Source organism: Ambystoma mexicanum, chromosome 4p (assembly GCF_040938575.1).
Source record: "Ambystoma mexicanum isolate Mex_15411 chromosome 4p, UKY_AmexF1_1, whole genome shotgun sequence".
Taxonomy (NCBI): domain Eukaryota; kingdom Metazoa; phylum Chordata; class Amphibia; order Caudata; family Ambystomatidae; genus Ambystoma; species Ambystoma mexicanum.
Window position 1 is genome coordinate 295781680 of NC_090927.1, and position 576716 is coordinate 296358395.

Genomic DNA, 576716 nt, shown 5'->3' on the forward strand with positions numbered 1-576716 from the left:
TTCTGTTAATGATGGAGGGTCTCACCTGAGATTCGACATCACTGTCGCTGGAGGACGCGGTGGATTCCAAGAGGTCTGCATTGGTTTTTTCGGGAGCACTCTTCTTTTTGAAGCGATAGGGTCTGGACTTGGAAATGTCCATCTTGTTTGGACTAAGAAACAGTACCAATAAGAATGGTGTCCTCCCTGCACAGCCCTGCAAGGGAAAAAAGGCACACAAAAAAACCTGATCGGTATTCCGGCGTGATGGGCGACTCCAAGAAGTGAATAGATGGAAATGTCCGGGTCAATGATGGGAGGATGAGATGCAAAAGAAGTCCAAGGCAAGAGTGTCCAATAAATCAAAAGCAATGAAGAGTTGTCCAGGTGTCTTCAGGAGGGAAAACAATGAAGGAGAGAGATTTGCCGTCAAGCAGGAGGAATCGACAAATACAGCAGCTGATGTGAGCAAGTGGGAGAGTCCTGGGAGAAGTAGACAGAGAGAGGCCAAGGAGAAATACAAGAAGGAAGGTAAGAGGCTAAGCAAAGCAGAGTATACAAGGAAAGGGTTAAGAGATAGCTGAGAGAAAGGCAACCAGCACAGTGCTCCACACTATACCTACACATAGCAAAGCCGGCAGTAAACTCTCGCCAACGCTGAAGAGGGAGCAGATGAAAAGAGTAAACTAAGACAATGCTCCACCACCCAAAAGAATACAGAGAGAGTAAGAGTGCCGGTACCATGCAAGGATGAATAACAGCACGAACCATGGCCCGTCACAAAAGTAAACTAGAAATTAATAAATCACACCAAACAGAAAGCAGGAAAGAAGAGAGAGAGTGCCAGCAGGAGTTGCGTGCTAGACGAGACTCACGACTGGCAATCGAGCAAAGAAAAACAACAGCAGAACAAAAAGGCAAGGAAGGCAATACAAGGAAGGGCTAGGTCGGGACCAAGAAGGGAAGAAAGGCACTAGGCAATATGACTTCAAGCAAGAGAACAGAAAGTATCGCGTGCTTAGACTGCTAGAGTTGCAATGCACTGGGGGGCCTGGCTAAGAGGTACTTATGGAAAGAGGAGCGGAATGACTAGAACGCTGCTGGAAAACGTGATGGCATGTTAATGGCGGTGCTGCCACCTTTACAAAAGCTTCCAGGAATTGTTCCCCATGACAGTGTGCCTCCTTTTCAGGGGCTTCGCCCCAGCTTTACCCGGATGCAGGGTGTGAAACCTCCAGATACATTAGGGTGCTGAGGCTTTAGATACAGGTTCCCAGGAATCTTCCACCAGGGAATAACCCTTACACCTGACAAGGTACTGCAGTCTTCCTCTGTGAAGACGGGAGTCGACAATCTTTTCCACTTCATAGTTGTCTAGAGATGGATCCCTGAAAGTTGTCCGGAGGGTTGTCCTTCATAAATGTATGTCAGGCACATACGGCTTTAAGAAGGAGGTGTGAAACACTGGGTGAATACGCTTGGCTTGGGTAGTTTTAGTCTAAATGTCACAAGATTAATGCGAGACAAAATGGGAAAGGGTCCCAGAAACCTGCTAGTTAGAAAGGTCATGTCCATCTGGGTAGGTATTTAGTAGAAAGCCAAACTAGATCACCTTCCTTTCATTCTGGCACTTGGCTGTAATGTTTGTCAGCTTGATGTTTGTATCTGTGGCGGCTCTCTTCCAGGTTTGCAATGGCTGTCTTCTGAGAGGTGGAAATAGACTCCAAAAAAGAATATACTGTAGGCAAGTTGGAAGATGAGCTTAGATTAGCTGGAAATTATCTGGGATGACGTCCGTACCTACAAAAGAAGGGGGACATCTTTATGGCTGAATGGGTGGCGTTATTGTACGCAAATGTGGCCCTGGACAGGAGAGAGAACCAATTGTTCTGCTCCTCATTGGCAAAGCATCGGAGGTACTACTCCATGATGGCATTCAAATGTTCAGTCTGCCCATTAGACTGAGGATGATATCCTGATGTTAATGCCCTCTTTGTGCCTATGAGATCACACAATGTCGTCCAGAATATCCAGGTATACTGGGTACCTCTACCGGACAAAATGGTCTCTGCGATTCCATGCAATCTAACCTTGTCTTGAGAATATCATGAGCTAGTTCTGGTGCGGAAGGTATGCCTTTCAGAGGGGAGAAGTGAGCCATTTTGCTCAAACTGTCGATGGTTACCATGATTGTCGTGTGACCCTGCGATGGAAGGAGATCAACCACGAAATCGGTGGATATATGTAACGAGGGCTCCTTTGGGAGTGTGGGTTGTTCCAGCTATTCGATAGGTTTAGAAGTGGGACTTTTACTTCTGGCACAAAGTGGGCATGATGGCACATATTGCTTGATGTCTGCTTGCATTGAAGGCCACCAAAACATTTGGTTAATAAGATTGGTGGTTGCTGCCACTCCTTTGTGTCCTACTAATCTTGACTCATGGCCCCAGGACAAAATCAGCAACTGTTGTTTGGGCTCTGGTATGAACAGACGGTTACAAAAGAACCAAAGTCTGTCGATTTCAGACAAGCGGTTCTGCAGAACCATGTGGAGCGGTTTGGTTGCTGGAGGAGAGGCAGATCTTATGTCTTGGATGAATCTGGAGATGGTTCCCACAATTCTAACATCCTGAAGCAGGCGGTCTCCTCGAAAAGGAGGGTTGCAGTAGACTGATGGACTTCTGGACAGACATTAGACTGATGGACCTCTGGACAGACAGTCAGCAACAATGTTCTTGCTGCCCGGTAGATAGGTGATACAAAAATCGTATTGGGCAAAGAAATATGCCCATCTGGCTTGGGGTGTATTCTTGAATTCCATCTGCTGCAGTATTTTGAGATTGCTATGATCCGTACGGATCTCGAAGGGATACATGGAACTTTGTAAAAGGTGTCGCCATTCTGTAGAAGCTTGTTTTATCGCAAGCAACTCCTTCTCAATGACCAAGTAGTGGGTCTCGCTTGTTGTAAGAGTTCAGGAGAGATAAACAACAGGGTGTTCTAATCCCTCGTGTCCCTGTTTCAGGACCACTTCTATTGCTCCAGCTGAGGCGTCTGTCTCCACGATAAAGGGCAGTTGTTAGTCGGGTTGTTTGAGTATGGTAGTCAAACAAAAGGCAATTTTTAAGCCCTGGAAAGCCACTTTGGCTCAGTTATCCCAGACTAAAGGACTATCCTTCTGAAGTAATGCCGTGATTGGGAGGACCTGATCTGAAAAGTTGACGATGAACTTCCTATAAAAGTTTGCTAGTCCAAGAAAAGATTGAACCTCCTTAACAGATGTAGGAGCAGGCCACTCCATGTTGGAAGACACCTTATTGGGGTCCATATCTATGCCCTGGGTGGATAGGATAAAACCTAACTGTGGTACTGAGGAGGCTGCTATAAGGCATGTTTCTGGTTTGGTGTAAAGGTTGTGGTGTCTTAGTCATTCCAAGACTTCTGTGAGGTTTTGAAGGTTGAAGGTGGAGGTTGTGGTAATTGGAGAACACCAATATGTCGTTCATGCACACAATGACGTTCACAAACAGCAAATCAGAAAAATGACGGTCCAAAACCACTGAAACACAGCAGGTGCTTTAACCAAACCAAATGACATGACACAATATTCATATAGGTTGAAAGGGGTGCGGACGACCATTTTCCACTCATCCCCTTCTTCAATTCTCAGTAAGTGTTAAGTGTCCCTCCGATCGAGCTCACTGAAAATCACAGCCCCTTCCACTCCATCAAGAATATCCTTAATCAAAGGCATGGGGTACCAGTCCCTTACTGTGACCTTGCCTGAGTTCCTGCCAGTCCTTCTTTCTAATAAAGAACAATGATGCTCCTACAGGGGATTTGGATGGACGGATGAGAACATTTTGCAGATTTTGGTCCAGATATTCCCGTAGGGCTCTTCGTTCAGGGATTGTCAAGGAGAACATCCATCCTCAGGATGATGTAGTGTCAGTTCCTTCGGAATGCGGTCTTCAAAAACATCTGCAAATGTCTGAAAAACAGAGGCCAGGCTGTTAACCCCTGTGGACGTTTGTGATTAATAGGACACAGTGGCACAGTCCGCCAAGGATACATGGGTACAGTGTGTCTTGCAGTATTCTGAGCAGAATTGGAGAGTGTTAAGCGTCCAGTTAATGAGAGGATCATTCTTATACAGCCAGGATATCCCCAGTATGATAGGGAAGTGTGCTGCTTGGATAACATCGAAAACGATGGTCTCTTGATGATTTTGGATAGAAACCGGTATAGAAGTGGTGGTCAGGATGTTGGGAGCAGAGCAGAGAGGGTGGCTATCCACCGCTTCCATCTTCTGTTCTTCCTCTTTGTGTACAAGACTGATACCCTCTTGTTTGGCCCAGTTGGCATCAACAAAGTTTGACAGCTGCACCGCTGTCGACCAAGGCGAGAACCTTTCTCTCTGGCAGTTTTTTTTCCATTGTAGGGAAATGTCTAACACCATCAAACGGGAGTCCTCCTCTCTCCTTCTGGAGCTTTGAGAGCCTTCAGTAGAACCCTGGTTAGCGCCTCCTCCTAAAACGGGGGTCTGTCGTTTCCCCGTTTCCACTGGGGTACTTCAGGACAAACCCTTAATAAATGGGTGTCAGAGGCACAGTACATATATAGACCCTTGTTGTGACGTTGGTTTCTTTCTGTTGGTGTCAAAGGGCCTCTGGCTGCCCCTATTTGCATTGGCTCATCCCCAGGACGAGCCTGTGGGGGAGTGGTTGACGTCTGTGATTCAGGTGTGGAAGGGAAGGCACCCGACTTCTTTTCCTTTCAGATCTCCTCTCAGATATTCGGAAATCGATTTTAAGGTCCACAAAACATAATTATTGAAGCGTTGAAGGGTGGGAAATCCAAGCCAATTCATCTTTAAGCTCCTTATCGAGTCCCCTTTGTAATACTGTAACTTGCACTGAATCTGGCCAACCTACCTCACTGGCTAGCCAATTGAAGGGTGATATGTACGACAACAGGTCTATTGAGCCCTGTTTGATATCCAATAGTGCTTCACCTGCTGAGAAGCCTATCTCTTGCCTTTCAAAGGTTTGTTGGAGTAAGTTTACAAAGGCATTATAATCCTGAAGAATGGGATTAGGCGATGTTACTAATGGAGTAGCCCAGGCTAGCGCGTTTCCAACCATGTTGGATATGTGATCCCCACCTTGGTGTGGTCTAAAGCATATGTGGCCAGCCTGAAGGTGAAGTAAACAAGGCAGGCATCAATACATTCCTTAACCCTCTTTGGGTATCTGCTAAACTTTCCTGCTGCTAATATTAACGGGGGGAGATCAGACTGATGGGCTTCTAGAACCAATCCCATCTGACACAGGACAGTATTTTCTGCTTTGAGTCCTTTTAAATCCATTGAAAGCCCTTGGATGGCATTGACCAGCTATTTTACCTGTTCTGCGGTTGCCATATCTGGGCAGTGCAATCTGTCACTGATGGAGGGTCTCACCTGAGATTCGACATCGCTGTCGCTGGAGGACGCAGTAGATTCCAAGAGGTCTGCAGTAGTTTCTTCAGGACCACCCTTCTTTTTGAAGAGATAGGGCCTGTTCCGGGAACTCCCCACCTTGTTTGGACTGAGAAACAGTACCAACAAGAATGGCGTCCTCCATGCACAACCCAGGAAGGGGAAAAAGCCTAAAGGCACACAAAAAACATGATCAGTATTCCGGCGTGATGGGCAACTCCAAGAAGTGAAGCTATGGAAATTTCCGGGTCAATGACGGGAGGATGAGATGAAAAAGAAGTCCAAGGCAAGAGTGTCCAATAACTCAAAAGCAATGAAGAGTTGTCGAGATGTCTTCAGGAGGGAAAACAATGAAAGAGAGAGATTTGCCGTCAAGCAGGAGGAAATGACAAATGTAGCAGCTGATGTGAACAAGGGGGAGAGTCCTGGGAGAAGTAGACAGAGAGAGGCCAAGGAGAAATGATATTGAAATTTATATCACGCTCGTACACAAGTGAGAAATACAAGAAGAAAGGTAAGAGGCTAAGCAAAGTATACAAGGAAAGGGTTAAGAGATGGCTGAGAGAGGGGCAACCGGCACAGTGCTCCACGCTATACACACACGCAGTGAGTCTGGCACTAAACACTCACCAAGGCTGAAGAGCAAGCAGATGAAAAGAGTAAACTAAGACAATGCTCCACCACCCAAAAGTATGCAGAGAGAGTGAGAGCACCGGTACCGTGCAAGGATGGATAACAGCACAAACCACGGCTCATCACAAAAGTAAACTGGAAATTAATAATTCACACCAAACAGAAAGCAGGAAAGGTGAGAGAGGGTGCCGGCGGGAAGTGAGCGCGAGTCGAGACTTGCAACCATCAAACAATTAAAGGAAAGCAACAGAGGAACAAAAAGGCAAGGAAGGCAGTACAAGGAAGGGTTCAGCCGAGACCAAGAAGGGAATAAAAGGCACTAGGCAATATGACTTGAAGCAAGAGAACGGAAAGTATCATGCGCTTAGACTGCTAGAGTTGCAACGCACTGGGGGCGGGGCTAACAGGTGCTTATGGGAAGAGGAGGAGAATTGCAACGCACTGGGGGCGGGGCTAACAGGTGCTTATGGGAAGAGGAGGAGAATGACTAGAAAGCTGCTGGAAAATGTGATGGCTCGTTAATGGTGGATCTGCCACCTTGACCAAAGCTTCCAGGAATTGTTCCCCAGGACAGGTATCTTCATGTTGTTCTGAGAGGCCCATGATTATGTCACTAGTGACTCTAAATACTAGCTTATCTTCTAGCATGTCACAAGCAACATCCTGCGCTTCATAAAGGCACAGGGAGTACATCATAAAATCCCCCCCTTGTCGGGTGTATATATAGTTTCTGGCCTGCTACAATCAGTATTGTTATAACAATCCTCCAGTATCGGACCCATGATAGGATTAGCCAAGTCCATGTAAAAGTATCTGAAATCAACAACAACTCACATGGAGGTATCTGGGGATAAAATGACATATTTGGGATCATTTTTATAAACCAACATTTGAATAGTGTCTTCTTTCAGATCTACTAACAGAGTTGGAAGTAGAGATAGGCCCTGTTGCTGAAGATCATTATTAAAAATTAAGAAAAGCTTCTTCATTTAGCAAGGTCTGCCCCTTTCTTATTTTTATTGGCAGCATGCATTGTTGAGTATTTCCTGGAATAGCAATTTCTGTTAACTTTGAATTTCAGCAGCAATTGAGCTCAGCTAAGTACTTTTTCATGATACATTGGGTTTCCATCGATTCTCGACCAGACTTTGTTATTAATAAGATTCAAATTAATTGTGAATTGATGAAACATATAAATATCCATAAAAAACAGAAAGAACATTTCTTATGACCAAACGATTATGATTTATTTTTTGTTTCCAACTTTGATCTCCAGCATGCATCTGCTGGTAATCATGTTTTGTCGCTCATCATCGCTCATCAAGTTCAGATTCTCATGTATCTCTCAGATTAAATGTGGGAATTCGCTGATCCTTCTGTAATTGCCTAAGCAATATTTCACTAATCAAGCTATTTGCCTTCATTGAGTTAAATATGGAAGAAGATGAGTTTGCCTTTCTTTTTTATTGTAGCTAAACGGCTGCTTTTTCTCTGCTGGATTATCCATCGTTTGACCTTGATCCTTACAGGAGGCCAGCTGCAGACAGAATTTCAATATATTTCCCCCTAAAGTGGAGGAAGATTTATTCTCAAAGGTTCTTTTGGGTGCCTTCATTGTGATCTTATTCTTTCACAGATATGATAGTAATTCCTAGGACTTGAATATTCTGGAAATGAATCTCCAAGTTTTTTAATCAAACTGTAAGTGCCATTCAAACTGAGATAGTTTTGTTAATTGATCAAAGGTAGATTTGGATCCAGGGGACCTCGTTCATGCAATTTAAACCTCTGAAGGAAATTGTTTCCCAGTAAAAAACAGGTGTGTTATGGGGAGCCACGAATATCACTGTACGTTGCACTAGTTTTATTTCTTATTCCAAAACTTCATTTTATCGGATCTCTTTTCCATCAAAATTATGTATATCCCCAAGGTGGGGTCATTTATTTACTCTGCACCTTTGTTCAGTGGTCCAAATACTTCTCGAGATATCAAAGTTGCCTGAGAACCTGTATCTATGAGAGCCAATAGGTCACACTGTCCCTGAACTTGGATAGCCGCTAAAGACCTTTCATCTTTCATCTGCAACCTACAGAGAAAAAGTGAGTTAGTAGATAATTCTGATTACATTTTGTTAATGTTTGTAATTTTAAGAATTTGACCTTGGCAGGCTCCTCATGGGTATTACCCTAAGGATCAAGTGCATGTATGTTTGTCAAGGACTGTGTAGGAATACAAATGCACTTGGAGGTCATCATTGGCACAAGGACTGGGGTTCCAAGTAACTGCTGTTGATTGGATTGTGACACCTAGAAAAACCTGTAGAGGAAGGAAAATTGTTCTGTTCTCATAGATCTGTTCAAATGATCGATTGGATTCTTCTCAAGGCTTGCCACTAGAGGTTTCTTTGCTATTCTCTTGCCTATTATTTATGTTCCTTGTCATACACGTAATTACATTTGCAAAAGAAGACACGCTGGGTTCTATCTCCAATAGTCCTTCTCTTTTTCAAATGGAATTGTTTATTTTCTCTGATTTTATTTCAAGGAATGAAGAGGATTCACTGTTGGCCTTTGTGAGTTATCTAGCAATCTCAGGGGTAAACAAAGCATCCCTTAAGGCTTGGCTTGGCATATCTTTTCTGTTCTATCCATTGTCCTCTTATCCTTGTGCAGTTTTAACTGGAACAATTTTCTCCTTTTATCGTCTATCCTAACCTGTTGATTCATTCTGGACAAGGTTTCTGTGGGCATTAGAATCATCAGGAATTACCTGCTGGGATCCCATGATACATTTTGGTAGCTCTGATAAATAGTTTTTATATGTATTGCTTGGTCTCCACTTGCCCCAGTACTGGAATCTGTTATCCCGGAATGCAGGGGGAGGAGGACAATAATGTTCTTAGTAATACATTCTAGGGGGTGATTATTGTATTCTTTCTCTGGGAATATCCAGTTTGGATTTCCCTGGGAACCTACTATTCTCATCTGACTATGTCTCCCTGAGGGAGGAACATATTTGGAGCCCAAGATAGGACTAGATCCTAAATACTGAGGAGTAATTTAAATCTCTGGTTATGTGCGATCTGTATTCTGCGTGCACTGTGGACAAGTTGGCTGGCTATGAACAGAGAGTCTTCTCAGTCTGTTAATATCCTCAACAGCTGAGGAACATGTTTTTTAACCCCCTTTCTCTAAGTCAAACATAGGAGTACTCTTCACCTCAGCCACCCTAATGGTGACTCTGAGCAGGCATGTGTTTGGGATTCTTTCCTTTGTTCTCAGGACTTGTCGGGTGTTGTACTTCATAGATCTTTATAGCTTGCATGATGATTCTCTTAAGAATTATTGAGTCATCTACTTATTTTGAAGGACATGGAGGAATGTCGTTTTGATATCTTTACTCTAGTTATCAACACCTTGAGACATCTGGGCAAATGCATGCTTTAGTTCTTGAGCAAACTTCCTAGGAGATTGATCCTTAGCACACATTAAATTATTAGCTGCCTTAAGGGCCTCTTGGGGATATCTGTGAGTTGAAAATATGAGATAATGGCCACCATCTAAGGGGACATTTTGTAATGGCTTTGATCTTCCAGCCCAGCAAAGAAACTACAAAACACAGGCAAGAAAATCTATGTTGTTTGGGCCATTTTTCAATCCAAATGATGCCATCATCCATTTGTCCAGTTCAAGATGTTCTGTGATGAATCCCAGGACATTTTCACTGCTTTCATGGGGGAAGCCCCTTCCCATGTGGCAAGGTGGTGATGGCCCTACGCATTGATCCCCCTGGGGGTGGTACTCAGTGGGTGGATCTCATGGGAACGGAGCCCATCCATGGGACCAGTGAAAATCAATTTAGGAGAATGCGGTACTCCCCTCCTTTCTGTCCACCCTCTCCTTCCATAGTCACAACTCAGTACCCTTTAGTTCCTCACACTTACATTCACCTTTGTAGAGTGGAGGAAGTTAAGTCTCAAGAAAATACTGAGACAGAGAAGAGTGATACTGGACTCTATAGAGATCAGCCGTTCAGTACTGCAATGAAGAGCAACGGCGGAGCAATGAGGACTATTGATGTGAATCAGAATAGGTAGTCTAGTTGTTGGAGGCTAGTTTAGCTGTCTAGTCTATTGGCCATACAGAATATAGATTAGACGATGGACTAACCCAGGTTCATGCCTGCCCCGGAGGAACCCGAGAGCGAAGTTTGAATGCTGCAAAGGTAAAACCACGGGAAGAAGCTATAGACCAGAAGCATGGTTGGACAGATGAACTGTCCCTGAAGTGGCTGCCATGAACGGCCAAACCCAAGGAAGTGAGAGAAAAACTTGGGACGCCTCCTGGAGCCAAGCTGCGTAGCCCGACACACTGAAGAACAGTGGCACACAGCCAGACACAATGAAGGCAAACCAGGGTTGCAGAAGACAGCACGAGCAGAACCAACAGAAACAGAAGATCGCCCAGAGTGTCGAAGTAGCTGAATGAGAGAACCTGTAGAGGAGAACAAAAGACAGCCCAGAGGGATCTGGGATCAGTTTGAAAGAATCCGGAAGAACCAGAGACAGCCCAGAGGAATCTGGGACCCATGCGAAAGAGTCAGGTACAACCCGATATAGCCCAGAGGGATCTGGATCCAGGGACGTCATTTCACCAAAATACCAGGGGTAGCATAAGTGGCATCACATGATCCTTGAACTCGGAAGACATCACAGGAAGTGGTGGCATTTAACCCCGCCTTAAAGTGACATCACGGGAAGTGATGGCACACAACCTGTCACCATTTGACAAAACAGGAAGTGGCATTGCATAGCATTGTACCTCAGTACACTAAGAAACATATGGTTACTATATCACTGTAATATTATAAACATTTCATACAAAAATGGATCACCATATGTAGGGTTAATATCAGTGTGTAAAGGCACATATTACCAAATGACTGTGAATGTAAGCAGACGCCCAGAACAACAACATGGACTATTGTACATCACTCAGGCTAAACTGTAAACAGACAGAGCATTTCGAAGAGGCCTAAACCCCAAAACACCGACATATAGTGCCTGCCAAGTGTCTGGCCACAGACTGGAAACAGCAATTGACCATCACAAGTTCAATGAGAAAAACGATGGTCTGGAGGGTTTCTCGGAGCTTTGCCAGTGGTTATGAATGATTTGAAACCTTCTCGCCATCATCTTTCTGTTTTTCCTATTTGGTAAGTAATCCGCAGTTTTGTTAGACAGGAACAATGTTTTGCAGGTCACAGTAATTGATGGGCTTTTTATTTTAAAATGTAAACAGCAGCAGCAGCTCCATGACATCACCTATAAAAAAGAAAGGCTCATTTTATCTCTGGTCCTTTATATCTTCCCTAATGCCAGGCCCAGCCTCCTCCAGCTTCTAAGAACTGGAACAGGAACTGAACTCAAGTTGCACTGCATCTTGTTCCCTAAGCAAGCACATTACACCTGAGCTATCCTTCCATATATTTATTTGCTTTTGCTTGAGGGAGCAACAGATGGTTTACTTTAGAGGCAGAGGGCAACTTCATGTAAATTAATTATCTCACCTTGCATATATCATGGGTGATGCAGGTCTGGAAGATCATGGTCAGGTCACACAGTGCTGAGGCAGGATTGGTGGCAGAAGCCACTGGGGCACACCTCTCTCATCACAGGCCCAGTGTCTCACTGGATGTGCAAAGCAAACAACGAGACACACAGATGAGATTTACATTCATGCTCTCCAGTCACTGAGTACTGCAGGCTGCTCTAACCCATCACCAGCTAGCTAGACATAGCCCCCACACCCTTTCTTTTGATAGAGCACTGTGTAGGAGCTGCACTGAAATCCCTGCCTCTGAACCCAACCATTCAGTCATTCTTCACAAATGAACTGCCAATCTGTTAGTGATGGCAGCTTCATGGTTTTTCCTGCATCCCTCCTATTTCTCCAGCTAACGAGATTGAGATTCCAGGTGAAAAAACACTGGCACATTTAGTTGCATTTACAACCGACTTTTTCAGGTGCAACACAGATATCTTCTTTTTGTAATATTTATATTGCATGGAGTCATAAAAGATGGTATGGTCTCATTCTGCTTGATTGTTTCTTTCACAAACTGTGATTGTGGTTTTCATTATTATGTTTCCTCACTTGAATCCAACTACCCTCATCGGAGTCAGAGCCCTCCCTGCTTGCATATGTGTACAATATAGGGGATCCTCTCTGCTCATCTTCTCATTGGTCTTCTGGGTTTTGGGTCTCAAATCTTTTCTGAGGGGATGGATAGCAGGGTATGTCATCATATTGTCACCCAGAGTTAATGTTTCTCCATCTATATATTATAATAATTCTAATTCTAATTATAATTGTTCTTTTATAAAATGCTTAATATCAGCGACGGTATCGGGATTGAAAATTGTGTTGCACCCCATTGTCTTGCTTCCAAGACAAAGGGCCTCATTACACGGATGGCGTTAGGGGTTTACCGGTACCGCCTTACTACGAGGTCCCTTTGCGGGTTGGGGGATTTAACGCCTGCTTTTTGCAGGCATTAAAATCCAATCCGCTAAGGGACCTCAGAGCTAATTATGGCACCTCAAAATTGCGGTGCCGTAATTAGCGCCTTCCCCATTCCCATAGAACCCTATGGGGCAGAAATGGGAATGGGGAAGGGCAATGGTGGAAGGGGGATTTACCGCCCCTCCAACCTTGGAATGGGGCGGTAAATCCCCTTTCCGCCAAGGCGGTGCCGGTATTTTACCGCTAATAGCGCCATGGCTCACCGCCTACCGTGTAATGAGGCCCAAACTCTTTGTCCCTGAGCTATCCTTCTACGTATGAGTTATGGGTTATCCCTGTAATCCTTGGCACAGATAGGACATAATTAAAATGCCCTTTATGGTTTGCATTTTCTGCCTCTCAATGTCAGCCAAATGGGGCATATGGTCTCTCTGTTAGATGATATCTGGTAATGTGTGTTCCCTTAGCTCAATTTCATGTCTTGATTCACTAATTGTCTGTATATGATTGCTCTCATTTCCTCTCATTAACGCTTCTGATATAATCATCATATACCTCTTTCCTCTCACCTGAATTTATCTATATTTATCTCTCTATGACAGGGAAATCAAGTCTTCTTGTGCATCTGAATGAGTATGAGAAGAGGAAACGTTATACATGGTACTTCATAGTTCCTGATTATGGCTAGGTGTGCCAAAAACACAAGTATGACTATGGGAAGTTCTGGGCAGTGGAGAGAAAGTCTCAGGAATTGGGTATAATCTCCCTTCTTCAATGAAACAGATCTGTCTTCGAACTTTAGATTGCCATTCTGAACTCTACTGAATGTGTTTCATTTGTCTCGAACTTGCATTATGGTATATTTCAATTATCATTTGCTGTTTATTATTTACCAATTGTTTCCTCGATCCATTCAGACTTGCCTGGCAAGTATCAAATGATGTAGTTTTGGAAGTCTAGACCCTCAACTTGAAGCAATGGCTCCTCCCTAACACCTGGGCCCATACACCCTTCACTTCCCACCCTACCTGTGACTGGGTGATCTGATTTCCTCCATTGTTTGCTTATAGATCCTGTGCTGATAAATTGTGCATCCACAAACTCCCCTGTTGTTAGAGCCTCACGCCCTTATTTCTCTGATTCCCTCACCATGTTCTTCCCCCTATAAATGTAAAGTGGTCTTTTGCTACCTGAACCTAGGTCCACGCTCAATCAATTCCCTAATAATAATAATAATAATAATGCTAAAAATAATAATGATTCAAATGATAATAATAATAAAAATAATAATGATTATAAAAGCTTTGCAAGTCCTCCTGCAAGTAATATTTTTCTTTCTGATTAATATGTGTTTCTTCCACTGGCTCTTGGCTGATAGTCGGTCAGCTAGTTGATTTTCTTCGGGTGCTCATTCTCTGACAATATTTCATCAATATCTTTCCTTAATGGTTCTGACTTCTCTCTCAGTGTTACATGCTCTTCTATTATTTGGATTAACTTTTGTGCTGTCACCTTTCTTTGATCACCCTGTGCTTGTGCCTGCCTCATATGTAAGGTGAGCTCATGTTTTTCCTGGATTGCATTGTCTTTTCCTGTACTGAGTGCTTTGCTTCATAAGGATTTTTATATCATTATATAGCTGATCCAATTCAACCTGTGAATCAACCTCCTTCAACACAAATGTTGCATTTGTTTCTTTACTCTCTTTCAATTGTATTTTCATATAGATCATGTAATCTAATTTTGCATTGGTATAAGTAGCCTGATCACTTTTCTTGGCCTTTCATTAATCATGCACCTGTAGATAGTGGCTATGGATATGATTAGTGTTTACAAGGTATATCTATAGCTATTGTTTGGCTTCACTGCACAAGCCCAGTTCGAGGGGAAGTAAAAGCGGCATGCTCCCTTCATCTTGCTCAGTGGGTGCGCCTGACTTGAAAGAGTCAATCAACCTTGTTTCCTGGGAGGACTTGCTGCTCATGCCGACATGAACGTGGCACAAAAATAAATGACCTGAGTCTCGTTAACACATTTCACCTGCTGCCTATCATTACAGAAACAAAATCAAATTGGGAACGTTAACAGTTCCATTGGGATTTCACAAAATTCAATTTGACTGCCAGCATACACCTGCACCAAAGCCAGATTAGAAGCATACTGTACTATACACTAGCTATGAGAGTGTGAATGGTCTCAGGTTCTGTTCTGTACCTTATGCCTTGCAAGACTCATTATGTTTTTTGCCTACTGAACATCCGTGTCACCACTGGAAAGGGAAAGGAAGAGACAGAGATGGGCGTTTGTACATTGTGAGAAGAGGCCTTTTATTATAAATGTACATGTGTGTTAAACTCTATCTGAAACACACCAGTGCCACACTAAAAGCTGTTCTTAACTGCTCAACAATGATACAACTATGTTAGCCAGGGAAAACATGCAGAAACCCATGCTCCTTAGCTCTGGGTCAGTGCAAATCTCCACCTGACAACAGGTTAAGAGATAATGCATCCTGTCATACAAGTAATGCTAACTTGTTTATTAGGATGATAGTGTCAGCCATTGCCCTGCATGTTGTTTAGCTGCTACAGAAGTATTCAACTCCCCCTTCTCCTAAGGTCTTCTCAACGTCCATTCATTCCCAGGTACATTTCATATGTTTAGATCTGTTTTTCAATATTACCCTGCATGCTGTATTCCATAGCGCAACTAGATCTTATTGAAATTGTCCATAAACCTCCTCACGGTCGATGCAGTCATGGAGCACAGCATGTAAGCTCTCTCACCTGCACAGCATTGCTCCCTGACTTTACTCGAAAAAATGTAGAGGGGTCGGAGACCCAGAAATGTCAGGAGGGAGCGCAGTGACTAAAGATGCCATGCTTTCTTCCACTGCTGATGACGCCTTAACAGAGTCTTTACATCACGCTACATGTGGGAGACCAGCCCCTGAGTGCTGGACCAGGAATCAGACCTAAAAAGCTCAACAGAGACAGCAGAAAAAGTGTCAGAGAAATGCAGAAAAGAAAATGGGAACAATATGATAACAGAATAATACAAACCGGGATACAAAGAGAGAGAGGGTTCTACATGGTAAATGTCCTATAATGGTTCTATGTGAAAATGTCCCCTGGGAAAAAGTCACCAGGCAGGTGATTCTATTCTCTACAACCCTAAAAGCCTTCCCCCGCACATTCTCAGAAGGCTATTATTTTCTATTCTAACTGCAGTCCTAGAATATTTAGGAAACTGCTTGATTTTCTTGGGCGTGCACATTCGCAGAAACCTTTTCGTAGGAACATTTTTCACTGAATACCCCTTTAATGTGCGGCAGAATAGTCACTTTTTTTTAGTTTTGCATTTAGTTCAATGTCGATGTTCTGTGCATGTGAATGCACACCATTCTATGGCAAGACTGGAGGCGAGCATTATGCTTCAACTTCTTTTATTTACTACTCCTCAGCAGTTTCAACAACTAATAACCAAACACTGAAAATGTCTCAAGTGACTTTTCTTCCTTTAGAAATACAATCCCTAAAGTCCCTGTAGTCCATCTCACTCCATGCTCAGCTATGACCACTTCCTGTCCCTGAGCTCCTCCTCTTCTTTTACTGCTCTTAATGCAGATAAGTACCTTTTCTACTCATCTCCCTTTATAGCATGTCTGGGGGTTGTAGATAATAGGAATATAGAAATTATGTTGACATTTATAGCATTATTAGGATAATATACACGAAGCGCGTAGTAACGTGAAAAGTAATACCTTGTATAATATTGTAGACTACGTGTGAGAATTTGTCCGCGCGACCTCACGGATTACTGAGCAGTATTTATTGAATTAAGAGTAGCGCCTCGCCATGCTCTTGCCTCGTGCCGCACCACCGGCACATCAGGTGTAAGCTTGCAGCGTCTGCAGGGCCCATGGAGCCTCATTGGGAGCAGGAGTATGCTGAGCCGCTCTGGCCCCCTCCTCTGGGGAGGCGGGGCTGGAGCTCCTTAGCGCTCGCATCGCATTTGAATTGCGACACGAAGCGAGAACATAGCAGACCTGGGCACGGCGGTGAACGGTGCCACAACACGTTCTGACCTTAGTCGGATAAAGTAAAATATGGATCACGCTCTCGACAACGGCCACAGCAGCGGAGCACGAGCGGGGAGTGGAGAAGCTCCACAAGGCACACGCTCCACACACTCTCGGAGCAGATAAGCTCCAGAGAAGCTTACGAGCACAGAAGCTCGAAGAATCTGGGCCACAAAGGTCCTATTGAAGTAAAATCACCATTTCAGGTGTTTAGAACATAATACATCCGGTGCAGTCACAAAGAAGTGACAAAAAAAAACACAAGAATAATAATTATTACGATAGTAACACAGATATAGTTACTGGAAGAAATATATACAGGCCAGCAAGTGAGGTGAGCGTGCTCAGACACCTGTCTCAGGTACTTCAGGCACACAGAAGCCTGCAAGAATGTCAGAATTCGAATGGAGTGAAGAGCAGCAGTGTTTGGATTTAGCTGCCAGCTTCAAGGAGGTGCTGGGTAACTCACTAGTGGAGGCTGTGGCTCAAGGGGTAAAACCCCTACAGGAAAGGATGGAAACCTTGGAAGCAATCCTACACCAGCCAAAGGATAGCACCGGCATATCAGATCGCACGCCCACAGAGCCCTCTACAGCAGGGACTATGGGGTGTACCTAGTCTCGTAAGAGGAAAGCCTCTTGTGACCCCCAGGGCCCTTCGGATGGGGCGAAACCAAAGGCCCCAGAGGTAGTCAACGCCTTTGCAAAGCTCAGGGAAGCATATTTGCGGCGTAAGACGGTGCCAGACCTCATGACACCGACTTCCGGGGAAGAAGTTGATAGGGAGTATGACCCAGGCTCAAAAGAGGAGCCAGCGGAAGGCGACCTACCATCCCAGAACGAGGAGGAGATAGTGGAGGAGGAAGAGGTCAAGCCCAGCGGAGGCAAAAGAGCCTGCAAAGAGAAACACTTCGAGGAGGTGGAAGAGGATATGTTCGACCCAGACAGTATCCAGAACCCAAGGTCATCAGATTGGCAACCATCACCAAGAGTTGCACAATACATGACCATGAGACTAAGGAAAGTGCTTGACACAGAGGTTTGCCAGCGCCTGCCTGCAGAATGCCCAAGGCCAGACCTCCCGAGTAAAGTAGCCAAAACTCGAGAGCTGGATCCCAAGATGCTTACTTTCATATCTAAGACCAGCAAGGACCCTCGCAAGGGCATCGACAGATCTTGGAAGAGTTGCCAAGGAAAGGTACTGGACCTTGCAGGCCCACTGGCAAAGATCATGGACCTTGCCGAGAGAGCCAGAGACACAGGGGAAGAAGTAGACCCCGACACCCTGGCAGGCTGGGCACAGAGAGCAGTCTGCTTAGTAGGCAATGCCAACTGCGCTATAGCCTCGGAACAGAGGAGAGGCTTATTGCTAAAGATCGATCCCAAGCTCAGTGACCTTGCATCATACGAAGCGGGAGAAGCAGCACAAGGGCTCCTTTTAGGAGAAACATTTGGGAAAGAGATGGGCCGCTTCGTCGGCACCTATACCTCTCTAGAGAAGACTCAGGCTTCGATTCGGAAAATTTTCCCTAACCAAGTTTTTACCGGGACCAGCCGCTACAGGGGTCGCGCAGCTGATCGAAACCAAGGAGGAAGACGACCCCCGAATCCCAGAGCCCAATACTGGGAGAACAGGCAGCAGGATTCCTTCTTCCCGGCTAGAGGACGCTTCCTGAGGGGACGCAGAGGGAGAGGACCCGGCCGTGGACAAGGATTCCCACAAGGTGAGAGTAGCACATTACCCTCCAGTTGGGGGGAGAACTGGTATGTTCTGGAGAAACTGGCGCGCGCTTTCCAGCGATGCTTGGGTATTGCAAACCGTATTGGGTCTGCATCTAGAATTTATAGAGCCGCCCATTCAAGAGCGCAAGCCACACCACCAGCAACTAGCGTGCGCAGAGCAGAGCCTTCTAGGTCATGAGCTATTGCAGCTCGCCCAGAAAAACGCCATAGAGAGATGCTCGAGGATGCCCAGTTTTGTGAGCAACATGTTCTTAGTACACAGGAAAGAGAAAGTAAGGCCAGTAATAAACCTGAAGGAACTGAACGGCTGGGTAGTTTACCGGCATTTCAAGATGGAGGGCATCCACCAGCTCCGAGACTCGGGGAGGGAGATTGGCTGACAAAACTGGACCTGAAGGATGGGTACCTGACGGTCCCAGTATTAGAGGAATTCAAGACCTTCCTAGCTTTTCGCTGGAGAGGACGGTTCTGGCAATTCAAGACCATGCCCTTCGGCTTGCATCAGCTCCATGGGCTTTTACCAAGCTGATGAAGCCAGTGGCTGCAGCGATACGAGAGAAGGGCATCAGGTTGATTATATACCTAGACGATCTCCTACTGCTTGCCGAGGACCGAGAGGCACTGGTATACCAGACGAAATGGGTACAGAGCCTGCTACTATCTTTAGGATTTCTAGTCAATGTGGTGAAGTCAGATACCACACCGGCACAGAGACTAGACTTTCTGGGATTTATCCTAGACACCAAGAGAGCCACTCTAGAGTTTCCAGCTCGGAAGATGCGAGACATCAAAAAAGAGATAAGGGGATGTCTCCAGAAGCAAGTGGTGTCGCTCAGGACATTAGCAAGAATAATTGGGTTGCTGGCAGCCTATTTCCCAGGCCCTTACACTATTGAGCGCTGCAGAGACTAAAGATAAGACACTTGCCGCAGGGCTTGAGGTATCATCAATTAGTACCTTTGGATCAAGAGTCGATGACCGAACTGGAATGGTGGTTGAAGAATATGGACGCCTGGAATGGGCGAGCCATTTTTTGGAGACCGACCACACCTGATCATAGAATCCGACGCAAGCCGATTGGGCTGGGGAGCCCCATGTGGGGACCTGCAGACAGGAAGGAAATGGAGCGAAGCAGAGCTTCAACTTCACATAAACTGACTAGAGCTGTTAGCAGGATCCTTCGCGATCAAGGCCTTCACAAAGAGGAAGATACAATCCTGAGTACTGCTGAAGATGGACAACATCTCAGCAGTCCGATACATAAACCACCAGGACGGCACCAAGTCCAGGATGTTAGCAGAGTTAGCGAAGGATTTTTGGCACTTTTGCCTTCAGTCAGAGATGTCAGTGACAGCGGAATACCTGCCCGGAATGCTGAACATAGTGATGGACTGGAATTCACGCTATCTCACGGACTCCAGCGATTGGAAACTGGATCCGACAGTATTTCAGAGGATCCACTGGAAGTGGGGTCCGCTTCACATAGACCTCTTCGCCTCCCGGCTGAACTCACAGACAGCCGATTACTTCAGATGGAGACTGGACCCAGGTGCTCAAGGAACAAATGCATTCCTACAAGAATGAAGCAGAGGCCCGCACTACGCTTTTCCCCCATTCATGATGCTGAGCAGAGCTCTAGCGAAATGTCGGAGGGAGAGAGCAGAACTGCTGTTAGTAGCACCACTGTGGAAATCACAAGTATGGTTTCCGACGCTAATGGAACTAGCGGTAGACCTGCCGAGAGTACTGCCGGAAGGAGAGCAACTGCTCACGGACCCAGTTGGGTCATTTCATCCTCTGAGAGTGAGAGGGACACTTCCGCTCATCGCGTGCAGGATATCAGGAGACGTTGGGTGTTGCCAGGCATTTCGGAGCAGGCTGCAGAGCTTATTGCTGAATCCTGGGCTCCATCCACCAAAAGGAGCTACGACACGACTTGGGCCAAGTGGGTTAGCTGGTGCAAAAGGAGAAGTGTTCATCCCGTTTCAGCGCCTGTAGTGATGATCCTGAACTTTCTAGCAGAGTTACTGCAAGACGGACAAGATTTCCGCACAATAGAAGTATACAGATCAGCGATATCAGCAGGACACCTGCCAATCGAAGGTGTACCAGCGGGTGAACACCCAGCGGTAGTGAGATTGATACGAGGGGCCAAATTTAAGATTCCCCCAGATCCTCGTTATCATACGATGTGGGACGTATCAGCGGTCCTTCAGCTCCTAGAGAGTTGGCAAGCAAACAGGTATCTGTCCCTTAAGCAACTGTTGGGGAAGTTGGCAATGCTCCTATGTCTAGTCTCATGTAAACGCGTATCAGATGTACGTGCGCTAGAGATAAATAGAAGGTCCTTTGGACCGGAAGGAGTCACCTTCTCGGTAGTAAAGAGAACTAAAACAGGGACATCCTCGGTCCATTATCCATATTTTCGAATAGATCGAAGCTGTGTGTAGCGAACTGTATCAAAGAATATGAAAACAGGACAGCAGAGCAGAGAGCAGCAGGTACCACGCAGTTGCTCATAGTGCGTAGGAAGCCTTTTCGAGGGGTAGCTACAGCAACCATTGCTAAATGGGTGAAGGAAATTATACAAGCAGCTAACATAGATTTGAGGAAGTATGGAGCTCACTCAGTGCGGGGAGCTACAACATCTAAAGCATTCACAACTGGAGTGTCCTTGAGAGACATTATGCTAGCGGCAGACTGGGCTAATGATTGCACTTTTAAGGAGTTTTACTTTAAGCGAACAGAAAGCCTAGCAGCAACTGTAGTGGGAAGCTTTGAACAAGCATAATGCTCGCCTCCAGTCTTGCCATAGAATAAAGATTACCCCTGCTTTCTGCGCAGGGAGTATTAATTCAATTAAAGACTAGGAGGAGAGCATTAAATTCCCGCCTAAGGGTGAATTGTGCATACCATCGTATTTATGCAACAAAGGTAGCAGGTGCCCATCTCTCGGAAGAACAAGGCATGATAACCTGTTCAGTGGTTGTTAACCCCATTGAGAGTTCGCAGCCATCTGCTTTTTGTTCACTGTACCTTTCACAGATGGGAAATATCCATTTGCATATCAGTCTTAGTCTCGCCCACATGGGCAGTCCAGCACCGAAATGCTATGGCAATTCCTCTCTGAACAAGAGTACCAACAGCAACCCCATGCACGTGTTTCAGCCTTGTTGGGCATCATCAGTGAGGTGAAGCTAAGCCTCTCTAAGTAAGGGAGTCCACGTCTGGTTGCCCCCAGGTAACCTAGGGTGACCAACCCCAAGTTCCTTCAAAGAATTCAACAAAGGTAGCAGGAGCCCCTCAGAGAGGCAAAGCTTTACCTCACTGATGAGGCCCAACAAGGCTGAAACACGTGTATGGGATTGCTGTTGGTACTCTTGTTCAGAGAGGAATTGCCATAGCATTTCGGTGCTAGACTGCCCATGTGGGCGGGACAAAGACTGATGTGCAAATGGATATTTCCCATCTGTGAAAGGTACAGTGAGCAAAAAGCGTGTGCTGCAAACTCTCATCTCAGAACAGGTTACATTGCCATGTTCTTTCTGGAGAGGAGCGCCTGCTACCTTTTTAGAAATATTTGCAAGGAACTTGGGGTTGGTCACCCTGAGTTACCTGGGGGCAACCAGACGTGGACTCCCTGTGTTCAAAGAGGCAAAGCTTCATCTCACTGACGAGACCCAACAAGGCTGAAACATGTGTATGGGGTTGCTGTTGGTGCTCTTGTTCAGAGAGGAATTGCTATAGCATTTCGGTGCTGGACTGCCCATGTGGGCGGGACAAAGACTGATATGCAAATGGTTTTTCCCATCTGTGAAAAGTACATTGAGGAAAAAGCGTGTGCTGCGAACTCTCATCTCAGAACAGGTTACATTGCCATGTTCTTTCTGGAGAGGAGCGCCTGCTACCTTTTTTTAAATATTTGCATTGAACCTGGGGTTGGTCACCCTGAATTACCTGGGGGCAACCAGACGTGGACTCCCTGCTCACTGTGCTCAGAGAGGCAAAGCTTCACCTCACTGATGAGGCCCAACAAGGCTGAAACTCGTGTATTCGGTTGCTGTTGGTACTCTTGTAAAGAGAGGAATTGCCATAGCATTTCAGTGCTGGACTGCCCATGTGGGCAGGACAAAGAATGATATGCAAATTGATATTTCCCATCTGTGAAAGGTACAGTGAGCAAAAAGCGTGTGCTGCAAACTCTCATCTCAGAACAGGTTACATTGCCATGTTCTTTCTGGAGAGGAGCGCCTGCTACCCTTTTTGAAATATTTGCAAGGAACTTGGGGTTGGTCACCCTGAGTTACCTGGGGGCACCCAGACCGTGGACTCCCTGCTCACTGTGCTCAGAAAGGCAAAGCTTCACCTCACTGATGAGGCCCAACAAGGCTGAAACACGTGTATGGGGTTGCTGTTGGTACTCTTGTTCAGAGAGGAATTGCCATAGCATTTCGGTGCTGGACTGCCCATGTGGGCGGGACTAAGACTGATATGCAAATGGATATTTCCCATCTGTGAAAGGTACAGTGATCAAAAAGAGTGTGCTGCGAACTCTCATCTCAGAACAGGTTACATTGCCATGTTCTTTCTGGAGAGGAGCGCCTGCTACCTTTTTTTGAAATATTTGTATTGAACTTGGGGTTGGTCACCCTGAATTACCTGGGGGCAACCAGACATGGACTCCCTGCTCACTGTGCTCAGAGAGGCAAAGCTTCACCTCACTGATGAGGCCCAACAAGGCTGAAACACGTGTATGGGGTTGCTGTTGGTACTCTTGTTCAGAGAGGAATTGCCATAGCATTTCGTTGCTGGACTGTCCATGTGGGTGGGACAAAGACTGATATGCAAATTGATATTTCCCATCTGTGAAAGGTACAGTGAGCAAAAAGCGTGTGCTGCAAACTCTCATCTCAGAACAGGTTACATTGCCATGTTCTTTTTGGAAAGGAGCGCCTGCTACCTTTTTTTGAAATATTTGCAAGGAACTTGGGGTTGGTCACCCTGAGTTACCTGGGGGCAACCAGACGTGGACTCCCTGTGCTCAGAGAGGCAAGGCTTCATCTCACTGACGAGGCCCAACAAGGCTGAAACATGTGTATGGGGTTGCTGTTGGTGCTCTTGTTCAGAGAGGAATTGCTATAGCATTTCGGTGCTGGACTGCCCATGTGGGCGGGACAAAGACTGATATGCAAATGGATTTTTCCCTTCTGTGAAAGGTACAGTGAGCAAAAAGCGTGTGCTGCAAACTCTCATCTCAGAACAGGTTACATTGCCATGTTCTTTCTGTAGAGGAGCGCCTGCTACCTTTTTTGAAATACCATCGCATTTATGTATTGTAGAAGATAATACTGCGTTGGATAGTATCAATACACGGATGCCACCCTGATGTTTCTCTTTTCTATTATCCCGAGGGCAAGAGCAGAAGAACAACTGAGATGTGTAACTAACAACTGGAGTCGTTGGGAGTCGAGGAAGATCGACATCCGGTTTGGAAGGATGTTAAGTCTTCGCTCTATTGGCAAGACCTGTTTGGAATGATGTTAAGTCTTCGCTCTGTTGGCAGGACTTTGTGTGGAGTTAAAGTGACAGTTCAGAGCGAGTAAAAGAGAGGAGGAGCTCAGGGACAGGAAGTGGAAATAGCTGAGCATGGAGTGAGATGGACTACAGAGACTTTGGGGATTGTAGTTCTAAAGGAAGAAAAGTCACTTGATACATTTCCAGTGTTTGGTTATTAGTTGTTGAAACTGCTGAGGAGTAGTAAATAAAAGAATTTGAAGCATAATGCTCGCCTCCTACTCTTTAATAAAATTAATACTCCCTGCGTAGAAAGCAGGCGTAATCTTTATTGTTACACATATATGACTTCTATTGTGGTGGTCAGTGTCTCTTCCACTAAGATATCTGCTTTCAGAAGTATGCGTAATGCATAGCATGTTCCTCATCATTTTGGATTATCTGTATTTCTTGCCGCAAGTACCTACTCCTCTTTCCTTCTATTTGTTGGACCAGAGAATGGAATAGTGCTGGAGTTGTGCTTCGAAGCACTGTTCTTCTTTCTGCTTATATTTAGGGCTCAACACTTGAAATAATTACATTTTTGATGGTTCAGTAGCAATTGAAGGTTTTTTTCTTGTGCTTTCTTATATTTGTTCCTGATCAGAGCTGTTTCTCCTATGCTTCATCATCATCGTCATCATTTGTATAGCGCCTTTCATCATAAGTTTGGGCCCAACGCGTTGTAGGTTGATTGCCCTCTGTGGGACTGAAGTACAAATAATATGGGAAAATTGGAGATTCTATTATGCGTGTGTGCATTATGGCTAGTAAAGTAACGAAAGGGTGGGCATGTCCCTAGTATACATCCATGTCTAAATGGTCTGAATGTGTGGAAAGGGGTAAGCTAGAGAACTAAACAGGAAAGATGTGTACGTGGATAGGAACTGTCTACATACGGTCCGAATGTTTGTCCTGAAAGGTAGCAGCTTTCTTATGACAGGGCTGATGTGCAAAATGTTTGAATTGTGACTGGATGCAGATGTGTGTATGAGTGGAGCTATGCCTTAGGCTAAACTCCCGAGGCTTAGGGTGCGGGAAGGAATACATCTGTTAGCTATATATTAAACATTTTCAAATGAGCATATTCACATCCTTAGTTCATGGATTTCTAATTTGTTTCTAGTGGTTCCAGTCGGAAGTGACTAAGGTTGCATCTCTCCCTCAATCTGTGCTAGAGGCCTGTCAGGAGGCCTATGCAGGATGTGCAGAAGATTGTTCACATGTTTTTATTGGTTTTTAGCTCAACCAGAATGGGGTAAAAGATACCAAAACAAAAAGCCAAGTCTCTCACACTGGGTGTGATACCATTTCACATTTTAGTGGAATTGCAGGTTTCCGAAGGGTTCCAGAATCCATTCTTCAGACCTTGCTTCCCAAGTGTAAATGGTTTCTGAGTAAGTTATGCTACCACTAGAACCAGTTGTTGATTCAGCTGCAGTATTACTGTCGGGGTGAGAAGATTCCAAAGGCCATCATTCCTACGTGTTGGTACTTTGGCCTCCTTAAAGGCATGATCCGGTAAAAAATGTTATTGTCCCTACGGGTCGGCCATGTTTTTTTAAGCCTAAGTGGTTCGATTTTAGAATAATTTCCTATGGACCTTACCCGAGTTTTCGTCCATTAAACGCACGCGAAAACAGGCACCTGGGCGCTGCCATTTTGTGATAATCCTATCATTTCTCCCATCCCCCTGGCTGACCTGCTTTTGCGACACTAAATCAAATCCCCCGCCCCTGAGCCTGACATTATCAAAACATTCATATTCCCCGCCTCTCTCCGTGACGTTACTGTGCTGCGTAGGCAAACGCGCCCAGTCGTCTTCTGCGCAACTCCACACAGAACCCGGAAACCAACACAGATCAACTCACAATACAGCGTGCCACAATCCGGAATATGAAACTGTACTTTAAAATGAAACAGCAACATGGTACATTTGGTAAAGTACATTTATTTGACATTAAATGTTTAGAGAATATTCAGCAATTGCCATATGAACTCCGAAAGCCATTTATTTTCTTTTATCTGTATCCGCAATAACTGTTCCGTTTCATCTTGAGTCACGCGCTGTTCCTTTATGGTACACAGGGTGGTCATTTTCATAAAAAGAATCACTTTGGAAGCACGGTGAACCGCAAGGCTGTTCCATCAACTAGGCACTAGTCCAGCGTAAAGGTTGATATGTTGTTTCTAGCCACTAGTACAGCGTAAGGGCATGTGGGCCCTTGGCGATCGTCCCATAATATGGTGATCGTGCTCCAGTTGTTGACACGAAGCTGCAGGCGTCTGCTGAAGAATCCATCCGCCGGTGTCTCAAACAGATGGCAGTGGCAGAATGGGATCAAATACCTGTTATGAAAACAAAAAAATTATAATTAGTCTCGCTAGCCGAACTTCATTAATATTACTCATTTTATTTATTACGGCCGATCAGAAACGATTTGCTTGCAAGGATAGTTCAATGGAGTATGTTTGTCTCTAAAATCAATGCGAAAAGTAACGAGATAAATCGAGGCCAACACACAATGAGAAACGACTGTTTGTCTACATGTCTGTGTAATGATATGATATATGATATGGCATGTGTAACGCGCCTATACACAAGTGTTTCAAGGCACGACGAGGCAGGGGGGGAACAAGGGGAGACAGACAACGATACTACTAGGCCAGGTGTCATTCAGATCGCACAAGGGGAAGAGGAGAGGGGGGCAAAAGTGCTGTACATGGTTAGAAGAATACAAGATAAATAATAGGGCCAGCTGGTGGCAAGTGCAAGGTAAGTGCCGGGAGAAGGGGCTGAAGGATACAGAGACAGTCCAGTAGTGCAGGTAGGCAGTGCGGGGAAGAGTGGCTGGGCCAAGGAACGAGATAGTTGAGACCTATGGACCTGCATGCCCATGTGCCTACTACGAACACGTTTCCCTTTCTTTTCCTTGCTCTTCATTCATTAATTTATTCATGCATCCATTCATTAATTCTTCATTCTGGTATAAAAGCGTCTAAAGATTTACTCACATTATATTTGAAATTTCCATTGTGTCTCTGCGTAATGCAGTCTGTAAATCCGACTGTGCTCTTGACAACGATTTTTCGTATACTGAACTAACATGAAACTCGGTCTAGTTTCAGAATTTTCTGTCTTATCGTCTCTTACGTTATTGTACACCCCCTTCAAATGAAGTTCTTTCGGCATGGTCCCTGTCTTAAGGTCAAAAAACAATACAACCTTATACTTCCAGTGTGACTTGTGGGCCCTTCGGATTCATAATTTATTTGCAACATCCCGTAGTAAAGGCATCTGTGAGAACTTGAAGTTTCGAATCCATCTATGTAGTGCGCCTCAATGTGAAAATGCGAACTGGCTTCTCTCCCAAATGCCACGGCCCGCTTGGCGCGTTCTAAGGCCCCCAATTTTGTCCCCTTTGTCTGCGAGCTTTGCAGACCCAAAGAATCATAACTATGGAGACGTTTAATTTTTGGATGAAGGTCAGGGAAAGTATAAAGTACCAGAGGAGTTCAGTTAAAAGTGAGATTTATTGTTTGTTTGTTTTATTGTTTGCAATACGCAAGCCTCCCCTCCAATAACAGTGCGCAACAGTGCGCAGCATTTACATTTACATGAGATGAGACATGAGAAAAATATATAAATATATATATATATATGAGGTGAATAGAGAGAGAATTCAAAGATGACACCAAGCAATTTCGCCACCCATGATGGTGAAGGTAGGGGTTAGGGTTCCAGGTACACTGTACAATAACATTTATTTACAAAAAGACAATCGTATTGCAATTATAGACATATAGATATGGTCAGCAATATTCAGACAATGGTCAGCTTGTTCGCCACCCATGATGGTGAAGGTAGGGGTTAGGGTTCCAGGTACACTGTACAATAACATTTATTTACAAAAAGACACTCATTTTGCAATTATAGACATATAGGGCCTCATTACACGGTAGGCGGTGAGCCATGGCGCTATTAGCGCCATGGCTCATGCCGGTAAAATACCGGCATCGCCTTGGCGGAAAGGGAATTTACCGCCCCATTCCGAGGTTGGAGGGGCGGTAAATCCCCCTTCCGCCATTGCCCTTCCCCATTCCCATTTCTGCCCCATAGGGCTCTATGGGAATGGGGAAGGCGCTAATTACGGCACTGCAATTTTGCGGTGCCGTAATTAGCTCTGAGGTCCCTTAGCGGGTTGGTTTTTAACGCCTGCAAAAAGCAGGCGTTAAAGCACCAACCCACTAAGGGACCTCGTAGTAAGGCGGTAGGGATTTACCGGTACCGGTATTTTACCGGTACCGGTAAATCCCTACTGCCGTCCGTGTGATGAGGCCCATAGACATGGTCAGCAATATTCAGACAATGGTCAGCTTGTTCGCCACCCATGATGGTGAAGGTAGGGGTTAGGGTTCCAGGTACACTGTACAGTAACATGTATTTACAAAAAGACAATTGTGTTGTAATTATTTAAACCGGGATTTGTACCTCACAACCAGCTCCCCTTTGGGTGGACATGGCACAGTTGCAATGTTCGGTGGCAACGCATCACTGCTCTGCACAGAAACGTTCAAAATTCCATATCTGTGCTTCTCTAACACAGCAACAATAAGGCCTTTCACAAAGTCGAACTGCATTTCATCATAGACTGGTTGGATCACCCATTGCTTCATTCGTTTTGAAAAGCGCTTATTGTAGCGAGGCATCCTTACTTTACCCCTAGTCCTAGATTGTTCACGTCCGACATTGCTGTTATGAGCCAAGACCGCTACTAGAGTGCGATGTTTCATGCCCCGATAGCTAAAATGCAAGCGCTTTGGTCTGTACTTGAGGCACATATTGTGGAACACCTCCAAACCTCCTGTGTGACAGAATTCTGTCAGTCCTCTCAAATCTTTTGATAGAGTTTTGTCGAAAACAATCTTCTCAATGGCTTTGTGTGTCGGTGAAGATGGAATCAACCACTTCTTCTTCCTTGCCTCCTCTGGGGACAATGGCCCATGTTCACATTGGTTGAAATGTCGGTTTTCTGACCAGCGGTGAACGTTGGTACAGTGGTGCATCAGTGACTGCCATTTTTCAAGTAGTATTTCCACTGACCCTTCACAAGTTTTTGAGCTCCACCAAAGATGGTTTGTGATAGACTGGGACCACTGCAAAATACTTTCAAAACCTTTCTTTTTTCCTGCAGCCGAGATTTTCTTACTGATTGATTTAGCAAGATGCCATACGTCAAATTGATGATTAATATTTGGGAACTGCTCTCTCATTGTCTTGGCAATTGAAACGTGTCTGTCCGTGGCTATGAGTTAGACATCCATTCCCCTTGATTGTAGATCTTGCACTGATTTTATAAATCCTAGTTTCTCCATGGCCACTGAGGATGTACATTGTGACACCTGCACAACCAACAAACTCACAATTTTCTTACTATCCATGTCCTGAAAGTGGTAGGTGCAGTACTTGGCAGAAAATCCAGGGCTGTCGCACTGTCAATCGCCAGCTAGCCTGAATCGTTTCCCTTCGAATGTACTTGCTAGAGACAATTGTTCAATTTTCCAAGCATCACTAATGGCCGGAAACAGATAATCATGTTGGTATTTGTAGTACTGCGTTTTAGAAATGAAATGGAGTCCCACAAATTGAAAGAAAGCCTCTAACTTTCTAAAACTGGAGCCACTAAAAAGTGATGCAGCTGCACACAGTAGATTGCCTGCTGGCATTTTCCACAGCATCGGTTGTGCAGACCATGATAACATATGATTTAATCTACAGGCAGCCTTTATTTTGACGTTACTGCCTATTATTTGACGAGTCACATTATTCAATGGCTTCCCACATACTTTCCCTCTAATGGAATGCCCACATTTCAGCATACTTATAATATCCATCAAACAACTGTCGAATACAATGTATTTGCTCTCTTTCATTAGATTGTCATCCGGCGGCAACGTTGTTTTTTTCGGCCTGTGACGTTGTGGAGATTTCAATTGGAAAGTAATATCGCTGATATCAAGTTCTGATGCGTCTATGGATGCTGCGGCTGGTTCATTCTCTGTCATTTCGACATCTATTACTTCAATATTGATGGGAGAACACAACAATGTCGACAGGTTTTTGGGTGGCAATTGTTTGGCGGGTGTAGATTGTGTGAATTGATCTTCAATATGCGGTGGTGCGGTCTCACTGTAGCAATGGTCCAATGCAACTTTGCTGTATTCTCCAAACTCAGCAAATTCAGTTTCTGGCCATTGGACAGGAGCATCTCGAGCCTGAACACGCTGCGCCTCAATGAATAGTTCCTCCATGGTCTAGCAAGCAACATCTCTCATTCGCTTCACTGTCTGTGTATGTATAGTTCTGACACCCACGGGTAACTAGAGGAGAGATTGGAAAAGGGATGTTCAGTTTAAACACAAGATAAAGTGTAGTCCAATTGACTGGAAAAAAACATATAATAGTCCCCAGCACAAACATTTTTCAAAAGTTATGAACTGTTTGTGACTAACCTTTTTTTGGTTTCTTTTCTTTGCAACTTTTTTGACTCGACCTTCAACATCTGCACGCTGTAGCTCCGATTCGTTTCCGCATGTCCTCCCTTCCTCTTGCGCTGCAACGACTATATTTCCTGTATCCGCATAGACAGCACGGAATGAGGCTCCATCGACTCCCTGAAACATAGTACTTTCATTATTATGTATCAAAATATTGTTAGCATAAAACATACGTGAGGACAAACACACAGGTACCTCTCAATAGCCAAACACGATTTAAACATTGTTTGGAACAATCAAACAACAAGTATTCGACCAGTGATGATGTAGTTCGATGGAACTGTTAGTATCCATACCTCTGGCTCCGCATGGACTGCCATGAATGGTTGTATTGGAGCGGAGGCATCAGCATCTCCCTGAAACACAGTACTTGCATTAGTATGGTTTTCAATATTTGCAACATAACACACACTTGGCGTCGACGGCACAGGTACATATAAAGAGATAAACACAAATGATGCATTGTCTAAAACAATAAAGGAAACTCAAAATATGCAGATTTCAACGACTGATTTCACCGATTCCTTTACATCTGCATCTAAATGGGATGTTGTGATTGTAGTGGAAGCTCCGTCGTCTCCCTGAAACACAGCACTTGCGTTAATAGGGAAGAAAGTCTAGCAAATGTATTCACGTTATATGATCACGCATGATGGAGCTGTCAGCATCCATACCTCGTGCTGCTGAAGAATATCTATGGATGTTGCAAATGTAGTGCGCACTTCCGAAAGCTGTTGCGCCGATTCGTATACGCAAGGTCCCGCTTCCACTTCCCCTGGAATCACTTGAATGTCAGGCTCTGCATCAAGTGCAGGGGTTGACGCTCCATCAACTGCCTGAAACATAGTACTCGCATTAGTAAGGATTACAATATTGAAAACATAACACACACTTGGTGTCGACAGCACTGGTACATATCAATGGCTAACCACGAATGAAACATTGCGTAGAACAATCAAACAACAAGTATTACAGCTCTGATGATGACGCTCGATGGAGCTGTCAGTATCCATAACTCCTGCTGGTGAGGAACATCTAGAAATGTTGTAGATGCGGCGGACGCTTCAGCATCTCCCTGAAAGACAGTACTTGCATTAGCATGGATAACACTAATTATAACTGAAAACAAACACCAATGGACGGTAACTAAGGTGTATATCAATTGGAAAGCACTAACCAAACATTCGAAAAAATAGTTACACGATAGAATAAAATTATTACTTGACACGCATAAAACAAGTCTGTAGCGGAGTAGCGAAGCAAGATTACCTGATACGCGCTAGAAGTGGTTGATAACTGCGAGCACGTCAAGGATGTAGAATGTTCTTGCTTCAGATTGAAGGGAGAGTCAAGAAGTTGTAAAGGTAAATTATTGATTGGTAATGAAATGCCAATATTAAAAATAGCCATGTAAGACGACAGAATACTTGAAAAATGCGCAATATAGCGCAGTTCCCTGTTCCAATATATATACATTTCGTTTGTGGGTTATGAAATCGAAAAAGAATTTATTGAAAAATGCCATTATTCAAAAAGCTATACACTCATATCAATATCGAAAGTATTACAAGGGATACAACACCTAAAATATCAATTAATCCATTAGGCTACCTACACACTGCCGCAAGGCCTAAAGCTAAATCCGGACACTTGACTCACCAGAGGCGGAATGTGGATGAATAGAGTGGGAATTGCGTTTGCGAGCAATTTCCGTGTCGTTCGCTGTTTATTCTTCTTTGTTACCCAAGATGTGGCGTACATGTCCGGGGAAACGTGCAGGCTACAGAAGCGGTATCGATCACCCCTCTTGTCCTGTAAGACTTGTTGAACTCTACTTTCAAGCTCATCCAGTGGATATCCGCAATGTCTGACCCATTCTCTGATTCGATCAACAGTTTTCTGGAAGACATGCATTGTAGTGCCTTCAGATTTCGCATGGGTCTTCGAAGGGCAACCGCTAATCGAACAGGCAGGCATTGTTGACAAATCTGAAAAGTAAATATCGACATTATTATACAATATTCATGAATAAAGATTTGATGCAAAACTCTATACTAAACTCTGAACATGTGACTCGTCCCTTGGATGTTCTGTCTTGCACGAGAAGGAAACATGCTTACATTATAGACTGGACCCCCGAAGGATGCAATTTGATGACAATTGACACAGATGAAAATAAATAGATCTACTGATAGCATAGCAATGGAAATTCAAGTCAATAGCAATGAGACCAATGAACATAGCACTATTGGGTACTCTACTCGCAAATAGTTAGAAATTTAAAAATCTGCGAAATATGACCAGGATACATGCCTTACCTTGACCAACAAACAGTTGGATTCAGCAAGCAGAGCAGTATGTTGCGGGAGAATAGGTGGATGGCCACAGGTAGAGCACTGATGGGTATGCTCGAAGCGGTCACAGAAGTTCACGGATAGCACGACGACGAGCAGATTAGCATAGATCTCAGTGGTTCCCAGGTAGCACGTTCAGGAGTTGACTTGCAAAGCACAAAGATGTTCTCATGAGACATATAGAGTGGTTTTTTAAGTATTAGAAACTGGGGTGTGTTTGTGAATGAATGACGTATGTATGTCATGGTATTAGGGGGCGGCCTGCTTGAAGGGGAGGCCTGCATGGAGACACAGTGTCTGAGGAGGCCATGTGACCGATGGCCCCTTGGCGTGGGATACCTTTTCAAGTGTACATGTAGTTTAGCACCTTTGCCTTTCGCGCCCCTGACAGCGCGCATCCACTGGCGCGCACCTCCTTTGATAGAGGGTGGGTGGGATCGAGGGGCCTGAGGCATGCAGATAAGGCACAGGAAGACTGCCGAATGGTGACACACTTATGTGGATTGCAGGGGGGCGGCCTGCATCAAGGGGAGGCCTGCATGGAGACACGGTGTCTGAGGAGGCCATGTGACTGATGGCCCCTTGGCATGGGATACCTTTTCAAGTGTACATGTAGTTTAGCACCTTTGCCTTTTGAGCCCCTGACAGCGCGCATCCACTGGCGCGCACCTCCTTTGATAGAGGGTGGGTGGGATCGAGGGGCCTGGGGCGTGCAGATAAGGCACAGGAAGACTGCCGAATGGTGACACACTTATGTGGATTGCAGGGGGGCGGCCTGCATCAAGGGGAGGCCTGCATGGAGACACAGTGTCTGAGGAGGCCATGTGACCGATGGCCCCTTGGCGTGGGATACCTTTTCAAGTGTACATGTAGTTTAGCACCTTTGCCTTTCGCGCCCCTGACAGCGCGCATCCACTGGCGCGCACCTCCTTTGATAGAGGCTGGGTGGGATGGAGGGGCCTGGGGCGTGCAGATAAGGCACAGGAAGACTGCTGAATGGAGACCCCTTGCCCTCTACTGCAGTATATCGTTGCCTATCAATAACAAATGCCACATACCGGAGATTCTTGTGAGCACAGACCCACACTTCAACCAGTGTATTATAGTGGTCACGACCCTTGACCTAAGGCCTGTATAATCCAATGTTAATTTATATTATAGATATATGTGTGGCTTTTATAGAGACATAACCTACTGAAAGACTTCGAACAAGTGTTATTTAGTGCATGCATTATCGAGAATATTTTATTTTAGCTTAGATAGATAGTGACCACCATGCTTCACAGCGACCATAACCTTCACCAATTCGGCGCACAGATGTCTGACGTCCATCCTTGAGACACACTTGATTCATTTAAAAAATCGAAACAACCGTTGTTAAAATATATGTGGTGTTTTATTTTGTAACTTATTTTCATGACACAAAAATACAAGACTTTAAAGATTATACAGGTCAGGTTGCAGCACAGCGAGAGAAAATCCCCTGTACTGACCGCTGTCACTCGGGAACGTTTCTCTTATGGCACGAACGGCACAGGCGGGTATCACTCTTCGAACGCGGTGTCCAAGCCTCCCGTGGAGCCAACATTTAAAGGAACGATAGGCCACCAGCCTGTACCACCTGTGAAAAGGAATGAAACAAACTGTTTTTAAATGACCAAGATAAGTTTTCCCCCCCAGTGCCAAGCCCTTTTTGGTGATTTCGGTATTGCAACACTCAATACTTTATAACATTTTCTCCTCAATTAACCCCTTCAGTGCCAAGGACGAGCTATCTCGTCCTTGGCACTGTGGAGGTAATCCCAAGGACGAGATATCTCGTCCTTGGCACTTAAAAGGTTAATAAGCGTTTGTTGTCAATGACAATTCTTGTAACTAATGGCATTCAGCACGGACAAATGCTATCTAGACAATGCACACTATTGAACAACTTTCATGCGTTACTATGAGATGAATATATAATTTTGGATGTAGTAGAAGACCATGAAATAGGAGTGGCATGACAAGCAGAGTATACTTACTCGTTACTCGGATTACGAGGACGAACAGTTGCGCGAAGTTCGTGCATAAGCACCATCATTATTCTCAAAACAGCCCGTGTGAGGCAGGCTGCCCTGAAGTCCGGCAGCTCGGTGATGCATTGCGGTCGTGGCTCGCCTTCCGAAATGTAGGCCAGGCATCCCGAGTTTTCTCGGCAGCAGCAGTTCTCGTCCTCGGTTGGCATTAGCTCGCACCGATTGCATGTGCACCAGGTGGAGACGCCGTCCATGCGACTAGGCCGAGGCGCTTCATCTGTTGAATCAGTCCTCCCAACTGTTGTCCGAATTCCCATCGTTTTCGCGTGCTTCCCTTTCCAGTAGTTCCTCCTCGGTATACTCGGGCTCGTACATGTAGGGCATTATTGTAGCCATTGTGTGGTAAACAAAGTACAATAATTTATAGAGATGGTACAGGTGTTCACACGGGCTACAAGCGGCGAAGGTATCTGACCAGAGCACAGAAACAGGTTACAGAATACTCAAAGTAACACAGAGAGAGGAATGGAATCAAAAATCTGCTGCTGTGTGTTGTGAAATGGTCTGTTTATACTTATTGAGGAAAGAGGCATCCTGCCATTTCCATGGCGACACGTCATTAGCTGAGGCACAGCAATTGTTGACATGAGACGTGCTTTGGCGTTGGGAAATGGGCGGTACGCGTCTGCTGATGACAGGCTCAGGGGCGGGGGATTTGATTTAGTGCCGCAAAAGCAGGTCAGCCAGGGCGATGGGCGAAATGATAGGACTATCACAAAATGGCAGCGCCCAGGTGCCTGTTTTCGCGTGCGTTTAATGGACGAAAACTCGGGTAAGGTCATAGGAAATTTTTCTAAAATCTAGCCACTTAGTCTTAAAAAAACATGGCCGACCCGTAGGGACAATAACAGTTTTTACCGGATCATGCCTTTAACTCAGGGGTATCTTCTCACTCTAATCTCATAGACCCCTCACCACCAAGCTGACAACTACTCCTCTGTCCTCCTTGCCTACGTCTGAGTTCCATCTACAGACGTCCTTGGGCCAACCCGGCCTTGTCATGCCTTCCTCTTCTTACTGGCCAGAAGTAAGACCTTTTTCTTTCCCTTAGCTCTTGTTATTTCCGTTATCCTCACGCCCCTTTTGTTACCTCCTCTACTGTTAATACCACCTCCTCTGCTGAGAGAATTAACTCCTCCTTTGTCATTCCCACCTATTTCCCTGATACTGCCACTTCCTCCTCTGTTGTCATTGCCTCGTCCTCTATTGTTAACACCCCCTCCCCTGACACCATCACACCTGCTGCTGTCTTCAACCCCTCTGGCTTTCAGCACCTTCTAATCGCTCCTCCTATTACACTCCAAACTGGTCCACTGCTCACCAGAACCTTCTCAAACAACACACACTGAGTAAAGGAGGCTTGATGCTGTATTATTGTCCTCACCTCCACCTGGGTAAGCTGTTCAGGGAGGGCCCGTGTCTAGTATTTGGGTGATGACTAGGATTGGTGGTTGTTAGATAGTCCACGTGGTCTGCTTTGGGTTCAAGGGTATGGACCCAGCCTATTCTGTCACTTTGCTCCCCAAGTCGAATCTTCAGTGTTTGGGAAGTCACAGACCTTCACATTGCACCCACAAACTGTGTAGGGTGATTTATTTGATGTTTTGGCATATACGTCAAGAGACACTACTGTTATGTTATGAGAAGAGAAGTTAATTATCATAAAGGCAAAGTTATCAATAATCCTATCGAAGTTCGGGGTCTCTTCAGAGGGAGCTTTAAGCTTTCTCATTTGTAGAGAGGGTGCCAGTTCCTTGTTCTGCAAGGTCTCAGAAGGGGGTTGGTCAGGGCTAGGAATGTTAGAGCCTTTCCTAACTGAGATAAAGTGGGATGACGTGTAATGTGGCACTGTGAATGTCCCCTGTCCTATGATGGGTTAAAAGGTAGGATGAACCGGAAATCTTCCCCATACAGCCCCCAGTAGCAACGCCGACTTGCTTGGGGTGACAACCAGCCCAGTGAGTCACCACCTAGGAGTTGCCCAGAACCAGACAGGGGACTTCATTCATAGGTCACGGAATGTGTGTTTAAGTTTGCTTCAATAATACCCTCTCCTGTATTTTCATCTTCCATAACACAGTGTATTTTTGTCTGGGTTGTACCCATTTTCAACCAGGGTTAAAGCAATTATTTCTTGGTTGTTTCACCTGTGACTGTTCTGTATGATTAATCAAATCAGAGCTTTTGTCTCTTTGTTTTTGCCTACAGAAAACTCATGTAGTTTTCTGAATTTCTCTAGTAGCATCCACTTAAGATGTCCTCACACTATGCAAGGGTGATGGGATGTATCTGCCTGAAGCTGTGCCATAACAGGGGTGTAAAAAGGTATCTAATAAACCAAAGTTATGAAGTGTGTTTTGTTAGTGTTAACACTGCAAATAAATCCAAACTGAATGCAAGATGGCAGCAGATATAAGGGACCAATGTTTTTCTACACGGCTGTAAAGAAACAGCCCGGGAAACCAACAGTGTATCCTTATCGCGAGAATTAAACTGAACCTAGATTTGTCTGATTTTTACTACCAAGCAATACACTTCCAATCAAAACATCCCATTTATTTTGGTACTTTAATCAATGTAACCATATATCTTGCTTGTCCAATTCAATTTTCCCTACCATGTGAAATAGTCATGGAAGATCCTTCCACCAAATGTAATCAGCTTCTGTTAACCAACATCCCACGTGAAATTCCCTCTGGTTCCAGGTGAAACCAAACCTCACCTTCATAAATGACATGTTAATTATTTGTGTCACTGGGAGTGGCTATGTTCTGAACAGGGGCTTTTGACCCAGACTACTGGCCCTACGGAGTTCGTGCCAACCAATAGTGGCTTCTCACGGCTCAGCTGTGGCCTTTCATTAATTATGGCTGTGGTGCTGCTCTATTCCTGGTGAGTGGGTACACTGTGTGCATAGTAAAACATAAAATATTCACTCAGTAATCAAAGTTGGATGGAAATGGGGATACATTGGTCTAACTTTGCAGCAGCAAAAACCTATGACACGAATTACATTTGATCATTTCAAACAATGTAATGGTCTTTCAAAGGGAACATATTAATACAACACTGGGATAAGAGAGTGGATCTGTCCAGAAATTCTGTATCTATAAAAAAAGGTGCTGAAACTCAGATGACAAGACTGGACTTACTATCTAATGCTACTGCGGTAAAGGTGCAATGGGGGACGCACCTACCAGTTATGTGACTGATGGGGGAGGGGGCACTCCTAGAGGTGGGGACAATATTGACAGCTGCACAGTGTAACGTATGCCCAGTGTGCTCAGGTGTAGCAAGAGAGGTTTATGTGGAAGAGGGAGGTTGGGGGCATCAATGGTGATTTGGGGCGAATGGGGCACACCAGGGATAGAAATGAGGGTTAGGGGTAGGGGATAGAAGTGGTTGTATAGCATGAAATAAAAAACATAGCAACCACATTGAAGCATAGGTAAGTAAAGCAGTAGTCTTTCGAAACTCCAGGCCCAGGTCACGGAGCCAACATGAATTTCTTGAAATGCTCAGCTGCTGCAGTGTGCTGGAGAAATGTTGCAAGTTGGCCGTTCCCAGCAGATCTTGGCCCCAGGGGAATGGGACCGACTGATGCATTTGAAGACAGCGAGCCAGGCACCTGGGTGCTTGCTGGGAAATGTAGAGAATTAACAGATAAATGCAGGCAAATAAAAATAATATCAAAATGGGGTAAGTAGTTTCAAATCACCTCTTGGCAGATGTCCGTGGGTAGAGGGCTGTGGGGTGAGGGGGTGAGTCGGAAGGGGACCAGTCACTTGGAGATTTTCAGTGTCCCTAGAGTGCAACAGTGTTTTGAGTGTTTGCTGATTTCCACAGGGCACCTCATTGGTCGGTTGCCGTGTGAATGTCGCCCATTTGCCAAGCTCGGGTTGTATTGTGTGTTTCATGAGAAGCTGACCAACGGCAGATTAATAAAGTTCCAGTGGTCAGCACAATCACATAATTCTATTGAACGTCATTGTGGAGTGGTATGGGAAGGTTTGTGATGCCACAAGGGAAGGTGTTGCACAACGCGGGTCAGGATGTCCGGCACCAATCATGAGTAGTATAGGTATACTTAAGTATAGGGGACTGACCTAGTCCCACCAATCAGTTCCGTAGAGAATTTCTTGAAAAGTTCCAACTGTGCCCATGCAAATTAGGTTGATTCTGTATAAAATGTTTGCCCACAGTGGGTGGCGTTGACAGCTCTCTGCACTCAGTTTTGCTCCACCGTGCTGTGTGAATCGTGCTCTCCCAGCTGCGTCTGGGCCTATAATAAACTGCGTTACCTCCTGCTTGGTGTACACTCCTTTTTGGATAACTTTTGTGTTCTAGTTGTTACTTGCCTTTGAAGGATCCCTGATACATTTGGAGGCCCCAGCGAGATCCTCCGTTCCCTAGGCCAGCTGAAGGTATTCAGGCCACCCTCCTAGGGAGCACAGACAAGTTGAGCGCAGTCCAGTCTCATGTGCACAACTGAGGAGGCTCCTGCAAACGCAGAGTTCATGAAGGTCTGTTTTGTCCCGATCGCTGCCCGTGCTCAGGTGGACAGGTGGGCCATAGGGATGATTCGTGGCAGGAGGACTCGAGGATCTCTAGGACATGTGAGTACACCCTCGCATGAACACCTGACACTGTGGTTGCATTCCAATGGAGGGGGGAGAGATATTTTATGGTGTTTAGGCCACATCCTACATGGGAGAGTTTAGTTCAACTCCTCCGATAGGGAGCAGGCTTGTGGCGTGCATGTCTGCGTTAGAGCAGAAGAGTGCGTAGAAGGTGGCGGACTCCATTAAATGGGAGTTTTGCATTGTGCAGGCATTTTTATAGTTCTGACATTTTTGGGGACAGGATGTTTATGATTTGTCGATTTCCTGAAGAAGGGCACAAAATAGGATAGTATACGTTGGGTATGCGTGTTGTTTTGGTTGTTGGTGTTTCGTTGATTTAGTAGCGTTTGGAGTATTTTCTGGTTTATGTGTAGTTGGCCAAGGTGGAAGGGTCGGTCTTGGCAGATGCTGGGCCAGAGAAGGGGCATGGCCATGCATTTGCATGCTAGCATAGAGTGTTTAGGAAGCAAGTGGACCTTTGGAAACAGGCATTATTGTACTAACACAGAGTCAGTGGGCAGGTCTGTTGAGAAGGCCGGTGAGTGTGACATGTGTGTGGGTGGACCTGTGGAGAGGGCCAGTGAATGTGGATAGGGTGCCAGCAGAAGGAATTGTAAATATGACTGTGTGTGGAGAAAGTGGGGATGCAAGAAAGGTGAGAATGGGATGCAGGGATTTGGGGGGAGGTGTGAAGGGCATAAGGGTAATGTGAACCGTGGGGAAGGTTTAAAGTAAATAGGGGGGGTGGGAGCACCAGACGATAGTACAGGTGGTGTGCCCACAAGTTGAGAATGGCTTTTAGGATGGACACGCCCCTGGACCACTTATGTAATAATGTGCCCCAATATCATGATAAAATATTAAAATACCACTTCCAGTGTGTTCAGAACACTGTGGGACAGTGTTTTGTGAATGGCCAGGAGAGGGAATGTTTTACAGTGAAATAATAGAACATAAGTTCTGGCATTTGTTAGCAACAAATAAAGGATCGAAGCTCAGGAGTAGGCAAACTATTTAAAGGCTTTGGAAACTCTACGAGGAGAAAAAGGAGGAGCCTATCAAGGGGGGGACGGCAGGACAATGATGCGACAGTGCAACCCAGTGCTCCATAACTGCTGATACCTGCTGCGGGATACACAACCCCACAGCGTGTGTCCCTAAGCAGAGGGGGACTGAATACGAAAAAGGGAAGCCTGAGGAGAACAATGATAGGGGACAATAGAAAAAGAGCGACCGAAAGTCCCTTGGCTGACATAGAATAGAGCATGCTACGACAATTGGACACTATGTTCAAGGGGACCGAGAGGGTGATAGTAAAGGAGGTGCATAGACAGGACAAAGAACAAGGTGCAGCAGGTGATAGAGATGGGTTGATGTCAGGGAAGATAAAGTTTAAATTGCACAGCAAGGCCTCTGATGAGGGGGACAAACCATATACATCTGAAGAGGATTTATCATCTTGGATGAGGAGGAGGAAGGAGGAAGACTACCGGTACGATGACCCCAGAGATGCAGATAGGGAGAAGGAGAGCGGATGGAAAGAAATGAAAAAGGGGATGGGGGAACGAGCAAGGAATGGTCTAAGAGCCTCACCAGTAGAAAGGCAAAGATAGTGGTGGCAAAGGTCCCAAAGGGCATGCCCCAGATCCCGGGCCACCAAAATGCCCCTGCTACAGAAAGGAAGGGGAGACGTGCACTATGTGCCATGACAGATGATGGAAAGAGACAACTTGATTTACAGCTTGCCCTCTCTTATTGCAGGGGCGAGCAGATGCATATACGCTCTAGAGAAGGCAATAGCAGAGGTCAGCCTAATGATCGGGGACATGAAGTGTTTGTTCACGGCAATAATGGGGGAGTGAGAAGTCAAAATATAGGAACAAGCAGGATACAATGGGGTAAAATTGAGTTGCAATATACACAATGGGGCGCCCTTTAATAACTGCCACTCCCACATGTGGAAGGTCTTAAGAAGTATGTATCCTGATACTTCAGACCTGGGGGTAGTATTGGCCCATAAAATGAAACCAGATGAGACTCTGCAGAATATATACAACAAGTCCAGGAGCTTTGTAACTTATAGACATGGGATGATTACATACCCATCTTTTGCCATATACTGGTCTGAGGGCTCCCCCCGGGTGTACAGACTCCTCTAAATAAAATAGCAGGGAAAAGGGCAAAGGGGTGGCCAGCGATGCAATCGACTATCAGACACTATTATAAAAGGAATTCAGGGAGTCAGCAGATAGTTCCACAAAGGCAGAAAATAAGTTAGCACAGAAGAAGCTAGCAAAACTATCCATGGAAGGGGCAGTGCTCACACCAGGCCCCAAATAAGTGAGGGTCCAGGGGTTTGGGTACTGAGGGGCAGGGCCTAGGTTTTTAGGGCTATGTTTTCTCTGTGGTCAACAGGGCCATTTCACATGAATATGCCCCTTTGGGCAACAGCTCTATTACAATCCCGAGGGACACCAGCAAGGGGGCCAACTGACACAGCCGCAGGCCCCAGCACAGCAGCAGGTGCTACCCACAGCCCTAGCAACCCCTGTCCAAGCAAATACAGAGGTATGCCAAAGCAGGGCTGATAGGGATAACAGGGCTTCCCACAAATGCATTGCAAGCACCCACAGACACACCCACAGGGGGACCGTACACTGCTAAACCAGAACGTAGTACCCCATAAAACAGGAGTAACAGTTCTGGGAGGAAATTCCTTCCCATTCCCACAGACTATGATGCCCCATAAAGGAGTGCCAACAGAAAGTGTGCGTGTGTATAAAGTCCTTGCTGTAATTGAAGACCCCAAAGAGGAATTCAAGGAAGGAGTGAAGATAGGACAAAAATATTTATCCTTCTTGATAGATACTCAGGCCACCAAATGGTGCATAAAGGAGGGTGGATTCCCACTGTCAAATAAAGTAATGGACACACATGGCTTCTCTGGGGCTATTGTCATGGTTCCAGTTACACAGGATTTACCACTATAGGCACACAACATCTTGTATTTGAAATATACTTCCATTAACAAACTGGGGAGAGACTTGTTAAGTAAGCTAAATGCAACTTTTCCCTTCTTGGAAAAGGTATGGTGTGCTGTATGGCTGGAAACCATTATACAGGCCTATTGTGAACACAGCACATTACAAGGGCAACCCATGCATCCCGAGGTGTTCCTCTACAGGGTCCAAATACTATTGGGATGGGTGTCAGGGATGAAAGGAAAGACATTCTGACTATCTGCAGAATTTCTGTTCAGGCCCTTGTGGCACAAGAATATTGCCCCAGGTGTGTGAATACCATATTACTTAGAGGAGGTGATAACACGAAAAGACATGCTTATTCTATGTGGCACAAATGAGGATAACACTGAATGGCATAACATTCTCTGTACTGACCCCATGTTGACATAGATGAATGTGTCTAATGAGCAGCTTTTTGCAGATGTGGAGGAGGACGAGGAGCAAGAAGTAGTGCTTCAACTGAAAATCTCTTGTCCAGTAGATAGAAAGGTTAATGCCGCAACTGACACAAATAGTGAAGAAGCAGGCCATCTACTCTCAGGAAGGCTTGAATAAGATCCCAGATATTTTATGAACCAAAGAGCCCCACAATGTGGGAGTGTTCAAGAGAGCAGCTGAAGTCAGTATAAAATTAAAAGAGGGGGCTTTGCTTCCCCAGGTAAAAACATAAAAACAATACACTTTCCTGCAAGACAGATGAGGGCATTTACGACACTCTCCTCGTGTTATGGCAGCAGGGCATAATACAGATCACAACATCCCCATTCAACACGGCCATATATCTGATTTAAAAAGCAAAGGGAGGGGATTTATACAGGATATATGCCCCCTGAACAATGTGGTATAGACTGAGTTCCCATTTGTGCCGAACCCTGTAACACTATTGTGTAACATTCCAGCAAACTCAAAATACTTCACAGTGATTGATCTCAAAAACACATACTTTTCCATCCCATTACATCTCGACTGCAGATATATCACAACGTTAATAATAAAAAATAATAATAATTTGGCATTTATATAGCGCTACGAACCCTCAGGTATCTGAGCGCTGCTTATTATTACCCACGGTGTGTGGTGCTCATTTATTGACCTCGGAAGGATGAAAGGCTGATTTTGGCCCCGCCGGGATTCGAACCTGCGTTAGCAATCTCTGCACGATGTCAAAGCAAGCACTCTACTCGCTGTGCCACTTGACCGGCTTACACATATCGGGGGTCCGATTTGAACACACAAGGTTACCACAGGGTTACTGCGAGTTCCCCAGTGTGCTCAACAGGGCGATCCAGAGTTGGTATTTTTCACTTACATTTATGGTTGTATAATTCAATCTCATGGACAGAAATGAGTGCTTGGGATGTCTTGAGGCCTCTCTTCAGTTGGCAGTGTCCCCTGCTTGAAATTGGGAAGGCACTAGCTAGGCATTCAGATAATTCGATTCCCCTTGGATCTAAGACAGTGTTCTTATCCTCTGGTCTGCCTCAGAACTGGTTATTCAATTCTTTCTAGACGCAGTACTCTTCCCATTCTGCTCATTTCGGTGTAGATTTCTTTAGCTAAATTGGGTGTATGTCAGCAGGCAGTGAGAACATGAAATTAGTCAGTTCCTTATTTGCCTTCTATGGAAACATCACCCTTTATACTAGAGCACACCAACCCTTACAGCGTCATTTGACACAACAATTTAGATTCGATGGACCCTGTGATAGGTTCCCTCCATTTTCACACTAACCAGGGCTCTTTTCCTTTCTTCTATTGTCCCAGCGAATTTGATGTGTCATAAAGGAGATATATCAGTTGCAAACTAGCTAAACAACCCAAAAATGAAAAGTAATACTGAACCAAAATATTGCAGCTTATTTGTTATATAGGTGTGCTATATTGGTGAAAAGAACATGTTGAGTTGTGTAAGAGTATTCAGAATCTGGAAGCATCATTTTTGTTACTTCCACTTCATTCATGATAGAGATATTAAAACATGCAAATTATTCACAAAACTACATTTTAATATGCACATTTTGTTCCCTTTTCATCTGAATTCAGACCTGCATTGTTCTTTTCAATGAGGCAAATCGTTCAAAGGTTGTAGTTGAAATTATGTTCTCCATTTGTCCTTTTGAATGCATTTATTTTTAATTGACTTCTGTCGTTCCTTAGCTGAGCTTCATATGTGTGTGGCTTCATCATTTTCAAAAGAAACCATATGTTATTTGAAAAGGCTATTCAACGTGACAAAAACAGAACCTCATAATCTAGTTTCCATTATCTAAGGCCTAATGAAACAGCTACATATTCTTTCTACGGTGTAACGCGTGTGAATATCATGGGTTAAAGACCACTTCTATCAATGGTTGTATTTCGCATTAGCTTGGTAATAGAAGGCAGCGCTTTGGGCTGGATTCCAAATATAAGGTTTGCATCTAATATTATTTTGGGAGTTTGGGACCAGGGCTTGTTGTCTGGAGTACAGCTGTTCTGCTTAGCTTATATACATAGATTAAGTTGTATGCTAGTGGAGATCTGGAGCTAACTATTGGTAGTTTTGTACAGACGGTTTCAAGTTAATTGAAGATCACAGAATGTTAATACTGCATGAGATATATTCTGTCACATGTAAAATAGAAAATGTCTAATTAAAACCTTTGTACTTGTAGTAGTAATCAAACAATAGGTTGTCCTATCCATATATAAATGGCTTTCCGATGTGATTTATAATAAATATTCTGAGTATCATTTCCTTATTAAACAGTAATATTCAAGCTGTACAGTCTAGTAGGTGGACATGCATAATGACATTTATTATTTCAATACAGACTACAATAACAACAATCCTCCACCTTCATCCTGCTTGGCCACTCTGCAGCCTTAGACAGTGTGGACCATCATTCCATCGTTTGGACTCTCTTTTCTCTTGGCTTCAAGGACAATGGACTTGATTGGGTGGCCTCTTCTCTGTCTGACTGCACCTTCTCTATCTCATGGACCCCTAACACCCTCCCACCTCCTTCAGATCTCCCCACCCCCCATCTGGGAGGCCCCCACAGATCAGTTATTGCCTCGCTCCTATTTAATGTTGCATCTCCCTGGAAAAACTAATCTCATCTTTGGCTTCCACTACCCCATCTTGGCTGATGATATTAAGACCTTTTTTTCTCATTTCCCTATTTAACCCTAGGACTGTGTGAAGTTGCTGGACTTTGCCTTCACACATCTAGTGATGTTTACTCCGCATATTTGCAAACGTCATGAAGTTGCAACGTTTATTTCAGGAATCATTAAAAGCTTGGAAATTGGAATGGTGTGTATTTAATTATGCATATGTGAATATTAGCAAAATAAATGCCTCTCTGGCATTTTTGTGTTTTCCACGTAAGATAACAACTGTAACCAAAAAGCATTGATGACGAAGACCAGCAGGCCATACACTACATCTAGCTGGCTGCACAGTATGCAATTTCCGTTTTCAGTTTTTCTCTAGTCACTTCCATGTGAATGATTTTTAACTACACCCTTGTGACTGCAATCATCTAGATGCACCATTTGTTCTGATGTGTGATACTCATATTTCATTGATACAAAAACACAGGTAACTACTTATTACATTTATTAGAAAGAATGTGTTTCTTTTTTGGCAACCTTTTTAAATATGTTTTGGTGAGCGATGCAACTGGCCAAATGGGATGCAAATGTGGTTATGTGTGTTTCAATGTCTGCTAAAAGTTCTTTATCTAGTCATAACGTTTGTAAATGGGGTTATGCTTATTTGTCTTTAATAGCTGTATGTTGATAAACTTCACATACTTATATGTGTGCAATGATTTTAGCCACAATGATAATGGACAGGAAATGTAATCTGCTAAATGAATGGTGTGGACAGAAAATGTACTCTTACTGTGGTTTTAAAGAATGGAAGACATTGGAGGTCATTCCGAGAATGGAGGTAGCCATGCTGCTTTTAGAGGCATGGCTACCCCCATACCGGATACCGGGTCCGGGTTCCCTGAATGGGGAAATACCAGCCCATTCCGCCTTGGAGGGCCCGTTATTTCCCTATTCAGGAAACCCAGTCACTGTGCATCCCCATTCCCATTCGTGCCCCAATAGGGCTCAATGGGAATGGGGAGCATGCTAGCAACAGGCCCGTTAATGACGGGCCCGTTGTTAGCATGCTGGACCGCTCACGGGACCCGCTAAGGAAGCCTGGTTATACCAGGCGTCCTTAGCGGGTCCTGCGAGCGGACCTCGTAATGAGGCGGTAGGGGGTTAATGGGGCCGGCAGCTCTACCGGCCCCGTTAACCTCCTACCGCCAGGGTCGGAATGACCCCCATTGTAACTTCAATGAGTTGTGACATTGGGAAGATTGCACAATTATACTGGAAGAAAAATAAAAGGTTGCACACATCTTCTTGACCGTGATATTTAAAAATGAATCACCAGTGGCTTCAACGAGATCTGTCACTCAATTGTTCCACACTGCCCGATGCTAATCTTCTCTAAAGCGAAAGTCATCTTTCTTCCTGCCCCAATGCAAACCTCCTATCTTCTCCTCTCCTGGCCTCCCCACTCCTACAATGAAATAGAACTCCAGCAGGTTATCATGGCAGTTGCCACTGTTTTCAAGATTAACCTTCACAATACAAGGAAGGTCTGCTCCAACATCTCCCACTACTCAGCCAAAATTCTAATCACTACCCTTGTACTCATCACATTTGATTACAGTTTGGGCTGACTCCTCGATGTTGCCCTCTACTCCTTCTCTCCCTGAAGCAAGTTGACATACTTGATGTTCCTACCTTCTACAAACTACACATTCCTCCCGCTCCTCCTTGCTATGCTGGAAACCTCTTCTTAATACAAAATCACTCTCTTTAAATTCTTACTCTATGTCTGTAAATCTATCCATGCCCCCAACCACCTTGCTGACTGCATCTCTCCTTTCTCTTCTTCTTGGATTCTGTGATCCTAGTTCCTTCTCTTCTGTCCCCTGCCTACCATGTGCTTCCTCCCACTCTTTCTCTCTACATAAACTCCTCCACTGGAATACCCACCCCTTGACCATAAAGACAGCCCATCAGTGCAACTGCTTTAGCCCAGACTTAAGCTCCACTTGTTAGCCAAGGAGGAGGTGCTTTCCATCCCCACCACTGCACCTCATCAAGTGACCCCAGCCTTAGTCCCCTGACAGTGCCACATACATGTATTCCCAAAGTAACTGTGTATATTTATCAAACCTTACGGCACTAGGCACTTTTTGTTTCCCTATTGTGTGTCTGTCCTTAGGCTCTGCCCCTGGACTATGTCACAGTACAGTTCCCAGAGATCAACTGGTCTACTGACTTTTAGAACACCTGCTATTGTAAATGCACCATACCCAGGGATTGCTTTTGCCATCTCTACTGCTTCCTTTGAACCTCATTTCTAGTCAAAATGATATCCATATTGCTAATTAAAATAAAAAAATCAATTTATATTGTGGAGGCATAGCTTCCAATGCCATGAATTTAGTTATGTGGGAAGATTTACCTAGAGAAAGACTATTTGTACTTGTTTCGTTTATAGGTAAATTAGAAAGTGTCACTGCAAAGGTTCATAGTAAATCATTTTGTTTCTCACCACAATATGGAGGAAATAAATTGCAATACCTGGATTAGAACAACAGTATTGATTGTTTCTGTGTAAACGTGGAATGGGTTACACCTTGGGAGTAAAGCACCCTTTAGTTCGTTGATTGACAATAATTTTGGTTTATGCTTGCAGAGCAAGACGTTTTTGCTCTGGCAGGTTAAACACTTGCATTGTTAGATGAATCTTGCATTATAAAAATGTGCATGTTATTAGTCAAGCAAGGAATTCAGGGAATATTGGAATATTGGAAAAATGCTATTGCATTGCTTCAATGATTTTCCTGGTAGTATCATCTACATAACATACTGTCAAAGAATAAACATCTATGATTACTACAACCAAATATTCTGTAGTAGTAGCAAGGACATTTATTCAACAAAATCTTCCATAAATGTAGCACAACAGGTAAACAAATAAAAGATTCAGCATAATAATACACTGATACCACACAAAGTGCTAAAACATTGAAAGTAAACATTTCAACACACAATAAAACCAAGGCAAATCCTAGAAATTGAATAGATTCCTTACAGAGTTAGTGCCTTCACATATTTATGGCTGAAGAACCAAGCTGAAAATTAACAATCAGTATCTGATAATTTTTTGAATTTCAGGGCCTGAAAAGTAGTTCTCATACCCGGAATTCTTATGGGCGTAAGGATCTAGTTCGACCTGGCTGGGGCATAAGCATGACAGAGTAATATAAAATGTGCTTCAGATTCAACTGCGTTCAAACATAACGGGCAATTAGAGCTACAGCTGGAATTCCATGTTCGTAAAAACAGTGAGCACTTATGTGGGTGACTGTTCCAGTTTAGATAATGTTTGAAAGTACTGTGATGCTTCATCAAAAGATAATCTGCCATGCGTAAAGGGTGCTTTTGACATAAAATGATCCACTGACCAAATTTTAGGTGTGTTTTCAATGTTAGAAATATTGCTGCAGGATGGCTGTGCATCACTATGCCAAAGGTGTTAGTGTCCAAGGATACATTTTATATGTGCAGCCAGTCCCACATGCGACCTTCATTGTTCAATGCCATATTCCAAATGATGTTCCTGCATACTCTCAATTCCTTCACACTGTGAATGCGCAGCCAGAACATCATTTGTCTCACATGTGCCTCATAATGTAACAGACAGAGTTGTAGTGTCAGTGTAATGTAGGGTTAGAATAACAATCACTTGAGAAACCTTATTTCCAGAAGATCCAGAGGCTCACATCTGCGATGACCCTAGAGCTCAAATGCCATTATTTTATATGCTGTAAACTGAATAATCCCTCATATTTGCTCCTCTGTTTTTCCTTTGTATTTTCTTAATGTAATTTTCTTTTTCATATCTACATGCACTATGCTTTTGTTCCCTTTGATATTTTGAAAGTACTTATTTAAGCAATAAACCAGAGGTGTGGTGCTATACGGTCTCGTAATATCATGTGGCCCACATTACAGGACTGAGAGAAGTGTGGTCCTTAAAGGGGTAGTTCACTCAAAAATGTTGTTGTTTAAAAAGAATGCCCATGCAAAATATATATATATAAAAAATATTTTTACAAAAAGTTCCTATGAAAAATATTTGGTAAATGAGCCTCAAAGTTGATATTTTTAATCACTGGGAGACCTCTATTTTGTGAAATGAACAAATCTCCTGTTAGCCTACTGGGAGCTTTTGCTTATTGCTGCCGGAGAGTAGAGAATGCTGTCAGGCTCCTGCTGGAGTCTACACCGCACCGTACCTGTGCTCATGGTGAGTGCTGCCCCCACCCCTTCATTTAAATGTTTACTTCCTCCAGCTTTGTACACATAATTGTCGTGAATTTTGTTTTAAGTCTTCCGGACTCCCCTAGCCCGGGGGAGCCCGGGAGAATTAAAATGAAAATACCGGCAATTATAAATATTAAGCCACATGCCATGATCGACATGCAGTGTAGTATTCATGATTGCTGTGACTTTCGTTTTAAGTCTCGGGTGTTCCCCCTGAGGCTTAAAATTAAGTACTGGCAATTCAAAATACTAAGCAGCATGACGCATTCTGGGTTCATCGTAGTAATCATAATTCTCGTGAATTTCATTTTCCCCGGCTCCTCCGGCAAGGGCGAGTCCAGGAGACTAAGTCACAGCAATTATACATTCTACACCATCCACTGCGATTTTTAGGAGGTTTAGTATTTAGAATTGCTGTGACTTTTGCTTTAAGTGTCCTGGGATCCTCCTGGCCTGGGGAGCCCAGGAAACATAATAAATCAATGGCAATTATAAATACTACACCTTCTGCTGCAATGGGCAGGAGGCAAAAAGGAAAGTACAGGCCGATAATTGCTGTGACTTTCACTTGAAGTTTCCTGGGCTCCCAGAAAACCTGAAGCGAAAGTAACTGCAGTTATGAAGACAATTCTCTGCTCTCTGGCAGCAATAAGCAAAAGCTCCAAGTAGAGGCTTTTGCTCGATTACTGCCACGAGGGCAGAGTCATTGTACAAAATGTACGCCTCCTAGTGCTCGATTTTGAGGCTCATTTCCTGAATATTTGACATAGGAACTTTTTGTAAAAATATGTTTTATATATATTTTTTGTCATGGCCAATCTTTTTAAGCAATAACAGTTTTGAATGAACTACCCCTTTAGCCTATGCCCTGGTGCCAATGCCACCCAGTAAAGACCCCAACCCAATGTTTTATAGACCTGGACATGTTTTCATGGTGGCAATAAACATTTTGATTTGTGAAACAACACAGTGGTCCTTAAAAAACTACAAATCGTAATGGAGAAGTAACTACTCCTAGTATTTTGTTCATTTCAATGGTTGGCTCTGGAGATGGAGGGAAGAATAGTGAGGCCAATTAAGCATGGTGGTCATGAGAAAATGAATAGTACGGGACGTGGTGGGAAGAGGGAAGATCGGAGTGTGTAGAGAGTGAGGGGAAAGTGTGGCGAGGGGCTATGGCAAATAGAGGCCAGGACCCAGGAGGAAAGATGGCAGTGTCCCATTGATCAGGGATCAGAAGCTGGGGGCTAATGTTATTTAAAGTTCAAAGGGATGCCAACATTATGGTTAGCACTATTGGCTGCCTGTATCCTGCGGTTATGTGAAAATACAAAGGTCGAAGTAGTAAAACATTTAGTTCAAGACTACAGTATATTCGCAGAAGCACAAAAGCAGTTTTCACAGATGGAATTACGACAAGAGCAAATGCATTCCTAAATCATTATCACTGGAATTAATGCAATTATCCCAGTTCAAGAGTTGTTTGCACATGTACAAAAATGCCTTTCCTGTCGGAGAGAACCACAAGTGAGCTTGAGTTAAAAAGTTCCCCTAAAGGTATACTGAAGAAACACAGTAACCCATGGGATGCTATTAAATGCACTGAGCTGAGCTAACCGGAGGATATTTACTTGCAAATGTAACAATATACTGTTTTACTTACAAATTAGAACATTTCCAACGTCCTATTAAATAAATTTAAGCAGAGCAGATAATTCAGCTTAAACCCCCAGGAAATGTGCCTTGTGAATGTAACAAATGCATTTACTTTGACCAATTAATTATTGTAATTGAACTTTTCTTCAATGAAAACAGAGGAAAACAGAACGAAGGATACCAATACGTGTGACACTGGGGAAAATGCAATAATTGCTCGGTCAGAGAATTAGCGGTTAACATTTTATAAATTAATGTGTCAAAATAGCATAGTTAAGCACTGTAATAAAGATTATTTCAGCACTATCAGAATTTCTGTCACTAAAGCTCGCACTGAAAGCGAGTCTTTTGGAGAAGGTATTTGTTAAGAGGCTAAAAATGGAATGTCAACGTATATTATACGGAAGGCAACAATTCCATGAATCAGGCAGATTTTGTTTACAGAAAGCCATATCAGAGGTCTAAATGAGAGTATTGAATAGGCACAGATGATGTGAACACAACATAGCCAATACTCCATTTATTGGGTAATCTTCTCTATAAAATAAGCTCCCCCGGTACATGTGTTTTAATTGTTGGTAGATATCTGTTTTGTCCAAATGTTTAATAATTTACTAGTATCACGGTTCGTATTTCCTCAGCAGCTAAAAATAAGTTCTGGCATGTACCCAAATGCTTCTTGTCTTTATTTTGCATCCAGTGTGAAGCCTTAACAAGTTGGCATCACACTTTTTTTAAAATTAGTTTTGTTTACAAGGTCATTGGGATTTGTATTATTATTAAATGGAAATGACATTGTTGATGGCCATATAGGATGCCAACGTTTCCACCTCCCTAAAATGGTGTAAAATGTAATGGTGTGGTCCTTAAAATGGTGTAAAAACAGGAACTTTTATTATCTTTTCATGTCATAATAGTGTCTACTTTTGGGGGCCGATTCATGGAACAAACGTGCGTCAAAAATCCATGCGCAATCAGGCGCAAGGGAGCGCAAGCGTGAGAAACGCAGCGCACGCGCACGCGTGCGATTCAATGAAGACGCTGCGCGTGTTTCCCGCTGTCCGTGCGCCCAATCCAGCCATGGCGCACGCAGGCATACACGGCGTGCGCTATGTGCACAGCAAAAGCGCACATAGTGGGCGGAACAGTGGGCGTAACACGCGGAATGGGGAACAACGCGTGAAAAAGAAGGCGTAACTGAGGAAGTACTGCAGGGAACTACACGGAACGCCCACACGCACGCGAACAACCCGTATTCATGGATCTGAATACGGGAAACCCACGCACACAGGCGTCAACGCGTCCGCCACACGAAGGCAGGCGGAAGCGTCCCCGCGCACAGTACAAAAGTGCGCGCAAACAACAAACATGTATATACAGCTACGATGAATGCCCCATTTGTCGCAGCACTGATCGTGGGACACCGCAGGAGGAGGAGAATAGCCACGGCACGCATTTTCGCACCACGGACAAGCCTTTTTGGGATGCCTGACGACCAGGTCTATGGCAGGTATAGGTTTCCACCCCACATCATCCTAGACCTGGTCAGGGAGTGGGAAGATGACCTTACATCCCCCACCCTTTGCTCCCAAGCATTGAGCCCCTTGGAGAAGGTGCTCAATGTCCTGCATTTTTTGGCCACTGGGTCATTTCAGCAGACTACTTCCATAGTGGGGGGGGGGGTCTCACAGGCCACGCAGTCACGCTGCCTACACCAGGTACTGGCAATCATGACAGCGTGCCCCCCAGTCCGCAGGCACATATACATGCCCAGAACACCCGCAGAAAGGCAGGCCGTTGTCCTGGATTTTTTCAGGGTGGCACACTTCCCCAAAGTGCTCGGTGCCATAGATTGCACCCATGTGGCCCTACGTCCACCTAGGGCCACTGAGCACATCTACCGAAACCGCAAGCACTGGCATTCCATCAATGTACAGGTGGTATGCAATGCAAAGGGAATCATCACCTCTGTCTATGCAAACTACCCTGGCTCCACCCATGAGAGTTTCATATACAGAATGTCCGCCCTGAGCCGGGCCCTGGAAGCTGGGCAGCATGGCGACACATGGCTCCTAGGTGAGTACAAATGCCCTTGCACATGCATGCAAGTCACACACAGAAAAATACCCAAACCCTAATAATCTCAACTATTATCACCTCCCCAGAGGACAGTGCCTAGCCTCTGAGCAACCACATGATGACGCCAATCCGGAACCCCACCACACCACCCCAGGTAAGATACAACGCCGCCCATATTGCAACCAGGGCCATAGTGGAGCGCACATTCGGAGTGCTCAAGTCACGTTTCCGTTCCCTTGAACGCTCTGGCGGGCAACTACTCTATGCACCACCAGTAGTGTGCAGGATCATTGTGGCAGCATGTGTCCTGCACAATGTTGCAACACGGCAGGGCGTCCCGGTGGACATGGTGGTGCCCCCACATCCCCAACCACAGGCACAGGTGCTGCCCATGGGAGGGGACAGGGCACGTGGCGAGGAAGCCCAGACCCAGCTTGTGGCCACATTTTTCACCTAAACTCCCACCCCTGCGGAGTGCACACAGGCCTGGCACATACCAGGTGACAATCGATGATGACAAAGAGACAGTCAACTGTCACAACCCTACCACCCTGAGATAGTTGCCATGGAAGTGCCACATCGTCTGCATCCCTAGCTACTTAAACACAAGCTATCCTGTGTGACCAAAAGGCACACATATGACATATGACATGATAGGGCCTATACACAAGTATTTCAAGGTGCGATGAGGCAGGGAGGGGGGAACAAGGGAAGACAGACAACAGTACTACTAGGCCAGGTGTCATTTAGATTGTGGAAGTGCAGGGGTAGGGGGAAGGGAAATGTGCAAGGGGAAGGGGACGGGGGGAGTGCAGTACAGGGGAAGTAGACCAAAAAACAAATACATAGGTCAGCTGGTGGCAACTGCAAAGGTAAGTGCAGACAAGTGCTGGGAAGGGGGGGCTGTAGGGATAGAGAGACAGTACTGCAGTGCAGGGGTTGCCAGGGAGGCAGTGCAAGTGGAGAGTGGCTGGGCCAGGGACCGAGGTCGGTGAGAGTGGCCCAGTTGCAGATCCAGTGCAGTTCCAGTGAAGAATTCGGCAAGGGAGAGGCAGAGAGAAAGCAGAAGCAAAGAGGAAGGTCTTGAGGTGCTTCCCGAACCGGAGATGGTTCCCCTCAAGTTCAAGTGAGGCAGGAAGGCTGTTCCAGAGGGAGGGCCCTGCCGCGGAGAGAGATCTACCCCCAGCTAGTTGCTCTGAGAAGCGGATGACCCTGACATGCAAGGTGTGCATCACACACACCTGCAAAACAGGCCATGGCCATCACTGTTATGTCACTCAAACCCTCCCAAACCACAACATGACATGGCAAGCAATACCCATACACCAACACAGTAACAATAAGGTACACATTGCCATGTCCAAAATGTACAGTGGCATCAGACAATGATGCCTGACCTGGAATCAGATGAAATGACAGACCAACAACCTCCCACCCAAAATAAGTCATTTCCAAATGCATTACAAGAGTTGTAGACGTAACATAACAATGAATACCTGTCTACATGCACATTGTGCAATGCAAAATCAACACTGCAGCTTCTGTGTTCTGTGTCCTACTCCTGCAACACACTGCTCAGCGCACAGCACAGTGAACAGCCATTGTGTGTGATGCACACCCTGAGCATCACATCTAAGCGACAGACCACATCAAAAAGCAAATTAGGCATGTACAGGATCCATAATTGGTCACAGAACATGCGCTGCAGGGACACAATGGCCACCAGAAGGCAAACAGTGTACACGTGGATATGCAAGGGTGGGAGTACATGTAGTGCATCAGAGTGCAAGTGTGTGGGTCTGCAAGGACATGCACTCAACATATGCATGTGCACTCAAGTGACCATCAGTGTTCTCTACACATCACATGTGAACATGCACCATGTGTACACCCCAGCATGTCAAACCACAACTATCCCCTCGCACCTGAAAGGTAAACACAACACATGAACAGGCATTGATCAGCAGAACACAACATGTACAAAGGATACCACCATTACAATGTCAGAGTTCCCATCACACTTCAGGGCAAGGCAACTATCAAAAACAACCCCCCTCCTCCCTCACAAATGACCATGACCCACTGAACAACTGCACCTGCGTCGTGGAGCCTTCAACCCTCAATTCCACCTGGCCACAGGATCACCTTTACCCTTTGTCACCATCTCCCACCTTGTGTGTAAAAAGGTGCCTGCACCCTCAGAATCCACACTCATATCCAAAATCACAAAATCCAAGGCATAAAAACGAACCAGAACACCCTCCAGTAGATGACTTGACGTAGCAGTACCTCACAAAGGCCAAGTACTACCACAATGATGCAACAACCAAGGTAGCACAGTAAAACAATGTCACAACAGGATGTGAACCATGTGTGGTACATAACATAGGATGATGCACCATGAACAGATGTGTACTGTCACAGGTCCCGTGTACAGGCGCGGGAGTGTCACGAAACAACCACCCCCACCGTGTACCGGGTGCCTGCAAGGTCAAACTCACACAGGCCCCTGAGACCCTGGTGGGGAAGGAGGTTCGGGGATATGCAGTCGGGACAGGTGTTGGCACACTGGATAACTGTAATGAGTGGCAGGAGAGGGGAGGAGGAATGACACATGAAAGTAGGGAATGCACAAAAAGGTACTACCTGCATGAACACATACACAATCCAAACAAACTTGGACATCATTGCCATGGCCTTCTGTAGTCCAGGCTTAGGAGTGGTACGAACCAACCACCCCCTCTAGGGTTTTGGCGCCTGCAAGTTTGGGGCTTACACAGGCATCCGCAACCCCAGCGGGGAAAGAGGGTTAGGGAACGTTGCTTGGATAGGTACGGGAAGCAGGAACACCGGGTAGAGGGTACAGGGTTCAAAATTGCATAGGATTCCGGGTGATTAGGGGGAAAAAAACATACCAAATTGAATCACACAAATTGAATCCATGAATTAGTGCACCCCCCAGAAAGCCTATGCAGAGCAGTTTGAAAGAAAAACAACAAGACACTTAGCTCTGGTTTTGAGTGCTGGCATCCTGCCTGCGCACTTTCAGGTCTGGTTCCAGGAGCACTGCAATGCTGCAAAGAGAGCCACAGTCAACAACCTGTATGTGCCAATTACACAAAAACACACCACCAAACATGCCCCATAGCAACAAACTACTCTACAAACAGGCAGTCTGGTGTAGATGCTTCGTACCCATATATAACATTACCCCTGTGACGGGTCATACACAGTCAATGCAGTAAGTCAGCCGCGGGTGGGTGCGTGGCAAATGGAACACCAATGTGTCACATTTCACACAACATGCAATGTTCCCTGGGTAAGCAGACAGACCCATATAGAAAGCCATGACTTCAGAGCAAGTTGCGTACCACCATGACCGAAACAAAGTTGGCAGTGCATTTATCATAAAGTACATGGAAATGAAATGCACTGCACCCGAGTATGTCCCTTGCCGTATGTCCCTGTGAGCTGCCCCTTTCCATGTCTCGGAAGGCTACATGTTTGATACAAGTGCCTCAATGGACCTTGATGTACCGGAGGGTATGTGCCACTGCCCCTGCAGGTGTCCCAGACAACCTTACAATCAACAGCCATCAGTCCACCAACACATCTGAGCTGCATTGTGTGCTTCAACACCAATATTCGTCCAAGCTCACCCTCAGTGCTGTGACTAAGCCTGCATGTGCAACTCGCCTGGTGCAAGCTTTGCTGTGTTGTGGCCTCCCTGTGCTGCTCACCTTGCCTGGAGTTCCTTGGAACACGTCAGCAGTTCTAGGCTGTAGGTCTGCAATCCCTGTGCCTCTGCTTGTGCACACATGTGCATGTGGGCACCAACAAACGTGTCCAGAATTCTGTCATCCAATGGGCCATGTCTGCTGGCAAAGGTGCTCTGGAGGCTCATCCCCCTGCAGAAAGGGCATGAAACACATGATTAATGCGTCAAAGTCATCTGTGTGTGTCTCTTCAGGCATCTCATTACTTGACCATGACAGAGAGTCACATCATAAACCACACCATCAGTCCATCTTTCACATCCAAAGTGTGGAACACACTATCTATGGCATGAATTGCAACAAGCACGTGTACAGTAAAGATAAGAAACATACTACACAATGCATAGCAATTAATGTAAACATTAATCATGAAACACCCCATCTAGCAAAAGCTGAACAGTGGACAATAACACCAAAATAATCCCCACTAGGGGTGTAAACACAAGTCACACAGCACCAGACATGCCACAGATATGAACGTCCAAAGCCCTTGTGTAAAAGTTTGTGACACCGAACCATCCTTGCGGCCCATGGATAAGGGAGGCAGGAGTGGCATATGTGAGTCAAGGACCCCAAGCAGCAAATACATACACAAGACAAGCCTGATGGGCCCAGCTGGAACAGACAGTGGATGCCTTCAAAAGCCACAAAGCACTGCACCGTCACATGAAAGCACAATAGACAAGCAATTTTAAACTATATTAACTATTAACTAATTAAACTAACTATCAAACAGAAACTTAACTAACTAAACTAAAAGAAAAATCAAAAATGGCCACATACGACCCGGGGGGAGGGGAGGCAGCCGGGAGGGGGGAGGTACAGGGTGCTGCTCAACATCCACATGCGATGCTGCTGAGCCAAAAAAAAAACCTCCATGGGCTCAACGCCTGCACAGCCCGACCTATGTGGGAGATAGATAGTCGTCCGAGTCTGGCTCATCCTGTAAAGGAGGACGTGGCACAGTAGCCTGGCCACACCTAGCCGCAACTTGCCCCTCGTCGGCAGCAAGTCTGCCGGATGGGTGAGCCTGGTTCTGTGTGGCGATGTGACGTAGGTCTGCATGCAGAACCTCACGTGATACACGTGCTTCCTGTTGCAAGGTAGCACGTGTAACACGGAGTTCCTCCTGCAAGGCCTGGCTGGACAACCGCTGCACCTCCCGGCAAGCCTGTAGCTCAGCCGAGATGGTAAGCTCAAGCTGTGCAAACCTCTCCTCTGCCTGCTGCCTCTGGGACATCATAAGGACACCCAGAATGGATCTGAGGGAAGCATACTCCTCCCTCAGGGCATCCATGTGCGCCTCTGTGTGAGCAGCAATTGCTTGATGCAGAGACTACATTTCAGCCTGGCGTGCCCTGTCTGAGGCCGCCATGCCCAGCCTGAGCGTGCGGGCCGTGGACCGTGCCGCCTGCTGCTGGAGAAGCACCTGCCTAGCAGGGGGGAGCACAGATCGGGCCACACGCTCCATGCTCTCAGCGATGTTCTCCATTGCTGCCCCCTGCCGTTCTGAATTGGCAGTCATGTCTTGCTCCCACTCAGTATACTGCGGTTGCGCGCGGCGACCGCGTTGCCGGGCTTGACCCCTGCGGGACCCAAGGACCGGGGGTCCTCACTGTGTTGGCACCGCCCGCGGCTGCATGACTACATGCCCCCGTCAACGTGATGTCCCAGGCACATCAGTGACTGGTGTGGAGGGTGACCCTGCGTCCCGATCCACCACGGGCGGAGGAACCAAGACTGTCTGATCCCTCAGTGCAGGTGTCGCAGACAGAGGAGTGTCCACATCAGAATCACTCACCCCTGACACATGGACTTGATGCTCATCCAACTCAACATGGAAGTCAGGGTCGTCATCAAGGCTGGACTCATAGGCAGCCAGAGACAAGATGGACTGTAGCACTTGGGGGTTTTCGTGGCCTACCACCCCACAACCCCCACTAGTGCCGGGTTGATGTACTGGTAACAACCCTGTGTCTGGCATGACAACACCATCCTCCGCCTCCATTGCATCATCACCTGAAAAATAGAGAGAAAAAAGGTCACTACACATGTCAGAAGCACACAACACACACACACCGACAGCAAACGCATCAGGCAGACATGTGACACACAACATATAACCTGGCATGCATGCTGGGTCAACTTTGTTTTGCTTCTGTGATCAGACCTGTTGAAAGGTGGCAGTTTCCATGGAAGTGGGTCTATGCAGTGCAGAAAATGTGTGTGCCACTCACTACCTACATGTACAAGGACTCCATGGTGTGTGCCAGGAAATGTGAAGGCAGTGCAATGTCAAATTCAGACATCACGTGCATTGTGCATTCAATGTGTACCATATCTAGAAGCCAAGCACCCCTCCACCCCAGTACCAAAGCAGGGATGCCTAGCATGGTATCAAAAGGCTGACCATACACCTGTGTATTGACAGGCAGTGTTGACTGGCATCAACAGCTTAATGTGATTCAAGTGACAACACTGCAAATGATGCTGGGACAGTAAGCAGGACACATGATGAAAACTCTGGATTCCGCCCATGTGTGAAGAAGACACAACAAGAGTTGGACAGAGTCATTGGCCATTGAACAGGCTGAGGCCTGTGAGCCACACAGATTGTCAGAGCCTAAACATGTGTGCAACGCAGGACTGAGCCACAGTTGACATGGGAAGGCTGATGAGATGGCAGGCAATGTATGTAACCAAGGACTTGTATTACACTGATCATCCAGTCAAGGACACATAGGGGCATGCGTGCAATGCACATGGAGCATGAATGGGCACTCATGTCCCTGCGGGACATCTGACCTATGCACAATACAAGTGAGATACCCTGCATCAAGTACTAAGGCTGTACCATACGGCATATGTTTGGCAGATTCTACGCTGGAAGTTAGCATCTACACAGGACGCATGAACAAGAAAGTACACATTGGCAAGATTGAAGAACACCAGTGCAAAGGTGGAACTGGGGTGCAGAGTGGCGGAGGAGGGGCAAGGGAGCATGCCTACATGGAGTCCCCGCATGCAGGCAGAGGAGACATGCATGACGGAAGCATTGCATTACTTACACATCAGAACCATGTACATGTCACATGTAGCGGCAATCATGCACAACACATCCCACAAGTGAAACACACACGTCCTCAACAAACACGCATCAACACTCACTGGACTGGGCATCAAGTCCAGCATCTCTCCCACTCCTTCGACCAATTCAGGTGGTATGAACTCCGCAACGAGTGCCTCATGCGGAGTGAGCTCTTCCTCCTCTGGTGCAGGCCCACCGCCAGTCACCAGAGTCAAGTTGTAATTAGAGGCATGCTTAGCCTTAGTGCTGCGTTTGATGTCATTCCAACGCTTTTTGCACTCTTGCGCCGTGCGCACCTCATGGCCGAATGAACTGACATGTTCCGCAACATGCGTCCAGTGGGTGTCACGTTGGTCAGCCGTAGTCTGACTATTGGCACCCACTAGCATGTCACGGCTGTGGCCCCGCACGTAGTCCACGAGGAAGTCCAGTTCCTGCTTACAGAAAGGCTTCTTCCTCGACATGCAGGAGGTCGTGGCTGTGTGTGGGGTCCCAGCCTGTGCTGCAGGTGCAACCTTCCTCCTCTTGGACTGTGGTGCAGACCCTGGCTGGCTAATGCCACCCTGACCAGTATGGCCAGTGGGTTCGGTGGATTGAGCCAAGGGAGTGGCAGGTGGAGGGATGACCAAAGGCCTGACTTGTGTCAGTGGCAGCTGGCAGCCCACTAATGGACCCTGCGCAGCAACATCAGCTGTGGCAGGGTCATTGACCGCAACGGTCCTGGTTGGCAGACTCACAACCGGGGAGCTGTTGAGTGCATCTGCCCCTGCACTTGCCAACACCCGGCTGTTCGGGGCAGCAGATGACATGACTGCCCCAGGGACATGTGTCTTGGTCTGAGCAGCCAGGCCTGCCACTATGGTTTCCCCCCTGGCCTGTTGGAGATCTACCAAGGGCTCTTCAAGTGCCAACGCAGCCTGCGCTGGCAGACCCCGAGCCTGGGTGGCGGTGTTCACAGCTGCACCTGCAGCTACCACTACCCTTCGGCCCGTGGCAGTCGATGGAACGGACTGCAAGGTCACACGGGCGCCAGTGCCAGATGCAGAAGCTGCATCCCCCGGAAACACAGGGGGTGGTGGCATGACTGCACCGACACATGGCACAACATTGTGCTCAAGTGGCGCACCCCTGCCTCTTCCCCCTCTGTGGCCGCCCTGGACACCCTGGAGTCCCCCTACTCCCTGGTCACCACGGCCACGTCCCCGACCACGCCCGCCACGAGGAGGACGCCCAGCTGAGGCGCCCCTCACCTTTGGTGGCCTCCCAACCAGGGCACAGATGTAGTAGTGCCGGCACAGATGGAGTGGTGCCAATGGGAGGTGTACACCACAATTGACCTGGGCAATTGGAGTGAAGGGGGTGGGAAGCAAGATGTTAACAGCCCCCCTGCACCTGCTGTATGTGACCCCGGTGATGTAGTGACGGGTCACGCAACGCTCAGGCACCCCAAAACTGCAGTAAAACCATTCACGCAACCCTGCAGCCTACGTACGTGGATTCAACCTCCCGCAGTACGTGGTGGCACCCAGTAACACGAATAACGCGTACGTGTGGGACACGCAGGCTACTATGACATCGAAAATGGGTGCGATACACAGGGGCACCTGCAGTTGGAAAAAGAGCGTGTGCGACTCACCGTCTGACTAGCGCGATGCAGAAAAACACGCGTAGCCAATACCCACGCCAAAAGAAGAGATACGTCCTTGATAGCTGTGAAGTTGTGATGGCGTGTGAAACAACAGGAAGCAGCAACACGCGTCGGTCTCCACGAAAAGGCACGTACAGCGAACTGCTGGGCCCGCTCAACTTTAACCCATGCTGAGGGAAACGCACGCGCGCGTCACGTCACTTACGCGCATAGGCCCTTTCCTCGTATTACACGCGGACGTGCAGTTTTTCACGCGCGTTGTAATGCCCATTCACGCCTGTGCGCGTCACGTCACAGGGGCGCTTGCGCTTGAGGGGCCTTCTGTCCAATGAAATTGCGAATGCGTGCAGACGCGCTTACGCGCTAAGGGCCTTTCCTCGAATTACACGCTGACGTGCCGAATTTTCACGTGCCAAATCACTCCGTATCAAGCTGGCCATGCGTAAGCACACGGAAGACCACGCTCCTGCCCAGAAGGCCGAACTACTGCCCCCCAGAGCCCCGAGCACGCTCCCACCTGCCATCTGCTGCTGCCTGACTGCCTGCTGCCCTCGTGCCCTGCCATTTGCTGCCTGCACATCAGCCAGGGGTGCTGTTGCTGTGACCACCCCTGCTGGAACTGAAGACTCCCGACTGGGATTCCATCGCTCCACAGCCCAGCCCCAGGACCCAGTTGCCCACCCACTCCTGCCTCTGGGGTTGTCATGTCGGGCACTGCAACATCTGGCACCACTGACAACCCCCGGCCGGAGAGGTAGAGGGGCACCAGCTTCAGTGGTAGGGAAGTTGGTGTCCTGTTGGAGCAAGTCCTGGGGCAATATGATGCCCTCTTCGGAAGTTCCCCCGCCGACAAGGAAGGACGGACTCGGATCTGGACTGACATCGTGACTGCCATCAACACGGAGGGGGTGGCAGTCCGCGACTTCCAACATGTCAAGAAGCGTTGGGAGGACTTCAGGTCCAGGACCCTGAACAAGGCCCGGCGCCTCTTGAAGGCAGCGGATGCCAAGTGGCGCCGGGGCCACTTGTCGGAAGATCAGATGAGGGTCCTGGAACGCATATCCCCAGTGCTCCACGTCCAGGTCCTTGAGAGGCAGACCCATCTGGAGTCGAGCGGTAAGTGTACATGCATCCTGATTGTGAGCTGTGCGTGTGGTGATGTTTCAGTAGTGTGCAGGTTGCACATATGTTTGTATGGGGTCGAGTATGGGTGGGGGTGTACAGGGCCGTGGGGCTAACGCATGCGAGGGCTGTAATGTGTGAGACATGGATGGTGCTTGTGTGTGTAGGCTTGCATGCCAAATGCAGTTGTGTGGGCACACATGTTTGGATGAATGTGTATGTAAGTAGACATGTCCGTGATGTCACGCATGTATGTTGTTTTCAGCTGCATGTATCAGCACTGTGTACATGTGCATTTGTGTGTATTTGGCAAGGGTGCAACAGTGATGCAACATGGATGCATGTGACAGTGGGATGTGGAAGCCTGATTGGCAGATGTGACATGGATGCCCATCTGAACACTGCGACACTTGGCAGATGTGTACACATGCATGCAAGTGTGGTGGTGTGTGTACATGTGTGGTGCACTTCCTGTGTTGCATGTGATGTCTGGCTCAGCTTTGCCTGCTCATGCTGTTGTATGTGTATGGATGGTGCTGGCATTTGCGATATGGCTGTGGTATGGCTCATGTGTGCGAGTTGAAATGACATATGTGTTGGGGATTGTGATGGCATGTCTGAGGTTTGCCAATGCCACTCATGTACAACTGTCATGTGTGTTTGTGTCCATTGTACAGTGCCCTGATGCCTGTGTTTTATTTCTTCCTGTCTGCAGCGTCAACTGATGAAGAGGGCGGAGAAGGTGCTGTGGAGCACAGCGGCGGGGATCCCACCGCCAGCCGGAGACGCAAGGCCCGGCTCCCCTCCCATGTTGTCATCTCGTCGGGGAGTGAGGAGTCCGGTGCCGCGTCCCAGGCCGCAGCTGCCGGGGAGAGGTCCAAGAGGCAGAGGTTGGAGTTGGAATCCTCGGCAGCAGAAGGGGCAGCTGGGACACCACAGGGCCCAACGGGGGAAGATGGCACGGAGTCATCCAGGTTGGTGGGGGGTTTGGTGGAGGAGGAGGCCGTGCAAGCAACAGAGACAGGGTCTGGAGGTGGGGATCCCACTGGTGCTAGTGGTGCAGTGCAGGACCAGGGACAGGAGGCAGCACAGGCCACCGCGGAGGTGCCTGTGTGCAATCATGTCCCTGATCCTGTCCCTGCATCATCTTACACCAGCAGGGATGCCTACGTCCAGACCCGTTTTCAGGCAGCGGATGAGCAAACGACAACTGGCCTTCCTCTGCCTGCGGACGTGGCTATCCGGGTCCAGGTTGAGCCTGTCCTGACTGGTGTGGCGTTGCATCAACGGGCCATGCGAGGTGACCTGCAGTCTTTTCATGAGGAGACTGCACATCATCTCGAATGGCTCGTTGACCACGTCAGCCTACTGGGACAGGTCACCCAGGCCGGATTCCTCCGTTTGATGGGGCTTGCTATGACCCCCTCCTCAACTGAAACCCCTACGCACCAGTCATCCTCCGTGCCATCTTCCCACGCATCAGTCACCTGGGTGCCCTGTGGAGCTGCCTCTGACGGTGCAGCCACGCTGGTGGAGGAGGCATCCCTGCCACAGTCGGGAGTCGGATGTCCAGCAGGGGTGGCCACATCAACGACTGCACCCCAGCCGGCGGAGGATGTGCAGGCAGCAGGAGGCAGTGCACGGGCAGAGGCACACCAGCAGCAGCAATGTGGTGGGAGCCATGAAGGCTCAGGGCCTTCAACATTGGAGGGGCAGGCATCGGCCGGAGGGCAGGAGGACCCAGGACAGAGAGTGTCTTCCGTGTGGCAGCGGTTGGGCCACGCCATAGATGCGGAGCGGCGGCGGGTGGAAGAGGCACGGCTCACAATGGCCAGGGCGGAGAACTCCATGCGGAGGGCCCTGAGGCGGGCCAAGTGCCTCGAGGCAATCCGCAGGGGGTTGGAGGTGGACACATCGACGGCACTGCGGACCCTCGGGGCCATGGAGGAGGACCGCCTCCGGGACATTGAGCAGGAGTTCGATGATGCCCTGGCCCGGGACATCCAAAAGTGAGCCGTCAGACTAGCCCGCTGCCCTTGTACATAGCTATGTAGTTAGTGTTAGGTTTCCTTTGTTTTTGGATTTATTTTGGACCTTTTGGACATTGGCCACATTTTTGTATATAGTTTATTTTATTAGTTAGTGTTGTTAGATAGGTTTCATTTCTTTTGTTGGGATAATGGACCCTGGCTTGTTCGTCTGTCCATAGTTCACTCTTGGATTTTATTTTTCTTTCACAATTTACCCATGGAGCAATGTTTTTCAATTATTATTTCCCATTGGATTTTCTTTTGTGGACAGTGACTTTGGACACCATTCCTTTGGATTATGATTTTTGGTTTTGCTTTTTTTCACGGACATGCTTCTTTTCATGTTTGTACATTCCCATTTCTGTTTCTTTATTTTTGAATCTATTTAAGTTTCCTTTAATACATATTTTTTTATCGAACTTCAATGTGTAGTATCATCTCATTGGTTTCATGCATATCATGATATGGGTTTTGAGATTCACTGACACCCATTGGGTGCATGTGAGGGACATGTGTTTGTTTCGAAACTTGCAATTGGTGTTCTGTCATGTAATTGCCATTTCTGAATGGGTGGATGCAATACTCGGGTGGCTGTTTTGCATTTGGAGGCTGACCATAGGGACCAGGGATCTAGATTGTGATGACATGTTGGCTGGGGAACATGAGTTGGGGCCTGCTGGCAGGTGCCCCACAGTGCTGGGGGGTGGGGGTGGTGGGGAACATGAGTTGGACATGGGTGGGGGCCTGCCGGCAGGTGCCCCACAGTGCTGGGGGTGGGGGTGGTGGGAGACATGAGTTGGACATGGGTGGGGGTCTGGTGGAGGGTGCCCCGGCACTGCTGGGGGGTGGGGGTGGTGGGAGACATGGGTGGGGGCCTGGTGGATGGTGCCCCTGCACTGGTGGGGGTGGTGGGGACATGAGTTGGACATGGGTGGGGGCCTGGTGGAGGGTGCACCTGCACTGATGGGGGGTGGGGGCGGTGATAGACATGGGTGGGGGCCTGGTGGAGGGTGCCCCTGCACTGCTGGGGGGTGGTGGTGGTGGGGACATGAGTTGGACATGGGTGGGGGCCTGGTGGAGGGTGCCCCTGCACTGCTGGGGGGTGGGGGTGGTGGGGAACATGAGTTCGACATGGGTGGGGGCCTGCTGGCAGGTGCCCCACAGTGCTGGGGGGTGCGGGTGGTGGGGGTGGTGGGAGACATGAGTTGGACATGGGGGGACCTGGTGGAGGGTGCCCCTGCACTGCTGGGGGGTGGGGATGGTGGGAGACATGGTTGGGGGCCTGGTGGAGGGTGCCCCTGCACTGCTGGGGGGTGGGGGTGGTGGGGAACATGAGTTGGACATGGGTGGGGGCCTGCTGGCAGGTGCCCCACAGTGCTGGCGGGTGGGGGTGGTCGGAGACATGAGTTGGACATGGGTGGGGGCCTGGTGGAGGGTGCCCCTGCACTGCTGGGAGGTGGGGTGGTGGGAGACATGGGTGGGGGCCTGGTGGAGGGTGCCCCTGCACTGCTGGGGGGTGGGGGCGGTGGGAGACATGGGTGGGGGCCTGGTGGAGGGTGCCCCTGCACTGCTGGGGGTTGGGGGTGGTGGGGACATGAGTTGGACATGGGTGGGGGCCTGGTGGAGGGTGCCCCTGCACTGCTGGGGGGTGGGGGTGGTGGGAGACATGGGTGGGGGCCTGGTGGAGGCTGCCCCTGCACTGCTGGGGGGTGGGGGTGGGGGGAGACATGGGTGGGGGCCTGGTGGAGGGTGCCCCTGCACTGCTGGGGGGTGTGGGTGGTGGGAGACATGGGTGTGGGCCTGGTGGAGGGTGCCCCTGCACTGCTGGGGGGTGGGGGTGGTGGGGAACATGAGTTGGACATGGGTGGGGGCCTGGTGGAGGGTGCCCCACAGTGCTGGGGGGTGGGGGTTGTGGGAGACATGAGTTGGACATGGGTGGGGGCCTGGTGGAGGCTGCCCCTGCACTGCTGGGGGGTGGGGGTGGTGGGAGACATGGGTGGGGGCCTGGTGGAGGGTGCCCCTGCACTGCTGGGGGGTGGGGTGGTGGGGACATGAGTTGGACATGGGTGGGGGCCTGGTGGAGGCTGCCTCTGGTGGCTGGGGGGTGGGGGTCGTGTGAGACATGGTTGGGGTCTGGTGGAGGCTGCCCCTGCAGTGCTGGGGGGTGGGGGTGGTAGGAGACATGGGTGGGGGCCTGGTGGAGGGTGCCCCTGCACTGCTGGGGGGTGGGGGTGGTGGGGACATGAGTTGGACATGGGTGGGGGCCTGGTGGAGGCTGCCCCTGCACTGCTGGGGGGTGGGGGTGGTGGGAGACATGGGTGGGGGCCTGGTGGAGGGTGCCCCTGCACTGCTGCGGGGTGGGGGTGGTGGGGAACATGAGTTGGACATGGGTGGGGGCCTGCTGGCAGGTGCCCCACAGTGCTGGGGGGTGGGGGTGGTGGGAGACATGAGTTGGACATGGGTGGGGGCCTGGTGGAGGCTGCCCCTGCACTGCTGGGGGGTGGGGGTGGTGGGAGACATGGGTGGGGGCCTGGTGGAGGGTGCCCCTGCACTGCTGGGGGGTGGGGGTGGTGGGGAACATGAGTTGGACATGGGTGGAGGCCTGCTGGCAGGTGCCCCACAGTGCTGGGGGGTGGGGGTCATGGGGAACATGATTTGGACATGGGTGGGGGCCTGCTGGCAGGTGCCCCACAGTGCTGGGGGTGGGGGTGGTGGGGAACATGAGTTGGACCTGGGTGGGGGCCTGCTGGCAGGTGCCCCATAGTGCTGGAGGGTGGGGGTGGTGGGAAACATGAGTTGGACATGGGTGGGGGCCTGCTGGCAGGTGCCCCACAGTGCTGGGGGTGGGGGTGGTGGGAGACATGAGTTGGACATGGGTGGGGCATGGTGGAGGGTGCCCCTGCACTGCTGGGGGTGGGGGTGGTGGGAGACATGGGTGGGGGCCTGGTGGAGGGTGCCCCTGCACTGCTGGGGGTTGGGGGTGGTGGGAGACATGGGTGGGGGCCTGGTGGAGGGTGCCCCTGCACTGCTGGGGGTGGGGGAGTGGGAGACATGGGTGGGGGCCTGGTGGAGGGTCCCCCTGCACTGCTGGGGGGTGGGGGTGGTGGGGAACATGAGTTGGATATGGGTGGGGGCCTGCTGGCAGGTGCCCCACAGTGCTGGGGGGGTGGTGGTGGTGGGAGACATGAGTTGGACATGGGTGGGGGCCTGGTGGAGGGTGCCCCTGCACTACTGGGGGGTGGGGGTGGTGGGAGACATGGGTGGGGGCCTGGTGGAGGGTGCCCCTGGTGGCTGGGAGTGCAGGGGGACATGCGTTGGTGGGCAGTAGTGCAAGTTGACATGTGAGTTGGCTGGGGGGCATTGCCATGGTGGATGGGGTGCCTGCAGGACATGTGCAGGGTAGGCCCCTGTGGTGTGAGCTACCTGCAGGGTCCATGGAGGGTGTAGAGGGAACACCTGGGAGGACCCACATGTGCAATTCACGTGTGGTGCTCCCCGCGCACCCCTGTAATACACGTACCCTGATGGAATCGCGTGTGATACTTTCCGTGCCCCCCTGATATGCACGTACCCTGCTGATATCGCGTGTGAAACGTCCCGCGCACCCCGAAATACACGTAGCCAGGAGATTCGCGTGTGTAACTTCCCGCGCACCCCTGATATACATGTACCCTGCTGACTTCGCGTGTGAAACTTCCCACGCACCCCAAGATACACGTAGCCAGGAGATTTGTGTGTGTAACTTCCCGCGCACCCCGAAATACACGTAGCCAAGAGATTTGCGTGTGGAACTTCCCGCGCACCCTGAAATACACATAGCCAGGACACTTGCGTGTGGAACTTCCGGCGCACCCCTGGAATACATGTACCCTGCTGATATTGCGTGTGAAACTTCCTGTGCACCCCGAAATACACGTAGCCTGGACATTCGCGTGTGGAACTTCCCGCGCACCCCTGGAATACATGTACCCTGCTGATATTGCATGTGAAACTTCCCGCGCACCCCGAAATACACGTAGCCTGGACATTCGCGTGTGGAACTTCCCGCGCACCCCTGATATACACGTACCAAGCTGAATTCACGTGTGAAAATTCCCACACACCCCTGATGTACACGTACCCTGATGGAATCGCGTGTGGAACTTCAAGCGCACACCTGTAATACACGTACCCTGCTGAAATCGCGTGTGGAACTTCCCGCGCACCCCTGAAATACACGTACCCTGCTGAAATCGCGTGTGGAACTTCCCGCGCACCCCTGAAATACACGTACCCTGATGGAATCGCGTGTGAAACTTCCCGCGCACCCCTGAAATGCAAGTACCCAGCTGAAATGACGTGAGGTACTTCCCGCACACCCCAGTGATACACGTAGCCCGCTTGCCGTGCTGGTACAGGGTTAGCGCAGCCCTTTGCGCTGGATTGGGGATTTTGGTGGCTTTTCCCTGCGCGAGAGGCGTTCTTGGGGGCGTAACTGGCGCTGCTGCAGGGTCGCTGCGCCACTGTGTGCCACGGCTGGTTTTGGTAGCTGGAATCCATGAATACCCTGTGCGTGGAAATGGGTTTTGGCACACGCGGCTGGCGCAGGGATTCGTACGCGCACACTGTGCGCCAGCCGCGTGCGCCACTTGTGCGTTGAATTCTATGAATTACACCCAGTGTGTTTCTGGAGCACCGCTTCCATTCTCTACATCAAAATATGTTGTTTGGTCAACATAACTTCACAACGTATTGTGGTGATGCCTAGATGTTTTTAAGCTGACAATTCCATGGTGTCCACAAATGTAGCTTAATTTTTTGGAAAGCCTATTGGGGATTTAAGGACTATTATAGATAAACAATATTTTAGCCAGCCAATTCAGCTATTTAGAAGGGCCTGGACATTATAACAATTCTTGGCAGTAAGTAGTGACTCAAATTCGTACCTCTTGTGTTTACTAATTATTGATCCATACCAGATAAACATGGACTCTGATAAAATAATGGTTCATGCTAAAAAAAACTAATTAAAATGTTTTTTAATATAGATCAACTCACACATTGTTGGTTGATTTAGACTGTACATGGAATCATGTACCTCTAGTGGATTGGGCAACATATCACTATCAAAGGTATTTTCCAATGTGTTGTAGTATTACCACTGAGAAGTCAGGTCTGAGCAACATGCCATTAAGTATGTCTTTTTTGGAAGTAACTAATTGGATGTTGTTATCCCATCCAACTGCTTTAATCATAGTACTACGCTTTTGAAGACATACATTCACAAAGAAATGAATGTGAGTTAGGTAAGCTTAATAATATTCTAGACATTTTTTATATGTTTCTGCACCTTTGAAGGTAGTCTTCAGTTTGAAACCTGGTGTGTTCTTTTCGGCATAGTAATACATCTGAGTTAATCATGAACTCATCCACAATAATTCTTATGGTATTGCCCATAAATGAGGACTAATGATAAGGTAGACGTTAAATTATATTTTGATTAAAAAGATAGAAAGAAATACTACCTGTTTATTTACCGCCCTTTCAGGGAGATTAAAATTCAGATCAAGAATATTTAAGAAGGCCTTGCCTTCTCCTGTCTGCCACTGATGAAGATCCCAAATTGTGATAAGGGACCGAAAAATGTAGCAATATGGTGCATATGTGTGACCCAACATTTTTTGGTTTATTTGAAAACCTTTACAATTCTTTTACATAGAATCATACAAATTTACATATAAGCACTATGTTTATAAAGAATTAAAATGCACATTAAAGACACAAAATTTTTTAAATCAATTCACCCTAGGACAGCATTACCTTACGTAGTGCATTGCAGGTCAAACACCAAAATCAATACGTCACAATAACATACCCCAGGTCAGATTCAACACATAACAAGTGATACGCTTAAATACAAGTGCTAAGCATACAGAAGATATGGACACATTGGATTCAAACACCGAGTATATACAGTGAGCACAAAGGACATTTTGAAGCCAGAGCATTGCATGATATTAGGAAGTTACACTGTTTACACTAGCGGCAGTACTTCCGTCAGCTTGGTCTCAATTATTCCCAACAGATTAATTAGGTTAAGACTAAGTTTTTGACTGTGGCCTTCCATACATCGTTTCCATAAAAAATCCTTAGCAGTCTCTGAATTCGAATAATAATGCTCAAAAATTTGAAAACGGGATTTCTCAAAGTATGGTGTGTGACCCAACATTGATATAATAGGCAGACATAATTAGGGAATTTCTATTTTATCTGTGAACATTTTTGAGATATGTGTAATGTTTTTACAATGATGCCTAAAAATGTTTGATTATGTATTTGACATAGCTTATATTAAAATGGTTTCTGTTCACAAGAAGTTGCAATCAATTGTAATTTTCATTGTAGTTATAATATAATGTTGATATAAAGAAATAAACAGAAAACATATAATAAGAATTTTGAAGAAAAATGTAAAATGTCTGGATTCTTGCAAGCATGTTACTCTATGAGGTAATGTTGACAGAATTCCAAAATGTAAAACTCTGAAGAGGATGTGAGGTGATATTACAGAAGTGACTAGTTAGGGGGGCACATTGTTGAACATCCTGGCTGATTTGCTCTATATATGTTCTATCTTATAGACATTGATGATCAGGGGTTGATGGTGGTGAGTTTACTGAAGCAACAGTCTAGATGTTTTACATTTTTGAAAAGTGCAAGAAATTACTGATACGCATAAAACATGGACATTCACCCTAGTAGTGTATGCATTTCTGGTTGCTGCACTCACATGAATAGTATACCAAACATTTTCATTTTTGTGGCTTTCCTTTCAGAATGGGAACTGAAAAGGAAAGTAAAGTCTGTGGGAGACCTGGTCAACGGTCAGGGTGAGGAGAGGGATGCGGTAAAGGCTTATAGATTGAGTCTAGTCCTGTGCATAGTGTTGATTCAGAGGCGGTGCCCAGCTTGATCCCAGAATGTCCCTGACACACAGTATGATTGCACAGAGTGCAGGTGGTGTAGTGTTGTCATAATGTTGTGCTGTACTATGAACAACATCCACAATTTGACCTTACTTGCTGGAGCAAAATGATGTGTCCTTCCCTCTGTGAAGGTGTTGCTGAATCAGAAACAGTCAGGGCTGTGGCTGCCATGTTCTGATGTTGTGCACATTCAGATCTGACAGACTATCGTTGAAAGACCTTGTACAAATATAGCTTTGTATTTCCCTCCTATCTCTGTAACTGTGGTCTTAACATTATCCTCCCTTGTATCCGCTGTATCTCTGCATTCCAAAACATGATTTTAAGGGGCATTAACCTAGATGGGCCATCACCTTTATCTAGATTGTCAACATTTTCAACATCAAAAACAGTCCATATCCTGCACCCCTTCCTTTGTTTCTCTGTGCTCATCATCTGATGCAGCCTGTAACTCAGCTTCCCTGTCTGCCACATAAACAGTGAAGTGAAATGTCTCCATATACCTCCCTCTAAACATGGCACTTATAGGTGTTCCGGGCACCTTTGCACTCAAAATGGCCACTACTACATAGTGAAAGAAAGACTGGACATGGAAGACTCAATCATAACAACACTGTATAATCTCCTTCTGCCTTCCAGAATGCTAAGACGTTTTCTTTGCCATGTGTAATGACTAATATTTGGTGTGGTAAAATAAGAAGGGGAGAGGCGCGCACTCCAGTTCCTGGCCAATATATTACCTGAAAAAAAGTTACGGGGTTGAATCCCAAAGTATCCAGTTCATTCACAGGGTTGAATCCCTTCTGGCACTGCTGTTCTCCTCCAGTAAAATGTGTGTTTTTGGAGGGGAGTCTTTACAAGTTTGCCAGTATTCTGTCTGTAAATCTACCAGCATACCAGCAAACTGTCTTACCGTTACCGGCACTTGGTCTGGCAGTAACACCACCAGAGTGTCAGTAGATGATGTTACTCCCCGTTAGAGTCTTTAGACTCCTTTTGGACTCCATGCGGGATTTTGCCTGTATTACCGGCACCGATATTACCAGCAATTTTTGCCTGTGAGGTGGCGAAATGACTTCCAGCTTGCAGCTTGCAGCTGGAGGTCATTCGGTCACTTCACCGGCAAACTCATAGTTGGCAGGTGTGGTAGCGTGCCAGTATATGTCAATACTGGCACAATATTACTGCACCAACCAACCTGTAATCAGGCACAATATTGAATATACTTTAGTCACTGTAATCTGAGACGACTTGTAGAGCTAAGCACAGACCCAAAGGTGAATGTACCAACTCCTTTTCAGTGAACAAGGGGGTGGGTCAAGGATGCACACTGGCACTATTTATATTTCTAATATATATAAATAAATTGGCAAATTTGATTTTTTTTAAACTCCAAATTCTGCTTTATGCAGATGATGTGGCTTTATTTTCTAATAACAACTTCTGGCGTTAAAAAGCAGTTACATCCTTCGAACAGTTTCGCAAAGGATTTCAAGTTGCAAATAAATAATACTGAGGCAGTGGCAATGGTCTGTCAACACACCCGTGCAAGGAAGCTAACACAACATTTGAGCTGAATAGCGAAAAGATTCACTTAGTCTATTCATTATTTAGGTGTTGGGATTTCTTGCAATGGTGAGTTGAATCACCAATTAAAATGTTGCAATTGCACACTGACACAATGGGTGGTGGGACCCTCTCATTAGTGCATTAAATTGGGGGTAGGTGGTAATGTCATTATTTCTATCCCGAAAGTGTACAAAGCAGCGGTGCACTCAGCCACGCTGTACGGATCATAATTTTGGGATAATTCGATGGTAGATAAATTCGGTTTGGCTGAGCGGAAATTCTTACAACAGATGCTGGTGCTTCCAGCCTCTGCTCCCACCATGCCAATGTATTTTCAAGTGGCTATCCGTCTCTTTTGTGTGAGATCAACTTGAAACCTTTATTTTTCTGAGTCTGTACATATCCAAGTACTGATGTATTACTTGATAAAAGGATTCAAAGGTCCATTAACAATGATCTCCAGGGCAGTAACTAGATATGGCTCAAGATTGTAAAAAATATGCTGACAAAACTTGGCCTAGGCTCTCTGTGGAGAACGCCAGTCAGCAATGAAAATTTGACCAAAACGATAGTTAAAGTAGCATTTCAGGATATCACCCTTTCTCATTTTATTAATTTAAGGACTATTGATTCTAAACTTCCTTATATTTGAAGATAGATTATTTATTGTTGCGGGTTTCAAATAGTATTTTTTTAATTGAGAACAAAAAACACAGAATGTTGCTTACTTGATTACTTCTAGATATTTTGCCACTCGCAGCTTTCATCTCAAAATTGGCCCCAGGTAGCTCTATGTGTTGACTCTTCTGTGGTACTGTAACAGAAACAGGCATCCATTTTGTATTGGGTTTTTCTATGTATATTATCCAAAGGAACGTATTGATTCATCCCCAGCTTAAAACACATAGGATTAGACATATTGATGAAGCCTTGCACTTCATCTCAGCATGAGGTGAAAAAAAGAAACATCTGTTGCCTTAGCACATTTCCTTCACATAGATTTTATAACAAGGAAGGCAGTGAGACATAGCAGATGTGATTCCTCCTTCACTCAGTCATGCTTGTATCTAGCCACGCCTTTTGGCGTGACCTTTAACCCTACCAACGTTTTACACTCTGCCTCTCTTTTTAGTGTCAACAATTGTTCGTGGTTTTAGATATATATATATATATATATATATATATATATATATATATATATATATATATATATATATATATATATATATACACGTTTTTTAACATGTTTACACAATTGTGACATGAAATGGATAACTGACTATGAACTTCTATGAATTTGTATTATTTTTTTATCATTCGTATTGTTGATGAGATGGATTGAGTTTTCTTCTTGTCTGTATTGTTTGCTGTTTTGCACTTTCATGGCTAATCGCAGAATAAAATATTGCTAACAGTAATAATATCTTCCCCCTGCTTTCCAGGACCTGCATGCATTTCTTTCTGCAACTACTGATTCAGTCTGACCACTAAAACATGTGTAATCACAATCACAGCTTGGAGGTGGTCTCTTGTTTCAGATGATGCCAGAGCTGACGCTGGTTTTGTGCAAAACTATTCAACCTGCCATCCTGTCTATGATGCGGCGGATACATTGTGTTGCGTTGTAGGACAGCGAAAGAGTGATTGGTGCAATCATCATGAGACTTCCATAGGTGCTAGGTTGCCAGATTTTGATTAATTCGGTTCCCTCTGGTTGGGAGGACAATAGTAGGCATTGCCAACAGCATGGAAGGAGGGCAGACACTTCTAGACACTGGTTTTGGTCTGTGATAGACCTGCCCTTTATTTTCTATTTTTCTATTCTTAATTTTATTTATTTAATTTTAAATTATTTTTATTGGCCTGGGAGGTGTTTCCTTATTTTGATATTCTTGAAGCTGTTGATCGTCTGGCTGTTGGCCAAGATGCCAAGATCAACCAAAGCTATGAAATGTGCCTTGAAAGGTTTTAGGCCTGCCAAGCAAAACTTGTAAGGAGTGGTTAAGGCAAATGTGCAGCTTCCAATGAGATGGATAACAGATATGCAGGTACCAAAGCAGTTGTTGCTTCAAACTCTGAGCTTCTACTATGTTAGGTCTGTTACATTGTACATTTCTGATTCTGCACTCTCTTTTGGTTTCTTTGAGATGCATCGGATACGAATGGACTGGCCTTGCCAAAGGACTGGCCTAACAACTAACAGCCATGAAAGTGATGAAAGCGATGGCGCAGAGAACAACAGCTCATCTGTGGAATGCTGCAGACCTCAGAGGTCAGCATGAGAACAGCCCTCCCTCCTTGAGAAGTACACAGTTCTGAAGCTGCTGGCTCAAGTCCCAAGGCTGCTTCAGGCTGCCATACAAAGACATTATGTTGTTACAAAATACATTTTCTCTCCCCCTCTCCTGCGAAATGACCAGTTGTTATGATACGTACGGCTAATGGGAGAAGAATAATATGTAGCTTTTGCATTGTACATAAGTATGAGCCAGGCCTGGGAGGGGCAGAGACGAATGCAGCCCTCCAGAGCCTGGTGTGTATGTTAACATTACTGTGCTTTTCACCCAACTTCTGGCCTTGTGTACTATTTGTGTCCGAGTGCCGAGTGCCTGGAATGCCTGAGATGGGGTGAGGGAGCTAGATGAGCACTGGTATCGTGGGGAGCAGGACAAACCTGTGGTATGTGGTGCCGATCCCTGGAGCTCCCCTTCATAAAGTGCATTACTGGAGATTACAGCAATACAACGGGTAAGTGAAAACATTTTTTTGCACGTTTGACTAGTGGAATTTGTGGAATTTGGAGTCTTCAGGGACTCTAGGAATAATACTGAAATAAGGTCAGAGCATTCTTAGGCAACTGTGATACAGTCAGAGTACCTGTCGTGGAGAGGCTGTGTAGGGTCGATGCTGTAAAGGGCACAGAGTGGGAGGTTTTAAGCTTGAGTTAAAGTGGAATAAGACAGATTACAGAATACAAATTACAGAATACAGTTTCAAAGACAATATGGCAGATGCCAGTCCACTGACCAGACAAGAGGAGGGGGCAGATCTGTCATATAAGGCGAGGTGCGGGCTTTGCTGGAGAGGCTGAAGAGCATGGTGGACAATTGGGATGTGGTCCCCCAGTTGGTACAAAGGAAGAAGGAGGTAGGAGTTGCCCAGGAACATCAATTACAAAGGGTACTGCAGGGAAGGGACAAGGGAGATAGTGCTGAATCACAAGCAAAGCACAAAGATATCACAAAGGGGATGAAGGTAGAGAGTGATCAGAGACACTCAGATTTTGAAGTAATGCTTACACAAATTTTCAGTATCAGGTAATATTATCCCCATATATATGTTCGCCGTAAATAATATTGCTGCGAAAAGGACGCAGCAATATTAAATGGGTGACTATATATATGGGGACAGGGGCAAAAATAAAACATTTAAAAAAAGAAAAAAAACATTTGCGGGTTGCGGGGGTGTCCCCCGCATGTTCCATGCAATAATGTCGCCACAAAAAACGGCCATTTTTCAGCGATATTTTTTCATGGAGAGATTTTTGTGGCGACATTATTACATGGAAAACATTTTTCATGAGGGGCACAATATGGCAGCTGTTGCCAGACGAGATAAGGAGGGTAGTGGAAGGGAATGTGGATGTAGAGGAAAAATCAAAATCCGCCCAGGGGTGGGCAGACATTCTGAATGCAGCTGATGACGCATGGCTGAGAATGAAAAAAGCAGTGTCAGTGAAGGAGTGGGAGGAGGGAGAACACACAGAGGGGCAGGAATGTGAGGTGCCCGTGGGGGTTGGGATGGATGACACAGCACACTTTGGGGGTGACTCTATGTATTTCCAAGAGAGGGGAGGAAGAGGAAGAGGGGGAGACAGGGGCTCGCTGGGTACCAGAGGAGGCAACTGTGTGCAACAGAGGGGAGGGAGGACATTTTGTAAAAAAGAGATTCAATGACGGATTTGACAAACAGGGTCCTGACAGCATGGAGGGAGACATGCCCAGACAAAGGGGCAAGAAATAAACTGGATTTCAGAAGGATGGGTGACTGTTTAGCGTGCACCATAGAAGAGGCAATGAACAAAATCTCAGTAGAAGGTGGACAGTGTCAGTGTGACTTAGGAGTGTTTGGGGGAAAGAGCACAGTATGTTGAATTACAATAAGTGGTTTTGGAAAGAGGAAGAAAGAAGATAATTCCATCTGAGCAAGAGTGTCCCGTGACACCTGACAATGACCCACAGCTACAGCCAATGGCATCCATAGAAGATGAGGAGTGTCATGTAATGGAGGGCCCACAGTTTGAAATGGTGGAGATTATCCTACAGAAGAGCAAGAAGGAGGATCAAATGAAATGTGAGCGGCTCCTGGCCATTAGGAAAGGGGAAGATGAACAAATGATGCAACATATCAATGCAGAGAAAGGGCAAGGCAATGCATGTCAGTGCCTGACAGAGATGGCCTTGTGGCCTATGGCAAAAGAAGGCTGGCAGGAGCATGTGGACATTTGTGTGGCTCATTGGAAAGAAAAACAGAAAGAGGAGCCAGAAAAGGAGCAGTACTAGCAGATGGATGTGAAAGGCACACAGTAGGAAGAATCGCTGTCGATGTTCTCCATGGACTACTGAAAGTGCGGTCAGCGACCAGGTATTCACCATGCAAGATGCTACTTGGGAGAAATATGACAAGCACTGACAAGTTGCTGCTGACACTGACTGTGGGTGTACCTAGCGACTGGGAGGTACTAGAGGCTTACTATATGCTGGAAAGTAAGGGCGACATTGACTTTGACTTGGACAGTGCACACAAACATAACAGATACATGGAAGGGGTGTTGCTGTATGTGAGAGTGACAGGGATGCTCAGATCTAGAAAAGGCAGGACATGTAGTGATGCATGATTTTGTTGTTTTAGATGCACCCTAGATTATGGCTGATGCTGATAGGTAGAGGTGGTTATGCAACAGAATACAGGGAATTAATGGCTTTAGATGAGTAAAGACGTAAATAAGTTGTCTTAGTTTGATAATGTTTTTAATTTGTCTTGTTTCCTTATTGAGTGAGAATAGTTTAATTGCAGTATGCTTTATGTACAAGTAGTGCAAGGATTTGGTCAGCGATTCATAGATAAAATGAGAAGAGAGGGAAAAAAGTGGGCACATGTTACATGGTACATTTCTGATTCAGCACTCTCTTTTGGTTTCTTTGAGATGCATCGGATACGAAAGGACTGGCCTTGCCAAAGGACTGGCCTAACAACTAACAGCCATGAAAGTGATGAAATTGATGGCGCAGAGAACAGCAGCTCATCTGTGGAATGCTGCAGACCTCAGAGGTCGGCATGAGAACAGCCCTCCTTCGTCGAGAAGTACACAGTTCTGAAGCTGCTGGCTCAATCCCAAGGCTGCTTCAGGCTGCCATACAAAGACATTATGCTGTTACAAAATATGTTTTCTCTCCCCCTCTTTGGTGAAATGTTGTTATGATACGTATGGCTAATGGGGAAGAATAATATGTAGCTTTTGCATTGCACATATGTATGAGACAGGCCTCGGAGGGGCAGAGACAAATGCAGCCCTCCAGAGCCCGGTGTGTGTGTTAACATTACAGCGCTTTTCACCCAACTTCTGGCCTTGTGTATTATTTGTGTCCGAATGCCGAGTTCCTGGAAGGCCCGAGACAGTGTGAGGGAGCTAGATGAGCAAAGGTTTCATGTGGAGCAGGACGAACCTGTGACAAGGTCTTACGTAATCGCATCTCAAATAGTTCGTCCACAGTGACTTGGATTCCATAAATTGTACAAATAATTATAGTTTGTTAACACAGCCCTTTATGCCCTCAGGAACATGTCTGCTGCTAATACTGAGCAAACGCAGCTCACTGATTTAATCAGCAAATCCTTACGCCCCTTTCCCTAAGTCCTGCTCTTAATGACCCTAATGATGTTTGTAATAGTGCCTGGGAATATAGCTCAGAGGCAACGCAGTTACCTTGGAAGCAAGACAATGCAGTGCAACACAGGATTGTATCCTGGTTCTGCGCTTAGAGACTGATCTCCAGTTTGTAGCGTGTTATAAAAGATTCAATTAATTAACCTTTAAATGGGCTCCACTAGATCTATGGGGTGTATTGAGGATCCAGTAGCTACAATTGATAGGGATTTGGCCATTGAGAGGAAGAACAACTTGGATTTGGCCTGAGCTGGTAATTTCATGGACCACTGTATGGCCTTAAGGACAGTAGTGTGGTCCATGAAAAAGGCAGTAATATATTAATTTATGAGACTAGGAAGGTGGGCAAAGAGTAGAATCCATTCATCCCTCTACTCTGGCCCTATCCCACAATTGGGAATGTCATTATTGGATAAACTCTGTTGTCTGGGGCCATATTAGAGAACTTTTCACCGGTGCAAGTGCAAAGTTTGCACAGTATTAGCACTAGGGCAAAGTTTACCCTATTGTTAAAAACAATGGGACACATTACAATACTATTGCACCATGAGAAGTGCAGTTTGGCAGGGTATAAGCACCAGGGTAAAATTTGCACTTGGGCAAAAAAGATACATTTCACTGCATTATTGCAACAAGTCAAAGTTTGCCCTACTGCTAATACAGAATGGTATTAGCACTAGGGAAAACTTTACCATGGTGAGAAAACGCATTGGAGGCATTTCTGCTGCTTTAGCCATACCAAACTGCACTTGTCATGGTGGAATAGTTTTCAAATATTTACCAGTGTTTTTAAAAACAGGGCAACCTTTGCCCTAGTATTAATACCATGAAACCTTGCACTTGTACCGGTGCAAAGTTTGTGTAATCTGGCCCCAGGTGTCTAGCACCACTAATAGTCATTTGAGTGGGAGTAATTTAAATAGGGTGTGTAAGCCCAGCACTACACACTCATTGAGAAAACATTTGGGGTAGATCCTGCAACCTTAAGGAAGAAATATTAGCACACTTGCTTGACTACATAAGTGACTCTGAACGAACTGCAATCAAATGACGCGACTATGTCCTCTGTATGTTTGGAAACAAAACAGACCTTCCTAAGCAGTAACATTGAATCTACTCATGTTCTGACTGTTTCACTGCTTCAGTATGTAGGGATATATGGCATTGATTCATGCAAATAAAGATGACAGTGTTTTCAATGGAAACAGCTAATAAAATGTATGCAGATAACAGTCATTTTAAAAAGCAAATGGGTGCAAATGGGGGTAGCAGATTAAGGACCCAGGTCAACATTTTAATGGAATTAGTCTGAATGCCGAAAAGAGATGGGAAATTATATGAAGCGGGTGAAATGCCACATGGAGTCATTATAACAGTGAGTTAGGCCTGCAATGACAAAGCAGAGTGTTTGCAAAAAAGACAGTTGGTTCAGTGTGCATTATCCACATACAAATTATGAGAATTCCCATCTGTGTAAATTGCATTGAAAATAACCCAGACTAACTGATTAACTTCCCTATTAATAATACCCAATAATTAAGTAGATCTACTGATTAACATTACAATGCAATTTCAATAAACACGGATGGAAATCCTGTGATTTTGCTCTCTCTTTCGCTTCATGGAAGGAGATGCATAAAAAAACAAAACCACAAATGAATGAATTGTCTTTTGTACACATTCTGAAGCTTCTTTTGTTTGCACAGGAAATAGGTAGATACATGAAGGCCCTCATGAAGTGATTGGACAGTGGAGTCAGAAGTATAGGAAGTGTGAGATACGTCAAGAGGAAGGCAGTGCTACTCTTGATTGACAGGGAGATTGATAAAATAGGGAGTTGAACCGAGAGGCTGGGGTTTTTTGCTGTTCTTTCCTGCACCACTGCTGGGTGCTGGACGTGCTCCTGCTGGCTGCAGAGGGGCTGCCGTCCTATCTGCCTGGGAGGTCAAGGCCATTTCGGAAGTGCCAGAGATCATGTGGCTGGGGAAGACTTCAGTGCAGGCAGGAGCAAGGAGGGGTCGCAATGATAAATTACAGCTACTTCAAGTCCTTATGTAAGCAATTGTGGAATTGAGGAAAGTGTGGATGACTGCCAATTTTCTGTGTGACTGTTTAGACAAGAATAGAGCTTTCTTTTTAAATAGGTAATTGTGGGTTATTTTGCACACAGTGAACTAACAAAAACAAAAGAAAACATTCTTGAAATGCATTTGTTTTTTGTTTCTCAGAGAATCGCAGCTGTGCCAGCCTGTTGGTAAGAGATTATAACTGTCTTATCATGAAAAGTCATATTTTGTTTCTTGTTATATATTGCTGCCTTTAAAAAATAAATAACTGCCATAGCAGAAACAATGCTGGTTTTTAGTGTTTTCTCTTTCACTTCGTACTTCTGATGGTCACTATTTCAGTGGGGGAAAGTAACTAAAAGGCTCTGGTGTTTGCACCACACTAATAAAGAATGTACCGCTTTATTTACTGCAGGAGGCAAAATCAGAGAAAAAAGGGAAATATATATGCAAGCTAGAAGGTTTGTGTGTTGGTATGAATGTGTTCCACCCTGCATGCTAAAAGGGGGATCAGTGACTTCCAAGGGCATAGGCCTCTCATGTAAATAAACCATTGGCACAATCTATATGCAATAATTGACATGATTTATGTTCTTACTGGGTTCCCTACTAATGTGCTAAGCCTGGGTGGATGTTTACAGTCAGCCCAAAGTGTATCATATTTATAAAGGCTGAGGGTTTGTCTTATCATAGGGCAGTGTTATAAAAGGTACTCTCACCACTAAATTACCACCAAAATGAGGTAATGCCAATTTACCACCGAAATACCACAATACCAAAATACTGCCAAGTTAGGTAATAGTCCCAGAGACAAATCCGCTTACAAGTAGCAACAAAATGACTGTCTACATACTGCTGGCAGATCCAGTCCTTTGAGTGATGGAAAAGAGTCTTCACTTGACTTGAGTAGTACTGACTTTCGTGGCAACCATAGCTCCCGAAATGACAAGTGTCACTTAAGGGTGTAACTCATATGGTGACATATTTACTGGAAGAAAGCATCCAGAACCAAATTCTATTGGTGAAAAGTCTTGACTTAATAAAAGATTGAACTCTTCTGGGGAAGCCTGGACAACATGCCTAACGAATCACATTATTGAGGAACCAACACTTGGTCAGAACAATGCTTTTGTGAATTCTATAAATTGCTCAGCAATATTACTATTATTTCTCAGCTCCCGAAATGACAAGTGTCACTTAAGGGTGTAACTCATATGGTGACATATTTACTGGAAGAAAGCATACAGAACCAAATTCTATTGGTGAAAAGTCTTGACTTAATAAAAGATTGAACTCTTCAGGGGGAGCCTGGACAACATGCCTAACGAATCACATTATTGAGGAACCAACACTTGGTCAGAACAATGCTTTTGTGAATTCTACAAATTGCTGAACAATATTACTATGATTTCTCAGTTCAAGTCAAATAATCATCTGTATCTCATGGCCCAAATAGGACCCGGCTCGATACAGCGACATGCTTGTCCCCTAAGGGAATCTAGAAATAAAGGAACAGATACAAAGGGGTATAAATAAAATACTGTATTAAGTGTAATGTTTGTGCTTAGTGTATGTTGTGCTTCGCCATGCAAGGACACATCCATCCAGCTCACCCTAGTGGGCTAGATTGAATGTTGGATGAATAAAGGAAGACAGAACCACAAAGAAAGAGCTCCCCTACCCTAGAAGTGGGCAGGGCAGCAGATAGGATTCTAGAGAATAAGAAAAGTTGAGAAAGAAAAAAGAAAAACCATTGAAGGGAGAAGAGGTAAGGGAAGACAGAAGCAGGGAGGAAAGGAAACCATTGCCTCTTTAGGGGTCATGGACATAAGCAGCGCCAGGGCTGATCCTTACCATATCACTGGACTGCATGCCCATAGCAGCTCATGTCCCCTACAGGGGGGAAAGGATCAAGAGCTGCCCAGTCCGGCCCATGTGGATGGGGAGGACTACACTTGGAAACCTGACTGTGCTCCTTGTTGGCCCGCCTCATGGCCGAAAAATTGGGCTCTGATGTGAAGTCTTCTCATGCTGTGTATGCCAGGTGTGTTAGGAGGGGAAAGTCTGCCATGTTGGAGCAGCCTGGCTAAAGCAGGGAACTCGAGCACAGTGGCTGGAGCTCCAGAAGATCTGCGGCCTGCCCCACACATTTCTCTAATGCAATGCAGAGAGGGCAGCGCCACAAGGCTGAAGATAACTCTGGAGACATAGTGGCTAATTACAGCAGAAGTCCCCAGGGCAAGGAGGATGCAGCTTGAAGAATACATGGTCCTGGAGTTGTGTCAGTGATTGTGCGTGGCTTCCCACAGTATGGTGCCATTCAGGAGGTTTAAAAGTTTGAGGGCTGCAGCAGTGGCATTGGGGGCATTCCCTCAGGAAAAGAGGGTTGCCGAAGAGCACATGGTGTACCGCTGAGCTATGGCAGTGATTGTGTGTGGCCCCCCAAGAGCACAAGGCAGTGGGTGCAGCAGTCATTAGGCCAGGCCCCCTCCTGGGCATGGAAGCCACCTATAAAATGGTTTGTGTGCATGGGGCAGGCGCGCTGTGAGCCCTGGGACCAGATTACAGAAATGTTAAACCAGTGCAATTGCAAATGTGCACAGTATTAGCACTAGGGCAAGGTTTGCCCTATTTTTCAAATTGATGGGACATATTGGAAAACCATTGAGTCGTGGGAAGTGCATTTGGGAATGTTATAAGCACCAGTGCAAAAATGTCCCTATCGCAAAAAACATAAACTTTCAATGCATTTTTGCTCCATAGCAAACTTTGTCCTAGTACTAATACCAATCCGTATTAGCACTAGGGCAAACTTTGCCCTCGTTAAAAAATGTGTTCAAAATGTATCTTTTTTTGCACAAGGGCAATGTTTGCTCTGGTGCTCATAACATGCCAAGCTGCACTTGTCACTGCGAAAAGGTTTTCTAATGTGTTGCAGTGTTTTTAAAAATAGGGCAAACTTTGCTCCAGTGCTAATACCGTGCAAACTTGCACTTGCACCAGTGCAAAGTTTCTGTGATCTGGCCCAGGTGGCCAAATGTGATGGACGGGGCTACCCAGAAGATCAGACTGAGGGAGCAGCCCTCATTTCATCTGAGGCAGACACCAACCACTAGGACACCACCACAAAGGTTCCTTAAAAGGGTGGCAGACTGCGGCAGCCACACCTGTATAAAATAATATGTATCATATTGTATTGTTGTTTTGTTGTATTGTTGATGTATATGTATATTTACAGTTATGGGTGGTTATAGTTATGTTTATATATGAATCTCGCTAGTTAAGTGTTGGAATGTTAATAGTTAAGTAGGAGGTTAGAGTATGTATATAGCATTGGGTGGGAGTTTAGAAAAGACGCAAAAGGAAATGGGAATTTGTACCCTGGCATGAGTCGTGTGAGTGAAATGGTGGCCTGCCCAATGTCCCTCATGTGTGGGGCCACCCATCAAGGCCATCCTCTGGCCTTTGTCTCCAGTGGGTGATGCCAGGCTAAGGAAAGGGGACTGCTCCACCGTATGGGTCTTCCTGTGATCCATCTAAAGAACGTGGGCTGATAGGATGGATCCTTTTAGATAGGACTCATGCGAGGGGGAATTTAAAAGGGAATTTGTAATTAGAAGGGTATGAATGGTTAATAATAACGGTTTAAGTGGGGTACCCATTGGGATCCCTAATAAATTCACCTTATTGTATGTGGCTCATGAAGTAGTAAGGTAAGGACTCAGGGCGAAGCCCATCTCCTGTTAACAGTGATATTGTTTTGCAGTTGTAAATCCCTTCCCTTTCTGGTTTACGTAAGGGGGTGAAGGTGGAGGTGGTTGGTTCCCATGGGGGCTGCCCCTAGTTTGAGGTAAGGGAGGTGGATACCCTTTCCCCGGACCAGGCCCGGAAAAGCGGGGCTAGACATCCACTGAGGCATCCTCAGAATGTTTGAACACAGACCGATTTCATCATGGATGGCAGGTGGTCAAATATTTTGGTTTTGAGTAAATCGAAAGAGTGGCTGGATGATCTTGCCAGTCCTCCATTGAACTATAATGTGTCCAATATAAATCTGCCACTAGGTGTTACGCCTTGTTTGCCATTAACCAACAGCATAATACATCGCAGAGGCATTGGCATGGCAACCATAATAAGAATGCCTACCATAGGTAACAGTCATTGGTTCTCTCTGACATTATAGGTATTGTTGGAAATGTTCTACCCTTAATACAGATTTTATATGACTTGCTGTTTGTTGGGGATGTAGCTTAAGAGTTACCTTTGGAGATTCAAGAATTTGAAATTTGTTTTGTAATAAGTAGAAGAACTTTTCAGGTGGGGGCAGTGAAATGTATTTGGACAGCAGGGCTAAACAGTGTAATCTTCAAGAACATTGGAATATCCATAAAGCAGCTCAGAGTTTACAGCATGGGATCCTTGAAACTGGCAGAAAGACTTTATCTAATGTACCTGTTGCCAATTGTATGGATTTGAAACCAAAGGCAATTGAGTGAGCATTGGGTAGACCCTCAAAGCTAGAACTGTGCACTCAGGCTAGAGACCCTGGAAACATAACCACCAGATAGCCAATTTAATTTAAGATCCATATTTTTCCGACCTCCATGGATGGCATTTTTTAATAGTTTCATGGTTTTTTTAATAGTTTCCTGGAGAATTGCTGCACCAGGTAGACAGATAAACGACCCAGAGTTTGATATTATTTAGTTTAAGGCGAAGTGGTCACTTGTCTCAATTTCTGTGGATGGTTTTGGTAGTTTAAATCCCCCAGCAAAGAAACGTCAGAGTGGAAGAAATAAGGGGTGTTTAGCGATCTTTGTGAAAAACTGGCTTTTTGAGAACTGTACTTTGTCATGTGCCACTGATACACTTACGGCTGTTTCATTAAAGTTAGCCAGAGGTGTCTTCCTGTTCATTTTTAAATATTATATAGCCTTATAGATCGTGGGAGGGGTCATTCTGGCGGTCACCAGCATGTTTTGGCCTGAGGCGAAGCCAAGCGATAATGACCCCTCTTGAGGACCATAAGCACATACTGGTAATAGTAATGCATGTTTTGGAGTTATTGTCGTGAAATAAAAACGTTAGTCTTTTAGTGAGTAAAGTAAAGAGATAAGCTTAGTAAATTAAACATGTTTTTATTTTGTTGTATTTAAATAAGGTTTTCTACATATATTAAGTATTTGAACTGCAAACTTGATTTTAATGGAGCAGGTCTAACATGAGCATGCGTAAGAAGTCATGTAAAAGTAAACATTTTTCTATAAGAAAGTGAAAGTACTTTCCAATATTTTAACTTTTTCTATGTTTTGTTAAATAGAACGTTGCAGCAGAAAATATCTCCCTATGAAAGCAAATGTCTGGATAAAAAAAAAGTCTTGCATTGTTGTTTTCCTGTTTGCATCTGAAGACAGAATGTTCAGAATCGAGTCAATACCATTTGTTATTGACTGAGCCCTAAGCGTGCTGATTGGCTGAGAGGAGGCCAATAACGATCTCCATGTGCTATAATGCTTATGAAGGTTATGACTCGTTCAATGACGGTATGGGTTTTCTAGACTTGTTTGCCAGACCTTTGGATCTGTGGGAAGATGAAGATGTATACACTCTACCTTTTTTAGCAGGGGAGAGGATTTTAATTTGTGATTGGGTGATTGCTCAGTAATGGAGGATGAAGATAGCGCTTTTAATATTCGTCATTCAGTGTTTAAAGATTCAACTTCCAGCAATAGTGTTCAGTTACTTTTAGCATATCTAGTTGAGTTAGGCTTTTGTTTTGTTCATTGGAGGTTTGCTTCAGACAAACCTGGCCATTTTACCTTTCAAAACAGTAGATATACCTCCATACTTCCATAAGTGATTATTTTTAACCTGTGTTTGTGACTGGAATTGTGTGCTCGAAGAATAGTGGCAAATGCATTTATGTTTCTGCTATTACTGCCCAGGTGTTGAAATTGGATGACATAGATGAAGGTTTTGCATCAAATAAGTTTATGTGTGCCACATTGCCAATTACTGAAGTTTGCCTTTCTGATCCTGTTCAAGGATCTCATGATGTTAAGTTTCATGCTAGTATTTCATTGACTGCAAGAAATCTCCTGACATCAAGGCATCTTGGTACGAACGGGGCAGTCACCTGTTTAGGCTAGTATGCTAAGGAATGCAGGCATTCTAAGAACTGTCTTTTAAAACCCTTAAAAGTCCCATTTAGGCCTTGGAATGTACTATTAGTGCTAAGAAGCCTTTTTGTACTCTTTCTGAGAGGAATATTACCTATACAGTAAATAGTTTTGCTGCAAATATGTGGGAATATATGGCAAAGGATATTGCAGTCACACACAGTCACTGAAGATAATCTCCTCCTGCCTTTCATGAAATGCAACTCCTCAATGAGTATTTTGCTTGACAACTAAAAGGTAGCACACCCAGTTGCAAACACTGTATTTAATCTCCACCTGCCTTCCAAGATTTATATGACTTTTATCTACAACTGTTAATAACTTCTATTTGGTCTGGCCACTGAAGAATGGTGCACTTACATCCACACAAGTTAATCTCACCCTCCCTACCAAGAATAATAAAAGGTTTTCTCTCCAACCGATATGTCTTATTTGGTTTAGATACTAAAAGATGGCACAGTCACTTACAGCCACTCAAAGTAATTCAATATCCTGTTTTCCTCCAAACAACGGTGTGGTGTTCTCCTCCACCTGATAATAATTATGTTTAATTAATGCAAGATCGTCTAGGCAATGTCATGCAGCAGAGTCTGTAGCAGTGAAGGAAAAAAACAGCCCATCCTTTTTCATTGTCCTGCCTGTCCCTAAACGAAATCCCATTTCAATGTTCTGTATTATGCTCAATTGAATCCTACTGATATTTTCTGTATATCCCTTAAGTACGTCCTATACTAATGTGTAGCTCTCCATCGACTCTAAAGCATATTTCTTCAATTGCACTAGCAAACACTTGTCTCATCGTCTGCCTAACAAAACCTATCCCAAAATGGAACCAAGCTGGCCCTGTTGCAGCATAAACCACCAAAGCCACCTTATCTGAAACACTGATAATGTTCAGAACAATGCTGGCCTCGTCTAGCATTTGACACCTCAGTATTGCCATAAAATGCATAAATATACCTATGGTTTGAACAGCTCTCAATTCAAGCAAAACCATATATAAATAGGACTTTCCTATGGACTTTGACTGGGTTGGTAAAAACATAGAGGTGAATATTCATATATGTGCATTTACAGCTATTGGCCTTGGCAGATATTTCTTTTTGAGCAATAATGTACATTTTCAGACCATTGTGGAACCTTTTTTGATTGTGTGATAAGGTAAAAACATGTTCATTGCAAATGACATGAGTAAGTGCTGACTTAAACCTAGATGAGGAATTGCTTTTCAAATACACTTTTTTCTAAGCAATTAGTACAGAAATTGGGAAACTACAGAAAGGGTTCATATCTGATTTGTAATGTTTCCAAATTATGTTGTCAAAGCCATGTTTCATGCTCTGCCAAATGAGCACGTGTAGCAACATTTCTTTTCCTCTATTATAGAAACGGCAAAGAACACAACATTTTAAAAGCACATCTGGTTGCTAAACATGAGATGCTATTTTGAAAACAGTTCTTTTTACACTGTAATAGAAACACGTTTACATTCTAACATGTCACAGCTTTGCAAATTGTAAAATAGTCAATTTAAATGACTCTGCAAGATCCATATAACACAAAAACGGAGAAATCTGCTATATTGAAATGTATACATTAATCAAACATAAAATGCTCGGTCATGAGCCGTCAGTTATACGAAGCAGATGCTAATATGCTGCAATTATAACTAGTGGTAGTACATGTCCTAATCTGAAGTTGCTTGTGTAAACAAATGGTGGTCTTCCATGTTAGTTAATGAGAAGTAAAACTGAACAGGTGGGAATGGTTTATTAAATAAGCTGATGAGGCCATAAAGGATTTTTACTATGATTGAAGCTGCCATTCTATTCATTTTGTGAAGGACAATAGCTAAGGGGCTACATTTTGTCATTAGGCCATGACTGTACTTTACTTCTAACCTAACGGACAGAAAATTGGCACTTCGCCAATTTTCCAAACTCTGATTCGTAATGCTTGCTTCAAAAGTTTGGAGGCAAAACTAAATTACAGAGCTGAACCTCTTTGGAAACAAGAAGCGAACAGCATTCATATTATTTCACCATGAAAGAATAAACTGCTCCTGACATGCAAAGTCTGAATAGGCAGCACTTTTTGACTATTTCAATATTTTGGAGGCTGAGACAAGCCATTTTTACTCATGTTTGGTGCATATACCTTTCTTTTCCATGGTTACACCATTATGAAATAACATGTATTTTTGTTGGGTAAGCCTTTTGATTTTTAATGTGCTGGTGAAACATGAGTATTCTATTGTACTGAGTTTTGTCACAGCACCTAAAGATGGCCTGTGCTGCCCTGGGATACATGGATCCATCAAAGCACAAAGGAAGGGCTAGAGAACTCTGTGCTGGGGGGAGGAGTGGGTTAAAATACTTTACCTGTATTTTTACTATTCAATACCCAGAGCCATTACACCGCTCACCCAGATCAGTGTAACCGATGTGTAGTTCATGGAACCGCCCAGTAGGGCGGGACAAGGTACCCCATAACGTTCATAGTGTCATTCCTGTATTGAAACTCTGACATGTGCAATGTACCACTATTTCTGTAATGCTCTCCTGGATGTCTGGTATAAACAAGTCCTCCTGCATATCTGCTGCTATGTGCTGCTTCGAACTTAGGGATAGGTAATGTAACTGTTCAAAAGCTACTGCTAGCAGCTCCTGGCGCATTACTGTCTTCCCATAGCTCTCTTTCCTCCATAACAGGTCTGTTAGGGCTTGCTTGCAACCTCTCTGTAATCACAACTCTTTCTCCCTCTCAGGCACCCTTCCTTGTAGCTGGATATTCTGGGAGATTGGCAATGCTGTATAAGGTTCTGGATGGTCTCTTGTGGGCAGGGCCGTCATAACGTATTCACTGAGTGTTTCATTTGGCAGATACGCTGCCATTTTGGCTGCCCCATCAGTGGCTGTGTTCCCCATTGATATTTCGTCTGTCCAGTTAGTGTGGGCAGCACAATTGATGCCCACCACAGCAGATGGCTGTGATAATGCTTCTATCAGTATTTCCAATAGTGCTGCATGCTGCACTGAGGATTCATCTGCCCTCTGAATCCCCCTCCTCTTCCAACGGGATAGACCAGCATGCACTGTTGTTGTGACACACCCTGAGTCTGAATATATTGTTATAGAACACCCTTTAGGCACTCTCATTGCTTCAATGAGCGCTATGAGTTCTGCTGCCTGTGCAGAGTAATGGATGGGCAGCCTTTTCATGACCACTGTCTTGTACGCTCTTTCCTCAAGTCATTCCAATGCTGCCTCTGTACGACTTTGCCCATCCTCCTGATCAATTGTGTACAAACCATCAACGAAGAGTACCTCACCGTTCATCAATGCGCAATCCTTTGCTTTGGGGAAATCATCCTCCTCCCCCTCGTATATGGAACAGTCATGCATTGTCAGATCTTTTGCATTGGGCATAACTGTTAAAAAGGTAGCTGGATTCACTGTTTTACACCTAACCACATAAATGTGGGGCTTTGAAAGAATAATCTCATATGCCCAAGAAGTTTGTGTAGTCAGTAGATTTTGATCTTTCTAGAATGGCAAACAAAGAATGTTCGACATGCAATGTAACTGAGCACCCATTACAATTGTAGAACTTTTCTCTATTGTGAAAATAGCAGCTGCTAGAGCTTGTTCGCACACAAACTACCCTTGCATCACTGCATCCAGAGTGCCGCTATAATAGGCCAATGGCTTATGGTCCATAGTACTCTTCTGAGTCAGTACTGCTGTCATAAAATGGCCATCTGAATGTGAAAACAAGTAAAATTCCTGTGTGTAATCTGGCGGTTCCATGTCATTTCATCGTGGGATGTTTTTTCATGGGGTTTTATTACCGTGATTTTTTTAATGAAAAAAACAACATTTTTTAAATCATTTTTGGGGGGTTCCCCCCCCCCAACCGCCCGATTTTCTAAAAAATGTGGTGGTTTTTTTTGAGAAAAAAAATCACTGTAAAAAACTCCACGAAAAAACATCCTGCATTGAAACATCGTCGTACCAATCTGGGGTGGCCAGTATCGGTGCCGAACTAATGACTTCTTTTAAATCATCAAACTGTTTGATCATGTCTGCCATCCACTGTAACTTATGGTCCTTTGTTGTTTGTGCTTCCCTAAGGGCTTGCGAAAGTTGTCTTGTGTATGCCACGTAATCTAGAATCCATGCACCGCATAGAGGTCACATCTTTCAATAATCCTACATCATGTGGATTTGTAGTCCACAACTGTGAAGGCATGTGTGCAAATCTTCATCAAGAAATAGGGGTGGGGTTAATACTGCCATCAGGGGGCACTGTCAAACAACTCATCATCTGTCCTTTTTCTGTGCTGTTGGATCTATAGAGAACAGTGTACAACCCTCACACCCGTCCCTGACGATTCCTATCATGATAACCTTCTTGTCGGAATCGAACAATCCCTGCAAATCCAGCGATAATATCATTCCCGCCACCACCTCAGGTGACACTGCTGGACGAAAGATGAAATCTGTGGGCTCTCACCAACAGTGTTTAGCAATCTGAGGCACTGCCTCCATGTGCACAGTAATACAGTAAATGAACGTGTCAGGGTCCACGGGAATCCGGCAGACAAACACTTCCCTTGTTATTGTGTGTATTATCAACATTGCTCTTATAGCGCACATACCACAATCTGGAAATGATATTGTCATGTTTAATTTGCTGAGCAGGTACCTGACCAGCAAATTAACAGGAGAACATTTGAAATATTGTAAGGGCACCCGCACTACCTTCCTTCCCACCTTTACGTCCAGCTCTGCCTTGTATGGAACCTTGGAAATAGCCCTAGGGAATCCATGTGCGTCAAGATATTTTCCTGATAAGGGAAAATGTCCCTCCATGATACATGATTTAGTTGCACCTGAGTCCAGCATAAATATGAACTGTTTCCTATCTCTGCCCCCACTAAAGGTTCCTCTTCAGCTTGGTAGTCATTGACAAGACCGGACACACGAGTGCTCTCTGTGGGCTGTCCTAATCAGGATATGTGTTTGTTCCAGGGAACGAGAAAGGGTCACTGCTGCTCCTTTTGTCGGGGTGATTATCCCGGGGTCGGCTGAGCCATCCGCGGACCTCCGGGCTGGGAGGCCCCAACTCCTCCCGTGCTTCCGTGAATGAGTATGAGACACACACAAGAAGCAAGGTGGTTCTGCTGTTTATTATAACAACGGCAGGGATGGGTCTTGGATCGCACGCGTCCGTCCAGACTCTCAATCTTAGTGGGGCTCCCAGGCCCTTTTTACAGCAGTATGACGCGCTACTAGCGTCCCCTGGGAAAGTTAGCAAAAAACCTATTGCCACTTCGGATTGGTTCCCCGAGTGGTAGGGTTAGTATAGGATACATATAGAGAAGAATATTAGTGGTTAAGGATGGGTCAGGTGGTATACTTGGGCTGTCCCTACTATTAGATACTTGAAAATCATTACAAGAAGACCCCTGATGATTGGCTCATGTTAGTGGCATCAGTGATGAGTCCCCCCGTGTTCTGATTGGTCCTCTCGCGAGCCCCCATGCCTGGGACCATCGCCGTTCCCAGCTCACGGTGTACCTGTCACTAGCAACAATGTGTAACTATGTGTTTGTGCAGACAACGTACGGGTCTGCTCATAGGCTTGTGAGCAGGTCGTTCCCATCGCCGTAGGTGTCCATCTTGCCGCTTCGCTGTTGTAACCTGTGTCCAAGACGTGGGACCCAGGAGACTTCTGTCTCGTGGGTCTGTCACCTTGTCAGACCAGCTTGGTTACGTGTGGAGAGACTGTAGCTGGAGCGGAATTCTGCACATTTAGAGTTGTATTTCATTTCTGCATGCTTGGCTTTTCTTACAGGTGTAACCTTGGTGCTGGCTGGTGGCATACAAGTTGCAACATTGTGGCCTTGGCTATGAGCTCCTGCTGGGGCTCGTTCTGTGTGATCAGCACTTGTATTCTTGCTCTGAGAGAGTTTTCATGATGAGGCTCTTGCTTGCGGCCTACTCGGGCCTAGTTCATGGGTGGTGATGCATAATCCATGGTACAGAGGTCGCGGTTTGACATGGCGTCACAAGCAATGTTAGGTCTACATGATGGGGTCATCACAGGGCGAGTGGTGGGAGAAGCGTCAGCAAGCGTATAAGCGAGTTCTTCAAGTGTCTTGCATTTCGGAATTACTATAAAAGGGCCTATGTGAAAAATAACAATGATGCACGTCAGTGGGTGTGTCAGTCACCTACGTCATAGCACTGCGTATGTTCTTCGTGTAGGCTGGTGCGTGAGTGACCAGTGTGCATGGTGGCACGTGTGTTCTTGGCAGTTGGCTAGGTCGTTGTGGCATCTCTAACGATGTGGGTGCTTGTGGCTGTTGTCTTAGTCAAGTTCATCCATGCCGCAGGTGTCAGCTTGTGTCGGACAGGCTGGTGGGCATATCCTTATGTTCCTGAACCAGGGTATTTTGTCATCTGGTAGATAGACAAACTCGTCCCGTTGGGGGTGCCTGGGCAATGATCCTCTAGGCCATGATCGTGGGGGGAGCTTGTTCTCCCATTCTCCCACTTCAGTCCCCCCTCTGGTCGACTTGTCGACCACAAACATATCCTTTTCTTTATCTCCTCTTACTCTCCATAATTTAGTTATTCCAGCCAAGTGTCCATAGTGGTTGACATGGCCTTCGAATGACCAGTACATATAAACACAGCTCCCTCATGGTTTGCAGTATACCCATCTTCCAACATAGCTCTCGGGTTTCTTGGGTTCTCCAATTTTACAGATGGCGGATCCAAGTGGTTGGTAATGATCTGTTTATGCAGTCTCTCTCTTTCCTTTATTATCACGTCGGTGTGCTGGTCATCATCAGTTGGCATCAAGGTGTGCATGCCAACCATTTCAATCATTTTGTCTGTAGTGCGTGCTTTACTGGCTTTCCAGAACCTTATTACAATCAATACTGCTGCAGCTAATATTATGCATCCAACTATTACCTTCAGTCCATCTGACAGCCATGATGGCATCCATGACCATAACAATGAAAAACAACTAGTATCCTTCTTCACTCCTTTGCTTTCTTCCATCATTTTGGAGTGCATCTGGGCCAGTTGTGATACTGCTTCAGTAAGTGTCCCATTATCTGCATCGTTAGCAGGGATAAATGTGCAACATGATTGTCCAATTTTTGCACAAACTCCTCCTTCCATAGCCATGAGAAGATCCAGTACATATCTGTTTTGTAGTGCTAGCATTCTTACCGCTCGCAGCTGTCCTTTTATGGCGTTGAATCTGTTTACTGTTGAATTAATCGTCATCATCAGTTCCCATCGGGTGATCTGAAGCCATTTTTGCGTGTACATATGCTTGTAGTCCTGGGTGTATTATTGACGAGAAGAACATTGCAGCCCTGCTGAATAATCTGTGTTCTGGTGGGATGGAGGTGAGTGCAGTTTCCGATCTTCCCCACAGGTAGTTTCCTGTCAGGGGTTCTCCTTGTCTTTTCATTCTCAGTAGAATGTTATTGTTGTTGTTGTTCTCTCCTTCTTGTGATTGTACAGACCTTCTCCTCCTCTTGTTCCCTTCGTCCATCTTGGGGAAATTGGCCATGTTAACATGTTTTTGGGGCACTACTAGTGATGGTACATTGATGTGTACCATGGTGCATATTCCATTCCACAACGGAGGCAAGGTGTGGTATGCCTTATCTCCGCAGGCCCAATAGTGGTCCATTATTACTGCTGTTCCAGCACCCCCTCTGGTAGTTCTAATACGCTTCCACAGTTGGTGTTGTATCTCACCTCCACATATCCTTTGTGTTGGTAGCATAGCTTGGGTGCGGTCAGCAGTAGTATGCTTATTGGGTCTTCATCCTTCTCCATCCATGTCAGCATGGGTACATATTTACCCCATGTCGTTTACTTTGTGATCTCGTGACCATGGGGTGGGCTATGGGCAAGCGTCCAACGTCTATGGCAGTGGTTGTGTCAGGGGAATCTGGGGGGAGGTCAAGTGTAGTGACTCAATTGTCCTCAGCGGTGGTTGATGTATCCTTCCCTGTAGCCGACGTTGTTGATGTTGTTGATCTTGCAATAGCCCTGTCGTCAACGCTAGGGCGGGTCTGAAGTTTGTAGGGCTTTACGTCGTGTAGGTGATTCCAGGCGCGCTTATCGTGCAGTTTCACTGCTCTGAGAGCCACTTCCTCTACCAAGTGGGGTCCGGTAAAGCGTGGGCTGTTCCACTTTCTATTGAAGTTGCGGAGAAGCACATGGTCGCCCTCCGCAATAGTGCATAGTCCTTCCTTTTCCTGTTCCTTGTTGGTGTCTTCTTGTTGAGAATTCTTCGACCCGCCTCGCATGTGGTCCAGCTGTTGAGATACAAAGGCAACACTAGTAATCAAGGAAGACACATATTGATACATTTCGTCACCAAGAACAGTTGCAGTGTTTTCATGGTCAGTAAATGCTCTTGATGTTGGAGTTAAAGGAAGGCGCATTTGACGTCCTGTCACCACCTCGTGGGGAGTGAGGTGGTGATCAGACATTGGCCTGTTCCTCAGCTCAAATAGAGCCAGTGGAAGGCAGTACAACCAGCTCTTTTTAGTTGTCTGCTGAATTTTTGCGATCGCCTCTTTCAATAGGCCATCCAGGCATTCACAGAAACCGTTGGCCTGCGGGTAGTATGCACATGCAAATTTATGTTTAATACCCAGCAAAGATGTGATGTGTTGAAACATTTCATTAGCAAAGTGTGGGCCGTTGTCCGATCGCAGCACTTCGCAAACACCCCACCTGGGGAAGACCTCTCTCACTAGAAATTTAGCTGCTCTAAACACATCCGCGTGTGAGCAGAGTCCGGCCTGGATCCACCTGCAGAATGGATATACCACTGCAATCATGTACCTATGTAATTGACATACATTGATCAAGTCAACGTAGTCCATATGAAGGTCTAGGAAGGGTCCTTCGGGCCGGGGTATAGTACCTTTTATCACTTGCAGCGTGTGACCGGCCGTAAACTGTTGGCATGTGAGGCAGTTGCTGATGAAATTAGTGACATGAGAATTTAACTCGGGGCAGAACCAAGCCACCCTAATTCATGCTGCAATCACTTCCTTTCCTGTATGTGCTGGATGATGGAGCTGGGCCAGGGTGGTGTTCAACAGTGCCAATGGCATGACCACTTTTCCGGTATTATTTTGACGCCACAGTGCGTCTGTTGGGGACATCGCATCCTCTTTTTACCCATAGTTCCTTTTCTGTCATTGGTGCGGCTGCCTGTAATTCCATTATCTGTGTTGCAGGGAGATGAGTGTACTGTTCCTTCAGCATCATCTGTCTTGCCATTGCCCTCCCCCTCCCTCTCTCTGATTCTGGGGGGGTCCATAATTCACCAAAATATGCCGCATGCTTGGCATGTGCGTCTGCTGTTTAATTTCCTTTCGAGATATAGTCATCTCCATTAGTGTGTGCTGGGCATTTAACCAAAGCTATCTCTTGGGGGTCATTAATTACTTCAATCAATTCTGCTAGCAAGAGGGCATGTTGTACTGGGGTGCCATCAGCTCTTCTAAAGCCCCTTCTCTGCCATTTTATCAACCCGGAGTGCACTGTTGATGTGACATATGCGCTGTCAGAATATATAGTAACTCTATTGTCAACACTTTCCTTTAGTGCCAAAATCAGTGCAACCAATTCTGCTGCCTGAGCCGAATAATGCTGCGGTAATTTCACGCATTTTACCGGGACATACATCAAATCTTCTGTCATTTTTACTACTGCTGCCCCAGTTCTCCTTATCCCATCGCTTTTTTCAATTGTTGACGAACCATCAATGTACCGAATCTCGCCCCCTTTAAGTGCATCCTCCTCAACTTTCCTTGTGCTGGAGTACATTTCAATAGTCTGTGTGCAATCGTGAGCATAATCACCTTCCTCAACAACTTCCGCTATGAATCTGGCTGGGTTTACGGTACTGCATCTGACAATTGTCAATTCGGGTCTAGATAAGATGATCTCATAACCTGACGCCCTCTGTGTGGTCAGTGTGGACTTAGGCTTGTTCAAAATTGCAAACAGCGCATGCTCCACAAATAATGTGGTGGGGCACCCCATTGTTCTCGATGATGATTTCTCCACCGCAAATGCAGCTGAGGCTAGACCCTGTTCTGAAGGGAAATGTCCTAGCATAACAGGGTCCAAGTGACCGCTGTAGAATGCTATTGGCTTGTGTCCCATGCTAGTTTTCTGAGTCAATACTGCTTTCATTACTGCTGAGTCGCAATGTGAAAAGATGAAAAATTGATGTTCGTAATTTGTGGTGGCTAGTACGGGAGTTGTGAATATGGCGTGTTTCAACTCATCAAACGTCTCCTTCATTTCTCTTGTCAACCCCAATGTCATGTCCCCTTTTTGTGCTTCTCTCAATGCCTCGAGCAGGGATCCTATGTATGAGCTGTAGTCAAAAACCCATGCTCTACAGTAGTTGCATAAGCCCAGGAACTGCTGCAGTTCCCTCACAGTTTGTGGTTGTGACGTGTTGGATATGGCTTGTGCTCTTTGTGGTGCAATCTTTCTTCCGTGCTGGGATATTAGTTGACCAATGTATAGTACCTGTTGCTGACAGTACTGTAACTTTTCCTTGTCTACCTTGTACCCCTTTTCAGCCAACACTGTCAGCATTTTCACTGAGTCTTCACTGCACCTCTCCTCAGTTGTGCTGCAAATTATTATATCATCAACATATTGCAGCACTGTACTTTCCAATTCAATTTTTCCCAAATCCATCTGTATTACTCTGTTGAAAATTGAGGGTGACTCGCAGTACCTTTGTGGTAACCTTGTGTGTTTCCATTTTGTGTTCCTGTATGTGGAGCTTGTCAAATCCTGTGAATCTGGGTGAAGTGGTATTGAGAAAAAGGCATTTTTTAGGTCAATTACAGTGAACCGTGATGCGTCTGCTGGTATTCCGCATAGTATCGTGGCTGGGTTTGCTGCTATGGGGTATTCTGCCTCTAAAAAGTAATTCAGGGCCTAAGGTCATGGATAAAATGCCAAGACCCCCCTTTAGCCTTGTGCACTGGGTACACAGCCGTGTTACATGCTGACTCTGATGGTACCAATATGCCATTATTTATCAGGGCTGTTATGGTTTCGTATATGCATTCATCTGCCTCTTTTGATAGTGGGTATTGCTTCACTCTAGGTAGCATTGCGCCCTTTTTCAACTTTATTTTTACTCCTCCAATACTCTTTATGCAACCCACGTCATAGGGACTGGTGGTCCACAGTGATGCTGGAACCTTAGCCATATCTTACTCATAATATGTTACTGGGGTAAATGCAGGTGCCTCGAGTGCCATAGCCATTTTCAGTGCTACTTGCTTATACATCACTCTTAGCCATATATCTACACTCATCATAAATACCATCTCTCCTTCTCCCCTGTTTTCTGAAAAGAGCTCTTCATCAGAGACTTGGGTGAGCCTGCATCCCTCAGCCAGGGCTATCACTGCTCTCCATGCTCTCCCTTCCCTGTCTTGGGCATGTACTGCGATGTAATCTGCAGTTGCTATAATGCTCTCGATGCTCACCAAAATCACCTTCCCCTCTGGTTCACTAGCTGGTGTCTCAGGCCTGAACAAATATGCTGCTGGCCTCCTCCAAATCTTTCCTTCTATTCCTGGCATCCATGCAAATGCCATGTCTGTTCCATATTGGAACAGCTCGCCATCCACTTGCTCAGCTCGAGCTACTGTCTGGCCACAGTACGCTTGCAGTATTTGTCGTGCAGTAAGCATGTTTATTCCTGGTGTGGAGTAAATTATGCCATTCTCCGTGAAGGAGATTGTCATATTTAATCTGCTCATTATGTCCCTTCCAAGTATGTTCACTGACGACTCCCTTGAATACAGGAGTGGGACGGACATGTCATAATCTCCTATAGATAAGGAGATGTTATCAGTAAAGGGAACCAACCCTCTAGCCCCAGAAAATCCTTGGGTGTGCATGGCCTCGCCTGACATTTTAAATCTACCATCCCTTATGCAAGACCTGGTTGCCCCAGTGTCAACAAGGAAGGAGAATTTTTTGTCACCTATCGCTACCACAATGCGCGGTTCCTCTGCACTATTAGGTGTTATCGACAGGATGGGACACACCAAAGACGTCTGTGGGCTGTCCTATTGTGGGTACAGTGACTGACCGCTTCCTGTGTAAGGGTTGTGTCCCAAGATAGTCACCCTCCCCAACTGTGTTTGTTGCAGCAGTGTATCGATGGGGGTCAATGTATGGTCCTGTATTTGAGTGAGCTGTTGTACTGGTTGTACTTGGTGTTTTTGCGTTATTGCCACCTACTGCTGCGGTGGTGAGTATGTCTGCAACTGTTGTTGTGGTGATACTTGCTGCTGCGTGTTGCTCTGTTTTGTTCCCTGCAGTTGCTGGTAAACCTGCTGCTCCCTCATAGGCCCTTGTGGTCCCTGTTCCCCCAGGCTGGGGGGGGGGTGGGTCTCATTCTACATGTGCGTGACATGTGTCCTAACATTCCACAAACCCAACATACAGGTGGTTCCCTGGCCTGCCATGGGAAACTCCCTACATTGTCTTGGTACCCTTGTTGCCCATTGGGGTAGTAACTCTGAAATCCTCCCCCTTGCTGTTGTGCAGGTGGCCCATATCCCCTCCCTCTCATCATTCCGCCCCTTCCCCTGGTGTTGTTAAAATATCAATTTCCCGGTAGCATGTATCCTCCTCCTGTGGGAGCCGTGTATGGTGGGGGTGGCGGCATCTGTTGTGTTATAAGTTGTGGTGGTTGTGGTAATGGTGCTATTTGTAAATGTGTGGGATCTTGTGCAGCCCCTACTTGCGTGGGGTTTGGTGTCATTGTTGTCGGTGTAGTTATTAGTGCTCCTTCCATGGTGTACTTAGTTAGTTTTTTCTGCACTAATTTTGCCTCCTCTGCTTTCATATCTTCTTCCTTTTGTTTCATCTTTTCTTGCCATATCCTACAGTGGTGTACTATTGTTAGTTGTATTTCCGGCCAGGCCTTAGCTTCCATTTCCACTATCCTCTTCAGTTGTCTTTGTACTGCCTCCGGAAGCCCTTGTACTAGTATGTGATAAAAAATTGCCGGTGTCTTGTCCCATTGCTCTCTAGTTTCCATGCGCCGCTTCTCCTGAATGTCCTGGATATAATCAACAGGATCTTCATTCTCACGCATCTTACGTGACGTAATTGCTCCTATATCTGATGTGTCTGGATACTGCACCCTCAGTGCTTGCCATACTGCATGCCTGCAGTTCGCAAATGGCGCCCCGTCATGTGATGTGTTTGTTATTGTATCGTTTCTGTCCTGCAGTGTGTTTTTCCATCTCGTATATCCATTTCCCCGCTCCTCCGCTTAGTGATGGGAGCCTGAACTTTATATTCTCCTTATCGGCATGCTTCCAATGGACGTATTGTGGTCTAACCCCTCCCCTTTCCAATAGTGGCATTAAATTGTACCCCATCTGTCCCCCTAGTTGTCGCGGGGTGGAATCCATGTACTCCTCCTCTTCCTCTGTGTCAAGTAAATCTGCTGCCATATCTATATTACCACTGCTTGTCGTATCTTCTCCTTCATTTCTCCCCTTTCTCCTATTGCTCTCTTTGTTTACTGTAGGTATGTGTGTCTGTTCTTCCTGCCTGCATCCTGGGAGGTCTCTGAGCCTGCCGACGTGTGGGGTGTGTTCAGGAGCGGGCGTGGGCGGGCATATTGGGCGCAACGATGTGGTGTAACTGCACGTGTTTGTCCTCCTGCCACTTCTCTTCCCTGCTCCTCACTTCCCTGCACTTCTTCCTTCTTTTTACATGCCCATGGTGATTCCCTGTTTGTGCGTGTGATGTACAATTTATCTAAGCTCTCCCTACCACCGCTTCTTCCTTCTCCCCCCGCTCCCTCGTCTTCTTCGCTGCAAAATTCATCCAGGAGCGACAACCCCCAATCTGTTCTTTTCCCCCTGATTGTCACCATTTTTAAGTCTATTAAATCCGTTCCTTCCTGTTCTCCTTTACCAGTTACTCCCCTTTGTGCTGATGTTGTAGCTACTTCTGCATCCCGACGCACATATGTTCTTACCCCACTCCCCCATTTCGTCTCTCTTTTTTCCTCTTCCTTCTTTTCCACTATTTCACCACCTATTTCCTCTCTTTTCTTTTTCATTTCCTCCATCACCTGACTACTTACCTTCTCTAATATCCTTTCTTCCTCTCTCCTCCTTTTCCATTTCTCTTTATCCCTTTCTAATATGCTTTCTATTACTTTACCTTCTTTGTATTTCCTGGTGCTCTCAGAGAGTATTTTCTTCTTCCATAGTTCCATTTCCTTTTCTTTCTCTTCTTCCTCTCTTTTCCTGTCACACTGTGCTGCTCGGGATACCCTTTCTGCTATTGCCTTCATCCTCTCCGCTTCCCTCTTCCTTTCTTCAGTTCGCTCCTTCATTCTCTCTAACTCATCCCTAATTTCCTCCCTTTCCCTCCTTCGTCCTTGTTCCTCTTTCTCGAGCTGCTTAATCAGTGCACTCCGCTCATCCCTTAATTCAGCCAATTGTTCCTCCAACATCTCCTCCTCTTCTTGTGATAGCTCTCCGTCTCTCGTGTTATTCTCCCCGCCTCTTATTCCAGTGCTACCCGCGTCGTCCTTATTCATTCTCCTCACCACCTCCCCCCGCAGCTTTAAGAGCACCTGCGCTGCTATCCACTCGTCTTGTCCTATGTTTGAAATGGGCTCTTCGCTGTTCCTCCCTCCCTTTGTGCTTGTCACCTCCTCCCCCCCGGTAGCTACCTGTAGCTTTATATGGTGGAGGGCTGTACATGGGGTTTGAGTACCCCTCAGCTGCCATCAGTTGTTGCCTCGCTGCCTCTCGTAGCTCTGTCACAGTATATAATCCACCTTCCTCCTTCTTCACTACCTTCGCTAGGGGCATGTCTTCTGTCCCTTTCTTTTTTACTTCTACTTCATGTACAGTATCAGGCTTTTCACGCCCCCTTCCTGTCTTTCCCCGCACACTGTGCGCTACTGGTCGCCCTTTCCCCGTTTCCTTCTTCCTCCTTGATCTCCTTCCCCTCCTTTGTTTCCTCGCTCCCCTTCCCTTCTGTCGTCCCTTCCACGGTGAACATTCCGGTTGACCCTGGTTGGGATCCCTGGAATATCCTCCACAACTTAAACACCTCCACGTGATGTGCCAACTTCTTCCCTTTGTACGTGTTGTATATGTGTGTCAGTAGTGAGTGTTGGACGTATGGGTCAAAACTGCCGTTAGGCGGCCATGGTGTCGTCATTTTGTTGTCTGTTCCTTGTGTCCATTCTATGCTATATTTGATGAGTTTTTCCCTATGGGGTGACAGTGTTTTACAAATATGCTGGAGGGGGTTAGTCAGGGTGTTCCCCCACCCTCCCGATCCCAACCCGTATGACATGGTTACACTGTGTTTTAGCTCCCCTCAGTACAGCCGTCGTTATCTGGCCCCGTAGATTGGGGACTTTCGACCGTCCGCTAAAAGTGAAACAACCAAATATAACAATTACAAATATACAGTCCTTTTCCTCTGTTTGTTTTCTTCCTTGATACCGTTGGTACGGCCCCCTGCGGCCACGGTGCACGAAGCCCCCTGTGGCTGTGTGCTCTGTGTGACGTGCTTGTACAGCCGCCCCACTTTTTCCACTCCCCTCCTTCTTCCACCTCACTCAGCGTGGCCGGCATTCTCCCTGCAAGGTCACTTCCCCCTCCCCACCTTTCCCGTATTTGGGGTGGCCGGCGGTCTCCGTGCGCACCACCCACCTCCGTTTTACTGCCCTTGTCCTCAGTTTACTCCCCCACCACCCTTCAACAACTCAAGTTGGTCAAGGTGTTCTATGAAGGCCCTACGGGTGACGTCACCAACCTCTTTCAACTACTACAGGTAAGATCTTTATCTTTACACTTCAAGAGAGCGCGCAATAAGTTTTAACTTCTTGTCCTCGTTAACCCCACAGCTGTCCTCTTGTTACGCCCGGAACAAGGTAACCAACAATACACTCTTATAATCGGATTGCGCACACTGCGTCGCCTTGCGTGTGACACGCCCCTCGCCGGGAGGGCTTAACCAGCCAATTATCTTCCGTACTTGGCAACAATCTAGCTACCTCCTACAGGAAAACATAATCTATCTATCGAGTTTCACTGCTCGATCAATAGGGATCCTCATCTACTCATTGATCGAAAACGCCAATTCGTAGGAAAGCCACACCCCCCTTCTGCAGGTGGCCACGATCTAGACCAATCAGTATCTACGAGCAACCGCACGTGGTGCCTTCTCACTCCACCCACCCTGCTTCCGTGATGTGGTAGACGACGGCCCTCGTGCCTGTCCCGTTACCGCTCACTTGTCTATCAACACTAATTGATCAAATCTTCGCCACACACTTTAATAACACCTCCCGCCGCCCTTATTACAACTCCTCCCCCCTCCCTCATGATCTCATATTCCTTTTTGGGTGTGTCATACTCACCAAGTTCTCTTGATGCGGGGCTGCTCGACTGCGTGCACCCCTCCAAGCGGCTCGCCACCTCGACTCGTCTGGACCATGTCTGGACACTCGCCAACCGCGGGCGGGATACTTCTCAACCGGCTCCCGAGGGCCAATATCCGGATTGTGCTGTCCGGTCTTCTCGCAGTTCCGCGATGGTCCTGTAGTCCTCTAAAGGGGGCAGCGGCAGAGGGGGCCGCGCCACCGGGCCTCCTCGCAACGAGAGGCCTTGGAAAATAAAAACTGAAAAGGTAGACCTTAAACAGATCTCAGCAGTGCCTCCAACTTGTCGGAGTGATTATCCCAGGGTCGGCTGAGCCGTCCGCGGACCTCCGAGCTGGGAGGCCCCAACTCCTCCCGTGCTTCCGTGAATGAGTATGAGACACACACAAGGAGCAAGGTGGTTCTGCTGTTTATTATAACAACGGCAGGGATGGGTCTTGAATCGTACGTGTCCGTCCAGACTCTCAATCTTAGTGGGGCTCCCAGGCCCTTTTTACAGCAGTATGACGCGCTACTTGCGTCACCTGGGAAAGTTAGCAAAAAACCTATTGCCACTTCGGATTGGTTCCCCGAGTGGTAGGGTTAGTATAGGATACATATAGAGAAGAATATTAGTGGTTAAGGATGAGGTGGTATACTTGGGCTGTCCCTACTATTAGATACTTGAAAATCATTATAAGAAGACCCCTGATGATTGGCTAATGTTAGTGGCGCAGTGATGAGTCCCCCCGTGTTCTGATTGGTCCTCTCGCGAGCCCCCAAGCCTGGGACCATCGCTGTTCCCAGCTCGCGGTGTACCTGTCACTAGCAACAATGTGTAATTATGTGTTTGTGCAGACAATGTACGGGTCTGCTCATAGGCTTGTGAGCAGGTTGTTCCCATCGCCGTAGGTTTCCATCTTGCTGATTCGCTGTTGCAACCTGTGTCCCAGATGTCGTACCCAGGCGACTTCTGTCTCGTGGGTCTGGCACCTTGTCAGATCAGCTTGGTCACGTGTGGAGAGACTGTAGCTGGAGCGGAATTCTGCACATTTAGAGTTGTATTTCTGCATGCTTGGCTTTTCTTACAGGTGTAACATTGGCGCCAGCTGGTAACATACAAGTTGCAACATCGTGGCCTTCGTTATGAGCTCTCGCTGGGGCTCATTCTGCGTGATCAGCACTTGTATTCTTGCTCTGAGAGAGTTTTCATGATGAGGCTCTTGCTTGCGTCCTACTCGGGCCTAGTTCATGGTTGGTGATGCATAATCCATGGTGTCACAAGCAATGTTAGGTCTACATGATGGGGTCATTAGAGGGCGAGTGGTGGGAGAACCGTCAGCAAGTGTATACGTGAGTTCTTCAAGCGTCTTGTGTTTCTGCATTACTATAAAAGGGCCCCTGTGAAAAATAACAACGATGCACGTCAGTGGGTGTGTCAGTCACCTACGTCATAGCACTGAATATGTTCTTCGTGTAGGCTGGTGCGTGAGTGACCAGTGTGCATGGTGGCACGTGTGTTCTTGGCAGTTGGCTAGGTCGTTGTGGCATCTCTAACGATGTGGGTGCTTGTGGCTGTTGTATTAGTCAAGTGCATCCATGCCACAGGTGTCTGCTTGTGTCGGACAGGCTGGTGGGCATAACCTTATGTTCCTGAACCAGGGTATTTTGTCATCTGGTAGATAGACAAACTTGTCCCGTGGGGGGTGCCTGGGCCGCGATCTTCTAAGCCATGGTCGTGATGAGATAGGGGGGAGCTTGTTCTCCCATTCTCCCACTTCACTTTGCTGCTGTGGAGGATGCCGCACTTGCATGTCAGCTACTTGAAGCTGCTGATTATATGTTTGGTGCTGCCCCTGCGGATACCCTTGGTTCTGATATTCTTGACCTTTTTGCAGATACTTTAGTCCTTGGGGCCCTTAGGGCCCTTGGCCCTGCAGCTGTGATCCATAATTATACCCCATTGCAGACTTGCTCCTACATTCTCTTGCACAATGCCCCTTCCTTAAACAATTCCAATATTGGGATGGTCTAACCCCACCCCACCTGGGTTCAAAACCTCCCCCTCTCTCTTGCTCATCTAAATTCCCCTCTTCCTCGCTGTGGTCCACCTTGTTGCCACTGTGAGCAAGGATACTGTTGTCCCTCTCCCCACTGTCCTTGTCCTCTTTCAACCCAGAGCACAGCAATAGTGACACTCATTACCTGCTGGGAGCTCTCTGGCCCTTCCACCTGTACTGGTGTCAATGCAGGTACTTGAACGACAACCTTTGAACATTTCTTTTTTACCAATTTTTCTTCTTCCGCCTGACGACTTTGAGCTGTTTCCCTCTCCCGTTCCTTTATCCTTTTGCAAAGATGCACTATTATACTCTGTATTTCCAGCACCCCTTTGCCTCAGTACCCACAATTTCATATAGGGTCGCCTGCACTTTATTTGGCAATCCTCTCTTTGCTATAAAATAGAAGAATGGTATTGAATGATAACACGGTCCTCCCATTTCAGCTCTCCACATCTCTTGTAATTTAAGAGTAAATGTAGCTGGATTCTCATCATCAACCATTGTGCACCGCATCAAGGACTCTAAATCGGGGGTATCTGAGAAAGCCCTCCTTAACGCTTCCCACACTTTTATCCTAATTCCGTTAAACAGTGCTCCATCATGTTCATCATCTCATAGGGTTATTCCCGTATATACAGCTTTAAGCCACACATCCCCAGCCTTGTCCCCAATCATAGCAAGTATCAAGCTCTTAAGATCCCCTTTTGCTAGGGGCACCCCTGCAGTTTGCTTTTCAAATTAACATATCCACTTGCTCACCTCTGCTGTGAGCTATGGGAGGGTCTTAATTAAATTATTCTTGTCCATCTGGGGCCAGGGCAAATACTGAGTTCTCCCCGCCCCCTTATGTATTAGGGACATCTCCATCTTTACCCAACTTCCCATACCCTTCTTCACACTTCTCGTTTTTCTCAATGACACCTTCTGGCCGGTCCTACTCCTCAACCTGCCCCTCCCCCACGTACCTACTGCTTGGGGGGTACTCTCAGCCGCCACTTCAACCCTTCCTTCATGTTCACCATGTTCCTCAGTGAACAAGTCACTATTATCTTCGCTCTCAACATCTCCCAGTACTGTATCTGATCCAAAATATGCCCACTTACCCCCAACTCCTTCCTGTTAGACACACACATTTGTTATTGCTCCCTGATTCATTCTAAGCAAGATATCTCCTGGTCTCCATTTTCCTATTCTCTCTTCCGGTGCCCCTACATCCCTTACCTCTCTTGAGGATGCTTGTATCCTGTTTGATTCTGTTAATAGCTCTGACAACCTATTTTCAAACTCTCTTGACCTGACACCCGTGGATGATGATACTCCATGCTGGTTTGTGTATGGGGGTGGGTGAGCGGTAGCCTGTGGTGTTACTGGTGCTGAAGGGGTCACTACCACAGCTGAAAGGTTCCTAATCACAGCGGGTACAGAGGTTGGATTTGTGTACCCTTCTGCGGGACATGCTGTCAAGAGATATGATCCCCCATGCTCTGCTGGCACCCCGTGCTCTTCTCCTCCCTTCCAGAACCTTCCATCTTTCTTTCTCTGCACCCCTACTCCGCCCCCTTGATCTTCTGTGTCTTTGAACATGCACCAGCGATCTAAGATTTGTTTTATCTTCTGTAGCTGCTTCCCTTTATATTTAGCTACTAAAAATGTGGACATATGTTCCAAAATGCCCTTATTGTGTGAGCCATTCCTTGGCCATGGGCAGGGCATCCCCCCTCCTCCTGTCTCTGTGATCCACTGCTTATGATATTTCTCCACCCTGTCACCATGGCAGGGCATTATACATGTGCTTTATTGATGTTCCTTCCCCCCTGCTAGTGATATCTATTTCTGACTGACCCAACTAATGAGCCGCACATGCTGCTGCTTGCTTGTGACAAAAAACAAAATCAATCCCCACCCTTTTCTGTCCCCCTTCCTTACGCACACACACCACTTCACAAAACCACCTAATACCACACCACACCAAACCGTGACACACACAATTCCCGCCCCTACTAGTGTCTGTTCCTTATCCAATAGAACACAAATACAATACACTTAAATAACAAGCTAAAATAACAACCACTATTTATTCCAGGCCTACTATGAGACCACTACTTTTATGTCTGTATTCATCCATCAAATAACATACTTTATTGTGGTACCACCTTCCCTCCCCTTCTGAGGAAGGGCTCCCTGCCTTACCTTTACCTTACCTTATAATGCCTTACCGAAAAAATCTCTTCACAATACAAACACCAATAAGAAATAACACACATTTCACCCACTTCACATCAACAACCTTGCTCTCCATGTGCTCACACCTCTCACATTTCCCCATGCATCTGTCCCCTACTTGTTATCGCTTACAAGGATCTACTCACGTGTGTATGCTCACCCGAACTGCTCCATCACAGGGTTCCAACACTGGCCCGCACTCTCTTTGGAGCCGCGCCCCACTTCAAAGAGCAGAGAGGTCTTCTCTTGAAATGGCTCCTGCTAGATCACTCGGAACACATGTTTTTTCAGGACCGGTCACTGTAGGTGGGCGCGGCTCCTCCCGGAGAAACAGCCTGGAAACCTCTGCAAATACAGGGGGTGCTGGGATCACATTGAGGTCACCAATTTAAAGCACAGCCCTCACACCAGAGAGAGTGCAAGCCACTAGGGAAGGAAGACCCAGGTGAATCTTGCAAAGAACCCTGCTGCTAATAACATTCTGCCGAAGAATAGAACAAGCAGAATCTTACAAAGGAAAACATTATCATAGATGACGCAATACATATAGTAAAACACGCGTGGCTGATTGGTGTGCGCTTGTACATGATCCGCCGTTCCATAAGAGATGTCAGGCCATTGGTTCCAGCCCAATCTGTCCGTCTTCCATCACGCGGGTGCTGCAGTGATTATCTTCTTCTCACACCATAGGTCAAAGAACAAATTAATTACACTCCTGACATAATTCTGTTTTGTCATTATACTGTGTACCTGGCAGACCTTAATACAGGCCCAAAGGAGGTTCTGGGACACTCTACCCTTCACACACACACACATTTCACTCACTCCCTTCCATGTCATCCGGCTCCAAGGTCTCCACCCTTGTTTTGAACTATAATGTATCCTCCCAGCACCTTGCAATACAAATCACACAATTGTCGATCAACGATGTAATTTGTCCGTCCTCTTTGAACATGTCAAGACTTTGGGGTTGGTGGTCAAAGGGCACCTGGTACCAGGGTGTTTAAGGATCTTAAGTTTTTGTCAGTTATATGGGCTATAACTCGTGGTCGCCTGGGGATGGGCCGGGTCATACTTTGGCCAGTGGGAGATAACATGAACACCAGGCGCTGATCTGTGATCATGGGCTTGTCGGGCACATTTCTCATGAGTAAAAAACAAATCTTTGTAACACTGTTAAAACAATGAATAAATGTTGTGGTGTTTGGGGGCTGTCCCCATGGGAGCTCGGGCATGGCCAGAGTTTTCCCTTTTGTCGCAATTTGGGCTAAGTACATGCACTGCTGCATTCGCCGTGTAAGCCTTACCTTCTACCTATGATTACTAATATCAACACAAAACAGCAATGTTGCTCGTACCCTGCGCTACTCTATGTGGGTCATTATATTTGGTTATATTGAAGTGGGTCCTTTATTTTGGGAGGTGGTCCTTTCAGTGTCCCCTCTTCCTCCTGGCCCATCATAGTGCTTCAAATGCATCTCTTCATCACTCTAAATCGCTTAGGGGGTGGGATGGGGCTAATTTAGGGTGGAGACATACAAGTACAGGAAAAGTTCTGATGCCCAAAGGGTTGGCTTTAGTGGCGTTCAACCAACTTCATTACCCTGCCCAAGTGTCCAAACAGCATATTGCTGCTGACATCCAAGAGGATTGGTATGTTCCCAATATTATTGTTTTTGTAATAAGATGAATAACCTCCAGTAATAATCTAGCATTGGATGAAATATTTCTTCCTTTAATAAAACTAGCTTCATCGGGGGGCGCTGTTGCGCACAATGAAAATGGCTGCCTGATTGTGAGCTCCTGCTCCGACTGAAAATCCTTGGTTCAAACATCCTGATGGACGCCGCCTGGGGTGCTGCAATTTCAGACACAGATGGCCTGAATACCCGGCTGTAAGCTGTAAAAATCCTGGACAGCTGTGTGGTCACTGTCGGAGGTTGCACCCGCTCAATCTTAGACTGGCCCATGCCGGGGGCACGATCCGCCTGAGGGCTCCACGATGACGCTACCAGCGGCCGCTGGCGGGGGAGGGCGCAAGGCCGCGGTGGGCCGGGCTAGCGCTGGAGCAGAGCGCTGGGCCTCCGCACACGGAGTGGAACTGCATCGTTGGCCACAGGGAACCGATCACGTGTCGGCGAGCTGGGACCTGTCTGCGACACCCCGAGACCGGAGCGGGGACCGCACTGCGCGGTCCGGAGCCCCCTGCTGTTCAATCGGCCCGTGACTGCGGTTCGCGCAGGGCCCTGAGACACTTGGGGGGGGACGGTGCAGCTGGGACGGGGCGGGGGGCCCTTCCACACAGAGGCGCGGGGTGGAAATCACTTGACTCCCGGGCCCCCTCTGCTACTGGGTGGCTGAACGTGCTCGACCCGGCATCGTCGAGGAGCCGGATTCATCTGGAGTAGTGTTTCCCCGGGCTAAGGGGGGCGTCGGCGTGCAGAGTTTGATCTATCCTGGGCTTGTTGTGCCTGTCTGGGTTGGCCCTACCTGAAGTGCCCGCACAACAGACCGTCACATCGGGCCCCGGAATTCCCCCCCCCGGAGAGGAACATTAATTCATAATCGGCCGCGGAGGCCGTGGGGGGTGGGAGATCCCGCCTGCAATCTGCAGACTGCGGCTGACGTGACCTCATTCTTTTCTGTGCGCTGGACATACTGGGGCCCTCTACCAGCTTGCCCCGCGGTGCTCGCATGCTCTTCTATCTGAGAATACCTTGCAAGTTAATTGGGGGACAGGTAAAACTCCGAAGTTGGCCCGTGCAAAGGCCGAAGCTGCTCTGTCACAAACTTATTTCGCTGGAGGACCCCTGCGGACTTCTGGTGGACAACAGCGCTAGATCACCCCATACTTGTATCCTTTGTTTTCAACCTACAGACACCCTATTAGACAGCTTGGGGCCAGGAAAAACACTGTATTTGGCCCGCAGAGAGCCTGTGTTGGCCTTGCAACATAAAAATAATGTGGGAGGCTCCCTGCGCTACCCTGGCCAGCGGCAACACTGGATTGCTCCGTACTGGTATCCTGTGTCAAATACACGTGGGAGGACACAGACCACTCACAGTTCACATCCCCTGCCCCCCATTGACCCCCTCTTTCGTGTTAAACTCTTCTTGACAAGGTCAGTTTATTCATATAATGTGGGTCAAGGGGCTGGAAAAGGGAAAGGGGGATGCCACAGAACTGCGTAATATCTGATACTACCATGAGTGAACCTCAGAAATCGGGGAGAGGGAACAAGACCCCCAGCAGCAAGAAAAAAGGCCCAATGGATTCCTACACAGGCGGCCAGGCCCAGGCCACGGCCGTAGAGGTACCCGCCAACTCCAGAGAGGCCCTGAGCACTGTGGGCGAGGAACAGGAAGACAGACTTACAACAATAGTTCAAAATGGGTTCCGAGCAGTGAATATTAAGTTGGATGACATAGTATCCACCATAGGCTCGCTTAAGGCAAGGATTGAAAAGGAGAGTGCACGTGTCACGGAAACAGAGAACAGGGTAAGCACTAATGAGGATACTATAGCACACCACAGTCGGGACATCAACCAACTCAAGGAAGCCATGTCAAAAATGCAAAATAAGGGCGAGGACCTGGAGTCGCGTTCAAGGCGCAACAATATCTGAGTGTTGGGAGTGATGGAATCATTCGGCAAAGGCCAGATGGAGAAACAACTGGAAGGGCTGCTCGAAACTGTGTTCAGCTCGGAGGCTTTTTCAGAAAATTTCCTAGTGGAAAGGGCACATCGAACCTTGGCCCCAGCCCCTAAACCTGGCGTGCCGCCGCGCACGATAATTGCAAGGCTCCTGAATTATAGGGACAGAGACACAATCCCACGCTTGGCAAGGGAGGCTGGAACACTCCAGTATGAAGGGAACCGTATTCATATATATCCAGATTTTTCCGCCGGGGTTCAGGCCAGCAGGAGATCCTATGAATGGGTAAAAAGACTCCTCAGAGACCGCCAAGTGTCATACACCTTGATATTTCCGGCTAAAATGAGGATACAGCACGCAGGAAGGGCGCACTTCTTCGAAACTCCGGCTGAGGCCATGCATTACATTGAGACTTCTATATCTCCTCCGCCCAGAAGGGGCAGACCGGCACAAAACAACAGGCCCAGGCCGGAGGACTAGGACACGTGTGGTGTTGGCTTAAGTGTGGGCCACTCTGTTTAATGGAATGCAGATTGGTTGAAAAATTGGTCTGGGCGGCTCTGTCCATGTTTAATACTGGAGTGTTGGTGCCAATCGGCGGTCATGTGGAGCGACATGTCCACCCCTGGAATGCTCCATCAGTTAACTGGGTTATGTCATCAAGTTGGGGATGATGATTTGGGAGGGGAGGAGGGAAGGGTGTGGGGGGTAATGTTATAGAAGGGAGAAGTTCTGGTCACCAAGGGAAGAGTGACCCAGGTTACAGTTTGGTTGTGGTTGACTGCTTGTTTTATGTTAAATAAAAGGTCACATTGGGAGTGGCGTTGGTCGGCTGGCACAAACGGCACGGCCATAATGGTCATGGCTTTGGGTTGATTTGTTTTTACATAATACTGGTGACGGGATGCGAATAAAACTGCTTACATGGAATGTAAGGGGTCTGAATAAACAGATGAAGGTCAAAAAAAATTCTAATTATGTCACTAGGCATAGCCCCCAAATATTGATGTTGCAAGAAACGTATACAACGGGAAGCAGCAATTTGCACATGTTGCCTAAATGGGGTACCCAGCATTTCCATATGGACTATTCCACAGAGGCCAGAGGGGTAATCACTCTTATCCATCCAAGCCTGGGGTTTGGGCTGGAGGGCCACAAGGTGGATCAACAGGGTAGATATGTGGTCGTATGGGGTAGGCTCGCTGGACAACAACTACTTTTGATTAATACGTATGGGACGAATATAGACAACCCCACATTTTACAAAAATATGTACCAGATGATTGTCGCCTGTGGTTTGCCCAACGTGCTATGGGGGGGAGACTTCAATGTGGCACTGGACCCTGTGTTAGATAGGGTTTCCAGAGTCAATAGAACCCCTAGTAAAACGGCCTCCACCCTGAATAGCGTTCTCTCATAATTGTCAATGGTAGATGCCTGGCATATGTTACACCCAAGAGACAGGAAATATACATATTACTCCTCGGTTCACGACTCCGAGTCCAGGATAGATTATTGGTTTGTTGCATCGGGTATGTCCTCTTCGCTGCAGAAATGTGAAATCTTGCCCTGCACGTTTTCTGACCACTCCCCAGTGGCGGTAGAACTGAAGTTTCAAAATGCCCCCTGTCCCACAAAAAGATGGAGAATGCCGAATGGAATGTTGGGAGACTCAGGGGTGGTGGAAGCATTACATATTGAGATAAAGGAATTTTTTGTTAATAATGTGGGAACGGTAAGCAAGTACTCTATTGTGTGGGAATCCTTTAAAGTATGGATCAGGGGAGTCCTATTGTCCAAATCCGTTGGCATGCTGAAGAGTGTGCGCACTGAATTATCTAATATTGAAAGTAAATTGGCCGTATTGGAGGTGAACTACACCCTGACACAGAATAGGGAACTGTTGGCAGACATACACACACACTTACAGGACTTTAATAAACTGGCCGCTAGAGAGGTGCAGTATGTGGCGGCTCCCATGCGTGCACGGAGATATGGGGAGGGGAACAAGGCCGGTAGGACACTGTCTTATCTTCTCAAAGGTGATAAGCAACCTAACCTAATCACTAGTATACAAACAGAACTAGGGGAGGTGCTCTTGTGGGAGGATGAGATAAACCGAGAATTTGTAAAATTTTATACCAAGCTGTATTCCAACCAAGATAAAAAGACACCCATAGACATTAAAAACTATCTTGCGTCCCTTAGTTTACCCCAGCTCTCGGAGGCTGATCGCGCCGCTTTGGACCAACCGATAACGGCAGAAGAGGTCACACAAGCCATTAAAATGTTGACATCTGGTAAGGCACCTGGGTCTGATGGGATAGGGGCAGAATTCTACAAGGAATTCCAGGAAGAGCTTGTCCCAGTACTTCTCTAGGTTTGGGAGGAATCCCTAGAATGCAGTATACTTCCTCCATCTATGAGAGAGGCAATGATCATGGTCCTTCCCAAGCCACGGCGACCACCACAGGATGTGTCGTCCTATAGACCCCTGTCACTTATAAACACTGATGCCAGAATATTCGCAAAAAAGGGATGGCCAATAGACTTTTACCAGCGGTCCCTGGGCTAGTACACCCCGATCAAAATGGGTTCATTCCTGCTAGGTCCACAGCCATCAACCTTCGTAGGCTCTTCGGTCTAATGGCGTAAATAGACCCCAAGAGAAGTGCAGCTGCAATATCCCTAGACGCCAACAAAGCTTCGATTCTGTGTCCTGAGCTTACCTTCTGGCAGTACTAGAAGCATTTGGGATGGGCCCTAACTTTATTAGGTATGTCAAGCTACTATACACCGAGCCTGGAGCTCGAGTTCTGACCAATAAATCCATCTCTGACCTGTTCTTACTGGGTAGGGGCACTAGACAGGGCTGTCCATGTTATCCCCTTCTGTTCGCATTGACTATAGAGCCCATGGCTGCCGCGGTGAGATTAAGACACGCAGATAAGGACATAAATATAAAGCACACAATCCAACTAATCTCACTATATGCCGATGATACTCTATTGTACATTCGTGAACCCAGGACGAATATAGCACCCGTAATGGCGGAAATACAGGAATTTGTGGCCTACTCTGGGTATGCGGTGAATAGAGCCAAATCGGAAATATTTCCACTCACGCCATCCACCAAATGCCCAGACATGCTGCATGGACTTAAATGGTCAGATCGACACATTAGGTATCTGGGGATCCTTGTGTCCAGAGATAGGAATACACCATACCAGGACAATCATGAGACTACACTGCGGACCATTACTACGAAATTCCAGTTGTGGGGGTGATTGCCTATCTCACTGCAGGGCAGACTGGCGGTCCTTAAAATGATAGTCCTCCCCAATCTGCTCTATTTATTTGTTAATATTCCCATATGGCCGGGTAGAACTTTTTTCACCAGACTCCGCTCCGTAGTGGTGACGTTCCTGTGGAACAGGAAAACTGCCAGAATCAGTTGGGAGAAGATGACTGAATCATATTCCACTGGCGGAAAAGCAGCTCCCGACTTTGAGCTTTATTTCAAGCTTTCAAGCACAATTTGCAAAACACTGGTATGATACCACGCAGGAGACGCCCCATGCGCTAATATAGAGGAATATACCACACACCCCACAAATATACAGTCCGTCATTTTTGATACACAATACAGGGACACTTGCGAATACAATCCAGTTAGCTGTACGGTTAAAGCATGGGAGGCCATTTACAGAAAATTACAATTACAAACGCCCTACAATCCAGAGGTACCCCTCTGGAACTACCCAGTTATACCCCCCATGCACGACAGTTCCACCCAGGAATCCTGGGACCTCAACATGAAAATGAAAGTGGGTGATATGTTTCTAAATGGCAAATTTGTGGCCCTGGAGGACATACTGAGAGCGTTCGGAGGTGGCCAACTCAGGACACTTCAATATTACCGTATGAGATCAGCGTTCCAAAAGAAATGGCCACTGTTCCCAGATGAACCCCAACCGCACCCAGGTCTGCAGATGGTGACGGCTGTGGGAGGCCTGGGAATTTCTAAACTATACACGGCGGTACAGACTCACACCCCCACTGTAAACCATATAAAAGAAAAATGGGAAAGGGACCTGCAGGCGCCCATAGAGGACGAGAAGTGGAATACATATTGCTCGCTGACAAAGAGGGTCTCTCTGAACGCTGGCTTATGATTAATCCAACTCAAGATCCTGAATAGGCTACACTGCACCACAAATAAAATAGCAAATTTACTCCTGGTGCGTCAGACGCATGCCCCAAATGTAACATGCCACAGGCAGGAGAGTAGCATATGTATTTGGAATGTCGGGTGGTGAAGAGCTTCTGGAGAGAGGTTGCTGAAATGTTGGGAGAAATTACACAGATCCCCCCAGACCTGAAGCCCCAGAAATATCTATTTGGGGACATAGGCAAATGCTCCGAAAAAACTAGACGATTGTTTAATGTAACATGTGCAATTGCCAAAAAATGTATTCTGTTGAAGTGGAAAAGCGCGAGCCCACCCAGCATGAACCAATTTCTTCGCGAACATACACATGTTAATGAGGCGGAAGAACAGTATGTGATGACCCAACCCACAGCCTGCAGACCCAAAGATATATGGGGCCCATTCAGGACTTATTTGTGTAACCTGTCCTCGGATGAAGATGAATCGTTGTAAGACTAAGCAAATGTCATGATCATGTTTTCATAATTTTGTTGTATAAGTATTGCGCGGGTTGAGAAGAGTTGTGTATCCCTGTGTGACCACCAATAAAGAGAGTTTAAAAAAAATAAATAAATAACTTCATCTGTCTTTACTAACGTGGGAAGAAAAGATTCAATTCCACCAGAGAGCAATTTGGCAAATATCTTGCACTCAACGTTAATCAGGGCAATAAATCTTTGAAAGATCAATGTCTTTCTGTGACTTTGGAAAGAGAATTAAAAGTGCATCTGCGTAGGAATCAGATGAAAAACCTCAATTAGAAAAGTATGCAAAGACTCCTTCTAGTTTAGAGGATAACATTTTGGAGAAGTGACTCAAAATTTCAATATATAAACCGTCTGGGTAAGGAGACGTCCCTTTCCATAAGTCTTTGATGGCTTGAGCAATTCCACATATACTGATCGTATGTTATTATCCAATAAATCAAGATCAAGAGTTTGGCTGAGATTCTCCTGATATTATAATTAAAAGATCTTCGCTTAGATGGAGGACATACTGTTTCAGGTGAATAGAGAATACTATAACATTTTCTAAAGGCTTCCATGATCGCTCCCGTATCCATGATTGCAGCACCTTTATCATTTTTTATGTGGGAGATGGAGACTCTATCCTTTTCAGCTTTAATATGAGATGCAGATGCTCTACTGGCTTTGTTAGTGGTTTGGTACATTTTAGATATATATTTCAGAATAACACCTGAGGCGTGTTCAGTTCACTTTTTATTCATTTGAAAGTGTAAGACAAAACCCTAAGGCGTCCGAGGGTAGTAATAATATTGTTTCTCAAAATTATTGAGCTGCATAAACAGCGCCTCAAATTCTTTATTAGGTTCTTTTCACTGCTTGCTCACATAAGCAATGACATGTCCTCTTAAAGCTGGTGCAAAATTATAAAAATACTGCTGTCAGAATGTGAAGAAAGATTGTTCAAACTGCTTATTTTGCAACAATGAGTTATTGAATCTCCATCCTCTATGATGCTTTTTCATATCTAATAAGTCAAAAGGCGTGATTATTGGAGCATGGTCAGATATAATAATATTCACGATTTTCGAGTCAGTTATAGCCCCAGATAGGGACATGGCTACAAAAATATAATCCAAGTGAGATAGCATATTATGAGGGAGGGATTGAAACGTAAAATCAAATTCAGTAGGATGACACAACCGCCAAGTGTCCACCAGCCCAGTCTCCATTAAGCAATGCGTAAATGATTTATAAGATCTAGAACTATTACAAACACATTTTGATCTCCTGTCCATGAAGGGGCCTATAGCGTTATTGAAATCGACCCACACACAATGAGATTAGACTGAAGAACAACCTGTCGGACAGTACCTAAAACACCAGATCAGGATATGTCGGCCCACAAATATTCATAATAGACACAACTTCCGATCCCATTTGTGATTTAACCCAGACCAACCTACCCTTATTGTCAGACTCCTCATGAAGAATTAGGTAGGTTCTTGTTAATTATGATTGCGACTCCATTTTTGTTCCTGTCTGCTGGGCTTGCAATAACATCCAAGACCCAAAAGGTTTTAAGTGTCATAGAATCGGGCAAGGATAAATGGGTTTTCTTGGATACATGAGAGGCTGAATTTCTTCAAGTGGGAGATTATCTTATATCTTTTAATTGGGTTATTGCTACCCTTAACATTCCATGATACACGCTTAAACGCCATTATATAAATTCAAAGAGTATCAGATGACAAACAATACATACAAGTATGAGCATAATACAATAGTGGTGGTGGTGGATTAATCAATCATTTGAACATTTTGGAGTTACATTAATTTATGAAAGTTGCACCTAACACAAAAGGGGTAGGGAAGATGTGAAAATTTACATCAATAATCACAGAGATTGGAGAATATGGAGAGAGTAAGACTAGAGGGTGATTTAAAGGAAAATACGAAGAATATAGTAAGAATTAGTCACATTTACAAAAGGAGAAGGGAGAGAGAATAATGTATGACTATGTGGCGCCAGAAGGGCTTGGAGAAAAGAGGCTCAGTGGAAGAGGTACCCATCCGATACTTTCAATACAACACATATAACTGAACTCTGTAAGACCCAAAAAAACACAGAATAAGGAAATCAAGAGTCATGTATAAAGGCATTCAAAAAATTGTCACAGCTTTGTGTGTGAATCTACATTCAATGGCAGCGATTGGTCCATACTATCTGATTTTAGTGATCGTATGAAAGTCTTGAGGTCTGCTGAATCATCGAAAACAGAAGTTCTTCCAATAAAGGTGACCTTGAACGAACATATGTGGTAGAGGCCACATCTGACATTGAGTTGTTTTAGAACCGGGCAAAAGGATAAAAACAATCCTTTTCTGCGTGGTGCTGTTTTCTTGAGATATGTACATTCTGTTGCCTTTCCCCATAAGACTATTCTTTTCCTTTGCTTTAGTAATGATGGGTATTAGTTGGGTATATTCCAATATTAAAAGACTAACGTGTGAGGTACTGAGCATGAAGCCTGAGAACATATAACCGGTCCATTGTGATGTGCCCGTTGGATGTTAGGAACTACTTCTGGTGAAATATGAAGCAGAGCAGGAAGCTTTGTCTGTAGAAATAAAATATAATCACTCCCCTCTCAACCATCTGGCAGAGATAATAAGAAAAAGTTTGTTGTGTCTGCTTCAATTTTCCAAATCCTTATTATACTTTTGACTTCTTTGATTTGTTTTCAAGGTGTGGAAATCTGGGCAATATATGTATTATTATTATTATTATTATTATTATTATTATTATTATTATTATTATTATTGTAATATTGAGTGCAGACCTAGCTTTGGGAAGCAATGGAGTGCTTTACAATCATATGGGGAAGAACACAGTGAGAGAAGCAGAGTAAAAAAGGAACGGGAGCTAACAGTGGAGGGTGGGCAATTGGTAGCATGGGGAAGACAGTGGGAAGCAGATCACTGAGTCTCAGGTAGGGTAGGGAGTGCAGGGTGTGTCTAGGTGTTAAGGAGGAGTCATTCCTTGAAGAGGAAGGTCTTGAGCTCTTTCCTGAACTGGAGAAATGATAGGGCAAGTCTGATTTTGATGGGGAGGGGGATCCAGAGCATAGACAGAGAAGGACTTTTTTCTGGTTCTTTCCTTCCTGCAGTTTCATAATTCAAGTCTGCACATGTCCTTAATTCATGTGGATCGCAGGCCTCCAGAGATGCTGAGTTTCTCAGTGAGATAGCTTGGGGACTTCCGGGGGACTGCCAGTAGATGATACAACAATATTTGAGGATGAAACATGTTTGCAGTTGGAGCTAGTGCAGTTCGATGAAGGTTAGGGTGATGTGGTCAAATTTGCGGATTCCTTTAACGAGTCTTGCTGCAGAATGCAGGACAAATTTCAGGGGGGCCTGGGCAGTCATTGGAAGGCCTTCCAAAAGGGCATTGCTACCATTCAGGTCAGACAGCAGTTCTGAAGTTGTTTTCTGGGATAAACAGCTTGATTTTCCATAGGAGAGAAAGTTGGTACCAGGCCCTTTTTGTATTCCTTGCTATGTGCTGTTTGAACATGTGGTGTCTGTCAATGTTCAACCCAATGGACTTGGCACAGGGGGGCAGCTTGGTTGTAAATACCTCAAGGTGCATAGCAGAGCGCCAGGTCTGGATGTCAGTGTGTTCTGTAATGTTGGTCAGCAGTAGGAATTTGTTCTTGGAGGGGTTGAGCTTCAGGTAAGCACTGGACATCCAAGACTGGATCAATGTGAGGCAGGCCTGGAGCTTGTGGATATCTTCGATGGAGGATATCTTGAGGTAGAACTGCGGGGCATCCACGTATTGGTGAATGTGGATGTTGTGTGGAAAGAGGGTGGTTCAGAGCGGTTACATGTAGAGATTGAAGATCACTGGGGAACATGATGGATCCTAGCAGAATTTCATAGGTGCTGGGTACAGTTGGTGATCGAGAAGAATCTATTTGTATGAACTGTCGGAGGTTTGCAAGGTAAGATTTGAACCAGCTGATGTAGATTGTCGGCGAGTGTCTGGTGGTCTACTGTGTCAAATGCTGCTGATAGACCAAGGAGAACTAGGAGGCAAGGATGACCATCATTGAGGATTTTAAGGGTATTGTTGATCACCTTGATGGTAGCCATTTCTGTGCTGTCTCTGGGTCTGAAGCCAGATTGGTAGGACTGAATTAGGTTATTGGCTTTGATGTGTTGGAAAAGCTGTGTTGCTACTACTCTCTGAAGAATCTTACTTAGAAACGGAATATGGGTATTGGGGCAGTAATTGATGAGATAGTCTGGGTCCAGTGTTGGTTTCTTAAGAATTGGGAGGATTTGTCCAGTCTTGAGGCTAATGGGGAAGATGCCTTGAGTTAGGAAGCTGTTGATGATTGTCAGGTAAGGGGGGAGTGCTTCAGTCGGAAGCGTCTTGGCCTTGAGGGATGCTTAGGTGGCAGTGAGGTATTCCATAGTTAGTGTCTTGAACGTTGTCCAGGTATTTGTGGTTTTGTGAGAAAGGATGTGTAGTGTGCTGTCAGTAGTGTAGTTGGTGTCAATGGGCCTCATTACATGGTAGGCGGTAGGGATTTACCGGTACCGGTAAAATACCGGTACCGGTAAATCCCTGCCGCCTTACTACGAGGTCCCTTAGCGGGTTGGAGTTTTAACGCCTGCTTTTAGCAGGCGTTAAATACCAACCCGCTAAGGGACCTCGGAGCTAATTACGGCACCGCTAAATTGCGGTGCCGTAATTAGCGCCTTCCCCATTCCCATTGAGCCCTATGGGGCAGAAATGGGAATGGGGAAGGGCAATGGCGGAAGGGGGATTTACCGCCCCTCCAACCTTGGGATGGGGCGGTAAATCCCCTTTCCGCCAAGGCGGTGCCGGTATTTTACCGGCATGAGCCATGGCGCTAATAGCGCCATTGCTCACCGCCTACCGTGTAATGAGGCCCTATGTGTTGGCGGATCATGTTGATCTTGTTGATGAAGAAAAAGTAAATGGCAGTGGATTTGTCGATGGAGTGTGCTACGGGTGGGTCAGGCAGAGGGTTGATGCAGTGCTTGATGGCTTTCATTCTTGGCCTTGGCTATGGAGTTTTGGTAGCAGTTGGCCTTGGCAGTGTTGATTGGTCACCTGCATGTAGCACAGAGTTCCTTGAGCAGGGTGAGGAAGGATGTGCTGCAGGTTGAGTACCTGAGTGTTCCAGGGTGCTGAAGGTTTAGGCTTGAGAGTGAGCTGTTTCACTGGGGCATGGTGGTTGATGTTGTTTGTGACAGTGGTGTTGAGTTCTTGGGGAAGTGAGTTGAAGTCCTGTTTTGTCAGAGGTACATCAGCCCATGTGAGGTGGAGTTTGGTGAGATCTTCTGTGAGAGCCTCCACTGTGAAGTGCTTGAAGGATCTGAAGGCTTGATTGCTTGGTTTCCAATGGGTTTGCTTGAGAGATGTGATGTGACTAATCTCAAAGGGGATTGCTAGATGGTCCATGTAGTGATGATGAGGTTGAGGATATTACCTTTCCTGTAATTGGTTATTTTGTGTGCTGCGTGATGTTTAGTGTGTCGAGTAGGCAGTGGAGATTTTTCTTGATTGATTTGGTTTCTGGGTTATAGGGATGCTGAAGTCACAGAGGAAGATGTTGTTGGCATGTGTGAGAGACATGGTGCTCACCAAGTCTGTAAAGTCTTCGATGAAGGAGGTGTTGGGCTTGGGTGGCCTGTAGGCAAGATAAAGAGTGACTGTGTCCATTGGGGAGAGCAGGAAGTGGCAGGTTTTTTGAAAGAGCCAATGATTGTGACTTCCAGTTGGGTGCATGGCCATGATGCCTTGTGAATGATGGCGAGGTCTCCGCTGAAAATGTTTGGACAGTCTCATTGTAGAGTTGTGCAGCCATTGGGGATGATGACATCTAGGATGTGGGTAGAGGTGGATGTCATCCAGGTCTCAGTAATGAATGCATCCAAGTCATGTGTGGAGATGAGGTCGGCGATGTTAGCTGGATGATTCATTGCTGAGCGGACATTGGCGAGAATCAATTTTCATGTAGTGGCAGGTGATGTAGTGGAGATGGGGTGTGTGGTGACATTGGTGAGGTTGCTGCGATGCAGTGTCCATGATGTTGCTGGGGAGCGACATGGTTGGCGATGATTGGCGGTGGTAGGAATGAGCTGTTGAGAGAGAGGAGTGAAACACATATGCAGGGGAGATTACCTGATGTTAAGAGGGGCAGGGGTTCTGGTCCTGGGTCTTCCCAGTCCGAACAGGTCCAAACAGGAATTCCCCTTTTCTTCATCTTTCTTTCACTTCGGACGCCCGGGTGGGAATTGCCCTACATATAAGTGTTAAGAGCGGTAGAGACAGGGCTAAGAAGGTGGGTGGGTCTTAGGCCACGCGACATGGCTCCACTTGCACCTGCTCACCAACTGCAAAGAAAAAGAGGCTGGAGGGCTGCTTAAGTAGGGAAAAGGGGCAGCAAAACAAGAAGGCAACAACTGATTAGCAGTGATTGACAGGTTGGTGGGACTTAGACCATGTCACCTAGATCCACCTGCACCTGCTCACCAAATGATTTCTGTTCTATTGTCCATGGTCTCTATTCTGTTTTGAATCTCACCCATCCTGTTCTCAAAAGCACACCATCTGCCATCAAGGAACAATGAACAATGAGCAGGGGAGGGGACTCGCTTTTTGGCCTTTTATGGGTAGAAGAAGATACTTCAACTTACACATCCTTCACAATGGGCACCTTTTGACCACCTCCCACAGAAGCCATAATTACAAGCAAAAATAAATCAAATGGTTGAGCAGATTGCAACGGTCTTCAAAGCAAGATGGAAACATTTGAATATATCGTAGGTCTGACAGGAAATGTAAAAGTGTCTCATGTAATAAAAATAATGCTGCGAGCACTGTATGCAAGGCCAGTCACCTGCCGTAACAAAAGCAAAGAGTCAGAGAGTCCAAAAATGATTGCTACTTTATTTTGGAGGAAGGCTAGTTTAGCGGCAATGCATTTGTCTTGGAAGCACGACAAGGCAGCAGAACACCCAAAGATGTTGCTGTACACGCCTGAAAGGCTGTCTGAAAGGCATGGTAAACCCATGAACGCCAAGGGACGAAGGTTGATTGTGGGGTACATTTAATAGCCCAGCAGAACTCCCCAACATCACCAAACAGCATTTTCAGCAGTTACAAGTAGAATGGCAACGCTGGCTCTGCTGAGCGCTATTCCCTTGCATCGAAACTGCATTTTGCAGCTACAAAAATGATGCTGTGCTGTCTTTGGCGGGCACATATGAGGCAAGACGAAACATAGAACACCCCGAGAATTGCTGCAAGTTATTTTCTTCTTGTGCATCAAAGTAAAGAATTGAAAGTCTGCTATGCTGCCAGCTTGAAACTTCCAACTAAAAAAAATATATAAAAAGGAAATGTTCTGCGTTTAAAATGGCTTTGCACTGGTGCCATTTTTCATCTTGTCAACATTACACAGTTTGGCTCCAGATAAGACACATACATGCCCATCTATCTTCTGGCTACACATCAGCAAAGGAGGGTATTCCTATCTGAAAGGCATTTTATGTCAAAGGAAATATGTGAACTAGCAGAGAAACTCACTCCAGGCTGTACAGCAAACGTTTTACTTTTGCAACAATCTAACACAGTCCAAACACTTCAAAAAAAGCTGTCTTTCTCATTTTACTTGATGTCAGTTTCAAAGAACACTTTACTTGAACAGATTGCTGTGTATTAGAAATTGACTAGGGCTGTGGAAGGGTTCAGAATATGGATGTGAGTAAAAATCGCATCTGTAAAAGTGACATCCAAGAAGAACTAACCCACGTGTGAAATGGTGCTTTTGCCAAGCAAGAACATTTCTTTTTAAAGTCAAATGTTAAAATGAGGCCCTGTTCTTGCATAGAAATGTGACGGGAGATGGGGGTTTGCTTTAAAAATATACATGATATTTTTCCCAAAAAGACCGGGTTGGTGTCTAGTTAAAGTTTCGAATCCTTTTGGTCGAATGCCAAAAGGATCGAATCAATAGGCCCAAAAACACAATTGTCGAAAAAAATGTTTTACATGTATATTTTTTTTGTCCTTGGTATACATAAAAAAGGTGTTTTTAACAAGAAAAACAGGGGTTTGGGGGGAACCCCCCGAACAAAAAAATAAAACAAAAAAATAAAAATATTTCGACCCTTTTTTTCAGTCCTATTGACTCAATCCTTTTGGCCATTCGACCAAAAGGATTCAAAACTATGACCTATAACCCACTGGGTTTTCCGAATGAAAGTAAGAAAAAATGTGTGTTTGAAAACAGCAGAATAAAGGGGCCTGGCCAGGAAATTCAAAGGCACTAAACCTTGCAGGGACAGGAATCTCTCCCACAAAATATGAATGGGCCAAGGTGCTGAATCTAGCACCCTCGTGAGACAGAGTGGAATTGCTGCTGCATGACCCAATGGACTGCCCTGGCACACAGGTGTAAAGTCCTGATGACACCTCCCCTCAGCTTCAACTGACTAAGATCAAAGGCAAATCCATGGCAACCCTGGGCTAAGCTGACCAGAGCATGACATGTGGCTGGGGGTGGGAAAGACTGCCCATATTTGGAAACAAGCCAGCCCAGTTGATTTCAGAGATGGTTCAGATCATGACATTTATTTCAATTATGACTGTTTAAATGTTATTTTTGCGCCATTAAAATAAGACATTGTAGGTTTTTCTAGCATGTTGGGGAGGCAACCGCCCAGAAAATGTCATTTCTGGGAAAAGCATACATGGTACGTTTTTGTAAATTAATGATAACATGCCCACTGATAATATGTATCTATGAACACAATTGTAGAATTTTAGGTGGCATGTGTTCCAGGGAAATGGCGAAATATTGCCAGAATAACAAAACAGCATCGCACCGTCTTGGGAGTTGGATCAGCACGCTTCTTGTAAAATATGGAGTCTGCCTATCTAATTTTCCTGATGGTGACATGTGTAAAAATAAGTGTTTTGCTCCATAACCTATTTTGGCAAAAGTATCCTGGTGAAACAAAAGTACATCATAAAACAACCACCCTAAAAACTTCTTCAGTACAATCTGCTTCCAGGGAGGAGGCGACATTACAGGTTGACCTATCCGATTTGGAGGTATTTCTAGCTAGAGGGATTTCTAGCTTAGTTCAGCCGACATAGTAAACATACTCTGATGTCATCCGTCCTATAAGGGTGGAGACATTCAAAGCTCAAGACAGACAGATTCCACACACAGATTCCAAAAAGACAGACATTCAAGAAAATCCAACATTCATAAATCAACATACGGAGTTCCAGGCATTCCACATTTACCCTGCAAGATTCCAGATTCCAGAAGCCAGGCCAAAGCTAGCTGACCCTATGCAGGCAGAACCACTGATCCAGAATTAAAACCCTATTAAAATCCCTATAATTCAGCGAGGAAGGGGGAAAGGCTGTGGTACCCTTTTTGGCCAGACCGGCTTTGCCCCGCTACCTGCTTGCCCAGCGGATGCACCTCACTGTCCCCCCAGTGACTAGACTAGGCCCAGCTGTCCCACTCCAAGAGAGCCCGCCGCTGTGCAGTAACCAGATTTTGCCTTGCTGACCAGCAACCCGGCTGGCTGAACAAACTACCCCATGCGAGGCTCTTTGTAAGTATTTCCCTTCCCCAGTAACCAAAAAAGCTGCCTCCATTGCTTTATTACCTTTTATTAGGTCCAATCCCATAGAAATCCTATCAATACCCTAGTAAATCCTTAACATTTTCAGAATCCTCTGTGTATCCTGTCCTTAGGAGTTAGTTTCCAAGTGTTAGTGCCATTCTTTCCAACTCATTTCAGTCCTTGTGTAAGTCCTTAGTACTATTTTTAATCATTGAATTAATTCCCATACAGAGCTGAACGTGGCATACATAGGTTACCATTACAAGTAACGTCCTCACATACCGTGTCTTTCTTTAACAATCTAGTCACTAAAATATAGTTTCAGTAAAAGAAATCACTTTACTAACAAAACTGAGTTGTCCCGCGAAATTCTTCCTATTTAAAAAACAAGTTTTCTTTCCCTTTAAGAATCTCATACTGTCATCCATCCAGAGTTACCCTTTCACATTCATATTATACCTGTCATGTGCCTGTTTCCCTAGCATCAAAACCGCATTCCGATTTTGTCTGTTCAGCCCATTTTCCAAGCCGTTTTGCTATTTTTAACCTGTGAAACTAAGCAAATGCAATTTCTGCACGTGTGATTTTGCTGCACTGTGTTTTAATTCCAAAGTCGATTTTCTGAACTGTATGCCTGATGTTAGCTATCAAGCAAAAAAGTGGACCAGTAGATCAGGATGACACTAGCTAAATTCAGTATATATAAAATGTTATTCATTAAACTCATCACAAGAGAAATCAATCTTTATATCATAAAATCCAATAAAAAAAACAATCAATTCATGCCTTCAATCACAACCACATACAAAACGCATTCAAACATTCAAATATAAAACACCAAGGTGGTGACTACACCAAAAATTATTTTCAATTATCACATTAAACAATGACCCAGTCCATAATATCAGGTGTTGTTGTATATCTGGTAACACATTTGACCAGATGTTTCACACAAAAAAAATCGACATGTGTTTCGGTCGGAGACCTTCTTCAGGATGTAGGGCATGGAGCGATAACTCTGCCCTGTTCTCAACGTATATGGGCCAATAGTAAGTCTAGATAAAAACCATAATGTCATCCCTATTTCTTAAAGCAGGTGACAGATAATGTCACAAACGTGATGTGATCCAATAGACCCATGAGCCCCTACTCACCCCCACGTTCCAACTCAAGGGATGGTGAACGAGACAGCGGAAATTAATCCTCCAATGGAATCAGTGTATATGTTGAACCTGTGAAACCAATAGAAACACTTCTCAGTATTCCGGAAAAAAACAAATACTCAGTGTGCATACCTATGACCAGGAAAAATCAAATCAAATCACTTACAAGCACCCATGGTGCAAATTGGATATCTTCAGGAGGCTGGGACCACCGATGGATCCCCTAGGGCCCGCGTACTGCTTGCAGGATCTTCCTAATGTGTATCAATCACTTGATCATTCACAAAGCTACAAAGAAAACACATAATGACAACTCCTCAATGGAGGGTCTCTCATCTCATATAACAGTTTTAAATATACCGACTGTGTAGCAAGCTGGAAGATGGTGAACACACCCACAACCTCTAAAACCGTATATCCAATTGCATGCAAATGTAAAAATATACAGTGATATATAACGAGGCTACATGCGACGGTAAGAATTATCTCACTCTAGCCAACTCCTTACCAAGGAAACACCCATTATGTGTGCCCTGCAAGTATGACAACAGTTATGCCACGGCAACACACACATGATGCCTGTAACACCATGCATCCAAACAATGCCTATTTTTAGTAGGAGAACAGACCTCTGTACCCCCATGGCGTGGCATACGCCTTCTAAGACAAAAACAAGTGTGCTTGGCACTGACAAAAACATGCCGCCCGCCAGATAATGCCTCCCAACACAGAGTGAAGCGCTCCCCAGAGCGACAGTGGCGCAACGTATGCCTCATGTCTGATAAAAGAATAATAATAATAAAACTATACTGAGTACAATACAAGTCATGGCACGCGTCTCTACCTCCGTGCCACGCTCAATCCAATAGTATTGCTTACCCTACTTGTTAACGTAAAGCCCCTTTCGTGGAAAAACGAAACGCCGGCACCTCAGTACCTCACTCGGCTCCAAACCCACACACATCAGATATCAGTGCAGGCTAAACATAGACAAAGGACTATGTTTTAAAAGGTGTTCAAAACACCAAAATATGACTACACCCCTAAGGCATAGACACAGACAAAGGACAAGATGTCCAAAAGCTCTGTTTGTCTATGGTAACTTTAAAAGCACGGCGAGAATACACCCGTGCACGGCTCATCAGACATTTTGGTACAAATAGATTGTGTCTTGAAACTTAAGTTGACATATATCAAAAACTGCCATGATTATAGGCTTTTTTATCGAATGCAAGTGGATAATGTCTTAAAACTCATGATAACATATATCCTGCATATAAATGGAAACAGGCATGTGGATGGAAACCTAATAAATGGAAAACAAACTGGACCTCAGATGTTTACAAAATATGGACATTTGATGATCAATGTAGTAAAGTTCTTAACCACATAGTATCCATACTACTATATCGATCTACATTCTGACCAATCACATCATGTTACAAATCAGTTTTTTATGACCAAGTTATTCCATTATACTGAAACATTCAGTCCCTTCCGGACTGTATTTAGAGTATGAATCCACTTTTGCTCAATGTGATGTAGTGTTATGCCAATATCACCCCCTCTCGTGTTGTTCTTAATGTGTTGGAGTACAAAACACCTCAAGTCTGTGTCCTTGTGTTGCATTTTGACAAAATGTTTGACTAGCGGCTTATCCGCCACTTTATTTCTTATACAGCTCCTATGTTCTGATATGCGCTGTCTTATTTCTCGTGTGATCTTGCCCACATATAGAAGTTGACAGGGACAGCTGATAATGTAAAGAACATTTTTAGTCAGGCAGTTTGTATGGCAGTTCATCTTCCAGACTCTTTGACCATAATAAAATTCTCATTTAGTTTCAGTTAGACGGCACGCAACACATTTGCCGCATTTATAATGTCCAACAATGGGTGGTAAACCCCATTGGTCATTGATAGTTGGCTCTCTTGCTGGCTCTCTATAGGTATGGACCAATCTCTGTCTGAGATTTTGGTTGCGTTTAAACTCAAACATAGGTTTTTTCATTAGTGACCCTGGTTGTTTAACTAAATTCCAGTGTTTGTTAATGATTCTCTTTACATCCCCACTGACTGGATTTAATGTGGTTACACATACAAGACGTTCATTCTTGTGTCTTTCTCATGTAGTTAAACAGGTCTCACGATTAGTTTTCAGCTCTTTTCATTTGGTCTTTTACCAACCTTCTTGGATACCACCTATTTTCCAGTCTCTCCTTTAGCTGTTCTGCTGTTCTGCATGGAGTTTAAATTCATCCTTTTCAGAACAATTTCTCCTAATACGTAAGAACTGTCCATATGGTAAATTCTGCCGTAGGCTGGCGGGATGAAAGCTGTTAAAATGTAGTAGGGAGTTCTTGTCAGTTGGTTTTTTGAAAAGAGTGGTTGTGAGTTGATTTGCAGCCTTTTTGATCAAAAGATCGAGAAAGCTCACCTGACGGTAACTATATTCAATCGTGAATTTAATGTTTATGTCACATTGATTTAGCCATTCATTAAACTCAATGAGAGATGCAACTGACCCCCTCCAGATTAGAAAAACGTCATTGATATACAAATGCCATAATTTTAAATGTGCTTTCAGTGTGGGATGGATCATAAGCAGATTTTGTTGGCCCCGAATGAACTTATCCCCATAGTCAGCCATGTAAAGGTTTGCGACATCGGGGGCGAAAGTAGCCCCCATAGTGACTCCTTTCTCCTGTTTATAGAGTTGTCTTTTAAAGAAAAAGAAATTTTTCGGTCATAGCTAGCCTGATGCACTCTTGGACAAACTCAGTGGGGGGCAAATGTGGTCTGGTTCTCTTATTCAAATAATGCCCCAGAACATGCAGACATTCCATCTGTGGAATCGTTGTATATAGCGACTCGACATCCATGGTAACAAGGATATCTGCCTCTTCAGTTTGGATGTCGCTAATGATGTTATTCATGTGAGTCGAATCTTTCACATATGACGGCATCTTCAGAACAAACTGTTTTAGAAATATCTCTGCATAGACAGACAGCAGTTCCAACAGCGAGTCAATAGCAGACACAATGGGTTTACCGGGGGGCGGGGGGCTTTGTGGAATTTTTATGAATTTTGGGGAGTATGTAAAAGGCTACCCTCTTGGATCCTATTTTATTCAAAAAACGACCTTCTTCAATACTAATCCACCGTTCGTTAACTGCATGATCAGTCAAACTCTTTATTTAATCCTGTAATCGTACTGTGGGGTCCCTCTCAAGTTTTTTATAGGACTTTGTGTCACCCAACAATCGCATACATTCTGCTTCATACATAACTGTGTCTAGTACCACGATAGCTCCCCCTTATCAGCAGGTTTTATAGTGATAGATTCTTCACTGCACAGTCTCGTGAGGCTTTTCCTCTATTCTTTTGTCAAATTATCAGGGTTATGATTCTTGGACTTAATAGCTTTGAGTATTTCTCGAGTAACGATATTCTCAAAGGCCATGATTTCGGGTGTGCAGGTATATGGGGGTGGAATAAAGCTAGATCTTATTTTTAGACCACTAATGTTGGGTACTGTGTCAGGGAGGGATCCCTTTTAATATGGATGGGCCGGGAGGTAAACCTTGGAAAAAAATTTCAACCGTATATTTCTAAAGAATCTGTGCAATTCCAGTTCCATGTTGAAAACAACCGCTCTCATGGTAGGGACATAAGAAAGTCCTTTAGATAAAAGGTCTAGATCTGGTTTATCAAGATGATACTGAGATAAATTGAAAATGGGCATCTGATCAGGAGTACCTTGGTTCACTGGTTGGAGTACCACTGTCTGGTTCTCATCCCTTGCCCCTGTCCGTACTGGGGTTGTCGCTGTCGGGGCCTGTCTTGTTGTCCCGCTCTGAAAAGAAACCCTATGTTGGTTTTGTCCCCTGCCCCCTGCTCCTGTACTGGTACCAGGTTGTGCATTCAAGGTAGTATCTGATCCGGTAGAGGATCCGGATGTGTTGGAAAAATTAGAGTATCGGTTGTTTCTTCGGTAATTATAGCCACCTGTTGGGGGATCAGTGAATAATCCCTTTCTTAGGTAGGGATAAGTTCTTTCTCTGTTATAGTTTGCAATATCTTTTTTCAACTTGTTGATTTTTCTTTCTAGATTCAAATCTTTTAATTTTTTAATTTCTTCTTCTAGTCCCTCAAGTTGTTTCTTTGCATCTATAACCGTAGTGCTTTCAAGGAAAGCCTTCGCCAAAATTTCCAACTCCTCCCCTTGTTTTTTAGTTTCTTCTTGGGCTGTCTCAATGATCAGCATAATCCAGTCCCGAGAACATTTGTTGCCAACCCCACTGAAATTCTTTTGTAATTTGGGGTTGTCAACAAATATCCTCGGGATATTCTTGCCCTGCAAGCCCTCTGGAATAATCCCGGACTTCAGATACTGCAACATGAACTGTCCGCGTAGATCTGTCCGTGTTAATTTTTTCATTTTTTGTAAAAGTTTATCAATTTCAATGCCTTTTGTTAGTACATTGCCTTGTAGTTTGCCAGTGTTCTTATTTCTTTGATACAGCCATACTCATTTTTGCCTTATTTATTCAACTGCACATGTAAAATAACTATTTAGTAATTCTGAGTGTTATTTTGCTCAATTTCAAGGGTTTTCAATCCGATTTTGCCTCCCATTCAGGGGTGGAAGGTCAGATTTTCATTCTGTTTGTTGCCTAGTATACCTGACTCCTTGCTACTCCTATCTACCCACACATCATTTGGTTAACAGGGCTTTGAGGGAGTGTTGAGGGGGAAATACTAACTGTGGTGCTATCTGAAAATAATACCCAAAAAGTAATTGAATTCAATTGTGCATTGTGTATCTTATGTTACAAGGTCAAACTAAGTGTGTTCTATAATTTTACAGTGTAATTATCACAACACTGGTGATTGCTGCCCTATATTGAATGTGTTTGATTTTATTCCAAATTAAAATAAATAAATATTTCATTATCACACACCGGCCTGGTTCATGGTCCATTGTGACACAGGATGTACTTTAAATGTGGTGTGAGATGAGTGGCTGCCTTCTCAAAGTTGAATCAAAATTCATGAATTTAAAAGGGTTTTAATTGTGCGCTGCATCCTTGGCCAGTATCAAGAATCCTGGTCTGAAGTGTGACGCCTCTTTAAAATCCTTAACAAATTGAGGCTTGTTCACCGGGATTGAGATAGTGTTTGAACCCATGACAGCTTAACACAGCATGCTAACTGTCAGGGTAGCAATACCTTGTGGGGTTAGAAAACTGTGTTACACTGTAAAAGAGCCTTCCCAAAACTTAGACCCTAAGAATCAGGCCTGTCTGTACAAATAAAGTAAAATTACCCTGAACTAGACAAGGAGCAACAGAATTAAGGCCACCGTTATATAAATAATTTAATAAAGAAAGAACACTCTTCATAATGACCACAATAGAGATAAACATGGCTAGGCAGCACCTTCTGCACACATTATTTGTCAGAGGGGAATGGGCAGATCAAAATGAGGAAACATGGTTAGGAGAAGTGATGCAACAGGTAACCGCCATGAACATGGATGCGTGGCAAGACAGTGGCTTATTACATCAAGCCTTGATTGAGTTGTACATCATTCCAAGTATTAAAGAATAGCAGATTAAAATGATCCGATTCACAGCCTACATGTATCACCACATGGGGGTTATGCAGGAAAAATATGAAGAAGATAGAACCCTTGCACAAAACCGGTCTGAGCGCTTAAACCAAACCTACACTGATCTAAAACTAGTAGAAGAGAAATTGCAAAGGAGACAAGATTCGGAGGTAGAATTTAAAAATGACATCAGACAGCTAAAAGAGGACTTGGCTCTACAACAACAGAATAACTCAGAGCATGAGGCCCAAGTAGATATGTTAAAAAAGGAGTATCAGGAAAAGATTGACTGAGAGTCAACTAAAATTAAAACAAGTGACATATAATTGCGACTGCTCAGAGCAGATAACCAATTTATTATATCAGATTAGAAAGTAGGAACAGGAGACTAATACATTAATCAGTCAAGAACTCCTCCATACAGAATTTAACCAAGAACCCAGTCATTATATACTATCAAACAACAGCGAGATGACCTGGCTGAACAGAGGGGCGCCCTGTATCAATAAAAAGATGTCCTATGTCAGGAAGTGAGCAACCTAAAAATAGATCTACAGAAAAGAGAGTTAGACCTCTAGAAACTAAATGAACTACAAGTAGAATTTTAAAAGTTATTGGGGCACACCAGACGAGTAGAAGGTCTTCTAGAAGAGAACACCCAAACTAAAAATGTGCAAAATCAGGAGATGAATCTCCTGCAACAAAAATTGTCTCAGTATTCCCAGACCATACAAGCAGCAAAAAAAGACAATGATGCCCTCTGTGAGGAGAACAGTGGACTCCAGAGTCAGGTAGCAGCTCAAGAAAAGATCATAGAAATAATGTAATGCCTGATAGCAGAGCAAAAGGTTCAGGCCTTTGTCTACCCTCAGGGAATAGGGGCTGAGAAGGAGAAACTTGAGCAGTTAGAAAAAGAGTATGCTAGGCTAAATCCAAACTTGAGGGACCCCGAACAAGTAGAGAGGGGCAGGGCAACCCCTGATCACAGTGTTGTGCCCCCTGTACTAAGGGCCTCAAACCCATTTACCACCTTGTATGCGCAAGACACTGCTGACTTCAGATCCATTGGTTCACAAGAACGAGCAAGCAGCCAGATTCAAGTAGGTCCAGCATGACTGAACAGGCAGGCCACCGCGCATCAGAGATTGATGGATGGGCGTCCCTGTACAGATTCCGAGATGTTATGGCTGAAATATCTGATCAGGAAGACTCCTATGAGGGGAAACTCAGGGAGCTAGACCTACAGAAGCATCACTTACAAAAGAACCATTTGGTTCACTTTGCAGAAAAACAGCACAAATTGAGGCCCCAAAAGAGCATTCTAACAACCTCCATCCAAACAGGGCAGTGTGGGGGATTCTCCACCAACCCTGGAAGCAGAGAGGAGTCAGAAGGCCACTCTCCTGTGCGAAAGAGGGAGTCCAAGTGGAGTGACTCAGAGAGCCCAAGGTACAACAGGGGAGAAGAAACTAGGCCCCACCATTCTGAGAGCAATTCACAAGCTCAAAGAATCAGGGAGCACCTAGAAGATAAAGAGGAGACCTCAGACAGTAGCAGCTCTGAGGGTGAGTGGACTCAGGTAACGCAACAAAAGAAGGCCAGTAAACAAAAGAGAACCCCATTACACAGATCAAGGCTATTAGGAATTGTACAACCCTGTATCACAAAAATGCAAAATATTCTGTCTGGGAGCCTCTGGAACTATATGAAAAAATTATGGACTCTTTTCACATCAAAAATAGCCAGAACTGCATAGATTGTGCCAAATGGACATTCTCTCCATAGTACTCCAGCTTCTTTTCAGGGCTAGAAGACCAGAACCACCTATAAGGCAGCCATCTTGAAGCGCCTTTCCAACCACAGAATCCCCAGGAGGCTTGCAAAGCAGCCTACAATCTGCAATGGAGAGAGGATCAGGCACCAAGAGAATTTGTGCAAGAGCTAAAACGCACCTTTGCACCAACCACCAGGATGGTGCGCACAAATAGTAGAGAATTCATAACCACCTATTTTCATGCGCTCCCAAAATATATAATGACCAGTTGGTAAGGGATTTTCATGACAACAGGACCCTAGACTGGGTAATAGAGCAGGATACCCAGATCTATGACGTCCAAAAACCTGCAGAAAGCAAAAACCAGACCCCAAACCAACCAACACCCCACTGCCGCCAAGGTGGCAGAGATGAAGGTTGCCCCCAGTTTGGATCTAAAAATGGGGGGCCTAAAAACACATCTTCCCAAAAACAGCCAAACCAGAGGCAAAGAAGGCCTTTTGGTCAATCAGCAGCAGGTGGTAGTCAGGTAGGTAATCCCACCAATGTAACCCATGATTACATCAGTTCCAGATATAAGGGCAACAAACCTATCTTGGTGTGCATATGGACTCCCCTAGCCACAGGGGGGGAATCCAACCAGGTGAGTACTGCCCCAGGAAACTTCCCTCCTAACTTTGTGCAGCCAGGCAGTAATCCCATAAATCCTGGGTTAAGTTTCTTTCCCTAGTACCTTCCAAACCCCAACCTGCAGGACAACCCTCCTTTCTTTCCCCACTTTCAGGAGTCCAGACTACCCAATCCGGGAGAGGGGAGGCCAAGGGCAGGGGGTTACCAAGGGAACCCCCAATACCCAGGGTACTCCGAGAGAAGGGATAGTTACCCTTCCGGATAACCACCTAGGTTTGAGCAAAGACCCCCGTACCAGCTGGAACCGGTGTCTCAACTGGAGCGCCAGGTCCAGAACCTCACACCACAGGATCTCAGTCACACATTGTGGGCTCAACAAAACCCTCAGATGAACATAGCGGCTCAGAACCCCTCACACCAAGGGTCTGGCACCCCAGAACATTGACAGGGAGAGAACCCTGCCACAAGCCACTGGTTCCAGAGGAGGAGGCACGGGAGGAAGGGGGGTGCAAAGCCCTAGAGGCAGCTTCCTTCCTCACCCGTGAAAAGCCCATGCACCCCCAGAACCAGAGCTAAAATCTCTGGCCCCCGAAAACCTGCAACCCAGAGAACAGAGGGTGGGTAGGAGAAATAAAGAAATCAAAAAGACCCATTTTGGGGAGGAAGTCAGTGTCCTCCAGTTTGAAGGGGAGGAATCCTTGGAGGATTCTGGGAAGAAAATCTCCTTCAGGGACGGGGGAATTCCTCCCATAGAAAAATGGGTCCCAAGAGACCTGAATGAAGACTGGGTGGGTGAGGGGACTGATTCAGAGTCACCCATCCCTGTCTTCCTGAGAACAAAATATTAATGGAGGAATCCTCCCCACAAACTGGTTCTAGTGACTGCCACCAGGTAAAGGGGAGCGGCACAGAGCTAAGGGAAAAAGGGGATTCTGAAATCACACATATTTCAGGATGCCAGATTTTTGTTACAGATTCCCAAACTCCCACACAGAAACATTTCCAAAACCCCACCATGTCAGAGTCCAAAATAAAGAAATTTACCACCCAGCTTGCCCAAAATGCCCATTACCTTTGCTCCTTGGAGGAGAAAGAAGCTAGATTCTACGCCCCCATCCGAGTGCAAAGGGAAATGTGCTTTTTCAGTACTGATGGATACTGGATCCCAAGCCACTCTTCTGTCCAGAAGGGCCTTTGAGCAGCTAAATTCAGGAAGGGGGAAGAGACACCAGCTCCCTCTTACCCCTCTTCCTGGACAACTCCAAAACTTCGATGGGAATTAAATTCCATCGAGGGGACTGCAGATCTAGTAATTAAAATTGGGCAACATAAGGTGAAGCACCCAGTCATAGTCGTGACTCCAGGGGTGACCCCATGTCTATTAGGTAATTACCTCCTCCAGAGGTTGTCCCCCCTGATAAACTGTGTCAATAAGGTCCTCTGTACTCAGACTAACCGGCCAATAAAATTAAAACATAGTGTCAACCATGTTAGTTTAAATGCCACATGCCAGATGGTTGAACAGAAATCTGATCAAATTGAGTTTCATTTCCAAAATAATCAAACACCTGACATTACAGTAATTGCTGTAGGACAACAAAGTGGTGATGGGAACACCTCTCCATTTCTGAAAATCAACCTTCCTTCCAGTTTCAAGTGTCATTCCACACCGGAAGGAAATACTTCGAAATTTTATATCAATTCACAATCTGAAAATCCAAATTCTATAGTCAAAAGTGATGAAAAACCAGTCCAAAGCCTGACTGAGATTCAGAAGAAGGGCGAATAGCTCTTCCTCCCCATTCAGTTAAATGAGGGGGGGGAGTCTGTTCTCGCCAGTGTTGGCTTGAATAGCGAAGAAAGCTTCATCAGCGAAGCATGATTCAGGAAACTCCCAAAATGCCAGACCCTTCCCGTTGTTGAGTCAGTTTATCAGTGGGTATGGGGTCTGGAAATTCCCCATTCCAAACATCTTCTGCTTGGCAGTTGTATGCTAAACATTTCTATCCCTGGTAAAAGCATAGAGCATAATTGTTGGGTCATACGAGGTGTTCCCTCTGCCTTTTACATGGGCAATTATATCCCCAACTGTCTCAAAATTAATTTTGATCCCAGTAATTGATAAGCCTGGTCCCAACTGGAGGGTAAACCACAGGGCCCTGGCAATCCTAAAGAAAGCCTTCTGGTCGGCCCCATTGCTGCCATAGGCAGTTGAAATTCAAAAATGGAGAGGAGATCACCATCCCAGGCCTTGCCTGACAAGATCTGCATCCCTAAAGGAGAGCTGTCAAAAGAGAAATGAGTTCACATTAACCAGTTAAAAAGTTGTCACCCCAGACACACTTTGCAGCTTATTGAGGAGCCCAAGGAAAGTCAAATAGAGGAGACATCTGGAGAATAAGAAGAAAGAAGAAGAAAAAGCAGAAGGGAATAGGTAGGCCCATAGGTATATCAATCTAACAGAGGGAACCTTTATTGAAAAATATGTAATGAAAATATGGTGTAAACGTTTAATCCTGTCTTTTCATGTTGAGTAATTGCTTGATGATATTGTTAAAGTACTTTAATATATCTAATGTATGTTTGTCGCACTGATGTCTCAATAACAAAGATGGGTATCCCCTACAACACTGACAGGGGGAGGGTTAAATGACATTTATAGAACAGTGGTCCCACTGATGTCAACATTTCGGGAAGACAGTCAGTGAAAGATTCTAAAACCTGTCTTTATCTATCTCCTATTAGAGTACTAATTCCATTCCCTCTTAGACCACTGAGGCCCTCGGTGGGGACCCCGGAAAGGGAAGGGAGGAAAGGGGGGTCGCTCCAAACTCCAGCGAAAGACAAAGGGAGGATCATGATCATGGCGTCCCGCTCCCTGATGAAAGAAGAACTCCGCCCGATGAACTGCACTTTGCCCTACTCTCCCTCAACAAGAAGTCTCATGAAAGCCGGGGGGAATCTGTGGGGTATATTTACCAGCCCAGCAGAACTCCCCAACATCACCAAACTGCAGTTTCAGCAGCTACACGTAGAATGGCAGTGCTGGCTCTGCGAAGCGCTATTCCCTTGAATCAAAACTGTGTTTTGCAGCTACAAAATGATGGCTGCGCTGTCTTTGCCAGGCACATATTGGGTGAGGTGAAACATAGAATACCCCGAGAATTGCTGCAAGTTATTTTCTTCATGTGCACCAAAGAAAAAAATTCAAAGGTAGTGCTGCTATGCTGCCAGTTTGAAACTTCCAACTAAAAAATGCATTCAAAAGGAAATGTTTTGTGTTTAAAATGGCTTTGCACTGGTGCCATTTTTCATCTCTTCAACATTACAGTTTGGCTCCAGATAAGACACATTCATGCCCATCTATCTTCAGGCTACACATCAGCAAAGGAGGGCATTCCTCTCTGAAAGGCATGTTATGTTAAAGGAAATCTGTGAACTAGCAAAGAAACTCACTCCAGGCTGGACGGTAAAGGTTTTACATTTGCAAGAATCTAACAGTCAAAAGCTCTCTTTCTCATTTTACTTGATGTCAGTTTCAAAGAACAATTTACTTGAACAGATTCCTGTGTACTATAAATTGTCTAGGGCTATGGAATGTGACTATAAAAGTGACATCCAAGAAGAATTAACCCACGTGTGAAATGGTGCTTTTGCCAAGCAAGAACATTTCTTTTTAAAGTGAAATGTTAAAATGAGGCCTTGTGTTTGCATAAAAATGTGATGGGAGATGGGAGTTTGCTTTAAAAATATACATGATATTTTTCCGAAAAAGACTGGGTTTTGTGAAAGAAAGTAAAAAAAAAAGAAAAAATGTGTGTTTGAAAACAACAGAATAAAGGGACCAGGGCAGGAAATTCAAAAACACTAAAGGGGGTAATTCATAGAATTAAGCGCACAAGTGGCGCACGCGGCTGGCGCACAGTGTGCGCGTGCGAATCCCTGCGCCAGCCGCGTGCGCCAAAACCCATTTCCGCGCACAGCGTATTCATGGATTCCAGCCACCAAAACCAGCCGTGGCGCACAGTGGCGCAGCGACCTTGCAGCAGCGCCAGTTACGCCCCCAAGAACGCCTTCCGCGCAGGGAAAAGCCATCAAAATCCCCAATCCAGCGCGAAGGGCTGCGCTAACCCTGTACCAGCACGGCAAGCGGGCTACGTGTATTTCAGGGGTTCACGTGAAGTTTCTCACGCGATCGGGCCTGGGGGAGCGGGCTACGTGTATTCCAGGGGTTCGCGTGAACTTTTTCACGCGATCGGGCCTGGGGGAGCGTGCTACGTGTATTTCAGGGGTTCGCGTGAAGTTTCTCATGCGATCGGGGCTGGGGGAGCGTGCTATGTTTATTTCAGGGGTTCGCGTGAACTTCCTCACGCGATTGGCCTGGGCGCGTGTATTTCAGGGGTGCGCGGGAAGTTCCACACGCGATTGGCCTGGCCGCGTGTATTTCAGGGTTGCTTGGGAAGTTCCACACGCGATTGTCCTGGGCGCGTGTATTTCAGGGGTGCGCGGGAAGTTCCACACGCGATTGTCCTGGGCGCGTGCATTTCAGGGGTGCGCGGGAAGTTCCACACGCGATTGTCCTGGACGTGTGTATTTCAGGGGTGCGTGGGAAGTTCCACACGCGATTGTCCTGGGCGCGTGTATTTCAGGGGTGCGCGGGAAGTTCCACACGCGATTGGCCTGGCCGCGTGTATTTCAGGGGTGCGTGGGAAGTTCCACACGCGATTGGCCTGGCCGCGTGTATTTCAGGGTTGCTTGGGAAGTTCCACACGCGATTGTCCTGGGCGCGTGTATTTCAGGGGTGCGTGGGAAGTTCCACACGCGATTGGCCTGGGCGCGTGTATTTCAGGGGTGCGCGGGAAGTTCCACACGCGATTGGGCTGCGTGCAGGTATTAGGGGTGCGCGCAAAGTTTCACACGCGATTGGGCTGCGTGCGGGTATTACAGGGGTGCGCACGAAGTTTTACACGCGATTTCAGCAGGGTATGTGTATTTCAGGGGTGCCGGGGAGTCCTACATGTGATTTGCCAGTGTGGGTCCTCCCAGGTGTTCCCTGTACACCCTCCACGGCCCCTGCAGGCAGCCCACACCACAGGGGACTACCCTGCATTCCTGGTCATGTCCCGCAGGCAGCCCACCCAACATGGGCATGCCCCCCAGCAAAGGCACATGTCTCCTTGCACCAATGATCACCAACTCATGTCCCCTTGCACCCCCACCCCCAGCATTGCGGGGCACCTGCCAGCAGGCCCCCACCCATGTCTCCCAGCACCCCCACCTCCCCAGTCACCAGGGGCAGCCTCCACCAGGCCCCCACCCATGTCTCCCAGCACCCCCACCCCCCCAGTCACCAGGGGCAGCCTCCACCAGGCCCCCACCCATGTCCCCCACCACCCCCACCCCCCAGCAGTGCAGGGGCACCCACCACCAGGCCCCCACCCATGTCTCCCAGCACCCCCACCCCCCCCAGTCACCAGGGGCAGCCTCCACCAGGCCCCCACCCATGTCTCCCAGCACCCCACCCCCCAGCACTGTGGGGCACCTGCCAGCAGGCCCCCACCCATGTCCAACTCATGTCCCCCACCACCCCCACCACCCAGCACTGTGGGCCACCTGCCAGCAGGCCCCCACCCATGTCCAACTCATGTCCCCCACCCCCCCCACCCCCAGCACTGTGGGGCACCTGCCAGCAGGCCCCCACCCATGTCCAACTCATGTCCCCCACCACCCCCACCCCCCAGCATTGCGGGGCACCCTCCACCAGGCCCTACCCCATGTCCCATCCATGCCCCCACCACCCCCACCCCCCAGCACTGTGGGGCACCTGCCAGCAGGCCCCCACCCATGTCCAACTCATGTCCCCCACCCCCCCACCCCCCAGCACTGTGGGGCACCTGCCAGCAGGCCTCCACCCATGTCCAACTCATGTCCCCCACCACCCCCACCCCCCAGCATTGAGGGGCACCCTCCACCAGGCCCTCGCCCATGTCCCATCCATGCCCCCACCACCCCCACCCCCCAGCACTGTGGGGCACCTGCCAGCAGGCCCCCACCCATGTCCCATCCATGCCCCCCTGCACCTGGGTCCCAAAAATCCCCAATCATGTCCGTAATGGCCATCCTCCCCTGCCAAAAGGCCCAACCAACTATCACATCCACCCACATATCAAAGGCAATTACATGTTACACACCCAATGTAAATAATGCAAATGAACACATGTCTGTCACACACAATGGCTGCAAGTGAATGTTAAAACACCCAACATGACATGCATGAAAGTAATGAGATCATACGACACATTGAAGGATGAAAATAAAAATGTATTGAAAATCAACAAGAATGGAAATGAAATAAGAAAAACCACAAAGCAAAACAACAAAAAGAAGTTGAATGTCCATGAAAAAAATCCAATAAATCCAAAAATCCATTGAAGAACTATATACAAGACAATCCCGGGTCCATGAGCCCAACCAAATGAAACCTAACTATGTCAACTAACTAAAAACTGAACTATATACAAAAAAGTGGCGCATTGTCCAATCGCAACCAAATAAAAAAAATAATAATTCAAAGGAAACCTACCACTAACTATATAACTATGTACAATGGCAGCGGGCAAGTCCTGCGGCTCACTCTGTGATGTTGCCGGCCAGGGCATCATCGAACTCCATGTCGATGTCCTGGAGGCGGGACTCTGTCCTGGCCCCGAGGTCTCGCAGGGATAACCCCATGTTCAGCTCAAACTCCCTGCGAGCTTCCTCGAGGCACTCAGCCCGCCTCAACGCCCGACGCATGGAGAACTCCGCCCTGACCATGGTGAGCCACTCCTCTTCCGCCCGCTGCCGCTCTGCACCTATCCGCTGGACCAACTGCTCCCACACGGAAGACACTACCATCCCAGGGTTCTCCTGCCCTCCGGCCGATGCCTGCCCCTCTCATCTTGATGGCCCCGAGCCATGATGCCTCCCACGTCGAGCCTGCTGCTGCCTCCGACGCCACTGCCTCTGCCAGCACGACGGCATCCAGGATGATGGAAACCACCGACGCCGTCGTGCACGTGCCCTGCCCGATGATGTCATCACATCCTCCATCTGCTGGGGTCCAGTTGCTGTGTTGTCCACCCCTGCTGGACCTCTGACTCCCGACTGTGGCAGGGATGGGATCCCCACCGAGCTGGCTGCATTGGTCAGGGCAGGTCCACAGGGGCCCTGGTGGCATCTGGGCCGGAAGACGGCAAGGAGAACGACCGGCGTATAGCCTCCACAGAGGAGGAGAGGGCCGTCAGATTGGCCGACACATGCAGGAAACCCCCGAACATGGAAGATCCCAATTGGGCCACGTCGGCACGGTGCTCTTCGTGATGATGTGCGTGCTCCTCCCGGGAAGCACGCACGTCATCACGAATTGCACCCGCGCGCATCGTAACCCCAATCAGGACCTTCTGCATACGGACACGGGTCCCCTCGTCCGCAGGTGGAGGGGAGTCAGGTGACATGGACATCCCCTCTACCTGCGGACGGGCCTGGGACGGGGCAACCCTGCTGATGCATGGTTCGCAGAATAGGAGCAGCAAGAGTTACATAGAGGAGGCCAGTGCATCGTCCTGTTAGTGAAGCCACCATTTGGTTCTGTTTTTGAAGGATTGGAGTGATGGAACATTTCTGAGATCATTGAATAGGGAGTTCCAGAGCTTCGCCGCAAGGACTGGGAAGCTCGCGCCTCTGGCTGTCTGAAGCTTGAAGCTGGGAATGATTAGCGTGTGCGCCTGTGCAGATCTCAAGGGTCTGGATGATGTGTGTTGAGAGAAGCGCGCAGACAGGTAGGCAGGTGCAGCATTGTTCTGTGCTTTGTGGCTTAGAACAAGTGCTTTGAGGGTGATGCGCCACGTGATGGGAAGCCAATGTAAGTTGCGCCTGGTAGATGAGATGTGGGCGTGCCTGGCAATGTTAAGAGCAACCCTAATGGCGTTATTCTGGGTGACCTGAAGTTTATCAATGCTTCTTTGACTCGTCCCAAGGTAAAGGGCGTTGCAATAGTCAATTTTAGACATGATGAGGGTTCTGGCGAGGATCAGGCAGTTGTCCATGGTCAAGAAAGGGTGACAAGCAGTGATGAGTTTGCACATATACGAGGATGCTGAGACTACTGAGTTGGTTTGTCTGTTGAGTGAGAGAGTGGAGTCTAAGTAAATTCCAAGAGTTTTAGTGATGTTAGTGACCATGATAACGTTGCCATCAATGTTGAAGGAATCGTATTTAGGGTCAAGTTTTGTGAGTTTGGACTGAGAGCCTAAAATGAGTAACTCAGTTTTCTCATCGTTAAGGCATAACCTGTGGTGAGCCATCCAAGTCTGGATGACGGTGTATACTGCATTGAGTGCTTTAACATCGGTTACATAATCGCCAGTGATAGGGATGAGTATCTGGGTGTCGTCCGCATAATTCGTATAGGTGACACCCAGATGGTCAAGAATATCAAAGAGCGGTTTAGTAAATACGTTGTAAAGCGTGGGTGATACAGAGGAGCCTTGAGGGACTCCGCAGGGAACATGAGCTGGGTCAGCGGCGGCTAAGGGAGAGAAGACCCTCATGGATCTATTTGCCAGGAAGGAGCTAATCCATGAGGTAGCTGCATCGGAGAAGTGAGCGGCAATCTTAAGGTGCTGGCAGAGGATTTGGTGATCAACCAAATCGAAGGCCGCAGAGAGGTCGAGTAGGAGTAGGAGCGCTTGTTTGCCCTTGTCTTTCAGATCCTCAATTTGTGTTTTTAAGTCGATCAGGGCTGTCTCAGTGCCATGTCTGGGACGGAAGCCAGATTGCCTAAGCCCTAATAGGTTGTTAATATCAAGGTAATCTTGGATCTGGAGATACGCTGCACGGTCCAGGATTTTGAGAAGGTAGGGCACTGTGGTGATGGGCCTGTAGTTGGTGGGATTGCTAGGGTCTAGATTCAGTTTTTTAATTAGAGGGATGACCCACGCATCCTTGAGATTGTCGGGTACTGTGCCCAATTTAAAAGAAGAGTTGATAAAGGAGGTGATGAATGGGGCGAGGTCAGGCGCTGCTTCCTTTACAACCGGCGCAGGGCAGGCATCACCTTGGCAGTTGGGGGGCTTTAGCTTTACCTGCTGAGTCCAATAGATGGCTTTTTTTAGTGTTAATTTTAGCTTGGAGCACGGCAATTTTGTTTAATAGTGCTTTCTGTATATTGGAGCACCATTACATTCCATGAATGAGCATTACATGAAACGAAGACATTATAATACAGTTCCTGATAATATACACATTATAATGCAGTTACTGGAAATATATACAGATTATGATGTATTTACAAGGTTTGAGAATGTGCAGAATATACAGTATATACACAGGTGATGTAATAAGATGGCGTTTTATACTTTGGCCAGTAGCCAGGTTTTGGCGCTGTATCTGAAACGGTGAAAGGATGGTTTGGGTCTTAGGTCAGTTGATAGTGAGTTCCAAAGTTTGGCGGCAAGCACTGGGAAGCTAGTGCCGCCCGCTTTTTGGAGTTTAAATCTGGGGATATTTAAGCAGTACGTTTGGGCTGATCTGGTTGGGCGAGATGGTGTATGGTGCGTGAAGTTGTCAGAGAAATATCTAGGTGCTTGGTTGGATAAGCATTTGTGTGTGAGAGAGTGTTTTATATCCGATTCTCTGAGGTATAGATAGCCAATGACAGTCGCGTCTGGTATCAGAGATGTGCTGGTGAAACAAAAGTACATCATAAAACACCCACCCTAAAAACTGAGTCACCTCCTACAGTCCAATCTGCTTCCAGGGAGAAGGCGACATTACAGGTTGACCTATCCGATTTAGAGGTATTTCTAGCTAGAGGTATTTCTAGCTTAGTTCAGCCGACATAGTAAAAATACTCTGATGTCATCCGTCCTATAAGGGTGGAGACATTCAAAGCTCAAGACAGACAGATTTCACACACAGATTCCAAAAAGACAGACATTCAAGAAAATCCAGCATTCATAAATCAACATCCAGAGATCCAGGCATTCCGCATTCACCCTGCAAGATGTCAGATTCCAGAAGCCTGGCCAGAGCTAGCAGACCCTATCCAGCCAGAACCACTGATCCAGAATTAAAACCCTACTAAAATCCCTATAATTCAGGGGAGAAGGGGGAAAGTCTATGGTACCACTTTTGGGAGTAACCTGTGACCAGACTGGTCTTGCCCCGCTATCTGCCTGCCCAGCGGATGCACCTCACTGTCCCCAATGACCAGACAAGGCCCAGCTGTCCCATTCCAGGAGAGCCCGCCGCTGCGCAGTAACCAGATTTTGCCTCACTGCCCAGCAACCCGGCTAGCTGTTCAAACTACCCCATTCAAGGCTCTTTGTAAGTATTCCCCTTCCCCAGTAACCAAAAATCTACCTCCCTTGTTTTATTACCTTGTATTAGGTCCAATCCCATAGAAATCCTATCAATACCCTAGTAAATCCTTAACATTGTCAGAATCCTCTGTGTGTCCTGTCCTTCTGAATTCATTTCCAAGTGTTAGTGCCATTCTTTTCAACTAATTTCAGCCCTTGTGTAAGTCCTTAGTACTATTTTGAATAATTGAATTAATTCCCATACAGAGCTGAATGTGGCGTGGATAGGTTGGCATTGCAATTAACCTCCTCACATATTGTGTCTTTCTTTAACAATCTAGTCACTAAAATATAGTTTCAGTAATAGAAATCACTTTAATAACAAAACCGAGTTGTCTCGTGAAATTGTTCCCGTTTAAAAAACGAGTTTTCTTTCCCTTTAGGAATATCATATTGTCATCCACCCAGAGTTACCCTTTCACTTTCATATTATACATGTGATGTGCCTTTGTACCTTAGCATCTAAACAGCATTCCTATTTCGTTTGTTTAGCCCATTTTCCAAGCCGTTGTGCTATTTTTAACCCGTGAAACTAAGCAAATGCAATTTCTCCACGTGTGATTTTGCTGCACTGTGTTTTCCTTCCAAAGTCGATTTTCTGAACTGTATGCCCGTTGTTAGTACATTGCCTTGTTGTTTGCTAGTGTTCTTATTTCTTTGATACAGCCATACTCATTTTTGCCTTACTTATTCAACCGCACATGTGAAATAACTATGTAGTAATTCTGAGTGCTATTTTGCTCAATTTCAATGGTTTTCAATCCGATTTTGCCTCCCATTCAGGGGTGGAAGGTCCGATTTTCATTGTTTGTTGCCTAGTATACCTAACTCCTTGTTACTCCAATCTACCCACATAAAATTTGGTTAACAGGCATTTAAGGGAGTGTTGCAGGGGGAAATACTAACTGTGGTGCTATCTGAAAATAATACCCGAAAAGTAATCTTGCTTTTATTCAATTGTGCATTGTGTATCTTATGTTACAATGTCAAACTAAGAGTGTTCTATCATTGTACAGTGTAATTATCACCACACTGGTGATTGTTTCCCTATATTGAATGTGTTTGATTTTATTCCAAATTAAAATAAATGAATATTTCATTATCACACACCGGCCTGGTTCATGGTCCATTGTGACACGGGGTGTACGTTATGGGCGGTGTGAGACGGATTGGCTGCCTTCTCAAAGTTGAATCCAAATTCATGAATTTAAAAGTGTTTTAATTGTTCGCTGCATCCTTGGGCAGTATCAAGAGTCCTGGTCCGGAGTGTGACGCCTCTGTAAAATCCTTAACATGGTGATGCATCCGGACAAGGTGAGGAGCGTGAAAAGGGGGCCCGCCCGGTACTGTAATTATTGCCTCCAGTTGCTGTTTTGGTCACACTTCTCTTCTTACAATCATTCACTTCCATTGTCGTGTTGATGGTATGTCGCTTCCATCCACTAACTGCAAAGGAGGCCATAGGCGCCCTGCATTACAAAGAGGAAACCTTTGACTGTAAAACGAAGGCAGAAGGATCTGTCTGTTACTGCGTCTAACCAAAGTGTTACGAATATGGGGGTTGCAGCATGATCACAGGATATGCAAACAGTTTAATCGGTATCCATGCATTGCATCGAATATATAGTTTTGAATGCAAAAGTATCGCAAAAAAATGCATCGAAAAAATGCATTTTTTGTAGGTAACGTTTTTATTTTTTACCATAATGGGTTTTAAGGGGTAAAAAAACAGGTGTTGGGGACCCCCACATTAAAAAAATATATATATTTTAAAAACTTTTGCATCCGAAACTATGGCATTCAATACAACCACTAGGCACCGTTTAATCAATTAAATTAACCATTTATTGGGAGGCACTACGATTCTGAAAGTGAGCGCACAAGCGAGATCTCAACAGAGAGTAACCTTGCTAAGTGCAATGAAAGGCTAAATTGTGTAAAGTCAATAGTTGGTGCTGGGAAGTACTGTTCAGCCCAACCTGCAGCTAGCCTTGAGAAACGTGATGTGTCCTTGGTGGTCCTCTTGAGCTGTGGGTTGTAGATCTTCCGGGGATCCCTGAGCCAAAAACCATCAAATCATCTATCACATCCACAGCTCTATCTGACTCCCCCCTTGCACTTGCATGTGTGCTCCCAAAGGAGCCTCAAGTGAACCTGATCAAACACCCGGAGTTTTGTATAAATGAACCTGCTAAAGCGGTACCTATAAGATCTAAAAATACAATCACAGAAGGAACTAAGGCTGCTTTCTTCCCAAACGGCACACCCAGCTCTCTGGAAAGAGGTTATCAAAGGAGAAGGACTCCCAGTTTCAACCCCGGAGGAACCAGCGCAGGGCTGCCAGTGCTCATTTGTCCTTACGGAACTGGCGGCTATGAAGGGCTTTTTTAATGCGGTCCATTGATAACTGCAGATGTGTAGGTGGGGGACCCCCAGGGGAGCATTACCCACGCAGTAGCCTGAACTCAAGGTGGCCAGAACCAGCAGTGGAGAAGTCCCATCTCACCTGAAATACGGATGAGACCCAGCCTGCCTTAAATGCCCCCGCCCCCCATTACTCTGAACTGTTATCCAGCGTGTTAGCAAAAAAAGGGGTCTTGGGAACAACACGACCATGGTATTCCTCCCATAGCCAACAAGTAGCACTGTGAACCAACACAAATGTTCGTGTGGGCTGGCTCAGGGGAGGGCAGCCGCGGGGATCTGTATAATCGACAGGGGGGTAGGATAGGGTGTGGAGCTAAGGAAGCAGCTCAAAGAGTGGACCCAGAACTGGCCTTTCACCGCGCCCCAAAACTGAAAAATGAGCTAGGCCAAGGTATAGGGCACAGAATAATAAGAGGGTTGAGTGGGGGGGGGGTGGTGTTCTTACATACTGTCCCTAAACGCCCAACGACCAGGTGGAAGTCAGAGACTCCCTTATAAACAAATGTACCCATTGGATGAGAACAGTTTACGGATGCTGTTCCCTATTCAGAGCGGACCTTATAAGCTGTAAAGAGGGGGGCACCCATGATACTGTTTGCATCAAACTAAGGGATCCAAGTTCAGCCACAGGCTTATTAGGCTTTGGAATGAGATGTTGCACACCCTCAAAAAGTTCTACTGTAATCAGTGCCTCTCACTTTTGCAAGAATGCCAACCCTACAGGAATTACGGATCCCAAGGGAACAAGGACCCATACCAACCACTTTCCAGAGCTAATTTAGCCCCACTGGGAAAATAATTCAGGGGCCCGCCAATGGAAGTGGGAGCACATGATAAAAGATATGTATGCAGTACCTTAACCCCCCCCCCCCTCCCGAGAGGTAGTTAACATCAGCATTGCCCCGTGGCGGCGGTAGTCATTGGTAGTAATGGGGTCTTCCAGTTTGCTGTTTATTACTTGTATTGCTTATGGTTTATGTATTTTGTTTGCGATGATGTTTTATTTGTACTTTGATAGCCGAATAAAGTTAACTAAGTAGCTAACTATAATAGTTATAATAATATATATTAAATAGGCAATGGATGGCGCAGCCTACTATCGAAGACAAGGCGACGTGCGACGCCATGTCGCCGCCACCGTCGCTGCCGCTCCTCTCCTCATGTGAAGCAGCCTCTGGGGAAGGAACACCCCGCTTCTGCCCGGGAGGCAGCCTGGAGGCGCCGCGGCAAGCCACAGAGCGGATGAAAAAGCAGAAAAACCAGCGCTGCTATGTACACAAGGAAAGAGGCGGCAATTACAGTAACACATATAAATGAAGGGTGTCAGAGAGTTTCTTTATAATGATGGGTGGGCGAGAAATGACTAGGCAGCCATACTCAAACAGCACCAAGTCACATCCCAGTGGTTTTTGTATTATTTAATAAAGGTTGCTTGCTTATTTCCTTTTTGAAAACTGAGATCCAGCATAACATGACCTATTCTTCCTCAAATAAACCAAATAGCTTGGGAGACCTGTTGTCTGGACTTGCCTTGAAAATGCAAATGAGCCATCAGAATCAAAAGCCCCAACATCAGCACTTTGCATGCGGCGTTGGCACTTTGCATGTGAAAGAGTCACTGAAGGTGAACGTGCAGCACTGACCCAGTTTCTCTTAATGGTTGCCTACTGGGCAGCCTTTATCTCACTACAGAGCTGTACATCACAGCTCCATGGAACACCGCTCCGGACGGACCTCGAGAAATACTGTGAGTCGGTCGAAATCCGTGCAGTTGCAACTCTAAACAAGTCACCGGGAGCATGTAATCCAGCCAATCTCCTGGCAGGACTGCACTTAAGGCGAATAATCACAGGAATATCATTATTATAATTAAGGCAAATATTGGCGCAGATCTAGCTTCCAGAAGGAGTGCTTTACTGAAGACTAGAGCAGCACAGATACATAATGGAGCGCTTTTCAGAGGTAACGACAGAACACATAGACAGCTGGGATGGAAGGTAATATACAGAGGGGCACAGAGGAAGGGGTACACCTGTACCGGGTGGACAGGAGGAGAGAGGTGGGCAGCCTATAGCAGGTCAGGTGGCACAAAGGGTGGCTTGGTGGCCTAGGTGTTGAGGAGGATGGCAGAGGATCTGTAATTATGGTTTATTGGGCCTGAGCCGAATGAGGCTCTTAGACACATGGCAGCAGTACCTGAAACGAAAGCATCTAAAGCCTTCAGATAAGGTAATAAGGTTTCTGTGTTCGTGGAATAGGAGCAAATGCGTTTTGTGAAGAAGTAATTGGTGTGCCATTGTCAGTGCATCAAGAGAGTGACAGCAGTCCCACAGCAGTCTGCCATGCGTGACATTTCACACTCCAGCTTTAATAGTTTACCTAACAATTCATTTGTTTATTTTAGAAAAGGTTACTGTATGATCGGAGTAACAAAGCCCATGAAGGACACACCAATCATTGAAAACAGAATCTTGACCTGTATTTTAATTATGTGTTTGTTAGTAAAGCTGTCATAAACAACATGAAATGTCTCGTGGAACCTTTTCATTATTGTCCACAAAGCATTCGGCAAACTTTAAAACATGTTATTTGTAAGGTGCTGACTGTCAATCAGTGACGCATATTCCAGAAATGTTGGTATGCCCAGCAGGCGACAAACACCGATCTGTGCCGTTGTGGGTCAGAATCTTCTCCCTGTCCTGGCAGATGTGAAATAGGCAGTCAACGGGTTAAGTCCGCATCGTTTAATTTAAGGATCTTGAGTCGAAATGTCCTGTTAAGCTGCAGGCAGCAGAGCTAGGCTCCTGAATACCGTGTCAAGGAAAGAAGTTATACGGCACGCAAGCAGCCCGAAAACCTGTGCAACGTAAAAGAAAATCCGGGGCATTTGAAAATATCATTAAATGGCAGCATGGCGTTGTAGAGATAAACGTGACTTAGAGTCAGTCAGTCCAGGGCCTTCATCCCCGGCCAGCCTCTGCACTGGAGCCCTGCAGGAGGGCACCTACTTCACTAGACAACGCCGCTTCAATGCGACTTACAGGAAGCTATTAACTGCAAGACATTCTGCGATTGGCAGAGCTCTGACCAAGACGCGATGCTGTAAAAGCTGTTAGGAGAGTATGAGAAATATTATGAGTGTTTTCTAGTCGTGCTCCCAAAGGCCACATTTTACTGGGGATTTTCTATTAAAAAAAAAGTTTAATACATGGGCGGAATCAAACATTGTAAACGAAATGCCCTTAAGAAAAGCACCGAGGTGGCAGTATGAAAAGTTGTAATAATATTTGTGTCGATATTAATACTACTGTGCACGAGTACAGGGATGAGCAGTGGCAAACCATCTTCTCAGCGCAACACCTTTATTGAACCAGCAGTGATCCCAACCATGGTGCTAAAACAGACCTGCCTGACAGTCATACCTCTTTCCCCTTTTGTGATAATCTGGGCCCAGGGCAGACTGTACTCTCAAGCGGCGTGTGAGGGGATAACAAGGTTCTATAAAAATATATATACTTTAATTAACCAATAAAACTGCAATCACTAAATAAAAACACTAGCAAAAAACCCACCCTTGTAAAGAGAACAAAGAAAATGCAGACTGGAAGAATCTATCCAATTACTGCGACCCCCCATCACTGTGACCCTGAAATTGTTGACTTTTTAAATTTTATTTCGACACCCTTTACACCACCTATATATGTGGGGAGAGACGCCCCATACAGCCCCTTACTTGCATTATGGGGGAAATTCATAGATTTCAGCGTAAAGGCAGCGCACAGAGGGAGCGTGCGCCAGCGTGCGCCAACCGTGTGCACTAAACAGCATTCTGGCGCACCGCGTATTCATGGAATTTCCAAGCCATTTTGAGCGCTGGCGCAGCGAACATCCCACAGCGCCAGTTACGCCCCCAAGAACGCCCCTTGCGCAAGGAAAAACCACTGAAATCCCCAATGCAGCGCAAAGGGCGGGCTATCCCTGGACCAGCTTACAGGGCCGCTGCACTGTAATCGTGTGAAAATACTATGCGTACCCCGCTCACGGCAGCCAAAATGTGTGAAAATGTACTCGCGCACCCATCGGAATACGTGTACCCCATTCGCGCCATGTAAATTGCATAGAAAAACTTACCCTCTGTGGTGTGGGCTACCTGTGGGGCATGCCCAGGGTGGATGGCTTGCCTGCGGGGCATGGGGAGGGTGAGTGGGCTGCCTGTGGGGCATGTCCAGGGTGGATGGTGTGCCTGCTTATATTTCGGTGGTGCGCAGGAAGTTTCACACGCGATAGGCCTTGGACGAGCGGGGAACGTGTATTACGGTGGTGCGTTGGAATTTTCACACGCGATAGTCCTGGCGAGAGCAGGGTACGTGTATTTGGGGGGTACCCAGGGAGTTTCACACGCGATAGGCCTTGGGTGAGTGGGGTACATGTATTTTGGATGTACGCAGGGAGTTTCACACGTGACAGGCCTTAGCCAAGCGGGGTATGTGTATTTGGGGGGTAAGTGGGAAGTTTCACACGCGATAGTCCTGGCGAGAGCGGCGTATGTGTATTTCAGGGCTGCGTGGGAAGTTTCACACGCGATAGGCCCTGTGTATTACGGTGGTGCATTGGTAGTTTCGCGATAGTCTTGGCAAGAGCGGGGTACGTGTATTTGGGGCATACACAGGGAGTTTCACATGCGATAGGCCTTGGGTGAGTGGGGTACGTGTATTTCGGGGGTGCGCAGGAAGTTTCACACACGATAGGCCTTGGACGAGTGCGGTACATGTATTTCTGGGGTGCGCGGGAAGTTTTACATGCGATTTTGCATTGTAGCCCCTCCCGGGTGTGCCCTTTCACCCCTCCCCATGCCCTGCAGGCAGCCTACATGGCACCATGCACTTGTGAGCGCACTTGTGAGCCCCGATTCATGTCCCCCACCCACCCACCATTGACGGGCACCTGCCAGCAGGCCCCGACTCATGTCGCCCACCCAGCCCCCCACCCACCATTGAAGGGCACCTGCCAGCAGGCCTTGACTCATGTCATTGACAGGCACCTGCCAGCAGGCCCCGACTCATGTCCCCCACCCACCCACCATTGACGGGCACCTGCCAGCAGTCCCCGACTCATGTCCCCCACCCACCCACCATTGACGGGCACCTGCCAGCAGGCCCCGACTCATGTCGCCCACCCAGCCCCCCACCCACCATTGAAGGGCACCTGCCAGCAGGCCTTGACTCATGTCATTGACAGGCACCTGCCAGCAGGCCCCGACTCATGTCCCCCACCCACCCACCATTGACGGGCACCTGCCAGCAGTCCCCGACTCATGTCCCCCACCCACCCACCATTGACGGGCACCTGCCAGCAGGCCCCGACTCATGTCCCCCCACCCAACACGTCATCACACTCCAGACCCATGGCCCTTATGGCCACCCAAATCCCACCCCATGCCACCCCAGTCCAAACACCAAACCAAGCATTCCATCCACTCCACATAGAATTCCCAATGTCATGAGAGAAAATAAATAACCAGCATGCCCATGAATACATGTCCCTCAGACCCACACAATGGCGACACATGACTGTGAAAAACCACATTGTGACATGCACAAAAGAAATGCGAGAAGACCATACAAGTAAAGTATAGAAAAAAAGTGTATTGAAGGATAAAGCAAATGAATAAAACAAAAACACACAATAATAAAAGCACATAATCCAAGTCCAGAAGTCCAAAAATGAAAAAAATAAATGAATGCTGTAACCAAAAAAATCCAAAGTAAATTGGTTCTAATGGGTCCGTCCATCAAACAAAAATCAGAGTTTCAAGAAAGCAAACTATTCCACCATGGGTCCAAGAAAATGAAATCCAGGTCGAAAACTATTTACAAATGAACATCCAAGGGTCCATGAGCCTAACAATCCAAAGGAAACCTAACCTAAATCCTACCTAATAAATAACTATATACAAAAAGGCAGGGCATAGTCCATGCACCCCAAAGGAAGAAAAAAATAGAAACGAAACTTACACCTACAGAACTATTTACAAAGGCGGCGGGCAAGTCCAACGGCTCACTTGTTGATGTACCGGGCCAGGGCATCATTGAACTCCTCTTCAACATCCTGGAGGCGGGCCTCTGCCCTGGCCCCGAGGTCTCGCAGGGATGCAGCCATGGCCTCCTCCAACTCCCTGTGAGTTGCCTTGAGGAACTCAGCCTGCCTCAACGCCCTGCGCTTGGAGTTCTCTGCCCTGTCCATAGTGAGCCGTGCCTCTTCCGCCTGCCGCCGCTCCGCATCTATTTGCTGGCCCAACCGCTGTCACATTGAAGACACTCCCAATCCAAGGTTCTCCTGCCCTCTGGCCGATGCCTGCCCCTGTGATGTTGATGGCCCGAGCCATCAGCGCTCCCATCTTGAGCCTGCTGCTGCCGTGCATGTGCCCTGTCTGTCGATGCCTGCACATCCTCCTCCTGCTGGTGTCCAGTTGTTGGGGTGGCCACCCCTGCAGGACATCCGACTCCCAACTGTGGCAGGGATGTGTCCTCCACCAGCCTGGCCGCTGGGTCAGGGGCAGCTCCACAGGGTGCCCAGGTGATACTTGGGCAGGAAGATGGTACGGAGGACGACTGGTGCATTGGGGGTTCAGTTGAGGGGGTCGGTAGAAGGTTCAGCACACGGAGGAACCCAACACTGGTGACCCGTCCTAGTAGGTTGACGCGGTCAATGAGGCATCTGAAATAACGTGCATTGTCTACACGGGAACCCTGCACGTCATCCCAAATGCCACGTTGATGCAACGCCACCCTAGCCAGGATAGGCTCAACACGGTCCCGGATTGCCACGTCCGCGGGGAGAGGAAGGGCAGTTGTTGTGTGCGCATCCCCTCCCTGAAAACTGGTCTGGACGAAGGCATCCCTGCTGGTGCGGGATGATGCAGTCACAAGATCGGGAACAGGATTACACACAGGCACCTCCGCGGCCACCTGTGCTGCCTCCTGTCCATGCCCCTGGACTGCACCACTAGCACCAGTGGAAACCTCCCCTCCAGACCCCATGCATGGGCCTTCCACAGCCTCCTCCTCAACCAAACCCCCCAACAACCTGGATGCCTCCGTGCCATCTTCCTCCACAGGCCCTTGTGGGGTCTCAGCTGCCCCTTCTGCTGCCGAGGAGTCCATCTCTGACATCCGCCTCTTGGAACTACCCTCGGCAGCTGCGGCCGTGTGCGCGGCACCAGACTCCTCTCTCCCCGATGAGATAGAACATGGGGGGGAGCTGGGCCTTGCGTCTCCGGCTGCCTGTGGGATCCCTGCCGCTGTGCTCCACAGCACCGTCTCTGCCCTCTTCATCAGTTGACACTGCAGACTGGGAGAGACAGACACAGGCATCAGGGCACTGTACAATGGTCTAATACACACATGACAGTTGCACATGAGTGGCAGTGTCAAACTTCACACATGGCATCACACTCCCCAACACACATATCATTTGAACCTACACACATGCGCAAATGAACAGGAATGTTGCAGCAGGCAGCACCATCCATACACATACAACAGCATGAGCATCCGAAGGTTAGCCTGACATCACATGCAACACGGGGAGTGCCAAACAAATGTTCACACGCCACCAGACATACATGCATCTGTACATCTATACCACCTGTTGCAGTGAAATCATCGGCATCCATGTCACATCTGCCAATCAGCCTCCTACATGTCGGTGTCACATGCATCCATGGTGTATCACAGTGGCACACAAATGTAACGTGCATTCGATGTGTACCTCATGATGCCTATGTGTGTGGGATATGCTGCTCATGCTTGTCTTCATTATTTTACTTTTATGTTTTTGCAGGTGATAAGGCACTAGATGCTGTTGAGGAGGAGGAGATGGTGCAGAGGCAGGAGTACTCACAGACACAACCAGGCACCAGTGGAGGACGTGGGTTGGTCGTGGGTGAAAATCCATAACTCCTACAGACCATCCTGTCCACGGGTGTCACTGGGTACACCTTCGTAGACCTCTACAGCTCAGGTGCTGACTCTGTACCAGCACAGCAAGGTGCACATCACCTTGCCCCAAACAGGTGCGGTGCCCGCCAACGCGGTGGACGTGCGCCACCAGGCAATACTGTGTGGGAGAACTCCATGTATACTATTGCAGCACAACAGGGGGCATCATGTGAGATGATGGTTCAGGCCGTGGATAGGGTGGCCACTTACTTTCTCCCCCCTGAAAGGCAGGTGGAGCTCCAGCAGAAGGCAACAGAGTCCATGTGCCGCTCACAAAAAGAGGACATGTTGGCATCCAACAGGGACCGACGGGCTGGACTGGAGACTCTGCGCACAGCCATATATGCAGAGTCACAAGCAGACAGGGATGCCCTGAGGGTAGAACACGGGTCCCTCAGAGATACTCTGGGTGCACTTGAGGTGTCTCAGAGTACAAGGTCAGAACAGCAGCTGGAGCAGCTAACACGCACACTCTCAGCTGAGCTCCAGGCAACCCATGAGGCGATCCGGGCATCATGCGAGGCCTTGCAGGCAAAAATGCATGCTACCCATGAGGTGCTGCATGGGGATCTCCATACCATCATCCTGCAGAACCAAACCTTTCAGACCCACATGCTTGCTGCCATGGAGGAGCATGCCAGGGCTTTGCGTGGTCTGCCTCCCATATCACACACACCTTCTAATGTACCACCAGAGGGTGATGACAGCGATGGCAGTTCTCCCACTGTAGGGTAGCCGTGAAGGCCATGAGCCCATGGAGGTTTTTTTTTTCTCAACATCCATGCATGTGGGTGTTGGGGTGCACCCTGTACCTCCTCCCTCCTGGGTGGCCTCCCCCCCACTCCCCTGGTCGACACATGGGCATTTTTCTTTTTTTCTTTTTTTTTCTTTTTTTTTTTCAAATTTCATTCCGAATTGCAAAATAAAATTAGTATTTAATTCATTTATTATGCTTTTTTCATCTTCTTTTTTCTAATTATTATTTTCATTTTATTTTCATTTGTAATTTGTTATTTTAATTTTCATATATTTTTTTAGTTAAATTGTGTTCTGATTTTTAGCTTATTATTTTATTTATTTGGTTTACTTTACATTTACTTTTCAATTTTCTTTATTTAATTTGCATTAACTTTTTTGTTCATAACCATTTTCTTTCAGATTGTGAATTCATGTTACAGTGTATTGCTTTGTGTGGCTCCCGTAGGCATCCACTGTGTATTCCAGCTGGGCACATGCAGGCTTGTCCTGTCTTTGGGTTAGAAACATGGGTTCCTGATACACACGCCCCTCCTGCTTCCCCTTTCCATGGGCTCACAAAGGGTGTGACCAAGTGACAGTAACTTACACAGAGGCATTGGGCTCCCATAAGTTGTGTAGTCCAAACTGTGTATACATCCCTAGTGGGGATTGGTGGTGATTTCTCCACTGCATGGTTGATTTGTATATGGTTTTACATACCAGACTTTTTGCATATATACATGTAACTTCTTCATGTCTTAACAAGACCGTCTCCATTGCAGATGAAGTTCGTGTTGTATGCAGTATACTGCCACATTTGCCTACCAGCAACACACTGCAGTTCGCAGGGGTCGATGTGCTGCCTTTTTCAGGTTGTGACACTTGCAGTACTTTCATTTTTTACTGTCATATGTTGCCACTGTTGGATCCTGTACTGATGTTTTGTCTTGCTGGTAAGTATTTGTTCATGTGTGCTGTTTTGTTTTCATCAGTGAGAGAAAATTGTCTCTGGCCTGTTTCCATTTGGGGCGGTGCACTTTGTGACACTCGTGTCATGTGTAGTGCATTCATTTGGATACTTTCACATCGCATGCCATGCCATGGTGTGTTGGGTAGCTGAGATGGGGTTAGGGAGGGGTTGGGTGACATGCCACTATTTGGATGTAGTATTTTGCAAGGGGGAAGTCCTTCATGCTGCAAGAATGTGTGCCTTTTACTGACACAGTGTTGGGTGTGTTTAAGTAGCTAGGGATGCACACAATGTAGCACTTCCAGGTAAACAATCTCAGGGTGGTATGGTTGTGACAGTCGACTGTCCCTTTTATCATCATCATAAATTGTCAGCTGGTATGTGCCAGGCCTGTGTGCACTCTGCAGGGGTGGGATTTTAGGTGAAAAAATTTGCCACAAGCTGGGTACGGGCTGCCTCATCACGTGCCCTTTCACCTCCCATGCGCAGCGGCCGTGCATGTGGTTGGGGATGTGGGGGCACCACCATGTCCACTGGAACGCCCACCGGGTTGCAACATTGTGCAGGACACATGCACACTACTGGGGGCGCATATAGCAGCTGCCCACCAGAGCGGTCAAGGGAGCGAAAGCGTGACTTGAGCACTCCGAATGTGCGCTCCACTATGCCCAGGGTTTCAATGTGGGCTGTGTTGTATCTTACCTCGGATGGTGTGGTGGGGTTCCTTATTGGCGACATCATGTAGGTGCTCAGAGGGTAGGCACTGTCTCCTGGGGAGGTTATAATGGTTGTCATTAGTTGAGTTTTCCCATTTCTCAGTGTCTGACATGCATGCATGTGCAGAGGCATTTATATTCACCAATTAGCCATGTGTTGCTATGCCTCCCAGGTTCCAGGTCCCGGTTTAGGGGTGACATTCGGAATATGAACCTATCATGGCTGGACCCCGGATAGTTGGCATATACTGAGGCAATGATTCCCTTGGCATCACATACAACCTGCACGTTGATGGAATGCCAGTGCTTGCTGTTTCGATAGATGTGCTCAGTGGCCCTGGGAGGACGGAGAGCCACATGGGTACCATCAATGGCACCAAGCACTTTGGGGAAGTGTACCACCCCGTAAAAGTCCTGGACGATGGCCCGCCTTTCTGCAGGTGTTCTGGGCATGTATATGTGCCTGCGGACTAAGTGGCGTGCAGTCATGATCACCAACACCTGGTGTAGGCAGCGTGACTGCGTGGCCTGTGAGACACCCCAACCTATGGCACTTGGCCGCTGAAATGACCCAGTTGCCAAGAAGTGCAGTACATTGAGCACCTTTTCAAAGAGGCTCAGTGCTTGGCAACACAGGGTGTGTGATGTGAGGTCATCCTCCCACTCAGCGACCAGGTCTAGGATGATATGGGGTGGAAAGCTGTACCTGCCATAGACCTGGTCATCAGTCATCCCAAAAAGGCTGGTCCTGGGTAAAAACATGTGGGGCCTGGCTATCCTCCTCGTCCTGCGGTGTCCCACGACCACTGCTGCGAGGAACGGTATATTCATCATAGCGTATGAGCTTGTTTGTTGTGTGTGCGCACTTTTATGCTGCGCGGGACCGCTTACGCCTGCTTCCTGCTGGCGTACGTATTTCCGGATAAGCGCGTCTTTTTTGGTGCACGGATTCCCCCTGTTCGATTCCATGAATATGTGTTGTTTGCGCGCGTGTGGGCGTTGCAAGCATTTACCTGCGGTACTTCCCCCGTAACGCCCACATTTTCACGTGTTGTTCCCCATTCCACATGTTATGCCCGGTGTTCCGCCCCCTTTTCTTGTGTGTGCTACACGTTGTGTGCTTTCGCAGTGCGTGTCGCGCACAGTGTTTAGTGACGTGTGCACCCGTGTGTGCCACCCATGGATTTGGTGCACATCACAGGGTTACACGCGCAGTGCATTCCACGAATCGATGAACGGATGCGTGCGCGGCTTTAGCACACGTGCGCTGCGATTTTAACACTTGCGCTCCCCTTTTCGGCGCACATTTATTCCATGAATTACCCTGTATATATCATTACCCCAACCACTTATGTATGTAATGTAAAGAGGGTCGACATTAATAAAAAGTAAACATTTTCGGAGGTCGCAGTGATGGGGGCGCAGTAATCGTCTAATTCCGAAATATTATGGCACTCTGCGCACTTGAGCAGGGGTGTTCAGGCAAGCAATTGCAACACAGTTACTGTTAAAAAAAGAATATATCATTGTGGAATAAGATGCACAAGGGTGTCTAGAAATCACTATGGTTCCAGAAAGTGGACATGCGGAACCAGTCCTATAAACAATACCCAGCAGTGGCCGGCCAATTTTATAATTGGAGAGCTGTGCATGTTTATCCTGAATATGAAGGAGTGACCCCCCCCCCCACGGAGAAAATGTTAAAAAGAATGTGTATAAAAGCGTGCATTTTCTAGCATACTTTCTGAGAAAAGGTGGTTAAAAAGTCAGTTTGCTCTCTTTTGTGTGGTAGAACTTGAAAACATCCAACAGATGCAAGACACCAACAGTGCCCAGTAGTGTTTTCCAATACATATACATGATGCCTTTGCCCACAATATATGCCAGTATAAAACCATTTTCATGTTGGCTGTGCCGATACGTATCCATGTGGGCGGCACCAATATATGCCAATAGCAACATATAAGAACGTATTCCTGTTGACCTTTCCAGTAAAAATAGAATACCAAATTAAGAAAACACGTCAAGACTGGCTGCATATGTTTAGCCATGTAATAAAACGTACATGTTTGCTTTACGCTTTATTCCTGTAAGAAAGTTGCCATGCCACAGTAATAATATATGGGCAGACTAACACCATCAATGGATCCCATTTTAGCAATGTAATAATACTTATTTGCTTTAACTATGATAAAAAATGCTATGCCACAGCAAGAAAGTATATCCAGACTAGCTGACAAATGAAGGTCAGTTTAGTCACATAGTAACACTCATCATGTTTGCATTCTCCTTTTTAGGCAGTAAAATACCATGCCACATTTAATAAGTACATTGAAACTGGCTGCACTAATAAAGGCCAACCTAAAAAGGTTATAACACTTATCATTCTGGCTTTACCCTTCATAACCAGTAAAAAATGGTACGCCAAAATGAGAAAGCATAACTAGACTGGCTACACTTGACCTGTTTGCTTTACTCTTGATCCCCAGTTGAAAATGGTATGTTATATCATGAATGGAGAGGAGGACTCCTATACAGTTAGTCAGTGTCTATGTTTGCAGCACAATAATAAAAGGTGATGGGGCAGGATTTCATACACCTTGCCGGACATTCATTATTGCACTCGTTGCATTTTTTGGAGCCAAAAGATCTTTGCCATGCAAACAAGAAAGGATATTTGTAATGGGGATGCATCGCTGCCCAGAGGCAGGCTGCACAGTCCCCTGTGCAAGTAAAGCACATGGGTGGACGGTGCTGCTTGACACTATAAACAGATAAATACATGTACACTTAGATTATCATTCTAAACATTCATTAGAAAGTTAATCCAAATGTTCACATCTTTCAGGGGTCAGAATACAATGCAGTCACCACTGGTAGTACCCTATTTTTGTAATAGCTAACTCGAAAGTGATGTGTCAGGATTCCTGGTGCTTTAGCTGTGGTTGATCTGATATCGAGGAAGTTCAATCAATGTGATGCCACTGGTGGTCGGCATCAAGTCAGTTTGATGGTGCAGGCTCTTGAAGGATTGACTTGGCATTTCAGGCAGCAAGACAATGGGCCTCATTACGACCCCGGCACTAAACCATGGTGCTATTACCGGCGAATTACCACCCCATTCCAAGGTTGGCGGGGCGGTAATTCCCCATTCACCACGGCCCCTTCCCCATTCCCATTTTTGGCCCATAGGGCTCAATGGGAATGGGGAAGGCGCTAATTACAGCACTGTAAATTACGGTGCCGTAATTAGCTCCTAGGTCCCTTTGCGGGTTGGTTTTTTAACGCCTGTTAAAAGCAGGCGTTAAAGTGCAACCCGCAAAGGGACCTCGTAATCAGGCGTTAAAGGTTTTACGGCGCCGTTAACCCCTTAACGCCTGGGTTGTAATGAGGCCCAATGACTTCCACTGGTTTCAGCAGGGCTTGAGTCAGCACTGAGACAGTACTTTCTGCTGGGTTTATTTGATGTTTGCAATGGTGTGACAAATAGGATTCTGGTTCGCATAAGTGCAAAGATGAGTAGTTGCAAAATAGCCCACTCAGCCGACACACTTCTACAAACCAAAACGCAACACAATCATAGGTAAAACAGGGACAGTTATGAGATACACCTGCTTCACCTTGTGTGGGTACGTGTGCCAAGAGAAAGCTATGCTCTTAAGAGGAGTGTGAAGGTGAACCAGTAGTGACCCAAACAAAACTGTATCACAGTTCAAAATAGATGCCCAATCAAGATTTTATAAAAATATAAATACTTTAATTAAACATACAATCTGCATTCATGCAAGAGCTTACTACACCAAAATCCACTGCATAGGAAGAACAGAGAAAATACAACAGCCTGGAGAAAGTAGTACCCTGAGCATAGTTCCAGGGATAGTAGGGAAGGTACTACCTTAAAAAGGATGTCTTGCGGAAACCAAGAGCGATTGTGACCTAACCAGTCTCTAGGATCCAAGTGAACTGTGGGGACAGTTCAATGTCAACACTACCTGGATTCAGTTCTTGGTGGGTTGATGCAATCAGACCCTGGGTCAAATGTCGATGCAAGCTGATCAGGCTCACTTCAGGCATGCAGGATCGTGGAGGCCCCGGCAGCAAGCGGGTGTAAAATAGGTGCAAATGCGGGTGCTCTTCAAGGATGCAGGCCTGGCGATTCCAAGGACCTCTTTGCAATTGATCAGGCTAAGTTGGGCAGTAGCTGCTGGGAGTGATGCTCCAGCTGTTCATGTCAGCGGGGGATGGTCATCAAAGTGGTGATCTTGGTGCATCGATGTGCGATCATGGAGGTGCAAGTACACATGCTAGCTGTTTGTAACCCCCGGTTAGAGTCAGCGAGCGACTCTGCAGTGATACAGTTTAGGTCCCAATGTTGAGCAGTCGCTTCGGCCTACCAGGTAATAAGCTTTGGCTGGACAGGATGCTGTGTCGAGCTCGTCACAGGTGAGTTCAAATGTTCAAATGGTGGATTAGCACAGCAAACAGCGCCAGCATCTTCCCTCTTGGATCAGGTGCGCTGAGCATGGAGCAACCGGTTTGGTGCGGTGAACAGGGAGCTTCGGCTGGTCTGGTGCTCCAGTTTCTGTGAGGCCCTTTCAGGGGGACTCAACAAAAGATTGATTGTTGTTTCAGGTCTGTTCTTCCAGTTTAGGAGATTCCGGCGCAGAGTGGTAGGTCTTGATCCACAGCAGAGGTTACTCCTGATGTGCCCTGGAAGTGGTAGGGGAACAGATATGTCTTCTCCCTTGGATGATTCCTTCTTCACCTCAGGCTGAGGACATTGGAAAGCACAACTGTCCCAAAGGAAGTCCATGGAGATTTCAGAATTAATCTGCTACCTTAAAGGATCCAAGAGGAATTTAGCAAATCTGCTCAAGGGGTGGAAGACTCTTTTTTAAGGGCAAAAGTCCTCAGGTGATTGGACTAAAGCTAGCCTGCCTTAGTGGTCCAATCCTTGCTCCGTAACCGAGTGGCCCTTTACATTTTGATGTGACACCCAAAGTGCCTTACTCCAGAGGAACTGGAGGGGACAGGAAAGAGAGAGAAGGACAATGACAATCAAAATGGTAGAAACCTTCTCCCATTGACCAGAGGCATCCTATCTATCATAATCCCACTCTCTTCCCTTCTTACTGGTAACAAAGGACCTGCTGTGTGGCTGTTTTGGGTGGAGGGTGTTACCGGCTATCACAAAGAGATCAGAGAGGAGGCCAGGCCTTCCAGGTTCTGATCCTGCCATTTAGGGACTACACCCAACTGGCCAGAATACACATCACCTTCCATAGTCGAGCTGGCTCCCACGAGCTGAAACATCCATGATTTCAATTGGATTGTGGCGGTTGTGATAATAAGTAGCACCATGCACTACGCCTAAATGTAGACATAGCTTTTATTTAGGGTTTAACCTGCCAGTAGTATGGGCAACTCATGATCATCATAATTTTTGGTACAGAGAGGCATATCGTAAATGCTGCCTCTGCACAGCAGGAACTTGGCTGTCTCTGCGGCTGTCAAGTGGCCACCAGGTGACTTTTGAACCTGCTCTGTGCCATGAGCAGAGCAGGTGGTACGAATACACTTACCAGACAAAGTTCCACATTTATATTTGGGACCAATTGAGTGGCATTCTGTGAAACTTAGGCCTTTCTCCTGCTCTATAGGAATCTAAATTCTAGGTGTGTTTTATTTGTGAGTGCCATTCTGTAAAACGTTGGCCTTTCTCTCACTGTATAGGAATCTCAAATCATGGTGTGTTTCTTTTCATTGAGTGCCATTCTGTGAAATTTAGGCCTTTTTCCCGCTGTCCAGGAATCTCAAATCTAGGTGTGTTTTCACATTGAGTGCCATTCTGTGAAACACAGGCCCACTGACCCAACTCTAAAACCTCAACCTTTCCACATACACTTCTCATACATACACTCACTCCACCAGTTCTCTGCACAGCAACCCGCACGTACTTCACCACATTGCAACAACAGACAAACAACACATAACTCGCCCGCCACAACAGCACAATGAGAAGTCGCTCTGACACGAAAACCGCACTTAAGCTCAGCTCAGCAAATGGTGCAAACTGAACTGAAGCTGCCAAAAGTACATCACAACTCTCACTCTCCTTTTCCCACTAGACCCGACTAACACCCTCTTCCCCCATTTTTCAGATCTGCCAGAGTGCCCAGGGGCCACTCCGGTGGTGGCGTTTCAAGGTACAAATACCTTTAACATTAACATTAACATAAATAGTCAGCGAGCTTTACATATCCAAATCGCTTTAATTCATGATTTTATTTTTCAAAAGAAGCATTGCAAAAATATATATTGTGTGATAGCCATTCTCTGCACATAACAATGCAATTAATAAATTCATCAATTTACAACCAGCATGAATTCAGTCAGAAAATGTTTTTTAAAATAAATGAATTACATATATTTTAATACCAGCCATTAAAAGTATGGTGGAAATGCTGGCATTTGTTTCACATTCTTGATTTCTTTTGAACAATTTATCAGGGCAACCAGTTGTTGACGAAGAAAATGGCATTTCCGGATTTGTCTATGTATAACAATGCACTCTACAGTCCCATATTTTGCAGGGTTAAACTTCCTGACAGAATAGCTGAGCAGTCATCTGTAAAGCTCTGCCTTACTCACTGCATTAACAAGACATCAGCTCTTGTGTTGGGATTTTAAAACATTTACCCCTCTGCAGTGTTCTGACCCATTCAATGGTGGAAGTCAGTTCTATTAGCATCTGGTACTGCACACTCTCCTTTTGCAAGCTCCTTTTTTCTTTCTTTTTTCCATTCCTGAGCTTGCGAAAAGAGATTCTGCAGAGTCAGATGCAGATAGAACTGGGTTTCGCCATTAGCCACAATAAGAAAGTATATTGAGACCCGCTGCACAGTCTAGCAATGTCAGAACACTTATCTTTCTGGCTTTACCATTGTGTTGAGCCGAAAGGGCTTTGCAATGCAAAAAAAAAATTATATGTAATGGGGATGCGTCTCTGCTCCGAGGCAGGCTGCACAGTCCCCTGTGCAAGTAAAGCACCTGGGTGGACTGTGCTGTCTGCCACTGTAATGAGAAATATAAATGTACACTTAGATTAACATTCTAAACATACATTATAATGTTAATTTAAAAGTTTACATCTCTTAGGGGTCAGCATACAAAGAAGCCGCCACTGACAGTATCCTATTTAGTATTACCCTCCTTAGATCATTGCTAAGGGGGAAAAGGAAGAAACACATGTGATTCTCTCATCTTTAGGTTTTTTGTATTTTTGCAGGATGACCTCACGATTGGCATTACGTGCTCTTTTCAGAGATCTCTTAATAATCTTCCGGGGGTATTGTTTATGTCCTAATTTTTCGCTCAGTTCCTGACTGTTAGTTTTAAAATCAGCAATTTCACTTCAGTTCCGTCGTATTCTTAGGAATTGTCCATAAGGTAAGTTTTCCCGTAGGCTAGACGGATGGAAGCTACTGAAAAGTAGTAACGTGTTCTTGTCTGTGGGTTTTTTAAAAAGTGTGGTGCCAAGAAGATTATCCTTTTTGAAAATTGTCAGATCAAGAAAGGCTATACTTTCACTACTAAAAGACATGGTAAATTTGATGGTTGGAGTTTGTCTATTGAGCCACATAAGAAACTGATCAAGTGCGTCTCGGCTCCCATGCCATAGCATGAAGACGTCATCAATATAGCGGTGCCATGAGCAGATGTGCTCATGGAACGGATTGGTTGCCGCATAAATGAAGTTGGTATCATAATGATCCATATACAAATGTGCAAATGTGGCCCCCATTGATGTACCTTGTCTTTGTCGGTAAAACATTTTTTTACAAAGAAAAAAGTTTTTTGTAAAGGCTAACCTCACACATTCAATGATGAGTTGGAAGGCACTGTGAGATCAACCCTTTTCTCAAGATATTGATATAGTACTTTTATACAATGATCCTGGGGGATCCTGACATACATCATTATGTGTATAATGATTCTACATCAAGGGTAACCAGAATGTCATTGGCACCGGGATGTAAGCTGGCAATGGTGTGAATCATAGCTGTCGTGTCTTGAATATATGGTTTCATCTTGGCCACAAAAGGTCTCAGAAACGAATCTGCATAGATAGAGAGAGGCTCTAACAATGAGCCTATTGCTGAAACAATTGGTCGGCCTGGTGGGTGGGTCGCATTCTTGTGCATTTTTGGTAGTAAGTAAACGGCCGGAATGATGAAGTTAGGTCTAGTCAAAAAGTTAAGTTCATCTCTGCAGATCCATTTCTGATCATACGCATGCTTCATAAGGCTCATGATTTCCTCTGCAAGTCCCGCAGAGGGATTGCGTGCCAATCTGCGGTAGCAGAGTTGGTTGCCCAGTTGTTTCTCAATTTCGATGTTGTATGCATTGGTATCCCACAACACAATCCCCCCTCCTTTATCAGCAGGTTTTACTACAAAAGAAGTGTTATTTATCGAGATCTTTTAAAGCTTTGCGTTCTGCACGAGTAAGGTTATCCTTGTGCTGATTTTTCTGCTTAAAGAGAGAGTCCAATTCTCTAATTACTTTATTTTCAAAGGTCAAAATCTCAGGGGAAATCATGGCTGATGTAGGTGTAAAAGATGAGGGTGATTTTAGCCTCTCTCTATCTATGCAGATTCGTTTCGGAGACCTTTTGTGGCCAAGATGAAATCATATATACAAGACACGACAGCTATGATTCAAACCATTGCCAGCTTACATCCCGGTGCCAATGACATTCTGGTTACCCTTGATGTAGAATCATTATACACAAATATCCCCCAGGATCATTGTATAGAAGTACTATATCAATATCTTGAGAAAAGGGTTGATCTCACAGTGCCTTCAAACTTCATCATTGAATGTGTGAGGTTAGCCTTGACAAAAAACTTTTTTCTTTGTAAAAAAATGTTTTACCAACAAAGACAAGGTACATCAATGGGGGCCACATTTGCACCGGACCTGGCTAATTTGTATATGGATCATTATGAAACCAAATTCATTTATGCGGTGACCAATCCGTTCCATGAGCACATCAGCTCATGGCACCTGCTATATTGACGACGTCTTCATGCTATGGCATGGGAGCCGAGATGCACTTGATCAGTTTCTTATGTGGCTCAATAGACAAACTCCAACCATCAAATGTACCATGTCTTTTAGTAGTGAAAGCATAGCCTTTCTTGATCTGACAATTTTCAAAAAGGATAATCTTCTTGGCATGACACTTTTTAAAAAACCCACAGTCAAGAACACGTTACTACTTTTCAGTAGCTTCCATCCGTCTAGCCGACGGGAAAACTTACCGTATGGACAATTCCTAAGAATACGACGGAACTGTAGTGAAATTGCTGATTTTAAAACTAACAGTCAGGAACTGAGCGAAAAATTACGACATAGACAATACCCCTGGAAGATTATTAAGAGATCTCTGAAAAGAGCACGTAATGCCAATCGTGAGGTCATCCTGCAAAACTACAAAAAACCTAAAGATGAGAGAATCACATGTGTTTCTTCCTTTTCCCCCCTAAGCAATGATCTAAGGAGGGTAATACTAAAAAACTGGAAAATTGTTCATACTGAAGATTTCCGACCGAATTACCCAAGATTTGCCTTCAAACGAATGCCAAATCTTTGAGATAAACTAGTGCACACCTATCTGACTAACAATAATGAGACACCAACTCAGCCCACACTATGGGGTCTACCGCCAGTAAGTGGACATTATGCATGCGGACAATGCTCAGTCTGCCACTTAACCAAAAACCTTAAACAAATCAACCTTAATGGGCGGATGTGGAAATATCGATCTTTTTCAAACTTCTTGACAAATGGGTGATTTACGGGATCAGATGCCTATGTGGGCTAATATATGTGGGTAAAACCATTAGGCCCGTAAAAGTGCGAATTTGCGAACATCGTTAAGCTATCCGAAACGGTACCCCTGACAAACCGCTTGTGCCCCACTATGCAGAGGCTAAACACACGTGTGAACATATGTTCTGGTTTGTCATTCAAACTACTAAAGCCCACCCACGAGGTGGCAATAGGGATTTGTCCCTCAAAAAACTGGAACAAAAATGGATTTACAATCTAAAAACAGCCCAATCCGGCTTAAACATTTCCGTGGAATGGAATTTGTTTATCCACTAATGGCTGATACACACACCAAAGTCATAGCTGACTTAGACTTGTCCCACACATGACAGCTCGATGAATATTTTATGCACGACCTGAGATGGTAGACACTAATAGTGTAGGGTAACACTATGTGAGATATCATTATCCAACAATAGATGAATATTGTATATCATCTATCGATGTGTTTTTTTTTTTTTCTTCAATAGATGGGCCTCCACTAAGCGAGGCGTTGTTTCTTTATAATCGAGGTTACTAAGAACAATTAATGACATTTGATAATTACAATACACACACAACACACAGTGGTAGCCGTATAAGTAATCATTTGAGGGCTTTCTTGCCCTCACAGGGATCACATTGCCGCCTTGTGTTTGCAATCAACACATGTATTCACTCCAAGATGGCCTATAGAACTATACTGGCAGTCCTTCTTTGAGGTTTATAACCTCAGACTATCAGGTTAGTCTACTTTCTATTTCGACACCACTGGCCTCTGATAGAAGTGTGCAGGCAGTCCCTCCTTGAGGTACATGTTATTGAAGCTGTGCCCTGCAGCGGTAGTTTTTCACTGCGTGAACTGACACATAAGGTAAGCTTCTTTTGATTTTATGACACACACGGCTACCCGACAAATAACTAGACAAATAACTAGAGGGCTGACAGTCTCCTTTGGCTCTTTCTGCCCCCATGCAGGACTTGATTCCCTGGTCTGGTTGACAATGTGAGCTGACACTTAAAAATAAAGAAAATAGGAGAATTAAAGCAAGATAGCGTTTGGGACATTCTTTGTCAAGTAAGTGCTGAGTGTATGTAACCTCCACACTTTTTAAATTAAACCAGCACAGAACTGATATATTCCTTATCCTTTATAGATTCCATGATGCTTTATGGGACATGTAGTGCCCAAATGATTACATAACCTATGCTCACGATCAACATGCCGTGCGGGAACTTATAATTGAATTGAGGTCCACGCCAAACGGTAAATATTTAACTTTGATATACCGTATCGTGATTAGTGTCCCTTGAAAATCGTATTATTGATTGACTAAAAACATGTATTTATCTACAGCTGTTACTATTTGGACGGACTTGTCGGCCACCATTATAAGATTGACGAGTGCAATCGCCTCACTCATCACACCAAATGAAATCACCATAAGGTTAGCAAATTGGCTACTTCTCTGTATTACACTCACACCACGGATACAAAGGTTTTTACTGGTATTGAGTAAATCTTATATTTGCTTCAAATTTTATTCACTGTATAGGTGACCACACTGCTACATATGCGTCATGGTGACAGTGTAACCGCCCTCTTAACACACTGCGTCCTGAAGACGGGTCCTGGGACACTACTGACGAGCCTTTGACTGCAACAGTGCTGCCCTTTGCCCCAGAAACACATCAGATTGTAGACGCCATTATACCATATTTGTATGTAATAGTTATGTGATTCAATCACACTATTACTAACATCACGCTAAATAACCAATGTTGATAGATTGTAAACATTGTGAAGTGAACTACAGCCATAAGTGTGAAGTGTTGTTTTCTCTCCATCTTGTCCATTACGGCTTTCGTAAATGATGAACACTGTATATGGCTTTTTATGTTGTTTTTACTGTTATGTTTGGAGTAAATATTGATTAAAATATGTTTAAGATAACTTTTTGACCGTGGTGGTAGACAGAATTGTATGATAATTCCACTGTCAGGATAATTTCTGATAAGTAGCCTTCCCCTTGGGTGTGTTAGAGGTGGGTAGCTAGTGATTAATCTACTCGTTTGTTTGATGTATCCTTCCTCATATACCACAGCCCCCTTTACAAGAAATTGAGGAATCTTGTGTGCTCACAACATTTGTTTACCACTTGTTAAAGGAGAAATGTAATGTAATATAAGTGGTCTCTTGTAGCACACTTCTGCCACTATTGGTGGCCTCATTGCACGTTGCTCTGTGAGGAAAAAAGGGGGGCTGTGGGAGGGGCAGACTTAAGACTCAGACTTTCTTTCATCATCTTCAAAAACATTAACTATGCATATCCTTCTATGACTTCATTCATTCATTCATTCATTCATTCATTCATTCATTCATTCATTCAATAAAGTTACTTATTTGCATGTGGTTCCATAAACGACCACTGATTAATCATAAGGCTACATATTGCCCTTGTCCATCAGGAATATTTCTGAAGCATAATTGTTACATAATATATGACATAACTCCAATTGTGTAGGTTCTGCAGTCCTTTTTTAAGGATCCCTATACTTTTTTGCTTTCCCCCTTGTTTTTTGTAGGATCGTTTAGCTCATTTTGTGCTCAGAGGGACTACTGAAGTCCTCCTGCCACTGCAAGCCTTTTTTGGTTTTGGTGAATTTTTGTGGTGCACACATTTGCCAAACCCATTGTTACAAAAGTGAGAGGGGTGGAAATGGTGTTGTGACCTAAGACTATCTGGTTGGCATAGCAACCAGCAATGCCACCGCATGAAATGGCCAAATCACTAAAAAAGAAGTTTCCAAACACCTCTGGCATACTACCCAACGAGGAGCTCCCTAACAAGACTTCCTCCAATCAGCAGCTTTGTTAGAAGCAGACCGGCTGGGCTTTACATTTCACAGCTGCATAGTGATTTGCCTTCTTGGGCTATTTTGGTTTATTTTATGTACACGTGGACTATTTTTGGGCTACTTTCGGTACCAATGTTTTTTTTTTTTTTATACTACACATTTGATCAGGATTAGTTTGCCCTGGACTTGGCTGCTTTAGGCCGAGACTGCAGTAGATGACACACCATTGGTTGCAAAACAACATTCAGAAATCAGTCCGTAAAATACTGGGGCATATCAACCACACTATGGTTCCTTCTTTAACCTCCAAATAGACAACGGTATGCAGAGCTGGCTGCTCTCGCTATTCTCAGCTGACACTCACTTCCATCTAAAGTAAGCTTTGAGCAGAGTGGGCTGTTCCCTCCCAAGACTCCTGTGGCTCCCATTTCCACAGAACGGGTAGGCGGAACGTGCCGATCCTGTTGTTCTCAGCTGACATCCACTTCCATTTAAAAGAGGCTCTCTGCATAGTGGGCTGCTCCCACTGGTCCCCCCAGGCTACTCATCCACCAGTTTAGGTGTGCACTGCGCCTATATGCTGTTAGCATCACTTGTATAACAAACAGATCAAGTTTGTATGAGTTTGGCAAACTGATAGTACTTAAATTCATAGAAAAATCAGGCACTTATGGTTTTCGATTGTGATTACGAACTGCAACCACGCCTGAATTTACTTTGTATTATTATTTAAACGAATGAGAAGACACACTGTGATCGGAGTGTATACATGTAAACAAAACTGGTCACAAAATAATTAGCCCACGTCCCCAACTCTCTTCACCCAAACACATTCCGCCACCCCACCTCCCACTCTCTCTAATCCCACCCACCCTACCCCCACACTCTATAACCCCACTCTCACCCAAACCCACCCTGCCCCCACTAGTTCCAATCTCTCAACCCCCACTCTTTCAACCCCACCCCCTACCACCACTGTCGACACGCACCTCCCACCCACTCTACCCACACTTGTTCTACCCCATCTGCATGACCCCACCCTCTCCACCCATACCAACCCACCCTGCACCCACTCTCTCTACCCCTACCCCATCCTACTTCCACTGTCTCTAACCCAACCACCCTACCCCACTCTTTCAAAACGCACCCACCACACCCTACTCCCACACTTTCTCCACCTACCCACCCTACCTCCACTCTCACTACCCACAGGCAGCAAACATCCACCCTCTCTACCCCCACTCACCCACCCTACTCTACTCTCTCTACCCAAACACACCCACTCCACCACCACTCTCTCTACCGCCACTCACCCTAACCCTACTGTCTCTACCACCACCCACCCTAGCCCCACTCTCTCTACCCAACCCACTCTACCCCCTCCCTCTACCCTCACCCACCCAACCCCCACTCTCATAACCCTACCCCCTTACCCACCCTACTACCACTATATCAACACCCAGCCACCACCCACACTCCCACACTCATTCTACCCCATCCACCCTACCTTCACTCTCTCTCTGCCAACACCCACCCTCTCTACCCTTACCCACTTACCCTACCCAAACCTCTACCCACCACCGTACCCCACTCTCTCTACGCACACAGACACCCTACCCCCATGCTCTCTACGCCCACCCTCTCACCCTACCCCACCCACCACCCTACCCCACGCTCTCTACCCACACACACACCCTACCCCCACCCACACATCCTAGCCCCACTCTCTGACCTACCCACTATACCCTACTCCCTTTTCCACCAACCACCCTACCACCACTCTCTACCATCCCTACCCCCACTGACCCTATCAGCTCTCTCTACCACCACCCAGCCCCACTCTCTACCCCCACCCACCTTACCCCGATTCTCTCTACCCCCATGCTCACTACTCCCACCCACCCTACCTACACCTACTCTCTCCATATCCCACCCACCCATCCCCCACTCTCTCGGCCACCACCCACTTGACACCCACTCTCTCTAGCCCCAATCACCCTACCCCCTGTTTCTCTACCCCACTGACTCAACTTACCCCCACTCTCACTACTCTCACCCACCCAACCTGCATCCACTCTCTCCTCTCTACACCCCCACCTTACCCCCACCCTCTCTATCACCACTCTTTCTACCACCACCCACCATACCCCAACTCACCCCCTGTACACCCACTCTCTCTATCCCCTCCCCATTCTCTCTAGCCCCACCCACCCAACCTACTCCCACCAACCCAACCTACCCCACTCTATCCCCACTCACCTACCCTACCATTCCCCCTGACCCATCATACCCCCACTCTCTAAACGCACGCAACATACCCCAACTTTCTCTATCCCAAATCGATCCACCCTACCCCCATTCTCTCTACACCCACCACTTAGGTGTACACCCCTGCCGCATCAGGCCCTGTACTGTCATCTTATGGGGGCCAGTATGGGGCTTCAAGAGGATAGCACACATTTCTACATCCTGGAAGCAAGACTCCCTAAACCAAGAACTTTACAGACACGCCTAGATCGAGGTGTGACGCTGGTCCCCGGCCCAGTTGATGTGCTCCTTTCGGGAGCAGAAGGCTGCTGTAGGAAATGGCTCTGTGTGAGTGTCATGTTTCCCAAATATCTTATCCACCTTGCACTGCATATGACAGTATACTCACTGTTTATGCTAGCTATTTATTTATGTCAAGTGCTTGCATGTTACCAGTTGTGTACATTTTTTTCTGGAACACTGGACATTGCCCATCATTGAAATTCTGTCCTTAAAGTGTGTGCGACCCTGCCTTGCTCCATGTCCCCTGCAGGCTCCTTCCCCAGGACTCTACTCCCTCCAGGAACTGGTTCCACCTGTTGTTCAGCTAAAGCCTGGGACTGTCCCCTTTTGCCCCTTCCTGAGACCTGTAATTTCCATCTCCCCTTTGCCTTCCTGATCCCTGCAAAACAGGTTCCATCATGGGGGTGGGTGGGCTCTGGAAAGCCACTTTTCCCACACCCAACAATTAACCTTCCCTTTGAGTCCAGCTGTCCAGCACTCTATAATTTCATCTCCTCATATCCTACAATTAACCTCCCTATTGGACACCAACTCTAAACTCCCCTGACTTTGGGATTCACATAGAATACTTGACCGTATGTGCCCCGCTCTGCATCCCTCTCCCCTGGAAACCACAAAACATGTGTCCTGGCAACAACCAAACAAACATGTGCCTGCGTGAGAGGGGCTGGCCCTGGAGGGGGTGGGGTGACAACAAGTGTCCTGGCAAAAACCAAACAAACACTTGCCTGGGTGGAGGACTGGCCTTGGAGTGGGTGAAGTAACAGCCTTATACAAGCTTGTGGAGAGAGGACTGGTGCTCTTGCCACTTCGTTTGCTTTGTTTGCTCTCCATACTTCCCCTCCTTTCCTTCTCAACCTGCTCTATTTTTCTAACGGTAGGGCTCCTGGTCTGTCTGCCTTGCCCTGTGTGTCTCTCTCTCTCTCTCTCTCTCTCTCTCTCCCTCTCTCCCTGTGTGTCTGAATCTTTCTCCCTGTGTCTCTGTCTGTCTCTCTCTCTCTCTCTCTCTCTCTCTCTCTTTCTCTCTCTCTCTTTCTCTCTCGCTCTCTCTCTTTCTCTGTGTCTCGCTCTCCCTCTGAATGTGTCTCTGTGGGCCTGTCTCTCTCTCTCTCTCTTTCTCTCCCTGTGCCTCTGTCCCTCTCCCAGTGTGGCTGTGTCTCTCTGCCTCTCCCTGTGTTTTCGGATCTCTCTCGCACTCCATGTGTCTCGGTGCATGTCTCCCTCTCCATGTATCTCTGTGCCTGTCTACTTGTCCCTCCCCCTGTGTCTCTCACTCCCTGTGTCTCTGTGTCTCCCCCCTGTATCTATCTCTCCCTTTGTCTGTGTCTGTCTCCCTGTGCCTGTCTCTCCCTGTGTGTCTCTTTCTCTGTGCATCTCTGTGCCGGCTACTCTCTCTCTCTCTCTCTCTCTCTCTCTCTCTCTCTCTCTCTCTCTCTCTCTATCTCTCTCTCTCTGGCTTTGTTCCCTCCCCTCACCAGCTCTACCAGGCTCCTTCTCCAACCTTTCCCTTTCTCCCTTGGGGTCCTGTGTCCCCCCATGCATTCAAGGGAACTACCCAGGCCCCAGGTTCCATGCCAGTGGGTGTGCCTAGCTAGTATGCCTGCCATCAATGCCCTGCCTTGTGCTCACAGACCAGTGCAGACAAACACTTGTGTCCAGTGTGTCTAATTTATCCTGCTGGTAATGAGTTGACTTCCTCTTCCTGTAATAAAGCTGTTCCCGGTTTCTACAAAGACTTTGGTGCCTTCATTGTGTTACCACTGTTCAGTGTAGCCTACCTGTTACTGCCAGAGGGGGGGTGGCCAAGTCCGTCTGCATACAAAAAGCACCCCCACTTGGTCTGGTGACTCCCTGGACTGAAAATGTGGCCCTGACTGGGGTCTCCCACACAGCCTCTCCCATTTTGGCATGCCTCCCACTTCCACACCATTCTTGCGCTATTTTGGCTTTATCACCCTACAATAGTTTTTTTTGTTTTTTGTTTGTTTATTTGTTCTTGGTTTAAACAAACCTTTACAAAATAACCCTACAATAGTTTTAGGGAGTGGGCTGATAGCAGCTGGAATGTAGTTTTGGTTTCACCGGGAGTACAAACCAATTTACTGAATTAGAAGCCCAATGTTCCTTTTTATTAGCCATTGGGGTACTAACATATTTCTCAAGTCCTGCTCTTGGACATTCTTTTTCTTGGGTATTGCTTTGTTTGAGGAAAACAAGAGGCAGGTCTAAAATAGCTATTGTTCATATGTGGGCTCACTCGGAACCCAACCCTATAACCTCTAGAGTGGGTTGGGCTAGGTTAGACCAGTCCCTATCCACAGACACTGCAATTTCACATTCTGTGGGGTGGATTGATGTTTTTTAGGTAAACCTGATTGGCTCGCTACAAAAACCTTTGTGTGATTGCAAGACTAGATTAGTCCAGCACCAGTGTGTTTGGGATATCCAGGGGAGACATTGGGCCTCATTACGAGTCCGGCGGTAACCGTGCCGGAAAAACCGGCAGGCTACCACCATACCCATATTACCATTCCGCCTCTGTGATTCCTGGAATCACATGGGGCATTACGACCCCGGTGACCCAGGAATTCCGGAGGCGGAATTCTGTAATTCCACATTCCCATGGAGTCCCATAGGACTCCCATAGGACTCCATGGGGATGTGGACAATGGAAACACTGGTTCCATTTATGACGGAGCCAGTGTTTCCATTTGCGACTGCAGGCGGGTGACGACAGTCCCGCCAGGTCAGATCTGGCGGGAGTGACACCTCCCGCTTGCAGGACCCTGAATCAGCTGGTCCGGAAAGAACGGTGGCAGCGTTTTTACAACCACCATTCGTTCCGGACCGGCAGGGTCGTAATGAGGCCCATTGTTCCTTAATTCAATTCAGTACCAATTTTCAGGATTGCAGCATGTTAGCATAAATGCTGAAATATTTTCACACTGAAGACTACATTGCACTTTTCAGACCAGATACAGACTGTAGCTAGTATCCTGGGCTTAGTTCTGGTTTGGATTTTTAGGGGCAGTGCTTGTCCTCCCCGGGTCCTCTTTGTTGATTGGATGATACACCCTATTTTAGGACCATTGTCTGCACCATTTCCCACCACTCCCTGTTTTCATTGATTGGCATATGATTTATGTAGGAAGCCGCTGTTGCCTTAGAAGGGCAGTGAGACTTCACTACTCCACCTACTCTGCTTCTCTGGCCTGTCCTGGGTCACCCTCACTGTTGTTATCTTTATGGGACCATCATCTGCTGGTGTGCTGCCTTTCTTTGCCCTTCGAGCCACTGTAACCTTCATGGTCAGGTTCTTCTGTCCTATCAGAGCCATCCATGTCTCTGCTTTCAATTCTAGCTGGTCTTTCCTCTTTCTGGAAAGGCTGATTGTTCTTCTTTTGAGTCATCATAGTCTCAAATCCTGGTGTGACCAAAGCCTCCATTTCTCCTGCAAATGGAGACACCTTACTCATTGGGTTGTTTAGCCATTTTGGACACTGCTTCTGTGAATACCTAACTCTAGTCCTGGGTTGGTGGTGTCACCATTATTGTGAATAGTAGTTGTCATTTTGCTAATGTACACCTTCTGATTTAGCACCCCCCTAGTATACAATCCAACCCCAAAATTCAGGGGCATGAATAAGGCAGTTTCTGAGTTTAAACTCTCATTTATTTAAATATTTCAAAGTCTAGGTGATCCCCAAGCATTATGCTGAGAAAGTCAACAAGGTACCTTACAAGCATAGGGAGCTAGTCCACAGAAGAAAATCAACCTGCGTATTACAATATCACTAGTTGTCATAATACATGGAGTTATGTGTGGGCTTTAATTTTGCTCTTACTTTTTGAAGACATTTTCAAATCCAGGTTGATTCATGGAAAATTTCCATCAGAGTGCCCATCTATAAGAACGGTGATCTCCTCTTTCCCATTAGTTATCAGCTTATTGACCTCCTGGATGACGATTGCAACATCTTTTTGGACCTCATTTTAAACGATATTGAAAAGTGGATGTCGCAAATCAATCGACTGTCCACATTTCAGACCGGGTTCAGGAGGGGTATGGGGATAGAGGTGAATGGACTGGCAATTAAAGCGTTAATAGAATGGGCTCTTAGAAGGGAAGCAGACCCTCTTTATGTCACATATGTAGACCTGACCATGGCTTTTGACATGGTGGATAGATCTAGACTCTGGAATAAACTTAGGAGTTGGAATTGTCCAGATCCACTTCTTTCCATCTTGGTGCATATACATTCTGATACCAAGCTTAAGGTTAGGCCCGACATACAGAGTTCTGTTTCTGAGGCTATTGCGACTTCCAAGGGGTCTTAGGCAGGGGTGTGTTTTATCCCTGTGGCTTTTGAACATTTAGGCATTGCCTCATTTGTCCCTCCTAAAATTGGTAATGAAGTCTGCTCCTGGATCAGCTATGCTTCTTATGGATAGAACACAGGTTGGACTGCAGCGCGTCTTGGCATGTTTTATGACAATACTTGCCAGAATAAGCTATAAGCTAACCCAATGAAAACTAGTGTATGATGTTTTCATGGAACCAGACCATGACTCCCTAAATATACTTTGTCTTTGGGTGAAAGTCTCCTTTCAGTGGTGCAATCAATTAGGTAATTGGGTTTTATTCTGGTGTGAGTGCCTCTTTGTGCAATAGTACGTAATAAATTGATGGAGCGAGGAACCCAATTTGGAATACAAATATGAATTATTGCTTGCTTTGAGATATTTTCGTTTCACTCTGATTCCACTAATTACCAATTATAATCTTTAAGTTCCCCAGGCTCTTTTACATGGTCTTGAAACCAGTTATTTTACTGACGAGTTTGATTTTGCAAAATTGGAGGGGAGAACATGGCACACGGCTGTGAAACTGCCTAATTGCGTCCCCATAGTGTTTATAATGTATGAACTAGTTTCTATGCATTGTGTAGTGATGTGGAAAGCCATTTCCTTGTTTAGGAAAGTTATTAAGGCAGCTTCTAATACCTTATATGAACTCCTTGATACACAGATGAAGCACTCTAAATCAGATCGTTCGACCAATTTTAAAAACAAATGTACTGCTGGACTTGAAAAATTAAGCATTATGTTTCAGCAGCTTATCAGCAACACAGAAGATGTTAAAAAGAAAATATACGATGCAGATTGGAGTGAAACCTGTGACAAAAGAGGATCTTACAAACCTTTTGAGGATTTAAGTCTCAAGAATAAGTGAAGGGGAATGCTTCCTCTGTATATTAGTCAATGCCAGGATGGGTGTGTAATGAGGAGAGTGAGACAAAATCTTATGCACACTCGAGAATTTGTTTTAATTAGGTGTCTGAGTGTGGATAATTGTCATAGGTTTGTACTCCCGAGACCCCCGGTCGGCCCATAGAGCCGAGGTTTGCTCCGAAGCACTTTAAGATGAGATAGCTGCACCTTTGAGATGGATGGGGCTGCATATTTATTACTCCAACACCAATCAATAAGGACAACTCAATGGTTTGGCAAAGGGAATTGTTTCATGACAAGTACAAAAAACAGGGAGTCATGGAAATCAGCAATGATGCGATCGTCCTTCTCGCTTCAACTCCAACGAACTTCATACAAATCATAACATTTATACTCAAAACGAGTCATAATTGACGTGTAACACTCAAGAGTTTAACATGCAATTCTATTGGTTAAGAAAAAGTAACTTTAATATAGGTACTATATCTGTATATGGTAACGGATTGAGGGGATTGGATAAACACTGTCAGGTGGGCGCTTAAGCCCTTCCTTCAAAATGACTACTGTAGGCATCACTAAAAGTACGACGTCCCATTGGTTCTACTAACTATAGGACCCTAGATTATTTGGTCCATTGTGATTGGGTTGGCACCAACCCATGCATATTCTTCCACTTCACTTAGCAGCACACAGAATGGTCAGCCAGGTGCGGGCGCCCCCTAGTTACCCAGCCTTTCTCCAATTATGGTTACAATCAATCATCGTTTCAGCAACTATGTGTCAATTATCTCAATGTGGTTGGCCTCGAAACTGCATCTTCTGTCTGGAAAAGTTCTGATATCTTCTGCTGGGACGGATGCCAAGCGTAGGTGTGAACCCGTGCTCTTCTGGCTCGGCTGGTCACGTGATTCCCACACTGTCAATTTGTCTCGTTTCTCTCAATTTGTGTATTTGGTTCTTATTTAGCTTTCCACCTGCCTACTACTCCTTATAACGACCATTCAAAAACAGGATTTTCTGTTCTTATGTTTCAATTATATGTAGCTACTGTTCATTCCTTCTATTGGTATGATCTTAGCTCCACTGGCACGAGTTGCATCTGCCGAGTTTCGATTCAGCCGTCTCTTCTCGTTTTACTAGAATATGAAGACCCGATCATTCGGCCTTTAGTAACCTGGGTTGATTCTGCTTCGTTTGCAAGGTGGAATTACACTTATAATACTGTGCTTCGTTTTGAGGTAGATTATGTATAATGGTGCATGTTGCGCTATTCTTCTACTTTGCACAGCAAGTGTGCACTGGTTTCTTTGCTTTTTTGTGATTCCAAGCACATTTACAGGTGTAAACTGATCGACTGTATTCATTTTGCTTACAGCTTAACTCTCTTATGTCTCTTAAGCTCACAATCTCTTTTCTCATGGCGTTTCGTCTCTTTGTGTCATCCTTAGGTCGTCATTTCTTCTATATATGAGTCCATCCGGGACCTCATGACATCACCATTCATCTTCCATTAAGAGTTTTTTGCTTTCTTCCGGGACGGTACTTAGGCACTCTTCACTTCGCCTTATTTGCTGGTAGGGTTTTCTTAATGGATACCTTATTGTTCATGGTTTTCTGGGTACTGGTACTTCAACAGGTGTTGCTATTCTGATAGGTACTGGGCAGAGCCCTACTGCGGCTCTCTGCTGGTTTATTTGTTCATCATACGTCACATATTTTGGTGTGAACGTTCCTGGTACTTCAAAATGGGCGACTGGAGTGCAGGCTTTATTTGGGACCTCCTCTACAGGTTTTGTCAGGATGCTGTTGATTTGTTAAAACACGTTTATATCCAATGCACCTTCCTACAAGCAAAAAGAGAATTCTTTTGAATTAAATGTGTGAATGATGTGATGTATTTAAATAACATTTATTTGTGGTACAATATTCTAGATGGTCATTCGATACCTCTAAATATTGCGACTGGTTCTTTATTAATCTCTTTGAAATTGACTGATTCTCTTAAACTTTTGATATAGTATTTATTATATATTTTATGAATAATATTTAAATATGGAATTGTTGGAAATAGGGAAATATTGTAAGGTATTTTGAAATTTTAATGTAATGTTTGTTTTGTCTGTGTATACGGTTTTAATAAACCAATAACATAAAGGAAAAAAAAGATATTTCCCATTAATATAATAAATATATTTCTGAACGTTAATCCAAAATAATACAATGCAACTTCTAAGCATCATAATATAATTGTTGGACATTTTATTTAAATCATTGCACAGCATATACGTAATGAATAGCTTTCTTTTAACGAATGACAGATTCTTAAAAACAATTTATTTTCCACAATATCTATGACAAATACTGGTATCAGAGAAAGGTTACATAAACATCATCATTAATATAAATAACATTTGATATGAATTCCCTCCCTGTATAGATGTGGCCCTGTGCAATACTAGCATATGAATATAAATGAAATACAAGGAGGTATGGTGGGCTGCATCCAAATCTACAGGCATGGATTTACCAAAGCTGCACTATCAATTTAGAATAGACAAAAAATGGACTAATCTACTCTGCACAGGACATAGTTGCTTCACTTCACAGATTGCATCCTAGTAAAGCAGGATTCTTCCCTTTCTTTAGAGTTTGATGTGTGAAGTTTACCTCCTTTGCATCCCAATATCTCCTTTAAATGACTAGGTCTTCACAGGCATTGATTTATACATTCTGTGTTAAGTTATGGAGCATATTGCAACCTGTCATAGCACCAGTTGTTGACTATACTTGTTAAGACACAGGGTTACATTTACTTGACTATGATTTACAAAGACTGTCTGCACTACACTGTCGTGGGGAAATTCTGCCGGGGTCGGCCGGGCCGTCCGCAGAACTCCGGGCAGGGAGGCCCCAACTCCTCCCGTATATCCCAAAAGAGATAGAGTATGAGACACACACAAGAAGCAAGGTGACTCTGCTGTTTATTAAACACAAACGGCAGGGATGGGTCAAGGATCATACGCGTCTGACCTGACACACACACAATCGTGGGGCTCGCAGGCCCTTTTTACTGTAGTATGACGCGCTACTTGCGTCACTTTAGAAAGTTAACAAAAAAACCTATCGCCACTCTTAATTGGTTGCTCGAGTGGTAGGGTTAGTATAGCATACGTATAGAGAATAATATGAGTGGACAAGGGTTAGTCAGGTGATATATCTGGGTTGTCCCTACAGTTAGATACATGAGAATTGTTACATGAAGACTCCTAATGATTGGTTAATGTTAATGCAGTCAGTGATAAGAGCCCCATGTTCTGATTGGTGCGCCCGTGAGCTTCCCAGCCTGGGACCATCGCTGTTCCCAGCTCTCGGTGTACCTGCAATTTGCAACAATGTTTCACTATGGGTACATGCAGACAATGTGAAGACTTATTCATGAGCTGGACGGCCGACTACTCCCACTGTCGCAGATGTCCATTGATCCTTTCAAGTGTATCTGCATGTGTCTGGTAACGAGGGATCCAGACGCCTCCTTCCTCCTGGGCTTGGCATCTTGTCAGGTTCGGCTTGGTCACGTGAGGTGTGACCGTGTTTGAGGCAGAATTCTGCACAATTAATATTGTTTTTCCACTGTGTGCCTGGTTTAATTTGCAGGTGCGACTTTGATGTTGGTGCACAGCGTGCGAGGTTGCAACATCGTGCCCTTGATGGTCTGCTTTTGGAATGTGGGTTTGCAACATTACGACCTTGGCTGTCTGCTTTCGCCAGGCTCATTCTGCAGGATCAGCAACCTGACTCTTGTTCTGTTAACGTCCACGGGAGCTCTTGCTTGCGGCCTACTTAGGCCTGGTGTATAGGTGGAACCGTTTGGTGCACAGGCGCTTTAGGTTATAGTCTCATATTGTCTTATGACCAGTATCGTGTCTTCGTTATAATTCTCATTATGGCACCTAGGTTTAGAAGAAGCGTAAGCAAGCTCTTTAGATGAGTTCATGGTGCGTCTTGCGTTTCTGCATTTTGAGAGCCTATGTGGAAAATAATAAAGATGCACGTCCGTGAGTATGTCTGTCGCCTACGTCATAGCACTGAGTATATTCTTCGTGTAGATTGGTGCGGGAGTGTCCAGTGTGTACATTGGCACTGGTGTGCTATCCGTTGGCTAGGTCGTCATGGCATCTCTAACGACGTATAGTTTTTAGTCTAGTTGATCCAAGCCGCAGGCATCGGCATGGGCAGGGCGGGCTGCTGGGCAGGCAGATGGACACATCCTTATGTTCCTGTACCAGGGTATCTGGTCGTCTGGTAGATGGGCAAACTCTTCTCGTGGCGGGTGCTTGGGCCGTGAACCTTTAGGCCAGGCGCGAGAGGGGGAAGATGGGAGCCTGTTTTTCCATTTTCCCACTTCAGTCCCCCCTCTGGTCGACTTGTCGACCACAAACATATCCTTTTCGTTATCTCCTCTTACTCTCCATATTTTAGTTATTCCTCCTAAATGTCCATAATGGTTAACATGATCTTCAAACGACCAATACATATATTCACAGGTTCCTCCAGGAGTACAGTATACCCATTTCCCTATGTAACTCCTGGGGTTTCTTGGGTTCTCGACCTTCACCGATGGTGGGTCCAGGTGGTTGGTGATGATCTGGTTGCGCAATTTCTCTCTCTCTTGTATTATTATGCCTGTGTGTTGGCCGTCATCTGCTGGCATCAGTGGGTGCATACCGATCATTTCAAGCAACTCGTCAGTGGTGCGTGCCTTCCGGGCTTTCCAAAATCTTATTATGATCAGTGTAGCTCCAGCCAAAATAATACAACCAACTATAATTTTCAGTCCATCTGACAGCCAAGATGGCATCCATGACCATAATAGCGAAAACCAGCTCTCATCCTTTTTCACACCTTTACTTTCATCCACCATTTTGGAGTGCAACTGGGCCAATTGTGAAACTGCTTCTGTCAGTGTACCGTTGTCAGCATCGTTGGCAGGAATGAATGTGCAGCATGATTGTCCTATCTTTGCGCAAACTCCTCCTTCCATGGCAGTGAGGAGGTCCAATGCATATCTGTTCTGCAGTGCTACCATCCTTATTGCTCGCAGCTCCTCTTTTATCGCGTTGAATCCGTTTACTGTAGAATTGATGGTCATCATAAGTTCCCATCTAGTTATCTGGAGCCATTTTGCGTTTGCGTAAGCCTGTAGTCCCGGATGGATTATTGAGGAGAAGAACATTGCTGCTCTGCTGAACAGTCTGTGTTCTGGCGGGATTGAAGTGAGTGCCGTTTCCGACCTTCCCCATAGGTAATTTCCTGTCAGAGGTTCTCCTTGCCTTTTCCGTCTATTTAGGACAGTATCATTGCCGCTGGTCCTGTTCCCTGGCTCCTCCTGAGGTGGTGCAGATCTCTTATTTCTCTTGTCCCCTTCATCCATTTTGGGAAAGTTCGCCACATTCACATGCTTCTGGGGTACCACTAGTGATGGTACATTGACGTGCACCATCGTGCATACACCATTCCACAGAGGGGGCAGTGTGTGATATGCCTTTTCTCCACAGGCCCAGTAATGGTCCATTATCACTGCTGTTCCTGCTCCCCCCTCAGGTAACTCCATCACGCTTCCACAATTGGTGTTGTATCCTAAGTCCACCTCTCCTTTATGTTGGTAGCATACTTTAGGCGCAGTCAGCGGCAGTATTGTTATCGGGTCTTCATCCGTTTCTATCCATAGGCACGTATTTGATCCAAGTCGTCCAACATCTGTGGTTGTGTGCATCGATAGTTGAAATAGTTTCTTTTGTTACCATGTTGCTGCCAACCACTCCTATCTCCCATTTGTTGTCCAAGTACACTTTCCCCGTTATCGTCACCAGTGGCCTCTCCCAGCATCCTAGTTTACCAGGAACTTCAGTGGCGTACCAATCACATGATAAATACTGCAGTGTTACTTTCTTTGTTTCTCCTTTTGCAGGACCACTTGTTATGTATCTGAATGCTTCAGCATGTAAACTGCTCTTGTGGTAACTCAAATAAGTCTTGAGGAAGTTGTTTTCGTATGGGTATGAGTCTCGTGTTTTCCACGTCATATGCACCACTGTCCCTTGAAATCTTCCTTTCGTTTGGAACAGTGCCAAGTATATTATGCATCGTGCTGTTTTTTCGTCTATTTCTGTGGCAACAAATGTTCTAGAAGCGCTCATGGCGTATGGTATTAATGAGCAAACGTAGCAGCTGTCTTCTGTTGTCTGCTTACCAATGCGGGTCATGTGTTGATACCATATGTTGTTTGAGACGTGTGCTGAATCTTGTATATAATTGTCAATACCTTTGTTATCTGAGTATGTGCTGCGTTGAACTCTGTTTTGCTTGTGCGTAATTTTACTAATATCACCTGACGTAACACCTGTTGCAGCTGGGGATGGGGGTGTGTTAGGTTTGGGTACAGCAATAATATTGATAGCACAGCTGTACTGCCATACAGAGGCAGCTACGAACCCGGTGATGACCAAAATCCCTATTACTTTTATTACATATGCTAATTTCACCGGCATTTTGCTCTTACCTTGCTGCAGTCCGGCAGCGTATTCTTGCGACGTTAGAGTTGCCCGCCTGAAAATTCTCAATATGCTGGTTATTAAATGTTAGTTGTTGTTTTTTAAGCTCTCCCTATCAAATAGTCATTCAGTGCCCAGGCGAAGAGCTGTTCCCACGCTAATCTAAGCGATCTATCTCTTAGGGCAGGCAAGTATGGGTGGAGGTGGGGCATCGAGTATTCTATGGCCAAAAGGAACGCTGTGTAGTAGACACGTACCCTTTTCCTTTTCAGGTACGTTGGCCTTTTTATTTCATATACAAATTGGTGTGACAATTCTTCTGGGTAATTATTGTCTGAGGGTACCATCTACTCCTGGGCAGTGAATTTGTTAGTTATCTACTTTCTTAGCAGTACAATAATACACGGTTCCTGCATGTGCGAGAGAAAAGAAAAGAGAGCATTCACGTGTTTACATGTGTATTTGTGTAAGACAATGTCCTTCAGTTCAGTTACTACTGTAATGGGGACAGGGGTCAGTGGATGGTGGGCAGGGGGTTTTTGGGCTCAACTGGTGGGCGTGGCTTTTACTCTTTGAGCGAGTGATCATGGGGTGGGCTGTATGGGGATCACCCCTTTCTTCTTCAGTTATTGTCTCTGGGGAGTCTGGGGAGTGACAAGGTATGGGAATACTTGGGCCGCTGGCTGTGGTAGAACTTTCTTCTTCCGTTGCGATGTTGTTGCTGTTCTCTCAATGGACCTGTCGGTGGCGCTGGGGCGGGTCTGTTGTTTGTAGATCTTTACGTCGTGTAGGTGGTTCCAGGCACGCTTGTCCTGTAGCTTTACTGCTCTCGTTGATATCTCCTCTACCAGATGGGGACCAGTAAAGCGTGGGCTGTTCCACTTCCTATTGAAGTTGCGAAGTAGTACGTGGTCACCTTTAGCAATCTTACACAGTCCTTCCTTTTCCAGTTCTTTATCCGCGTCTTCTTGTTGGCTTCTATTAGACCCGCCCCGTGTGCGCTCGAGCTGTTGAGACACAAACACTACACTAGTAATCAAAGAAGACACATATTGGTACATTTCATCACCAAGAACACTTGCAGTGCTTTCGTGGTCGGTAAATGCTCTTGACGTTGGCGTTAGGGGAAGGCGCATTTGACGTCCGGTAACCACCTCATGGGGAGTGAGGTGGTGGTCGGACCCTGGCCTATTCCTTAGCTCAAATAAGACTAATGGAAGACAATATAACCAACTCCTCTTTGTTGTTTGCTGTATCTTTGCAATTGCCTCCTTTAATAGGCCATTCAGGTGTTCACATACACCGTTGGCCTGTGGGTGGTATGCACATGCAAATTTATGTTGAATGTTCAGCAGTGATGTAATGTGCTGAAACATCTCGTTTGCGAAATGTGGGCCATTGTCTGACCTTAACACCTCACACACTCCCCACCTGGGGAAGACCTCCCTCACTAGGAATATGGCTGCTCTAAATGCATCTGGGTGTGAACAAGGCCCTGCCTCAATCCACCTAGAAAATGGGCATACTACTACAATCATATACCTATTTCCTTGACATATATTGATCATATCAACATAGTCAATATGGAGATGCCGGAAAGGTCCCTCTGGCCGGGGTATAGTACCTCTTATCACCTTTAGAGTGTGGCCGGCCGTAAACTGTTGACATGTGAGACAATTACTGATAAAATTTGACACATGCGAATTTAACTCGGGGCAGAACCAGTCTTCCCTAATTCGTGCTGCAATTACTTCCTTGCCTGTGTGGGCTGGATAATGTAGTAGGTTCAGGGCGGTGTTCAAAAGTGCCAATGGTATTACAACCTTTCCAGTGCCACCCTGGCGCCATACTGCGTCGGTTGGGGACATTGTACATCCTCTTTTTACCCATATTTCTTTTTCGGCCATTGGTGCAGCCGCTTGTAACTCCATAATCTGTGTGGCTGGGAGATGGGTATACCCTTCTCTTATCAACATCTCCTTAGCCATTCCCCTCCCTCTCCCTCTCTGTGACTCTGGGGGGTTCCATATCTCACCAAAGTATGCAGCATACTTCGCATGTGCGTCCGCTGCTGCGTTTCCCTTCGAGACGTGGTCCTCACCATTGGTGTGTGCGGTGCATTTCACTAAAGCTAATTCTTGGGGATCATTAATTACTTCAATTAGTTCAGCCAATAAGAGGGCATGTTGCACTGGAGTGCCATCAGCTCTCCTAAACCCTCTTCTTCTCCATTTCGACATCCCTGAGTGGACAGTGAATGTAACATATGCGCTGTCGGAATATATGGTCACCCGTTTGTCAAAGCTTACCTTCAACGCCAAGATCAGTGCGACCAGTTCAGTTGCTTGAGCGGAGTAATGCTGTGGTAATTGTACACATTTCATTGCCACACACACCGGTACCTCCATCATTTTTACCACCGCAGCCCCAGTTCTCCTCACACCATCCCTCTGATCGATAGTTGATGACCCATCAATAAATAAGAGCTCACCCCCCTCTACTGCGTTTTCCTCAACTTTTCTAGTACATGAGTACATTTCAGTTATTTGTGTACAGTCATGGGCATAATCTCCCTCCTCAATTACTTCTGCTAGGAACCTGGCAGGGTTGACCGTGCTGCATCTAACAATTGATAGTTCGGCTCTGGATAGAATGATCTCATAACCTGATGCTCTTTGCGTGGTTAGGGTGGATTTAGGTTTATTTAATATCGCAAAAAGTGCATGTTCCACAAATAGTGTAGTCGGGCACCCCATGGCGATTGCTGATGCTTTTTCCACCGCAAAAGCAGCTGCGGCGAGACCTTGTTCGCAGGGGAAGTGGCCTAACATTACAGGATCTAAGTGGCCACTGTAAAATGCTACTGGTTTGTAGCCCATGCTTGTTTTTTGAGCCAACACTGCTTTCATTACTGCTGAGTCGCAATGTGAAAATATAAAAAATTGCCGCTCATAGTCTGGGGATGCCAGTACTGGAGCAGTTGATATCGCATCTTTTAATTCATCAAAAGCTTCTTTCATTTCCATCGTCCACCCCAGTTTTTTCTCCCCTTTATTAGCTTCCCGTAACGCCTCAAGCAGGGGTCCTATGTATGAACTGTAATCAAATACCCAAGCTCTACAGTAGTTGCAGAGCCCCAGGAACTGCTGCAGTTCCCTTACAGTTTGTGGCATTGGAGTGGTCGAAATAGCTTGTGCTCTTTGTGGTGCGATCTTTCTTCCATGTTGGGATATAAGCTGACCAATGTAAAGTACCTGTTCTTGACAGTACTGTATCTTTTCCATGTCTACCTTGTAACCTTTGTCAGCCAATATTGTCAACATCTTTAAGGAGTCCTCTCTGCATGTTTTTTTGTTTTTACTGCAAATGATTATGTCATCCACATACTGCAACACCGTGCTTTCTACTTCAATGTTACCCAAATCCATCTGTATCACTCTATTGAAAATTGAAGGTGATTCACAATACCCCTGTGGCAATCTGGTGTGCTTCCACTTAGTGTTTCTGTAAGTGAAGCTCGTCAGATCTTGTGAGTCTGGGTGTAATGGTATTGAGAAAAAAGCATTTTTAAGGTCGATCACTGTAAATCGTGATGCTTCTGCTGGAATGCCACACAAGATTGTGGCCGGGTTTGCAGCTACGGGGTATTCCGCTTCTACTATGTTATTCAAGGGCCTGAGATCCTGTATAAAACGCCAAGACCCCCCTTTAGCCTTGCGCACTGGGTACACAGCCATATTACATGGTGATTCTGAGGGGACCAATATACCATTATTTATAAGGGCCGTTATGGTTTCATATATGCCCTCATCTGCCTCTTTTGATAGTGGGTACTGTTTTACTCTGGGGAGTATTGCACCTTTTTTCAATTTTATTTTTACTCCCCCTATACTTTTTATGCAGCCCACGTCATAGGGGCCAGTAGTCCACAATGATTTGGGTACTTTTGACATATCGTCCTTAAAGAAAGGGACCGGGGTGCATGCGGGTGCCTCAAGTGCCATTGCAATTTTCTGTGCTACTTGTTTGTAGGCCACTCTTAGCCATATTTCCACACTCATCATAAACACCATTTCACCTTCCTCCTTTTCATCTGAAAACAGCTCCTCATCTGACACCTGGGTGAGCCTACATCCTTCTGCTAATGCTATCACTGCCCTCCATGCTCTTCCTTCTCTGTCTTGGGCATGTACAGCAATATAATCAGCTGTTGCAATAATGCTCTCAATATCCATTGAAACCACCTTCCCTTCTGGTTCATTAACAGGTGTTTCTGGTCTGAACAGATAGGCTGCTGGCCTTCTACATATTTTCCCTTCTATCCCTGGCATCCATGCAATTGCCATGTCCGTTCCATACTGGAAGAGTTCACCATCTACTGGCTCCACCCTAATCGCTGTCTGTCCACAGTATGCCTGCATAATCTGTCGTGCTGTGAGCATGTTAATCCCCGGAGTAGAGCAAATTATGCCGTCCTCAGTAAAGGAGATCGTCATATTCAACCTGTTCATTATATCTCTCCCCAGTATATTTACTGGTGAGGCACTATAATATAAAAGTGGAACTGACAGATCATAATCTCCAATAGATAAGGGAATGTTATCAGTAAAGGGAACCAACCCTCTAGCCCCAGAGAATCCTTGGGTGTTCATGGTCTCGCCTGACATCTTAAATTTACCTTCCCTTATGCAAGACCGGGTCGCCCCGGTGTCAACAAGGAATGATAATTTTTTGTCACCTATCGTTACCTCTATGCGTGGTTCCTCTGCACTATTAGGTGTTACTGACAGGATGGGACACACCAAGGCCGTCTGTGGGCTTTCCTATTGGGGGTACAACGACTGGCCATTTCCGGTATAAGGGTTGTGTCCCAAAACCGTCACCCTACCCAGTTGTGTTTGTGGTATTTGTGGTTGTTGTGTCATCGCTACCTGTTGTTGTGGCAGTGTTTGGGGCTGTTGTTGTGTTAATTGTTGTTGTTGTTCATTTCCTTGTTGCAACATTTGCTGTTGTGGTATGCCCTGCTGTACCTGTGCGGGCCTTGGTTGTCCCTGATCACTCCATGATGGTGTTCCTGGTCTAACTCTACACGTGCGTGACATGTGCCCCAATAGTCCACAGCTCCAACACACCGGTGGTTCCCTATTCTGCCATGGAAAGCTCCCTGTGTTGTCCTGGTATACTGGTTGCCCTGTGGGGTACGAATTTCTAAATCCTCCCACCTGCGGTTGGGTGCCATATCCGTACCCTCTCCCTCTCGTAATTCCTCCTCTCCCCCTGTTATAATTATAATACCCAGCTCCTTGCATTGGGTATCCTCCTCCCATGTTGGGCGTGTATGGTTGGAGTGGCGGCACCTGTTGTGTTGTAGTCTGTGAAGGTGGTATTTGGGAGGAATCTTGTGCAGCCACTACTTGTGTGGGGCTTTGGGTCATTGTTGTAGGTGTAGTTATTAGTGCCCCTTCCATTGTGTATTTAGTAAGCTTTTTCTGTACTAATTTAGCCTCTTCCGTTTTCCTGTCCTCTTCCTTTTGTTTCATTTTTCCTTGCCATGTCCTCCAATGATGCACTATAGTCAGTTGTATTTCGGGCCATGGTTTTGCTTCCATTCCCACTACTTTCTTTAGTTGTTTCTGAACTCCTTCTGGGAGCCCTTGTACCAGTATATGGTAAAATATTGCTGGTGTTTTATCCCATTGTTCTCTAGTTTCCATGCGCCACTTCTCTTGGATTTCCTGGATATAATCAACAGGATCTTCGTTCTCATGCATCTTGCGGGATGTAATTGCTCCTATATCTGATGTGTCTGGGTACTGTACTCTCAGTGCCTGCCATAGTGCATGTCTGCAGTTTGCGAACGGTGCCCCATCGTGCGATGTATTTGTTATTGTTACCCCATGAAATCCCGCTCTCTTCCAGATGTCATCCGCTCTATCCCCTAATATTGATATTAAAAGGCCCTTTACATCTCCTACTGCCAGCTTCTGTCCTGCGGTGTGTTTTTCCATTTCATATATCCATTTACCCGCACCTCCACTTAATGATGGGAGCCTACATTTTATATTTTCTTTATCGGTATGCTTCCAAGGAACATACTGTGGTCTAACCCCACCTCTATCCAAAAGTGGCATTAAATTATGTCTTGTTTCACCCTTTGTATTCCATAATATTGAGTCCTCACACCCTTCCTCCTCTTCCCTTTCTTCCACATTTTCACTTTCGTTTGTATTTCCCCTGCTCATACCTCTTTCTTCTTCATCTTTTCCCCTTCTTCCATCTTTCTCTGTATTTAATGTGGGCATGTGTATACCTCTTTCCTGCCTGCGACTAGGGAGGTCTCTAAGCCGCCATGTATAGGGTGTCAGTTCGTCGGTGAAGGGCGCTAGTTTTATTTTGCGTAACGAATGTGAGGTGGTTGAGCATGTAGGGTGCGATAGGGGAGGGCGTGATGGGGATGGGGATGTTGCGGCCTCATGTGCCTGTCTTTCCTCTATTCCTTTCTTTCCCTCCTCACTTCTCTCCATCTCATTCTTTCTCCTACTGATCCATGGTGAGTCTAGGTTGGTCCGGGTGATGTATAGTTTATCTAAGCTTTCCCTTTCACTGTTTCTTCCTTCATTTTCCACTCCCTCTTCCTCACTACAAAAGCTAGTCATAAACGGCACCCCCCACTCGGTCTTTTTCCCCTTGATCGTTACTGTTTGTAAATCTATTAGGTCCAGTTCTCTTCTTTCTCCTTTGTCAACCGCTCCCCTTTGTGCTGATGTTGTTGCTACTTCTGTATCATCATATACATCCCCCCATGCTCCACTCTCCCTTCCCCTATCTCCTCTTTCTCCTTCATACCTTTCCTCCATCTCCTTACCATTTTCCTCCCTTTTCCTTTTCAATTCCTCCATCACTTCACTTCTCATCTGTTCTAATATTCTTTCATCCTCTTTCTTCCTTTCCCATTCCGCCCTTTCTTTTTCTACTATACTCTCCATCACCCTCCCTTCTTTTTATTTCTTAGTTGATTCTGATAGTAACCTCCTCCTCCATATTGCCATTTCTTTTTCTTTTTCTTCTTCTTCCCTTTTCTTTTCCTGCAGTACTACTCTTGATACCCTTTCTGCTGCTGCTTTTACCCTGTCAGCTTCTCTCCTTTGTTCCTCAGTTCGTTCCCTTATTTTTTCCAATTCGTTCTTACCTTCTTTCCTTTTCCTCGCTCTCTCTCTCTCCTCCCTCTCAAGCTGCTTGATCAATTCATTCTGTTCATCCCTTAATTTTGCTAATCGTTCCTCCAAAATCTCTTCTTTTTGTCTTAACAGCTCTTCCCCCCTCAATTCACTCTCCCTGGCATTATCCTCGTCTGTTTTCTTTACTACCTCCTTCTCTTCTCCTGTTAATGAACCTCGTAATTTTAATAATATCTGTGCAGCTACCCATTCATCATTTCCTATTTCCACAGTCTGGTCTTCTCCAGTCCTCCCCTCCCCTGCTGGCATTTTCCTATGAGCCACATATGGTGGAGGGCTGTATGCCGGGTTCGAGTATCCCTCAGCCGCCCTTAACTGTCCTCTTTCTATTTCTCCCAATTCTCTTAAAGGGTACAACCCCCCTCCCTCTGTTTTTACTCCCGTTGCCATGGGTATATCATTGCTCGGTTCCTTTTTTATTTCATCTGCTTTATTATTCTTTTCTCCTCCCTCACCTCTGTTTCCCGTGTTCTTTGGGTCCTCATTCCCCTGTGCCCCATCCTCTCCTTCCTCCTTAATCTCTGTTTCTTCTGGTATTTCCCCCATAGTGAATATTCCATTTGGTCCTGGTCGGGACCCCTGGAACATCCTCCATAAGTTAAACACCTCCACGTGGTTTGCCAACTTCTTCCCTTTATATGTATTGTGCAGATGATTTAATAGTGAATGTTGGGCATATGGATCAAAGCTACCGTTAGGCGGCCACGGTGTTAGCATTTTGTTATCCGTCCCCTGGGTCCATTCTATGCTATACTTAATCAGTTTCTCCCTATGGGGTGGCAGTGTTGTGCATATGTATTGTAGTGGCGTGGTGAGGGTGTTCCCCCACCCTCCCGATCCTGTTCCGTATGACATAGTAGCGCTCCACTTGCTACTGTTCCCTAATCTGGTATCAGTTTATCCCACTAGTAGTTTACAATATACAGCCTTATATCGTTACCTGGCCCCGTAAGTTTGGGGACTTACGATAGTCTGCTTAAGGAAAATTATAAAAATATAGTATGTTACATTTGTAGATTTTCCTCTGCCTTTCTTCCTTTATACAACACCCTTACGGCCCCCTGCGGCCGAGGCGTACGTAGCCCCCTGTGGCTGCGTACCCCTTATTACGTTCTTATACAGTCGTCCTGTTTTCACATGCTCCTCCCCCTTCTACACTTGCCGTGACCGGCGTTCTCCGTGCGCAGCCACGTTCCCCGTTTCGCCTTTCCTCGATCAACTCGTTTACCGTTTATCTCCGTTTCCACTCCCTGACCACAGTTCTCTTCCCCACCACTCTCAAAACGAAGATGCCTCGTACTTGCAATATCCTATGAAAACCCTACTGGTGACGTCACCGATCTCGTAGAGCTACTGGTAAGTTCTTCATATATTCTTTAAATCCAAAATACACCTGCAATCTACCCCCGTTAACCCGACAGCTGTCTTCCTGTCACTCCTGGAACAAGGTAATCATATCAACAATATAATCGGACTGCGCACACTGCGCCGCCTCGCGTGTGATACGCCCCTCGACAGGAGGGCTTAACCAGCCAATTATCTTCCGTATTGGGCAACTAACTAGCTACCGCCTACAGGGAAACGTCATCTACCTATCGAGTGTCTTGCTCGAACAATAGGGATCCTCATCTACTCATTGATCAAAAAATGCCAAATCGTAGGAAACCACACACACACACACCCTTACACGTAGTCACGACCTAGGCCAATCAGTTTCTACGAGCGGCCGCACGTGATGTTTTCGTGCTCCGCCCCCTTCTCTCGCGTTACGTAGCCAACTGCTCTCGCGCTTGTTCAACTACCATTCATTCTATTTCTAACACTAAATTGTCAAACCTTCGCCGTTCACCTGTGCAACACCTCCCGCCTCCCGTATTTAATTCCTCCCCCCTCCCTCACAATTTCACATTGTTTGTTGTGCGTGGCATGCTCACCAAGTTCTCTTGATGCGGGGCCGCTCGACTGCGCGCACCCCTCCGAGCGGCTCGTCACCTCCCCTCGTCTGGACCACGTCTGGACACTCGCCAACCGCGGGCGGGATACTTCTCAACCGGCTCCCGAAGGCCAATATCCGGATTGCGCTGTCCGGTCTTCTCGCAGTTCCGCGATGGTCCTGTAGTCCTCAGAAGGGGGCAACGGCAGAGGGGGCCGCGCCGCCGGGCCTCCTCGCAACTGGAGTGCTTGGAAAAAGTAAAAAATAAAAATGCTGATCTTAAACAGATCTCAGCAGTGCCTCCAACTTGTCGGGGGGAAATTCTGCCGGGGTCGGCCGGGCCGTCCTCAGAACTCCGGGCAGGGAGGCCCAACTCCTCCCGTATATCCCAAAAGAGATAGAGTATGAGACACACACAAGAAGCAAGGTGACTCTGCTGTTTATTAAACACAAACTGCAGGGATGGGTCAAGGATCATACGCGTCTGACCTGACACACACACAATCGTGGGGCTCGCAGGCCCTTTTTACTGTAGTATGACGCGCTACTTGCGTCACTTTAGAAAGTTAACAAAAAAACCTATCGCCACTCTTAATTGGTTGCTCGAGTGGTAGGGTTAGTATAGCATACGTATAGAGAATAATATGAGTGGACAAGGGTTAGTCAGGTGATATATCTGGGTTGTCCCTACAGTTAGATACATGAGAATTGTTACATGAAGACTCCTAATGATTGGTTAATGTTAATGGCGTCAGTGATAAGAGCCCCATGTTCTGATTGGTGCGCCCGTGAGCTTCCCAGCCTGGGACCATCGCTGTTCCCAGCTCTCGGTGTACCTGCAATTTGCAACAATGTTTCACTATGGGTACATCTAGACAATGTGAAGACTTATTCATGAGCTGGACGGCCGACTACTCCCGCTGTCGCAGATGTCCATTGATCCTTTCAAGTGTATCTGCCTGTGTCTGGTAACGAGGGATCCAGACGCCTCCTTCCTCCTGGGCTTGGCATCTTGTCAGGTTCGGCTTGGTCACGTGAGGTGTGACCGTGTTTGAGGCAGAATTCTGCACAATTAATATTGTTTTTCCACTGTGTGCCTGGTTTAATTTGCAGGTGCGACTTTGATGTTGGTGCACGGCGTGCGAGGTTGCAACATCGTGCCCTTGATGGTGTGCTTTTGGAATGTGGGTTTGCAACATTACGACCTTGGCTGTCTGCTTTCGCCAGGCTCATTCTGCAGGATCAGCAACCTGACTCTTGTTCTGTTAACGTCCACGGGAGCTCTTGCTTGCGGCCTACTTAGGCCTGGTGTATAGGTGGAACCGTTTGGTGCACAGGCGCTTTAGGTTATAGTCTCATATTGTCTTATAACCAGTATCGTGTCTTCGTTATAATTCTCATTATGGCACCTAGGTTTAGAAGAAGCGTAAGCAAGCTCTTTAGATGAGTTCATGGTGCGTCTTGCGTTTCTGCATTTTGAGAGCCTATGTGGAAAATAATAAAGATGCACGTCCGTGAGTATGTCTGTCGCCTACGTCATAGCACTGAGTATATTCTTCGTGTAGATTGGTGCGGGAGTGTCCCGTGTGTACATTGGCACTGGTGTGCTATCCGTTGGCTAGGTCGTCATGGCATCTCTAACGACGTGTAGTTTTTAGTCTAGTTGATCCATGCCGCAGGCATCGGCATGGGCAGGGCGGGCTGCTGGGCAGGCCAATGGACACATCCTTATGTTCCTGTACCAGGGTATCTGGTCGTCTGGTAGATGGGCAAACTCTTCTCGTGGCGGGTGCTTGCGCCGTGAATCTTTAGGCCAGGCGCGAGAGGGGGAAGATGGGAGCCTGTTTTTCCATTTTCCCACTTCAACACAAATGCTATTTGTTCTAGACTACAGTGGCTTTGAGTATAGTGAAAAGGAAGAGCACATTTCACACTGAAATGTAAAAACATTTGATTTGAAATGAACCTCCGTTTAATTGCTTCCCCTCCCAGTTTCCTCCATTCAAGTATCTTGGCTGAGAAATTATACTAGACGGTACATATTTAATTGCATTGGGTCTTTATACACAATTGTAGATAATTTGTTTAAGACATACAGCTAGTTTGGACACTCACAACCTAGAGGTAATCTCCCCAGTCTGTTAGGCAGTCTCACACTGGGTAAACTGCTTCAGAGTCCCCCTTGGACATGTCCTGTCTCAATCATCCCTCAAGAGGTCATTGCACATCAGCACTCATCCAGGTAGAAAGAGATCCCCCTTTCTGCAGCCTTCATAATCCCATAGCTCGCTTTACTTCCTGTATGTTTGAACTTAGGTAGGCTCTCATTTTCCCATACTATGTCATATTTAAACAAACAATGGGTACCAGGTTTCCAACAGCGATCAACCTCAAAATTTAAAGAAAAATGTTTGATATATTTCTAGTTGATAATTAGACCCAATAGGATTTATGTGCTTTCAATTCCTCTGATTATTCTTAGTTCCTTGAGCCAACAAGTGTTTCAAGCCATAGCTCTTCTTCAGGGCTCCAAACTGTTGAGTTAATCATTTGCATTGATATAATTCCAAAGTGTCTAGTGTTGTTAGTAAACATATGTAAAATAGTGGTGCAAATTATACAAAAACAAAGCCATAAATGAAAATGATAAGCAAATAAAGCATTGATATAGTTTGAACATATAGAATCATTAAGAACCCATGCCATCAAAAAGTAAAATAATTAAAAAAAGTCAAGCAAAGATCATGGGACATTTTTTCAAAAAGTTAAAAAAATATAGTTATCCTCTTTCAAGGTTCTGTTCATAGATGCTGCAAATTAGCGTCATCATAAAGTACACCATTTTAAATTCAGTAAATGTGCACGTTGCAAATCCCACTGCAATTGCTAATCTCCTTCTTATTATTCAACTGGCTGATATACCCGACGTTGTCCGGGCTTTAATTCCCTCATAGGTACAGGTGACTCTGCAAAATTTGGTGCAGATTGGTGAAATGGTATAGAATCGTATAAGGAATAAAGCTTCGCACGGCCACAAACACACACAAATGTGGACTTCTGCGGAAATCTGGTGAAAAGTATGCAGTGTACAAATGTCATGTAGTCAGTAATGTGAGGAGGGTCCTAACAGGTGACTGCAAAATCTCGTGCAGGTTGGTGAAACAGAGTAGAATTGTATAGGAAACATGCACAAAGTCACAAACCCAGAGACTTTTGCTGAAATTCGGGGTAAGTCGTGGGTTGTCCAAATGTCATGCAGCCAGAGAGAATAGCCCAGCAGCAACGGGCTCACCTTGGAAACACGAAGCAACACAGATTCGATCCCTAGGTCCGCGCTTAGAAACCTCTGGGTATTAAGTACATTATAAATATGCAACTAAGACATATTCCTCGATGCCCCCGGGCTGTGTGAGCTTTAAAAAATGCAAATAAATAAATGAATAAATGTCCGGAAGGTCCTAAAAGGTGACTCTGCAACATTTGGTGCAGATTGGTTAAATGATGTGGAATTGTATAGGGAGCATACGCAAAGCCACAAACCCATGCACACATTTTCACTTTTGCTGAAATCTGGGGAAAGGGGTGTGGTGTCCAAATGTCATGTAGCCAGTAATGTCCAGAGGATCCTAACATGTGACTGTACACAATTTGGTGCAGATTGGTGAAACGGTGTGGAATTGTATAGGGAACATACGCAAAGCCACAACCCCACACCCACATTTTCACTTTTGCTGAAATCTGGGGAAAGGGGTGAGGTGTCCAGATGTCATGTAGCCAGTAATGTCTGGAGGATCCTAACATGTGACTGTGCAAAATGTGGTGCAGATTGGTGAAACGTTGTGGAATTTTATAGGGAACATAAACTTTGCCACAAACCCACATATTTTCACTTTCATATACATACATTTCAACCTGCTGTGATGTTGATACACACATTAACTTGACTGAATTTGATTTCTTGTCCTGTTACAGATGACACTTGGGACTTGTTAACCTGAGCCTCTGTGTGGAAGTCTGCAGCAGGAAAGAAACTAGGGCCTATTCATGGATAAAACTGTGCGAATGTCCAGCAAACTGAACTCACAAATCAAACATATTTGGCATTTGGTGGACTGGCATTTTTTCCCTGGCCCAAATTGCACCTGAACGTGTGTGTGTGAACATGCACATTGGAAAATACACAACGTATCATAATTATACCTCTCCCGCCACTGCCATAATCAAACTCAAATTCAATACAATAAGGTAATGCTCTGTGACATCCTCCCTTGTACCTCTGAGATAGGAATGCCTACCCTCAGTGACCATTTTCCTATGTGCTTTGTTTGAACTTCTCAGTGGGCTATTAGCCAAAATATATACAAAACGAGGTATGATGTTTATCAGCCATGCTTTCATTAAATGTTCTCTCAAAGCCTACATTCTTCCATCAATCTAACCTTTGTATTAGCTTCTCTAGGATTTTGAACTACAGAACCTTAAACTTCTCCAGGTGCTTTCACATTTACCATGTGGTACATATAAGCCTGACATCCTTTGGTTGGGGTATAGACCACCTCTCTCCTCATACCTTTCTTCGCTTTTGAGACAATGAGCACACCCTCAAACATTGCTTAAAATATCCAGAGAATGATGGCCATTTTAATCTTGATCTTATTTGTAGCCTACTTCAGATCAGGCTCCAGCATTCCACACCACTCACCCTTGCTTTCCTAAAGTAGAATGTACACAGAATTTCTAAATTAAACCACCCATTAGCAGTAGGCTAGCAATTGCTTTTAACAATTGTGCCTCTGCAATCAAAACTGGAAAAAGATGACAACCAAACCATCTACCCTATTTATGCTTATGTCACAGGTAATAGTTACATTTGAGTGGTGGTGCCATAGAGACCTTGTTTAAGGTTGGAATACACCCCTTGATCACAATTTAGGAAACCCTTTATCATTTATGTAAAGCAAACTGATTGGTTGATAAGATTCACACTTCTGCGAACACTTCAACTAAATGTCAAAGTAATAAAGGCTGGTTTCCTTGATGGAGGGACCTCTGCTAAGCTCATTGTCCTCTCGTATTTATTTTGCAGGACGTGGGCTGTCCCGCCCAGATGATATTAATTAAATACTGACCAGTCCTAGAGCCTTTTCATTCTTAAGGCACTTAAATTCTTTCTATATGCACTTATATTATGTTCTCTTCTGGCTACTCTTGCACTTCTTCTGGCACCCTAAATACGACAAGATCTTCAAAGTAACCATTTGGACTTCTGTGAGTAATTGGGCCTGTTTGTAAAGCTCCCAATGTTATTATTATTATTTTTAGCTTGTATAATGAGGGACCACCACCCAAGGGCCATGAAGCGCAGAACAACAAAGACATCAACAGAATAAAAGTGAGTCCGGATCAACAAAAATGAAAAAGCAGAACCTAAGGGGACATTTATTTTTTACATGTTTTCTAAGAATAGGTCAAGTAGGGGCTAATGGAATGTCTAAAGGTAGGGTGTTCCAAAAACGAATTAATGCAACAGAAAAAGCTTGCGTTGCCTTTTTAACTTTACATAGAAAGTCTGAAACACCCAGGACGTCATTTGACCAAAATGCCAGAGGTAGCAGAAGTGACATCACATGGCCCTTGACCGCTGATGACATCACAGGAAGTGATGTAATTTCACCCCACCCCCAAGTGACATTGCTGGAAGTGATGGCACTCGACCTTTCAACCCTTGACAAAACAGGAAGTGGCAACATTTTGAATACATCCGAAACATGAGGCCACAGACGAATATCCCATCCCCTGGAGCAATATCATTTCTGCTGCGGTCGCTGACTCTTGTCCTCCAGATACCAGATCTCAAAATATCAGTCTTTGGTCCCTGCCAAACCCTCCGACCCCTCCACATGCACATTATACTATCTTCCAATCTGTATTTCCCTCCTTGCACTTGCCACCAGCTGGCCGCACTTTTATTTATTATTCATTGTCTTATTTATTTTACTGTTATCCTATGTACTGCACTGCCCCTCCCCTTTCCACTACACTTTTCCCCTTCTCCCCCTCCCCTGCACTTTCGCTATCTCAATGTCACCTGGCCTAGTAGGATTGCTGTCTCTGTCCTCCCTCTGTATCCCCTCCCTTACCTCGTCGTGCCTTGAAACACTTGTGTATAGGCATGTTATAAATGCCATATCATATCATATTGTCATACATTCATTGCTCACACCAGTCAATCACTCATGTACAATGAATTCTAAAATGCACATCTCTCTTATGCTTGATCAGCCTTAGGGCACAACAAAACCTACATTTGGGGGGGAGCTAACCCTTCAAATATTGGCAGAGGCGCTAACTTCAGAGACGATGGGAGAGGGGCACATTTATTTGTATGGAGGCATCTAACTTCTTTACGCATTCTAATGAGACTAATATAGTGCAGCTTCAATGTTACAAGCAGTTAACTCTCTCCTTTAAGTCTGAAAGCACCCACTTAAGGACTTCTGTGAGATTGAACAGTCTCCTGTCCCCTCTCTACCCTTCTAATCACTCCCCTGGCATGAACTCGGTTTTGTAGGGTGTAGGGTAACTCATGAAAAAAGCACAATAGATACAAGGCACCAAAACTGCCCAGCCGCATTTCCCAATACATTGTCATGCCAGTCCCTGCAATATATGCCAGTACAGTATAAAAAACATTTTCATGCGGGCTGTGCCCATACATTTCCATACTGGCTCCACCAAAATATGCTAGTATTTCCATATAAGAATATACTCATGTTCGCTTTGAGATGTTTTTATAGTATCATTGCTGGCATTAGACTCAAAGCTGGCTCTTCCAAAATATGCCACTATGCCTATGTAAGAACATACTCCCATTGGTTTGGCCATTAAAGGCGACGTGTCACAATAAGAAAACATGTCAAAACTGGTTCCAATGTAACCCAGTCTAGACCCATAAGAACACTTATCATGCTTGCTTCATCATAGATGCTCAGTTAATAAAAAGTCATGCTACATTAAGAAATATACAGGTTGCTAAACCAAAACATTAGTCGAGCAATTTAATGATACTCTATCATGCTTGCTTTATTAAAGATGCTGAGTAATAGATGTCATGACAGAGTAAGCAATGGGTAGACTGGCTGCACCAAAATGCCAGTCTAGCCAGGTAATGACATACATGAACTTGCCATTGATATGATATGGCATTTGCAAAATGCCTATACTCAAGTGTTTCAAGGCGCGATGAGGCCAGGAAGGGGAAACAGAGGGAGGACAGCGAAAGCGATCTTACTTGGCCAAGTGACATTGAGATTGCGCAAGTGGAGGGGACTGGGGAGGGGAAACCTGCCAGGGGAAAGGGGAAGGGGCAGTGATGTACATGGGTACAAAACAATAACAAGAAGTGCGGCAAGCAGGTGGAAGGTGCAAGGGTAAATGCAGACAACAGGTGTTCAAAAGTGCAGGTAGGGGGACTGTAGGGTTACAGATACAGACCCAAGTGCAAGGGTTGCTGAGAGGCAGTGCGGGTGTGCAACTGGGCAGGCAGGGACCTGGGCCCAAAATTAGAGGTTAGCCAAGTGAGCAGTGCAGTATCAGACAGGAAATTATATGGGGAGAGGAAGAGAGAAGGCATAATCAAAGAGGAAGGTCTTGATGTGCTTCTGGAACCGGAGAGGGTTCTCCTCAAGTTTCAGGGAGGCAGGGAGGCTGTTCCAGAGGGAGCCCCCAGTTGAAGGAAAAGATCTGCCACCAACTCGTTGCTTGAAGAAGCAACTGACCCTGAGGGAGTTGGAGGAGTGAAGATCTCGAGTAGGAAGGTATTTACGAAGAGAGAGTTGGAGGTATTGAGGACCCAGGCCCCAGAAGGCCTTGTGGACAATACAGAGGGTCTTGAACCTATTCCATGCAGCCACTGGGAGCCAATGCAGCAATTTCAGTGCTGGAAAGATACAATCCCTGGGCTTGAGGCCAAAGACAAGTCTCGCAGTCCTGTTCTGGATGAATTGCAGAGGGCAGAGAGTAGTAGCAGGCAGATTTTCGAAAGAGGTTGTTGTAGTAGTCCAGCCTGGAGAGAACCAGAGCTCTAGAGAAAGTGAGCTTCTGGGGGAAAAAGAGGAAAGGAAGAATACCTCTGAGAGGTGCAGTTGTAAGTTTGACTTCTTTGAGATGCCAGAGATGTGAGGAGAAAAGGAGAGTGTGGAGTCGAAGATGACCATGAGGTTCTTAGCCTCACAGGTGGGAGCAGGAAGAGGGCCCAGAAATATCAGTAAAACATGAAAGGTCAAAGGATGGGTCAAAAATGCTCTAGTGATCCCCAGTCTCCCAGGGCCTTACACACAGACAAACACACACACTCACTCTTCAGTCTTCACTCACCTATAAACCTCTCATGTCCACTCACACTGCTTCTCCTCACAGGCACATCCCCATCCAGAATTTCAAACACCCTATCACATTCATACTCATTCACCCACCAGTCACTCACTCTTACACCTTCCCTTACATCCACTCTCACTGTATTATGTACACAGACACACATCCACCCAGAAAATTCATACACACACTCTATCACATTTCTTCTCATTCACCCACCACTCACTGACCCATAGCACATACATAGACCTGACACGCGCTTCACACATGCAAAATACACATCACATTTTTTTCAGATTTGGCCCGTCACTCCAGGCCACCCTCAGCTCTGCTGTGCTACTCACAAACAAGAACCAGGTAGCTGGGAGAGCTTCCTGGTTCCTGTATATGAGCTACGAGAAACACGGTGGAGAAAGGGTTGGAACTGAAAGTGGTATGTGACATGTGCTACATGTCCCGGTCAGCTCCAACCCATACTGATGCCCCGATGGGTGAGGACTGGGCTGAGACTTGATGTTCCTGCCCTCCCCCGCCCCCACTGCGGTGCCTGTGCATGACCCCCCAGGAGCTTCCATTTAGAATTAGGGCTGGTGTCTCAAGCAAGACACCAGGGGTTTCGGCGGGGGCCACAGGGGTTGCTCCCGCAACCCCTGGTGACCACGAAATTATGTCCATGGAAGCACCTCCATATTCTCCCTATGCCCTTCCTCATCTCGCTGTTTGGCAGGACTTCCAATCTTCTGAATTCTATTTCACCACAGATGTTGTGCCCAAGATGTTGCCCTCTACATATTACCTGATTTATTTATCTTTCTTCTTTACATTCCAATAATTCAGAGAATCCTTCCCTACCTTTCTTACTTTCTTAAGGACCCTCTCAGTCTGCACCCCCCTTTTTTAATTATTCCATCCAATTCAGTGATTGCACTGTCTTTGGTGCTGAGTATATCCAGAACATCTCTTTTTCTCCTGACCACAACCTCCTTGACTCGGCCCTGCATCACTGTCATACTCTGTGTTGAAAACAATTTGGTTTGGAGCTATTCCTTCACATATCTCCAAACCTTCCTTAGCTCTTCCTTCAGCAATCGCATTGAGTTCAATGATACCCTTCTAATAACCTGTTCATCTACCATTTAGAAGCTAGTGTTTCACTTTATATGAAGGAAACATTGCTCCCAGCTTGGGCCACCACGTCTCTCTCTTAATTCCCTCCTAGGATTCCAATCGCATACATGGACCTGTCGCGGTCTGTTCTTGGCGTGCTTGCCTTCAGGCAAATCAGGTTTGGAGCTCCTTGTCAGACCATGTTTAAGGTCCCTTGAGGGACCCTCAGCCTCTTGCTAGGCTTTCGTCACTCTGCTCTGCAGACCGTGCATCTCATGCACTGTGTCTCAGTTGCGGCTTGCCGCCGTGTGAACCAGTGTTCTCCCTGAGTTCAGAGTGAGGGCAGAGTGCATGTTTTAGCTACTACTTAACCTTGTACTCCTGCAGGGCAGCAGTCAATTTGTCACAGTTATACCATCGCAAGTCAAGGCATTGGTACTAGAGATAGTGTACCAGATAACAATCACATTCAGAAAGATAAACCAGAGAACACTTTTGTCACAGTTTCCGCCACAGCTGCATTACAAATTAGTCTAAAAAAGATTGTTGATACAGCAATACACTTTCTGAGCACTGAGAGACTAAACATGGGATATTTGAGAACCAGTGAATACATAATCATATGTATAATTGTTGCAACGAACATAAGTACATTGTTACTCAATACCTCAATACCTAAGTAGGATTGGAGTTCATGAATGCATGTGAAACCAGCAACTATTGAGGAACAAACTAGTTGCACATGAATACATGCTTGCACAGGAGTGAATGTGTGAGCAGCGTCCTCATCAAAACAGTCATACGTGAACAAGTGTAAGGGTGAGGAAATGTGTTGTGTGGACAAAGACTACATGTAGGTAATTAAGTTGTGTGGATTTTACTATGAAGATAATCTGAACAACCATATTGTATAGTCGTGGCCAGACTTAGTCTCCATCATACTTGTATTTCCAACCTTCCTGCTCCCAGCCCTTACAACACCGTCAATCTCTTTTTGGTTACCACAACGCTCCCTACCCTCCCTATCCATCACTGCTCCCTTATCCTTCCTCAATTGGTGGTTCCTCAGGACACTCTGCATGCTATGTTTGGGATCCGGTGGAAATCTTTGAGGGTGGGAAAAGGGCATGCTGCACCAGCAGAATGATGAGACATTGACAAAACCAATGGCTGTTCTTGTTTATCCTCCCTGTCTACACTGCTACTTCCTTCTACACTGTCAGTATTTGGGGGAAGTCCTACACTACGAAAGTTCAATGATCTGTATGTTCTACCCCTCATTTTGTACTCCCCCCGTAAGTATGTTCATTCAGTTTGTATTGATGAGATTACCCCCTATGAAGGCATCATGAAGAAAGACACAGACAACAGATTCAAAATTAGTTAATTAATTCAAATTTGAGAATCGTAGAAGGCCTAACTTGCCCTATACTAAGGTGGGATGTCCCTACCTGTGCAAAACTAAGGGACGTCTGAGTCAGAAAGTTTAACTTAAAAGTCTGTCTGTGTTCAAAACCTATCCTTGCCCTCAGAACTAAAGCTAAACAATGTGTAGGGATGTCAACCACAAAAGAAATGGTGATCAATGTAAAGTTACAGTTTCTTCCAGCTTTTAGCTTCCTTTTCAGCTTCTCTTCCCCAAGTTCAAGAAAGTTCAACAAAAGTCTCAAGATTACCTTTCTAAAGTTCTAGGCAACACAGTTCCACAGAATCCTTGGGGTTCCCTTCCCCAAGGTACAGGCAACACATTTCAAAAGGAAAGGGGCCTTGGGGCTCTGTCCTCAAGAAAGCTTTTGCAGTTCAACTAGTCTTTGGGTTTCCTACCCCAGGCCTTTATCGTAGTAATGGATACTTGCTTCAGTTTTTAAAAGTTCAACACAACTCTAGGTCAACCTAACCCTCCTTCTGGATTTCCTCACCAGTTCACTTACAGTGCTTTTCCTTAGATTGTTTCACAATGTTTTTGGTTTTCACAATTCAGGGTTCACTGGTCTAGGCACAGTTGTCAGACCACACGGTCCACCCATCACAGGTCATGCAACCAGAAACCCTAACCTCTCCAGCCCATGCAGGGTTTTCTGTACTGGCCCCTGTGTACTGATTCCCATTCACTTAGCTTCTCCTTGCTGGACTCTTGGCCCTATGTGCAACTTCACACTACCCTGGCTTCTACTAGTTAGCCTCTTGGCTTTGCCATAATGTGCCACACCACTCTTGCCAGCCTTTGGCCTTGCCACACTGTATCCACTCATAAAGTTCACTTTGTGGCAGTCTGGTTCATGCTCCACCTTTCAGTAGCACTCTTTCACACGTGCAATCTTTTCCATATGTGACTTTCAAATGGGCAGTCTGGCTTTAGGTGTGCCCATAGCACTGAAACAACCTTCATCGACCTTCACACTCACATGCTTGAGATCATGGATAAAGGAAGGACTGGACTACTAGTCCTGCTGGATCTGTCAATGGTGTTCAACCTCCTCGACCACGAGCGACTCCTGCAGACCCTGGTGGATACTGGCCATTGTGCACAGGAAACTATCAGATGGGACCAGTCCTTCTTCAGGCACTAGGTATCAGAGTTTGCTGGGGAGAAGCCTCCTCAACTCCAGCCCCCATTGAGAGCGGCGTACCACAGGGGGGGTGCATGTCACCCATTCTGTTCAACCTATATATCAGGCCCCTCAGTTGCTTACTTGAGTAGATGGGGGTCGTTTTCATGAACTATTCTGACAACACCCAGTCAGTCTTGGGGATCATCAGAGACTACGACCTTGACGCTGCTAACCTCGGTCGTACTTATAGTACAATGAAATCCAGTATGATCAGCAACTGGATGTGCTTAAAGAGGAAAAACTGAACTTTAATTTTTGGGTCTCCTCAGGCAAGTGCCAAACTGAAGCCTGATTACCAGTCTTTTTCCATCCAGCACTGTAGTATTCCAGTATTAGGAAAGGTCAAAACATTAGGCACCTACCTTTATTCAGCCCTCAGTGCCAACGCCCATGTCAATCAGGTCTCCCGAAACTGTTCTTACTACCTCAGTTTTTGAAAAAACATCCATCTGTTCCTCTCTGAGGCTAAATGTGCATCCATTGCTCAGGCTATTATATTATCAAGGCTTGATTACTGCAATGCCCTCCTGATTGGTGCAAGCAACAAATATGTGCAAAAACTTCAAATTACCAAGAACAATGTTGTATATATCATCAAAAGGATATAAAGGTGGGAACATGTCTCCTCTAGCAGACATGCTCTGCACTGTCTTCCTGTCCTGGCCCATGTACATTTCAAGGTGGCGAACCTTATCCACAGACTCCTTTATGGAAAAACCCCAACTTACCTCAAAACCTTGGTATGCCCCATTTGCCAGCCAGAACTATCTGATCCTCTAAACAGGAACTGGTCAAACGGGCAAATGGCCTAGGCAGGTCCTTCCTGTCTGTTCAGCAAAAATCTGGAACACGCTTCCCCTAGACCTCAGGCAAGAAGAAATACAAGAAAGTTCTGCCATCTGCTAAAACCCTCTCTCTTTAAGTGAACCTACCCCTGACCACACCCACCTCTAATTTCTGTTGTTTCTGTTTGTATCTGTGTGTTATTGTGTGCCCTGATGCCTGCGGGTTTCAACGCTATATAAATAAATACAAATAAATAAATAAATAAAATTAGCCTTGCCCATATTATTTCTAATCAGTACGGCAATCAATAGAGTTTGTTTCATATTTTTAGCCAGTTCGGTGTTCAATATGCTTAGTCTCATATTGTCCTTCAGTTTAGTATTCAATATAATTAAAGCAGCTTGATTTCACGTTTTCATTCACACAGCACTTCATTCTGTATGTGCAGTCTGCTAGGAGTGCCCTGGCCTTTTGAATGGCTTTCCCCGACACTCAGCGGTCCCTGGCGTTCCGCTCTGGCAGCACTGCTGCTTCCTTTCTGTTTCTCAGGCCAGTGGGTCGGAGTCCTTTCTTCTTTCTTCTTTCTTCTTCGCTCACAGCTCCAGCTGCTCTCTTTCTCACACAGAGGCTCCCACGCCTGCGGCAGCCAAACAGTCCCACTTGCCGAGGGCTCCACTTGTCCTTTGGACATTGACCGGTGTCCTGGCCTCCTCTCAGGTCCCACCACGGCTTCCTCCTTCCGAGAATGGCACTGAAACTCTTACCACATCTGCATGCATAAGATCCAGCAGGCATCTAATTTTGATGCAAGCAGTGAGGCATGAATACCTAAGAGTTCTGTCTGAATTTTACACCTGTATAAAGCTGGTGCAATTCATAAGGATTTATGTTAATGCTGAACGTTATGTACCTATATGGCTGCTGGCCCTACCACTTCTTTTATGCTGCGGGTGTAAAAAGGGCTCCAGATTCCGGGTCCACCCAGATTCCGGTGCATACCACAATACAATCAAAATTACACAGAGGTCCACCACTACAGCCTTCTCTGTGTAATGTGTACTTCACTTAAATTGATCCCAGTGGCCTCCACCTTGCTTCTACCTTTCAAAAGAGGTGTACTGCAATGTATTTCTCTGATCACTAGTGCGTCATCATGATGTTGGTCCAAAATGAAACCCATAGAACTCCCAGAGGACTTTATACTGACCCATGTCAACCCATCTTCTCAGGCCTTTACAGAGATTCTCATGTCTTCTTTTGTGTTTGGTACATTGCCTCACAAAGTTCTTTGGTGCCTTTTATGTGCTAATGTTAGCAGTTACTGTTACTTCTATGCATAAGGTGTAGTGCAGGAAAAAGCTGAGAACCCTATCTAGAGGGCTAGTACTTTAAATAATGTAGTCCTAGCCCCACACATGAAAAAGGCTCCCACATTGGCACACCTTATTTTCCTAGTTATTGAAAAAGGACATAACATTCCAAGGTAAATCTGTGGTGGTACAATGAGTAAACAGCCTTGTAATGGCTGTGTCACTGTATGATACTTGTAAATTATGTTGACTAGTACTACTAGATGCATTAGCCCAGAAAGACCATAAGGCAGCCAAACAGAAAACTATCTTGACAAAGAGTTCATTACCTAGGGGGCAGGGAATTGTTGCTTGACCCTGTCTATTAGCAGACACTTGCACTAAAGTGAAATCATAGGTATGCAGACCCCCCACCGGCATTGCACAGAGGCAACATTGTTGGGTAGAGGAGGATATTGTCATCAATGGATACTGGGATATGCAGTCCCAGTGAAACCATTACAAAAGCGAACAAAGCTGAATGCATCATGGTCTTCAGAAGCAGAACAAGCATTCACTGAAGTAAAATTGACACACTTCAATGTTCTTGTTTTACGATTACCACATTACAGAAGAAGGATTTGCCCTAGTAGTGTTAAAATGGAAACATGGTGAAAAACACTGCCCACTTGCATATTATAACACCGCACTGGCCAATGTTGCTGCCCCCTTTTCTTTGGTCTGTTGAAGCAGCCACACTGGCAGTACAGAAATGCCCATGTCTACTATTCGATTCCCTGCTTTAGATTGCAGTGTGGCATGCTCAGGGATAACAATTAAGATTGGATAAGCATAGGTGAAAGATTAAAAGCTGCTCATGGGTATCTAGTTAACCAGTTACCAGGAGCTACCAATGGAGAATGAGGAGCTAAAGTACACTCCTCCAGAAATCTAACTTCCACATAAGATCCAAACCTATATCTTTGTCCATTATTTATGACGCCTTTTTGCATTAAATGTTGTATAGAGTTGTTCTGTTTCTTTATAGATTGTCCCAAATGCACACAGTTACCTTCACCTAGTTGTGTTTTTTCTGCATCAGTTGGCTTGGGGATCCAAAAGTAGCTCCGGGTAGCTGTTAGTGTCAAGCTAATGTGGCTCTTTTAGGTTACAAACAGGAGCTATATAACTCCCAGTATGCTATTTTCGTACTGCCATTTTAGCAAAAAAACAATGGGCCTCATTACAGATCTGGTGGTAGCCGTGCCATTAAAAGCGGCACGGCTGCCGCCAGAGTTGCGTTTTTTCAAGCACCCATGAATGGGCAAGAACCGGGTCATGGAGAGTTAGGCGGACCCGGTACTTGCCCATTTTCGAGTGCCGGAATCAAGGGCCTCCTCATTCCCATTCTGCCCCATGGGGCTGAATGGGGATGGGGAAATCGGATGCACCCGCACCATTCTGCATGTGCCGGTGCATCCGACGTGCTCTGCTCGCGGGTGCCTTTACACCCGCCAGGAAAAACCTGGTGGTTGAAATGGTTCCTGCGAGTAGAGCCCATAGTATGGTGGTCCAGGAAGTACGGTACCGGCATGCTTACTGGTACCATACTTCCCAGACTGCCATGCTCGTAATGAGGGCCAATATGTTTGTCACTTGTTTTTCTTTACCAAATATGAAATGCTAATCTCATTTTACTCTGACACAGTGCCCTGTTGTTTTGAATCCTGCATCTTTCTTACCTAGTCCTTTGGATGGAGAGCCAAACAAGTTCGTAGCAATTACAAATGTACTTGAATGACCAAGAATAAAACCGTTATGATGTTCCATCACACTATGATGATTAGATTTGTTGATGTCTCATGTCTTCATGATAGCATTGGAACATTAGTTGCTTGGTACGTGGGCTGTTCCGATCCGATTGTGTTATGAAATGCCTGTCTGACTAACGTACATTTAGCTGAAGTCTCTTTATTCGGAGCTCTGACAAGAACATGCATATTCGCCAATCAACAAACTGTCATGATATACATGGATTGCCAGTATGCCTTTGGAGTTGCTCATGATTTTGTTCAGCTCTGGAACAAAGAGGTTTTCTGACACCATCATGTTCCATGGTAAAGAAGGGTGCCTATGTTTCTGCCCTATAGAATCCAATCATGTCACCAAAAGAACCAGTGACCATTATTTGCACTGCAAACAAACCCATTTATGACAATGTATGCGCATGAAATACTTTATTGGATGCTGTGCTAAAAGGCAGCTGTTTCTGACTCTCTTGCTGAATATATACTAATGCAAACAAGTCAGGTGCAGACCCTACCATTCTCTTCAATAGGAGATTGACCTAGTAAATAGGACCCTACGCCAGATCAGTAAAGAGATCTGGCCTAAGGTGGGATGTCTTCTTCAGCTTGATAACCTGTCAAAGGTACTTTTGTCTCTCACAAATCACAGACTCATCCATGCAGAATGGGGCAGAATACTACTTCCCTCAATATCAATTAGTTTACAACACAGTTCTCATTGCCCATATTAGTTGTAAATAGTAACTCATAGTCAATAGCACAATGTGGGTAAGAAAGTAAAAATGGACCTAGGAAAATTACCTTCACCAACATCCAGATGGATGTCATTCAATTAGACACATGCTGTGGATTAACTTTGTACTGGTCCTAGCGGACACTTTTTAGGATGGGTTAAAACTTATCCTAGTTGCAAGGCAGCTACAGAGACTACAGTAACACTTTTAATAAAGGATTGTGTGCACCGGTTTGGAGCAACTATGAGCAATAATAGTGGCTGGGGTATGTAATCTTCTGGCCAGCTGGTAGAGGAACTCTATACAGCTCTTCAAATACAGTAAAGAGTACACTTCCAACACCACTTCCCACCGTTTAGTATTCACAGTTCAAGTAATAGGATAATTGTACTAAGCGCAAATGAGGGCTAGATGAGCCATCCAATGCATCTCATGTGAATACTCACCTGAAGAATGACATACTGTTTGAGTGCTGCAGATCTATTAGGTCTATTCATTCTCAAGTAAAAGGAACATTTCCAAAAGAAACAGTATAGGTGTACTACTCACTTTAGCCCAAGGACTTTGAGTATAAGAAAGTGCATCTGCAGAATACATCATTGGCCCCATAAATCCTGTTAACACCAGACAATGCCATAGCAGTAAAGGAATGCCCTACATGTGCATGCCACCCACAGTAGAGATAATGAAGCTCCAAAGAATAAAATACTGCCTGGTAACAAAAACAAGGGACTCATTTGAGAAGATTGACTCGAACTGTCAGTTTGAGCAATGCCATCACCATGTGAGGTTTGAGGCATAAGCCATGATAGAAGCCGAGGAGGGTGATTGTATGGAAGTTATGGATTTGGACATTAATTGTGACATGGTATTGTAAGGTGAACTATCTATTAGGTTTCATTCCTTCGGCAGCTAAGTGTGCAGTGGGATACGTTTCCCTGGGGTGTCTTGACTTCCCTAACTGGATGTCAGATGAGTACTATCACAAACTGATATGCAGCCCTACCTTTAATCCCAAACACCCTGACAGGTTTCCACAACAGGCCCTGTTGCTGTTAGCACCCAGATGGAGCAGATGAAACTAGATGAATCTGTGTGGCCCAGGACATTGCATATGAATAATCACACTTGGTACTGTGCTAACACTCCATATTTGTGACATCATGAAAAGCACAATAAGAGACTGGTAGAATTACAGGTACATCTGTCTATATAGTTAAAACACTCAGGTATGTTTCTGTATGTTACTGATGCAATTTAACAGTGTTAGGTTGCCTGCTGTCCAAATGGCAAAGTACACCTCTGTGTGCCCTTCCACTTCAACAACAGCTATGATTTGAACAAACAGCTGATGCAATTTAACAGTGTTAGGTTTCCCTATGCTTTCCAAATGTCAGGGTGCACCTGTGTGTGCCCTTCAACAACAGCTATCATTTCAACAAACGAAATGAGCATGGTTTTATGCGGTCACCTACACCTTCCACTACCGCAAACATTCAGAAAAATTTAGTTACTTCTTTAGTACCTCACTTCTCTTCACACTGGGCTTGGCGGTTGCAGTGTCAATGAACAGTTAATTACCGGCTAAAAGTTTCAGTCTCTAAAGAGCGAAACGCTGTAAGACGAATGCCTCCTCACAAGCTAAAACTGAAAGTAGGTGCTGTAATGTAATTATTTATGCTACTATGCAATCGTATGCCATCACTGAGACTATGCAATGGAACTAAGATGACAAGTATACGTCTACAAAGAAACATCATAGAGGCCCATGTAATCGATGGATTGAATTTAGATATTGTTCTTATACTGGGCATACCTCTCATTCCATCTGATAAAAATATGCCTTTCAAATTCAAAAGAAGACAGTTTCCTATACGTTTAAGCTTTTCAATGACCATTAATAAGTCACAGGGAACAATGCCCCCTTCCTGGAAAGCAATCAGCGGTAATTACGATATTTAAGAAGGGGGACAGAAATGATCTTATGAATTACTGACCGATATTGACCTTTAAGATATGCTAGAACAGAATATGTTACGCTACGGGCTGCTAGTGGATGGTAAGGCTTTTAGAACTAAATTGCAGACATAGCTCTTTTTAATTTATGTTCCATTAATAAAATTAGACAGCACAGTATCCTGCAGTCCAAAGACATTAAGACTTTCAATAATAAAATCCCATTTTTACGAGCAGCTTTAAGAAATGCTAGATTAGCTGTTGAGAATGCTTTTTGTTAACAAAACCTGATTTACTACCGGCTCTGCTGCCCATCTTCATCTTTTGGTACGCGATAATTTTCAAATTAAATAGCATAATCATGAATCCCAGAGGTAGGCTGGGGTATCCATTATTGCTGTTCCCTCTGCAGATTACATTGGGAGAAGATGTTTAATAATTGTCGATTGTAAATATTAAATAATATCAGGGAAAAGGGAGGACCCATGTGGAACTCCACAAAGAACAGGCAAGGAATCTGAATAATAGTCTCCCACTTTTACTTGCTGGGTTTGAATCGAAAGAAAAGTGACAAACCACTTTAGTGACTCCTCTGACACCAGAGCAACCTTGGCTAGTCTGGAGATTAGGATTTCAAAATCAACTGTATTGAAGGCTGCCGAGTGGTCAAGCATAACCAGCATACTGAAATCACCCTCATCAGCAGCCCTCAAAATGACATCCAGACAGTTACTAGGGCAGTTTCAGTGCCATGTCAAGGCCTAAACCCAGACTGGAATGTGTCAAGAATACCAAGTTGAAGTTGTGAATTGACTCTCTTATCAAGGGTCTTAGTGGGTCACACCACGCCTGCAATAGAACGGTAGTTGGAAAGCAAATTATGGTCCATTGATGTTTTTCTGAGCAGAGAAGTTGGAAAGTATCTTTTAAAGTCTATTGGAACCAAGTCTTGAGCCAAGGAAGCATTGACAAAAGTGGTGCTGTGTGCCAATGATACACAAATATACGTCAGCCTCAATAATTCCCCGAAGCAATCACATGAATATAAATTTGTGCTAAAAAAATAAAAAGTTGGATGCTGGAGAATAGGCTGCAACTAAACCTCACTGTGACTGAGATTATTCTGTTTTGCCCAAAACACCTGCTGGCAGACTCTTATTCGTGTGTTCCTTGCCCCTCTCTATTCAAATCACCTTCCATTTTATCTTCTAAATTTAAAACCTTGGCTGCAATTGGCTGTCGAGACTGAACTGCAATTGACATGCCAGTGACATTGTCAAATCAATCTACTTCAGACTCAAAACAATTGCTGCCCATTGTCCCTCTCATTTCAGAAAAATATCACCAAGCTGTTGTTGGGACATTGGTGAATTCAAAATTGGATTACTGCAATGCCCTTCTTATGGCCATTCCGGCTGTCCAGATAAATCATGTTCATGTCCCACAAAATGTGTGCATCAGACTATTTTACAATCTCCCAAGAACTACCTTGATATACCCTGTTTGCAGACGTCTTCATTGGCTCCCAGTAATCAATAGGGCTTCTGGCTAAACCCTGATCCACTGTAAGAGGATTCAATTCAACACTACAGCTAAGTCAACGCCTAGTCTATAATACTGAATGAAAACCCTTATTGATATATCTTTATGTCCAGTTCATGCGTTCTGGATGACTACCCCTATATAACACCCCTCTGTTGGAATCCCCCTGACCCCACTGAGCCAAGAAGTAGTTCTGTTTTGCAAGTTAAAAGGTTTATTTGAGACTTTAAACAATATAGATATATATATCACACTTTATAATAAATTAATAATTGAATATCACACTTAATCTGATATGATAAAGATTAACAACGGAGAATCTGGCACTGCACACTTCTTTATAATCACTCAGGAGTTGACATGAAATGGATAAGGTAGCACACTGGTAAATAGGGACAGGAGAATAATGTGGTAGAGAATGCTTTATAGATTTCAAATGGATGCAATGTTGAATGAAATGCAGTACAGAAAATACTCAATATGATTTCAACAAAACAATGTAATCACTTTTCTCTGGCAATTCACCCCCCCTTTTATGCAATGCAAGGAAATGGAAGGAAGGCACACAGTTCTCAGAAATGCAATCAAATGTGATTCAGTTCACCCCAGCAACTTAGACTACAGAAGTTTACAACACAGGCAAAATGCTTTGATATGTGCTGGCAATGGAGTGAAAATATGTTAAAATGCTTTTAATTCCCTCTAGCGGTTCAGGGTGAGTGGTATCTAGTTAATATTAGTCCAGGCTCACTCTTGCAATGATTCAGGGATAATTAGCAGGTTAAACGAATTTCTGGCAAATGGAAGGCAAGCAGCAGCAGATTTTTACACGTGAAGAAATTTGCAAATCGCGGCAAAATTCGCGAATGCGCCGGACGCGATTACAGAGGAACTACAAGGAAGATCACTATCGTTTTGGGGTCCTATGACAGCCTAGGATCTCAGCTTCCAGATGAAAGTTACGGCAAGTCTCTAAGACAAACGGTCGCGGAGATATGAGCGATTTTGTGAAGGTCGTTTTTCAGATTTGAAATTTTAAAGTTCAAAAAGACAAGTGCAGCTTGCAACTAGAAAGTGACAGGTGACAGCTTCACAAATGACAGGTGACAGTTAGGAGGCAGTTCTACTTAGATTAAAATAGCTTGGATTATATTATTTTAACTAAGAGATTGGTTCTGCACAGTTCTACTATGTACTCACACTATATTTAGAAATAAGCCTCGCCCCGGATCTGGTCAGGTTTTGGACTGGACTCCGGTTCAGCTCTTTGGTTCTGCTAACATTGGCCTGGGTCAGCTCTGCTCTCTCTCTCTGGGTACAGCACTGCTTCTGGATTCTGGAGATTGAGGGATTTGAAGTCTGGATCTCTGGATGTTGATGGAGGTAAAGTATGGAATTTTGGCAGAGCTTCCAGCTGCAAGTGGAAAATGAATCTCTATTTGGCTTGCACTATCTGCTTTTATCTGTTTAGAATGTGGGTGTGTTCTAGCAGCATCACTAGACCCTACCCCTCTCCACTTATCATTGGCCAAGCTTTAATTTCTCCCCTGATTGGGGAAGCTAAGTTGTGTCAGAGTGATGTCATTTTACAGCCTGCAGAAAGTCCACTCCTCCTGTCAACTTGCACACAAATCTAGATTTGAACCAAATACATATTTGCAGAGGTACATATTGTTTAAAATTACATGCACCCCTCACATATCACAGGAGGTATCCCCTATTCAAACTCTGATCTTCCTGGGAGCTTGCATTCAGAAATGGCAATATTTTGCACTTTTTAACTGGTTTGCAATACCGGACATTACCCTAAATTTACACACATGTGCGCAAGGAGTATGGATATTAGCTGATGAAGTGTCAGATTTTTCACATGCACACATTTTGAGTAATATCCTCTTTTCCGCTAAAACCCCCCTGAACATACCACCGGTTCTAAAAACCTCTTAAAATGTGGGCAGAAAAATCACAAGAATTATGGTGTCATTTAAATAATTTTCACAAGTCCGTACTATGAATGATCCATCTTTTTAAAGTTATGTTCTGGCCCAAAAGGGGTGTGGTTTTCCTCAGCACAAGGTTGAATTTCTGGTTTTTCCAGTTCTGCCAAGCCAGCTTGCTCTCACAGGCAGTGCTCCTCCCCTTTGCTTCTGGAGGAAGCTACTTTTACAGCCCCCGTAATAAAACCTTTGCCTGAGTCAGGACAGGGCTTTGTTCAGAGCTCCTGTATTCTGTGGGGGCTCCTCTTAATTCAATTATCAGAGAGATAGCATATCCTTAGTGTGGCCAGCAAAAGGCAGATAGGCCTGGGAACACAGCTGTGACTCAAGTTTCATCTCCTGTCGGGGGTAGCTGGTGGGCAGAATTCAGTTCCTTAAGCCAGGTTTCAGATAAAATGTCACGTTTTGTTACCCAGTTTAAGTCAAGACAATGTTTACATATGCAGCTAAAATGCTGATTCTAAGTTTAAAACTATGACATTTAAACAATTGCAACCTATGTGACACTCAAAGTAGGTCACTCAGTCAATTTAAACACTTAGATTTTTAGTGTCTTTCAGTCCAAATTTACTTAAACTGCTGAAATCCACAGCTCAGCCAGTCTTGTTATAAACCTTCAAGTCACTTCAGAATATAACTTTACATTGGATCCACCTCTCAGTAAGTCTTTCTTTGGCATGCTCTGGGTTCATTTATTCAGTTTTACAAAAAGTAAAATCTGGTGTTGTTTTAAAATGCCGGCTTTTGGATAGTGGTGAGTACTGGTACTGCACCCTTTTTGGGATTTAAGAAAATGAATTCCCAACAGTTATGGGTTTGCTTTTGGCAATCAGCATTGCCATTCCCAATGGTTTCAGACTACTGTGTGGGTAGTCCAATGGTGGTTTTAGGCAGTGTCCTTCTGTGCCCATAACATCGGCAAAAATGAGTGGCAGCCTATTCTTCATGCATTTCCCTGTGCATTTTCTGGGAAGCTCTGGCCATCATGATGTTTTCCATGTCAGTACTGCACAGTTTTGAGGTAGGGCTCGGATGCATGGGTAAATACATCCCACACTACCCAGCTAGGTCAAATAGTAAAAGGAACAAATTTGATCAGGGTGACCATACAAGGCTAACACACTACAATCTTCATTGAGGCATAAAATAAATATCACTCTTTTGTGGTTCAACAAATCAATTTTAGTTTTAACCAAGTTTTTAAATACATACATTCGTAATAGGACACATTTCAACAGTACGAACAGTGGTGAAAGTACAATGCCCATACATGATAGAGTGACAGTTTAGTCCATCGATTTTGAACTAGATAGGAATAAGAATAACAAGGTTCCATGTGACACTTTGGGATCAGAAATCTGTTTCATACAGAACAATGTTGGTGTAAATCAATTTACAATGGTGACAGTGTTTCCGCTTGACACTGAGAAGGATGTCGAAACAGAAGTGTTTTGGCCAATTGACAGTTGGTCTATTGTGCTGAGGAAAGGATGGACTTCATCAGGACAGAAGGAAACATTTTGGTGATAGAGTCCCATTTCTCTCTGTCAAAAAATGAACAGAGGGAATGTGTAAGAGTGAGTGCGTTCATTTGGATCATGGTTCATTATTTCAAAACAGGGCATTTGATGCACATTACTTCTAAAAAGAGAGAGAAGCCCCTCTCCATTTCCAGGGGGTGTTTTTTCTTACTGTATTTACATGGTTCCACATGGTATTGTCAAGAATCCACTTTGTAGTAAATGGTGTGTGAGTGGCTGTGTGGTTTGATCTTCTTACTCCGCGAGTCTCTAAAGAGAAATGGTTAAAATAATTATGGGGCTTTACTTCGAAATGGAAGAGAAATAACAGCTGTGTCTCCAGTCCACATTTAGGGCCCCAACGAAAATAAGGATCAGACAACACATAGTTTCTCTAAACTCTCTTCATTTTTCCGTCACGTACGGCAGTTCGCTCCATAGTTATGGAATTACAGAAGTGTACCGCCCTGTTTACAATGTAGGTTTTACCCTATAGGAATGGTTCGGTAAAATTTTTGTATTGCCCCTACTGATTGGCCATGTGTTTTTAAGCCTAAGTCGCTTGATTTTAGAAAAATTTCCTATGGACCTTACCCGAGTTTTCGTCCATTAAACGCACGCGAAAACAGGCATCAGGGAGCTGCCATTTTGTGATAATCCTATCACTTGCCGCATCGCCCTGGCTGACCTGCTTTTACGGCACTAAATCATATCCCCCGCCCCTGAGCCTGACATTATCAAAACATTCATATTGCCAGCCTCTCTCTGTGACGTTTCTGTGCTGCATAGGCAAACGCGTCCAGTCGTCTTCTACGCGACTTCACACAGAACCCGGAAACCAACACAGATCAACTCACAACACAGCGCGCCACAATCCGGAATATGAAACTGTACTTTAAAATCAAACAGCAACACGGTACATTTGGTAAAGTACATTTATTTGACATTAAATGTTTATAGAATATTCAGCAATTGCCATATTAACTCGGAATGCCATTTATTTTCTTTTATCTCTAGCCGCAAAAACTGTTCCGTTTTATCGTGAGTCACGCGCTGTTCCTTTATGGTACACAGGGTGTTGGTTTTCGTTAAAAGAAGCACTTTGGTCGCACGGTGAACCGCAAGGCTGTTCCATCAAGTAGGCACTAGGCCAGCGTAAGGGTTGATATGTTGCTTCTAGCCGCTAGTACCGCCTAAGGGAATATGGGCCCTTGGCGATCGTCCCATAAAATCGTCAAAGTGGTGCAGTTGTTGACAAGAAGCTGCAGCTGGCGGTTGAAGAAGCCGTCTGCCGGGGTCTGAAACTGGTGGCAGTTGCAGTAGGGAAGGTTATACCTGTTTTGAAAACATAAAAATTATAATTAGTCGCACCAGCCGATCTTTATTAATATTATTCATTTTATTTATTACGGCCGAGCTGAAACTATTTGCTTTCAAGGATAGTGCAATGGAGTATGTTCAGCTCTAAAATCAATGCGAAAAGTAACAAAATAAATCGAGGTTAGCACACAATGAGAAACGACTGTTTGTCTACATGCGTGTGGAATGTGAACCTGCATGCCCATGTGCCCGCTAGAAGGACGATCCCACAAACGTTTTCCTAGCTCTTCATTCATTTATTCATGCATCTATTCATTAATTCTTCATTCCGGTATAAAAGCGTCTAAAGAGTTACTTTATATTTGCAATTTCCATTGTGTCTCTGCGTAATGCAGTCCGTAAATCCCACTGTGCTGTTGACAACAATTTTTCGTATACTGAACTAACATGAAACTCGGTCTAGTTTCAGAATTTTCTGCCTTATCGTCTCTTACGTTATTGCACCCCCCTTCAAATGAAGTTCTTTCGGCATGGTCCCTGTCTCTCAAGGTCAAAAAACAATAGAACCTTATACTTTCAGTGCGAGTTGTGGGCCTCTTCAGGCCGCAAGCTGAAAATCAAAGCCGCTGACCTTCACTAGAAATGAGCATACATTCTTTCTTTGCAACATCCCGTAGTAAAGCCATCTGTGAGAACTTGAAGTTTTGAATCCATCTATGTACTGCGCCTCAATGTGCAAATGCAAACTGGCTTCTCTCCCATCTTCAACGGCTCGCTTGGCGCGTTCTAAGGCCCCCAATATTGTCCTTGTTGTCTGCGTGCTTTGCAGCCCCAAAGAACCATAACTATTGAGACTTTTAATTTTTTGGGGAAGGTCAGGGAAAGTATAAAGTACCCGAGGATTTGAGTTGAAAGTGAGATTTATTGTTTGTTTGTTTTAATATTTGCAATACGCAAGCCTCCCCTCGTTTAACAGTGCGCAGCATTTACATGAGATTGCGAAAATTAGTTACATCAACAAAAATATATACATACACTTATAGACAAGGTCAGCAATATGAGGTGAATAGAGAGAGAATTCAAAGATGACACCCAGGTTGTCCGCCACCCAGGATGGTGAAGGTAGGGGTTAGGGTTAGCAGACTTTGTATGTACACTGTACAATAACATTTATTTACAAAAAGACAATTGTATTACAATTATTTAAACCGGGATTTGTACTTCACAACCAGCTCTCCTTTGGGTGGACATGGCACAGTGGCAATGTTTGGTGGCAATGGATCAGTGCTCTGCACAGAAACGTTCAAAATTCCATATCTGTGCTTCTCTAATACAGCAACAATAAGGCTTTTGACAAAGTCGAACTCCATTTCCTCATAGATTGGTTTGATCACCCATTGCTTACTTCTTTTTGAAAAGGCCTTAGTGTAGCGAGGCATCCTTACATTACCCTTAGTCCTAGATTGTTCACGGCCGAGATTCTCGTTATGGGCCAAGACGGCAAGTAGAGTCCTATGTCTCATGCCCTGTATACTGAAATACAAGCGCTTTGGCCTGTACTTTAGGCACATATTGTGGAAGACCTCCAAACCTCCTGTGTGACAGAATTCTGTCAGTCCCCTCAAATCTCTTGATAGAGTTTTATCGAAAAAAATCTTCTCAATGGCTTTGTGTGTCGGTGAAGATGAAATCAACCACTTCTTCTTCCGTGCCTCCTCCGGGGACAAAGGGCCATGTTCACATTGGTGGAAATGTAGGTTTTCTGACCAGCGGTGCACGTTGGTACAGCGGTGCATCAGAGACTGCCATTTTTCAAGTAGTATTTTCACTGACCCTTCACAAGTTTTGGAGCTCCACCAAAGATGGTTGCTGATAGTCTGGGACCAGTCTGAAATACATTCCAAACCTTTTTTTTTCCCTGCAGCCGAGATTTTCTTATTGATTGATTTAGCAAGATGCCATACGTCAAATTGATATTTAATATGTGGGAACTGCTCTCTCATTGTCTTGGCAATTGAAACGTGTCTATCCGTGGCTATGAGATCGATGTGGATGCCCCTCGATTGTAGATATTCCACTGATTTTATAAATCCTAGTTTCTCCATGGCCACTGAGGATGTACATTGTGTTACCTGCACGACCACCGAACTCACAATTTTCTTACTATCCATGTCCTGAAAGTGGTAGGTGCAGTACTTGGCAGAAAATCCAGGGCTGTCGCACTGTCCATCGCCGGCTAGCCTGAATCGTTTGCCTTCGAATGTACTTGCTAGAGACAATTGTTCAATTTTCCAAGCATCACTAATGGCCGGAAACAGATAATCATGTTGGTATTTGTAGTACTGCGTTTTTGAAATGAAATGGAGTCCCACAAACTGAAAGAAAGACTCTAACCTTCTAAAACTGGACCCACTAAAATGTGATGCAGCTGCACACGGTAGATTGCCTGCTGGCAGTTTCCCCAGCATCGGTTGTGCAGACCATGAGAACGTATGATTTAATCTACAGGCGGCATTTATTTTGACGTTACTGCCTTTTTTTTGACGAGTGACATGAATCAATGGCTTCCCACATACTTTCCCTCTAACGAAATGCCCACATTTCAGCATACTTAAAATATGCATCAAACAACTGTTGAATACTATGTATTTGCCTTCTTTCATTATACTGTCATCCGGCGTCAAAGTTGTTTTGGTCTGTGACGTTGAGAACATATCACCACATTTGAAAGAAATATCGCTGCTATCAAGTTCTGATGCGTCGGGGAATGCTGCTGCTGGTTCATTCTCTGACAGTGTGAATTGATCTGCGACTACTTCAGAGCTATCTTCAATTCATCCAGTGTCCTGTTGTTGTGGTGGTGCGGTCGCACTGTAGCAATGGTCCAATACAACTTTGCTGGATTCTCCAGACACATTCATTTCATGTTCTGGCCATTGGACATGGGCATCTCGTGTCTCAACACGCCGCGTCTGAATTAATAGTTCCTCCATAGTTTAAATGGTCTGGCAAGCAACATCTCTCATTCGCTTCACTGGGCCTCATTACAACCCAGGCGTTAAGGGTTAACGCCGTCGTTAACCCTTAACGCCTGATTCCAATTTTAACGGCTGCTTTTAGCTAAACCGCCTTGGTGCTAATTACGGCACCGTAATTTACGTGCCGTAATTAGCGCCTTCCCCACTCCTATTATGCCCTATGGGGCAAAAATGGGAATGGGGAAGGGTAAATGGGAAATGGGGATTTACCGCCCCACTCACCTTGGAATGGGGCGGTAAATCCGCCATCCACCATGGTGTAAACTGTCTGTGTATGTGTAGTTCGGACACCCACGGGTAACTAGAGGATATATTGGAAAAGGGATGTTCAGTTCAAACACAAGATAAAGTATAGTACAATTGACTGGAAGAAAACATAAAATAGTCCCCAGCACAAAAACATTTCTAAAGTTATCAACTGTTTGTAACTAACCTTATTTTTGTTTGTTTTCTTTGCAACTTTTTTGACTCGACATTCAACATCTGCACGCTGTAGGTCCAATTTGTTTCTGCATCTCTTCCCTTCCTGTTGCGCTGCAACGACTATATTTTCTGTATCCGCATAGACAGCACGGAATGAGGCTCCCTGAAACATAGTACTTTCATTACTATGGGCCTCATTACACGGTAGGCGGTGAGCCATGGCGCTATTAGCGCCATGGCTCATGCCGGTAAAATACCGGCACCGCCTTTGCGGAAAGGGGATTTACCGCCCCATTCCAAGGTTGGAGGGGCGGTAAATCCCCCTTCCGCCATTGCCCTTCCCCATTCCCATTTCTGCCCCATAGGGCTCTATGGGAATGGGGAAGGCGCTAATTACGGCACCGCAATTTTGCGGTGCCATAATTAGCTCCGAGGTCCCTTAGCGGGTTGGATTTTAACGCCTGCAAAAAGCAGGCGTTAAATCCCCCAACCCGCAAAGGGACCTCGTAGTAAGGCGGTAGGGATTTACCGGTACCGGTATTTGACAAATCCCTAACGCCATCCGTGTAATGAGGCCCTATGTATCAAAATATTGTTAGCATAAAACACATGTGAGGACGAACACACAGGTACATCTCAATAGCCAAACAGGATTTAAACATTGTGTGGAACAATCAAATGACAAGTATTCGAGCTCTGATGACCTAGTTCGATGGAGCTGTCAGTATGCATACCTCTGGCTCTGCATGGACTGCCACGAATGATTGTATTGAAGAGGATGCATCAGCAACTCCCTAAAACACAGTCCTTGCATTAGTATGGTTTTCAATATTGTAAACATACACACTCTTGCGGTCGACGGCACAGGTACATCTAAAGAGATAACCACAAATGATGCATTGTCTAAAAGAATCAAGGAATATCTAAATATGATCAGATTTCATCAATTTATTTCTCCGATTTCTTTACATCTGCATCACCTACAAGGGATGTTGTAATTGTAGAGGAAGCTCAGTCGTCTCCCTGAAACACAGTACTTGCGTTAATAGGGAAGAAAGTATAGCAAATGGAATCACGTTATATGATCACACTCGATGGAGCTGTCACTATCCATACCTCGTGCTGCTGAAGAATATCTATGGATGTTGTAAATGTGGTGCGCACTTCCGAAAGCTGCTGTGCCGATTCGTATCCGCTTCATCCCGCTTCCACTTCCCCTGGAATTACTTGAATGTCAGCCTCCGCATCAAGTGCGTGGGTTGATGCTTCAACAACTGCCTTAAACATAGTATTTGCATTAGTAAGGATTACAATATTTAAAACACAACACACAATTGGGGTTGACCACACAGGTACATATCAATGGCTAACCACAAATGAAACATGGTGTAGAACAATCAAATGACAAGTGTTCCAGTCCTGATGATCACGGTCGATGGAGCTGTCAGTATCCATACCTCGTGCTGCTGAAGAACATCTAGGGCTGTTGTCAATGTGGTGGACGCTTCAGCATCTCCCTGAAAGACAGTACTTGCATTAGTATGGATAACATAATTATAATTGAAAACAAACACCAGGGGACGACAACTAAGGTGTATATCAATTGGAAAGCACTAACCAAACAATTGGTAAAATAATCACACGATACATAAAAACTATTACTTGACATGCATAAAACAAGTCTGTAGCGGAATAGCCAAGTATGATTACCTGATACGTGCTAGAAGTGGTTGATGACTGCGGGCACGTCACAGATGTAGAATGTTCTTGCTTCAGATTCAGTCAAGCAGTTGTAAAGGTAAATTATTGTTTGATAATGAAATGCAAATATAAAAAAATTGCCATGTAAACCGACAGAATACTTGAGAATAATGCTATTGAAAATGCACAATGTAGTACAGTTCCCTGTGCCCATAAATAGATTTCCTTTAGGGGTTATAAAATCGAAAAATAATTTATTGATAAATGTCATTATTCAAAAAGCTATACACTCATATCAAAATCGAAAGTATTACAAGGGAGTATTACAAGGTACACAACACCTAAAATATCAATTAATCCATTCAGCTACCTACACACTACCGCAAGGCCTAAAGCTAAATCTGGACACTTGACTCACCAGTGGCGGAATGTGGACGAATAGAGTCGGAATAGCGTTTGCGAGCAATTTTCGTGCCGTTCGCCGTTTATTCTTCTTTGTTACCCAAAATTTAGCGAACATGTTTGTGGAAAAGTGCCAGCTGCAGATGCGGTATCGATCACCCCTCTTGTCCTCTAAGACTTGTTGGACTCTACTTTCCAGCTCATCCAGTGGATATCCGCAATGTCTGACCCATTCTCTTATTCGATCAACAGTTTTTGGGAATACATGCATTGTAGTGCCTTCAGATTTAGCATGGGTCTTCGAAGGGCAACCGCTAATCGAACAGGCAGGCATTGTTGAAAATTCTGAAAAGTAAATATCAAGATTATTATAAAACCTTGATGAATAAAAATGTCCTAAAAAAGTAAATGAACCATACCATGTTAAGTTACAGAAATGTTTTAAATGATGTGACTAAACTCTGAACATGTGACTCGTCCCTTGGATGTTAGGTCTTGCACGAAAAGGAAACATGCTTACATTATAGACTGGACCCCCGAAGGATGCAATTCGATGACAATTGACACAGATGAAAATAAATAGATCTATTGATAGCATAACAAGTCAATAGCAATGAGACCAGTTGACCATAGCTCTATTGGGTACTGTAATCGCAAATAGATAGAAATGTAAAAATGACCGAAATATGACTAGGATACATGGCCTTACCTTGACCAACAAACAGTTGGATTCAGCAGGCCGAGCAGTATGTTGCAGGAGAACAGGTAGATGGCCACAGGTAGCACACTGACGAGTTTGCTCAAAGCGGTCACAGATAGCACGACAACGAGCAGATTAGCATAGATCTCAGTGCTTCTCAGGTAGAAGGTTCAGGAGTTGACCAGCAAAGCACAAAGATGTTCTCATGAGACATATCAAGTGGTTTATAAAGTATTAGAAACAGGGGTGTGTTTGTGAATGAATGACGTGTGTATGTCGTGGTATCATGTGGTTTGCAGGGGGGCGGCCTGCCTCAGGGGAGGCCTGCCTGGAGACACGGGGTCTGAGGAGGCCATGTGAGCGATGGCCCCTGGGTGTGGGATACCTTTTGAAGTGTACATGCTGTTTGGCACCGTGGCCGTTTGCGCCCGTGACAGCCCCCCATGCCAGCGCTCATCCCCGGGTGCGAACCGCCTTTGATAGAGGGGGTGGGATGGATGGGCCTGGGGCGTGCACATAAGGCACAGGAAGACTGCTGAATGGAAACACACTTATGTGGATTGCAGGGGGGCGGCCTGCCTCAGGGGAGGCCTGCCTGGAGACACGGGGTCTGAGGAGGCCATGTGAGCGATGGCCCCTGGGCGTGGGATACCTTTTGAAGTGTACATGCTGTTTGGCACCTTGGCCGTTTGCGCCCGTGACAGCCCCCATGCCAGCACTCATCCCCGGGTACAAACCGCCTTTGATAGAGGGGGGTGGGATGGATGGGCCGGTGGGCATGCAGGCAAGTGTGTGGGAGCGAGGGGCCATCAGGCCCCTCTCAACCTTTACTTCTCAGTAGAAACTCAGACCAAGTGTCTCCAGTAGTGGGTTCACCCCTTGCCCTTATGTGGTGTTAACTTTGGTTGACATTCGCGTAGATGGGACCACTGAGCAGGACACAGGGCATCCATTTTTGTGCCCCCTTTCCAATCCATCTTGGTGACCAGGCCTCACTGCGCAGAGCACATGGCCCCCACCCTCGTTCCCACTCTGACTGGAAAACTCCAGAGGTATTTGCAACAGCTAATAAATGTAATACATCACTCTTCCTCTGAGATCACTGTCCTGCATGTGAACCAGCCTCAACTAAGCACATAGCTCGTTCATCTCCACAAACGTGTCCTTGCCCACGCACCCTCGCCAGAGGAAACTTACTGCCATTCTGACCCTGTGTCCCTGCAAGGTATTCTCTTCATGTGCCAGACCACTGACCATGCCATGATGCCCACCTAGCAGATCCCCAACTAACATTACTGCAGTATATCGTTGCCTATCAATAACAAATGCCACATAGGGAGATTCTTGTGAGCACAGACCCACACTTCAAACAGTGTATTATAGTGGTCAAGACCCTTAACCTAAGGCCTGTATAATCCAATGTTGATTGATTGTATAGAAATATGTGTGACTTTTATAGAGACATAACCGACTGAAAGACTTTGAACAAGTGTTATTTAGTGCATGCATTATTGAGAATATATTATGTTAGCTTAGATAGTGACCACCCTGCTTCACAGCGACCTGACCTTCACCCATTCGGAACAGAGATGTCTGACGTCCATCCTTGAATGGAGACACACTTGATTCATTTAACAAATCGAAACAACCGTTGTTAAAATATATGTGGTGTTTTATTTTGTATTTTATTTTGATGACACAAAAATACAAGACTTTACACATTGCACAGGTCAGGTTGCAGCACAGTGAGAGAAAATCCCCTGTACTGACCGCTGTCACTCGGGAACGTTTCTCTTATGGCATGAACGGCACAGGTGGGTATTACTCTTCGAACGCGGTGTCCAAGCCTCCCGTGAAGCCACCATGTAAAGGAACGATAGGCCACCAGCCTGTACCACCTGTGAAAAGGAATGAAACAAACTGTTTTTAAACAACCAAGATAAGTTTAATAAACGTTTGTTGTCAATGACAATTCTTGTAACTAATGGCATTCTGCTCGGACAAATGCTATCTAGACACTGCACACTATTGAACGACTTTCATGTGTTACAATGATATGTATATGTAATTTTGGATATAGTAGAAGACCATGAAATAGGAGTGGCATGACAAGCAGAGTATACTTACTCGTTACTCGGATTACGAGGATGAACAGTTGCGCGAAGTTCGTGCATAAGCACCATCATTATCCTCAACACGGACCGTGTGAGGCAGGATGCCCTGAAGTCTGGCAGCTCGGTGATGCATTGCGGTCGTGGCTCGCCTTCCGAAATGTAGGCCACGCATCCCGAGTTTTCACAGCAGCAGCAGTTCTCGTCCTCGGTTGGCATTAGCTCGCACCGATTGCATGTGCACCAAGTGGAAACACTGTCCATGCGACTAGGTCCAGGCTCTTCAGATGTTGAATCGTCCTCCCAACTGCCGTCCGAAGACCCATCGTTTTCGCGTGTTTCCCTTTCCAGTAGTTCCTCCTCGGTATACTCGGGCGCGTACATGTAGGGCATTATTGTAGCCATTGTGTGTTAAACAAACTAAAATAATTTATAGCGGTGGTACTGGTATCTGTTCACACGGGCTACAAGCAACGAATGTAGCTGACCAGAGCACAGAAACGAGTCACAGAATACTGAAAGTAACACAGAGAGAGGAATGGAATTGAAAATCTGCTGCTGTTGTTGTGAAACGGTCTGTTTATACTTATTGAGGAAACAGAGCGTCCTGCCATTTCCATGGCGACACGTCATTAGCTGAAGCACAGCAAATGTTGATACGAGACGTGCTTTGGCGTTGTGAAATGGGCGGTACGCATCTGCTAATGACAGGCTCAGGGGCGGGGGATATGATTTAGTGCCGCAAAAGCAGGTCAGCCAGGGCGATGGGGGAAATGATAGGATTATCACAAAATGGCAGCTCCCTGATGCCTGTTTTCGCGTGTGTTTAATGGACAAAAACTCGGGTAAGGTCCATAGGAAATTTTTCTAAAATAGAGCAACTTAGGCTTAAAAACACGTGGCCGACCCGTAGGGGCAATCACATTTTTTTACCGAACCATTCCTTTAAGCACCATATACAAAGACACACAGCATTTTGCATCGATGTACGGCCTCATTCCAATATGGCAGCTAAATTAAATGGTGAATGTTGCCGCAGGAACAAAGGTTTCGTGTCATTACAGTAAGTAGCGCAGCTGCAACGCGTTCACATACGTGTACAGATTCTTTGCCGGCTGTGGTTTTTGAACTTCGATTGACTGAAGGTAATATCTTTCAGATGATCTTTTTTCTGGTTGTGCGGATCAACAAATCGGCTTGTCAAATCAGCACCTACTCTGTGTTTGTCTTGGGCCTGGCACGGCATGCGCCAGCGGACCCATGAAATAAATTAACACGGGCACAACATCTCTGCAATACGCCCTGCGATAGCAGAGGGTTTCACTTTTACTGTACGAGGCAGTAGCCAACTTGAAATGCTAGCGGGTGCAGTTTCTTTCAGGAAGCGCACTATCTTTCCCTGCACCGCATAGACACCTTCATTATATTCGGGTGTGTCTAAGTGTAAACACGCACTGTGCTTATTTCATTGCCACCTATACAATCATGGGTTAACCTCACGGTGACTCCGTGAAAGGCAAAGCATGACACTGACTGTGGGAAATCAGCAACATGGGCTTAGTCCCACCCGTAAGACATTTTTTTAACCTTATTACTGTGAATTACAGCAAAAGAAGGCTCTACCCCAGCATTTCCTTTTCACTGGACCAAAGCGCATGTTTTTTAAGGGGTCAACGTAATATCTCCTTGAAGTCTTGCACATACGGTAAGAAATCAGACATGTGATCCAAATAAGTACCACTCAATATTATCGTGCACAGACAAAGACACACAGACGACTTTACTATCTCAGTTTGTCAGTGATTACATTGTAAATATTATCATCACTTTACTTTTAATTGCTGTAGATGAGTATTCCTCACACAGACCAAGTGCTCCCCTCTTTAGTACTAATGTGGACTGGAGACACAGCTGTTATTTCTCTTCCATTGGGAAGTTATGCCCCATAATTACTTTAACCACCTCTCTTTAGAGACTCAGGGAGTAAAAAGATCAAACCACACAGTCTCTCATCCACCATTTTCTACAAAGTGGATTCTTGACAATACTGTGTGAAACCATGTAAAAACGGTAAGAAAAACCACCCCTGGCGACATGGAGTGGTGCGTATCTCTCTTTTTAGAAGTTATGAACATTAAATGCCCTGTTTTGAAATAGTAAACCATTATCCAAACGAACACACACACTCTTACACATCCCCTCTGTTCATTTTTTGACAGAGATAAATGGCACTCTATCACCGAAATTCTTCCTTCTGTCCTAATGCAGGCCATCCAATCCTCAGCACAATAAACCAGCTATCAATTAGCCGAAACACTTCTGTGTTGACATCCTTCTCAGTGTCTTGTGCAAACACTAACACTATTATAAATTGATTTACACCAACGTTGTCCTGTATGAACCAGATTATCTGATCCCAGAGTGTCACATGGGTCCTTGTTATTCTTATGCCTATCTAGTTCAAAATGTATGGTCTAAACTGTCACTCCATCATGTACAGGCATTGTACTTTCATCACTGTTTGTCCTGTTGAAATGTTTCCTACTACGAATGTATGTATTGAAACACTTGGTTAAAACTAAAATTGATTTGTTTAACCACAAAATAATTACATTTATTCTATGACTCAATGAAGTTTGGAGTGTGTTAGCTTTGCTTAGTCACCCTGATCAAATTTGCTTTTTTTTACTTCATTGGCTCCCAGTACAGCAGAGGATCCTTTGAAAGATCCCCTGTCTTGTTTTTAAGCACCTTCATGGCCTAGCCCCTGGTTACCTTGCTTCTAAAATGTCCTTGCATCGCTCAGCTCATTTACTTCACTCTGCTGGTCAACATCTTCTTACGATTCCTGCTTCTCATTTTGTACAACACAGAGACAGATGCTTCTCCATCTGTTGTCCTCCACCCTGGAATTCGCTGATATCTGATATTCAGAACATTAAGTCCCTTACTTCTTATCTCTTCCTATAAATGTGTCACTTCTTTTATGATCACATTGTTTGCAGTTTGACATATTAACATCTGTGCCTAGATGCAGTTCCTGCCTGGTTGCCTTGAGGATTTGTGCATTACACATTACCTCAACAAATCAAATCAAGGCACAAGTAACTGTGGAAGAATCATCCCATTGTGTTGTCTAGGGCGGAGAAACCTGTGTAGATGCCCCATTCCCTGAACAGTGCTCATTGTGGCTTTCCCTGGTTCTTGCAACATAAATCAGTGTGTAGACAATGAAAAGGGTTCTTTGTTTCCTGGTAACACATTTGTTTTAGACGAATGAGACAACAATTTAAAGGGTGTGCTCAGAAAAAGCTCATCTAATTTGCATGCAGGCATATTTAGTTCATGGCTTACCCTGCACTGTGATCCAATATTCCCTTTCTCATATTATGAATCTTACAAAATTCCACAACCGGTACGCTGGCAAGTCAGCAACTACAGTGCAAACCACCAGCTGGATTAGGTGTACCAGGTTATAGATGGTCACTATTGAATGTCAGTTAAGGAACTGTCAGTTTCTCATTATCTTTGTCTGCTCTAAAGGTGACTTCCAAGCTCCTGTCCTGTTCCAAGGATGTGGCCATATGACTACCATAGCTGAGGTCATTGTTCATCATGAGAAGTAAGCAGGATTTAGAAGGTGAGGACCTGCATGGATTAAATTCTGCCAGTGCAGCATGAAATGTGTTTAATGACCAACCACTGAGAGCCACTTTGGGCTGTCTAGAGAAGTCAACTGGCTTTATAACTGGGGTGCAGCTAGGAAACATTGATAGCAATGTTGGGGAGCTGTGTCTCATCGCTGAACTGAGCACCAACAATAAATACCTGTTTGTGAGTTTCATCTGGAATATTACAGTTACAGGGGAAGGAATAGCATGCAACATTACCTATTCCAAATGTCAAGATTTCCTAAATAAACATTCTTTAGAAGAAGTGATGATGTAGAGCACCAGGTGTGGACCATAACCCTCACAGAAGATACTGGGATTCCTCCTGAACTATGGCAGCGACCATTGCTCTGGAAATACACCGGCTGGAGCTGCCAGCATTCTCAGTGTTCCTTTGAAGCTTATGGACCCATCATAAGCTTTAAAATCTCGGGAGGTTAGCTCAGGGGCAATGCTGGAAGCAAGACGACGCACAGCAGCACAGGTTCGATACCTGGGTCTGCACTTAGAAACCTCTGGTTATTAAGCATGTTATAAATAACCAATTATAATTATAATGAAATTAGTTTGGGTTTCTACCAGCCAGATATTGCCTCGGCCATAGGCAGGATGGCTATGGGTAGTCGACAGTGATGTGTGACATATAAAGATTGTCATAGTGCTGTTTGCTCAGTGTGCCAGGGAAAATGCTCAATGTCTGGTTAGGACTTAGAATCAATTGGAGCTCTGGCCCTTGACACCGCAACAATTGCAACATGTCAGTAAAATGAAGGCAGGCTGTCTGGACAGTCCTGCTAGGCGATAGCATATAGTGACAAGGGTTAGGTCATGGGATTTCCTTGTATGAGGCAGAGTTATTTATCAACAGTTATAGCAGTGTCTGTACCTCCAAGGGACATTTACACAAAACATGTGCACAAAGACACACACTTATTGGACAACTGAGAGGAATACAGTGGTATGTCTTTATTATAAAGTACTGTTTAACTGGACAGCACTAGCACATACCTTTTCTTGAAAATACTTAACATTTTGGCACATGCACAACTGATCTCTGATATAGGCAGGCCGACACATATTATAGAGGCCCTTTAGGACACACAGACAATTGAATTTGAAACTGCATTTCATATCACCACCATGCGCACTGCCTCGGATATATTATGTGTTGCTATGGAAAAGATTAGTAAGCCATTTCATTACCTAACTAATGCTTATAATGATGAATATTGAGTGATTGCTGCTGTAAATAATGTACTCATAAACGATCAATTCAAGTATACAGCAATATCAAACAACCTGAAACACATTCATTAAATTCATGTTCATTCAATGACAATTAGAAATAGGCAATGTCCAAAAGCCCTGTCATTATAGTATGAATCAATGGGCAGTGGGTCTCCCAGGCCCTCCCCGGCTCTCCCATGACCTCCCTTGAGTTTTGCATAATTTAAGTAACTTTGGGTCTCACTCTTACTTACTAGGGGAATCCCGACGTGGACCCCTTGCTCACTATTCTTAGAGAGGCTCAACGTCACCTCACTGATGAGGTCCAATCAGATGAAACACGTGTCTGGGGTTACTGTTGGTACTCTTGTTCAGGGGATAATTGCCTAGCATTTCGGTGCTGGACTACCCCAGGACAGGACAAAGTGATATGTTTTAGATACTTCTCCACTGTGAAAGATAGCGAGCTTAAGAATCTGGGTAAGGCTCATGTAACCGGACATTAAGAGGGATTCCCAGGACCCCCCCCCCTTGTTTTTTGCATAATATTCTGAGTCTACAGACACTATGGTTGTCGGCACACTGACTTTGGGAGGTTGTCCCTGACATCAGTAAGTGGTAGAGGGTAACAATAAGTCGACCGGCATTTGTGCATTGAACTGTCCAGAGTATTTTGTGTTTGAAAATGTAGGAGCCAGCCCTTTAAGGATGTATCCAAGATAATGAAAGTAGGAAGAGTACTATCCTGTGATCTAAAGATAAGCACCAGGTGCCACGGATGGAATGATGGACACACTGAAGTAACATCCCTGAAATAAGGGAATGCATCTTTCAAGAACTGACTCTACATTTCAACTCAGGATGACGTATTTCATTAGAAGCCGGTTGGCCAATCCAGGAAGACCTTAAGAATGCACTCATTTGTACATGGGAGAACGTTTTAGTTTAGACAGGAACATTCTGCTGATTATGTATTTCACTGCAATGTAATAGCCTGACTCTTTCTCCTGTTACACCTCCAAATTAATTGCCTGGACTTTGTTTTCCATGACAACTATGACCCCCAGGAAATCCTGCTTGCACAACCCACCCTCTCAACCAAAACAGACAGCAGGGGTACCAAATTAGCTTGTGTCCATCAATCGCCAAAGGTCCGGATGGTGGCATCCATCATCCTGTGAACTGTGCCCCAAAGTAGTTGTGGGATTCTTTGAGGATAGCTTTGTCAAACTGGAAGGGTGTGTGGCATCCTCTCCACTGCCCCCAGCCTCCCAGGTGAGAGGTGCTCTTCAAATACGACTGTGCCCTCCTCCCAGATGCTGGTAACTACTTCAAGACAAGACCTGGTGGGTGGCTTACGTCGTCACCCAGACTTTTGTTTATTGCTGGACAGTGGCAACTCTGCTGTCCTCCTAATGGGGCCCAAGTATTATAATGGTGATAGCGCTGTGATACCTCTGAGTCATGGACACTATCAACAAATACAATAAATAAATATTATAAATAGTTTGTATGTATGCATTAACAGAATTACAATACCCACAGCTCTGCTTAACACATTTGCAAGTCACCTGTGAGTTCTGTGACCTTATGAAAGCACTCCTCCTGAGACCTCATGCCTCCATGTGATCACAGAAACTATCTATGATTGCAGTAACCTTTGAATATACAGGGGTGGGGGATGAGGTACTGCATACGTTATCAATGTATAAACGCACACTTCGGTGGACATGTGACACAGACATGGTTAGCGATCCACACACTTTAGAATGCAGCTACGACTATGACAAATTCGGTCTAGCTGGTCACATAACCGCTTCACACTGAAACACCAGAAACCTCTGCCATTAGAATACAGCAACAACCTATGATAAATTCCGGTCTAGCTGGGTACAAATCGAGTGTCTTGCACTAGCGTTCTATCGTGACCTCCCTCAGCTCCCATCCACTTCCCTGACCTCTTGGGTTGCTTACTGGAGCCTAGCCAGCCCTCCTAATTCCTAATCTTGGGCAAAGGCACACACGCACTTTAAGCCTCTTCTGAGAATGTTCCTATACCTGGGTTTCGATTCCGGAGGGAGTTCCGCGCGTCGAGGCCATACAAATTGGGAAAGGCGCTATATAAATGACTGCAATAGAATTGCTGCAACTATGTGTCGAGATTTTAGGATTGCAGCAATTCGATGTACTTGTCAATGGAGACATAACCGAGGTAGCATGTATTAAAGTGTTCACATTTAAAAATAATGTGGCCCGTTCCTTTTCTCTGTACTCTGATCTCACCATCCGATATACAAAGCGTTTGATGAACAGGCTCATTCCAGCAACAGATCCGCTGATCCAATCACAAATGCGAGGTCCTAAATCCACTGACCGGCTCGTCTTCGGGTCAGAGGGCAAGGGAACAAGGCAGAGCAATGACACGTCGTGCACTTTATGAGGTGATAAAAGTCGGCCGGATCATCGCTTTTGGTTTCCAGGCTGGTGAACCCATAATGAGGCGCAAGGCGCAGAGATACTTTGGAAATGCCGAAAATAAAATGCTGAACAGGAGGAAAGTGGTTCCAAAATCCTAATTATTTCTAGACCAGTGATGCACGATAGGACAAAGGTCGGCTAGTTGTAGCTGTTTAATGCATATAATAATTAAGAAAACATTAGAAATGTATTAGTCGATAAGGCTAATATGTGAAAATAAAGTCATACAAAACTATCATGGAAAACATGAAGGGGTGGCCATCACAATATTTTGGAAAGAACAAGTGTGCACAATAAAAATAATCTGATCAGAAAGTATTATATTAATTGAAATTGGGGTGTTTTTGTCTACAAATTATGATGATTGTTGTTGCCGTTGTTATTTTCAAAACCCCCTTGCTAGACGGTCTGCAAAATATATGTATTTTAGTATTGCACTATCACAATTTAAAAGAAAACATTTTGCCTTTTAATTTTTATCACGATAAATGATCTAACATAACGCAAAAAAGTGCCAATTCAGCCACACCCAGAACGATAAAGAGTTCATTGGAAACAGTCAAGGCATCCAAGGTGCTCTCAGTTAGCCTGCCCTCGACTTGCACGTATTCTTTATTTTTCTTTCAAAAGAACCTTTGCCAAAGGTGCTGGTGAATGTGTAGTTGAAATAAAGATGGCGTCTTAAATTGATTACCTGTGCTCCGGCAACTTCATGAAGTTATTTCCACACAAAAGTGAGCGAAGTCTCTCTAAGGAATGCCTGCCTGAATTTAGGTAGCAATGGCAAATCTCAAGACTTAACCATGAAAGGGCATTTGCGCATTATTGCCCCGTCCATCGTCTTTCTCCTGGTCTATACCAGTGAGGGGCGTCAGCCCCAGGCAGACCCTTTTTTAGAGAGATTTCTTAAATATAAATATATGTTTAGCTCCATCCCCAACTTGAGGGCTGGTTGCCTGCCCCCTTGCTGTCCTGTTTTTTTTTTCTCTGCCATCAGACAGAACCAAAATGCTACTTATAGCTATCCATGAGAATAACCATTTAGGCCTGGTGTGAATCAGGGTCAGGGTCAGGTGACCTGCTAAGCATGCACACCCACGGCCGATGCTTCAGTCACCAAGCGCAGCATGGACCCAGACAAGCTGAGCCCACCTGCCAGAGAACAGTCAGGCAAATAGCTGTATGGAGCCACAGTGCTCCTCTGTCTTCCCACTCCCTGGGGGCCCTGACAAGATGTGCTGGCCTTGCAGGTAGGAAGCCCAAAGTGGGGAGGAAGCCAACATCAGCATGTTTGTATCACCAGCCTCTACAACACAGGCGCAGGTACTTGATGAGCAAGTTGCCTAGACTAGTAACTCATACAGTATGTGGCATGCTTGGCGTCCAGGAAGAAAGTATGCAAAACATTCACATGCTGGTTAAGGTAAGGGGCGCTATGCACCAAAGGGTGATGTTTGCTCAAGCCATCTGAATGCAGTGATTCTTTTGCTTTGTTCGCTCTGAAGAGGGATGGAGAATGCTACCTCCCCCTCTGACGAAATTCATGACCTGGAAAAAGGCCAGGAAACATTGTAATCACCCATTGTATTTCGGACGGATCTCCAACGGACCGATCATTGACAAGTATGTCGCGAGGTACCCCCTAGGCCAGCCCTACAGACCAAGTGCGGTGCAAATGTACCCCAGAGTGGATGAGGAGCCCCAAGCTACAACTAAAGACACCTCAACAGAAAGTATTGATTAAAGCACCAAGAAGCCATGTTGCTGACGTCGTTAGAGACACCATGATTTAGCAGCATTAGACATGAAGCACACGTGGCATCCGCACTCCGGGACATAAACACATGCTCAATTACATTAAGAACACGAGCGTACAGTTCTATAGTTAGAGGACAGATACATACTGTCATTGCTTTATTATTTTTATCATTAGTCAAACACAGCAACCCAGTAACCACAAGAAGCAAGAGAACCTGAGCAAAGCTTGCAAATGCTTACATGCAAATAACCTTATGGAACTACAGGAGCACCTATGGGCCCTGACAGAACCTAGTGTGACTAACCTATGGAGAATATAGAATAGCATGAACGCTGTAAAAGCTGCATTATAGTTTAGGAAAATTATAGCAGGCCACAGGCCTCTCAGTAAGAGCTGAGCTGAGCTGAATTCAGGCTGAACAGAGAGAAAACGTCTGAGACAGGGCCCGCTACCAAGGCCACAAGATACGAATGACATTCCATTCCCTGAACGACAGTAGCACCAGCTGTAGTAATATGAATAATTTCTCACAATTCAGAGCTGCAGAGCCCCAAATCATGGTCTCCAAACACGTGACCCCGCTGACATAGACAATGGACAGCGACCAGCACTGGGAAAGGGTGCTGATCTCACGCTACCAGACAGGAGGCTGCAACAAAGAAGTTACAATGTGAGGCAAGTGTTGCACTGAGCGAAAAGATCACTCTCATAGACTTAAGTGGTACACAAAAGTTACAATGCAGACACATAGTCATTCTTATTAGCTTAAAACGGTACAGCAAGAGCTGAGAACCTTTGCATATCCCAGGCTTGGGGATGTCAGCTCAAACCACCTACAGTTCAGTATCCTAGGGGTGGGTAGCAATGGGCAAGAACCAATGGCAAGACCCTCACACTGAAACATTGTTATAGATAGTGACATGGGGATTGACCAGGCCAGCCACCTGACATGCGAGGGCCAGTAGAATAACATGTATAATGTCCACTATAGGTGGTTTATTACTCAGTACCCAATCCAGTGGTCCAACAGGTTTTTTGGAGAGGGCCCAGGTCGTGATGTCACTCTGACATAATTAGGGTACAAAACTGGCCTGCGAGCCAGGAGAAGTTGAGATGTCCATGTATTTTTTCTGTCCCTGTGCTCATCCCTGTCGGTTTTGTTTGTAATAAACCGCAGTTTGAACTTGCCGTTTGACTGAGTCCTATGTTTGTCCTGTGGAATGTTTTGGGCCTTCCGAGAGTCTGTGAACTCCTAGTGGCCCTCTGGTATACCTGGCAATTGGTAGCAGAGGTATGGTTGACTGCGCCAGCCCGGCACCACATCATCACCTTCGCCGCCGAACCTGAGAGACTCCTGGACCCTCACATATTTCGAGAAGACTGGAAAACACATCCCCATGTACAGGTCATCAGGAGCCCCTTGTGAATTATCCTGCCTGAAGTCAGCGAGTTGTCCTGGCAGACCAAGATGGAGAGGCGAGCGCCTTGACAGTGAGCCGGCAGCCAGCAGTGCTAGCACAACACAGAGCATAAGTATTGACACAGTCTAATGGCAACTGTGGGTGTGATGGAGGGTATTGAGCATGGTGGAGTATTGTTTAGTATTGTCGAGTATTGTTAAAGTATCGTCTAGTAATAGCTGACAATGCCATCCTCCACTTCTTGCATGCCGGACGAATAACCAGATAGGTGCAGAAAACATAAAGCATAAGTGTAAACACACTAATACTGTTCCTTTACCAGCTCTAGTCCGTCAGTTCCCATAGGATAAGATATGCGCCAGGAAGGAAACCATGGTTGAGGCTGCATTGACAAAACATGTTCTTCCTCCCAACCCTGAAGAACCCCCAGTAAAGACACAAAGGACGGACGAGGTGTCACATCTGAACCCAAATCAGGAGGAAGCAGAGGAGGGCATGCTGACATGTATAGGAAGTGTATTTCAAGGGACGTTTGCCATTGAATTATGGCCTACATTTCTCAGAAAATAACCACCCACAAACCTGGTCGTCCTGTTATTCCTGAAATCAATGAAGGGCTCATCAAAGAGTTGATGGAGCCCTATAAAGCTACAGTACTACATTTAAAAAAAAGCTATATCCACTAAAGCGCTTTGATACAGTGTCCGACCTCTGCAGAAATTGGCTCACTTCTGCATTCCTTAGCAGGATGCATGGAGGGGAAGTCAGAGGATGCCAATCAGGTGGACTGAAAGGTTAAGACATATCCCAAATGGCCAATGCCTCCATTCACTTTGCCTTCATAGAACATACATAACTCAGAGTTTGCTAAGAGACTTTTCTGAAGTATGGTACCTGCTGACGAGGGGCTGGTCAGAAAGACTCCTACCTATGGAAAAGCCGCCCGCATGTGACAACCTAAGATCTGCAGTCTTGTCTTCTGCTTCTAGTATTGAGGGCTAGACGTTAGCTCCGGTTAAATTATCTATGCTCAAAAAGCAACAGCTAACTTGAAGGAACCCAAACACACAGGTCATGGTGCAGGAGGACAGTTTGACAGAGAGGAGTTGACAGAGGCCAGGTCGGAGAGGGGGACAATGCACACAGGGAACAGCTGACAGAAGTGAGCAATTGCATGCAGCGTTCAGCGGGTATGCAAGTCCTGCTGCAAATTCGCCAGCATTCCGAGGCCATGGGTGCAGCTCACAGCCTACCTGCTGCCGTTGAAGGGTATATTGCTGCAATGATGATTGGCTAAAGTCTGGGTACATGCCTTCTAATGGAATCTGGATCTCCCAGGCGCGTCTACACCACTCATCGCTCCATTAGATGAGCCAGCAAGTGGAGAACAGCAGGAACACGGTTCCATGTATTAATATTCCCGCAAAAATATCACCATACAAGAATGGTGTCATATTTTTCTGGCAATATTACCCATTGAACCGGGGAGTGGGGGGACAACCCCGCAATCACCATATTATTTTAAAGGGAGCGGGGGACACACCCACAGCCCCCGCTCCCACTTACCCTTAAAATTATCCCCACTAATAATATCACCTATGGCCATTCCCGACGACCATATATATTGCGATATTATTGGTGGGGATAATATTACCTGATACCAGGAACACGTGGTGGTCAGACCCCTCAGATGGAGTAAATGCCATGCCCACACGTGACTGACATTTGTTTTGGGCATATTTCATTTCTGGGGTTCCCTGTTTTGTTCACCATGACTCAGATTTTGTTAATTGTTCATGTTTGTTTGCGTCGTTATTTTGACGTCTGAAGTTAAGACAAATGCATACTTGACTCTTGCAGCTGTGCGTTATTTCTCTGATGGCTTACTTCCATGGGGAATAGGCCTGAATCTTGTCAATGTCAGGGATTGACAATTGAATCAATCCAAAACTTTATTTCGACATTTTCCATTTCATAAACGTACAAGGGCTATTCAGTTTATAAATGTTCCATGAGTGATGTGTATGTTGGCTTTGGGGGAACTGTGTAGGTCGTATGATGTAATTCCTTTCCAATGACCAATCTATTTCAAGTTGTCAGATACTGCTGCGCATTCATATGAGTTATTGGGTTATTAATAACGGCTTAATACCCAGAGGTTTCTAATCGTGGACCCGGGGATCGAACCGGTGTTGCTCGTGTCGTCTTGCTTCCAAGGCGAGCACGTTCACGCTGAGCTATCCTCCTGGGACATTAGCACGACTGCTTCATATCATTCATGCAGAAGGATCTCTGACATGGCACATCCCCGCTATGCGAGCAGGCTCAGGAGAAGAACCTTGCAACTACCTCATCTTGCATGGCTGCATGGCCGCATGGCTGCCCCGCACCCCTCTGATCAGCCACTTCATCATGCAGGACAGGTGGTGCTAGCCACACAGCAGGGCACATCTCAATTTGCAAGCCACATCTCAGTGTTATGTAGAATAGCACTGCATAGGGTACATTGAGATGCAAGCCACATCTCAGTGTTATGTAGAATAGCACTGCATAGGGTACATTGAGATGCAAGCCACATCTCAGTGTTATGTAGAATAGCACTGCATAGGGTACATTGAGATGCAAGCCACATCTCAGTGTTATGTAGTATAGCACTGCATAGGGTACATATATGTGGCAGTCAGTGAGTGGATCCTTCAGTGGAACTCCCCACCGAGTGGTTGAGTCACCTGAATCATGACTTGAGAATGCCAAAATCGAGCTCAATTAGATCTCAGGTATGCATTTGTGATGGGTGGTGCCATTGCTGTCCTCTGGTGACTGGGTTCCAGTAGAGTGTGAGCAGATGTGCTGTGCACTGTCAGCTGTGGATGAAAACAGAATCCTGGGATGTGTCATTCCATGTTTCCATATAGATGTGTGTGGGAGGTCGTTTGTTATGCAGTGCCAAGCGACCAGCTCTCAATGTCATTTCTGGCTTAAATTGTTGGGTGATGGCAAATTGTAGGTATATGTAGCTGTCATGTGTTGCACCTGGAATGTCGGCATTAACGTTCAGGGTGATGTTGTAAGCATCGCACTCCACCTGTACATTTACAGAATGTCAGTTTCTTCCGTTTCTGCACAGGTGTTCTGTGTGCATTGGTGTTCAGAGTGCTAACTAGCTGCAATCAATGGCGCTACACATTCCAAGCAAGACAGCAATGTCATAAAATGGCTTTGCTATAGCTGACCTTGTTCAGGAACGGAGGAAAGCACATGGGCAAGACTACACAGAGCAACAGGGGTTCGAATCCCGGATCGCGCTTAAAAACTCAAGTCGGGTATTAAGGGCGTTATAAAAAAAAACAATTAGATAAATAAATCATGGGACATTGCTATGTGTTATTTGGCAGATGACATTAGCACATTGAGGACTTTAGTTTTAATGCCCTTGACTTTGAGGATAGGCCAATCCCGAATGCCATGCCATGCCACTGGTCCCCCGAAAAGACTCTGTGGTGAAAAAATGCATGATGGAAAGTAGCTTGACTATTGGACGTGAGGCATGTTCTGCATTATTGTTAAACCTCCCTCCCACTCCCTTAACATCACTCCCTTAACATCTCCATTATAGCAAGAGGTGGGACTGCTACCCTATGCGACCTGTCAGTTGGAATAGGGTTATCCTTCTCCTTTACATCCTTTCCCTCCTCATCAGTCATCACAGCAGCATAATGCCCAGTGGTTCAGCCAGTGCACTGCAATGTTGAGGGAACGATATGGTGACCCTGTACACTGTGTTGTGTAATTGGAGTGGGTAAGGTCAGGTGTTCTGGTGGACACTCTTTTTCATGGTATTTGCTTGTCATTGGAGCAAGTAATGAAGTGGAGGAAATCATGGTCAGTTGCTATGGATTTTGTTTTTGGAACACGTTGCGCACTTTATGGATGCAACTCCCCCCTCATGTGTTGAATTATATGGCATGCATGGAGTCCACTCACATTGTATATGTTTGCACAAAGATTTACACTGGGACAAAGATGCCTGTGAGCATCTCTGATTTGCTCCGACTGTTTTACACCTAATTCACAAAGTCTAAAAGCTGGCGCAAATCTGGAGATGCCAGGAGCATCCAGGAGATGCTCAGGAACAAATGTCATTCACAATGATTTGCGTGAGTGTATTTCAGAGATGCTCCAGGTGCCTTCAGATTTCCGTCAGTTTCATGCTTTCATATAAGGTAGGTATAAGGTAGCAGGCGCACATCAGAGATGCTGACAGCATCTTTGATTTGCTCCAGTGTAAATCTTTGCGCATCAGCCCTGTTTGCGCTCCTTTTTTTCAGATGGCACATCTCAGAGATGCACACCTCGGTGGATCAGGTGCCTCTTTTTCTCCTACAGTTCTGGTGCATTTCTGATCAATCTCCAATCTGTGCACTTTATGGCTTTTGAGACTCTGCCCAAATGTCTCCAGATATTTTGTTTAGAAAATAAGTTTGCATTAAGTCTGGGAAACTGCCAATTATCTGTTGTGGCCCTTTTAAAACAACAACGATGTGACCGTGGTAGGACCTCATATGTTTGAAAACTCAAAGAAACATCCATTTACAATAATTAGTATTTCAATTTCACAGTATTCCAAAACATGAATCCATTTCAAAATACCTTTTACAACACTTATGCCATCTAAACCATGATGATGTTCTGTTTAAATACCAATATATGTTATGTTGTTATGTTATGTTATGTTATGTTATGTTATGTTACTGGGTTATATAGCGCCCACTGCTGCTATTTAAATACACTACAGGCATCTGCCAGATTTGAACGAGAGGTAAAAGGGGTTGGGTTAGAGGGGGGGGATAGATAATGCAAGATAATTTTGCTGTTCTCTTTGAGCGTGCCAGACAGGAGTACCCTAAGCAGTATATTACGGTCTCTTTCTAGGCGCTATTTGTCCATAGCAGAGGTGTTATGTTTCCAGAGGGAAGCCTAATGCTGTATGGTGTTAGGATCAATTATCCAGGGTGTGCTATGTAAGTTGGATGTAGAGGTGTGTGTGTGTGTGTAGGTGTGTGTGTCTATGGGGCAGGATTATTCAGGTTTTTGTGCGCTGTGGCATAGCTCATCTGCGGATAGAGCATTAACGCATGGGAGTGGAGGTTGCCCCTGTAGGCAATGTAGGGAGTTCTCCTTTACCATCCTAAGATGGGGAAAAAGTGTGACCGTGGAAGATTCCGTAAGAAGGGGAGAACAAAAAGAGCTAGTGGGGAGAGGAGACAGGACTGCAGCAGTTGCACAAGATATGCATTGGGCAACATTGAATATCATGGGGATTGTGTAGTGGCAAGTATATTGTGCTCAATTCTTAGTAATCTGGGAGGCTATCCTATGGGCATTGGTCCAATTGTTTGTTGATTGGTGGAATATTGTATCCTTTGTTGTATAAAGAAATGGGGGGTGGTTGCATGGGTGGTAGTTGACTAGTTCCATGTGTTGAAGCATCAGGTCTTTTGAGCTTTCCTGTTTGCAAGGTGGTCATGGATTGTATAATTCCATGTGGTATGGAGTCACAGGGGTTTCCTGCGATGTTAGAGAAGGCTGATCCTCTTTGTTTCTTAATGGTGAATTGCATAGTTTCCCAGAGAATATCTTTGTTGCATTGAAGTGTTCGTATTCAATGGCATGGTACTAATTTTCCTTGAATTAATTCAGTTTCAATGGTCCTAAAGAGTTCCCAGGGCAATGCAGAGTGCTTTGGAATGGAATATTCTCTTGACCAGTGTGGTGACGACAGAGCAGGTGTTATGTGATCCCTCCTGTTGAGTGTAGGTAGCAGTCTTTTCACTGTGTTTGAGATCTGTTGAAGCTTCTTAGCAAGATCATCTATAATGCAGATGCATCTGCTATCTACAGTGAGCCGTTCAGAGATGAGATAATGATTTCTGTTTTATCCGGGGTTAGTATGTTGTTGGGTGTCCTGACCCACGTTTGAGCTATCATGCTGCAACATTTGGTGCTGTGGGCTTAGAAAATCCAAGATGGCCAAAAAGCCCACAAGTGCGCCAGAATCCAGGAAAACCGCGCAGTTTGTGCGCACACCAAAATGGTCGCCTGACTTGCCACCCCCCGGTGCGGGTGTGCTGGGTCAGAAGAGCCATGAGTGAAATGGGGTGCCAAAGAGAAAAACAGCAGTGCCTGTTCGCTAGAAAGCACTTTAAAAATCACCCTTTGTTTCTCTGAAGGCAAGCTCAGAATGCCCATTTCAAACATTGCAGAATATCCAACAATATCACTGAACACCAGCAGACATTTGACAGAATAAAGTCTTGTGGCCATACAAAATCTGGAAAGAGGATGAGCCTAAAATAATGTTCATAGCAAAACTGGCTGAGCTGTGGATTTCAACAGTTTAAGTAAATTTGGACTGAAAGACACTAAAAATCTAAATGTTTAAAAGAAATGAGTGACCTACTTTTGAGTGTCACGTAGGTTTCAATTGTTTAAATGTCATAGTTTTAAACTTAGAATCAGCATTCTAGCTGCATGTGTAAAAATGGTTAGTTTATTTGAATGCAGAAAACTGGGTAACTAGAAAAGACATTAGCTGGGGCCTGGCTTAAGGAACTGAATTCTGCCTGACATCTACCCCCACAGGAGTTAAAACCTGCTCAGCCACTCTTCCCTTTGCCAAAAGGAGTTGTCACCTCTCTGATTAGATTAGGGGTGGAGCAGCTACAGGGAGTTGAACAAAGGCCTGTCCTGGGCCCAGGCAGAGGGTTTATTGGGGGGAGGCCATAAATGGCTTCCTCTTGAACAATGGGCCTTCCAGGGCCCAGGCAGATGGTTTATTAGGAGGACCGTAAAATAGCTTCCTCTTGGCAGAAGCTGGGAGGGGCAGGGTCTCTGAGCTTGGCAGAAACTGGATAAACTGGTTTCTACACCATGTGACCTGGGAAACCACACCCCTTTGGGGCCAGAACATAAATCTAAAAAGATGGATCATTCATAGAGCGGACTTGTGAAAATTTTATAAGTGATATCATTATTCTTGTGATTTTTCTGTGCACATTTGAAGACGTGGTAGGACCCGGTGGTATGTTCAGGGGGGTTTTAGCGGAAAAGAGGATATTACTCTAAATGTATGTATGTTAAAAATCTGACACTCCACCACCTAATGCACACATGCTTTGCGAACATTTGTGTAAATGCGGGGACAAATCCAATATTGGTAACCCGACCAAAAAGTGAAATATGTTGCCATTTTTTAACCCAAGCTCCTAGAAACGACAGAATTGGAATAGGGGCTACCATCAGTAAATGCATGATGTGTGTATGCAACGCCAAACAACTGTCTATCGGGGAAGTATGTATTTGGATCAGATATAGATTGTGTGTAAAGTTGACAGGGGTGGGTTCTCTGTATCATAAACAGACCTCATCATGATGACACTTCATTTCATTCCCCCAATCAAGGGGAAGAGGAGGAAGTGGCCAATGACAAGTGGAGAGGGGTAGGGCCTAGAAAGCTAGCCTCTCCACCCACTTTCAAAACACATAAAAGCAGACAGTCAGGACAGATAGAGACATTCAATTCCATTTGCTGCGGAGCATGCTGATCGACGACTTCACATCCAGAGATCCAGACTTCAAATCCATCAAGCAGAACCAGAGAGCTGACCCAGATCACTGTGAAGTGCCGAGACCAGACCGGAGTCCAGTCCAAAACCTGACCAGATCCGTGGCGAGGCCTATTTCTAAATATATTGTGAGTACCTAGCAGAACTGTGCAGAACCAATCTCTTAGTTAAAATAATATAATTCAATCTATTTTAATCTAACCAGAACTGCCTCCTAACTGTCACCTGTCATTTGCAAAGCTGTCACCTGTCATTTTCTATCTGCAAGCTGTAACCTGTCGCTTTGAACTTTTAAAATTTCAAATCCGAAAAACTACCTTTATTTAATCGTCCGTATCTCTGGAACCGTGTGGGCTAGGAACTTGGTTTAACTTTCCTCTGAAAGCTTAGAATCTCAACTTTTCAACAAGCCTAGAAGCGACTTCCTACTCCTAAAACTTCTGCCGTAATCACGATTCTTGCACTCGCGAATTTTACCGCGATTTGCGATTTGGTTAAAAATCCAGCCACGTGTGAAAACAGCAGCTTCCTTGCTTTCCTTGTTAAAAATTTGTTTGCCTCTTAAGAACCAACCCTGAATCATTGCTAGAGTGAGCCTGGACTAACATTAACTAGATACCACTCACCCTGAACCTCTAGAGGGAATTAAAAGCATTTTAGCATATTTTTCACTTCATTGCCAGCACATATAAAAGCATTTTGGGCCTGTGTTTCAAACTTCTGTAGTCTAAGCTTGCTGGGGTGAACTGAATTACATTTGATTGCATTTCTGAGAACTGTGTGCTTTCCTTACATTTCCTTGCATTGCATAAAGGGGGGAGTGGATTGCCAGAGAAAAGTGATTACATTGTTTTGTTGAAATCATATTGAGTATTTCTGTACTGCAATTTCATTCCACCTTGCATCCATTTGAAACCATAAATGTATTGTTGCTATCTTATCCATCCTATAACCACTCATCATTGATTATAAAGAAGTGTGCTAGTGCCGGACTATCCATTATTGATTACTGCTCAGATTAAGTGTGATATTCAATTATTAATTTATTATAAAGTGTGATATGTATATATTGTTTAAATTATCAAATAAACCTTTTAAACTTGCAAAACAGAACTACTTCGTGGCTCAGTGGGGTCAGGGGGATTCCAAGAGAGGGGTGTTATATAGGGGTAGTCATCCAGAACGCATGAACTGGACGTAAAGATATATCAATAAGGGTTTCCATTCAGTATCCCAGACTAGGCATTGACTTAGCTGTAGTGTTGAATTGAATCCTCTTACAAATTGGGGGCTCGTCCGGGATGTTTGGGTTAGATCTATCACTTGTGCAGATGAATACAGTGTGCCAGCTGACCAGATACACATATCCGGTCGGATCACCACGCTGTGTTACGCTGTAAAGCACTCCTCAAAGGAACGCTCTAAGGAAAAGGTCTGTTTTGCAAAAATAAAATATAAACTTCTGTAAGTCAGGAAGGAACTCAAATTCCAGAATGACGACCTTGGTAGATATGAAAATAGCCAGAGAACACTTCTTACATAAGCTATTTGTGAGAGGTGAGTGGACTCATCAGGACCAAACGGTCTGGTTGCAGGCCATCACGCAACAGGTCACTGAAACAGGGTCAGATACATGGAGAGATCAGGGTCCCTTACATGTGGCCCTGAGTGAACTATACATGGCTCCTAAAGCTAAGGATGAACAAGACAAGATGGTTAGGATAGAGGCATACCTGTACCTATATATGGGAGACATGCGGGATAAATGTACTGAAAGCCAAGATCTGGCGAATAAGCGACAGATGGCATTAGAGAAGGTCCAATCTGACCTGGTCTCTTCTGAGCAGAGGCTGCAGGGGAGCCAGGAGTCAGAAAATGATAGTAGGCAGTATATCATTAAAATAAAAGAGGACATGGATATACTGCAACAGGAAAAGACAGACCAGGATACCAGAATTCTGGCTTTGCAGAAGGAACGCCAAGACAGTTTGGACTCCCTACTGCAGAGCCAGAAAAAGCTGGAGCAACAGATCAATTTCAACAGGGCATGCACAGAGCAGGTAGCCACCCTGCACATCCAACTAGACAGAGAGAAAGAGGAGAGCAATAAACTGATCCTGAAAGACCTGGATACCCAGGCAGAGTTGATCAGGAGTGCCAGAAAGCTGGTGCCTTCCAAAGGCAAAGGGACGACCTGGCGTCACAAATTCAAGCTCTTGGTCAGGAAAGGGACACCTTAGGCCAGGAAGTCTGCCACTTAAGAAGAAAAATGGAAGAAAACCACCTGGCCCACCAGGGACTGGGTGACCTCCAAAAAGAACACCAGGACTTGCTAGAGCACACCAGGAGGGTGGAGGAGGCTCTGGCAAGACAGGAGCAGGCCAATAGGGACACAGCTCAGGAGGTAACCCTCCTGCAGCAAAGACTGGCCCAGTGCTCCAGGACCAATCAGGAAACGCAGAGAGAGAATGAGGCTCTCTGCCAGCACAATGATAGGCTCCAACAACAGGTAGCGATGCAGGAGAGACTGATAGAGTCTAGTAAGGCCTTAACTGAGGAACTGAAGGCGCAGGCTCTTGCATTGCAACAGGGAGCAGGGGCGGATAGAGACCAGGTTCGCTGGGAAAGGGAAACTCCTGAGCATAACCTCAGGAGCCCTAGTACCAGAGGCCTTTATCTCTCTCAGTCCCTGGACTCTGCCACCCCCCTGTCCCCTGGCGCACATGAACACCGGGCCACAGGGATGGCAGATTACTATCCAGCCAGAAGCATGGGGCTCATAGGCCAGTACCTCCCAGGAATGGATGGGCGGGCATCCGGGTATGGGCACCCAAGCACAGTGCAATTTAGTGGGGAACCCCAGGAGAATAGGCCCATTAAGGGCATCCTGAAAACCTCTGCCCAGTTAGGTCAGTGGGGGGGTACCCATCAAATCCTGGCAGCAAGGAGGAATCTGAAGACTCCTCTGAACGGCGCAGGACACAGGAGACCAGGTCCCCACATTCTGCCAGCCATTCACAGGCTCGCAGAATCCGGGAAAACCTGGAAGATCAGACAGGAACCTCTGGGAGCAGTGCCTCTGAGTCAGAGGATGAATGGACAAGGGTTACCCGAACCAAAAAGGCCAATAAGGCAAAAAGGGCCTTGCTTATGGACCCATTGAAACAGATTAAGGCAATCAGGAGTGTCATCACACCTTATCATAAGAACGCCAAGTACTCTGTTTGGGAACACTTGGAGCTCTATGAGCAAATGATGGAGACTTTCCATTTGAAGGACAGCAGTAGCTGCATCCAGTACATCAAATGGACATTCTCCCCAGAATACTCCAGTTTCTTTGCGGGGCTGGAGGACCAAAATCATTTAAGATGGTCCACCTATAAGGCGGCCATCTTGAAACATTTTTCTGTTCACAGAAATCCTCAAGAGGCTCGCAAGGCAGCCTACAATTTGCAATCTGGGGAGGATCAGGCCCCACAAGAATTCGTGCAAGAACTGAAACGTGCCTTTGCGCAGACCACCAGAAGGGTGCGCACAGACAGCAGAGAATTTGTCAATACATTTTTCCATGCCTTGCCCAAATATATAATGACCCAGCTCGTGAGAGATTTTCATGAGAAAAGATCTTTAGACTGGGTCATTGAACAGGCTACCCGGATCTATGAGGTGCAGAAGCCCATAGAAAATAAAAGCAATACCCAGAAAAATCCCAAAACCAACAGCACCCCTGCTTCTGCCAAGGTGGCAGAGGTAAAGGTCACCCCCATTTTGGATTTGGAGATGGGGGGGCCTAAAAACTTACCTGCACCTAATAATGCTAGGCCCAGAAGGTCCTCGGGCCAGTCACAGACAGGGAGTGAAAGAGGTAGTCCCACAAATGAGGTCCCTCGCTCTCCTGACTATGTAAGTCCCTGTTACAAGGGAAACAGACCAATCCTGGGTTATGTGTGGACTCCTCCAGCCCAAAAGGGGGGATCCAGCCAAGCACCTGACCCGGGGAACTTCCCTCCTAACTTCCCCAAGGAGGGCAGAAATTCTCCAAATCCTGGGCAGAACTTTTTCCCCAGGTATCCACCCAATTTCCAGCCCCAAAATCATCCATCCTTCTTTCCCCAATTCCCTGAGCCCAGACAACCTAATCCGGGAGAGGGGAGGCCAAGGGTGGAGGGGTACCAAAATCTTCCCAACCAGGGGAACTATCAGAGAAGGGATAGCTACCCTTCCCGGGATCAGCCCAGGGGAGAAAATAGAGCCCCGTATCAGCCTGAGCGGGTTTCCCAGTTAGAGCGCCAGGTCCAAAATATGGCACGGGATCTGGGTCACATACTGAGGGCTCAACAGAACCCTCAGATGAGCATGCCACCGCAGAATGCCCCAAACTCTGAACCTGGTGCTCCAGAACAATGACGGGGGCAGCACCCCGATAACACACCAGTTCCCAGGGAGGAGGCACAAGGGGAAGGGGGGTGTAAAGCCTTGGAGGAAGCTTCCTTCCCAACTTGTAAACAGCCCCTGGAAAACCAGGAACCGGAAACAAAACCTCCTGCCCCTGAAAGCCCGCCTCCCAAGGAGCAGAGGGGGGGTAGGAGAAACAAAGGACCCAAACAGACCCACTTTGTGGAGGAGGTACAGGTCTTCCAATTTGAGGGAGAGGGATACTCAGAGGATCCTGGGGAAAGGACCTTCTCCTTCAGAGATGGGGGAACTCATCCCAAGGAAAAATGGGTCCCAAGGGATGCCAATTCAGACTGGGGAGATATGGAGACTGAGCTACCGCCGCCCATCATCTCATCCCAGAACCCACAATACCAAAATCCCCTGGTTCAAACCCATCCTGATGACTGCCTCCAAAAAGGGGGGGGCGGCCCAGAACCGGAACCAGGGGAACCCACAATGGCTCTGATCTCCAGTTGCCAACTTTTTCTTTCAGATTCCCAAGGCTCTCCACAGAATTCTGCCCAAATTTCTTCTCTTGCAATGTCCAAAACCAGAAAGTTAGCCCACCAGTTGTCCAAAATTTGTGCATTATCTGTGCCCCCTTGAGGAGAAGGAGGGAAGATATTATGCCCCGGTACAAGTACAGGGGCAGGGTACGATTTCAGCGCTGGTGGACACGGGATCTCAAGCTACCCTTCTGTCCAGAAGGGCCTTTGATGAACTGAATGCAGGAAGGGGAGGGAATTACCAAATTCCTCTCACCTCACTTCCTGGACAACTCCAGAACTTTGACGGGAAGGAAATTCCCGTCGAGGGGACGGCAGATTTGGACATTAAAATTGGGCGACACAAGTTGAAACACCTGGTCATAGTTGTGACTCCAGAGGGCACCCCTTGTTTACTAGGGAATGACCTCCTGAGAAGGTTGTCACCCCTAATAGATTGCGTAAACAAGGTCCTCTGGACCAAGACTAGCCGACCCATAAAATTAAAACAGAGTGTCAACCATGTTAGTTTAAACGGCACCTGCCACATGGTTGAACAAAAATCTGACCAAGTAGAATTTCACTTCCAGAACAACCAGATTCCAGACGTGACCGTAATAGCAGTAGGACAACATACTGGTGATGGGGGGTCCTCTCTATTTCTGAAAATCAACCTTCCTTCCAGTTTAAGGTGGTATTCCACACTGGAAGGAAACACCCTGAAATTCTTTACCAATCCACAATCAGAAACTCCCACTCCTATAGTCCAGAAAGATGTGAAATCAGCTCAGAGCCTGGCTGATATTCAGCAAATTGGAGAGCAGTTGTTCATCCCTGTTCAGTTAAATGATGGGAAGGACTCTGTTTTGGCTCGAGTGTGCGTGTACAATGGTAAGAGCTTCATCAGCGAAGCCATGTTCCGCCAACTCCCAAAAGATCCAGCCATTCCCACATTCAAACTGATAGACAAATGGGAAATGGACCTGGAAGCACCTAATTCCAAACATCTCCTGCCAAGCAGGCGTATGCTCAAAATCTCCATTGGCAACAAGATCATAGTCCACAATTGTTGGGTCGTGCGAGACGTCACTGCCGCTTTTTACTTAGGCAGTGACATTCTCAATCGCTTTGCCATTAGTTTGGACCTAATAAACTTCAAAGCTTGGTCCCGATTAGCGGATAATCCCATGGGCTTTGATGATCCAGAAAAAGCATTTAGGTCAGCTCAATTGCTACCTTATGCAGTTGAAATTCAGATCAAAGAGGAAGTCACCATCCCAGAAAGGACCCGACAATTCTCCCTGGAAGTGAAAGCTAAAAGAGGACAACATTTGAAAAACCCTGATGCTTACATACATCTAAACGCTTCTCTCCAACAGCAAGGGTTGGGGGTAAACCCAACTCCATTAGTCCACATAGAACATGACACCATTCTAATAGAGGTGGATAACAGCGACTTAAAGAGTATTACTCTAGCCGCAGGCACCATTATTGGAATGGCGGTTGATGACCGACATTTTTCCATCGATTTAGGAAATTAACTGTTAGGACCAATCCCCAAGGACTGTTTTGACAGTGACAGTGATGACAATACAACACCAGACAGGATTTTTACCCGGCATGGGGGGGAACTTCCTGGTGTACACTTCCTGCCCTTATGGTAAGGAAGATGTGACTTGTGACTTCAGGAGGGATGAGGTGATTTTCCAGGTCCATGAGGGTTGCCTTTCCCATCTGAAGCCTCCAGTCCAAATCAGCACTCTGACCAGGGACTTCTCCACCCAGCTGGAGGAAGCCGCTGAGATAGCCAAACCAGAAGTCTTTCCAGGCTTCAGGCAGATGGTGGAAGAGAGAGTCAACCTAGCTGATGCCTGTGTGACTCTGGAACAAAAGCAAAAGTTGAAACTAGTTTTCTTGGATTTCCAAGATCTCTTTGCGGTAGACTCATATGACTGTGGCCGCACCGACATCCACACAACAACAATCCCCACGGACCCTGGCATGACTCCAGTGTTTGTGAAGCAATATCGTTTGCCTCTCGCATCCATGGAGACCCTTACTGAAATAATTAAGAACCTTGAGTCCCGGGGAATAATCCGTCCAGTTCACAGCACCTTCAATAATCCGGTGCTGGGAATACTGAAGCCAAACGGCCAGTGGAGACTCTGCGCCGACCTTAGGGAGCTCAACAAACGGTTCCATACTTCCCGATGGTCTCTGCCCTACATTGACCAAGGGCTGGCCCAGATCCAGGGGTCACAGGTATTCACTGCAATAGACATGACCAATGGATACTGGACTGTGACTGTCAGTAGGGAGGACCAATACAAGCTGGCTTTTACCTTTGGGGGCCAGCAGTACACATGGACCCGGACTCCCTTCGGATACCTCAACTCCGGCAATGAATTCAACATTTTCCTAAACAAGGCCATGCCCGACCTGGGTGCAAGGGGTAACCTGGCTTATGTAGATGATGTCCTCATCAAAAGTTCATCTGTGGAGGAACACATAGCGGAGATCCGTTATGTTCTGACCCAGTTGAGGGCCGCCAGAGCAAAACTTTCCTTTCAGAAAGCACAGTGGTGTAGAACCCGTGTTAATTTCTTGGGGCATGAGATTACTCCTCAGGGTCTCTGTCCCCAGGAAAGGAAAGTGGAAGCACCTCAGAAACTGAAAGACCCCACAACTCTGCGGGAACTAAGGAGCCTCCTTGGACTGACTAATTACAGCAGAAAGTTCATTGAGTGCTACGCAGAGATCACCAGACCCCTGATTCATCTCCTGAAGGGGGGGGTCAAGTGGGAATGGGGTCCAGAACAAGCCGAGGCGGTAAAACAACTCAAGAGAAGTCTCTCACAAGCGCCTTGACTAGCTTACCCTTTCAGAAACAAGGAGTTCTTCCTGGAGACGGGGTTCTCTAATACGTGCTTGACGGCAGTATTATACCAAAAGCATGACAAGGTCAATAAAGTAATCTCCTATGCGAGCAAAACTTTATCCTCTGTGGAGGAAAAATTCAACGATTGTGAGAAGGCACTCCTGGCAACGGTGTGGGCATTGAAGAATTACCGCCCGTTTATCCATGGGGAACACATCATAGTGGAGGCTCCACACCAGCCTCTGCAATATCTCCAAAGTGACAGAATCCGGGCCGGAAATGTGAGTAATTCCCGAATTACTTCCTGGATTCTGTCAATGCAAGGCTTTCCTGTGGAGGTCCGATATGGCCAAAACAAGAAGAGTCCCCTCGCGCAAGGTCTGGCTGACTTGCATGATTGTGCCAGAGAAAACTGTCTCGAGGACGAAAGTCTAAAAATCAAGGACAACATGGAGGCATACCTTAATTCCCCACACAAAGTCTTTGAAGAGGACAAGTGTGAGGGAATGTCCACTGTCTATGTGGATGGATGCTCTTACCATGTTGACAACAACGGGGAGAAAGAACTGGTGGCCGGCGTAGGGAATGCATGGGTGAATGAGTTCCCAGAACCCTCCGCTGGATACAAAATTGGTCCCCGAAGTAGTCAGGTGGCAGAATTGATGGCTGTGCATCAAGCCATCCTCACTGCTGTCCAGCATCAACTCCACGAACTGGTCATAATCACAGATTCGGATTATGTACGGAACGGGTTCGTGGAGCGCCTGGTTAATTGGAAAACCAGAGGCATGTTATGTGCTAATAACAAACCCTTGAAACATGGGAAGTTGATCCAAAACATTGATGATCTGGTCACCTCGAATGAGATGACCATCTATTGGAAAAAGATCAAGGGTCATTCCAAAGTAGAGGGACCAGACAAAACTGGAAATGACTTAGCTGATCAGCTGGCCAAAACCGGGGCCATCCAAGGGGATCTAATTGAGATTGAGTCCCTGTTGGGGGAAATCCAGGTCACTGCTATCACAAGGTCCCAGACAAATGCTCACAATGACCTTTCAATTGCACAATGGAGTAAGGAGACCCCTGATGCTGATTTGATTACCGCTCAGAAGGGGGATCCAATAATTGGTAAATTTTACCAACACATTGAGGACCCTGAGAACTTTCCCCTGACGGATACCGATTACAACGGGAAAGAGGACCTTAGAGTGTTGATGAAATGTCCAAAAATGTTCCGGATCCAAGACGGTTTGTTGGTAAGGAAATCCAAAGCTGGCCACGATCAGTGGGTGGTTCCTACCTCATTCCGAAGCCTGATGTTAAGTCACGCCCATGATGAGGCCACCGCCGGTCATAGGGGGTTTCACACAACACTGGAAATCTTAAGAGTGGTTGCATACTGGCCACACATGGGCCAGGACCTCAACCAATACTTGAAGGGTTGTCTTGTGTGTGCACAATTTCAGCCAACATCCCTCACACACCGGGCATCTCTCCAAAAGAGGGGGATGACACTGCCATGGTCAGATTTACAAATCGACTTTGTAGGCCCTGTGATTCGCTCGTCTAGAGGAAACAAGTACATGTTGACCGTTACATGCTTGTTTACCAAGTGGGTGGAATGTCTCACAGCCCCAAATTGCAAGGCAGAAACTGCAGCTGCCCTGATGATTAACCACATCTTTTCCCATTTCGGTCTACCTCAAAAGATTGAGTCAGACAGGGGTAGCCACTTCACCAGTGAAGTAATGACAAAGATGTGGGAGATACTGGAGGTTAAAAGGAAGCTACACATTGCTTACAGGCCAGCTTCTTCTGGAGCAGTGGAGAGATACAACCGAACCATTGTGAGCATATTAAAAAAGTTTGTGGCAGATTCTGGGCCAAGTTGGGATATCCGATTACCTCTGGTCCTAATGGCCATCAGATCTACCCCTTCATCTGCATCCAAAATGTCACCATTCGAGTTGATGACTGGACGCAAGATGGTGCTTCCGCAGCATTTGCTGTACAGGACCCAAGAGCAGACACTAATAAATGCCTCCACAACTCATGAGTATGTGGAGCATTTAAGGAAACACCTTCAACATGCTTTTGCCTATGCTCAGCGGAATCTAGAAAGATCAGCTGAGGGTATGAAGACCCACTATGACCTGAAAACTTCCAGGAAGGAATATCAGGTGGGGGACCGGGTCTATCTATACAATTTCCAAAGGAACCAGGCCAAACAGCGAACATTTTTGCCTACATGGAAGGGACCCTTTGAGATTATAGACAAGATCTCCCCTTTGGCCTACAAGATCCGCATCCCCAAAGGCGGTTTGGCAGAGGGGGAAGACAAGTGGGTACATATAAATCAGCTAAAGTGTTGCCATCCCAGGCACACTCTGCAACAACTGGAGGAATCCTCTGGAATCCTAGAGGGTACTGTCTCAGATTAATTCAGTTCTAACTTAAAATATCCTACATATCGCCTATCAAATTCTGAGTTTCTCAATGTGGGTGTTTTCGTTATTGAATGCAAAAAGAAATGTGCATGTTCATATGTTTTGACTATAAATTTATATGCCACCCCACTATATCAATGGTGGGGGAAAAATGTCTATGAATAGGTATTGCCGCTCTTCCTTTGTCGTCCTAGGAGAAAGAAAACCTTGAGACTGGCCAGGGAGGACGATCCGGAGACCGGGAGCAGAGACGCGAGGAGCCCAGGGTACCTCCCAATATTCCCATCAGGACCGGCGAGGAGAACCGATCGATCAGTACCGGATGGAGGAAAAGATGCTGAACTGTGCCATTTGCAGAATTGGAAGAAGATTATGCGGACAGACCAGTGCGTGGGTCAAAACCCTTGTGCACCTGACTCCCCATCGACTCAAATTCAAAGGGCAGTCATGTGGGGGGATTTGTTGGGTGTCCTGACCCACGTTTGAGCTATCATGCTGCAACATTTGGTGCTGTGGGCTTAGAAAATCCAAGATGGCCAAAAAGCCCACAAGTGCGCCAGAATCCAGGAAAACCACGCAGTTTGTGCGCACACCAAAATGGTCGCCTGACTTGCCACCCCCCGGTGCGGGTGTGCTGGGTCAGAAGAGCCATGAGTGAAATGGGGTACCAAAGAGAAAAACAGCAGTGCCTGTTCGCTAAAAATCACCCTTTGTTTCTCTGAAGGCAAGCTCAGAATGGCCATTTCAAACATTGCAGAATATCCAACAATCTCACTGAACACCAGCAGACATTTGACAGAATAAAGTCTTGTGGGCATACAAAATCTGGAAAGAGGATGAGCCTAAAATAATGTTCATAGCAAAACTGGCTGAGCTGTGGATTTCAGCAGTTTAAGTAAATTTGGACTGAAAGACAATAAGGGGTTAATTCATAGAATCCAGCGCACAAGTGGCTCACGCGGCTGGCGCACAGTGTGCGCGTGCGAATCCCTGCGCCAGCCGCGTGCGCTAAAATCCAATTCCGCGCACAGCGTATTCATGGATTCCAGCCACCAAAACCAGCCGTGGCGCACAGTGGTGCAGCGACCCTGCAGCAGCGCCAGTTACGCCCCCAAGAGTGCCTCTCGCGCAGGGAAAAGCCATCAATATACCCAATCCAGCGCAAAGGGCTGCGCTAACCCTGTACCAGCACAGCAAGCGGGCTACGTGTATCACTGGGGTGCGCGGGAATTACCTCACGCGATTCCATCAGGGTACGTGTATTTCGGGGTGCGCATGAAGTTCCACACGCAATTCCATCAGGGCACGTGTATTTCAGGGTGCAGGGGAAGTTACACACGCGATTACAGCAGGGTACGTGTATTCCAGGGGTGCGCGGGAAGTTCCACACGCGATTCCATCAGGGAACGTGTATTTCAGGGGTGCGCGGGAATTTCCACACGCGATTGGGCCCGTGCGAGCAGGGTACGCGTATCTCAGGGGTGCGCGGGAAGTTCCACACGCGATTCCATCAGGGTACGTGTATTACAGGGTGCGGGGGAAGTCTCACACGCAAAATCAGCAGGGTACGTGTATACCAGGGGTGCGCGGGAAGTTCCACACGCGATTCCATCAGGGTACGTGTATTTCGGGGTGCGCGTGAGGTTCCACACGCGATATCAGCAGGGTACGTGTATTTCAGGGTGCAGGGGAAGTTACACACGCGATTACAGCAGGATACGTGTATTCCAGGGGTGCGTGGGAAGTTCCACACGCGATTCCATCAGGGTACGTGTATTTCGGGGTGCGCGTGAAGTTCCACACGCGATATCAGCAGGGTACGTGTATTCCAGGGGTGCGCGTGAAGTTCCACACGCGATTCCATCAGGGTACGTGTATTTCAGGGGTGCGCGGGAATTTCCACACGCAATTGGGCCCGTGCGAGCAGGGTACGCGTATCTCAGGGGTGCGCGGGAAGTTCCACAAGCTATTCCATCAGGGTACGTGTATTACAGGGTGCGGGGGAAGTCTCACACGCGAAATCAGCAGGGTACGTGTATACCAGGGGTGCGCGGGAAGTTCCACACGCGATTCCATCAGGGTATGTGTATTTCGGGGTGCGCGTGAAGTTCCACACGCGATATCAGCAGGGTACGTGTATTTCAGGGTGCAGGGGAAGTTACACACGCGATTCCATCAGGGTACGTGTATTTCGGGGTGCGCGTGAAGTTCCACACGCGATATCAGCAGGGTACGTGTATTTCAGGGTGCAGGGGAAGTTACACACGCGATTTCCGCAGGGTACGTGTATTTCAGAGGTGCGCTTGAAGTTCCACACGCAATTTCAGCAGGGTACGTGTATTTCAGGGGTGCGCGGGGAGCACCACACGTGAATTGCACGTGTGGGTCCTCCCAGGTGTTCCCTCTACACCCTCCACGGCCCCTGCAGGTGGCTCACACCACAGGGGCCTACCCTGCACATGTCCTGCAGGCACCCCATCGACCATGGCCATGCCTCCCAGCCAACCCACATGTCAACTTGCACTACTGCCCACCAACGCATGTCCCCCTGCACCCCCAGCCACTAGGGGCACCCTCCACAGGCCCCCACCCATGTCTCCCAGCACCCCCACCCCCCAGCAGTGCAGGGGCACCCACCACCAGGCCCCCACCCATGTCTCCCAGCACCCCCACCCCCCAGCACTGTGGGGCACCTGCCAGCAGGCCCCCACCCATGTCCAACTCATGTTCCCCACCCCCTCACCCCCCAGCACTGTGGGGCACCTGCCAGCAGGCCCCTACCCATGTCTCCCAGCACCCCCACCCCCCAGCACTGTGGGGCATCTGCCAGCAGGCCCCCACCCATGTCCAACTCATGTTCCCCACCCCCCCCACCCCCCAGCACTGTGGGGCACCTGCCAGCAGGCCCCCACCCATGTCCAACTCATGTTCCCCACCCCCCACCCCCCAGCACTGTGGGGCACCTGCCACCAGGCCCCCACCCATGTCTCCCACCACCCCCACCCCCCAGCAGTGCAGGGGCACCTGCCAGCAGGCCCCCACCCATGTCCAACTCATGTTCCCCACCACCCCCACCCCCCAGCACTGTGGGGCACCTGCCAGCAGGCCCCCACCCATATCTCCCAGCACCCCCACCCCCGAGCACTGTGGGGCACCTGCCAGCAGGCCCCCACCCATGTCCAACCCATGTTCCCAACCCCCCACCCCCCAGCAGTGCAGGGGCACCCTCCACCAGGCCCCCACTCATGCCTCCCACCACCCCCACCCCCCAGCAGTGCAGGGGCACCCTCCACCAGGCCCCCACCCATGTCTCCCACCACCCCCACCCCCCAGCAGTGCAGGGGCACCTGCCAGCAGGCCCCCACCCATGTCCAACTCATGTTCCCCACCACCCCCACCCCCCAGCACTGTGGGGCACCTGCCAGCAGGCCCCCACCCATGTCTCCCAGCACCCCCACCCCCCAGCACTGTGGGGCACCTGCCAGCAGGCCCCCACCCATGTCCAACTCATGTTCCCCACCCCCTCACCCCCCAGCACTGTGGGGAATCTGCCAGCAGGCCCCCACCCATGTCCAACTCATGTTCCCCACCCCCCCCGCCCCCCAGCACTGTGGGGCACCTGCCAGCAGGCCCCCACCCATGTCCAACTCATGTTCCCCACCCCCCCACCCCCCAGCACTGTGGGGCACCTGCCACCAGGCCCCCACCCATGTCTCCCACCACCCCCACCCCCCAGCAGTGCAGGGGCACCTGCCAGCAGGCCCCCACCCATGTCCAACTCATGTTCCCCACCACCCCCACCCCCCAGCACTGTGGAGCACCTGCCAGCAGGCCCCCACCCATGTCTCCCAGCACCCCCACCCCCAAGCACTGTGGGGCACCTGCCAGCAGGCCCCCACCCATGTCCAACTCATGTTCCCAACCCCCCCACCCCCCAGCAGTGCAGGGGCACCCTCCACCAGGCCCCCACTCATGTCTCCCACCACCCCCACCCCCCAGCAGTGCAGGGGCACCCTCCACCAGGCCCCCACTCATGTCTCCCACCCCCCCGACCCCCCAGCACTGTGGGGCACCCTCCACCAGGCCAGGCCCCCAACCATGTCTCCCACCACCCCCACCCCCCAGCAGTGCAGGGGCAGCCTCCACCAGGCCCCCACTCATGTCCCCCTGCACCCAGGTCCTCACAATCCCCAATCATGTGCGTTATGGTCAGCCTCCACAGCCAAAAGGCCCTACCAAGTAACCCATTCACCCACATGGAAATGGAAATTACATGTTACACCCCCAATGTTCATAAAGCAAATGAACCCATGTCCGTCACGGTAGCCAGTCATAATGTCGAATACAATAATGTCGAAAGTCAAAATGTCGAAAAAAAATGTCGAAAATAAAAATGTCGAATTACAAAAATGTCGAATTTTTTTCGATTTTTTTTTTCGAATTAGTGTTTAAATAAATAATTAATTAATTATAGTTTATAAAACAATTTTTTTTTAAATGGTTAAAGGTATATCCATGGTGGGTGGGGGGATGGGGAGGAGGGGTGGGGGTGGGGTAGGGGTTTGGGATGGGGTTTTTTAATAATTAATTATTTAATTAATGTTTTATTAAATACTTTTTTTTAAAAATTAAAGGTATATCCATGGGGGGTGTTGGGGGGGATGGGGAGGAGTGGAGGGTTGGGGTAGGGTTTTGGGATGGGGGTTTGGGGGGGGACCCCCCCCAATAAAAAACGTTAGTATGTGTGACATTTTACATAGTTATTTTAACATTGGCTTTTCGATTTTTTTTTCGACATTTTATTTTCGAAATAATGACTTTTTCTATTATATGTATGTGTTTTCGACATTTTTAAATTCGACATTTTTTTTTCGACATTTTTGTAATTCGACATTATTTTTTCGATATTATGACTATAAACCGTCCGTCACACACAATGGTTGCAAATGAATGGGAAAACACCCAACATGACATGCATGAAACCAATGAGATGATACCACACAGTGAAGTATGAAAACAAAATTGTATTAAAAATAATTGAATGCAAATGAAATGAAACAAACTACAATGGCAATGAAAAAAAGATAAGCTGCATGTCCGTCCAAAAAAATCAAAACTACAAATCCAAATCCAAATAAATGTTTGTCACATTAAAAATAAAATCAATCCGAGAGATAAAAATAAATGCAAAGACCATTGCTCCATGGAGAATAAATCAAAAATAAAAAAATAAAACAATCCAATGAAGAACTATGTACAAAACATCCAAGGGTCCATGAGCCCAACTGAACAAAGGAAACCTACAAAAAACCCTAACTAAAATGCAACTATATACAAAAGTGGAGCTGTGTCCGTCGACTCCAAATCATAAGAAGAAACAAATGAAACCTAAAACTAAAGAACTATATACAAAGGCGGCGGGCAAGTCCAGCGGCTCACTCCGTGGTGTTTCGGGCCAGGGCATCATCAAACTCCTCGTCTATGTCCCGGAGGCGGTCCTGTTCCATGGCCCCGAGGGTCCGCAGGGACGACGCCATCTGCTCCTCCAACCCCCTGCGGATTGCCTCGAGGCACTCGGCCCGCCTTAGGGCCCTCCGCATGGAGTTCTCTGCCCTGACCATCGTGAGCCGCGCCTCTTCCGCCCGCCGCCGCTCCGCACCTATCTGCTGGCCCAACCGCAGCCACACGGAAGACACTTCCTGTCCTGGGTCCTCCTGCCCTCCGGCCGATGCCTGCCCCTCCGATGTTGATGGCCCCGAGCCACGATGCCTCCCACGTTGACTCTGCTGCTGCCTCCGACGCAACTGCCTCTGCCAGCACGACGGCATCCAGGCTGATGGAATCCACCGACGCCGTCGTGCACGTGCCCTGCCTGATGATGCCGGCACATCCTCCATCTGCTGGGGTACAGTTGCTGTGGTGTCCACCCCTGCTGGACCTCCGACTCCCGACTCTGGCAGGGATCCCCACCGAGCTGGCTGCATTGGTCAGGGCAGGTCCACAGGGGGCCCTGGTGGCATCTGGGCCGGAAGACGGCAAGGAGAACGACTGGCGTATAGTCTCCACAGAGGAGGAGAGGGCCACCAGATTGGCCGACACATGCAGGAAACCCCCGAACATGGACGATCCCAATTGGGCCACATCGGCACGGTGCTCTTCGTGATGACGTGCGTGCTCCTCCTGGGAAGCATCACGAATCACAGCCGTGCGCATCGCGACCCCAATCAGGACCTTCTCCATACGGCCAGGGGTCCCCTCGTCCGCAGGTGGAGGGGAGTCAGATGACATGGACATCCCCTCTACCTGCGGACGGGCCTGGGACGGGGCATCCCTGCTGGTGCATGGTGGTGCACCCACAGGGTCAGGGACAGTGACATGCACAGGCCCCTCCACGGTGACCTGTGCTGCCTCCTGCCCCTGCCCCTGGACTGCACCACTTGCACCAGCAGGGATGCCCCCACCAGGCCCCATGTGAGCCTCAGTGGCGGCCTCCTCCTCCTCTGTGGAAACCACCAACCTGGATGGCTCCTCACCGTCTTCCGCCGTAGCAGGCCCCTGTGGGGGCTCACCCACCCCTTCCGCTGCAGCCGTGGGGGCATCCCCGCCGCCTTGCTCCACAGCGCCGTCTCCGTCCTCTTCTTCACTAGCTGCTGCGTAGAGGGAGACATAGAACACAAGCATCAGGGTACTGTACAATGGTCCCCTAGACAGGAAGCAATAGCAGATGAGTGCCACTGTCAAAGTACACTTCCATCATGTCCCTCCACAACACATGTGTCAGTCCAGGCAAAACACACACAGTGACAGTCATGGTGCATGCCATGGACATTTCCATACATGTCCAATGGACTCTCGAGACATACAATGTAATGGAACTCACATGCATCATGGGTCATGCCTATCACATGCACACACTTCACCTCAGTCACATCCATCTGGCCCCGTACACCCCAATCACAGTGGATACAAGGATGACTAGGCTGCATCAGTGAATCTGTACATTGTCACAGACATGTGTCATGCATCCATGGCATTCACAAGTCACAGACACGCAGGTCAGGCACACAGACATGCATACCATATATGTACCTGGCATCAGCACCCATCCCTCACCCCCACCCATGTCCAGGAACAGAGACTGCCATGCTCTCATGTGTACAATCTGCATAGGGCTCCCCATGTCGCATTTAAACACATGCAACAACCGTGCAGTTCACACATTACTGGTCGCACATGCATTACCATGATGTCCCTGCACACATACATGCGTACATGGCCTATGTCACACATACAGGCAAGTATCAGACAACCAGCACACTGCAACATGCCCTGTCTCACACAGCAATGCTTGGCCACTTACCGCTCAACTCCAGACGGGTCTCCCTCTCAAGGACCTGGGCGTGGAGCGCTGGGTGTACACGTTCCAGGACCCTCATCTGGATGGAACTCATGCGGCCCCGGCCCCCCTCCACGAGGCACCGGGCCTTTATGAGGGTCCTGGACCTCAAGTCCTCCCAGTGCTTCGTGACCTTCTGGATGGTGCGGGTTGCTCCGCGTTGATGGCAACCACACAGTCGGCCCAGATCCTCTCCCGTCCTTCCTTGTTGGCGCGGGACGATCCGAAGAGGGCATCATACTGCCCCAGGACTTGCTCCACCAGGACACCAACTTCGGTGGCAGTGAAGCTGGTGCCCCTCTGCCCCTCTGGCCGGGGGTTGCCACTGGTGCCAGATGTTGATGTGCCCGACATGGCAACCCCAGGGGCAGGAGTGGGTGGGCAACTGGGTCCTGGGGCTGGGCTGTGGAGCGATGTTATCCGAGTCGGGAGTCTTCTGTTCCAGCAGGGGTGGACACAGCAACTGGACCCCTGCAGATGGCTGATGTGCAGGCACCAAATGGCAGGGCACGGTGGCAGCAGGCAGGCAGGCAGGCGGGCAGCAGCAGATGGCACGTGGGAGGCTGCTCGGGGCACTGGGGGGCAGTAATTCGGCCTTCTGGGCAGGAGCGTGGTCTTCCGTGTGTTTTCGCGTGGCCAGCTTGATACGGAGTGATTTGGCATGTGAAAATCCTGCACGTCAGCGTGAAAATCGAGGAAAGGCCCTTAGCGCGTAAGCGCGTCAGCACGCGTATGCGATTTCATTGGACCAAAGGCCCTTACAGCGTAAGCGCGTCTGTGACGTTTTGCGCACGGGCGTTGCCCTGGCAGGGCTTGGAGATCCCGCGTGCCTTTACACTGTTCTGTACGTGCTTTTCGTGCGGTGCGTGTGTTTTCCATCCGTTGGGGTTCACACGCTATTACTTCACAGCGGGTGTTGGCAACGCGTTCTTCTACACGCAAGGCAGACGGTGAGTGGTACCCCGCGTGAAAAACTACACGTAGCCCGCTCCCCCAGGCCCGATCGCGTGATAAACTTCACGCGAACCCCTGATATACACATAGCCCGCTCCCCCAGGTCCGATCGCGTGAAAAAGTTCACGCGAACCCCTGAAATACACGTAGCGCGCTCTCCCAGGCCCGATCGCGTGAAAAACTTCACGCGAACCCCTGGAATACACGTAGCCCGCTCCCCCAGGCCCGATCGCATGAAAAAGTTCACGCGAACCCCTGAAATACACGTAGCCCGCTCCCCCAGGCCCGATCGCGTGAAAGAGTTCACGCGCACCCCCGAAATACACGTACCCCGCTCAATCGCGTGTGTTACTTCCCGTGCACCCCCGATATACACGTGCCCCGCTCAATCGCGTGTGTAACTTCCCGCGCACCCCCGATATACACGTGCCCCGCTCGCACAGGCCCAATTGCTGTATGTTGCCACTTTTGTAATGCGCAGGGACGCTACCGCCTGCCTTCGTGTGGCGGACGTGTTTCGGCTTGTGCGTGTCTTTGGCTGTGCGTGGCTTTGCCCTATTCGATTCCATGAATACGTGTGGTTCGAGTGCGTGTGGGCGTTCCATCTGCTTCCCTGCAGTACATCCCCAGTTACGCCCTTATTTTCGCGCGTTGTTCCCCATTCCGCGTGTTACGCCCCGTGTCCCGCCCACTTTCTGGTGTATGCGCCGAGGTTGTGCGCTTTCACTGTGCGCGTCGCGCACGCCTTTCGGGATGTTGCAGTGACTTCTGCGCCATGCACGGGTTTGGCGCACATCCCAGGGTGTACACGCGCAGGGACTTCCATGAATCGCACGCGTGCGCCTGTTTTTTTCCGCTTGCGCCTGCTTGCGCGAAGATTTTCGGCGCACGTTTGTTCCATGAATCGGCCCCTAAAAATCTAAATGTTTAAAAGAAATGAGTGACCTACTTTTGAGTGTCACATAGGTTTCAATTGTTTAAATGTCATAGTTTTAAACTTAGAATCAGCATTCTAGCTGCATGTGTAAAAATTGTTAGTTTATTTGAATGCAGAAAACTGGGTAACTAGGAGTGACATTAGCTGGGGCCTGGCTTAAGGAACTGAATTCTGCCTGACATCTACCCCCACAGGAGTTAAAACCTGCTCAGCCACTCTTCCCCTTGCCAAAAGGAGTTGTCACCTCTCTGATTAGATTAGGGGTGGAGCAGCTACAGGGAGTTGAACAAAGGCCTGTCCTGGGCCCAGGCAGAGGGTTTATTGGGGGGAGGCCATAAATGGCTTCCTCTTGAACAATGGGCCTTCCAGAGCCCAGGCAGATGGTTTATTAGCGGGACCGTAAAATAGCTTCCTCTTGGCAGAAGCTGGGAGGGGCAGGGTCTCTGAGCTTGGCAGAAACTGGATAAACTGGTTTCTACACCATGTGACCTGGGAAACCACACCCCTTTGGGGCCAGAACATAAATCTAAAAAGATGGATCATTCATAGAGCGGACTTGTGAAAATTTTATAAGTGATATCATTATTCTTGTGATTTTTCTGTGCACATTTGAAGACGTGGTAGGACCCGGTGGTATGTTCAGGGGGGTTTTAGCGGAAAAGAGGATATTACTCTAAATGTATGTATGTTAAAAATCTGACACTCCACCACCTAATGCACACATGCTTTGCGAACATTTGTGTAAATGCGGGGACAAATCCAATATTGGTAACCCGACCAAAAAGTGAAATATGTTGCCATTTTTGAACCCAAGCTCCTAGAAACGACAGAATTGGAACAGGGGCTACCATCAGTAAATGCATGATGTGTGTATGCAACGCCAAACAACTGTCTATCGGGGAAGTATGTATTTGGATCAGATATAGATTGTGTGTAAAGTTGACAGGGGTGGGTTCTCTGTATCAAAAAACAGACCTCATCATGATGACACTTCATTTCATTCCCCCAATCAAGGGGAAGAGGAGGAAGTGGCCAATGACAAGTGGAGAGGGGTAGGGCCTAGAAAGCTAGCCTCTCCACCCACTTTCAAAACACATAAAAGCAGACAGTCAGGACAGATAGAGACATTCAATTCCATTTGCTGCGGAGCATGCTGATCGACGACTTCACATCCAGAGATCCAGACTTCAAATCCATCAATCTCCAGAACCTGTAGCAGTACCTAGAAAGCAGAGCAGTATCCAGAATTCAGAGAGGCTAGACCAGCAGAGCAGAGCTGACCCAGACCGCTGTTAGCAGAACCAGAGAGCTGACCCAGATCACTGTGAAGTGCCGAGACCAGACCGGAGTCCAGTCCAAAACCTGACCAGATCCGTGGCGAGGCCTATTTCTAAATATATTGTGAGTACCTAGCAGAACTGTGCAGAACCAATCTCTTAGTTAAAATGATATAATTCAATCTATTTTAATCTAACCAGAACTGCCTCCTAACTGTCACCTGTCATTTGCAAAGCTGTCACCTGTCATTTTCTATCTGCAAGCTGTAACCTGTCGCTTTGAACTTTTAAAATTTCAAATCCGAAAAACTACCTTTATTTAATCGTCCGTATCTCTGGAACCGTGTGGGCTAGGAACTTGGTTTAACTTTCCTCTGAAAGCTTAGAATCCCTACTCATCATACTTTTGCCGTAATCACGATTCTCGCACTCGCGAATTTTACCGCGATTTGCGATTTGGTTAAAAATCCAGCCACGTGTGAAAACAGCAGCTTCCTTGCTTTCCTTGCTAAAAATTCGTTTGCCTCTTAAGAACCATCCCTGAATCATTGCTAGAGTGAGCCTGGACTAATATTAACTAGATACCACTCACCCTGAACCTCTAGAGGGAATTAAAAGCATTTTAGCATATTTTTCACTTCATTGCCAGCACATATAAAAGCATTTTGGGCCTGTGTTTCAAACTTCTGTAGTCTTAGCTTGCTGGGGTGAACTGAATTACATTTGATTGCATTTCTGAGAACTGTGTGCTTTCCTTCCATTTCCTTGCATTGCATAAAGGGGGGAGTGGATTGCCAGAGAAAAGTGATTACATTGTTTTGTTGAAATCATATTGAGTATTTCTGTACTGCAATTTCATTCCACCTTGCATCCATTTGAAACCATAAAAGTATTGTTGCTATCTTATCCATCCTATAACCACTCATCATTGATTATAAAGAAGTGTGCTAGTGCCGGACTATCCATTATTGATTACTGCTCAGATTAAGTGTGATATTCAATTATTAATTTATTATAAAGTGTGATATATATATATTGTTTAAATTATCAAATAAACCGTTTAAACTTGCAAAACAGAACTACTTCGTGGCTCAGTGGGGTCAGGGGGATTCCAAGAGAGGGGTGTTATATAGGGGTAGTCATCCAGAACGCATGAACTGGACGTAAAGATATATCAATAAGGGTTTCCATTCAGTATCCCAGACTAGGCATTGACTTAGCTGTAGTGTTGAATTGAATCCTCTTACAATGTGGTTCTTGCGTTTACTTGAATGCTGCAATAGGCAAGGGCCACCTCTGTGACATTGTCGAAACTAATCTTGAAAATAGTATGTGTTTCATCTGTGCTGTTATAGCAGGTGAGCCCTTGCCTTTTGATAAGTCTCATAACTGGGGCCATGTAAAAGTTGAATAGCCTGGGTTGACAGTCTTGATCTTTGCATTACTCCACAGGTATCTAACATGAGTTGATCTGCATGAGGGAGGACCAGGTGGTTTCCGCTCTGCCTTTAGATATTATCTGACCCAGATATAACACTTCCTCCTGGCAATACTGCAATTTCTTTTGTCCACCTTGTACCCGTTGTAAGCAAATACTGTCAATACCGCTGAAGAGTATTTCTTGCACTCTTCTTGTGTGGTGCTGCACACTAGCAAATCATTGATGTGCTGTATGATGGTGCTGGTTGTTTGTATATTTCCCATGTCCATCTGTAGAACCCTGTTGAAGACACTAGGGGACTGACTGTACCCCTCTGGGAGCCTTGTATGTTGGAGTCAGATCCGGCGGTAAGTAAACGCCATAGGATATTGAGAATCTTTCTGCAACAGAATGCAAAAGAACGTTTTTTTTTTAGATCAATCACTGTCAAATGTGTGGCGGTGGGTGGTATGTTGCACAAATTGGAGCTGGGTTAGTCACAACATTAAACTCTGCTTCCACAATATTGTTTAAGGGGGGGTACATTTTGTATGAATCTCCAAGGCCCTCCTCTTGCCTTTTTCACTGGGTACACTGCCGTGTTACATGGGGATTCAGATGGTACAATAATACCTTGTCACATCAATGGGACAATAGTCTCATAAATGCTCTCATCTGCCTCTCTCAACACAGGATACTGTTTAACTCTGGGGGAAAATTGCTCCTTTCTTCACTTTTATATGTACTGCTACAATCCCTTTCAGCAGATCTACATCATAAAGGCCGCTAGTCCATAGTACACTTGTTACTTTTGCCAAATATTGTTGTATAAAGGATGATACTTTTTTAACCAACAAGAGTATGGGGTCAGGGTGGATGTAGTACTGTTGGGGACTCATATGATGATGGCAGGGCACTCCCGTTTTGTGACTTTTGCTCAAGGTGGAATATGGGGAGCTTGCAATTCTTGGCCTATGTGACAGCAATGGCAGTCATCAGATCAGTGTGGGAGGGGATCTCTGTATTGCCTTTGGAAAACCTGGTAATAGTGGCGATTAAGGGGCCAGCCATAGGCGGCAAGTGGGTTCCAACTATATATAGAGTTCTCCTGTTGCACGGGGTCCCAAGGACATGAAAGTTAGAGAACAATAGGGCAGGGATCTTAACTTGGAGATCGATAATGGCATGTGGAGGCAGGCATGCCTACACGTTAGAGAGGTGTCCTTGAATGCAAGGCTGAATCTGATCCAATACAATTATGTGAGTTTTCTTGACGCTGGTACGTATCAGTACATTTGTACCAAGCCGCGTGGTTTCTTGCCCTAGATGTACAACTCCATCTGCTATGTTTCTACACATGATATGGGGATGTGGCCCTCTAAACACAGAATGGAAAAGAATTATTTTGCGGCTCAGTGAACTGACTGGCTGGCAGTTGGAGCATAGCCCATTGGTGTGTAAATTGGGTAGGATCCCGAGGCAGAAGAATGTTACAGTCAATTGGAAGTTTATTGCGTTAGGTTTGGTACTGTTTAAGCGTAGTATTTCAATGCGCTGGAAAAATGCTGATCCCCCCACCCTTGCTGTTGATATGATATGATATGATAGGTTATTTATAACGTGCTTAATACCCAGAGGTTTCTAAGCACGGACCCAGGGATCGAACCTGTGTTGCTCCGTGTCGTCTTGTTTCCAAGTCGAGCACGCTGCCGCTGAGCTATCCTCCTGGGACCATGACTTATTGAGATGATCGATGGTGGAGAGAAATCTGTATATACAGAGAGCTGTCAGAGCAGGAGCTGACAGTCTGCACTCTAGATGAGATGAGTTCTTGGATCAGCTCCAATATCCTTCTGATTTAAGGCCATCCTGAATGGGATTCAGAATTGGGAAGAGCGCGTGGGGAGTGTCTGAGGGGGGTGAGGTTGTCGTGGTTAGATGAAATTTGCATTGGGAGAATGGTGGACACAGCCTAGACTACTCAGGGGACCGAGTGAGTTAGATTAAATAGATGTAGGGTTTGGGTAAAACGGTCCATGGGTATCTCACGGCCTGATACATATGTACTTGAGTCATGTTGAGCTTTTGATTGTCTATTTCTTAGCTCTTTGGTTTTATATCAGCTATACATGCCAATGAAATCTCCTTGCCAGTTATTGTTATAACAGTTGTAATTGTTGTTCTTTGCTCTGTACGATGAAATGTAATGCAATAAACAGACATAATAATAACATTATTTAATTGCCAACATCATGGCCATGCGTTTCACCCACCAGGGCATTCTCAAGGCAAATCATTCTCATTGATTGGGTATATCGTCCCCTCTTAGTTTAGAACAAAAAGGCAATGTATATATAACAGTTATGTTAATATGAAAAATAAAAGTATTGAAACGTATGTGACGTAAATGAAGCAGGGCAAAGGTAAGGAGAGGAACTAGAGAAATTAAAGTTAATTGTTTTGTCATAAAACCATGTCTCTACTAAATTGTATATATACAATTTGCTTATATGATTCTCAACTGAGCTCAGAAAATATGAGTTTTTGTTCATAGTTGAAATGATGTCTTTTACTAAACAATCGCATTTTCATATTCTTAAGCTATCCTTATTACCAGTTATTCGAATTGATGCAATAGATGTGTAGTATAAGGTTCGAGTAAACATGCCATTCATCATTTTATGTCCATTATAATGAGTTATTCTTGAGTCCTAATTTCAAATGGAATTCATTCTTTATGTGACACCCCACCTTTATTTAGTAATTTCATCTCATGGTACATACTTATTTCTCAATTGAGGCTCTTCTTATTAGTCCTCAATCATATAAATATTGAGCTACTCATCTTTCTCATTTTCGCAAGTGACATTCTAACATCCTAGTATACCACAGCTAACTGCTGGTAAATATTTCTATTTCAGGATTCCCTTGTTTGGCCCCTCTATATGAACGTACTTTCTTTCTCTGGATGGTCCTCATCCTGCTGTCTTCGGCATGCATGAACTCACATTGGTGTTCGGCATGTTGCTCCGGCTGCCATTTCGTCACACTCTTCTTTTTTAATTGGCTGTGAGGACATCACCATACAAAAGCATGTGATGTCATTTGTAAAAACTAACAGAGTAAACAATAATTTACAATTGTGTGTCTACAATGGCTGTCATTGATACAAGAAAAACGTTTACTTAAATAAGAAATAAATTATTCTTTAAACATCAATTCTTAGGCAGTGTATTTCCTTTTTAAGAAAATCCTTCCTATTCGTATTCTCATTACAGTGGTGGGATCAGTGAGCATTAGTGCAAACATCTAAGAAACAAACCGGTATAAACAGATGTGCTACATTACCCGCGTTTGTAAGTCTACAGGATCCATTGCAGTCTACCGTCATCTACTAAGACACAGATGCACTGTTCCCAATACATGCATGATACATTGCAAGCTGATATCCGTTGGAATTATTCTGTAATACATTACCTGAATCATTCTTATTGCATATAAATATATAGTTTTTATCCAAAGAAACCTAATTAATGCCATGCAATTCATCAATTAAATAGTTATAAATCCATCTTTTGATGTAACAGAGTTTAGTAATTATCACAGAACCTTATCATACACATAAGACTATAGTGAACCCGAGTGTTTTTTCACTCTGGGCTAGGTGCAGTGTGAAGCCATCACGCTGCATGCTGTTTAGTCACTGTTGAATAGTATTCTGATTAGATAGTTGGCCAAGTAGAACATATTCCGTCTTTGTGGGATTGAGCTTCAAGTATGTGGTGTTTGCCCTTGATTGGTATTTTGATTAGATGGGTGACCGAGTAGGACATGTGGGATGAAGCTTCAATTTCATGTGTTTTTCATTAAGGCTTGTATCTAGTCGATGCAATTCCTGAGGTGTGAGAAGCACTGGATACAACTGACTTTTAGTTATAATTGGTCATTGTCTGCATATTGTGGAGTGCGATGTCATGGTCATTGAGAATTAGTACCCGACGAGAGACAATCAGAATGCAACAAGCATTCTGATTGGCTCTTGCAGGGTCATTACCCGGCCGAGAATCATTCGATTCTCGGCTGGGATTTCAGCCGCCTTGTCCTCGGCGGGGGCGTGGCAGCCCCTCAGCCAATGAGGAGGCTCGAAGCGGGGCCATCCCCTCTCCGAGCCTCCCCACGACTGAGAAGCTGCCTTCGCCCCCCGCCGGGGACTCGGGTAAGCTTTTTATTTTTCCTTCCCTCCTTCCCTCCTCCCTCCCCCACTTACCTTCTGCTTTTTTTTTCTTTTTTTTTTGTAAAGACTCCGTTTTCCCTTTCCCAGCGGGCATTTTTTTCATTATTATTATTTTTTTTTGTTTCGAAACGCGGCGAAACAGAAAAAAAAATTGCCATTAGCACTCCGATCCAATGGGCCAGGGTGCTAATGGCAATAAGACCCTCGGCGGTGGACCAATACCGCCACAGGTAATGCCCGTGGGCTACGTTAAGTTATAACTATGGCCCCGGGCATTACCTGGGGCGGTATTGGCCCGCCACCTTGGGTCTTATTGCCACATTGATCCCAATGACTCATTTATAGATTAAGATCACTTGGACGAGTACTGAGACTAATGACACTTCACAGGTGACTGGGGGCAGCCTAACCTGAAGTTGCCCATCTGGTCCATTTGGGGCCTGTCCAAGAAGTAAGGTGCAAACTATTTTAAATGTGCTTGAGAAGCTTATTCTGCATGCCGGTAGGATGGTCGTTGTGTGTGGCCAACTGTGTTGAGCGAAGCAAAGATATTTAGGATCACTCAGAGGCATGAGTCGTCTTTGTACATAATTTGGTGGCTGTTTTTTAGCAGTGTTTGGCTGCCGTGAAGAGGGATTTGTTCCTGTTGGCAGCCGCTAAATTCATTGAGGAGTAGCATGCAGTTTTGGCTATGATGACAAGAGACCAGCACATACTCCATTAGGTCTGGAGGGTGTTTAGATCTGCATTTCTCTGCATTTTATCCCAGCATTATTTAAGTGACCTGATGGTGCCCTTATTGTTGATTAGTGGTTCAGTCTACCAGGGGGCACAGGGATTAACCCTGCTGCAGCATATTTTAGAGAAGGCAGTATCGCTGGGTTGAGGTTTGCTGCAGGACCGTTGACTTTGTGGGCAGTAGATTGGTTAGTGTCGCTAGTTTGTGTTTTAGTACTTTCAAAGTAAAGTCCTTGAAGGAGTGCCAAGGGACAGGGTAAGCCCACCATGTCCTAGACACTACTTTAAGGACTTTACCTTGAAAGACATGGTGGGCTTAGGCTGCCCCTTGTTGGAGCAAGTGTGCTTGTAAGAAGGATGGGTATGGCAGCATGTTCTATCAAGTCAAGTGAAATATAGTTCAGACATTGTTTCGGGTGGATGCTGAGAAGACAAGGTCAAGTATGTTTCCTCTGATGTGGGTGGGGTTTAGTACATGTTGTTTTAGGTCCAGGGAATCCATGAGGTGGAGGAGAGAGTCTTTGGTGCATTAAGTGGTTATATGACATCCCTGTACTAGCACCTAACCATTGGAACACCCCCCCCCCTCCTCATCAAGAAAGAGAACTCGCTCACTGGCTTTAAGTAGAAGCTAAAAACGTGGTTATTTAACCAATATTAGCAGTTCATCAGGATTGTCCTCCTTTCCACTAATACGACAGTAAATTGTAACTTGTCTATGAATGTATTCATGCTCTTTCTGGCTCTTTATACTCTGTTCACTGCATAAATGTATGTTCAATGCTAAGCTGTCTGTAACCATGTCATGATACCCCAGGCTCTGGGCGTGTAATAAATAAATAAATAAAATAAATAACATAAATAAAATAAATACAATAAAATAAATAAATGAATGATATAATTGGTCTAAAAGGACCTCTGTGAGGTAATGTACTCAAGTGTTAGAACTAGCAGACTATTGTTACCTAATGTTTGGTGCAGTCTCCTTCATAACCACATTGTATAGTGTGGCAGAAGGGACGGTGAATCCAGTGCTTCTGAATCAGTTACTCCTGAACTCTACCAGGAGCGAAGATTTGCATTGTGCTGTTTGAATAGTATTGAAAGTATTGGTTATATATGAAGAGGAGATAAGGGATATACGTGAGAAGGATGTCCACCTTCTTGCTGTACCTGTAAGTATTATCCTCATTATTTTAAGGTTCGACCCTTTCTCCTAATTTTGTGCTAAATTGAGGAGATACTTGTTTCTCTTTGCAAGCTGCTCAAACTTGCACCCAGACGCCGACTTTGAATGATGATCTTCCAATGACTGTGTAAGAAAGGCAGCCTGTTGGGATGGGGCAGTCACTTCAGAGGCAGTTCATTTGAACTGACCTCCCCCTCTGCTTCCTTCCACTCTGGCCTACCCCTCATTTCATGTCTTTTAACACTTATTTTTACGGTAATAATTACAACTTCAATAGCTTTTCCAGATGGCGTCCTTTTCCCATTAAGCTCTCATGTTCTAAGAAAGACAGTATGCTAAGAAATTTCATCAGCCCTTTGTCTTGGCAAGCACGGATGATCAATTCAGCAGGTTGGGCAATTGAGTCAGGGGCTAGCTAGTCATGCCACTGCTCATACAGTAGAGAACACCAACATACACGCACTTCTTCTGCTTCCTGGACATCGGAGGTTCCTGCCCGATCCTTAGGAAATACATGCCAAAGACAGAACTCCCAGGAAATCCCCACCAGATTAGCCACTGCCAACACCCAACGTGTCAACATGCACCCGAACTCTTACAGCTCATTTTCAGTTGAAGACAAAGGAGACACATGCCTGACTGCTGGCGTGACACCACAACATGCCTCTAAATGATTTGCCTCCCTCTGCGATATGGGTCGGCTTTCTTATTGGCTTCTGATAGACTACAGGGTTGAGGAAAAAACAGACACGTTACATATCTTTCTGTTAACTTTGTTTCAAATGTGAAGTTACATAGTTGCAAATGATGCTTCAGGCTATGCTGTTATATTTGCATATAAATAAGGTTGGTCGTAGAGTAATTTACAGCAGACTGAATCATTTAATAAGATGGTGAGGAGTAGGATGTAACTAAGGTGTGTCTCGGAGGGCTCGCTTGCATTCACCTGACCATTTAGACTGCCTGTAATAATGCACTCATTTAAAAAAAAATTAGAATTCTCACATTTAAAAATTCAAATTGCAACAGATGATGTAGTGTCTGACATGCAGTGTGGAAGTTTGAGGATATTGGAGATCTAGAATTTAGGGCACTAACGGTTATGCGAGAAGGATGCGTTTGTGTCAGACGCTTGCGCGATGCTGGTGGGCGAAGATTGAGACTAAATGAAGTTACCGAAAACATCTTTCCTGTCCCCATCTTGATACTGCTTCTGGAGATGAGGGTCCAGGAACTGGGTGGCCTGAGAGACATAGCAAGCATTGACGGTTACTAACTTGTGATGATGATTGATTCTGGAGCAAAATAAATTCTTCTTCTCATTGTGATTTTTGAAAGAATGTTTCCCAGCAGACAGCTAATGGAAGTAGACAGGCATATCATGGCGCAAGGATAGATATCACGGGCTGGTGAAAAGGGAATTTGGAATTCAAAGGCAGAAGGGCCACAGGCAAAGTGTATGTCACAGAAAAAGGGTCTGTGCCTATTTTAAGTTAGTTACAACAAAAGAGATTGAAAATGAAGCTGAACTCCAATGAAGGGGAATGCATATTACAAGTTGATGCTGATGAATTGAGGACCAACTTGTTTGATGAGAAGACTGGATGTTCAGAAGGGTTTGTGCATCAGATTCGACTAGTGGAGAGTGCAGAGCTGGTAGTACAGAAGGTGAGAAATGTTCCACTATCCATAGGAGAGGAGATGAAGAAAGAACTACATAAACTGGAAGAGGGTGGCATAATAGAGAGGATATAATCCTCTCAATGGGTGTGCCCTTTGGTTGTCGTCCCAAAACCAAATGGGAAGTTGAGACTATTAGATCTTTGTGATTTGAACAGGTGTGTCATCCACTTTCCAATATTATGGAGACTCTTTTGACAATTAATAGTGCCAGTATGTTTTCATCTTTAAATCTCACTTCAGCATACCACCAGATTAAACTTCACCACCACTCAAAACAGCCAACAGCCTTTATTACACCAGAAGGTCTATTCCAATTCATATGCATGCCCTTCGGCCTGGCATCGGCTAATTCAGTATTCCAAATAATATTGCATGAGATCTTCAAGAATGAGGCAGGAGTGATCTGCTTCCAAGACAACATCATTGTGCTTGGTCCAGACCAGTTGATACACAATCAGAGCCTTAACAGAGTAATGAGAATATTAAAGTGGGCTGACGTTGAGCAAGAACAAGTGTAAATTAAATCAAATGAGAATAGAATATTTGAGGGCACACAGTAACAGTTGATGGAGTGAGTGTAAAGGAGAAGCCAGCCAATAATATCAAAGATCTGGTGGAACCAAAAAACAAGGAGAACCTATGCTTCTTTCTAGGCATGGCCTAGCACTATTCAAGGTATATGCCCAAGTTTGCCAATAAAACTGTTAACATGAGACTATTGTTAAATAATCAGGCCCCATATGGATGGAATGCAGACTGTGATAGCGAGTTTAAATCCATCTTTGACCGATCTATGAAAGCTTCATCAAAGCAGGTTCATCCCTGTTCCTCTAAAACCATCAAGGACCACATTGATTATCTGCCCTTGCTGATTGTTTCCTCCTTTGTTACTCCTTTGCCTCAGGATCCTTCGCCTCCCCTCTGAAGCACTCCCTTGTGCATCCTCTTCTCAAGAAACCCACAGCTGATCCTTCATACCCAGCCCACTATCGCCCAATCTTCATTACTCCCTTCCTGGACAAACTCCTAGAAAAGCTGTCCATCTCCCAGCTTATCCTTCATTCTGATTCAGTTGGCTGTCTCCATGACCATCAGTCTGGCTTCAGAGCTGGCAGAAGCATGGAAACTGCTCTCCTGAACATTCATGAGGATCTGCTCTCCAACCTTGACCATCCTACTCGATCTCTCCTCTGCCTTCGACAGGTCAACCATACCATCCTGCTCAACCGTCTCTGTGATAACCTAGGGATTAATGATCAGGCTCTGACCTGGCTGACGTCTTTCCTCCCTGATCTACCTTCCCTGGTCCAACTTCAGTCCTTCCTATCATCTATCTTCCTCTCTACCTGTGGTGTTCCCCAGGGGTGTTACCTCTCGCCCTGGCTTTTCAACCAATACCTTGCAACTCTCGCCCACTGCTTTGCCATTTTCTGCTCAAACTTTAATGCTACGCTGATGACACTCAACTCATTCTTTTAGGCTGCCCTCGGCCACCTCTTCTCCTTCTCTCATCTCTGATTGGCTAAACGCCATTCAAGATTGGTGTGCTACCAACGATCTTCGTCTGAATGCCAGCAAGACAGAGATCCTCCTCATCGGCAACCCAACACCATCCTTCCCCTCACTCTCTGGCCGGCCTCTCTTGGCCCTCCTCCTATCCCCACCTGCGAGGCTAAGAACCTCAGGGTCATCTTTGACTCCACACTTTGCATCTCTGCCGACATCTCTGATATCTCTAAAAAGTCAAACTTCCTACTGCACCTCCTGAGAGGTACTCTGCCTTTCCTCTCCTTCCCCCAGAAGCTTACTGTCTCCAAGATCTGGTTCTCTCTAGGTTGGACTATTGTAACTGCCTCTTTTTAAATCTACCTGCCTCTACTCTCCATCCTCTTCAACTAATCCAGAACAGGACTGCAAGACTTGTCCTTGGCCTCAAACCCTGGGATTCTATCTCTTCAGCTCTGAAATCTCTGCATTGGCTCCCAGTGGATGCAAGGATTACATTCAAAACCCTCTACATTGTCCACAAGGCTTTCTAGGGCCTGGGTCCAAAATACCTTCAGCTATGCATCCGCAAACACCTCCCCTCTCGAGCTCTTTGCTCCTCTACCTCTAACTCCCTCAGGATCATTTGTTTTTGAAAGAAACGAGCTGTGGGCAGATCTCTGTTTTTGGCTGGGGCCGCCCTCTGGAACAGCCTCCCTGCCACTCTAAAACTTGAGGAGAACCATCTCCGGTTCCGGAAGCACCTGAAGACCTTCCTCTTTGCTTCTGTCTTTGGACCCTCCCCTCCCCTGCTGATCTGTCCTCTCTCGGCACTGTGCACCTGGCCACCCTCTGTCCGCCAGACCCAGGTACCGGAACACCCTGCCACCCTCCCACACTACCTCTAGGCCACCTCTTGCACTGGGGTCCGTATCTGTACCCATACAGTTCCCCTCCCTTTTTCTTCCTGCATGTATCAGACCTACCCAGTCTGCTGCCTTAAATCCAGCACTTGCCACTTGCTGGCTGCGCTACCATTGTCTGTTGCCTTTACTATTTTATTAATGTATTATTATTTATCTGGTTTCTCTGTTGCTCCACACTCTCCATTAGTCCCCCCTTCCATGCACTTGTCCCTTCCCCTTCTCCCATGCATTTGCGCGTTCTTAATGTCACTGGGCCTAGTTAGAACGTTGTGTTGTTCTCCCCTGTTCCCCTTCCCTTCCCTTGTCGTGCTCTGAAACACTTGTGTATGAGCGCAATAGAAATAAAATAAGAATTCAATTCAATTCATCAAAGCTGCATTGGTATCCATACTCTCGATAGACACCAGCATTACAGGTTTTGGTGCAGTTTTTACCCAAGTGGAGGCAGACAAGGAACATGTCATTGCATTTGCTTCACGTCTGCTTAAAGGGGCTGAAGTCAGCTACTCCACCATTGAAAAAGAATTGCTGGCTATCAAATGGCCGATAGAGAAGTTCAGAACATTTTTGTGGGGAAGTAAATTTACTGTACACTCTGATCACAAACCTTTGAAGGAGACATTACGGAAGAAAGGACTGGATTATGTGTCGTCCAGAAATACCAGTTCGAAGTCGAATATGTGCCAGGGAAAAGGAACATTCCAGCTGATTGTTTATCTTGCTTGGGTGTAGATGATGTTGCAGGGAAGGAGGAGGTTGGGGAGGATTGTGTGTTGTATGTTGAACAGCAGATGGTAATGAAAGAGGAGTGGGCAGCAGGTATGGAATAAGATAAGATTATCAGTGAGGTTGAAGCTGTGTTGGAGAGTGGTGGAATACTAAAAAAAGATGTGGTGAAGGGTACCAATCTAGAGGGCCTATGTTCAGTTCCAGAGGAGCTGCATGTGGCAGGTGGACATGTGACGCGAGTGTGGTGAGGAAATGAATTGTTGAAATTGCACATGAGGGCCATCAAGGTATCACCAAAACTCAACAAGCAGTACAAGAAGAGTTTTGGTGGCCTGGTTGTGATCTTGAGGTGGAGAGAGTTTTCAGAAATTGCATTCCTTGTGCATTGAGTGAAAAGCACTTGGTGCAGAGGGAACGCCTTTTGACTCTGGTTCCGGTGATGTAAATGTCTTGGGAATGAGAAGGGATGGACATTGTTGGACCTATTCAAGGAGGTGGTGCTGTCAAATACCGTATTGTTTTGGTGGATGTCCGTTCTAAGTCCGTGGAGGTGAATGTTACACGTTCCATAATGACAAGAGATGTAATTGATTTCATCGAGGAGGTGTTCAAGTGTGACGGTTATCCATAGGAGCTGCTGACTGACAACAGAGTTCAATTCAAGTCAAAAGAGATGTATAGTTATCTGGGTGAACATGGCATACAGCATGAATGTACCACTATGTATTATTACCAAGCTAATGGGGTAGCAGAGCGTTTAGCAAGGTGATCAAGCACTGCATCAGGTGGGCATGGATCTGTAGAGGAGGAGCCGAGTGCCTCTACCGGAAGCCCCGCTCCCATTTTGCCTATATGTTGGAAACCGGAAATTGCGACATGCACAACGCCAGTAATGATGCCTATACCACGAAGAATCCTTGGAGCAAGGTATCTATTGACAAAACCATACATGATGTATCCACAGAGAGATGGCAATCTCCTAGGAGATATCCCGGAAGAAGTGTGAAGATGAATGAAAGGGAAGACTGGTGACGTCACATGAAGCAGAGATGACGCACCAAGAAGAGATGCCAATGAAGAAGGCGGATATACCTTATAGAATCTGAGGGCGAAGTAACGAATTGAGAAATATTTCATGTGCGTAATGAAGATTGCACGTACGAAGAGCACTGAAGAAAATGCAAGCCATTTTATAATTGTACAGATGCTGAAATGCAAGTACAGTAAGTAATCATGAAGGCTGGCCATACTTAGTGAATAGACTGCAGGCAGTGCCGCCAATATATATATATACATATATATATATATATTCACACAAAAAAACTTTGTTAAGGGGACGTTATGCTTAAATTGCGCTATTAAAAACCTGTGAAATTCACTAAAAAAACTTTACAAATGTGACATTATGGTTCAAAGTTAAAACCGAAAAACCCCTGAAATTCACCAGTTATGGTAGGCTAAGCAACCATACCTGCCCGCACCACTGTGCACTGGTAACACTTACACCCAGGACATGAAAGATGGCATCACAAATGTCATTGATGACATCACTGATGATATCACATGTGTAACCCCTTTTTTTTTTGGTCACTGCCATACATATATGTATATATATTTTCAGTAAAAAAACTTTGTTAAAGGGATGTTATGGTTCAAAGTAAAACCGAAAAACCCTTGACATTCGCTACTTGGTTACAATGATAAACTCGACAAAGCAGCTACCACTCTCGCCAGAAACCTCACAGATCTAGGATTCACACAGATAGTTACTGCCCCGACCCATAATAAAGGCCGTATCTTAGATTGGGTGGCAGATCACAACTGTGGCTCCACCTTCAACTCCAACACAACCCTTAAATGGTGTGATCCCAACTTCCTCCAATTCTGCTACCCAATTACCTTATATTCCAAACCACTATTACCCGCACCGGCCAAGCTAGCCAGAAGTGCCAAAAAACTTACAGCAGACAATATACATCCGGTTCTCAACAACCCCAGCCTAACACATTCCTTTATCCTCTAACCCCAACATTCTACCAGAGATCTTCAAAGACACCCTCACCCATGCCATCAACGCCGCAACTCATGGTTCACGGAGGACTTATTAAATCTACGCCAATGCAAGCGCCAAGCCCTCAAAACATGGCAGGGCAATCCTTGTGATACCACCAAAGTAGACTTTCTTTGTACTTCTAAAAAATACATATTTAAGGCGAAGTCAGAAACCTACAATATACGTATCTTGGAAGCCAACTCCCACTCAAAAGAGCTTTTCACCATCTTTAAAGAGCTCACCGTCCCCCCAATCTGTACAGGTGAGATTGTTAAGGATGAAGCCTGGTGCAATAGCATCCAAACAGCAATGCTAAACAAAATAGACCTTCTTCACAATAAAATAGCAGAACACTTCAAGGCTCTGCACCCCCATCAGACCCTCTCCGTCAATACCGCTAAGGATAAGCACACCTCCAAATTCAATTTCTCTCCAATCATCGAATCAGATGCTCTCCACATCCTCAAACAGCTCAAACCATCTCAATGCAAAGGCGATATATGCCCCCAACATCATTAAAGAGTGTGCGGCACCCCTCACACCGATCATCACAGCATTCATCAATGCCTCATTCAAGACGGGCAAAGTCCCTGACAGCCTTAAAGAGGCGTGGGTGCGCCCGCTCTTTAAAAAAACAAGCCTGGATCCTGCCCAACCTAACAACTACCATCCCATTACAACAGTTCCATTTCTTCTAAAAATCTTAGATAAAGCTGCACACATGCAGATACAGTCCTACATGGAAAACAACGCTGTCCTAGGTAAAAGGCAGTCCGGATTCCGCAAAGGTCATGGCACTGAAACCGCTTTACTAGATCTGAAGAACCAAATTACCCTAATTTTAGAAAAAGGCAAACCGGCCCTTCTGCTCCTCCTAGACCTCTCGGCGGCATTTGATTTAGTCGATCATGCCATCCTCACGAACCATCTCACTCAGGCCGCACATTTCTCCAAACAAACCACAAACTGGATCACTTCATTCCTCGAAGGAAGAGTGATGAAAGTGTTTTCCAATATAGCTAACGCACAGCCTACCACAATCAGGCATGGAGTCCCTCAAGGCTCATGTACGGCTCCTAACCTATATCATCTTTTTACCAAACCTCTCTTTGATAAACTGGACGCACTTGGGATCACATACACCAATTACGCTGATGATACCCAAGTACTCCTCCCGCTCACAGGACTCTACCATCAGGACGCAGCCACCCTCCAGAATATATACGCCGCCATCCAAGCATTGATGGCCACGAACGGCCTATGTCTTAACGGAGATAAGACCGAAATTCTCATCCTTGGTCAAAAATCCACTCTCACGAACCTCGACCCACTCTACACCAACTTCTGCATAGACAATTGTGTCATCCCAGTTCTACCTTCTGTTAAAACACTAGGAGTCCACATTGACGCCTCACTCTCCATGGACAAGCAAGTCAACTCCATTGTTTCTGCCTCCGCCCTGAGCACTAAGGTAATTAATGCCATCAAACCCTTCCTAACCAAAGATAATTGCCTTTCTATTGCCAGAGCCACTATTGGAGCAAAACTAGATTATTGTAACGCGCTACTGGCTCGCACCTCCAATTCCAATCTCAAAAAACTCCAAACAACACAGAATAATGCACTAAGAGCAGCTCTCAATATACCGAAAAGGGACCATATCACGCAAGCCAGAAAGGCAGCTCACTGGCTACCTGTCAAAGAGCGCATTACATTCGAAATACTCACCACCGCACACAAATGTATCAACCTGTCTGCACCTTCATACCTGTCTGATACGCTAGCCAGATCTCACTCCAGCAGACCAACTAGGCAATGCCACACCAACCAACTTAGGGTCCCAAGCATCAAACGAGCCAGAGCAGGTGGAATAAGCTTCCCCCACATTGCCCCTAAACTATGGAACGCACTACCTAGCATGCTCAGAGCAGAAACCTCTCTCACTGCCTTCCGAAAAAAACTGAAAACCACCTTGTTTAACTAATTCCTCTTCCGGCGTGTCATTTTTCTCTCTCCTCCTCCTCTCGTCTCTTCTTCTCCTCTCCTGTAACTACTATTCCTCTCTTGCAACTAAGTATTAACTTCACTGTATGTGCAACAAGTCATATCTGTAACAAGCGCCACGATGCCCTCTGGGCTGCCTGTGCACTAAACAAATGTGAATAAATAAATAAATAAATACTTATGGTAAGCTAAGCAACCATAACTCGCACCACCTACGTGCATTGCTAAGACTAACACCCAGGACATGAAAGATGACATCACAAATGTCATTGATGACATCACTGATCACATCACATGTGCATGTACTTTTCATGAAAAGTCTGCACAAGCGAGTCTTATTACAATGTTGATAAAAAAACTGTGAAGGCTCATTGGAATAGATGACAAGAGCTATGTGGTGCATTAAGCAATGCATTGGCATAAATAGCATTCTATTATGAAGTTCTTTACAGTATAATAATGTACTCATGTATAAACATAAGCATTGTGTGCAGCATACATGATGGAGGTGCAATATTCATAATCTTCCCATGTTAAATAGTGAAATGGTAAATGCTTTCTTATTATAGTTTTGTGTACTGTGCAACATGTTATAAGTAGCTAATAAAACCCACTACCTATATAATTTCATTATTACATACAAAACACAAAAACATAACAACAAATACAAATATGAGTATATACAGTGAAAGTGAAGTACTCAAAAAAGCAGCAGTAGAACCAGAAATTGTTCATAACCTACCTGATTATTTTTATGCACAGAAATGATTGTTCTGCTTCAAACCTACTACTTCCCTATGAATAACTATCACTTGTGGTGACTGCACCCTAAAGAGAGTAATGCAAATACAAATATGAGCATATCCACAGAAAGTACAGTAATAAAAAAACAGGAGACCACTAAGAAAGTGTTGATAACCTTACTGATTGTCTTCATACACAGAAAGCATTGGTATCTTGCACGTGCATATTCTCCCTATGTATATGTTTCATATGCTAAGAGTGAACCCTAAATGAATTACTGTAAGAACATATTTGAAGTGTAAGTCTACAAATATAGTACTTTTTGATTTTTTTGTTCCTAAGTATTACTGGCTAAGATATATCACTAAAGGAAAAAAGAGAGAGCCACACATGTGATGTCATGAGTGATGTCATCAATGACATTTGTGATGTCATCTTTCATGTCCTGGGTGTTAGTGTTAGCAATGCACGTAGGTGGTGTGAGTTATGGTTGCTTAGCTTACCATAAGTAGCGAATGTCAGGGGTTTTTCGGTTTTACTTTGAACCATAACGTCCCTTTAACAAAGTTTTTTTACTGAAAAAATATATATATATGTGTATGGCAGTGACCAAAAACAAAGGGGTTACACATGTGATATCATCAATGATGTCATCAATGACATTTGTGATGCCATCTTTCATGTCCTGGGTGTAAGTGTTACCAGTGCACAGTGGTGTGGGCAGGTATGGTTGCTTAGCCTACCATAACTGGCGAATTTCAGGGGTTTTTCGGTTTTACTTTGAACCATAATGTCACGTTTGTAAAGTTATTTTAGTGAATTTCACAGGTTTTTAGTAGCGCAACTTAAGCATAACGTCCCCCTTAACAAAGTTTTTTTTTTGTGAATTTTCAGGGTTTTTAGTTGGGCAACTTAACCATAACGTCCCCTTAACAAAGTTTGTTTTTAGTGAATTTTATGGGTTTTTAGTAGGGCAACTTAACCATAACGTCCCTTTAACAAAGTTTTTTTTTACTGATTTTCACAGGTTTTTAGAAGGGGAACTTAATCATAACATTGCGTTAATAAAGTTTTTCCACTTAATATACACTTTCATCATGTGATTTCGGGAGTTGTGTATGATAATTTCCTTACTTTATATACATGTAACATAGAACATACTGAACCCCCTCGCTAATGATATTTGAAAGGCACGGACTGAGCGCCTGTCTGCGGACGGGCGCGAACGAAGTCAACACTACCCAAACAGTCAGGGGGTATCTGAAATTGTATTCTTGTGTTACATAAAAAAATACACAACTTTGAAAAAGAACATATAAAGACATTATAAGTACTAATAAATAAGTAAGTGAACCTAAACGCCTGAAACATTAACCATGCATTTAATGGCCATGTAGAATGAAATGGATTGTAGCATAACAAAAAAAGATATGCCTCAAACGTAATTACCTCAAAGAAACTGTGCAGCCAGGAGCAGCAGAAGACACACACAGTACAAGGAAGAACAATTACAACAAAATAGTAAGTGACCTTCATTTTTCTGATATGTCTGTGTACTTTTTTGTATGAGGGGCAGAAGAAATAATGTATTTCTGTTGTTTGGACACAGAAATGTGCAGTACTTTGGAGTGGCGTGAGGAGAAATTTCCGCATGGGAAATGTCGGAAGATAGCGATAATAATGGTACACAGTACTCTACATAAGGAAATTAATGGTCAGTATTTTATGGGCATTTAACATATACATATTTATTTTTAACAGACCAGGTACAAAAAGAAGAAACACCAACAAAGTACACAGAGGAAGACAGGCTGAAAAGGATAGAATTGGAAATGGACATACTGAATGACAATTTTAACAGTTTAAGGCAATTTGTGGAGGAATATGTGAGAGGAAAAATATGATATCACTGTCCCACCTGTACCTGCCCCCCTTCTCCATTTCCTAGTGAACCATGCCCAAACCTTCAAGAAGAAAATAAACGTTTTTGATGAAACATCCATCCCTTCATCCCCTCACAAATCATCCCCTCACAACCAGCCCGTGTTAAACCCTAATTCCCCTATATTCGTTTCAGTATCTGCTTCCCCCTGTATTTCTCTTGATCGATGTGTGTGTGTGTGTGTGTGTTTTGACAATTTGTTTATGTTAGTTGTAGTGGAAGGGTGTGAGGCAAAACATTTTTTTTTAAAAGAATTAAAATGTCTGCGGACAGCATGCCTGTTCAAGCTGGACGTAAGCAATACAATATAGATAAATCCAACCTTGGCTGGCAGAGCAGACAAAAACCAAGCTGCTCTGCTTATGCTACTGGACCTCTCCGCAGCCTTTGACCTGGTTGTTTGTTGTAATCTGTCTTTGAAGTGAGTCATTACAATGGAATGTATATGGAGTGGATGCACGCGCCTACAGAAGTGCATTGTATGATTTGGGTGATGTTCGTTAGTTCTATTGGAGTCAGTTGGTGAGTGCCCGCTGGGTGGGAAGCCAGTGTCTGCTCTCCTGTATGTCATCTTGTAATCGGAGACATTAAAGACTTGAGAAGAACTTACCTTGTGTCCGGACCTACCTTATTACACTGGCGACGAGGATCGGGGCTGCTAATGCGGAGGGGGCAGCACAACTGGAGAAGACACTGCCCTCCAGGTCTTTTCCCACCCGGCAGGGCTTGTCCAGTCTATCCAGCCGTTACTGTCTACTTGGCTGGTGGTTGCAGTGGAGCCCGAGGCACGACCTGGGGTCTCGGTGGTCCGCAGCAGGGGCAGGTGTACAGTGCCCCCTGGGTCCGGAGCCGGATGGTCCCGTCTGACGAGAGGATTCCGGCGATCGTAGCGGGGAAGTTTAAGTCCCTGGGTCCGACGCCAGAGAACGCCTGTTCGGGGCTCTGGGGAGCTCTGGTTTCGAGGCAGACCTGTCAGTTGATGCGGCCTATCGAGAGCTTCCAAGGAGTTTCCAAGGAGTTTTGTGGTCAGCAGTACGGGGTGAGCTACGGAACCTTTCAGTAACGAACTACAGCCCCTGCAGCCCGTAGGTGGCGCGGTGGTGCGCGGCTGCCAGTAGGAGCTGCGTAACAGTGGGATCTTCCGCCTGGTCTGTTTTGAAGCTTTCGTTTCTCGTCAGGATGCTAACTTCCCCTGCAACCTGCAGGTGGTGCTGTGGTGCGCGGCCATCGGGGGTCGTGAGCATTCCTGGTGCTCGTTCCATGGTATTTGGAGTGCCTTCATTTTTTTGTGGTTGGTGATCGGCCTCCCTGTGAGTTTCCATGGCTGTGCACCTCCAGAAGGGTCCATATTCGTCTGAGCAGCACGGCGTCATGGATACATCAGATTTTCCTGTGGTCACCATGTTTGACGAGGAGCGCACATCCCCGAGGATGTTTGGCAATGGCTCCAGGGAAAATCACACAGAGTGTTCAGGCTGTACAAGTAACCAGATGGAGCCTAGGCGTGATGTTGAGGGGGAATGTTCAGGTGATACCAATGAACAGAATGTACCTCCTTCGGGTGTTGCCATGGAAGAGGCTATGGATTTTCATCACGCCTCCCGGAAGAGGCGTGCAGAACTGGAAGGCGGCGACAGGTTCTTTATGCATCCTAAAAGGTGTTGTGAACATGGATGCGTCTTATGCGGTTTTGAAGAGTGTGACGATGGAGAATTCTGCCAGAGGTGTGTTTCCTTTCTTGACATCCTGGAGGGTTTCGATCCGGATTTGCATGATTTTTACGTCAGGTTGAAGGATCTCTCTTTGGGGGAAGATTGATTTATTCGTGATGTTGAGGCCAGTGTGAGAGTGTGTGCGAGTGGTAGTGTTTGTGGCCTCTCTTGTGTCGTTGTATGGGCCTTTATGTGTGTATACTGTACTAGGTGTGTGTGGTACATGTAGTGGCCCTGTGTTGTGTGCATTTTTTGCTTTAAGGGCAATGCGACCTAGCATGTATATATCCGCTCTGCCCCAAATATGTGACATTAACATTGTTTAACATGTAACGTTATTTTACTTTTACAGGTGCGCTGTTATTGCATTTTGTTTAAGTTGTTGGGAAGGGTCGGACTCGGGGCTGACATGGGGTCCTTTTCATGGGTCGGACTCGAGGGTAACATGGGGTCCTTTTGTTATGGTTCGGACTCAAGGGTTTTGTGATTTTGAAGATGCTACCATTTTCAGTCTATGAACGGTTTCTTCAGGTCGAGGACTGAGGCCTGAACTGTTATGAAAATCAATTGAGTCATGGAATGCTCCAAGAATTTAACAGTTTTGTTGCTTATGAATTTGTGTGTTTGCGAACATTGTCAGTGTGGTATGCTGAGTGTACGTCTTCCTGAGGCTGCGGAACACGTTTTTCTTTTTTAGTCCTGTGCGGGGTGAGTGTCTCTGGGTGAGTACTCCTTTCCTCATCAGTGCCGGGCAGCTCCATGGTTCTTGGTGTAGAGTTTTAATAGCATCAAGATTGGGTCATAGCAGGTTGCGGCTTTCTTTTGTGCGGTGCCATGTTGTCTGCAGTGTTTTCTGTTTCAATTGTTGGATTAGCGATTGCCTCAGGTTATTTTGCGTCATAGATGGCCAGGTAGATCTATGGGGGGAGACTGGTTATCAGTTTTTCTTTTGCGTGGTGTTTTCTGTTGTTTGATGAGCAGTTTCACCTTATGTTTTACATATAGATGGCCGGGTGGGTCTTTTTGGTTTCTGTGTAAGTTACTTAGTCGTGTTAAGCAATGGATGGCCTGTTGGGTCTGTCTGGTTGTTTAGCTATTTCACTTTATCTTGTTACCACATAGATGGCCAGGTGGGTCTATTTGGGTGTTGGTGATGTCGTGTCCTCCATGGTGCCTGGGGTACCGGCCGGGCCCTGGATGTTGTTTGGTGGATTTGAGATTCATTACTTTTGTGTCTATTTAGGTGTACATGTTTCGCCTGGGTGGTTTTGCAACGGTGGAGTGAGGGCGTTGGAGGTAATGGGTCTGGGTTTTGTTTTGCGCCATGTGCATGTATTCCCCATCTTAGTGAGGGTTGGTGATGTGGTGGTTTCTTACCTGTTGGGTTAGGTTCGTTTCCTGGTGAAGAGGGATGTGTGTGTAGTGCTTGTTGTTTGGGGATTATGGATGGCCGGGAGGGTTAATTTTCCTGTGGGTTGTACTCTGGCGTGGCATGCTGGAGGTCCTGGGGTGGCAGCCTGGGGCAATAGGTGATTAGTGCACGGATGGCTAGGAGCGTTAGTTGGGTGTTGAGTGTCAGGTGTGGCAGGCCTGTTCTCTGAGGGGCAGCTCGGGGTGGGTTCGTGTAGGGGTTGGTCTCCTCCTAGGTGTCCATGGGTGTAGGCGTAGTATCATGGGTGTGCTGAGCTGGTGTTTCGTTAGGGGCTGTGTTGGCATTTTAGATGGGTTTTGCGGATGTGTAAGGTATGTGTTGCACATTAATATGTTGCATATTACATAAATTGAGTTGGGTTGTTCTTGAGACGGCGAGTTTGCATGGTAGTTGCCGGAGGGTTCCATCTGGTTGAGCTTCCCGTGTTTTGACATGGCTTCCTTTTCCATCATTTCTCCTATGGTGTGTATTCCTGGGCAGCAACTGTTTTGTGGGGTTTTGGAGTTCTCAGGGTTATATGGAGTGCTTATCGTGGTGACCACACGGTGCATTCTATAGTTGGTTGGTTTTGTCCTCCTTGAATCTTGATTAATCAAAGGGGGGAAAAGTGTTGTAATCTGTCTTTGTAGTGAGTCATTACAATGGAATTTATATGGAGTGGATGCACACGCCTACAGAAGTGGATTGTATGATTTGGGTGACGTGCATTAGTTCTATTGGAGTCAGTTGGTGAGTGCCCGCCGGGTGGGAAGCCGGTGTCTGCTCTCCTGTATGTCATCTTGTAATCGGAGACATTAAAGACTTGAGAAGAACTTACCTTGACTCCGGACCTACCTTATTACATTGTTCACAACTTACTTGTGTCTAGGCTCGGAGAGGTTGCCAATTGTTCTACGACAGCATCCAGATGGATAGCCTCCTTTTTAGGCCCTAGAATGGTAAGGGTATGTCTAGGCAACAATCAATCCTCCCCCATCTCTCAGACTTGTGGAGTTCCACAGGGCTTCTGTCTGTCGCCTCTGCTATTTAATCTGTATATTCGTCCCCTTCATGACCTCTTGAGTAAACTTGGAGTTCAATATACAAATTATGCAGACGACACGCAGGTAGTGATACAACTGAGTGGCTCATATAGCAATGATGTTGGAACTATTAATAACATATATAAAGCCATACAGGACTGGATGGCCTGTAATTCACTGGCTTGAATGACAAAAAGACCGAGCTCTTAATAGTGTCCTCCAAAAGCACCCGGACTAAACTTGATCCTAACTATGCCAGCTTCCCTATTGCAGATAACATAATCACTGTCCAAAAGAAAGTTAAGACCCCAGGAGTTGTCCTTGATGAAGAGCTATCCATGAAGTCCCATGTCTCTAGCATTAGGTCTAGCTGCGGACTGATTAACAAGCAAATAGGATATATTCGCCCATTTATTACGGAAAAAAACTGTGCTCTCCTGTCTTCAGCACTGATAAATTCTAGATTTGACTACTGTAATAGTCTTCTATCTGGTACCACAGCTACTAACGTTCAATCTTTGCAGGTGGCCCAGAATAATGCTGTGCGCACTATTTTCAACCAATCTCGTCGCACCCATATCACCACCTTTAGGAAGAAACTTCACTGGCTCCCAGTAAAACATCGAATTACACACAAGATGTTAACTACAACGCATAAATGCCTGAGCCTTAGCAATCATACATATATGTCTGCACGCATTAGTATTAAGTCTAATGAGAGGAACCTTCGCTCATCTACAGCGGTCGTCCTCAAACACCCCAGATTTAGGACAGCTAGATTTGGGTGTACCACCCTTGATGTACAGGGTCCCCTTCTTTGGAATGCACTACCAGCTCGGATACGGTAGATCCAAAGCTACACTCTGTTTAAACAGGCCATAAAAACTCACTTCTTTAACCTGGAATAACTTGCTCATGGTTTCTCGTTTTCATTTACCTTGTCCGTTTGTTCTTGTTTTTTGTTCTCTGTGTGCGCCCTGAGACCCATGGGCATGTGGCGCGTTACAAAAATTTAAATAAATAAAAAATAAATAAAATAAAATAGATGTTTTAAAGGCAATACACCTACCGTACCGATCGCAACCAAGATGGAAATGATCTTAGAACGGACCAGATGTTCAAATTGTTTGTAAATGAACACAATGGGGCATACTAAGGACATTATACTTCTCTGTACCGCTCACAAACAAGATAAAACATGATCGTAGAACACACCAGGTGTCCGCGATGTCTCTAAATGAACAAAATGGGAGTGTCCTAAGGACACTCTACCTGTCCGTAGCATCCGTAGCCAAGATGGAACTGTCCGTAGAACAGGCGCGGTGGCCGGCATGTCCGTAGTCAAACAAAATGGAGGTGTCCTAAGGACACTTTACCTGTCCGTACAGTCAGCAGATCATGTACGCACATGCACACTACACCCATAAGTACTGCGAGCATCGCGCCTGTCCATAACTGTCCGTGTCACTTGTGTCGCACTTTTAATTAGTTTCAGGAGCCGAACACTGTCTGTAGAACACCCGCGCGCATGCGCACGTCTGTTACTCTCCATTTGCTATCCAGCGGGCACCCATTTCCCTCGCGGATATGTTCAAAACGTCATCATGTGACCGCACCCACGCTGAGCGTGTGGACTAATTTGCGCAGTTTATCTGCTTCCGCAACATTTCAAAAAACTTATACAAACATGGGAAATGATTTTACAGTATAAAATCACCATTTCACATGTCCCACACAATTGGCCTACCTTTGAACGTATTGTTTAGAATTTCTGCAATGCTTTTCAGTGATGAATGTGGTCACGAGCCGCACCCCTCCACCCCTATAAATGGCCACACACCCAAGCTCATCTTCATTGTCCTTCTGGCTATAGCAGATTGAGTTGTGCGCCTTTCCTGCTGTAGCGACATTAGCCGACTACTCCTTATGGCATCCATGGTTACTGTTGCTTCATTAGCCGCAACACCCCCAAACCCTCCACCACCACCACCTCCCCAAGGGCCTGCAGAGGGAAATATGGGTGAGGATGTAGAGATCGAGGAAGAAGAGGAAGAAGAGAACGAGGTGGAGGAACTCCGTACCACAAGCAGTCGCCGGGAGTCGTGGGTGTGGCGGTTGTTTACCGTTTTTGGGAACGTACCAAAAGCATGTGTGAACCTGGTCAGGTGTAACCAGTGCCAGTTTCTGCTGAGTCGCGGGAGACCTGGTGTGTACAGCTTTGGTACGACAACCATGAAGCGACACCTAACTTCGTTCCACAGTGCGGCCATTCGCAAGGTGGTGCCATGTGAAGAACGTAGTAGATTGAGTTCCTCCACAGCATCCTCCGTGTCGGATCCTCTCACCACAAGAGACACTCCTGTGGGGGAGCACATCCCTCCAGCTGCCTCACAAGCCATTCGCGATGCTGTTGACCCTTACCTTTGAGGGTCACAATATTGTGTATGCACTGCAACGCAGTACTCTGCAGGGGGGAGAGTCTTCGAAGTGCTTTTGAAGCTATGGTCACGGAGCACCAGAAGAACTGCCCTCTACCTAAGTAAAGGCCACCCTACATCTTTCTCTCTCCACATGCCCTTTCGTATCCCCGTGGCTGGTGTCCCTTCCTTACCCTCCTTTGCCCTCCTCTCCTAGTGTGCCGTGTGCTGAAAAGCAATAAACTTGAAAACAACAGAAATTACAAGAAATCCTCTTTTCAGAGCCGCCTTTCTCAGTTTTACAATAGAACTATCAAGTGACCATTGTAGGCCCCCGCACATTTTTCAAAAAGTCTGTGGACAGTCGTAAAATGCACAAAAATGGAGGGTGCAAGCGGGGCACAACGTATGCACTTTTCGCTGGGAGTAAGTGGTGGCTCTGAAAAGAGCCTTTGGGTGGTGTTGTGTGTGTTTCAAAAAGTGTGGATTCGAAAAAACAGATTGCCAAATAGGTGACTGTATTGCTCTCTCCAGAGTGCACAGAAAAACATAAATCACCAATGCAATTACAGAGCAAATACTTCGAACGCAGAAAGACTCAATAACTCGCAACCACACACTCTTAGAAGATAATCAGCACTTATACGGCTATTTATTCAAAGCTTAGAAGCAACCAGTAATAACATAGAAATAACTCACAGAAATAACATAGACATAAATCACAGAAGAAGCAAAGAATTTAAAAGGAAATACATCACCGTGAGAGTAACTGGATTCCTCATCTCGCCCAGAAGCGGCTGGAAGACCCTGGGAACAGCCAGGCCGAGAGCACCACAGCTCACAGGAGCGCCGGACATAAGCGTCTTCCTCCGGCTGAAGTCTCACCTGACCACCTCCGGGTTTCCGCATATATACACACTCCGAAAAGGAGTGGCAGTTCTCGAACCTTCTGGAAATGGCACTTGCGCAGTTGATGAGCAGCCGTCGGTTGCCAGCTGGGTCAATCGACAGCCACCCTCAAGGAGCAGAGTGCCTCCCTCCTCTAAAAACACGCTCCACGGAGAACAGTAGCAAACCATAACAAAGTTAGCTTTCCCAGCAGAAATGTCCTTGACCCCATACCAGGTTTGGAAAGCATGTTTTCCTCAGCACCGTGAATCTAACACTCAGCAAAATGTGTGCAGCTTTTCACTGCGGCATGAAGTAAATATCCATCATGGATCCGAGCGCTCCCAGAATGCACTGCGCACCAGCACCATTTTAGTTCAGGCATAACAGTGACTATGAATCCAAAAAAGGTCGCAATACATTTTGTACATTGCGAAGAAAAATCTGATTGCCAGCATATGTGAGATGGACTCCATCTCTGCGAAAAATGAAAGTGCTGCGAAACAAAATGTTTTCATTGTGGAATGAGGACATGCCAACATCTCTTAGAAAGGCACAAACAGCCTTATTGACATTGCGCCTCGCTTTCTCCATTTGTGGACCAAATGCCGAAGAACGCAGCCATATTTGTCTTTGTGCAATACGGGAAAACAATACTTGGCAATTTGGAAACATGTCCATGACCTTCGCAAGACCTTCCTTCATTGCAAATTGCAAAGAAATTCCAGAGACATGGCCTAAACTGTTTCCTCTGCAATGAATGATAATTATATCAGGATGACGCTCTGTCTGTAAAGTAGCACACAGAGGTACCAAGTCCAGCCACCTCATTCCACGTACGCCATGCCAGTGCCCTTCCACATGAGGAAATCCAATATCTGCAGATAGACCACAACTTTCTGCATGCACCTTCAACCAATGTATCCATGAGTCTCCCAAAATCCAGATAATCTGTTTTCGAGCACACAGAGCCATCGCTGTCTGGTCTCCTGTCAGTGAAAAGACCTTCTCACTAATTTTCTCCATTCAGAACACACCCACTGAACTTTACTGATCAATCCCTACCTTCGCACATTCTCATTTGCATGCGTCTCCACTCCAGAATCCCCGTTGGTAATACGCGCTGCCTGCAAACTACCGCCATGTCCGCGGACACGTAGAGAATCAGAGCGTAACGACTGTACATTTAAATATTATTCCCCTTTTCCCCTTTAAGGTGGGCTCTGAAAAGAGCCGTTTTTTGTTTTGTTTTTACAGACACCTGTTATTTTGTTTTTTAAAAAATATTTTTTCTTCTTACTTTACTCCTACAACATTACAGAACCTTCTCCAAAGCAAGCCTCACATTCAAAAAGAACATGGCATTTCCCAAAGAAGATAACACAACACCATCTGCTGCAAAATAAGCTGCATTACTTGGAACAATGTTCTCGTGGCTGCAGAAAAACATACCAGCTCGTAACATGAAAGCACACATGCCGCGATTGATGTTACACCTCCCAATACTTTGATCAGGACAGAAAACAGAACTGTTGTCCCATTTTCTTCTAGGGAGTAACCCAGAAAAAATGACTTTCGCAGTTGGAAAGTTGTTAATGACTGCTTGCACCAACTGTTCTAAATCTTCCAGCAAAGTACATGAACTCACGTAGCCCAAATGGCAAGCACCGTAGTGCAAAAGTACCACATGGGGACTGGTCATCCTACGCATGTCTCTGCAAACTTGGAAAATTGCTGCAACATTGTGATCAGTCTCAGCACTCCACACAACCTCTACTCCTCTCACATTGAAATTGTGTGCCACATGTCTACTTTCGGAATAGTGCTGTAAACCATGGACAAAAATATCTCCACGCACCAAAACCCTGACTCTTTCCACCTCTGCCATCTTCAGTATACGCACCGTCTTTCGACACAAAAGAGCAATGTGAACATCTAATTTGCTGATGCCTACAGTCCCCTTTCCATGCTGGATTTGCTGTAGAACCCCGTATGTGACACGCCCTACCTGCAGACAAGCGGTGTCTACGTGTGGCACGTAACTCTTAGCCAGTCCTTCTATCCTTTCCACATCACTTGCAAATGCATTCCCTCATTGGACACAGCTAAGCAGTCACACAACCATCCACCAATCACATTCAACATCTCTACATCTAACTCTATCATCAAAATTTCGCACTTCAAATGTACTATTGATCACTCTGAATGCAAGTCGCATATCATTGCAAGGCACCTACTTCAAAAACTACTGTGCAAGTGTCGCGGATTTCTACGTACAGCCTCATGCATGCGCACATGCATGAGTATAAAGTACAGGTATGCATATTTTATTCAGAGAACATGTGCAACCTTTATGATTTCATTTAAACAAATTAATGCCACTAAATCTGCATAGCCAATACATACCAACGCTCCCCCTTTAAGTGCAAGACGTCTGATTTTTCATTGAAAAACCACACTACTTCTTACTGTCTCCCGCATACCCTATACATACTAACAACCCTCCCTATTTAGCGCAAAACTTGATTTTCCCTTAGAAAATGGCACAATTTTTTACTGTGTATCGCCTACATTAATACTACTTCCAATGCAATTGTATGAGAAAAATAAACGCTCCCGATTGCTGTGGTGACATCTCCCTCTCAAGGTCTCCCGATTTTTTGATTCGTACTTATAATATGAAAGTAGTGAAATTTTTCCCATCTACTATAATGACCTATCACTTAAAAACCTCTCTGCTATGGATAACACAGCTTAAAAAAAAACAAGACATTTTCATAAATTAAAAATTCTACTCAATCCCGAATCATGTACAACTAACATACTGCAAATAACATACAAAAGCAGCACATAGTGAAGTGAAATGCATGCACACGTGCACTGTGTTGAGATATCAAAGGAGAATAATCCGACTAAAGATGCAAAATTAACGTTTACAGTAACATCACTGCTTTAAATACACAAAAATACTAACTTCTTCTTTTTACAATCACAGTGAAGACTACTCTCCTGAAAATCAACAGCATCTACACTGCAAACGACATATCCAAAGAAACATGGTAATTCTGCAAAAATAAGTAAGTACAGTACTACCTTTATATTCTTACTGGTCCTCAAAGAGACTGTGTGGGTAATATTTAATTTGCGCACCAAAACAAACATTGATTTCTGAACCATTCTACCCACAAATCCCCATTTATTAAACAAAGAATAACAGGCAGAATGGCTCATAAATCCCTATGTTTTTGGAACTCAAATAACATACAGAAACCATAGAATGTTAGTGCTAGAAAACAAATAGCTGCTTCAAATTTCACCGTTTACTATTAATGCTTCTCCTCACCACTAGCTCACTTTGTACTCTCATCTGAAGCACAGTGTAGTAGTATACAAACAGAAAAATAGCCTTCCCAATTCATTGGAACAGCCCAATACACTTTCACACACCACCACAAAGAGCTTCCCCTTCAAACTCATGCACACATGCACACAGCACACATACATTGTACAAAAGACCAAACCATGCCTTCTTTTTTTTTCAACAGACCCCAAAGAATGCCTACCAAAAAGCAAGTCCGTAGAAAGGAACCCAGAAATAGAGCAAATGAAAATAAAAGTGTCCAAAGTAAGCATCCTTCTGTGGCAGAGTTTGTAGAGAACGTTGGAACAAAAGGATATCAGTACATCATTCAAATGTAAGAAATCTAGTGTATATATACTATGCTAAAAGTCCAGCTTTAGAATTAGCCAATTTAAATAACACTCTTCTGCAAGGTACACCCAAATACCTACAAGAAGAAATCGACCATATCCAGAGAAAATATTTTGGAAGTGAAAGCCACTTACAAAATGCAATAGTTTTAGAACAGACTAGCAACAATTCTGCACATAGCAACTTTCTATTACACACATACAAAAAAGAAATACTAACATTTTAAAGTTCATCAGCTGAAGTACCAAACCATGTGTGTGTGTGTTACCGCAGAACATTTTACAAAAGGAACACAAAAAATATAGACATAGCATACAAAATAGAAGACAATGAAGATTCCAAATGGGTTGAATTAGCTCTCTAACTTTTAGCAGAAAACAAATACCAAATAAGTGAACCCCTAATATGTTGCAGTTACTGCACTACAAAACTGGACAACAACCAAACTCCTTCACGTGCTATCACAAATAATTTGGAATTGTTCCCACTACCAAAACCCCTGCAACAACTCCATTTGTATGAGAGCATCATAATTCAAACAGTTCACCCATTTCAAGCAATTATACGCCTTCAACCTAAAACAGCAAAATTACCTCCCTCTGAATTGGTGAAAGGCATTCGTGGCAAAGTAGTTTATTTGCCTTTAGATCAAACAGAAAATGTACACACTCTAGGAGTGCAACGTTCATTAGAGCATTCTTTAATTGTCTTGGTAAATGGTGTACCAACAAAAGACAAAAACATTTGGCAACAACTGGACTTAAATAAAGTTAGACAAGCTTTGCAATATCTAAAAGACAATAACTAATACTACAAGGAAATAAATATTGAAGAAAGCTTAAGGGAAACAACTGAAATAATTCAAGAGTCATCAGAAACTGGACAATTTGAACTTCTGGATCCTGCTGCAGTATCCACTCTTTTGGACCATTACACAATTCATCCATTGCATTCCAATAAAAGCATAGATGATGCACTAGAAACTTATCAAATGCGACAAACCAAAGGGTCACCAATGAGCATATGGGAAAAAAGTATAGAAGCACGTGCTTTTCCACTGCTATTTCCTACTGGCAAAGGCGGAAGATACGTTGATAGACCCACTCAGATTACGGCATCAGAATACCGCTCATTACGAATGTATTTGCAAGATCCCAGATTTAGACAAAATGTGGAATACATATTCCACCTACTCTTTGAAAGTGAACTAGCAACCCTATGTTACGGAGTTGCACACATTTTGAAATCTGGAACCCACTTTCAAAATATGTCAGCTACGCAATTAATACAAAAAGTACAAGAAAAAGATGAGGTTTTACAATCAAGTATAACAAATCTGTTTGCAAACATGCGTGGTACAAAAGAATACTGGTTCCGACACACGGAGACGTACGTTGTATGATCAGAAACCTTGGACCACCGACTTAGTTTGTTACACTAAGTTGTGCAGAATATGCATGGGAAGATTTACATCAGCTCCTACGCATATCAAACAACAACAAAACCAACATAGATATATATATTAACACCTGGAGAACTTTGCTCTGTAGATCCAGTTAATGTGTCAAGATATTTCCATCATCGTTTCATTGCTATGCTACACTTTATTTGCAATAAAACGGTTCCTCCCCTCGGAGAAGTGCAACACTTCTTTTGGAGAAAAGAATACCAAGCGAGAGGAGCACCACATATTCACATGCTTTTATGGATCAAAGGTGCACCTAAATTTGGTCACGCCATTGATGCCACTGTTTTGCAGTTCATCCAAAAATATGTCACTTGTGAAATGCCTTCACAATGGACACATAGTGACCTGCATGGACAGATTTTACAATTTCAAAGACACAAATGTGGCAAATATTGTCGTCGCAAATACAAAAGCAAAGGGAAATAATACACCAAATGCCACTTTGGTTTCCCTATATCAGTTACAGAAACAGGTGAAGTGAACAACTTCATGTCTTCAGTTCGACATAGCGTTAAAGGTAAATCACCTAAGAACACGTATTACATAAAAAGAACAGAAGAATCAAAATATATCAATAATTACAATGCAATCATTGCCCTCTTATGGAATGCAAAAATAGATGTGCAGTACATTGCAGACAATTCCACTGCAGTTGCACAATATGTTACAGCCTACTTAACAAAAGCAGAAAAAACAGAGCTTCAAGACCTCTGGAATGACTTATTATCAGACAAAACACTATCTCAGAAATTGTACAGTCTAGGCATACAAATGCTCTCTCATAGAGAATGTGGCGCCTTTGAAGCGGCAGATCGTTTAACCAGTACTGCTTTGTATGGAAAATCAGACAACATAGTATGGATAAGTCTTGGTCCTGCTAAATCTAGAAAAAGAGTTCTAAAATCATATGAGGACATAGAAACAATTGCCAGAAATTATCCCAACAGCCAAGACATTTAAAAAAACAATTTACTGGACACATACTATCCGAACAGGAGTAGCACTTTGGAAAGCATGTGCCTATACCACATAGCTCAAAATTTTGCATACAAAAATAATGTAAAACCGATGAAAGCAAACGTAGATATAGAGTGACAGATTGTGAAGGCAGCTTAGTGAAACTTACCAAACTAAGCTTAATTAATCATGTCAAATTGTCATTAAAAACTCCTCAACAGAAATAACTATATTACATGTCTCTGCTACAACTTTTTAAACCATGGAGAAAAGAGGAAGAGATACTAGATAACTATGACTGCTATGAAGATGCTTTCAAAGCAAATGAAAGCGCTATCACCGATGTGAACTTTACGCAGTACAAAACAATGTTGCACAATGAACAGCAACACGAAGAAGAACTTCAGGCCCAACTAGATAAAGACACTTCCGACAGTAGTCAACCTTCTGTAACAGGAAGCCAAGAACCACTGGGACAGCCACTAATAGCAAATGAGACAGAATTAGCTATGACAGAAGTGGAAAACACCATGTGTCACTATCAAGAAGATATAGAAGACTAAACTGTACAACAAGCAAAACTTAACAAAGATCAGCGCACCATTTTTGAAGAAGTAACAAAACAAATTGCACATGGTGTACAACATGAAAATAAAGAATGTGCCTGCCAAAATTACAAACCTATACTGCTGTACGTCAGTGGTGAAGCTGGTTCAGGAAAAACATTCTTAATCAAAATCATCAGCAAGTTCCTTCAACAATTGACAAACAGCAAACTGTCAGCTGTTGTAACTGCCCCCACAGGTTTAGCTGCCTACAACATGGGCGGTGTCACTTTACACCGATTACTACTCCTTCCAGTAGAACACCAAAACAAATTAGACTATTACAAACTTTCTGCAGAAGCTGCAATGGAACTACACAGAGTATTAAAACAAATGAAAATGCTACTAATAGATGAAGTGAGCATGGTTTCCAACCTAATGTTGGCTTTGATTCACCTCAGATTAAAACAAACTACAGAGAACTCTTTCCAAGGAAACACATTATCCTTTTCGGATATCTTCTACAATTGACACCAGTGAAAGGTGAACCTATTTTTAAAACCTTAGGACACAAACTCTGCTGTAAAACTGTTGGCAGCATAGGAAATGTCAACCTTTGGCAACATTTCCAAAACAGAGAATTAACAGAAAACATTCGACAATCTGCAGATCTCACTTATGGCAACATTTCAAAAAGTTTTAGAGTTGGTGTACTATCTCAAGAAGCACAAGCAATATTGAAAAACCAGCACATTAATGCACTTTATGGCGATAAAGCATGTGCTACTGATGTTATGGAACAATTAGCGCACAAAAATGTCAATTGTATGGCCTTAATGCCAATTCTAGCAAGCTGTTTCAAATTCAATGAAACAATGTTAAAAAAGAAATGCAACCAATAATGGAAATGTGCGCCACAGACAAACTAGACGTACATGTTATGACACTACCCATGTGTGAGCAAGCCACAACAAGACTAAATACCTTAGAAAATTCAATCTCCAAGACAGCTGGGTTGGAAAAAATATTAAAATTATCCTTAAATTGTAGAGTAATGCTTAAGCGTAACCTTGACGTGGAGAAAGGGCTAGTTAATGGGGCACTGGGTACTGTTGTTGGCTTTCAAACATACCCACGTGACAACAACATTCAGTTTGTCAATATTCGCTTTGACAAACATTCAGAAGTGAAAAGGATAGGGCGTTCAACTGCTCAATTCCTTCTATTCAAAGACATGTATATACGTAGAGAACAATTTTCTCTAACTCTTGCATATGCAGTCACCATTCATAAATCCCAAGATCTTACCCTAGAAAAAGCATTGATAGATATAGGAAACACAGTCTTTAAAGAAGGCATGAGATACGTAGCACTATCACGCTTACGTACACTTGACGGTCTATTTCTAATCAACTTTGATGCAAGTAAACTGAACGCTGATATTCCTTGCATTTTATAATACCATAGACTGCGTTCACTGTACACCCCCCATCTGAAACCATATCCTGTTCCAGAGAAAGTAAAACGTGGTAAAAGGAAACTAATTAAAACAGAAATGCAACAGGATCTGACAGCAAATCCTTCAAAGAAAACAAAAGAAGCAAAAACTTCATCAATTACCACAAGCAAAGAAGAACCTATTAGGGAAAGTAAATCAGTTACTTCTTCAAAGAAGGAACAGAAACTCCGAAAAAAGGACTCAGAGACAGAACTAGGTGGTCCATTCAAATTTTCAAATGAAACTGGTGTAAGTTGCTATGCAAATGTAGCAATGAATATTCTATCCAAGACTCTAGGCCCTGGCCACAACCACCGCAGCATGTCACACCCATGGTGGCGTATGAATCAATAGAACACCCATAGAAAAAAATAATTTAACTACGGCATGTACTCAATTTCAATGTTCGCTAACACCACGCGTGTCCTTAGAACAGTTTCAAGTTGCCTGCGCACAGCACGGACTGAAGTACTACCCTTATGAGACCACTCATTTTCTGTACTTACAAACATCCCGAACAAGGCGGGCATAGGGAATACATCATTAACACCTACCGCCTGAACAAATACTGTTTTTCACCCATCTCTTACTGTCTGAACCTCCCCAAGCACTCTGACACAGCAAAACAGTTTCCGAAATAGCATTTTGTCGCTAGTCGCGGCTGTCGGCGGATCCAAGATGTCGGGCGCATCCAAACAATCTAACGCAGAACATGGCTCACTGCAGCCAATCGGCGGAGACGTCGCATGTCCGTGGTCATGACGCCAGCCCCTTAGGCAATCAGTATCTTGTCCGCGGAGCGAATAGGGAAGTGTGACCGCAGAGCGGACGTAGATATCACTCATTTTTTTAGACCTACTTTTTGGTCGTTTTAAAGGAAACTACTGCACGGATGGTCACCAAATTTACAAATGCACTCTTCTGGGACGAAGCCCCTGCCCTGCCACAAATTTGGTAAAGATCCGTCCAGCGGTTTGGCTTGTAGACATGCACAAAGTTTTTCCCCCATTCAGTCTATGGGAAAAAAAGACATTTGGGACCCCCCTATAACTTTTCCCCCCCTGCAGCAAACATCACCAAACTTTGCAGAAAAAACTCAGAGTGACCCATATACTTTCTTTGCTAAGTTTGGTGAGGATTCGTCCAGGGGGAGCGGAGTTATAGGCCGCCCAAAAAGTGCTCTTCCCATGGAAACAGCAACTTAACCATAACTACACAGCCACTATCGTGGCTGTATAAAATATATATATGTATAGTATCTGGATGTTCCACATTGTATTTTAGCAAACTAGGACCCCATGAACAGAAGGCTGAAAGTGTGGTGCAGCAGAAGAAAATAGGTGACGATGAAGGAAGAATCGAGACGGCTTGTCTGGCCCGGTGTCAACGGTTGGGGCAGCCAAGAAACTGGTTATCTATTTAAGAAAATATAATGAATGTGGGAAGCGAGGCGAGCTCCTACTGAGGTGCAATGGAAAAACACTAGGACTGCCAGGTTTTATTAATTTAATAGTGTTAAATGTGAAAGAAAGAGTTCAAACATGGTCTCCTGTCACATGGTCTAGATGGAAATAGACTTTGGGCATGCTACATCGAGGCTTGAAGATAAGACCATGCTCACACTCCCTTCTATTCTCAGGATCGGCAATACTTTGCAAGGCCGAGTTCAAAAACAATTTGAATGGTAGACAGTAGGAGTGATGATGGAAGATGGGCTAATTGGGTGGGGAGGCATGGTCAAGTCCAACCCACTCACACCTGCGGTACCAGCTTCATTGCTGCTGGCGAGTGGAATATTCCAGAAGGGTACAAGCGTGCCAACCAATCATAGAGGGTCACATAGCAAAGAGCCCTATAGTTTGAGATCCAATGAAACGTTGTGTATTTCATGACAGAAAAGATGACTTGCACTAGGGGTGGGCATAGCTGTTCACCTGACTGTAAAGACCCAATCACAATCCTATCCCCCATAGAAAGTATACCTAGATGTCCCCTGTAGACCAACCACAATCCAACTTAGGTTTTCTTATTTTGCCACATAGTATGATGTCAATGATGATGATATTTTTGCTATATAACTCTGTTTTTTCATGTAAATCAGAGAGAGACTTGATTGAACGTCCTTTGATGTCCGTTGTACTCCCTGTTTTAGATAATTGTTAATAAAACAGCTAAAGTTTGCCAACTTCCTGAGTCGGTCTAACCCAGAGGCCCTGAGGCCTCTGGGTTAGTGGCGCAATAAAAGAACTTAGATAGATAGTATAGATAGAATTATTGGTGTAAGAGTAAATTCTGCATCCCCATCCATCCCATATAGTGTTACCTCGCTTACAGGCCTACTGGTTCAGATCAATGGTGAAGACTGGGAGGACGTAGTCTTGAGCAGGGTGGTGGCACACAAGTTTTTCCCAAATATCATGACAGGGATCTCTCCTTTTGAGGTGTGCAGATGCAGGAAGCTTAATTAAAACTGTGTCCCCCATGGATGAGAAGGGCGAGATGGATGTGGGAAGGTGTGCAATGGTCAATAAACAATGGTATGATGTGAGGAAATTGGTCAAGGAAAGGAAAGTGAAGGAAGGGGATTTGGTTAGAATTAAATTGCCTGGCCCTTTGAGGAAGGGGCATATGCGATGGTCCCGACCATGTCAAGTTGAGAGTGTGTTATGATATGATATGATATGGCATTTGTAACACGCATATACACAAGTGTTTCAAGGCGCGACGAGGCAGGGGGGGGAACAAGGAGAGACAGACAACGATCCTACTAGGCCAGGTGTCATTCAGATCGCGCAAGTGCAAGGGTAGAGGGGAAAGGGAAAAGTGCAAGGGGGAAAGGGAGAGGGGAAAGTGCAGTACAGGGTTAATAGCATACAGGAAAATAACAAGGGCCAGCTAGTGGCAAGTGCGAGGTAAGTGCAGACAAGTGCTGGGAAGGGGGGCTGTAGGGATACAGACACAGTCCCGTAGTGCAGGGGGTGCCAGGGAGGCAGTGCAGGGGAGAGGGGCTGGGCCAAGGACCGAGAAAGGTGAGTGGCCCAGTTGCCGATTCAGTGCAGTTTCAGAAACTTTAGCAGGGGAGAGGGGGAGAGAAAGCAGAGGCGAAGAGGAAGGTTTTCAGGTGCTTCCGGAACCGGAGATGGTTCTCCTCAAGTTTCAGGGAGGCAGGAAGGCTGTTCCAGAGGGGGGCCCCTGCAGCGGAGAGAGATCTGCCACCAACTCGTTGTTTGGAGAAGCGGCTGACCCTGAGGGAGTTGGAGGCGGATGAGCGAAGAGCTTGAGAAGGAAGATTTAGGAAGAGAGAGTTGAAGGTATTTTGGCCCAAGGCCCCAGAAGGCCTTGCGGACAATGCAGAGGGTTTTGAACTTGATCCTTGCAGTCACTGGGAGCCAGTGTAGTGATTTCAGTCCTGTAGAGATACGGTCCCTGGACTTGAGGCAGGCATTTATATGGCGCCTATAACGTGCCTAAACACAAGTGTTCGACAACTTGGTGAGGATGGAAGATGTGAGAGTGTGGAATATGAACAGGGTCATGAGAGTGGATGGAGGAGGAGCTGAATTGGAGCGTTGTGGAAGCCAAAGGATGAGAGAATGTGTGGATGGCGAAGTGCCTGTCAGAAACTGTAGGCCTGTCAGGTCAACAAAGCCACTGGTGAGATTTCAAGATTTTGTGGTGTGTTAATGTAAGGGAGGTGTGTAGTGTCTGACTGGTGTGTGTGATGTTCAGCGTGGAAATTTGAGCATATGGGTGATCTAGAATGTAGGACAGTAATGGTTATGAGAAAAGGGTACTTGTGAGTAAGAGTCTGCACTGATGTTGGTGGGCGAAGATTGAGGCTAAATAAACGCACTGAAACATCTTTCCTGTCTCCCACTTTATACTTCAGTTCAACATTGCAGTTTGCTGTGCACACACTGCTGTAATCAAATAACTACATAGTGAAACGAAAGTAGGGCTAGGTAACCTCCTCGTCACCCAAAACAAATACCAGAAAGAATAGCCAATAAAATAATCACCACCTCACAGTATTCACCTGTTCATCGTTGCCTAGCCAATCATGGTGGCAGTCCGTGGGAGGCGGTGTAAATAATAGCTGTTCGGTATGATACGGTGACCAGTTCAGCAATGTTTACACTTTTTATAATGAGTTAGCCCTGGACAGGCACAGCGAAAAACAATGGCCTGCATAGTAAGAGGTATCTCCGGTGTCACCGTGTCGCAAAACGGCTGCAATCACGGGGCGTATACACAATCCCGGAAGCGTGCAAAAGCCAAGGAACTGGCTGAGTGGCGTCCGGATAAAGAGAAAGAATTATTGATTCCAGCCGCGTAAACTCATCAGAAATATTGAGAGTTACAATAGCGGCATATTGTTCGAAACTGTGCTAGGCTTTAGAGTGGGAAATCTTATCATTTTGCATATTATCCGATTTTCAAGAGAGCGTTTTTACAAATTACACAGAGAAAATCAGGCTATTTTTCTGAATAGAGGGGCATTATTATCTTGGATTGTTTTATCCTTCATCTCAGGATGCTTGGAGTTTTTGTGTTGCCCTAATGGAAACATAATGCAGAGGGTTTTGTCATTTGAATATTGAGCGAAATGAGATGCTATGAGCCCTGCTCGATTGGCTGCGCGAGCTCCGGGGTTACTGCAGAGTTACTGCAGACGAGGAGCACGTTGGGAAATGACTCAGAAATGACACAAATGATCGCGGGTTTCAAATAGGGAGCCCTGAATACATTGCTGCCGGTCTAGGCTGGGGGAAAAACAGTTATGAACACGTCAAAGATGACGAATTGCCCGATTCGGTAAAGTGTGAAGGCGAGTAAATTGCTTTTTGGTGGGTTAAGGGGCAGGGCAAAACGTCATACTCAAGAGAACGTCAATGTTTTTTAAGCTATTCATTGAATTAGTGCGCGATCGTAATTGATGTGTGGTCATTTTTGCATAGCTCTGTTTCCAATGAGTGTTTCTTTACAGGGGGGCTCGTTCTCAATTTGGTGGTAATTTGGTACCAAAATTGTACCACCACTTGGTCCCAGGGTTGGACTGGGACAAGAAATAGGCCTAGACACCCAAAGAAAGTGGTCCACCCCTCGCCTTAAAAAAGTGGCCCACCCCTTGCCTTATGACCCTTGACCTCTGATGACATCACTGGAAGGGATGTCATTTGACCCCATCCCAAAGTGACATCCCGGGAAGCAATGAAACACAACCTTTCACCCCTTGACAGAACAGGAAGTGGCATCAAATAGCATTGTTCCTAAGTACACAACGAAAAATATGGTTATGATTTCACAAATGTGATATACATTTCATACAAGAATGGATCAGCATATGTATCATTAATATCTGTGTGTATAGATCCATATTGCACGTTGCAGGTGTATTTTTTTTTCTTCAAAATAAAATGTTTTCATTTTTTTTTCTTCAAACCGGCCCAGTAGTGGCCAGAAACCGGCCCCCACACCCCAGGCACGATTTCGGCCCGGCCAAAAGACGAAAGGCTGAGGGACCAATCGGACCCTGCTTGGTCCCATGGGTTTACCCATGTTAGGGAGGTGTTAGTCCCCATGGGCTCCATTGGGGGTTTTTGGCAGCAGAGTTATCAGTGGCAGAATTACCGAGTGGCAATTCCTCCGATTTTTGGAGGAAAATTTGAGGGTGGACCTCCAGTCGGTCAGTGCTCCACTTTTCCTCCAGAAATCGGCAGATAATGCTGCCTAAACTTGTAATTTGGTGGTGCGGGAAAAATTGAGGTAATTGCATTGCTGTCAAAAAATTGGCAGTAACAGAATTAACGCTATGTTTTTACTGCACCACCAAACTCGGAATGAGCCACAATTTATCCTAAATTAAGAATAGCCAACATTGCACCCTCAATCGTTTTACCTGGTGTGTGGGAGCGAGGGTGCCTTCATTTCTCATTACAAAGCTTGGACCAAGTCCTCCAGTGGTGGGTTCGCCCCTTGCCCTTATGCGAATTTAACTTTCGTCGACATTCGTGTAGCTGGGCCCACTGAGCAGAACACAGGGCATCCATCTTTTGTGCCCCCTTTTGATTCCATCTTGGTGACCAGGCCTCACTGCGATAGTACGAAATGCTTCTCTCCCTTTCCCCGCAGCAGCCAAGCTCAGAGCACATGGCCCCCACCCTCGTTCCCACTCTGACTGGAAAACTCTGCGGCTCCATTCTCACGCTGAAGCCGGAGGTATTTGCAACAACTAATAAATGTATCACATCAGTCTTCCTCTGATATCACTGTGTGAACCATGTGAACCAGCATGAACTAAGCACATAGCTCGTTCATCTCCACAAACGTGTGCTTTCCCCCGCACCCTTGCCAATGGAAACTTACTGCCATTCTGACCCTGTGTCCCTGCAAGATATTCCTTTCATGTGCCAGACCGCTGACCATGCTATGAGGCCCACCCAACAGACCCCCAACTAACATTAGACCCCTGCTGCAGTATATCGTGCCTAATACTAACAAATGCCACATACCTGAGATTCTTGTGAGACTAATCCCACAGTTCAATGAGAGTATTATAGTGGTCAAGACCCTTAAACCTGTGACCTTTATAACCTAAATGTTATAGATGATATAGACACCTGTGTGATTTGTATAGTGACATGATAAACTACTGAGGGTCTTTTGATCAACCATTATTTAGTGCATGCATTATTTAGAACGTATTCATTAGCTTAGATAGTGACAACCCTGCTTCACAGCGACCTGACCTAAACCCATTTGGAGCACAGATATCTGACGTCCATCCTCCCGCCAACCAAGCAACCAACCAGGAGGAAGAGATGATGCCCACACCTAAGACACCACCCTGGCTGACCAATCCGAGTCCAACGTAGCATCATATGTTAGATATGACAATGTGCCTATATAATGTGATGTAACATTGACTTTGTCAGAGCGCTCTCAGAGATCTAGATAAACTTTTCCTTGAACTCTCACAGCCAGCTCTCTTTTGCCTTATTCCCTGTCCGGGGAGTGTCTGTTTTATTTTCTTACACGTGTGAAACAGGGAGGGCACAAACATTTGGTGACCCCCTGCGCCGTGATTTGGAGAGGTGCCTCGAGTCCCGCACTGTGCAGCGAGATCCCGCCCCCCAGCAAAACCATCGCCTCCGCGGCCGAGCAGCCTGTGCGCACTACAAGAAAGGGTCAAGGGTTCCCGGTTGACGAATACCCGACTGAAAAGCGGCTCGCCGGGGCGGGCCACAGCTTGGTTGGGGTGTGGACCCAACTGGGGTTGGACCGCGAATGGTGACCCTCGGATCACCTGACTGAACACGTGAGTGCGGGTTGCGAAGGTTACCAAGGAAAGGTAAGGGGGAAGTAAGAGGGAACAGGGGAACAGGTGGTAACGGATTATAGGGAAGAATAGGGCCTGTGTGAGTGATGATGAGGCTTTTCTTATCTGTCCTTTATATGGCCATTAGGTTTTGTGAGAAGTAAAGAGAAGAAGAGAAGAGGTATCCTAGCCCGAACGGGGTAGAAGGAGGCGCCGCGTAGCATTGTCTCGTCCAGTGCAGAATAAATAAGTGAAGATAAAGACAAAAAAGTAGGAGTCTCGTATATTGAGTAGACTCGGAGTAGTTATTTAGAATATTCTTTTTCCATGTAAGTGAGAATTCTTGGGAACGAGTAAGAAGGTGTAAGAGGTGGGGAGTGAATGAGGAGAATACATGAAATGGGGACGAAGTGGTAACGGGAACAAGGGGAAATAAAAGCGCGCAGGTAGTGCATGTGCATGATATGTGTTATATGTTTACATGTTCCGTCTATTCGTTTTCAAGAATATGAAGATATTGCAATTAATTTGTTGATAAAATTGTATACATGCAAAAGTGAACTGTTGAATTTGGAAAGGCAATAATCACATTAGTGACATTGCATAATGACATGTGTTGATAGATATATGTGCACAAAGAAACTATCCGTAATTGAAAGACTTGTAATATATTTTTGATATAGAAGGAAGGACGAGTGGATGGAGGGGTGATTAGAAGAAGACTGAGATTCAACCATACACACAGGCACAAGGAGAACCATCATCATGGGGGAATAACACCACTAGCTCATATTTGTCAACACCTTCTATTATACAGTGAAAAGATACAAAAGTACCATGATCAATGGTTGACAGAGATAAAAGGAGACAGTGTAACGCCAATTTGGCCAGAAGGAGGGTCATTTGATAAGAGAGTGTTAGATTTAGTGTATGCGCACTTGCTAGCAAGGTTACACCCACAGCAGAGGTAGGTAAAGAAAGAACAAGTGAAAACCCGAAAACGCAGGAAGAGGCAAGCGGAACGCCAAAGGGAGTCAAGACCAGCAGTAGGGTACAGCGAGCCTCTATATGTACCGGCATGTCTCACCCCCACACCCTCAAACGGAGTGGTAGCTACAGCACCACCGCCCTATGATAAAGGAAGTTTGTATGGCCCGACAAGTGCACCCCCGTGATTTTAGCACACTGAACGGGAGAGTTAGACTGCCAGCTAGCACATGTGCAGATGGAAATAACACGGCTGAGAGCATTGTGCGATAGAGGACAAATGCTGGGGGGGGCGGGGAGATACCACCATTGTCTACCGCAGATCTCACACCTTCAATAAACACAGCAGGGAAGATGGCACCAGCAATCTCAGAGTCTGCACAATCAATATCATCACAGGGGACACACATACCAAAAGGGCGAGAAATAGAATGGCAATTAGGAGAGTTCCTGTTTCATCTAAATGACAAACCAGTGAGGATTATACGTCCATCCACCCCAGAAAGTCAGCAAGGGGAAGGACAGGAGGAGAATTACGAACAAGAAACAGAGATAGAAGAGGTGTGGAGTGATCTAGACGAATATGAAGAAGGAGTGGCGGCCGTAGGGTCCCCACTGCCGTATCATTTCGATGACATGGATCCGCGATCACCCCCACGATGGCAGGGTAGATTAAGACAGCGAACAGGGATTATGTTGGTAAGTAAGGTAAAGAAAGGGACGGTAAGTAAAGCAGGAAAGAAACATAAGTTACAGATACCGTTGATACACAAGGGGGCAGGTAGGCCGCACTACATTCCATGGGCCCAAATGGATAAAAATAACTTGTTGAAAGTTCTCCCCCCACTATCGGGAGGAGCTGGGAAATGGATACACGCGTTTGAAAAACACATGGCAGGGGTGCCATTAGCCATAGGCGACGTAAAAAGTTTGTTAGTATCGGCAGTCGGCGATCAGGCAGACACAGTATGGGAAAAGGCAGGATTCCCAGGAGTGACGATGAGTTGTGACCGCCACGATGGATCACCTTTCAACAACGTTCGAGCACAAGTATGAGACGCATTGCGGCGTACGTTTCCAGACATTCCAGATTTACATTTAGTGATGCAGTGTACAATGGAAGAAAACGAGGATCCTATGCAATTCATACTACGGGAGCAAGACTTGTGGAGAAGCGAAACTGGCACGGCGTGGAATCAGTCCACCGCCTTGTTCTATTTTATCATCAAAAAGGGGATCCCGAAGGAGGTACAGAAGGCCTTGGATAAAATAGCTGGGATAGAAACCAAGGGTTGGCCTGCGATTCAGAGTATAATTGTACACCACTGCAGGAGGATCAAAGAGAGGGAAAAGGAGATAGCACAGAAAAGGTTGGCAGACGAAGCAAAACTGGTGCAGGATAAATTGGTGAAGGTCGCCGCCGTAAACGCCAGCGTAGCCGCAGATAGAGAAAACGAGGGGAATGAAGGAGTGGGAAGTAGGCCAGTGACAATAGCAGCGTTGCGGACGGCAGGAGAACAAGGACCGTGAACGGAGAGGATTCATACAGTGGACCACAGTGGCAAGACAGACCAGCAAGAGGAAGAGGTGGGTACTGTGGCCCGAGAGGAGGATTTGGGGGTATGGGGAATAGAGGATTTGGTGGGCAGTGGATGAGAGGAGGACCGCAAGGGTCTTGTTGGAACTGTGGGAGATGGGGACATTATTCGAGGGATTGCAGAATGCGGCCTTCAGGGTATTTCCAAGGGCAGCAGCCCATGGAAAATGAACAAGGATGAGGATGCCCACACCCAGGTAGCCCCTATGGGTTACCAATGGGAGGGGGAAGACAACAAGACCAGTACTATAACGAACCCCAAATGTAGAAGAGCCAGCCACCCCCACAACCGCATCACAGTGCACAGCAACCCATGGCGAGACAAAACGCTGTAGGCAATGCAAATAGTAACTGTTTCGCAACGGCTGCAAATGGCGCACCTGTGCCATTCCGCGGCGTGACAGTGGTCGGAAACAAAGTCTTTTCAATACCAGGGCAAGAAAGGTATGCAAACTAGGACAGCCCACAGGGAACACTTGCGTGTCCAGTCCTATCCACCACCCTACGTGCAGAAGAGGAACCACTAGTGGGGGCAGAGATAGGAAACAAGCAGTTTATCTTCATGGTAGACTCGGGAGCAGAAAAATCATGTTTTATGGAAGGGCGGTTTCCGCTCTCAGGCAGGAATTTGGAAACGCAGGGGTTCTCTGGGGCTATTTTAAAAGTTCCTTACACTAAAGATCTTGATATAAAGGTAGGGGGAAAAACCGTGCGCGCACCCTTACTGTACCACGAAGACGTGCCAATCAATTTACTGGGCAGATATTTGCTAAGTAAATTAAACATGACCATTTTGTTTACTGAGCGGGGAATAGTGTGCTCCACCCCAGGAGTATGCCCACTACAAGCAATGTTGATGATTAGCACAGTGATGAATGAAGTTTTGGTGCGAGGAATACCCATTGACATAGACATGTTTATTTATAGCATCAATGTATTAGCCTGAGTGGTACCAGAGATAACAAGAAAGGAATGGAGAACACCGTCAGATTTTATATTCCGCCCAATTGCACACACAGATGTTGTACCAGGCACGATCATGTCCATAGACATCGAGGCATTTCAGGTATCAAGCAAACACATTGTGGTCATAGGATTGGACGCGCATGGGTGTGAGTGGAGAACTGTGTTATGCATAGACCCCAACATAATGATAAGAGACATAACTGATAAGGAATTATTCACTGATAATGAAGATGACGGATAGATAATAATGGAAATAAGCATACCATGTGACATCATGATTCAGTACAGAGAGGTACACAACCCACTCATGGCTAGCATTAATGCCACACCGACAATATTTGAGGAAGATATGGCCAAGGTGGCACCTGAAATTTGGACTAGAGGTCCCCACGATGTAGGATTACTCCATGAGGTGACACCAATAAAGATAAAACTAAAACCAGGTGCCATACCGCCACGAGTGAAACAATACCCCATATCCAGAGAAGCAGAAGAAGGGATTAGGGAAACAATAAATGCACTCCTAAAACAAGGTATTATAGTGCCATCAAACTCCCCCTGTAACACGGCCATCTTCCCAATCAAAACAGCAAAGGGAGGGGTGTGGAGGATGATCTAAGATCTCCGCCCACTCAATGACATCATCCAAAAAGAGTTCCCATTAGTGCCTAACCCGGCATCAATACAGTGCAGCATACCCAAAGAATCTACATGTTTCACTGTGGTGGATTTGAAGAATGCTTTCTTCTCATTACCACTCGACCCAGGCTCGCAGTACCTGACAGCATTCACTTTAGGAAATGTAAGAGGATTCAATCCAGCACTACAGCTAAGTCAATGCCTAGTCTGGGATACTGAATGGAAACCCTTATTGATATATCTTTATGTCCAGTTCATGAGTTCTGGATGACTACCCCTATATAACACCCCTCTCTTGGAACCCCCCTGACCCCACTGAGCCAAGAAGTAGTTCTGTTTTGCAAGTTTAAAAGGTTTATTTGAGAATTTAAACAATATATATATATATATCACACTTTATAATAAATTAATAATTGAATATCACACTTAATCTGAGCAGTAATCAATAATGGATAGTCTGGCACTAGCACACTTCTTTATAATCAATGATGAGTGGTTATAGGATGGATAAGAAAGCAACAATACTTTTATGGTTTCAAATGGATGCAAGGTGGAATGAAAATGCAGTACAGAAAAAAAACTTGATAGGGTTTCAGCAAAAGACAATGTAATGACTTTCTTGGACAATTCACCCCCCCTTTTATGCAATGTAAGGAGATGAAGATGAAGATGACACAGTTCTTAGGAATGCAATCAAATAGAATTTAGTTCAATTCCCCCCCAGCAGCTTATACAACAGATAGGAGTTTTGAAACACAGGCAAAATGCTTTGAATATGGTGACAATGCAGTGAGAAATATGCTGAAAATGCTTTTAATTCCCTTCAGGAGGTTCAGGGTGAGTGGTATCTAGTTAATATGAGTTCAGGCTCACTCTAGCAATGATCTAGGGATGGTTCTTAAGAGGCAAACGAAATTTAGCAGTTCAGGCAAAAGCAGCTATCTTTTTACAAGTAAAGAAATCGGGCCAAATCGCAAATCGCGGCAATATTCGCGAATGCGTGAATCGTGATTGCGGAGAATGTATAAGGAATAGGAAGTCGGTTCTAGGCTTGTTGGAAAGGTAAGATTCTAAGCTTTCAGAGGAAAGTTAAACCAAGTTCCTAGCACAAACGGTTCCAGAGATACGGACGATTAAATAAAGGTAGTTTTTCGGATTTGAAATTTTAAAAGTTCAAAGCGACAGGTTACAGCTTGCAGCTAGAAAATGACAGGTGACAGCTTTGCAAATGACAGGTGACAGTTAGGAGGCAGTTCTGGTTAGATTTAAAATAGATTGAATTATATTATTTTAACTAAGAGATTGGTTCTGCACAGTTCTGATAGGTACTCACAATATATTTTGAAATAGGCCTCCCCACCGATCTGGTCAGGTTTTGGACTGGACTCCGGTTCTGGTCTCGGCACTTCACAGTGATCTGGGTCAGCTCTCTGGTTCTGCGAACAGCGGTCTGGGTCAGCTCTGCTCTGCTGGTCTAGCCTCTCTGGATTCTGGATGTAACACTGCTTTCTGGGTACTGCTACAGGTTCTGGAGATTGATGGATTTGAAGTCTGGATCTCTGGATGTGAAGTCGTCGGTCAGCATGCTCCGCAGCAAATGGAATTGAATGTCCTCTCTAGCTTCCAGTGGCTCTTTTTATGTCTTTTGAAAGTGGGTGTGTGTGCAGCATCACTAGCCAGCCCCTCTTTCAACTGCCCATTGGTCAAGCTTTCCGCACTGCTTTGATTGGGAGAAGGAAATGTGTGTCATGGTGATGCTGTAGGTTTTATGGGTCAGAGGATCCTCCCCTGGTCAGTTTGCCCACAAATCTATATTTGACCTAAAGACATATTTCATAGATACACAGTGGTTTGAAATTCCATGCACCCATCACGTATCACATGAGGTATACTCTGTTCAAACTCTGATGTTTCTAAGAGCTTGCATTCAGAAATGGCAACATTTTGCGTTTTTTAACTGGTTTTGCAATATTGGTTTTTCATTAAAAATTATACACATATACACGGCCTGTCCATACATACTCCAGTAAATTCCCATGTCTCTAGCTTAAACACAGAGTCTGTAGTATACATAAATAGCAGGGTTTTGCCCCAGAACATCACACAAATTGGAGTTTGGGCTTGAATCGAAGGTACATTTTTTAAATGAAGGCTCTCAAAGTTATAAATTCCTGTCATTTGATTACAAAGAGTTATCAGTGTTTCTGTAAAATATATATTTTGCTTTCAATTCAGTTCTCAGAGTGTTGGAGTCCGCCTCCAAGACTTGGGTGGGTCAGTGATCACATGTGTCTTCTGGCAGGCAGGCCTTTTTTGACAGGAAACAGTCAAAATCAACATATTCTATTCAAGTGCAAGAACCTATTGTGTGGTCTCCAGGAGGCTCCCAGCCAGTCTGCCTTCTATCAATCAAGAGGTCATGTGAGATTCTAACTCCTGGTGTGAATCTCTGGAGGTGAGAGGTTTCCCAGCCTTTGGCCTGTTAATTAAATCAGATTGTCTTCTGGGAACAGCATGTGGTTAAGATTTTAATTAACTCCCAGCATTTGATGTAAAGGCCTCTCCTGCAACTCCTGACATGCAGTTTCCCTGTCAGAGTTTAGACCGCTAGCGCCGCCTTCAGTCAAAAGCGGGTACTGCATGCAATTTTTGGATCAGTCTTGAATTCAAGCATTTCAAACAAGAGATATTACATGGAAGTATATTGTCCAGGTTCAACAAATGGCATTGGTGTAGTTCTGCAGTAAAATAATTTTGTGCCCATAAATTAGCCATGTTTGACCTGAAGAAAACGAATTCCCACCAGTTATGGGTTGCTTTTGGCAATCAGCATTGCCCCTTTTACAATGGTTTTAGGCTCTGTGCCCTTCTGTGCTCACAACATAGCCAAAAATGGGTGGCAGCCTATTCTTCATGCATTTCCCTGTGCATTTTCTGGGAAGTTCTGGCCATCATGATGTTTTCCATGCCAGTACTGCACAGTTTTTGTGGTAGGGCTCGGATGCATGGGTAAAAACATCCCACAGAAACAACAGGTATGAACATCGCAGACTCCCACAGGGGTATTGCGAAAGCCCCAGCATTTTCAGTGAAGCAAAATTTGTGAAGATATTGGAAACATAGATGTAGAGAGCACCATTATACAATACGTAGATGATTTACTCGTCTGCAGCCCCACAGAAGAAAAGTGCAGAGAAGACTCTATAACACTATTAAACGTGTTGGCTGCCAAGGGGTATAAAGTGGACAAAGGAAAATTGCAATACTGCCTGGCTGACGTTGTATACCTCGGACAGGTAATATCAAAAGATAGGAAACGGATACTCTCAGACAGGGCAGCTGCTATACGCAACATGATCATACCTAAAACAGTTAAAGAAATGCAAAAATTCCTCGGTATATGTAATTATTGCTGAGCATGGATCCTTGATTACGCAGCATACACACGCCCATTGCTACAAGCATTGAAAGAAGCACCGAAGAGTAGGGCCCCAATAAATATGGACACATGACATGATGGCACAGTACTTTAGATTAAAAGACCTCATTGTGGATGCTCTAGTACTCGAAAACCCAGATTATGAGAGGGAATTTTTCTTATTTTCACACTGCAATGGAACACTGATGACAGCAGTGCTCACACAGAAAACATCATTAGGACACAAACCTTTGGCCTATTACAGCGGAACATTAGATACAGTGATGCAAGGACACTTCGCGTGTGAACAGTCCCTCGCTGCAGCAGCTTTCGCCATTGAAAAAAGCACCAGAATCGTGATGGGATGTTCAGTAACACTATATGCAGAACACTCCTTATTTGCAATTCTTGAGAGGTCAAAATCAACATTAACAAAACAGAGAGTAACAGCATATGAGATAATAATTTCGAGCCCCAATGTACACGTTGTCAGGTGCAAAACAGTAAACCCAGCAACATTTATTACAGAACCATGCACCACAGAGGACATGCAAGAACACGACTGCGCCACCTATGAAGGGGAGGGCGATGACATTCCCAAAGCGAGCGAAAACGCCCTGAAGGAAGGAGAGATATATTTCATAGATGGGTCAGCATCCATGAACCCTGAAACGGGGGAGAAGCATGTAGGAATGGCCGTAGTGCGCATGGAGGAAGATGGCTGGAATTGGCAGTCTCCAAATCTGTGTAGCTGATGTCCTTGGGTACATATAGAGGCAACCTGTCATCACTCAGTGAGGTAAGGCCTGTGTCCAACCTGGCGGTCACAAGAGAGAATCCTGACAGGGCCAACAAGGCTTCAGCCTACAGAGGGCAATAGAGGACCACTGAAGTGGGCTACCGTCACACCTGTTACATACAGTGACATGAAACACGAGTGCAATGTTAAAATAAGTATTAGTATTTTTCCTAGTACTCCCTTTAGCTTTAGTCAGCATCATCAAGGCTGACAGAATAACTGTCAGCCTTGATGATGCTGACTAAAGCAAAAGGGAGTTGTAGTCCAGAATAGCTGGAGAGCAAAGGTCACAGAACCTCGTTGAAAAGGGAAGAGGAAGTTGTATATTTGCACTGCAAAGCAACGATGCTATCAAACTACCATGAGAAAGACAACAAACCCAAAATACAGATTTGCCTGTGTTTATATCCAGGCCTTTAAGTGAACCGGGGCTAGGCGGGGTGCTGACCCCAGCAGGGTGAAAGGACTGCTTGCAGCGGCTGGCACCCAGATTAATGAACAAAAGCAGAGGTGGGTGCTAAAAAATGAATGCACTCGCCTCTCCTATTGACTTCTTAAAAAAAGACAGCCACACCTTGTCACCTCTGTCCATCCACCCCCTCAACACTCATCCCCACCGGATCGAAGGTTCTTAGGTTGTGCCCCTTGAGCACACGTTTAATGTCTCATCCCACATAAAGCACTGCTTACACAAAAATGAGGATATTTTTGTGAAATCAATCAGTACAGATTTCTGAAAGAGTTTGCTTGCAGTCATTAGCATTAGATCTGCAAACTCAGATGAATTGAACAGGCGCTTCCAAAACAGACAGTTTTGTAAAACTGAAGTTATCAGGCAATTAGTGGAGTCTCACTAAAGATGCTGAATTGGCCTATTTTCCCTACTTCCTTATTAAATTGCTCTTTTGCAAAGTGGGGGAACCAGTGCATCTTCTCTGCCGCTCTTGCCTTTTAGGACTTCTTGTACAGATGCCAACACTCCGATGTTAGAAAGTTAACTGCATTCACAGCAACAGCATCCATTCTTCCTGTTTGTAGAATATGAATTTTAAAAAGAAACCAATAAAATACAGTAATCTCTGGAATCCCAAGGCGAAGTGCTCTTTTGTATCCAAAAACTAGAAGACATAATAGTGCTGCGCTCAATTAAATGAAAGAATTGCTTCAATTCCGTGTGGCTTTCTTGGCAACTTGTATGAGATGGCCTTTTAATGTAATTAAACAGCATGGCTCCAAGTATGAATTAATTTATTTTGAATTACAATGACATAATGATGTAGAGAAGGGAGGTATGCCAGCAACGGAGTTCCTTCTGCCCTATGCTCTGCAATTTGTTATCCGACTGTACTTTGTCAGTTCACGACCGCTGAGAATCAGTTGCCCAACCTGGTCGTAAGTGCCATCCAAAAACGCGCACTGAATATTAATGCTGGCTTCCTCCTGCTTCTAAGTGCTGCATAAACCAATTTACTGATGGTAGTATTAACCAATGTAATGATACTCAGTTCGTCAGATTGCTCCATGTCAGAGGACCACGCTTAACACGTGAGCTGTCTTCCCAGTGATTGCGATTCTGTATTGAAAACAATACATAAGATGAATTTCAATGGAGAACATTTGGATATTGTTTGTCATGCCGAAAACCGAAATGGATATGATTATTTTGTATGGCCAAACACCAAGCCAGAGGCAATGCAAGCCTAGGTTAAAGGAGCTAGATTTACCTGCTGGTAATTTCCTTAACGCCTAGTCCTGCTCTTCCTCATCACAGTACTTACTTCGCCTTTAGGAACCCTTCTTCTCTTTGGTTTCTTTCACTGTGTCCTGCGTTCTCCCTCCTGGGCATATTCGACCCCATCTTCCGACCATTCACAGTTACCCCATCTTCCGACCATTCACAGTTACTTACAAATTACCATCTAGGCCCATTCCTCCAATACTAGGGAGGAAGAGGCGGGGCATAAGTACGGAGAAGAGAAGAAGTCGGCCTAATGATTATTACTCGCAAGCAAATCCAAAATTACCTTCATGTCCTTCTTTCTCATCCCAGTACTTACTTGTAAGGGAGACTTGAGGTAATGAATGGATTTAGAACAAGAAGTACCCAGACAGCCAATGTCATGCACACCTCCCACCGCCTGCTTATTAAATAATACACTATTTAGGATTTATAGGTTTAGGGAATCACAGCACGCAATAGGGTCTAGATCGAAAAGCACCCACTTCTTGACAGTGTAGATTTAATCTATAGTGTCTGAGAAACGTGTAAGGGTCTGGCCAAGTAGCAGCTCTACAAATGCCCTGAATAGAAACCCCTCAGGCCTCCCTCTATGAGGCTGACATCGCCCTTGTCATCTTCCCCTGTACCCCAGGAGGGGGATCGGAACCGGAAGGTTCATATGGCAATGAGTTGGTTTATCACAGTCAATTGCTAACTGTTGGACCCACGGAAAGTATCAAAGATGTTATCAGAGGATCAGAAAGCACTACACCTCTCTAGATAGACCAGTGCAGAACTGCGTACACAGAGCTTACTCCAGCCCACTTCTTCTGGCCAGGAAGGATTAGGATCAAAGGAATGGAGGGCTTTCAATTTCCAGGCTCCCCACACCAACTTCTATGGATATTCCATTCCTAGAGAACTTCATAAGGGATCCAGATGTCTTGGAGTGGTGGGAAATAACGGGGCTTTCCAAAGTCCATTAGGAGACAGAACCAACTCCTGTGTGGTCAAAATGGGACAACTCTTGTACCAAATCACTGATTTTTAGCAAACCCTGGGGGATCAACGGCAGAGGAGGGGCGGCATGTAGAAGACCTTGTAGCAAAACTATTGACGTTGCATTCACCATCCAGGGGAAGGAAACCTGGAGCAGAACCAGGGAACGTTCACATTCTGTGGGGACGCATATACACTCGGCGACCCATATTTCCTGCAGAGGCTGTAAAACACCTCTTCAATTCTCATTCTGCAGAAGGGAATCCCTGCTCAGCCCCTCTGCTACCAAGTTGTCTAGACCTCTGATGCATACTCCCTTTAATGACAGGAGTTTTGAGTCTGTCCATTTCCCCGACTCTTGCACCAGGAGATCCAGGGATTTCGAAGGCAGACCCCCCTGCTTGTTGACATAAGACACTATTGTAATGTTGTCTGTCTGTAGTAAAACAGGCTTACCCCAGAGGATTGGGGTGCCTGCATATAGGGCCCTTAAAACATGCTCATTTCCTCCTGTTCTGTCCACAACTCTTGGTAAGACTGATCCTGTACTACAGCTCTCCAAACCTAGAGACGATTTTATGGGATGGCAAAAAGGGACGTTGCCCAGGGCCCCCACCTTGGAGGGGGCCCCACAAGGCTGCCTCATCTAAAGAAGTAAGATTCCTTTGTTCACAAGAATTAAATAGCACACATCATGATATTTTATGTCATGGTGCTGAGGCTCTAAACCTATTGCATGTCTATTTTGGCAAATACATTCTTACTCGATCAATTCACCATGTAATGCTTTCTGTGTTCAGTGTGGAATATATAGTTTGAGTGTTCCTTGCGGCACAACTCCTGTAGCATTCTTTCCTTCCTGTGGAATTATGTTGATCATGTGCAATAGCCACATTTGAAATGCATATTGGTAAATTGAGTGCCATAATGTTTCAGAAGTTAGCTCAGTGTGTTAAGCACTCATTGCAGAGATATGTGTTCCAATGCAAGATTAGAATAGCACATTCCTCTAGGACTGGCTGAGCCTTTCCTATGTCTGAAGTTTAGAAACCTGCCTGCATATGTACTTGGTCTTGCAGCACAACAGGTGCTATTATCAGCAATGTACCTGCACCATATAGGGGTTGCAATTAAAGAAGCAGGTCATCCTTATGGTGAAGGTCTAGAAATTGGCTTCTTCAGATGGGGTGTTGTAAAACCTAGGCCATCACCTCCAATGAGGAGCAAAAACTGTTAGTCCAAGAGATGAATAAGTATTCAAATTTGGAACCAAAGCATTCATGCTTGTATCCTGGCTTTGCCAGCAGACAATACAGTGATCCTGGTCAAAGGAACTAATATCTCGTACATTACTGTACTGTCTTCTGTGACGTTTGCCTGCTTGCATGCTGTTGGCATCGTCTAGCCCATTGCTTGATCTTTCTTCTTTCGTAGACCATTTGAGTGGAAGGGGTGGTAGACAGAATGGAGCAGACCAGATGGTGCAGGACTTGGGCAAGCATATTTTAAAGTCTGCTCGTTTGACACAAAAAACGCTTTGCATTTTTGTAAAAGTCAAAGGTTTTTTGCACGTTTATAAATAACAATTTCACAAGCCAGCGTTTTGGAAGTATGTAAAGTTTTAAAATACAAAAGACAAACCCAGATTAAATCTGTTAAATTGCACTAACTGGTATGCTGGTGCTTATATACTTCTCTTGATAATGGAAAGAATGAATCTAGAATCAGTCTGTGTTACACCCTCCTATAATATTTTGTTTTAAAAAATTGTCATGTTTGGTAATGTGATTGGTGACTTTCCAAATCATTTTTATAAAATGAGATTATTTTAGTACATGGTAAGAACTTGTAATGAAAGAGTTCAAATCCAGAATTTGCAGAGTTGGCACAAATCCCAGATTCTCCTCTTAACCAGTATGTGTAATACTGGCCATATAATTTAATCTTGTATTGCCAAGTCTCGCGAAATTTCCAGTCCCTAAACCTTTCAAAATTGTAAGCCCTTCAGAATGATTTCCTTCTCAGGGTATGATCTTCAAAACATCCACACTCATGGTGTCACTAGTATTGCTTCCACTGTAACAGTGAGCATTGATATATTGCACACCACAGGCACGTATTCTTTTGATCTCTAATGGCAACACTATTTGCAAACCATGTCCCACTTGTAGTCTCAGTCTGTCTGGATACAAACACCTTCCTGGTAGCGTCTAATCTGCATCCACTATCCATGCTATGGTATGGTATGTGTAGCTTTCTCCTTCCTCCAAACTGGTCTCCTCTAAACATGCTTGGGCACGTTTGCGTTCTGTAAGGCAGCAAATGTGAGTTCTCTGTCTACTACAGGCTGCATACCTTCCTGGATGCTGTTGATAAAAAGTCTCCTGTATCTATGGTAGAAGAGAAGTAACCTCTTCGTAGACTGCTAATGTTGGCCTTCAAATGGTACTTGTTTATCATTCTGATTAGAGAAAGATCATTCAGATTAGAGAAAGAAGGAAGAGGCTAAGGGATCTTAAAGGGAGTAAACATGCTTATTTTTAATGCTGTGAGGCAGCATATCAACCTATGGCTTGTGATCATGGCGGGGTCGGGGGGGGTGCAGATATTTTTGATCACTTAATTCCTTTGGTTTGGTTGAGGGTGGGCCCCAAAGATGTCCGTGCCCAGGGCCCAAAAAGTCCTTAAGATGGCTCTGCCCAAACCCATCCTGTTTGCATCTGTGATAACAATGGTCTGAAGTGATTGTTTCAGTGGAAATCCCTCCAGGAGTTTGGGTAACTATACCTCTATACCCATATAGGGGCAGTCCTGGATACACAGCACTACCCCCCACTTGGATCTATAATCTAAAACTAGAGCTACGTGGTAGTGGCATTCTTAACCAAGGACATGGTATTTACTGAAACCTATATCCTCTGGATACAATCATCCTTTATTGTCATGGGCTCTCGCAACTACATCAAACACGCATTGCTTTATTTATTGAAACATGAAATACATGAAATATCATCAATCGACAATACTTGTATATTTAATAAAGTGCATTGGGGTTAGTAAATACGTGACAAATCATTACATCCAATTCCTCAAATAAAACTGTGGAGGAACGGACAATTCCCTCTTCAATATCTCTTTAAAACAGGACCAAGATTTATATAGGTTACATCTACTGCAAACTTATTAACGCACTCCAGGATAAATGCAGAGTCCATTCCTCTGTGCTTGGTAGGATGATCATGCCTCAATGTCTTAAAATATCATCATCTGCAATATATCAACAATGTCAACATCCTGTGTTTTAGCCATTATTAGTGGATCCAGACACATTCTCTGTCCCACCAACTCAACATAATCATACTGCCTTCGTCAGGACATGTTTAAATTCATGGATATAGATTCAGCGTGTTCCCCATAAAACTGAGAAAGAAAAAACATATATAATTATAATAGTTCTTTTATAACGTGCTTAATACCAGAGATTGGTTTCTAAGCAAGGCATCAGGATTTGAACCTGTGTTGCACTGCGTTCTTTTGCTTCCAAGACAAATATGTTGCCCCTGAGCTATCTGCCCTCACCGATGAGTCTTTTGTCTCTTTCCTCTATCCCCCATGGGGACACAGAAAAGGAAGGGGATGCCAAGAGCTATGCAAAAAACACCCACTTGAAGAGAATAGTTGGATCATGGAAGGTGAGTAATTAGAATGCCTAAGTCATTTGGAATGCAGAGAATGCAGTTTCATATCATCAGATTCAGCCTCCACTCACCTCATTGTGAACTGCTGTGGTGAAGAATACTGGTGCTAATTAATATTCATGACTGTTGGTCTGGTAGACTTCCAGGAAGTAAATCTGAAGAAATGAAGGATACATTACTGGATGCTGGCATAATAACTGCCACGCTCACTACAGACAGAGTAAGAAAGTAAGAACCAAAGTATTATAGAAGGGGGCACTATGCATTGATCTTCATTATTAGGAGTAGTAGTAGTTTATCATTTATATGTCGCCTTTATCCCATTAGTATGGCCTCAACACTCTTGTGGTTGGAATGCCCTCAGGGCACCAAAGTCCAAGGAATGGGAAAATTGTCAGACGGATTAGAATGCGTGTGTGCATTTGGCCAAGATAGGGAGTTAGGTGGACTGGCCAAGCTCCAGTAAGTTACCCATGAGGGTCAGGTATGTGAATGAGTGATGAGGCGGTCAGGAGAATGTGCAAGTGCAAGAGACCTGTTATGTGTCCAGCAAGATTGAACTTGCTGTCATAGGTTGGTGCTGCATTCCGATGGCAGAGGTGTTGTGCTTTGTGTTTTAAGCTGGTGTATGGAGGCAAATCATTATCTGTCGAGCGAGACAGAATGTTTTGTCATAGGTCGCTGCTGCATTCTCATACATGTGGGTGGGTAGCCGTGCCTGCGGCAGATGTCCACCGAAGTGGTGATTGAATACTTACCTTGAGACTCAGATGGAGCTTTGTCTTTGATGTAGCTGTGTGATCAGATCATCTGTATAATAGAGAGGCTACCCTCATAAAGTCTTCTAAGCGCATGAAAAGATTGCATTTGTTGAGCCCAGGTGGCTTGGCAGACATATACACTGTAATGATTATCTCTGTATGATTCTGCTAAAGAGCAAAATACAGTCCAACACTATGCCCTCGATTCTGAACATATTTTCAGACTTTAGCTGGGTTATCAGAGTATGGGATTCCAAGGATTTGAGCTATTTTAACATTTTTAAGGTTTTCTTTTTCATGTGTATGCTTTCTGGGCTTCAGTTTAGGCCAAACAAGTAATTTGACTTTTGCTTTTATGAAGCATGGGGAACAAAAAACAACTTGTAATTTACAAGTTATGAAATGTGACAATTTAATGAACACATTTAAGTGCCTACCTGTTGAGAAACCTAACTTCTCTGAAGCCACGCTACGATGGTTTGTGATCTACTTATCCGGCAGACCACCATAAAAATGTATTTTTTAGATCCAACTGACTCCCCATCACATGTTTGGCTACTGAAGGTGTCATCTTCTCCCCTATCATCTTCAGTCCATTCATGGAACCCCTGGGACCTCTCCAAAGCAACCCCAACATAGCCATCAATCAATACTCTGATGAAACTCAGTTGTATTTTATGGTAATGTATCCCCAGGACATCGCTTGCCTGTACAAATGCCTAGCTACTATCTAAACAAGGATGTCAAATGCCTAACACAAACTGAAACCCAGCAGCGCTGAATTTGTCCTCATCGCTACACTTGCCAAACAACATTTTGGGCAACAATCGTTGAATGACATGGACCTGCAAAAATTCCCTCCACAGCTGTCAAACTCAGTCAAATCGCCGGGATTCATTGTAGACATATGTCCATACTCAGATCGTCAGAAAGACACAAACCACATGGCTACAGATCTCCACACTCTGCAAAATCAAACTCTTCACCCCCACATGACTACTACATGGTGGTCCGAAATCTCACACATCGATGAATGAAAAGCCATCTCTACTTGGCTTTGAGCCATGCACCTTGCCTCCTTAAAGGTAGCCCACCACACTGCAACCAACACCTCTTTAAAAGGCACCCGCAAATTCAATTGTAGCTCTTCTAAAATGGACAAGTTGTACAGCCCACCCCACTGCACGGCTAGCATCATATTCAAAACTGCATGTTTCACCTACAAAGCAGCCTCAACAGAACACCAACATACTTGGCGGATAAATTCACACCTTTGGAGGCACTGACACATCATGTAGCAAAACTACAAAGTTTGGAGTTCTAGCTAGCACGTAAAGAGAAGAATGGCAAGCTGTCCGCCTCCGGCTGTGGCTCAACCATCTGGAACTCAATCCGGGCAGATACCTGAAATGCCCACATCCTGCAATTCTGCAAAACACTAAAAACTTGTCTCTTTCAACAATACCTGTCAGGCGAATAAAAACCCTGCCATCCAGGGGTGTTGCTAGGTCTGTTAAAGATCTGGGGCGATGCTAATGTCGGAACTATTGCGACTCAGGGCTAGCTAGCCTTTTGGTTGTAGCCCCTGAGCTTCAATCTGGGGCCACAAGCAAAAGACCCAGGGCTACAGCCACCCCAAACACCCCAGCGCAACGCCTCTGCTCCCCTCCCTCCACCGACAGTACTACGCAAATGTATAAAATGCCAAACCCAATGCTTGCATGCTCCTGCTATAAAACGCTGCTGCCAAGGCCCAAATATTTTCTAGCACTCCTATGACACTGCGGGTGGGCAGTTCCCCACCGCTGCTGCCACCACCTTTAGACGATCCCCACAGTGTCGGCATTTTGGGGTTACAATGCAGCTCGCACCTGCTCACTGTGGTTGATGGATGCACTGACTATCACCATTTCATAATTAAAGTGAGTCTGAGACAATAAGTGCTGGGGATCAAAAATAAAAGAAGTGCCTGGGCTGAGCACTGGCAAACACGCCCACAAATGAAGCACTCATTGTAGGCTTGATTTGCAGAGGTAGTGAGAGAACATGATTTTGCACTTGTTAAAGATGCCAATTTTAAGGTTTTGACATTGTTCTGTGATTGCCTCCGTGCAGCGTTCTACCGTGGACAGGTTATGTATACTCCTCATCTCGCAGGGCTTGTGTTCTCTATTTAAGTGGCTGGTGACTGGGCAGAAGTGTGGCCAATGCTTCTGCTACTTCATGGGGCTGCAAAGTTACCAGCAGCGGATTTCTCACCTCCTTGTCAGACTCCATTAAAGTCCTGTTATTTATGCCTCTGCCATGTTCGGATCTATCTGTTTGTGCTGAGTCCTCTTCTCCCTGAATCTCTCACCCACTGAACACCTCCCCCATGGACCCTCCCACTGAATCCTATCCCCGGAATATGACCCTTCTAACTCACCCCTCTTACTCTCCCCTCCTCTGTAATGGGTCAGCTTTCATATGTAACCCACCTCTGAAAACACATCCCCTCTCCCTGTCTCTGCCCAATGCTCCCCCGCTCCACTTTTCTGACCAGTCTGAATCACTAAAGAATGAAATCAGAACACTTCAACTATTTGCTACCCCGTGCATCCATTTTAAAGCTCATCACGGATTCTGGTCTATAATTTCTAGACTGAATCTTAATGGAAAAATCCAAACATTTTATATTTGAGTGCATGCAGCAGTAAAACGAAGAAATCGTGTGCATGCACATGTTCTCCTAGAGATGTACATTTACAGAAATGCATTTGATTTAAGATAAACATACAAAATATCACTGGTGGCTTAGAACAGGAGTGTTTAAGAATGTACCACATAGTCTTGACATATTAAATTATTTACATATGTACTAGACAGTTTTGGTAGCATGTTGAGCAGCCAGGCGTATCTCAATAGGGGTCAATGTGAGCTGTAGGGGAGTTACACAGAGATTCATAGTGACAAGTATTCAAATAGACTCTTACACTCAAGGTTTCTTGAATAAACAATTATGAATTTGTTTATCAGTCAGTTAGAATAAGCCTTCTTCAGAAGGGAGCACTATGATAGTAACACACAAATACACTTCAATACAGTACACTCTTGATGGCCCACAGACACAACCTACACCCTCAGGAGACTTCAATAGCTAGGTTGCTGGGGACATTGATATCTTACTGTTGGCATTCAGAATACTGTTATACGTTGGTAAAAGGAAAAGATGATTAGAACATCAAGAGACCACAAATATTCTTAAGCAGGCAAATACTTTTGTTTGTTTGTTTGTTTGTTTTATTCATTTGTAATGCACACCAAACCCCAAAATAACCGGGCGCAAAGTCATTCAGTATAACAGGCTAGACCAAAGTCAATGGGCAAAAGTCTTATATAGGATGAAGCACTTCTGATGGGTACGTGGAAACGTCTTTGCACAATGTTTTAGAAGTCTTTGAAGAAAAGAAGAATCAAATGTAGGGCCACAAGCCATTAGACTTGTAAGTGGTAGAAGATGCAAGCAACTCTACAGCAAGAGGTAAGTTCTCTCAGACTTTGTTACAGTACCTTTGAATTGAAGAAAAAGTGCAGCAAATGACTTCTGTTCCTGTGCAGCTCTGCAGATCTCACTGTTCCTGGGCATCAGTCGTGGGGACAAGAGGGAGGACTTCTGGGGACTCACGCACTGTAGTGGGACAGTCACCGCTCGCAACCGCCAATCTTCAAGTCAGTGGATGTTCAGTGTTTCAGCTCCTCGCATGTACCACAAATAGCAACACTGCGGTTCCTGGCTGTCGAGATGGACTTTCCTTGCTTCTGGGGTCCTGCACTCTGTTGAGGGGGTTCAGACTCGGTCGGTCCTGCTTCCTGGGAGTCCAGAGGATCTTCCTGGAGCTCTGGGCCAGCTTAAAAGCAACGCACACAATCTGGTGTTCCTCTCCCTAGCTATTCGGTTTCCAGCAGCAACTCTGTGGAAATTCAACCAGCTCCGAGATGGATGTCAGGTGATTTACTTTGGAGTTGATTGGTCCCATCAACTCAAAGGGAGAAGTTGTCCTTGCAGGGGCTTCTCTGTCGATATGGATTTGGAGTTTCAGCATAGCAGCAGGGATTCACCGGGCGAACCAATGGTCCAGGAGTTGCAGCAGGCGTCCTCTTCAAGTTCTTCTTCGGTTCCTTCGTCCAGTGGTCGACTCTACCTTCCAAGCCAAAACCCTCGCCTTTTATTCAGTTCTCTCCCATTAATTCCAGCCTAGCTGTCAGTCACCCAGCAGGGTGGCTGTCCTTGCCGTACAGTCAGCCATGCAATCACTACAGAGTGCATTTGGGTCTCCTAGGAGACTAAGCACAGAGAGTTTCGGGCGCCTCCCTCACTTCCTGTCTACCCCAGACACCATGGAACCAGAGGCAGGCTTCACTCATGAATCCCGCCAAAGGCAAAGCGAACAATGGGACCAAACCTGCTTTGGCACACAGAGTAAATCTCAAGAAGGACCTTGCCACAAAGAAATAGCAGAAAAAGAAGACCAGGGCCATTGTGACAAAATGACACCCATGGGTGCTTTACTGTATCTGCGAACGCATCCCGCAGTAAATGCACACCATGGTAGTTAAAACGAAACCACTGCCACCAGCCATTCATTGAGAAAAGGGTAACATAAAAATGTTACATGAGAAGCTAGACAAAGGGATACTAGGTAACCCCAAAAATTGAACAAGGGCAACTGGCTAAGCCCTGATAAACCCAGCTGGGCATATATTTTAAATAATCACAATAGTCAGTGTGAGAAATCACACACACATTTCATATTATACTCCTACACAAGATAGGCAATATTTTTCAAATTTCATAAAAGTCAATCAAGAAATGGATCGACCCTGAATTTTTAATTGACATATATTTCTCAAATATACAGAGAGCAAAGCACCCAAAGACACTTTCAATTTCCAATTTTATATACAATACAAATGAATACAACCCAGTCATTTGGACTAGATTTTAGTGAATAAACAACATGTTTTGCGTTTGTTAATTGACATGTTTCATTTTACAAATACAATGTGAAAACAGAACAGAATACATTTCGGTGAACAGAAAAACATATATCAGTGTATAGAATAGACACTGAATTTGTGAAGAAGTCGTCAACACTATTGTGTTGTGGCCCAAAGTATAGCTGTTTGATGGAGTGATATGTGTAGAAGCCTTCATCAGGACGTGTGGTAGATGGTGTAGCTGAGTCCTGGGTTCTCTATCTACAATTGTTAACAGGAGAGGTGTGGGTTAAAACTGGTGTGATTTCGAAAAAACTAAGTACATGATTGATAGTAAGCTCGACAGATGATGTTTTAACTTAAGAAAAGAACGATATGTTGAAGTGACATAACGTATGACTTACCGTAGACTATCCTTGGCTATGGAAAGTCCCAATTAACCCCACTCTTATGTGGATGGGGAAGGTGTATAAATCACCAGTAAATAAATGGTTGTGTTTGGCTACCTAGAACGACAAAAAAGACACGGGAATGTCCCATGAGGCTAGTAGTAAATCAAGGGTCCTGTAGAGATACCAAGGTGCAAAGGTATGACTGGAATCTTACCTCCGGGGGCTGGAGCCTATACTAAGTAAGGTCCTTGTAGGATGGCAGTTTCCTATAGGCTGGTTCAATTCCCCAACGGTATTGAACCAGCCTTTGGCAGGATTTTTCAAAGTCTGCAATACAAGCAGAGAAGCACACGGTATGGGTGTTTGTCTACCTGTGGCAACTGGAGTGCACGCGGTTCGATAATCGTGCATAAAGTCGGATTTTTAAATAGTAAAGTGCCACGTGTGCACCAATGCAACGAGTGCGTATCATTGTCGAGTCAGCTCAAGTACCGCATTTCAAATCTCCCACGCCTCATTCAGGGTGAATTGCCATCCCCAAAGTTAGTTAGGATGAGTGCCCGTAAAATCGAACATAATTCAAGCTCACAGCTCACTATTCACATAGACAATTTAATAACCCATCACATATTTAGTTAACTTTCCACTACATTCTTCTACCATTTTGAGGATGTGACACAGTCATTTCTGCCTGTAGAAACAGTTGTTGGAAAGGTAAAGATTAACTGCATCTATTTAGCTGATCCTAACCTACTTACCTGCCTCATTTAGATCAGTTAAAATGTCAATATCTGCCTGCAAAAGCTCTGTCTGAAAGATAATGAATTAATTGTACCTTTCAAAAGTGTTCTGTTGTAGCAAAACATCTTAAACAGGTCTGCATTCAGCCACACTATTTCTAAGCAATGCAGCATCCCAGAGCAGAGACCTCAATGAATGTACTTGTCTCATTTATTGTATGGGGACCTTTGAAGAATCTGTTAAATATTTTAGTTTATAAAAGTTGCAATGTTGAAAAATATGTGAATGGGCATCATGCCGGTCTACTTAAAAGCTAAAACTGTTTGTTTTGCTAACCCTTGTTTTTATTAGTGAGTGCTGAAAGCAAGCGTCCCCAAAAGGCATTACCCTCCCCACAATGAGAGGCAGTAAAGGACACACCCCAGGAGGGAATGAGACCAAGACCAAGTGTGGGTACATGTAAAAGGCTTTTTATCTAGTCAAATAGGGCATGCAAAGGACTCTGCAAGCTCCGAGAGCGCTCTGTCTGACAATAGCAAAGACAGTCTTATTAATTACAAAACTTCATCATGATTTCTACACACTATAGGGGGCACATAGTCCTGGGAATTGGGTGGCGTCGACTAACTATAGGCGCAGCAGTGATAAGCAGCTCCAGGATTGGTGGACATCAGCGTGGTGCCAACGTGGGGCAGATGGGTCAGTTGGGCTCGTCGGGGTGGGGCTGCCAGGCCAGGCGCGGTCAGTGTCGTTGATAGATGGATGCCCTAACATTCTGCCCTTGTGGCCACGCACACAAACACTCATCCGTTTAGACAATTCCAGTTGTCCTGCAAATCCTGCATTATGTTACTCTAAGGGATAATAAAATACTGGGGAAACACATGCGAGGTGAAGTTTTACCAATACATCAGGGCATTGTTAGTTCTGGCCTGTTGACCGGGTGTCATATACTTGGGTGTCTGGTCGAAGGGCATGAGGTGAACTGCCCTGTGATTCTGGTCTTGTTAGATGTAGTGAAGAATTACTTTATGATATGTTAGTACAGGGTTGCATATCTGCACTTGGGGTGAGCCGGAGTACTACTGGATCAGTGAAGTTGCACCTTATGCCCCTTGAGGTGGTGGGTTTTAGGACCAGGTTGTAAATACTTCATTCGGCCGACCATAGCCGCCTCGGATAAGGGGGAGGTGAATACTTGAAATGGGTCCAGCTGAATGAGGGGAGGTGAGACAGTGCTGCCCGCGCACCAGCTAGCCCTGGCGGACCTGGGCGGGTGGAAGGGTAGATGGCCTTGCGTGTGTGTGGGCAATTCTCTGTGCCTGGGCTGCACACTGCGCAGAATGAGGAGACGGTTAATAAAGTTAGTGGTTACACATTTCTAATGTCTATACATTACTATTTCATATACGACTATGAAAGTTTGGCAGTGTTTCATACATCACTGAATATTCGAAGACTATATTTTAGCAATCACACATGGTAGCAGTTGGATGACACATGAGGTAGCAATAGGTTTGGTGGTGTACTCAGGAGCATAAAAGCAATATGTTGAAAGGTGGTAGCACATTTACACTCTTGGTCATGCATTTAAACGTGCCCCACTGCACGGCACACACATATTCTCAGTAATGCTTTTTCCACCTTCCTTAGTACTTAGCAGCATTCGTAAGTTGGCACTAGGTGGACTGTATCGAGCTCTTCCATTGAGTCTTTTAGGCACATGGTATGTTACACGGGCTAAGGTCATTCTTACTTTACCAATACTAAGAACTTTTATCCCTTCCCCAACACGGGTGTTTATAATCAACATAGCAACCCTATGAATCGTTGGGCTTTGGTGTGTGGTTGACACTTCATTTGGGGAACATCGACAGGGGTTCACACGAGGAGGGTATTGATACCATATATTTTACATGTTAGGGGTTAGATGCGGGGTCGAGGCCTGTTCTGTTAGGTTGTTTTTTTGTTATTTTCCAGGCTTGAACCGCTAGTCAGGTCACTTCGGGGACAGTGATGTACTGCGGAAGGTAAATGATACAGTGTTTGCTCTGATACTTGTTCTCGTGTCTGGTTGCTCGTGAGAACGGGCCTTCAGCGGATCTGCCATGGAGTGGAGGCGCTGGGGGAGGGCATGGCTCCCTGTACACAGTGAGTGGGGGCCAAGCTGCAGCATTCGCAGGCAGGCTGTCTCATTCGGGTTCAGGTCGCTGTTATCTAAAATTGAGTCCTGACGCCTCCAAAATGGAGTTTATTGTCTGTTACAGTACAACACGATTGGCCCTGTGTGTCAGTCAGCAGTCACCCCGTCATATGGACCCTGGTGAGAAGGGGGCCCCTGACAAGCCACGAAACTCACATAGGCGGGGTATGTTGGGGAGGGGATCTTATACACCTATCCTCCCATACATTTCCCCCCTTTCATAACGCACCCAACCTTTGATGCTCTTTTTCGTTTGCAACAGGCTCATCCCGTGCTGGTGTAACTTTTATTGGCTTCTAGGCTCTACACACTCCCCGAAGGCTCTCCCCCCTCCTAGCATATTCATCTGGTGTACAGGTTATGTATATGCATCCCTCATTTCCTTCCAAGTCCACCCATACTTCTGTATACCACTCCTGTTCTTGAGGCTCCTTTATTGTGGTGTGATATAACCTATCTACTATGTCCCCATCATAGTATAATGGCACCATTCTATACTTTGGTTCAGGGTCCTCACCTGTTTGTACTTGAGCTTCTTGCAAGATCTGTGCGACTCCTCTAGTGTTGCCCATTGTCACCATCATCATTGCGCCATTAGGCACTGCATTTGTGCAACATCGACGACCCAGCTGGCACACGCAAAAAAATCAAAAGTAAAAATACCACGACAGGCATCAGTATTTTGACCGTCAGTCCAAGCCATGATGGTACCCAAGAAAAGAGGTTTTCGAACCGGATGCTGGCGTCTGCTCCGCCTTCGTTTTTCATTCTTTCCCCCCGGTTGTGCACTGCTGTGATAACATGTGACAGTGTACCATTATCTGCGTCTTGAGAAGGTACGAATGTGCAACATGCGATCCCGATTTTTCAGCAAACACCACCGTCCATTGCCGTTAACAGGTCTAGTACATACCTGTTCTGCATGGTCATTAACCACAGGGCTCTGAGCTCCACCTTGATCACGCTAAACCCTTTTTCAGCATCGTTAGCTAGCTGGATCAGCTCCCAGCGTGTGATTTGGAGCCATTTTGCATTTGCTCGCGCCTGGATGCTTGGAACAAGTGAGGCGAAGAACGTTTCTGCAGAACTGAACAATCGATACTTGTCTGGAATCTGCACCAATAGTTCTGAGGAGGCTTTGGATATGTAGTTGGATGATCTTCATCGCCTCGATAGCACCTCTTGCATATTTCCGGGGGACTGGGCATAGAGTTGTGGCTCTTCTGTGGCTGGGTGTTTTGCTCACGGGGGCTTCTGGCACTCTTTTTCCCCCATTGATATGGCTCTCCGGAATCACCATCAATGCTGAATGCAATGTTGCCAAGGAGCATGTGCCCCTCCAGGATTGCGGGAGATGTAAATAAGCCTGTTTGCCGCAGACCCAGTAAGTGTCCATAAGTGCCGTTGTTCCTTTCTTCATGTCTGGGATAGTGAGTGTCCGGTTACAGTTCTTATTTACACCCATTGAGTTTTTCCCTTCACCCTGGAAACACAGATCATATGATATTTCTTTCTGTAGTTTGAACGGTTTTTCTATGGCGGTCACCCTGTGGAATCAGATGAAAATACAATATTACGGCTGTTACATCAAGCAAAGGAAAATACACTGACACAGGCTTGTAAAGATTCCCAGAAACTTTATCACAAAACTGAACAGTAGTCAACAAAGTACACAAATAGCTATTTGGCTGTCAATACATCACAGAGACCACCAGCAGGGTTCAATGTGAGCAGTGAGCAGAATGTACTAGCTGGACATCGGCGTATTTATACAGTTTGTTATAATGATGTCCAGCCTCTTACAAGTTAATAATACATTGGGCTAGGGTCGCGCCAGGTTCACTTTCCTAATTTACATATTTCGTGCATGCAGTTTACTTTTGAATACATTTAGTAACACACTCTATTATTCTTTAATTTAACATTACACTCTTTACGTATCGTTTTAATACAGATCAAACAAATGTTTCGCATATAGTATTTGGATAGCATTACTATTCCTGTATACTTGTAGTTTAACATTTGCTAATTCAAGTAATCCCCTGATCCCGAGGTCAACAAAGGACAAGGTCTACATGTCCCTCACATGTAGCCTGAAGGCAGTTTGGACATTAACCCTCCTACAGAGGTTGAAGAGGTTAAGGCAAGAACAAGAGCACACAAGACGGCCATTTTAGACTACAGGGTGACTTTGTACAATAAACTAAAATGGCGGTTCTAACCTAAAATGTAGGCTCCATTCACTTGGGGTCATGACCTTGTAATACGGGTTTCCTCGCAAAGCGACTGGGCATAGGCCAACATATACAATGAGGACGAAACAATATTATATCAGTTCTAACAACCCAGGTCAGTTTCATGATGTGCTCCTTCCAAACTGGTGTGCACGTTTTCTCGATCCACTGTAGTTTTTCAGCCGCCAGTCCTCGCAGCGCTTCAGCTTTGCATGATATTTCTTCATCTTTCCATTTATTGTCCAGAAACAATGTCCCTTTAATCACGAAAAAACATACCACCCCTTTGGCTCTTGAGTAACAGGTTTTCTCATTTTGCAGCATTTAAAAAGATACTTTGTGTGCCTGAAAGGTGTTCTTGATTCTCCACAAAGTAAGATGAAGGAGACATTGGGCATCTGCAAGAGGCAATTCTTTAGGCAACAGAACTTTAGGTGTACCCGAGGTGTGGGGTATCAGGGAACAGACATAAGAACTCTCGTTCGTTGTCTGTTTTGTGGTGGAACTCATGTCTGCATACCATATGTTTGACTGGTGTGGATGTTTGGGGTCTTCTATTGTGTCTAGACCCAGGCCAGAATATTCGTCATATTTTCTCCTTCCCAACTCCCTCTTCCTCCTACTGCTTCTAAGGTAGCTCTTTGCTTCTCGGGGTATATGTGATATTGGCCACCCTTTCCCCGCAACCTCCTTTTCCCATTCATCATATAGAGACAGAAACCTCTCTGCCGTTTCTTCATTCTCTTCCTTTCTGCCTATAGGTGGTCTATTTTCTGCTGTTGGGGTAACTTCTAGTGAGGGCAGTGTGGCAGTAGTGTCGTACAACCATTATATGACAGAAGGGTTACGATCATTTAGACTGTACACATTATATTCTGAGACATTTGAGAGTGGAGTTAGATTTATACTCGGGCTGCTATTGATGTTATTTGAGGGCCGTGCGTTGGGCGGGACTGTACCATAGCCCTATACAAGCTGGAATCCGTTCCATATTAAATAATCCCCCTCTTTGGCCACCTTGGTTTAATTTCCTGCGTTGGTTCCATTCCCTCCCCCCTCATTCATCTTGATAGAGATGAATGAAATGAACCAGTAAGTAATAAATCCAAACATCATTGCAAAGAATAAAACAGCACACATAAACAGTCCACATTCATATGAATATCTACGTAAATCGAATGCATTATTTACATTTCTAACTGCCCTAATGTTATTCGTTGCGGGCTGCCCGTTCGTTGCCATGGTTATTCCTATATGTTAAAACATAAAAGTGCATTAAGCATTCTTAAACAGTTGAACTCTTCATTTTATTATATAATAGAGAGTGAGAGAAAGAGAGAGAGAGAGAGAGAGAGAGAAAAGAGAGAGAGACATTTCATAATTGCAATTTGCAATTTATCCTTATTTACATTTTCATTTTTATTTTCTATTTGGCACAGAAACTATTTTCGTCAATGTATATTTTCTTGCTATTATTCTTTTACTCTGTACCCATTTTGATATTAATCGTTTTGCTTCTTATTTTACTGTGAGATCTCTGCTGTTGTCTGTGCTTCTTCTTCTCCTTCCTCTCTGACACTATCATATGCTTTGCGTACGTCGGTCAAATGTATCCAATATCTCAGGCGCTTTACTTTCACCGCAGTCGGGGTGCAAAATATCACTTCATAAAGGCCATGAAATCTTGGTGCATTCCACCTCCGTACACAACTTATATCTCCTGGCATTAACTGTCCTTGTGGGCTTTGCTCACCAAATGTTACGGTCTCATTCCCTTCTTCTCGAGTAAATAGTGGTGCAAGCTGCCTTGGTATCATGCGGACTGCTCTGGTAAGTTTTGTCATATAGTCGTTAAATTCTTCTGCCAGTATCGTGGCGCTTTTGTGTGCATCTGAATGTCTGCGGAGCGGGGAGTGTGCTGTGTGCATATTTCTTCCCGTCATGATTTCGTGCGGTGACAAATGGTGGTCCTTGCTAGGCTGATTTCTCAGCTCGAACAAGGCCAGAGGCAAACAATGAACCCAGTTCTTATTAAGGGAAAAACACAATTTTGACAGTCTACCCGTCAGAAAGCCGTTGATCTTCTCAACCATGCCATTGCTTTGTGGATGATAAATTGAGCATAGCTTATGCTTGATTCCTAATAGAGCTGTTACTTCTTTAAAAAGTTCATTAACAAAATGTGTGCCATTATCCGAGCGAATCACGTCGCAAATTCCCCAGCGCAGGTATACTTCCCTCACTAAGAATTTTGCAGCGCACTTGGCATCAGGTTGTGCACATGGCCCTGCTTCAACTCATCTGGAGAACGGACAAATAACCACTATCATGTATCGTGCACCATTACACCTTTCTCCCATATCTGCATAATCAATATGCACTTCTCTGAAGGGCCCCACTGGTTTTGGTGTTGTTCCTCGCAGTGTCCTTAGCATCATTCCTGAATTGTATATTGTAAGAGGATTCAATTCAACACTACAGCTAAGTCAACGCCTAGTCTATAATACTGAATGAAAACCCTTATTGATATATCTTTAGGTCCAGTTCATGCGTTCTGGATGACTACCCTTGTATAACACCCCTCTCTTGGAATCCCCCTGAACATGCCACCGGGTCGAAAAACCTCTTAAAATGTGGGCAGAAAAATCACAAGAATTATGGTGTCATTTATAAAATTTTCACATGTCCGCTCTATGAGTTATTCATCTTTTTAAAGTTATGTTCTGGCTCCAAAGGGGTGTGGTTTACCCTCAGCACAAGGTTGAATTTCTGGTTCTTTCCAGTTCTGCCAAGCCAGCTTGCTCTCACAGGCAGTGCTCCTCCCAGCTCCTGCCAAGAGGAAGCTACAATTTACGACTGCGGTAATAAAAACCTTTGCCTGAGTGGAGAGGGCTTTGTTCACTCTCTGGCAGAGCACAGGAAATTCAATTATCAGATAGATGGCATATCCTTAGCTTGGGCAGCAAAAGGAAGGTTGGCCTGGGAACACAGTGGTGACTCAAGTTTCACTCCTGATGGGTAGTTGCTAGGCAAAATCAAGTTCCTTAAGCCAGACCTTCAGCTAACTGGCAGGTTTTTTTGTTGCTTTTTAACTTAACTTGCAATTTTACACATGCAGCTAGAATGCTGATTCTAAGTGCAAAACTATGACATTTCAACAGTTACAAAGGCATGTGACACCAAACATAGGTCACTCATTTAATCTAAACATTTTCGATTTTAGTGTCTTTAAATCCAGTGCAACTTAAACTGCTGCAATCCACAGCTCAGCCAGTCTTGTTATAAACCTTGTCTTATGATCTTCATTTCCCAGATTCTGTAGGCACACAAAACTCCATTCTGCCAATGTCTGCTGGTGTTCAGTAAATATTTTGCACATGTTGCACTGTTAGAAATAGGCATTTTGACTTGCCTTCAGAAACACACAGAGTGGTTTTAAAACGCCGGCTTTTGGATAGTGGTGAGTACTGGTACTGCACTCATTTTTGGGATTTAAGAAATGAATTCCCCACACTTCTAGGTTGCATTTGGCAATCAGCATTGCCATTCCCAATGGTTTCAGACTACTGTGCGGGTAGTCCAATGGTGGTTTTAAAGCGCTTTGAAGCTAACCGGCGCTACTGTTTTTCCTTTGGCAACCCATTTCCCTCATGGCAACCCGGCCTTTCATTCTCGCACTGGTGGGTGGCAAGTGAGGCAACCATTTTGGTGGGCGCACAAACTGCGCAGCTTTCCTGGATTTCGGCGCACATGTGGGTTTTCCGCCATCTTGAATTTCCTAAGCCCACAGCACCAAATGTTGTAGCAGGATAGCTTAAACGTGGGTCAGGACACCCAACAAGTCCCCCCCACGCGACTGCACTTTGAATTTGAGTCGATGGGGAGTCGCGTGCACAAGGGTTTTGACCCACGCACCGGTCTGTCCGCATAATCTTCTTCCTCTTCTGTAGATGGCACAGTTCAGCATCTTCTTCTCCATCCGGTCAGATCGATCAGTTCTCCTCGCCGGTCCTGATGGGAAGACTGGGCGGTACCCCGGGCCCGTTGTGTCTTTGCTCCCGGTCTCCAGATCGTCCTTCTTGGTCATCCTTCATGGTTTCATCTCTCCTAGGATGATAAAGGAAGAGCGGCAATATCTACTCATAGACGATTTTTTTTTCCACCACTGTTGAGATAGTGGGGCAGCATATGCATTTCATCGTAACGAAATATTACATTCTTATTTTGAAAAAAAAAAACAGCATCACTAGAGACAGTTTCATGTAAATCACAATATTTTAGAGACTAGATGTGGTAGGTTTTATGATTGGAACTGAATTAGTCTGATACAGTACCCGCTAGGATTCCAGAGGATTCCTCCAGTTGTTGCAGAGTGTGCCTGGGATGGCAACATTTCAACTGGTTTATGTGGACCCACTTGTCTTCCCCCTCTGCCGAACCACCTTTGGGGATGCGGATCTTGTAGGCCACAGGGGAGATCTTATCGACGATCTCAAAGGGTCCCTTCCATGTAGGCAAAAATTTGCGCTGCTTGGCCTGGTTCCTTTGGAAGTTGTATAGATAGACCCGGTCTCCCACCTGATATTCCTTCCTGGAAGTTTTCAGGTCATAGTGGGTCTTCATGCTATCAGCCGATCTTTCTAGATTCCGCTGAGCATAAGCAAAAGCATGTTGGAGGTGTTTCCTTAAATTCTCCACATACTCATGAGTAGTGGAGGCATTTATCAGTGTCTGCTCTTGGGTCCTGTAGAGCAAATGCTGCGGAAGCACCATCTTGCGCCCAATCATCAACTCAAATGGTGACATTTTGGTTGCAGATGAAGGGGTAGATCTGATAGCCATTAGGACCAGAGGTAATCGGATATCCCAACTTGGCCCAGAATCTGCCACAAACTTCTTTAATATGCTCACAATTGTCCGGTTATATCTCTCTACTGCCCCAGAAGAAGCTGGTCTATAATCAATATGCAGCTTTCTCTTGACCCCCAGTATCTCCCACATCTTTGTCATTACTTCACTGGTGAAGTGGCTACCTCTGTCTGACTCAATCCTTTGAGGTAGACCAAAACGGGAAAAGATGTGGTTAATCATCAAGGCAGCTGCAGTTTCTGCCTTGCAATTTGGGGCTGGGAGACATTCCACCCACTTGGTAAACAAGCATGTCACAGTCAACATGTACTTATTCCCCCTAGCCGAGCGAATCACAGGGCCTACAAAGTCGATTTGTAAATCTGACCATGGCAGTGTCATTCCCCTCTTTTGTAAAGGCGCCCGGTGTGTGAGGGATGTCGGCTGAAATTGTGCACACACAAGACAACCCTTCAAATATTGGTTGAGGTCCTGGCCCATGTGTGGCCAGTATGCAACCTCTCTTAAGATTTCCAATGTTGTGTGAAACCCCCTATGACCGGCGGTGGCCGCATCATGGGCGTGACTTAACATCAGGCTTCGGAATGAGGTAGGAACCACCCACTGATCGTGGCCAGCTTTGGATTTCCTTACCAGCAAACCGTCTTGGATTCGGAACATTTTTGGACATTTCATCAACACTCTTAGGTCCTCTTTCCCAATGTAATCGGTATCCGTCAGGGGAAAGTTCTCAGGGTCCTCAAGGTGCTGGTAAAATTTACCAATAATTGGATCCCCCTTCTGAGCGGTAATCAAATCAGCATCAGGGGTCTCCTTACTCCATTGTGCAATTGAAAGGTCGTTGTGAGCATTTGTCTGGGACCTAGTGATAGCAGTGACCTGGATTTCCCCCAACAGGGACTCAATCTCAATTAGATCCCCTTGGATGGCCCCGGTCTTGGCCAACTGATCAGCTAAGTCATTTCCAGTTTTGTCTGGTCCCTCTACTTTGGAATGACCCTTGATCTTTTTCCAATAGATGGTCATCCCATTCGAGGTGACCAGATCATCAATGTTTTGGATCAACGTCCCATGTTTCAAGGGTTTGTTGTTAGCACATAACATGCCTCTGGTTTTCCAATTAACCAGGTGCTCCACGAACCCGTTCCGTACATAATCCGAATCTGTGATTATGACCAGTTCGTGGAGTTGATGCTGGACAGCAGTGAGGATGGCCTGATGCACAGCCATCAATTCTGCCACCTGACTACTTCGGGGACCAATTTTGTATCCAGCGGAGGGTTCTGGGGACTCATTCACCCATGCATTCCCTACGCCGGCCACCAGTTCTTTCTCCCCGTTGTTGTCAACATGGTAAGAGCATCCATCCACATACACAGTGGGCATTCCCTCACACTTGTCTTCTTCAAAGACTTTGTGGGGGGAATTAAGGTATGCCTCCATGTTGTCCTTTATTTTTAGACTTTCGTCCTCGAGACAGTTTTCTCTGGCACAATCATGCAAGTCAGCCAGACCTTGCGCGAGGGGACTCTTCTTGTTTTGGCCATATCTGACCTCCACAGGAAAGCCTTGCATTGACAGAATCCAGGAAGTAATTCGGGAATTACTCACATTTCCGGCCCGGATTCTGTCACTTTGGAGATATTGCAGAGGCTGGTGTGGAGTCTCCACTATGATGTGTTCCCCCTGGATAAACGGGCGGTAATTCTTCAATGCCCACACCGTTGCCAGGAGTGCCTTCTCACAATCGTTGAATTTTTCCTCCACAGAGGATAAAGTTTTGCTCGCATAGCAGATTACTTTATTGACCTTGTCATGCTTTTGATATAATACTGCCGTCAAGCACGTATTAGAGAACCCCGTCTCCAGGAAGAACTCCTTGTTTCTGACAGGGTAAGCTAGGCAAGGCGCTTGTGAGAGGCTTCTTTTGAGTTGTTTTACTGCCTCGGCTTGTTCTGGACCCCATTCCCACTTGACCCCCCCCTTCAGGAGATGAATCAGGGGTCTGGTGATCTCTGCGTAGCCCTCAATGAACTTTCTGCTGTAATTAGTCAGTCCAAGGAGGCTCCTTAGTTCCCGCAGAGTTGTGGGGTCTTTCAGTTTCTGAAGTGCTTCCACTTTCTTTTCCTGGGGACAGAGACCCTGAGGAGTAATCTCATGCCCCAAGAAATTAACACGGGTTCTACACCACTGTGCTTTCTGAAAGGAAAGTTTTGCTCCGGCGGCCCTCAACTGTGTCAGAACATAACGGATCTCTGCTATGTGTTCCTCCACAGATGAACTTTTGATGAGGACATCATCTACATAAGCCAGGTTACCCCTCGTACCCAGGTCGGGCATGGCCTTATGTAGGAAAATATTGAACTCATTACCGGAGTTAAGGTATCCGAAGGGAGTCCGGGTCCATGTGTACTGCTGGCCCCCAAAGGTAAAAGCCAGCTTGTATTGGTCCTCCCTACTGACAGGCACGGTCCAGTATCCATTGGTCAGGTCTATTGCAGTGAATACCTGTGACCCCTGAATCTGGGCCAGCCCTTGGTCAATGTAGGGAAGAGGCCATCGGGAAGTGTGGACCCGTTTGTTGAGCTCCCTGAGGTCAGCGCAGAGTCTCCACTGGCCGTTTGGCTTCAATATCCCCAGCACCGGATTATTGAAGGTGCTGTGGACTGGACGGATTATTCCCCGGGACTCAAGGTTCTTAATTATTTCAGTAAGGGACTCCATTGATGCGAGAGGCAAGCGATATTGCTTCACAAACACAGGAGTCATGCCAGGGTCCGTGGGGATTGTTGTTGTGTGGATGTCAGTGCGACCACAGTCATATGAGTCTACCGCAAAGAGATCTTGGAAATCCAAGAAAACTTGTTTCAACTTTTGCTTTTGTTCCAGAGTCACACAGGCATCAGCTAGATTAACTCTCTCTTCCACCATCTGCCTGAAGCCTGGAAAGACTTCTGGTTTGGCTATCTCCGCGGCCTCCTCCAGCTGGGTGGAGAAGTCCCTGGTCAGAGTGCTGATTTGGACCGGAGGCTTCAGGTGGGCAAGGCAGCCTTCATGAACCTGGAAAATCACCTCATCCCTCCTGAAGTCACACGTCACATCTTCCTTACCATACGGGCAGGAAGTGTACACCAGGAAGTTCCCCCCATGCCGGGTAAAAATCCTGTCTGGTGTTGCGTTGTCATCACTGTCACTGTCAAAACAGTCCTTGGGGATTGGTCCTAACAGTTCATTTACTAAGTCGATGGAAAAATGTCGGTCATCAACCGCCATTCCAATAATGGTGCCTGCGGCTAGAGTAATACTCTTTAAGTCGCTGTTATCCACCTCTATTGGAATGGTGTCATGTTCTATGTTGACTAATGGAGTTGGGTTTACCCCCAACCCTTGCTGTTGGAGAGAAGCATTTAGATGTATGTAAGCATCAGGGTTTTTCAACTCTTGTCCCCTTTTAACTTTCACTTCCAGGGAGAATTGTCGGGTCCTTTCTGGGATGGTGACTTCCTCTTTGATCTGAATTTCAACTGCATAAGGTAGCAATTGAGCTGACCTAAATGCCTTTTCTGGATCATCAAAGCCCATGGGATTATCCGCTAATCGGGACCAAGCTTTGAAGTTTATTAGGTCCAAACTAATGGCAAAGCGATTGAGAATGTCACTGCCTAAGTAAAAAGCGGCAGTGACGTCTCGCACGACCCAACAATTGTGGACTATGCTCTTGTTGCCAATGGAGATTTTGAGCATACACCTGCTTGGCAGGAGATGTTTGGAGTCAGGTGCTTCCAGGTCCATTTCCCATTTGTCTATCAGTTTGAAGGTGGGAATGGCTGGATCTTTTGGGAGTTGGCGGAACATGGCTTCGCTGATGAAGCTCTTACCGTTGTTCACACACACTCGAGCGAGAACAGAGTCCTTCCCATCATTTAACTGAACAGGGATGAACAACTGCTCTCCAATTTGCTGAATATCAGCCAGGCTTTGAGCTGATTTCACATCTTTCTGGACTATAGGAGTGGGGGTTTCTGATTGTGGATTAGTATAGAATTTCAGAGTGTTTCCTTCCAGCGTGGAATACCACTTTAGACTGGAAGGAAGGTTGATTTTCAGAAATAGAGAGGACCCCCCATCACTAGTCTGTTGTCCTACTGCTATTACTGTCACGTCTGGAATCTGGTTGTTCTGGAAGTGAAATTCTACTTGGTCAGATTTTTGTTCAACCATGTGGCAGGTGCCGTTTAAACTAACATGGTTGACACTCTGTTTTAATTTTATTGGTCGGCTAGTCTGGGTCCAGAGGACCTTGTTTACACAATCTATTAGGGGTGACAACCTTCTCAGGAGGTCATTCCCTAGTAAACAAGGGGTGCCCTCTGGGGTCACAACTATGACCGGGTGTTTCAACTTATGTCGCCCAATTTTAATGTCCAAGTCTGCCGTCCCCTCGACGGGAATTTCCTTCCCGTCAAAGTTCTGCAGTTGTCCAGGAAGAGAGGTGAGAGGAATTTGGTAATTCTCTCCCCTTCCTGCATTCAGTTCATCAAAGGCCCTTCTGGACAGAAGGGTGGCTTGAGATCCAGTGTCCACCAGTGCCAAAATTGTACCCTGCCCCTGTACTTGTACCGGGGCATAATATCTTCCCTCCTTCTCCTCAAGGGGGCACAGATAATGTACATTTTGGGACAACTGGTGGGCTAACTTTCTGGTTTTGGACATCGCTAGCGAGGAGATTTGGGCAGAATTCTGTGGAGAGTCTTGGGAATCTGAAAGAAAAAATTTGCAACTGGAGATCAGAGCCATTGTGGGTTCCCCTGGCTCCGTTTCTGGGCCGCCCCCCCCTTTTTGGAGGCAGTCGCCAGGATGGGTTTGAACCAGGGGATTTTCTTGCTGTTGGTTCTGGGATGAGATGGTGGGCGGCGGTAGCTCAGTCTCCACATCTCCCCAGTCTGGATTTGCATTCCTAGGGACCCATTTTTCTTTGGGAGGAGTTCTCCCCTCTCTGAAGGAGAAGATCCTTTTCTCAGGATCCTCTGAGGATCCCTCTCCCTCAAATTGGAAGATCTGTACCTCCTCCTCAAACTGAGTCTGTTTGGGTCTTTTGTTTCTCCTACCCCCCCTCTGCTCCTTAGGAGGCAGACTTTCAGGGGCAAGAGATTTTGTTTCCGGTTCCGGGGTTTCCAGGGGCTGTTTACAAGTGAGGAAGGAAGCTTCCTCCAAGGCTTTACACCCCCCTTCCCTTTGTGCCTCCTCCCTGGGAACCGGTGATTTATCGGGGTGCTGCCCCCGTCATTGTTCTGGAGCACCAGGTCCAGAGTTGGGTGCGTTCTGCGCCGGCATGCTGATCTGAGGGTTCTGCTGTGCCCTCAGTATATGACCCATATCCCGCGCCATGTTTTGAACCTGGCGCTCTAACTGGGAAACCCGCTCAGGCTGATACGGGGCCCTGTTTTCTCCCCTGGGCTGATCCCGGGAAGGGTAGCTGTCCCTCCTCTGGTAGTACCCCTGGTTGGGAAGATTTTGGTACCCCTCCACCCTTGGCCTCCCCTCTCCCGGATTCAGTGGTCTGGGCTCAGGGAATTGGGGAAAGAAGGATGGATGGTTTTGGGGCTGAAAGTCGGGAGGATATCTGGGGAAAAAGTTCTGCCCAGGGTTTGGTAAATTTCTGCCCTCCTGTGGGAAGTTTGGAGGGAAGTTCCCTGGGTTAGGTGCTTGGCTGGATCCCCCCCTTGGGCTGGAGGAGTCCACACATAACCCAGGATGGGTCTGTTACCTTTGTAGCGAGGACTTACATAGTCAGGAGAGCGAGGGACCCCATTTGTGGGGCTGCCTCCCTGGCTCCCTGTCTGTGACTGGCCCGAGGACCTTCTGGGCCTAGCATTATTAGGTGCAGGTAGGTTTTTAGGCCCCCCCATCTCCAGATCCAAAACGGGGGTGACCTTTACCTCTGCCACCTTGACAGCAGCAGGGGTGCTGTTGGCTTTGGGGTTTTTCTGGGCATTGCTTTTATTTTCTATGGGCTTCTGCACCTCATAGATCCGGGTAGCCTGTTCAATGACCCAGTCTAAAGATCTTTTCTCATGAAAATCTCTCACGAGCTGGGTCATTATATATTTGGGCAAGGCATGGAAAAATGTATTGACAAACTCTCTACTATCTGTGCGCACCCTTCTGGTGGTTTGCGCAAAAGCACGCTTTAACTCCTGCACAAATTCTCGTGGGGCCTGATCCTCCCCACATTGCAAATTGTAGGCCGCCTTGCGAGCCTCTTGAGGATTTCTGTGAACAGAAAAATGTTTCAGGATGGCCGCCTTATATGTGGACCATCTTAAATGATTTTGGTCCTCCAGCCCCGCAAAGAAACTGGAGTATTCCGGGGAGAAGGTCCACTTTACATATTGAATACAGCTTTGGCTGTCCTTCAAATGGAAAGTCTCCATCATCTGTTCAAACAACTCTAAGTGCTCCCAAACAGAATACTTAGCGTTCTTATGGTAAGGCGTGATGACGCTCCTGATCGCCTTAATCTGCTTTAAAGGGTCCTTAAGCAAGGCCCTTTTTGCCTTATTGGCCTTTTTGGTTCGGGTAACCCTTGTCCATTCTTCCTCGGACTCAGAGGCACTGCTCCCAGAGGTTCCCGTCTGTTCTTCCAGGTTTTCCCGGATTCTGCGAGCCTGGGAATGGCTGGCAGAATGTGGGGACCTGGTCTCCTGTGTCCTGCGCAGTTCAGAGGAGTCTTCAGATTCCTCCTTGCTGCCAGGATTTGATGGGTACCCCCTCCACTGACCTAACTGGGCAGAGGTTTTCAGGATGCCCTTAATGGGCCTACTCTCCTGGGGTTCCCCATTGAACTGTACTGTACTTGGGTGCCCATACCCGGATGCCCACCCCTCCATTCCTGAGTGGTACTGGCCTATGAGCCCCATACTCTTAGCTGGATAGTAATCTGCCATCCCTGTGGCCCTGTGCTCATGTGCGCCAGGGGACATGGGGGTGGCAGAGTCCAGGGACTGAGAGGTATGAGGGCCTCTGGTACTAGGGCTCCTGAGGTTATGCTCCGGAGTTTCCATTTCCCAGCGAACCTCATCTCTATCTGCCCCTGCTCCCTGTTGCAATGCAAGAGCCTGCATTTGTGCCTTCAGTTCCTCAGTTAAGGCCTTACTCGACTCTATCAGTCTCTCCTGCATCGCTACCTGCTGTTGGAGCCTATCATTGTGCTGGCAGAGAGCTTCATTCTCTCTCTGTGTTTCCTGATTGGTCCTGGAGAACTGGGCCAGTCTTTGCTGCAGGAGGGTTACCTCCTGGGCAATGTCCCTATTGGCCTGCTCCTTTCTTGCTAGAGCATCCTCCACCCTTCTGGTGTGCTCTACCAAGTTCTGGTTTTCTTTTTGGAGGTCACCCAGCCCCTGGTGGGCCAGGTGATTTTCTTCCATTTTTCTTTTTAAATGGCAGACTTCCTGGCCTAAGGCGTCTCTTTCCTGACTAAGAGCCTGCATTTGTGCCGCCAGGTCGTCCCTTTGCCTTTGGAAGGCACCAGCTTTCTGGCGCTCCTGATCAAACTCTGCCTGGGTATCCAGGTCTTTCAGAATCAGTTTATTGCTCTCCTCCTTCACTCTATCTAGGTGGCCTTGCAGGGTGACTACCTGCTCAGCACATGCCCTATTGAAGTCTAGCTGTTGCTCCAGCTTTTTCTGGCTTTGCAGTAGGGAGTCCAAACCTTCTTGGTGTTCCTTCTGCAAGGCCAGAAATCTGGTATCCTGTTCTGACTTTTCCTTTTGCAGCACACCCATATCCTCCTTTATTTTAGTGATGTACTGTCTGGTCTCATTTTCTGACTCCTGGCTTCTGTGCAGCCTTTGCTCAGAAGAGTCCAGATCAGATTGGGCCTTCTCTAACGCCATCTGTTGCCTTTTTGCCAGATCATGGCCTTCAGCACATTTATCCTGTATGGCTCCCATGTATAAATATAAATATGCCGCTATCCTAACAATCTTGTCGTGCTCATCTTTGGCCTTAGGAGCCATATATAGTTCACTCAGGGCCACGTGTAATGGACCCTGATCTCTATATATATCTGACCCTGTTTCAGTGACCTGTTGCGTGATGGCCTGCAACCAGATTGTTTGGTCCTGGTGAGTCCATTCACCTCTCACGAATAGTTTGTGTAAGAAGTGCTCTCTGGCTATTTTCATATCTACCAAGGTCGTCATTCTAGAGATTGGTCTCTGTCCTGACTTACAGAAGTTAGTATTTTAGTTTTGCAGAACAGAACTTTTCTTGGAGTGTCCCTTTTGAGGAATGCTTCACAGCGTAATGCAGCGTGGTGATCCGACTGGATGTATGTATCCCGTCAGTTAGCACACTGTATTAAGCTGCACAAATGGTAAATCTAACCCAACGTCTCGGCTCGAGCCCCCACTTTGTAAGAGGATTCAATTCAACACTACAGCTAAGTCAACGCCTAGTCTATAATACTGAATGAAAACCCTTATTGATATATCTTTAGGTCCAGTTCATGCGTTCTGGATGACTACCCTTGTATAACACCCCTCTCTTGGAATCCCCCTGAACATGCCACCGGGTCGAAAAACCTCTTAAAATGTGGGCAGAAAAATCACAAGAATTATGGTGTCATTTATAAAATTTTCACATGTCCGCTCTATGAGTTATTCATCTTTTTAAAGTTATGTTCTGGCTCCAAAGGGGTGTGGTTTACCCTCAGCACAAGGTTGAATTTCTGGTTCTTTCCAGTTCTGCCAAGCCAGCTTGCTCTCACAGGCAGTGCTCCTCCCAGCTCCTGCCAAGAGGAAGCTACAATTTACGACTGCGGTAATAAAAACCTTTGCCTGAGTGGAGAGGGCTTTGTTCACTCTCTGGCAGAGCACAGGAAATTCAATTATCAGATAGATGGCATATCCTTAGCTTGGGCAGCAAAAGGAAGGTTGGCCTGGGAACACAGTGGTGACTCCAGTTTCACTCCTGATGGGTAGTTGCTAGGCAAAATCAAGTTCCTTAAGCCAGACCTTCAGCTAACTGGCAGGTTTTTTTGTTGCTTTTTAACTTAACTTGCAATTTTACACATGCAGCTAGAATGCTGATTCTAAGTGCAAAACTATGACATTTCAACAGTTACAAAGGCATGTGACACCAAACATAGGTCACTCATTTAATCTAAACATTTTCGATTTTAGTGTCTTTAAATCCAGTGCAACTTAAACTGCTGCAATCCACAGCTCAGCCAGTCTTGTTATAAACCTTGTCTTATGATCTTCATTTCCCAGATTCTGTAGGCACACAAAACTCCATTCTGCCAATGTCTGCTGGTGTTCAGTAAATATTTTGCACATGTTGCACTGTTAGAAATAGGCATTTTGACTTGCCTTCAGAAACACACAGAGTGGTTTTAAAACGCCGGCTTTTGGATAGTGGTGAGTACTGGTACTGCACTCATTTTTGGGATTTAAGAAATGAATTCCCCACACTTCTAGGTTGCATTTGGCAATCAGCATTGCCATTCCCAATGGTTTCAGACTACTGTGCGGGTAGTCCAATGGTGGTTTTAAAGCGCTTTGAAGCTAACCGGCGCTACTGTTTTTCCTTTGGCAACCCATTTCCCTCATGGCAACCCGGCCTTTCATTCTCGCACTGGTGGGTGGCAAGTGAGGCAACCATTTTGGTGGGCGCACAAACTGCGCAGCTTTCCTGGATTTCGGCGCACATGTGGGTTTTCCGCCATCTTGAATTTCCTAAGCCCACAGCACCAAATGTTGTAGCAGGATAGCTTAAACGTGGGTCAGGACACCCAACAATATTTAACATGTTGTGCACTCCATTGCTAGTTTTGATATATGTTCCTGGAGGCCTGGTACAAACCTGCTATGTTTTGTTTAGCATTGTGGGCTGGGAAGTGCAGTTGCTGGAACGCTATTTCTAAGAGTTGGAGTGGCATTACTGCCTTCCCGGTGTTATTCTGGTGCCACAATAGATCTGTTGATGGTTGGCTACAACCTCTCTTTTCCCACAGCCCTTTTTCTTCCTCAGTTGCCCCTTCTTGTAGCTCCAGTATTTGTGACACGGGCATGGCATTGTATCCATCTGGGAGCTCTTCCACTACCTGTTGGTGCATCAGGTACTCACCTGTTAGTTCTTTCACTAAGTAGGAGGCTTCCTTGGCTGCAGCGTCTGCTGCTGCGTTTCCTAAAGAGATGACGTCTGTATTGGACGTATCGGCCTGGCACTTCACTATGGCTACCATAGTAGGTTCTTTTAATGCTTCAATCAATTCCTTCAGGAGCTCTGCATGTTGTACTGGTGACCCATCTGGTCTGTGGAACCCTCTCCGTCCTCACCTCGCGAACCCGCCGTGTACTGTAGTGGTCATGTAAATTGAGTCTGTATAAATAGTGACTGCGCACCCTTCCGCTGCGTGTAATGCTTCTATGAGTGCTATAAGCTCTGCTGCTTGGGCTGAGTGATGGGATGGCAGGCGATGCTGTACTATCACTTCGTACTCACCTTCTTCCAATCTCACAACTTCCACCCCCACATGTTTTTCTCCCGTGTCTGAGTTTATTGATGCTGACCCATCTATGAAGAAAACATATCCTTCGTTTAGGGAGTTTTCACTTACCATCAGGCCTTCTCCTTCCTTCCCCTTGTAAGTAGTACAGTCGTGTTCCTGCATGTCTTCTAATGTGCATGGTTCTGTAATGAATCTTGCTGGATTTACTGTTTTTACATCGGACAATGTGTATGTTTACACTGGACAAGATTATTTCATAAGCAGAGGCTCTTTGTGTTGTCAATGTGCTTTTTGATCTTTCCAATATAGCGAATAGGGACTGTTCCACAAATAGTGTCACAGAGCAGCCCATCACTATTGTCGCACTTTTCTCAATGGCGAACGATGCGGCTGCGAGAGATTGCTCGCAAGCAAAATGTCCTTGCATTACTGCGTCTAGTGTGCCGCTATAGTAAGCAAGTGGCTTGTGCCCCAGGGATGTTTTTTGTGTCAGTACTGCTGTCACGAGGATCCCCTTGCAGTGGGAGAAAAGGTAAAACTCGCATTCGTAATCAGGGTTCGCGAGTACTGGTGCGCTTGAGATCAATTCCTTTGTGGAAATCGAGATAATATTGTGACCCCAATCGCATTGTTTAAATTTATGTTGGCCTACGCCAAGCTGTCTAAAGAATATTATGAACATAGGTTCCGCGGCAAGGTCTTGACCTTAATGTATCGTGAAAGCTGCCATCTTGGATTTAGCCGCCATTTTAGGTACTCTTGCCGTGTGAAAGTCACCTCGAATCACAAAATGGAGGCCGAATGACATTTCGAGTAAGACTTCGGCTATGGTGACCTCCGCACACGTGAATGAATAATATGTCCGCAGGCTACCTGTTAGGGTCATGAACTAAGACCCTGTCCTCTGTTTAACCTAGGTGTAAATATGTAACTGTATCAGCGAAACCGATCTAATATATGGAAATTGCATGTTCGACCTGGCTACGAACCCTAGCCGTTGTTCCAAGAATGGTTAACTTACAAGAGGGCTGGCCAATGCAGTACAAAATGTATAAAAACCCGAGCATCCCAATGATCGGTCTCTCCCACTTTCAGTGCGAACCTAACGTTGAAGGTTCGTGTGTTAGTCAGAGGGCCGAATAGCTATTCGCATGTCAATTGACTTTGGTAACTTTGTAACTTTGAAATAAAGCGCTTTGTATGTCCTTTGTAACCTGTGTTGGTGTGTTTCCTTTTGGGCTTCCCGGCCTCATGTAATTTCTTTGTTTCCACAGTTGGCGCCCGAATAGGGACCCTCAAGATTGATGCCGGATCATTGAAGGTTGACGCAGACTATCGAATCGGGATCGGACGGTGTGATTCTGCGGGCCCGACCGATCGAGACGCGATACCTCGGCAGCGCTGCACGATCCGATCCTTGGGCGATAGTCGTGCGGTCTGACACGGCATCTTGACGAGGGTCCAATTCCGAGGCGGGCAGATTTGCCGAAACCACCGAACGCAGGTAAAATTTGTTAGTTGAAGTCCTTTGTAAACCGTACGGTCCTCCTTAGGTTTGGTCAGGTGCAGTCGTGACCCGGCTCTTAATTTAACCCTGACAATTTGAATTTGGAGTATTGTATCTGCAGACACAATGATTGACCAGGTAACACCAATTTTTTGAGAAATGCCTGGGAAATTGTCTAGCTGCTTTAGGGTTCTGTTCCGCAGCGATCGACAATCTTTGGAATTTAGCCGTCCTGCACCACAGGAGGGGTCGCCGGCGTGTACTATGTACTGTAAGTATGGCATTGGTAGTATTGTATTTAATGACATTTGGCACAGACAGACCAGAAATGCCTCCGAATTTCAGTGGCCAGTCAATGGTAGCTTTGAGATCCCCCGTATTGAATACTTAGAGTCGATCTTGCTTAAAAAGAAGGCTAGGCCAGCAGCCTTTGATGTGTTACAAAATTGGAAAAAGGAAGCATTACAGCAGCTTAAAAGTAGGGATAAACATGCACGACGTCATAAAACGAATGCCGAAAAGGCATTGTTGTATGACAAGGAAAAACGATTAGATGAAACCCAGAAGATGGATAGAGCTTTCTCGCTCGGGGTCCAGAAAATTTACCCCTCTAAAGATTTCCATGTTTCCGAGGAGTTTATCGAGAAAATATTAAACGAACGGAGGCCCGATTCTTCAGCGCCACCTCCGTATGCTCCCGTTGTGGGCACCTTGCCCGTTCCTGCTATTGCTCCTATCGTTATTCCTACTCCTCCTGCGCAGCCTACTGCCCCTAGTTCTTTGGTTGTCGCTCCTCTCTCTGTTTCGTCTATTACATTACCTCTTTCCCCTGCACCCTTGTTAGGTTCACCTACACCTCCGATTCTGGGGAGTCCCGTGTTCACTAAATCAGATCCCGGTGCAGGGTCGAAAATTGTGACTCGTAGTACTGTTCCTGCGGGCAGGAAACAGGAACTGTTTGCTTGGGCTAAACATTGCATGGAAAAAGGTGATCAAACTGATGTACTTTCAACACTATCTAATTTGCACGATTTTCCTGAGAAAAACGTTTTTATTGAAGGACTGGGGATTCATTTAGGTGTAATGTGGGGTAGATTGCAGACTTCGGATCTCCCACAAGGGGTGAGAGATCTGAATGCCTTGGCACTTTCAAGGGATACAGAGCAGAAAGTATATGGACATGTTGACAGATTGTTTGAGTAGGGAGGATTTTGAAAGGTTACAAAACGAGGATGATGAGGACGACAGGATGTATGCACAGAAACGGTTCCTTTCGTGCCGAAGATCAGCACCTGAGGAAGTACGGATTTGTACTAGAGATGCGATTCGATGGATCTCGGATTCATCGATACCGCCAGATGAGGTGTATAACACATATAGTCAATACACGGTAGAGATGCAAAGGAAGGTAATCCAAGTGATGGTACAGCACTTACAGGAGGAATGTATAAGGAAGAAGGTTGTTGCCCCATAGAGTTATTGGGTATTAGTAAAAGAACTTTTTCGCCCGACACTTCTACAGCTGCTTTAGCGCTCGATCTGGCCTTATTGCTCAGTAGGCGGTCGGAGGTCCCTATATCTCAGTTGCCTATGAGAGAGGTCCCTCCGACCCTTGTCCCAACTGTCAGGAACTCACGGCCTCCGTTACGCCCACATGGTAAGAATCAAAGTAGGGGGGTTACTGGGACTGTGGGTGTAACGTTTCTGAGTCGCTGCCACCTTTGTCCCCATTGCAGATGTACTTGGTGTAGGGGTACAAGGTGTGCAGGACACAGAAAGCCAGGAAAACTACGTTTCCCAGCAGCCCCGGGCCTGAAACTACAGCTCCAGCAACCCAGGACAACGCCCGATACAACGCGCATGCGCGAAGAGGCTACCGCGCATGCGCGATCATCGAAAGCTCGTCCGTGCTCGATTCTGCTGCCGAGAGGACGCATCTCACGGAGCTCCGGTGAAACTTCTCGCGGGGCCGCCCTCGCCACATGACCCACCTTTAGGCCCCGCGATGTCAAAGATAAGTGTATTGCCTGCCTTTTTAAAATAACCAGAGGAAAGTGTGTACTGGAAAGGGACTTCGCTTACCAGTGACTATTGAAAGCTCACACACTGCGGGGGAGATACGCGAAAGCTCGCGAACTAACTAACCCACTAACTTTGCATGTGACATGCATTCGCCGGTTGCGGGTGCAAACATAGCAGTATGCTCGCCTGTTGCGGGCCATTCTAAACGTACGCTCGCCTGTTGCGGGCCATTCTAAGCTAGCATTGTGAAAGGGCAAAGCTAACTTTCTCCCTTTTGTGTCAGGGGTGAGCCGCTATCGACAGCGACCAGAACGTTTCGCAGCACACAGTCAGTGGAGCCGGCGGGCGGAAGAAGCGCACTGGGAAACTCAGAACACTAGAGCTAAGTGCAAAATGTGATCAAAGCATTGTACCAAATTATATGTTTTACTTGTGGAATATTTAACCAGGGGGAACGTGAATTGCATATAGAACCCGATACTGGGCAAACTTGTGAATGGTGAACAAGTGCTGGGTTCCAGCCTAAGGGTAAAGCATGCATGTGGTAAGAATGCATGACTGAATGAACGTTCAAGGAGTTACAAAGGCAGCTACCAAGGAGAAGGTAGTTCAGTTCAGACTCAGAAGGTCAGAGTCTGGGAACAACGTGACCCTAAAACACCCTCTCCCTACCCATAACCTCTCCCTAACCCTCAATCCGGTTACCCTACCATCCCGAAACCTATCCAATCCGTGGACCCTAACCCTCTTTCCCCGTGGGGGTCGCGGTGACCTGTGTTTTAACTAAATCCAGGCGCCAAGACCGTCAAGGGGAGGTAGGAGTTCCTGCTACTTCTGCGTTGGGACGGACTTCGCCTTGACAGAAGCACGGACCCACGTATTTTCACACGCCCAAGTAGCACGAACTCCGGCACCATGGAAGACATAGCTCGCGTCCTGCATGAACTAAAAGATGCTTTAGAAGCCACAAGACAGGATTACGCTACACTAGCTCACCGTGTGCAGGAAATCACGGCACAAGCTAGACCCCTGCCAGATGGGCCTCCTCCTACTCCAGTACAGGTTCAAGTGACCACGGAGCCGCCCATGCCCCTAGCCACCCCGGAAAGGTACGGGGGAGACCCGCAAAAATTCTCCATATTTATGACCCAATGCCAGTTGCATTTCTTGACTAAATCAACAATCTTTCGTTCGGCCCAGTCCCGCACAGCCTTCGTGATTTCATATCTCACGGGGGATGCTGCGGCATGGGCTACCCCCCTAGTACAACAAGACGATGCTTTACTATATGATTGTGGGGAATTCCAGGAGGAATTCGGTAAAATGTTTAATAGGAAGGCGGCCTCCTTGGTCCGGGATCGAGAGTTACTCACCTTACGGCAGGGAAGTAGGGAACTCATTTGGTATGTGACAACATTCAACAGATTAGTGGTTGAAGCAGAGTGGCCCCATGAAAAAAGACTGGCCCTTTTTTATCAAGGCCTTAGGGAAGAGTTGAAAGACCTAATAGTGCAGGTGGACCCGCAACCAACCACCTGCACGGGAATGATAGAGTTGGCCCTACGTTTGGATCACAGGCAAGGAGAAAGGAAACAAGACAGACGTAAATGGGAGACCAAACAGTATTCGACAAAAGCGGATTATCCAAGGGCTGCACCTGGTTCAAAAGCAACAGAGAAGACTTCGGAAGTAGAACCCATGCAAGTCGGAATGATCCGTGGACCACTCTCTAAAGAAGAAAAGGAGAAACGCAGAAGAGAAAAACTGTGTATGTACTGTGGCAAGTCAGGCCACTTTGTGAAGGAATGTGGGGCTAAACCAAAGAACACCGCTTCGTCGGGAAACGCCGATGCTCGCCAGTAAGGAGGGGGGGTCTGTCGAGCCAAGATCATCATAGTGCCCCCAAGCATTCATTGGGTAACGTGACACAGGTACACAAGGCCCATGTTACCGTCACTGGAATTCTTCAGACACGCCAAAGGGATCAAGCCATCACATTAATGGTGGATTCCGGAGCAACCGGTAACTTTGTGGATTCTGATTATGCTGCTAAATTGGGTTTACCAGTTGCCACTAAGAACCTACATGAGGAGGTTCGATCGGTCGATGGATCTCTGTTGACATCAGGACCAGTGACACAGCAAACGGGGGAGATGATTTTGAACATCCAAGGGCATAAAGAGCGCATTCAATTCGATGTCATCGCCGCCCCCCAGTTCGGTTTCATCCTGGGGTTACCGTGGCTGGCATTACATAACCCGGCAATCGACTGGGCACGTGGAACAGTGTGTTTCTCTTCTAGTCTCTGCCGTACACAGTGCACGAAAGAATCGGGACATATGGTGCAGGTTCTAGGGGCCACACAGGAAAACAAAGGAGAGCCGCCAGTGGAATTACCACAAGAATACCAAGAGTTTCAGGACGTTTTTAGTAAAAAGGCGGCAGAAACTTTACCACCGCACAGGTCGTTTGACTGTAGGATAGATTTGGAACCAGGAGCCGCCCTGCCGTGCAGCCGGATTTATGCCTTGACGGAATCCGAGAATCAACATCTCAAAGAGTACATAGACACCAACCTCCAGAACGGGTTTATCCGTCACTCCACCTCACCCGTTTCCTCACCGTTATTCTTCGTTCCGAAGAAAACCGGAGATCTCAGGACGTGTATCGACTACCGCGCGATAAATCGCATAACAATCAAGAATCGGTACCCCTTACCATTGATACCGGTCCTGTTGGACCAAGTACGTGGAGCCACAATTTACACGAAGTTGGACTTACGAGGTGCTTACCACCTGGTGCGGGTGCGTGAAGGGGATGAATGGAAGACCGCCTTCAGAACGAAATTTGGACTGTATGAGTACCAGGTCATGCCGTTCGGTCTCTGTAACGCACCCGCCGCCTTCCAACACTTCTTGGATGAAGTCCTACGTGGTTTCCTAGACATTTTTGTCGTTGTGTATATTGACGACATACTGATCTATTCTCGGAATAAGGAAGAACATGTGCAACATGTCAGATCCGTTCTACAACGTTTACGAGAGCACCATCTATTCGCTAAGTTGGAAAAATGCACGTTTCATTGCGCCACAGTGGAATTCTTGGGCTTTGTACTCTCTCCCAAAGGCGTGAAGATGGATACGCAAAAGGTACAAGCAATTCTGGATTGGCCAGCCCCGCAGAATGTCAAAGAACTACAGTCAGTACTAGGATTTGCAAACTTCTACCGAAGGTTTATCCAGGGGTTTGCGGAAAAAAGCTTAGCCATTACCCGTCTGCTCAAGAAAGGGAAAAAATGTGTGTGGGATACGGAGGCGGAACACAGTTTCAAGTTACTGAAGGAAGCGTTCACTACAGCCCCCGTTCTGTTACATCCGGACCCAACCTTGCCGTTTCTGGTGGAAACGGACGCTTCAAGTTACGCATTGGGAGCGATATTGTCACAACGGGACCAATCAGGGCATTTACACCCAGTCGCTTATTACTCAAGAAAACTGAATCCTGCAGAACAAAACTACACCATTGCAGATCGTGAGCTACTAGCCATAAAGGTGGCCTTTGCAGAATGGAGGCACTATTTGTTGGGAGCAAGGCACACCATAACGGTGCTGACGGATCACCGCAACCTCCAGTTCCTAAAGTCAGCGAGAGCTCTCACTCCACGGCAATTACGATGGGCAATGTACTTTGCAGACTTTGATTTCGTGGTAACATACCGACCCGGACAGGAGAACAAGAAGGCAGACATACTTTCCAGATATCCGGAATCATCAGTTTCGCCTAGACCTGAGGAAGCGGCAAAACCCATAGTGCCCTTAACCAAGATCGTAGGGAGCGTAACTAATACCTTACTGGAACAGGTGGGAAATGCCATGACAGCGAAAGAATTACTTCAATGGGAAAATCCACAGTTAAAACGTTCTTTACAAGAAGGCATACCGTTCCAAGACAAAGAAGTATATTTACCGACTAAGAGTCTACAGGCCCAAGCCCTCAAATGGTGCCATGACTCCCCACTGGCTGGTCACCCGGGGGTGCACAAAACACAAGAATTACTTCAACGACACTATTGGTGGCCCAACTTACGCAAAGACGTGCGAGACTATGTGGCAAATTGTGAGATATGTGCTCGAAATAAAACAGATCATAAGAAACCAGCAGGACTATTGAGACCTTTACCCACTCCCTCACAGCCGTGGCATACCGTATCTTTAGACTTCATCGTTGAATTGCCCCCGGATCAGGGTCAAACCACAATATTAGTAGTGATAGATTCATTTACTAAACTTGCTCACTTCATACCCAGTAGCGGCCAGCCGACGGCGGAGGAATTTGCAAGTCTTTTTCTACAACATGTCGTTCGCCTGCACGGAATACCACAGCACATAGTCTCGGACCGGGGAACGCAGTTTACGTCAAGGTTTTGGAGGCATTTCTGTAAGAAAATAGGAATACAGTTGCAGATGTCTAGTAGTTACCACCCCGAGACCGACGGACAGACTGAGCGACTGAATCAGACGCTAGAACAATACCTTCGCTGTTTTACACATGGCACTGAAGGGGGTTGGGTTGAACTCTTGTGGTTAGCAGAACTAGCCTATAACAATTCTCAACATGCCTCCACAGGATATTCTCCTTTTTTTATGACTTATGGATACAACCCATCCGTGCAGCCAAGTGGAGAACGAGTTCCAGATGCATTGCCCTCAGTACAAACCAAAGTGGCCCAGTTCAAGCAGGTCTGGGAAAAGGCCCGACAAAACTTGATCACGGCTAAGAACACAACCAAGAAGTATGCTGACAAAAAGCGCCGTGCTAACCCAGATTATCAAGTGGGTGATAAAGTATGGCTTTCAACACGACATTTGCACCTCTCAGGTTCCCGAAAATTGAAGCCCCGCTTCATAGGCCCGTTTCGCATTACACAAGTGGTTAACCCGGTAGCGATGCGACTCCGCCTTCCAGATCACATGAGAATTCATTCTGTATTTCATGTAGCGCTCCTAAAACCAGCAAAGCCCCATATGCGCATGGAAAAACCACCACCTGTCCTCATAGAAGGGTACCCAGAGTATGAGGTTAAGGCCATACTGAACTCACGAGTGAGGCGAGGTAGATTGCATTACTTGGTTGATTGGGTGGGGTTTGGCCCTGAGGATAGGTCCTGGGAACCTGCCACCAATGTGCATGCCCCAAGGTTGGTACGTTTATTCCATCACAATCATCCCACAAAACCTAGCCCTTCTGCGGGGAGGGGATGTACTGTCAGGAACTCACGGCCTCCGTTACGCCCACATGGTAAGAATCAAAGTAGGGGGGTTACTGGGACTGTGGGTGTAACGTTTCTGAGTCGCTGCCACCTTTGTCCCCATTGCAGATGTACTTGGTGTAGGGGTACAAGGTGTGCAGGACACAGAAAGCCAGGAAAACTACGTTTCCCAGCAGCCCCGGGCCTGAAACTACAGCTCCAGCAACCCAGGACAACGCCCGATACAACGCGCATGCGCGAAGAGGCTACCGCGCATGCGCGATCATCGAAAGCTCGTCCGTGCTCGATTCTGCTGCCGAGAGGACGCATCTCACGGAGCTCCGGTGAAACTTCTCGCGGGGCCGCCCTCGCCACATGACCCACCTTTAGGCCCCGCGATGTCAAAGATAAGTGTATTGCCTGCCTTTTTAAAATAACCAGAGGAAAGTGTGTACTGGAAAGGGACTTCGCTTACCAGTGACTATTGAAAGCTCACACACTGCGGGGGAGATACGCGAAAGCTCGCGAACTAACTAACCCACTAACTTTGCATGTGACATGCATTCGCCGGTTGCGGGTGCAAACATAGCAGTATGCTCGCCTGTTGCGGGCCATTCTAAACGTACGCTCGCCTGTTGCGGGCCATTCTAAGCTAGCATTGTGAAAGGGCAAAGCTAACTTTCTCCCTTTTGTGTCAGGGGTGAGCCGCTATCGACAGCGACCAGAACGTTTCGCAGCACACAGTCAGTGGAGCCGGCGGGCGGAAGAAGCGCACTGGGAAACTCGGAACACTAGAGCTAAGTGCAAAATGTGATCAAAGCATTGTACCAAATTATATGTTTTACTTGTGGAATATTTAACCAGGGGGAACGTGAATTGCATATAGAACCCGATACTGGGCAAACTTGTGAATGGTGAACAAGTGCTGGGTTCCAGCCTAAGGGTAAAGCATGCATGTGGTAAGAATGCATGACTGAATGAACGTTCAAGGAGTTACAAAGGCAGCTACCAAGGAGAAGGTAGTTCAGTTCAGACTCAGAAGGTCAGAGTCTGGGAACAACGTGACCCTAAAACACCCTCTCCCTACCCATAACCTCTCCCTAACCCTCAATCCGGTTACCCTACCATCCCGAAACCTATCCAATCCGTGGACCCTAACCCTCTTTCCCCGTGGGGGTCGCGGTGACCTGTGTTTTAACTAAATCCAGGCGCCAAGACCGTCAAGGGGAGGTAGGAGTTCCTGCTACTTCTGCGTTGGGACGGACTTCGCCTTGACACAAAATTAGAAATCCCCGCCAACGCGGCGACTGGTGCTGCCGCGGTGGATATCCCTGCACATTACGTATCGCAGTTTGTTCACGTCCCGTTCTCCCGACAAGAAGTGAACACGATTAGACAATCAGTCCCTGATATTAGGAAAAACCCGACAGGGTTTTATAAAGAAATAGAATCCGTCTTGCAGTCTTCTGTGTTCACCTTAAGTGACATGGATTTATTGTTTCCAGTGCTTTTACCTGTTGATGTATGGAAACAGGTACGAACAATAGATGATGTGCCGGGGTTAGGGGATACATGGGTAAACTTAATTAGAATAGATGGGGAACGACCAGCTGGTGAGAAACCACCCCAGGTAATACTCACTTTACCCGATAGAATAGTTGCTAAATTAAAAACTATAATCCCAGAAAAAAGGATTATTTGGGACAAGCTTACGGCCTGCGTCCAGGGAAAACTGAAGGTACTACTGAATTCTTTAATAGATTCGAACAGGTGTTCTCCGACTTCAGTGGACAGGATTTAGGTACAGAGTCGGGGAAGAGGTTGTTTGTGGACAAATTTGTGCGTGGATTGTTGCCCGACATCCAGTCACAAATTATGTCCTCAGAGAGCGCTTGGCAGGCAAAATTTCAGTCAGAAGTCTTGCATATGGCTCAGTATTACGAGAATCGGGTTAATAATGAAAAAGAGAAAATCGAAAAAAAGAAGGGGTGACCTAAAAACTAAGGTATTGTTACAGCAAATTGTCAGGAACCCCAGAGGAGGTACGACACAGACTAGAGGTCAGTACATTCCAAGAGGAAATACCCCTCCAAATTCTATAAATATTAATCAGTGTGCTTATTGCCGCCAGGAAGGTCACTGGCGAGCGCAGTGCCCTGCCCTTCGTCAGAGGTCAGGAGGCACATTTGGAGGTATGGGTAGGCGACCAAGGGGCCGCCCCGGAGCAGGGGGCCCTGATAGGGGTCAGCTTCTACAAGATCCCCAGCAACCTTTTTCACGGGAAAATCAGACTCCGAGTATGGACTCGAGAAATATATTTGATCACCCTTCCGCCGCCTATCTTTCTGAAGAACTTCCCTTTGATGAAGTTTTGCCTTACTAGGATTGCCCGAAGCAGCGTTTGGAACCTTTACCTATTCCCGTTATTCAGAAGGGCCCCTATGTTGAATTATTGGTGGGGAATAGAAAACATCAGTTCTTGATCGACACTGGAGCACAAAAGTGCTCCATCGACCATTCGAGGGTTCCAAACATCCCACTGTAAGGGCAAACAAACGTTTCTATAGGGTTCTCTGGCATACCAACTGTTTGTCCGGTTTCTGCGCCGGTATCCGTTTCTTTGGGTCCTTTTACAGACCAGTGTCCTTTTCTTCTTACTTCAAACTGTGGAGAAAATTTGCTGGGGTTGAATTTGTTGAAGAAACTGAATGCAGTGATTCATTGTTCCCCTGACGGAATAAGATTAACAGTTTCACCACAGCAACCCTTTAACTCCCAATACTTGACCCGACCTCTACCTTCCGAATTTGACATTGTCCCAGAATGTTTGTGGGCGATAGACGATAATGATGTCGGGATATTGCACATCGATCCTGTTATATTGTTGTTTGTTTATTTAGCTGAAAATGGTCACAAAGCTTCACTTAAGTAATTTCAATATTGTTGTCAGGAGGTTGCCTATCTAGGCTACCTCCTGTCAAAGGAGGGGAGAAGATTGACACCTGAACGAATAAAACACATTTCTGGCATGTCTGTCCCAAAAACACAGAAGGAAGTCAGAGCCCTGATAGGGATGGCGTCCTACTGTAGACTGTGGATCCCGAACTTTGCCCTAGTGGTAAAACCGATGTTGGCTTTGACGAAGAAGGGCATTTCTCTGCCATCGCCATGGGAATCGGAACATCAACGATCATTTGAGCTTCTCAAAGCCGCGCTGTGTTCAGCACCGGTTCTGGGTACACCAAATTACGATAAGGCCTTTGTGTTGTTTGTGCATGAATGTAATGGATGTGCTTTGTCTGTGTTAACACAGGAACACGGAGGGAAGAATAGGCCGTGCGGCTATTATTCCTCCGCCCTCGATCCTGTTGCATGCGCTTTGCCGCGATGTCTGCGCGCTGTTGCTGCTGCCGCTGCGTCTGTAAAACAGAGTGAGGGGATGGTCCTAGGCCACGATTTAATTTTGATGGTACCTCACTCTGTCGATATTCTATTGAATAAAACTCAAACACAACACCTTACTTCTGCCCGGTTGACCAGGTACGAATTAGTTTTATTTGCTCCTCATATCCAAATTAAAAGGTGTTGTGTTCTCAATCCGGCTGAACTTTTGCCTCTCCCGCAAACTACTGCTTGCGGCGATGACGGATCACATGACTGCCTGTATGCCACCGAACAAGAAACAAAGGGCAGAATAGACCTCTCAGATACTCCTTTGGAGAATGCGGAAGGGGAGCTGTTTTGTGATGGCTCCTGTTTTAAACTTCCGAATGGCACATCTACAGCTGCTTATGCAGTTACTACTTTGAACAAGATCGTAGAAACTAAAAAGGATTCCGCATAACTCCGCGCAGGCCGCAGAGATTATAGCGTTGACCCGCGCTTGTGAGCTCTCCCAAGGGCATAGAGTTAACATTTATACGGATAGTCAGTACGCCTTTGGGGTGGCTCACAATTTCGGAAAACTGTGGTCGGAAAGAGGGTTTCTGACCTCACACGGGACCAAGATTCAGCATGGTCCCTTAATAGTACAACTACTTTTAGCGCTCTCACTCCCTGAACAATTAGCAATCATGAAATGTGCAGCACATCGCAAGGTCATAGACAATGTGGGAAGAGGAAATGCTTTTGCAGATTCGATAGCTAGACAAACAGCTACAGACCTTAGCACAGACATGTACACATCGAGGGAAGTGAGAGATGGTTGTATAATAGATGAAGGCATTGGGTCTGTACGAGATATTCAGACTGATGCCTCTGTTGAAGAATCTAGGAAATGGGCTGAAGGCATGGGAAAATTGGATGACGAAGGGTGGTGGGTGGACGCATCTGACGGGAAATGGTTGCTTCCTGATTCTTATGTATTAGCAATGGTCACAATGGCACACGGTCCAAAACATGTGTGTGCCCAGCAAATTGCGGAGATATTACTTTGAAACCATTCACCTTGATTTTATTGAAATGGAGCGATGTAATAACTTGAAATATGTTCTTGTTATCATTTGTGCTTTTAGCAAATGGGTCGAGGCTTTCCCCGTCAAAGATGCTACCGCCATGACCACCGCAAAGATCTTGGTAAAAGACTACTTTCCTCGATTTGGGCTCCCGAGGATAATTTGGTCGGACAATGGCCCCCACTTCATCGCAGCCGTAATGTTGCAAATATGTGTTGCCTTAGGGATAGAGAAACGTTTTCATTCAGCTAGGCACCCTCAAAGTGCGGGGTTGGTAGAAAGACACAATGGTACTTTGAAAAACAAACTTGCAAAAACATGTGCCGATACTAAATTAAAATGGCCAGATGCTTTACCTATTGTGTTGTTAGCTATGCGCACCACACCCCAGACTAGAACTGGGCTCTCTCCATTCGAGGTAGTAATGAGAAGGCCTGCTAATATTTGGGGTCTCCCTAAACCTAAAGCCCTAAGGGATGTGGAGAATGTATTGCTCATAGACTATTGTAATCAATTGACTAAAAATCTGTATTTCATTTACCACCAGGTGAATGCCGCCTTACCTGTACGGTTTACGGGCCCAGGACACGATATATTGCCCGGCAGCTGGGTCCTGGTAAAGGCCTACGAAAGGTCTTCCTGTCTCGCGCCTCGCTGGCGGGGACCCTACCAGGTTTTATTGGTCACCAGGACGGCAGTGCGGGTGGCAGGAAAGAAGAACTGGATACACGCAACACATATCAAGAAGATCCCTCACCCGGCGCCACACATTACAGAAGAAACAGAACCCCTCGCTGATGCTACACTCTCTGATCTCGGAGTAGCAGGCAGCGTTGTGAGTGCGTCGGAGAAGTTCTCTGAGCCTGAGGAGCTTGGGGAGCCGTCCATTTTGTCTCCGCACTCCCTTGATCAATCACTTCCGGAAAACCTTGTTTCGAGCTCTGCGACTTCCGTCGCTACTGATACGACGCTCCCCTCAGGGAGCGACGATACTTTGCTTTCGGATTTAACAAACTTGGGTACCATCCGGTACAACCTTCGACCACGCAAATAAAATCGCTGCACGAGTATCGTGCATCTGGAGGAAAAAGGAGTGATTGAAATACTATCGTCTTCTTTTTTTTTTGGAACAAAGAAAAAGGGGGGGTTCTGTTGGCCAGGGTTGGGAAGGACTAAGAAGTCGCGCGGCCGAAGTGCCGCCAGCAACGAACATTGGGGTCGTCGATCGGGATAACCATGATGCCTGCCGCCTTCACCGTTGCTCCTCGTATTGAACTATTAGATAAGGAGGTGACCAATTCGAACAATGGACAATGTGCCTGGGCCCCGAAAACGTACTGTTGTGTTCTCGTTTTGATTATTGTTAGTTTTGCAACTGCTGCTGTGGGACTTTGGTACTTTGAAGAAATTTATCCTTTGAAGCCTCTGTTACCGACCAAAATTTTACCAACTGTTTTGACTCACTCTGTACACCTTCACACTCTGTCCCCTAGGGACTCTCGGCATAGACAGAAATATTATAATAACACTTTGATGATAGTGATGAATGCTACGCATGCTATTTTTAATAGAAGTAATTGTTGGGTCTGCACTCACTTTCCACAACATGGGAACAAGGGACTGGGATGGTATATACATCCCTTACCTCTAACAACCTCTTGCTATGCCTCTCTTAGAGCACTCTTTTTTGGCCGATGGAATGATAGCATCTCAGGGAACTTCGATGGGACTAATTTGAATGAATTTGAAAAACGTGAATTGACTCCCCTGGGATGCTCGCTTTTCGCAAATAGGAGTAGACCTAATATCGCTTCTATTAGGCCGTCTGATAAACTTTCTTTTCCTTTTCAAAATCTAGTTTCTTTCAAGATGGCTCCGATAGGCAATAAGGATGCCATGCCTCCTTCTTATTCTGTAAATCATAGTCCTGATTCTGTCCCTTTCTGTGTACAAAGAAACGGCACTAGGCCAATGGGAGATTTCGAGCCTTGTATAAATATTGTAAATTTGACTGGGGAAAATAGGCCTTTGTATGTAGGGGGACCGGTTTATTTTGTGTGTGGTAGTTTAGCTTTTCCCTGGCTGCCCAAGGATTGGCAGGGGACTTGTTATTTAGGGATATTGTTACCAGGTATATTTATAGCCAGTACCTTAGAGGTTTCTAAGGCTCGCCCGCGACGGGATAATGATGGAGATACCCCTGGACAAGTGTTCGGGGATATAGCCAAATCAGTAGTTCCCTTCTGGGGACAAATAGCAAAATCAGAAAACATCAGGGGATTAGCGAGGGTGTCGGAGAAAACAATCAACCGGACCACGGACATACTTTACAATATGACCTTAGAGCAAAAGGCGATAAGATTGGTAGCACTTCAAAATCGAATGGCATTAGATGTCATTTTAGCTGAACGAGGTGGAGTATGTAAATTAGTGGGGTCCGCTTGCTGTGTTTTCGTACCAGATACTTCACCAACAATATTCAAAGCAATTCAGAATTTACACACTCTTAGTTCTGAAGTCCATATCCCTGTAGGAGACTGGAGCCTTAGTACTTGGTTTTGGGATTCTCTACGATCTTGGGGGTGGAAGGTGCTTTCTGTTATTTTAGGTATTTTAGGGACTCTGTTATTTCTTTGCTGCTGTTTTCAATGCCTCCCGAGTATATGCGGAATGATAGGGGGATGTTGTGCCCAAGTTATGAGCGCAATAGGGCGTAGAATATATACCCCGAAGACAGCATCTAAAGAATTCATGTTGCAAGAAGTTCTTATGAACAACTTTATGGCTATTGACATTTCAGACAATGATGCGGAACCTATGAATGATAATGCCTTCAAGTATTTTTAAGAGTATTAGGAAATAATGTTTTAGCACTTGGCATAGGCCAAAAGGAGGGTCTGTGGAAATCGAGATAATATTGTGACCCCAATCGCATTGTTTAAATGTATGTTGGCCTACGCCAAGCTGTCTAAAGAATATTATGAACATAGGTTCCGCGGCAAGGTCTTGACCTTAATGTATCGTGAAAGCTGCCATCTTGGATTTAGCTGCCATTTTAGGTACTCTTGCCGTGTGAAAGTCACCTCGAATCACAAAATGGAGGCCGAATGACATTTCGAGTAAGACTTCGGCTATGGTGACCTCCGCACACGTGAATGAATAATATGTCCGCAGGCTACCTGTTAGGGTCATGAACTAAGACCCTGTCCTCTGTTTAACCTAGGTGTAAATATGTAACTGTATCAGCGAAACCGATCTAATATATGGAAATTGCATGTTCGACCTGGCTACGAACCCTAGCCGTTGTTCCAAGAATGGTTAACTTACAAGAGGGCTGGCCAATGCAGTACAAAATGTATAAAAACCCGAGCATCCCGATGATCGGTCTCTCCCACTTTCAGTGCGAACCTAACGTTGAAGGTTCGTGTGTTAGTCAGAGGGCCGAATAGCTATTCGCATGTCAATTGACTTTGGTAACTTTGTAACTTTGAAATAAAGCGCTTTGTATGTCCTTTGTAACCTGTGTTGGTGTGTTTCCTTTTGGGCTTCCCGGCCTCATGTAATTTCTTTGTTTCCACACCTTGAGTGAGGTAAATGAGTCGCTCATTTCTGCTGACCATTGAATTTCCATGTTTTCTCGTTGGGCCTCTTTGAGTGCCTGCAATAGCGGTCTGCTGTATGCTGCGTAATCTAGTATCCATGCTCGGCAGTAATTACACATTCCTAGGAATTTTTGCATATCTTTCACTGTGTTAGGCCTCTTTACTGCTGTAATGGTGGCTACACAGTCTGGTATTATCTTTTTGCCAACTTGTGAGATGAGCTGTCCCAGGTACAACACCTCTCGTTGGCAGTACTGTAGCTTCCCTCTGTCGACCTTGTGGCCTTTGTGGGCTAGTAATGTCAAAAGAGCAATATAGTATTTTCTACATTCTTCCTCATTCTTTGCGCAGATGAGCAAATCATCTACGCATTGAATGATCGTGCTCTCTGCTGTCTTGTTCCCTAGATCTTCATAGAGGATGCGATTAAATATGCTTGGGCTCTCAGAGTATCCCTGGGGCAACCTGTAATGTTCGTACCTCTTTCCCCCCAGTGTGAAGGATGTTAGATATCTGCATTCCTCTGCCAGTGGGATAGAGAAGAAGGCATTTTTCAAATCAACTACTGTAAAATGTGATGCATTCTTGGGGATGCTGCACAATATGGATGCTGGGTTGGGGACCAAAGGGAACTCTTTTTGTATGACGTCATTAAGGGGGCGTAGGTCTTGGATCATCCTCCATGCCCCTCCTTTTGCTTTTTTGATTGGGTAAATGCAAGTGTTACATGGCGAGTTTGATGGTACTATTATTCCTTGCATCAGCAATGCGCTTATTGTCTCATTCATACCTTCTTCTGCTTCTTGGGACAGGGGTTACTGTTTACCCTCGGCAAGATAGCTCCAGTTTTGAGTTTTATTTTGACTGGGGTGACTCCTTGTAATAATCCCACGTCATGGGGGCCTGTGGTCCACAAATTACTGGGCACCAATTTCATGTCATCATCTAAGAAGGAAGGCGGTGCCACCACCACTGCCGCAAGCTGTACTGGCACCTGCCTTTCTTGTATCATGATGTCACAGGGTATTTCTATCTCCATTATTATCTCACTGTCACTTTCTGAATCTGAGAAAAGGTCTTCATCTGACAGGTCTCGCAATGCAATGTCGGCATTGATGCACAACACTGTGCGCCACACGCAGCCATGTATATCCATTGCAATGACAGCTATTCGTTTTTCTGATATTTGAACTGCATGCAAATCCAAGGACATCACTGTCCCTGGCACAATCTCTGGGCATGCTATTGGTTGGAAGATGAACCCTGCGGGTACTCGCCATTCTAGTTTTTTCAACTCGGGGACTACCCATGCCAATGTTTTCAGTCTTTGAATAAACACATCGGGATCTACCAGTATGCCACGCACCTCTGGTGCTGTTGCTCGTGCATGCACCACCAGCATTATGCGCATGGGACAGATCCCTGGGGTTGAGCAAACTATCCCTCTCTCCGCGAAGGAGATAGTCATATTAAGCTTACTCAGAAGGTCCCTTCCAAGCAAGTTAATCGGTGACTGTTCGTAATACAGTAGGGGTGCCCTCACTGTCATACCCCCCATGGTGACATCTAAATCTTCTGTGTAAGGAACTTTGACAACAGCCCAGAGAACCCCTGCGTCTCCAATTTACGATTAGATAGCAGAAACCGGCCTTCACGTAAACATGATTTTTCAGCTCCCGAGTCCACCATAAATATGAACTGTTTATTCTCTATCTGCGCCCCTACCAATGGTTCCTCTGCTGCATTGTAGGTCATAGATAGAACAGGACATGCAAGTGCTCCCTGTGGGCTGTCCTATGCTGGATGTCTCATGTTCCCCCCTTGACTGAAGACATTCCCTGATACCACCACCACTCCACCATACGGGGCAGGTGCACCGTTAGCAGTCATGGCGAAGGGGTTCCCTTGTGTGTATTGCATATGATCGTGGCTTTGTGGATGCTGTTGTACATTGTGAGGATGTTCTCTTCACTGCTCTACATACCCCTGCTCTGGCTGCCCTTGTGCCCCTCCCATGGGTAATCCATAGAGGCTCCCCGGGTGAGGATGACCACATGGTTGATCTTTTTGATACACATTATTTGGTCTGCTTCAGCATTCTCGTGAGAAATGTCCCCACCTCCCACAATTCCAACAGTTCACTTGTCCCCCCCTAAGACCTTGCCCTCCATACCCGTAATTTCCCCCCTATCCTTGACCACCCCCTCTACGACCCCTGTACCCACCTCGTCCTCCAATTTGCTGCCATCCTCCCTTGTATCGCTACCAGCCCCTCCTCCTCATCCCCCTCCCTGTCTTGGGGGAGTGCTGCTACAGCTGCAGCGACCTTCACCAGCTTCGTTTGTACTAACTTGGCCTCATCTGCCAACCTTTTTTGGGCAATTTCTTTTTCTCGCTCCTTTATTCTTTTGCAGTGATGCACTATTATGCTTTGTATTTCCGGCCATCCCTTTGCCTCGATCCCAGCTATTTTTTCGAGTGCTTTCTGTACCTCTTTTGGGAGCCCTCTCTTTATTATAAAGTAAAATAAAGATGTTGACTGATACCAGGGCGTGCCGGTTTCGGCTCTCCACATCTCCTGCACCCAAAAAATGTAATCCATAGAATCCTCCCCATCATTCATTGTGCACTGCATTACTGACTGTAAATCTGGTGTGTCTGGGAATGTTTCCCTTAGTGCATCCCATACTCTCGCGCGCACTGTGTTAAAGGATGCTCCATCATGGCGATCACAATCCAATATTACTCCCGGGAACCCAGCTTTTGCCCACACTCTATTTGCCTGATCACCTACTGCCGATACTAACAAGCTTTTAACATCCCCTACCGCCAATGGCACTCCCGCGGTATGTTTCTCAAATGCATATATCCACTTACTTGCTCCCCCTGACAGTGGGGGCCACGATTTTAACAGATTGGCTTTATCCATTTGGGCCCAGGGTATGTAATTTGGTCTCCCACCTCCCCTATGTATCAATGGGAGTTGTAGTTTGCTTTTTGTCATTCTGCCAGTACTCACCTTCAATCCTTTCTTTCCCAACGGTGCCATTCTCCCCATTCTATTCCTTAACCTTCCTGTCCATTCCTCTTCCATTGTCCTTCCCAGAGGCGTTTCCTCTCCTCTACCTGATCTCACTCCCATCGCCACACCCAACCTCCCACTTTCCTGTTCTTCGTCCTTAATATCGCACCACAGTTCTTCCATTCCCCCGGTAGCCATTCCCTCCTCGCCCGTGTTTTCCTCCATCTCCTGTGGCCCTAGTTCTATTATTTGAGTTGTCTCTTCCTGAATCCAGAACAGTATTTCCCCGTTCTTCCATCCTTCTTCAGATGACTTGTCAAGTGCCTGTGCTCTAGGTGTTTGTTCAGCTCTAGCTACGCTTGTTCCACTCTGCTCACATATATTTCTTATTCTAGATAACTCATCTCTTGCCATTGAGAGCCTAGAATCTAGGTCCTCTGTGAACTTCTCAATATCTACTGCAGGGGTGCTTACCTGCCTACGCTGTCTGGGGCACTCATATGGTGGCGGTGCAGTTGGTCGTGGGGTGGCTGTGGGGGCTGCGGTGGGCACATATGTGGGATCACTATAACCTTCTGCTGGCACTGGTTTGTTTAGTAGGAGTTACAATCGTGTTACCTCTATTGGTCCTTCTTTTCCTGTGTCCTCCTGTCCAATTTCATGAGCTATTAGGGGAGTGTCAACGGTGGAGGGCAGGTTAGGTACTGACTCTTTCCTTTTGAGTGGGGGCACTTCCTCGAATAACCTCCATAAGTCTAATATTTCTCTTCCATTATGAAACTGTTTTCCTTTGTATTTCATGAATATGCACGTGGCCACCATATCTAGGACAATTTTATCAAACGATCCCCCTTCTGGCCATACTTGAGGTAGTCCTTCTCCTTTTAATTCTGTTACCCATTGATCATGGTATTTCTTTATACGTTCTGCATAACCAGGTAGATTTTTACAAATGTGGGCCAGGGGTGTTTCTGCCCCCATATTATACTCCCAGTGCTTGTCTTTCTGTACTATTTTGTGTCTATCACTGTGTCTTATAGGTGTGTGTGACTCTTGTCTCAATCAATTCTTGGACATATGCAAAAAAGTACTTGCTCACAATATTATTACCTTCAAATCTTACCGGGTCACACTTACAATGACCATACCACAGAGCTATGCAATGTCATCAATTCAACACCATTTCTTTACAACTCATTGAAACATTTGTTAATTTAAAGGAATGGTTCGCCCAAAAATGTTTATTGCAAAAAAAGATGGGCAATAATAAAAAAAATAGATTGGCATTTTACAGTCCCTATGTAAAATTTGGAGCAATTGAAGCTCAAAATTTACAAAAGCAAGCACATGGGGGCATCCATTTTGTGAAATGGATGCCCGCCTGTGCTTTTTTTTGCTTTTGCGGCACTAATGAAGGAAAAGCCAGCCAGCTGTAGTAAACAAAAGCTACCACTGGGTGGCTTTTCCTTCATTGGTGCCGGGACTCGGAGGACGCAGACCAGATACTACAGGCAGAAAAGCTGCAGCTGCATTTCGGTAAGTGCTATTTTTTTTTTTTTTTTATAAATTTACTTTATTGTTTTTTTTTTTTTTTCCCATTTTCAACAAGTACCAAGTAATACACAACACTTTTAATTCTTGCATGCATCTCCAAGTGCTCCTGGAATCAGTGAGCATGAAAACGAAGAAAACAGGTAACTTGGTGTTGACAAGCATGTAACTAAACAATTGATACTTGTCCCCATTCCCCCACCCCCTCCCCTGCCTCCCCCCACCCTCCCCCTAATAGCGCTCCAGTAACACTGTATGTGTGTCCTAACTGACAGTAAGTGTGGTACTTCTTCCTACTTTAGTAGTAGAGTTTGCGTATTGGGCTTAATGCCCTGAGTTGTACTTCATTAGCTATCTTGCGCGGGCAAGCCGGCTGGCAGAGGCAGTTTTCTGTGTAATCTTGTTGGTCACAGTGGCGTGTTCATGTTACTCTGTCTCACGGTGTCCCGATGCTTCGAGTAAAATTCTAAGAAGGGCAGCCATATTATGTGAATATTTTTCTTAGACTCCTGGATGGCTGCCGTGAGGTTTTCCATTTCATAAATAGCATATGCTTTGGTAACCCATTCATTCTTTGTGGGCAGGGATGGGGATTTCCACTTGATCGTCAAACAGACCCTTGCTGCTAGGAGTAGGTTGCGGGGCATATGTGTGAGTATTACATTGGAGTCTTCTTCATCTGGTTCTATTCCAAACAGGACCAGTAATGGAGTTAAAGTTCTAGGTATTCCCTCTATGTCATGTATCCAGCCCAGGACCTCCTTCCAGTATGTTTGCACCTCCCGGCAGCCCCACCATTGGTGCCAATAATCGCTAGATTCTCCACAACCTCTCCAACAAAGGGGAGAGGTGCTATGAAACATTTTCGACAGTCTTTGGGGGGTATAGTGCCACCTTACCAACAAGCGTGCATTGTGCATTTTATATTTCACTGATATGGATGATGACCACACTGCTCTGTGAATGGTGTCCCAGACTTTTGGTTGTTCTGTAAGGCCCAACTCTAGTTCCCACTTGGTCTCAGATTGGGGACGTTTCGGACATCTTCTCGTGAGCAGGGCTTTGTACATACGTGAGATCAAGCCCTTCGTTGTTTGGGGTACACTTAGTATCTGCTCAAATGGAGTGAGGGAGCGTTTTAACTTTGTGCCCCATCTGACATCGTTCAGGGCGCTTCGCAGTTGTAAGTATAACATGGGGGTCACCTCGTTACCTTGCATCGGCTCTCGTGCCTCTTCATAAGAGATAAAATTGCCCTCCTTCCACACCTGACCCACTCTTGTCAATCCTGCATCGAGCCATGGTTGAAAGTGCTGCACTTCTGCTATGAGGTCGCGAATGGGAGGGGCCCAGATAAAACTGAGGGAAGATGGCCACGTGGTGACTCCTTTCATTACCCGGGAGGGGCGCCACAGGGACCACAAGACTTTAAGTACTGGATGTTCTTTTATTCTACGGGTCATTGCTGATGGCGGGACCCACATCCATTCTCCCAATGTGACCGGCGCAAAAATATCATTCTCTATGGCTACCCATTGTTTTTCGGGGTTTTCCCAAAGGTGGTCTGATAGGACTCGGAGCTGGGATGCATTATAATATTCCTCTAAGTCTGGGTACCCCATGCCGCCTGACTCTTTAGATTGAATTAGTGTAGAATAAGGGATTCTGGGTTTCTTATCGGCCCACAGATACCTTAGGAGCGTTCGTTTTACTTCAGCCATGAACGGTTGCGGGACAATTACCGGGAGGGATTGGAATAGAAATAATAGACGGGGTAAGACATTCATTTTGATAGAGGTGAAACGGGCAGCCCAGGACAGTGGTAGCTTTGTCCATCTCCGTACGTCCGCTTGAATGGCTTTCCACAGAGGGACATAATTAGCTTCGAAGAGGTCAGATATGGGAACTGTTATATTGACGCCCAGATATTTCACTGAGTGAGGTTGCACCAGGAACCCCCAGTCCTCCTTTAGGTGTTCTAGCGATTCGCTATTGGGTTTTAGGGGGACTGCTATGGTTTTCTGCAAGTTGGCTCGAAACCCCGAGAGGGCTCCATATCGAAATAATTCTCGAAAGAGGGCTGGAATGGACTCTGTAGGTCTGGTTAGGTATAACAGAATGTCATCTGCAAACATAGCTAGTTTATATTCCTCTCCTCCCCGCGGGATTCCATGTATCAGGGGGCTTAATCTTATGGATTGGGCGAGTGGTTCAATGACTAGGGCGTATATCAGGGGGGACAGCGGGCAGCCCTGTCTTGTGCCTCGCGTGGGCGTGAATGATGCCGAGGTGACACCATTGATGGATACTTTAGCTTGGGCAGATTGGTAGAGTGCTCTGGCTCCCTGGATCCATGTGCTTCCCAGCCCGGCCCACTGCAGTACTGCCCTCAGAAAGGGCCACTCCACGCGGTCAAATGCCTTTTCGGCATCGATTGATAAGAGGAGAGGGCCTTTTCCTGCTTCTCTAAGTGTTGCCATGAGATCAAGGGTTTTCCTTATGTTGTCTGCCCCCTGTCTCCCCCTTATGTACCCGACCTGATCAGTATGGATCTGCTGGGGTAGAACTATTGCTAGCCTTGCTGCTAGAATGCCAGCGTAGATCTTTGCGTCTACATTCATGAGCGAGATAGGGCGGTAAGATGAGCATTCTAGGAGATCTTTACTTTCTTTGGGAATGACAATAATTGTGGATTCAGTGAATGATTCAGGTGCTTGGCCCGTTTCCAGGATCGAGTTAAATAATTTGGTAAGGAAAGGGGTCAAGGAGGTGCTATTGGTTTTATAAAAGGCAGGTGTGTAGCCATCCTGTCCCGGTGCTGAGCCCGCTTTCAAGTTGGAAATTGCTCTACTAACTTCAAGGGTGGTGATCGGATTGTTTAGTGCTCCAAGGTGATCCTCTGATATTTGTGGTCGGGGGAGCGTGCGTAAATATAGATCTATAGCCGGGGTATGCTCGTTTCCTTCTGTTGTGTACAGGTCCAAATAAAACCTGGCAAACCGGTTGACTATATCTTGTGGTTCGGTAAGAGGGGAGCCCAATTCGTCGTTGATTTTGTGGACTGCCCTATCAGCTCTTTGTTTTCTTAGTCGATTAGCTAGCATTGTGTGGGCCTTATCCCCCTTCTCAAAAAACTTCTGCTTAAGGTACTTAAGCTGTGTGAGTGCTTTGCCTTGCCATATATCTCTCAGTTCTCCCCTGAGACCTTTGATTTGACTTGTTAGGTTTGCATTGTGTGATGGGTGCTGCCTCAATCTTTTCTCTAGAGTTGTTATCTCTATTCTCAGTTCCTTCTCCCTGAGCTGCCTGAGCCTTTTCTTAGCTGCACCCTCTACCATGAGGATCCCCCTGATTGTCGCTTTGCCCGCTTCCCAGACTGTATTTAGCGGCATATCGTCTACGTCATTTGTTTCGAAATAATCAGCAATAGCATCTGTAAGAGTTTCCTTAAATAGCGGGTCTCTACACAGGAAGTCATTGCACATCCATCTACGCTCGGGTCTAGGGAGAGGGCCTAGGTCTAAATCTACTGTACATAAGTCGTGGTCTGACCAGGCTACGATTTCTATAGAGGATTTTAAGATGGCACTTTCCTCCTCGGCCCCCAGCAGTACGTAATCTATTCTCGAGTAGGTCTGATGCGGGGGAGAGTAGAAGGTGTACGCCCTTTCCTCTGGGTGTGTTGTTCGCCATGAGTCTATTAGGTGATGTTCTTTTAGCAAGCTCCGGAATCTGTCACCCTGTAGGTGGCTGGGGGGATGGACTTTACGCGCCACTGAGAGCCAATCTTTTTCTCTTTCCGCTACAACATTGAAATCACCTCCACAAATCAGGGTTCCCTCCCGCCAGTCCCCTAGGAAGTCAAACAGTGGCTCATAGAAGGCGGATTGTGCCTGGTTTGGAGCATATACGGAGCAGAGAGTCAGCTTGCGTGTTCTCACCCTGCATTTCAAGGCTACGAATCTGCCTCCTTTATCTCTATGTACGTGCTCTATGTGGAGGCCTAAGGGTTTCCTGTACAGGATTCCTACCCCCCCTTTCTTATGCGGGCCTGATGCCCATACTGCATTTTCTATGTCCCTGCCCACAATTTTACGTTCTTCCCCTTGGGTGTATTTCGTCTCCTGAATAAACAAGACATCAACTCCGGATTGTTTGAATTGACGAGCCAACATTGATCTTTTTTGAGGGGAGTTGAGGCCCTTCACATTCAGGGAACCGAAGACCACACCATAAGTTCTAGCCATTGTGTTCAAATTGAATCTTGTACCCTGCCTTACTTATACGTAGCTCACGAGGTGGTGCAACTTCTTGATTTTGTTTTAGGCTGTTACCCTGTTGTGATGTTTCTCTTGTTTGTGAAGTAGTACTGTGTTTCGGCTTTTCTGTTCTGTAGGTTTGCTTGTTTCCCCTCCCCCCTCCCCCCCGCCCCCTACAAGATGCTACCGGGAGCATCTCGTACTTCAGAAAATGAGACGCCCTTTTTATGGAAGGGCCACACTAAAGAGACCCCTCTCCAGCGACATAGCATTTTGATTATGTAGAAAATAAACAACTGTCGCGGCCTACTTAGTGCAAGTTTCGAATCATGTTAGTTCCTGGACCAAATTTTAACATCACAAACTACCAATCAGTCATTGGCGCAGAGTACTTGGGTGAAAAAGGTTAGAGGCTGGTGCTCCCTCGTGAGGCCTTAGAGGAAGCTGTGCCTGTATGTTCCGTGAGTGTCTCTCAAGGAGTGTTGAGTTTCTTGAATTTCCATTTGGATTGTGCTCGTCCGCGGCGTGGTGGTTTTGGTGCTGGATCGCGCATTGGGCCTGTTGGTTCTCTCCTGGAATCAGAGTTCATGTCTGCTCCCGTATTCTGTAGGTGCTTCAGTGCCCGTCCTGCTTCCTCGGTAGAGGTAAGCCTAAACTCCTCGCCATCGTATTCGAAGGAAAGCGAGAACGGGTACCCCCAGCGATAGCGAACTCCCTTTTCCTGCAGCCAACCCGTTAGGGGCCGGCATCCTCTTCTCTTGGCCAGGGTCATTGCTGATAGGTCTTGAAAGAGTTTAACCTTTGAGCCCTCGAAGTCTATACTGTCCTTGTTCCTTGCCTTTAATAAAATGTCTTTCCTCTGCGTGTAATGGTGGCATTTAACAAGGACTGAACGGGGTCCGCGTGGTGGGCCCCCTGCTCTGTGGACCCTGTCAAATTGCAGCGCGGGAGGGCTTTCGCCGTTATAGAGTGAGATGATGAGGGATTTTATTTTGCATTCCAGGCTGGTCGGGGTTTCCCCCTGCGTTTCCTCAAGGCCCATAATTCTTATGTTGGTTCTTCGCTCTCGGTTTTCCAAGTCATCCATCTTTGACTCCATGTCTCTTTCCTTCTGCTCCAGGTCTTGAAGCCGAGCCTCGTACTGCATAGTGGTAATGTCTCCTGATTGCTGGTTATTCTCCACAGCGTCCAACCTGTCTTCCACCTTGGCCATCTTTGACTGGAGATCGGTGACGGTTTCCATGAGACTTGTTTTTATCGACCTGATTTCTCCGAGAAGGAGGCGAATGTCTGATTTTGTGGCACTGTCAAGGTCGTTACCTGGTATCTCAGAGGTACTCTGCACTACAATTTGCTCCATCGCTTCGTGTGGGCGACTAAACCCGCGTAAAGTTGCCAGGGTGCCCGGATCCAGTTTGCGCGGTGGTTGTGGCAAGCGCGTGATGTTGCCCTGGGTCGGATAATGTTCCTGCTAACAGTGCACAGTTGGGGGCCCCCAGGTTCTGCAGGATGCCTATGGCGGGGACTGTCCCTTGGCGCTTTATTCTCTGGAAGCTGGCTTGTTTCCGCTTTTGCTCCTCTCTGTTTATGCTTTTAGAGTGTGTTTTTGGCGATGGCTTTACGGCAAGGCGATGGTAACGTTGCCGTGTATTACTGGCCTAAGTGTATGGGGATCGCGTGGGTTCACCTTTCCTTTTTCTTCTTTTTTTTTTTTTTTTTTTTTTCCCCTCTTCTCTTTCAGCAGGGGGTCCGCGGGGCCGTGCACCTATAGCGTCCTCCACCGGCGCGCATCTCCCAGCCTTGTGTTTGTATGTCTGCTGCCGCGGGGGCCGCCGTTGGGCAGGTACTGCTGGGGCTCTCAGAGCAGTAAGTGTATTGCCTGCGCGTATTGCTTGCGCGTGGAACCGGGTACCCCCAGCCAGTGCGGTGATGCCCGTGACGAATCTCAGGCCTTTTAGTGGGGGGAGGGGCAAGGGGGGCCGGCTGAGCCTTTCCTCTTAACCCGCCTGCCGTCGCACCCCTCCGCACTCCTTACCGTGTGTTCTTTTGCTGCATCCGGCTGCGGCAGGGGTGCGGATCGGAGCTGCGGGGGATATCGTTCTCGCCCGCTTCGGAAAGGCGGCGATCCACGGCTCCGGTTACTCGTCCGCCATCTTTGGAGGCACTGTGATGACTCCGGACGTCCCACTTCTCAGGCTGCGTTTTCTAGTAACACGTCCGCGGTTTTTCTTTAAACCTCGTACGAGGCGCCTCGGTACCTTCACCCACGATGTCGTGCCTGCTGCTTGTTTGAATTGGTCCAGAATGAGTGTTATTTTGCTCTGTGGGTTATCGCTGGAGAGGGAGACACAGGCTTAAGCTGCCTGCATGTCTGCGCCCCCTGGTGGTCTCCAGTGCTATTTATTTTTTTAAAAATAAGCACTAGCTGTGTTTTTTTTTCTAGGTTTTCCGGGCTGGAGGAGCCCGGAAAACTTAGAAATAAAACCGCAGCTTTAAAAACATTGTATTTATGTTTGCGGTAGCTTTTGAAGCTACCGGAAACATAAATACAATGTTATTGTGTTTGAAAACGCTGCGGTTTTTCATTCTAAGTTTCTTAGAAAGAAAAACCGCAGCGTTTGTGAAACACAACCGCATTGTGTTTCTGCCTGCCGTGGCTATCAACGATATCCGTGAAAGTCAAGGCAGGCAGAAACACAACGTGGTTGTGTTTCCATGCTGTGGTGTTTCTCTCGGGGAAAGCCCCAAATGGGAAAGCAGCTTTAGGCAGAAACACAGCGTGGTTGTTTTCCGAAATGCTAAATGCTGCAGTGTTTCTGCCTACAGCTGTTTTCCCATTGGGGCTTTCGGGCTCCCGACGGGGAGCCCGAGAGCCCCAAATGGGAAAACAGCTTTAGGCAGAAACACTGCGGCATGGAAACACAACCACGTTGTGTTTCTGCCTACCTTGGCTTTCACTTTGGGTCTCCGGTGCTCCCCCTAAATAGCACTTACCGAAATGCAGCTGCAGCTTTTCTGCCTGTAGTCCCCGGTCTGCGTCCTCCGAGTCCCGGCATCAATGAAGGAAAAGCCACCCAGTGGTAGCTTTTGTTTACTACAGCTGGCTGGCTTTTCCTTCATTAGTGCTGCAAAAGCGAGCACAGGCGGGCATCCATTTCACAAAATGGATGCCCCCATGTGCTTGCTTTTGTAAATTTTGAGCTTCAATTGCTCAAAATTTTACATAGGGACTTTTTTTGCAATAAAAAGTTTTGGGCGAACCATTCCTTTAACATGTGCAGCATGGGACAAATGTTTAACATACTTTTAACATACAACACATAACATTTACCCTTCCCTTTTTTCTTGCCCTGTACTTCTCTCCCTGATAAGGTCCCCTTACCCTAGGTCATCACTTGCCCCCGAACCTTTTAAAAAAAGTTTTTATCTTTTGTTCACCAGTGAGGTACCCTGACTGAAGAAGAAGAAAGAAAATAGCAATGTATATACCGTGTCTCCCTATTCTCAGACACCTTTATTTTATTCTCCACAGTTCACTTATTCCCAGTACTAGTTAAGATAGCACTACGCGGTGCCACCTTCTGCCCCCTTGCGGAGCTAGGTTCCCGTCTTATCTTCCCTTATTTCACGTTTTTTGTCCTAATGGTCATATGCAGAGAAAGTAAAGTAAATACAAGTAGCATTAATAGTTGAAAGTACCCCTTAAATGACCTCGTGTAATCTGGCTCCCTTCCCCTTCTCCTTTTATAATCACTCCCACTTAATACTCACGTGCCCGTCTTGATTCGAGATTCTCCGGACTGGGTCCGTCCTGGCGGCGCTGCATCACACTCAATGGCCGCCCCCCCGGCTCCAGCGAGCGGCACTAAAGGGTTTTTTTTGGAACGGGACCCTGTACCCTTTGTCTATTCCGTGCGCACGTTTAAGCGTACCAGTTGCTGTAGGCGGGCAGCTCTCTTGAGCGGGCGCACCGTGTGTCTCCACTGCCGCCCGGAATTTCTCGTGCCAGAGGGGACGATGAAAAAATTAAAAATGTAATCACGCTTTCGGGGTCACCACTGAAAGCAAGCGTCCCCAAAAGGCATTACACTGCCCACAATGAGAGGCAGTAAAGGACACACCCCAGGAGGGAATGAGACCAAGACCAAGTGCAGGTAAACGTAAAAGGCTTTTTATCTAGTCAAGAGGGCATGCAAAGGACTCTGCAAGCTCCAAGAGCGCTCTGTCTGACGATAGCAAAGACAGCCTTATTTATTACAAAACTTTGTCATGATTCCTACACACTATAGGCGGCACATAGCCCTGGGGATTGGGTGGCGTCGACTAACTATAGGCGCAGCAGCTCCAGGATTGGTGGACATCAGCGTGGTGCCAACGTGAGGCGGATGGGTCAGCTGGGCTCATCGGGGTGGGGCTGCCAGGCCAGGCGCGGTCAGTGTCATTGATAGATGGATGCCCTAACATTCTGCCCTTGTGGCCACGCGCACAAACACTCATCCATTTAGGCAATTCCAGTTGTCCTGCAAATCCTGCAATATGTTACTCTAAGGGATAATAAGATACTGGGGAAACACATGTGAGGTGAAGTTTTACCAATACATCAGGGCATTGTTACTTCTGGTCTGTTGACCGGGTATCATATACTTGGGTGTCTGGTCGAAGGGTATGAGGTGAACTGCCCTGTCATTCTGGTCTTGTTAGATGTAGTGAAGAATTACTTTATGATATGTTAGTGCAGGGTTCCATATCTGCTCTCCAAGGCCCATTAACTTGGGGTGAGCCGGAGTACTTCTGGATCAGTGAAGTTGCACCTTTGGCCCCTTGAGGTGGTGGGTTTTAGGACCAGGTTGTAAATACTTTATTCGGCCGACCATGGCTGCCTCGGATAAGGGGAAGTGAATACTTGAAGCGGGTCCAGCTGAATGAGGGGAGGTGAGACTGTGCTGCCCGCGCACCAGCTAGTCCTGGCGGACCTTGGTGGGAGGAGGGGGAGATGGCCTTGTGTGTGTGTGGGCAATTCTCTGTGCCTGTGCTGCACACTACGTGGAATGAGGAGACGGTTAATAAAGTTAGTGGTTACACATTTCTAATGTCTATACATTACTATTTCATGTACAACTATGAAAGTTTGGCAGTGTTTCATACATCACTGAATATTGGAAGACTATATTTTAGCAATCACACATGGTAGCAGTTGGATGACACATGAGGTAGCATTAGGTATGGTGGTGTACTCAGGAGCATAAAAGCAATACGTTCAAAGGTGGTAGTACATTTACACTCTTGGTCATGCATTTAAACGTGCCCCACTGCACGGCACACACATATTCTCGGCAATGCTTTTTCCACCTTCCTTTGTACTTAGCAGCATTCGTTAGTTGGCACTAGGTGGACTGTATCAAGCTCTTCCATTGAGTCTTTTAGGCACATGGTATCTTACACGGGCTAAGGTCATTCTTACTTTACTGATACTATGAACTTTTATCCCTTCCCCAACACGGGTGTTTATAATTAACATAGCAACCCTATGAATCGTTGGGCTTTGGTGTGTGGTTGACACTTCATTTGGGGAACATCGACAGGGGTTCCCACGAGGAGGGTATTGACACCATATATTTTACATGTTAGGGGTTAGATGCGGGGTCGAGGCCTGTTCTGTTAGGTTGGCACGCAACACAAACATTTGATTCACTGCATGAGCTGAAAATATATAGGTAAGGAAGTGTGTACTATCGGTCAAAACATAGGCAGGCGATATAGAAAGTATGAATTTGAATATTGTCCTCTTATCTCCTCGAGAAAACCATTTGAGCTTTATTTTCTGCTGATATGAACATTAAAGACTAGGCCCTTGTTACAGTTTTGCTGGTATCCCGCTGGTAATTGCGGCAAGATACTGGCAAAACTGCCTTACCATTTCCCGATATCCCGGTATTACCAGGATACTACGGGCGTTGGAGGCGCTGGTAAGTTCCCATGCCATGGAGTCCAATAGGAATCCATAGGTGGGTTTGCTGGAATTACTGACACTGGTAGTACCAGCGATTACGTAATTTCTTTGCCGGTAGGGGCCTGAACTCCTGACAGGTCAGGTTTGCCACTAGTTCACTGCCCCCAATGGCAATGGCCCATTCACAATCATTTGATTGTCCAAGTTTATAAGGCACTTACAAAAAATACTGAGCACTACAGGGTACCTGAGAAAGAAAATTAGTGGTGGCTCAAAAGGTTTATATGCACTCGTAACTGTGAACTAGTAGAATGCAGTTTCTCTTTCTACTTTACAAGAAAAGATGAATGAAGTGTGAAGTTGTGACCCTTGAAAGGGAGTAAGTGATGCCAAAAATATGAATGGCTCCAAAGTTCTGCAGGGAATACAATGACACAAATACAAAATAGCTAAACAATGTGCATCCATGTGCCCTTTTCCAGACCAGACACAGCTGCAGGGATTCAGGAGAGAAGTGTGAGCATCAATTAGCTGATTGTCTAAGGACTCTTAAATAGTCAAACAAGATCTTTGGTGTGAACAATGTAAACAGTGAGCCCTTGGAGATCAATCTTGAAATGTGTTTTGAATGTCTTTGCTTCTATGTATCTGTATACACAGAGGCAGAGTGTGACTCCAAGAAGAGGTGTTCCGTACTGTGTAAATTAGACTAACACAAATGATGGGTAATGACTCACAGGTACTGGGAGAGAGAAACACAATAATGGACACAATTGTCAGATTAGTTTTGACTATGAAAACACAGACACCTTTCAGTAGAGACCTATTGCCATTTTGGTGAAGATACATGTTCACTTCTTGTGTGTTGGTTGTTACTGGAGAACTAGAACATCTCAGCAATAACTATTAAGCACAAAAAACATAGAGACCCACTGTCCTGTTGCAAATACAGAGTAGCAATCCCACTCTTCAATGTAACCTGCAAAATTATACCAAGAGCATCTCATCTGTGGACAGATTCAGGAACGGTGGTGCATCATGACCATGCAGTCAGAACTGGAGAGAAAAATCATCCAATGGGCATCTAGCATAGCTCAGTGAGCACAAGCCTTTTCAGCCCATGTCATCAGAATACCCCTGATGCATGACCAATCATCAAAGTACCTGTCCACTTTCTTTGTCTAGTGTTGTAAATTAAAGGCTATGACAGCTTTACTCCAATTTTCTGATCCGTTTTGAAAAAAAAGTAAATGCTGCCTGCAAACAATGCTTTGCAGGAAACATTTACAATGGATTAACTTGGAATCCACCTGTTTTTAGCAGGTGCAAAAGTGAGGCGCATTGTACAGAAATCCTTAAGTTTGCGGTCTTGCATGAAAATACATGAAGGAAGAAAAATAGCGCAATTTGGAGGTAGAACGGTAAAGAGGCAAGAAAAAGTGTATTGTGTTCTTATCCCCCTTTGATGAATTATCATCTGGCAAGGGTGTAAAAACACTGGATTTTTTATTTTTACTAAACAATTAAATGATGCAGGTAATTCCATCTCGTCAAAGGAAATCTGCTGCTAATTAGATTCCCCTTTCATAAGCTCCATGTCATAATAAGCATAGCATTTACTTGTGCCTTGCTGCATCAGTATCCTGATTTTGCAGCACCTACTCTACCAGTGGCACAGAGCAGGTTCAGAGATCACAGGTGCCCTCTTGAAAGCTTAAGTAACACCATAGTCTCTGCAGCTCAGATCCTGCAGTAAAAAAATGCACCCCTGTTCTAAAAACTACATAACCCTGCAAATGTTGTTTGATTTGGGTCTGCAGCAAAGAAGGTGCTATTGACTACTAACTGCTGCCTTCATCCATTTCTGAGCCCTAGCAACTAGTTAGGTCACATCGAACACTTTTTGATCCCAAGTACATATCCTTGTTGAAAAACATTGTTGCTTTTGCTTGCCGTTCACCCCTGATTTATTACCCAGAGTTCTGCATCTACTATCTTTGTCGATTCTGTGTTCTTTCCTCAGTGGTGGGGTTTTTCTAGTTAGTTATTAGTGTACATGGTGTGTTTTTAAAGTGGATATATTGTATAGAACCTTGATCTGACATTCCTTTTTTATTTCTTTAATACTTCGCTGTTTGGATTGCTACTGAACCAGATTCACACCCCTCTTAAGAGCTGGGAAACCTCATCTCTCCACTCAACATCCACGTTCACCAATACGCAGATGATCCACAGATCTACCTCAAGATATCCTCCATCAAAGACATCCACATGCTCAAGGCTTGCCTCACATTGATCAAGTCCTAGATGTTCAGTGCTTACCTGAAGCTCAACCTCTTCAAAACTGAATACCTACTGCTGGGCCGGGGAGTGGATGGGGGCATGACAACAAGGCATTTATTATTTGGTACCTATTTTAGATGCTCAGTAAAAAATCATCATCCTTTCTTTTATCAACCATTGGTTGATAAAAGAAAGGATGATGTGGTATTGCTTGGCTAGACTGTCATTTTGGGGCAGCAAATCTAGCCCTTCCGTATTGTGGGAGGTCATTGTTTACTGGCTATCTATGATACACCAAGCATGGTATCTGTTATTACTTGACTAAACTGGCATTTTGTTGTAGCAATTCTAGCCCTTCCTTGCTGTGGCAGGACATTTTTTACTGGATATGTATGATACACCAGTATGTGGTATTATTTGACTAGACAGCAAGGTTAGCCATTTCTTACTGTGGCATGACATGTTTCACTGTATCTATATGATAAAGCAAGCATGATAGGTCTTATTTTGTGACTAGACTGACATTTTGGTGCAGCCAGTCTAGCTATTTTTCTCTGCGGCATGGCATTTTTTACTGGGCATCAATAGTAAAGTAAACATGATAAGTGCCCAGTGACACTTTTTTTTCAAAATAATGTTTACATTTAGATTTCAGCAGTACCCATCTGATAAGCAGTTGATTTTCCTCATTTTTTATGTGGTTGCCACTAATTACTGTTATTACCTGTACTGACTGGACTACATTGTGCAGTCAATTGGACATGTTTACTTATTAATGCATGGCTTTTTTAAAGGCAAGTCCAAAAGGAATATGTTCTTATGTCGGATTCTGATACCCATTGGCAGAGCCAGTGTGAATATGTTTTATTATAATATGATTACTGGCATTATGTGCAAAGCAAACCTGGGTGTGTTCTTATACAAGAATTCCAGTATATATTGGTGCAGCCAGCATGGAAATGTATGGGAACAGTAAGTCTGAAAATGTTTTTGTACCGGCTCTGTAAACGTTTATTTACCGGCATATATAGTGGGTGAAGCATCATGAAAATGCATTGGGAAATGCTCCTAAGCACTATTGGTGACTTGCATCTATTGCATTTTTGGATTAGAGTTACCCTAAAAAAACAAAATGTAAACTGTCTGGCTTTTTACTCAGTTTTTCAGAGAAACTGTGCTGTATAATGCACCATGTTAAGAAAATATTTTTAAAACATCCCTTGGTTGGTCGAGCTCTAATACTATGCTCTGCCACTTTGGCACATTTTGGGGAAATCTTTACACCCCTCCAATGAAACAAATCACAATTCACCAGCCGCCACTGGTGTGTGTTTGTATGTGTGTGTGTGTTTGTGTGTCTGTGCATGGCGTCTATGTTTGCTATGTACTTGATTTCTTTTTTAATATGCATTAGTTATCTCTCAATATAAAATTCTCCCTGGTGGTAATATTGCAACTTAAAAAGCATTGATGCTTGTTTCAATAACACAACTGGGTCCCAAAAATCTCCACACTTCCTTTGTGACGATCTCTCATCTCAGCCTAGGTCAAACAGCGCTCACTTATTTTGATTCTTAATCTTCCCACAATTAAAACTCGGAATTCAAAAGTTGGGTCTTTACGACTGATTACTGGGGGCCAGACGTCCCACTATTGGGCATGACAATGCATCTTCCATCAGGAGATAACAAAATGTGGTTGATGTGCCTTCCAAGCAGCAAATTAAGAGCATTTATCAAAAGCAGGTTGGGATGTGTGCCTATTTTTTCTTTTACCTATTCACCTTCTCTAAATCATACAGATCCCAGACTGGAGCATTTTTCTATTTGTTTGAATATTCGATTTTTGAAATATATGTTAAAGTTGGGATATTTTAATAATAATAATAATTCAGCATTTATATAGCGCTACGAACCCTCAGGTATCTGAGCGCTGCTTATTACCCACGGTGTGTGGTGCTCATTTATCGACCCCGGAAGGATGAAAGGCTGAGTTTGGCCCTGCCGGGATTCAAACCTGCGTCAGCAGGCTCTGCACAGATGTCAAAGGGAGCGCTCTACTCGCTGTGCTATCGGACCGGCTTTCTCCAACGTTACCTTAGTTTCAATAAACGCTTATTTTACATTTTCAGTGTTCTTATTTTGTGCATGTTTGTTTTTACTATGCACTGTATATGAATCGCTCGTGGTTTCAAGATGACTGTCTGGAAATCTAGGAGTCTTTGAGGAATTCGGGGAAAAACATAAATTCATACATTTTGGGAAAAACATAAATTCTTGTACACCACCACAACAAAAACAAGCATTGGCAATGCGAACAGTTTGGGCACTTGTGTAGCCAAAACCTTAAATCCATAGAGGGAGAAATTGTTCGAATGGATCAAGCATTGATCAATGAACAGTTAGATAACGAAGACAGATGCAAAATCGGGTGTGTGTCATGGACACTGAATGCTTCATTAGTAGGCGGCAAGGAAGAGCTAATATCCTCTTAGTATAAGGGCTTTCTGCTGACTGAGGGCTGAAGTAGATATGCCATATTTTACATGACCAGATACTGAATTAGCTGGTGCACAGGAGAACTGCGACAACTGTACATTAAACATAAGACTGTTGGAAAACATTAGGCAAAGGTTTTTGTCAAGGAGCACACATTTTGTACAAGTTACTGTGGAGGTAGCATGGCAACAGTCCTCAGAGGTGACATGCAGGCCGTTCCCTCGGGTTCTGACCTGGGTTTCAGGAATGTTTTGGAGCGCCTGTGCATAGGCAGCACAGTTCTTCTCTAATCTAAGTAGTGAGGACTATTTAGAAGGAAAAAGGAATAAAAAAGAACGTTTCCATCAACTTAAACGAACTGATTCCACAGTGCAGTAAAGAAGATCGTCTGAGGTGAAGGCTGAACAGAAACACTATTTTTACACTGGACAGAGCACCAGTTGATGCCATTTCTTTTTCACTAGACAACCTCATGCCCTTGCTGAATAAGAACACAGGTGGAACATTATGGAGGTTGCTACTGCTACACTTCCATTTCAATCATGTATGAAAATGGTCTTCATTCTCAGATGAACATCCTGATGCTTAGGGTTCTTATGAGTCATGATCAGAAAAAGTCTCACTGTCTGTATGGCTCTATGACTGATCTTTCATGGAAGGTTCCTTTTCTTCCAGACCAACCCCCTTTCAAGGCCCAAAAAAGTCCATGAGAAGTCATCAACCAAGTACTCATAAGAACTTAAGACAACTTGACTGCTCAGTTTACATTATGGTGCGTTTGCGTGTGTGTTTGTATATATGGATATAAAGCCACATGCGTGCAAACTTAACAATGGGAAGTAGTGCTGCACGATACAGTGTGTGGAGGAAATACAGAAAGGTCAAGTGGCCTCTATGTGGGGGTCGGCAGGCTTTGAGATGCGCCTCAAAAAGCATTCAGGTGCTTCCTGAACTGCAGGAGGACTTAAATGGGATTCACCATGCCTGTCTTGCAGACTCGCTGGGCTGACAGCAGGCACGGACCCTCACATGGAGTCATCCTAGCATCAAGTTTACATCCACTCACACTACGGTAAGCTGTGCCTCAACTTCTATATCACCAACAGGGTGACTTCCACGTAAGACTTGGCTGTGGCTACTCCCCACCCTGATGTGTTCCCGCCTTCCAGGCTGTGGAGGATGGCCACACGCACCACCCGAGCCTCCAGAAGAGCTTTTCCCACAGCTCTGCTGGATCTGCAAACAGACACCGCCATTTTCTCCCTGACAGAGGAGAGGAAAAGGAGTTGCGCAGGGCACTGGGAACCAGCGAGCAGCATCCATTGGGGGAACGCACGTCAGTGAGGATGAGCTGGGGAGTGCGCGTGTACGAGAAGGGCAGAGGGCAGGTGGCTGTCAGCTTCAAATGATAAACTTTTGATTGCCACCAAAAAAGTCTACATTTGCTATCAAAATGTAGAATATGTTAATAGCGTGTACAAATTTCAATTATAATATTCACAATGGGAAAGCTATGTTTTATTAGATTAATGAGTATGTTTAAAATAGGGTGCTTATGTGAATGACCGCTAGTTTTGCCTTGTTTCCAGAGCGCTTCATCAGAGACGGTCATCCAAGATGGCTGCCTCCATGGAAGAGCTGGGAGCTAAAAGAGTTCAGAGATGGGCAGAAATGGGTGTGAATAGCCATATATATTATCATGGCAAGGAGCAGGGAATGGCAGGGATTCAATAAGAAAACAACACCAAATACACTGTGTGTCCCTCCTCAAATGTCATCTCCACTGAAAAGCATTACAGACCCTCATTTAAAGCCCATATTTGAAGCTCTTATTTATCTTAATGACAATAGTTTTGGCTTAAAGGTAACACTTTCAATTCTATCTAATCGCCCAAACTAAAAACTACACAGAGCTTCAAGCAACAGCACATCAAAGCTATCAAACACAAAGCACACCTAAGCTCGGCAGAACGGTGTAAACCGAACTGAGGCTGCCAACCGCACATCACAGCTCTCACTCTTTCTCCTGCTCAGTCCTACTAACGTACCCCCCCCACCTTACCCTCTTGCTTTACAGATCCTCCAGAGCACCAAGGGACCATGCAGTGCGCAGGAGAAATAACATTTAACATAACATAACATAGATTGCTTCTGTAATTCATGTTAAGCAATTCTGTAATTCATGTTATTCAACAAAGTACAATAAACTTAATGTAAATGTGAAATGCTTCCTTAATGTTACTTGGTATCAGAGTGCCTAACAGTGTGTGACGTTCTCACCATATAGAAGTCTGCATGCATGTGCTCGCCTTACTTTCATCAATCATGCATAGCAGCTGTGTAAAGGACATTGGGCAGATTGGGCTTTAGCCACCCCCCCTGAAATGTTGGATTATGTTGATTTAACATGGCTGACCTACAGAGCTATGGCAGGACGGAACAGGACACAGACAATAGGCAGTGCCCACATGAGCACAGTTAACAAAGGCCCGCAATTACTAATGCAAATGGTTCAATTGCTAGCACCTGCATGTGGTTACATACATTTATAGGCAATTGAAATCGTGATGGGGTGTTAAAACTTGCTTGTCAGGGAAGTGATTGGAAGGGTAGGGTGGCCAGGAGGCAGCTCATTCTAATAGTAGTTCTTAAATATATGGTTTCAGATGTGAAGGAAAGAGTTAACTGCTTGTAACATTGAAGCTACACTAGAATGGTCTCATTATTTATTTATTTATTTGTCTAGCGCTGGCCGTACCAAGAGGGTCTATGAGTGCCTTATATGCTTCAATCATTGATAAGGTGGGAGTTGAAAAAAGATGTTACAAAATGTTTTCAAGAAAGGATAGGAAGATTATGATAGACACGTGATAGCAGTAAAGGAGGGCAGGGTTAATGCAGTTTTCTGGGGCATGGGGAGCCAGTGGAGCTGGGCATGATTGGGGGTGATGTGGGAATGTTTGGGTAGGTAGAGGATGAGTCTGGTTGCTGTGTTTTGTTAGGCTCACAGGGGGACAAGGGTGTTGCTAGGGAGTCCAGTGAGAGGAACATTTACTTAGTCCAGCTTAGAGATAACCAGTGCTTGGACTGCAGTGCGGTAGTCATCAGGAGGAAGAATATGTCTGATGTTGCATAGGAGGTGTAGTTGTAGATTGCATATTTTGGTTACTACGGCTACGGTGTGAAAGAAAGGTGGGGTCGATGGCGTAGCCAATGGATTTAACAGGTGTGGAGTGGGATATATGCAGGTTGTCTGTGGCAAGTTCTTAGATACAGTGGGTGAGGTCCGGTTTGTGCCTTGGAGGGCAGATGAGGAGGTGTTATTAGAATATTTAAAAAACTGCCCGTAAAAAATAGTCTGAGAAGGTCAAATAATCACTGCACCTCTTTGCAAGGGAAAGCAAGGTTAATTAAATGCAAAAGGGTCTCAGACGGTCCGTAGAACCAAACTGATATAGAGTTCATCTTATCTCAAGACGTTGCATGTTTTATAGCAAAATAAATGCTTATTAACTATACTGTGCATAATAATGAGTACACCATAATCCGTCCACCCTCATTGGCTACCACCTATAGAACATGCTAATCCCTCCCTCTATAGTCTTTGGACCGTTTGGCCACATCTAATCTAAACCCATTCCCTTAAACACGTCCCCTACTTTGTCACAATCAAATTGGGTACCTGGGTGGTGGATTCCCATTATTGAATATTCATAAATTGAGACCATCATGTGATGTGCACCCCCCAGTTCCAGGCGCGATCAAAGTAACTTAGTGACGCCAACTCTGCACTAATAGAAAATAGCCCTTCTCATAAACACAGACGATGGTGTGCACACAAGCTGCCTCGCCGACTTAGTACTTAGTTTATTGGCATCACCTCTGCTCCTCTTATCCCAAACATTCCAGACACAGCTCCCGCTTATATCCTTATCCCCCTTATCTCCTTTGGAGCCTGTGTTCCCAGTAATGACGTGACACGGCACCGCTCTTGAGTGTGAAGTTCAGGGACTTGTTTGCTTTTGGTTGTGTGTATACTTGTAACTCATTGGGGAGGGCAGTGGTCCTCTAAATCTTCATCTTGCCTATTGGCATCACAAGACCAAATGCCACGTTCACGTTAAATTTGCCCTTCAAAGGGTGCATCCCTACCAGCTCACATTCCATTCCCACCCTGTTCAAGCTCTGCAGCTGGACACAATTAGCACTTATCTGTGTACCATGGGTGCTTCTGAGCTTGGCTTCTCTCCTGTGGAACGGGAAAGGCGTTTCGCTTTGGGAGCTGAACAGAGCTGCAGCTTCACATCACGGCCTGCGTTCTATTTTATTCATTGTATTCTAGGCGTTAACATCCGAAATGGCAACACTCCTGCAATGTTAACACACCAACCATGCTTCTATCACAATACCGTGCTGACATTGTCCACCTAATTTGGTTTCTTCGGCACATTACACTATACTACGTTACTACAAATACAGAACTTAAAAAAACAGTGCTTTTATGCTTCCCTATATATGAACTATGTAACCACGGCAACTATACATTTGGTTGCGCTTTCATTGTTGCTATTGTGTGAGTATATAATTTGTGTCAAACCTAACTAAAATAACGTGTGCTCAACCAGAATCATTTGACCTGGCTGGGACACTTTAGTGTATCCCAACATACCCCCCTTTAGTTAATAATCCATTAACTAACATCCGCTCCTTCCTCCCTCCTCCACTCATCATTCTTAGATACCCATGCCTTGCATTCATGATGTAAACTCCCCCCCTTTTGCATACTCAACTGGGGTACCAGCCATAAAACAACACCCATCTCCTGCTAAATTGACCTAACACTCAATATAATTCCCTGGGTCCGGTGCGAGCTGGTCAAAATCCCTGGGGGTTCTAATGCCCACTCATTCTTGACCTCACAACCCCATCCCATCTATCAGTCTGGGCCCCTTGGCTCGACACTCCCACCATCGCTGGCAGGATGTCTGTGAAATCGGGGGAAGGGGTTTCACCTTCAAACTCCCCTCCTCAGCTGCTGCCACCTCCCTCCCCACCCAAGCATACCCCTACCACAATAAACACACAAACACGCAACACACACACATAAACACACACTCAGACACACACAAACTCTTACCTGTTCTCCCACAATGGCTCTTCCTGGTCCTGGCATGCCTGTTAGTCCCTGTGCGCACTTATGTGTGGCAGGGTCATGACAGTTTGATTTAGAAAGACTGTCCTGTGAGGTCCCAGAGCAGTTTTTCTAAATCACTCTTTTTTCAATTCGAACAATAGAAAAATACATTTTCACTTAATACCATGCCAGATTGCCCTTAACTCACTCTTTATCGAGTTAAGACCCTGCTCTGTCTGGTTCACTATCTGAAGCAACTCCCCTCTGGTTATCTGCAGCTATATTGCGTTAGCTGCAGGCTGGATACCTGGCGCCAGGAGGGCGGAAAAAAAGGTCTCTATTTTGGTAAATAGGCAGTATTGCTCTGGAATCGCCTTTAATTTCTCAGAGGAGTCTTTGATAAAGTTTGATCTCTTCTGAGGACAAATTCTTAGCGAGCGACGGGAATGCCTTTTGGATGGGGCTTAGTTGTTTCTGGGGATTGCACATTTATTGCTGACAGATGAGAATTGGGAATTACTAGAACCATAGAGTGTAAGGTGGTCAGAGAGCATATGCCTCTCTATGATGGTGGGAGGTGCAAATATTCATATTGTCCACATACCCATTAAACACCCATCAATGCTGAAGTACTTTCAGTCATCTCAGAGCTAAACAATGTTTTATTGCATTGGTTGTTTGGTCCTATGGGTATAGTGCACTTTCCTCAGAAACAAAAGGAATATTCAGCTGGCCTCTGTACTTTGGTCAGTGTTTCACTTGGCTCAATCCATGTCAATTCTGGTACGTAGTTTACCCTTGTTCTGCTACAGTTCTAATTCACGCATGCCACTACTTCTTCAGGAAACCCCAGTAAGATTCCTGACACATAGCTCACTACTGCTGCCACCCATCTATTGTTGGAAAGCAACACTACCTCCATCTTCAACAATGGTTTTACCTTGCACCATGCTTGCTCTTTCTTCTTAGCACATTATTCATCATCTCTGTCCATGATTACCGCTCAGTGTGCCCTTGGAAAAGGCTTTGTACTCTGCACAGTACCAAACACTGGGCTATAAGAGGTGGTATTTGTTAGGGTATAAACAACTTGAGGGCGTCCATCGCATGAGGTATCAAAGAGCATTCATATCAGCTCTCGTTTGACCTCTCCCTCGCCACTTTGCGCATGTTGTCTGTTTTGGGGTGGTGCACATCGGCCACGGTGTCAAAGATAACCCCTTTATATTGGTTGTACTCTATCCCTTCTTCACTTTTATCTACTAATTTGTGTTATCCCAAAATTTTTATCATTTTCAAAAACATCTCTAAACCCCCTTCATATTTCTCCACCATATAAAGTAATCAAACAAAAACACTATACAACCTGCTAAGAAAAAACTAGACCATAACATATATATCACACAATGTCAATAGTGTTGAGCATGCAGAGGGAGAAAGACAGACATCCATGCAAACAACTGCAAATCTCTTATCATGGTAAAGGTTTTCATCTACTGCAATATCAATGAAACGTGCAGCAAATATGCTTTAATCTTAGTGAACAAGTGGGTCAATCTCGTGCTGCAAAATATACTTTTAATCTTGGGCAGCAAGTGAGTCAGTCACATGAGAAGGTGGAGTGATATCAAGGGCCTACCGAACACCGGATAGGTGAACCCAATATCACAACTTATACACTAGAACAGCAAAAGGGGTGGCAAACACCACAGTGAATGGGCCTGGAACCTCTGTTTGTTCCAGCGGTGTATGAAATTCCAAATGTAGATCTTCTCTCTGGGAAACAGCTGAGGTGGTGGTAAATTCCATTCATCTGTTGCTGATGCTGCAGCTGTTTCATCTCTTCTAGGAGTAATCTGGTGAGATAAAACTGTTTATACACCTTGTTAATTCCCACAAATACCCCAGAAACTCCTCCCCCAAGACTCCTGCTGCCCTGTAAGCATCTGATGCAGTGCATGTAGGAGTAAGAGGTGTGTGTATCTTTCTCCCTGTGACTGTCTCGTGTGGAGACAAGTGGTGGTCTTTGCTGGGCTGCGTTCTCAGGCTAACCAATGCCAGAGAGAGCCATTGCACCCAGTTCCTATCTAATGTAACACATATCTTAGACCCTTTATGATTCAAATGTCTATTGATCTTCTCTACAATCCTGTTGGCCTAAGGATGATATATTGAGCACAGTGTGTGATTTATCCCCTGTAGGGATACCATTTCTTTAAATAGGTCATTACAAAAGTGAGTTCCATTGAAGCTCCGAAGACGGCACAGGCGGACAGGACAATGCGCCAATCAATGTCTTGAGCGGTTGGCCAGTGTTGTAATGATGAAACATTGTTCAATTTGCCACAAATGTGTTGATGAATTCCTGTAAATTGGGGACATACCAGTCCTCCTGAAGATCAGCAGCAATATGCTATTTAGAAACATGCACTGGGTAGTACAGCTGCTCAAAAGCTACTGTTAGCAACTCCTCTGGCAGTACTACCTTACCTGGCTGTCTCCAAATCAAATCAGTAGATGACTGTGAGCAACCCCACTTAATCCAAAGATCCTTCTCATCCTGATCCTTGTCAATTAATTATTTGTGTAATCGCTACTGCAGTTTATTGGATTGCTAACTGCAACTGTTGGTTTGCCACCTCAGGGTCTGCAGTGACATCTGGATCCCTGTAATATTCAGCTTCTTTGTCGGCCTTAACTACTGCATTGTTGCCAAGAGAAACAGGGTCTGTATTCTGGCTATGGGCAACACATTTAATGACAGCTACTAGTGTTGGGCGGAACAGAGCATAAATCAACCTCTCTTACAAGGCTGCATGCTGTACAAGTGATTGGACATTCGAAATCCCCTCCTTTTCCATTTGGACCACCCTGAATGTACAGTGAAGATGACATATTGCGTGTCTGAATATATTGTCACTCAGCATCCATCTCTAGGACACTTCGAATGCTTTTTTTAATGCAATCAGCTCTGCTGCCTGGGCCGAATAATGTGTGGGTAGCCTTATTTGTACTAGAATTTCATATTCTCCACCTACCAGGCATACCACTGCTGCACCTGTTTGTCTCTGGCCCGACTCCTGGTCAATCGTCATTGACCCATCAAAGAAAATAACCTCCCCTTCCTCAAGTGCATCCTCTCTACCTCTTGTTAAATCATCTTCAGGGCCTTCATAGGTGACACAATCATGCACTTCCTCTCCTTCCTCAAATGGTATTGCACTGAACGTGGCTGGGTTTACTGTATGACATCTCACAATGTGAATGCAGGCTTGATAGAATTACTTTGTATGCCAAGGCCCATGGAGTAGTTAAAGTGGATTCATATCTTTCAAGAATTCCCAACACTGCATGCTCTACATATAACGTGACCAAGGATCCCATAGTGATTGTCGCTTATTTTGTTTATGACAAAGGCTGTATTGGCCAGTGCTTGCTCACAAGGGAATTGACCCTGAATTACTGAATCTATTATACCACTTTAATAAGCTAGGGGTTTATTTGCCAGAGATATGCGCTGAGCCGATACAACAGTCATTATTTGTCCATTGCAATGTGAGCATAATCGGGGCTGCTAATACTAGTGTGTTGCTTATGGCCTATCCAAGTTCCTGGAAACATGCTATCATTTCTCCTGTCCCTGTGTGTAACCCCTTCCTTTTTTTTGCCTCCTTAAGTCAGTCCCTGCATTAGGGGTTTTGTGTAAGTAGAAAAGTAGTAAGTAGAAAATCCATGCTCTACAATAATTACACAATCCCAAGAACTGCTGCATATCCTTCACAGTCGCTGACTCTGGTTTCTGGTTACTCATTTCCCGTCAGAGAATATAATCTGTCCCAAGTACACCACCCCTTTCTGGTAGTACTGTAGTTTGTCCTTTTCCACTTTGTATCATTCATCTGCGAGCAATTGCAATGGTTTTATTGAATCTGCACTACACACATCTTCTGTTGTGCTGCACACCAAGAGGTCATCTACATACTTGATGACTGTATTCAGTAGCCGCATGTTGCCCAAATGTGTGTGTAATACTCTGTTAAAAATACTGGGGGACTCACAATACTCCTGAGAGAGCCTAGTATGTTGGAAGTTTTTCACGCAATAAGTAAACACAGTGAGCTATTGAGAATCGAAGTGCAAAGGAATTGAAAAGAATGCATTTTTTAAATCAATGACAATAAAGTATGTGGCCCCAGTTGGTATACTTCAAAGGATCATGGCAGGGTTCAGTACGACTGCGAATTCAGCCTCAACCATTTAATTTAATGGGAATAAATCATGTATCATCCTCCAACTTAACCCTTTTGCTTTTTTTATAGGGAATATTGCCGTATTACACTGGGATTCAGATGGTACGATAATACCTTACTGCGATAACGTAACAATTGCATAATGTATTCCCTCATCTGCCTCTCCAGACAATGGACAGTGTGGCACTCTCGGTAACAACGCTACTTGTTTCAACTTTAGTGAAGAAGAAAAACTTTGCTATCTAACATGCACTTGGGTGATCAGCTAGCAATGTCCACCTGGAAATAACACTTGCCCTGGTTCATGAAAAATTCAAAGTACAGATAAAGAACCAAAGGACCTAATGCGCTACACCCTCATGTGTTGTCATCATTATGAATTGAATTGCTATTACAAGAATACAACTCAATAATATATTTATGAATATTCTTCTTTTACTGGTATGCCGCTGACACGTGTCTCGACCAACACATTGAGGTATTTTCCAAGGCGTTCACAACTCTGCAGAGATATGCTCAAACTGCATCTTATTTCTAATTTGCGAGTTAGATATTCTACCCGTTCATGTACTATTCACCCTTAATTCTCTTCTAAACTGCCAAGAACTGTTTTACAGTTACCATCCTTTCTTAGTAGACTCCTACTGTCACATGACTCTCTAAAGGCATAGATTTTCCAACTCCAGATAACTTAACTTTTCAAAATTAATAACCCAACTTCATGCTAAAATGTATAGTTTCTAATGACTATGTCATTCTGCGCTTCGAAAACAGACAACTTTAATGCCTTAATACAACTGTCACAACTTTAAAGCTTAACAATCCCCACTCCTGGGTTTGTACTTTGTCTCCAAAGGCAGTCTGCCCTCGGATGGTCTATTGGCAGCTCTGTGCATTAATCTGCATCAAAGAATTAAAGATACCACATGGCGCTCCGTGTTCCTAAAGCCTAAAACCCTACATCATGGGTGTTGTCCATCCATAAAATCCTTGGGGCCTGTACCCAATCCTCCTGTAAGTGTGCAGGCATGCATTTAGCAATAGCTATAGGACAAGGGACATTCCTATGCTGAATCATTATTTGACATGTGATACAGATCTGCAGGATAATTTCACCATCATTGTCACCATCCTCAAGCAACTTCCCATCTGATACCCTGCTCAGTGGCTAAGCCGGACCGATGCACAAAACTGAACTCCACTCACCTCCCTCGTCATTAGACCCTAGAAGCACTACCTTATAATCCACAATTAACACCCTCTCTAAATATAGCATAATAATGGTACCCAGAGCATGTTCTTGGGGCATTGCAGTCCGAAAGTAGATTTCTGACGGCACCCTCCATGACTTGTTTCCAATACCTTGCAACCAACTCAACAACAATATCACGCCGTGTGTAAACAAATCCGGGTGGAATGATATTCCTCTAGTGGCACCATCACTATACAATGCTTATCACCAGTGCTCTAACATAACACATTTCTGGTACAGAACACACTACCCATTCTTCAGAAAATGAAATTGTCATGTTCAACTTGCTTAACAGATTCCTGTCTAACAAGTTCACCAGAGTTGCAGTTGAAAACAATAGTGGAGCTAACCCACCTTTGTTGCCTACCTTGATGGGTAAGTCTGCTGTAAATGAAACCGGATGTATTGCTCCAGACAACCCTTGCATGTCCATTAAGTTACCTGATAAGGGAGAACACACTTCCTTTATGCATGATTGTGTCACCGCTGGGTCTACCATGAGCAAATTATTTCTTGCTCTGCACATATCAGTGGTCCCTTTTCTGGGTCAGCAGTAACTGGGTGGGTGTTCGATCCTGGGAACACAAAAGGGTTATCACCCACCATACTCACCCCTTGGTATTATTTTACTGTGCCATTTGCGGTAAAACATGTTTATCCCATACCTGTTGTGTTTGTTGTTGTGTGTACACAGGGGTGCTATTTAGTGCTTGCGGCTGCATCTGCTGTGGTTGCACCTGTTGTGGCAATGATATTGGATACAGATACTGGGACTGTTGTCATTGCTGGTGCACCTGTGCTGGTGACACGCCATATGAGGCACTTGCATGCATCATCTCATACTTCGGTGCATATGTGGCTGGGGTCATTAGCCCACTGCGATATGCATGGGGTTCATACAGAGCCACTTGCCTACTCCTACACGCTTGTGCAAAATGGCAAATTTTTCCATGTGACCAACACAGTGCTGGTCCACCAAATCTCGGCCCCAACCCACCAAATCGTCCTCCTCTACCTCCTTGGAATCCATGAAAGGCTCCTCTTCCGCTTGCACAACCTCCCTGGTACCCACCCTGGTGAGTTCCCTGCTGCCCTCTGTTGTCTGGATAGTATTCATATCCTCCTGCTCAACCGGCACTACCCTTGTGTCCACCGGCACCACTCGCTGTCATACTTGCCCTGCAGGTGGACCCATGATCACTGCTCGATCTATACTCACATTCGCTAATTTCTTATGTTATGTTATGTTAAGAATACTTATAAAGGCAAACCATTACCAGCAAGGGCATCATGGCGCTAAAGATCAAACTAGGAAGTGGCAAAGACAGAGAGGAGAAAATGAACACTCACCCAAAGTGGGTAGTGAAGAGAACGGTTTTAAGTATGCAGCGAAAGGCTAAATGGATATCTATCGCAGGCAGCAAGGGGGGCAGGCTGTTCGACAGAGAGGATGCGGCCACTGAAAAGGAACGACCCCCCAGACATGAGCGCTTAAACCAGGGAACTTCAATGCAGCAAGTGATGGCCGACTGAAGCGGGTGCGCAGGAATGTAACGCCTACATTTGAACTGGAGATACTCAGGCCCAGAAACATAGAAGGCCTCGTGGATCAGGCACAATGCATTAAACTTCACACGCTGAGCCACCGGGAGCCTAGGTAGCAATTTCAGAATGTGTGAAATGGATGCTAGGCGGGGGACTCCTACCCCCACAAGTGCTGCCCAGTTTTGAATAATCTGGAGCCGCTGAAGCATGTAAGCACAAGTCTGCACTAACTTTGTTTCAGCTTTCTGCGCATTATACACTACTTCAGTTTCCTTCTCCTGTCATTGTTTGCAATGATGCACTATAATTGCCTGAATCTGGGCCCATCCCTTGGCCTCAATCCCTACTACATTATCCAAACCTTTCTGCACCTCCTTTGGGAGTTCCTTCTTCAACATGTGATAAAATATTGCAATAGTCTTATCCCGCAAGTCCCTTTTCTCAGACCCCCACACCTCCTGAATCTGTAATATGAATTGTGCTGGGGCATCAGCATCCTTCATAGTATGTGCCATAATTGAATGTATAGCAGGTGTGTCCGGTTTTGCATTTCTTAAGGCGGCTCACACTGTAGCCCGAGAATCACTAAAATGTGCCCCATCATGATAGTCCTACATAGTACATGCCATAATTGAATATGTATCAGGTGTGTAAGGATATGCACTTCTTAAGGCAGCCCACACTCTAGCCGACAATTGTTAAAATGTTCCCCATCATGATTGTCATCACCCAGCCGTACCCCTGTATATGTTTCCTGTTGGGTGTCCTGACCCACGTTTAAGCTATCCTGCTACAACATTTGGTGCTGTGGGCTTAGGAAATTCAAGATGGCGGAAAACCCACATGTGCGCCGAAATCCAGGAAAGCTGCGCAGTTTGTGCGCCCACCAAAATGGTTGCCTCACTTGCCACCCACCAGTGCGAGAATGAAAGGCCGGGTTGCCATGAGGGAAATGGGTTGCCAAAGGAAAAACAGTAGCGCCGGTTAGCTTCAAAGCGCTTTAAAACCACCATTGGACTACCCGCACAGTAGTCTGAAACCATTGGGAATGGCAATGCTGATTGCCAAATGCAACCTAGAAGTGTGGGGAATTCATTTCTTAAATCCCAAAAATGAGTGCAGTACCAGTACTCACCACTATCCAAAAGCCGGCGTTTTAAAACCACTCTGTGTGTTTTTCTGAAGGCAAGCAAAATGCCTATTTCAAACCTTGCAACATGTGCAAAATATTCACTGAACACCAGCAGACATTTGGCAGAATGGAGTTTTGTGTGCCTACAAAATCTGGGAAATGAAGAGCCCAAAAACAATGCTTATAACAAAAATGCTATGGAGTCAGCAGCTTAAGCCTAACTGCAACTGGATTTAAAACCACCAAAATCGAAAATGTTAAATTAAATGAGTGACCTATGTTTGGTGTCACATGCCTTTGTAACTGTTGAAATGTCATAGTTTTGCACTTAGAATCAGCATTCTAGCTGCATGTGTAAAATTACAAGTTATTTTAAAAGCAACAAAAAGTTAGCTGAAGGTCTGGCTTAAGGAACTTGATTTTGCCTAGCAACGGATCCCATCAGCAGTGAAACTTGAGTCACCACTGTGTTCCCAGGCCAACCTTCCTTTTGCTGCCCAGGCTAAGGATATGCCATCTATCTGATAATTGAATTATCTGTGCTCTGCAAGAGGGTGAACAAAGCCCTCTTCACTCAGGCAAAGGTTTTTATTACCGCAGTCGTAAATTGTAGCTTCCTCTTGGCAGGAGCTGGGAGGAGCACTGCCTGTGAGAGCAAGCTGGCTTGGCAGAACTGGAAAGAACCAGAAATTCAACCTTGTGCTGAGGGTAAACCACACCCCTTTGGAGCCAGAACATAACTTTAAAAAGATGAATAACTCATAGAGCGGACATGTGAAAATTTTATAAATGATACCATAATTCTTGTGATTTTTCTGCCCACAGTTTAAGACGTGGTAGGAACCGGTGGTATGTTCAGGGGGGTTTTAGCGGAAAAGTGGATATTACTCTAAATGTGTGCATGTTAAAAATCTGAAACTTCATCAGTTAATGTCCCTACCCCCTGCACACATGTATGTAAAGTTGGGTCCATGTCGGAAATTGAAAAAGCAGTTAAAAAGTGAAATATGTGCCAGTTCTGAATGCAAGCTCCCAGGAAGAGCAGAGTTTGAACAGGGGATACCTCCTGTAATGCATGATGGGTGCATATGATTTTAAAACAATATGTACCTCTGCAAATATGTATTTGTTTCAAATCTAGATTTGTGTGTAAGTTGACAGGAGGAGTGGACTTTCTGCAGGCTGTAAAATGACATCAATCTGACTCACAGTTCAGTTTGCCAATCAAGCGGAGGAATGGAAGTTTGACCAATTAGAAGCTGAGAGAGAGGTAGGGTCAGTGATGCTAGAACACACCCACATTCTAAACACATAAAAGCAGACAGACAGGACAGATAGGGGCTTTCCAAATCCATTTGCAGCGGGACGCTCTGCCGGAAAAATCCATACTTACCTCCATCAACCTCCAGAGAGCCAAACTAGAGACTTCAATCTATCCAGAACTAAGAGACCAGACCAGAGAGACCCAGACCAGCAGAGAGAGTGACCCAGATCACTGTGAAGTGCAGAGGCCAGACCAGACCAGACCAGAGCCCAGTCCAAAACCCTGACCAGATCCATGGCGAGGCCCATTTCACTCAAGAATATAGTGTGAGTACATAGCAAACTGTGTAGAACCAAGCTTTTAGTTTAAATTCATCTAATTCAATCTATTTAACCTAAGTAGAACTGCCTCCTAGCTGTCACCTGTCATTCTAGCTGCAAAAATTTGTCACTTGTCATTTTGAAAAAGTGTGCGTTTAAAATTTACAAAACCAAAAACGACCTTTACTAAATTACTCATATCTCCGCAACCGTTTGGGCTAGAGACTTGCAATAACTTTCATTTGGAAGCTGAGATCCCAGGCTTTTCTAGGACCCCAAAACGGTAGAGATAGTCCTTGCGGTTCCTTTGTAATAGCGCTCGGCGCATCCGCGAATTTTACCGCGATTTGCAATTTCTTCACATGTAAAAACTGCTGCTGTTTGCTTTCCATTTGCCAGAAATTCGTTTAACCTGCTAACTATCCCTGCATCATTGCTAGTGTGAGCCTGGACTAATATTAACTAGATACCACTCACCCTGAACCTCTGAAAGGGAATTAAAAGCGTTTACAGCATATTTCTCATCCATTGCTAGCACATATCAAAGCATTTGGGCCTGTGTTTTCAAAACTCCTACCTGTTTTCTGTTGTCTAAGGTTGCTGGATTGAACTGAATTACAGTTGATTGCATTTCTGAGAACTGTGTGTTTTCCTTCCATTTCCTTGCCTTGCATCAAGGGGGGGGAGGGGATTGCCAGAGGAAAGTGATTACATTGTTGGGTTGAAATCACATTGAGTATTTTCTGTATTGCATTCAGTGAATATTGCATCCACCTGAGCTACATAAAGCATCCTCTACCACAGTATACTTTTGTTCCTATTTACCAGTGTGCTACCTTATCCATTTCATGTTAACTCATTAGTCATTATAAAGAAGTGTGCTAGTGCCAGATTCTCCGTTGTTAATATTTCCCATATCAGATTAAGTGTGATATTCAATTATTAATTTATTATAAAGTGTGATATCTATATTTTAATTTATCAAATAAACCTTTTAAACTTGCAAAACAGAACTACTTCTTGGCTCAGTGGGGTCAGGGGGATTCCAAGAGAGGGGTGTCATACAAGGGTAGTCATCCAGAACGCATGAACTGGACCTAAAGATATATCAATAAGGGTTTTCATTCAGTATTATAGACTAGGTGTTAATTTGGCTGTAGTGCTGAATTGAATCCTCTTACAAAGTGGCGGCTCGAGCCGAGACGTTGGGTTAGAATACCACTTGTGCAGCTTAATACGGTGTGCTAACTGACGGGATACATACATCCAGTCGGATCACCACGCTGCATTACGCTGTGAAGCATTCCTCAAAAGGGACACTCCAAGAAAAGTTCTGTTCTGCAAAACTAAAATACTAACTTCTGTAAGTCAGGACAGAGACCAATCTCTAGAATGACGACCTTGGTAGATATGAAAATAGCCAGAGAGCACTTCTTACATAAGTTATTTGTGAGAGGTGAGTGGACTCACCAGGACCAAACAGTCTGGTTGCAGGCCATCATGCAACAGGTCACGGAAACAGGGTCAGATATATATAGAGATCAGGGTCCATTACACGTGGCCCTGAGTGAACTATATATGGCTCCTAAGGCCAAAGATGAGCACGACAAGATTGTTAGGATAGCGGCATATTTATATTTATACATGGGAGCCATACAGAATAAATGTGCTGAAGGCCATGATCTGGCAAAAAGGCAACAGATGGCGTTAGAGAAGGCCCAATCTGATCTGGACTCTTCTGAGCAAAGGCTGCACAGAAGCCAGGAGTCAGAAAATGAGACCAGACAGTACATCACTAAAATAAAGGAGGATATGGATGTGCTGCAAAAGGAAAAGTCAGAACAGGATACCAGATTTCTGGCCTTGCAGAAGGAACACCAAGAAGGTTTGGACTCCCTACTGCAAAGCCAGAAAAAGCTGGAGCAACAGCTAGACTTCAATAGGGCATGTGCTGAGCAGGTAGTCACCCTGCAAGGCCACCTAGATAGAGTGAAGGAGGAGAGCAATAAACTGATTCTGAAAGACCTGGATACCCAGGCAGAGTTTGATCAGGAGCGCCAGAAAGCTGGTGCCTTCCAAAGGCAAAGGGACGACCTGGCGGCACAAATGCAGGCTCTTAGTCAGGAAAGAGACGCCTTAGGCCAGGAAGTCTGCCATTTAAAAAGAAAAATGGAAGAAAATCACCTGGCCCACCAGGGGCTGGGTGATCTCCAAAAAGAAAACCAGAACTTGGTAGAGCACACCAGAAGGGTGGAAGATGCTCTAGCAAGAAAGGAGCAGGCCAATAGGGACATTGCCCAGGAGGTAAACCTCCTGCAGCAAAGACTGGCCCAGTTCTCCAGGACCAACCAGGAAGCACAGAGGGAGAATGAAGCTCTCTGCCAGCACAATGATATGCTCCAACAGCAGGTAGCGATGCAGGAGAGACTGATAGAGTCGAGTAAGGCCTTAACTGAGGAACTGAAAGCACAAATGCAGGCTCTTGCATTGCAACAGGGAGCAGGGGCGGATAGAGATGAGGTTCGCTGGGAAATGGAAACTCCGGAGCATAACCTCAGGAGCCCTAGTACCAGAGGCCCTCATACCTCTCAGTCCCTGGACTCTGCCACCCCCATGTCCCCTGGCGCACATGAGCACAGGGCCACAGGGATGGCAGATTACTATCCAGCTAAGAGTATGGGGCTCATAGGCCAGTACCACTCAGGAATGGAGGGGTGGGCATCCGGGTATGGGTACCCAAGTACAGTACAGTTCAATGGGGAACCCCAGGAGAGTAGGCCCATTAAGGGCATCCTGAAAACCTCTGCCCAGTTAGGTCAGTGGAGGGGGTACCCATCAAATCCTGGCAGCAAGGAGGAATCTGAAGACTCCTCTGAACTGCGCAGGACACAGGAGACCAGGTCCCCACATTCTGCCAGCCATTCCCAGGCTCGCAGAATCCGGGAAAACCTGGAAGAACAGACGGGAACCTCTGGGAGCAGTGCCTCTGAGTCCGAGGAAGAATGGACAAGGGTTACCCGAACCAAAAAGGCCAATAAGGCAAAAAGGGCCTTGCTTAAGGACCCCTTAAAGCAGATTAAGGCGATCAGGAGCGTCATCACGCCTTACCATAAGAACGCTAAGTATTCTGTTTGGGAGCACTTAGAGTTGTTTGAACAAATGATGGAGACTTTCCATTTGAAGGACAGCCAAAGCTGCATTCAATATGTAAAGTGGACCTTCTCCCCGGAATACTCCAGTTTCTTTGCGGGGCTGGAGGACCAAAATCATTTAAGATGGTCCACATATAAGGCGGCCATCCTGAAACATTTTTCTGTTCACAGAAATCCTCAAGAGGCTCGCAAGGCGGCCTACAATTTGCAATGTGGGGAGGATCAGGCCCCACGAGAATTTGTGCAGGAGTTAAAGCGTGCTTTTGCGCAAACCACCAGAAGGGTGCGCACAGATAGTAGAGAGTTTGTCAATACATTTTTCCATGCCTTGCCCAAATATATCATGACCCAGCTTGTGAGGGATTTTCATGAGAAAAGATCCTTAGATTGGGTCATTGAACAGGCTACCCGGATCTATGAGGTGCAGAAACCGATAGATAGCAAAAGTAATGCCCAGAAAAACCCCAAAGCCAACAGCACCCCTGCTGCTGCCAAGGTGGCAGAGGTAAAGGTCACCCCCGTTTTGGATTTGGAGATGGGGGGGCCTAAAAACCTACCTGCACCTAATAATGCCAGGCCCAGGAGGTCCTCGGGTCAGTCACAGACAGGGAGCCAAGGAGGCAGCCCCACAAATGGGGTCCCTCGCTCTCCTGATTATGTAAGTCCCCGTTACAAGGGAAATCGACCCATCCTGGGTTATGTGTGGACTCCTCCAGCCCAAGGGGGGGGAGCCAGACAAGCACCTAACCCAGGGAACTTCCCTCCAAACTTCCCACAGGAGGGCAGAAATTTACCAAACCCTGGGCAGAACTTTTTCCCCAGATATCCACCCGACTTTCAGCCCCAAAACCATCCATCCTTCTTTCCCCAGTTCCCTGAGCCCAGACCACTGAATCCGGGAGAGGGGAGGCCAAGGGTGGAGGGGTACCCAAACCTTCCCAACCCGGGGTATTACCAGAGGAGGGACAGCTACCCTTCCCGGGATCAGCCCAGGGGAGAAAACAGGGCCCCGTATCAGCCTGAGCGGGTTTCCCAGTTAGAGCGCCAGGTTCAAAACATGGCGCGGGATCTGGGTCACATACTGAGGGCTCAGCAGAACCCTCAGATGGGCGTGCCGGCGCAGAACGCACCCAACTCTGGACCTGGTGCTCCAGAACAATGACGGGGGCAGCACCCCGATAACTCACCGGTTCCCAGGGAGGAGGCACAAAGGGAAGGGGGGTGTAAAGCCTTGGAGGAAGCTTCCTTCCTCACTTGTAAACAGCCCCTGGAAACCCAGGAACCGGAAACAAAATCTCTTGCCCCTGAAAGTCTGCCTCCTAAGGAGCAGAGGGGGGGTAGGAGAAACAAAAGACCCAAACAGACTCAGTTTGAGGAGGAGGTACAGATCTTCCAATTTGAGGGAGAGGGATCCTCAGAGGATCCTGGGAAAAGGATCTTCTCCTTCAGAGAGGGGGGAACTCCTCCCAAAGAAAAATGGGTCCCTAGGGATGCAAATCCAGACTGGGGAGATGTGGAGACTGAGCTACCGCCGCCCACCATCTCATCCCAGAACCAACAGCAAGAAAATCCCCTGGTTCAAACCCATCCTGGTGACTGCCTCCAAAAAGGGGGGGGCGGCCCAGAAACGGAGCCAGGGGAACCCACAATGGCTCTGATCTCCAGTTGCAAATTTTTTCTTTCAGATTCCCAAGACTCTCCACAGAATTCTGCCCAAATCTCCTCGCTAGCGATGTCCAAAACCAGAAAATTAGCCCACCAGTTGTCCAAAAATGTACATTATCTGTGCCCCCTTGAGGAGAAGGAGGGAAGATATTATGCCCCGGTACAAGTACAGGGGCAGGGTACAATCTCAGCACTGGTGGACACTGGATCTCAAGCTACCCTTCTGTCCAGAAGGGCCTTTGACGAACTGAATGCAGGAAGGGGAGAGAATTACCAAATTCCTCTCACCTCTCTTCCTGGACAACTGCAGAACTTTGACGGGAAGGAAATTCCCGTCGAGGGGACGGCAGACTTGGACATTAAGATCGGGCGACATAAGTTGAAACACCCGGTCATAGTTGTGACCCCAGAGGGCACCCCTTGTTTACTAGGGAATGACCTCCTGAGAAGGTTGTCACCCCTAATAGATTGCGTAAACAAGGTCCTCTGGACTCAGACTAGCCGACCCATAAAATTAAAACAGAGTGTCAACCATGTTAGTTTAAACGGCACATGCCACATGGTTGAACAAAAATCTGACCAAGTAGAATTTCACTTCCAGAACAACCAAATTCCAGACGTGACGGTAATAGCAGTAGGACAACAGACTGGTGATGGGGGGTCCTCTCTATTTCTGAAAATCAACCTTCCTTCCAGTCTAAAGTGGTATTCCATGCTGGAAGGAAACACTCTGAAATTTTATACCAATTCACAATCTGAAACTCCCACTCCTATAGTCCAGAAAGATGTGAAATCAGCTCAAAGCCTGGCTGATATTCAGCAAATTGGAGAGCAGTTGTTCATCCCTGTTCAGTTAAATGATGGGAAGGACTCTGTTCTCGCTCGAGTGTGTGTGAACAACGGTAAGAGCTTCATCAGCGAAGCCATGTTCCGCCAACTCCCAAAGGATAAAGCCATTCCCACCTTCAAACTGATAGACAAATGGGAAATGGACCTGGAAGCACCCAATTCAAAACATCTCCTGCCAAGCAGGTGTATGCTCAAAATCTCCATTGGCAACAAGAGCCTAGTCCATAATTGTTGGGTCGTGCGAGACGTCCCTGCCGCCTTTTACTTAGGCAGTGACATTCTCAATCGCTTTGCCATTAGTTTGGACCTAATAAACTTCAAAGCTTGGTCCCGATTAGCGGATAATCCCATGGGCTTTGATGATCCAGAAAAAGCATTTAGGTCAGCTCAATTGCTACCTTATGCAGTTGAAATTCAGGTTAAAGAGGAAGTCACCATCCCAGAAAGGACCCGACAATTCTCCCTGGAAGTGAAAGTTAAAAGGGGACAAGAGTTGAAAAACCCTGATGCTTACATACATCTAAATGCTTCTTTCCAACAGCAAGGGTTGGGGGTAAACCCAACTCCATTAGTCAACATAGAACATGACACCATTCTAATAGAGGTGGATAACAGCGACTTAAAGAGTATTACTCTAGCCGCAGGCACCATTATTGGAATGGCGGTTGATGACCGACATTTCTCCATTGATCTTGTAAATGAACTGTTAGGACCCATCCCCAAGGACTGTTTTGACAGTGACAGTGATGACAACGCAACACCAGACAGGATTTTTACCCGGCATGGGGGGAACTTCCTGGTGTACGCTTCCTGCCCCTATGGTAAGGAAGATGTGACCTGTGACTTCAGGAGGGATGAGGTGATTTTCCAGGTCCATGAGGGCTGCCTTTCCCACCTGAAGCCTCCGGTCCAAATCAGCACTCTGACCAGGGACTTCTCCACCCAGCTGGAGGAGGCCGCGGAGATAGCCAAACCAGAAGTCTTTCCAGGCTTCAGGCAGATGGTGGAAGAGAGAGTCAACCTAGCTGATGCCTGTGTGACTCTGGAACAAAAGCAAAAGTTGAAACAAGTTTTCTTGGATTTCCAAGATCTCTTTGCGGTAGACTCATATGACTGTGGTCGCACTGACATCCACACAACAACAATCCCCACGGACCCTGGCATGACTCCTGTGTTTGTGAAGCAATATCGCTTGCCTCTCGCATCAATGGAGTCCCTTACCGAAATAATTAAGAACCTTGAGTCCCGGGGAATAATCCGTCCCGTCCACAGCACCTTCAATAATCCGGTGCTGGGAATATTGAAGCCAAACGGCCAGTGGAGACTCTGCGCCGACCTCAGGGAGCTCAACAAACGGGTCCATACTTCCCGATGGCCTCTGCCCTACATTGACCAAGGGCTGGCCCAGATCCAGGGGTCACAGGTATTCACTGCAATAGACCTGACCAATGGGTACTGGACCGTGCCTGTCAGTAGGGAGGACCAATACAAACTGGCTTTTACCTTTGGGGGCCAGCAGTACACATGGACCCGGACTCCCTTCGGATACCTCAACTCCGGCAATGAATTCAACATCTTTCTACACAAGGCCATGCCCGACTTGGGTGCAAGGGGTAACCTGGCTTATGTAGATGATGTCCTCATCAAAAGCTCAACTGTTGAGGAACACATAGCGGAGATCCGTTATGTTCTGACACAGTTGAGGGCCGCCGGAGCAAAACTTTCCTTTCAGAAAGCACAGTGGTGTAGAACCCGTGTTAATTTCTTGGGGCATGAGATTACTCCTCAGGGTCTCTGTCCCCAGGAAAAGAAAGTGGAAGCACTTCAGAAACTGAAAGACCCCACAACTCTGCGGGAACTAAGGAGCCTCCTTGGACTGACTAATTACAGCAGAAAGTTCATTGAGGGCTACGCAGAGATCACCAGACCCCTGATTCATCTCCTGAAGGGGGGGGTCAAGTGGGAATGGGGTCCAGAACAATCCGAGGCAGTAAGACAACTCAAAAGAAGCCTCTCACAAGCGCCTTGCCTAGCTTACCCGGTCAGAAACAAGGAGTTCTTCCTGGAGACAGGGTTCTCTAATACGTGCTTGACGGCAGTATTATATCAAAAGCATGACAAGGTCAATAAAGTAATCTCCTATGCGAGCAAAACTTTATCCTCTGTGGAGGAAAAATTCAACGATTGTGAGAAGGCACTCCTGGCAACGGGTGGGCATTGAAGAATTACCGCCCGTTTATCCAGGGGGAACACATCATAGTGGAGACTCCACACCAGCCTCTGCAATATCTCCAAAGTGACAGAATCCGGGCCGGAAATGTGAGTAATTCCCGAATTACTTCCTGGATTCTGTCAATGCAAGGCTTTCCTGTGGAGGTCAGATATGGCCAAAACAAGAAGAGTCCACTCGCGCAAGGTCTGGCTGACTTGCATGATTGTGCCAGAGAAAACTGTCTCGAGGACGAAAGTCTAAAAATAAAGGACAACATGGAGGCATACCTTAATTCCCCCCACAAAGTCTTTGAAGAGGACAAGTGTGAGGGAATGCCCACTGTGTATGTGGATGGATGCTCTTACCATGTTGACAACAACGGGGAGAAAGAACTGGTGGCTGGCGTAGGGAATGCATGGGTGAATGAGTCCCCAGAACCCTCCGCTGGATACAAAATTGGTCCCCGAAGTAGTCAGGTGGCAGAATTGATGGCTGTGCATCAGGCCATCCTCACTGCTATCCAGCATCAACTCCACGAACTGGTCATGATCACAGATTCGGATTATGTACGGAACGGGTTCGTGGAGCACCTGGTTAATTGGAAAACCAGAGGCATGTTATGTGCTAACAACAAACCCTTGAAACATGGGAAGTTGATCCAAAACATTGATGATCTGGTCACCTCGAATGAGATGACCATCTATTGGAAGAAGATCAAGGGTCATTCCAAAGTAGAGGGACCAGACAAAACTGGAAATGACTTAGCTGATCAGCTGGCCAAAACCGGGGCCATCCAAGGGGATCTAATTGAGATTGAGTCCCTGTTGGGGGAAATCCAGGTCACTGCCATCACTAGGTCCCAGACAAATGCTCACAACGACCTCTCAATTGCACAATGGAGTAAGGAGACCCCTGATGCTGATTTGATTACTGCTCAGAAGGGGGATCCAATAATTGGTAAATTTTACCAGCACCTTGAGGACCCTGAGAACTTTCCCCTGACGGATACCGATTACATTGGGAAAGAGGACCTAAGAGTGTTGATGAAATGTCCCAAAATGTTCCGGATCCAAGACGGTTTGTTGGTAAGGAAATCCAAAGCTGGCCACGATCAGTGGGTGGTTCCTACCTCATTCCGAAGCCTGATGTTAAGTCACGCCCATGATGCGGCCACCGCCGGTCATAGGGGGTTTCACACAACATTGGAAATCTTAAGAGAGGTTGCATACTGGCCACACATGGGGCAGGACCTCGACCAATACTTGAAGGGGTGTCTTGTGTGTGCACAATTTCAGCCATCATCCCTCACGCACCGGGCGCCTTTACAAAAGAGGGGAATGACACTGCCATGGTCAGATTTACAAATCGACTTCGTAGGCCCCGTGATTCGCTCGGCTAGGGGGAATAAGTACATGTTGACCGTCACATGCTTGTTTACCAAGTGGGTGGAATGTCTCCCAGCCCCAAATTGCAAGGCAGAAACTGCAGCTGCCTTGATGATTAACCACATCTTTTCCCGTTTTGGTCTACCTCAAAGGATTGAGTCAGACAGAGGTAGCCACTTCACCAGTGAGGTAATGACAAAGATGTGGGAGATACTGGGGGTCAAGAGAAAGCTGCATATTGCTTACCGGCCAGCTTCTTCTGGGGCAGTAGAGAGATATAACCGGACAATTGTGAGCATATTAAAGAAGTTTGTGGCAGATTCTGGGCCAAGTTGGGATATCCGATTACCTCTGGTCCTAATGGCCATCAGATCTACCCCTTCATCTGCAACCAAAATGTCACCATTTGAGTTGATGACGGGGCGCAAGATGGTGCTTCCTCAGCATTTGCTCTATAGGACCCAAGAGCAGACACTGATAAATGCCTCCACTACTCATGAGTATGTGGAGAATTTAAGGAAACACCTTCAACATGCTTTTGCTTATGCTCAGCGGAATCTAGAAAGATCGGCTGATAGCATGAAGACCCATTATGACCTGAAAACTTCCAGGAAGGAATATCAGGTGGGAGACCGGGTCTATCTATACAACTTCCAAAGGAACCAGGCCAAGCAGCGCAAATTTTTGCCTACATGGAAGGGACCCTTTGATATCGTCGATAAGATCTCCCCTGTGGCCTACAAGATCCGCATCCCCAAAGGCGGTTCGGCAGAGGGGGAAGACAAGTGGGTCCACATAAACCAGTTGAAATGTTGCCATCCCAGGCACACTCTGCAACAACTGGAGGAATCCTCTGGAATCCTAGCGGGTACTGTCTCAGACTAATTCAGTTCCAATCATAAAACATACCACATCTAGTCTCTAAAATATTGTGATTGTATGAAACTGTCTCTTAGTCATACTGTTTTTATTAAAATAAGAATGTAATGTTTTGTTATGATAAAATGCATATGCTGCCCCACTATCTCAACAGTGGTGGAAAAAATCGCCTATGAGTAGATATTGCCGCTTTTGCTTTATCATCCTAGGAGAGATGAAACCATGAAGGATGACCAAGAAGGACGATTCGGAGACCGGGAACGGAGATCCAATGGGCCCAGTGGACCGCCCAATACTCCCATCAGGACCGGCGAGGAGAACCGATCGATCAGTACCGGATGGAGAAGAAGATGCTGAACTGTGCCATCTACAGAAGAGGAAGAAGATTATGCGGACAGACCGGTGCATGGGTCAAAACCCTTGTGCACGCGACTCCCCATCGACTCAAATTCAAAGTGCAGTCGCGTGGGGGGGACTTGTTGGGTGTCCTGACCCACGTTTAAGCTATCCTGCTACAACATTTGGTGCTGTGGGCTTAGGAAATTCAAGATGGCGGAAAACCCACATGTGCGCCGAAATCCAGGAAAGCTGCGCAGTTTGTGCGCCCACCAAAATGGTTGCCTCACTTGCCACCCACCAGTGCGAGAATGAAAGGCCGGGTTGCCATGAGGGAAATGGGTTGCCAAAGGAAAAACAGTAGCGCCGGTTAGCTTCAAAGCGCTTTAAAACCACCATTGGACTACCCGCACAGTAGTCTGAAACCATTGGGAATGGCAATGCTGATTGCCAAATGCAACCTAGAAGTGTGGGGAATTCATTTCTTAAATCCCAAAAATGAGTGCAGTACCAGTACTCACCACTATCCAAAAGCCGGCGTTTTAAAACCACTCTGTGTGTTTTTCTGAAGGCAAGCAAAATGCCTATTTCAAACCTTGCAACATGTGCAAAATATTCACTGAACACCAGCAGACATTTGGCAGAATGGAGTTTTGTGTGCCTACAAAATCTGGGAAATGAAGAGCCCAAAAACAATGCTTATAACAAAAATGCTATGGAGTCAGCAGCTTAAGCCTAACTGCAACTGGATTTAAAACCACCAAAATCGAAAATGTTAAATTAAATGAGTGACCTATGTTTGGTGTCACATGCCTTTGTAACTGTTGAAATGTCATAGTTTTGCACTTAGAATCAGCATTCTAGCTGCATGTGTAAAATTACAAGTTATTTTAAAAGCAACAAAAAGTTAGCTGAAGGTCTGGCTTAAGGAACTTGATTTTGCCTAGCAACGGATCCCATCAGCAGTGAAACTTGAGTCACCACTGTGTTCCCAGGCCAACCTTCCTTTTGCTGCCCAGGCTAAGGATATGCCATCTATCTGATAATTGAATTATCTGTGCTCTGCAAGAGGGTGAACAAAGCCCTCTTCACTCAGGCAAAGGTTTTTATTACCGCAGTCGTAAATTGTAGCTTCCTCTTGGCAGGAGCTGGGAGGAGCACTGCCTGTGAGAGCAAGCTGGCTTGGCAGAACTGGAAAGAACCAGAAATTCAACCTTGTGCTGAGGGTAAACCACACCCCTTTGGAGCCAGAACATAACTTTAAAAAGATGAATAACTCATAGAGCGGACATGTGAAAATTTTATAAATGATACCATAATTCTTGTGATTTTTCTGCCCACAGTTTAAGACGTGGTAGGAACCGGTGGTATGTTCAGGGGGGTTTTAGCGGAAAAGTGGATATTACTCTAAATGTGTGCATGTTAAAAATCTGAAACTTCATCAGTTAATGTCCCTACCCCCTGCACACATGTATGTAAAGTTGGGTCCATGTCGGAAATTGAAAAAGCAGTTAAAAAGTGAAATATGTGCCAGTTCTGAATGCAAGCTCCCAGGAAGAGCAGAGTTTGAACAGGGGATACCTCCTGTAATGCATGATGGGTGCATATGATTTTAAAACAATATGTACCTCTGCAAATATGTATTTGTTTCAAATCTAGATTTGTGTGTAAGTTGACAGGAGGAGTGGACTTTCTGCAGGCTGTAAAATGACATCAATCTGACTCACAGTTCAGTTTGCCAATCAAGCGGAGGAATGGAAGTTTGACCAATTAGAAGCTGAGAGAGAGGTAGGGTCAGTGATGCTAGAACACACCCACATTCTAAACACATAAAAGCAGACAGACAGGACAGATAGGGGCTTTCCAAATCCATTTGCAGCGGGACGCTCTGCCGGAAAAATCCATACTTACCTCCATCAACCTCCAGAGAGCCAAACTAGAGACTTCAATCTATCCAGAACTAAGAGACCAGACCAGAGAGACCCAGACCAGCAGAGAGAGTGACCCAGATCACTGTGAAGTGCAGAGGCCAGACCAGACCAGACCAGAGCCCAGTCCAAAACCCTGACCAGATCCATGGCGAGGCCCATTTCACTCAAGAATATAGTGTGAGTACATAGCAAACTGTGTAGAACCAAGCTTTTAGTTTAAATTCATCTAATTCAATCTATTTAACCTAAGTAGAACTGCCTCCTAGCTGTCACCTGTCATTCTAGCTGCAAAAATTTGTCACTTGTCATTTTGAAAAAGTGTGCGTTTAAAATTTACAAAACCAAAAACGACCTTTACTAAATTACTCATATCTCCGCAACCGTTTGGGCTAGAGACTTGCAATAACTTTCATTTGGAAGCTGAGATCCCAGGCTTTTCTAGGACCCCAAAACGGTAGAGATAGTCCTTGCGGTTCCTTTGTAATAGCGCTCGGCGCATCCGCGAATTTTACCGCGATTTGCAATTTCTTCACATGTAAAAACTGCTGCTGTTTGCTTTCCATTTGCCAGAAATTCGTTTAACCTGCTAACTATCCCTGCATCATTGCTAGTGTGAGCCTGGACTAATATTAACTAGATACCACTCACCCTGAACCTCTGAAAGGGAATTAAAAGCGTTTACAGCATATTTCTCATCCATTGCTAGCACATATCAAAGCATTTGGGCCTGTGTTTTCAAAACTCCTACCTGTTTTCTGTTGTCTAAGGTTGCTGGATTGAACTGAATTACAGTTGATTGCATTTCTGAGAACTGTGTGTTTTCCTTCCATTTCCTTGCCTTGCATCAAGGGGGGGGAGGGGATTGCCAGAGGAAAGTGATTACATTGTTGGGTTGAAATCACATTGAGTATTTTCTGTATTGCATTCAGTGAATATTGCATCCACCTGAGCTACATAAAGCATCCTCTACCACAGTATACTTTTGTTCCTATTTACCAGTGTGCTACCTTATCCATTTCATGTTAACTCATTAGTCATTATAAAGAAGTGTGCTAGTGCCAGATTCTCCGTTGTTAATATTTCCCATATCAGATTAAGTGTGATATTCAATTATTAATTTATTATAAAGTGTGATATCTATATTTTAATTTATCAAATAAACCTTTTAAACTTGCAAAACAGAACTACCTCTTGGCTCAGTGGGGTCAGGGGGATTCCAAGAGAGGGGTGTCATACAAGGGTAGTCATCCAGAACGCATGAACTGGACCTAAAGATATATCAATAAGGGTTTTCATTCAGTATTATAGACTAGGTGTTAATTTGGCTGTAGTGCTGAATTGAATCCTCTTACATTCCTTTTTTCCAAAAGTCATCTGAATTATCTCCTAATGCTGCAGCAAACAAGATTTACATGCCTCTTACCGCTTGTGTGATACCTGTGGTCTGTTTCTCGAGCACATATATCCTCTTGCCTGCTCCTCTGTTGGCAGTGCCTTTATCAAATTATTTCTATCCATATGTGGCCAGAGCCATACTGCGCTCTGCCCGGACCTCTATGCACAATAGAAACTGCGTTCCCACCTACATTGCTGGTAATGGTATCCCCTCTGGGTGAATTGTGTGTGTGACGAATATACATTCTATGTTGTGGCTGTCTAGTATCTGGTGGTTGACACAATGGTTGAGACAGCCCTGCCCGAAACCGGTATGAATGCAGCTTGGAGTGTTGAATGGCTCAGTAATTGTCCCAACACACATAACTTGTTGTGAGTGTCTGGAGAGAAGTGAATGGCCTGAATACCTCATGTGCCTGATTGGCTGCCTGCCTGCATGAATGCCCATAGTCGTTATTGGATGCTTGAGTGCAACCCAATAGAATTAATGGGAGATCAACAGTTAATCTGGGGACCTCTCACTGCTAGGAATCATGTTCAGAAGCTGAAGTCCACTACGCTGAGTAACTGGAGTAACTGAAGATTGATCCTGAAGCCCTGCTGGACGAGAAGAATTGCTGTTGCTCTCCTTCACAATCTGAAAGCTGCTGTGCTTCAAGAACTGACCCAGAGAGGACCTGGTAAGGCGCCCTCTTCCTGAGCTATGAGGGACCATCGTGCACAGCTGATCTTTGCCTAAGCTCCCTGGTAGACAGACCTTTGACAGGCTGCCGACCCGATAAGGGGACTGCTGCGGAACTCCAAGGAGAAGCGCCCGGACTGTTGTCCGCCACTGTCGCCGACCGCCGTCGCCGACCGCCGTCGCCGATTGGAGCCGCCGTACTCCCGTTGCCAAAGAACTTCCTGATCCAAGGATGCTCTCATCCGCATCGTCGCCGTTGTATCCTGCTGGAGAAGGCCTGACCGTCGATGCGCCGAGGAGCATCCACCGGTGGGTTTCCCTCCACCCAAAGACCACAGCGACACTGACGACTCAACGCCCTTGCTGGACCACAGTTCTTCGACTCTTTGCGGTCCAGAACTATCGACACTGAGGTGCCCCGCACACCTCTTCCTTGCAGGGCGTTTACGCTTCCCCGTCAATGAGCACCGCTAGGAACGACGCGGCCATTTCACCGTCGTAGCTCGGCCTGTTCTCTGTTGGATGTTCAACGACCTGTGACTCCTGCCTGAAAGGGACGACACTCAAGAAGGGTTGTCGATTTCCCCGACGAGGAACGCTACAACGTCAGGTACTTTGGGGTTGCAGAACTATTGGAAAGTCTAGTGTGAACAATATATGGACTGGACTTGTATCTTTCTTCTACAGGTTGCCCAGGTGGGGGGATCTCCACACAGAACTGTGTCTAGTGATAGAGGCAAGTATTCTGCCAATTATTCAACCATCTTGCTTTCCTTCCTCTCTCTACTGCTGGTTTCCTCTTTATTTTGATCTGGGTGTCATCCTGACCGTATGCGCTTTAAGGAGATCTAATAACATTAGTGGTACCACTTTAGAATTGTACATATTTACCTTGATTTTCAGAGTACAAAGTGAGCTATCGTGATTGTGTATATGACCTTAAATATTAATTATATAAAGACTGTGTTTTAACCAATACAGTGTGTGGACATTCCTTCATGGGTGCTCGGGGACTACACTGTACTTAAGAACCAGCTCGCATCACCTCCTGAGAAGCTAGGCCTTGATTGCTCCACTATGTTACCATAATGGAGAATCTTGGCAGGGGTCTCTGTGCCTCCCCTCTACCATATCGAGAGCGGAAGTGCAGACCCCCCCTCCGGTCTTCACAGAGGTCACCCCCACTGCTGTGGAAATCCAAGGAAGACAAGCCTGGCTGCATTTGAATGAGGTAAAGCCTTACAAAGGAGAGACCCTTAACCCTCTGTCACCCGTTAACAGTGAAGCAAGAGAAGAAGTTCTGCGAATGCAGACCCGATTGGCTATCAAGAGCCAACAAGAATAATTAAAATAAAAACAATTAGAAGTTTAGATTATTTCCAAGTTTAAAGGGAAAGGAACAAACTTTTCAGTGTTCACAGAACTATTCCTGATAGGTTAAAGGGACAATGTTTTGAAAAACAATAAGCACACATGACACTTTATGTTGCCTATAACAGTGTGTACATTCTTATATGCTGTTTTTACATATATACTTTGATCATATCCAGCTCTAGTGAGATGAAAGATGGATATTGTCACCTTTTTTGAAAATCCTAAGACAGCCCTTATTATTCACAGGATCATCATTGCAATACTATTACAATTTCTGTTAAAAAAGAGTGTTATTATTATTAAGAGTAACATGAATTATCCGTTCATAAATGAAAATGGGAATTTTCAATTTGTAAAATACACATTACTTGCAAGAAGGCCGATTAATATACAAAATGCACTAAGACGTATAAATTCTCTTGCAATTTTTCTTTTGGCTAAATTGTGTACAATGTGCAGTCTGTATTTCCTTATTCTTATAGTATTTCACCAAATGGTGCTTTATAATACAGATGGAGTGTTTAACAATGAGACTCCTGTTTCTATCCCTAAAAAAGCACAAGTGATTTTTTCCCTGATATTTCCAAACAAATTACTTGACTTAAGAGGGATGCTGGAGAAGATTACCAGGATATAAATACATGCCTTGAAAACTCAGCCCATTTAAAGAATAACATGTGGTACCAGCACATGAGAGAGATGTGAAGAAGAACATCAGGTGAGAGCCGCTATGTATGTTCTCTCATCCCTCATGCCAAGAGCACAGCTAGACTATTTATAGCAAGAGACATACTGATGCATGATGCAAAGTGTCTCAGTCACCTAGCAGCATGCATGACAAGAGGACAATTTGAATGAAAATGAGAAACCCTTGATGGATGTCAAAGAGAATGTTCCCCTATGAAGATGCTGACATAAAAATGCAGAAGATGTTAATAGAACCGATTTGGAAGAGCGGAATGCTCCTGTACTCATTCAGTGGTCTAGGTGGAGAAGAGATGAGGATTGTTGAACAAAAGAGACTGTTTTGTGCAGACACATGGGAGACACAAGGATTGCCAGAATGCTGGGAGAGACCTCAGCTATTGGTATATGGACAAATAGCCACCAGTACAGGATGGGAAGAAGGAATGATGGGGTGCAGTGCACACTTATTGATGACAGCATCAGTGAAGATAGTGAATGATGAATGCCTTAAGGAATGGGCCAAGAATTCTGAATTATTAACATGGGTTGAACATTAAGTAGGACCTTTATCCATACTGCTGATGAAGAATGCAACACTCTGTTTCAGAACAGTGGTCTGACCAAAGTTGGAGAAAATTAAGGATGCAAGCAAATAATTGATGTGCCAGTAATGAAAAGAGGAACTGCAGTGGTGATGGACCACTATTGGGCCTACAGATCCAAAGCTTATATGAAGCTGCCTAAATATTGGAGAGGAATATGTTCTATAGTGATAATACATGTTCTTGCAAAGTGATCTCCATATTGCTGACTTTCTGAAAATGTATGTACATCAAAGGGAGAAGAGGCTGCTAAGCATCATCCAACAGAAGAAAGAGAACAATTTTTTTGCAAAATCCGTAGAAGCGTACTGCGATATCCCAGATAAGCGCAAATTGTTCAGTAGGATGGCAGTGATATTTACAGCCATATTCATACTAGGAATTCAAGCTGCAGCAAACGCCAGGTGGTTGCAAATCACAAGGTGGGAGCTGCTTCAAACAACTAACATGACAATAAAAGGATTTAATGTGATTAAAGAAGAATTGAGGGCCATCAGACTTATGAACCTCCAGAACAGTTATGTTCTGTACTTAGTTACATCAATGGAAGGAGGTGTGTGTGTAGAAATCGGGCCTTCTTGCTGTACATTTTTGCTGCCCATGATGGAGAAAATGGAACCCTGGCAGAAGCTATAACTCTGTTGTCAACCCAGCATATGCAAATGGTGGAAGAAGTAGATGAAACCGAAGATGATGAAGACTGGTTTTCATCCTTATTCTATTGGATTCCAGCCTAGCTGACAAATGCCTTCAAATCGTTGGGTGCAATACTACTGTTTATGGTTCTAGGATTCTATCTAATAAGAAAAACTTCTGCAACATTCATAGAATAATAACGACATGCAGATCCTCCTGTGCTCCCGACCTGGGTGGGATTTGCTGTTCTCTTATCCAGACAGACCCGGTCCTTTTGGCTGAGGCTTTCCACTGGTTATTTCTTCGGATCAGTAATGCGCAAACATAACCGCCTTCATGGCGTGATGGCATAATCGTGCCAGTATATAAAAAAGGAACCAACTCAGACCCAAGAAGTTACCATTTGTTAACAATGCTGGCTATTTCTTCTAAGATCTTTGCACGTATATTACAATTGGAACTTGAAGAAGGGTCTATCAAGTATATCATCACTCACTTCAATCAGACTGGCATCTGTTAAGGCTCCAACACCACAATTAACTGCTTGGCTCTGTACACGGCCATCCAGCAGGCATGGCTTATTTTCGGGTCGATGGAGTACGCAGCATTCATTGATTTCAGTGCTGTGTTTGACTCCATTGACAGGGCAATACTTTGGAATAAACTGCTGGCTGGTTGCATACCGTTGGGCTTTTTGAAAATGATAATTCACCTATATGACCAGACTTGAGTAAAGGTCCCAATGGACCAAGCTGGCAGGATAACTAGCTGGATTGCAACTACCAAGGGACTCAAGCAAGGGTGCACATTGGCAAGCATGTTCTTCAACCATTATTTACCAGACTTGGGAAGAGCATTACATAGCCTCTCTGCTAACCCACCATGATTAGGCGATAGAGTTGTGTCCTGATTGGGTTACACCGATGATCTGGTCTTACTGGACACCACTCTTGCGGGCCTGCACGCATCCCTGAATCCATTAGCTGATTTTGCCAAATCCAAGTCTCTGCTAATAAATACTGATAAAACTAAAATCATGGTGTTGTGTCTGAAGGCAGCTAAGGCTTTAAACGGACACTTGACGGGACAGCAGTGCAGGTGGTCTCGGTTTGCCTGGCCTGGGCATCCATTTGGATGAAGGGCTTAGGGGGACTACGCTCCTTGAGCACATCAAATTAAAAATCTGTAACAACAACAGGCTCTAGTGCCTAAGGGCGGTGGTTATTCTATAGATGCAATCTTACATCTGTAACAAGCTAAGATCATCTCTGTAATTTCATACGGAGCAGAAATATGGGCTCTGGGGCTGGTTATATAAATTAGCATATTGGAAGCTGCAATAATTAAGAGACTTCTAAAACTGCCCTCACGGACATCTATTGAAATGCCCTATTTAGAGTTTGACATGATACCCATGTATGTGAAGCTACAATTGAGCTGTCTGTACCTGGTTTGAAAGATATATAATATTGTGGTGAACTCTATGCTGGTAATACTGTATGAAGCGTTAAAATCTAGACTCAACAATATGCCTAGCAGTCGTCTGGGTAAAATCTGATCTGCAGCCAAGAGATGGCTTGTGTTTGCACCAAATGAGGCACCAGATTGGCCCTTTTTGAAATACCAAAAATGTATGAAGGCAATTTTGCTTATCCAGAATAATGAGCATCTGATGATAGATCTTGCTTCAAAGAGCCACGCAGCTAAGTTTATTGCATATTATCTAAATACAGTAAAGGTGCCGAGTTACATCTCTAGCTTCCTTGAAAACTCCTCTGTATGAGATTACCTAACGGTTAAATTCAACACTGTCAGGGCACACAAATTAGTTGGAGCATGGGACAAAATAATCACTGGCTTTGCTGACTATGTGTGGGGGACAGCGTCAAGACAGATAAACATCTTCTACTGACATGTGAAGCCCTGGTGCCTTTTAGGGAAGTAGCTCTAATCCCACAGGATCGGGCAGATATAGAAGATAATTGGCAATTCTTTATGTGCGGCAATCTGGAATCCTATATTCACCACTTGCCAATGCTTTGGAGAAAAATTGCTTTTATTCTTGGTGATCTTTGCGTGTGATTTGACATGGGGTTTTATTTCAGTTCTTTCTTTCTGTTGTAACTCATAAAATGTGATGTAATGCTCAACTGTATAAAATAAATGAAAAAAAAGAATAATTATAAGACAATGTAAGAAGACAACAAAGAAAGCTATTGGGTTGAAGATAATGATTGATGTGAATGATGTGGGCGACGAGCACATGCATATTGAAAGCACCAACACCTGAGAACACCTTAAAGGTAGTGTAAAGACTGGAGGGGCGTATCTGTACTTCTGCCCTCTATATGGCTGAGTAGAGGCACAGAGCACCCCAGCCAAGGTTCTCTATATGGTCGCTATGGACGAGCTCTCAGGGGGTGGTGCAGGCTGGTTCTTAAGTACAGTGGGTTCCCAAGCCCCCACAAAGGAATGTCCACACACTATGTTATGTGCTAACACAGTTCTTTATATAAAAATGAGGTTCAGCGATTTATACACAATTCAATAACACACGTTGTACTCTGGTAATTCTATAATGGCAAATCTATACACTGCTATGTTGTACCACTCTTTTAGATTCTTTTAACATGCATCAACTGCTGGCAGTTATGATACAGCATACACATCTTTCAGTAAAGTGTATCAACATAGACAATAAGGAACGAAGGTAGGTTAAGGTTAAGCAATGGCAGAATGTTTTCTTTGCATATAGATACACAATTCTGAATGTGGATCCCCCCACCTGGGCAACCTGTATTAGAATTATTAACAAGCCCAGTTCATAAATGCTTACTCTGCCTTGCTTCTTGGTTAAAAGGTTTGGCCACCTCAATTTACCTGGAGTGGAAGAGTTTCTTTGATGGTTTGTCGACGATATCCCTTAAGCATGGACTCCAAAGCAGGAGCCACTGGCTGTCGAGAACCTCAAGGGAAAAGGGAACACTGGCATCGATACAGTAGCTTCGACCTTCGCTGTGCTCTTCGAAGATCGTTAATTGAAGTCCTGGGAAGATGAGGTATGCGGTCCACCTCGTTGCAAAGTGTTCAGTGCCGCAAATAAGACCTGGTCATGGATGCAGGACCGGCAGTGGGCGTCAGGTGTCGGGAGTTGCTTTGGTGGTCCTCTGGCCTGCCGTCTTCTGGTGGCAGGAAACCCACCAGCCGACTTTCCTCGATAGCCGGCGACCTTGACTTTCTCCAGCGGAACAAAGTGGTTGACAGCGATGGCAAGGGAGCCCTCTGTCAAATGTCCTTAGGCAAAGGTGGAGCTTTCCCGGCTCCCGGTGTCAAACAGCATGGCATCACTGTGACCCCACTTCTGGGCGACACGATTCGACTTTCTTCCAGTGGTCACGGAAATCTTCTGAACCCCGGTCGACTTCAATGGACTTGGATGGCCTTGATGTTCCGGGCGCTCTCTTCAGGATTCTCGGCAGACAACTTCTCCGGATATCAGACTCACAGAACTGGTTTACAGGGTGCCTCAATGAATAACAGCAGTTTCCACGGCTAAACCCGAAAGCATAAAGAAGTGTAGAAAGCTTGACCAGGAAGGTAGTATGTAAGGGACTTTGACGGCTATGCTTGACCGTTGCATTCAGACTAATATATAGAGGGAAGGGATCAGGAAAGACAGAATGTGGGAGCAGGAGGGGAAATGGTCAGGTGCTTTCCCTGCTAAGCCCCAAGGCTACAGTCCAGACACTGACATGAAGTGAAAGGATAATGAGTGCCAGAAAACAGGAAAGAAGCATAGAGGGCAAAGAGATTTTGCATAAGAGATTCACTCTAGAACCCGCCTATGACCTGTAAGATAGGGAGTGGAAGAGCAGCAGGATATAGCAAAGTCTTAGCAGAAGGGGGCATGGTCTATCAGTGAGAAGTAGTGCTTAGAAATTGTAAGGCTATGCCTGTATTCATAGAAAATACTGGGAACCAGTTGAGAGATGGTGACATGAAATCCATGTGTCAACAACACACAAAGTGCCTTTTTTCCACAGGGGGGCAGTGATAAGCAAGAACGAAATTGAGGATGGCAGGGAGGGCGCTGTCAGATGTGTTGTTTTATCTGTACAGCTTTCAAATGGGTTTACCATTTTGTGGGCAAACGTAGGAGTGTGAGCTGTGGACAGGTAAACTGGAAATTGGGAATCAATGTGTAGTCATGTATATGGCAACACAGTTCCCATGATCCTGCTTCAAGGCGGCAGCCCTTCCAGTCCTCTAAGAGCAATAGCTGCCACATTTCCAAACATGCATATAATATGGGCTTAACTTACTACTCCAGGTTTGTCCAGTTTAGATTGGGCTGCTACGCTGGGCTTATACAAGCTACCTCTGGAGGTCATGGCTTACTAAATCCAGTACGAGGCATAATGAATTCGATCATTGAAAAATAGATTCTGGTGTTCACATTGACTGAGGTAGGGAGGACTATTTTCCCAATATGCCTGTAGGAATGAGTTATGATGCAGATGGGGTAATGCTAATACCATTCACAACTGTTTGTATCTGAGACAAATACAAATGCTTGCCTAACATTTCTTAAGCACTTATTAAGCAGTTGGAATGTTAAATAACAGTTCCCAGGCACTGATAAGGATTTATCTTCTCCTTCTTTTAGGATTAAGTAAAGCACATTGAAAACTTTCACTCAATGCTTATTTACCTAACATACATTTGATGGTGTCCTATAGGCCTGAGTAGGGCTAGTACATGTTTAAAGAAGGCATTTTGAAAGCCGTTTGCTTGCTTAGTCAGTGCTTGATTCAAGGAAAAAGGAGACTTACTCAGTGCCACATTGTACAAAAGAGCCCTGGAATCCAAAAATCACTATGACACTCTCCTCATTGCATGATATCCCTCCCCTCACTACAGCAATTCTCATATTGCAGTTTACCTCATATCTTATACCCAACGATTCCCAGGATACAGAGACCATCACTTCCACCCAACCAAGTATTGATTCACCATAATTATTTTCACATTTATCATTGAGAGGACCAGTGGTTCTGATGGCAGCAAATATGCTGCTCCTTGCTAGAGAGTGCTGTTGGGAAGACTTGTTTGTTATAGAAGAACCAACAAATCGCTCACCCTCTACACAATTAAATCAACCTAGTTGGTCAGTACTTGGCTTGAAAATGTGGCCTTCCTCATTTCACTAGGCACAATCTGGGTATATTTCTTGTGGCACAATCTAGGTATGCGGGAGGTGCTAATAAGTCCTTGCAGAAGCCAGATACAAGAATGTTCAAGGGCTGCAGAAGCAAAGAGGTTTAAGCTGTGAATATCACAGATAGACAGTGCAGTACAGACAGACAGAAGTAGTAGCTGTTTGTGCCACAGAAAACAGTGGCTTGTTGCCTAGTGGAATGAACCACAATGTGTGCAGGGCAAAACAGTTTTCCACTGCAGAATTTTGAAAACAAATGATTGCAGGAAGCAGCAGGTTATCTTTGGCAAAAGTGAACTGGTGGTTGGACACACCGGGTTGGGCTGTTGTGTGGTAGATGTACAGGGAGCCACACGAATATGGGTCATCGACCTAGGAGATCATAAGTCCTGTCAACTCTGCAAAGGTATTTCTTTGTATTGTTCTTCACGAACGTGCCACTTTTGTGCTTACATGCAATATGTACACATGCTTGGGTGTTACTGCAGGGGTACAATATTTTTCACCCCTAAGCAACTTTACTGCAGGGAAACACTGTACCCAAGCTGTAACTCACAGAATCTGCATCATTCACGGTGAAATTGATGATGTATTACCAAACAGGTGGATACTAAAATGTTTGGGATATTAGTAGGGCTTTTTGGTCATCCAGCAAACTGAGGTAGAATTGAAGCCATGTTCCTTATCCCCCTGAACTGCATGTCCCTACATTGGCTCTAATTGTAACAGTTAACCCCTTGACTCCAATTATAGCGGTTGGATGCACTGATTTTTATGAAAAGTGGCTAAGTGCATGTTTAGCCCTTTTCTCTTGATTCATATTTCCGGCCATTTCAGTGGAATTTAGTTCAGTAAATTAATAAATAAATGGGGCTTGGCATTCAGCTATTTATTTCTTAAGTGTGATGCGTTTAGAGAAGGTATTACCTGTATCCCCCTACATCTATGGCTCAGTTAAGATTTTGAGCCTGCCACGCAAAACTATTGGTGAGAAGAACAGCACTGAAGAAGGATCATCGACAGCCATGTTGTTGGAGAAAATTGAATAGTCAAATACTCAACTAAAGCACGAGGTGCTGAGAATGGTGCTTTCCTGCACTTGAATACAAGGTGAATTTCTAAACTCCCTGCACATAGTGTGGAGTCTGTGGAGTGCTGATTGACACTTTTTTACACAATGGTCAGTTCAGTACAAAATGGAGTGCAAACCAGAAAAAAAACAGGTATTGAATTTGCATGTGCACAGGAAGGTTTAGGGGGTAATTCATAGAATTAAGCGCACAAGTGGTGCACGCGGTTGGCGCACAGTGTGCGCGTGCGATAGTCTGCGCCAGCCGCATGCGCCAAAATCCATTTCGGCGCACAGCGTATTAATGGATTTTAGCCACCAAAAGCAGCCGCGGCGCAAAGTGGCGCAGCGACCCTGCAGCAGCGCCAGTAACGCCCCCAAGAACGCCCCTCGCGCAAGGAAAAGCCATCAAAATCCCCAATCCAGCGCAAAGGGCTGCGCTAACCCTGGATCAGTATACAGGGCTGCCACACAGCACACGGCAAGCGGGGAACGTGTATTCCTGGGGTTCGCAGGAAGTTTCACCCGCGATTTCAGCAGGGTACATGTATTCCTGGGGTGCTGGGAAGTCTAACACGCAATTTCAGCAGGGTACGTGTATTTCTGGGGTGCAGGGAAGTTTAACACGCGATTGCAGCAGGGTACGTGTATTTCTGGGGTGCGGGCAAGTTTAACATGCAATTTCAGCAGGGTACGTGTATTTCTGGGGTGCGCGGGAAGTTCCACATGCGATTGCAGCAGGGTACGTGTATTTCTGGGGTGCGGGCAAGTTTAACACACGATTTCAGCAGGGTACGTGTATTCCTGCGGTGCGGGGAAGTCTAAAACGCGATTTCAGCAGGGTTCGTGTATTTCTGGGGTGCGGGGAAGTTTAACACGCAATTTCAGCAGGGTACGTGTATTTCTGGAGTTCGGAGAAGTTTAACACGCGATTTCAGTAGGGTGCGTGTATTTCTGGGGGGCACGAGAAGTTCCACACACGATTGCAGCTGGGTACGTGTATTTCTGGGGTGCGGGCAAGTTTAACACGCAATTTCAGCAGGGCATGTGTATTACAGTGGTGCAGGGAAGTTTAACACGCAATTTCAGCAGGGTACGTGTATTCCTGGGGTGCGGGGAAGTTTAACACGCAATGTCAGCAGGGTACGTGTATTCCTGGGGTGCGGGGAAGTCTAACACGCAATTTCAGCAGGGTACGTGTATTTCTGGGGTGCGGGGAAGTTTAACACGCGGTTTCAGCAGGGTACGTGTATTTCTGGGGTGCGCGGGAAGTTCCACACGTGATTTCAGCAGGGTACGTGTATTTCTGGGGTGCGGGCAAGTTTAACACGTGATTTCAGCAGGGTACGTGTATTCCTGGGGTGCGGGGAAGTTTAACACGCGATTTCAGCAGGGTACGTGTATTTCTGGGGTGTGGGGAAGTTTAACACCCGATTTCAGCAGGGTAGTGTATTCCTGGGGTGCGGGCAAGTTTAACACGCGATTTCAGCAGGGTACATGTATTTCTGGGGTGCAGGGAAGTTCCACACGCGATAGGCCCTGTGCGAGTGGGGTACGTGTATTTCGGGGGTGCAGGGGATTCCTACACGTGAATTGGCAGTGTGGGTCCTCCCAGGTGTTCCCTCTACACCCTCCACGGCCCCTGCAGGCAGACCACATCACAGGGGACTACCCTGCACCCCTGGGCATGTCCCACAGGCAGCCCATCCACCATCGGCATGCCCCCCCAGCCAAGCCACATGTCACCTTGCACTAGTGATCACCAACGCATTACCCCCTTGCACCCCCACCCCCCAGCTGTGTAGGGCACCTGTCTGCAGGCCCCCACTCATGTCCCCCAGCACCCCCACCCCCCAGAAGTCAGGGGCACCTGCCTGCAGGCCCCCACTCATGTTCCCTTGCACCCCCACCCCCTAGCAGTGTGGGACTCCTGCCAGCAGGCCCCCACTCATGTCCCACTCATGTCCCCCTGCACCCCCACCCCCCAGCAGTGCAGGGCACCTGCCAGCAGGCCCCCACTCATGTCCCCTTGCACACCCACCCCCCAGCAGTGTGGGGCACCTGCCAACAGGCCCCCACTCATGTCCCCTTGCACCCCCAGCACTGTGGGGCACCTGCCAGCAGGCCCCCAATCATGTCCCCTTGGACCCCCAGCACTGAGAGGCACCTGCCAGCAGGCTCCCACTCATGTCCCCTTGCACCCCCACCCCCCAGCACTGAGGGGCACCTGCCAGCAGGCCCCCACTCATGTCCCCTTGCACACCCACACCCCAGCAGTGTGGGGCACCTGCCAGCAGGCACCCACTCATGTCCCACTAATGTCCCCTTGCACCCCCACCCCGCAGCAGTGCGGGCCACCTGCCAACAGGCCCGACACATGTCCCCTGCACCCCCACCCCCCAGCAGTGCGGGGCACCTGCCAGCAGGCCCTGACACATGTCCCCCAGCCAACACGTCATCACAATCCCAATCCCTGGCCCTTATGGCCAGCCTCCACATGCCAAAGACCCACCCAAGTATTGCATTCACCCACATAGAAATGCCAATTACATGACACAACCCCAATGGCAAGTATGTAAATGAAGACATGTCCCTCACACACTGTCATGATGCCTACCCCCGGAGCACCAGGCCAGGCCCAGCACCCCGGGGAGCAGGCATCATGCCCCCAGGTAAAAGCCCAGCGGCCCCTTATAGGGGCTCTTTGGACTCTGTCCTGGCGCCTTTGGCGCCAGGCTCATGTTGGACATCAGTCCTGGCGCCATAGGCGCCAGGCTCATAAAGGAAAGTGTTTGGTGCACTTACCTGATGCAGACCATGCTGCATACTCACCTGATGCAGACCATGCTGCATGAAGACCCAAGCCAAATGAGGCTAGGGAGGGACTATTTTACTGAAGGGACTATTTTGTTACTTGGGTGGGGCTGTGGAAGAATACTTACATAGGACTTCTTCCAAGGCTATTTAAGCGACGCCCGGACAGCCACACATGCTTCGCGTTGTTCTGCATCCCAGCAGCTGAACGCTCACCGTGTCTGCTCCTGCACCTGGACTCCAGCCACGCCCGCCTCGAACCTGGAACACCTGTAAGGAAAGAAGAGAAGAGAAAGGTGAAAACCAAGAACTTATTCAAACTTCTTACCTGCATCCGGAATCTTCACACCAGCATTCTTGAAGAAAGACTTCCATTTAAAAGCATTGCGTTGCTCGCTGCAGCGCCGCGTTTCACTTACCTGTCCTCGAGACATCTCCCGGCTCCATCGCGGCTGTCAGCACCGGTCGCCACATCTCTGCACCTAGGGGAGAGAAGAAGAGACAAAAGGTGAGCAGTTGGAACACAGGAGGAAAGCCGAATTTTCAGCCATAATACTTACCAGCTTTTCTTGGTGAACCATTCCACATTTCGGGTCGGCGCCGCTTCGTTGGCAGGTACCGCACCCCGGCCCCTATGGGGAAAGGACAAAAGACATTACTGGGGAATTATAAAGACATTTAGAGGGGTCGCCCTCATCACTAACTCACCTGATTTTACCATCGGCAATTTAACCCCTCAACGCATCGCCTTCGTTCTGCACCTGAAATAAAGGACAGATCACAGGTTAGGAAGACAACATAAAAAGAGGCTCACACTTGAACTTTTGAATCTTCATACTTACGGCGTATCGCTCAGAAAAGTCAAGTGGATTTTGCCAGCGCCATTCTGAAAACCAGTGAAGTAACTGGACGAACGCGCGCCCCTGCACCAGAAGCAGGATGGAGAGTTCATCCTTCCAAACCATAAGGTGAGCTTAAACCGTGGGTTTTGGAGGAAGTCAGAGAAGAACAAAGGGGGAAAGGGGGGAGCAAGCACACTATTCTGCAGACAGTTAATCCCCTTTCTCATCTGCAGAAGGATATTCCTATGGGCCAGACAAGCAAGATTTGGGGGTCCGGTTCAATCGGTGGTCCGAGTTCTGCGCATCACGCTTGAAGAGGCCACAGCAACCCAGACAAGACCAGCGCCTCCGTGGGAGCCAGGTGAGCGTTACACACACACACAATGGGTGCAAGTGAATCTCAAAACCCATATCATGACATGCAGGAAACCAATGAGATAATACCACACATCGAAGTTTGAAGAAAAAAATGTATTAAAAGCAACATGAATGGAATTCAAATCAAACAAACGACAATGGAAATTAAAAAAGAAAAGCTGCATGTCTGTACAATTATGAAAAATAACAAATCATAATCCAAAGGAAAGGTGTCCAAAGTCACAGTTCCAAAAATGAAATCCAAGGGGAAAACAAAAGTGAAAACCATTGCTCCATGGGGAAATCCAAACAAAAAAGTAGAATCCAACAGTTAACTATATACAGATGAACAATCCAGGGTCCATGATCCCAACTGAAGAAATTAAACCTATCAAAAACTCCTACCTAATAAAAAAACTATATACAAAAATGTGGTCCATTGTCCAAAAGGTCCAAAATAAAGAAAAAACCAAAGGAAACCTAATACTAACCAAATAACTATTTACAAGGGCAGCGGGCAAGTCCAACGGCTCACATGTTGATGTTCCGGGCCAGGGCATCATCAAACTCCTGCTCGATGTCCCGGAGGCGGTCCTCTTCCATGGCCCTGAGGGTTCGCAGGGACGATGACATCTGGATGACTCGGCCCGCCTCAGGGCCCTACGCATGGAGTTCTCCGCCCTGACCATCGTGAGCTGTGCCTCTTCCGCCCGCTGCCGCTCCGCATCTATCGCATGGCCCAACCGCTGCCACATGGAAGACACTTCCCGTCCAGGGTCCTCCTGCCTTCCGGCTGATGCCTGCCCCTCCGATGTTGAAGGCCCCGAGCCATCATTGCTCCCACCTACAGCCTGCTCCTGCTGCTGCTGCTGCTGTCCATGTGCCCTGTCCGATGGTGCCTGCACATCCTCCATCTGCTGGTCTCCAGTTGTGGTGTCCACCCCTGCTGGACCGCCAACTCCCGACTGTGGCAGGGATGGGATCTCCACCAAGCTGGCTGTGTTGGTCAGGCCAGGTCCACAGGGGGCCCTGGTGGAATCTGGGCCGGAAGACGATGTGCGAACGACCGGAGCATAGCCCCACAGAGGAGAAGATGTCCGCCAGAGTGTGCGTCACATGTAGGAACCCTCCGACCTGGGCCCCTCCCAGCAGTGCCACGTCACGACGCTGCTCTTCGTGATGGCGTGCGTTCTCCGCCCAGGAAGAACGCACGTCGTCACGAATGACACACGTGCGCGACGCGACACCCACCAGGACGGATCCCATATGGTCTTGGGACACCTCGTCCGCAGGTAGTGGAGAGACAGGTGATATGGCACTCTCCCCTAACTGCGGACGGGCCTGGGATGGGGCCTCCCTGCTGGTGCATGATGGTGTAGTCCGAGGGTCAAGGACAGCGACATGCACAGGCCCCTCCGTCGTGACCTGTGCTGCCTCCTGACCCTGGCCCTGGACTGCACCACTTGCACCAGTGGTACTACCCCCACCAGGCCCCATGTGCGGCTCAGTAGCGGGCTCCTCCTCCTCTGTGGAGACCACCAACCTGGATGTCTCCACACCGTCTTCCGCCATTGGAAGCCCCTGTGGGGGCTCACCCGGCCCTTCCGCCACAGCCTTTGAGGCAGACGCAGCACCAGCCCCCTCGCTCCCGGATGATGGTAATTCCTGGGAGGGTGGCTGGGCCTTGCGTCGCCGCCCAATGGAGGCATCACCGCCGCTTGGCTCCACAGCGCCATCTCCGCCCTCTTCTTCACTTGACGCTGCGTAGAGGGAGACATAGAACACAAGAATCAGGGCACAGTACAAAATACCCTAGACAGGAAGCAATAACACATGAGTGGCACTGTCAAATGTCACTTCCATCCTGTCATTCCACAACACATGGGTGAATGCACACAACACACATGCAGAAACAGTCCGGGTGCCTGCAATCAACATCAACATCCATGTAGAAGTGCCCCTGTAAACCAAGATGTTGCCTTCAAAGTCACATGCATCCATGGCGTTTCAAAATCACACACACACTTCTCAGGCACACACACACACATGTGCACCATACATGTAAATGACATCAGCACCCATTCCTCACCCCCCCTCCATGTCCAGGAACAGAGACAGCCATGCATTCATGTGTGCATTCCACATAGAGCTCCCCATGTTGCGTTAAAACACATGCACCAACCATGTGGCTCACACATAACTGGTCTCACATGCATGACCATGATGTCCCTGCACACACACATCCATACATGGCCTATGTCACACATACAGGCAAGCATCAGACTACCAGCAGACTGCAACATGCCCTGTCTCACATAGCAATGCTTGGCCACTCACCGCTCAACTCCAGACGGGTCTGTCTCCGAAGGATCTGGGCATGGAGCGCTGGGCCTACGCGTTCCAGGACCCTCACCTGGATGGCACTCAGGCGTGCGTGGCCCCCCTCCGCAAGGCGTCGGGCCTTGTGGAGGGTCCTGGACCTGAAGTCCTCCCAGCGCTTCTTGACGTGCTTGATGTCGTGGGTTGCCACCCCCTCCGCATTGATGGCAACCACTATGTCGTCCCAGATCCTCTCCCGTCCTTCCTTGTTGGCACGTGATGTTCCGAAGAGGGCATCATACTGCCCCAGGACATGCTCCACCAGGACACCAACTTCGGTGGCAGTGAAGCTGGTGGCCCTCTGACTCTCTGGCTGGGGTTTGCCAGTGGTGCCAGATGGTGTAGTGCCCGACATGGTGGTGTAGTGCCCGGCTGGGTCCTGGGGCTGGGCTGAGGAGCGATGGAATCCCAGTCGGGAGTCTTCTGTTCCAGCAGGGGTGGACACAGCAACTGCACCCCTGGTTGATGTGCAGGCAGCAAATAGCAGGGAACGTGGGCAGCAGGCAGTCAGGCAGCAGCAGATGGCAGGTGGGAGCGTGCTCGGGCTCTGGGGGGCAGGAAAATGGCCTTCTGAGCAGGAGCGTGGTCTTCCGTGTGTGTACGCATGGCCAGCTTGATACGGAGTGATTTGGCACGTGAAAATCTTGCACATCAGCGTGTAATTTGAGGAAAGGCCCTTAGCGCATAAGCGCATCACAACACGTACGCAATATCATTGGACCAAAGGCCCTTCAAGGGTGAGCGCCTCTGTGACGTGACGCGCGCGGGTGTGCGCGGGCGTTTCCCTCGTGACATTAGCATAGTGGTTCTGTGTGCGTGAAAAAACTGCACGTCCGCGTGTGAATGTGTGTAATCCGAGGAAAGGGCCCATGTGCGTAGGTGACGTGATGCAGGCGGGCGTTTCCCTCAGCACGGGTTAAAGGTGAGTGGGGGCAGCAGTTTGCTGTACATGCCTTTCGTGGAGATCGACGTGTGTTGCTGCTTCCTGTTGTTTCACGCGCCATCACAACTTCACAGCTATCAAGGACGTATCTCTTCTTTTGGCGGGGGTATTGGCTACGCGTGTTTTTCTGCATCGCGCTAGTCAGACGGTGAGTCGCACACGCTATTTTTCCCACTGCGGGTGCCCCTGTGTATCCCACCCATTTTTGAGGTCATAGTAGCCTGCGTGTCCCACGCGTACGCGTTATTCGTGTTACTGGGTGCCACGGCGTACTGCGGGAGGTTGATTCCACGCACGTAGGCTGCAGGGTTGCGTGCACAGTTTTACTGCAGTTTTGGGGTGCCTGAGCGTTACATGACCAGTCACTACATCACCGGGGTCACATACAGCCTTGCAGGTGCAGGGGGGCTGTTAACATCTTGCTTCCCACCCCCTTCACCCCAATTGCCCAGGTCAATTGTGCTGTACACCTCCCATTGGCACTATTCCATCTGTGCCGGCACTACTACATCTGTGCCATGGTTGGAAGGCCAGCAAAGGTGAGGGGCGCCTCAGCTGGGTGTACTCCTCGTGGCGGGCGTGGTCGGGGAGGTGGCCGTGGTGACCAAGGAGTAGGGGGACTCCAGGGTGTCCAGGGCGGCCACAGAGGGGGAAGAGGCAGGGGTGCGCCACTTGAGCACAATGTTGTGCCATGTGTCGGTGCAGTCATGCCACCACCCCCTGTGGTTCCGGGACATGCAACTTCTGCATCTGGCACTGGTGCCCGTGTGACCCGGCAGTCCGTTCCATCGACTGCCAGGGGCCCAAGGGTATTGGTAGCTGCAGGTGCAGCTGTGGACACCTCCACCCAGGCTCAGGGTCTGCCAGCGCAGGCTGCGTTGGCACTTGAGGAGCCCTTGGAAGATTTCCAACAGGCCAGGAGGGAAACCATAGGGGCATGCAGGGCTGCTCTGACCAAGGCACATGTCCCTGGGACAGTTATGTCATCTGCTGCCCCGAACAGCCGTGTGTTGGCATGTGCAGGGGCAGATGCAACCAACAACACCCCGGTTGTGAGTCTGCCAACCAGGACCGTTGCGGTCAATGACACTGCCACAGCGGATGTTGCTGCGCAGAGTCCATTAGAGGGCACCCAGCTGCCACTGACACAAGTCAGGCCTTTGGTCGTCCCTCCACCTGCCACTCCCTTGGCTCAATCCACCAAACCCACTGGCCATACTGGTCAGGGCGCCATTAGCCAGCCAGGGTCTGCGCCACAGTCCAAGAGGAGGAAGGTTGCCCCTGCAGCACAGGCTGGGACCCCACACACAGCCACGACCTCCTGCACATTGAGGAAGAAGCCTTTCTGCAAGCAGGAACTGGACTTCCTCGTGGACTACGTGCGGGGCCACAGCCGTGACATGCTAGTGGGTGCCAATAGTCAGACTACGGCTGCCCACCGTGACACCCACTGGAAGCAAGTTGCGGAACATGTCAGTTCATTCGGCCATGAGGTGCGTATGGCGCAAGAGTGCAAAAAGCATTGGAATGACCTCAAACGCAGCGCTAAGGCTAAGCGTGCCTCAAATTACAACTTGACTCTGGTGACTGGCGGTGGGCCTGCACCAGAGGAGGAAGAGCTCACTCCGCATGAGTCACTTGTTGCAGAGTTCATACCACCTGAATTGGTCGAAGGAGTGGGAGAGATGCTGGACTTTGATGCCCAGTCCAGTGAGTGTTGATGCGTGTTTGTTGAGGACGTGTGTGTTTTACTTGTGGGATGTGTTGTGCATGATTGCCACTACATGTGACGTGTACATGGTTCTGATGTGCAAGTAATGCAATGCTTCCGTGATGCATGTCTGCTCTGCTGGATGGTGGACATGTGGAGCAGACGGGGACTGTCCGTATCACCACTATTGCACCCTACTCACATGCTGGTTACCAGTATACCCCTCTGGTCCATGATCCAGCTCACTGGCCCTTCTGCATGTGGCATGGGGTGACCTTCCTCTCAGCCCAGGCACAATGTCATAGCATGACTGACGTGCATGTGTACTCTGCCTGCATGCGGGTACTCCATGTAGGCATGCTCCCTTGCCCCTCCTCCGCCACTCTGCACCCCAGTTCCACCTTTGCACTGGTCTGCTTCAATCTTGCCATTGGGTACTTTCCTGTTCATGCGTCCTGTGTACATGCTAACTTCCGGCGGACAATCTGCCAGACATATGCTGTGTGGTACAGCCTTAGTACTTGATGTAGGGTATCTCACTTGTACTGTGCATAGGTCAGATGCCCCGCATGGACATGAGTGCCCATTCATGCTCCATGTACATTGCACGCATGCCCCTATGTTTCCTTGACTGGATGATCACTGTAATACAAGTCCTAGGTGACATATATTTCATGGCATCTCATCAGCCTTCCCATGTCAACTGTGGCTCAGTACTGCGTTGCACACATGTTTAGGGCCTGACAATCTTTGTGGGTCACAGGCCTCAGCCTGTTTAATGCCCAATGACTCTGTCCGACTGTTGTAGTGTCTTCTTCACACGTGGGCGGCCTCCAGAGTTTTCATCATGTGTCCTGCTTACTGTCCCATCATCATTTGCAGTGTTGTCACTTGAATTACATTGAGCTGTTGATGCCAGTCAACACTGCCTGTCAATACACAGGTCTATGGTCAGCCTTTTGATACCATGCTAGGCATCCCTGCTTTTGCACTTGGGTGGAGGCGTGCTTTGCTTGTAGATATGCTACCCATGGAATGCACATTGCACGTGATGCCTGAATTTGACCTTGCACTGCCTCTTCACATTTCCTGACACACACCATGAAGTCCTTGTACATGTAGGTAGTGAGTGACATACACATTTGCTGCACTGCATAGACCCACTTCAATGCAAACTGCCACCTTTCAACAGGTCTGATCACAGAAGCAATTCAAAGTTGTCCCAGCATGCATGCCAGGTTCTATTTTGTGTGTCACATGTCTGCCTGATGTGTTTGTTGTCGGTGTGTAGTGACCTTTTTTCTCTATATTTTTCAGATGATGTTGCAATGGAGCCCGAGGATGGTGTTGTCATGCCAGACACAGGGTTGTTACCACTACATCAACCCGGCACAAGTGTGGGTCGTGGGGTGGTAGGCCACGAAAACCCACAAGTGCTACAGTCCATCTTGTCTCTGGCTGCCTATGAGTCCAGCCCTGATGACCACTCTGACGTCCATGTCGAGTTGGATGAGCATCAAGTCCATGTGTCAGGGGTGAGTGATTCTGATGTGGACACTCTTCTGTCCCCGACACCTGCACCGAGGGGTCAGACAGTCTTGGTACCTCCGCCCGTAGTGGATCGGGACGCAGGGTCACCCTCCACACCAGTCACTGATGTGCCTGGGACATCACGTCAACGGGGGCATGTAGTCGTGCAGCCACAGGCAGTGCCAACACAGCGAGGACACCCGGTCCTTGGGTCCCGCAGGGGTCAAGCCCAGCAACGCGGTCGCTGCGCACACCCGCAGTATACTGAGTGGGAGCAAGACATGACTGCCAATTCAGAACGGCATGGGGCAGCAATGGAGAACATTGCTGAGAGCATGGAGCGTGTGGTCCGATCTGTGCTCCCCCCTGCTAGGCAGGTGCTTCTCCAGCAGCCGGCAGGCACGGTCCACGGCCCGCTCGCTCAGGCTGGGCATGGCGGCCTCAGGGTACGCCAGGCTGAAATGTCGTCTCTGCATCAAGCAATTGCTGCTCACGCAGAGGTGCACATGGATGCCCTGGTGGAGGAGTATGCTTCCCTCAAATCCACTCTGGGTGTCCTTCTGATGTCCCAGAGGCAGCGGGCAGAGGAGAGGTTTGCACACCTTGAGCGTCCCATCTCGGCTGAGCTACAGGCTTGCCGGGAGGTGCAGCGGTTGTCAAGCCAGGCCTTGCAGGAGGAATTCCGTGTTACACGTGCTACCTTGCAAGAGGAAGCACGTGTATCACGTGAGGTTCTGCATGCAGACCTACGTCACATCGCCACACAGAACCAGGCTCACCCGTCCGGCAGACTTGCTGCCGTCAAGGGGCAAGCTGCGGCTAGGCGTGGCCAGGCTACTGTGCCATGTCCTCCTTTCCAGGATGAGCCAGACTCCCGGGTCGTATGTGGCCATTTTTGATTTTTCTTTTAGTTTAGTTAGTTAAGTTTCTGTTTGATAGTTAGTTTAATTAGGTAATGTAGGTTTTTCATAGTTAGTGTAATTAGTTAATATAGTTTAAAATTACTGGTCTATTGTGCTTTCATGTGACGGTGCGGTGCTTTGTGGCTTTTGAAAGCATCCACTGTCTGTTGCAGCTGGGCCCTTCAGGCTTGTCTTGTGTATGTGTTTGCAGCTTGGGGTCCTTGACTCACATATGCCACTTCTGCTTCCCTTATCCATGGGCTCGCAAGGATGGTTCGGTGTAACAGCCTATTACACAAGGGCGTTGGACTGTGATATCTGTGGCATGTCTGGTGCTGTGCAACTTGTGTTAACACCCCTAGTGGGGATGATTGCGGTGTTATTGACCACTGTTCTGCTTTTGCTAGATGGGGTGTTTCATGATTAATGTGTACATTCATTGCTATGCATTGTGTAGTATGTTTCTTATCTTTACTGTACACGTGCTTGTTGCAATTCATGCCGTAGATAGTGTGTTCCACACTTTGGATGTGAAAGACGGACTGATGGTGTGATTTTTGATGTACGTCTCTGACATGGTCCAGTAATGAGAGGCCTGAAGAGACACACACAGATGACTCTAAAACATTAATCATGTGTTTCATGCCCTTTCTGCAGGGGGATGAGCCTCCAGACCACCTTTGCCAGCAGACATGGCCCATTGGAGGTCTGGATTCTGGACACGTGTGTTGGTGCCCACATGCACATGTGTGCGCAAGCAGAAGCACAGGGATTGCAGACATACATCCTAGAACTGCTGACATGTTTCAAGGGACTCCAGGCAAGGTGAGCAGCACAGGGGGGCCACAACACAGCAAAGCTTCCACCAGGCCAGTTGCACATGCAGGCTTAGTAGCAGCACTGATGGTGAGCTTGGATGAATATTGGTGTTGAAGCACACAACACAGCTCAGATGTGTTGGTGGACTGATGGCTAGTTGATTGTAAGGATGTCTGGGGCACCTGCAGGGGCAGTGGCACATACCCTCCGGTCCAACATGGGCCATTGAGGCACTTGTATCACCCATGTAGCCTTCCGAGACATGGAAAGGAGCAGCTCACAGGGACATACAGCAAGGGACAGACTCGGGTGCAGTGCATTTCATTTCCATGTACATTTTGAAACATGCACTGCCTATTTTTTTCCGGTCATGGTGGGACACAACTTTTTCTGAAGTCATACCTTGCTACAGGCGTCAGTCTGCTTACCCAGGGAACATTGCATGTTGTGTGAATCATGACACATTGGTGTTCCATTTGCCACGCACCCACCGGCACCTGACTTACTGCATTGACTGTGTATGAACCATCACAGGGGGAATGTTACGTATGGGTACGAAGCATCCACACCAGATTGTCTGTGTGTAGAGTAGTTTGTTGCTATGGGGCATATTTGGTGGTGTGTTTGTGTGTTATGGGCACGCACAGATTATTAACTGTGGCTCTCTTTGCAGCATTGAAGCGCTCCTGTAACCGGACCTGAGAGTGCGCAGGCAGGAGGCCAGCACTCAAAACCAGAGCTGAGTGTCTTGTTGTTTTTCTTTCAAACTGCTCTACATAGGCTTGCTCGGGGGTGCACTGATGCATGGATTAATGTATAATTCAATTTGGTATGTTTTTTTTCCCTAATCACCCCGAGTCCTATCCAATTCTAAACCCTGTACCCTCTACCCGGTGTTCCTGCTTCCCGTACCTATCCAACCAATGTTCCCTAACCCTCTTTCCCCGCTGGGGTTGCAGATGCCTGTGTAAGCCCCAAGCTTGCAGGCGCCAAAACCCTAGAGGGGGTGGTTGGTTCGTGCCACTCCTGCGCCTGGACTCCGGAAGGCCCTGACAATGATGTACAGTTTGTTATGATTGTGTATGTGTTAATGCAAGTACTACATTTTAGTGCATTCATTACTTTCACGTGTCATTCCTACTCCCCTCTGCTGCCCCTCATTCCAGTTATCCAGTATGCCAACGGCTATCCCGACTGCATATCCCTGACCCTCCTTCCCCACCAGGGTCTCAGAGGCCTGTGTGAGTTTGACCTTGCAGGCACCCAGGCCACAGTGGGGGTGGTTGGCTCGTGCCACTCCTGCGCCTGTACACGGGAGCTGTGACAGTACACATCCGTTTGTGGTGCATCATTCTATGTTATGTACCACACATGGTTCACATCCTGTTGTGACATTGTTTTACTGTGCTACCTTGGTTGTTACATCATTGTGGTAGTACTTGGACTTTGTGAGGTACTGCTACTTCAAGTCATCTACTGGATGCTGTTCTGGTTCGTTTTTCTGCATTGGATTTTGTGTCTTTGCAAATGAAGGTGGACTCTGAGGGTGCAGGCAACTTTTAACACACAAGGTGGGAGATGGTGACGAAGGGGAAGGGTGATCCTGTGGCCAGGTGAAATTGAGGGTTGAAGGCTCCGTGACCCAGGTGCAGTTGTTCAGTGGGTCATGGTCATTTGTGAGGGAGGGGGGGTGTTTTGTTGTTGATAGTTGCCTTGCCCTGCAGTGTGATGGGAACCCTGACATTGTAATTGTGGTATCCTATGTACATGATGTGTTCTGCTGATCAATGCATGTTCATGTGTTGTGTTTACCTTTCAGGTGTGAGGGGATAGTTGTGGTTTGACATGCTGGGGTGTACACATGGTGAATGTTCACATGTGATGTGTAGAGGACACTGATGGTCACTTGATTGCACATGTATATGTTGAGTGCATGTCCTTGCTGACCCGCACACTCGCACTATGATGCACTACATGTACAACCACCCTTCGATATCCACATGTACACTCTTTTTGCCTTCTGCTGCCCACTGCGTCCTTGCAGCACATGTTCTGTGACCAATTATGGATCCTGTACATGCCTAATTTGCTTTTTGATGTGGTTTGTCACTTAGATGTGATGCTCAGGGTGTGCATCACACACAATGGCTGTTCACTGTGCTGTGCGCTGAGCAGTGTGTTGCAGGAGTTGGACACAGCACACAGAAGCTGCAGTGTTGATTTTGCAATGCATAATGTGCATGTAGAGAGGCATTCATTGTTATGTTGCGGCTACTACTTTTGTGATGCATTTGGGAATGACTTATTTTGGGTGGGAGGTTGTTGCTCAGTCATTTCATCTGATTCCATGTCAGGCATCATTGTCTGATGCCAATTTACATTTTTCACATGGCAATGTGCACCTTATTGGTACTGTGTTGGTGTATGGCTATTGCTTGCCATGTCATGTTGTGGTTTGGGAGGGTTTGAGTGACATAACAGTGATGGTCATGGCCTGTTTTGCAGGTGTGTGTGATTCACACCTTGCATGTCAGGGCCAGCCGCTTCTCGAAGCAACATGCTGGGGGTAGATCTCTCTCCGCGGCAGGGGCCTCCCTCTGGAACAGCCTTCCTGCCTCCCTGAAACTTGAGGAGAACCATCTCCGGTTCAGGAAGCACCTCAACACCTTTCTCTTTGCTTCTGCTTTCTCTCTCCCTCTCCCTTGCTAGTTTCTTCACTGAAACTGCACTGATTCTGCAACTGGGCCACTCTCACCGACCTCGGTCCCTGGCCCAGCCACTCTCCACTTGCACTGCCTCCCTTGCAACCCCTGCACTGCGGGACTGTCTCTGTATCCCTACAGCCCCCCCTTCCCAGCACTTGTCTGCACTTACCTTTGCACTTGCCACCAGCTGGCCTATTTATTTATTTTTTGTTCTACTTACCCTGTACTGCACTCCCCCCCTCCCCTTCCCCTTGCACTTTTCCCTTCCACCTACCCCTGCACTTGCGCAATCTAAATGACACATGGCCTAGTAGGATCGTTGTCTGTCTTCCCTCCTCCCTGCCTCGTCGCGCCTTGAAACACTTGTGTATAGGCGCATTACAAATGCCATATCAGATCATATCATATATCATATGTGTGCCTTTTGGTCACACAGGATAGCTTGTGTTTAAGTAGCTAGAAATGCACACAATGTGGCACTTTCATGGCAACCATCTCAGGGTGGTAAGGTTGTGACAGTTGACTGTCTCTTTGTCATCATCGATTGTCACCTGGTATGTGCCAGGCCTGTGTGCACTCCGCAGGGGTGGGAGTTTAGGTGAAAAATGTGGCCACAAGCTGGGTCCGGGCTTCCTCGCCATGTGCCCTATGCCCTCCCATGGGCAGCGCCTGTGCCTGTGGTTGAGGATGTGGGGGCACCACCATGTCCACCGGTACGCCCTGCCATGTTGCAACATTGTGCAGGACACATGCTGCCACAATGATCCTGCACACTACTGGGGGTGCATAGAGTAGCTGCCCGCCAGAGCAGTCAAGGGAGCGGAAGCGTGACTTGAGCACTCCGGATGTGCACTCCACTATGGCCCTGGTTGCAATTTGGGCCGCGTTGTATCTTACCTGGGGTGGTGTGGTGGGGTTCCGGATTGGCATCATCATGTGGTTGCTCAGAGGGTAGGCACTGTCCCCTGGGGAGGTGATAATAGTTGAGATTATTAGGGTTTGGGTATTTGTCTGTGTGTGACTTGCATGCATGTGCACAGGCATTTGCACTCACCTAGGAGCCATGTGTCACCATGCTGCCCAGCTTCCAGGGCCCGGCTCAGGGCGGACATTCTGTATATGAAACTGTCATGGGTGGAGCCAGGGTAGTTTGCATAGACAGAGGTGATGATTCCCTTTGCATCGCATAAAACCTGTACGTTGATGGAATGCCAGTGCTTGCGGTTTCGGTAGATGTGCTCAGTGGCCCTAGGTGGACGTAGGGCCACATGGGTGGAATCTATGGCACCTAGCACTTTGGGGAAGTGTGCCACCCTGTAAAAATCCAGGACAATGGCCTGCCTTTCTGCGGGTGTTCTGGGCATGTATATGTGCCTGCGGACTGAGGGGCGCGCTGTCATGATTGCCAAGACCTTGTGTAGGTAGCGTGACTGCGTGGCCTGTGAGACCCCCCCACTATGGCAGTGGTCCGCTAAAATGACCCAGTGGCCAAAAAATGCAGGACATTGAGCACCTTCTCCAAGGGGCTAAATACTTGGGAGCAAAGGGTGGGGGATGTGAGGTCATTTTCCCACTCCCTGACCAGGTCTAGGATGATATGGGGTGGAAACCTATACCTGCCGTAGACCTGGTCGTCAGGCATTCCAAAAAGGCTTGTCCGTGGTGAGAAAATGCGTGCCCTGGCTATTCTCCTCCTCCTGCGGTGTCCCACGATCAGTGCTACGACGAATGGGGCATTCATCGTAGCTGTATATACGTGTTTTTTGTTTGCGCGCACTTTTATACTGTGCACGGGGACGCTTCCGCCTGCCTTGGTGTGACGGACGCGTTGATGCCTGTGCGCGTCTTTTGCCGTGCGCGGGTTTCCCGTATTCGGATCCATGAATACGGGTTGTTCGCGTGCGTGTGGGCGTTCCGTGTAGTTCCCTGCAGTACTTCCCCAGTTACGTCTTCTTTTTCACGTGTTGTTCCCCATTCCGTGTGTTACGCCCACTGCTCTGCCCACTTTTGTTGTGTGCGCCGCGCTATGTGCGCTCTTGCTGTGGGCGTAGCACGCGCCGTTTGATTACATGTGTGCCCGTGTGCGACATGCATGGATTTGGCGCACGACCAGCGGGAAACTAGCGCAGCAACTTCCTTGTATTGCACGCGTGCGCATGCGCTTAATTTCTCACGCTTGTGCCACCTTGCGCCTGCTTGCGCTGGGATTTTCGGCGCACGTTTGTTCCATGAATCGACCCCTTAGTGTTTTGTTCTGTACAAAACCTGAAAATCGTGTTATGTGGCTCAACTAAGGCACATCATTGAAATTACAAATGAAGAAATGATTAACTAAAAATATCAGAACTCTTATCTTCAAAGATACATAACTCAAGAATTGGCACTGTTTTAATGTTTGCAATGTGTATCTCATTCAGAATATGTAGTTGCCAATAACACTGTAGTTTTTTTCTTTCCTTGACACTGGAATCGATTTACAAATTGTACTGTCATTCAATATAAATAAATGAGAGAGAAATATCTGTAATGCCACTGGTCATCCCAATGTAAATGCCCAGAGATAAATAATCATATTTTGGAATCAAGAAGTATTTACATATTGCTGCATAAACTTGTTTCCAAATGATCTAATACCGAAATGACAAGGCAATTGACTTTACATTGTATTCAAGAACACGAACTGGGAGGCCCAGATAAGTCACAAATTGCCATCTGGAAAAATAGACTTCCTTATCCTTCATCAAAGAAACGCATTAGGCCCAGTATAACAATATGATCACATGCTCAGCCTTAAATAAATAGCCAACAACTACATAGAAATACATGCTTAGTCAATTCAATTCACGGTCTCCCAGCATGTTATTATTAGATGCTCACATGTTGGGAAGGCCTGATTTCAGAATGAAAGCATCAAAAGGTACCTATTTCCATTAGGCTTCCACCTTTGGCATTAGTCTGGCCATTAAGCACCATCTACATGTGACTAATGGTAATCTTCACACAGGGGCCCTGTAAGCTTTCCATATGAGTCATTCTGCTGGCATGAAGCTCCCACATGTAGAATTGACAAAGAAATTAAGCGTTCTCACTTTATATTTGCACATGTCAAAAAACATTTCTTTGTGTAACATAGTCTAGAGGAAAACACCCAAAATAAGTGATAAGTGAGGCAGAGAGCTTTGGGATACTAAAGGCTGCAGACAGGGAACAGCTGTCAAAATGGAGAAGTGCTGGAGTGAGATGATACCTTGAGAAAAGGAATGACTACCCCACGGCCTTTTCCAAGAGGAAACCTGAAGCAGACTTTGCTTGAAGTGGACCTGTTTCCCTGGGACTGGAGGGCCCTAACTGTTTGCAGAGAATTACTGGGAAACTTCATGGATCAATGCTGGTTCTGTGCCTTGAATGAACAATCTGAAAGTTAGTATATGAAAGCCCAAATGCAGTTAGATGTATCTCCTCAAGAATCCTTTATGAGTAATTCCACTCAAGGGGGAAGAACCAGAAGGGAAATCAGCTGTGAAATGAATTAAAATTCAATTTAAAAAGCCAATTGAATGATTCCAAATAGACCAATTTAAACTGGAACTCAGTAGCAGTCTCTTTAAGCCATTGCCAAGTAAATTGAACTCTGTGTTTTCATGGGTCTAGTCAGAGACTAGGGCAATAAATTGGTGCACAGTGCTCCATAGTCTGACAGCACGTTAATAAATGTGGACCTGTGAAGTGCATAGTTAATTAAAAAGGATCTTTGTGTCCCTCTTGAGTCAACATTTAGAGGAGTGAGCCGCTCCCGTATGTAGGCTGAATACATTTCAGACGTGATTCCATAAAGGATATTCCACTAACATTAGCAGGCTGGTTCTGAGGGCGATTCAGGAGTCGGCATGGGCGGATCTAACTCAGTCCACTTACGTGGCATCAATAGACCTTTCTGCGGAGTTCAACAGAGTGGATCATTCAAACCTCTGGTCAAAGCTACAGTTTTGGGGCGTGCAATGGGGCCTATTGACACTTCTAATGGTCTTGAATGAAACTCAGCCATTGTGCCTCAACTGAATAAACAGGGTGAAATGTCAACTAGAATTGAAACAAAATCGGGTTTGAGGAAGGCGTGCGTACTGGCACCCTGCCTCTTCAATTTATATATATCAGAGATTAATGAACAGCTAATGCAGTTTGCTTTCATCCCTCCTAAATTAGGTAAATTGAAGACTCTGTGGATCCCCTATGCAGACGATTTATTGCTTTTCGATAATTCCATGGTTGGGTTACAGAGGCTTTTGACCGCTTTCTCGGTATACGTCAAGGAAAACAGCCTGCTTATTAATCCATTGAAAACTAGAATTCTATCCCTATCGAGAGGCAAGAGACGCAGCACACTGACTTTGTCATTCGAGAATACTGCAATCAGATCCTCTACTAGTATTGTTTATTTGAGCTTCCACATCACTGCTCAGCCAGTATATGGGAATCTCTGACAGGTCCTTACCTCGAAGGCTTTCATTCTTGTGAACCAGTTGATAAGATTGTTCAAAAATATGGACGATTTTCTATCATGTCAGCTTTTAAATTCAATGAAGGGAAGGTGGTCCCAAAATTAATTTATGGAGTTGAATTATTTCCTGAGACGGCCACAAGTGGTTGGATTCGCTGGAAGCTTCGATGTGGAGGTGTGTTATGAGAGTCCCAAATGCTGTCCCATTAGCTTTAATCAGATTTGATAGAGGTCAGCTTTCTCTTAAGGTTCGGGTGCAATGGAGACTGATGTCCCTGTTTTGAAAATTAAACACTCCAGTTCACAACTCTTTGTATGGTGACATGAAAGCATGTATGGAATTGAAGGGTCCAGTGGGCGAAAGGACAAATTGTGCGGCGCATTTAAGAGTTATGTGTGAAATGGTTTTATCTGAATTGGGTCTGGACCAGGATATTTTGATCCAGAATCTGGTTTGAGTGAAAAATTCCATATTTGAAATGGATTGGGCCCATACAACCGTACGACTTCATGACTATTAAGCCCTTTTTAATTCAGTTTCCTAATAATTTCTATCGGTCTATCTTTTTAAAATTTCATTGGAATCTACTATTGACAAAGGAAATTCTTTTGATAAGGGGAAAATTACCTCTGATATTACAATGTGCAGATTCTGTCAAATTAAAGAAACTATTCAAAATGTATTATTACAATGCTGTGCTCTGAATGATCAGAGATCTGTTTATTTGGATAAAGTGTTTTGGACAAAGACTGGCATGATGAATACTAATCTGTGGAGACAATGGGCCTCATTACACGGTAGGCGGTAACCATGGCTCTATTAGCACCATTGTTGCTGCCGGTATTTTACCGTGTCCGCCTTGGTGGATGGCAGAATTACCGCCCTGCTCCAAGGTGAGCGGGGGCGGTAATTCCCCATTCACCAAGGCTCTTCCCCATTCCCATTTTTGCCCCCATAGGGTACGGTGCAAATTGCGGTACCGTAATTAGCTCCAAGGTCCCTTTGCGGCACCCAACTTTAACGGCTGGTAAGACCAGCCGTTAAAGTCAGGTCCCGCAAAGGGAACTCGTAGTAAGGTGGTAGGGGTTTACCGGTAGCGGTGCCCTTACCGGTACCGGTAAACCCCGACTGCCTACCCATGTTTGGATACTAACAATATTAAAGATGGGCTGGCCATAGTGGCATTTCTATAAACCTTGTACTTGACCACTTGATTGCTAATATCTTATTGATTTATTTTATTAATGGATATATATAGCGAGAACAAACTTTTTGCAGCTGGTTATGTTGGTTTTATTGTGTTTTAGGAGGTGCATTATGAAAAGAGGAAATAATTCATTGTTTCTTTTTTTCCTATACGTTGATGTGAAGCTCTTTTTATGTATGTTGGAATTGATGGTATAATCTTTTAATCAGGTTTTACTGTTTAACTTATTCTTTGGAAAGGTTTTTTTAACCGAACACATTTAGTTAATTCAAAAGAGACATGTTTGAAAATCTCACATCCTTTTGTTGGGGTGAAAGAGAGTTTAGCTGGGCCACTTTCTTTTCGTAGAAAATGATGCCATTTTAAATGAAGCGATTCTCTCCCTCAGAGATTTAGAAAATCATAACAACCCGTTCCTTCATTGTATAAATGCACCAATATTCTGTGTCCTCTAGAATGAAAAGACTATATATTTTGATGCAGCCTACCATAGTTTGTATTTTACATTCATGTATACACTAGAAACCTCCAGCACCAAATATATACAGAAGAACATAATACAAACTTAGACATTATGTTACAGATATTTGAACCTGTTTGATAGATATTCTTTTTTATGCCAATATTTGTTTTTATCATAGGAGAAAAAAGTTAATTCAAATGTTTAACACACTGGGTGAAAAAAAAGGAGAAATGCTAAAATGGAACCGCATGTTGTTCATGAAAAAAAACAACTTTGGTTTTTCTTTATTGTGACTTAGTTTATAACAAACCTTTTACACACTAACACATCAATCATTAAAACTCCACTGAGATCAGGACATTTCTCATCAAACTATACATTTTAAGACATAACGTTTAGGCATCTAATAGATCCATAAGAGCAGTTTGTTCAGCTGAGTGTAGGTAGATTACTCATTATTTTATCTAGAAAATTAAATCCTGAGCATACTGATGCTTATTTCTCACCACAGAGGAACACGTTCACCATTCATCGGCTGTCAAGAAACAGCGATCTTTCAGCAGTCACTGCAGGACACGTCATTATCATGTGTTTCATTGGGCCAAGTTATGAGGTAGGTGGTAAGGGATTACCGGCACCAGTAAGGACACTGGTGCCGGTAATCCCTTACGACCCTATTCCGAGGTCCCTTAGCGGGTCCCTTCCTTAACACCTGGTTTTACCAGGCGTTACGGAACGGACCCGTTAAGGGACTTTAGAGCTAATAACGGTACCGCAACTTGGCAACCTATGGGCCTATGGGAGCTTGAATGGGAATGGGGAATGGTTCCCGGAATGGGGATTTACCGGATCCTCCAAGGTTTGAATGACCGGGTAAGTCCCTATTTCGGGAACCCGGACCAGGTGTCCTTACCGGGTAATGCGAGGGGACCAGGGAGCTAACAATGGGCCGGGCGTAATCTGCCCATTGTTAGCTCCCGCTCCCATTCCCATTGAGCCCTATAGAGGCTCAAATGGGAATTGGAAGGTTCGTGCCCGGGTTCCCTGAAGGAGGAATTACCCGGCCCTCCATACTCTGAATGCGCCGGTAATTCCCCATTCAGGGAAGCCGGACACAGTTTTGGAGGCAGCCATGCCCTTATTAAGGGCATGGCTACCGCCAAACCCGTAATGAGGCCCCTAGTGTTGTAATGAATAAAGTGAATGTTGTAATCCAATCTGTGTTCGATCCATTATGACCAGGTCATCGGCATATATCACAGCTGGTATTGGTTGATTATTTATCTTGGGAGGAAAATGTGCTAATCCTTTTAGGGTCTCAGGTAACTCTGCCAAATACAAGTTGAACAGAGTAGCAGCTAGAGGACAGCCTTGTTTAACTCCTTGTTTGATATCTATTTGTGACGACAATTCACCTTCATTATTCAGTCAGACACGCATGTTTGTGTTGGTGTGGAGGGCTTCGATTGCATTTAACAGGTCTTCAGGGCACCCCCTTGTTCGTAATTTTGCCAAAAGTTTCTATCTATTTACACTGTTGAATGTTTGTCTGAGATCAATGAAGGTCAAGAATAGATTACCTTTCGTGTTTATCAACTCCAGTTTCAATAGGTTCAGAATGAAGAGATTTAGATCAGTTCCTACACCTTTTGTGAACCCGATGTATCTTAGGTATAGCAGGTTGGCTGACGTAGACTGTTGCATTACCCTTCTTTGCAGATGAGATGCAAACAGCTTTCCGATAACATCTAAGAGGGCCATCGGTCTGTAATTGCCTGGGTCATCTCTTTGTCCTTTCTTAAAGATCGGGACGATGATAGATGAGGTCCATGATGTTGGTAGCCTTCCAGAGGTTGAGATGTATCTGATAATATTGTTATGAACCTTGCCCAGTCTTCTAGAGCGGCTTTAAGCATTGAGTTGGTAAGACCGTCTGGCCCGGCAGCATATGAGTTCTTCAGTTTTCTGATCGCATCTTCTATGTCAGTCACAGATATTGACAAGTTCCAGGGTTTGGGCAACACATTAAGGGTCACTGAATCTTTTTCTGAAAAACCAGCAAAAACGTTTGAATAGTATTCAACCCACCGGTCTTCAGATACACCACTACTCAACCTGCTTTGCTGGTTTAAAGTAATATGATTGATGATTGACCAAGTGTCTCTGGTGGAGGATTTACATATTGCTTTCAGCATTAATTCACCTTGCTCTTGATCACTTTGGTATTTAAAACTGATCAGCCAGTATTTATAGTACTGTTTCCTACATTTCAAAGTTGATCTAGCGTAGTACGAATGATCATTTTGGGGTTTTTCTTGATATTCTTTAGATCCCTTCATAGACTCTTCCGCTGTTCAACAACTGATTGAAAAGATGTCTAGGTTTCATTAGTCATTGTTTAAATCCTGTATTCACTACTTTGTAGCTTTCTAAGAATGAAGAATAGGAGGTATAAACCGTGCCATCTTCTACTAGATCAAGGTGTCTTTAGTTAGTAAATCAATATCTTTCTTTAAAATTTTTAATTGGTTTCCACCGTGGTTACTTACCATTAGCTGGAGCAAGTGCACCGGTGCTTGTCCACTTCTCAAGTTCCAAGTCAACCTCAGCAATTCATGATCGCTACTTTGTTGCAAGATGATATCTAGGTGCATTATTTGGTGTAAAAGAAAATGTGACGTCCAAATATAGTCAATTGTTGAAGACTGCGTGTTGTTCCACCGTTTTGTTTTTCTCCAGAATGTCGCCCAAGGTGTGGCCATTTAACATGTAGAAATTTCGGGATCTCATCAATTGCATCCACTCGCAGGTGTTGGTCATCATTAGTCCTGAGTTGCCACCAGGGTCACTAAGAGGACAACCATCGTTATCTAGGCATTTGATGTTCAAATCACTGTAGATGATAACATGTGGTCTAGGCATATCCCTGTACGCACCATCAATACTGGAAGCTACTGCTTCTAGGAAAGTGGCAGTGAGTATTTTCGCTGCGTTCCAGTAGAAATTCAGTATTACAGTATGCGTGAGGTCTGTATCTTCAAGTTGGATGTGTTGAAGTAAAGTCCATTGTATAAACGGGTTGGGATTGCCTGTGTTGACCACTTTTAAGTAAGGGTTATGTTTCACCAGAGTTAGCAGCCCTGGATATGGTCTGCCAACGTCTCCTTTTACTGCCCAATTTGTTAATATCTCGTACCCTTCGCAGTCTGGAGTACTGCGCAACCAAGATTCTTATCGAGGCTCCTTTAAATTTCACAGCAGAATGATTAAACAGATGTTTGAACCCTCAAGTATTCCAGGAAAAAAGGCCGCTTTTGGTGGTTGTTTAAATTGCCTCTTGCTAATGTAATTTTGATTTTGTCAACGCGTGAGTTAGCCAAGACCAATCTGCGACATCTCTTAGTTTGTCTGCCTGTTGCCAATGGTTGTTCCAGCAGCACACAGCTCCCCACTGTTGGCATAAGTGACTTTTAGGTGAGCTGTCTGTTTATCATATACCTCTTTTGAGGTCTGCAAGTGGCATTGTGGACTGCTTGCTTCATACTAAGGTATCGAGTTCCTTGGCCAAGAGCTGTCACCAATTGGCTTAGCCGGACTATATTCGCGAAGTTCAAAGCCAAAAGGCAGAATTGAAGGCCTTGCTTCCAATAACTTTTCCTTTGTGATGTTTGATGTTATGTGGAGGAACACCCAGTATGTTCGGGACTCATTAACATATTCCACTATTGCAATGTCATCTGAGCTGAAAGAGGGAACAGAATGCAGTAGATGCATCACGTTCTTTCTATTTAGGTTTACCTAATTTCTGTCAGTCAATAGATTTTCCAGCTCGATCTTCTCAATTCTGCTGTTAGGGATAGACAGGAAGTTGATAGTATTCTGTGCAGGTTTAGATTTAAAGTTCAGCCGAACAGGAGCTCCCTTTGGGACAGCTCCCCGCACCTTGCCGCATAGGATACATTATAATGTGAGCGCCCTGGAATCTCACTTGGTCTAGATTTGTGCCATTTTTGAGAGAGAGTTAAAAAGGTGGATGAATCCAACATTGTAGAAACAGTTGATTTTTTTGGGGGTTCTAGTGATATAATACATGCACTTGGCGGTCATTGGGTGCCGCACTGTCTGTGTTGGGCGGGTTGATGGACAAGCAACAGTGCTCTTGCTGGAGCATTTTTGTTCTCTTCGATGTAAAAGGAAATATTGTCTAATTAGGTCAGACCCCCTAAATTTGCCTCTTTGCCCGCATCTGTTGCACATTAAGTGGTTGGTATTTCATGTTGGTTTGTCCAACCTTCTCAGGAATCAATGACCCCAGTGTATATATAGCTATATTTGATTCTGAATGATTGTGTGTGTTGTATCTATTAGTGGGATATGTACAGGAAGGTTATTTTTCTTCTGTAGACAAGCTGCCTGTAAATGGTATGAAATGGTTGGTGAATTTCATAGCATTAGGGGACCACCTTTGGTTTGATTCTGGACACATCATTGTAGCAGTAATCCTGAACTATTTATGTTCATGCTGCAAACTAAAATTACCTTATGAAGCAACTCGTCATATTCAGCAAATGACCTAACTATCTAAACCTTGATATGTATAGTTATTGTAAGCACGCTTGCATTGGAGCCAGCATCATTTTGCTATGTTCACATTCTAGCATGAGGTTGTGTGCCAGGGTCACCAGAGCATAGCTACATTACAATCCACGCATTTACAAAACCTTAACACTGAAGAGTGGTGCAGTCACACAACCCCTTAGCATTCTTTAATAACAGAAGTAATTCAAAAATCCGTAGGTTGACAAATTGTCAAAAATTCTAAAGACTTATTTGGATATCCAATTTTGCAAAACTGTGGAAAATCTGTAAACAATCTGAGCCTTATGGTCTTCACCTGATATCAAAATCTATGCATTTTATTGCACCATCATAGACACCCGAACTTTCAAATTGTCCCACCTCATGCACGAGTGGCAAATCTAGCGCTAGTATTTTTCTTTTCATTCTGGGACCTTTAGTCCTGGCTATAGGATGATTGCATCATATAAGATTTCTTCGAATTCGATTCCATCTAATTTCTTCCATCTAATGTTGCCATAAATGTGTGTGTGGGGGTGGGCTAGGGTAACAATAAATATGGGGGGGGGTGTGGGGTACTGTGGGGGCTCCCCCGCATACATTTTTGATGAAATGTCTTAAAAAGAAAATTAGATGGAATCAAATTCGATCAAATGGATTTGATGGAATCACAGAGATCCTAGTCCTTCATTAATGAGGAAAGCAAAGTACCAGCATGCAAGGAATAGATCCAGGACTGCATGAACGACTAACATGCACATTTGCCAAATTATGAATTTAGAGCAAAGGATTTAAGTGCTTTGGCAACAAAATACAAATGTTTCATGTTGCTGTTCAGAGAAGCAGGGTGGGGTTATTATAGTTCAATGCAGAGACCGCATACCATGTCTAAATAATGTCTCAGCCCTTGGGTCGCATGAGAATGTCCGCCAAAGCATCTGTTTTCTGCTTCTCCGCCTGATATGGTGATATTTGCAACACCCTTCGCACTCAATGGTTGAGTACTGGAGAGGCAATTGAAAGCCTCCTCCAACCTTGACCTTCCACCATTAGCCAGACAGAGCTTTCAAGTTGTCCTATGCCATGCACGCATAGATCACATCGTCCTGTTTTATGTTGCTTTCTCAACTTGTAGTTCAGAGTTCATGATGTGACTGACGCTCAAAACTATGTTAGAATGCATAGAATAAATCCAGGACTCAATGAACCACTCTGAATGAGAAAGGAAGTTCTTTTGGCGTTTGGTGGGTTAGCTGCGACCCATGGTAACTTTCTTAGGACCCAACTTCTCTGCATACAGGAAGAGGAGCAAGCCCTCGAACAAAAAGGGGCAAGCCTCATCATCATCATTATTGCCAGAGGTGCAAGCATTATTGCTGGAGTGGATGATGAGTAGGGGCAGTGCTGAGGTACATGATCTGTACATGTGAGGATGCATCTCATATATGGCGATGATGTGTGGCATACTGGAAATTAAATGGCACTCAATGGGATTTATGAAGAGTTGGAGGCTGCACTTGGCATATCTCAGCAGATTTGTTATTCTGTGTCACACATACCATGACAATATGTAGCATGTGAGGTTATAACCGCCAGAGCAGGGCATGTTGGGCTTTGTTTATCATATAATGATTATCTCTGAGGCATGAAGTTATAACCAATGATAGTATCTGGCCATATGTGACTGAACTGGCACATGAAGGCAATACTCCATAACATATGTTGCTTCTGCTGGATGCACTCCTTTAATATCAGCTCCTCGTTGATGGCATATGAAGTCAGTACCTTTAAAACAAAATATGATTGCTAACTAATACGAATATATGTCCTCTTATTTAATAGCGTATTGTTATATTATTAATCGGAAACTCAATTTGCTGCAGTGTCACTCCTTGCGGTGCCACCAGGGTTACAGGGCATGTGACGTCACATCCTACAATGTCATGCAGTGATGTCACTTCCACTACCCTTTGAAAGTTGGTGAGTTGAGGTCCCTTACATTAGACCTCTAGAGAGAGCTCATTGTATGTCTCCTCTAACAAGGACAAAAACAGATCACGATTCTTCAGTTTTTTCTAACCTGCTGGGAATTTAAAGCCTGTGTTCTTGGTTTCCCATTATCTTCTCACGCAATATGTCAGCTCAATCAACAATGCAAACCAGAGAGCGCGCATGCTGACAGATCACGGTGGCACACGCATAATGCCACATCTGTTTCCTGGCAGATTGCTGAAGCCAGAGGCGGCGGTAAAACTGCTGAGGCACGATGATGGAATGGCCTGGAGACGCTATTGCCCTAAATTAGATTTGTGTCAGATCTGACAAAAGGGGCAATTTCCATAAACGCAAAACAGCATTTTTGAAAGCAATACAAATCCTTTAATGCTGAAGAAATCAATAATATTGCTTGTAACCTGCCCCAGCGATGTCCTTGACAAATAATTTTCATGGAGATGTGTATATTTCTGAGTTGTACATCTCAAGCTGCCAGTGACTCCTGAAGCAATAGGCTCGCTTAAACGGAAGCCATCACTGTAGCCTCAAGATCTGCTAAGTGAGTGATGGAACCGTTCCCTGCCTTCCCAGTCGCTTTGCTGGCCATTGCGTGAACAGGCAGTGAAGCAAAGCTGCACCAAGAGGCTGGCACTGGACGGAGAATGAAAGGGTGATTGGCCCGTTCCTGAAACCGTGCAAGCTCAGCAAAATGAAAACTCAACTGCGTCACTCTGCTGAAACGCCAAACGAAGCATGTTTTGGAGCCGAGCACGCAAACGCAGCTTCGCGCCCATTACAGAACATCTTTGTTTCACCCCAAAAAAAAATATATATTTTATTTCTGGCTTGCAATTTGTTATGCATTCTTAAAATCACGAGCTTATTGCTTTTTCGGCTAGCATGAAGTAGTTAGCTCTCAACTCACCCGCTTTTGGCGGGTGTCACCCGCCTTGCAAAGGGCTGACTCACCCGCCAAGCCTCCTGCACGCCCATTCATTCCAATGGGCGTCTCACCCGCCAAAAAGAAAATCGGGAGATTTCACCCGCCTTTGCGAGACAAATGGTTGAGAGCTATGGAAAGCAATCTGATGTGGTCCTCACTTGGGTGAATTAAAACAAACCACCATTTCAATTTCACAAGAAATGAATAATTAGAATTTGGGTGCAGCACTTTTATTTTGAATTACAAGTGTGTGGACAAGGTTTTCGATGTTGCTGCGTTAGTGCTTTCTCAGTCAGAGGCTTTGCTAGGGGAAGACTGAGGGGGGCTATAGCCCCAGGTCTTTTGGTTGCAGCCCCGGATAGAAGCTCAGGGGCTACAACCAAAAGGCTAGCTAGCCCCCAGTCCCGACTTTAGCGTAGCCCCGGATCTTTTCCAGACCTAGCAACACCCCTGTTCCCAGTCATTGGGTCCCGTTGAGAATGTTAATACCGTTGACAGCTTCCTAGAGCGCCTCTACCACCTGTCTTTAATGTCTGTGCTCTCCACCCCGTTCTCGCCCCTCCTAACCGTTACCCCCCTTGCTTCCTGCTGCGCGCCTCCATGCTGTCCTGAAGTGACCTGCTTGTGTTCAATCTGTTATCAACGGCAAATAAATAGAACAATACATGTTGAACTAAATTGGAGTTTTATGTTCAGCTGATCGCAAACCAAGGCAGTGATCTGCACACACAAATGTATGCTCACAGCTAGAAAAGTGTGTTTCATTTCTTGCTTTCTTCAATGTATTTATTGGTTAAAAGGAAACGTGGTTTGTCAAAAAGCTCTGTGCATAGGGCATAATGATGGCTGATTGCTGGGCACTTTGCTGGGAGAGAAGGTGGTACTTGTGGTGTGTGGCCCATTTATCTGTGGGCCTGTTCGCCCTTTAAGAAAGAGTGTCATGACGACACTGCTCAATAAAAGGGGTTCAGCTGGCACATGAGAGGCAGTGCAGCAGAGCCCCAGGAAGTGGCAACTGGTGTCCGTGTCCTTATTGGTTTCAGTTATCTGTATGATCACGGGGCCTATGGTCACAACACCGGCCTGGATGCCCCCGGAGCCGAGGCTGCCATCAGCTGGGTGCCCCCAGCCACGGTACATCTGTCCGGTGTTCCCGACATGGCAGGGTTCCCCCTGCGTTCCTCTCACTGCGAGCCTGCAGTGTACGTTGTTAAGCCCGGCACGCCCGGTATCTTGGTGCGGCCCACCCTGGTGACTGGTGGCGGGCCGCTAACATTACTTAAGGATGAGCGTGCAGCCGGTCACTTTTGGACGTGTCCTTAATTTGTGTCGGTAGGGATGTGCCGGTGATGGCGATCCAGGCAGTTAAAGAATTGAAAGCAGTAAAACAGAGGGTGGGCGCTGGGCGGGAATGGCTAGGTTGAAGAGAGTTTATCAGCATAGAGTGTGGGGCGGTGAGCGGATAGATCCTGCCAGGTTGGGGGAGCTAGGCCATTTATGGATTAATGTGTGAACAGCACTAATGTCTAATTCTGCTGGAGCAGCAGTTTGGGCACAAAGTTGAAATGTGTTGTAAATTACTTATGTGAGATTCAAAAATGGCTATTAACTGTGTCTGTGGACTGTGAGAAGTGATTCTGGTATTTGAACATAATTATCAATTCTTCAGTTGCTGAGTTTCTTCATTGCTGTGGTGAAGTTGTTTCTGTGTTGTTAAAGTAGGATTTGTTTTTTGGAGAGTGAGTGTTCGCAAACAGGTATCCTCTTTTCACTGAGCAAAGCTGGTGGTTAAATCTGTTAGAGCTGTACATTCAGCATAATGACGTCTCCTGTGTGTTTATGGGGATGGACAAGAAAGAGACACAGGGGGCCTCGCACAACCCTAAGCAAGTGGATGTTGGTGTAACGCTCACCTGATTCCCACGGAGGCGCAGGTCTGGCTTTGAGTGCTGATGCTTCTTCAATGGTGAAGCGCAGGACTCTGAAGATGGACAGGAAGGGCTCTCTACTCTGGCTTCTCCGGCTCGCAGGAATATTCCCCTGTGCGTGAAAAGGGAGTATTACCTTCTGACTGAGGTATGCTCAAGCCTCCCACTCTCTTCCAACCCTCCACGATACCCTTCCACGATTCCCGTGAAGTCTCACCTTAGGGTCAGGAAGGATGAGCTCTCCATCCTGCTTCTGATGCAGGGGCGCGTTGAAACCCAGTTACTTCACTGGATTGAGGATTGATGGGAGTTCAGGTAAGCTTGACTATTCAGGTAAGGCTCTGTAAAAGTTCTGTTGCAAGTTCAAAAGTCCAAGGTTAATAATAATGTTCATTGTCTTTTTGCAGCAAGCGCTAATGCTTATGTCTTTTTTCCCCTAAGGGGCCGGGGTTCGGAATGCCGGAGATATGGCGCCGACCCGACGTGAAACGTGCAGTTCCAGTTCCAGTAAATGGCAGATTAGTTCTGGATGAGCGCTCGGGAACTGTCTTTGCATACGCTCATTCAATGTCTTTGTCTTTTTTCCCCATAGGGGCCGGGGGCCGGGGTCCGGAAAATGCCTGGAAGCGGCAAGACCCGAAATGAAATGGGAATGACCCAACAGGTAAGTCTTATTCCCTTCCTTCTCTCACCTCTTATTCTTGTCTTTTTCTCTAGGCTCTGGGAAGTGGCTGTGTATCCGGATGATCGCTGCTGAAGATGGAGGAACCCAGGAAAGGTGAGTGAAATGCAGCGCTGCAGCGATCGTAACGAAATGCTTTTAAAAATAATGTCTTCCCTTTCAGGATCGTCGGTGATGTCTCTGTGGTGCAGATTTAGCTGGTAAGGTCTTTTGTCTCCCTTTGCAGGTGACCCAGGATGCTGACAGGCGTGGCTGAAGTCCAGATGCAGGAGCTGACACGGTGAGCGTCCAGCTGCGAGGAGCAGAACAACGCGAAGCGTGAGTTGCTGATCGGGTGTGGTTTAAATAGCTTTGGAAGAAGTCCCAAGTGTGTATCCTTCCTCCGATCAGGTATGTACCCTTCCCCGACCACACCCAGGTGGAAAGTTGTCCCACAGGTAAAGTAGTTCCATTCAGGCCTCAAGAGGGCCTGGATGTGGCAGCATGGTCTGCATCAGGTAAGTGCACATTAAAACACTTGAACACATGTCTAGCTTTATGAGCCTGGCGCCTAAGGCGCCAGGACAGAGGTCCAACATGAGCCTGGCGCCTAAGGCGCCAGGACTGCGTCCAAAGGGCCCCAGCTTGGGCCCGCTGGCCCTCCCCTGGGGGAAATGATGCCTGCCTCTGGGGTTGCTGGGTCGGACCTGGCTCCTTGGAGGTAGGCATCATGACAGTACCCCCCCTCAAGGCCCCTCCCAAGGTTCTTCCCTCCGGGGTTTGGGCTTGTTCGGAAATCTCTGGTGAAACCTTTGTACTAATCGAGGTGCGTGGACATGGTTACTAGGCTCCCACGATCTCTCCTGAGGTCCATATCCCTTCCAGTCAACAAGATAGAAGAGTTTCGACTTTACCACCCTGGAGTCTAAAATGTCTTTAACTTCGAATTCTAATTCCCCTTCAATTTGAACAGGATCTGGAGGCTTGGATAATCGGGTTCCTGGTTGTACTGGCTTCAAAAGTGATGCATGAAAAACTGGATGAATACGCAGGTTGGACGGTAGATCCAGTTTAAAGGCCACTGGGTTGATTATAGCTTTGATGGGATAAGGTCCTATGAATCTGGGATTGAAGGTTGGCGGGCCCTTGAGGGGTAAATGTTTAGTTGCTAGCCATACCTGGTCTCCTACTTGGTAAGGAGGAGTTTTACTTCAGTGCAAATCAGCGTTTTCTTTATACTTTTTCTTGGCTTGCTGTAAATGAGTTGCAGCTTCTTTGAAGGCTCGGGTTATTGTGGAATGCAGATGATTTACTGCGGGCATTTCCAGGGTCAGAGGTGGAGCTAGGTCAGAGCTCCGAGGATGGTGACCATACAAAGTATAAAAGGGGGTGTGTCCGGTTCCAGAATGCACTGAATTGTTGTATGCATATTCTGCGATCCAAAGGATGTCTTTCCAATTTAACTCGGATTGGTGTAACATGCACCGAAGATATTGCTCGAGAGTCTGATTGGTTCTCTCGGTTTGTCCGTCGGTCTGGGGGTGGTGGCTGGTGGATAACCGCACATCTATTTGTGCTAGTTGGCAACACTTCTTCCAAAAATGTGAGATAAATTGACTTCCACGATCCGAGACTAATATGGAAGGGAAACCATGTATGCGACTATATTCTCCAGGAATTCCTTGGCCAAGGTGGAAGCTGAAGGCAAACCCTTTAAAGGGATAAAGTGGACCATTTTGGAGAATAGGTCCACAATTATAAGGATTGTGTTGTAACCAGCACAAGGAGGCAGATCTATTATAAAGTCCATTGAGAGGGTGTGCCATGGTGCCGGTGGAATATCCAAGGGTTGAAGTAGGCCGGCTGGCCTTTTCTTTTGAGCCTTGTTTTGGGCGCAAATTCCACAAGACAGTACAAAAGACTTTATGTCTTTTCTCCAAGAAGGCCACCAGAAGTGGCGTTTGATTTTTTCCTCCGTTTTAGCGATACCAGGGTGTCCTTCCATTAAAGATTCATGATGATGGGCAATAACAAGTTCTTGCAATTCTTTACTTGGCAGAAACAACCGCTCCTGGAAGTAGGGTAAGTCATCCTTAACGGTGTAATGAGGACCCTTTTGACTCCATTCCAATAAGGTTGAAGAGTCTAGAAGTTGTTTTACTTGCGTTTGGATATCCTCAATAGTTTGCAATGAAGTTAAGCCTAAGATTCTTTGCTCAGGTATGATGGGCACAGGTTCTAAGCTCGAATTAGGTTCTTCCATGCCAATCCGGGATAAGGCGTCCGCTTTTCCATTCTTGCAGCCAGGGCGATAGGTAATTACAAAATCAAATTCCGCAAAGAATAGAGCCCATCGGAGTTGTCGTGAAGATTGAGCTTTGGACGTCTTTAAATACTGTAAGTTTCTGTGGTCCGTAATTACGGTGATGGTGTGTCTTGCCCCGAGAAGGTAGTGACGCCAAGCCTTGAAAGCAGATTTGATGGCCAGTAACTCTTTATCGGTAATTGCGTAGTTGATTTCAGGAGGAGAAAATGTTCTGGACCACAAGGCCACTGGGTGTAGTTGGTTAGTTTTTGGGTCTCTTTGTGACAGGACAGCTCCCGTGGCCGAACTGGATGCATTGGTTTCCACTATGTACGGGAAATCTGGGTGCGGGTGCTTCAATACAGGTGCAGAGGTGAATTTGGTTTTCAGGTCCTGGAAGGCTTGTTCGGCCTCAAGAGTCCATTCGAAGCGTTTGTTTTTCTTTAGGAGAGCGGTGATGGGTTGGACTGTTCGGGAAAATTCCGGGATGAATCTTCGATAGAAATTGGCAAAGCCGAGCATGCTCTGAACTCCCTTCAATGAGCTTGGAAATGGCCATTTGAGGATGGCGTCCACCTTTCGTGAGTCCATTCGGACTCCTTGAGGTGTCAGGATGAATCTGAGAAACTCAACTTCTGTGGTATGAAAAACGCATTTTTCGAGTTTTGCAAGTAGTCTGTGCTGGCGCAGTTTCTCAAGAACTGCCCTAACATGTTTTCTGTGATCAGATTCTGAAGAAGAGTACACCAGGATGTCGTCAATGTAAACAATGACACAGACATCGATAAGTTCCCGAAGAACATCATTCATAAAGTACTGAAAGGCGGCAGGTGCATTGCACAAACCGAAGGGCATCACCTGATATTCGAAGAGCCCAAACTTGGTGCGGAATGCAGTCTTCCATTCGTCGCCTTCTTTTATGCGCACCAGGTGATAAGCTCCTCGGAGATCTAACTTGGTGTACACACAAGCGTCTTTCACCTGGTCGATAAGCTCAGGGATCAAGGGCAGAGGATAACGATTCTTAATCGTTATTTGATTTAGGGCGCGATAGTCTATACACGTTCTAAGGTCGCCTTCTTTTTTCGGCACGAAGAACAGAGCTGAAGAGACAGGAGACTTGGACGGGCGAATAAAACCATTGGCTAGGTACTGATCTAAATATTGACGCAAATGCAGGTTCTCAGGTTCCGTAAGAGCATAAATCCTACTACAAGGTAGTCGAGCATTGGGTACCAAATCGATTTGGCAATCATAAGACCGATGGGGAGGTAACGTGTTAGCCTGTTCTTTCTGAAAAACATCTTGGAATTCTTGGTATTCTGATGGTAGCTGTACAGGGGTGGAAGTTGCTGAGGCTAGACCCAGAGCTGGATTTCTTGGATAACAAGTTGGTTCACAATCAGGAAAACTTATCTTCTTTGCTCGCCAGTCAATTCTGGGATTATGTGTTTCTAACCAAGGAATTCCAAGAATTACTTGAAATTGTGGGGCCTTGATCACATCAAACACGATTGCTTCCCGATGACCATCCTGACCCACCAGTGTCACTTCAACAGTAGAATGCGTTACAGGCCCTGAGGCTATTTCGGTTCCATCTACTGTAGTAATGACATCTTGGGTTACTTTCGGGCGGAGAGGAAGCTTAATCCTGGAAGCCAATTCACGGTCTATGTAATTTCCAATAGCTCCACTGTCGATGTATGCTTTTATAGCATGCAACTGCTGAGGCTGTTTTGGGTCCACGAGCACCATTGACATGACAAAATGCGAGGTCAAAGAGTTAGTTTTTAAGCTCGGCAAGCAGACCCCTACGCTTGCCGGGCTAGGTCGTTTCCCGAATCAGGTGTCACTAATTCGTTATCAGTAGCTCCAACCACCTTCTTAAGTGGTTTAACTGGACAATTTCGAAGAAAGTGACCGGAAGTCCCGCAATACAGACAAAGTTGCATTTGCAACCTTCTCTCTCGTTCTTTCTGCGTTAATGGTCCTTTAACACCACCGATTTGCATAGGTTCAGATATGTCGGTACTCTTGGAGTTAGCGTGGGTTTTGATTGGTGCTCGGTTTTCATACTTGAACCGATCTGCTTTTCTATTTTGAAGTCTGTGATCAAGCTGAACCACCAAGTCAATGTAGTCTGCGCAGACCTGGGGTGGGTTTACTATCTGAGCTAGAACATCCTTAAGCTCTCCGCGCAGGCCTCGATGAAACAATGTGATCCTTTTGCTGTCTGGCCATCTAGTTTCCACAACCAGTCTGTTAAAGGTGGCTATGTAGGACAGAAGATCCTGATTACCTTGTCGTAAGGATAGCAGTTCGTTATCAAGGGCCTGTCCTTGAGAGTGTCGAGCGAACAATCTTTCCATGCTGGCCTGGAAGCCCTGAAAATTCTGGAGAATGGGATCATCCTGATTTACCAATGGAATAGACCAATCGGCAGCACTGCCACTGAGGTAAGATAGTATGAAGGCTACCTTGGTCTGGTCGTTAGGGAAGGCTCCGGGTCTGCATAGAAAGTGTAAATGACATTGGTTCATAAAGACGGCATATTTCTTGGGATCCCTCGCAAAACGTTAAGGCGGGGCCAAAGGCATGTGTCCAGGTAGATTAATTTGTACCGGGTTACTCAAACCCATTGATGTGGAAATGTCTCCGGAATTAGGTAAAGGAGCGTGCCCTGCCTGGGCCTGTGATAACCTTTTGGCTAGGTCATATGTTCTTTCCTTGGATAAGATCAGTTCTCTTTTGAGAGCGTTAGTCTCCTGGCGGGCTGAGTGCACTTCTGCCCGTAATCCCCCCAAAAGCTGGGCCAGCTGGTCAGTCTCAGAAGTCTCCATAGCGCCCGGGTGGGAAATTGTGGGTAGGCTTCGCGTTCTGTAACGCTCACCTGATTCCCACGGAGGCGCAGGTCTGGCTTCGAGTTCTGATGCTTCTTCAATGGTGAAGCGCAGGGCTCTGAAGATGGACATGAAGGGCCCTCTACTCTGGCTTCTCCGGCTCGCAGGAATATTCCACTGTGCGTGAAAAGGGAGTATTACCTACTGACTGAGTTATGCTCAAGCCTCCCACTCTCTTCCAACCCTCCACGATACCCTTCCACGATTCCCCGTGAAGTCTCACCTTAGGGTCAGGAAGGATGAGCTCTCCATCCTGCTTCTGATGCAGGGGCGCGTTGAAACCCAGTTACTTCACTGGATTGAGGATTGATGGGAGTTCAGGTAAGCTTGACTATTCAGGTAAGGCTCTGTAAAAGTTCTGTTGCAAGTTCAAAAGTCCAAGCTTAATAATAATGTTCATTGTCTTTTTGCAGCAAGCGCTAATGCTTATGGCCCTCATTACGACCCTGGCGGAAAGGGGTTTACGCCGGCGTAAACCATGGCGCCCCTTTCCACCTGAGTACGAGTTCCCGTAGCGCCATGGTGATTTTTACGCCTGCTTTTTGCAGGCGGAAAAATCCATGGCGCTACGGGACTTGTTGTTAATTACGCCACCGTAATTTACGGTGGCGTAATTAACGCCTTCCCCACTCCCATTATACCCTATGGGGAAAAAATGGGAATGGGGAAGGGTAAATGGGGATTGGGGACTTACCGCCCCGCCAAGGTCGGAATGGGGCGGTAAGTCCGCCAACCACCATAGCGGAGTTGGCAGCTTAGCGCCATGGACCATGGTGCAAATTGCACCATGGTTCTCCGCCAGGGTCGTAATGAGGGCCTATGTCTTTTTTCCCCTTAGGGGCCGGGGTTCGGAATGCCGGAGATATGGCGCAGACCCGAAGTGAAACGTGCAGTTCCAGTTCCAGTAAATGGCAGATTAGTTCTGGATGAGCGCTCGGGAACTGTCTATGCATACGCTCATTCAATGTCTTTGTCTTTTTTCCCCATAGGGGCCGGGGTCCGGAAAATGCCTGGAAGCGGCAAGACCCGAAATGAAATGGGAATGACCCAACAGGTAAGTCTTATTCCCTTCCTTCTCTCACCGCTTATTCTTGTCTTTTTCTCTAGGCTCTGGGAAGTGGCTGTGTATCCGGATGATCCCTGCTGAAGATGGAGGAACCCAGGAAAGTTGAGTGAAATGCAGCGCTGCAGCGATCGTAACGAAATGCTTTTAAAAATAATGTCTTCCCTTTCAGGATCGTCGGTGATGTCTCTGTGGTGCAGATTTAGCTGGTAAGGTCTCTTGTCTCCCTTTGCAGGTGACCCAGGATGCTGACAGGCGTGGCTGAAGTCCAGATGCAGGAGCTGACACGGTGAGCGTCCAGCTGCGAGGAGCAGAACAACGCGAAGCGTGAGTTGCTGATCAGGTGTGGTTTAAATAGCTTTGGAAGAAGTCCCAAGTGTGTATCCTTCCTCCGATCAGGTATGCATCCTTCCCCGACCACACCCAGGTGGAATGTAGTCCCACAGGTAAAGTAGTTCCATTCAGGCCTCAAGAGGGCCTGGATGTGGCAGCATGGTCTGCATCAGGTAAGTGCACATTAAAACACTTGAACACATGTCTAGCTTTATGAGCCTGGCGCCTAAGGCGCCAGGACAGAGGTCCAACATGAGCCTGGCGCCTAAGGCGCCAGGACTGCGTCCAAAGGGCCCCAGCTTGGGCCCGCTGGCACTCCCCTGGGGGAAATGATGCCTGCCTCTGGGGTTGCTGTGTCGGACCTGGCACCTTGGAGGTAGGCATCATGACAGTTGGTTCCGGGAAGGTAAGGAGAGGACCCCTTGTTACTATTGCTTGGTCCCTTTCCCAGGGCACGGGACAATCATAGTAAACCAGTACAAGATAGCCAGGGTAAACATAACCCTTCCCAGCTGCCTAATGAGTTAGTCATAGTAGTCCTCACCCTCCCCAATGCCATAAGGAGGCCACGTGGGACACTTGTAGTGGGTCCCCCCTCCAACTGAGGCCGCACAAAGCTCTCTCCAGGCAGACTTCCCATACAGGGGAAAAGAAAAGAACCGTGTTAGCCATTGTCCTGATACTGTATTTGTGGTGTCAGGAAAGTCCCTTTCATGGTCTAGAGAGATGTTCCACGATTGCCTGAGACCCACGCGTGACACAATTTTGCAAGTTTGTGGGTTCCTGACTGGAAAACACATTATCATTCCCCAGTGAGATGCTCTGGGAATGCAGGATACCCATTCTGGGCACAATCTTGCAACTTGGCAGGTTCCTGGCCATGGATATAGCTGTGTGTGACACAAAGCTTCCAGTTCGGAGCCTACCATTTACCAGATATACAATCCTGCAAATTCACGGCGAATCAGGATGCTCTAAAAGCCTTTTCAGCATACAGTTCACCTGCTCAGAAACCACATGTAGAGGAAGACAGACGCAGGACGCAATCACGGATGTGGTAACAATACTTCAGGTGATAAACAGGCAAGGTGAACATGCAAGTCCCCATGGAATGCCAGACAGTATTCCCACACCCCTCAATTCCCCTCTCGTTAGACATTTTCTCAAAGCAATGAGTGGAAGATTGTATACCTCCCTAAGGAGGGCATCAGTTTTCCTGAGGAATCGAGACCAGTTTAGACACTGACGGTCAACAATGAGTCTCCATGAGATAGCTTGCACAGCTGAATGCACTGAATTTAATTATGCCTTAACACGTCTCTACAGACATCTGAAACCTTCTGTGCTTTAATATATTTTCAGCAGTAAAAGAATCCTTCTAAACAATTTTGCTTTTGCAGCAGATCACAAAGGTATTTGTATAAATATATTGTCAATTGGAAAGCTGTCCTTCTTCATTCTGCATGCAGGCACACAATTTAAATTTGATTCTTTCTTGGTCTGAAAAGCGTTAATGCTAATATTGAGGCCTATTACTTCTTAAATAAACATTCACTTTATAATTGACTTAGTTACATTTCTTACCATCAATCTTCTTGAATATATTTTCATTTTTGTAAAAACAGCATTCAATTGAATGGGATCACATTTAGGGATATTTAACAAACCACCCAAAACACACAAAATCATTATTTTAGGTTCTTTTTACAGATACAAGTAACCTCAGTCTATTGTTCATAAACACCACAATTTCACTTGTACTCTGTGGGAAAGAAAGAATCTGTGCTGTAAAACTAATCAATTTCTATTTTAAAATAGATCATCAGATCATTTGCAGGTTGTTCCCCACTCTTAATACAAGGCACATTCAACTAAAAGCTCTTACCAAAGACAAAGAGGACTCAGTCTCCCCCAAAGTACAGTCTGCCTGGTTCTATCTTTCAATGAACAATAAAAAATCTATTTGTGGGGCGTGGCCTGATGCTGAGGAAGATGAACGCTTAGGTTTGCAGCTCCGTCCCATCTTCTACACCCATACGACATTTGGTGCATTTCCTATCTTATTTTTCCTACATTCTCGCTGCTGCAGTATCCTGAATTCGTTCTGTGGGCTAGCACAGTGGTTCCGATGCTGTTTTGACCTTCTGGGGTCAGCTGCACAGGGTGGCGTGACTGGACCGCTGCATATGCCTCTCTGGATCTGCCCCTCATGAGGAAATGGTCAGCATCCCTCCTATGCTGACGTGCCGGCTTCGGCCTCTTCGGTTCCTCCTCTGGGACTACGCCACCACAGGCGTGCCTCGCTCAGCACACAATCTTCATACGGTTCACACGTGAGAGCAGTTTTTGATACTGCAATGTATCTACCATTTCATTGTTTCTACCACAACGCTTTAAAGGCACTTAGCACAATATACTTCATTCATCTCCTTGCCTACATTAAGACCTTTATGCTGAGATAAAATCCTACATCACATTCCATGTTACTGATCTAGTTGTAGGACTTAATACATCAATTGCTGTTTCCTCTTCAATATCTATCTGCATTTATGGAATCCGTTTGCATGTTGGTGTTTCCCAGCGGCTTTTACTGTGGTGCAATGCGTATATTACCTCATTCTCTTTAACACTGCCACATTATACTGTATTCCACATTATACTGTATTCCAACTCAATTAGAGGAGAAAAGCAATAAGTAATTAAGCAAGAGGAAGTTCAGGACAACAGAAAACTTCTATCTGAACAAATCATCATCTGTGTTGGTTAAACCGCTGATTTTGTTCTTGCGATCCTCTGTTGCCACCACTCTACTTAACTTTTGTCTTCAGGGGTCTCCTTCACACGATCTGTATATGGCTCTTAACTTGTGGAGCCTCTGAATCAAGTTTTCTGTTTGGAATAACACTCGTCCATCAACTTCTGCGAAAATGACTACCAACAAAAATAACCCAAAATCTGTGTCTACCACAAAAGATAGCTCTTCTACCTATCCAAAAAGGCCCAAGAGTGACTCACCACCCCCAATCAGTGTATCTGATCCAGCTATCAAAGCCATCTTACTAGAGATTAGAGCTCTGAAACCTTTCATGGAGACTATGAATCAAAAACTCCAACAATTAGATGACGGATTGCTCGGCTTTGAAAACAGAATGGAGGAGGTGGAAAGAAGGGTTGGCCTCGTACAGGATGTATCCAGCATAGTAAAGCAGCTTGAGAAATCCATCAAGGACCTTCAGAAACATAATGAAGACCTAGAAAATAGGAGTAGACGTAATAATCTTCAGGTTTCGTGTCTACCGGAGGGTTGTGAGGGGTCGACCCCATCGCTTTTCTGAAAAAATTCCTATCAGCTATTCTTCACCTACCCTTGGATACCTCTTTCAACATACAGCAAGCCCATCGTATCGGTCAACCAAGAATCTCCGCTTCCTCTCGACCCTCTCCCAGAACCCTGATATTCTACCTACCTGAGCACACCCAGCTCCAACTCATTTTATCTACATCCAGAGAAAACAAATCTCTTACCTGGCATGGCAACAAGATATACATCTCTCAGGATGTGGCCAGAAGTACGGCTCAGCGCAGAAAAGTATTCTTATCATTTCACCCAGCTCTGAAGCAGTTTAACATCTGCTATGGGTTATATCACCCATGTTCTTTTAAAGTTACACATGAAGCTCGCTCTGCCATATTTGATGATCTGGATGAGTTAAAGGCTTTAATACGTGCCATTTAGACTGATAGCATGGACACATCTTCCCCAGCTAATCCCTCTACCTCTTCTGTTACATGAGACCTCTGTCATTTCTTCTGTTCGTTTAACTTTACTTAATGCCGTTACTATTATTTTTGTATCATAACCCTGGTAGGACATCTCCCTCCTTTTGTGGGCCGTCTTTTTCCTTTTGACGGTTCCGCAGGTGTTACCAACCCCTGCTGTATTCTTCTTCCTTTTTTCCTGTTTCCTGGTCTGATCTCCCCTCTTCTTTCTATCCTGTTATCACATATACTGAGACTCTTGTTTTTCTTGTCCCTGAGGCTTTATCCTCACTCTTTGTCTCTACATGAACAGTCCCTGCTCAGACTCCCTTCCCCCTTTCCCTTATCCCCTATGTGTTTTCCTTCTGTGTCCTCTCCCTGGTATATAAGGTTACAAGTGTACCTTTTCTACTTTGCATTCTGCTGTTTGCTATGGTTCCATACCTTGTCTCTACCACTTTTCAAGTGTATAAATGATATTTAAATGTTTTACATGGAACATTAAAGGCTGCAACATTCCTACTAAATAATGCAACATTCTATCTCATCTTAATAAACTCAAGCCATCTGTGGCTGCATACAGGAAACTCATCTATCTAGCAATGAGGCTATGAAGCTCAAATCCCTCTGGGTCAAGGAGGTCATCTCTAGCCCTGCAGTAGACAAGAAAAATGGTGTTGCCATTTTACTCAGTAACAAACTACCTTTTAAAATTCTAGATAAAAATGCTGACTCTAATGGACGTTGGGTTTGGGTCAAGCTCGTTATTGATTCTGTACATGTTTCTGTTTTAAACATCTATGGGCCCACTCTACCCAATCCCAATGTTTGGACCAAATAGTTTCACTGATCTAATAATGTGTGGTGATGTGAATCAGGTCCTAGACCCATTTCTCGATCGTTAATCCAGCTGTGTATTCAAAGCAACTAAATCTCACAAGTCCTTTCTAGGCTGCCTGGCTGAGGTTGGCTTAATTGATTCCTGGAGGCTCTGTCATCCTAATCAACTTGATTATACATTTCACTCATCTCCACACAACACCCTCTCCCGCCTGGACTATATCTTTTCCTTGAAAACCATTACTGGTACAATTGTTGATTCTTTGATTTCCAACATTATTATATCTGACCACGCCCCTGTATGCACCTTCTTCAATCTTGAAGACGTGAATTAAACATCCTCTCATTGGAAATTAAATAATTTCTTATTACAACATCCGCAGTTTATTCAATCGGCTAAGTCATTTTTACAACAATTCTATGGGGACAATCATGATAGTGACACGTCCACAGTGAACAATTGGGATGCATGTAAGGCTGCTCTGAGAGGCCAAATTATGGCATATTCGGGTGAAAAAAAATGATGTGCAGGAAGCATCTTGATGATCTTTATTCTCAATTTACGGTAGTTGAGAAACAGTATTACTGCAATTCCAATACTATAAATCTTCGTCTGGTAATGGCCCTACATTTTCAAATTAACAATGAGCTTACAGATCTGGCTGCTAGAACTATACTAAAATATAAACCAAAAATCTACCAAACATCTAACAAAGCTGGTAAAACACGGGCCTCGTATCTGAAAACCAAAAAAGAAAGGCAATACATCTCACGTATCAAAGATATATCCGGCACCTCTCATCATCATCCAGGTGACATCCCAAATTGTTTTAGAACATTTGACAAAGATTTATATACTCCTGACAACCCTGTCCCTCCTGAAAATAGAGACTCTTTTCTCAGTAAAATCAACAGGTCGTCTTGCCCTCAAATTGACCTTTCTCACTTAGACAATGATATCCCACTTCTTGAGATTTCCCAGGCTACTAAAGGATTGGGTAGAGGAAACACCCCTGGACCAGATGGCCTTTCTGCTTAATGTTATGATAGTCTGGCTCATTCCCTTATACCCAAATTCAAACCGTTATTTCCTACTTTATTTCTCAGAAAACCTCATCCGGCTGATCTCTGAAGCTCTACTCATTTTATTCCCTAAACCTTGATAAAGATGTCACGCCTCCCAGTAACTATCGCCCAATTTCTCTCATTAATGTTTAGAGTAAGATATTTGCAAACATTCTCGCTAATAGAATAGAATCATCCCTCCCTTCTATGATTAAAGTGTTCGACCAGGTCAATTGGAACTTCATGTTTCAATTCCTACAGTGGCATGGTCATGGCGAAAAGTTCATCTCCCTCGTTAAACTTCTTTTCTCCTGCCCCAAGTCTGCAATTAGTATAAACGGCCAATCTTCACCCTTCTTCCCCTTACTTAGAGGTACCCAGCAGGGTTGTCCTCTCTCCCCAATTCTATACATTCTTTCTTTAGAGACCTTACTAGAACATATCAGATCTAACAAAAACATATTTGGAATTAAGGAAGGCAAATCAGAAATCAAAATAGCAGCTTGTGCTGAAAACATCTTTATACTTTTCAAAAATCCCAAATTTAATCTCCCTAATTTGCTTAACACACTCTATCTATTCAGCCAAGTGTTGGGATATACACTTAATAAAGATGCATCTGAGATCTTACCCCTACTGTCTCAAACATGAAATTGATATCTTTGGTTTTTAAATGGTGTGACAACTCTATCAAATATCTTGGTATTCGATTTGCCTCTATGATTCATCACACTATTAAACTCAATGCACAGATTATGTTGGATAAACTTAAAGATCTAACATCCAGATGGTCTCCCCTGTATCTCGCATGATGGGGTCGACTTGACAAGATCAAAATGATGCTCTCCCCTATTGTCTTATATTATTGCAGCTTCTCTCGGTTCCACTACCTCTCTCCTTTTTTAAATCTATTAATTCTATACTACTCAATTTTCTATGGGGTAATGGTAAAAGTAAAATAATTGCTGTTGCTAAGTTGAAAGCCCCCTTTGACATGGGTGGGGTTAAGTTTCCAGATTTCTAATGATGATATCACTCTGCTTTCTTCCTCAAACAATCCCGCTGCTGGTATGCATCTCCTGATGTATCTGATGTTGCCGTCTGGTGTAGATTAGAGAAACATATGGCTCATCCCTATATAATTGTGGACCTCATATATCTTCCAAACCATTCCTCTATGGCTATGTCTGTTCCCATTAAAGCTTCCCTCTCAGCCTTGAAGTTGTTTGTTTTTGCTCACACTAAATCACCCAATAAGAGCCTCTCCCCATTGCTTTGGAAAAATAAAACCATTGTAATTAACAACAGAGCCCTATGTCGGAGATCCTGGTTAAAAAAAAAGGCATCAGATTCATTCAGCAAATTGTAAACTGCCCCTCTATTATTTCCTTCCAAAAATTGCAATGCCGGTTTTCTGTTCCCAACGCTGATTTAATTTTTTTTTAAAGCTTCTACATTTTATATTAGTACCCAGCGAGAGTCAACCAGAATGTAAAACACGTTCTGATTGGCTCTCGCCGGGGTATTACCAGGCCAAGAATCCCTCAGCCGGGATTCCAATACTTTGTCCAGGGAGGGGGGCGTGGGAGCCCCTCAGCCAATGCAGAGGCTTGAAGCAGGGCCATCCCCGCTCCGAGCCTCCACACGGCTGGAGGCCGCCTTCGTCCCCCACTGGGGATTCAGGCAAGTTTTTGCTTTTTTTGGTTTTTCCTACCCCCTCTCTACCCTCCCAACCCTCCCGACCCCACTTACACTTACCCTACAGATTTCTTCTTTTTCGGGAGAGAATGCGCTGGGAACACTTCTGTTCACAGCGCGCCCACTCCTGATGGCCGCCATGGAAAGGGAAAATGGACTCCGGTGGCCATTTCCTTGGACATTTATTTTTCTTTTCTGTTTGCAGCATTTTGCAACAGAAAAGAAGGCTATTAGTACCCCGGTCTTGCAGGCTGGGGTACTAATAGCAATATGACCCTTGCAGTGGGGGCATTACTGAGTCTGGTAATGCCCCAGGTCCTTCGTTAAGGCCCTTGCTTCGCTCGTGCCTATAACTATGGGCTCGCTGTTCGGGGCATATTGCTTAAATATCATCTCCTCAACATCTGTGGTGTGGCCCATCCATTTGTCTTGGGAAAATGATTTTGGTTGTACTCTGGATGATCGCATATGGTCCCTTGCATTCGCAAAAATTAAATGTATCGCAGTGTCAGCTAATATTACTCAACATCTGTTTTTATTCATTCATAGAACGTTTGTTACACCTGTTAAACTATCAAAATCTAAGAATGATGCTAATGATATGTCTTGGACATGTGGGTTCACCCCTGCCTCATATAAACACGTTTTTAGACTGTCCTTTCACTTTCAGATTTTGGCAGGACATATGGAAATTCCTTAAACTCATTTTCAAAGCAGACTTTCCGCTATCTTTTTGAATATTTTTTTGGGGAGCCTGGCTTTCAATTCAAATGTTGTGCATGCCTCAGCCAAACTTTATGACTTATTTATTGCCATTGCTCTTAAACTCATCACAGCCAACTGTAAAAACTCACATGCCCTTACCACCAGAGGTTGGTGGAATAACATTCATCACATGCAAAGAATGGAACTATGTATGGCTAATTATCAAAACTCTATGCCCAAATATAATGCCAAATTGACTTTCTTCATTCGTGACTTCGACTGTTTTAACGCATCTAAGCATGGATCCTGAACGTTTCGTATACGCAGTTTACTTTCTCTCTTCTGTTTTCAAGGACTATTGGACTCTTTAGTATATTGCGCTTGTTATCATCATTATTGCATTTCCATATTTTTTATATGTTGTATTGCCTTGATATACCTCCCCTCCTCCCCATCCTCCTGTTTTCGCATGTGTACCTGGTCTGTCCCTAGTTTGTCTCCCCCTGTTTGTCTTAGTCATTTAAAGGTATTTCCTATTAAGAATGTTTTTACGCAATACGTTCTTCATTATTTGATGTTGGTTATCAATTCATTCAAAATTATATGAAGGTGTTACATATAGTTCTATTATATGGTTCACCTTGTTGCCTTATATGCCTTTTTTAGATTTCTGCACTGTTCTAAAGTTGTATCTTTGTTATGACCACAATAAAAATCTATTACAATGAAGAAAATAATCCATTTGCAACATTTATTCAAAACAAACACACATCCTTCTATCAAAGGATGAACATTTATTCTAAAGAAAACCGCTTAACATTATCACAACAGCATTGCGAGTCCATTTATTCCAGCATTGCCAGAAAACATTTCCTGACAGACCGCCTGTGCCATAACAGTGGCCTGTCAGGAAATAGTTCATACGCTAATCATGCAAGCATGTGACGGAGCAGAGAGTGACCGTGGCGGGAGAGGAAAGGAGGGGGACAGTGGTGATCTCAGGGTTTGGGGTAGGTTGAGGTTCATTTCCAGGAAGGGTTCTGTGGACAGGGATTTGAGGAAAAGGGGGAACAGCAGAGGTCATAGCAGGAAGAAATGGCAATGGTGAGGATGGGAGATCACCGTTTTGGGAATGTCCATTGCATACAATAAGGGTCATAAGGGTAGGTGTATGGGTATGGGCCTGCATGGATTTCCCCTGCATTTTGGGGGAGTAAAAAAGAGAGTGGGTGGCCAAAATGGGTTGTTGCTGTAGCAGGAAATTCGGGCCTGAAAAGACAGGCTTCAGCCTATGACAAGACACCATAGCACGTTTGAGCCACTTTGTGTTTAAAATGTTTTAGAAACAGAAGGTTAGCCACGTTTGAAGTTCACAATTACAAGATTAGATAATCAAAAAACGAAATCAACAAATTGCACAATTATTTGTCTTCAGGGTGGTTTTATGGCAAAACACCTTGATTTCTGTGCTGCTTTAAAATAAGATGCAATTGAAATGGGTCGTTTTAAAATAATACTTTATTTCCTATGTAAAAATGAAATGGATAATCTAATCCATGCACATGTATCTGTTATCAAATAAGATCAATAAGAAAATGTTAGTAAGACTAACAATATATTCAGGTCTCTTAATCCCTTTTAAGATGTTAAAGGCATAGGAGACCATAACCTATTGAACCAAATATAATGTTGCTTCTGTAAAACACAGGGGTATACCTTAACTTCTACTTGGCAGAAGGAAATATACCCTGAACAATAAAAACATCTTTTTAGATGTACATTTTAGATGACCTTTAATGTTATCAGTTCCCTTACTTTCAAGAATTTGCTAGTGGGTGCAAGGCAGCAGAACTCTGCACAGATTGACCATTCTAATGGCTCCAGCTGGTACATCTCTCCTCCCTGCCTTGATATCAACAGGGCCTCAAGCTATCATCAGGAATTAACTCCAAGTGTATACAACCTAATTCTGCTCCTAAGCACTTGACTCGCTTCTGCTTCTGTTCCAGCCTGGAAGGGATTACTCCAAACGGCTTCAGAGCCCTTGGCCTCTTTTGGATTCAGTCTGTTCCTTATAGGAACCCCAGCATTCTTCATGGACCCTATCTTCTTCCTCTGGATGTTTCCACCATCTATCTCTTTTCTGGACATGGCTGGGCATTACAAAGGGCTTTACCACTCCCTTTATGGACATTTGTGACCACATTATATTCTATTCATTCTCTGTTATGATTGGATGCTTCTGATTAGCCAAGAGGCTGAGAATATTTAAGTTAGCAAGATTCTTCTCATATTATTCTCTCCTTTCTTTTTCTATGTTTACATCCTCTATCTGTTACCTTTTCTTTTTCACTTGCCTTTTTTCATCTTATTCTTAAATCTTTTGATACTTCAAATTTAATCTGGACCCGTGTTCTATTCCTTTCCTCCTCTTCCTGCATTTACCTGTTTTTGGTGGACTCTGCACTCTCCCATCTTAATTACAATCTTCTCTCTAATGTTGCTTCTCTCTATCCATCTAAATCTTTCTTTACCTCTAATAAACCAGCACAAATCTGGTTTGCTCCTGATCCTCTTTCCCTGCTGTCCTCCCTCTGCCATGCACAGGCCCTAGAAAATCATTCATACACTTCTTAACCCTAATTTGTTCTCTTTCTTGAAATCCTATTACAATACTATATTCTTAGCTAAATCTTGGCAATATGTATCTGATCATTTTCTCCTCACCCTCAATGTCTATTCCAACTTCTTAATCACCCCCTACCTTGTCCTACTAGCAACCCTCTTCTCTATATCCACCCTCTCCTGTTTATCCTGCTAATGTATTATTTAATAGAGTTGCTGAACGCCGCTCTTCCCTTTCTTCTTCTTTCACTTCCTCCATGTCACCTCATCCTCTTCCTTCCCCTTCTTTCCTTTTCTCTTCCTTCTGATCCTCACACCACTCTTTTAATTTAATTTCTTGGACCACACCTCCCCTTTTGACCCTCTTCTTTCCTGTTTTGTACCGATGTTGTTTTCCCAACTTAGGCCCTTTGTGGCATCCCGTTTCAGTTCATCACTCTCTATCTCTCCCTTCCCCACTGACATTATACATGTTGTTATTCTCCCAATCCTAAAGAAACATTCTCTCGATTCCTCACTTCCCTCCAATTTATGGCCCATTTCCCTTTTCCCTTTGCTGTCCAAAGTGCTCAAACATATTGTTCATAGCAAAGTGTTCACTTATTGTGAACACAATTCTCTGTTTCCTCCACATCAATCAGGTTCCCGTCCCTTATACTCAACTGAAGCAGCTATGATGAATCTCACTAATTCCCTTCTCTGTGAACATCATACTAAGCTCTCTTCTGTTTCCATACTTGTGGATCTTTCTCCAGCCTTCAATACAGTCAACCACCCCACTCTTCTTAGCCCTCTCTCCTCACTGGGTGTCTCTGGATCTGCTCTACATGGCCTCATTCCTATTCATCCAATTGGGCCTATTCTGTTTCTTGGGCCGGTAATCAGTGCCCCTCTGTTGCTCTACAGTATGGTGAATTCCGGGGTTCTGTTCTGGGCCCCTCGTCTTCTCACTTTACACTGCTACACTCACTGTCCTCTATGATTGCTTCTTTTGGTATTTCCTATGCTTTCTACTCATATAATTCACAGATCTTTGTTTTATTTTCTGTGTTTACTGACACTATACTGTTTCTTCTTTCTTTCCAATAATTCAGTCTCTGATGTACTCTCACTTCTTACACCACAGTGCTTCCAAAACATAGGTTATTTTCTTTCCTCCATTTACTGTCCCATTACCGCTCCCTCCTACTGCTCTTTCGTTTCCTCCTTTACTTCTCTCCTTTTCTCCCTCAGCACATAACCATGGCATTATCTTTGGACCGTCCCTCTTTCTACATTTCCAATATCTTTTGTTCTTGTTGTTACCACCTGTTAAATATCCATAAAGTTTGCTCCTACCCCTTCTTTTACCCTGCCAAATTACCTATTTCTGCTGGTGGTCTTCCGCTTGGACTAATGTTCTGCTGAACTAGTTGGCTTTCCCACCTATTAGCTTGCTCTTCATTATCCAATCTTCAATTCTGTTATTTGTATATTCTACTGACTTCTACCTTGCACGTCTTTCTCTTCCTCACTCCAGTTTCTCTCCTGTTTTCCTTTTGAATTGCATCTTCTCTTTTACTTTTTTTCTATTATCTTTAAGTATATCTATGGGTTGGCTTCTTCCTACCACTCCTCTCTAATTTCCATTCATTGTTCTTAACATGCTCTCTATTCGCAATCTCAATTCCCCTCAGTTGTGCCTAAAACTCTTTGTGCTCAATCACTCTGTCTTTACTTTTCTTGACTTGCTCCCAATCATTGGAACTTTCTACTTTTTTTAATTCACTCATCCCCTCTCCCACTTATGCTCTCTTCCACACCCATCTGAAAATGTACATGTTACCTTTTCTTACCTAATATACTTGTCCATTTGTATTTTTCACTAAATGTGTACCCTTTATTTTTGTTATGTTCATAAATCAATGCAGTGGGCAGTCATAATGTTGACAGTTAAAATGTCAACAGTCAAAATTTCGAAAAATAAATGTCAAAAAAAATAATGTCGACAAACAATAATGTCGACATTTTTTCGATATTTTTTCGAAATGTTCTATTTATTGTATAAATAGATAAATATATGAATATATAACTAAAACGTGTTGAGTATGAGGGGTGAGAGGGTGGTGGGGGGTTTGGGGGTGGCAGGGGGTGTAGGGTGAGGGGGGTTGGGGGGGACACCCCCCATAGTAAATGATACTCTTTTTGTTTATGTATTTATAGAAAAAATAAATAAATAAATAAATAAATATATAATTAGAATGTGTTGAGTATGAGGGGTGAGAGGGTGGTGGGGGGTGTGGGGGGGGGGGTGGCAGGGGGGTGTTGGGTGAGGGGGGTTGGGGGGGACCCCCCATAGTAAATGATACTCTTTTTGTTTAATTATTTATTGAAAAAATAAATAAATAAATAAATAAATATATAATTAGAATGTGTTGAGTATGAGGGGTGAGAGGGTGGTGGGGGGGTGTGGGGGGGTGGCAGGGGGGTGTTGGGTGAGGTGTTGATAGTTCTAATTGACATTTTTTTGTCGACATTTTTTTTTCTAAAAAATGACTTTACATTATATGTATAGGATGTCGACATTATTGTTTTCGACATTTTTTTTTCGACATTTTTGTTTCGACATTTTTTTTTCGACATTATGACTATAAACCAATCAATGCAAGTACAACTGCATCAAACAAGGGCTCAGTCTGGTGGCCTCTATGTTTACACAATTTTAAAGGAGCAAGACAGTCAGCAGTAATAAAAAAACATTTGGGTGAGGGAGACCAGATCCACATCGGCTGTGTCAACAAAGTGCCAGTTTCATTTCAAAACTTTAGGTTTAAAACAAACTACAAAATCAGTATCAGCAGTGATTGAAAAAGGTATTAAAAAGTGGTCTGACCACACAAGCTGCAGAGCTGGACAGACCCTAACTAGTGCTTGCAACAAGAACGCAGGAGTCAGACACCATTCAGGTTCTGCGGGTGCGGCTTTCCAGCGTGGGCAGTCGTGCTTTTTCCGTCGCCACAGCTAGATTTTGTAATTCGTTGCATCTTCTTCATGCTACTGCTGATCATCTTTCTTTTCGTTGCTCCCTGAAAGCTTTTATTTTTGATTAAAGTTAATGGTTAGGTACTGCCCTGGATGACTGATCTATTGCAGTAGCGCCAAGATGGCTTTGGGCGTACGCTGCGCTCTCTAAGCGATTTTAACATAACATAACATGACAATACACAATTCTACCTCACCTTTACTAGAGAAGAGGTCACATGTTCCACTTCATCTAAACTCTCTGCAAAATGACATCAGCAGGAGGACAATTGAGCAGAAAAGGTATGAAGTTACCAAATTGACATTTGTGATAACTTCCTTCTTATTCAAAGTAACATAATTTTTCTTTTCAGTGTGAGCTGTTTTCTGGCATGCATGTTACTGTCACACCCCTGGAGTATCTCACAACTCCTTCCTGACCACGGAAGCCAACTGGTAGTTGGCCCCTCCCACCTTGGTTGGCACGGGCTCCTGATTCTTGCTAACAGGTGACCTCGAGGCAGCCAATGGGGGGAAGAGGGTTAGGGAGAAGTTGTGGATAGGGAAGGGGTGTTAGGGAAACTGGATTGAGAGTTAGGGTTTGTGTAATGGATGGGTAGTGGGGTTTAAAGGAAAGAAACAAACACAACATAAGCCATGAAAAGCAGGCCAGTATACCTGCCTTCTCTAGTAATACCCTTCTTATTTAGGAATATGCCCTCATAACACTCTTATTTCCAGCAGGTCATGCACATAATTTGCAAGTGACAAACATAAGCACATAGCATCCAGAGAACTGAACATAGATAGCACAGAACGGAAACAAGAACATCAGCGTGATAGTTTAGCACATGGATACTTGACGGGAAGCTTGGCATGACCCAATGAATCACAAAGCGCGCTTTCCAGAGTTCAATACTCCACCCAGAAGCACAGTACACCACCGGTGTGTCATCATTCATGCGATATAGCAAGCAGCGATGAACAAACATATGCGTGCCCTAAACACATGTCCTCAAGCAACGTTTTCACAGTTAGCGCTCATGCGCCTCTGCACTTGCCCCTGTTCTCTTGCTTCCAACAAAATCACAACATTGAGACACTTAACTGAGGCCTGGGAGGGGCCGAATGGTACCAGTCCAGGCTTATAAGGACTTGCGTAGTAAGCGGGCTAAACGTGCAGTCTCAGCAGTACCTGGCTTCTTGTGAAATGGAGGAGCAGCAGCGAGGGAGGGATAGGTAGGTCAGGTTACATTGTCCCTCATTCCCTGCAGCGCCGCAAAAATGCTGAACTTCTTTCTGCCCAGCGACCTCCAAACGCTCCGGCACACCCTCGTCTGGCCCAAGCTTGCAGAAGCCAAAATCACCAGCACTCAGTATGGGGCGAGGAAGAGTCTTATAGGAAACTGAACTGTGGGCACGCGCGCACTCCAACGCTGACAGTGATGATCATGGAAAATGAAGTCTCTTGAGCTAATTTGCCCGTGAATTGTGGCTCCTGCCACCAAACTCCCCCATGATACACCCTCACTCCCTATTTCCTCACAGTTACTCTCAGCCAGAATTAACAGAAATGTTGTTCTCAAAACTCTCTTTACATACTAAAGAATGGATAACTTGCTACCAAACTAATATATTTTGAAAGGTCCTCCTCCTGTTGATTGCAATTGCATCTTCGGTTCTCCCCTAGCTACTATGTTCCAGAAAGTATTCACCCTTTTCAGTGAGAATAGAAATTAATTTTAAATGTGCCTTTTTCTGATGTTTCCTTTTCATTTGTTGGCACATAGCAACTGGCTGAGCTGCTGAGTGGATACACAGAAGCCACATTTTTGTTTTTCTTCCAGATTCTCGTAGCAATAAAACAACATCCCTTTGGAAGCCTTGTGACTATTTACTTTGTGGATTTCCTACAGTCTGGAAAGGAAGTGTTGATAAATAAGACCTTGTATTAGGTGTCTTTTTAAAAAATGAGATTAAGCACATTTTACATTCTTTCCAAGGTCTGGCAGGTTGTAACATGTGTCACCTTAGACCGAGTGCGCGGCAGAGAAGTACCGACTTACATCCTTGTTATTTATGGGTGTCAATTATAGGACCACAATTTTAATTTATTTGTAGTATTTTTCTTTATGTTCCATCATTATGACTACATTTACAATGTTCCCCCCAGTACTTTACCATCAGAGAGATGTCTTACCTTCAACCACATCTGCACCTCCTGTCTCCCCAACATTTTCCCGATTATGTAGAAAGTATTTTACACTTTCATTGCTTGCTTTTTGCTGTTGAAATAGAACAAATGGGTGTTGATTGCTTATTTAAGGTCAAGATTTCTAGCATCAGAAAGAAACTGTTTCAACCTTCTGTTACATGTAAGAAATTGAGATCTGGTTCTGCCATCAGTTAATAGATGAGCCCAATCAATAATAGGAACATTTACATTGATTGTATGTATAGAATATTTGGATATTTAATGTAGAAATAGGCCTCATCTGTTATGGTCTTTTCTGGTTTAAAAACAGAATTGTCAAGTGATACATACGACAAAATGTAATTTTCAATTTACAGAATTCAAGTCAATGGGCCCCATTACATGTTCGGCAGTGCAGGACAAAAGAGGTGATCATTCCATTACTGCCACTTTTCTGGGAGGTAACGGAATTACTGACATTTTTCCTGCACTAGTGAATTATAACATTGGTAGTGAAGTGGAGGATTTACCTCCAGGAAAAAGCTGGAGGTGAACCTGCCATTTTACCGCCAAATATTGGCAGATTTACTGCATGGTAATTCTGCCAACGGTACATCCACCAAAAATCCCCATGGAGTCCAAAAAGGGGGAATTACCGCCACTTGTAATGCCATGGGACAAAGTGGTGGTAACAGTAAAGAAGTCTGACAGTAATTTGGCAGATTTACCACCGAATGACTGCTGAACTTGGAATGTGCCCCAATGTTCACTTTCCACAGAGAATGGATATGACCCCATTTTACTAATAGCAAGCATTATTTTTCTGACATGAAACCCCACAAATCTTCTGTGCCCACCGTTTAGGCAAAAGGGAACAGCTTGGCATCTATGTTTTTAAGAGCCCCAACTGACCTGTGCTTAGCAATTGAAACTTTGCTTTCTGAAGCAATGTGCCAGTTCCTTTAACAATGAGAATGTCTTCAAAATCTTCTAAATCTTTAGTTGCTTCCACAGTCATGATATATGTGTATTGTTGTGTTAGTCTTTTCTTCTTTGCCTCCTAGTAAATCAGGGACTTTCCATCAATGGCGGACTTCATTTGGGATTTCTGTTGATGATGGACTTCATCTGAGATTGGGTCACCTATCTTAAAGAATTTCTGTTGTTTACTATGAAAGAGGAGTAGGAAGGCGGGCTTAGTATTAAACATATATACAAAAAGTTTATTTTGACAGCTTTTCTGTTTTCAAGGCTCAGGTGAATTATAATTGTTTAATTTCATAATTAAAACATTATCCTTTCGTCCAAACATTCCTACTTACTCTTCACCAGATTTTAGATTCCTCATTGACATTTTCTGCTTGAGCTTTATTATGAGGATACCTCAACTGCAAATTTAGATGGTTACTATTTGTCTTAAGGCTGATCAGGGATGATAGCTTTTCAGCTAGTTAATATGGGCCATGCATACTTTCACCTGATCCCTTTAGGAATTTGTTCCTGTATGCAACAGGAGAGATTTCTTCCATGATTTCAAAGGATCATACCCACTAAGAAGGTAGCTGCTTCACCTGTACTTGCTCCTGTGGAAGTTACAGAGGTAGATACTATCACTCATCGCATACCCCCTACTCAAAGTCGTGAGATCACAGTGGGCCTCATTACGACTTTGGAGGTAGCCATGCCCTTGATAAGGGCATGGATGCCTCCAAAACCATGTCTGGGTTCCCTGAATGGGGAAATACCGGGCCATTCCGGGTATGGAGGGTCCGGTATTTCCTCCTTCAGGGAACCCAGGCCCAGTCCTTCCCCATTCCCATTCGAGCCCCCATAGGACTCAAAGGGAATGGGGAAGGAGCTAACAACGGGCCCATTACAAGCGAGCCCGTTCTTAGCTCCCTGGTTCCCTGGCGGGACCCGCAAAGGACGTCTGGTAAAACCAGATATCCAGAGCGGGTCCCGCGAGAGGAACCTTGTAATATTGCTGAATGGGTTTAACAGCGCCGGCACCATTAGCGGCGCCGTTAAACCCAATCCGCAATACTTATAATAAGGCCCAGTGAGTTTTAATACTCACACAGACTTCTGAAGATGTTGATTGGCATATGTGAAAGCATGCTGTAAATACCTTCTAAGAATTTTGATTTAATAATGAGTAGTAGATGCATTGATCCATGTCTGTTCCTGTATTCTGTATAAAAGTGTGTTGTGGGATTGCCATATTTCTACTAATAGAGGTGTCTTTACACAAAATGATACTTTTTGGATAATTGTCAACCCGTATTAGTATGCAAACATCTCAAAAGTCAACTAGTGAGGTCAGGTGTCATTTAAGTCTGTGTTGCTGAAGAAGATTATTCAAATTGATGTAAGCTTCTTCATTAAACACGATTTGCCCTTTCTTTATTTTTAAAGTTAATGTGAATTGTCTGGTATTTCCAGGAACACTAACCTATTTGTTTACATGGACTACAACAGCATAACTCTGACTGAGCCACTTTGAAACGAAAGTGCAAAGCGGCAGAACGGAAGTGACAGACATCTAGCTCATCCCCTGAGAAACTGGCCTGCCGCCTACTACAAAGGCAATACCATCTCTCCATCTGCTCCAAAAAAAGAGCTCATGTCCAAGCTTGCAACTCCTGTGCCGCAAACAACACTGCTGAACTCTTCAAAATCTGAAAGGAACTCGCCAATCCTTCTGCAGTCTCCTCTCCTGATCCCCCCTCCCAGGTCTTATGCTCTGCTCAAATTTCCAGTGCTACGCTGACGACACTCAACTCATTTTCAGGCTGCCCTCCTCTCCCTCTCTCATGTCTGATTGCCTAACTGCCATTCAAGATTGGTGTGCCGCCAATGATCTTTGCCTGAATGCCAGCAAGACGGAGATCCTCCTCATCGGCACACCTTCACCATCCTTTCCCCTCACTCTCTGGCCGGCCTCCCTTGGCCCTCCTCCTACCCCCACCTGCGAGGCTAAGAACCTCGGGGTCATCTTTGACTCCTCCCTTTCCTTCTCCGCCCACATCTCTGAGGTCTCTAAAAAGTCAAATTTCCAACTGCACCTCCTCAGTGGTACTCTGCCTTTCCTCTCCTTCCCCCAGAAGCTCATGGTATCCCAAGCTATGGTTCTCTCTACCTTGGACTATTGTAACAGCCTCTTTCTAAATCTACCTGCCTCTACTCTCCGCCATCTGCAACTAATCCAGAACAGGACTGCAAGACTTGTCCTTGGCCTCAAGCCCTGGGATCGTATCTCTCCAGCTCTGAAGTCTCTCCACTGGCTCCCAGTGGATGCAAGGATTAAATTCAAAACCCTCTGCATTGTCCACAAGGCCTTCTGGGGCCTGGGTCCAAAATACCTTCAGCTATCCCTCTGGAAATTCCTCGCCTCTCGAGCTCTTCGTTCCTCTACCTCCAACTCCCTCAGGGTCAGTCATTTTTCTAAGAAACGAACTGGGGGTAGGTCTCTGTCTTCGGCTGGGGCCTCCCTCTGGAACAGCCTCCCCGCCACTCTAAAACTTGAGGAGAACCTGGTTTCAGGGCATCTCCAGTTCCGGAAGCACCTCAAGACCATCCTCTTTTCTTCTGCCTTCTCTCCCCCTCTCCCCTGCTGATCTGTTCTCTCTTGGCACCATGCACCTGGCCACTCTCTGTCCTTTGGGCCCAGGTACCTGCTCATCCTGCCACCCTCCCGCACTGCCTCCTGGCCACCCTTTGCACTGGGGTCTTTATCTGTACCCATAAAGCCCCCCCTTTTCTTCCTGCACTTATCAGACCTACCCTGTCTGCTGCCTTAAACCAAGCACTTGCAAATTGCTGGCTGCATTACCACTGTTTGTTGCCTTTATTATTTATTTATTGTTATTTATCTGTTTCTCCTCTGCTTCACACTTTCCACCTCTCCCCCTTCCATGAACATTTCCCCCCCCCCTCTCCCATGCACTTGCGCATTCTCAATGTCACTGGGCCTAGTAAGATCGCTGTTTTGTTCTCCCCTGTTCCTCTCCCTTGCCTTGTCGCGTTCTGAAACACTTGTGTATGAGCGCGATAGAAATGAAATATCAATCAATCAATCAATTGGTCTCCCACTTTTCCTCCAAAACTCTTGACAATATGTCCTCTTTTCATCTGCTCCATTCTCCCACCCCCCCGTCCTCCACCTCCTGTGATTCCTCCATTGCCCCCTTTTTCTCATCCCTCTCTCCCATTGCACCAAATGAGATCTTTAAGGCCGTCTGCTCTATGAAAGTCTCCTCTAAACATGTTCTACCTTGCTCCTCCAGAATCACCAAGGACATCATTGGTATTCCCAACTCTGCCTTAGCTGACCTCTCCAACCACTCTTATGCCACAGGCTCTTTCCCTCAACTTCTCAAGCACTCCCTTGTGCACCCTCTCCTAATAAAACAACCGTCTGCTGACCCCTCTTGCCCAGCTCGCTACCGTCCTATCTCTGTCACCCATTTCTTGTGCAAACACATGAGAAGCTGGTCATCCCCCAACTGACCCTCCACACTGAAATGGCCGGCTGCCTCCATGACCACCAGTCTGGTTTCAGGGCAGCCAGAGGCACTGAAACTGCTCTCCTGAATGCCCAAGAAGACCTACTCTCTTATCTGGACTCTAACTCTCCACCTGTGCTGATCCTCCTCAATCTCTCCTCTGCCTTTGACACTGTCAACCACTCCATCCTCATAAACCATCTCTGTGATACCCTAGGCATCACGAACATGGCACTGGTGTGGCTTACCTCTTTCCTCTCTAACAGACCCTCCCAAGTTCAAATGGGTCCTTTTCTGTCCTCCACCTCACTCTCTACTTGTGGCATCCCTTAGGGCTCTAGCCTATTGCCATGACTCTTCAACATCCACCTGGCCCCTTTGGCCCACCTGATCTCCACCTACTCCCTTCACTTCCAGTGTTATGTAGACGACACGCAACTCTTTTTACGCAGCCTTCTCCTACCTCTTCCTCCTCCTCTGCCTGCCTTATACCTGACTGCCTGACTGCTATTCAGGCATGGTGCTCTGCCAATGATCTCTGCCTCAATGCCAGCAATACTGAGATCCTTCTCATTGGGATGCCTGCTCCCAGTTTCCCCCTTACTCTCTGGTCAGACTCCTTGGATCCCCTCTCCTCACCCACTTGTGAGGTAAAAAACCTTGGGATCATCTTTGACTCCTCTCTCTCCTTCTCTCCACACATCACATAACTTGCCAAGAAGTCCAAATTTCAGCTCCATCTCCTCAAGGGCATTCTACCTTTCCTCGCCTTCCCCCAGAAGCTCAATGTGTCCAGAGCACTGGTTCTCTCTAACCTTGACTACTGCAACAGCCTCTTCCTAAACCTTCCTCTTTCCTCCCTTCGCCCCCTTCAACTAATCCAGAATAGGGCTGCGAGACATATCCTTGGCCTCAACCCCAGGGACTGCATCTCTCCAGCCCTAAAGTCTCTACACTGGCTCCAGGTGACTGCAAGGATCAAATTCAAATCCCTGTGCATCATCCACAAGGCTGTCTGGGGCCATGGACCGCTTTACATCCAGCTTTCCATCCCTAAATACTGCCCAGCCAGAACCCTCCGGTCCTCTGGCTCTAACTCCCTAGAGGTTAAATGTTTTTCCAAGCAGAGAGTTGGAGGTAGATCCCTCTCCTCGGCTTGCACCTCCCTCTGGAACAGCCTCCCTCTTCCCATCAGACTTGTTCCGGTTCTTCTTAAGTTCCAGAAACTTCTTAAGACCTTCCTTTTCTCCTCTGCCTTCCATCTCCCCTCCCATGCTAAGCTCTCCACCTGCTGCTGCGAGTGGGGCCTGGTCATACAGGCACCAGACCAGCCCCCCACCAGACCTTCTCAGCTTCCTACTCCAGCACTTGCCTGTGGGTCCCCTTTCCCAGACTATCCCTACCCAGACCAGTCAAGGAACTCACTGCAATTGCCTCCACTCCCCCTTCTTTCCCCTGGCACTTTCCGCCTTGGCCTGTCCAGCACTTGCACTCCTGCCTCCCACCTTGGGGGCTCCCCTCCTTTGCACTTCTCCCTCTACCCCTACCCCCATGCACTTAACTCCTTAAGCACTTGCATGGTAGGATTGTCACAAGGCCAATATAACAATCTCTTAGTTTTCCTGTTGCTGCTTTTTTCTCATGATATTGCATACAGCCCACTCTTTTTTTGTCTTGTGGCGCCTGGAACTGCGTGTGTATAGGCACCATACAAATGTCCAATAAATAAATAAATAAAGGTGTTCAATTTGTAAAGCTTTCTCTGCATTGCTAGAATCCATAGGATTACCTTTTTTCTGTGACATACTTTGTTAATAATGAAATTCAAATTCACTGCGAGGCAATGGAGTATGCTATTACCAAAATATTAAATCACAAATCACATTTCTCATGACAAATGATGTATTGTTCCACAGTAATCATCAACATACACCTTTTAGGTACCAGGATGTTTTGGATTTCAAGCATTCAGACTTAATTGCCACTTCTTTACATGGCTAAAGGAGGGAATTTTCTGATCTGCTTGCAATTTTCTGGGACAATCTCTTTCTAATAAAGCTCTTTTCATTAACATTTTGGTCAACGTGATCTTCACCCCCATTGATTTATATTGGGAAGATTATTGGTTCAATGTCATATTTCCGCTTTTTAAAGCCCAAAAACAAAAAAGACTGTTTTTGTGTTGGCTTTAAAATGGGGAAATATGACATACGGCCCCCTTCCTTCCCTAGCCCAACTCTCTCCCGTGGATTCTCTTGTTAATCAGGGGGTTTAACCCCTTGGATCTCCCATTTCAACCCCTACCATCACCTTCCCACCTAAATACACGCAATCCTCCCCACACATACGCACACAGATATATACATGCACACATGCACACACACATACACAAAAACTCACCTCTCACTCCCGCGATGACTCCACTGGGGCTCACAGAGTATGTCAGCACCTGCGGGCACTCGTGTGTGGCAGGGGCATGACAGTTTGATTTAGAAAGACCTCTCTGTGCGGCCACAGAGTGGTCTTTCTAAACCCATCTTTTTTGGATCTGTTCTAAAAAAAAGGTCTTTTCACTTAATACCAGAATTTTTGATCAACCATTGTTCTTGTTTCCTTATTTTCCCACCTGTCGATATTGAACCTGGTCAATGGTCCCCCATGAATATAACTTCACTATATGTCCACCCAGAGAGAATGCACTACTCTTTATTGGGTGGAAGATTGCTTTTCAATAGTTGGGTTGAAGTCCTGTCACCATGATCACTGATGGATATGATTGTGATATTAGGGATTGGGTTGTTGCTGAAATTAATTTCAGCTTGGTTCGGATATCGGTAGATCAAGCGTCAGATGCCATTTCAACTGACATAATGGCACTTTTCTTTAGGTTGATTGGGCAGCAGATTCGGGTTCAGAGGGCCTTGTTCACACAATCAATCAAAGGCAAGATCCATCAAAGCAAATCAGCCTTTTGAGTATCCTGAGGAGCCACGTTGATTACCGGATGTGAGAGACATTGCTGTCAGATTTTCCATGTGCCATTCTGTCATCGCATCAACTGAGCATTCTTTCCAACCAACAATGTAATTCCGCAACATGGATGTAAGATGGAATCAATGGCCATCAATCCTTCTTTGTTTCAGAGTATTGTATATTTCTTGTCAAATTAAGGTTGCTTGCGCCCTGTTTTCATGAGAGCCAATAAATCAAGTTGTTCCTGTACCAGAATGGGAGTGAAAAACTTGTCATTCTTCATTTACAATCTATAGAAAAAGTGTGTGTTACTGAACAATTTTGAATATATCTGTGAGAACTGAGATAAACATACAGACCTCGTCTGAAGCTGGCAAATCGAAATCTTACTGGGAAATGAATGAGGACGAAGCCTTGGTAAACACGCACCTCCCATATGAGAAAACTAGTAGTCACCAGGCGAAGCCCAGAAATAGGAGAAAACCAATGTGGCAAAAAAAAACCTGAAATCCTGTTTATCAAGTCCTGCTCCTTTGGTGCGGTCTTTGAGTCGGAAGGTGTAGATGATAGTCCTTGACGTATGGTATTGAAGCCGGATGATGATTGAAAGGAGTAAGTCCAGGAACAATTAACGAATGGAGAATCCCAGGAAGGAAGAAAGAGAAGATAACTTGAATGTGAATACTGAGAAGAGAAGTACATCCAGAAGAACATAAACGGAACAGAGAATGAATTTAGAGCGTAGAGAGAAAGGATAGAATACCCACGCAAAGAGCCTGACAGAGAAAAAAGTGAGGCTGCGAGAAGGGAGAAACCTGTCCCAGCAGAGCCAGACACAACAAGGAAGGCAGGAATGCGGATGTCAGAGGAGCTGGGACCCAAGGTAAGAGAGGGTGGCGAGAAGGGAGGAGCCCGACATAGTGAATCCAAGTACCAAGAGGAGGCACAAAGGGGGCAGAATATGGTGGGAGGTCTGACACCCAAACAAGAGCGAATCACAAGGCACCTCAAAGCAAGCGGGGTGAAGCAAAAATGCCTTCAGGGCAAAGCAAGGCAACAGGATTACCTCCTGCACCTCCTAAGTAAGCCGTTGCAGTGCATACAGTCATCATGGCGATGGACGGCGGAGGCCATCTTGGGTGAAGGCTGAAACATTGCTAGGAGAATCAATGATACTGTTAATGAAGCCTCATCCTGAGGGGGTAAAAACTCAATTTGGATGTCTTAGCCTCCATCGCTGCTATAAGGGCCATGTGTTGGGATGAGTCCTAACAGTATGGCCCCTCCGGGGAGGCAATGGCCCCGGTTTCCAAGGATGCAATCTGTGGAAACGATGGAGAAGATCCAGGATGTGAACCGCAGTAGCAGGCTACAATGTGCAATATGATAGTCCATAGCCCTTCCAGTCCAAAAGGTACTGCAACTGACCCCTGCGATATCGTGAATTGCAAATAGCTTGTATTTCAGGGCCGGACTGAGTATCCACAGGGGGAGGTATTTGTTGGTTTCTTCTCTTGAAGGGATCTTTGATGTATGGTTTCAACTGAGAAACATGAAAGACAGGATGAATTCTGGGCCAGGAGGGAGGCAATCTTAGTTTGAATGCAACTGGACCTACTGTATGGAGGATTTTGAAAAGTCCAAAAAATCAGGGAAACAGTTTTGAAGGAACCAGATGCTTGGATAGGTAACAAGCCGAAAGCCAGACCAGAGCCCCATCGTTGAGAATGGGAATAGAAAGTCTTCTCAAATCATCCATCCTTTTGGTTGCCATCCTAGTTTCAGTTAGAATCCGTAGGGTTTCACTATGACCTTTTTGTATGTTGTCTACCAGTTCGTCCATGGGCGGTACCTGTCAGAAGTACGAGAAGTCAAAGGCAAACAAACTGGATGAAAGCTGTACAAACAAAAAAAAGGACCGGCCCCACTAGCTGCATTAAGTGAGTTATTATAGGCAAATTCAGCATAAGGTAGTAAGGAGGCCCAGTTGTCTTAGCAGAAGTGAAACATCGCAGATATTGTTCCAGAGACTGGTTTAAACGTTCTGTCTGACCATTGGATTGAGGGTGAAATCCTAAGGTGAAAGCCCTTTGCATACCCAACATCTTACATTGGTGTTTCCACTAATTGGAGGTGTATTGTGCCCCTCTGTCAGAATGAATGGTAGACGGCAAACCATGAAGCCGAAAAATGGTTTGGAGGAAAACCTTGGCCATGACCTGTGCAGTGGGGATCTTAGGTAAGGCTATACAATGTGCCATGTTTGTCATGGAATCCACTGTTACCATTATGGAGGTTTGGTCTTGTGAAAGAGGAAGATCCACAATAAAGTCTGTGGTTATGTGTTCCCAGGGCTGTGTGGGCAGCGCAGTTTACGTCAACTTACCCAAAATGAAGTCTACGCAGAATTGTACTTTGTTGACAAACTGCACAGGCTATGAAGTATTCTTCTACATCAGATAGTACATTATGCCACCAAAGTATCGTTTGAGGTTTTCCTGAGTGACACTAACTCATCAGTGTCCTGCAGATTTGAGATCATGACACATCTTTAGGACTTCAAACTGCAGCGAGGAGGAGGGTACAAAAAGAGCCTGGTTGTGATAAAGCAAACCATTCTCCTCTTGAAGGTTATGTTGTTTCATAATTTCTTGGATCTGCCGATCCATCAGAAGAGTGGCTTGTCGTACTCGCTGGAGAAAGGTAGATACCTCAAACAAAAAGGTTGCTTTAGGTAACAAAAACTCTTTGGATTTAGGAACTTTGTTATCAGAATCAATCCTAGATAAGGCATCAGCCATATGATTCTTTGCTCCGGGCAGGAAGGTGAAGAGTAAATCATAAAGTGAAAAGAAATATGCCCATCGAGTTTGTCGACTGTTTTGACACTCATGTTTTTGTAGGACCTTTAAGTTTGCGATGATCAGTGCGTATGGTAACAGGATGTCTGGAACCGAGCAAAAGGTGTTGCCATTCTATATAGGCTTTCTTAAATGCCAACAGTTCCTTCTCCAAGAAGGTATAGTTTTGTTCAGATGGGTTTAAGGTTTTAGATATGAAAGCAAAGGGATGCCCAATCTGATCTTCAAATCTTTGCTTCAATACAGCTCTGATCTCAGCTTTGGATGCATCAGTCTCCAAGTTGTCCAGTCATTTGGTCGACTGAAAACTGGTCGAATGACATTTGGTCGACGCAATTTGGTCGAAAACCAAATGGTCGATTTTTTTTTTTTATTTATATATTTATTTTTCGGGTTTTCGTTTTGTAAAAAAAGGGGTTTTTAGAGAAAAAAAGGGGGTTGGGGGGGACCCCCCCAAAAAAATAAAAAAAAGGGTTAAAATAAAAATAAAATTTTAACCAATTTTTTTCGACCAAATGTCTGGTAACCAGTCTCCAAATAGAATGGCTGTGTTTGATTGGAAAGTCTGAGCATCAGAGCTCGGGTAAAGTGCTCTTTTAGCTCCTCAAAAGCCGATCAGGCAGCATCACTCCAGTGGAAACATACTCCTTTCTTTAAGAGAGCTTTTAATGGAAGGATTCTTCTCTAAAAGTTGGGAATGAATTTACTATAAAAATTATAGAAGCCCCAGAACCTTTGGATATCTTTAACTGATTTGGGCACTTTCCAATGTATAATGTCCTGTACCTTTTTCTAGATGCCCCTCTTTTCGATAAGACATAGTCGAGGTAGCTTACAGATGTTTGATGGAACTGGCATTTTTCCAATTTCACAATAGATGAATCTTCTGTAGTCAGTATAAGACTTCTGCAACATGTATTTAGTGTTCAGTAAGAGACTGGGAAAATATTGAAATGTCATCCAAATACACAACAACCGAGAATAGCATTAGATCCGCAAAGAGGTTATCCATACATGTTTGAAACACGACTGGAGCATTAGCCAGGCCGAAAAGCATCACACTGTATTCGTAGTGGCCAAAGGGTGTGCGCAATGAAGTTTTCCACTCGTCGCCACTATGAATACGGAGCAGATGGTACGCGCCTCTAATATCCAATTTAGTAAATATTTTTGCTCCTTGGACAGACTTTAGAATGTCTGGTATCAGCAGGAGTGGATATTTGTCTTTTATGGTTACTTGATTTAACCCTCGGTAATCGATGCATGGCCGTAATTCTGATGTCTCTTTCTTGGAAATAAAGAACAATGAAGTCCCAGCTGGTAATTTGGACTCGGCTATTAAGCCGTTTTTTAGATTGGTCTGTAGGTACGATTTTAAAGTCTCTTTTTCAGGTTCAGACAACATATACATTCTGCCAAATGGAACTCGGACCTAAGGTAAAAGATCAATCTAACAATCCTCCTTCCGATGAGGAGGAAGTTCCTTATATTCATCGAAGAAGATTTGTGAAAAGGATTGGTATTCCTTAGGCAATTAGTTAACTAAATATACTGTCTTCTTATCCGTGTAATCAAGATGACAATGAAACCCAGTGGCTCCTTGACCCAATCTATGATTTAGACAGTGTTCCGAACCCATCCCATGAACAAGGTGCCAGCAGCCCAATTGATATAGGGATTGTGTTGCCTGAACCAGGGCAAACCCAAGATAAATGGAAAATGGGATGCCTTAATAAGATCAAATCAAATGGTTTCCGAATGGGAAGAAATATTCATGGTGAGTTCCGAAGTGTGTTCCTTAATGGGCCCGGAACTTAATGGGATTCCATTCACCCCTTCCGCAGAAATCTGGACAGGAGTGCGTTCCCTTTTTAGCTGTTGTTGAGTAGCCCATTGATCATCCATGAAATTTCCGGCCGCTCCACAGTAATGAGCGCCGGCTCATTGAGAATGTTTTTTTCTTGCAACTGTAAATCAAACTTTAACACCACCATACCGGTTTGCTGATGATGAAGAGCTAGGAACTCAAGACATCTCCTTGTACGGTAGTTCCCTTCAGGAAAAGGGTTTGGCATTTCCCGCCAGTCTTGGTGGAGCTATAGAACATTCTCTGAGTAGGTGTTTATTTGATCCACAATACATGCAGAGACCAAGAGTTCTTCGACTGGTTCATTTCTCTGCAAACAAAGGACCCCTAGCAGTGCCTATTTGTGGGTTGTAAAAAATGTACAAAGGCCGGATAAGAGTTCAATACCTCGTTGTTTGCAACGACCGAAGGAGTAGCCCAGGCCAGCACACCACCAGCCAAATTGGAAACCAAAAAGCTAACCTTTGCCCGATCCGTTGGGAAGAGCGAAGGTTTTAGAGTAAATTGGACGAAGCAGGATTCCAGAAATTCCTTTCGTTTTTTTTAAATTAGATAATTTATTATATTTTTCAGTTCATAGAACTTTTCGTATATACATTCACATTACACATAAAAAACTATTAATGTAAAATTTCACATCACATACATTGTACTCTTCAATTCATCTACAATGTATCCTAATGTCACGCACCTAAATTCACATTCAAAGTTCATATTGCCTAAGTAACAAACCTAAGAAATCATGAACAAAACTACATAAAAACAAATAAAATACAAACATGCAGGCATTCAGTCCTTTTTTCTAGGGCGAAGTTTCAATCGATTTCCTGTATAGTTCTACTAGTATGAGTATCTACTCAAAATATTGCTTAATACTAAACCAAATTTGGTATGGGTTAATCTGTGTTGCAGTCAATTTTGTGTTAAGGCAGTGGATCCAAAAATCTTCACTCAGAATTGACTCGTAGTTATGGACCAAATGACCTAATCTTACTATATACAACAGGCCTAATCTGGGGCATTCAGTGAAAACATGCCACGCTGTTTTTGCGTTGCTATGGTTTTTACATATCCTGCAAAATCAGATCTCCTGACTAAGTTTTAATTGACCCCCCATTGTTGTATGTATAAGAAGCTTATTAATCCTTGTCAAGAGACGGAGTCTTCTGACTTCCGGGTCTGGCCAAATTAGCAGGTATGACTGAGGTCGCATAAAGCGATGGATCACCCTGGTTACTTGAGCATGCAAAGTTTCCAGGTGAACATAATTACAGGACCAATCCCATTGCTTTATTTTCCTGGTCAATACTTTTTTAAATTTTACATAGCTGGTTCCACGGGCCAAGTCTGGCTGCCATTTTATTTCAGTAAATAGATCTTTTATTGATTCCAAGTATTTATCATTTTTCGTATTTGTCTCCCGGTCATAATCTGCTACCCGAGCCATCAAGGACTGTCTCCAACATCTGGGATTGCAGATAAAATTCTTTGCATTTTAACACCTGCATTTTAAGCGATAGTACCCCTAACTCCAAACATAAGTATTCTATTGGTGTTCTCTGAAGCAAATCTAACATCTTTCACCAAAAAAAGCCCTCAATCTGGTTTAGGCATTCCCATTTATTTAATTCCAGGCCATCTAGGCCATAAAGAATTGTGGGACAAAACCACTGCTTGTACAACGGAAGCGACCCACTCAACGAAAACCCTGCATTCTCTCTGGAGAAACGTCTTATCAGGTAAGTAAGTTGATGTGCCTTTTTCAATCTTGACATTTATTATGTTCTCATATCTACCGTTCTCCATTAGATTTATGCCTAAGTACTTGTAGTATGGGACTTACTCAACCCGTCCAATATTGAGCACACTATGCACCCTATTTACTTTTTTTTGGGGTGACCAACAGTATCTTAGTCTTATTTAAGTTGATTACCAACACATTTTCTTTGGCATAGCTAACAAGAGATTCCAAGAGAGCTTTTATACCCAGAACTGAGTAAATTGCAGTAATACGATCTTTACCAATCTTCAGGGACCAGATGCCCAAGGCTTCCCAACAGTGGATCAAGTCGACCAAGTATAAATTGAAAAATAGGGGGACCAATAGACACCCTGTTTCACCCCACTGTCAATGCAAATGTCCTCCGATAGAGAGTTACCATTGCCCAATCGAATTCTAGTGGTTGTATTCTTATGTAGTGCTTTGATGATGTCCAGCAGCCATCCCGGGCAACCCCACTCGTGCATTTTGTCCCAGAGGCATTCCCTCTTCAGCAAGTCGAACGCTGATTTAAAATCTACAAACGCTAGGTATAGGGCAGGATTTCCTTCTTGTTGGGCTGGTTTATTAAGCGGTCCACCACACGAAGATTTAGGTTAGTGCTACCCCTGCTCTGAAAAAACCCATTTGGAATGGGCGAAGCAAGTTTTTTTTGTCAACACATGCTTGCAAGTGTTTTAGAATGCATGCAGAAAAATCTTTACCGGTGGTATCCAGTGGCGATAGTAACTGGTCATTTTCCGGGTTTAGCCTATCACCGGCATTGTGGACCGGAATGAGAATAGAACTAGACCAAAATCGAGGGATCTTTTTAAAGAGACATACTATTTCATACATATTGCACAGAAAGGATGCCCATCTTACTGGATCAGATTTCATTACAGTCACCGCCAACCCGTTTGGTCCATGGGCCCTTGACATTTTTGCCTTTTTCATTATATCCATTATACATTCGTTTTTTAGGACTGCCATCAAACTTTCCTGTCGGCATAAGTGAGGGTGGTAATTCACTATGTGAAGTTCCAACAGCTACAATCTGGCGCAAAGTAGTGTTTTCATTTTTGACATGCTGTACCTCCTGTGTGAGGTCTTGTAATGCTGCAAGAACTTTCTGCATCTGATGCATGGTGGTTGTTTTTATGATTCTTTGGGCGTTTCTTACTGTGAGAACTGAGATAAACAGACTGGCCTGGTCTGAAGCTGGTGAGTCAAAATCATACTGGAAGAGGAATGAGGATGGAACCTTGGTAAAAACTCACCTCCCGAATGAGAAAATTAGGAGGAGAGTAGTCACCAGGCCGAGCCCAGAAAATGGTCAAAACCACTGTGGCAAATAAAAACTGAAATCCCATTTGCCATGGTCTTGCTCCTTTGGGGCAGTCTTTGAGTCCATAGGTATAGATGGTAGTCCTTAATGTATGGTATTAAAGCCGGATGATGATTGAAAGGAGCAAGTCCAGGGACAATGAAGGAATGGAGAATCCCTGGTAGGTACAAAGTGAGATGAAAGAGAAGATAACCTGAATGTGAATACTGAGAAGGGAAGTACAGCCAGAAGAACAGAAACAGAAGAAAAGAACAGAGAATGAATTTAGAGCGTAGCAATAAAGAAGAAGAGAATACCCACGCAAAGACCCTAACAGAGAAAAAAGGAAAGTGAGGCTGCGAGAAGGGAGGAGTTTGAACCAGCAGAGCCAGACACAACAAGGAAAGCAGGAAGGCGGATGCCAGAGGAGCCAGGACCCAAGGTAATAGAGGCTGCGAGAAGGGAGGAGACCGACCCAGTGAAGCCAAGTACTAAGAGAAGGTACAAAGGGTGAAGAGGATGGTGGTAGGTCCAACACCCAAACAAGAGTTAAGCACAAGGCAACTCAAAGCAGGTGTGGGGCGGAGCAAAAAAGCTTGCAGGGTGAAGTAACGCAACAGCCTTCCCTCCCTGACCTCCTAAGTAAACTGTTGCAGCGCATACAGTCACCATGGCTATGGACGGTGACAGCCATCTTGGGTGAAGGCTGAAACATTGCTAGGAGAGTCAATGATACTTTTAATGAAACGCCATCTTGAGGGGGTAAAGTCTCCATTCGGATGTCTGTGCCTCCATCGCTGCCATAAGGACCATGTGTTGGGACAATTCCTAACAATATCTTCTTTTTTTACCAGCTTCATTTAACCATTATTTAAACAATATCACAAAAATATCAAGCAAGTGAGAACATAACAGAAATAACTATATACATAAGCACTAACCTAATAAGCTAAATAGAATTCATAGTAACATCACAGCAAACTCCCACCCCAAGCCCTACGTAGGCACCAGACGTAACAAACATACAGCACCATACAACACATCAACCCCCCACCTACCCCCTCACTCTCAATCTTAGTATATATAAGAATAGCAGCCTACACCTTATCCGAATAGATCATTAAAAGATCCCAAATTTTCACTATATTCAGTCTCACAATAAAGCCTAGAAGCTCGAGACTTCTCATAGCACGAAAGTGTACGCATGTCTGCTAACCAATTATCATGAGGTGTTTTTTTCTAGATGTCCACACTTTCAAGTTATGTTTTATCTCATCAACAATGCCCTATCGATCCAATCTGACGAATCACAAATGTTCTCACATCTATCTTTGAGAGGAAAACAACAGACATAAAATTTCGAGGAAATTAAATGCTCACTACCAGATCAATTCGATTTAAAACATCTTTCCAAAAGTCTAACACTCTCTCACACTCCCAGAGCATATGCAAATAGGACCCTGGTGAATGATTACAACCCCAACACAAGCCAGAATCCGCCAAACCCCTTAGATTAATTCTCACTTGTGTCCAATAAATACGACCAAGAATTTGTTGATGAATATACTGGAGACTCAAATCCATTTTGGCTTTCACTGTCACTTTCCATATGTCACCCCACACTCTCTCAGACAAATCTCTGTCGAGTTCTGACACCCACTCCATTCTCAATCTCTCCCAAGAACCCTGCATACATTCCTGTAGAGGCATCAGCTTGATATATGAAGACACTGCACCTGGTGGAACACAAAACAATTTGCAGACTTGTCTACTACTCATTGGCTCGCTCAGCATTTGTTGCCTCTCAGTCATCCACTGTGCCAAAGATCAGCACCTCCCTGTAACTCAATCCAAATTGATCAGCCAATGCGTCAAATGGAACCATCATCCCCTCTTTCCACACATCCTCAATCTTCAAAATGCCCCTATTAGCCCATCCCCTCCAATTGAGCATTTTGTTCCCAATCTGCAATCCTGGATTCCACCAAATAGAAGCCGTATCATAAAAAAATACATTTTTCCCACATCCTTGAATCCATGAGTTCAAAGCAGATTTCGTAACTACCAGTGTTTCCAATTTAGCCCCAGAATTTGGTAGCCTCCCATATGAGTACAAACTATTCAAAGAAAAGAGACCCATCTTTTCTTTTTCCATCAAAAGCCAGAATGTATCCGGATCCCCTCCTTCCTTAAAATAATAGGAGGCCTTTTTTAATAAAAAAAACCCCTTAGAATCCAATACCGGATAGCCAAAACCCCCATCTTTAACTTTACGAATCATGACGAATCGTGGGATTTTCGGATTGTTGCCTACTCCCCACAGAAAATCCCAAAAGATCCTATCGATACACCTGAATACCTTCTTGGTAAATTTAAGAGGAAGTGACTGAATAGAATACAATTCTTTCGGCAGCAATACCATTTTGATGGCATTGACCTTGGCCCAAAGGCTTAAAATCAACCTATCCCATCTATCTCAATCCTTTAACAATATCTTCTTAAAGTCAGAGTTTTCATGCACTTGGCATTGGTTTTTCATCACATAGTAATTTACAATGATGTGAAGTTCAGGAGGATTATATAAGGAATCTGTCAGAGTAAACATACAATTTGAATTCAGTTAAGGAACACGGGCATCCTCCTTCTCCTCGGCTCTTCGTCACTGACCCCACTCGGAGTATAATCTGTAGAACAATATTTTTTGTTCTTTTGACAATATCTATTTCGGTTCCTTTTTTTGAGACCATGTATGCGTAGTTCTAGGTTAATCACATTCTCTTCCTCAGGGATGTCTGTCACATTTCCTAGAGGATTTGTCTATTTTCTTTTGGCAGTACCAATCCACTTTTGAAAGAGAAAACATTGAGACCTGTTCAACTGAGTTTGCTTCTCTCTGAAAGGTGATTGGAAAATAAAGAGGTGTTGCTGGCAGTTTCTAACTGTATTTCAGCAAACCTTAGGTTATCTTTATGAGGCATAAACGAAATGTCCTCTAGAGCTTGCTATGTCTTTTTCACCTTACCCCTTTTTGTTCATCTCCTTTAACATTTTAGTTTTTAATCTTTTCTTCTGGTCATTGCCCACTTGGGACAGTTATTCACAGCAGGAATATTAGTGTTACGAAAGATTCTGCTGAGCCATCACCCTTTGGCTAATGATTTCAGTAAACTTCAGTACCTGTCGCTGAATTTAGGAGACTTTTTCTACACCTTCTCTGTAGCATAGAGGACTCAATTTATACCTCTTTTCCTCTCAAAAAGTGGCACTATCTCCTCTAGAGAAGTAGTTAGTTCAGTTCTGGTAGGTGTTGCCATTGTAAACGGTATCCGGTCTCCACTCCCCCTCGTAATAAAACCAATTTTTTTTTTTATTTTTTATTTACTTGTATATAATCAAGAAACAGATTTTTACAAGGACTGATTTCAAGTGAAGCAGATCTCGTTTGCAGTTTGAAGAGGTTTGTTAGCAATATAAGCCACAGATTCAAGTTTCTCTCGTTGATGGATCAGCGACCGTGATGATTCTTGTCTTTTCGATTGCAAGTTTTAGAAGTTTGGCGGCTGCCGTGTGCCATCGGGTCTTTTCGCCATTGATGATTCGATAAAACCAATTATCCTAACAAGAGGATGAGAATTACTTCAATAGATATTTCTAGGATATCTATTCCTTTTGGGAGGACAATTTTATTTTGATTTCCTAATACTAGGTTTTGATTATTACTTCCATGTGGGTGAATATATCTGTAACCCACAATAGGTCTAGAACCACAAATGTAGAGACTAATATAAGTCTAAATTTGAGTTGAATCTGTATTTTGTAGTTCCGGTGGAGGACTATTTGTTGGCTTTTAACAGAGAGTGTTATCTTCCCGTTTGTATCTTCAACAGCAGGGGAACATTTATTTGCAGCCCCAACTCCACCTCCAATGGAGATTGCTCTTCACCTCAGCTACCTCAATGCCAGCCGGTGCCAGTTCCTGTTTCATATTTTTTGTGTTTTTCCAGGCCCAGTATGATTTCGCACTGCATTATAGTCTGGATTATTGTTATCGGCTGACAGAAATCTGTGCAAATGTGCACTCGAGATCCTGAAGTCAAATCTCTAGGTGAATGATATTCAGTGAAAATTAAAGGTTTGCCTTTCTAGATTCTTATGGCTTTCTGTGTAAATAAATGTTTTAGGATATATGCTTTTTAAGAGGATCACTTATTATAGTCCTGGTCTTCCAATCCAGCAAAGTAACTGGAAAACTATGGAGTAAAGGTCTATTTTCAGATTTCAGTCTCCTTTTTATCACTTTTCAGTCAAAATAATGTCATCATCTGTTTGTGAAATTCTAAATGTTTCCAACCAGAATATTATGCAGTTTTTTGGTATGGAGTTGTAAAGCATGTTATGGCATTGATTTGTTTAATAGGATAATTTGCAAAGCGAAGTTGTGCTTTTCCTTTCCTATGTTATAAGCTTGGGTACAAATTCCCTCATACAATTTAGAGCTACTAGATGAACCCTCTTGACTTCTACAATATCTATTCTCTCTCGGGTGTTCCTTGTGGCAAGGCTTCTTATGTTTATGGTACAGGGGGCCATCCCATTGTTCTCCTCTTATGCTCTTCTGGGTGATTAATTGATTAATTCCTGATGTCTATCAGGTCCCACTTGGTCTCTCAGATAGCAAAAGGTTTTCAAGAGACCTTTCCTGAATTCATCCCTTATATATTAAGGCTAGCCATGGGAGCTAAATAGGCTCTTTGTTGAATCATATGTTCAAACCTTTGCTCGCTTAACAGGTTGTCATACATGTCTTCAGTAATTCTCTGCTTAGGCATATTTTCATATCTTCTCCTGGCCACTCCTGACATACTAAGCTGGCCATTTTGCCCATTTATTAATTGAACTTGCAGGTATTCTTCTGTTTCTGTGCTTGTAGCAGGGGAACCATCTCTTTCCTTCTCTGTAGATAGGTCTGGGGAGAGGAGACAGTATACCACCCATCCTCTATATCTTGACTGGGCCAAGATATAATGGATCCATAAACATTTTGTAAGAAATATTTGGATATTGTCGAGTGGATTTCAGATACAGGTGAACCTAATATCTCTGTTTCTTAACCATCTACTCTGAAATTAGCCAGCTTTCATTCATTTCCTGTCTCAAATCAGCATTCTGACCAGTTTCACAATCATTGTTGCTTACAGTCAACCAATTGCGTTCTTGTTTCATGGAATCTCCTCTATTCCTAGAGGCCAGTATTTCTATTTTATTGTGTAGATTATTCTATAGGGATTCTTGTTTGCTATACTTCATTTACTGTTTCCTGATTTTTAGACTGCAAGCCAGTTACTTCTTTGAGTAATTAGAGTGACTGTGTAAGGTCAGCCAACACGTTTTCTACTTTATCTTTTAATGCCACATTTTCATCTTGTTAGTGTTTTTGATCACCTTTTAATGCTATTGTTTCAATTCTAAATTAGGTTGATACTTTCCTTGAATGAGAATGCCCTTGTTTTTGGCAAATTGGGTTCTTTGCTGTTTTGCTACCTTTAAATTGGGTTGTGGCTGATCAAACACATCCTGTGATTCACCTTCTTTAACAATTCATTAACAACTCTTTGTTCACTGTCTTTTCATTGTAATTTTAGAGTGAAATCATTTTCAGGTAGGCTATTAGTGTAGGTTGCAGGGTTGGCCATTTAGTTTACTTTTCAAATTATCCTTTGTCAGCATGCACTGCGTATAATCATCTTAGATAGCATAAGGAGTTTTGTTTCCTTGTATATTTGTTTGGATTTCATTTTGCATCTAGTTCTATAAGACCTAGCTGCTGCCTAATGGATATCTGATCCCCTTCTATTGCCCTTTGCAACTTTTTTTATTTCTTTTAATTTCTGATTAATAATGTTCTGCATATTTATCAATTCTATCAATGTCTTTTAGGCAGTGTCTTGATAAGTGTTAATGCCGGCATCTCTATCCAATCTCTATCCACTATTCTGTTTTCTAACTTGAGGTTAAAACAACAATTCTGTAGACAGCTTTGCCAACACTTTCATTTCATCTTTCTTTGTAGTGGTCAAATACAATTTCTTCAGTGATTAACCTAATGCCCACTTTTCTTCTCAACTGTTTATTCCCACATGTGCTACTGTTTTATTAATCTGATCATTCCAAAGTCCCAAATATTTTCTTGTATACTCCCCATAGACGAACAATTTGGAGGGGCAACTGCTGTTGTCATCTATATGTAAAGCATGGTTTGAGAATGTTTAAATGAATTATATTAAATATTTAATAATCCCTTAAACTAAACACAAATAATCTAATTTGATATTGTCTTTCTTTCTGCTATTGTGAAACCTGTCTTCCAAATAAAAATGTTCACGTTCACACAACATCAAGTTAAAAACATACTCTCTGATATAGCTCTTCATTTCTTATTATAAATTATTCTTTAATAAAAACAAATACTTCTTAGTATATTTGCCTGATTCCTTATTCGAAAGAACTTGCATTTTTTTTTATTAGACTGTGAATAGAGTCCATCTAATATGACAAAACAAAAACCTTCACATACCGTGTGACTGTGTGTACAAAACTATGTTAAAGAGTGTAAGCTATATAAACACTTATACCCTCTTGTGTCTCTTTGACAGTGTGAGCCCCCACTTTGAAACAACAACATTTAATTGAAATGGAACTCAGTCACGAAAAGTTAACAACCCACCACCAAACACAATTTATGCATGTATTTATTTATGTATCTATTTATTTAATATACAGTGATATGATTTACAGAACACTTCCCCCAGTTTATATACACATTTGAAACATTTATACAACACTTATTTTTTTACAATAACCAACAACCTCTCAAATCAAATACATTTGTCTACCATTAATTAATGGTAGACACATGGTAGACAAAATGGTTGTCTACCACTAATTAACCAACTCAAGAGACCTTGACTTCATGCACAAAAGAATTCAAATATAAAATGTGCAAGCATCACAGCTAACAAACAAACCTTTCATCTTTTCAATGGAAGAACTATCATGATAAAATTGACAATAACGGTATCTCAGAACGTGCACCAAAAATCTGATGAGCAAATTAAATATAAAGGTACATACATATTTTGCTCCATGTTTATCAGGAAATTTAAGAATACATTTCCTCATTGACGTTTGTTAAGAAATAAATTATTTACACTCTGCAAATAAACTCATGTAGGCAATATGCATAAAATTACAATCTCAATTCCTTAAAAGTACTTTTCCTCCAACTCCTTTATACTTGAACATAATTTTATTAAATCTGATCCCCTTCATGAAATGTATACATTATTCCATAAAAGTTGTCAGATTCATGTCCTCCTTAGCATATGTCATTTTTGTATAAGAATTCAAATTCCTAATAAGGGTACAGGCCGGTAATGATTTCAAGGCGCATTCAGACATTATAGTTCAAATTCAACCTTGAAGAAGCCCAGAAGAGACCTCAACATACTTCCTTTCAATCTAAAGAGCCAGCCCACTTCCAGGTTGGAGCCACATCAATCCAAATAAAACAACTGGAATTTGCAATACCTTATATTCAAATAATGAAGATTACTCAGAATCTTCTATACTCTAGATTCAACTTTTGTAATTTAATTTGAGCTGTGCAAATTATTCCAAAAACCATATCCTCTAAACAATTCAACAAAATCGTATTAAAGATTATGAAGGCTACATACATACATTACTTCCCTGGAGCAACTACTTACTTAGATACCAAGAGAAATCCCCCCCCCCCAGCATCTTTGCCAAGAAAACCACATACTCTTCATTTTCTCTAAATGCATTAGCACATTATTTAACGTTGACTACTGTCTATATTCTCCAGGCTCTGTTGCAAATCAATCAGAGTCCTATCCAGTGGTACAATGTAATCTGCATAGGCAAGACATGAGATACTTGTCCTTAGTAACCTGGGCATAAACTTCCTAAATGTGCATAAAGCCTTAACCAAATGAAACATGCACAGCTTAATAAATCAAGGGGCCAAGGTACAGCCCTGTTTAAGGCTGCACTGTGTCTCCCGTTCTATTGTTAAAAGCCACCCTACATTAAGCCTAATTTGAATCACTATGTTAGTAGACTGAAGAATATGTATCTATAGAAGGCTCTCTGAGATACCCCACTGATTTAACTTTGACCTAAGACGATTATGGTCAACCATTTCGCAAGTGGCTTTATAGTCCAGGAAAGCCATACACACAGGGGTGTTAGGATTAGAGAAAGCATTAATCTTCCGAATATTAAACACAAATCCATTTAAGCTCATCCATCTCCCTTTACAGAATTGTGTTTGAAAGCAAGGCAGAATCCTAATAACAGAAGCCCAATCCATCAGTTCTTCCAAGATCATTGAGGAGAAATCCTTATTTATAACATTGAATAGAGCAATAGATCTAGAGTTATCTGGGCTATCCCATGATCCATTTTTAAAGCTTGGGATAACCAAGGCTTTCCACCAGGAGTCTTACATAATATTACCAGAAATGCCCCTTAAAACAACTTTCTACCCCTCTGGAATAGTTTTCAGCACAATATTAGTTAGCACATCTGGTTCTCGAGCCCTTGAATTCTTCAAATGCCTTATGGTTTCCTTAATCTCTAAACAAGAAAATGACCCAGCCAAACTTTCCAATTACTTAATGTAAAGTATCCTGGAAGACTCCATAGCCCTAGAAATATTTTCTGCAAAAAAAACCCCACATTCCACTGAGATTGGCATCTCCATGGACCCTTTGGAAATACCCTCCACCTTATTATTGAGCATCTGACATTTTGGAGAATCATGAGCTGTATGTGCATGTAGCATCTCCTGGCTTTTATGAGTACCAAGTAACTTTGTCTCAAAATACATTTACGTTGTTGTGTACTTTCATAATTTGTGATAGATTGTTGCTTATTACTAAGTTCATAAAGTGCCTCCTTATAGGGAACACATTTAGAAATGTATGACAGGAAAATAGGCAGGTCAACATAAAAATCTGCCCTCTAGCTACGATAGCTAGGACTGATTTGATAGTCCTGGATAAATCTGGTCATGCGACACATATTTTTCACTGACCATATCTTTCTATTTATACCTCTAGTCAATCTAACTAAACCTGTAGAGAACCATAGCACACTTCCCATTTGAATAGCCTCAGAAATATGTAATACCAAACAACAATGGTAACTCACGCAGGGTCCTGCAAATGAAGCCTTGCAGATGCCTTAGATAAAGCAATCAACACAATAATGTAATCTAAATTATAACATACATATCGCACTGATGCCAACACTATGCATATGGGCTATCCCCCTAACATGCCCATGAAGCATTACCAGTTCTAAATCTACAAGGAGATCATCCCACAAATGCCTTTCTGAATTGGGCTGCTGGTCAAATAAGTATGCATTGGGCCTCATTCTAAATCCGGCAGTAGCTGTGCCGGTAAAACCGGCAGGCTGCCGCAGGACTTGTGAATTTTTCTGGTGCCTGGCTTGCCGGGAACAGCAGGGGTTTCTAACACTGCTGGTCCGGGAAGTCAGGCGCCGGAAAAATGGAATTCCCCATTCCCAGTGGGAATGGGGAACACGGAAGCATCGGCACCCTTAATAACGATGCCAGCGCTTCCATGCAGGTCTGCTTACCATGATTGCTGTGGCCGGCAGGGTCCAACCTGCCAGGCACAGCAACTCCAGCAAGCAGACCCATTCTGTGCTGGTCAGGTAGCAACAGTGTTGGTAGTTTTCATCTATAGTAAAATTCAGAGCCTTCGTTAAAATTCAAAACCTTGGATGAAACTCAGAGTCCTATTTAGAATTTGGAGCCCCCTCTTCCTACATACTCCCTAAATTTCTTCTACTAGAACCTTAGTACAGACCCACTGCAGAAACAACATAATCCTGGCGACAGACCTATGTGTGATCTTGGCAACAAATAAGCAAAATTTAATATTTTGACTTCAGACTGTTATATGCCAAATCCATCTATTACAACATTAAACATCATGCAATTGGTGACCAAATTGTTTTTACATATCTCTGAATGTATGGATATGTATTTATTTATTTATTTTAATCTATTTTATCCTTGTATCACCTCATGTTTGATCTGTTTTCTTTCTTCTTGGTGATTTCTGATGTTTATTTATATGTATATATATTTTTTTACTATTATGTTTTTGAAATTGTTGTTATAAATACATCATTACGAAGTAAATAACATTAAAGCTGCCATCCAAAATGAAGAGTAGCAGGTGGCTGCATCAGTCCGATCCGGCAAATCAACCATTAAAGTCAATGTTTTTAATAAAAAAAAAATGAAATGGGCAAAAAGGGGGGTGAACTGTCATTTAATATGCCCCTTTGCCTAACAAAAAGTCAGGCTGATCTGAGAAAAGTAAGTCCTGAGATCAGTAACAAATCACACTTTCTATGCATACTAGAATAATTTGAGGATAGATATTATGCTCCTATCACTGTTGAAGAGAAAAATAATTTGTTTGCAATGATTGACACAGGGGCCCAAGCAACAAAAATGTCTTGAGAACTGATGAAAAACATCAATGAGGTAAGACCTCCACAGTACTGTGTAAAGCTGAGGAAGAGTGAAGGCCCATAGCACAATTTCAATGGGGAAGAAATACCTATCGAAGGTGTCACTCAGGTTGATATAAAGATAGGAAAGCATAGGATGAGACAAGAAGTGTTGGTCACACCCATTAATGAAACACCCTTCCCTATAGGGACACATTGCCTGTGGATGCCGTCACCCCTCAATAATGGGGTAAATGGGGTGTTGTGGTCTTTGGCCAAAAAAACACTGAAACCTAAGAACATATTGTGTAAAAGAATGCCACACCATGGCTAAATCAGAAAGTGCAGTGGAAGTATACCTTCAGAATGGCTGTGTGCCTAGCATTAATGTCATTCTCATGTATCAGGAGGAAATGCGAGGAGGAAAATAGAAGCAGTCTTTGGAGATTTGTTTGGACTCTAAGAAAAACTGGCAAACAGAGATAGATGAAAACACAAGCAACTGCAAACCAAATATTGCTGCAGAATCAGATCAGGAAAAGTAAATTTCAACAATTGTAGAAATACACATGTGAGAAGGGCATCCATGGATCCTTATCCATGTAAATGGGCATTCTGAAATGATTTAAGCCACTTTGGTGCTTGAGGAAGAAACTTGTTTCATTAGTAAAAATGTGTTTAAACAACTACTTGACAGATAGGAGATCGCAAATCTCAAAATTAAAAATCAAAACATTTTTGGGCTGGATGACCCTGAATTGAGCCAAAGAATTGTGGGAAGATGCATACTAAAGATTGCAATTGGATCTAAAAGAATTCATCACAATGTTTGGATTGTAAGTGGAACAGACAATAAATTCTATTTGGGAAATTACATTATACACATAGTCTGTAGGGTGTTCAAATTCTTTAATCAGAAGGCCTGGTCTAGATTGGGTGGAGCTACACCACAATTTGAAAACAAAAGACGAGCTTACCATAGTGCCCAAATGATGCCATATGCAATTGAGCTTCAAGTGAAAAAGGAGGTGTTACGTGGTACATTTCTGATTCTGCACTTTCTTTTGGTTCGAGATACATCACATCTGAAGCAGGAACACTGGCCTAATGATTTGACATAAGGACTGGCCTAAACATCTAACAGCCATGAAAGCAGATGTCGCAGAGAACCACCAGAGCACAACCAGCCCAGCTAGCTGTGGAATGCCGCAGGCCTCGCAGAGACGGGCATGAACAGCCCTCCCTTCGAGAATGTACACAGTTCGGATGCTGCTGGCTCAAGTCCCAAGGTTGATAAGAGCCTGACTTGCAAAGACAATCTGAAGTTACGAAATGTACTTGATTGCCTTTTCTTCGGCGAAATGAACTATTGTTATGAATACGTACGGCTAATGGGAGGAGATTAATATGTAGCTTTGCATTGTACATAAGTATGAGCCAGGCCTGGGAGGGGGCAGAGTCGATGCAGCCCTCCAGAGCCTGGTGTGTGTGTTAACATTACAGCACTTTTACAACCCCACTTCTGGCTTTGTGGGTTATTTGTGTCCGAGTGCCAAGTGCGTGGAATGCCTGAGACGGTGTGAGGGAGCTGGATTTGCACTAGTATCGGGGAGAGCAGGACGAACGATTGTAACATATGGTGCCGAAACCCGGGAGCTCTTCTGTTCATCAAGTGCACAGAGATAACAGCAATACAACGGGTAAGTGAAAACATTTTCGCGGACCCTGTTGCATGTTGCGGTAGTGGAATTTGGGGAATTTGGAGTCTTCAGGGACTCTAGGAATAATACAAAGATAGGGCAGAGCATTCTTAGGCACCTGTAATACAGTCAGAGCACCGGGGCGTGGAGAGTGGGTGTAGGGTCGATGCTGTAGAGGGCACAGAGTGGGAGGTCTGTCTGAAGGTTGAGTAAAAGAGGAATAAAAAGAGGAATAAAAGAGGGCAGAGCATTCTTAGGCACCTGTAATACAGTCAGAGCACCGGGGCGTGGAGAGTGGGTGTAGGGTCGATGCTGTAGAGGACACAGAGTGGGAGGTCTGTCTGAAGGTTGAGTAAAAGAGGAATAAAAAGAGGAATAAAAGAGGAATAAAAGAGATTAAAGAATACAGATTACAGAATACAGTTTCAGTGGCAACATGGCAGATGCCGGTCCACTGACAAGGCAAGAGGCGGGTGAAGATCTGTCATATAAGTCGGGGGCAAGGGCTGTGCTGGAAAGGCTGAAGAGCATGTTGCACAATTGGGATGTGATCCCCCAGTCGGTACAAAGGAAGAAGGAGTTTGGGGCTGCCCACGAACATCAGTTACAAAGGGTGGTGAAGGGAATGGACAAGGGAGGAAGTGCTGAATCACAAGAAAAGGTACAGAGTGATCAGAGACGCTCAGATTTTGAAGTAATGCTTACACAAAAGTTCATGATCGGCACAAGATGGCAGCTGCTAGTAGAGATAAGGAGGGCGGTTGAAGGGAATGTGGAGGAAAGGTTATGATCCGCCAAGGGGTGGGCAGACATTCTGAATGCAGCTGATGACGCATGGCTGAAAATGAAAAAAACAGTGTTAGTAAAGGAGGGGGAGGAGAGAGGACACAAAGAGGGGCAGGAATGTGAGGTGCCAGCACCAGTGCCTTTGGGGGTTGGGGTGGATGACGCACAACGCTGTGGGGATGGCTCTATGTATTTCCGAGAAAGGGAAGGAAGTGGGGGAAGATACCGGAGGGAGGACATTTTGGAAGAGAGAGATGCAATCACTTATTTGGCAAACGGGGTCCTGACAAAATGGGGGAAGGCATGTCCAGACAAAGGGGCAATAAATAAACTGAATTTCAGAAGGACAGGTGACTGTGCAGTGTGCACCTTAGACAAGGAATTGAACAAGATGATAGTGAAAGGTGTAGTGTCAAGCGAATACATGCCAGAGAATGTCAAATCACAACAAGAGGCTTTCAGGGCATGTGCACCAGAGAAGCACATTGACAGGCCCACATATGAAGTTGGTGGTCAGTGTCAGCGTCACTTAATAGTGTTTGGGGGGGAAAGAGCAAAGCATGGTGAAGCACAATCAGTGGTGCTGCATCTGGGAAGAAAGATGGTAACTGCATCTGAGCGAGAGTGGCCCGTGGCACCTGACAATGATCCACAGCCAGAGCTAATGGCATCCATAGAAGATAAGGAGTGTCATTTGATGGAGGGGTTTTCAGCGACCAGGTATTCACCATGGAAGATGCTACTTGGGAAAAATATGACAAGCACTGACAAGTGGCTGCTGACACTGACTGCGGGTGCACCTAGGGAATGGGAGGTACTAGAGGGTTACTATCTATTGGAAAGTAAGGGAGAGTTTGACTTGGACAGTGCAAACAAACATGACAGGCACATGTATGTGGTGTTGCTGAATGTGAGAGTGACAGGGATGCTCAGAGCTAGAAAGGGCGGGACATGTAGTTATGTTTGTTTTAGATGCACTGTAGATTATGGCTGAGGTTAATAGGTGGCAGTGTTTATGCAATACAGTACAGTGAAGGGCTTTAGATGAGTAAAGACATAAATAAGCTGTCTTAGTTTGGTAATGTTTTTTGTTATTTTTCTGCTTCTTTATTGAGTAAGAATAGTTTTATTACAATGTGCTTATGTAGAAGTAGTGCAAGGGTTTTCGTTAGTGATTGATAGATAAAATAAGAAGAGATGAAAAAAAAGTGGGCACATGTTACGTGGTACATTTCTGATTCTGCACTTTCTTTTGGTTCGAGATACATCACATCTGAAGCAGGAACACTGGCCTAATGATTTGACATAAGGACTGGCCTAAACATCTAACAGCCATGAAAGCAGATGTCGCAGAGAACCACCAGAGCACAACCAGCCCAGCTAGCTGTGGAATGCCGCAGGCCTCGCAGAGACGGGCATGAACAGCCCTCCCTTCGAGAATGTACACAGTTCGGATGCTGCTGGCTCAAGTCCCAAGGTTGATAAGAGCCTGACTTGCAAAGACAATCTGAAGTTACGAAATGTACTTGATTGCCTTTTCTTCGGCGAAATGAACTATTGTTATGAATACGTACGGCTAATGGGAGGAGATTAATATGTAGCTTTGCATTGTACATAAGTATGAGCCAGGCCTGGGAGGGGGCAGAGTCGATGCAGCCCTCCAGAGCCTGGTGTGTGTGTTAACATTACAGCACTTTTACAACCCCACTTCTGGCTTTGTGGGTTATTTGTGTCCGAGTGCCAAGTGCGTGGAATGCCTGAGACGGTGTGAGGGAGCTGGATTTGCACTAGTATCGGGGAGAGCAGGACGAACGATTGTAACAGGAGGTTACCATTCCTGTATTTACCAGACAATTTACAGTAGCATTAAAGTACAGAAAGGGTCACCTATGAAATGTAAAGGGGCACCTATGAAATGTCCTAATGCATTTGTGTGCCTACATGAATCCATGAAACAGCAAGGATTAGAATGTAAATATACACCATTGGTGGAGATCGGGAATGGCCCCATTTGTATACTGGTGGATAACAAAGTGTGTCAGCGCATTCATTTGGAAGAAAACATAGCATTAGGGATGGCAGTGCAGGAATCCTATTTCACTGCTGATTTCAGCAACCCAGTGATTGGGAATTTCCCTGAAAGCTATGTGACCTCACATGGTGAATAATGTGAATCGTTGGATTCTAAACCAAAGGGAATCTTTAGAATTCAGTCTGTGTACCCTTATGCACCAAATGAAATGATATGCTGTCATCAGGATAATTGTGTTCTATTTGAATTGGGTGAATTTGAAAGAGAAAAGCAGCTTATTGAAGTGGAGGTCAATATTCCAAAATATTTGAGGGTAGCGGCTATCAAGTAGACACTGACACACAATTAGAGGAACGTACAGAAGTTTCTCCTTTGGAGGAATTCCCAGAATTTTCCGAAATGGTAGAAGAGCAAATTGAAGAGGCAGATGCTTGCCCCAATAAACAAAATATTCATGGAATTCAAAGAGGTTTTTCCCAAAGATGCCTATGACTGTGGGTTGACCGATTTACATGTTGTCACAGTACCAGAAGGACATAGTAGTGAGACAGTATTTGTGTGACAATATAGGTTACCTCTGGCATGTCTGGAGTCACTGGATGAAATAATTTGGAATCTAGAGGCATTATTAGGCCTATTCATAGTACATCAAATACTCCCATATTAGGTGTGCTCAAATGCAATGGCCAGTGGCACTTGTGTGAAGATTTGAGAGAATTGAACAAGAGGGTACCTGTTTAAAGGTGGCCCCTTCCATTTATTGATCAGGGCCTTGCACGGGTTCCTGGATCAAAGGTATTTACCACTTTGGATCTTACAGCTGGATACTGGTGTGTACCACTAGCTGAAGATATGCGAAGTGTATTTGCATTTTCCTTTTACAAATCACAGTATGCCTGGTTCTGAACCCCTTTTTGGGTATGTCAATAGTGGGAGTGAATTTGTTATGTTCCTGAGCAAGTCACTCCCAGATGCAGCTGAGAGGTGAACCATACTTTATGTGGAAGATGTGCTAATACAAAATGAAGATTTAGAAAGCCTTTTCTATGCAATTAGACATGTGCTCGGTCAGTTACGGAAGGCTGGGGCAAAAGTATCTCTACAGAAAGCACAATCGTGTTGCAAAAGAGTACACTTTCCAAGCTATTTAGTAACAGAACATGGGTCAAACCCTCAAAAGAAAAAAGTGGGATCAATTCAGAAACTAAAAGATCCCACCAATATAAAATGTCTAAAGAGTTTGCTAGGAATGACAGGTTACAATAGGAAATGCATTGAACAGTATGCAGAGATTATACAACCCTTGACCTTTGACCAGATTGCTGAAGCAGGGTGTACCCTGGAAATGGCAGAAGGAGCAAAGTGAGTCAGTGGCCAAGTTAAGAGGCTGTTTGATGAAGATGCCATGTTTGGCATATCCAATCAAAAAACAGGATTTCTTTGTGGAAATAGGATTCACAGATCAATGTTTGTCAGCAGTGCTATACCAGAAACATGATGCAAATAACAAAACCAGTGAATATGCCAGAAAGACATTGTCACAGGTAGGAACTAAATTTAGTGAATGTGAAAAGGCACTTTTAACCACTGTCAGGGCATTACAGAAAATCCATCCCATAATTCAAGCAGAGCGAGTGATTGTTGAAACAAATCACCAGCCTCTTCAGTTCTTGCAAAGCAATAGGATCAGATTTGGGAATTTGGCCCAGTCAAGGATCGCTACTTCATGGATGTTAGCACTGCAGGATTTCCCAGTAGAGGTGAGATGTGGATAGAACATAAAGAGCCCCGTTGCTCAAGGGTTAGCAGAATTACATGACTGTGCAGCTGTTTGTTCACCTGAAGGCACAAAATTAGAAATACATTTAAATAAATGTGAGCAATCCCAACACAAGGCTTTCAATGAAGTCAAATTTTAGGATTTCCCAACCGTGTATGTAGATGGATGTGTATATCATGTGGGAGATGATTCTGGAAACGAGCTAGTGGCAGGAGTAGGAAACTGGTGGGTTAAATGCAAAGGCATCCAAGGATAAGCATGGGATTAGGTTCTAAAAGCAGTCAAGTTACAGAATTGGCTGCCATTTATAAGGGAATATCTACAGCAGTAGAAAATAAACATAAAGAAATAATTTTAGTCACAGATTCTGACTATGCATGAAATAGTTTTGTGGAGTGTTTGCCTGGCTGGAAAGTGAGAGGAATGCTCACATATAACAGGAAACCACTTAAACATGGCAAAATGATCCAAGCCATAGTTACGCTCACCTGGTCTCTGCGGGGGCGTTGGGGCACGGTAGGAGCCCTCCCTGGACTTGACTGCCCTGAATCAGCCTCTTTCCCCAGCTGCTGTAGTATGGGCTGCTCAGGCTGCTGGCAATGCTCCTGTTTTCATGTGAGGATGAGCTCTCCTTCCTGCTTCTCATCAGAAGGGGCGCCGTTGATGGACCTAGTTGCTTCACTGGTCCGTGTGCGTGGAATCCCAGACCGGCTGTGACCGAACCACCTTGAAGGTAAGTGTTCGTAACAATGATTATTGTCCATATCCTTTTGCAATGTTTTTTCCAATGATTATTGTCTGTATCCTTTTGCAATGCCTTTGTTCAATGATTAGTGTCCGGAACCCTTGTAATGTCTTTTCTCTCACCAATATGTGTGAAGATGGCCACGCGGAGTCGCGGTATGGAAGCGAGTCCGAAGGGTGCCAGAGGGGGTTGCGCAGTCCCCACTTAGAAGGTGAGTAGGGTTTCAATGTTGTACGCAAGGTTTATATGTTGTGTGACCAAGCGTAAGGTATTTATACAGTTTCTAACCTTGTGTGCTCCTTTTCTCTTGCAGGGATGGCCTGGCGGCACCAGATGGAGAGTGACGATCTGAAGACCTGGCGGCGATTGCTGGATGGATGGATCCGTGAGGATGCTGGGCAAGAAGAAGGTTCTTGCGAAGCTAGATGCTCGGAACAGGTGAGGATGCGCTCCGACTCCGATGACAAGGGGAATCTGGTAAGATGCGATGTGCTGTAGGCGATGGTATTGCAGAGACAAGTAAGACGCACGTCCGGCGAAGGAGTTGCTGGAGTCAGGTATGCTGCGCGTCGAGCGATGGTATTGCTGGAGCAGGTAAGATGCGCGCTGAAGATGCAGTGTTGGAATCAGGTAAGCTGCGCTTCAAGCGATGGTGTGGCTGCAGAAGAAGTTCAGGAACCTGATGAGTTGCGTACCAAGATGATGAGCTGGAAACAAGTAAGGGTGCTTCAGGCGGCGGTAAGCGTTATGCTGCAGAAAGCAGACTAACACGAAACGCTTGCATGAGAGTGGGGCTGGCTTAAATAGCCTGGCCCCAGCCACTCCCCTTAGTCCCGCCTTGTGGATCTACAGGGACGTCATTTGGGGGTCGCCAGGGGTCGCGACTGCGACCTCTGTGGTGTCCCTTGCGACCTCTGTGGTGTCCCTTGCGACCTCTACTAAAAAAAATATATATATATATATTTTTTTTTTTTTTTTTTTTTAAGTTATGCAAGCTCCTGGGCTGTGGCTCTTTACTTCTGGGGTGGCTGGCTTTCTTGTTCAGGCCCCTTAAAAAAAAAGACTTGAGGCACTTGTTCTTATTTTTCTTCTAACACTTTCAGCACTGACCCTAAATAAGAAAGAATAGGAATACCAAATAATGTGTCTTTCTGGAATTCTATACAGTAATTGCTGGCCTCATTAAATGTTTATTTCAGGCACACTTCAGGGGGTGAGTCACTGATTTTGTCTGTTCTTAAACGCCTCACTAAGCCTAAGCCGTTCATCCTTCTGAGGTCGATAAATGAGTACCAACACAGGTTGGGTGATATTGGGTGTATATTTTTTCTATATAAAGCGCTTAATGATGTGTTATTATATAGCACTTACGCTTATCATTTGGTCATGGACGTCTGCTTGCATACACAGTCATTTGGTAATACGGGCCAATAAACACTGGTCAAGGGTCGGGTGATGTCACTTCCGCTACCCCTGGCATTTTGGTGAAATGACGTCCCTGTGGATCTACCTTGCTCCTCCCACCAACTTCTGCACATACCCTCCAATGTTTCTTAATGGCCACGCCCGGCATGGGTGCACGTGCCCTAGACACAAAGTGTGCAGAGCACACTTTCTTATGAGCCTGACGCCAACGGTGCCAGGACTGGGTGCATCGGACCCTTGGCTAGTGGCCATGACAGCCATAGATAAACTTGTTTCAGAAAATGATCTGATCATCCATTGGAGGAACATACGTGGTCATCTGAAAACAGCAGGGGAAGACAAAGAAGGAATTGACAAAGCACATCAATTAGCCAAAATTGGAGCTGTAATGGCAGAGTTATTTCCTACTGAACACCTGCTGGTTGAAATCCAGGTGGATGCATAACATGCTCCAAAACTCAGAAAACAGTTGATCAGCCTGTGGCACAGTAGAGATTTGATATTCCTGATCAAGACTTGATTGAGGCACAAAAAGAGGATCTTATTTTAGGCCCATTTTGCGCCACTTGCTAGATGTAGAACAAAATCCTCTGACTGAAGAGGACTACAAAGAGAAAGAGGAACTAAGGGTGTTGTTAAAAAACGAAAAAAGAATCTGGTTACCAGATGGCTGAATATTTGGGAATCCATGTCAGGCCAAATGCAATGGGATTGATGTTACATCATGCCCTTGATGCCATAACTGCATGCCACAGAGGTTCCCAGAAAATGTTGGACATTTTAAAAGATTATACCTATTGGCCACACATTTTACAGGATGTAGAACTCTATACCAGGGGATGCTTGGTGTGCGCGCAAATTGAGCCTGCTTCCCCAACCCACAGGGCACCATTGATGAAAGGAGGGTTGACACTCCGATGGTCAGATTTGCAAAATCTATTTTGTAGGCCTCATGCAAAGGTCAGCATGGGCAAACAAGTATGAAACCCCTCCAGTTAACCCAGAATAGGGCAGTGAGACTTATCCTTGGCTTCAAGCCCACGGACCGCATCTCTCCTGCCCTAAAAAGCCTGCAATGGCTCCCGGTCTCAGAACAGATTCAATTCAAATCCCTCTGTATCATCCACAAGGCTATCTGGGGCTGGGGACCACTCTTGAACGCTTCCGGACCTTATACTCCCCTTCCAGACTCCTGCGTTCCTCTGGCACCAACTCCCTGCATGTGAAGCAGTTTGCTAAACAGAGAGCTGGTGGCAGATCACTTTCTTCAAAGAGCCCCTCGTGTGGAATAGCTTCCCTCTCCATCTTGAGCAGGACCTCCTTAAGTTCAGAAACATGCTCACATATAACAAGAAACCACTTAAACATGGCAAAATGATCCAAGCCATAGACAAACTAGTTTCAGAATATAATCTGATCATCCATTGGAGGAAGATACATGGTCATTTGAAAACACAAGGGGAAGAAAAAGAAGAAAATTACAAGGCAGATCAATTAGCCAAAATTGGAGCTGTAATGGGAGAGTTATTTCCTATTGAACATTGGCTGGGTGAAATCCAGGTGGATGTGATAACACTCTCCAAAACTCAGAAAACAGTTGATCAGCCTGTGGCACAGTGGAGCTATGATACTCCTGATCAAGACTTGTTTAAGGAACAAAAAGAGGATCTTATTAAAGGCCCATTTTACAACCACTTGCTAGATGCAGAACAAAATCCTCTTACCAAAGAGGACTGCAAAGGCAAAGAGGAACTGAGGGTGTTGTTAAAAATGATTCGGTAATCCGTGTCAGGCCAAATCCAATGGGTAGTACCTTTGTCAGTTCATGGATTGATGTTACATGTTACATCATGCCCATGATGCCATAACTGCAGGCCACAGAGGTTCCCAGAAAACCTTGGACACTTAAAAAGATTATGCTTATTGGTCACACATGTCACATGATGTAGAACTCTATACCAGGGAAGGCTTGGTGTGCGCACAATTTCAGCCTGATTCCCCAACCCACAGGCCACCATTGGTGAAAAGAGGTTTGACACTCCCGTGATCAGATTTGCAAATCTATTTTGTAGGCCCTGTGCAATGGTCAGCATGGGCAAACAAGTATATGTTGACGGTCACTTAATGTCCAAATGGGTGGAGTGAATTCCAGCCCCAGACTACAGTGCCCAAACCACAGCCACTTTGATAGTCAATCATATTTTTCAAGATTTGGTTTACATCAGACCGTGTAAGTCATTTCACTAGTACAGTAATGACAAAAATGTGGCAAATCTTGGTTGTGAAGAGGAAGTTGGATATTTCATACCAGCCCCCCTCTTCAGTGGGAGTGGAACGTGTAACACGTCAATCATTGATAATTTAAAGTAATTTGTAGCTGATGCAGGATCTAGTTGGGATCTGCAACTTCCTTTGGTGTTAATGGCTATTAGGTCAACATCATCTACATCAACAAACCTCAGCCCACATGAAATTTTGACCCGTCAGAAGACTGATTTGCCACAGCATCTGCTTTACAGAACAAATTAAGAGGTCCTTGTAAAACCATCCACAATCCACAAATATGTGGAATAGCTGAGAAAGCACTTGCAAAAAGCTTTTGCGTTTACACAGCAGAATTTAGAAAAAGGCGCTGAAAGTGCGAAATCGTATTATGACAGAAAACATATGTGAGAGAATATGAGGTAGGTGATCAGGTATATACATTTAATTTTGGGAAAGGTAAACAAAATAAATGTGAAATTCCTTGCATCATGGCAGAGCCCATTCAGAATTGTAGATAAGTTTTCCTCTGTAGTCTACAGAATAACCATAAAGGAGGAAGAGTTAACTGTGGAACATTTTGTCCATGTTAACCTTAAATATAAGATAGGAAGTTTGGAGCAAATGAAACAAACAAATGGGCAGTCAAAAATATGCTTCTATGCTGAAAATCAAGCGATTGCATCTCAGGAGAGTCACCATATCAGGTAAGTAGGTGTGAATTATATACAAATATCAACTGGAAGTGTAAAGGGGTCTAAAGGAGGTGCATCAGGTGAGTAACTGTGTATATTTTAAGGTGAACGTGAAAGAGGGGGATGTGAGTATATAAAACAAATTAAAATGAGTACAAGGGGTAAAACAACAAAAATATATATAATGAATATTCAGAAAAATAAAAAAAGATGCAGATAGGCTTCCAGGTGATGTTAATTTAGCTTGCTAAATTTACCAGGTCAATGTGTGGGCACAATGGCATAGGGAGTTTTCTATTGAAATGTATCTTAACCTGCATTTTACAGTTAATTGCCATTGCCAATTACATTGTTTCTTTTAAATTAAACTTATGTATTATTTGCAGGCCCTGAGAAAGTATCTTTCACTGTTGACTGTTTCTATATGTGGTATATTTATGTACATAATCCACCTTTTGATTTCAGATGATATCAAAGGGAGGTTCAAAGAAAAGGGAAAAGTGAATGAATGGATGTTCTTGGTTCTTAATTTGCCTTTTTCTCTTTGCATTAGGTTAGTAACTGATTCCTTCACAAGCACTCCGGGACTTGGAGATGCTGGATCCCCTGGAGGCCACTGGAGGAACAGTAGACCATGGGAAAAGCCTCCTGCAGAAAATAAGGGGAGAGAAGAGCCAGTCCAGAAGGAAGTCCCTCTGGTAGAGGATGGAAGCTCGACTCACTTTAGCTCATGGACAAGAGACTGACTGAAGCCGCTGAGTCAAGAGAAATTCAAGTTATCTTGCATTTAACATTATGCCTCATATTTTATTACAAAACATAGATTCTCCCTATTGGGTTCCCTGCACCCTATTTCTACCCTTCATGCTTGGCCTTCCTCCACGTGCTCCCTGCCTGCCCCCTCCTCTGAAGCCAGGAATCGCAGAGTCATCTTTGACCTCTCCCTTTCCTTTATCCCTCATATTCAGCACATTTTCAAGAAGTCCCACTTTCAGTTTTTCCTTCTCAAAGGAACTCTACTCTTCTTCACCTTCCCCCTCTCTAGGCTAGACTATTGCAATAGCCTCCTACTCCTTAATCTTCCTTGGTCCACCCTGCAACCCCTCCAGCTAACCCAGAATAGGGCAGCAAGACTTATCCTTGGCCTCAAGCACAAGGACCATATCTCTCCTGCCCTACAAAGCCTTAACTGGCTCCCGGTCTCAGCATGGATTAAATTCAAATCCCTCTGTATCATCCACAAGGTTATCTGGGGTCGGAGACCACTCTATCTTCAACGCTTCCTAGCCAAATACTCCCCTTCTAGACTCCTGCGTTCCTCTGGCATCAACTCCCTGTGTGTGAAGTGGTTTGCTAAACAGAGAGATGGTGGTTGATCACTTTCCTCAGCGTTCTCCCTTCTGTGGAATAGCCTCCCTCTCCACCTTGAACAGGACCTCCATAAGTTCTGAAAAAAGTCTCAAGACCTTTCTCTTTACCTCTTCCTTCTCCTCCTCTCCTCCCTGCTAATCATACAGTAGTGTGACTAATGAGCAGGGCCCTTATGTATCCTCGGGGCCCTGACCCCCCACATCTCTCATCCCCACTGCTATCTATTTACTGCACTTACTTAGGCTCACCCTACTCATGGAAGGTTGCACTTACATTCTTCTCTTCTTAGCACTTTACCCTTGGCACTTTGCCATGAATACCATAGCACCTATCCCTTACCACCATCCCCTCTACACTTGCACTTCACAAGGAATAGTAGGTTTATTTGCCCTCCCTTTTATTCTCATTATTTGTTTGCACTATTAATTTAATTATTTTCTTTTCTTAATTCATTGTCTACTTACCCCTTCCCCACCCTGTTTCCCTGTGGGCACTTCGAAACATTTTTGCTAATTGTACAAGCGCCTAACAAATGATCAATAAATAAATTTAAAAAATACATATTTTATTACAGTTTTAATTCATCCGGTTTATGAACATTGACTTTAATGGTTGATTTCCAGGATTGGACTGATGCAGCAACCTGCTACTCTCCATTTTGGGTGTCAGTATTAATGTTATTTACTTTGTAATGATTTATTTATAAAAACATTTTTTTTAAATAATAGTGAAAAATAAATAAAAAAAGATACATGTATGTATATATAAATATAAACAAAAATATCAGAGATCACCAAGAAGAAAGAAAAATGATAAAACATGAGGTGATCCAAAGATAACAAAAGATCAAGAGATTAAAAAAATAAAATAAAAAATAAATCAAAATAAATATATATATGCATACAATCAGAGATATGTAAAACATGTTTTGGTCACCAATTGCATGATGTTTAATGTTGTAATTGATGGATTTGGCATATACCAGTCTGAATTCAAAATATGACATTTTGCTTATGTGTGCCCAAGATCCCACATAGGTCTGTAGCCAGGATTACGTTGTTTCTGCAGTGACTCTTTGGTAGGGTCCCAGCTGAAAAAAGGAGGGAGTGTGTAGGAAGAGAGGGCTCAGAATTTTAGCTAGGACTCAGAATTTCAGCCGAGGTTTTTTATTTTGACTAAGGCCCAGAATTTCAACACTGACCAAACCTGTCAACAAGGGTGTGAGACTCAGATGTGAGACACTGTGCTGAATCTATTTTATGTCAGTATTATGAATGTGCAGAACAAATACAAGTTAAAAGTTGATTTTGAATTTGATAATGCACAACATGACGTCATTTTGCACCACACCACATTTATGTACTGGGGCAATGAAAAACAGAAGACTAAAATGTACTAAGTAGTTATACTAATACCCTCTAACCTCCAACATATCCCCTATTAACATTCAGGGCAGATCAGTCCATGACTTTTGTGTACAAACTTTGGTGCAGATTGTTAAACTGAATGTGAAGGCATTTGGGCTGTGCAAGGTTAACTGGAAGTGCAAGAAAATGCAGAATTAGATTTGTTTTGTGGTAAATACCTGACAAGATTTAGATGTGAGTTGATTTGTTTAAAATTGCTCCATTGTTCATTTGCAGGACAGGAGATAACAGAGCAGGGCAATGCAACATTTTTATACATGCTGCATTCTAAGCAGCCGGACTAATCACATGCTCTGTACATTTCTGGAGGGTGGCCGATTGAAAGGGAGGTGTTTCTGATTGACACATGACATCACTTTTGGAGGAGGTATTTCATAACATTTTAGGCCTGACATGCATTACGGGAGTTGATAAACAGAGGGTTTAAAGGGTTGTCTCTCATGGCTGTGCATTGTCTTAGACGACTGTTACAGTCCGAGGACACTCTTGATCTCTGGCTAATGCTAGAGGTGTGCAGCATTCGCTGACAAGCAGGCAGGCTGGTGAAAAGATTTTGTGGACTCCTTCCAGGCTGACAAGGGGAGTGAAGGACAAGGGGAGTGAAGTGAATAAGTAAAACTCCTGTGCAGGCTTTATCCAGAAAGATGAAGGGCGCTTGATTTTGGGTTAGTTCCAGTAAAATTGAGGAGCACATAGTTTGCTATTCAAGGGCTCTGAATAAGTGCATTGTAAACAATTGCAGCAAATAAAGCTATGATCACATTTTTAAACGTATACATATATTGTCTGGTGTTGCTCATTCCATGTCAGTGTGCAAAGTGAATGCTATCTTTTAAGATGGATATTTAACCACATTTCTGAAATTCAACACAGAAAAGATGCATAATCCCCACCATGGGAAGAGTTCATTTATCGTGGGGAAAGCAACTGCAGATGAATTCTATTTGCAAATATTTCATTTTTATTTTTGAGTCACTGAAAATGTTATGTGCAAACGCTGTGTATTGCATGTTTTGTTGATATTTAGCATAATCCTAATTTTCTATAAAGAACAAAAAAGAAAGTTGAATTAGCCTCAGAGTGCTTGTTATATGCTCTAGTTTCTTGGGTTGGCAAAAAGACTGATGCAGAACAGGTTGTAAACCCATTTTACCGCAGGGAGTAGTTCACTTTATCACATGTGGTATAATACAAAACAAAACTGGTTATTGTGAATTGGGTAATTCTCAGGGGTTTTTTATATGTATGTTAGTATTCAGAATACCTGGTAAGTGTGTTCTGCGATACCGACAAAAAGGGCATAATGTGGTATTGCAAATAAAATACCACAGGAAAATTAAATTTTGAGAGCGTACCAGGCCTCGGTTTTTACTTACTGTTTATGGTCATGGTATAAGAGCAATATCAGGCAGCCTTGTGCATTTAGGGCTCACAACTATACCACAAAAAGCTTCCAACAGTACCAGGTAAGGAGGTGCAGAGTTGGAAAGGCACTTATGGGTGATAGACAGTGTTTTGAATGTTATATGATCTTGTATTGGGAGCCAGTGTGCAGCTTGTTGGCTGCCGAAATGTGCTCATGCCTAGGAATGTTAAGGGCATAGCGGAGGGCATTATTCTGCATCACTTGCATTTTGTGGCTATTCCGCACTAACGTGTCTGTGAAGAGAGCATTACTATAATCTTGCCTGGAGCCAATGAGAGCTTGGGCGATGGAAAGGCAGCTGTCAAGGGTTAATTACTTCCTTTAGTTGATGATTTTAGTTGTGTATGCCACAGAGGAAGCAATAGCTTTGACATGCCAAGTTAGGGATGCCTCAAGGAGCACTCCTGAGGGTTTTAGGGTCAGGGATACTCGAGCGAGATTCCTTCAATAGTGAAGGAGCAGTAAAGCTTGTTGAGGTTCTTAAGCACAGCAGGGGAACCCACAAGGAGAATCTCTGTTTTACCATTGTTTAGACAGTGCAAGTGGGAGGCCATCCATTCCTGAATTTTGTGTTCAGCTTTGATTTCGTCTTATTCATTCTTCAGGTCCAGCAATGCATGATTCTGTGCCGTGACCGGGGCAAAATCTCGATTGGTGAATGCCAAGGATACTGTTTGCCTCCACATATTGCTGGACTTGGAGGTAAGCTGCTTGATCTAGGATTTTTAGGAGGAAGGGGAGTGTAGTGATAGGGTGGTAGATGTTGGAAACACTGGCGTCCTGGGAAGGTTTATTTAACAGTGGAAGAACCCAAGCTTCCTTCAGGCTAGTCGGAACTAAGCATGAGGCAAAGGAGGTGTTAATGAATGTAGTGATGAATGGTATGAGGGTGTCTGCTCAGTCCTCATTGATTGAAGCCCGGCAGGCATCACCTTTGTACTTAGAGGATGTGAGGCCTTTCAAGAATGAGGTGGCTTCTGTTTCAGAGATGGGGTTGAAGCAGAATGGAAGAGGAGCAGGTGTGGAGGGAAGGAGTGGGTCGCGGGCTATGTGCTGTGATTTCTTGCAGATGGCATTCCGCTTGAGTTTCATTTTTCTCATGGAGAGAGGAGATTTTGCCAAAGAGGACCTTCTGGATATTTGCACACCCGCCTTCATCTTTGATGAGGTTAGGAGGTGGTACGGCAGGGGATTCTAACTCTCTGAGAATGGTGAATAGTTCACGTGTGTTAGACTTGGCATTGGTGATTCTGGTATTGTACGTTGTGGCTTTTACTACTAGGATGGCTTGTTTATACTCCTTGGAGGTGGTAGAGAAATGGGCTTTGTTGTGGTCAGAAGGTGTTTTCCTCCATTTGGCTTCAGCCTCACGTTTTTTAGCACAGAGTCCTTGCAGGTCTGGGGTGAACCAGGTGATGCGGTGGGTGGTAGGTTTTGTTTTGTGCTGTGCCAGTTGGGCGATAGTGTTGACTGCATTCACGATTGTTTTGTAGTATATGTCTGCTAAGAATACTGGGTTCAGACACGGTGGTGGGCCAGATTGGAAATTACCTAGCAGAGGCATGATTTTGTCTTTGGTTAGATTTCTCGAGCATCTGTCAATGGTAGGAGGTAATGCTACGGTAGGTTGCCTTGGCGAGTTGCCAGTGGGGATGGTGAATGCTATGGAATGGTGGGTTGTTTATTGGCAAAGTAGTTTAGAGATAATAGAGACTTGGTAGTTGAGGTTGGCCAGCCAATCGATGGTGCAGCCCTTGATGTGGGTAGGAGACAGTATCCTTTGGGTAAAGGCTAAGGTATTCAGGATATTGGTGATCAAGGCCGCCTTTGTGTCTTTTATGTCGTTAAGACCTAGATTAATGCTGCCTATTAGGATTGTTTTAGAGGTGGGTTTCAGGTTGCTGTTAAGCAAGTGCAAAAGGTCTTCTTCAAAAGAGAGATGTGGGCCTGGGGGGTGGTACATGATGTGCATGGTAATAGTGGAGGTGTGTGAGAGTGGTAGTGAAGAGGGAAAATCGAGATCAAACACCTGCCCCTGACCCCAGGCACATCGACAGACAGAACAGCAGGAAGAATAAGGAGCGCACCTATCATTTGAACCAGGCCACAGCGCACCCCTGGGTGACAAATATGCTGAAAGACACCCACTTCACCAACATTGCAACCTACATGCTACATTAGCCTAAATGCAGCAGTACCAGAATCTATAAAACACAATAATCCCTGTTTAAAGGCTGCAGGTGCCTATATGAATTAACCTGATCTATTGCACAGTGTAAAGCCATGTTTTAAGAAAATTACAGCCAAATAGCCAAGTGCATTTGTCTCACTGAACACCAGCCGCAGTGGGAATTTGTGCTGACTTCAGCAATGCTCCTCGCAAACCCAGGAGCAGCCAAGGTCGCACAGTAAGATAAGATTGCTTTCTTTGAAAGACAGTGAACTCTGGCAGACAGAACATCCAGAGCCCAGTGCTTTTTCCTGGGAACGAAAGACATTTTTGCAAGACTCACACACCATTTGAAACATAATTGTAACAAGAATGGCTCAGCTCTGACCAATGAACACTGAGAGCCCAGGGGGACGAAAAGCCTGTTTCAGCTAAAAGTGATGGGAACAGATTCATACTGCAACAATTTTAGAATTAGTTAATGGGGGGTGGCTCAGCTAAACCAACCCACTGACGCAAAAGTCCTAATGTCCAATGGTCAGGCTTCCTATAAGGGCTACATGGGTAACCTATCACTTAGCAGCCAATGGCAGGATGAGATTGGAGCTGGTCCAATTCTGTGAGGTCAGCCTGCAGTGTGTTACAAAGCTAGCTTGCAAGCCAGCCCCGGGGGAGACGGTGCCGGGACTTTCGCTGTGCACAAAGCTCTCTGTGTGTTTTTCTTTTTTTTTGCTGCCCAGAAATAAACACAGTTTGGAACATGTTGCTACTTGGGACTCTGCTGCATTTCTTTGGGCAAAATTGGAGGTGTTGAGGTCTCCCATAGCTCAGACCCCCAGAAGCCCTGGTGGGGGTCCAACTTCTCCCCAACAGGTTGGTGCCCTCTGTGAGGCTCATTGCTCATTGTAAGACATGGGTGAATGGGCACTGCCTGCACAAGCCCTGCATTGAACTGCACTCCCTGCCGCCGACTCAAGGAAGCTGTGGGACCCTCGCCTGCACCTGAAGACCACCAGAAAACGCGTAACCGGCTAAAGGCATCGGGGCCACTTGGAAATACTCCGCTTGAGGGCAGGTGAGAGCCCTGCAGGAGAAAGGGGTCCGGTGAATCGCCTTGATGGGAGGTCCGGTAGCAGAGCAAGTGCCAGTGCAGCATAGGAAATGCTAGTACAGGTTCAAGCAACCAGCAACATGGGCTTTGAGGGGGGGTGTGATTGTATGGGGTAACAATGGGCAAATGTTTCAAGTATTATGATGTATTGTTGACCAGTATGTTGCAGAAATTTTAAGTTGTTTTGTTTGGGTAGAAACTGGGGGGAGGTATTGTAAATTGGGTGGTGGGAGATTGTACATTGTCGCAAAAATTTGGCGTATTGGTGGTGATCGGCACGTGAATTGTAGTTGGGACTGGAGCGGTTGCAGTGGTCCCTTCTTGTGTTTATGAGGATTTTGGGTGGGGTAGTGACTCCCCACATATAGGACGGAGTGCCGCGCTGGTTGGTCTGGATGGCGATCAGATGTACGGGGGTATGGCTTTCCTATGAATTGACGTTGTAGATCAATGAGTAGATGACCTTCCCTGCTGATTGAGCGTTGTAGTTCAGTGAGTGGATGATGTTTCCCAACAGGAGGTAGCTAGATTGTTCCCGAGTGCGGAAGATAATTGGCTGGTTAAGTTCCCCTGGGGAGGGGCGTATCACACGCGAGGCGACGCAGCGTGCGCAGTCCGATTATAAGAGTTTTATTGTGGTTTACCTTGTTCCAGTTGAAACAGGAAGACAGCTGTGGGGATTGTGGGATTTTATTTTGGGATCTTGTGGGGTTGAAAGCAATGGGTTATTGTTCTGTGTATGCACATTTGTCTGTTCATTTGTACTGTGTTTTTAGTTTGGTGACGTCACCTTTAGATTGATGCATAGGATACAGAGTTTTGATGGTGAGGAGATAGTGGTGTGGATTTGGAGAGGAAGAAGAGGTGACCCAGAGGCGATGTGTGGAGGACACATGTGCAAGATTGTGGGGGTGTGCCAGAGAAGGCAATGGTTTGGTGAAGATGGGCTGCACGTGGAGTGCACTGGCTAAGGTGCAGAGCCAAGAAGGCTGATAGAAAATTAAGAAAAAAAAGAGAGAGAAGAGAAATGTTACACTATTTTCTAACTTTGCTCTCTGAACAGCGGACTATCGATATTTTCAACTTGAGGTGAGGTAAAAGGTATCACATAATAGAGAAATGACTCCCCTTCAACTGTTATGTAGGACACAGCCCCATGCCAAGATAAATTAGTAAAAAACATAGTGTGCAAATATTCAAAAGTATTGAAGGAAAATAAAAAAGACCATGGCTGCCATAGGCGGCTTCTCCAGAGGCGTGCAGCAATTGCTACTGACACACATACACAGCACTTACACGGGAAGAGGCTTAAAAGCACCTGGCTACAGTTGAACTGTGCGCATGAAGGAAAGGGAAAATGCGAGGCGTCAGCAGATGCTGAACTAGCACGAGCAGAGGGAAGAGGGGTCTCACCCTTCTGTTCCTCTGGGAGTGTAATATTTGAGGACACAGATGGTAAGAAAGGAATGTATTCTATGAGAGAATTTAAAGCAGCAGAAGGACATTTAAACACCACACACAAACAATCACAATACACTAAGGAGAGCAAAAAGGAGGGTGCAGAACAACCCACTAGCAGCACAGGAGCATGCAAGGGAGGGCTGCAGTGCATGAAAGCAGATTTGAAGGCACAGGTACAGAGGAATTAATTTTAAAGGGAAGATAACGGGGGAGGTGCAAGGAGTAACAATAGCAACAGAGAGTGGGGAGAAGGAGCACAAAAAGCTTGACTGGGCAGTGCAAATGGAGGGAGAAGAGAGACGGGAGAGGGACCACGAAAAGAAAGTGCAGTGCGAGGAGAGAGAGAGACAGGAAGAGAGCGGGGTAACTGGAAAGGGAAGAAAGGGAATGAAGGAGGATGGATGAGAGGGACCTTATGGGAAAAGAGCGTGGAGAAGGGATAGATGGCAAGGGAATGGGTACAAGAGCAGGGGGATGAACGAGCCATAAAAGTGGTAAGTGAGTGTGTTGCACTGGAATGGGAAAGGAAGAGATGGGAGGAGGAGAGAAGTTATGAATAAGACATAATAGCATAATATGATAGAGGCTCGGTAGGGGGAGGTGCAGCATGCATGGGGTTATGGAAGGGAGGCAGGAAGTATAGCGTGCTAGAAATTGACTGTGCGCATTGTAGACTGTGGCAAGAGAAGACGGTTAAACAAACGGCAGAGGCAGAGAAAGGCAGAGGAGGCAAGTCAGCACAAAATAAATTATTAAAGTATGCAATTAAAGGGGCACTTAAAATCAGCCCTGACTCACACGCACAAGCATCACAATAGCAGTATCAACAACCACCACAATATGCACCGCCCATGTGGGGAGGAGACATGGGGCAGGACGGGATCATTTCAGCAGACACCACAAGCACCAACGTAGGCACTGTCACCACTACATGTACAGACACACCAAATGACAGCACCACTACCCCAGGACTCACAAGCATCACAACCCTGCACTGCACTGCAGCCAGCACCCATACAGAACACTGACACCATAGCAACAGTACTGGTTACATGACTGGGAGGGGTCTTCTTGATGGGGAACAAATCTTTCAAAGGACATATATTGACATTATACCCTTAATAGGACAGCCCAAGACAAACTTGATTTGTCTCACTCTGCCACACAGTCTCATGCTCCACCTCCCCGACAGAGCGGGCGAGACGTTCTCCGACACACACACTCACGCACACTCAATACTGCAGAGGACAACTGCATAGGGGTGATAATAGGTAACAAAACATTTTCTTTTCTGAGTGACAGTGGGGTGACTAGGCCATGCATTAGGGAAGAGACATTTATGACATCATGAGCAGAGTGGATATGACCACCTTATTAACAGAGAAAGCCATAACTTGTTAAACACCAGGCATACACATGTTGGAAGTAAGGAAGATTGTTTAGGTATGTTGGGGGTGCACGGTATAGAGGGGGGTGCATAAAGATGGTGCATTACAAGAGAGTAAATTCAGCTACATTATGAGCGCACATCTTTCAGTGAGGAGACTGGGCTCATGCATACACGAATAACACAGAGCAATTAAATGAGACACACAAGGTGGAGGAAGGTGCACTTGAGGGGGGAGGAGTACATTTCATTGACGGTTCACCACGGGAGGAGAGAAATAGGGATAAAGGGTGGATGGTCCATGTTCCAAACAGACACCATTTGGCGACAAAATAACACAGTGCAAGTAGTAATGCCACTAGCGCTTTTGAACACAGCACTGTCACAAATGCATTAGCCACCACATATAGGGAAAGAGGTCATTGCTGCACGAATTGGAGAATAATGGTTGTATTAGAATTTGGGAGTAGAAATATATTGTTTAAATGTAACAGTAGTGACAGTAGTGGAGTAATACAATGCTCAGCTTAAATACATGAGTAGTTAATAGACTAGGGTTTAACAAGTGGAAATGTAGTGGGATACAGGACATGGGAGTAAATTGTGACGGTTGGGATTGAAAGAAAAGAGGAAATAAATAAATAAATAAATAAATAAATAAAAAAGGGGGGAGGGACAGGTAGCGAATAATTGGTAGCAAATTTCATTAGTACCAGCTTAAAGTGCCTGCAGATCACTGCGGGGCACGCCCTGAGAAGTTGTGAGAGGAGCCATAGAAAAAAGATTTCAAAACCCTGCGATTATCTTAACTAAGTAACATGATCCTCTTAATTTAGACACGCAGCCACCCTGTATGACAGATTTACCACCCTGATGCTTCCCTGTTTAGCTTGTCAGTGCCTAATTCCCCCCCGGGACAAAAGGCGCGCACTATAAATAGCTAAAAGTAAAGTACAGTAAATACAAGACTCAAAGGCCCATTTGTACATCACCACCTAAATTACGTGTTTATGATCCAAGTGTGTCATGAGTATATTCACTTAAATTAAGTGCAGATGATCCAGATGTGTTAAGGATACAGCTACAGGATAGTGGTTGTCTACCCATTTTCCAGGTAAATTTCGAATTGTGTAACAATTTACGGTCAGACCGCCATTGAACGCCACCAGGTGGTGACAGGATGGTGCATAAATGTACCCTTGGCTCCTCCCACTAGGACACTGAATAGTGCAAGAGTAGTGCATAGAGGTTTGGTCAAGGAATTGAAGAATATGTAAATTCTCAGGTCTCAAGCGCTTCTTTTTAATTTCTCGCCAGATACAAAGGACCCAGGGCAGGCCTGAAGACAACGGACGACTAAAACCCAATGGCTATGGACTAGAGTGGGACATTTTGCCCTCCTGACAGACTTTGTTAGATGTGTAAGGCGTCAAGCCCTACAAAGCGGTGGCCACTCTGGCAACGAGGGAGCAACGATCAACAGGGCCAACGCAAAGGATTTTCATGAACTGAAAAACAGCACAAACACTCCTCTGTTAGGGAAACATGGCCATCCTATGGTCCAACGCACACTAGCAACTAGAATAGGGACCGACACACCCATGACCAAAGTTTAATTGAGTTTCATATTATATTTTGTACAACTACAGCTGTAACACTGTTTTGTTCTTTCTCTTTTCCTCGCACATGCAGGTTGTTGCGTATGTATGCTGTTAGAATTGTGAAGGAAATTTCCTTAATGTTATCTCCCATTAGTCACCCTGAGGCCTACTCATTCAAACATTCTGAAGCTTTTTCCCACTCAATTTGCCCACTCTGCCAGAAAACTGAGACCCCTTAGAGCACTTTTCCCTGAAGTATATTTCCTTGCTCCCATTAAATACAAAGCCCAAACTTTTCCCCAACTTGAATACAGTGCATATTCTGTCCGACACACATTGAGAAACCCTCAACAAGAAGTGTCCGGGGGGAGGTTTCATTTTTGCCCTTAGTAATTGTTTAGTTCGCGGAGCTTGAGGTTACTAACAAGTACTAACGTATGAACACCTTTCTTTCGATTTTCAGGTGGGCAACTTTATCATCTCATCAACTGCAAGGACCCAGCAGCGTAAGTGTTTATGGGCAAGCAAATAAGGACTTTTATCTTCACGATGGGACTGTTAATGATGTATGGAATAATGGGGGGTGGTCATTTAAAAATAATATGTAATAGTGAGCATTACCGCTGTATCCCCTACTAACATTCCCTAATCCAAGCAGGAAGATTTACGGTGTCAGTGGGTGAGGAAAAAGCTTCTGCAAAAGTAAGGAGAGTTAAGCGCAGACACAAAGGGAGTAAAACATACAGTTAACACACATAGCAGTAGTAACAAACAACATGCACACGTGTACAAAATTGGTAGGGACACCACTGGGGAGAGCTGTCCTGACTGCTCTTTAATAACATCTGCATTGAGAGAATTGATTACAACAGCAATTACTACAGCAGAACACGACACCCATGTATCTCAAAGTGTTCCAAAAGTGAATAAGATTACAAGGGAAGAGAGCAAAATTGAGATTGATGAAAAAAAAAGGAGGCAATCCCCTATGAAAGAAGATTACTTAAAGACACTACGAATGATTAACAACTACTGGCAGCTCATTGAAGAACAACTGTATGTAGCAAGTGGCCAGAGAGAGAAGAAACCACTAGCAAATGCACCAGTGAGCAAGCTGAAAAAGAAAAGAAGAAAGAAAAAAACAAAAGAGAGAAAAACAAAAAATAAAGAAAGAAAATATAGTAAGTGCCTAACCGGGTGGGACAAGAGAGCGAAGATGGTTACTTGGGTGGAGAATGAAGAAGGACCTATACTATGAAGGCACCAGCCTTATTCAACCAGCACAACAGTGAAAAGAAGTGGACGAAAATGTTGGATGCCAGAAGGTTGAGGAAAGTAGGGAGATGAGAGCAGGAACATCACTGCTTATGGACTACTATTGAGCATATGCATCTAAAGATCAAGAGAAACTACCACCGAATTGGGGAGGCGACTGTTCGTTGGTGTGCATCAGCATGCCCTTGTTGGTGATGCCCAAGGATGATGTGAAGCATGACACATTCCCCAAGATGGAAAACAACGGAAGGAAGAGGAAGTGACGAAACAAAGAAACAAAAGCGCAAGCAACGGAAGAGAAACAGACAGAGGAGTGAAAAGAGGGGGGAATTACTTCTCGAGCGAGACAGAAGCAACATTGGATGAAGTACCAGCACACTAAAGACTGTTCAGCAAAAAACACATGTGAAAAGAGAAAAACAAGAACTGGCTAATGTTTCCATGGTAATGGATGCCATCATGACTGGCTGGTCGATTGAAGGTGATAACCGAAGCACTAGTACCGAGCGCAGCATCATTGTTCAAGATCAAGATACATTGCGAGATGCGAGAGAACAGCAGAAGATGAGATCGGAAGCAAATAAGAGACATGGTGAAAGGAAGAGCCGGACTAAGGGAGAAGATAGCGATGTGCCACATGGTTCCAGCAGTAATAAGGTGGACACTCCCTGTGATCCAAGGAAGTACAAAGGGAAGTGAGCGTGGTGGAACGCAGAAGGAGAACACTCCTACATGTACTGTTCATTGACAACAATGTGAACAATTATGGACACTTCAAAGAATTGACAGAGATATGCAGACCGGAAGCAGGTGAATGTTGCTTGGTGGTGGGGTCGACAAAGTCGACCAGAGGGGGGACTGAAGAGGGAAAATCGAGATCAAACTCCTGCCCCTCACCCCAGGCACATCGACAGACAGAACAGCAGGAAGAATAAGAAGCGCACCTATCATTTGAACCAGGCCCCAGCGCACCCCTGGGTGACAAATATGCTGAAAGACACCCACTTCACCAACATTGCAACCTACATGCTACATTAGCCGAAATGCAGCAGTACCAGAATCTACAAAACACAAGAATCCCTGTTTAAAGGCTGCAGATGCCTATATGAATTAACCTGATCTAATTGCACAGTGTAAAGCCATGTTTCAAGAAAATTACAGCCAAGTAGCCAAGTGCATTTGTCTCACTGAACACCAGCCGCAGTGGGGATTTGTGCTGACTTGAGCAATGCTCCTCGCAAACCCAGGAGCAGCCAAGGTCGCACAGTAAGATAAGATTGCTTTCTTTGAACGACAATGAACTCTGGCAGACAGAACATCCAGAGCCCAGTGTTTTTTCCTGGGAACGAAAGACATTTTCGCAAGACTCACACACCATTTGAAACATAATTGTAACAAGAATGGCTCAGCTCTGGCTAATGAACACTGAGAGCCCAGGGGCGAAAAGCCTGTTTCAGCTAAAAGTGATGGGAACAGATTCATACTGCAACAATTTTAGAATTAGGTAATGGGGGGTGGTGCAGCTAAACCAATCCACTGACGCAAAAGTCCTAATGTCCAATGGTCAGGCTTCCTATAAGGGCTACATGGGTAACCTATCACTTAGCAGCCAATAGCAGGATTAGATAGGTTTCTGGGAGCTGATCCAATTCTGTGAGGTCAGCCTGCAGTGTGTTACAAAGCTGGCTTGCAAGCCAGCCCCGGGGGAGACGGTGCCGGGACTTTCGCTGTGCACAAAGCTCTCTGTGTGTTTTTCTTTCCCAGAAATAAACGCAGTTTGGAACATGTTGCTGCCTGCTTGGGACTCTGCTGTATTTCTTTGGGCAAAATGTGAGGTGTTGGGGTCTCCCATAGCTCGGACCCCCAGAAGTCCTGGTGGGGGTCCAACTTCTCCCCAACAGTAGTTTAAGTCAGAGGATATTGCAACTAGGTATATGAGTTGTGGCAAGCTGTCTTATGGCAACATTTTCCCTAACCATCATTGCTACTCCACCACCTCTGGTGATAGGTTGGTCACTCCTGTAGATGGTAAAGCCTGGTGGGATGGAGATAGTGTTGGGCCAGCAGTGTCCTGTAGCCAGGTTTCGGTAATATCCAGCAGGTCCAGGCTGTTTGAGACAATGAGGTTGTGGATGTCTAAGGGGTGGGCTAGGACTGAACTGGCATTGAGTAAGCCACATTAAGGGTGGGGGCTTGTGTGTTCTGTATTAGTTATGCAAGTGGGAGGGAGGTTGGATGGCAGTATTAGGGCACAAGGCTGTGTAGTTTGCTGGGCATGGTCATCATTGGGCAGTAATGTGCTGATCGTATGTGGCAGGCTGCAACTGGCAGGGTCAAGAGGAGGATTGTTGGTAGGCATGCTTGCAAATGTGGTGGGCTCTAGGAGTGACAATACAGCGGGTGATGGTACAAGGTCACTCTTTCCCTTTTTTGCTGAGCATGTTAGGTTCCGCTGTAGAGTGGCTTGAAGGCTGGATTTGTCCAATGAAAGAGTGTGTGCTGGTGCAGAGCGCAGTGACTGGGCTAGCAACTTTGACTTGGGTGGAATATAGAGGCACAGTCCGTGGCGAGTTTCCTCTTGCGAGTTGACGGTGCAGGTTGCTTGTGGGATTTGGGGGGGCCTCAGATTGGAGGATGCAGAGGAAACAGCGCTAAGGGCAGGCCAGGCTGTATTGCGTCCCCGCTACATTTGCGTGCAGAGTCTGGCATTTCTGGAGTGCACTGGCAGTGGGATGCAGGCATTGGGGGAATAGGTACATGCTCTCAGATTTGCATATCTGGAGGGGCCAGTGCACAGCACATTGTCGAGTGCGTGCACAGAGAGGGCGAGCTAGCATGGGGGGCATGCCAGGCTTAGCAAGGGGTGCAGGAAGAACTGGTTGTAAGAAGGTTGTGTGGTGGATACAAGAAAAGTGCAGTACAAGTAGGGAATTACACTGTTCGAATTATCTACAGGGTGCATATACCTTTTGGATGAGTATTGCAGGAGGCCGTCGTGACCGGGACAGAACCAGACAGGGATCTGTATGGCCTTTAGTTGAGGCCCTTTGTGAGGGGCTGGCATCGCCTACCGGCTACCGCCTCCTCGTACCAACAGTGACGAGACACACAGTGACCAATCCGCCACCATCAAGGGTGGGACAATCATATTGCAAGTCTCTAGCCTCTTTGTGGCCGACACAGTGGCCATGTTTGCCTGGAGAGTTTGCTCCGAAAAAGGTTGGAATACTGCACTACGCTTCATAACTGTAAACAATGCTGCCTTCAGCCCAACGGCGCTTCCCTTTGACAATCCATTGCCTGTGGCTGGTTCTTCATTAATAAGTGGTTGGCAGGAAGCGCGTGCTGAATGCAGGGCTGGGGGTACACTGCAGCCCAGACAGGGGTCAGTATGTCCCTCAGTGGAGGCTCTTTGTGAGGGGCTGGCATTGTCTGCCAGCTCCTCATACCAGGGAGTGAAGAGACACACAGCAACAATCCACTGACATCAGGGGCGGGACAATTGCATTACAAGTCCCTACCCTCTTTGTGGCCGACATGGTGGCCATGTTTGCCTGGACCTTGTTCCTCCAAAAAGGGTTGGAATACAACACTAGGCTTCATAACTGTAAACAATACTGCCTTCAGCCCAACAGGGCTTACCTTTGAAAAGCCATCGCCTGTGGCTGGTTCTTCATTAATCAGTTATCGGCATGAAGTGGATGCTGAATGCAGGGCTGGGGGCACATCGCAGGCCCAGACAAGGGTCTGTATGGCTATTAAGAACAATGTTTCTGTCCTCCATAAATCTAGCTTCTAAATGGAAAATCCCCATTCAATGGAAGAGCCAAAGCTATTACTGAACTAAGACTCATCATAGAGGTTGTAAGCGGGGGCCCCATTTCCCACAGATACATTTTTGTTAGGAGAGTGACGGATTTCAGGTTATATCAAACAGCTAACCTCTCGAGTGCCTGTAACATAGTCAATAAAAGACTCTGATTTAAAATGACACTATCATTTCAGCACATATTTCTTGTACTATGTGGAGTCTCCTCATCCATAGAATAATGCATATTACTGAGATTTAGTTGCTGCAAAATAATGTGACTATCAGCAGTCTCTCCTCCATTAGCCGCTGCCCCTCCAGTCTTACTCCTCGCCTTCTTCTTCTGCTTTCTCACTCCATTACCAGACATGTTATGACAGATTAAATACAATTGCTGCTTATTCATTATCAAGACCACGCCCACAGAACCAGTGACCAAGAAAATGTTCAATGTCATATTGGGGCACCCCTGGTCGCATCCTCTCCTACATTTACTGGACAGACACATATAGCCATTTTGGCCCATCCGGTCATACTGTTCTGGCCATGAGCAATTCCCAGTCAGGGGGCAGACCCAATTTAACCACAGAAAGGGGTGGAATCAAGATCCACCATTACAATATCCTCTTTTGAGGGCCCCATCAGGGCAATAGTGGCACTAAGATAAGTTATGTTCACTACTTCCTTGGAGGAAAAATTAAACTCGGGAGTCAAATCTTAAGTGGAATTAGTTCAGTGAGGATTTAAAAGCACTTCAGGTGAACACAGAAAGGGCCACCAAATAATATCAAATTATCCCAAACATTGTTACCCGCACCACAAGTACAACAACGTATTTCAGTTTTCAATAAATGTATTCTAAATTAAACACCAGTGAAAGAATACATGACTATATTAGGGAAGACTTCCCACCTTCCAATTAATAAAATGGTTCTCTATGTGGAGACAGAAAAGCCCTAGTCTTCTGCCAGTGTTACTCCTGCCACGATCAAGAGATATCAACACAAATGTACATTTTTTTTCCAATTACGCCGTATCAACAAATACGGGAATACATTTTGCCAGTGTGTGCAAGGTTACATAAATGTGTGCTAAAGAAGCAGGCAGAAAGGCTTATTTACCACGTTTTTAAACTCTATTCTGAAAGCAAACCAATGTGTAATTCAAATTGAAGTCTATCTAACTATACCAGCCCAGTTCATTGAATGTAAAGCCTAGATCTTTTAATTCAGTTAATTCTCTTCTCCATTTGAACTCACTTACAATTGCATTTCAATCTACTTTCTTTTAAACCTTAATCACATACAACTGATGTGTTTCTTAGAGACTAATTACCACTAGGCTCATATGTATTCTTCAAACATCTCTTCTGAGGTCTCCATTAATAACAACTTGTGATGAACTTGCAGGGTTTTCACCATCTTCTCCAAACATTTAAAAGTACTCTTCATTACAAATATGTGCAATACATTTTCAACAGGATGGCAAAAATCATCGGAACTCCATATATTATTGAAGTTTTTAAGGATCCAATTGAACTAGTGAGCCAGAAGCAAAGGGACCACCCGGAGGTGTAAGTGTTCTGCTTGGGAAATAGAGCCACAGGGAAATACCAAACTTGAGATTGTCATCATAGCGTGGGATACATGTACAGCATTTGGATCCCACAAGAATGCAAATGCCTAATTCTGGCCCAGAACAGGGTCCAAGGCCATTCAGTTCTGCAATACCATGGTGCATATCACTACCTGCTCATGAGTAATCAATTAAATCAGCATTGAGGTGTCATTTAATTTCCATTAAACCCTGAGAGTTTCCTTTCATCCTTTCAACCTGTGCCTCAACATCTCCTGCCCCGTTATGTTTCAAATTTGGGGTTCAAAAGGATAGACTTTGGGGTGGCATTAAGCCCTCCATTGCTCTGGATTCATCCTTGGGCCAAGCTGTGCAGGCACCCGTGTAAGTATTAGTTGAAAGTGATTTCAAACATGGGTATGGATTTGGGGGTGACATAGTTCAGATGCATATGTACGTGCCTGACACATTTGGGGCATTTGGTTCGGTTCAATCCAAATCCACACACACTTAAAGATAGAACAGGGCTCTCAAAGGCACATCAGAGCTGGATGACGGCTGCACATCTGGATCTGTCATGGAAATTAAAGGTTAACATTTGACTAACTGACTGTGAAATCTTCTGTGGAATTTAAGAAATATCTTGACTGATTGCAACCCCCATTGTTAAAACTGCCATTTTTAAAATTAAAGTTTCAGTTCCTCCCAGTTATAGCTTGATTAGGAAAATGAAAGGAAATGATTGAGGAGAAAACGTTGTGATCATGTTGACTTCACCATATAGATAGAAACCACAATCCATTGTATCTACATATCTTCATCTCCCCCCATTAAATCCTCAGAAGGAACCGACTGAAACCTATTCTGAAAGAGTATAGCATCCTGTACTTGGCTCTGGCGTGCAAGTTTTGGAAGCAGACTGATGCACCCTGTGTACTGTTTGTTGTTAGCTATGTTTTGTGGAAGGCTTGGCAGCTCAGAAAGAAGGTTATCCATAACTATTGGTTGGCATTTGAGGGAGGAATATTTCAGGCACTGTCTAAAATTGCTGGACTATTTTTCTATTGTATGATGCATGCATATTCTACTATGGATGAAGAAGATTGTATTACAAGGCTCAATTTTTATGGTTTGATTAAGGTTTTATTTATGATGAGTTTTGTATAGGTGAACAGTGTTTACACCAATAAAAGGAACTATTACTACTAACAAGTAGACAGATAGGCGTATATGCATTTGAGTAACATCTATTACCGTTCTCGTTGCCAGAGTACAAAACTCTCCCCTCTGCTTCTCTGTTCCTTTCACTGTTGTATTCTCTGCTCTCCCCTCCTCACCCTTCTCCCTCTCTCTTCCTCCTTTACTTTTTTCTTTGCACTTACTCTATCAGAATTGTCCTTGGACCTAGTACGATAGAAACAATTGTTCATCTCCGTCCCCCCTGCCATACTTGTTCTCCGCCCCACCCCCCATCAAGCACTATCTGAAATGTCAGCAGGCCTAGTACGATAGTGGCTTGTTTTGTTCCTCTCCCTCTTTTCTCCTCCCCTCTCCCTCACCTCGTGTAGTACTCCGGCTCTCCCAGAAACTTCGTCAGGGCTAGTCCGATAGACACCTGTCTGTTTCCCATTTCCTTCCTATCTGTGTCATAGATCTTGCACTGTCTGAAAAGTTGCTAGGCCGAGTACAGTAGTTATTTCACATTCTTGTTCATGGCCTGTGAGAATGTCACTGTATTTTCCCTTGTTCCCTCACTTGCCTTGAAGCTCTTTGAAACACATTGGCGGTCATTACAACCTTGGTGCTAAGTGCACCAACTTTACCACCATGGTGTAAACTACGTTTACACCATGGTGGATGGCGGATTTACCGCCCCATTCCAAGGTGAGTGGGGCGGTAAATCCCCATTTCCCATTTTCCCTTCCCCATTCCCATTTTTGCCCCATAGGGCATAATGGGAGTGGGGAAGGCGCTAATTACGCCGCCGTAAATTACGGCGGTGTAATTAGCACCATGGCGGGTTAGCGCCATGGATTTTAACGCCTGCTAAAAGCAGGCGTTAAAATCAGAATCAGGCGTTAAGGGTTAACGGTGGCGTTAACCCTTAACGCCTGAGTTGTAATGAGGGCCATTGTGTATAGGTGCTATATAAATAAACTAAAATATATCATACCATTCCACAATGACAGGGTTACAAAGGGCCTGCCAACATACATCTGTATGTGTACATTCCTAGGAACTCCATCCATATGTTCATTTCAGAAACAAGACCTTTCCATGAAAACATCACTTAAGAAAAAATAGTACATTTTTTCTTTGCAGTTTACGGTTTTTAAGATTTATTTGTTGTTCATGTTTTTATACGGTGGCACATAGCTGCATTTCAGAAAGAGCCCTCCACTAATTGAGTTAATTTATATGTCCCCATAGAGGGAGTCCTTGTCTTGGCCCAAGAAGAAGGCTATTCCACCAAGCTGCCGAAAGGTCAGCGGACGCTACACTTTATGTGTTAGAGCAGGCCCCTTTAAGAACTTTTTTGATTCATCTCTTGACATAGACCGATGGTTAGGTCGCCCTCCTGTCTGGCATTTTCTGACCTTACAGAGGTCTGGAGAAAGGAGTGCGAATTGTCACTTTCTATCACAAACAGAGCTCTTACTTTCAATGTTCTGTATGTAAAGTTGTGTAAAAAAAACCGTGTATGTTTAACAAGTACCTGTATACTAATTTGTTGTGTATATGTATATGCTGATGTACCATTATACGCACTGTTCATGAGTAATTAATTTACTATGACAAGAGTGAAAGAGTTAACTCGAAATTAGAAAAAATATTCTTTAAAAAAAAAATGCATAATAAAAAAACAGATTCACTAGCATATTAATAAATGCTGTGTGAACTCAATTTAGTACAGTGTTCTTCTACTTTTCATGATGACAATAGTAGACACAGAGACACACTTGTCAAGATAAAACATGACAAAATAAGAAATATTTGCATGAATGATTGTAAATACTTGAACACCCCTTTGGAACACAGGCACCTGTCGACTTGATGCAATTCATTTGTTCAGTTGCTGCCCATGTGTTTTATTAAATGACAGATGCCAAATGTCGGATTACCATTGGTTTCACTTCACGCAGCAGCGGAATACACGAACATCGAATTGAGACTTGCACACATTCAAATTGCACACGGAACAACAGAGTGGAACGCAAATATAGTTAAGCTGGTTTTAACATGTATTGAGGAATGATTCCTTTTACCCAGAACCACGAGATTTAGGGCTTTTGAGGGTTACCTTCTGAAAGTCAACTAAGTCCACTGGGCGGAAAAAATAGTTTCAGTTTTCAGACACCCCTCACTCTAAGAAAAACTGGCTCTCCACTCGCACACCAAAGGGAGTACTGCCCACAATTGATATCAACATCAATTCGTTTAACTGAATCCTGGACTCTATGGTAAATATTAAGAATAATTGAAAGGAATGGAGTTCCAGTCAAACCTGCTTGAAAGATGTTGTCCCATAAAAACAATCCCTGCACTAGTTTATGTCAGATTACGCCGTGGGAAATCCTTTTCAACAGGCAATCTAAAACGCAGACTGGAATTTAACAGAAAGACATCCACCGAGCACTAGTGCCCCTAATAACCTGCACACACCATTGTTGGTACATCCCGCCTGCCATGGCAGCTTCTTAATGGTTCCCCAATGACGTTCACTCCCTCTTCCAAACGGCCTGCATTACTCGCCCACCCCAATGCTTAGCTTCAATGACAAATGCATTTCTGAATACAAGATGATTGGGAGATGTTGATGACATGCTGTTTAAACATGGAGTGTCTGGAATTGAGCTGAAACGATAGCGTTAGATCAGTTCAAGAAGCGTGAATTCAAATGGGCGCCTTTTCTGCATCACACAGCTGTCGTTGAAGCACTAGTGCTAGTGTAGGCTACTTCATCTGATGAATTTCTGATTTCTGAGCTTTCTGGGAAGGATGAAGGCGTATTTTCACAAAAGATGAAGATGATTCGAAATGTATACTAAAAAGAAATTGCTGCTCGCGATCACTGGCAGCATAATATAACGCAATAACCTATTTGGCTGGGGCGTTAATAAAGCATAATGCAAGCGTCACACATAGCCAAGCCTTCTCAAAGTGCACAATACTGAAACAAGCTCTCCTTCGACTCTCTCTCTCAACATCGAGTTTAGAATGGCGCTCAACACTGAAGCGATTACTCAATTCCTACCCGAAACCAATCGAAATCACCGAGGTATGCACCAGCGAATCCAAACCTGGTTCACATGTACCAAAAGCAGTCAGGTGTTCATAATGCCTCTCTAGCTATGTGTCTGTATTCCAAATAAAAAGAAAAGCAGATCAATGTATTTTAGTATGTGCTCAAGCACATGAAAACTCCGGGTAAAATGTGGATGGTGTGTATGGAAAATGTATGTCACACTGACAACAGGAATACTTTTATTGGATGTCAATTGACTAGATCCCTTTTGATCAGTATCCACGTGTGTAAATGTAAAATGGATTAGTGTGCACCTTGGAGTAATGCACAATGAATCTGTGGGCTATACCTGTTAAAGCTTGCAGTCCCGTTCGCAGATTAGCCTAGCACCATTGTGACGCACATGGAGCTCTTCGCGGGAGCACTTACTGCGCTGAGAGTAATTCATGGATTCTTTGCGCCAAAAAAAACGGGATTTGTGCGCCATTCTGCCCGCAAATCCCCATTTGTTAAACAGGGATTTGCGGGCAGAATGGCGCACAAATCCCGTTTTTTTCGGCGCAAAGAATCCATGAATCAGGGCGCTCACAGTGCGCTTCTCCCTCTCTTAATGGGAGCGCAGCGCTGAGAGCAGCCCTCTGCCCATACCGCACCGCTCGCCTCCTTTGCCACCTTCATTCACCACGCCACACTTGACAGACAGAGCCTAGGAACATGAAAAGGCAAGCCCAACTCTCCTTACCTTCTGGGTAGTGGCCTAACCGCCACAGTCTTTGCCTGGCAGACACAGCCTGCACTGTCTTCCTCACCACCCCGCTGGACTGCCACCCCATTACTTTGCCGGGCCGAACCTGGCAGATGTGTACCGTATGTTTTGGAAGCCCTGCTCCCTTCACTTCAATCAGCGAATACATGCCTATTAGCCTGTGATTTCTGCACATTTTGCCAAAAAACAACAAACAGGAGGCTGCAAACAATAAAAAAGTTATATCTTCACCTGATGGTCAAATGCCTGAAATCTGTTTTTTAAGATCTAATTTAACATGTTCATGCTTTTGACCAGCAGGCGCCGCTATTGCTGTTAATTTAAACAATGATCAGACCCTTGGTTTGTACAGGAGTTCTCAGCCCGTACACGTCGTTAAATGCCCTCACTACACTCAGGCCTTCAACTCGGTTTCCAGGACCCATAACAACCGGTGCGGCCCTCGAGCTAGGTCTATAAGGATTCATTAGTACCCGGCGAGGGCGCAATCAGAATGCAAGAGCCATTCTGATTGGCCCTCGCCGAGTCATTACCAGGCCGGGAATCCCTCTGTCGGGATTCCACGGCCTTTGTCCCCGGCGGGGGGCGTGGCAGCCCCTCAGCCAATGAGGAGGCTCAAAGCGGGGTCATCCCCGCTCTGAGCCTCCCCGGCTGAGAGGCTGCCTTCACCCCCGGCGGGGACTCTGGTAAGCTTTTTTTTATTTTTTCCTACCCTCCATCCCTCCTCCCTGCCCTCCCCGCCCCACTTACCTTTTTGTTGCTGCGTCCCCGCTGGGGAACGATTACAGGCTCCAGCAGTGTGGAGACACACGGCTGGAGGCTTGCATCGTCCCCTAGCAGGGACTCAGGTACCTTTTTTTTATCATCCTTCCCCTGCCTCCCGCCCTCCCAACCCTACTTACCTTCTGCTTCTTATTTTTTTGGGAGCAGACGCGCTGGGAACACTTGTGTTCCCAACGCGTCCACTCCTGATGGCCACCATGGAAAGGGAAAACGGCCTCCCGTTTTCCCTTTCCCAGAGGCCATTTTCTTGGTCGTTTTTTTTTCCCCTCTCCCGAAACGCAGCGGCTTTTCGGGACAGAAAAAAATGCTTTTAGTGCCCCGGTCACGCACATAATGCAGGCCGGGGTACTTAAAGCAATATGACCATCGCGGCAGGGGCATTACCGACACAGGGCTTCGCTCGGGCCTATAACTATGGGCCCCGGGGCACTACCTGAGTCGGGAATGCCCCTGCCGCTCGGGTCATATTGTTTAATTATTACCCTTGGAATGTTCAAAGAGCATTGCTATTGAACAATCTGTGGGCTATGTGTAGGGATGTAAGAACAACGTACCAATCATGAAAAGAGGTTTAGATTGTTTACATTCTATTAGATTAGAGACCTGGTCATTTAGTGTCAGCATTTTCTGCCGTTTGGTTTAGCATTTCTGCATACGTGTTATTTGGAGTTAGCTTTAGCACACTTTAGAGAGCAGCGTGTGGTGAAAGGAGGAGCAGCAATAATATTGCTCACCGTAGTTAGAGTTTAGGCCCACAATATTTTAAGGGTTTTATAGCTACCATTAGTGAATTAAGTTGTGCTTTGTTTGTATCCAGGAGAACTCAGAATATGTTATTTTGCTGATTGGTGAAAGGATGGGTATGGTGCCACGCAGGACAATTCTAAGTAGGATAGATGCTGATTTGTTAGTAGCATAAGGGCTCTTAGCCAAGGCCTTGTTAGCAATAGTTTTGCCATCTTTAAGTTGGCCCAGTTAGAGGTTGCAACTTCTGTCAGTATGTGTATTAGACCACATCTTTCAGCTTCTGTTTTGCTCATTTAATTAGAGTTTATTTGTGCTACCCCAGGGTGCCTGGAGGGAGGGGAAAGTGTAGCGCAGATAGTAATTAATGGTACCAGGCCGAGCAGTCCACAGGAGTTGTGAACGAAGTACATTATATCAGTTTTGTTCCTGATGATTGGATTACTGCAGCAGCTGAGGAGGACACATTTTACTGAGAACAAGGCAGGGAAATAGGCTGCAATTATACTGCCCCATTGAGAAGTGGCAACTCCATTTGAACTGCAGCAGACACACTGAATAGAGAAAATCAATCTGAGAAATTAATCCCCAAGAGGGGCTGCACAGTACGAATTATGTAAAGTTGTTCTGACCAATAAGGAAAGTCCATTGTTGTAACAAGTTACCTGAGTGGAAATTGGCCAATTAGAACAAACTATTTTCTGCTGACTATACAATTATGTAATTTGCAGGGGGCTGTATTCATGTCATCACAGATAGGTTATTGACCAATGGGCTGGTAAAATACAGGTGATGTTTAGATTTCTGTATAGGGGCTAGCCAATAGGAAATGTGGGTTTGACTTGCAATGGATAAATGTTGCATTCTGTGGTTTTCTGCTATAAAACTTGTAACTGAAATGGGCGTGTCGCGAGTGTTTTCAGTTTTCCAGTTCTATGGAGCTCCCAGCCATATTTGCATGTAATAAAACGTGTTTTTCTTGCAAAGCGTGCACTGTTCCTTGACCCCTTAGATTGTTTCATGTGTAAACCAGTATAGGCCACAGATTCAGTGGTTCGTATAACCGGCAGATTGCTCGGAATGCTTCATTCCTAGGCTACTTGTCTAGGAATTTATTCTACACACAACACATTCTCTGCAAAGCCCTTAATCCAATTTATGTCCTAGCTTCAATACACGTAAATATGCTCTATCTTATCAAGAGCAACTTAGGTTATAATAGCCTTATCGACCCTAGCCTAAGGCCTTACCGGGTCTTATGGGCTTCTAAACCTATCAAATCTCCTTTCTGCTCCCAGGTCTTTAACTTTCTCTTAAGGTTAATGTGCTGAATGAGCACATGGATTCCATGATAGACTTCTCAGCCAATCATAGTGCATATATGCAGTCTATGAGTATTCGCTAAGAAAGTGTCTTCCAGGCCTACCAGATCTACCTACGCCCATTCTCTAAACATCCCTACCTTCAAACTAAACAAAGCAGGTGGCTCTAGCTTCCAGGAGCTAGCAGCCAAGACCTGGAACAAGCTGCCTCTTGCATTTAAAACCGACCATGTATTCCTCTCATTTCGGAACAAAATAAAAACTTGGCTATTCTCGCAATCCAACTAAACAGCTACCTTGCTCTATCGTGATTACTAGACCCCAGGTACTCTCCAGACTATGCCTAGAGATTGGTTGGGACTGACGCCTACCTCAACTTTGGCCAGTCTCAATCCCAGTCAATCTCAATCCCAGTCAAATTCAAATTTTTGAACCTGATCCTCTTGTACATACTGTAAAAACTGTCAAATACCTGTATGTATCTGCAAATCAATATCTATTGTGCACCTACTAATGTATATTTCTGTATTTCGTTGCATTATTTGGTACTGTATATTATGCTGTAACATGTACCCTAAGAAAAGCGCCCAGATTCCTTCGGGCAGGGTGCGCTATACAAGCAAATAAAAAAATAAAAAAAACAAACAAACAAATATGATATGTGGCATGGACCTCATTTTAACCATTCTGATATGAGCAACAGCCTGACAAGAAGAACAAAAACAATTGTTTTCAGTTGTGTCAAGGCAGAGGGGAACATACATGGCCAGATTCACCAAGCAAACACTTTATGAATCAGCCTCATACAATTCAATTCCCCAAACTAACTGTGATAATAGTCTTACTTTAGAACGGGTTGTTATTACTTGAGATAATGACCTCTCCCCCACGTATATCCCTCAGCTTCTCCTCGGGTGCAAACTTTGGGAAGGATTATTATGCAGTGATAATGACCCTTTCCTCAGTCTAAAAGGTTTAATTATTTTTTTCTCGTGAATCAGAATAATGTTTTCAGTTGATGTATGATGCTAATGTCTCTGGAATGCATATTATCTATGGGGTATTCTAGCATTCTAATGGTACCCAGTAATTTCATTGTAAAATATTAACCCCACACATTTTTCACATTTCACCTACAATAAATAATTGAAAAAAGGTACAGATGGGATGTTTGGGAAAGGGATAACATTTTTTAGGGTTGGGGTGGGATTGAGGGTTGCTTGGGTCATGCAGGGTGTTTTATCCCACATTTGGCTGTTGCTGTGAATTTCAAAACTGTACAAATTCACAAATTAAAGATTTCAGGATGAAATAATCAGGGGTAAAAAGGGAATTGTTCTGTTCTAATAGTCGTGTATGATACCTGATCACTCTCATTGTTCAGTATACTTAAAGATGTTCAGTGCTTACTAAATGCCACTTTCTAGAGCTAGATCCATGTATGCATTATTTAAGCAATATGCTCCGAGCAGCGGGGGCATTACCGACTCAGGTAATGCCCTGCGGCCCATACATATAGGCCCCGAGCGAAGCAACAGCCTTAATGAAGGCCCCGGGGCATTACCAGAGTTGGTAATGCCCCCGCTGCAAGGGGCATATAGCTATTAGTACCCCGGCCCGCAAAAACTGCGTAACCGGGGTACTAAAAGCTTTATTTTTTTCCCGAAACGCTGTGGCCTTTTGGGAAAAAAAAGATGTCAAAGAAAATGACTGCCATGGAAAGGGAAAACGGAGTCCGTTTTCCTTTTCCATGGTGGCCATCGCTGAAAACAGAAGTGTTTCCAGCGCGGCAACTCCCGGAAAAAAAGAAGGTAGTTGGGGTTGGGAGGGCGGAAGGGAGGGGAAAGGAAAATAAAAAGAAAAAAAAACGTACCTGGGTCCCCGGCGGGGGACGATGGAAGTCTCCAGCCGTGCGACTGGATGGCCCCGCTGCGAGTCTTCACATGGCTGGAGGCTTTCATCGTCCCACGCCGGGGACCAAGGCATAGAAGGTAAGTGGGGTGGGGAGGGCAGGGAGGAGGGAGGGAAGAAAAAAAAAGCCTTACCTCTGTCCCCGGCGGAGGGCAAAGGTAGCCTCTCAGCCTTGGGGAGGCTCGGAGCAGGGATGGCCCTGCTTCAAGCCTCCTCATTGGCTGAGGGGTTGCCATGCCCCCCGCCGGGGACAAAGGCCATGGAAACACGACGGAGGGATTCCCGGCAGTGTAATGTCCCGGCAAGGGCCAATCAGAATGGTTCTTCCATTCTGATTCTCCCTCGCCGGGTACTAATTAAGAAATATAACCGCATAGAATGTTCAAAGAGCAGTCTCATTGGATAATCAGTACAGCTATACAAGCCAGTATAGCCTGAAGATTGGTTTACATAGGCTGAAGTTTAGTCGGAAACCTACATTTAAAGGCTGCTTGCAGCATAGAGCAAACCCTCAGCTGATAGGTTGCGACCGCAAAGGCAGATTTCTGTACAAAGAACTTCTATGTACTTACATATACAATATACTATCAAGCGTGACATGGATTATAATAGCATTATAAACCCTACCCTCATGCTGTTCTGGGGTTTATGGGCCAAAAAAGGGATATAATACTCTTGCTGTGCGTGGGCCTCAGTCTTTATGTTCCAAAACATCCAGTACAGCCCTTTGACAGGTTGTTTATTGCTCTATTGACCTATTCTATCTGCCTTATTCCTCAGCATCCTTCTTCAGATATATAGGATATACTATATACAAAATATCACTTTTTTGAGCAAGATCCAAATGTCAATTGTTAAGTCTTACAGTCTGAGATGCGCTTTACCTTAATAAGTGCATTCATATTTCTCTCCATTAGTACCAAGATTTTGAAAGATTTGATGTCATGCAGAATTTCCCTGTCTGAACAGGCCTGGTGTGGACAAAAAATCAAAATGAATAAAACAGGACACTCGATCTCTAGAGATTTAGATAGAATCTTCAAACATAAAAGTGCATTTCACAATGCCATACTACCAAAAGTGTAAGAAATCATTGCACAATCCAAAGCAAGCAATGTTGGATAAGGGTAACGGTAATATATATCACGAAACCACATCTCCAATGTAGCCAACAGAATCATTACTGTGCCTCGGGAGATGATGTCCATTTTGCTGTGGTTGCTGTAAAGATGTAGGGCAGTGTAACAAATTGGATACTGACGGTCCGAAGTACAAGGATTAGTAGAGGCTAAAAGGCTCACTCAGCCCTCACACTGCCTCAAACAAAGAGCCAGCACAATCATAAAGGTAAATCAGGCACAGTTAAGAGATATACCCCCTACGCCTCTTGTGGTAACGTGGGCTGAGGGAATGCAATGCACCATTGAGAAGGATGTGAATTTGATTAAGAAGAGACCCAAACAGCATAAAGGTCCAAGGTTAAAGGAATGTTCAATCAAGTTTATTGTCCAATATTAGCTACTTGTTGCTTGCCCCTAATATTTAGTTCTTATCTAATTTTTTCAGGGTCCATCATGACATTTGTTTTCTCTTTCCAATACCCATCCAGAGCTATTGAGTCTTTCTGAAACATTATATTGATCATATCACTCCCCTATAAATGTATACAATTCTTCGTCTTTATTATGTCCACCTGGGGATTTGGTGTGATAGTCAATTATATATCGACTTTCCAGTTATCGCAATTTGCACTCTCTGTTTCTCCCTCTCACATGCCGTACATGATCTATACTGAAGAACTTAAGGGACTAAATATCTCCTCCATGTATATCAGCAAAATGTTTCGCTACAGGATAAGTGGGATCCAAGTTTTTGATCTCTCTAAGATGCTGCAAGATTCTGACCTTGACTTACAACTTTGTACTTCCTATGTACCAGAGATTACAGCTGCAACTTATCACATATATTACAAATTTGGTACTGCAGTATATGGTTTTCGTGATTTTGACATCTCGCCCTATTCGTGGGTGAATGTATTGTTTCATATTTTGCCCAAATTTGCAAGCTTTGCATTTAATACATTTCTGAAACCCTGCTGGTTTTTTTGGTAGCCAATTTGTTTTTGATTTGGTCTGAAACATACTTGGAGAAACTTTGGATTGTAAAGATTTGGCTCTTCTGAAAGTTACACTTGGATTCGTATTTATCGCTGAACTGATGTCTTGATCTTTTCTCAGGATATACCAGTGTTTGGCCAATATATGTATATATATATATTCACACAAAAAAAATGTTCGCCCTCCCCATTATGGTTCAAATTAAAACCGAAAACCCCCTGAAATTCGCCAGTTATGGCAGACTGAGCCCCCCCATACTTGCCATCACCACTGTGCACTGGTAACACTAACACCCAGAACATGAAAGATGTCATCTCAAATGTCACTGATGACATCACTGACGACATGAAAAACTACTCTAAAACTGTCCAAGAATTCTATTTTCAAATTCAACCAGATCTGCATCTAACAAGCCATAGTACAGGTATGCTTATATTTAAAAATATATTTTCTTCAACTCTTTAACAAATATATAAATATGTTCCTGCTACTTACCCTGTAATAAGCTTCTCAATGGGCATATCCATGTTTCATTTTAAGAGCAATTTCATGAAAGTTCAAAAATGCATATCTTCATTTACAGCAGCACTGTGTGTCACTTTTTCATAAAAGAAAGGAAAATCAAATAGAATAGATTTGTTGACCATTTTGTAGGTGGCAGTTAGTGTGTGTGAGTTTAATATGTTGGCAGTGCATGCATATATACCAACATCACCCATTCTAATCTGTAGGTGCTTATCCAGTCCTGATTTTTTTCTCTACAATATTTCACTTGCACTCCAACATTTGTAACGGTAAAAGTGGAACTACAAATTCCAGAACGCAAATAAAAAACTAATACTTTATAAACACCTACAGATTAGAATGCATCATGTTGACAAGTATGCATATTCTCCTTGCATATTAAACTTCCACACACCTACTCCCATTCAACAAAAGTGTACTACAAATCTTTTCCAAACACAGTTCTTCTCTTTTCCAAAACATTGCACAAAGAGCTTCTATAAATGCACATACACATTTCTTAACTTTGATGAAAATACTCCTAAAAACAAAATTTTTTAAACGTTGACCAATTTCATTAGCTGTATTTCCCAACAACTCCTCCTACCTTCATAAATAATAACATTGCTTACTAATAGTACTTCACCATTGCTACATAACCGCACTCATTTTCTTTTACAATTACAGGAAAGAAGCACATTGCCAAAGACAAGAACTGAAAAAAGAATACCCTTCCCATCCTACAAAGTAAGTACATTAATGTACCATGTATATGTATGTAATTACAACAGCACAGTTCCACTATATACTACCCCAGAATACTCTTTTCAAACCAACATATCTTTCACTCTAACCCATTTTAGTGTACCATTCACACTCTTCCTATTCCCATCTAAACACCACCATTGCAACACCCACCTTTTTTCCTGAAAACAGCACAATGTCACTACTGATTCTATCACACCACCACTCCCTTACTCACTAACCCAACGCCATCACACCTCTACAGACTCTTACTCTCACAACATTCCCAACCACACCTCATATGGAACCTCACAATCAAACATGACTGTATTAAGCTCTCCAATCACACCCAAACACCCATTTACAATACATGCATATACATTGCACAACTTTCAAACCCAAACTTTCTCTTTTCCCAACAGAAGACACAACAAAATGCCTACTAAAAAGAAACTCTGTAGAAAAGAAAGGAAAAATAGAGCAGATAAGAATAACATCAAATCATATAGCCATCCACCTCTACAACAATGTATAGAAAACAGGGTTAAGCCCGGAGTCGCGAAAAGGGCGGAGGCAAAGTCTGTTGGGAGTCTGTGGAGCTGTGACCCCCTGTGCCATTCCTGTGCTTAACCTGCGTGTGCCCGTGGCGCAGGCTGAGAGACTGGGAGTGAGGCGAGCTACACCTATACATCACGGAGTGGAGTGGATTGGACTAGGGCTCTGGCCCTTTAAACCACCGCATCTCAGCTTCTTGTTGTGAAGAGGCAATCACGTGACTGATCACGTGACCTGGCCAGCTGGATTAAAGGCCGGCCGCGTCACCCTTGCGGCGATAAGCCCGGAGTCGCGAAAAGGGCGGAGGCAAAGTCTGTTGGGAGTCTGTGGAGCTGTGACCCCCTGTGCCATTCCTGTGCTTAACCTGCGTGTGCCCGTGGCGCAGGCTGAGAGACTGGGAGTGAGGCGAGCTACACCTATACATCACGGAGTGGAGTGGATTGGACTAGGGCTCTGGCCCTTTAAACCACCGCATCTCAGCTTCTTGTTGTGAAGAGGCAATCACGTGACTGATCACGTGACCTGGCCAGCTGGATTAAAGGCCGGCCGCGTCACCCTTGCGGCGATAAGCCCGGAGTCGCGAAAAGGGCGGAGGCAAAGTCTGTTGGGAGTCTGTGGAGCTGTGACCCCCTGTGCCATTCCTGTGCTTAACCTGCGTGTGCCCGTGGCGCAGGCTGAGAGACTGGGAGTGAGGCGAGCTACACCTATACATCACGGAGTGGAGTGGATTGGACTAGGGCTCTGGCCCTTTAAACCACCGCATCTCAGCTTCTTGTTGTGAAGAGGCAATCACGTGACTGATCACGTGACCTGGCCAGCTGGATTAAAGGCCGGCCGCGTCACCCTTGCGGCGATAAGCCCGGAGTCGCAAAAAGGGCGGAGGCAAAGTCTGTTGGGAGTCTGTGGAGCTGTGACCCCCTGTGCCATTCCTGTGCTTAACCTGCGTGTGCCCGTGGCGCAGGCTGAGAGACTGGGAGTGAGGCGAGCTACACCTATACATCACGGAGTGGAGTGGATTGGACTAGGGCTCTGGCCCTTTAAACCACCGCATCTCAGCTTCTTGTTGTGAAGAGGCAATCACGTGACTGATCACGTGACCTGGCCAGCTGGATTAAAGGCCGGCCGCGTCACCCTTGCGGCGATAAGCCCGGAGTCGCGAAAAGGGCGGAGGCAAAGTCTGTTGGGAGTCTGTTTGGAGCTGTGGGACTGCTCGTGGCTGGAGGCAACAGGAGGCTAGGATGAGTCCCGCCTCACCAAAGGAGAAGGTGAACCCACTACACATCCCAAGATGTGATCTAGGAGTGGAGTGCGAGGGGGGCGTGCACTCGAAAATGGACAGGTCCAACTGTCTGGAAGGTAAGAAATTAAATAAAAAGAAGGGTTTGGGAGGGGCCGAAGAAGGGGTCCCCGAAAAGGAAGAAGTAGGGACTACGATTCCCTCTGACCTAAACCCCAACGAGAATATGGAGGAAGGTAGGGCCTCCACGCCGCCTCTATACCCTCCACCTTCCAACACTCAGGAGGCGGTTGCCACACATTTGCCAGCGGACATGTCTCTGCCACAGGCGACTGGGCACAGTCCAAGTGGGAGAAAAGGAGGCATGCCGGAGGGGAAATCGAAAAGGGTGAGGAGACACTCGAAGGCCCTGATGAGAGACCCAACGCAGTCCAAAATAAAATGGCCAACCGCTAAGAGAGATGAGACCTCGTGGGTCGCGAGGAAAGCCGAATCAATTTTGGGGCAGTTGGAAAAAGAAGGGGGGAAAGTGGGAAATCAGGGGCCCTTACTCAGAAGTGCCCTGAAGGGCACTACTGGAATCGGACCTACGAATTACATGGAGAAGGAGGGAGTACGCGAAGGGGGAGTCCATTCTTTTGACACCCATATAGGGGTAAAAGAGGTGGATTATCTGGTCAATGAAGGAACAACACCATCCATGGTGAGAGATGTTGAAAAGGCAGGAGCCACCCTAAATACTAATTTAGCAAAGGAGGCGGAACCAAGCCCTCCAATAGAGGAAATAACATCGGAAGCCAGAGCAGAGATGACTGAAGAGCCGCCGAGGGAACAGGATTCGGAGACAAATTGCAAAGGCCTGAAGGATATAAGGCAAAAAATACAGTTGGGGGAGGAGGAGGGTGAGAACAAGGTGGCTGTTCAATATACCGAAAACGCAGTTTATTTGCAAAAAGCAGTTGAAGAAACTTTAGAAAAAGATAACACCTTGACCTCGACTGCAACTGACGATATTCCTCCTGAGCAAACCCAGATACCAAATCAAAAAATGGAAATCATAGTGGAAAAGCACTCAACTCCTAGACAAATCTCAATTGGCAAGATACAAATTCCAACAAAAACAACAGCAATCATGGATGAGTCATTAGAAGAAATAACATCGATACACGACGCTTTTTATAACGATGATATCGCTGCAACTCCAAACGCGGCCTTATATGATCGTCTACATCAACTTCTTAAAAGCAAGATGGATGAATCTTTAGACACAGATATAATAACTGACAAAATGTCTGAAGAGAAAAACGTAAGTGGAAGAGTCGAAACGACGCAAGAAATACAGACAGGATCAGATAAGGAGGATAATTCCAAGAGATATGAATCGGAAGATCAAATAAAAACAAAGTCCACACCAATGGAAAGTGGAAAAGGTGGTAAAAGGAAGCAAGGAAAGAAATCCCAGAAACAACAGTATTGCAAATTACTGACTAACCCACCGAAATTCAAAGGCAAAAAAAAAAAGTCGGCCTATAAATCGATCTTGCTGAATCTAACAAAGGAAGACCGTATAAAAAGCTACTTTGGCCTCAAAGAACTCAAGGAAAAGGATATAGAAGAAGAAATATCTGATGCAGATCTACTAAATAGTGTGCTACAGACGGAAGACTGTGAAACCACGCCAGTCACAGAAAGAGAGGATATAAGAGGGCAAGAAGCGAAGGAAGTCAATAATGCGCAGGTTAGATGGCATTTTAAGAAGCCGGCCGTTAAACACAGTTTACTCAGTGAAAAAGCGATCCTATCCGCTACGCCTTCATCAGAAATGAAGGTGATCGAGACCCTTAGCTCTGAAACATCAGCTATCAGCACGCAGACCACTCTATTTTTAACAGAACCAATGGCAATAAAAAAAGTGTCAGTTGCAACACAGACAACAGCTTTAACGCAAGACGCAAATTCTGGGAATATAGAGAAAGCTGGGACACAAACTGAATTTAATCTTAGCAAAAATGACGAAATGGGCGGAACAGCTAGAAACCCAAACAGAAACACAAGATCGCCACAATCAAAAACGTTGGCAGAAAACGAAACATCATTCACTAGCAGAAGAGGTAGTGAAGAACCCTCATCTTCAAATAGCGACCCAATACAAAAAACAGACTTAATGTCAATAATGTCGACTCTAACCATAGCGCTAGCACCCTTTACAAAGCTATACGAGGCTTTAAATGATACAGCAAGGGACCAGACTTCTTTGAATCCCTTATGAACACGAAATTAACATATCTGGAAGGATATGTAACAGCAAAAGATAGGCCACTGAAAATACATGAAGATGGGTTGATAGAGAAAGATAATGGAGGAATTGCACCGACGAACTTAGATCTGGAGAAGAAGAAGGTGATAGAAGGTGGGAAAAAAGTGTCCTCAAAAGAACCAAACGGAAACACCAAAATAGCAAGAAAGGAGACCCAAGATGGGTTGGAAATAAAGAACAAGCAGACAAAACAACAGAAAGAAAAAGCGGTTATAACCCAAAAGGGGAAAGAGAAAGAGCCAGGAAATAAAACAAATTTCACATTTGGAATATTCACAAATCAAAAATCTATTGTGAGTAATCCACAATTATTGACAAGTACAGTGGACAGTAATAGCCAATCTAAACAAACAAGAAAGAAAATATGCACGGAAAAAAAGCCACTAAGACAATGAATAAAATTATTACTAACTGTAGTCAACCACTTGACGAGACAATAGATTCAGGAACTGATATAAGTGAATGGAGTGTATACACAGTGGATGAATACGAAACAGAAAACAACGCATCTCCAAGATTTAAAAGAAAAGCAGTCATACTAGACCTCTCTAACATGGAAATGGAACCAAAGAAGAAGGTTCGTATCATAGGAGAGAATGAAAAATCGGGAGCGGCTGAGAAGGTTGCAAATAATAAAAAAGAAAATCAAGACAAGAGGCTGTTTACAATAGGGAAAGGAAATTTAACCCTAGAAGAAAACAAACGGACCCCAAAATGTTCAGCAGGCCGGAAAGAAGCTCCAAGAAAGAAATCCGACCAGAAGAAGGAAATAAGGGTCACTCCACCTAGAAACAAATCCAGGAACATCACGGGTAGAAATTTCTCTCCGATAAATCAGAAACCAAGGTGGAGTAAGGAGCTGAGGCAAAACACACCGAATAAAGAACAAACTGACAAATCACACTCGTCCAGAATACAAAGCTCATGTATATTTCGTTTGGAACGGAAAAAAAGCTCTAAAGACAATCTAATTCTAAACAGAAATACAATTATCGACCTATTCAAACAGATTCCAAGATTACGATGCATTGAAAATCGAGATTTATGGATGGTAGAACCTTGCGAAACTGGGAGAAAAGATTGCTCATATCTGCATATTAAGTCAGAAGTTATCAAAACGATGCTTGAGAACGAAACAGCAAACTTTGATATCTTGGGTTATGATCTAAGGAAATCACGGATTAAGACGTCAAGACAAGAGGACGAGACAAAAGACACTCCTCATAAAAACCTCGGAAATACTCGATGGGCAAACCTAAAAGGAAGGGAAAGGACGGATGACGTTGAGCAAAATCAAAAACACCCAGTGAAGGAGAAAAAAGAAAAAGAAAACCAACATGGATTAAAAGGAAGTAAAGACTCGGCCCATAAGAGTAGCCATGGAGCGGAAAATATTGTGAGGAGATCACCGCCAAACTGGTCATGGAAAGTGTCGGACACATACATAAAGAAACACAATTAGCAACTAGAAAACCTGATCGGGATTCCTCAGGTTGATCATCTGGTAAAAGAATGTTCCTTATTGACACGGAGAAACTTTTTCATAGAAATGGCCTCCTGGAACACACGAGGGTTCAGTCACCTAACTGTAAAGAGTGACGTGAATCTGGGGCAATGGGACATACTATGTCTACAGGAGACATGGCTAACACAGAAACCAGAAATGGATGGATATTCTACATTTGCTATACCTGCAAAACAGGGCCTAAAAGGCCGTCCCACTGCTGGCTTACTTACAGCAATAAGATCAGGTATTGGATTGGAGGTGATAGAACAAAAAAATACTTGCGATCAATTCCAAATTCTAATAATATCCTGGAAATACATAGACAGTAGTAGTAGAGAAAAGGAAGAGCGCATACTACTAATTAACACGTACTGGAACCCAGAGTTGAGCAAGGACGAACTGTATCTGGAAAATCTTACAAATATTCTAGATGAAAATACGGAAAACCAAACGTGTAATCACACTATAATCACAGGGGATTTCAATGCTATATGCAAGAACATTGGAAACCAACGACCACATTTATCAAAATCTGCGCCAATCTTGAAAAGAGGTGAACAACTCGAAAGAATATTGAGTTCAAGAGACCTGCACAACCTGCATTGGATACGATCAGATAAAAACCTGATGATCCCGTCTTGGCAAAGAATGGAACAATCTGGGACATTAGACCAAACATTCGTGTCCAAGGAGCTGCTGGGAGATATAGTCAGTTTCGCGATAGTAAGGACTCAAAATAGTGATCACAATTTACAGCATATAAGGTGGGCGAACTCACAGAAACCCCAACAGCTCTTCAACCAAGAATTAGATGTGAACATCAAGGAATCCAGGTTAAAATTGACGGAGAACGCAATAAAGCAGATTTCTGAAAAATACTCCAGGATAATGGATGGGGAAGTTAATTCAATAAAAAAGAAGTCAGCGAAGACGACGGATTACACACTTCTGCTAAATAAATACATGAAGACGACAAACAAAATCAAAAAGATCTCAATGAATCATCTTCATGTCTATAACCAGGAACTAGTAATAAGAAGAAGAACTGTACGAAAACTAAAGCGGATGGCGATCAGATCCGACACACAAGAGGCACATGAAAGCTGGAAGAGCGCCAACAGGAATTATAAATCCTGGATAATTCAAAAAAGGCACTCCCTTTACCAGGCAGATGCAGAGTCAATGTTAAAAACTTTATGTGGGAAAAAATCAAGAGATTTTTGGACCCTTATAAAGGGAACTATGACGTCATCTACTACCGCCTTACAAAACTGTGTAGGAGAAGGGAGCTGGATCTCCCACTTCTCCAACCTATATGCACCACTGCCCGATATAGAGAGTGCCTGCCTCCGAAAAAGGAAAAAGGGGACTGACTTGCCGTGGGAGATCACAACAAAGGAAGAAGACATCCTGGCAAAAATCAAAAAACTTAACAACTCAAGGGCCCCGGGGCCGGATGGGATCACAAATTGTGACCTAAAACAACACCAAGAAATATGGGCTCCCTTGATCAGCAACATCTTTAAAACCTGCAACCAGGAGCAAAATATACCAGCTTCATGGAGAAAAGCGATAGTGGTTCCAATATTTAAACGTGGACATCGAGAAGATCCATGCCACTACCGCCCTATATCCTTGTTGGATGTCATCGGGAAAATATACGGCGGCCTCGCCTTGGAAGCATTTCAAACGTGGCTCAAAGCCAAAAATGGGGGAGACCCATTCCAGACAGGATTTGTAAAAAATGCAGGAACATCGATCAATATACTGATGCTAACAACAATCAAGGCCAAGGCTATGCAGACCGGGCAACCCGTATACATGGCATTCGTGGACCTGGTACAGGCTTTTGACCAGGTCAACAGGGACAAACTATGGGAAAAGCTGGCCGCTATGAAATGCCCTCCAGCTATTATGGGCCCGATTCAAACATTGTACCAGGACACATCTATCAAAGTAAGGCTTGGGCAAGATGGTCTGTTGTCGAGGGAAATTCCAACTTCCAGGGGGGTGAAACAAGGATGCCCCCTGGCCCCTGCTCTATTTAACGCATACATCGCTGACTATGCTGAACACGAGAAGGCAATAAGATGCTTCCCTCCTGTTATTCGGGGTGAAAAAATATCGCGCTTGTTATATGCAGACGATATCATTTTGATAGACAACACGCCGATAGGTCTGCAAAGAGAGCTGACGAATCTGATCATATATCTAAAGCAGAATAATCTAAAGCTAAATCCAGAAAAAAACAAAATAATGACCTGGGAAGGCAAGAAAAAGAAGAACCAAAGCAAGTAGAACTGGTTCGCGGACGGGTTAAAACTGGAAAAAGTAAAATACTTCAAATATCTTGGAGTCATGATGTCAATCAACGAGTCAGAAATAACAATGCAAAATCTGCTATGGACAAAGATAAAAACGTTAACAACACAAGCAAGGATGATTGACAAAAAATATGGGAAATTTTCATTACTGGCAGTCATCAACTTCTATAAGGCGAAGGTGGTCCCTGCAATCCTCTATGGAGCGGATGCAATGTTCCTAATACCTGACACACTGTGGATTAAACTAGAGAGCTATTTCTGGAAGAAAGTGCTTAATCTGGCACAATCTACTCCTATGCCATTGTTAAGGAGAGAGCTATGTCTCGTGTCACTAAAAGCGATTCAGGAGAGAAACATGCTAATGCTATATCGAAAACTCCAACTGAAGAATAAATCAAAACCTTTGGAGTTGGTGAATAAGGAGATGACAACGAACAAGATCCGGGCACTAAAAGATTGGAAGTTGAGAAATACGAAGCTACTGAAAGATCTAGATGTCGCAGATGAGACACTTGAAACAAACCCAGTCAAGATATCAAAAAAACTATTTGAAGCAGATTGGATTAGGACAGAGGACATAGCGCGATCATATAAGCTGACGAAAGATTTCCCAACGACCCCGAAAAAACTATATGATACAAGAGGTTATCTGAAAAAGTTCCCGGATAAAAGGCTGGCTAGAACATATTTAAGATTTCGATTAAACCAACTACATACTAACGAAATCCTATCTATAAGGAAATTGTCACCAGATAATAAATGTAGATACTGCAAATCAGAGGAGATAGTAGAAACTAGCCGACATCTTCTACTCAAATGCGAAGGTACCAACACATCGAGAGCAGCCTATATAGGAAAAATAATGCAATCGTTTTCCACACTGACAGAGGATGACTGGTGGCAGGCCTTTAACGAAGGAGAAAATAACAAAAACGTGATTGCAGTGGCCTCCTTCTTTGAAAACCTTAGGCTAACAACTAAGTAAAAGTAATAGGAAGAATTTCCAGGGGAAGAAAAAGAATTCCATCGAAGTGAAAGACTTCAAGTGTGAAAATGTATGAGTACACGAAGAGACTTAAAGGATTATATAAATAAATAAATAATGCAAGGAAGCTTGATAACAGAAATTGGCTAGAGACCTTGAGAACAACTAGAACTACGCAAATAACCCAACAGGTCAGGCAGCGAAATAAACATTACGGGTCAAAATGGAGGATAAGGAAGGGACTTTCTTTTCGCGCCTTCTTTTGGATCACTTAAGGCTGAAAGGGACCACTCTGGAATCTATGGAACCTTTGGCCTTTTTTTTATTATTTTACTTTTGAAAAAATTGTTTGTACAATTAAATCAAATAATAAAAAAAAAAAAAATAAAAAAATAAAAAAAAAGAGCCAGTAACCCCACTCAACAAAACTAAACCAGCCATGACTAAAACAGGTAAGGCCCCTCTCACAAAAACTAAAGGTAAATAAAGTATGCACAAAGAAAAACAGACCTACTAAGGAACCTAAGACTGTATCTTCCATTGTTAACGTAGTCACGATAAAGCAATAAAAAAAGTTATGTTACAAAAAATGTTCCACAGTAGAGTTCTACACAATCTTATGAAACCAGCAGAAAAATCATGATCTACCCTTAAGAACTACAGCAGGAGACTAATCCTCAAAGCTCTAATTGACAGCGATTTTCTACTAAAGAGAACATTGTTTATATTGATTTTATAGAGAAACCACTTACTAAATTAATCAATACATTACAAAAAGTACTTCTAAACCTGTGCATTGTCACTATAGAGACCTTTTCAAACTTCTGTGATGGTGAATGGATTCATACAAGCAGCACAGAACCATATTTCAATGAAGAAGCTTATATATAAGAACAACAAAAAACAATAGCCATGGACGGTAATGGTCGAGGGTATGAAATAGTAGAAGAGACCATTATGGAAAAGAAACCCTTATAGAAAAAATGTTTCCAACAAACTTTCAACCAAATGCCCTTTTCACCTAATGATGGTGAATGGATTCACACAAGTAGCACAGAACCATATTTCAATGAAGAAGCTTATAAACAAGAACAACAAAAAACAATAGCCAAGGACAATAATGGTCAAAGGTATGAAATGGTAGAAAACACCATTATGGCAAAAGAAACCCTTATAGAAAAAATTTCACCAGCGACCTTTCTACCAAATGCTCCTTTGACCCAAACAAACCGTCCAGTGTATACATGGACATGCAGCTCAATGTTTAACATACACTAACAATCCTTTAAATCTTTACGACAATTCCTCAATCACTATGTGAAACTGAAAGACAAAAGTAGAATGAAAACTTTACAAGCCATGGACTCCTGTCCAGTGCGCAGCCACACTGGTCTGCAAGGACATGCATTTCAGGAACTGCTTGAAAAAGCACCTTCCACCACATCAAAATGTTAGCATCACACCATTCTACTATACAGAATCTTGTGCATAGACTATACTATGCAAACAGTCCTGCTCTAGAACTGCTAAATTTAAATAACATTCTCCAACATGGAACAGTAAAATAACTGCTTCAAGAAATATAGCACATCCAAAGTAAATAATTTGTAACTGAAGTTGAGTTAGAAAAGTATGTTACTTCAGAAAACATTACCGAAAACCTCATACAAACCAACGTCCTAACAGACACAAACAAAAAAGAAATAGCTAAGTTTCAAAACACATCTGCTGAAATACCAGACTAAGTATGTGTCTGTTGTTGCAGAACATTTTATAAAAAGAGCAAAAAAATTGTAGATTTAGCCTATAAAATAGAGGACAGTGAGGAATCCCAATGGCTCCAATTAGCTTTATAGCTAACAGCAGAAACTAAATACAAAATAACTGACGCCTCAATAGTTTGCATATACTGAAACAACACAAAACCTGACAATAACCAAATGCCATCACGAGCTATCACTAATAACTTAGAAATATTCCCACTTCCAAAAGGTCACCAACAACTTAACTTGTATGAGAGTATTATAATCCAAACAGTACACCCATTTCAAGCTATAATACACCTTCAACCGAAATCAGCCAAATTACCTCCATCCAAGTTACTAAAGAGCATCCTTGGCAAAGTAGTATTTTTGCCATTAGATCTCAAAGAAAACATAGACACTCTAATACAGAGACCAATATATCAATCTTTGATTGTACTAGTTAATGGTGTACCAACAAAAGAAAAAAAACATGTGGCAATAGCTAGTCGACTTAAACAAAGTTAGACAAGCACTACAATATCTAAAAGAAAACACTGAATACTAAAAAGATATAAACATAGAGGAAAACATAAGAGAAACCACCCAAATAATTCAAGACTCACCAGCAACTGGCCAATTTGAATGTGTAGATCCTGTTACTGCAGCCAACATTTTAGACCAATATACAATTTACCCACTTCACTCCAAAGACACATTTGAAGATGCATTAGAAACATATCAAATGCATCAAGCCAAAGGATCCCCAATGAGCATATGGGGAAAAAGAAGAATGCAAACATAGACATACAATACATTGTAGACAAGTCCACTGCAGTTGCACGATATGTCACAGCGTATCTCACCAAAGCTCATAAAACAGAGCTAAAAGACCTCTGGGATTACATATCAACTGACAAAACACTATCACAAAAATTGTACAGCTTTGGTATAAAAATGCTCTCCCATAAAGAATGTGGGTGCTACAAAGCTGCAGACCATAGAACAAGTACAGCCTTATAAGGCAAATCTGACCACATTGTCTGGCTGAACCTTGAACTAGCTTCATCCCAAAAAAGAGTACTAAAATCCTACCAAGAGATAGAAATCATAGCCACAATGATCCCAACAGTCAGGACAATTTAGAAAATAATTTAATTGACACATCCTACCCACATAGAAGTACTGCTTTGGAAAACAAGTGTCTTTACAACATTGCCCAAAACTACACCTACAAAAACAATGTCACACCAAATGAGGGAACTGGCAAATATTCTGTCTCAACTTGTGAAGGAAGCCTAGTGAAACTCACAAAACCCAGTCTAATTAATCATATACAGTTATCATATAACTATCCACAACATAGAGAACTGTATTACATGGCCCTACTCCAACTTTTTAAACCTTGGAGACAAGAAAAATAATTATTAGGTGACTAAGACTCATTTGAAGCTGCATTAAAAGCAAATGACAATTTCAAACAATACAAACAAATGTTGGACAATGAATGCCAACAAGAATAAATTGAAGCTCAACTAGACAAAGACACTCCTGGGGGCAGTCAACCACCCCTTTCAGCAAGCCAAGAGCCACTTGGATAACCATTCCTTCTAAATGAAGTAGAAATAGCCATGACTTAGGTAGACAATACCATGCATCAATCTAAACAACCCGAGGAAAACTTGTCAGTGCTCGAATCACAGCTAAATGATTAACAACTCACCATTTATCTAGAGGCCACTCAAGAAATTAAACATGGTTTTAAATATGAAACTAAAACCTGTAGTTGTAAAAAGTATAAACCTCTGCTCCTGTATGTAAGTGGTTAAGCTGGTTCTGGTAAAACATTATTAATTAAAATAATCAGCACATTTCTACAAAACTTACCAAACAACAACCTTTTGGCTTTGGTACCAGCCCCCACAGGTTTAGCTGCCTACTACATAGGCAGTGTAACTTTACACCAACTACTGCTCCTCCCTGTAGAACACCAAACAAATTAGAATATTACAAATTATCAGCAGAAGCTGCTACTGAACTGAAATACAAAGAATTCTGAAACAAATGAAAGTGCTCCTGACAGATGATGTAAGCATGGTTTCCAACGTCATGTTGGCTTTAATTCATCTCAGAATGTAAGAAGTCCAAAAAAACAATTATGAAGAACTGTTTGGAGGAAAACATGTTATTGTGTTCAGAGTCTTCCTACAGTTAACACCAGTGAAAGGTCAACCTATTTTCAAAACATTAGGACACAAACAATGCTGCAATACACTTGGTAACATTGGAAATGTAAATCTCTGGCAACATTTTTACTGCAGCGAACTAACTCAAAACATGTGTCAGTCTGCAGACCTCACCTATGCTAAAATGTTAAAAAGCATTAGAATTGGTATGCTTACTAAAGATACAAAATCCATCTTAAATAGTAGACCCATCCATGAGCTATATGGATGAAACACAACTGTTCCTGATATAATGGAACAATTAACTCAACAAAACATAAAATCCATGTCCTTAATGCCAACCCTTGCAAGCTGTCTATTCAATGAGACAATGTTACTAAAAAAGAAATGCAACCCATACTGCATATCAGCTCCATCGACAAACTAGAAGTGTACAGCATGACACATCGTATATGTCAACAAGTAACAACACAACTAAATAGCTTAGAAAAATGTATCCCCAACACAGCTGGTTTGGAGAAAATATTGACTTTGTGCCTAAACTGCAGTATAATTCTAAAACGTAACCTTGATCTAGAACAAGGTTTAGTCAATGGAGCAATTGGTACAGTTGTTGGCTTCCAAACATATCCACATGACAACAACATTCATTTTGTCAACATCCACTTTGACAAACTTGCAGAAGTTAAGAAAATTGATCGCACAATTGCACGTTTCCGTCTTTTCAAAGACATGTATGTACGAAGAGAGCAATGGAAAGAGCTCCATATCATCTTTATTCCACTCCCCTACACTTTCCAAACCCTCTTTCACCCACCAAATGACTCTAAATGTATTTCCCAAACTACCGCTGTGTCCGCAGACTGCTATGACACCTGCCCGAACTTTCTCCACCTACAAAAACAGCCCCACATCATATTTTTTCCACTCCCCCACCCTTCCCAGCTCCTCATTCCACCACCAAATAACCCATAATGTGTTGTCCAAACTTTTCCCCCACCGCAATGTCTGCGGTCAGCCATGACTGTCCGCTGATAAAACATGAAGGGTATTTCAGAAAATGTTACACACCTCACATTTTTTATTGACCAATCAGTGAGCGCGTTCAATGTCCCCGGCCATCACGTCACCCCCTGGACCAATCAGAGGCCCATCCATGGAGCAAACAGGGAAGTGAGTCCCCGGACCGAACCCAGATATCACTAATTATTTTTTACCTACTTTTTGGCCGTTTTAAAAATCTACTGGATGGATTTACACCAAAGCTGCTCCTGGCGCACATTTGGTGAAAGCACATTTGGTGAAAATCCATCCAGCGGTTTGGGCTGTAGGCATGAGCAACATATTTTTCCATTGCATCTATGGGAAAAACCAAATTTTGGGACCCCCCTATAACTTTGCCCCCCTTGCATGAAACCTCACCAAACTTTACAGCATCAATCTGACAGCTTATATACATTTTTTGCAATGTTTCGTGGGAATTCATCCAGGGGGCATAGTCATAACACACCCAAAAAGTGCTCTTCCTATAGGTTGAGCAACTTAACCATAACTACACGGCCGCTATTTGCTATGAATATGAATAAACCCTGTTAGGCTTTTAAGCCCATGAAATTGATGCTGATATTTATATGACATATGAATCCTGATGGTTTGTATGATATTGTATGGCACTTTTTGGCATTTGTATTATGGATGCATGATATTTTTGTAATTTGTTGATTTTTAAGACTGTATGATTATATAGCATGATAAGAAGGAATTGAATTGAATATAATTAGATTTTTAAGATGTAAGTTACATGTTAAGCAATGAATGTATATGTGTACAGTTTTAATTTAAAACTATAACACATTAAATAAATTAAATTAAATATCTATATAAATATATATATATGCTAAGTAGTACTTCACTGTAAGACAAAGACCATTTCTGGGAGAAAAGGGCTGACATTTAGTCTAATTTGCATACCCACAATACCTTGATGACGTGGCTCAGAACTGGAGGTCAATTTCCAGTGATGGCCACTAGGTGGCATTGTGGAATGTGTGACTTGGGTCAAATGCACCATCCTATATATATATTTACCCCCTCATAAAATTAATTGACAACATGTGCAGATGACTCATTTTCAAGATGACTACTAACACTGAATCAAACAACACCCTGAGTAACTACCTCAATGAGAAAAACTTCTGAATGAACAACAGCAAACTAAAACTAAATCCAAACAAAACTGAAATAATGTTCACCCCATTCAACAACAATGCACTGCAGGTGTCACTTCCCTGGCCCTGGGAAACAGAAATAAGATCAATAGTGAAAAACAAAATCTGTAAATGCTAATTGACAGTTGGTTCACACTAAAACCACAAGTCCACCGAATAGTACATACATACTTCTACTACTTATGCTTAATCATATGCATCCTTCCTTACCTAGATAAACTTCTACACTGGATCCTCACCTTAATCTCACTGATATTGTTAAGAATTAGCTGATATGTCCCAAGGTGGTGGGCCCATCCTGTGGGTAACGGCCCTTTGCTCAAGTTAAGGCCCGGAGTGAAGCAAGGGTCCCTTAATGAGGGTGGAGGGCTGTTGCCCACAGGGTGGGCCCAGCCACCAAGGGGCATATCGCCATGAGCACCCATGTAGCATGCTACGTGGGTGCTCATTTTCAAAATAAATTTTAAATGGAAAGTATTTTCTTTCTTTGCACAGCGACCTTTTCCCAGGTGACTTTATCTCTGGATACCACAAATAATCACCAATTAACAATGCAACAAGATCTGCCAAATCACAGCAAACTCTCCAAATAGGACTAATATGCCAAACTGGTGTGGCCCTCCAGAGCCGACACTGCCACATCTAGAGAATCTAGGACTCATACATCGAATGAGAATATAACAAGAAAGAAAATTACATGGCAAAGTAAAACATGCATACTGAAAAATCTCAGTCTATTAGATCTGTGCAAAGAACCTAACCACTTAATGATCTCACTTTTCCCTGAACTCAATGAACACATGCTCACCAACGCGCTGACACAAAATTGCTAAAACAATACCCTCAGCACACCATAACTTAGTCACAGCTCTACATATCTCATCTCAACTATTAAGCCCATCAACATGCCAAAACACACAGATCCTCCCCAAATCCTTCAGGTTTCCCATTTGCAAACCTATACTACTAGGGCAATCCACTCAGAGAACACTCCCACACTCCTGGTTCTACCCGCACCAACAGTTGAGCGCAATGCCTTGTCTTTCCTCACTACTCCCCAACCACCCCTCCTCCCTTTTTTCAATGTCAGACCTACGGGAGCAACTGGAGACCATGAAAATGAAAGCGGTGTGCCATACAAATCCCAATAACTGAAGCTATTAAATCCCTCAAAACCGCCGCTCCAGGCCCTGATGGTTTATCCGCAAATTTTTATAAAAAATACGCCAGGATACTAGCTCCTCAGATACCGGCCCTATTCAATTCCTTCCTCAACTCCAAATCAATAACCGGATCAATGGCGGAATCACTCACAGTACTTCTACACAAACCTGGAAAAGACCCCGAACTAGCTGCCTCCTACTGACCTATATCTCTCCTGAACTGCGACGGGAAGATCTTCACCAAAGTACTGGCTAACAGACTGGGACCAACCTTACCAACCATAATTGATCCAGACCAAACAGGATTCATCCCCGGGAGGAGCACCCAGGACAACATCAGAAGGACGATCAACATCATTGAAATTGCCCACAAACTAAAGGTAGGAATGGCCGCCATATCTTTAGACGCACATAAAGCCGTCGATTTAGTCGACTGGGGGTACATCCGAGCAGTCATGGCACACTTGGGCTTTGGCCCCAACTTCATCACATGGGTCATGGCCAACTATCAATCTCCCACCACAAAGCTGCGAGTCAATGGCACAAGATACAGCAAAATACACATATCCAGGGGTACCAGGCAGGGTTGCCCACACTCACCCCTAATCTTTGCTCTATCTATGGAACGCTTCGCAGAAAGAATTAGGCAAAATCCTAATATCAGTGGCTTAGCCGTGGGAGGCCACGAATATAAAATAGCGCTATACGCGGATGATGTCCTAATAACTGGCACAAACCTAACAACGTCCTTGGGGGCCCTCTAAGAGGAAATTTTGGAATTTGGGTCCCTGCCGGGGTTCACGGTAAACCTACCTAAATCTGCAGCCCTGGCGATCAACCTTTCTAAGCAGGAAAAAGCGAATCTTAGCCCTCTAATTCCGATCCCATGGTCAAAAGACCTAGTCGATTATCTTGGAGTTCACATCCCCAATGAACCATTACGCTTGTATTCAAGCAACTTCCCACAACTGATCAGAGAGCTTCAAAATGATCTCAAAAGATGGAAACCCCAGGAAATATCCTGGTTTGGCAGGATCACAGCCATCAAGATGAATCTGATCCCTAGATGGCTGTACCATTACCCTGGCAGCCCTGCAGAAGCAAATCCAAGCATTTGTATGGGGTGGGGGAACCTCAAATAGCAAAACGATTAATGATGAGTGGGATACCACAGGTTGGACTGGGAGTACCGGATCTAACCAGATACACCCTGGCAGCGCAACTGTCTCACGCCTTCACATGGGCCCAAGAGTCAGACAAACCGAAGTGGGCACAACTCGAAGAATCTTGGTGTCCGGTGGCGCCATCAGCCCTCCCACACCTCCCACCTATAAAGCCACAAGCAACCAGCGGACCCCTGTCGGCAACAATAACGATAGCCCGCTGCTGGAAGGAAGCAGCCGGGAAATAGAACATCCGTGGATCGCTAGGGCCTCTAACCCCCATCTGGAATAACCCTGAATTCTCCCCTGGCCTCTCAGCACACAGCTTCCAACCATGGATAGAAGGTGGCCTACATAAGACCGGCGATTTCCTGGAGGCAGGAGCACCCATCACCTTCGAAAGATGCAAAGCAAAATTCGGGATAGATGAACAGGAAAGATTCCACTATGCTCAAATCCGCCACTGGATGTCCCACAGAATAACCAGGGAGAAATGCTCTGGAGAATTAACAGCACTGGAACTATCCCTAGCGACCTCTACATGCAAAGGCAGAATTTCAACCCTTTACCGATTCCTAGACAGGTCAGACCCCACTAAGAAGGAGAGATACATGTTTGAATGGGAAAAGGACCTGGGAAAAGAAAAGGAACCCGAAGAATGGGGAAAGATTTGGTCCAGGCTGCACAAAAGCTCACAATGCATTACAAATAGAGAAGGGGGCTACAAACTCTGCTATAGGTACTATGCAACTCCTGCTCAAATCAACAAGGCTAATCCAAACATCCCCGGAACCTGCTGCCGTGGATGCCCGACTACCGGCACACTATTCCACATGGTATGGACATGTCCGAAAGCGGAAATATACTGGAAGGCGGAAATATCTGGCTTCACCATCCCATGGGATCCCGGAATCATTCTTCTAGGCAGTACAGGTGACGGCGCAATCCCAATATCAGGCCAAATCCCAGGCTATGTACACACCTACTTTTAGCTGCAAAAATAGCAATGGCCCGAGTTTGGAAAAATAAAGATGGCCCGGCCGTGGCACTCTGGTGCGCGAAATGTTGGGACATAGTGGTTGCCGGAAAAAAAACACTGTGATCCGAACAGGCTCCTGGAATAGAGCCCTAAACATATGGGACCCATTTATGGACTACGCCGCCAAATTCCTGGCCCTTACCAGGAGGCCTCCATTAACCAGATGGCTCCAAAGCAGCCTGCTTTATTAAACCTCAGCCCTACATTACAGCTACTCATAACTCTGTACCCTTTCTGGCGACCAAGGACAGGATAAACCATGGTCAAGAATGTCCAATTTGATAATCTGATCCCCCTCACCCCGGCCTTACCGAGAGACCCGATCATTTTATCGTACCTATTGAATATTTGTCTGCGATTGCTGTTATGATCTATGTATTGCTTCCTTGTAAAATCAAATAAAATGTTGTTATGAAAAGAAATTTAGTTGCGAGAACTTGAGCCCCCTGATGGCCTTCGAGTAGTAAGCTCTATGGAAAAGGGGAGTAAAGTTATTGGGGAGTCATCAACATTTCCCACCAAACAATGAATACTCACACTGAATGAAGCGACGCAACTTGGAAAACAAAAGGACACCCTGCCTGTTTTTGCCAACAGGTAGCCCTGTTGCACTCCAAGTGGACAAAAGTCCTATACACAAGTTCATTCGTTCAAGTCGGTTGTCATGTAAGAAGCTACACGATCAACCTACCAACTGAGTGTAAGTTCTGAAAGAAACATACATCACACAATTTCAATACACTGAACTCTATTAGAATTTAGATGCGCCGTCAATCAACACAACCAAGAACAGTGAAACCTAATTATAAACATAAATGTATTCATGGTCACATGGTGTTTTGTACAAATACAGAGGAAATAACAACTCAATCTCCTCAACCTTAAACATAAATAATGTGATATTTCTAAAACAACAAGTTAATTGTTATAGCAAATACACTCCAATACAAATCGAGAGATAAAGATAACCAAAAAGCTCCAATTTAACACAAAGTTTTGCCACCGTGTTTCGGATTACAGATCCAGCATCAGGGCTTGAAGCTCAATGTTCATGTCATTTTTTTGTAATAATCACAAATTCATCTGTGTACCTATAATGCAACCAAAAAACTAGCTTAGCACTGGTGGGCTGAACCACATAACTTACATGCTCATAAAGAATAGATGAATTTACTAACCTCCATTCACATGTGGAAATACTCAGTGAGATATACACCATATACAGTAAACAAGAGGGGATTATGTCAATCAAATGTATGCGTTAATGACCAACTAAACACTAGATGACAAACTTCAACCGATAAGGAACCCTACTTACCAGGCTTCTAATGGCTACACAAGAAAGCATGGTAGACCAATGGGCCAACAGCGTTGTTGCTCGTGCCGACTTTGTATAGCACTGTAAACCAAAGACAGAGCCACCTTAGGATCCTGTGTGTGAGTGGTGAATTATGATTAGCTCAATAAAGAAGATGAGCCAAGCTCCACTACAGGGCTAATTTCGCCCCAGAGGGACAATAAGTTGCCACACGTGGGTAAAAAAGAGAACCCACCACGTGTAATCCACTGTCGTGGATTGGACAAGTTGTCACATGAGGGAAATAGAGAGAACCCACCGCGTGTGATCCGCTGCTGTGGAGCTGACAGGGTTACCCCCACTCTACCCGTATCCCGAAGCATCAAGAGTGTATGATCCTTAAGGTACTGGGGGTGAATGCATCTGTAGTGCAACATATGCGTCTCGTAGGATCGCTGCTTTCCCTTATGACCATAACGATGAAGGCAGCTTGGGCCCATATTGTAGAAAACACAGACTGAGCATACAACCACTCCCTGCCCGCGCCTAACTGGTCTGTTCTTGTCAGTTGCCGAGCCGATCGGCTGTGTGGCGCGTGGACAGACTCAATGTTTATATTTGGTAGCCATGACTCCCCGGTGCATGCGCGTCAGCATACCGTCCCGGAAACCAACATGCTTATGTGAGATAATGAAACTCGCTGGTATGTGTGCTTGTCTACAACATGCTACTTAAAAATAAGACTAAAAGTAAGAATAACAATAAAAATAAAGAGGTACACAGGCCAAAAGACGTAATTGTGAAAATCTGAGCCTACCCGTTATCCCAATTTGAATTGGCGGTCTTGCAGAAAGGCCTGTCATTCGTACCGCAACACAGTAATACCTTATTAAATGAACAATTGACTCCTTTGAACTAATGAGGAAACGTAAGTTAAAAGTGTTGTTTGATTCCCTGGAAGAAGAGTCGATACTGGAAAAACCGTCAGAGAATTGATGCCCAAGAGCACCTTTAATCCACACGTCCAGAATCATATCCTGACAGACTTTGAGAAGAATGTACTTGAAAACTTTAAAACGATCTCCTTCCACCCTAAAAGACAGGCCTCATTACGGGCACGGCGGTAACCCTGCCGGTGCTACCAGCGGATTGCCGCCAGACCTGTAAAAAATGACTGGGCCTGACTTCCCGGTGCCACCGGGCTAGTCCCGCAGCCGGGATGTCAGGTGCTGACAATTTCGTTAGTCCCCATTCAGGACTCTATGGGAATGGGGACACGGGAGCATCAGCACCATTGCTAACGGTGCCGGTGCTCCTGTGAAAACTCTGCAGGTGAGTGCCGTGCCGCCGGGCAGGTCTGACCTGCCTGGCGGGAGGGCACCCGCCCACAGAGTTGTAGTGTGCCGCACCGGAAATAATGGTGCTGGTAAGCTTACCTGCACCGTTGTTTCCGGACTGACACACTTATAATGAGGCCTATGGTATTTTTACCAGCAGAGAACCTCATACCCTTAGGGCTGTTGGATAATCAGAAAACTATCTTCAAACATGCTAATAAAGGGGGCCCTTTGGTTCTTATGAACAAGGCTGATTACCTAGAGGAAGTGGAGAGGCAGCTATTGGATCAGGAAACATACAATGAGATCCAGTTCGATCCAACAGAGAAGGCATGAGCACTGATCCGGGTGGTCCTCAACGAAGCGGAGGACAGAGAAATCATATCTGAAAAGACTTTCTAGAAACTCTGCATCCCATAATGCTGGTGACCTACATCCTCCCCAAGATCCATAAAAAACTGGAGAAGCCACCAGGACATCCTATCATCGCAGCAACAGGGAGTCTGTTGGAACCATCGCAAAGTATTTGGACAAAGTAATACAGCCATCAATACATGATAGCCCGATTTATGTAAGAGACACCATGCATTTCCTGTCAAAATTTAATGAGGTTCAGTTTTTGAAGGGACGAGAAATGCTATTCACCATGGATTTGACCTCACTATACACAAACATTGTACACAAGGCTGGACTAGAAGTGGTGGGATGGCTGTTATTACAATCAGAAACCTGTGTAGGGGATAAGGTGTTTGTATTTACATTACTCAAATTGGTTCTGATGAACAACTTCTTTAGGTTTGATGAAAAGTTTTACTTACAGCTATCGGCACCAGTATGGGCGCCGCTATGGCACCAAGTTATGCTAACTTGTATATGGTACACCTGGAAACGGAACATGTACTTAACTCACCTAGATGGATGCAACATCTCTCTGTATTTGTGAGGTGTATCGACGATGTATTCGGCATATGGACGGGTCCAGTTGACGATTTTCATGCATTTTTCGAGATGATGAATGGGATGCATCCACGCATCAAATTCCTGACACAAGTCAGTGACACAACAATCCATTTCTTGGATTTGGAGGTTTATTGTGAAGGCGAGGGCCTCTGCATGAGAATTTCCACCAAACCCACAGACAGGAATAATCTGTTACTAGCGATTTGTTGCCACATATTTTAAATTAACATGTATGTGTCATATTTGAGCTGGCCTTTTCGCTCAGCAAAGAATGGGAGCTGGCTTTTGAGCCAGACAGGTAGAGAGGGTGCTTAAGGGCCCGTGGTTTGGAACTATCCTCCTCCATGTCAGCAGGGGCTGACCGCCACACTTCTGGTTGGCAGTCCATGCCACACTATAGTATCTACAGGGAGCGGGTCCACAAGCCAGATTTCCTTTGGCTGGTTGCCCTGCATCTCTCTTCATTTGAACCAGGGGTTAGCCTTGGTTACCAGACCCTATTACTGGCAAGCAGGGTGGGGCGCCAAGCCGTGTTTTCCATTTTGGGACCTGCGCTCTGCTGTCCTTAGTATATAATATCAGGTTAGCTTGGAATTCCACACCTACCTATAATCTCGTTCTTTCATGGACACATTTGTTCACATTGACTTCAGTAGTAGGCATTGTGCCACATTGTAGACAAGCACACATGCCAGGGAGTTTCATTATCCCACACAAGCATGATGGTTGCCGGGGATGACATGCCGATGCACATGTGTGTCCGGGAGTGATGGCGACCAAATATAAACATTGAGTCTGTCCGTGCGCCACACAGACGGTTGCCTCGGTAGCTGACATGAACAGACCAGGTAGGCGCGGACGGGGAGCGGTTCTATGCTCAGACTGTGGCCCTCATTAGGACCCTGGCGGTAAGGGGTTTGCGCCAGCGTTAGCTGCGCCGACCCCTTACCGCCAACTACGAGTTCCCATAGCGCCATGGTCATTTTTCCGCCCGCTTTTTGCGGGCGTAAAAATCCATGGCGCTATGGGACCTTGGTGTTAATTACGCCACCGTAATTTACGGTGGCGTAATTAACGCCTTCCCCACTCCCATTGAGCCCTATGGGGCCGAAATGGGAATGGGGAAGGGTAAATGGGTCAATGGGGACTTACCGCCCTGCCGACCTCGGAATGGGGCGGTAAGTCCGCCATCCGCCATGGCGTAAAGGGACTTTGCGCCATGGCGGAAAAATCCGCCGACGGCGGAATAAATCCGCCAGGGTCCTAATGAGGGCCTGTGTGTTTTACAAAAAAGGGTACAAGCTGCCTTCATCGTTATCGCCATAAGGGAAAGAAAAGCAGCAAACCTGCGAGATACATATGTTGCGCTACAGATGCATTCTCCCCCAGTACCTTAAGGAACGGCCCTCTTGATGATTCGGGATACAGGTAGAGGGGGGGTAACTCTGTCCGCTCCACAGCAGTGGATCACACAAGGTGGGTTCTCTCTTTTTCCCCTGTGTGACAACTTGTCCGTTCCATGGCAGTGGATTACACGAGGCGGGTTCTCTTTTTTACCCCTAAGTGGAATCTTATTGTCCTTGTGGGCCGAAATGAGCCCTGCAATGGAGCTCGCCTCATCTTCTTTATTCTTTATTGAGCTAACCATAATTCACCACTCACACACAGGATCCTAAGGTGATTTTCTGTGTTTACAGTGCTATATGAAGTTGACACGAGCAACAACGCAGTCAGTCCATTGGTCTTCCCTGCTTTCTCGTGTAGCCATTAGAAGCTGGTTAAGTAGGGTTCCTTATCGGTTGGAGTTTGTCACCTAGTGTTTAGTTGATCATTAACACATACATTTGATTTACATAATCCCTCTTGTTTACTGTATAGGGTGCATATCTCACTGAGTATTTCCACATGTGAATGGAGGTTAGTAAATTCATATATTCTTTTTGAGCATGTAAGCCATGTGGTGCAGCCCACCAGTGATAAGCTCGTTTTTTGGTTACATTATAGGTGCACAGATGAATTTGTGATTATTATAATATTATAAGAAATGACATGAACATTGAGCTTCAAGCCCTGACGAAGGATTTGTAATTTTTGTTTCTCTTTATCTTTCGATTTGTATTGGAGTGTATTTGCTATAACAATGAACATGTACCTTGTTTTATAAATGTCACATTAATGACGTTCAGGATTGAGGAGATTGAATTGTTATTTCTCTGGATTTGTACAAAACGCCATGTGACGACGAATATATTTATGTTTCTAATTAGGTTTCACTGTTCTTGGTTGTGTTGTTCGACGGTACTTGTACCTAGACAACATTAAAATTGCACCTAAATTCTAATAGAGGTCAGTTTATTGAAATTGCGTGATGTATGTTTCTTTCAAAACTTGCACTCAGTTGGTTGGTTGATTGTGTCGCGACGTGACATGGACTTGAACTAAGAAACCTGTGTGTAGCACTTTTGTCCACTTGGAGTGCAACAGGGATACCTGTCGGCAACAACAGGCTGGGTGTTCTTTTGTATTGTATTGAGTCTCCAAAGGCCTGGACACTATATCCTGCTGCACCAGAAGTCACATCTATAATCTTAAGACTTTGACACCCACTACCTTTTGGTAATTCTGTAATTCTTTTAAATTCTTGCTGTACCAGTAGTGCCTCTCTCCCTTGCAATTGACAACTTTGAAAACAGCAACAAATGTAGAGACTGGTAAGGATAAAGCAAGGATCAATGGAATGAATCTTCCAAGGAAGGGTAAGAACAAGGGAAAAAAGAAGAAACAAATACTCCAAACAGGATAAAAATCTTCAAGAAAGTTTCTACGAACACTTCTTGACTATTTAAAAAAAAAATTGCAGCTGGACTCTGTCTAAAAATGTGTCCATGGACAAATGTAATTGTGCCCTAGCAAGCTCAGTTGTAGAAAATGTTGATGAAATCGCCATAATTTCAGTTGGGAGCTTTTTGTATCAAGTTGGACTGGGATCGCCGGCTCTTGATCTCAATACTCGCCTAACGGCTTATCGTTGGAGCAGAGCGAAGGGGCTGTTGCTGCTAACCGCAAAAAGAACCAGTGACGGGGGCAGCAAATTAAATATATGTTTTGGTAGCCATTGAGTACAATAATGACTCGTACGTTGGTGAGAGGGACTAATGCTGTCTGCCAATCGAATAAGAATCAATTACAGGCCTGATATGGCCATGAGGCCCCTAAGAAGGATCGTCTTCTGGAAGGGATTATCAAGTGCCAAAGACTCTTACTCTGTTGAGGCCCCCAAATGCTAATAAATGCAACACAGAAGGTGGGCTGTCAAATGGACCAAATAAGTTCTGATTTGCCTGGACCCTTTGGATCCATTGATCTTGAGACACAGAGGGAGAGAAGTCATGATGTCTTGCTCAGGATAGGCCAGAAACATGCTGATTGCCAGGCCTCCCTGCCGCCTGGGAATGCACATAGCTCTGTGTTGCCTGAAGGGTCTCTAAAAATCACCAGGGCTGCCAGGGCCAAAATTAGCGTCCGGAAGATGATTCAACCAGGGATGATAATGGCACGAGATTGTTGTAAGAATACTTGTTCCAAGCAGGAGGGCTGGGAGTGTTAAATAGGGAAAAGGTATTGGAGTTGCTATATGAAATTCCAAGCCATCATCGCATCACTTCAAAACACATTGGGCCTCATTACGAGTATGGCAGTAGCCATGCCGCTTTTAGCGGCATGGCTACCCCCATACCAGGTACCGGGTCAGGTTCCAGGAATAGGGAATTGCCGGGCCATTCCGACCTTGGAGGGCCCGGTAATTCCCTTTCCCTGGACCCGGTACATCCCCATTCCCATTGAGCCCGCATAGGGCTCAATGGGAATGGGGAGGATGCTAACAATGGGCCTGTTAATGATGGGCCCATTGTTAGCATCTTAGTCTGCTAGGGGGTCCCGCTAAGGACGCCTGGTCTGACCAGACGTCTTCAACGGGACCCGCTGCAGACCTCGTAATAGGGCAGCCCGGAATGAACGGTGCCGGTCCCTTACTGGAACCGTTCATTCCATGGCCACCTTCCTCGTAATGAGGCCCATTGACCTAGTTGAATTCATTGGCAATGAATATGAAGATTGAGTGGATTTGACTATCCCATCATGTATGGTGTATAATGTTCTGTTGAAAGAGACAAGCAGGTTGAGACAATTGGGTTAAAACCTTGCTCCATATGTACAACAGAGATTGGTGAATGTGGAAACAGAGTAAATGCTCCTGAAAGGGGCCCTGCACTACCATGCGGATCCCACAAAGGCATCTTGCGAGAAAACGGCAATAGCAAGGTGGGGAAGTTATGTAAGAAATCATTGCTACACCAACGTGATAGGGCGTTGGTTAGCTCTCTCTTTAAAAGAATCAATCATCCCATTGAGAGACCTAAAGCAGCAGCTTTAGTGTAGATGACTCTTATAGTTGGAACTCAAGAGGCCATAAACATTTACTGGGCAATCAAACTCTCTGTCCGTTTTTATTAACGTATTCAATTGTGCTGCTTCAAGAGGTCTGGTTGGCATCATCTCCAGCAATGAATGGAGTTCAAATGTGGCTGCAGCCAGCTATAAATGTTAATTTTGGCTGTCCCTCAGGGTTTCATCATAGCAGTTAGAAATGTTGCGGGTTTCCTCTTTGTTGAATATTATCGTGGCAATAACCCTTTGAAGAAGGTGCACAGCTGATGAGAATCTATTGATTATAAATGTTTACTGACAGAGCATGCATTGCGGTCTGAAACCATTTCTATTTAGTTTAGGGGCCCTTCTGGAGGCGTGGCTAGGTTCTACTAGG